Below are 568,148 nucleotides of genomic sequence, written 5' to 3'. Positions count from 1 at the left end.
GTATTCAGCTTAGGAAACAGAGTACCTAAGTGCATCTTAGTCATGTGCCTCAGTTTTCCTAAAGGAAGGAGCAAAAGCTTCCCTCTCCCTAGTTTATGCTTGTTACAACACAAAGCTTTGCCCCCATATACAATTTATTGTTTCAAAATCCGATGACTTTCTAAAATTATGAAAATGTTTAGTTATTTACCCCTGTTGAGGAATTCCTCAGTTTCAAGTAGATTCTTTCCCTGTGTGAAAGGCAGAACCAATCTGTGGTCACTGAGGTGAGGCTTTCCCCAAACCATCAAGTTTCATTCCATCAAGGAAAGAATAGCGGAGGACATGCCTTTAACCACAACAGATGGGCTGGTTCCACAGCAGCTGCATGTGCTACAGACCCTTCCCTCTTCCAGTGCTCACCTTGGGTACACGGCCCCTCATGTGCCACCCTGGACAGCCTCATTCCGTTTTGATTCAAATTCCTTTCTTCTTTCTAGTTACAGAGCTCTTCCTTCTCCTCGAGCTCAAAGCTTGTCCTCCCCTTAGTTTGGATCTAACTCACCAAGCACAATTCCTGCAGCCAACTTTATGCACACAGTCCAAGTCCAATCCCATCATTGCTGGCTTGTCTGCTGCTCTCTTGCTTGTTTTCTGTGGTGCCAGGAATTGAACCCAGGGCCTTGAGCATGTGAGGTAAGCACTCTACCACAGTGCTACACCCCTAAGTCCTGTGTCCACTACTTTTTGGCCTGGTCATCCCATACCAAATGCCTATGCCATTTAAGACCTATTGTCTATAGGCTGGTGAGGATTCTGGGAATAGGAATGCTCATGCACTGTTGGTAGGAATGTAAATTAGTATAGCCACTATGGAAATCAGTATGGAGGTTTGTCAAAAAACTAAAAAGAGAACTACCACATGATTCAGCTATACCATTCTCTGGTATATACCCAAAGGAATTAAAGTTGGTATATCACAGAGATACCTGAATATTCATGTTTACTGTGGCATAATTTGCAATAGCCAAATTATGGGATCAGCCTAAGAGCCCATGGACAGAAGGATGAATAAAGAAAATGAGGCTTATAGACAAATGAGGCTTATTCAGCTATAAAGTAGAATGAAATTGTGTCATTTGCAGGAAAATGGATAGAACTGGAGATCGTCATGTTAAGCAAAATAAGTCAGAATCAGAAAGACAAGTATCACATTTTTTTTCATTGTGGAAATGAGAGAGAGAAGAGGCAGGGAGGGAAATGAGGGAGGGAGGATATGAAAATTTAAGGGACACTACTAAGAAAAAGGAAATTGGGGGGATAAAGGAGTGGTAGAAATGCTTAAAGTACCTGACATGTACACACGAATATGCCACAATGAAGCCCAATTTCTGTATACTTAATATGCTCTAATTTTAAAAAGACTGGTTGTCATGCGTCTCAGTTCCATTTTTTGTTTTACACTGCCCTCTGCTGCTCAATTCACCCCACTGCACTCTAAGTTCACCCTCTCGGCAACCTCCACTGTTTGCAGTTCAGTGACAATCAATACGGGCAGCAAGGAGCTGAGAGACTTTGTATCTGTCTTTTGTACTTCTGGTACTTACAGTGCTAGTTAATTGAAGTTGCTGTATATCTTCCACTAGGGGGTACCAACCCATAACTTTTGAAACAGGAAGCCTGCTGAATGTAGTTCTTAATCAAAATTGAAGTCCAGGCACAATGAATTTTTAAAAACTTTTCTGAGCACATGCTGTAATTTTATGAAGCAATTTAATTTGACTCTTTTTAAATGAAAGCTGCCTCATGGGCAGAGTAACAAGCAACAATCTTCAGCAGTATAAACCTGTATAAGGGAATGTCAATTAAAAACCCAGGTTCTATTACCGTAAGATAAATAGTCATACATTAAGTGAAATAAATGCAAACACTGAGAACTGCCAGGCGAGTGAAGTTATTTTTACTTTAACAAGAGAAATAGGCATGTTAAATCAAATTTGGTTTTAAAACAAAAGCTTTTAGAGAACCAAAAACAAAAGCAACTCTGATGCTGTAGTTCTTCTTGCCTAAGTAGAATAGAATTCTTGTATCTTTAGAATATAAGAAGAGAACTGCAACACTAAAAATTGGTTTGAGGTTGAAGTTTTTTGAGTTCTTTTAGGAGGAAATATGCCAAGGTGTTACAGCGTGGTTTAAAATGTAGGACACTGGAATTAAACTGACCTTTGCATCCTTCATCTGCATACCACTATGAATACACATTAGTCTAAATCTTAGTTCTGCATCAGTTCACTGGGTATGATAACTTTACCCGCCATATTGGTTTGTTGTGAATGAGATGAGATAAGTATGTTAAATGCTTAAAGAATAACTAGTGCTGGGCACAGTGGTACAAACCTGTAATCCCAGTGACTGGGGAAGCTGAGGCAGGAGGATTGCAAGTTTGAGATCAGCCTCAGCAATTTAGCAAGGCCTTAATCAATTTAGTGAGAGTCTGTATCAAAATTAAAAATAAAAAGGGCCAGGGATGTGGCTCAGTGGTAAAGTACCACTGGTTCAATCTTCAGTACCAAAAAAAAAAGATGGGCTTACAGAAGGTGCTCAATAAATGTTAACTATTCAATCAGTCATTAAAAGACCCCTTTAAATGACTAAAAACAGAAAGAAGTCTTATATTGAAAGACATATTAACTATCATTTTGGCAAACATACTCATACAGATAAGCAATTATAAGATCAGAGAAATTAAGCAATTTGACTAGGGTCACAGTTATTTCTTAAATCTAAAATTTGACCTTCCTTAAAGTCAGAAAGGCATTCCCCAATCCTATAGCATTCTTCTAGTATCTGATGATTTATTCACATAGACTAAATAGAATTATTTTGTTAGCAATTGGTTTTTATAGCAAAATTTTGGTGAAAGTAGTATACTCTACATTAGTTTTTAAACTGCTATGGCAGTTTAAAAGACTCTAGTAGTATGTATTTTTAAATTTTGACTTTAAAGTTCCTTTCCTTCCTACTTTCAGAAATTCAACCTAAGGGAAAAAGTCTAAAAGAAAAATTATAATCAGAGAAATGCTCACAACCACATTTCTTGGAATACTGAAAAATAGAAAATAATCTACATGTCTAGCAATGTAACAGCAGTGAAATGTGGCAGAACCATGAATTATGGAACTATTTAAAAATTACAAAGAGGGCTGGGGATGTTGCTCTGTGATAGAGCCCTTGCAAGGTCCTGGGTCCTGGGTTCCATCCCGAGCACTAAAAAATACATGTGTATGTATGTATGTGTATGTGTGTGTGTGTGTGTGTGTGTGTGTGTGTGTATGATAAAAAAAAAATACAAATGAACATGACAAATATTGATTTAATTCCTTATCTTTCCAAAAGGAAGCAATTAGATAACTAGAATGATAATAATTGTATTTTATCATAATTACAACCAATTAAAAATTAAATATTTATGTGGATAAAATTCAGAAGATAAAATTTTAAAACAAAGTGATTTTATGAGCACTTAGATTAGAAATGCTTTTTTCTTTCCCTTCCAGTTCTGTTAATAATACTGATACAATAAAAAATTATTTAGAATAAATGAATTTCTTTACTTTTTTTTCTTTTTGCATACTGGGGATTGAACCCAGTTCCTCGCAGAGAAAGCACTCTATCACCGAGCTACATCTTCAGTCCTTTCAAAAATGTTTATTTTGAGCTGGATGTGGTGGCACATGCCTGTAATCCCAGCAACTCAGGAGGCTGAGTCAGGATGATTGAAAGTTTAAAGTCAGTCTCAGTAATCTAGTAAGGCGCTAAGTAACTCAGCAAGACCCTGTTTCTAAACAAAATATAAGAAAGGGCTGGGGATGTGGCTCAGTGATTAAGTGCCCCTAGGTCCAATCCCTGGTACCAAAAAGTTTATTTTGAGACGGGTGTCACTAAATTGCCCAGGCTGGCCTTGAACTTGAGATCTTCCTGCTTTAGCCTCTAGTTTTGCTGGGATGATAGGCATGCACCACCATGCCTGACTTGTTTCTTTACTTTATTGGTACTGAAAAAAAGTTTACATGATCCAGGCATCCTTTAATATAGCATGTATAATAAAATGAAAGACATTAGGTTAAAACCCTCATCATACAATGAATTCTGAGGGACACAACAATGTGTATCAGTCTTTAACCTCCCAGAACTTGTGAGCCAGTAGAGGAAACATGAACAGTCATCCCTTGGTCCTCCAGAGGATACCAAAATCTGCAGATGCTCAAGTACCTTATGTAAAATGGTACAGTAACTGCACATAACCTACGCACATTCTCATCTCTAGATTTCTAGTAATACCTAATGGAATGCAAATAGTTGTTATTCTATATTGTTTAGGGAGTAATGACAAAAAAATTCTGAATGTGTTCAGTACAGACATAATATCTTTCTTCAAATATTTTCAACCTAAAATTGGATGACTCTGCAGATGTGAATCTGATCTGAGAATGCACAGGCCTTAGCGCTGCTTCACCTCCAAAATCCTTAACATCCGTCTCATACCAGTACTTTCTCCCTCCCAGCTTTCATACCCCTTGCCCATGTGCACCACTAGGACGGCCAGCCTACTGGTCCCCATTGTTTTCTTCTGAGTCGCTAATTTGGCTTCATTTCCTTTGACATTGGGCTTAAATACTACACCCTTCGGTGATGTGCTGCTTCACCTTGGACCTGGAGCAATGAAGTCACTGATATGGATTGAACCTCTAAAGCCATGAGTCCAAAATGAATTTTCCTTCTCTAAGTTGCTCTTATCAGGTCTTTTGGTCACAGCGATAAACAGTTGACTAACACACTCCTATTTCACCACCCTAAATGCTCCCACGGAAGTCAAAGCCAATGACTCTTCCTCATTTCTTATCTTACTTGAACCCTCAGTTAATGTGCTCAATCTTGCTGACCATTTTGTGTCTTGAAATACTCTTCTCTTTTTACTTTGGAACTTTGTGTTACCCTAATTCATGGAATGAATAAATGAATGTCTTTAGATATTAGGGAGAGGAGAAAAGAAAGAAAGGCTCTGAGCTGGACAGGAAGGCTTGTACTTTTAGGGGTGTGGTGGCCATACAGTTGGTGAACTTAGTATCTACTAGATAAAGTTGTGAGAACTGAATTCCTTCTTGGAGACTATATCAAGCAAACTGGTGATTCAATGATATAGGGTGGGTAGAACTGTTCATTTATCATACTGACAACAACAAAAAAGGTGTAATGGAGAATGAATCACATTATGGGAACTTGTTGACAATATTGGAGTTTCTTTCTTAGAGTGACAAGAAGTGAGATTCAAGTCACTTGGCTTACCCTCACTTTTCTTTAATCACTAAAGTTTCCAATCTACACTCAACAAAACAGAATCAATTTTCCATTATTAAAATAAGATTACTTTTTAATTTTAGTGTCACTCATGTAAAGCACAAATTGGCTATACACTTTGATCATACACTGACTATTGGCTATTTTAATTGTTTCTTATTCCTAAGTAATATATACTTATTCCTATCAAACTGCAAATGCTTTGAGGTTCAGGATCCTTTTCAGTCTAATTCTCTTCTGTCTTCTGCATTGCTCACACAGGGCTGACACTTGGAAGATGCTTTAAAGAAAAAAATATCCTATTATTTAATGAGGATTTTAACTTTCCAAGTTTCAGTGGATTTTGATTGATTCCTTTTAATTTATTATGCTGGGTATGGAATTGCAATAGAGAAAACATTTAAGTTATTTGAATTTTGTGGGCTGAAGAAGTATGAACACTTTACTACCTAGAAAGGATGTAACAAAATGAAACAGCCCATACCCCCAGGTGTATGTTGTACCAACCTAGACACAAAAGCCAGAATCCCATGCAATCCTCAGAGTTAATTTTGTTCTTATAAATTCATAAATCCTTGTAGTTAGTTCTCCTTCTTGGGCCAAACATTCCAAATGTCCTTGACTGTGGATAGCAGTTAGGTCCCCTAGGACCTTGGATCAGGCCTTTCTCCAGTCAGGCAAATAATCTGAAAAGAAAAAGAAATCACATGTGGTCCTGCTCATTTTTCTCCCTGGTGGTTTTCCCACCAGCTTGAAAGATATTTAAAGGCTGTGAACCTCTCCAGTCTTTTTCAAGGGTCATTTTATTTTTAGAGAACTTTCCACCTTTCCTAGTTATACAGCCAGATTGGGGCATCTGGCCAGAAAATCATTTTCCCTTAAAAAAAAAAAAAAAAAAAAAAAAGAAAAAGAAAAGAGCTAGAATTTGAACGCAGACGTTGAATCTGAAACAGATTTACCATAGCATGATTCCCTGGGCCCTACAATTTGTGGCTGAAAGCTGAGTGAAAAGTTAACCTACAAAGACATAAGGACCCAATGTCTTTTAAATAAAAAGGAATCACAACCTGAGATCTTCCACACTCTGGAACTACAGTGCAAGTTCTCAGTGGAACTTTCTGCCGGAGGTTAATGCACCTATGATTTCGGGAAAACTGAACCAGGTGGTGTAATCAACTTGAAAGGCGGAAGGGAAGGTGGTACCTGAGCAAGGTATGAACCACTCAGAAGCAGCCTGAAGCTGCCACTCACCTCGGGAGAGGAGGAGCTGGCGCCGGGACCGAGCCCGACGGCGAGGAAACGCGAGCCTGGGCCAGCCAGGTGAGGTAAGGAACACCCGCCCCGCGCTCACCTCGGAAGGGGCGGGGCGCGGCTCCGGGCTCCCCGAGGAGGTGGAGCGGGCCGGGATCACCTGTGGCGCGGCGGAACTGAGAGGTCTGCTCCTGGAACCTGGACCTCAGACTCACCTGTGCAGGAGGCGGGGGCGGGGCCAGAGCCAAAACTCACCTGAGCAGGCGGGAAACCGGACCCGGTAGTAGCCCTCGGGTTCGCCCAGCGCCCAGAGGGAGGCGGCCCGCGACCAGCCCCACTTGAGCGACCCTAAGCTCGTCGGTTCGTCGGTCCCGGGGCGGCCGCCATGACCTGGAGCGCCACGGCCCGGGGCGCCCACCAGCCGGACAACACCGCGTTCACGCAGCAGCGCCTCCCCGCCTGGCAGCCGCTGCTGTCCGCGAGCATCACGCTACCGCTCTTCTTCTGCGCGGGCCTGGCCTTCATCGGCCTGGGCCTGGGCCTCTACTACTCCTCCAACGGCATCAAGGAGCTCGAGTACGACTACACCGGCAACCCGGGCACCGGCAACTGCTCGGTGTGCGCCGCCGAAGGCCAGGGCCGCGCGCCGCCGCCTAACTGCTCGTGCGCCTGGTACTTTTCGCTGCCCGAGCTCTTCCCGGGCCCCGTCTACCTCTACTACGAGCTGACCAACTTCTACCAGAACAACCGACGCTATGGCGTGTCCCGCGACGACGCGCAGCTGAGCGGGCTGCCGAGCGCGCTGCACAACCCGGTCAACGAGTGCGCCCCCTACCAGTTCAGCGCGGCCGGCCTGCCCATCGCGCCCTGCGGCGCCATCGCCAACAGCCTTTTCAATGACTCCTTCTCGCTGTGGCACCAGCGCCGGCCGGGCGGACCCTACGTCGAGGTGCCGCTCGACCGCGCAGCCATAGCCTGGTGGACCGACTACCATGTCAAGTTCCGCAACCCGCCGCTGGTGAACGGCAGCCTGGCGCTGGCCTTCCGCGGCACGGCGCCCCCGCCCAACTGGCACCGGCCGGTGTACGAGCTCAGCACGGATCCCAACAACACCGGCTTCATCAATCAGGACTTCGTAGTGTGGATGCGCACGGCGGCGCTGCCCACGTTCCGCAAGCTGTACGCGCGCATCCGCCAGGGCAACTACACTGCCGGGCTGCCCCGGGGCGCCTACCGCGTCAACATCACCTACAACTACCCGGTGCGCGTCTTCGGAGGCCACAAGCTCATCATCTTCAGCAACATCTCGTGGATGGGCGGCAAGAATCCTTTCCTGGGTATCGCCTACCTGGTCGTTGGCTCCCTCTGCATCCTCATGGGTTTTGTCATGCTGGTAGTCTACATTCGCTACCAGGACCAGAACGATGAGGACGACGACGACGAGTGATGCCTCCTTTCAAAGGCCCCTCCTGCTTCTTGCCAAAAGTCTGTGGGCTGCTTTTGGCCCAATCTCAAGCTCACCTCACCTTGCCTCCTGTTGTGGAGGCCCAGAGAAAGGAATTAACCCTTTTCTCCAGGGGGCTGCCAGATTCCTGCCGGGGCGTTTGGGCTGCAGAGTGCAAATACTCCTTCATGATTTACGAAGTTGACATGTCAGCTTCTTAAAGTCTGTAGCATCCCAGAGCAGAAAGAACTGCAGAGACTCCTAGTCAGCCTCTCTCAGACTAAGGGATGAGACCTAGTGGTGTTAAATAACTCATTAAGAGCAGGCAGTCTCAACAACTGTCTCCTGAGTTGAGTCTAGAGTTTTTGCCACTACAGTACAGGGGGTTTCTTGTCTTTTTTTTTTTTTTTTGCGAAGAGAGGGCGGTGGGTGATGGTGGGATAGAGAGTGAGACACACTGGTAACCTGCGGAGTCATGGAGGGGTGGGGAGAATATACTTGTTGTAAACTTGGGTAGATTAGGAGGCACCAACCCCAGACATTCCGACACAGTGAGGCTAGGTTGATCTCCTCCCTTGATGCTGCCTTTTAACAAGCTCCTGGGAAGAGTCCTTCTTCCCTCGAATATGGGGATCACCACACTGAAGGAGGCTGGACCTAAAGCAGTCACCTGAGTTCAGTTTTTAGGAAGTAATTTATTCCCAGGAGCAGTGATACTCAAAATGTGTTCAAGTTTGATCTAGCTCTCGATTTGTGAAATGAATGAACAAAATTGCTGTCTCTAGAAAACCAGTTAGCATATAGATTTGCAAGGCAGGAATGATGTCGACTCATTTAATGTTTGAGTGTAGAATCAAACTGCCATATACTGTGTAGAAACTTAAAAAGGCCAATTTGTACAGCTCAGAGGGAATGTTCTAACCTTAGAGTCAGATAGCAGGAAGGAATAGTAAAGGGAAAATAGTTTCCCCTAAAGTCACATCTGTGTCTCCTGACTCCTTGCTCAGTCCTCTTTGTCATCTGAATTTCTTTTTCCATGCTTAAGGGAAAAAGTTTGTTCATACCTTTTATTTTAGATATGTAAAAAAAGGGGGGGGGGTTAAATTTATGTTATCAAAGGTTTGTTTCTAATAATCATGTTTGGACGAATGTTGAGGTATATAATCTTATATGTAAACTAGAATCAGGATTAATTTGAACCTTCGAGATCATGCTAAAATCATTCCATTGTCTTTATTGACTAGAATAAATCAATATGTATAAATTTATTTTTAAAAATAGTATATTTTTATTTAAAATATTTTTATGGCAAAAGAACTTAAAAACTTTAGTGATATATTATTTTACCAGTTTATTTGCTGAAAGCAAATAGTTATTTGGTATTTGTCAGAATTCTCCAGGGCATGCTCTATTACAGCTATTTTCCAGCCAATACTATTTGTTCTGATTCCTTCAAGATAGTACAAGATCTTGAAGTGTGTATTGTTTTTAGTAGTCAAATATTGAATCATATTAATAGTTTACATTGTTTTTATCATACTCTATTCTAATTCTTTGAGAATTACTGATGGATGGACAGCATGCATGTATGTTATTGATATCTGTCTTGGATATTCTGGGACAATAATGATATAAGAGTCTGTTCCATTATTTACATTTACCAAGAAATGCTTCAGTAATTCCAATGTGTTGGCTTCCCAACTTCTGAATGTGACACAATTTGATTGTCAAATCAAGTATTGTGATTTTAGGCTGTGAAAATATGTACTTCTAGTAATTTTTATTTATTATGAATATTTGATTAAACAGTTTCTTAACCCATTCCTCCTCTATGTTGGATAAGATAATTTACTACTTTTTCTACCAGGTAGTTGAGAGAAAACATGTATTTTGCTGTCCTTTTTAGAATAGTCAGTCTATTGCTATAAAGGTTTAAATAAGAGCACAAAACTTAAGATGTTCTGATTTGAATTAATGAGTATAATCCATGCCCTGTTTTCTGGGTTTTTGAAAGAGAATAAAGGTTATGTTTGTCTTTCCTTTGTTATCAAGTTTGCTTAATTCTGTTGAACTATGATCTTAAAGGCACAAACAGTACCAACCGTTTTTCCCACTTGTTAATAGTAGATTTATATTGCACCAAAAAAAAAAAAAAAAAATCATTTTTCAGGATAAGGTTCAAAGTGAACTCAGCTTTCATTGTTAAGCTCCTTAAACAGAATTTGAACTTATATCAACATTGCATATATGAATTAGATGATTCTCAACTACTATGTGAATTTGATAGATGTGGTTGACATTTTTTAAATTTCACATTGGAAGTTATTAAAGAGTGTGATAATAGTCTCGCCTCTGCATTTCACTCAAATTGTGAAATGCAATTGTTTTTTGTGTATTTGGAACTACAAAGCAGCAGAAGCTAAGAGTAAAACAGTCTAGGGGGCTGGGGTGTTGCTCAGTGCTGGAGTACTTGTCTAGCACACATGAAGCCCTGGGATTCATCTCCAGCACTACAAAAAAGTAAATAAATCATTTTTAGAAATGCAGTGATCTTTGTACTATCTAGCATTTTGTCTGGTACTTCAGGGCTCTGGTTGGGATTGAACTTCTGTGTTGCCCAGTAAATGTTCCCTAGTTACAGGTATATTTTCTAAGAATGAGATAGAAGAGCAAACTTCAACAAAATTGGACTGGAGATGAGCTTTGACCTACCTTGTAAAATAAAAGTATAAGCAGAAGAGAGTAAAGCGGTCAGGGAGAGATCCCAAAACAAAAACAGAGCAAGAAAGATGCTCCCTGTGTGTCTTCAATCAAATCAACTGAACAATTTGCAGGCTGCATAATTGTTAGAAATCAAAGACAGGCTGGTGCCGTGGTATACTGTAGTCCCAGTAATTTGGGAGACTAAATCAGGAGGATCACAAATTATAGACTAACCTCAGCAAGTTATTGAGACCCTGTGTTAAAATAAGAATTTTTAAAAAGGTCTGAGGAGGTAGCTCACTGGTTGAACACTTCCCTGGCATTTGTGAGGCCCTGAGTTTGATACTCAGTTCCCTTAAATAAATAAATACATAAATAAATAATATCAGAGCAAATATTGCTTTGTTTATGTATGTATAGATATAGATATATGGACATATATATATATATATCCACACTCTGCCTCACTTTTCAAGCTGCCCTCTTTCTGTGTCATTGGTGATCTCAACATCTTGAGTAGTTCTAATAATTTCTCAGAGAGGCTTGTTGATGGAGCCACAATGTCACCAGCCAGTTTCACATAAGCCCTTGGAAGCAAGTCATCAGTTAATGTAATAAAAGTAAATTCTCTCTTCCTTTATTTTTATTGGACATTTCTGTGCACCCCAAGTTTATTATATTTTTTCTTTACATAAAAATTTAGTTGATTTTAGATGGCAATTTTTTTAAAATTAACTTTATTATTTTCTCCAGGAGACTTCTTTTAATTTCCCTCCAACAAAAACAGAGTTGTTTTTCAAGAGTCATTAAAAAGGTCTTAGCAAATCTGACTGAAACACATTAAGGTCCCAAAGAGATCTGACATGAGAGCAGCACTTTATAAAGACTTTCCAAAATAGCTAACAATTTTCTAATTGTTGTATGCTGTGTATACAGATATTCTCCATAATTTTCCTGATAAGAATAATGATGTGTATTCAGGGGGAAAAAAAAATTCCCTGCTGCTTTGCCACCTTGTGTTAGAAGGGCCATTATTAGTGTTCCTCATGTCAATTAGGTCACTGGACCAGGCTAGCATTCCTTTATTTAAAGTACCTGGCCAGGTGCTGTGGTGCACGCCTGTAATTCCAGCAACTCTGGAAGGTGAGGAGGGTCACAAGTTCAAAGCCATCCTCAGCAACTTAGCAAGACCCAGTCTCAAAAAAATAAAACACAAAAAAGAGACTGAGGCTATAGCTCAGTGATGAAGTGCCCCTGAGTTCAACTCCTAGTACCAAAAATAAAAACAATAAAAAGTACCTGGCTGTCCCAGTCACGTAGGACAGAAAAGTTCTGGGGTAACAGAATCAGATAGTTTAGAGGCTGTAGAGAAATAGGAGAGGAAGGACAAAAGGGAAAAACGCACAAGGCATTTTTCTAGGCCAGAAGGGTACCTAGAAGGTGAGGGCTTGGCAGCTAAGGAAGCCCATCCCAGAGGGCAGAGCTCACCAGCTGGACTCTGATGACAAGTTTTTCAGAAATTCAGTAAGTGGATAGTGGCTCACCTCCTTCTGAACCCCTCAGCTTGTCTTTTTGATCAATTTGAGTGTGATTTATCTTTTTCCTTAGAAGCAAAAGGTATTACTGTCAAGAACCTTAGCTAATAGGCTTGCCCTCTACATCAAGCTCTTAACTAAGTTCCCATTAAAGTGGATGAAATCTTACATTACCGATGAAAACTGTAAATGATGTGTCATTAATAATGATACTTCGTTCTTCTAAAAGGCCTTTGTTCTGAAAGTCCAAGGTGCTTAACACTATGTGGTCTCATTAATCTTACCCATCAAAAAGCATGAGCTTTTAGAAAGTCCTCAAGACCAGTGAATGAGGTAAAAAGATATTCCTCTCTATTTTGCTCAACTTCATTCAAAATGTGATAAATGTATGTAGTATTCTAAAATCCAACCAAAACCTTAACTTCTGGATGAGGCAGTGTGTCCTTGAAATGGACCACTAGAGTATTTTCAAAGGAAGACTGGATTGGTTCTTGTTATGATTTTAATAAGTAAAAGACATTTCCCATTTTTGATAAAGCATCCAAAATGGGAGATGCAACATTTTCTATTCACACTAAGTGATAGAATGTACAATACTCTTTTCCTTTCTCCTTTTTCCCTACAAGTCTTTGAGGATTAAGAGTAATCTGTTACTTTGACATAATTTTTCAAACTATTTGAACTATGGTATTTTTTTCTCAAGTATTTCTTAACAGAGCAACTAGCTCATGTAATCACTTTTATGAATCTTTAAAAACATTACTGAATATACATATATAAACGGCAACTCTTCTTGTCTCAGACCTCTCCTCCAAACCCATCCTTCCAAGTATGGTACCAGCTGCTTACAATGACTCCTCCATCCCCTGAATCACTCAAGCCAAAAACCTGAACTGCCTGATTGAGCCCTTCCTCTGTTTCTTCCTGCATCCAACTGTTCTGATGCTCTGTTGCTTCTGTATTCCAAAATACTTTCAATCAAGTGCCCCTTAATTGCTTCCCTGGCCCAGGGCTTTGTTATTTCTCATTTGAAGCCTGGAGGAGCCTTCTAATGGGGCTCCAGTTGATTCTCCATATCACAGCCACAATGAACTACCAAAACACAAAACTCACCATGATACCTCTCTTCTTAAAATCACTCCTATCTATGTACAGCCTATTGGAGGAAGTCTAAATTCCTGAACAGGAAGCAAGGTCTTGTTCCAAATCTTCATGCACTTTTCCTCTAACACCCCACCAATTTTGAGCCTCATTGACTAATTGGAAGAGGCCTGAACACAATGTCCCCTCATGTCCTTGCTTGTGTTGGTCTTGCCCACCCACCTGACCCCCTGATTCTACTCATTCATTCTTTCTTGAGACTTGGCTCAATGCTCTCATCCTCTGTGACACCCTCCACAAACCCTCTTTTTCTTTTCCACTTCCAATCCTCAGCCTCTTCTACTTCCTGTCCTCAGCCTAAACATCCCTGGTACTTATTCTGTTCCTCTCTTAGAGCACCTACCCTGCTGCCTAGAAAATGGATAATTTTGAAAATTGATAATCTCCATGTACAGACTGTGAATTCTTCAGGATCTGAGGATTCTTTCTCTTTCATTTTTATTATCACCAGTACTGAGTGCCACAGCCAATACATGGTCAATCCTCAAACATTTATTGAACAAGTAGGAAACTGATGATTCTCTTTCATCACTACTACCAAACATCTTGTTTCTCATGTTTATAGTTCAATGCATAGGAAAAAATTCAGGAAGCATACAAAGATGCCGAAGATGGCACTCTAAATGTTTGAAAATTTTAGAGTATAGAGTGCTGGGAATGCACATATATTCTTAACAGCATGGAAACACTAAGCTTAGAGCTCCCATCTGGATAACTTAAATGTACAATCATGATTTCCTCCATAAACTAATTTGCAGAAATGAATAGCAGATGGGTTACATTAGTCTATTGATAGTGGGGATAGTTACTTTATGCTCAAAGGTAATCAATGTCTCTCCTATTAAACTGCAGTATGTTAATGGAATGTTTACATTTTTGTGGTGCTTCTTTATAGAGGAGAATTTTTTACTTACTGTAGTATTCTATAAAATGTAAATGAATGTTGCTTTCCACTGCTGGGTAATTACCCCAGGACCCATTTAAACAAAAATACCATTGTAGAGAAATACCTACAAAGAGAGGCAAAAGTAAATGGAATAGTAGTTGTCCCATTTGCTGGCTGGTGTTTGGTTTATAACGTTTGGCACATCTTGATATCTACATAATAGTAGTTTTAAAACCATAAATAATATTTTACAGAGGTCACACCATAGTTATTTAAGTTCAGGGGTTTATTTCCCTGAGCACTAAGTAGCTATGAATGAATTATGTTTAGTCTGATCTGCCACAGAAGGACCATAAACCTCCAAGTCATAGCAAACCATGGAATATTGCTTCAATACGTCAGGAAAATTGTACATGTAAAAGAATAATGCATGATAAGGGAAAGGTATTTCTGTTTTTTCAGAGTAATATATGTTCCTGGGCAGGAGCTATAAAATTTTGTTATGTTAAACTTTCCTCTGATTCTGGAAAACAAGTTAAGAAATGGCTTTGCCTAGTCTGCCCTAAGCCAGCCAAGCAGGCTGTGGAAGCAGAAAAAGGAATTAGGAAGGAGAATGTGGCCCTGGAAAAGGAATGGCCTCTCTTCCTGAGCTCTCTGCACCTCAAAAAGAGGAAGAAAACAAAGAAAAGTTGAAAGATCACAGAGTACTTTTACAAATCCCCCTTTCCACCAGTATTCTTTTCCAGTGGCTCCAGACAAATGTTTTTGTAAATACTAGGAAATGTAGAAACAGTTTTGCATTAAGATGCAATCCACTTTAAAAATTAAATCTAGTTAAAATGCTTATATAAAATTGTCAGGCACTTACCACGTGCCAGACAACATACTAAGTGATTTCCCTTGGTTTTCACACTTCCTCTTTACAACAAGCTGAATATTATTCCCATTTTGCAAATGCAGGAATAGGTTTGGAGAGAAACTGGACCAAGGTTACAGAGCTGGTGGGAGATGGCTGGATTCCAGCTGAGGGAAGAAACCCCCTGGGTATTCAGTGTCAGGGGAGACAATGTAAATAGCTGACATCTGTCAGGCACTATTGCAGGCCACCTTCTAAGCACCTTGCCTACATTATCATATTGTAATCCTCACAACAATCCGAAGAAGTAGGTCCTCTTATTATCTGCATTTCACAGATGAGGAAACTGAAGCTCAGAGAGATTAAATAACTAGCCTAAGGCAGCACAGAAAGTAATTGAAGGCAGGCATTCCAACCAGGTCCCCGCTGAGAGGTGAGCTAATAGTGTTAACTATGAATTGTCAAGACTAATCCTGCGAAGGAACCAGAACAGTCTAGACAGTCCTAGAAAAGAAATGGAGGTTAGGGGAGCTTAGAGGTGCAATAGATCCCCTCTTGACCTACCCCAAAGGAAGAATTCCTATAAAGCTTCAGTCATTTGGAGGGGGAGATTTTAGTGCAGGGATAGACAACTAGACCAAAGGAACAAAACAGATCCATAAGGAAAAACACAGAAGAGCTGTAATTTAGGAGTATGGTTATCTGTGAGAGGAGGAGATAAATGGAGGCAGAGAAGGGCAAATAGGGTTATCTGAGTACTGGTAGTGTTGTTTCTTAAGTTGGGAGGTGGGTACGGTGGTGTCTGTTTTGCTATTATTTTAAAATTGTCTGTATATTATATGCGTGCTTTAGTACTGAAAAAATACTAACAGCCTGGGCATTTTACTCTGTTACTAATGACAAACTGGTGGGTGGGGGTTCTGAGACTACATTTTGTGACAAGTTTAAGTTCTCCTTTCTGTCTTGTTTCCAGTACTATTAAAAGACTAAAGTTACCCACAGAGTTACAATAATTCATTCTTAAGTATTGATTACCTTGTTGAGGAAATTGGAAATTTTTTAATTTACCATTTTCTTTAAATTGAATAATAAAAATGACCTTAGGTAGACTACTGCTCAAGGCACTTCATTTTAATTTAAAGTTGAAGGGAACAAAGACATCCCTTGCTGGTCAGTCCCTTGGAATTCCGGTGAGCCTGGCATACCGGGTTTGTGCAAACACCACCTGACAGAGCAAAGCTCCGGCCAGCACCAGCGTGGAGAGGTGACTTTTGTGTTAGAGGATGCCGCCGGAGGAACCGACACCTCGACATCTCCTTGGTGTCTTTCATCAGAGCAGAGAGCAGGAGGAAATCGAATTACTTGGCATGTCATAGGACCTCACAGTTTTGCTGCACCCGCACGCCCCAGGGTTAGGGGAGAACATTCCACAAAACTGCGAAGAGAAGATTTCAATTCTGCCCTGAAGTCACCTCGTCGTGGCCTTGCTGACCCTGCGAAGGGCTGTGACCCGAGCTTGACTGCAGAGACGGAACGGGGTGTCTGTTTCCCAGGTCGCTGCAGTTCCAATCCGTAGTGGAATCCGCTTCTAAAGGTGTTCGCTACCACCCTCTTCTGGACGGAGACAGAATCTTCAGTATTTAACTACCATGGGGTCTAATCCAAGTGGAAAGAAAAAATCTAATTTTAGGAGATTGTGTATATGTATGTGAAATATTAGCTTTCAAAATTAAAGTTCCTGAGAGTACATAAAATATGAATTGGATAATAATTCTCTGAGTTTTAACACTTTCCAATTAACCAATTGCATGAGAAACTGGCATGTTTATCTTTAATTTTTATTCAAATAACATATAATATTTTTCAATATAATGCTAGTGGTTATTACCAATTTTGTTTTTTCCCCTCTAAAAGCTTTTTTTAAAAGAATGTGTTAGTTTTAGAGTTATGTCATAAAGGAAATATTCTTGACTCTCCTGTTGGAAAAGTACAGGTCATTTAATTTGTTGCAAGTTTAGGAACAAAAAAAGGAAAGAACATAATATTTTTCTTTTCACCAAATAACTTTGCAAAATAGGCACATATATGTCTTTTTATGTTAGAAATTGCGTTTTCGTCAGGTATGGTAGCACACACCTAAAGATCCAGCAATTTGAGAGGCTGAGGCAGGAGGATCATGAATTCAAAGTCAGCCTCAGCAACTTAGTGAGACCCTGTCTCAAAATTAAAACAATAAAATAAAACAAAGAAAGGAATGTGATTCAGTGGTTAAGTACCCCTGGGTTCAGTCCCCAGTACCAAAAAAAAAAAAAATGTATTTTTTTAAAAAATGAAAGACTGATAAATATCAGCAGGTGCCTTTCTCAGGAACTATATAAAATTGCCTCACAGCTTGATGTACTGAGTGATAAACCCTGCCAACAGTCACTTATTTCACAAAGGAAGTCTTGAGATTTTGAAAGCAAAAATAAGTTTGCTCACCTGGGAGTATATGAATTGCTTTTACTGAAACAATCATTCAATCTAAGCAAAATACTTCAGGTGTGGATGATTTTGCACTTTGCGTACTTTTCCAAGGTTGATATTTAACTGGGCAAACAGAAATCTTTGTAAACTATTTTAAAATCGTGTTTAAGTGAATCTGGGACCATGCTTTGATACCCAAACCATTTTTCTTCCATTCTAAGCATCACGTTTTTTTCTTCCATTTTAACATCTCTAAAATCAGATGTGTCTCAAATTTTTGGCTTCTTATAATTCATGGCATCTTACAATTGCTGGTTCCCAGGTTCACTGTCAATCAGATGACAGTCTTTCTTGATATAGTTATCATTGTACGATACTATCATGTTTTTGTTAAAACATTGCATTTTGTTCAGTAAAATGGACATTGAACTTTCTGTCTCTAGCTGGGCACCGTGGCACATACCTATAATCCTAGCAACTCTGGAAGCTGAGGCAGAGGATTGCAAGTTGAAAGCCAGCCTCAGCAATTTAGTGAGATCCCAAACAACTCAGTGAGACCCTGTCTCGAAATCAAAAATAAAAAGGAGATGTGGCTGAGTGGTAAAGCCCTTCTGGGTTCAATCCCTAGTACCAAAAATAAAGAAAAAAGAAGAAGAAGAAAAAAAATGTTTCTGGCTGGGCACAGTGGCACATGCCTGAAATCCCAGTGACTTGGGAGGCTGAGGCAGGAGGATCTTGAGTTCAAAGCCAGCCTCAGCAAAAGTGAGGTGCTAAGCAATTGTCTCTAAATAAAATACAAAATAGGGCTGGGGAAGTGGCTCAGTGGTGGAGTGCCTTTGAGTTCAATCCCTAATATCCACTCCCCCCCATGCACCAAAAAAAGTTTCTGGAAAACTTGCCTGTTTATTTTACATATATTTTCCTTTTCATGTCTGCACAAGCATGATACATAAAAGTCTATCTAAATAAATTTAAAAGAAAAATTTTAAGGCAGGTGCAGTGGTACATACCTATAATACCAGACAGAGACTTACGAGGCTAAGACAGGAGGATTACAAATTCAAGGCCAGCCTCAGCAACTTAGTAAGACCCTGTCTCAAAACTTAAAAACTAGGGATGAAGTGCAATGGTAGAGTGTTTTTCTGGCATGCACAAGACTGTAACAGGCCCTGAATTCGGTCTCAGTACTGTAATAAATAAATAAATACATAAAAGGCTGAGCAAGGTGGCACATCCCTACAATCCCAGTGGCTGAGGAAGCTGAGGCAGGAGAATTCCAAGTTCAAAGCCAGCCTCAGCAATTTAGTGAGGCCCTGTCTCAAAATTAATAATAATAATAATAATAAAGGTTTGGGGATGTTGCTCAGTGGTTAAGCACCTCTGGGTTCAACCCCTGGTACCAAAATAATAAATAAATAAATAAATAAATAAATAAATAGCAAATATAAAGAGCTGGGGGGGGTAGCTCAGTGGTAGAAACCACCTGGGTCCAATCTCCCACATGGGGTGGGGGGAGGGGGTTGGTGGGGAATAAACCTTGTAAATTAAGGAACCAAGTACAAAAATGTAAACATAAGAAAAGAGAAGGTCATGTTTTAGTTGACGGCATTATTTTCTTTCTTAGTGGAACATAAAGTAAAGGCCTATCTTATGACTGATGGCATCTTAAATTCAACAAATCATATAGTGTCTAGCAGGGCAGTGGGAAGAATGTTTCTGAATTCAAAACCAGACTACATAAAACGGCATTAGCCGGAAAGGTATATTCACTCAATTTGCACTCCCTGTGCCATCAATCAATTTCCAGAAGAAAACGGAATCTTAACTCCTCTGATGCACCTGAATATTAGAAGAATAAAATAACGTGCCAAATGCAGCATGGAGCAGCCTCTCGGCACTCAGCATCTCGCTATAATTATTGGATGCAGGCCAACCAACCTTCTGGATCATGAGAAGGGCAGGTGAGGGGGCACAGATCAAAGCCAACACATAGCTCATCTGCAGTCCATGCACCGCACCTCACTGGAAGGACGCACAGGGGTAGAGTGTCAGAAGAGTGAGAATACTGAAGCGCCTCTCTCCGTCCCTGAGGTCTCCTAGGGACCAGGAAGCTTTGCTGGGCAGGCATACATCACGGCTGAGTATTACCTCTCTCTGTGCACGCTCAATATGAGTCGTTTGAGAGTGTGTGAAGTTGATGACCAAATATAAATCAAAGTTATTTCTGTTGACAGGAAATAAAGTTCACCTATCAGACATACTCAGAGCCAATATCTGCTTTCATGTTTTTCAAAGTTATAGGGAAAAGATGTCTTCCATTATTGTAAATGTGTCAGAGCTGAGACTGAGCCAGTTCTGTTCCCTCCCAGGTTCGTTTCTCAGCCAAGAATGGAAACCATACTGTGATAAAACGTAGCCGAGGGAGAATTCCAAATAAAAGCCTCCCTGTCTACTTGGACTCAGCTTGGATGAAGACTCCCTTCAACTCCACCCTCTGCCACGCTGCCCGAGGAATCAGGTTTTTGTTTTTTCATCAAAAATTGTTTCTTGTTCCCCACCAACCACCTCCACCTCTTCATCTCCCGCCCTAGGTTCCATTTCAGCAAAATCCAGGAAATCAGAATTTTGTTTTTACATTGACTACCTAAGCCAATGTTAAAACCCTGTTAATATAAAATGTACACAAATTAGGTGAGTACAGATGGCTCAGGCATATGAAGTCATTTCTAGTTCCACGTTCTTATGAGACAATTCTTTTGGCCCTTCGTAAAACTAGTTTCCATCTGCCTTTGTTCTGGACCCACGTGTCAGAGGTGAGTCAAGTCACTGACTCAGGAGGCTCACCAAGGCCTCTCTACAGGTCTCCCTTCAATGCGCATGGCTGTCCCTCTACCCTCAATGCTCCTTGCTTTTGAACACTTTTTCGCCTGCTTGCTTTATGCAGCTTTAGGGTCTGCTGGTCACTGCATACCTCCTGGATCTTTTCAAAAAGCCTTAGTAGTCTTCCTAGTCTTCAGAACTCTTTCCATCTCTGGGAGCACCTCTTTTTCAAGTTCCAGGGGTTCTTGTTTGTGGCTCTGTCTGCGTCTTCTTCTTCTAGCCTAGTCTCAACTTGGGCAAACATTACATTACACTCATGTGGCAATGCTTTGGTTTTAAGTTTTTAAATGATCCTAATTTGGGGGAGAATTAAAGGTGCTCTGAGGGTCAGAATTGTGACATGGACCTACCCTGGCTTGTGGGGTGTCGATTCTGGGAGATGCTCCCTTTTCTGACACTACCTAACCTTGTGACCTAGACAAATTCACGTTCTATGCACCCTCTTCTAAATCCAATGGGTCAGACTAAACCATTGGTTTCCCTCTCTGTAGTAGAATTATACTATTTAGGATTTAGATGGAATTTTTGCAGTGGACTTGGTGTAGGACCTTTTTGGTTTATTTAATGTTGAAGATTACTCATTTCTCTGAAATGCCTTCCGCAGATTACTTCTACTTTCATGAATCGTTTTGCTGTAGTGTGGGGAAAGTTCATGGTCAAACAAATTAAAATAAAATTTCTTCCCCAGAGGATTTCTCAAAGCTCTGAGTATGATAACGTGTTTGTGAATCTCCTTGAAGGAGAGCAAGGGTAGAGAGCTGTTTTGAATAAGTGTCCCTTATTCATTCTTACACGAGTTTCCATCTTGCGGACTTAGCATTCCACATAAGGGCCCTTGGAGAATGGTGCTCCAGGGATGGTTTCTTGAAGAGAAACGTAATTCTCAAAATTGCAAGGGCTCACAGAAGAGAATATCCCTGTTATTTTCTACTGACAATTTGGAAAATGTTTTATTGAGGTTTGTTTTGGACTTGATTCCTTCCAATGCCAATGTCAACTTCCAATTTTTTTTTTTAAATGACATACTTATGCTACTCCACAACTTGTGCTGAGAAAAGAACCCTGGTGTCTGTGGTTATCTTGAACCTCTTTACTTCAATCCAGCCCAGTGTATCCAACTCTTCCCAATGTGTCCAATGCCTTCTTATTCTCCTTGCAAACAACACAGACTCCTCTAAAAAGCAAACTGAGCCTGCAACATGGACCCCAACAGGCAAAATTTAAGGAATTCAAGTCTCTATGTTTCATTGCAAGGCACTATTCCAAAAGGTCATAGATCTTTGAGATCAGTCAATCCCTAAACCCAGGGGAAGGGGGTCGAGGGAGTTAAAAGATTCCAGATGGGACTAGAGTAGCCTCTCCAATTTCTTCCACTTCTGTTGCTCATTCAGGGTGTGACCCGTACAGGTCACTAAATCTCTATGTGCTTTCAACTCCCCATTTATAAAATTTGGCCAATACATATTGATTTCTATGATATTTAGAGGTACTCGGATTAAAATCACTACAAAGGGCACATTTGCAACCTGATTTTTGTGTTGCTATCAGTGAAGACCCTGAACACAACTCAGTAATCAGAAAGTCACAAAAGATGGGAAACCAACCAAGTCAGGCTCTCTTTGCTCTGGAACCCCTGCTACTCCATTAATCTGCACATTCGCATCAGAGAGCATCTAGTTTATAAAGGCAAATACTTAATTAGCAGACTGGCCATGCTACTCTTATACATGTAACAAGATATCCAAAGCTTGCGAAGCAAATCCTGTAAATTTAAACTACTGTAAAATTATAAAGTTTAACATAAAAATGGGAAATCTTTAAATAGCTGTTTTGTGCAATGTTCTTAACAGACAAGACTGCCACACAATGGAACTGTGTGACTGCTAGCAGCAGGCACTCCAGGAAGATAAAATAAACTGGCTTTATGGACCCGAGGAATTGATTTTTAATGAGATTCTGTTTGGCTGTAACAGCATCCTGAGAGGGTGATCCAGTTTCCGTGGCCTCTGGTACACAGTTATAAGGTGCAGAGCAAGGACTTGGTTAAACAATGCCTGTGCATTGTCCCTTTTAGCATATGAGATTAAATAAAATAAGGATGCTGTTCTGAGACATTCTCCAGAAAGTGCGTGTGCACAAAAGTACCCTACTCTGCCGTTAAATACTTTTCCTAAAATGTTCCGTTTGCACATTCTGAATTTTAGAAAGCTAAACCCTTGAAGTTATATGCACACATTTACATTTCTCTACCACCTATTAATTATTGGATGGTCTTGAATGATTCTTTTCCATAATGTGTGTTCCTGTTGACATTTGTATTTGCATATAAACAGGTATAGCAGGGGATATGGATAGAGATGTAGACATGGCTACAAATAACAGGAAGTATGAATGGAGAAGGCAGCGTAGCACCTTGGTGAAACTTCAGTTTTGAATCTTGCCACTGCCCCTTCCTAGCTGTGTGTCCCTGGGTACATTAATTAAATTCTCTGAGTCCCAGCTCTACCTTCTATAAATTGCACAACAATTCCTATTTTTCAGGGTTGCAGTAAAGATTAAACCACACAGAAATACACAATAATTCTGATAAATTTTGGCAATGTAATGTTAAAGGAAAAAAAGCAAATCCCCAAAAATTATGTAAAGCACACATTTTTCATGAAGTTAAGCTAAATAACATTGAATTCCTTAACTTTTTTGTTTTAAAAAACCTTGAGATATGATTTATGCACAATAAGTTGTACAGGTCTCAGGGTCAACTTGATACAGTTTATCAATTGTATTCAAAACCATGACCATCATTTGAAACAAGGTATAGAATATTTCCATCACCCCCCAAAGTTCCTCGATGTCCCTCCCAGTTACTCCCCTGCTAGAGGGACCTTCAGTCTGACTTCTTTCACTGTAGATTAGTTTTGCCCATGTGTGTGCCTCTTAAAAATGAATCACAGTGCATCTATTCTTCTGTATTCAGTTTCCTAAAATCAACATGTTTTTGAGATTCTCCATGTTGCAGGTATCAATAGTTCATTCCTTTATTCTGATGCAGGAATATAAATTTAATTCTCCTTCCTTTCTCCTATAGATGCACATTTCATTTCAGTTTTGAACCAGTATGAGTAATGCTGTTATAAATATATTTGTATGAGTATTTTTGTGGACACCATTTTATTTCTCATGGGTGATAAATACCTAGGAGTGGAATAGCCGAATTGTAGGGTAGATGCCTATTCATCTTTATGAGAAACTGCTAGTTTTCCAAGTGGTTGAATCATTCCAAATCCTTAACCCTGTAACATCTAACTCCAGTTAGGAAACCACACCAACAAGGATCCATTTGTATCAGATTCATGTTTTTTTTTTTTTTTTAACCAACTTTAAAAGTATTCTTAAGCCAGGCAAAATAGATTTTAAAAATATATATGGATGTAAATGGCTTGAGATGAATTTAGACTTGTCTGATGGTAGAAATGTACAAAACCAGAACAGTGAGAAAGCACTTTCCTGCTGATTCGGACCACAAAATGAATCATTATTAGGAATACTACTTGGGGGAAGTGTGAGCCTAAATCATATGTTTTCTGGCTGGGTAGATGCCCCTTTCAGCTCTTGAGCTCAACAGCCAGACCGAATAATCTTTTGGGGGAATGGGTGGGTGACCGATGGTAGGGACATTAATTGCTTTCCATTGGCTAGTTGATTTGGTTGTAAAGAGAAATGCCTACCCTAGTCCCAAAGAGCTTACATCTGTTTCTCATACAACTCAGCCACCCATGCTGCTTCAGCCAGCCCATTGCTGGCCAGGCTGCCACTTTATTGATTTTTTCCCTGCCCTTTTAAAAAGATGAAAGTTCCTAAAAGCTTTTTGCATGCAAGTGTGTGTGTTTGTATCCACGTGTGTGTTGGTGACAGCAATGGTTTCAGTTAACCGACTAAGCAGCAGGCAGGTAAGCCATCCTGGGTTGTTTTTTGCCATCAATTAGTCCAGGTTGCATACCTGCAGTGGTAGAACTGGCAGAAGCATGACAATTAGAATGTGATGACAACAACTTAGAGATAATTAGTTGACAATGAGTTGAGACCTCATTAACCCCTTTAACACCTCATGGTTTGTGATTAGAATGAAATACTTGGAGTTCTCTTAAGGGCATCTTGTCTTATTCCCAGAAGCTTAGATAAAGTCAGAATATTTTATATTTCTTTGATATATATCCCATTATTTTCTAAACATCAACAATGATAACCCCAAAAGGATATCATTATTCTGTGAATGTCAATGGTTAAAAGATGTGTGCTTGTCTCGTTCCACCTGTGTACAATGAATCAAAATGCAGACTGTAAAAATTAAAAAAAAATTTTTTTTTAATTTTTTAAAAAATTTGTGCTTTTATTAAAAATCCTATTGTTTGCTTTCCCCAGCAAACTCCCACTCTCATCTGCCTGGAGAGACTGTGACATTTAAACTTTTTCTTTAAGCCATCCCCTTTGTTCTTACAGATTACGTGGGTTGATAATGTTCCTTGTGATTTTTGTTGAAATCACACCAACTGAAAGATTAGTGGCTGGAGAATTCCACCTTGTGACTTCACAGGTGCACCTGTATTTGGATGAACCTGGGATGTTTCAAAAATCTGCTAACCTCAGACACCAGAAACCATATGATGGTTTTCATTTTTCTTGAAGGTCCCTCACTAAATGTTTAATAGATGGATAGATTTATGCTGAGATTTGTGATCTTCTAAAATATATTCAGTCTTGTCCTACATCCAAAATAGATTCCATTTAAACCACTTGAAGTAAAATTCAGAGATGCTGTTCTTTGTTCCTAAATGTTACTCAGAAAAGAAGTTTCAGTGCTACTGGGATGCAAACACATGACATATTAAATCCAAATATCAGACAACATTCTGACATTTCAGAAGGGTGGACGTTAACTTCACTTCTATTATAAAATTATAAATATCAGTCATGTCATTTAGGTATAAAATCAATTCATGATTCAGATATTCCAACCATTCATTATTCAATGTGGAATCTTCATATTAATGAAGCCAAGACTATCAAGTTTGTACACATTCAGGAAAGTGGTTCTTACCCTTTTTTGGGTCACAGACCCATTTAAGAAAATGGTGAAATCTGTGACCATTCCAATACAGGAAAAGACTCTAGTTACTGACACACTTACTGAATCTGGGGATTTATGGATTCCAGATTAAAATTCTGTTATCTATAACAGGAATGATTTTAATCTTCCTGATTATGGGTGATTATTCATCTATCAAACAAATGAAAAGAAAATGAACCAGTTGTCAACACTAAACAGATCATATTCAAATTGAAACTTTTTCTTTTTCATGGTAGTAACGACAGACCCCCTGGGGGCTCTACCAAGCCCTTTTAATATTTCACTTTGAGGCAGGGCCTTGCTAAATTGCTGAGGCTGGCCTCAAACTTGTGATCCTCCTGCCTCAGCCTCCAAAGTCTCTAGGATTACAGATGTGGGCCACTGTGCCTGGCTCAGATTGAAACTGATTCAAGAGAACTACCTTAGTTTCTTAGTTAGAAATCCAAGCAGGGAAAGAAATGTGCCTTGTTATAAAGGTCAAGTGTATAAGTAGGCATTTATTGAAAACATCGATTGACCAGGAGCTCTAGGTAAGTGTCTCTCACAGTAAAACCTAAACAACTCCTACCACAGAATCAGCAGAGTTGCTGGTTTAAAATGCTTGTTCCTAGGTCTGCCACAGTAGACTAAGTCAGTACGCCCTTTGATGGGAGCTGGGTCCCTGAGTTTCGGTTTGACAAGATCTCCAGATAACTCTAATACACGGTGAAGTTTGTGAATCTGTCTCCTCCACTCTTAGTCTTAACATTACCTTTTCTGCAAAGCACTTTACTTATATAGGTATCATTAGTCAGTCAATGTGAATGAAGATCTTCCATAAACGCCCAGAAAATGCTCTTGGTAACTCCAATTTGGGTAGTGAATGTCAGCAGAGAGCCCAGTGGAAAGCAGCTGCAAACAATTGTCACTCCATTCCACTTACCATCAGAGGAAGGCCACTTTAGATCGGCCCATCACATTGTTTCATTTTTTGGTACTTAGTCATTTGTTACAATAAAAATTAAGTTACAGGAAAGGAACACTGTGACAGGATAATGGACTCCCACTCAGAAGAAACCAGCCTGCCTCCAATTCATCACGGCATTTATAGTGCATTAGAAGACATTACAGTGACAACATCGTTCCTTTGGGGCAGGAAGAAAAACCAGATTGAGAGGGAAAGAAAAATTTACTTCATGAACTTGGCAAAAGTGAAATAAAAATAGAATCCAGGAGTGGTTTAAATTGCCCTGTTTAGCAAAGGACAAGAAGAGAGCTAACAGTTTCTGGGACGAACATTCCAGTATGTTGAAAAATTAGCTTGTTTCACCGGGTATCACCCGAGTAGCTGGAGGGTTAAAATGAAATGGCTGCTTGAGCAATAACGGCAGGGCATGGAGAAAATGGGCAAAGTTAGGCAATTTAAAATGATTAAAGACCACAAAATATTTTGCAAATATAAAGTCCTGGAGAGAAGCTTAATAATAATATTTGTCCAATGGACTGGGCCAAAGATATCTATATTGTCTGGGTATTTTAATTGGAGGATTGAAGTATCATTATAAAATCATAAGAAATCTATGTCTGTGTTCTCATAAAAGTAAAAATGGTCATTTGATGTTGGAAAGTAGTGTTTTAAAATGCAGGAACTGAAGGAATGTGGCACTGGGTAGGTATGTCTGCCAATTTAGACCTGAGAACTTAATAACTTTATAGTATTTTATTATTATACCCTGCACTATGTGAAACCTGGGAAAAAGCAAGGGGCACCAGCATCTTTGTATAATGGGAGCAAAGTCTTAATTCTGTGATTTTTTTAAGGTAATCTTTTTCGAAACCAGACTCATATTAAAATAACATTATTTCATAGATCCCAGATAATGGGAGGGGTCCAGTTTTCCCCTTAATAAATCTTTAATTCACTTAAGAATCTATTTGAACAAAAACCTGTGTGGTCTCATTTTCTCTCCCTGTCAATCTGTGTTATTTCCAGGGTGAAAGGTAATTTTGACCATAAACGTGGTTTCTATCACACATTTCTAATTTTAACCTATTTGTCTCTGTTTGATTTACATTGGGTCAAGAGCAAATTAACTATTGTGAGCTTTTATTGAAAATTAATTAGGTGGCTAAAGTGCCCACGGCAGAGTCTCTGCCAGGACACGTTTCTCTCTGGGTCGCCAGCCTTCTCCAGTTAAAACACCTAGCAACTTAAAAAAATCCATAAAACCAATGATATAATTAGTTCCAGAGTGGAACTTAATCTCTTTGAAATCAGATGCTTTCTTCTAGTGCTGAAGTGCCAGGCTATAGCAAGCATTTTATGGTATCAGGGGATTTTTTTCTGGGGGGAAAGAGTAGCTCATTCTAGCTGAATCATCTCACATGACTTACAAAAGGTGTCCTTGTGGTACTAAATATAGCCACATCTATGGTCTAATTCCTTCATCAAGGCCAGGAGAAAGAGGAAACTGGCTTTACAATACTATAAAGATAAAAAATAAGTGACCCCAGTTGGAAAATAGACTCCATGAATGTGTGTGTGTGTGTGTGTGTGTGTGTGTGTGTGTGGTGTGTGAGAGAGCGAGAGAGAGCGCACGCGTGCTTACACTTAAGCAAAGTCAGGATGTAAATGTGATTTATTGTAAATAGTTCCACAACATTAAAATGAGTTTTTATTTTCTATGTATGCTGCTTCAAAGAAGAGCTCTGTGGGCTCATAAAAATGCAGAGAACAAATAGGGGCCTCTAAGTCCAATTTATATGCCATGCCCACTGTGCACTGAGACACATATAATCTGTAAAACGTCAGCTTCAAAGTTCCACCGAGATCGGTGTTAACCCTGACCCCTGACCTTGCTGCCTCTGGCTGGGCCTGAGCGCTTTCTTTACCAGCTGTTTTAGATAAATGTGTCCCATTTTTAAGAGATTGTCTCAGCGTTTTTTACATGAATTGTGGTAATATTATTAACTCTCACTGGAGAAACCACTTTTTCTAAGAGGGCTTTACAGAAGAAGCAATCATTTCATGCCCCATGCAGGGAATAGTGGATTAATAAATATGTCATTGTACTGAAAATATTTAAACAACACTGGGAGAAAAGAGCAAGGCACACAACAAAAGGAACGCATATTAGTAGTGTTTCCTGTCAAAATACACAGAGGAAGCACTTTATTTGGACCATTCTCTCCATAAAGAGACATGGCGGGCCAACATAAACACTGTGAAGGAATCTGGTTTATCCCACTTTGGAGATTGGAGACCATCAGCTCAACCAAAGTTATGAGACCAAAACCAGGTTTTCTCTCTTGAGACTGCTAAGTGAAGCCATCGACAGAGGCAAGCAGATAAACTTAGCAGATCAATATTGCACTGTTAAGTGGTATATATGGTTTCTTACCTAGTTAAGTGGAACAATTCACTCACTAGGATCAATAAGTAGAAAATCCACAGCAACATATATAAAATTTTAGCATAAAGGATTTATACAGGGAAGACAATGAACAATGGTTTCAAGCCTGTCTGGGGAAATTTTTACATTTCAGTAAAACAAGTAAATCCTGAATTAATGTTTACTGAGCTTCCTGGAGGCAAGATAATTCTAGAGGTGGAAAGAGTTTAAAGACACAGAAAAAGGATAATTTCTACTACCCCAAAGAGTTACCTTTCAGGTATCAAAAAGCCAGTCAAACTTCACGTAGATGAGCATTATTGTCAGGAAGAAGGAGATGAGATGGAACAGAAGTTCTGATAGTATGGGGTCCATATATGGTGGACTTCACTATGGGAGATCTGCTCTGAAATCAACTCAGAGATTCAGATTAGCAACTGGGAAGTAGAATATTGTTCTATTTGCTAAGGTGGGTCATGGCAGGAAGGAATAGGTTGAAAATAAAAACAGACTACCTTTCTGTATGGTGCATCCAGGAACCAGTTGAATGGAGCCCTGCTCAGTTTTTTGTCAGATCTCAGTGTCTATCATAGAAATTTTGGCCAATAACCCACTTTGACATGTCACAGAACTGTGATTTGCAATATCCTCAAAATTACAAAACCCTGAAGTTATCACAACCCATTCAACTTCACATGCATTTGAAATAGGATCGCAGACCTATTTCACCATTAAACTTTATGCAGTAGGGCAGTTTGGAATTCTTTCATGTGTGAGACTGACATCATTTTGAATGAATAAGCCACAATTAGTATTTTTTTTTAACATTGAAAAGTTCCTCCAAATAGATAAGACTGCCTAAAACCTCTGAAAAAATCATTTTGAAAGGGAGGGTAAGTTTATTCTAGGATATCATATTATTAGAAAAATTGGCACTCTCAAATGTGTTACCCAAAAGTTTTAGGTCTAGACCAGGTGAGAAGACTGTTTTTGAAACTGATCCTATAGAATTGTCCCTTTTAAGTGGCTTCTTTCATGAACCAGCCAGTATTTATATATTATTATAAAGATAATACCCTTTATTATCACCCCAGGTCTGTTTTGAGAATTAATTAATGTTTGCCAAGTTCTTTGAGTTTTATAGATGAAAGGTGGGGTGGAAATGCTAAGTAGTATTATTATTTTCATCTGTATTTAAACCTGCCTTTTATAAGACAAATTTTTTTTTAAGATAATAATCTCTTCTTTGGGGAGAAAAGGCAAAAATTGCCTCATACGCCATCACAGCCTCATAAAGAGGACAGGTGTGATTATTGGAATTTGGCCTAAAGAATTGATGGAAGTGAAAGCGCACTTCAAAAGCATGTATCCTCAACTCTCACCTCTCCTGGGAGCCTCGCAAGTGTCAAGTTCAATCTGTAATCCCTGCTGAGACATGGCCAAGTGTAAAGGCCAGGACCAGTTAGGTACTTATGTGGAATATAAATAACAACCCAAACCCTGTCAATTAACCTCTTTGCTGCTAGGTTTAAGTAAGGTCCACAATCTGCTTACTGAAGAGAAAGATAGTCCCTTAATCCTGTCATGCGGTTAAAGGACGATGTTGAGAAACTGGTTTGGCTAAAGCAGTTGGCTAAATTGCTTTGAGAGGAATTGCGTGTGCTCTGTTCCACTCTAATCCTAGTCGGTGTGGTGAGACAGGCTGCCATGGAACCGAAACTGGAGGAAAGACAGAGATCACACACTTCTCACGGGCAGGGGATGTTATCTTAGTTCTCCGTGGATCTGCATCTCCGGCTGTGTTAATCATCTTCACGTCACTATGACAAAATACTTGACACAGGTCATTTATGAAAAAGAGGTTTATTTAGCTCACAGTTTGGAGGTTTGAAGTCCGGTGGCATAGTGCAGGCTCCATGGCAAGAGCCACCCCTTGATTGTATCCCCTCATGGCGGAGATGGCAGTAGGGGGGGACCAGCAAGTGACTACATCCAGAACCAGGAGCAGAATGGACAGAGAGGCCAACCTTGCTTCCTATGACAACCCCATCCCAAGAACACAAGAGGTCACAGGAGAATCGACTTCCACCCCTGATGTCCTAAGGATTTCCCACCAGACCTCACCCCTTAGAGGTTCCACACCCCCCACCACCACCAATGGTGCTACCCTGGAGACCAAGATTTTAATCACTGTGAACCCTTGGGGACACTCTAGCCACAACCACACGGTAACAGCATCTCTCTCAGTACCTGGCAGGTGGCAGTGTAGAGTTGATGAAGAAGAAATAAAGGAGGTGACCACTCTGCAGTGATGGTGGAGGGCGGGGGTGCACATGCCTTTGTACACCAAGAGGTCCAGATCCCCCTAGAAAAGAGGCTGAAATTCCCTAGAGGTCTCTGGACCTGACCTTTGGTAGAGATGCTCATATAGCAACAGAAACCTTAAATTTAACTGTTTTAATTCTTGCACAAAATTAAAGGCTTTCCTATCAACTGCCCACCACCAACAACTTTCATCTCAAAAACTCACATATTCAATTGTGAATATTTTAGCACTTTTGTCACGATTTTTTTTCCTATGTCTTCACTTATATGATTTGAAAGGCATAAGCACACTTTTCAAGAAAATTCTAATTAATTGTCCTGAGAATTTTGGGCATTTTTCTCTAAAGCTAATCAGGATTATTCTGGGGTGTTAGCAAATGGTGTTAGAAGTACTGACCTACATCCACGTGACAAACCATCAGGGAGACTGAAAGTTCCATAAGGGCAGAAATAGGTCCTTTTGGGCTTCCTTCACTCCTTTAGCATAGAAATTTGCACACTGTAGAAACTCTGTGGACATTTGTTGAAGGAAGAAGGAAAGAAGGAAGGGAGGAAATTGGGTACATTTCCCTCACTTGCAATATCTAGATGTCATATTCACGGGGCATTTACTGCAGGCTGGCTACCATGCTAAGCACTGATCATATGGCATTTCATTGAATTCTTCCAATACTTCTCTGGAGGGCACTACCACTAGTGCCATTTTACAGAGGAGGAAACCAAGGCCTAGACAGTTTAGAAAATGTGCTCAAAGTTGTCTAAGTAGTAAGTGGTGGGGTCAGATGAGAAACCCGTGTGATTGGCATTCTGTGAGAGACCAAGCTGAACCACAAACTTTCACCATGGTCCTGAAACCGAGTAAATAGGGCAACAAATAAAATATTTTCACATTTTGGGATATGTGCTGTGTATAAGGGATTTTACTTTTTTTATGCTGTTCCCCCGACTCCAAATTAAGGACCAAGGATTCTGTTAAGGACCAAGGATTCTAAAAGTATCCAAATTCTATCGCAGCTAAGGGGAAAAGTTTGTCAAGGCATGTCAAGTTTTCTTTGAATGTTTTTGACCCCTATCAGCCTGACTCTGGCAGTTCTCCCCTTTGCCTAGGAGTTTTAAAAACTCAGTCTTGAAACTTACAAGTTCAGGTTTATATCTCACACATTCCTGCCCAGGTACAAGTAACTTGCAACATTGCAGACAATTAGACAGGAAAGAAACAGTTGAGCCAGTAGACAACTAAGGTGAAGTGACCCTTAGAACCAGTGTCCAGAATATGTAGAACTCTTAAAGGATCACTGAAGCTGGGCATATGGAATGCCTATAATCCCAGAGACTGGGGAGACTGAGGCAGGAGGATTGAAAGTTTGAGGCCCGTTTCAGCATCTTTGTGAGCACTTTGGCAACTTAGTCAGACCGTGTCCTTAAAATAAAAAATAAAAAAGGACCGAGGATGTGACTCAGTGGTAAAGCGTCCCTGGGTTTAATTCCTAATACCAAATAAAGTAGTTAACAACAATAAAAAATCACTTAATAATCAATGGGCTATAGAAATGGCACTCAACAAGTTTTGTTTCTAGAAATCTGAAAAGAGGAATCTTATGGCTTATTTTTTTGTCCCAAAAATTTGTAAAAGGAGATTTAAAAATGGACAAAGCAATTTTCTCATCCTCCAAAAGCAGTACATTAAACAATGTTTATTTTCTCCCTCTTACCCCAGGGGGAGGCTAATGTGTTTCCCTTCAGCCAGCAGAGGTCACTCTTGCCCACCATACTCTGAAAACTCCCTTGCTTGGCTACATTCTGTGAGGGGATTTTGTTCCTGAGTTTGCCTGCAGAGTGAAGAAAAATGGGCAAAGACATTTAGGCCTGAGAGACTGAGGAGAAAAGAATCTGTGGTTTGGGAGGTGGGGTTGCAATGTTTGGGAAATGAATACTTTAATGATGACTCTGTGTGAAGAGTAGGCTCCAAGTCTGTACTTTAAACTTAATTGATTGGATGAATTGGTCAGTTCCTATGGCTAAATGATGAGCTTAGCTCCACTCTTGCTGTTAAACCTGCATATCTTCATATCTTCTCTCTCTCTCTCTCTGTATCTCAGTACTAGGGACTGAACTCAGGGGTGTTTTGTCACTCCAGTCATTTTTATTTTTTTTCTTTTGAAATAGGGTCTTGCTCAGTTGCTGAGGGTCTGACTAAGTTACCCAAGCTGGCCTTGAACTAGTGATCCTCCTGCCTCAGCCTTCGAGTTGCTGGGATTAAAGATGTGCACACTATGCCTGACTCGTGTCTCTGTGCACCATTATCAAGCTGGGCAAGTAGGGAAAGGGAAAATCAAGCTGCATAGTTTTCCAACTTGTCCAGATAGTTCTGAACCAGATATTTCATCACAATGTTGAGGCTGGCCTCCGTGAGACACTAACTTTGCTAAAGCAACAAAGGGTCGTCCAACCTTCGGGTGTCCGTAGTGATTACCCAATTTTGGGAGGAAGTTAATCTTCAGAAGGGGCAGCTTCCTCCTTCAGGGACTCAGAGCAAGTTCATGTGGGCTGTAGGGACCAGGTCCTGAGCCTGTCATACATACGAAAACGGTCCTGGTGAGAGAGGTGGTCTTTCTGTCTCCTGTACAGCATGGCTGACCTTCCTCTGAGACCACAGGGCAGACCAAGTAGGAAACAGGCTGCACCAGCCAGGTTCTGAGAGGATACTGGAGAAACGAGGCATGGGGTCACAGTGCAGAGGATGTCGCAATACATTCTCTCTTGAGGATGGGACTTCATCAACTGAAACCCAAAGTCATGTTAAAAATAAAGCATTCTTTTTCAACTGCTCTGAGTCTCTCTTCCGCTTCCTCTCTAATAGGTTAGACTTTAAAAAAAAAGATAGACTTCATTTTTTAGAGCACAGTTAGGTCCACAGCAAAATGGAGCTGAAGCACAGAGTTCCCAGGCCTCTGCCCCATCCAGCCCCCACCCTAGCGGCACATTTGTTTACTCGTGAACCTCCATCGCTACCGCCCACAGTCCACACTGGACATCAGGGTTCACTCTTGGTGGTGTACAGTTTATGGGTTTGGAAAATGTGTAATGGCATGTGTCACCATCATAGTGCCACACAGAATAGTTTCATTGCCCTAAAAATCCTCTGTGCTCTGCCAGTTCATCCCTCCCTCACCCTTAACCCCTGACAACAACTGATTCTTTTACCATCTCCATAGTTTTGCCTTTTTCAGAATGTCACATAACTGGAATCATACAGCACGTGGCCTTTTCAGCCTGGCTTCCCTTAGTAATATGCATTTCAGATTCCTCCGTGTCTTTTCATGGCTTGATAGCTCATTTCTCTTTATTGCTGAATGATATTCCATTGTCTGAAAGTAACACTTTGTCTACTCACCCACTGAACGACATTGCGGTTGCTTCCAAGTTCTGGCAATTATGAGTAAAGCTGCATTAAACATCTTTGTGCAGATTATTTTTGTGGATTTTTTTTAATGTGAAAGGAGTTTTCACCTCATTTGGGTAAATACCAAGTACTTCCATTGCTGGATCAAATGGCGCTCTTCTCTACTTTTTTCTCATGTTTCAGTTTGTCAATACTTTACATTCAAAATTACAGAACAGAGGACTTCTCAGGTTCGGAGCTTGTGTTGAGGTGGACAGCCTGCTTCCTTTGTTATCTGGCTCCAGCATCCATTTCTCAAGAAGGGTGCTGTGTCTGAGCCATGACTGTCACGGGGGAAGCAACTACATAGAGGAGGCTGCGGTCTCTTTAAGCCTCTTCATCTGGGGACATGTGAGGAGCTAGCTGGTTTTACATGTGGTTTATCCAGAATTAGACCGTGCCATGTGCAATAAAATATACTGCTTATAATTCTGGGGTTTCTCATTGCTTGTTGCCCATATATGTTTGAACCATTGAATCAGATGAGTTTCAACTTTACATTCTAGAAAAAAAAAATGCTCTGTTGCAGTGGCGATGGTGGTGGGGCCTTACAGGATAATTTGGTGGTAAGTTTGATTCCCAGCATAATAGACTCCTTCTTAAAAGAGTTGGAATTTCTGAGGTATGTCTTTGCCCCTTTTGACCAGTTGGTTTGCCTTATTTCCATCCCTCCATATGGAGCTACTGGTGATGGCGCTGGTAAGTCAGAATGAAGTCTGAGGCCAACAATCACCAGCCCTGCGTTTGCCCCCTACAGGTTCTGAGTGGTGCCAGCCAATACCTCAGCTTTGTTTATGCTGCTCTGGTCTCCCTGTCATTAACATCCTTTCTCTGACTGGTGATCTTTTGATTTGCAGCAAATAGTTTTCCAAAGGACAAAGTAACTTGGGATTCTTTTGATGGTTGAGATAACACATTGAATGTAAAAATCCAAATTTTCCAGAAACCCCAGGTGGGCATGCTCCAGTGATGGAGGAGAAGATACTCCATGTCCAGTCATTTTAGGAATGCAGAGAACATCAGGGAGACAGTCACTGACAGGATTTTGATTTTCGGTGAGGAGTCATGTACAGGTGCACATAGCTCATGAGAACCAAGGTATGTTTGATTCCTGTCATTAGGGCTCCCATCTCTAGGAAACGGAACACCCCCGCTCCCAACATATGCAAGCTGGTCCTGTAGCTGCACGATCATGAAATGACACCAAATGATAGTGTCTCCTCTGAGCTGATGAAATAGCCTGTATTTGGAACCCATTTTAAAATTATTGAAAAATGAGGTCCGTAGAGACAGGGAGGTCAGCCCACCAGTACCAGCACTCCCCAATAATCTCTACTATCATCTGAAGCTAATAGTGCAAATTTGCCTCCTCTTCTGGAGGGTGTCTTAATGCCTCCATAACCCAGATGCTCTGCGGCTTATTTTTCACATTCAATTCTTTTCACTCATCCACTGAACATCCTTTGATCAATAAGCTTTCAAATCTGGGAATGCAGACTTCATTTAAGCAAATTCTGAAGTGAATACAAACATAGAGAGCCCTACTAACAATAATTAAATACCTACCTAGGTTGTGTTCCTATAGCATTTTTTTTTAAGTGTAAAGACAAGGAGAATTTGATTTAGGAGGATACTTTCTTTCTGGTAAGTCATCATTCAGTTTAGTTCATCAAAAATATTCAAATGCCAACTCTTACCAGACACTGTATTGGAGAGCCTCTATTAATGAATAGGACAAGTTCCTGCCCTTGCAGTGGCCAGCGAAGGGAGAGATGAGGTGTTTCAATGTGACATGGTGGGGGTCAGCATTGCAGCTTGCAGGTATCACCTCAGAGCTACTTCTCAGAATAACCAGGAGGACTTAGGCAGGTCAACAATGGGACTAGAAGTCCAGGAAAGGGTCTCCTGTGCCTCAAAGGACATCAGCAAAAGTCCCAGCATGACTGGTACCTAAGGGAAAGGAGGAGAGTTGAAAAGAGAAGAGGATGCAGAGGTAGCTGAGAGGTAGCTGAGCTAAGTTCCTGGGGTTCGGACTCCACACTGTAGATAATGGGTAGCCGTGAAAGGGTTTTTAAGCAGGGTTTTTTTTAAAAAAATAAAAACCTCTACTGGTTAGGTGGAAGGCCATCACTGGAGGGAGGAAACCCAAGGCAGGGAATTTATTGAGAAGACATTGTCAAAAGTTTATGAATTATGACTACTAACCAAGTTTCTTGAAAAAACTCTTTGGCATGTAAACGTGTTGCAAGATCATGCAATATTCATCTGAGGAATCAAAGCACGTGGGGAGGGAAACCCAGTGCCTCCTGTATGTCAGATGGCTCCTGAGCATCTCCAAGACCAGACACCACCACCTCTGGGTGTGGTTTTGGAAACAGAGGAACCCTTTCCACACCCCCTTCTAGATCTTCTCACTGATGCTTAAAAATTCTTTAGTGCAGGGACTAAAATAAAATGCTTGCATGACCTTTAATTTTTCCTTCATATTTATTAGGTTTTTGGATGCAAATGATTCCGATCAAGGCAATGGACTGAATAATATGACAGAGTCTGCATTGGGTATTTCCTGTTGGCCCCTCAGATGCACCCTCTGCTCTCCCAGGATCTGTTCCTTGCCCCAGGAGGCTGATGACTGCAGTCTGCACTTCTGGATTCCTTTACTGAAGCCCCTACTAGATTCGTGTTAGGGTCCTTTTGGTTTAGAGATGGGGACCAATCCATAGTAGTGATAGTCTCTGGGCTCTTGCCCATCCCTCACTGGTTCCCATTACTTGCCCACATCTCACTAAATAGCCCCTTCCTTTATTTAATTCTCCTCAGTTAACTCTTTTGAGAGTCTCCTGCCATTCCCCTGTTGATATGGGTCCTTTCCTACATTTGCACCATAGTAGGAGTAGGATATTGAACTCTGAGCATAAGGGTCAAGAAAGGACGAGATAACGAAAGAAGAAAGTGTGGTCATAAGTGACCACCTTTCTGCCTATCCTAGGGCTGCCTGACTACCCATCTGCTCATGTCCCTCCTTTGCCCTATGCTTACACTATCTAAGGAAAAGCTGGCCTCATAGATCTGGTTTGAATTTAGGTTAAAGAAAAACAACAACTCTGAATTGACTTGCAAGCTCCAATCTGTAATCCATAACCACTCCATCAATAGTTATTTCTTGTCTTAGCATGTAACTTAGTAGACTCATCACATGGAAGAAAACAAGAAACATACAGATGTCATCTTAATTTGAGTGTGTGACTGAGTCTTCAAGGGTTAAGAAACTGCCGCACGCTGCGCCTCAGGTACAGTAGGTTTACCAGAGTTTTTCTTTTGTGCTTAAACAATAAAGTAGTTGGTGGTCTGCTGGCTACAGCCTGTTACACATTCCTTGGTTTTATTAGGATAGCCATAAGCCTCAAAGACCCACCCTGATGTCAGTGGCAGGTTTTATAGAAGGCTCACAAGTTTCTTCTTGTTGTATTCGGGGATATATAAAGTGTGAGGCATAATAGGTAGCAGGTTGGAAGACCAGTTGAGGACCCACACCAGCCCCGGTTCCTGACGTGAATATTTAATAACTCCTCATTACAGGCAAAGGCTGACTACCAGATGCCTGTTTCGGTGACTCCAGAGCCCACTAAACCTCAGAATTATTCCAGAGCAGACCTGTGCTTCACAGTTTCCTCTGCCATTCAAACACCCTGGAGATTGGGACGTGCCCAGTTGACTTAGGAACTCTGGTGAGGAGCATTTGCTAGAAACATCTATTTTATCTGCTATTAGGCAGTCAAGAGGCTAATTACTTCTGATACAGTAATTTCCTAAGGTAAGCACAATGGGTTTAGAGTGAAAATTCAAAGCAAACACAACAGCATTACAACAAACATCTACACTATTATCATGCTGGGAGCCCTCCTCCTATAGGGGCCCCTGGGACCATCACCTAGGTTTGAACCATGGTTAATTGGCATGACAGTGACCTTGCTTTGCACTCCTGAGCTGAAAAACACCCTCCCAGTTTGTCAGGTACTAGATGCTGTAGATTGTCCAGCTGTGTTTTGCCCACAGCTGGTCTGGGAATTGAATTGCTCTGAATCTCCACGGCACATGAAGTTTCATGACAGAACTCTCAGGTGGCAGACTCATGCCTCAGCTCCCTGGATCTGTGGGAGGAAAGGGTCTCTTGCTGCCTTCCACCATCTGTGCCTGTCTTTCTAGCATGCCTCACTGCTCCAAACTGACAACAGCAGAGTCCGACTCCAGTGTTGTGCTGGATTTAGTACCCTGTGCTCCCTGTGCAGAGAAAGCTTTTTTCCCAGGGAGAAAAAAAAAGGACTTTTTATACAATATTTTAATATATACGATGAGTCTGTTGAATTGGCCTTAAGAATCCAAATCTTGAACTGTGACAATTTGAAATATTTTTGTTGTTTTCTTTCTAAATTTCCTGAAACAGACACATATTTATGTTACCGTATCCTGCTTAAAATCTCATTTTCTACTCTTCTTAAAATAAGAGGTAAAGGGCAGGAGTTGTGGCTCAATGGTAGAGTGCTTGTCCGGCATGCATGAGGCCCTGGCTTCTATACTCAGCACCACATATAAAAAAAATAGAAGATCCATTGACAACTAAAAAAAAGTATTTAAAAAAATAAGAGGTGAAAACCATTAACGAAATCTGTAAGGCCCCCTTGCATTATCTGAATATCTACCCCCAAGCTGTAGCCACTCTGGCTATGTTCACTTTCTTGAATTCACCAGGTCTCCCGGGCTTTGAACTTGCTATTCTCTCCACTGGACTATTTTACTTTTTCTTCCTCCCTCTCCTTTCAGATTTCAGTTTTAAGATAATGTCTTCAGGAAAGCCTTCCCAGAACCAGCCTAGGTCAAATCCCTCTTGGTTTCCTAGTCCCCTAAGCTTCTTGGTATAGCCTGTTGTCACTGGAAGCAATTAATTCTTGGTATAATTACTTATTCAGTGTCTTATTCCCTGCTAGACTGTAAACATAAGGAGGTAGTGGCTGCTGTATTCTCAATGCCTCTCCAAGTCCCTGGCATATAGACTAATGTCTAATTGTTAAGATAATTATTTTAAAATTCATGCTTATTACAAAACAACTTATAGAAAGTAAATATACAAATAAAATCAAAGTAACAGAAATATAATCAAAGTAACCTATAACCCTATCTCCTGGGAATAACAACTAGTAACATTTTGGGGCATTTTCTAATGGTCTTTAAAAAAAAAAAATCAGATATGGTATAAATAAGCATTGCCTACCAAAAGCCAGATCCTATGACTGTTTAGAAAAGTCCTCTTAAGATGAACCAGGCCCCCCTTACCCAGTGGGAGAGAAATCCAAGCAGAGATTTTGCTGCCTCTGAGGCTGGTGAGGCCTAGATGTGTAATTAAAATCCAGCTCCTAGAAATATCTGGAAATATATCACCTCACTATTTAACTTTTCTTGCTGTTGTTGTTTCTCTTTCTCCTAGTTTATATTGTAGGAGACATTTTCCAGAACTATGACACCAGATTGTCAATTCTTGGTTCTTTGGGAAGAGGGAAGTGGCTGGAAATGGTCTGGGAACAATGGATAATCCTCATTTCCAAGTAACAGAATGATTTCTTTGTACCACATGCCTGAAAGTTTATCTCATAGAACCCATTTCTATCAACAGACCAAGTCCACAGAATTATGAATTCCATCTATAAGTAAAGAGAAGTGACTTAGAGATGTCACAGAGCTTGCCCATGGCCACACAGCTAATAAGGGGCTGAGTCAGGGTTATAACCCAGGACTGCCAGGTCCCAAGCCCAGGCTCTGAGCCACTTTACCACATTGCCCAGAGTGTTCCACCAAGTAGTCAGTAATGTGAATGAACTTATGGAACCTTAAAACTCCATGAAATTGCAAGTAAATTTTGTGTTTACACAGATTTATATTCATTCTGGGATGAAGATCTCTTCGTTTCTTCAGATTTATTGGGAACGAGAAAAATAAAGACTCATCTGGATTAACAATGACACTAATATTTGTTACCAAGCACTGTCCTATTCCCTTCATGTGTATTGAATCCTTTAATCCTTACAATAACCCTGTGGGACTGATACCACCATACTCATTTTTATGGTTGAAGAAACTGAGGCAAAAAGTTTGTTATTTTCCCAAAGTCACACGGTTGTCCAGCGTTGGAGAGTCTCACACAAGCAATCCACTTCAGAATTTGTATGCTTCCTTATCCCCAGAAAACAAATGCCCTCTTTGCAAACATATGGGTGCTAGTGTGCATTTTCCTGCTACTAAACTTGGGCTCTATGTCTCTGTTGATGTATACAATCAATGTAATAGTTTTCCTTTCTCTAGGAAAGGAAAGGTTACTGCTAAATCAAACTAATGATAGACCTTACAGTAGAGGACAGAAGAAATGCTGGCATTCAAGAAATAAGCAATTCTCCTCCCTAGGACCAATCATATTACTGATTCACATCTATTTTACGAATCCTGTAGTCCATCTGGTAAATCTGTTGAGCACTCAAATTCTTTCTTTTCTCTTTCCTTCCTTCCTTCCTTCCTTCCTTCCTTCCTTCCTTCCTTCCTTCCTTCCTTCCTTCCTTCCTTCCACTGGGGATTGATTCCAGGGCACTCTACGACTGAGAAGTCCTTTTTAAATTTTATTTTGAGGTCGGGTCTCACTAAATTGCCAAGGTTGGCCTCAAATTTGCAATCTTCCTGTCTCAGCCTCCAGAGTTACTGGGATTACAGGTATGCACCATCACATCCCCCTGACTGACAATCAAATACTTGGTAGGTTAGGTTCTGAATTAGAAGGGAGATCTTTTGGTGGGGGCAGGGACTAGAAATGAGAAAGGATTCCATGAAACCATGGTCTGTATCCAGTGTGAGGGGTGTCAGAGTTTGCATTCTTCTCTGTAATGTATTTGTGAATACATATATTGGGAACAAGAAAAATAGACTCATCTGGATTAACAACTACACTAATATTTGTTGATTGACTCCAAGCACTATTCTATTCACTTCATGTGTATGGAATCCTTTAATCCTGGCCATACTGGAATAGGAGAAACAATAATAATGATTACCCATCCAGACTGAAACATATTGGGCTTGTATATATGAATGCAGACAAATGCGATTTTAATTATCCAATACTTTCTCTGCACCCCAATGGTTTTCTGGGATTACTACATTTGAGGACTAAACACTCCAGTCTTTCCCTTCACAGATGGAAAAATAGAGCTAAGGGAGCTGGGCTCCTTGTTTGGCAGATCTTAGGGGATTTGATGTAAAGCTAAGAAGAGTTATGACTTTATTCTCCCTGCTGAGGAATTAGCATTTTCCTGATTAAGTGACATTGAGACCAAAAACTAAAATAACAGAGTCTCAAAGATGAGAACTGAGTCTACCCCAGGGTCCAGATGAGGCGAAAGACAAAACAGGAAGCGTATGCGCTTGAAGCATGAGGCTTTGGCCGGCACCCATGCAGCCTCCCAGGCCTCGGCTGGGCTGGTGTGGGAGAAAGGCCTGGAAAATGCACCCTAGGCTGGCTCAGGAGAGAGGAAGAACTTGTACCTTTTTTCTTTGAATGTTAAAATCTTGGCAGTCTCTTACTTTCAGGCCCATTAAAATTCAGGAAAGGAAAAAGGAAAAAAAAAAAAAATGAAATAGTTTTTAAAGAAGAAAAAAAGTCAACAAACACACCCACTCTTGCAAAAATAAAATCCCACCCCAAAAAGCCTTTATGAAAATGTTTCGAGCTTTGAAAAACAGAAGGGGTTGGAATGTGGATGGGGGCACGGGGTTACTAATGTGGCGTTCCGACTGGCTCCTGTGTGTATGTACGTTAACCTCACTTCAGCTTGGAGAGAAACAGCCCTGTTTTCTCCCCAAACGGAGTGGAACCCAGTTGCATGGATGGGCTAGATCCCTGCGCGTGTGAATGCGGTTGGGTGGGGTGCAGGGGACAATCTGTTCTCATGCAGTGCCTCCAAATAAGAGCCTCCCTCTCTGGAGCAGTTTCCTTTCCAACCCCCTCTCCAATGCAATCAGCAGTCCCGCCAAATCCTTCCTTCAGTCTCAGATTTCGGTTATATAAACTCTTCTAATCAAACAGTCTCCTTCCAATTCAGAACAGGGCTATTCAGAAGAGCCATTTACACAAACAGCTAGTGGCTTATGTAACCCGAGCCCAATACACAAATTATGAGAAATCTGCTCATTCATTCAGGTGCTCAGGTGAACAACAGCAGGCTGAGTCTCTAGTTTTGGTCTCACTTACTGAGGAAGAATTTTGTTCAGGGAGCTAAAAGGCTCCTTACCTGTTTTACCCAGAGCGTTGGTCCTTCCTGTGGTCTATCTCCAAGTTCAAGAGCACTTGACAACCTCCCCCTCCCCAGTGATTCCTGAGAACCGCCTTCTGTTCCAATGCTATTAAATACTTCTCAGAGGAAGGTGCTATGTCTGGTTGGCATTCCTGTTGTATTATGTTTAAGGTTTCTCCCATTTCAGGGTATTCACATTATTTCTAGGAGGGCTATTATAATTATTCTTTGAGGAATGTTCTCTTCTGTAAGTATTTATGCTACTATTCTCACAAATTCCTAGCAATGGAATTTTTGAGTCAAAGATATGCCCATTTTGATGGCTTTTTGTTACTTACTGCCAAACTACTTTCCAGGAGGGTGAAAGGAATTTACACTCCCACCAGCCAATGCCCAATACTCTAATCAAAGTCATTTTGACATTCTTAAAAAATGATTAAATGGGAAAGAAAAAAAAATCTTTTGGAAACTGCTTTCCTTAGGAAAATAAAATGCATAGAGAAAAGTTTTGATGATCCATCTATTTTCTCATTTACTACTAGGAAAAAAAATACCTTGGGAGGGCTAAAAAACAACTAAGTTCTAGTGGACAGACAGGTTCACCTTCAACTCAATATCATAAATCCTCGGATGATCTTTCTTCCCTTTGCTCTTTCCCCCTGCACTACAGACTCCAGCTACAGCCTCTGGTTGCTAATCCCTCAAGGGCACCACGAGAAGAGGTGGCCTCTAAAGACACAGTGGAGTAGAACTTGCTGGAGGAAGAGAAAAGGGGGCTCAGGTTCCATGCTGTCAGCAAAAAGCTCCAATAAACAGAGGGCAACACATTAAGCCCTTGCTGTTAATATGCTGTCTAGACTTTAAAAGATTGCTTTTCTGTCTTCTAAGCTTCAACTTTTGACCTTGCTTCTGTCCTTGTATCCATAGGAATGACTGGATTCAAGCGTTTCTTCTCTACAGGGGTTTAATAGACCAATTACCTGTCATCCAAGCTGCCATAGTAACCCATTGTGGCCACCACCCCAGGCTCTTATCCACTATGTAATGAATGAAAAACTTGGGGACACTTGGCCCGTGAGGCCGACAATGCAGGTGTCCTCCTTCCTCTGGGACAAGGTAAGTGGAGAGTCCCTGCAGAAACTGCAGCAGATGCCATCTTGGCTGGTTATGGATGGAGTCCTGGCAGGCATTTTACATTTTTAATTTTAATTGATACATAAAAATTATACTACTACTAATAAGGTACAATGGGATGCTTCCATACATGTTCACAACCTGGAAGGTATCTGAGGAGGGCTGAGGAAGTGTGGATGCTATACTGGGTTGAAACAAAATAATTTTGAGCCTTTAAAAAAAAAAAAAAAATATATATATATATATATATATATATATATATATATATATATATTTCACCCAGGAATGTTTCTCTGTCTCCTCCATATTGCCAAGATCTCCAGTGCTCTCAGCTAATGTCTGACTGTTCAGGTCCTTCTCAAATATGTAATTTTTATTTATTTTTTTGCCAGAGGGATTGAACCCATTGAGGGGAGTAGGATTCTACCACTGAGCTAGATCCCAATTCCTTTTATTTTCTATTTTGAGACAGGGTCTTGCTAAGTTACTGAGGGTGGCCTTGAACTTGCCATCCTCATACCTCAGCCTCCTGAGTCACTGGGATTACAGGCATACCCCACTGTGCCTAGCTCTAACATGTGATATTTGCTAATCACTTACTGTATGCCAAGCATTGTAATGCACTAACAAAAAAATGTTCTCATTTAATCCTCACAATTTCCATCTTATAAGGTAGGTACTCTTACTATCGCTTCTGTTATAAAAATGAAGAAACTGAAGGATTAAGCAATTAACTAATTTGTTGAAGATAATGAAGCTAGAAAGAGTAGCAGTCTAACAAACCACACACTAAACCAATATTCTTCATTGCCAGTTAAGGTAGATTATTTTGTTCTAGAATTTTCTTTGCAACCACTAAAAGCAAAAAATTAAATATTAAGATAGTTTAAGTCACTTGTCCTCTTATTCTGTCTGTGCCCTGTGAGGTGACCAAGTTAAATTTAGGCTGATAATGGCTACAATGGACTAAGGCATTATCCATAACTTTCACTGTGAACAGATTAGTAGTGGTGGAAGCCAAGGGGATCTGAGAACAATATGTTGGTGAAAGGGGACAGTGGGGATGGGAGGTGCTGGGCTAGGGTGGGTAGAACATGCTTGGAGAGGGGAAACTCTCCTATCATCCATCAGCCAGTGGCTGGCTCTCAGCACATAGGACAAGACGGAGCCTGCACACAGTGCTTAAGTCTTTGTCAGGAAGAGCTGGTTGTTTACCTTCATGAATAAGAGCGCTCAGAGGACCATCATCCTCTGCCAACAACTGCCAAACACCATGCTTAGTGAGAACCACATAATTCCACAGTCTATCCACTTCTAGTTTCCTTCCATATTTTTGTGATTAAGGAAAGCAAAAGGAGTATGACATAGTCACCCCACACAAATCTCTGTCACCCCAGCCTGGTATAAACCAATTGAAATATCAGAAACCCACATGAAGTTGTCACATCCCTTCTATTGGATTGTCCCACAACATCCCACAAATACTCTCCTTTCTCGATTCTCTTTGGGGCCAGGGCAGTTTGTATCAGAAGATGATTTGTTGGAAGGTGTGGCCAAGGAATAATATGATCTTTGGCTTGACGATGTATATTTTGGTCCTGGAAAAATGTATTTAAGAGATTTTAATGAGTCATGAAGGTAGTCCTGACACTTAGAACAATATTTTTCATGCTCTTTAGGATGAATGGAGACCATTCCTCAGAGTGGAGGTCAACAAATTCCTGTTGGGTGAAAGAACAAGTTGGTATGCAAACTTAACCTGGTGTAATTCACCTGCAGTTAAGTCTGTCCTGACGTGGGGCCGAATCTTTAGCAGTGTCTTGAAGGAGCTGCCAGATTCTGTGAAAGTTTCAACTTGCCTGTCAGTTCTGTAAGCCATATTAGTTGACTCAGGTATTTTGCTTGTCATTAAAAACATTTCCACTCCTGAGATTATACCTATTTCTTCCAAGAACATATATTATATTTTCATCAGAGTAGGTTGTTTTTCCTTGCTTAATTTTATAAACTGACTGGAAAAAAAAAAAAAAAAAAAAAAAGGAACTTTCTTGTGTTCCTGCTGTAGGAACAGAGCAGGGCACACCTGCTCATATGCTGGTGGAGTTCTCTCTCCCAGGAGCTCAAAGAATTTGTGAACATTTTGATGCACTCCATGTTGCTTGCCTTGTGAACCCTTCCTGGGGGTCAGAGAAGGAATTCTGTGCTCCAGTGTCTTCCCGTCACACCACCTCGGGATCATGATGTGCCCTTCTTGTTTCCCTCCAGTCCAGGTTACAGAACAGTTAGCAGGATGCTCCAGAAGGGCCTTGTGTTGTCAGCTCCACTTGACAGGGGCAAGCAACACGAGCCTCTGGAAGGCAAAATGACTTTCCCAAGCCTACAGCACAGGAATCAGTAGTGAAACAGAAACAGATTTGAAGATATTTATTTCCCAGCAGAAAGTTCCTGAGGTAGAACTACAAGACATACATGTAATTACAAGCCTGCATGGATGTCCCTCTGCCACTGACCATCCTTGGAGCCACACATTCTTTTTCAGGACTCAGCTCAAAACAAAATCCAATGCAGAGCCTTGAAATACAGTGGAGAGAGGATTCCCTGGTGCAGACTGGAGGGTGTGCTCACTGTGGTCAAGGCTGTTTTTGATGTAAAGGGCTTAGGAAAACATTCCAACGAAGGAGTGGAAGCCCAGTCGTCTGGTAAGTGCATGAACCACCTCTGAGAGTGTGCGATTCCTGTCGGGGGGCAAGCTCCCACCCCAAAAATTCCACTGAGGAGCAGCCTTAGCTGAAGGTTTGACACTCCCGAAGTCCCTGCCAGCTTACTGAGTACAGATTAAGAAATGCTGTAGACTCCTTGAGTGTGGCCAGGAACTTGCTTCAAAGAGTAAAGCATGAAAGAGAGTTGAGGGAGTAACTTCAGAGTGGAGGGACCTGGCAGAGAGTACCTTGGCCAGGCGATCAGGTCTAACACCCAGGGTAGTAAGTCACGTTGACAGCGTGGACCTCCTGATATGAAGTGATGAGAAGAGCAGTACATTTCTGTGGCCTCCCCATCCCAAATCCATAACCCCAGCCTAATCATGAGGAAAGCAGCAGATGAGCCCAAGTGAGGGACATTCTACCAAATACCCAAGCCCACACTTCTCAGGACTGTCAAGGTCAGCAGGAACAGCCAAGTCTGAGGGTAGCCAAGAGGAACCAAAGAAGACATGACGATAAATGCAGAACCCTGAATGGACTCCCGGATCAGAAAAGGACAACCATGGACACATTTGTGAAATATGGATAAAGAGTGGCATTAAGGGTAACATATCAATCCATGTTTGTTCCTTAGTTGTGACAAATGTACCATAGTAATATAAGATCATAACAATGGAGGAAATTGAATGAGAAGTACACAGAAAACTTCCTGTACTATCTGTGCAATGTTTCTGTAACTCTAAAACCATTTTAAAATAAAAAGTTTATTCAGGGCTGGGAGGGAGATTTCTCAATATATAGTTTTCTATATCATTTTGAGTTATGACATGTGAATGTATTACCTGCTTTAAAATATGTGTGCACCCTGGGTCTGTAGCCTGCTTCAACATGCTGAATGAGGACAATGACAAAGAGAAGGCTTATTAGGCAAAATGCTAATTTTTAAAAAATATAGCAAGCGTACCAAATGAGGGCCAGACATGTGGGTATAAGGTTGCCAGTTGCAAATGCAGTCCCCCACAAGGAGCTGCTTGTGGCTGCCCGTCTGGGCTGCTGGATTGTGAGTGTGAAGTTTTGAAAAAGCAATTTGGCTCCGAGGGGCCTCCTGAGGGTTAGCTCTTTTGCAAGCCTCCGGCCCTTCCTTTCTGGGTGCTTATTTTCCATGACTGTTTAATGACAAGCAGCGCCTCTCATTCGCTCTGCTGCATAGATACTGTGTCAGGCAGGAAGGGAGGGTTGTATATTATAGATCTGAGTCCTAATAAATAAATTCAGAGGCCGATATCATGCTGCATAATGGAGTGTGGGAAAAGAGCAATAAAGATCAGGCAACAGAGTCTTCCCAGGAGGCCGGGGAAGAGGGCAGGAGTTGGAGAGAAGCTGAACTTGGGCCAAATGGTAGGAGCCAAAGATGAAGTTGCAGGCTGCAGGCAATGGAAACTGTGCTAAGCTCATCACAGCTGAGGTCTCAAAGGCAGGACTCTGTCTAGAAGCTAAAGAAATGGGCTACAGGAAACCCTGTCACCTCATTTTCAACCCAAATTCAAACCTTTGACTCTCACCCTTTTGATGTCTGCCATTTTATGGGACTGCTTGGTGGAAGGCGTTTGCAATCCCAAGTTTGGAACCATCTTTCTTGCCGTGTAGCAGCTTCGCCTGCATTGTGGGTTCCCTTTCCTCCAACCTGCACCCTCTCCTGTGTTAAAACTGTTTAAATAGGTGAGATTAATTGACCTCAGGGCTTTTCCATTTCTAAAAGCCTATGAAACATCTTTGCTTATGGGGAGTTGGATTTCATAGTTTAAACCTCCAGAAATGAACTGATAACACTTTTCATAAGAGATGATCTGGTTGGTATAAAATTTAAAAATGAGAGTCAATGGCTCTTTCTACAATGTTTAAAAAAAATTGTCCTCTCGGGTTGAAAATATCTCCCAGGTTTTCCAAGTCTCTTAAATGTTATGGGTGTGAAACTGGCCACTGGGAATTAAATGTGCAAACAGGAATAGATCCGTTATATGAATCTTTGAGGTTCAGATTTCATGAGCTCACGAGAGTTCCTTGGTCTTCTGAGAAGACAATTTATGCAAGCAGCGGAAAGCTTTTTGTCCATGCAGAGTTTATTTTCTCAAACACTGCTTATCCATTGTAGAATTAACAGTCCTTGCTGAAAGACTATCTCATGATACACTTCAGGTAGAAGCAGAATATTTTATGCAATCATATCTCCCCATGAGGAAACCTGTCCAAAGCTCAAATGATTCACACACGAAAAAGTTCACTGAGTTGTTCATGTCTGAATTCAAAATTCTCAGGAGACACATTAGCTTGTTTGATAAACCAGAAAGAACAGTGTTTTTGTGCAAGAGTTTTAATTCAGGAAATATGAGTCTAGTCTGTATCTTTTTAAGTTCATGTATAAGAAAGTTTTGAAGTCAAATGCCATGTATTGTCTTAAAAACAGTTAAAAAGACACACACAAGGATGTTACCAGAGAAAGTGCTTCTCTCAACTGTACCCTGAGTAAATAACAAAACTGTACATAATCAAGTGAGGAAAACAGAACTAAAACAAGATGCCAAGCAACCAAGAATCATTTCAAGGATATGTAATTGTGAAAATCATTTTTGATGGTCCTGGATACACCAATTTTTATAATTAAAACACGGTAACACATCAAATTGTGCAGCAAAAAGCAATCCCCATGGTGAGGCAGAGAACCCGTCTGACAACTTTTCTGAAATTAGAAAAGGGGAAAATATCACTTTACAGTCTGTTTTTCAGAAGGCAGGCATCAGCACTCTGGAGAAAAGGGCAAGACCAGGCAGTGCATGGGAGGGAGCACTGCGAGCCACCTCCTAACCCTCTCCATCCCAGACCCCAGAGAACTCTTAGATAATATGGAAACCTCTGGGGGCCATTTAAATTATAAATATTCTCCCAGGCTAGCTTTTAGCAAAAAGTCACTTGGGAAGATATATACCTGAGGCTCATCCTCCCATCGAATGAGTATTCAAGAAAATGATCCAAGGAACCTGCAGGAAGAAGGAAGATGGAGGATGGAGCTCAGGGGCTGGGAATGGAGAGTGAGTAATGTCACCTGGCCAAAGAATAAGAAGCTCAGAAGCTGCTGCACAGGCAACTGTGACCTGGGCAGTGAAGGTCTCCAAGGCAAATCCTACCCCGAGGAGCAGAACATTAGCTACAGAATCGAAGCAGGAGAAATGTGGTCAGCAGCAATTCAGATCCGAGCTAGGAGTTGCCCCAACACACCCCCATTCTTCCCATGAAGAAAATGAGAAGCGAAGGAGAAAAAGAATGGAGAGTGGGAATCTGGGGGGAGTGAGGCATGTCAAAATTTCTCTAAGAGACAAATGAGGGCAAATAGGAAGAATGATTGAGAGAGAGGAAGAGGAGAAGGAGGAAGAGGAGAGAAAAAGAGGCAGGGTTAATGATAGCATCTAAGATTTAATGATTTTGTCTAAACTGCAACCCATAATGTTCAGTTAATGGGACAACTCTAGAGAAGCAAGCATCCAAAGACAGCTTCACTATATAAGTGCCTGTAGTCCATCAGCAATCTGGTAACCTCAGCTCTCTCAGCGCACTGATGCTGGCCCGCACCCTACCTTCCGCATGCCGCCATCCTATTTCCGTTTATTTCTTTTAAAGCAATCCAAAGCCTTACCTTTGTCCTAAATTTAAGCTCGATTCATTAAAAAAAAAAAAAATGACCTGCCACTACAGCATGTAATTTTTATAAATGTCTGCCCAGCACTAACAGCCCTGAGTAATAAGATTCAAATCCCCAAAGCAACATTATTCTGCCAACCCCCGCCCCCTTCCCCCAGACTTACCAATGTGGGATATCTGCCAGGAAAATATAATAAAAAGTGGTAACAGGAATAAATAAAAATAAAATTTTAAATGATGTATCTATGCCGGCTTAGTTTTATCCTTTTTAATTTTAATCCTTTCCTTTCTCACTCTCCTTACATCAGTGTGATAATTTTTAGTCCATTTTGCTTTTGCCTCCTGTGCTGATGACCTCTCTCTCTACCCTTTCCTTTATGCATTTTCTAGGCAAGAGATTGCCTATGCCATTCTAACAAGATCCTCTCTAGCCTTTCCTTCCAGTCTCTGTGTGGAGTTAGCCCTTCCTGGTTGAGTCTTTGTCTTTGTGTTCTGTGCCATGAATCCCTGCCTCGGTTTCTTTCTTGTTGGCTCTTGCAAATCTTACCTGGGTTTCCACTGTCCCGGCATTTCCTTTGGATTCCTGTTTATAAGACTTCCACAGGGTCATGCTGCTTTTGTTTCTTGAGGAATTTCTTTAACCCTCAAAAGTTCTGTTATTCCTAAATGGCATGAGGAATGATTTGGGGTTTTCTTTTCCTTGTCCAAGCCAATAAGCTTCCAATATTGATTTCCTCCCCTATTTTGTCCAATAGCTTTATCTCCAGCTGGGGTGATCCAAAAAGTTTCCTTCTTTGATATATACCTCCTAGCAGGACTCTGCTATCTGACAGAGGAAGTGACCTTAGATGACAATCAGGAGCATTCGCTGCTGGCAAAACCATTCTAAGGGTGGATTATATGCAATAGGAAGTTGGAATTTGTTGCTGGAGCAATTTGGTTTGGGAGAAAAAAGAATGCTATAGTTTGAATATGGTTCCCAAAAGTTCATGTGTGGGAAATTTGGTCCCCAATGCAGCAGTATTAAGGAGCCTTTGGGAAGTGACTGGGTCATGAGGTAGAGCCCTCAGGGATTATTGGATTTACAAATTAATAGATGAATGGGTCATCTTGGGAGTGGCTTTGTTATAAAAGCAGGCTCTCTCTGACATGCTTAATCTCTTTCTCTGTGTGATCCCCTCCTCCATATTACAGTGCAGTAAGAAAGCCCTCACCAGATGCTGGTATGATGCTCTTGAACTTCCCGGCCTCCAGAACCATGGACTCAAAAAGACTTCTAGACTTTATAATTTACCCACCGCAGGCATTTTGTTATAGCATCAGAAAATAGAAGATAGAGGGGATGATGTGGTCCCAGAACCATCTGCTTTTCCAGGGTTCTTGAGGACTGTGGAATATCTCCTACCATTAACCACTGAGCTAAAAAATACTGATGTCTCCGCACCAATAATTTTCATTCCCTTGGTGAGAGAAGGCCCAAGGAACACAGACAGTTAGCTGGTTTGCAAGTGTTATACAGTAAATCCATTCTAACATTACAACCCCCCTGAGCACTCAGGCTCTTTTCTCAATGTTAAAGCACAGTGACTCTGACATCTCCACCTCATTTCTCCCAACCATTTTCCACATGGTCCTTAAATGACAATGACAAATATGACTTATAAGGAATCTATCATAAAGTTGAAAAGCATGACATAATTATCTTAATTATTACAGTTGAAGAAAATTAACTGTATGAAAGAAACAGCATGCTATTTTTGTATGCTTGTACTTTCAAAAATCTAATGATAGGTAATGATTCTTCTAAGTAACATCAAGTCATACAACTAGTAGGTTAATAAAGCTCTAAGGAACTGATTCAAACAATGACAACATTTTGAGCATTCTGTTTCTGGCAGACAGAGTGGGCAGTTATTACTCTGCTTACCTGTGAGGCTAACTCTAACTCCTCACCTGGGTAAGTGTCAGGAAAGTATTGTGAAGGAGAAATCATGGATCAGTAGAAACAGAAATGACTCCAGGTTTTCAGAGGGACTATTACCAAAGCTTAGCACCTGTATTAATCAGCTCTGTGTCACTGTGACCAAAATAACAACTTAGAGGAGGAAAAGTTTATTTTGGCTCATGGTTTCGGAGGTTGGGTCTGGTTGGCTGACTCCGGTGCTCTGGGCTCAAGGTGAGGCAGGATACCACAGTGGAAGGGTGAGGTGGAGGAAGCTGTTCTGCTCATCAGGGAGAGAGAGAGCTCTGCTCATCAGGGATAAAATATAAACCCCACAGTCACATCCCCAGTGATCTGCTTCCTCCAGCCACACCCCATCTACCTATAGTTACCACCTAGTTAATCCATTTAAGTGGATTAATTCACTGATTAGGTTGCAGCTCTCATAATCTCATCTCTTATCCAAACCATGACACCCCGTTGCCTTGGTGGGAAGGAGGTAATCTAAAGAACACAATGCCTCCTTTGCTTATGGAGCATCAATGACACTACGGTTTCCATACAATATTTGGGAGATTTACATTAATTGATTATTTGTTACTTATCTGAAATTCAAGCGTAACTGGGCATCCTGTATTTCATCTGGAAAGCTAACACTACTTGACTACTCAGAGCATATGTCATTCCTGTGAATGTCCAAGGACAGCTGCCCATCCGTAACCATAACCTGTAACCCACCTAGGAGAGATTCAAATTCCTTTTTGGCTCTAAAGCCAAAGGAGGCATATGAAGTCCAATTTCTGGACTTTGCCAGCCACAGTTTGGACTGTTTACTTCAGGGACACTGATTAAGTCATATATTACAAGGAAGCCTCCTATTGCCCCTAATTCAAAACAGCTGGACCCGTTTTTCCTACCAGCCTCGCCTCACAATGGGAGCCTTAGGAGGGGACAGTGTTTAGGAGGAGGGCAATCGGGGGACAGCTTTAATATTAAGCAAGGACATCTCTTAATGCCTTTGTGGAAATGCTCTTTATAGGGGATCAGGTTACAAAGCCTCAGTTAGCGGGTGAGGAGGGACAGAGTGTAGAGGGGGCACTGGAGAAATCACCGCAACTTTTGAGGATCAAAGAATTCAGCCTGTCAAATGCTGTGATATTTTTTTCAGTGAGGAAACCAGCTTACATTTTCCCCCTGAGGGCTTAGACACAAAAGGCAAGGTTCTACTCAAAAAAAAATTTAGGATTTTTTAAAAAGCTGTCAAAGTATGTCTGTACATACATGCTTTGCTTCCACTTAAATTTTTTTTTTCCTCTCCCTTAAAATTTTGGGAGCAGGAGAACATTTTGTTTGGGGGTTAAATGGGTCATAGTCAGGTGAATTTGGCCATTTTGGAATGTGCACAAACTTTCATTTGGCGATCATAAATCTAGATGACATATCATAAATGATCATAAATCTAGATGATCATAAATCTAGTCTAGTAACAAAGAGGATGTTTTACCTAAATCTACGAGGTGGTGAAGGGCTGGCGATGTGCGTGCATGCAGCTCAGCTATGCTTCCTGTTTCTTGTTTGCTTTTCCCTCAGAAGCTTACCTGCACCACACCAACTTGGAGCAGAGGGACTAGGACTGGAGGCAGGAAGAGGCTGAGAACATGGGAGAAGATTGCAAAGAGCAAGGTAGATGGGCTTCCCCTCTTTCACAAATATTTTGCTTTTTTGGACAGAACCCAGATTGTTTTAATCTCATTTTCCAGTAGATAAAGGTTCTGTGAACAGAAATGAAAGTGAAATCAAGGTAAGCACGCTGTGAGATGAAACGAACCAGTTCAGAGTAGTTCCACCTTCCTGTCTATTGACCATAAACATGACATTAGCTATGCCAGAGAAATCAGCAGAAGATAAAATCAAGACTCAATCTTCATAAGGCTCCAAGGCAAACCCTATATTTGCTTTTGCATGAGGTTTACAATATCTGTTCCGGCCTGATAGATGTTTGAAAGAACAAGAGTTCTTTCAAAAAGTAGAAGAGAAGTTTTTGAAGTCCAGAGGTTGCCTGTCAAGATCCAAGTCGAGATAGGAGCCAGCTCTGTGGATGTGGGGTGCACATCTATTCTGCAGTTCAAGGGCAATGTTTTCATTCTTTTAAGTGCCAGAATAACTTTCCATGGCCTGGCCCCAAGTCTTTCCCATACCCATGAAGAAGATTCTGGTGGAATGCCCATTAGTTAGCAAGGAAGGAAACAGCGACGCTGCTGCTGCTGAGCTGAGCTGAGCTAATCTGCAGAGAGGTCAGAAGATGTGGGAGCAGCTCATGGAGAAGGCTAGACTCAGGAGACACGGCTGCTCCTCAGTGTGCTAATGGGTTCTCAAAAGATGAACCCAGCACCAACCTACCCCCTACCTAGAAGTTTCTTTTATTCCTTTCTCTTTTTTTAAACTGAGGTACAGCTCAGACATGAATCTAAAATGTAGACCGTGATATATTTTCAGAAACATTTCTCATCTAGCCAGCCCCAGATTATGGCACAGAACAAGGTCTGGAGTTCTGGAAAGACACAGCCCCAACCACAACATTCCATAAGTTACAACAGTTTCATACTTTTAAATGTCAGAATAACCCTTGTCCTTGGCCAGGCTCCAAATCTTCCCCATGAAGAAACAGCCACATTAAATGAGTTATGATTTTTTAAAACTACCTTAATTTTGTAATACCAGGTTATGCAAAACAACTGAGAGCTTTGAGCTGAATCAATGCCTTCCATATTAACAACAACTCAGGAGCTAGTCCTTTGGCAACCCAACAACCTCCCCTAAGCTTAGAAAGCTGCAAAAGGCTTTCTGGTGTGGGGACATAAGCATGAGTGATGAACTTGGAGAAGTAGAGGTGGAATTTGCTAGGCTCCCCATCCTTCAGAAGATCTACAAATGGCCCTTCATCTGTTATCACTGCTTCTTGTTCCTTTGGTAATGCTTGATTTTTGTGATTTTTTTTTTCTAATTCCCAGACTTTTGCCAACTTGACAACAAAAGATGCCTAGGATCTAGATTACAAAATAAGATGGAGAGAAATGTCATGAAAATGCTGCAAACCCTGAACCATGTATTTTATTAGCCAGCAGAGTGTGTGAACTTGCTAAGAACTTTGGGTTACAACCTTGGAGAGTAGATGGTGGAATCCCCAGAGGCCCTGTTTGTTGTCTTGGATGTCTCTTAAAATTCATACCAATTCAGTCTCAATTCTGAGACTGGCACCAAGGTTTTCTGTATCATTCAAAATTGGATGTAGGTGTAGGAAAGGCTCAGAGTTTAGAATGTCTCCCAAAGCTCAGTGGTTACACAGCTGGGACAATGGAAAATGGAATACAACTGAAGCAAAATTGTACTGTCGTACTAAAAAGTGGCAAAACCTCAAATAGAGACAAGTCTCAGGATAGACTGTTTATAAGTCAAATAAGTTAAATAACAAGTATTCATTTAATGCCTTTGTTCATAAATATATTTAGGGAATGTGTATAAATGTTTGTTAAGTTTCTACTTCATTCAGGATTCTCTAGAGAAGCAGAAGCAATAGGGTAGTTTTAAACATAGAGATCTATTTTAAGGAATTAAATCACATGATTATGGAGATGCTAAATCTAGAAGCTATAGGTCTGCTGGGAAGGTTAGAAATTTAGATAAGAGCTGATGCTGTGGTCTTTAGTTTGAAATCCATGGGGCGGTTGGAAACTCACACAGGGTTCCTATGTTGCAATGTTGAGGCAGAATTCCTCCTTTAGGAAATCTCAGACTTTGCTTGTAAGATCTTCAATGGGTTGGGTTGAATAAGAGCCACTCACTTTATGGGAGGTAATCTACTTAAAGTCCACTGATTGTCAATATTCATCACATTAAAAAAATATATTCACAGCAGTTGGGCATGGTGGTGCAAGACTATAATCCCAGCAGGAGGATCGCAAGTTCAAAACCAGCCTCAGCAAAAGTGTAAGCAACCCAGTGAGACCCTGTCTCTAAATAAAATACAAAATAGGGCTGGGGATGGGGCTCAGTGGTCGAGTGCCCTTGAGTTCAATCCCCAGTACCCCTCTCTCAAATATATATATATATTCACAGAAACATGTAGACTGATATTTGACCAACCAACTTGGTATCACAGTCTAGTAAAGTTGATAAAATTAACCATCACAGGATCTGATTGTTTCAGTTCTATGCTAATGTCTTTGGATGATACCCTTGTGGGGGAAAGACACAAAGATTAGTAACAAATAATCCCTTCTCAGGGAGTTTATTACCTAGTAATGCAGAGAAGATATAAACACCTTCCCTTCCCTTTCCTTTCCAGAAATATGATCAAATAGATAATCTGAAAACCCCTTCCAATGCAGTATAAAATATGATTTAAACAATGATTTTAAGTGACTTGATAGGCTAAAGGAAAATAATAAATCTGTACAATGTAGAATTTAGAAGCCAAAAATACATGGAAAGCAGGAACTCCAGGAGGTTACTTGTCAAACCCTGGTGACCTGGAATTTTACTGTGATGACAACTCAAGACATGAGATAGGAGATATAGCTCAGGACAGAACCAAGGTAGGGAACAAATAGAGGACTTTCACCAAAAACGGGATCCTAGTAAGCCACAAACCCTAATTAGTGTAGATAATTAGTGTAGACTAGAAACAAGCTTCTGGCACAGAAGGGAATATCAAGGAAATTTGGTACGAGATGAAATGAGTCTTCATATAGATTTTGACCTTAAATTCTACTACCCCTGTGATCTAAATAACTCAAGTAAAGAATTTAGTTTTAAGTAGTTCCGAGCTATAATTTCCCATAGGCAACTGAAAAAAGCAAGCACAAATCTTTTCTGGAGTTGTCAACTGCAGCCCAGGTTTCAAAGAATTCCCACAGATAAAGTACCAAGAACATGACCTCACAGTCAAAAATTATAAAACATATCAACAAACAAGGCACCATAAACAACAGTTGGCATAATTGGGTCTATAAATTCTTCAGGTACTAAACTCACCTGATACAGAATAGAAGATAGTTTTAATACATTTTAAGAAATAAGAGAAAAACATGAAAATATGAACAAAGAACAGGAAATTATAAAAATGGAATTTCTAGAAGTTAAAAATTTAGTGGATCTATTGTTAACTAGCAGAATGAACAGATAAAAGAGAATTAGTAAACTAGTAAAGAGATATGAAGAAATTATCTGGAATTTTGTTTGAGAAAACAAAAGACAGAAAATATTAAAAAGTGGCTAAGAAATGGAGGATAAATTGAGAAAGTCTACCATAAGTATAATAGGAGTTCTAATTATTTCCATAATTACTGAAAAACCTCAAACCTGATATCCAGGAAACCTGTAAATTCAAATGAGACAATTAACAGAAAAAACATATCTATACATATCATACATGGAGCCAAGGAACAGCAAACACATAAAGAAAGTCCTAAAAATATCTAGTGAGAAAAAAAACAGAATAAAAATAAAAGAGTGGGCTGGGGTTGTGACTCAGTGGTAGAGTGCTCACCTTGCACATGTGAGGCACTGGGTTTGATCCTCAACACCACATAAATAAATAAATAAATAAAATACAGATACTGTGTCCATCTACAACTAAAAAAATACTTTAAAAAATAAAAATAAAATAGCAAGTAGTGCTCAATGGTAAATTGAAAGGCAGAAGACTGAAATAATATGTGCAATATACAGGGAAAAAGTCAATCTAAAATTTTTATACCCAGAAAAACTTTCAAGAACAAATATGAAATGAAAATGAAAAATGAAAGACATTTTCAGATGAATAATAATAGAGAATTTAATACCAAAGGATTCTCATTCAGGAGAAATCTCAAAAATGTACTTTGGAAGAAACAAGTCTGAAATATGAAAAAGAATGGTAAGCAAATATTTTGTTCAGAGTGTGTTAAATATTGTGAAGTTAAAAGAAAAGCTAGCTGGGCATGGTGGCACATGCCTGTAATCCCGGCAGCTTGGGAAACTGAGACAGGGTTCAAATCTTGGGTTTGAATCATGGGTTCAAAGTCAGCCTCAGCTTAGCCTGGGTGCTAAGCAACTCAGTGAGACCCTGTCTCTAAATAAAATACAAAATAGGACTGGGGAGTTGAGTGCCCCTGAGTTCAATCCCCAGTACCAAAAACCAAAAACAAAAAATAAAACTAGAATTAAATATTGAACAGTAATAATTAAGTTAGAAAATAGATTATTGGAATTAAAGTGTTTTAAGTTCCACTCAGGAAGAGGAAACTTATTAGGTTAATATATTTAAGTTAAATTTATACATTAAATACCTCAAGTATTCACTAAGAGAAAAGACATACAGAATAACATATAAGCATGAACTTTCAGAGGGGAGAAAATAGAAGAAACTCAGTCCAAATATAAGGCAAATAGGAAAAATAAAGTTAACAAAAAAGATGACAACTAGAAGGTACAAAATAAGGTAGTGGAAATAAAAGTAAGTATACTGGTAGTCAAAAATAATTTAAAAGAAGAAAATCCAAATGTATATGGTGTTTACGGAGCTTCATAAGGACACAGGTTGAAAATAAACAGAAACACATCTACTAGGCATAAAAACCAAAAGAAGGTCAGTACAGCTGTTTTACTATCACAGAAATATATTCTTCAGGAAAAAAGAATAAGATATACTAGTAGCAAATAGGATCATTACAAATGATAAAAAATGATACATTAAAAGATATCACAAATCTATTGTTGGGGATATAAATCAGTGGTAGAGTGATTGCCTAGCATGTGCAAGGTCCTGGGTTCAAAGCCCAGTCAATCAATCAACAAAGATACCACAAATCTAAACTGATTTGCCCTTGATATATAAGACAAACATTGAGAAAATCTAAATACAGACAAATAAAAGTTTTTAAGTAACATAAACCATAGGAGAAGAATGGGAAAAACATATGCTAAATCAGAGGAAGGAGAGGATACTGATTAATAAATCTGGAAATGTATGGTTGAACCAGTTTATATAGAGGGTGCTGAGAGTCAGGAATCTGGAGTCAGCACAACAGTAAACTGATAAGCACTTAAGCAGGAAAGTGACACTATGAAGTAGTTTCATAGGAAGAAACCAGAAAGTCTGGCCCTTGTCTGCAAGATAGATTGGATGGGGAGTTAACACCAAGGGGTATACCAAGATAGTCAAAATATCTTGAGTTTTGGGGAAATGGTACAGGGGGTGGAAGGGTCTATCCAAGAGAATTCTAGTTCTATTGAATTTTGTCAATTCCACATACAAAATCAGCAGGACCTGCTATCACTGTGCCATTGGTGGGTTATTTTTGTCTTAGGAAGAAACTGTAGATAAATATGATTCCCAAGGTGACTAGGTGAAAAGAAGCTTGGATCATAACTGATTTCTGGAAGGTTCATCTTTATAAGTCTCAGAAACTAAGACCAATAGCTCCATTTTATTTGGGTCACCAGTCACTTTCTACGTGGGCCCTTGGAGATTATTTTTAAATGTTGATTGAGGAGCTAGGGGTGTAGCTCAGAGGTAGAGCACTTACCTAGCATGCATGAGGCCCATACCCAGCACTGCCAAAAAAAAAAAAAAAAAAAAAAATTAAAATACCAATTGAATGAAGCACCCATTTAACCTAATGAAGAACCATTTAAAACCTAAGTTTATTCTCCCTTAAACAATTTGTAGGAAGAGCACAATCCAGTAGACTCCAGAATCATGGTATTCCTTGTCCAAAAATAGCAAACTTTATTCTCCTTAAATAATTATATATCAAGTCTTTCATCAAGTGTGTATACCTAAGCTATTTGCTTGATAAACTGCAAGACTTAATTTCCCAGGCCATGAGAAAATAGCAGGCTCTACACATGGTATTCCAAAAAAGTTGATGGGGGTTGAATACTCCTGAAATACTTGGGACCAGAAATGTTTCAGATTTCAGATTTTTTCAGATTTTGGATATGTGTATAAACATAATGATATCTTGGGGATGGGACTCAAGTCTAAACACAAAATTCATTCATGTTTCATATACACCTTGTACACATAGACTGAAGGTAATTTTCTACAGTGTTTTTAATAATTTTATTCATGAAACAAAGTTTCATGGTATGAAATTTTCCAATTGTAGCATCATGTCAGTACTCAAATTTTTGGATTTTGGAGCATTTTGGATTGGGATTTTCAGATTAGATATGTTCAACCTGTATATTTTTTTACTACCTCTTAGAGAAACCCACTAGAGTCACATTGGATTACTAGTGGATTTCACTGATTTTCTATTCGGTAGGATTATTTATGAACCAAGCCACCCACATGAGTCCAGTCAAGATTCTCAGTCTGATCTTCGGGAACAAACTGCACTATAAATACTAGGAGAAAAACTGGGTCTGCAAGAATGGTTTCCTCATGGAGCAGAAAAAAAGCATTAAGTAAAACAGACTTGTTTCCAGGTCCAACTTATTTATGACTCACTTTTAAAAAAATTTGGAAGACTTTTGAATGAACTGTGTGCTGGGACTCCTGCTACATGGGAAAGAAAATAAGAATTATTTTATAAACCGATGGCATTATTTTATTATGTCAAACTAATCATCAGAAGAGACCACTGGACCCTGATGGATAATTATTAAACAAAGGCCTAGCAGTCATCTAATCTAACTTTAAGATTATTATTTTTGGTAGGTGTTCCAGTGTGTATCTGATTCATGCCTAACAAGTTCTCCATTTTCTGCCATTTATACTCTGTGATTCTCTGAACACCAACTGGATATCCAAAAATTCCACTCAGTTCTGACTCTGCACAGCATGGACCGCTCAGATTAAGACCTCAGCCCCACAAGACTGCTCTCACTTCAGATGCCAGCCCCAAGTCACCAGCCACCCATACATACTTCTAAGTGACGGACTATAATTTAAGGGTTCCTACAACTCCTGCCTTGGGTTTGATAATTCATGAAGGTGGCTCACAGAACTCAGGAAAACACTATACTTACATTTACTGGTTTACTCTAAAGGATACAAATGAATAGCTAGATGAAGAGGTACATAAGGTAAGGTCCAGAAGGGTCCTGAGCATAGGAGCTTCTGTCCCCATGGCACTGGAGTATGTGACCTTCCCAGCACCTGGATGCATTCACCAACTCAGAAGCTCTCTAAATCTTATTGTTGGAGTGTTGTTATAAACTTCAGTTTCCAGTCCCTACCTCCTTTTCCCTCAGGCAGGCATGTGGCTTTCAAAGTTCTAACCCTCTACTCGGTCTTCAGACCAACCTCATCCTGAGATTACCTAAGGGACCCTAAGTCACTATTAGTATAAACTCAGACATAATTGAACAGAACTTATTATGAAGGACAGAAAACACTTCAACCACTCAGGAAATTTCAAGACCTTTTAGCAGATTTGTGCCAGGAACGAGGGACAAAGACCTAATATTTCTTAACACCATAGTTCCCCAGTTTTCCAGAGAGGCTAGATGGAAGTAACATCACTCAAGTGTAAGTATTTCAGTACTGTTGCTGTAGTTGCTTGTGGAGGTGGAGGTGGGTTTCTGGTTATACATCCTTCAGATGTTTTTTCCCAGGTGGAAACTCTTGCAACTGCACTGTAGGGAGTAGAGCATCCAGTGTCGATAGCTCACTGGCCTATGTACTAACGTAGATTCGAAGGGCTTCTGAGGTGACTCCCCAGCCCATGGCTGCTCCCCATGCTCTCCTCTAAGCATAGGTAAAACAGCCACATTTTCATTTACTTCTCAGTACTTGCAAACCAACATTAAACCTGTCAAATTAAATAACAAATGAGAGATTTTCCAAACTAATGAAATTAATGGGGAATGAACATTGCAATGAGAATCTGCCCACCATAGTAAACCATGTGTGTATTCAGAGAGATGGTTATTAAAGGTAAAATAAGGAGGGTTGAATAATTCATTGTGAAAAAATCATCCTTGGCTACAGGGATCAATGCCCTTTCTGTCCACCCACACTTGGCTGTGACCCCTTGGGTTGCCCTGAGCTCCCCTAGCACCTATACCAACCATCAGATTCTAGGCTCATTACCTGACATGTGGCTGTAAGCTGTCATTCAAGTGCAAGCTCTCAGAGAGCAGGTGTGGGTCTGTCTTGTTTCCCGCAGTGCCCCCATATCATAGCACAATAGCTGACTTGTAGTAGGAGCTCAATAAAGAGCTACATGAGTGAATTCCTCCCATGTCGGCATTACAAAGATGGCTCACATGATCAGCCCTTTTTGCTCCAGCCCCCATATGCTGTAGACTCAGATGCAAGGAGGAGCAGCCTCAACCAGAACATCTTCAACCATCAATTGCAGACAGTTTAGGTTCAGGAATAACCTCAAATGCTTTTGGTCAGAAGGTATATTTTGCCCACTCATTTTCATAACCCCGTGTGAGAGGAAATCTCATCCAGATGTCCCAGATTCATTTACATTAAGCTCATCACCATGTGACACTATAACAGCTTTTGATGGCCATGAAGTCCTTTTTCACAAACCAGGCAGTTGCCATTTGCCAGCTTTAAGTGAATGCAGGACCCCAGTTTGCATCTGGGTCCAAATTTAGATTCAGCAAGGACGGGGGAGTGTGAAGTTTGGCAAGCCCACATTCTCCTGTCCCTGCTGAGGCATGGATGGGATTTTACAGAACTTGGAGTGCAGATTTCCTAATGGTTCAGATGAATGTCACAATGCAATGGTTTCATCCACCAGAAGGACAAGGAAATGAGACTCTTCTCTGTCAATGTGATTTCTTCTGCCCATTTTTAAAAGACAGGGGAGACAGAGATTAAGGAAGGAGTTTTAGAAGAATAGGCAAACACACCCGTGCACACACACAAATCTACGCACATCCAAAAATTTTAACAACCTAATGATTCACTAGCACACCAGGGAATTTAAATGTGCTAAGTCCCTTGGCAGGCAAAGCACCCCCTCCTCTCTTCCCTCTCCCTTAGTTTTTTTCTATCCACCCCTTTCTTTCTGACATAAGGGTATTTTTTGGCACAAAAAGATGGCTCCTCGTTCCATTGAATTAACTCAGCACTGCAAAACTAACTCAAAGGGATCTGTTAGAATATTTTATGGCTCAACAAATGTGTGTACAAGGGTGGGTCTCTGAAATGACTGGGAAATGTTATCTCAGAGAAGGGGGTGGCTCCCGCCTCTGTGCCCTTCCATCTCTGTGCTCTTGGCATTCTGCAATTTATCTGTTTAAAAAGGCTGTTCCCACTAGTTGACTGGTAAGGACAGGAGTCAGAGCCTTATATGCTTGACGCTTTTCTCAGTGCCTGGCACGCAGTGGTTGCGCAGGCAATGGCTGATTGGGTGAACAAATGGACGAACCTCTACATTAACCAGCGCTTTCAGACTACTGTACCACCACCTAGATATAGGTGAATAGATACATAGACATAAGAGATAGACAGACATAAAGAATAAGAGGGAATGTGGAAAGGAAAGGAAAACCTTCTCTTTCTTGAAAATCCTGTAAGTGGAACTGGAGAATTTTCAATAACTCAAGCAAGTAGTAGCAATGGGTAAATTTGAGCATGCCTATATATTACTCTTTGACTACAGTCTGTTTTCGTTTTAGCAGGCTTTTTAGTGTGGAAGTTCCCTGAAAACTGTCACTTCTCTGCCTTGCAATGATGCCATCATGATAACCTCTACATCAGAGAAGTCCCTGCCTTTGGCACAATTGCAGACGCTCCACAGTTCCTTCAGTGATCTAAGACAGTTCCATGCTGGCTGGGACCTTAAGTTAATGCATGTGTATGTAAAGAGGGAAAGGACATCATAATTCTCATAATTCTTTAAATTGTGTTTTTTTTTCCACATGCGATTGGACTTCCTAAGTCATCCTAAAAGCTACATACTTGCTAGACCACAGCAGTGCTCTAACACAGAAGCATGGGCCCCCGTCTGAAATGAAGGAAAGGATGATGTCATCCTCAGCCCGTAAGGACTGAAGGGATTACGAGATTTGAAGTGGGATTTGGAAAAATCTCTGGTGCTGTGAATATTGGGGTTGCTGGCAGCCTCTTCATCTGGGGAGAACCGCCTCGCCCCCACCCCTCTGGTTATGATAACTGCCCTCTTGGCTCAGACTGTGACAGGTTACTTTGGGTCATTTTTTCCACTCTGAGTTTCAAGGGATTTGACTGTAGATCTTAATTTTTTTCCACTTTTATTCAACTCTCTTGGACGTGATTTCAGATCATGAGCAATCTTAAGTGTGCAGCACTATATTAAATGAATGGTGCACTTGGCAACTGAGGAGCTACGATGGAGAAGCAATTAAGGAGGCGAGGGGGGCTGCAGTCATTTGGGGATCACTTTGACCCTCTGAGGGCTGTACAGCTGTGTTTGGCTTACTAACTCACGTGTGACAGCAACCAGAAAAACGGCGACTCAGTTTCTTGCATCAAAATGGACCCTGCTTATGGAGTACCTGAACTGCGCAAAGCGTCCTATTGGAGGTTGTGTAGAATTATAATAATTAATAATCTTTTCGGACATGAAGGCACTTTCAATCCAGTGAAATCTATCAAGAACACGTGGTGAGGGGTGGGAGGGGTGGGGGGGGAGGAAAAAAAATAACAGAATGAATCAAACAACATTACCCTATGTAAATGTATGATTACACAAATGGTATGCCTTTACTCCATGTACAAACAGAAAAACAACATGTATCCCATTTGTTTACAATAAAAAAAAAAAAAGAACACGTGGTGATTTTGAATTGTCTTAGCTTAGCCATTGCCTTTCTCAGAATGTCCTGCTCTGCTCTGTGATGAGCCTCCATGTTCGTGTTCTGGAAGTCGGTCAGGTGCCAGGCGCTGTGATGCTACCGAAACTGTCACTGCTCTGCTGGCTCAGCTAGTGCACAAGGAGGGGAGGTCAGCACCTGCACCCACAGTTCTCTCAACTCCTCCTTCAGCTTTTCAAGCCTCTTGCCCTTGCTTGTGTTCAGCTTTCCTTCCTAACTGCCCCAACACAAGGAACAGAGACAATGGCCCGGCACTGATTTCTCTTCCGACTTACTCCCTCAACTGCATACGGTCTAATCCCTATGTTACAGGTCTCATTCTATGGCACTCACAATGCTTCTGTTGTTCTAATCTGACCCTGACTGATATGGAAGAACTTTTGGTCCATATATTAGTCTGTTTTCTGTTGTTATAACAAAACACCTGAGGTAGGAACTTTATAAAGAAAATAGGTTTCTTTAACTCATAGTTTAGGAGGCTGAAAGTCCTAGATTTGGCAGCCCCACTGGTTTTACCTTTGGTGAGGGCTTCATGGCAGATGGCATCACAATGGTGTGAACACATGTGGAAGAGATTGATGGTGAGACAAGAAGCCAGAGAGGGATTCAAGGACCAGGCTTGCTCTTTTATGACAATTCACCCTCACAGGAACTCATTCCACAAAATCATCCTTAATCCCTTTCCAGGGGAATGGCCCAGCGTCTAAGCCTTCCACCAGGTTCCACTCATTGCCTCACTGAGGATGAAACTTCCAACACACAGGTGGCGGGGAGGGACACACTCAAACCACATCCACAGCCAGCATTCTATTTAAGGTGATCTTCAGGGACTCCTGCACACTTACGCCTAGTCATTGGCTTGCTCGTTATGGGACTGGGAAGTCACTTTATCCCCTTGACCTCATCTGTAAAATGAGTGCTTGATCTGGACCAGTGTTTTTCCATTTAGTGTGTCATTAGACTCACCAAGGTTCTCACTGTAAGGACAGAACCCCAAAGCCACTGTTCAGACCCACTGAACCGGAGTTCTCAGAGAGTGATCACCAGATCTTTATTCTGTACCAGTAGCCCAGCAACTCTTACCACCAGGCAAAGCTGGGGCAATGGTCGGCATGGCAGTGGAAGCTGGAATCTAGCCTGTGCTTTACTCACCAGGAGGCACTGCTGGAAAATGCTGGATTATATGGTCACTATGGTCCTATCCACATCTGACATTCTATAATTTGAGGTTGTGGAATCTGAATAGTTCAAGAATGAGAGCCTCGTTACAAGTTCCTAAAATTAAGTTTGCCCCTACTCAGAACCTCTTGATAATTTCTCTTGGTGGTTGTCTTAGTCTGCTCAGGCCGCTTTAACAGAATGCTATAAACAGGGTGGCTCAAACAACAATTTACTTTCTCACAGTTCAGGAGTCTGGGAAGTCCAAGTTCAGGAGACCAGCAGGGTCAGGTTCCTGGTAAGGCCCTCTTCCTGGTTTGCAGATAGTCATGTTTTGCTGTGTCCTCAAATGGAGGAGAGGCATAGGGAGACCATCTCTGGTGTTAATCCCATTATGAGAACCCCACTCTCAAGACCTAATCATTTCCCAAAAGTCCTATCTCCAAATGCCATATCACTGGGGTCTGGGGCTTCAAAATGAAAATATGGAATGAGTACAATTCAGTCTATAGCAGCAGTAATTGAACTTTTGGTATTATTACAAAAGATATAACAGAAACTTACTATGAAATTAGCAATGCTTCAAAATTAGTTTATGTTATTGATCATTGTCACTAAAAAATGTAAGGACATGTGTGAAACATTATTTAAGCTATACAAAGTGCCTTGTGCACATATAGATTTATGCTTTCCAGGATTTGATGACCTTGAGAATCATTTAAAGATGTTCTCCTTTGAAATTATATGCAGAACTGTCAAGGAAATTAGTCTTATTTGAGGTTATGGGTCATCTTTTGATGGAAAAGGATAATATCCAGGTTGGTTGCTCCCCATATGCACCAAAACATGTTGCTGAATAATTTTTAATTATTTCCAAAAATTATACAATTATTACCAACTAATAATCTCCCCCAACACAGAAACTATCTTAGAATTTTTGTCTCTCACAGCACTTTCTCTCAGTACAAATCTGATAAACTTCAAAAAATATTTATTGAATTCAAAATATAAATATATTTTTTAGGGTACTTGGGATTGAACATAGGGGTACTGTAATACTAAACTATATCCCAACCCTTTTTATTTTTTATTTTGTGACAAGGTCTAGCTAAGTTGCCCAGGTTGACCTCAAATTTGCCATCTTACTACCTCAGTCTCCCAAGTCACTGAGATTATAGGTGCTCAGAAATACACAACACTTTTCATTGAATAGGTTGTTCATTCCTTTGGTTTGTGCCTTCCTCAATCCCAATAATTCTTAAAGTTGTTCTTTTCATGATATTCCATAGTTCTTGGAGATTCTGCTCATGATTTCTTACCATCTTTTCTGTTTGGTCAACTTTGTTTTCAAGATTAAATATTTTTTTCTTCATTGTCTGAAGTTCTGTCTTCCAAGTGATCTAGTCTGTTGGTTATGCATTCTATGGAGTTTTTAATTTGGTTTATTGTTTCCTTCATTTCAAGGATTTCTGTTTGTTTTTTTCAGAATCTGTCTCTTTATTGAAATGATCTTTTGCTTCCTGCATTTGCTCTTTTAATTGTTTATTGGTGTGATCATTCATTGCCTGCATTTGCTCTTATCTCATCCTTTGCTTCTTGGATCATTTTAATTATGTATCTTCTGAACTCCTTTTCTGACATTTCTTCTACCATGCTGTCAATGGATTCTATTGATATAGCATCTAGGTTTGTTTGGGACACTTTCTTCCCTTGTTTTTTCATGTTGTTAGTGTATCTTCCCCTCTAGCAGTGCAGATTCGAGGTATTGCAATTTCCCCCCTATATGCTTATGGTGTCCCTGCAGGTTTCCAATACCTCACCTTAAAGCGGGAGATCAATATTAGCAGCACACAATGCAAACAATATACAACTTTAACCCAAATAGTCCCTATTAACAGTATTGTCTTAATAAATAGCGATGATGAGTTCGATTGTTATCTTCAGCATAAACCATAGGTGATTGTTATCTACAGCATGAAAAATAGGGTTGCAATAAGGTCTACAATTTCTAATTGTGAACACAGACGATGGGGAGGGGTATAGGATATAATGTTAATGAGATAAGAAGTGAGTCTACAGAGGTACTAGGTCGTAGGAATAGTGAAAGCAGAATCAAAAGAAATTGGTTGTTAGCATGAGAAAAAGGAGAAAGAGTCTCCAGGGAAACAGAAAGATAAGAGGAAAATAATTTTAAAAAATATAAAATTAGGAATAATAGTAATAATACTACTAATAAAAATTCTACAATAAAACTATACTGTACTATTCAAACCTCCTAGTCTTCAGTAGCCTGATGCATGAGAGGTACTTGATAATGCGGTGTCCCAGGAAGGGAACTGCCCCACTAAGGATGGTGGCATCCAGGTTGGGAATAATCCATGATAGCGGGCAGAGGCGACCTCGCATGTTGATAGGTGGGGAGCCGCTGCATGTGCGTGGAGGGTGGTGGAGACCTGGGTGGTGGCCTGGCTGGTGTGCGACGTGGCACTTTTCAATCATACACTTGAAGATAACTTGAGAAAATAAATACTCGAAGGGTATCACAGTATTTGAAGGCAATTCCTTTTAAAAAGGGAGTTCAGCAAATACTTTGTACCTTAAGTCCATTTGAGCTTACTATAACAAAATATCTTAGCCTGGGTAGCTTAAAAACAACAAAATAATTTTTTCTCACAATTCTGGATGCTGTTCCCAGAATTTCTTCAAAACAAGGCACTAGCGAATTCAAAGTCTGTTGAGGGTCTGTTTCCTGATTCACAGAGGATGCAATCTCACTGTGTCTTCACATGGTGGATAGAGGCAGGCAGGCTCCTGCGGGCCTCTTTTTTTTTTTTTTTTTTTAACTTATAGCACAGGTTTTATTTCTCAAATTCTGGAGGCTGCAAGTCAGGTGCCCACCCTGAAAAACTTCTTGTGTCCTCCTGTGGCAGAAGGTAAAACAGGAACAAGGGCTTTTCTGAGTAGCCCCTTCCCAAGGAAGGAGACTCCATGGCCTAATCAGGTCTTCAAGTTCTCACCTGGTAACACATCATATTGAAGAAAAAACAGAATGACATCCCATGCTCCCCAGAACATACAAACTTCTTGGAATGACTCAGAATGTCTGCAAGATTTCACAAGTCATGATCTTGTTATAAAACAAGACTTAAGCTTAAAACATGGGGAGAGGGCTCCCTTCTCTGCTCCTGGTTGCGGTCGTGGATATGGTCTTACAAGTCCTCACTGAGTTTCTGCACACAAGCTCCGACTGCCCACCTACCGCATTCCCATGGGACCGACTCACAGTGAAGTCCTGAAGGTTCTCGAGTCTAGAAATTAGAAACAGTGTAGGAAATACATGGGATGTTAGTTCTAAGTCCATGGAGAATGCCACCGTTCTCACATGCTCAAGTCTCTTTTAAAAATGACAGAGTATTTACATATAAACAATGCATATCTTATGGCTTCTGACACCTGTGTGTGGGGCTTTCGGGAAAATGTGATAATATCTCATGAAGCAACTCTTCTCTCTTCTAACCTATTTGCAATGCGAGGAACCTGCGCTACACCTGAAGCTCAGTTCTTTCTTCTCATGTCTTCTTCAAATGGACCATGAATGCCTCTTCTGAAGTGAAGCAGATGCCTGGATTGCAGGTGCACAGAAGTGTTTGGAAGCACTGTCCTCCTGGAGGCTCTTCCTCTCCCCACGGCCTCCCTCTCCCATGGCAGAGGTTCCAAGGCCACCGCCCTCCACTCTCAAGGGAGCCTGCTGGCCAGGCATCCTCTTCACCTTAAGTCCAGGTCCCAGGCCACGTGCTGGACCTATGAGCCAGGGCTGCACCCCCACAGCCAGGGCTCAACCTACCGCACGACTGTGCTGTACCCAGGCCCCCGGGCCTCTTTGGTAAAGGCACCAATCTGTTCATCCTAATCACTCCCCAAAGGCCCCACCTCCTAATAATATCACCTTGGGTTGGGGTGGAAGATCAACGTATGGATTTGTGGGGAGGGTTGTTTAGCCAGCTTTTTCACTGCTATGACTAAAGACCTGACAGAACAATTATAGGGAAGGAAAAGTTTATTTGAGGGCTCATGGTTTCAGAGGTCTCAGTCCACAAACAGCTGGCTCCATTCCTCAGGCTCGTGTGGTAAGGCAGAACACACATGCAGAAGAGTGTGGCAGAGAGAAGCTGCTCACAGGATGATCAGGAAACAGAGTACACTAGCCAGATACAAAATATATACTCCAAAGGTACACCCCCAATGCCCACCTCCTCCAGCCACACCCCACCTGCCTTCAATTACCACTCAATTCATCCCTTCAGGTGAATAATCCACCGATTGGATTAAGGTTCTCATAACTCAATCATTTCCCCTCTGAATCCTCTCACCTTGTCTCACACATGAGCTTTTGGGGGACACCTCACATTGAAACCAGAACAAGGGTAGACACAAACATTCAGACCTCAGCACTTGTGGTTAAACGTTGACTAAATTGATTAAGTTAAATAAACATCTAGTCTTCCAGCCTCAGTATTTTATGGGACATTTAAAAAAAAAACATTTTCCACTTCATAACTATAATTTGCAGGTTTCTGTACTCTAAATGTAAATCCCACTTTATATTCAAATGGTCGTACAGTTTGATATTTTCTTGTTCTTCAGGGAATCGATGTCCTTGCCAGGTTCAGGACCACACAGCAAATCAGGGGCTACAGCTGTCCCCAAGGCAAGACCAGGTAGAGTCTGTAGGAGGTGGGGAGCTGAGAGGGAAGAGCAGGTCTTCAGAGCCAGTCAGCACTGAGTCTGAATTCTGACTCTGAATCCCCTCCCCATTGCTACTAACAAGCTAGGGGACCTTGGGCAAACCACCACCTGCCACCATCCGTATCTGTACAACAGAACTGATACTGCCTATTTTTGAAATGCTGTAAGAATTTAGATAGATAATATAGATGCATAAATAAGATAATATTATGAAGAATACCTAGCATATCTCCTAGAAAACAACAGGTACCCAATCAATGGTAGCCCCTAATGGATTCATAATTATTATTTTAAAAGAGAAGTTTATATCCATCACTTGTAAATCCAAAACACTTATCTGCTGTGAGGATTCAAGAGTCAGACAAAATTGAAAAGTACAGCTAAGAGCCTGGGGCCAGGGAATCAGTGGAGGCAGGAAACATCAGAAACAGACCGAAGGGAAGTTATTGTCCAGGAGCTCATATTCAAGGGGAATCGAGTCTAGGGATTGAAGTGTGTCAATCCAGATGTGCAGAAGGAACAAGGAGAAACCAGAGAGGGGGCGAGAAGTGGAGAGCAGCGTCTCCCATCCTGGACAGAGTCAGGGGCCTGATATCAGACCCCAAGGCAGTTATTGCCCCTCCCTCCCCTGCTGCCACATAAGTACTCTTTCCACTGTGGACAGGTAAGCTCTACCCGCTGAGGGGAGGTCAGGACTCCTTGTTTTTGCTGTCCCAGGAGAAATAAGGCCCTTCTCAAAGGAGATAGGCTATTCTCTACTGCTAATCATTCTCTATGCTCCCTCCTGTTCCTAGATCATCTTCACCTTCTTGGAGTCCCGGATGCTAACCCTGCCTGGTGCCTCTCCCAGTCCCCTTTGCCCTCTTGCTTCCTGCTGGATTTGTCCTCTTGAAGGAGACTGCTGAATGAGAGAAAATGCAAGTCTGAGTATGGCTTTATTTCCTGCCCCATCTTCCCTACCGTAGTGGCTTGAATAGCGTTGCCCCAAATTCACCTGGAACCTTGGAATGTGACCTTATTGAGAAATAGGTTCTTTATAGATAGAATTCGTTGAGATGAGGTCATGCTGGACTAGTGTGGGCCCCAAATCCAATTACTGGTGTCCTCATAAGAAAAGGAGAGGATACACTGAGATATAGAGAAGAAGGAAATGTAAAAACAGAAGCAGAGATTAGGGTGGTTTAGCCACAAGCCAAGGATTTCTGGGAGCCACTAGAGGTTAGGAAGAGGCAAGGATTCTTCCCTACACACTTCGGAAGAATTGGAGCCTTGATGACACCTTCATTTCAGACTTCCGGCCTCCAGAAATGTGAGAGAATCAATCCTGCTTCTTTTACTACCAAGTCAGTGGTAATTTGATACAGCGGCTGCAGAAAACCAATACAAAGCCAGACCTTTCTATCTTATATGCTCCCGCCCAACACCAATTACAGCTTCTATTGGGCAATCGCCTTTCCATGGTGTCTTTGTATGGTTTCTGAGACCCAAAAGGAGATGCTCAGAAAGGTGCTTGACTGAGGTTGATTTATGGGGGAGTTGATACCAGGAAGAACAGTGAGAAAAAGGAGAAATGAGACAGAGAAGGGAGAAAGCCTAGAGAGGGGACCTTAGTGAGCAGTTATACCAGTGAGCCCCAGAAGCTCAATCCTACTGGACTCTCTGAGGAACGATGGGGAATTCATCTCCGAATCTTCCAGCCAGGAGTGGGGAAGCTGGAGTACTTAACCATTGACTACCGACCTGGAGAGTGAAGAGTTGTCCCCAGGGGCTTTCCTTCCCCAGCATTTTAGCTCTGTCCTATGCAAGAGCTGAGCCAGTGCCAGGAACTGGGGAGAACCCTCAGGTGAGGCAGCAGAGAGGAGTGGCAGCTGGGTGGGAAGCTGTCCGCAGAAGGGAAGTTCTCACATGGGTAAATTCACATGCAGATCAAGGGAATTCCAGGCAAAGTGCACTGCACAGTCTTCTGCACAGGGCTCTGGCTCCTACTGGGCTTCCTTCTCTTTCCCCTGAGTGGGACTGGGACTTCCCATGGTTGCTGGTCCCCTGTGGCTCAGCATCCCCTGTTGCACATCTTTACCCTGCTCAAACCTCTACATTAAGTCATCTTGACATTACATTGTCTCCAGGATCTCAACTGCTTCTGTTTTCTATCAGAATCCTGACTGAGAGTCTAGCAGAGCCAGGGATTCCTCAGAAGGCCTTTGACTTTCTACACTGAAGCTCACAGGCTCCCTTGACACCCTGAAGCCCATCCATCACTGTGGGCCATGGAAACAATTGTTCCAGGTGTAGAGGGACCTCATGCCTAGGGCAATTTGCATTTCCCTGGAGGATCACAACCTCTGTGTTGGTGATGTTGGCCACAGGGGTGCTGCTTATCTTTGAAAATTCTGGCCCCAAAGAGAACTCAGAACTCTTTTCTGTACCTGTGATAAGCTTAAATTAGAATTAAAATTTTATCAAAGAAATCAGAATCACATGGTAACAAGTAAATTAGTATAGAAGGGCTTCTCCAGTATCACTCTCTAGGGGCAATTTATTTTAACTTCTATTTTTGGCTATTTGGTGATAACATCCATGATTCTAGATAGTATGTCTATGCCATTATTTCTTAATTTATCAGTTTAAACATTATCTATTGGCCCTTCAGTGTAATAGATAGAAATGATCACATTCCTTCCCTCCCCTCCTTTTCCCAATATTTAATATTTATATTCTTATTCTCTTATGTGTTACCTTTGAAATTTATATATAATGTACCTAAATAACTAATTTTTATTCCATCAATTTGATTTTTTATCTTAATGCTTTATTATAAAATATAGGCATAAAGATTATATAATATTTGTTACTTACATATCTTTGTGTATATACATATGTATATATATTTTTTGTATCTATATGTAATAAACAGTGTCACCTTCTGTGGTTTAAGCCAAGCACAGTGGTGCTTGCCTGTAATCCCAGTGACTCAGGAGACTGAGGCAGGAGGATCATGAGTTTAAAGACAGCCTCAGCAACTTATCAAGGCCCTAAGCCACTTAGTAAGGCACTGTCTCAAAATTTTAAAAAAAGAAAATTTTTAAAGGGCTGGGGAAGTGGCTTAGTTGGTAAGTGCTCCTGGGTTCAATCTCTGATACAAAAAAAAGTGCACATAAATGGTATTACTATGAACATTTTATAATTCTTTTCTTTTTTCATTCAACTTAATGTTTTCAAATTTTCTGTATGTTAACACGTGAGTTATTGTCCTTCCATTTTAATTTCTGCCTAACATTTCTTCTTTGAATGTACAACAACTTATTTATTCAGGTCTTATCAATGGAAAATAATAATAAAAAAAATAATAATAAAAACACTGAGTGCCTACCATTTACCAGGTATTTCTAAATACTTCACATTGCTTAACTAATTTAATCTGCCAGTAATTCCCATTTATTTGTGGAAAATAAACTGGGGCATAGAAAGGAAGTCACATGCCTAAACTTTCCACAGTTAGTGACCACCTGAATGCAGAGTCCCCTTTCTCAGCCACTACAAGGTACTTTTCCTTGACCTCAATTGATTCCTTTGAACCACTGCAAACACTGCAGCCTCTTAGTGCTGATGAGTGAGAGGTTCTCTAGGAGAACTACTGAGACACAGGGTACAGGCAGCTTTGGTTTGTCTAGCCAAGTTACCAAATCGTTCTTCCAAAAATTGTTCCAATTCACATTCCCATGTGCTTCCATGAACTTCATACAGTATTCCTTGACTCCTTACTTTATACAAACGAGCCGGTTGCTGTGATCTAAATATGGTTTCCCTCCAAGGTACACATACTAGAGGTTTGGTGCTCAGTGTGGAGGTGTTGAGGTGGTGGACTTCAACAGGTGGGGTCTAATGTGAGATAATGAGGTCCTTAGGAATTGTGCCCTCAGAATTAATGTCAGTCTTGTGAAGTTAGTTGAGGCACATGGTTGGCCCTTTCTTCCTGCTAGTTCTCTTCTTCTTTATGTTGGGTTGTCACCTTACCAAGGGGATCCTCACCAGAGGCTTAAGAGATGAAGTCACCTGATCTGGGAACTTCAGCCTCTAAAATTATGAGCTAAAATAAACTCTTTTTCTCTATAATGTACCCAGTTTTGCATATTTTGTTATAGCAACACAAAAAAAAATATAGTTTTTACCATCTTCCTTCTTTTCTTTCTCCTGTGTTCTACCCTCTGTTGTTGCATTTTACCTTTTACATAAAGTTGTTGACACATATTCTGTACTCTCAGTCAACATTTCTGTTTTGTTCATATGTTGACTCTAAAAGTTGGATGCCAATGAGCAGTATTTACACGCATAAGCATTTAAATATTGTGCAATGCTTAGGCAAGCAATGTCCTGGAATTCCATTTCCTACCCTGAAGGTCCTATATTATCAAACCAAGACCACATCAAGTAAAACTTTCACAGCATCGGAGACTAATGGAGCTTCATTTTTTACATACAGAAGTTGCTTTAAATCATGTTTATTTAACTGAGATACTTTTATAGCTTCTTCTACCATTGGAATTTCATACTCTTTTTTTTTTCTTTTCATACTGTTTTCCATTGTTTTCTTTAATTTCTCCAAGATTCTCTACCAGACCATCTTTTCATCTGAATGAGTTGACTGACCCCCTACCCCCAAAGACCTCCATTTTGGATTCTTCTTTCCTACCTCAGTCTGGGCTTGCCCTCTAGGCCTGCCACATTGCTCTCATCCTGGAGCCTTTTGTTTGTCCCTGCTTTCCTGGATTGGAGTGTTTAGTTTATAGGTTACATATCTTCTTCCTTTTTTAGTTTACTCCCTCATTTTGCTGGAGCACATCCTTTGGAAGCTTCCCACAAAGGGAACATGAAAGATAAACTTTAGAAGTCCTCACAAGTCTGAAATGTTTCTACCCTCATACATTATTATTTGGCTGAACATAGAATTTTGGCCAGTTGCTAAGTTGTGGGGTCCTCACATATCCAAATGTGAGGAGGACTAGTATCTACATGAGAAATCTTAGTTTTCTCCCAGATTGTCAATTCAGCTTATGGAGCAGAGCTGGCAGATCTTTTTCCTCTGGGTAAGTATCAACTGCCTGTGCTTTATGCACTAGGGTGTTGGGAGAGTGCAGTGTGTGCCAACAGGGGAAGTTGTCTAGTGTTCACTTCTGGTTATCATCCTGACTCTTGGCCATGCCTGTTTATTCTGAGCATAGAGCCTCTTGGTGGTGTGATGGGCTGACAGATCTGGCTCCTTGAGAATATTATAGGCCAGACTCTAAGGGAAATGACTAAACAGACTCCATTTTGCTCTGAGACTCCATTTTATGTAGGAAATAAGCTTCTCTCATCGGAACACCCGGCCTCTGTACCCATCATCAGTTACTTAGTGTGACATGTTTAACAATACAGAATGATAATTCCTATATAAAGAAAAATTGCTCTCTTTTGATTCCTATTGCTCCTAAACAATGTACCATGTGAAAAGTGATTGTGTAGATGTTAGCAACCATTCTTTAGTTTGTACCTAGGTAAGGGTCATTTTGACCCACTTCCCCCGCTGTTGATGATCTCATGATGTTAATGTGTAATTTCGAAGTATAGCAACAGACACTTAGGATTAATGTGATTTTTGGTATAAGAACCCCTACAACCCTGTGGTCAGGCTGTTCTCCCAATAGCCATTTTTGAGGATTGTGTGAGACAGTCAGCCGGCCGGCTTAATAAAGATTCTCACATTTGGACATCCCAGTGGTGATCGGTCTGTTCTTAACTTGCACCCCATAACAGTGGTCTTGTGAGATACCCTGGCTCCAATCACATGTGTGGACCTCCAAGAATATGTGAGAGCTCAACTCTCACAGCCTGTTTCATTCAATAGTCTTCTTCCACCCATTTTCTACCATGCAGAAATCTGGTGACCATTTTCTATCTTTGCTGTGTTTCCTGATCTTTCCTTTTTGTAGTTATATACTTGTATGTTTTTATTTATTAGCTGTGTGGCCAGGAAAATTACTTAATTTTTTTTAATTTAATTTTTTTTTTTAGTTGTCAATGGACCTTTGTTTTATTTATTTATATGTGGTGCTGAGAATCGAACCCAGTGCCTCACACATGCTAGGCAAGCACTCAACCACTGAGCCACAACCCCAGCCCTACTTAAACTTTTTGTACCTAATTTTCTCATATATAATATGCAAATAATGGTACCTTGTTATATGGGTATGAGGATTAAGAGTTAACATGTATAAGGCACCAGAGCAGTACTCAGCTTCTGCCCACTTCTACACAAGTTAGTTATCTTTATGATTATGTGGTGGGATCTTGAGAGGAATGGAAAACAAGATTCTGGGCCATAGCTTCTAGACAATTTGCAGAGGGCTCAAATGCAGGAAGCCCAAGGAATGAGATTACCTGACATGCATAAATATGGTTTACTCATCTTTATCTCCCTGTCCCCTGAAGCAGTACTTTTTTAAACTTGAATGTGCATCACAGTTACTTGGGAATCTCATAAAAATGCAGATTCTAATTTAGAAGGTAGGAAGCAAGCTCCCTATTCTGCCTCTCTAGCAAACGCCCCAGTAATGCTGATGCTGCCAGCAGTGTGTAGGTGTTTGTGTGTGTATGCACAAATCTGTGCCCCACACATGTGCACTAGATGCCAATAGGAAATATATTCTTACTGTAAGTCACAGTTGAAAACGTTTGAAAACATTGTTCAGAGAACTATCTTACAGCCTTACACTGAGCTGTCTCCACAAGAGATTCCTTCCATGCCAACCTTGGGAATCAGGGATGATTTTATCCAGAAAGCATATTGCTCCGGATCACTCTGCAATAAAAGTCCTCCACAAATCCTAACAAATCCTCAGTTCTGTTTGTCAAGACCCCCCACGGGGCCTGCCACGGTACCTGGCATTATCTGATGTCTGTGCTGGTTTTCCCAGCACTTTGGGGCTTCTGACTTGGCGCCTCTTTTGCAGACCACCAGGGACCTGAACTCCCCACCCCTTCCCTGGGGTATCTGGTTTCATTCTTTAGCTACTGGTTTAAGGTTTCTCTTCCTTGGAAGACAGGGACAGCTGGGAATGTGGATCTCATCCTGTCTGGGTTTTCCCCTGACAAGTGGCGGTAATGGCAGGATATGAGGTGCTTGAAGACCACTCATGATTCTATTATCACAGACAGCGGAGTCAGTAACGGAAGGAACAGGTGTAGGGGACCAGGTTTCACTTTGCAGGCAAGTGGGAACAGCCAGCAGAGCAGGCATGGAAATCATGGATTTTAGAAAAATCACTTGGAGGAGAAATGAGTAGGTGGAATACAGTGGTGGTAAAACTATTCTGTATGATACTGCAATGGTGGAAAAATAACATGATGTATTTGTCAAAATCCATAGACTGCGCACACAAAGAGTGAATCTGGATTTCAACTACAGCCTCTGGTTCATAATATTGTATCAATATTGACTCATCAATTGTAGTAAGAGTACCAGTAATGCAGGATGTCACATCATAAGGGAAACTGGGAGGGAGCATATGGCAACTCTCTCTATTTTCCACTCAATTTTCATATAATCTAAAACTGCTAAAAAATAGTCTATTAATTTATTTAACAGGAGATAAAAACTGCCTAATTTTTATCTGGGCTATTGTAATGATTCAAATAGATAAAACATAGAAAGTACTTTAAAGAAGGTTAAATCAAAACAACAAAAAGCAGTAAATGTCTATACCACCTAACAACAACATCAACACACACACACACACACACACACACAGAATTACTGGTGTCCTACATTTATACATTCTTCCCTCCCCAGCCCCTCTCCCCAGATGTGCCAGTGGCCAGTGGCTCTTGAGGTCTGTATCCCTGTAGGCTGTTTTCTATCCATAGGTATATGTAAGGGAAATAATACTTTTCAAATACTATTATATTGTACACCCTTTTTGGTAGGCTGCTTTCCCTTCTTGAACCCCATCTACCATTCAGGTTAAGCCACGGGACCTAGGACCAGAATGATAGGACACAGATGGGAAGAAAAGTGGAACCTATAGCATCTCACCCAGGGAGGGTACAAAGAGAAGAAAGCCAGACTTTGGATCAGAGGGGTCCTTACTTCCTCCCATCTCTGGGCTGAATCTTGGGATGATGGGAGTGTAAAGACATTGAGGGACCCCAGGCCACTGGGCTAGTGGTGCTTACCCAGAACCGTCAGGGGCTGTGGTCAGAAGGAGTGCCTCCTTCCACTGAATGCCACTTCTACATGCACAGGGTGGGATGGAAACTGAGATGTTGACTTACTGAAGTGGATAGTAGGGGTATGGTTCTTATTATAAAAAGTAATATGTGCACATGGAAATAATCATTTAAATGGAAAGGTATAAAATAAAAAGTAAAAATCACACTCCATTATGTCCAACCCAGGCCCATTTTTCATAAGTAAACAGTTTTCACTTGTTTATAATCTTTTTCCTGGTAGTCATCTACATATTTCAAATAGCATGTTTATACTGTCTCCTTCTTTACTAACTTTCAGAGAACACATTGAATGTTGCCTTTAAAAAATTTTTTTAAAATTTACTCATATTAAATTCTCTTCCAACTTTAGCATATTTTTATTTTTAGTTCTGTTGGCTATTTTTGTAACTTTAATAATATAGCTTTTTTGGGGTGGTGCTCTATGGTAGAGCACTTACTGAGCTGGGTTCTACCCTCCAGCACTATCAAAAACAATTTTTAAAAAATTTTTAAATATATAACTTTTTTTGATACAGCAACTTTAAATAAATATAAGGAAATATGTGTTCTTTTTTTCCTGTTCCATTCTGTTTCCCCTAACTTCTGTCTGTATTACTATTTTTCTGTTGCCAAGGTGGATAATGTTTATATTCGCCTTTGTAATTATAATCAAGTCTTTCATGCTTTATTTATAGAATGATTCTTTTTTAAAAAATCAAAAAAGAGCACTGATGATAATGACTGTGTATATAGCATTCACTGCTGATTGAATAATATAGCTTAGCCAAAAGCAGCATATCGGAGAGGTCAATCATGTGGCTCAGAACAGCTCTGCCACTCGAGAGCTGTAAGACTTAGTAGGTTACTCAATCTCTCTGTGCCTCAATTTTTCATTTGAAAAAAAAAATTAAGTGAGATAACAGTATCTATTTCCATGGGACTGTTGGAAGATTAAATAAAAATAATCTATCTAAAGTACTTAGCACAGTGCCAAACACAGAGTAAGAATTTCAATAAAAGTACATAGTACTAATAATTCATTCCCATCACCTAATAATTTTAGGAGTTATTATTATTAGGTGAGGTGAATGGATTCATTAGGAAAGTGTTATCATTTTTATGTTAGTAAACTTGTGTCAGGCTAAGGAGAATATTCTACATTCCAAGGTGAAATGAATTCTCTCTCTTGAAACCTTATCAGTTCAAAACCATCCCATAGATTTGCTTCATTTTTAGATTATGACTTTTTTTGTATTTCCAATTGCTTTTCTATTTTCTTGTTCTTTCTCTCAATTTGAGAAGAGATTATGAAGTCACTGAAAAATGGCAAGAGACAGAATCCCTTGGTTCTGTCTTTCTAATTTTGCCCCACTGTGATCTGGGTGGTGTTTTCTATTCCCCAGGTACCTGAGTCTGTGTTCTATATTTATGATATTCCCCCCAACACACACCCATATTCATATTCTTTTTCTCCCCTCCTCCTTCTCCCTCCCCACCCTTCTCCCCTATATTCTGGGTACACTTACCCTGTTTTCTCTGTCTCTGTCCATATCCCACTCCTTTCTCCACAGAAACTGAATAAGGTGACAATACCCATCACCTTGCAGCAGGGGTCATTCTTGTCCTTTCCCCTTTATTCATCCTTGGAGACTCAGGATATATACCAGGGAGATAGATATCCTCTAGTGCTGGAAAGATCCAAATTGTACTTACTAATTAATGCACTGAAAGTGATACAACATGACACTCAAATGTTAATATATCAGATCCACAATCACTGTAGGAGACGATGAAGAAGCACTTGTGTTTCTTTTTTTTTAATATTTTTTTTGTTGCCAATGAACTTTTATGTAGGTATGTGTGCATGTATGTATTTACATACAGTGCTGAGGATCAAGCCCAGGGTCTCACACATGCCAGGCTAGCGCTCTACCACCGAGCCACAACTCCAGCCCCATTCTGTACACCTTTACAGATATAAAATACAAATTAGGGGGATGGGATCCAATCCAAAGCACCTGAAATGTCTTAGGAATGAATATCCTTAGGGCGTAGCTGAAGATTTGCTTAATGCCAAATTTCCCTGATGACCGAAGAAGGAGAGGGCACATAATAGACAAGGTCTCCATAGGGAACTAGTGCCTGATGTTCCATGAAGCTTTCCAACAATGCAAATGGTGTCAGTTCTCCTACACTCACTGTGGTGTTCTAATAAATCAAATTATCAAAGCCTCATAAGTGAAAAAAATAGTGAAACAAAAACAAGTGAAGCAAACATAGTTTGCTACTCTAACATCAAAGAATCCCAAACCATAAATCCATAACATTCACTTTCAAAAGCAGATGATGAAAAAATATGGAATGAGTTTCTTAGATTTAATTTTAAAGCAGCAAAAGTATGTGAAAACAGAAGAGAAATGCTGAAAAGCAGAAACCAGAGCAGAGGGCACTTCATTTTAGAATTTTTAGCTTCTCCTGGGAGCAAAAGAGCTTAGTTCCTTGATGGCTGGAAAACCATAGGCAGAGTTTGCAAGCTCTTTTTTGTATTGAGTCCAATCATTCAACTCCAGTCTGTAAATCAGATACCCAGGGGGTACATAACACGTTATTAAATTTATGCAAGAGCTCTGAGTTCATCAAGGAAAATAAAGAAAGGTGCTAAATGTCACAAGTGATTTTGCTGGTAATCAAACTATCCAATGTTAAATTGATTTTTAAATCATATAGTCTCCTTTTTTGCAAAGTCTCACTTGCAGTGGTAGACACTGTTCCATTTTTTTGATTCAACATATTTCATTCCTCTTCTGATGACATCCCAGTTCCTTTTAGGGAATTGCTTCTCCCTGTTGTATGTAATCTTAGTGGGAAGTAGTACCTTTCTCTTGCTCAAAAGTCTTGCAAGCTGAGGGGGAAGGTCAGCCTCATCCCAGCCTGTTCAGAGTGGGCACATAAAAGTGTGCAGCCGCAGTCAATGGGGACAGCCTCTCTGGTCTGAGAATACAATGCCAGCATGTGAGTAGTAATGAGAATTTATTTTTCCTTGCTGATTAGTCTTGAGATCCCATGAGTCCTTCCTGTTTTCCAAACCCTGTCATCTGGCCCATCATTGACCTATCCCTAGTAGCCACCCAACAAATCTTTTTTTTTTTTTTTCCTTTAAGACCATTACAGTCTATTTCACTAAAAGAATAAAACATTTCTTGAACATCTATTGTTTGGCATTAGGGACACAGAGGTATGGTTCTGGCCCTCAGACTGACGGTAGAGAAAACTCGTAAAAGGTTATTATATTGCAACAGAGGAGGCACTATCGTAGAAATGAACAAAAGTCACGAAGGAAGAAGTCAGCGTTCTACTTAGGGGACAGAGGGAATGTTCCACAGAGAAGGCAAAGCATGAGTGATTTTGAAGGACAGGTAGGAGTTTGTCTTTGCAGAGACAACAACACACGCAAAGATGCAGAAGTAGGGAAGACAAAGTCAGGAGAGGGGACTTCCAGGAAGGAGACTGGGGAAGAGCACACGGGGCAAGATGTGTCTGGATGAGGCTGAGTCTGCCTCATGGAAGACTGTATTCAGTGCCGATGGATTGGTGTCCAGTAAACACCCAGGGAGTGGCTGGTGAAAAAAAAAACCAAAAGTATCGCCCTCAACTCCATGAGGTCTCAGAAACCAGTGGGGAAAAAGTAACACTTAAAATGGAAAACCAAGCTGGGCGCGGTGGCGCATGCCTGTAATCCCAGTGGCTCAGGAGGCTGAGGCAGGAGGATCGTGAGTTCAAAGCCAGCCTCAGCAAAGGCAAGGCCCTAAGCAACTCAGTGAGACCCTCTCTCTAAATCAAATACAAAATAGGGCTGGGGATATGGCTGAGTGGTCGAGTGCCCCTGAGTTCAATCTCCAGTACCCTAAATAAATAAAATGGAAAAACAGATGTTTCAACCTAGTCATAAATGACTTTTAAAGGATCAATTCAGAAAAAAGTAAAAATATTATCAGGGCCATATTTATGAAGCACAAAAATTGCTTTAAATCTTATGGGACTCCTGTTTTGATAATTTGCTCTATTGATCAGAAGAATATCAATGATACAATTGGGAATTCTTATTAACTTCAAAAATGTTGATACTAGGAAATAGTTGAGAATTACCTTCTGCTGGGAGACAATTCTCTGTGGGTCTCTCAAATTTCTACACACCTTGCCAGCAGAGACACCGACTGCCCTTTGTTTCAGACTTCCTATTCAAGGTGTGCATAGTGAATAGCCTTAGAAAATAGATATAGTGTTCCCTACAGAGCAAAGGGCATAATATCAAACCCCTATTCAGTGCTCAGCTCTGTGCTAGACCTCATGAGAAATCAGAAAGAGAATCAAACATTCCACTGCATGTCAGGAGAGGTGACCAGCACATGAAAGTAGAGTGAGCAACACAAAATAAGATATAGCCAGGTGTTACACATTCCACGGCAAAAGATGTCCTTGTATTCATTTCGTTTTGGTATTTAGTAAGATGCTTTGAACACTGCCAAATTTCAAAGGAGACCACTATCCTGATGCAGAGGAAGCCTGGTAGAGGGGCCTGTTGCAGTTGGATGTGGTTTGTCCAAAAGTCGGCGTGCTGGAAGCTTGGTTTCCAGTATATGTGGTGTTGAGGTGGTAGATCATTTAAGAGGTGGAGTCTAATAGAAGGTAACTAGGTCATGGGGCCACCACCCTCAGAAGGGATCAGTGTTGGTCTCTGGGAGCGAATCAGTGAATTAGTTCTCTTGAGAGAAAGTTCTTATAAGGCAAATCCACCCCTTGGGCCCTTCTACACAGGTCTTGTTCTCTTTCTGCTTCTCTGCCGTGTTCTGATGAACATGTTCACTGGAGGCCACACAGATGGGACTGCCCAATCTTGGACCTTCAGTCTCTAAATCTGCGTGCAAATTAAACCTCTTTTTAAAAATAAAATACTCAGCTTCAGGTATTTTCTTATAGCAACAGAAAAAGGGCTAATATAGGAACTTAAGCTAGGCTATACAAGATGGGAGGTTTATAAGAGGAGAACAGAGGGAAAGCATTTATTGTGAAAGTCAGGAATGAGGGTTAAGGAGCAAGTTTGCAGGTGTCACTGCTTCTACTGTCTCCTGTATTCATCCTCCAGGTGTCCTGAACTCCCTCTCTGTGAAGTCTGGGTAACAAAGTCCTTGTGCAGAGGGATGTTATAGGAGGCTATGCATCAGCGGATGTGAAATCTCTTTTGAAGTGACAGTACTTAATAGCTAATACAAACAGACTGATTAAACAACAATAATTAATTATTGAGCCTTCTCTTCTCTAAATGTCTATGGGGTTAAATGTCTATGGGTGCTGTCAAGAGGTGCAGGGAAGGTCTGAGTGACAGCTGTTTTGCTGTGTCCCTACAGCATCATTTACCCATACTCTTGAGGTGCTGGGTTCAGAATTCTCCAGTTATAACCTTCCAGGCAGTTTAGGGAGGGCTTTTACCTTCCTCCATACAAACACTACATTTATGTGGCCAAAAAAGCAATGAGCGCATTAACTCCTATAATCCTGCCAACCAAAATTCCTTTTCATTTTAATATGATTCACTGCTGCATTTTTTCTCTATTCTACTCTCATGAGCAGGAATTTGAACTAGAGCTTCAATTTGCTGTCTCCAGATGAGAACTGATGCAAATAGCAGAGAATGGCTGAGCAGCTTAGCAATGTCATAGATGTGGGGGCTGGTCACCTATGCTGGGCCCTGTCACTCAACTGGGAAGATGGCCATCATCAATTGATGGTCTCCTGGGACAGCTGAGCCTTTGGCAATCACAAGTCCACCTTCTCCTCAAACCCCTGCTCCTGACCATCATCTCATTCATTCTTGGCCTCACCTCCCAGCACCTCCCAGAACACCTACAGATGCGCTCATCTTCCCCTGGGCAATCCTCTCCCCTCCCTCTGCGGTCCAAGGCTGTGCTCTGACTTTCAAGGTTGTCACTCCCACACCCCGTATTCTCTCTCTCTTGTATCTTCAACTCTACTACCAGCTCTGCCACCTCAGCACAAAAATCCTTTCTTTTTCATAAAACCCACCTGTTAAGAACTGAGTGTTTCTGTCTTCCCCCAATTCATATGAGGAAGCCCTATCCCCCAGTGTGCCTGCATGTGGAGGGGGGGCTTCTGCATAAGTAATTCAGATTCGATGAGGTCACAAGTGTGGGGCTATGATCCCACAAGATGAGCATCCTTCCAAGAAAAGATACCAGAAAGCTATGCTTATTCTTTCTCTCTCTCACTTTCTCTCCTCTCTTCCCATTGTGGAAAGACCACCTGTGGGCCCAGCAAGAAGGACACAGCAGCTATAGGCCTGGAAGTGAGCACTTACCAGACTCTTATTGGATACATGGGCCTAATAAGTTCTATTCCTTTAAAATTCAAGGCATCTCTCTTAGGAAATATCCCTGGACCTTACATTTTAATTTGGACGTTAGCACACTTCACATAATCATTTTTCTTCATGTGTTTTCCCCACTAGACAATGAGTTTTTAGTAGGCAAGAGTATGTCTCCTTTGATTTTATATTCCTAGTGACTAGTACACTGCCTGACACACAGTAGGCCTTTAAGACCTGACATGTGATAGGTCTTGTGTTATTAAAATCCTCCCTTTTAGGACAAAGAGATCTTCAAATCATAATTTATAAAACCTTCTGGTGTTCTATCCTTAGAGGTAGGAAAATCAATTTATTTGCCTGAAGTTGGGCATAGAAAGTACCACAAGCAGATGACAAACATATCACAGAGTAAGGTTTGAAACAAAGACTCTCAAAAAAATTTTTGAGAATGTGTTGACTTGAAAAGAAATACTAAGGGAAGTTATTTAAGCAGAAGGAAAATAATACTCGATGGAAACATGGTAATTCAGGAAGGAATGCAGGGAAGTAGAAAAGGTAAACATGTGGGCACAGCATAATGACTATTGACTGCTTAAAACAACAATAATAATGTTTTGTGGGATTAAAAGTACGCAGAAATGAAACACATGACAAGAGTAACAATAGCCAAACCAGGGTGAGTGGGTGTCTTAGTCTGTTCAGGGTGCTGTAACAAAATACCACAAACTGGGTGGTTTATAAACAACAGAAATTTATTTCTCACAGTTCTGGAAGCTGGGAAGTTGAAGATCATGGCAAATCCAGTGTCTAATGAGGACCTACTTTCTGGTTCACCCTGGTCTCTTCTGACTGTCTTTGTACTGTGAAAGGAGTGAGGGGACTCTTCCAGACCTCCTGTGTAAGGACACTTACTCCGCACATGAGGACTCTGCTCCCATGACCTCACTTCTTCCAAAGGCCCCACCTCTCCATGCCATCACCTTGTGGGTGAGCACTTCAATAATGAATTTGGCAGGGGTGGGGGGGGCATACATATTCAGACCACAGTTATGGGCTTAAGTGTCATTAAGCTTCTTTCATTTTCCAAGAAATACTAATGGAACCAGTTTACAGTAAACGCTATAAGTCAAGGATGCATGGTTATAATCTCTATGGAAACCACAAAGGGAATAATTGAAGAATGTATAATCAACAAGCAAGTAGGGTGTGGAAAATGGAATAACTTTTTAAATACTAGATTAATGTAAGAAAAGACAGAAGACAAGAGAGAAAGAAGAATAAAAAGCAGATGGGACAAATAGTAAATGAAAAGAAAGAAGGTAGATTTAAACTCAGATGGGCAGCCATAGTTGGCCTATTGTTCAGTCCACTAATTTCAGAAAAGCAGGAAAGTCAACCTGGGGAAGCAAGACAGTTATCACAGAGCAGGTGTGTGGAGAGGGGCAGGAGACACTTTGTGTCCTAAGAGGACGCGATGGAGGGATGTTTCATTGGATGAACTTTCCAGCCCAAGAATACATGGGATTTCTGAGAGTGAAAAACCTCTGGTATCCTTACAGTAAACTCTCCTTCCTGAGCTAATTTCAGGCTGTTCTGTTCCAACCTTCTGTTGCAAACAAATGACCCCTGACTGAGACAGCGGTCACGGTCAATAGGAACCGAGAAATATGGTCTCATTAGACTAGTCTCTGGGGAGGGGGAACTAGTGTCTTGGTCATGAAGCTTCTATCACAGGAATGCTTTCATATTCCAGGTTCCTGTCATGATGATTTCTGTGTGGCTTTTTTCTATATATTATAAAACACCAGATAATCACTCTTTAATTTGAATAGAAAGGTGGCATTGCTTATAATTAACAGAATATGGAAATGTCTAAAGTAAAAAATGTTTCATGCTAAGAAAACAAAAGAAAAAACAAAGGCCTCTTGGTTGATTTTTCCATCATGACCATCTGGTTTTGTAATTAATGTCTTGCCAATATACAAAATTTTTTTATGTAAATCTTTTACATTCTTGCTGCATTTTCAATTAAAGTCTCTGAATTAAAACTTTGTACCATGAGTCAGCAGTTAAAGCAAACATGTTTTTTCCATTTATCTTCCTTTGGGAAAACCCAGTCCCAAATGCAGAATGCCTGCCATCCTTTAGTTCCTTTCATCAATCCAGATGTCCATAATTACTTCAGGAGGTTACCACAGTGGTTTGCCCTGCCATCTGACACCATTTTTCCCATGATTACCTACAATGGCTTCCCTTGCCTTTCACTGTTGGCTACAAATACTCCTTTCCATAGTGAAAAATATAAACTGTGGTCTGCAGACACTGGATCTGGAGACACCTCATGTTCCTGAGTGGTTTCATGTAGGGAGTGCCATTTCACATCCATGTGGGGACAGAGAGACTGTCTCTTAATAGTCCAATTTGGATGTGGTCCTTCTATTCACTGAACTGTCTTGCAGGAAGTCAATATTCTAAGGAGGAAAGGTAAAGTTCTAAAGGTCATGTACACAAGAGTCATGAGGTCCACACAGACATTATTTATGATAATAACCTCCAAAGTGTGGCCCCAAAGCCACCATGACCCTCATCAACATTTGGTTGGCCTTAGACAAATGGCCAGTTGGCCGTCTACTGCAGATGGATTATGAAAAATGTTAAGTGCAATAGTGTCTTGTTGGCTAAACACCTGGGTCAGCAGGTCAGCAAGGTCTGCTTCTCTTGAAAAAGTCCTCTGAAAGCAGCTCCTCAATACTACCACCTTGAATACCTGACCACGCTATAGACATTTCTGCCTACATGCACCTACACCTACACACCTACACACACACACACACACACACACAGGAGTATGACCAATTTGGTGATGATAGTATAACATCAAACTTCATCAAAAATGTTACTACAACCATATAGATTGGGCCATTTGTCATTTGTCAAAATTCTAGTATAGGCCATACCTTATTCTAGGAGTTTTGCCCACATTATCTCTAGTTATCTCCTCATAACAACTCTACAGACTAGACATTTTTAGCCCTACTTAACAGATGAGGAAACCTAGGCTCAGAGCAGTTAACTTGCCCCAAATCCTATGGCTAGTTATGTTCTCTTACCATGATGGATTTTCAGACAGCAAAATTAAGCTTGTCTGAGAGTACTTGCTAAGGATTTCAATAAAGAAAGGAAAATCCTGAAATGATAATGGGAAAATGGAAATAACTTCTTTTTAAAAATTTTTTGGTTTTTTTAGTTGTAAATGGACAAACTAAGGATCGAACCCAGTGCCTCACACATGCGAGGCAAGTGCTCTACCACTGAGCTACAATTCCAGAAGGAAGTAACTTTTTAAAAATTAAAATCAAATAATATGTAGTTATGTTATCTGCTACTTAAAATCTTCCTATTTCACACACCAGAACAATAACTAACTAGTGAAGTTACCTATTCAGAATTCTGAGCTAATGTACCATCATTTCAGGTACACACATGTAAAATGTTTTAGGAAAGTTTCTTACTCTTCACATCCTTTCCCTGCCAAGGACCCTGAGATAAGCTGAGTACAAATGGATCTAACCATGTAGATTACATCCTTCTGGAATACATACAAGTTTGTAAACTAAGGGGAAAGAACTTAGGAAAAAGTATATTTGGAGATTTGAACAAAACCAAATTACTCAGGAAAACATATAATATATATAATTTCCAAGAGTTCATCAAATTCCCAAAGCCATCAAAACCAATGGCTCCCAAACAATCCAGGCCAGGCACGCCAGAAAGAGTGAGATGAGACCTGAAAAATTCAGACCTGATGTGTTTAGTACAGTATATGTAGTTTCCAGAATTTTCTCCACAGGAGCCAAAAATTTCTTTAAAGTTAAGAAAACAAGGTCATATTGGTAGGGCCTGAGAAAAAAATGAATAAGTGCACAAAAGCTGATTATCTTAACAGACTTAGTCAGGAGAGATGTGGAATATATAAGAAATAATAATAATAAATCCATTCTCTCTTCCCACTGTTATTGAAGCTGCTTGGGGAATTTTTTTTTTTTCTTTTAGGCCAAAGGAAAGTCAGACTTTCTCTTTCCTTTGTGAGTCCTTCCAAAGTTTTCCTGGGGCAGAATTATACTCACCTAAACCTTGACCACAGGCCATAGAATCAGTCCTCTTATTAATAACCTTTTTTGTTGTTTTGATTTTAGAAATTCATTAATCCTGTGACTCTCCTTGTGTTGAAAGCTAATGTATTTTTGTCTGCAAGCTTTTGGCTTGAACTAATTGTTTAGAAGTTGTTTCTCCCCTAAATTATAGGTTCATTTATTTAATCAATGAACAAATAATTAATTTCAGTGCTGTGGCAATAAACAAGGTATTGTAAATAGAGGGTATGTTAGCCAGCTGCCCATTACTGTAACAAATATCTGAGATAAAACAACTTGAAAAGAGGAAATGTTTAACTTGACTCACAGTTTTGGAGGACTGCGTTCATGATTGATTGACCCCATTGCTTTTGGGTCTATGGCAAGGTGGCACATCGTGTCAGAAAGTGCATGGTGGAGCAAGTTGCTCACTTCATGGTGGCTGCAAAGTAAAGAGAATGACCCTGAGGAAGCACTCTCCTCTTAAAGAGCACACCCCCAATAACCTAAAACCTCCCATTGCCTCTTAAAGGCTCCATCACCTCCCAGTAGTGCCAAGTTGAGGACCAGGTCTTTAACACTTGAGCCTTTGAGGGACACTTAAAATCCAAACTACAGCAGAGGGTAACCGGGGTGGGGCCTGGGTGCTACTTTAGATCAGGTGGTGGGATGGTATCTCTGAGGAAGCGACATTTGAGCCGAGTCAGTCCGTGGATGAGGATTCCAGGCCCATGGAACAGTAAGTGCAGACCCTCAAGGCATTAGGGGTCTTTCTGTCATCAGAGAAGAGAAAGGTCAGAAAGGTGATCATTTTCTAAAATTTTCACTTTCAATTGTTTCAGATTTTTGTTTTTAAAAGACAAGGTTGGCTGCTGTTTGGAGAACAGACTAAAGAGGGGTGAGCATGGAGGCAGAGATACTATTTAAGAGGCTAAGCAGATGTTCAGGTGGGAGAGAAAACACTGGTCTGCCTTTTGGGAAATGATACGAATATTGAAGTGGAAGAATGGTAAAGTTGATCCGAAAGCCCAGAGCCTGGGACCTGTTACCTAAAGTTTTCTTAAAGGGTGGAGAGTAGGGGTGGTTAGAAAATTCATTTTATTCAGACATACTTTTTTTTTTTTTTTTTGGTACCTAGGATTGAACTCGGGGCACTCAACCACTGAGTACATCCCCAGTCCTATTTTGTATTTGTATTTTATTTAGAGACAGGGTCTCACTGAGTTGCTTAGCACCTCACCATTGCTGAGGCTGGCTTTGAACTGGAGATCCTCCTGCCTCAGCCTCCCCAGCTGCTGGGATTACAGGCGTGGGCCACTGCGCCCAGCAAATTCATTTTATTCAGAAAGCAATACCATAAATTATTATTATAACTCTCTCTGTGGACTGTATTCTATGTGGCGAGTACATTATTATTTGTAATATCAGTCCGATAATCTAAGTTGGGCATTATTAACTCCATTTTGCAGATAAAGAAGGGGAGGCTTAGAAAGCCTAAATGACTTGCCCAAGGGCATGGAGATAGTAATGAATGAAGATGAGATTTGGTGAAGTCCCTGCTTCCTTTATAAAGAGAGAAGGAAGAGGAAAGAAAGAGGAGAATAAAGGAGAAAGAAAGAACACAACCAGGGCCACCGGGCTGAGAAATGATAGAACCATTACATAAAAGATATTGTAAAAACGATTTCACTGGGGCAGGGGGACTCTATATACACTAGAAATTAAGTTTAAACTAACTCAAAATTTTGACTGCACATGATGAAGAAGAGTGGAAGAGGAAAAAGCTATAGTCAACTTTCAGAAAGCAATAGATTAATCAGGTCATTATGGGGGGAAATATCAAATAGCTAACACCCAACCAAAGAGAAAGGAGGGAAGGAAGGGAAAGAGGGGGAAATGTCCCCCCTCCACAGTAGGGAATCCAAAGCCTTTCCGAGGAGGCTCATCTCCAGCGCAGTCTCAGCTCCAGGCTGCCTGAACCGGCCTTCCACTTCCGACACCTCACAGGGAAGGGGACTATCTTCCTGGACACAGTTCAATTCACCCTGTGACTGCCTTCCCCTACACTTAAGAGAATTTTGCAAAAAGAAAATTAAGAGCTTCGCCTCGTTCCTGTTACTCTGTTTTGTAAAGAAATAGTGACCCGGCGTGAGATCTCAGCGAGGTCAGGGCCTGGACACCGGCCGGCGGGGTCCCTGCTGAAAAACACCGCGCGCGTTTGGTTTGGTGGGTTTGGTTCGGAAGGGGCAGATGTCTGTGGAATCCCATCTCCTCGGTGGCTGGTGTTTTTGTTTTGTGCACTGTTGGTGTTTTCTTTTCAAACTTCGCAAACGTCGGGGGGTCAGGGTCCCAGATGCGGCAAGTTCGGGGGCCCCAGGAGGCCCGCAGGGGAGGCCCTGGCGGCCGAGTAGGCCGGGTCCCCGGCCAAAGCAAACGAGCCGCGGCGCTGGCGGCCCCGGGAGCCGGGGAGGCCGTCTGCCGGCCGCTCCCCCGGGAGCCGGAGCCCAAGCCGCCGCGCTGCCTTCCTCCCTTTGCAGCTGCGGGTGGCCCAGAGCCGAGCCGCATGCTCCTCCTAGGCTTCAACTCTACTCCCCGCCCCGAACCCCAGCAAGAAGCTGAGCGGTCCCACCTCCCGCCCCTGGAGAACCCTGCCTCCTTCCCCAACTGGCAACTGTGTCTCCAGGGGCAGCACAGTTATTCTAAATGCCTTTGGGGCAAACCCACTGGGCAGTAGAAACAAGTATAAGAGATGCTTACAATATATACCATTCGTTATCTCCTTAGTAGAAATCACATATAACACGGACAACATACTTTGTCTTAATCCCCTCAACAAATTAACCTGAACTCAAAAGGGCTGTTATCTGTTCAAGGTCACACAGTTAGTAAGGAGGATGTTAAGAGTCAAACTCAGATCTCAGTTCCCAAACCCCTGCTCTCCATTTGTATTCATGAACTGAGTTGACAAATTGATTAAGCATCTACTATGTGCCAGCAAAGGACAAAGACCATCAGAAGGTCAAGACTCTGAAAAGATAATGGGGATCTTTCCTGCTTCACACTCCATATGGAATTCAAAATGAAATTTGGTTGTTTCTTTTTTAAAGATTATAACATTTTCAAGTGTGCTGAAATTAAGATAGCATATTTGACTTTTGTATTTTTTTGGATTGAAACGTTCTAAATAAAGTCACTGGTACTACATTTCTCTCTCTCTCTTAATGCACAAAAAGTAGGTACCGAGGTGCTCCAGGTCTAGGTATAATGGAGGACAAGACAGAAGTTCCACCCTTCCAAGGAGCTTGAAGCACCAGCACCAGGCTTTACACCTACAAGTACCCAGCAGTCTAAAGGGGATGCTGGTGGCCAAGCTTCACACTTCTCCCCAGGGATCATGGTGTCCCAATGCCCCCTGCATTGTCAGACCCCAGAGCACAGTGGAGGCCAGAAAGCAGGGCTGACACAGTTTGTGTTCCCTGGGGTAATTAGGCCCAAGTTGCCCACAGGTGCTACACAGGTGGTCTCAGCCCCCAGCAATGACCTAGGAAAAGCCCTTGGGAGTCCTCAGCTGCAACCAATCCTCCAGGCTGCCTGTCTTCTTGAAAGAGTCCAGATTTCACTTATTAAACATATTAATCTGAAGTTAACAATTTGTGCTTGTTTCACTAAATGGCTTGGAGAGAAGAATGTAAGGGAAAAGAATTTGATCTGATGGGAAGTCTTAACCCTGATGGACTAAGTGGCCTCAGGATCCTGACTTTTAAAATAACTGCAAGTAGAGGGACTGCTCACAGAAGTGGAGAGTCAGAGGGTAAACCTAACTGGAGTTAAAGAAACACAAACAAAACCCATCCCCTTCTCGCCCAGACCTGCCATGTGACTCTGAGGACATTGCTTACTGCAGTGACAGCATTTTAAACAGCTGCCCAGAGGGGTTTTAAATAGACTTGATGTAATTCAATGATTTATGGAGCATGGGTTACCAAAATATTAAAGTTCTGAAATGTCCCCAACCCAAGACCATGGCCCCAGCATTACCCACTCTGAACCAAGCAATTCTTTGCTGGTGGACTGTGGTGCTGGCGGCTCCTTCAGAAAACTGGCTGCTCTGAAGAAGGCGCCAGAAAAAGATAAACAATCTCTGATGAACAGAGACGACCTTCCACATAAAAACACTCTCCCAGTCTTCAACGACCCAGTCCACGGAAAGCACCAATCTTTAGGAAATAAGCCAGGCAATTATTATTTAATTGACATATCATATCCAAACGTTTGGGGAAATTAAAGGCGACTATACCAAGAAATGAATCTGGCTAAACAAAGTGTCCCTAAACCTCTACTCTATAAAATAAAAACCAATTATGTAAATATTTTACAGCCCTAATCAATAGTCCCCTCAAATGCAACGGTCTAAAATTGCACACAAGTTTGGAATTGGAGACTGCTGCCATGCTTCCGTTACATTCTCTTCATTACACAAGAGCAAGCCTCCTTTTTCTGATCCTTGTGTGTTCCTCCAGCCTCAAAGAGAACACTGAACCAGAGGCAGGTCTCGGAGAATTCTGACAGTTTCGTTTATGTCAAAAATGATGAAAGATGACAGGCTATTACATTTAGACTTGTAATCTGATCGTTTGCTTCAGGACTTCCTATTAAGATTAATTTGGAGACAGGGAAGAGCAAGAAGGAGGAGGAGGAAGGAGAGGAGAAAGTGGCTCCAAGAAGGCAAAGAAGAACTATTACATGCTCTTCCTCCATGTAAGGCAGCCGACTGGCCACCTGGTAGGTGCTTTTTATTTAACCAAGAGCCAGGAAAACGTTGAATGAATCTCTTTGTGGGTTTTTAATCTTAATGTCCCCTATATTTTAAATGAATATTTAGCTGAAAAATATTGCAATGGAATCCATTGGTGATCATGCTTCAGGTGTGGAGGAGAATGGTAAGAAAGATTTTCTGTGTGCTCTGCATCACCACCATCTCCACCACATCATCACCACCATCTCCACCACATCATCACCACCATCTCCACCACATCATCACCACCATCTCCATTGCCTCTGCATCATTAACATCACCATCACCACCCTCTCTCCTCCACCACCACCACCACCACCACCATCACCACTACCCCCACTTCACCATCACCATCACCATCTCCATCACCACCACTACCACTTCCACTATCACTACAACTCCAGTATCACCTCTACCACCGCCCCCATGAATAAGGATACATAATTTCTCTGGGATAAACTTTGTACACCCAAAATAGTTACTTGCTCTCTTTAAATTAAAACCAATTCAACTATATAGCCTTCAACTTTTCTATTTTGAAGGAATTCCATCTTATCCTCAAACTAAGTTCCTGAAACTGAGTATCAGGGAGAGGGGTTCCTCTGTGAAATTTGCCTGGTGCTGGGTTTCACAGTTGGGAAAAGCCAAGACAATAAGGCAACAAGGAATTCCTCCCTCCAGTGGACTTGGGGTAAGTCATACAAGATTTCCTGCTAACAGATCTGGGTGCACAAGATAAGGTGCTGAGAACTTAAACTTCACATAGAAACCAAACAGAGAGCACTTTTGAAAGAAACTCAAAGTCAATGGTCCCAAGCCTCCTACCCTCACCAGCCAGAGCCTTAGATGGATCAGAAAGAAGGTTTCATATCAAAGGCTAATGTCCATTTTTTGGTGGTAGCTTCCTGGGAAACTGTATTGAAAGGCTGTGTGGTGTGTTCATGTGTGTGTGTGTGTGTGTGTGTGTGTGTGAAGTTCAACAAGAGAAAAGAATACAAACACCCTCCACATACAAATACACACACACACACATACTAGTGATTGGTTGTTACTTTAAGGAAACAGGAGGAAAATGGAGAACTTTTCACCATTTATCTTCTATACCCATTGCTCCCCTCTCTCCCTCCCAGATAGCCCATGTAGCTAATAATTCTATACTTACACATTATCACTTCCTAATGCATAGCCTCAGAGGCTTAATACTATCTTCTGAGAACTTGGAAATCCATTACTATTACACAGGTATCAAAACCAGACAAAAGCCAAAGATGACTTGATTTAAGGCCTTGAACACTAGCAAGATGTACTCTCCATCTCTTCTCTACTCCTTTAACTTACATCTGCTTTAATCTCTGAGTTAGTCAGGTTTCCATCACTGTGACAAAATACCTGAGATAAACAGCTTACAAGGAGAAAAGATTTATTTTGGTTCACAGTTTAAGAGGTTTCAGTCCATGGTCAGTGATTCTACTGCTTTTGTGCCCGTGGCAAGGCCAACATCATGGTGAGTGGGGGGCGTGGTCTGTTCACATCATGGAGGCCAGGAAGGGTGGAGGGAGGGAGAGAGAGAAAGGAATATGGTCCCACGCAATATTCCCATCAAGGCAGGCTCCCAATGCCCTTACTTCCTCTAATTAGGTGCCACTACCATCGGGCCATCCCCTTCCTGGATAGCACTGCAGGCTGGTGACCAAGACTTTCTCAAATGACCTTTGGGAGACATTTAACATATAAACTGTAATAATCTCCCCAACTCACTTTATCTGTGCCACTAGCTATGGCTACTAGATGCATTAGAACCACACTCATAGCCTCAGGACTAGAAAAGAAAGGCTCTTCCTCTTTCTCTCCACCAGCTTTAGTTTGGGGAAAAAAATCCTCAGGGAAGGACTGCGATTAGCTTAGCTTTTATGCATCAATCATAGAGGCAGAGGTGGAACATAATGATCGACTCAGCTTTAGTCAGATGCTCATCCCTCAACTCATTATTGTGGCCAGAGAGGAGAAGTCCCATAGGCAGAAGACTGCTCCAACTCAAGGCCCATGACTGGATCAAGAGGAGACTAGAGGAGGAAGACTTGATTCCCCCAAAGAAGAGATAGTGTAGAATAGCTGCAGCTATGAGGGCCATCAGTGAGTCCCACAGCCCCAACAATTTGAACCTACTTCAGAAGAGATTTAAAAAATCTACAATAGAATGTTGTCCAGCTACATAAATATTATCAATAAGAAAAATACCTGTTCTTGGTTCTGAAGAACCTGCTGGTTCTAGAGACTGTTGTGGCAGAGATGTTTCTAAGCTTTAGCCTAGAAGTGCAAAAAAAATCAGTGGTAGAGGTGGGGAATATTTATAATACAGATTCCTGTTCCCATCCTGGAGATTGTTTTACTGTATCTGGGGCCCAGGACTTTACATTGTTAAAGTCCCTTCCTCACAGTGATTTTGACAGTTCCAGTTCACAGAGTATACTTTCAGAAATACAGGTCCAACACCTTATTTGACACCATGACCCAAGGTCAGATGCATGGTCAAGTGCTGATGAGAGTGGGAGGGGGCACAGCAAGAAGATTCCAACCTTTTCCAGCTATTTCAGGACGTCTCCTACTATTTCATTTGCAGGTTGAAGAGAAGAATCCTCCTATTCCCAGGACTTTAGTCCTAAAAAGCCTTTTCAGCATTGTCTTAAAAACCCTAGGCATCCATCTCCCAGCTAACCCTGCTGCCTCAGGCTAACAGGAATTCACACTTGCCTTCCTCCCTACACTGAATACTGTGGTCTTCTACCCAGATTCTCCTTCAGCAATGTATAATTAAAAATAAAAAATAAAGTTAAAAAAGATAAAAATATTACAACTTACAGAAGAAAAAAAAAAAAGATTCCCTTTAGGGCTGAGGTTTCATTCCCCCAGCTGCTGAGAATATGGTGGGTGAAGGCCCATAGTTGCCACCCTTAGACAGACAACACTTAGTCTAAGGTCATATTTCCTAGCAGAGTCTGTACTCAGTGATGGGTCTCTCAATGCGGAGGCATAAAGGCCTGGCTCCTTTCCTAAGGCAGGATACCTCTGCAGGGTTGTGCTATCCCTCGTGCTATTGAGTCCTCTCTCAACAAAGCCCTGCTTCCTTCATGCCCATGCCAGGTGTGGGCCTTGAGAACCTTCTGCCACAATCCCTCTCCATACAATATCCATTTCAGAGTGGGCTTCCTGGGAAGCTGACCTAAGACCCAACCCAACCAGAGTACCCCATTCTCTGCAGTGCCAGCTTCTTCTCGTTCCAATAGTTACCTGTTGCTGTTGTCAAGTAACAAATTAGTTCGGCTCCAAAGATGATGGGGATAATCTAGTAGTACTTCTAGAACGTAGGTTTGCATTTCAGGAGAAAGGGAATGATTGTAGGAATAGACTTGTTGGAAACTTTGATACTTTGATACTAGCCCATCAAATCTTCTCATAATAGTTCAGGTTCTATTCATATGCGAGCAGCTGCTTTCCTAGGAGGCCACAGGAGGCAGTGCAGGCTCAGGAGTGTGAGGAGGCCGGTGTGGGTAGAAAAGGCAGGGAACTCTATTTTTCTTGGAATAGACAGGGATGGGGAGGACGTTGGGGAACTGAAGACAGGCCAAGAACAAATGAATTCAGCTCTGAGAAATGTTAAAAGACAAAATTACGATAAATCTGCTTTCGTAGATCTTAACTGGTTTTATTTGTGATTTTAGAGTTGAACAGTGGTCTGGACCAAAGCATTATTCAGAATGCTCTGTGCCCCACCAGAGGGACCAAGAAACATACAGAAAATGGAAGTGAGGCACAGATACAGCCGGATTGCTTAAAGCTCACCTTGTAATTAGCAGAGATTCTGCTATTTGTTACAAGAGTGGATTACAATATTTTTACACATCAAGTTAGATTAAGTTCAACATGTACAGAGAAACACTTAGACCAGACTTAACAGAGGTACAATGTACAGATGAAACTTTAGCTCCTGGAACCCACTTGTGGCTTTGCCATTTCTAGCAATGTGCAAGAGCCACCATTCCTTTATCTATGAAATGAGAGTGACAGTGACTACCCAATCTTTCTCTTTCAGAATGAGATAATGCATGTGAACATCATGGAAAAGCTACTGTGCCCGTGGTTCTAACTCTCCCATGACCCTGAACCCTATACTCTCTATCAACACTCCCAAACCCATGTAGAGCAGGAACCCAGTACGTTTCAAAATACTTTCTTAATAACAGTGATGCCACTTATTGGGCACTTACCTGGTGCACTTCTTGCTGAAGACCTCCTATTAGAGGAGGGAGGAGAAGCCCAGTACTTCACCCACATTCTTAGTGACAACCTTGAGAAATGTTTTCTGTTTTGCAGGGGAAGAACATGAGATGGGAGAGCTTTTCAACTTCCCCATTTCATATTAATAATGAACTTCAGCAAAATCACAACTGCCAGGACATCTAAGCATTCCTCTTTGTCTCTGACCAATCAGCAAGGGAAGGAGTTAGGACTTGAACCAGCTGTCTGGTACCAAAACTCTTAGCCACTAAGCCAAACCGTCTCAAGAAAAAATGATTCAGATGACTACTTAACTTTGTCATTTTAGGAGAAAACTTCTGAGTAGCTGAGTTGTGTTTTCTCTAGGTTTGGATAAAGGGTTAAAAATGCAGGGTCCCGTCCAAAACACCTTAGTAACTTTCCCCTTTTGTTGCATTCCAAACACATCTGTACTTTCCGAGTGCTCCAGGGGTTGTAACATCCTTGCAGAGGCTGTGGCTTATGACCTATCATCACCTTCAAGATCAGCCTGGAAAGTAAGAAAAATATGATGTGAGAAGTTTTTCTCTCTCAAAGCCAGTCTTAGGGAGCTAGCCATTTTTAGAGGAAAAGCAGGATTGTTGAAGGACTAATACACAGCGGGTTTATTTTAACCCTATGCAATGCAATAATAATTATGTATATATTATAGATATATATTTAAAGTTCTGCTTAAGAAAAGGCTGAGGAGAATTGGGAGTTGGCTGGCTTGGGTTTAAGAGGTGGTATGCAGCAAAACAGCCAGATATAGTTCTTTGGGGGAAAAGAGGTCTAAAAAGAAAAGAAAAGAAAGCTCCCTAGGTTTGGGAAAGGGCAATAAAGCATATGAAGGTGTGTGGTATCATGCCAAAGGCAAAAGAATATTCCACTAAAACCACAACCCCAGTCATTTGTTATTACTTATGCTAAGGCTGACAACGCCTGGCACAGGGCATGAAACAAGAATGTCTGGTGCATGTGGCATCACTCTGTGCTAACAGGAAATCGTGTTCTTTTGATTCTGTTGATCGGTTTCCTGCCGAAGGCCATCCATGACAGAACAGAGAGTATACAAAACTATTGTCCAATTTCCATTTTCCCCAGTGCCTCTTGTTTCTGGCAGGCAAAGCTGGCAGCCTTCATTTGATGTAAGAGGGCCCCAGTCAGGTGCAAATAATGCCTGCAAGGCTGGTTGTAAATGTTGCATTTAGCAGGTTGGTTAGGGAAGGAAGAAATCATTGAAATGCAAACATATACACATGTACAAACAACCCCAGATGAAGCTCCATTTGTTCAGTGGCAAATGCATAGACTTGCTTCATTCACTGCCATGAAGATCAAGGGTCTGCGTCACAAGGTAGCAGACCTGCCTCCCAAGGAGCCCCTTGGACATGTTTCAAAGGGATAGACTGGCAAAAGGGAGGCGAAGAATGAGAATAGGTGGGTGTTGGCTGAGTTTTGGGTCTCCCTTCTTCATGGTTTCTAAGCCATTGCTTGGAAAGTCACAGAACACTTGGAGTGGTTGGGTTTGAGCCTGAGAAGACCCATGATGATTAGTCAATGTCATCTGCCGGCCCATTTCCATGTGCATGAGTGGAATTCTTAATACCATGGATAGAATTTTATCTTTTATATATATCACGCATACTTTCCATTGAATTGATTTCAAAATGAAATTTAATTTCTGCTTCTTTTGTTAATTTAACATGTCTGTAATAAATTAACTCATTAGAAAAATGATAAAGAATTGCATTTCATGTTAATAATGAACTTCAGCAAAATCACAACTGCCAGGACATCTAAGCAGTCCTCTTTGTCTCTGACCAATCAGCAGCTGCCAGCCAAGATATGGAATCTCCTCTTCTCTAACCAGGAGAAGGATCAGCCCAGGAGGCTCATCCTAATCATCTGTCTTACAGCTCCTCATTGGTTTGGGCCATTGTGCTGCATATCCTGTTTCAAAAATACCCTGTTTCAAAAAATAATTGTAACAACAGTAATTATTTATGTCTAGTAAAGAAATCAAATCATAGACCACATGGAGGTCTATGGAGGGTTAAATTATAAATATTCACTCATAGATTCTGCTGGGTCTGCCTTGATTCATCTCTTTGGGTGGCCACCCAGGTAAGAAAGAGTTCCTTCTTAGTCCTAATCTATGAAATCTAAATCTCTTTTGTCAGAGTTATAGGTACAAGATCCCTGTTCCCCTTACGTGCACACACACATAGTGACATACAAACCCAGTTCTAGGTTATAACCATACTTTCCGCAGCCATCAAAGCTCTGATCTGGCCACTCCCATGATTGGCTTTGGTGATTGGGGGACCTTGGGGGAGGTGGCTAGGACAAGGTGGATAGAACCTTAGAAAGAGTAACTAAGACCTCTCCAGCTGGATAAAGATTTTTGGGAATGTACAGGAAGAGGAGGGGGTATCTGAGCCCAGCCCCCTCCTGGCACTGGTGGGGCTGGGGAATGACAGAACTTTGAGAAGCAGGCCAGGTGAATGACAGTGAGGAAGAAGGGGAGTCCTGGGGAGGGCTGGCGGAGCTGGTCCTTCCTTGTCTCAGGAGTTACCAGGAAGTGCTGGTAACGGTGGAACTCCCTCTGGTTGCTCTGGCTTCCTCTTACACACTCCTTCTCCTCTGGCTCCAACCTTGCTCAGCCTTTAGCTGAAGCCTTCACATTGCCATTCTCCATCCATGTTTCTTTTTCTCTCTCCTCTTCCCTCCCCATCCCTTCTCCTTCCCCTCCCTTCCTCCTCCTCCTCCTCCATCACCACCTCCTCTTCCTCCTCCTCCACCTCCTCCTCCTCCCTCTCCTCCTCCTCCCTCTCCTCCTCCTCCTCCCTCTCTCCCTCTCATAATGTTTTGTTACCGTCTTTAGTGAAGATTTTGCCTCAGGGCTGCCTGGCCCGGATGGACTGGTGTGCAGCAGTCACTGCGAGGTCAGCAGGGAGAATGGGCTCTGAAGGTTTGGCCAAAGGTGGGGTCGAGAGAGCAGCCAGATGGTCAGGGTGTCTGTGTATGTGTGTGCGGGGTGTGGGTGTCAGTGACTGCTGGCCTGGGTTTAGAGAACACAGGGCAGCAATGGGACAAAACTGCCCTATTCTCAGCAGGGGGCTAGCCAGGCAGCCACAGTCCTTCCTCTGGACCAACTCAGTTCAGCCTCCCTCCATCTGGGCACAGTTGCAGGAATCAACTCAGCGCCCTTGGCTTCTTAAAGTTGCTGTAAGAGTCTGGGCTCCTGGCTGCTCTGGCAGTTCCTGCTCTTGGTCCAGGTCACCTCCGGTCTTCTCACATTCCCACCCATTCCTAGCCCCGCCAGTTCCGTTCTTGGGTAAGGCTCTTCCCCAGATCTCCCAAAGGTCTCCATCACCTGGCTTGTGGGACTTTCTTTCCAAGGTTAATTAGTGGCAAGTCCAGCATAGAACCCAGAGCTCTGGCTCCTAAGGAGGTCCTCAACTCTTTTTGCTCCTCAGGATTGCCTTCCTTTCCTTCCCAAATGACTGCTTTTTTGGCTTCAAGTGGAGATTTTTTATAAGAAATATTCTGCAATTCATTAGTCCAAGTCAAGCACAAGTGGAGCTAATCTAGTGAAAAGTGTTTTTTGTTTGTTTTGCTTTTCTCTTGGTGGTTTGAAATCCTACTGGACTCAGGACATTTCTTTTCCTGTTCCCAGACTTATTCTTGGAGTCTATGATTTAACTGAGATCTTCTACATTTACATTAAGGGAATCTAAACCTGAGGCTTAGAACATACAACAATGGGGGATCAGGAACACCAAGGGGTCCCTCTCTCCTCCTTTTCCAGTCAGCTTCACACCCCTGCACATTATTTCAGGAAAGAGGAGTCACAGAGTAGGGCTGAGCAGCTGTAAGAGTCAGGACCTCATGACCAGTGCCATGGTGGGGTCCCATTCCTGTGCCTTCCCCTCATGTGCAGCTAAGGGTGCAAGTCTACAGAGTCCTAAGCTTAAGCATTCTGAATGTATTTCTGGTAATAAGTCAAAAGGGTTGGATTCAAAAATATCATATGGTTTATTGTTCCTTTGTTGTTTTTCTCCTGTCAAATCCCATCAGGATGGGACTTAATGTCACTCCCCATTTTATCTCTGGTAACTAGAACAAGCTGGAACTTTGATGATACTCAACAAATATCTGTGAAATAAATGCATAAGTGATGGCTCCAACTCTTATACTCTAGATTTCTGTAGTCACGGTGAGAAGTCAAGGGGCAAGGGTCATCTGGGCCACCCCCAGCCCCTCATCACCAAAGTCACCAATCATGAATCTTGCAGCTCCATTCAGAGACTATTCCTACCTCCTTAATGTCCTTTCTCTCTTGCCTTGTTTTTCTTTCCATTCTTGCGTGTCTTTAACTCCCCTACTAATAACACAAGTGACCCATTTCCTCTGCTGTTTCCAAACCACTATCCATGCCATTTTCTCTTCAGTTTGCCTCTGGTGAAAAAAAGAGAAAAATCCTTCCAGAAATGTGACTCAGAGCTAATCAACATAAATGTCATCCGAGGCCTTGGGGAATTTCTCTGCCATGAGTCACATCCCCTGTGCTGAGAACCTGGGCTTTAGTCAAGGCAGAAAGTTTTAAAACCAATACCCAGAGACACCAGCCCCTTGCCCATTGGCAGCAGGAATTTCTCCTTTTCCTTCTTTGTTGCTGCCATGGCCGCCTTGGGTGGAGGTTTCTTTCGCCTCCTTCCCAGTGAGTTGCCATCACTGCTCTGATGGACTTCAGTAACCGGCCGGAGGGCCCTGCTGCACCTCCTCCTCAGCAGCTGTGGCTGCCACTATCGATTGAGGACCTGGAGACATAAGCCACAGTCAGTTTCACCATGGGCTCAGGGCCAGGGCACCTCAGACTTTCCACTCCAGCTGGAAACAGGACATGAAAGATACAGGTTAGAAAGGAGCCACAGCTGCTCAGTTTAAAGGTTTCATTCATGAATGGGGAAAAAAAAAAGTGAAACAAACAAACAAAAAACACCCTTCAGTGTTTGGATTACTCTGCTTTCTTTGTTCTTTCTCTTTTTCTTTTGCATTTATAGAACAGGTCCCAGTGCAGGTATTTGAAAATAGAAAGGGAGGGACGGAGGGAGGGAGGAAGGGCGGAAGGAAGGAAACCCAAAGCTCATCCAAGCGTACACAAAGGTGACACTCATGCACATGCCATCAAAATGGAAGGGAATTAAGTCTGTACTCACACATGACAGGCAGGGACAGGTTGAGAAATTATTATCCAGGTCATGGGAAGGTCACTGACAAGTTTTTCAGGTCTCCAGTAAATAGGGAAACGCTGGGGCAGACTGAGCTTCCAGCGACCTTGAAGGAGAGGAGCAGGCCACGTGGGGTGAGGCACGTATGCTGGAGCCAGTCTGTTCTGGGGTTCAAATTCTAAGAAGCAAATGAATGATCCACGAAAAAAGGAACGATCCCAGCACCAGGTCTTAACAGATCCTGGTGGAGGGAATGAATGAACTTGAAAAGAAGCCTGTCTCAGAAGTTGGGGGCATGGAGAGATGCTCTCAGAATTGGAGCCATCCAGACTGAGCTCAGTGTTGGAAATGGTCAGGGTCCCTTCCTGTCACCCAGCTGGGAGTTGACTAAGTGCTGTCAGGACACCAAAGGACCAGAGGGAAGAGGAGGCTCAGCCTACCCAGGGCATTTGCCCTCCTGATGAACAAGGATAGTAACAGGCCACTGTGCTCCTGACTGGGGACATTCTCATTCAGCACTCGGGGGATAGGGATTATCTTGTGCCTGCATGAAGATGCTTAATTTACAAGTCAAAACACAGCTATGCGTGTATGGAAACATTATATAGTACCCATTCAGGTGTATAACTTTTTGTGTTTTATGTATCAACTAAAAATAAATTAAAGCTGGGCGAAGTGGTGCACACCTAGAATCCCAGCAACTCCGGAGGCTGAGGCAAGAGGATGGCTAGTTTAAAGAGCTGGGGATGTGGTTCAGTGGCAGAGTGGCCTTGGGGTCAGTCCCCAGTACCCCAAATAAATAAATTCATTAATTTAAAATTTTAAAAATGTTTTAGTCAGAAAGAGACAGAATTTGCACTTGGCTCAGGCAGCCCCACATTTCCTGTAATCCTGCATTATTCAAAAAACCCACTGTGAACTACTTAGCAAAGAAAGAAAAAATTCAGGCTCACAAACTTCCAGAAGATGGTAGAAGTGGATTTATGGCCTGCTAGGACCAGGGACACAGTAGTAGTTCCAGGGTCATGCCCAAATGGTGGGACATCACTCAGTCTCAGTTTCTCTCATCTGTAGAATGAGAACATTAACTTTCCCATTTACTTCATAGAATTATTATCATGGTCAACCGAGAAAATACCTGAACAGATATACTATATAGTATATGAGGCACCACATACTAAAACTATAACACTTATTTCAAAAATGTGTTTTTATTCTAATTAGATTAAAATATTAAAGGACAATTTGAGCATAATGCAAGTTTCTCTCAGGCAATTTCATCTGTGAGAAAACTGGATTAAAAGAAAACTGCACTCAGCTGAACTAAGCCTTGTCAAATTCACAAAATGCACCTCGGCACACACTGCACAATCTGCCCCATTACCTTAGAGATGTGTGATCCTAATTATCCTAACCAAGTGGACTATCCTAGAAGATTGTGTTTTGCTAGTCTTCCACCTCTCTGAACAAAACATATATTCCTATTTATCTAAACACTACCCATTAGGCCCCACCTCCCCACACTATCACATTGAGGTCTCAGTTTCCAGCACAGGAATTTTGGAGGACACATTCAAACCGTGGCACCATGGGAGAAAAAGAAATGTCTATGGCTGGAATAACTTCAAGTGCTGAGAAGTTGATATGAATAGGCCTGAATAAGAGCCAAGAAGAAACAGAAGAGATAGAAAGCTGAATACTGCCATGATTAAAAACCAAATAGTGAAAATAGAAGGACAACACCTCTCCCAAAGAGGAAGTGCTGTCTACACACAAAGACCCCGATGGAAATGCCAAACTCCACAATGTGTCATCTTTTGTACTGTGAGTGGCTGGTTTGATGGTTCCAAACATCACAACATGCCTACAGTGTCTGACGACTTTAACCGTTGGGTGAAGCCCCAAGTGCAAATAAGAAAGCTGCGAAAAAATTCCAGCAGGGATACAGAAGTGAAAGAAGACTGTACACTGATCAGATTTTCAATTTCAATGAAACAGGTACCTACTACCATGTATGCACCCAAAGATCCACATTTCAAAGACATAAAAGCAAATTTCAGGATTATAAAACTGAAAAAGATTGACCAATTTGATAACCTTCCTCCTACCACTTCACAATAACTCACGAGTTGCAATCCTCCCAGAAGCCACTTCTACACACAAATTTCAAGTCTTTTTCAAGATAAGGAGGTATATTTATTGTAGCATTTATATACTTATCAATTATTTAACATGCACAGAATTGTGCTACCATTTTCATTAGACTTTTATCTTTATGTCACTGACAGTTTTCAGGTACTATATCCTGGCCCCATTTTTCTCTAAGTCCTGTGGTTGATTTCGTTTTGTTTCATTTTGTTAATTTTATTTTGTGGTACTAGGAATTGAACCTAGGGGCATCCTACCACTGAGCAACACCCCAGTCTTTTTAATTATATTTTAAATTTTGAGACAGGGTCTCACTTATTTGCCCAGACTGGCCTGAAATGAGATTTTTCTGCCTCAGTTTCCTGAGTAGCTGGGATTACAGGTGTGTATCACCACACCTGGCTGGACCTGTGGTTTTTAGTGTACAATTTGGGGTAACACAATGAGTCTTATAAATGCATGCATTGTATGACAGCCAAACTGACTGTGATGTAAGGTAATATGTAAAATTACCTTAACATGTAAAATACCTGGATCTTTTAATTCCTACATGCTTCTCCCTCAGCCATTGTTTGGCCACTATAGGGTATTGGTATGAACCCATAAATTAAACTTGTCTTTCCCCACTGGACCCCCATACCAGAACCTCCCAAACTCTTCTTCTTTTCCAAACTCCTGCCAACTCAGGTTGAATCAAATTTATTCACAACTCTGCGGCTACTTTGTGAAGGATTCTCGAGAAATTCCCTTTGTCCTCCAGCAACGAGCTCTTGCCTCTTCAACTCCATGAATCTTGTCCTTGCTTATTTAAGGCTGCCTGCTAGAGTCCTGAATCTCCCTGTGGTTCCTGTAGTCCTTCCCATTGCACAAGCACTTTCTCCCCTTCAGCATGATCATGTAGCACTGACTGAGTTGCCAGGACTTCATCCAAGCTGGGCCCTTTCCTGGGAAATCAGGGGAGCAGCCTGGAAAACTAGTATAACTCTTGTGTGACCTAGACTCACACTGGCAGATGGAGCCTCAGTTGTGGGCTGGGCAGCCTCCAAGATACCCTTGGGCTGTTCTGGAAGCCTCAGACCTCCTGCAGGACTCTGAAGATCTGCCTCTTCAGGAGCAGCTGAGAACAGCCCTGCAGGAGGTGAGGAGAGTGGGATGGAAATCAGGCCCATGGCTACCTAGAAAACCACTTTTTAACCACTGTCATTTGTGAAACGCTTTTCCTGGGGAATTTTATTATTCTTTCCTGACTACCTAACACATGTCAGAGTTTGGAGAGTTAAGGAAATCCCCCACTGGGTAAGCTTTATTTTGCTTTCAAAAAGGAGTTTCTAGCCCTTCCTGTTTCAAAACTCCAGTAGCTTTGTCTATATAAGAACACCACTGTGTGGCTCAGTTAAGACAACCCCAGAATGAAAGGTGTAAATTATGTCAGTCCAATGAGGTAGAAACTTTAAAACTGCTTTACTACCAGAGTCCAAAGGTGGCAATCAACAGAATCCTCCTGAAATCTGACAGCTGAAATCTGAGTTTTAGCTGAATCCTGTGCAGTTTCGCAGTAGTTTTCAAGGGGATAGCACGGAACTTGATTAGCCATTAGGAGAATTGCATTTGATTACCACTTCATTTCTTAATCTGTTGGCATCTGGAGATTTTAGCTCTAAATCGCAGGCCTCAATCACATAAAGCAAACAGCCACAGGGCCAAGTGAAGAGTCCTTGTTTACAGCCTGAAGGAAGTAGGCGCATTGGAAAGGGGGTTGTGGAGGAACATTTGAAGAGAAGTACATTAATTTTAAGCAAGGCCAGATGTCCTCACTAAAGGTCAGGGACTTGCCTAGTGACATTCTTGCTCAGGAAGGTATTGGAGTCCTGTGTGTAAGCGAGCTCCAGTGACAGGCTGCCAGAATTTGACTCTTGTTGCTTAAGTCACCTGACCTTCATGAGGATACTTTCTGTCCTTTATTTTCTTGACTGTAAAATAAGCAACACAGAACACTTTGAGGCAGGAATTTAGGGGTACAGAAAAGGAAAGCTAGATGGGGTTTCAAAAGAGAAGTACCCAGGAGCCTTTGGAATACAAGAAAAGCCCATGAACCTTTGAAATTCAAAATAAGTATTCCTGAATAACTTGGCCCAAGTATTTGGCCTGTTTCTTTGACCCTTGCCTTTACCGGCAAAAAGTAACTTAAGGGCAATGCACAAAAGCCAGAAAACCTGGCACAAAGGATGTAACTTTGCCCTAGCTCTATCTCTAGTTCACCCCTAGCAACTGTCCTAAAATATTAATACCCCACACCAAGGGGCTGCTATTTCTCCCTCTGGAGATGGCCCAAATTCTCTCTTGAATGCATATTTCTCACTTTACCTCTCCGAGTATCTCTTCCCTGAGATAGCCCACATTCTCCTTTGAATGTTTTTCTGCTTTCCTAAATAAAGTTGTGTCTTTAACTGGAGCATACTGAAATGTATGGCAAAGTCCCCCTTCCTGAGTCAAGATCCCCCTCTTTGGGAACTCTTTGGACCTCTTGCAACAACCTATTCATGAGTCAGATTAGGAATCTTATAAAAATCCAATGGAGAGTTCATGGGAAACATCAGGTACACAGTAAGTACCCAGTAAATGTTTGCTATTTTTAACATCTCAAAGTGCCTTGTGAACAGTCTAGAATAATGTGTAGTTTCATTCAAAAGTATTCACTGTGGTTATCTGATGGAAAGTTACAATTCCAGTAATAGTACCTACCTCATAGGGTTACAGTAAAGATCAAATGTGTTAATACATGTCAGGTACTTAGTACCTAGTAGACCCTCAATCAATAGTATCTGTTATTGACCATCTCAAACTGTATGGCATTAGTTCTAGGATAACATGAGAAGGACACTTGAAAACGTTTGATGTCTTATAAAAAGATATAGCCCTCAGACCTTTCTGCCTATTTGGGTCCAAGTAATAGGTTTGGGTTCTGATAAATGACTTGCTTTAAGCTCTGAGTTCATGAGGTCATACTTGAAAGAATCACAGCTGTGTGCTGCTTGTTTGTGTTAAAAGAGGAGGGGGAACACCCAGAGAGCAGGGACATGTACAAAATACACTTATACCCCCAAGAATTTGCTGGACGGCTCCTTCCCTCTGCAAGGGGCCCTAACCCAGGGGCAGCAGTGTGCTCCCGCCTGCTCCTACCACCTCCGGGAGCTGCTTTGGCACACGGAATCTCAACTCTTCCAGTGACTCACTGCTCAGGTTGGCAATGGTAGGGGTAATTACACAATGAAAACTGGCTAATGCTACAGATTAGAGATCTTTTTTTCAGCCATTGATTAAACATTTACTAGTGCTCACTGCATGGGGGTGCCAGAAAGTTTGCTTCTTCTTGTGAAAATCCTCTTTCCAGGGAGCCTCCGACCAGGGACTGTCCGCCATTCCTGCTGCTGACTTCCCTATGGGAGCCTGTAATCATCAGGCCCTCTGAAGAGCTGGGATCCTTCGGGTGGGTTTCCCACCTTTTGCCCAGAAGAGAGGGCAGCAAGAAAACTGTCCCCATGCCACTTTATCCCCTCAATCAGCACAACACTAACACACAAGCTGCAAAGACATAGACAATTTTTTTTACTCATGTGTTAGTACACTTTAAGAAGATGTTGTAGCCTAGCAAGGTCAAAAAAAAAAAAAAAAAAAAAACTGAAGTAGAAGTCAACTTGAACTTTCTCTATGGGTCCAGAGTCCAGCTCCAGAAAGAAGAGTAACATCACACCCCTGGGAAAACACTACCTGCTCCTACCCTTGAGAAGAGATCTCACTCCAGAATGCTTACTGAAAGCTGCTTTTGGAAGGAATTTGTCTCCTACAACCTTCAACAGGGTGGACATTGATGTTTATTGACACCTTCACCTTCAGAGACAATGAAGATGGGAAGGGATATCAGTAATTTTGTTGATAAGGATGGATGCAAATTCTGGAATTCAAGGTTAGCTTGCAACATTCTCAGCAGTCACAGAGATACAAGATTGTCAATTTCTGTACTATTGACCTCTTAAAGTAAGTACATCTCTAAAACACAAATAACAAATTTTCCCAGAGTCAGTTCAACCTAAACCAATGATTTTCAATTCCGATTACACCTTAAAATCACTCAGGGAGGTTTTGGTTTTTTTAAATGCTGGTGCCCAGGCTCTACACACAGCTGGGTTTGGACCTAGTCACTGTTAGGTTTAAAGACTCCCCAGATAAATCTAATGTGCACTCAGTGGAAACCACTGGTCTAAATCCCTTCTGAGGGTAGCACCCTCAGTGACCCAAGGCCCTCCCACTAGGCCCCGCCCCTAATAGGTTCCATTTTCTTTCACAATATGACCATCCTGGAGACCAACACATGGATCCTTGGAGGACAGACTACATACAAATCATTGTGTGGTACAATGGGCCTCCGTTCTTATATCAAGACACTTTTAATTATCAAGACAAGGAATTGGTTTGGATTAATTTTTTTAAAGAACCTTAGTTCCCCTCTCATTGAAGTAAAGGTCAAGAAAAGGAAGAAAAAGGTTACTAGTCATTCTACCAAGCATTCCAGTTTATCTAGTGATTCAAACATGAACTCAAAACTTGTTAACTTCTAGAAGGTAGCAAAACTGATTTTTATCTTTTTTTTTTCCTGTCCCCCTTGCCCCCTTTAAAGTCCTAATGATCAAAATTTCAAAGAGAACCAGTAGAAAAGAATAGGAAAAACTGCCAAAGACCTGGTTAATCAACTTCCTTGATCACTTCCATGGTTACAGGTAACTGTCCCTCAGTTTCTCTCTGCCCTCAGTTGGCAGATCTAGGGAGTTTTCACACTTGCCACACCCTTCCCAGGGACTCCTGTACACTGACCCCAGGGCACCCCAACCAGGATTTTCCCTGTCCTAGTTCCTTGACAACTGCTTCTAGGAACTTCTGAAGTCATTCATCCCAGATTACAAGGGATTTTTCCTCCCAAGACCTTGGCTTGGAATTGGTCTCCAATAGCCTCCATACCCTTCCATGAACAGAAAAGTCCCAAATTAGAAAGAGCTTCCCAGTTGGGAGTTGAGTGGGAAGAGAGAAAGGGGTTTGTCCCAAAGAACCCGAATAGGAATGAAGATACCCTAGAGAGAAATGGAAAGAACCAGAGAGCTGAGATGGAGCAGCGTCTGGAGAAAGAATAGAAAATGAAGATGAAAACCCCACAGTCAAGAAGAGTAAGTGGACGGGCTGGGGACATAGCACCTGGAAGAGTGCCTGCCTGGCATGCATAAGGCCCTGGGGTCAGGCTCCAGCATCACAAAAGAAGAAAAGAAGAGTAAGTGGAACTGAAATGGGGAATATTTGCTACATTCAAGAATGTGATCAGGTACCACGGCAGAGGCTTCTAACTCAGAGGGCACTGGGTTGGTGTCAAAAGGAGGATTGGGGGCTTGTCCAACATAGACGTGGGCTACTCTCAACCATCAGTACAATCTCCTCTCCCTCTGAAAATTGATTTCATTTCCAGGAAAAACAATGAAGAAAACTTTCCTATCAGGGGGACAGTTGAGGTATAAATGCTGAAAACAGATTCATATTTGTGGAGACCAACCCAAGTGTTTTGTTGCCCATGTAAAATTTAAACACAACACCAAAACAAAAACATCTCAGTTTGGAATGCAGTCTGTTTGCATTCTCTGAATGTTTTGAAATGGTTTGTCAGATATTTAAACCCAGCCTAAAGTACGTTTGACTAGTTCTTAATTATTAAAATTTTGGGTAAATTTGAGGAAAATTGTCTCCATATATTTATGATTCATTTGCATTCAACAAATCAAAGCAATCTTTAAAAGCTACTTCAAGAAATCTTTACAAAATCAAAAAACAGAATGTTCTATTTTACAGAGTAAACAAATTTAAACATCAAGTTTTTCTCATTTGGTGGGGTTTGCCTCCACCAAAGGGATTAGATGAATTCTAGACTTGGCAAGTACAACTTTCCCTTCCTACCAGATTTATTCTATCATTTGCTAAAAGCCACAGAATTATGCTGATAGTTGAGATTTTTTAAGGTATTCTTTTTTTTCTTTTTCTTTTTTCTTTTTTTTTTTTTTTTTTTTTTGGCAGTGTTGGAGATTGAACCCAGTGCTAGGCAAGCACGGAGCCACATTACCAGTCCTAAAAGAGAAGTGCATACAAATCCTTTTGCACATATCAAACTGGTGTAGAAACTTTAAACCTAGGAAAAGTTGCTGTTCTTTGTGTTATGGTTTCAATGTCTATTTTTCTCCTGGGATTCTACAGCACAGGGCCAGTTTTTTGTGTGTGTAATTCCTCTAGGGAATATGCCAAAGAACTTTATTCATTGACTACAGTACCTGCAAAAGCAATAATTTATTTTTTCATAAGTCGTAATGATCATGCAAACTGCCTTGTTACATTTAAAGAGAAAGTATATAAAACCCCTAAATGGTTGTCCATGATACCTAGCTCATTAACTTTATTTATTTAGCCCTTAGTCATTACAGCATTTCTACTGGGAAAGGATAATATGTGAAATGCTGGTATTACAAATGCCAGTGAGGTTAAGTAAAAATCACCTTAGTTGACCAGATGACCATAAACTTTTGATTTTAGTCTCATGGGTCTAGCAAGGGATCCAAGCACAAAAACAGTAGACTTAAATTCAAGAAATAATAAGAAATTTGTATTAGAAGACCAGCCAAAACCTGGAATGAAAGGAAGCACAAGAAAGGCATGGAGATCAGATTCTCTTTCAAGGGAAATATTTAACACCTCAACAATGGATACATTCTATTAAAATCAAATCCCAGGTAGTATATGAATTTTGTATTACAGTTTGTGTGTGTGTGTGTGTGTGTGTGTGTGTGTGTGTGTATGTCTGTGTGTAGGGGACTGAACCCAGGGCTTTGTGCATACTAGGCAAGTACTCTCCCAACTAAGCTATATATGCCCCCAGCCCATCTTCACTCCAATTCTTCACTTTTTTCTGTATCCATACAACTTGTCATGAAACTAGATGACACATATTTAAATCCTTCTTTAAAATCAGTGTATTGAGTTATAACAATATATAATATACAATAAAATCCACCTGTTTTTAAGTGTATCATGTGATGAGTATAGTAAATGTATACAGTTGTAGAACCACCACCACAATCCAAATATAGAAAATTTCCATTACTCTAAAAAGTATCCTTATGCCCCTGTGCAGCCAATCTCATTTCACCTTCTCCAGCCTCAGGCAATGACTACTCTGGTTTCTGTTACTACAGCTTTGCTTTTTCTAGAATTTCCTATAAATGGAATCATACAGCATGTAGTCTTCCACATCTGGCTTCTTTCTCACTTCGAATGCTTCTGAAACTTGCCACACTGCTGCATGTATCAGTGGTTCACTTCTTTTTGATACTGAGAAGTATTGCATTGTAAGGAAATACTGTGGTTTATTTATCTATTCACCAGTTGATAGATATTTGAATTGTTTTCAACTTTTAGCTACTGTAAATGAGATTGCTATAAACATACATGTTCATATCTTTGTATGAACACATGTTTTTATTTCTCTTATGTAAATACCTAAGAATTGAATTACTGGGTCATATGATAAGTTTATATTTGGTTTTATAAAAAACTGCCAAACTATTTTCCAAAGGTCTGTACCATTTCACATTTCCCATCAGTAATGTAAGAGAGTTCCAGGTGCTCCACATTTGCACTGACAACTGGTATTATAAGTATTTTTAATTCCAGCAATTCCATTGCATGTAGCAATACCTCATTATGTTTTTAATTTGCATTTTCCTAATGATGAATGATGTTGAACATTTTTTCCCCATCCTTATTTACCATTTGTATGTCTTCCTTGGGGAACTGGCTGTTGAAATCTTTTGCCCATTTGTTTCTCATTTTCTATGGAGCTGTTAGAGTTATTTATATACTTTGGCTATAAGCATTTTATAATATGTATGTTTTACAGACATTTTCTCCAAGTCTATGGATAGTGTTGCTCAAATTGTCTATGTTTTCACAATTTTTTGTTTCTTCTATCAATTTGAGAAATAAATATTAAAATTTTTCTAATATTATATATACTATTTTTTTTCTTTTAGTTCTGTTCCTTTGTTACCAATTTTAGGAGAGTATTATTTACAGAAAAGTTACAAAGATATGTACAACAAAGAGATCTTGCATACCCTGAGCCCAGTTTCCCTGTCGTTAACATTTCACGTTACTATGATCCATTTGTCAGGCTAAGGAAACAACATTAGTACAATACTTAAACTAGATGCTACAGTTTATTCCATTTTACTACTTCTTTCCTAATGTCCTTTTTCTGTTCCATGATCTAGTCCAGGACCCCACATTACATTTAGTCACTACATCTCCTTAGTCTCCAGGGCTACAATTTCTCAGACTTTCCTTGTTTAGGATGACCTTGAGAGTTTTGAGGTATACTGGACAGATGTTTTGTAGACTGTCCCTCAATGTGTGTTTTAATCTGCTTTTTCATCACTGTAACCAAAATACCCGACAAGAACAACATAGAGGAGGAAAAGTTTATTAGCTCATGGTTTCAGAGAGTTAGTCCATGGTCAGCTGACTTCATAGCTCTGGGTCCAAGGTGAAGCAGAACATCATGGCAGAAGGGCATGGCAGAGGAAAGCAGCTCAGGACAGGGCCACCAGGAAGCAGAGAACGTTCTACTCACTAGGGACAAAATATAAACTCCAAAGTCACATCCCTAGTGACCCACTTCCTCCAGGGACACCCTCCCTGCCTATAGTTACCACCCAATTAACCAATATTAGTCCATATTGGTGGACTCATCCACTCATTAGGTCACATCTCTCTTAATCTAATCATTTCACCTCTGAAAATTCTTGCATTGTCTCACACATGAGCTTTTGGGAGACACCTTTACTTCAACTATAACAATGTTGGTTTGTCTGATGTTTTTCCCAAGGTTAGACTAGTATTATGAGTTCTGGGGAGGAAAAGATCATAGAGGCAAAGCACTGTTTTCATCACATCATTTCAAAGGTCCATACTATCAAAGACTTATTGCAGTTGATGTTAACACTGACCACATGGTCAGGTTTTCCCATGGTGAAGTTACCTTTTCCCTCTTTTGCATACTCTAAATAACTCACTAAACATAGCTTCATTCAAAGGACAAGTGGAATATATATTATTTAGAATTCTTCTGCAAGAGAGATGTGTCTCTTGTTTCTTAACTATTTATTTATTCAATCATTTGTAGATTCATGTTGATTTGTGGGAATTTTATACTTTAGGATATAATCCAATACTACATTGTTTATTTTGTCATTCAAATTTTTCCATCTTTGGCCATTGGAAGCTTTTATAGCTTGACTCCAATTCTATTGGTCGTTTGATGTTTTTAAAAACTCTTATTAGACACATATACTTTTAGGATTGGTATATATTCCTGATGAATTTTCTTTTCTCTCATTAAGAGATGTCCCTTTATATGTCTGGTATTATTTCTTCTCTGTGAATCAATATTCTGAATTCCTGAGACAGTCTGTTAAAAACGTCCAGGAGGGCCAAGGATGGTGGTGCATGCCTATAATCCCAGGAGGATGAGGCAAGAGAACCACAAGTTTAAGGCCAGCCTGGACAACTTAGTGAGACCCCCTCTTAAAGTTTAAATAAAAAGAACTGGAGATGTAGCTCAGTGGCAAAGTACCCAGGGGTTCAATCCCCCAGTACTAAAGTAAATAAATAAATAAATAGGAAAAAAGCCCAGGAGGTTTATGGAAGGTCTTTTGCCCTGACAGATGAATTGAGATCCGGGTTAGCCTAGTTACCTCAGTCTGAGAAGCTGCAAAGCTTGAATCACCATCAGATCAGAGCCTGTCCAAGGAGAAATCCCATTGGCAAGAAAAAGTTGAATTGCTTAAAAATGTTTTCAAATATCACAGTTTTGAATCTCCTCAAACCAACAGGAAATTAAAATTCATTGCAAACTCCTATATCAAGGCTCACAAACCAGAATGAGTCAAAAAGGAGATGATGAAATGTCAGGGCTGATTTGTGAGGTTTGGATAGTGAACTTTTGGGTTACTCCCTGTCTTTTTTCTCCTGTCTTTTCTCAGTTTCTTTTAAACTTTTCACAAATAATGTAAATCTTGCCTGACTGTGCCCATGATTCCCACACACATGGAGAACATAAAACTGTCCTAATATCTTTGTAATTTTTCCTCTCTCTCTGTCTCACACACACACACATACACACAATTTCACTAAACAATTCTTATCTTTATTATGTGCATTCATCTTCTCAGACTGCTATAACAAAACACTACGGACTGGGTAGTTTAAGTGACAGGAATTTATTTTCTCACGGTTCTGGAGGCCAGAAAACCCAGCTCCAGGTCCTTCAGGGTCAGTTTCTTGTGAGGGTTCTTTTCCTGGATTGCAGATAGTTGTCTTCTCTCTGTTTTTGTGAGTGTGTGTGTGTGTGTGTGTGTGTGTGAGAGAGAGAGAGAGAGAGAGAGAGAGAGAAAGAGAAAGCTCTGTGTCTTTTCTTAGGAGGACACTGATCCTTGTGAAGGCCACTGGACATGTATGTGAAAAATGCTGACAGGGAAAATGTAAGGAGTTTAAAGGCAAAGATCCTAACTTCTTAGAGGCTTACGTTTTGAGTGGGAGAGTGAACATATCTTCAATTGCCATAGCTGAGGCAGCATGGGGAATGTTGAGAGCAGAGCAGAGTTTGTCTAGAGGCAAGAGAGATGCAGGGTATAGAAGATAGAATTTGAGTTGGGTCCTGGAAGACAGGTGCCCAATGGCCCTCATAAAACCATGTCCTTTTGACAATTTGCTATGGAGGCACATCTTCAGGATGCCTGTCATGCCATCTGCAGACACCCACAGCCCTGCTTCTGTGGATGAAAGGAGTAAATGCTCAGCTTCTTACCATCAGTAAGCAGGATACCCCCTGCCTAGAGGTAGCCACCTGGGTGATAATCAGGTAACCCTACCAACGTGGCCAGGTCAGCATTGGTCAATCTTATGTCAGTTGGATGGAGTGGTATTCAAAAGTTCCTGTGACTTACACCTCACATTACTAAAATTATATTCTGCCATGGCCACAAGAAGGGGAAAACAAATTTATGGGCCTCATCTTTATGTACCTGTGGATGTGGCCAGACCAGAACTCCAAATCATCATATGATTTAGGGCCATTTTGACATGATCAACAGGCTCTGAATGACAATGACCCAACTCAGAAAATGCATGGGGTCAAAATTAATGAGCTCAACAACTATGGGTTTTACTCTCAACTACAGCATAGTTGAGACACTTTGGGCAAATTGCTGTAAGATAGGGATATCTAAACCCACAGAGCTGTTGGAGAATTAACTGAGTTGTATCTGTAAGGTGATTAGAAGAGGTCTGACACAATACACACTTTTTTTTTTTTTTTTTTTTTTGGTGCCAGAGATTGAACTCAGAGGCACATTACCACTGAGCCACATCCCTATCCCTTTTTTAAAATTTAGAAACAGGGTCTTGCTAAATTGCTTAGGGTCCTACTAAGCTGCCGAGGCTGGTTTTGAACTTGTGATCCTCCTGCCTCAGCTGCCCCAGACCCTGGGTTTATAAGGCATGCACCACCATGCCCAGCACAATACACACTTTAAAATAGCATGTTAACTAAAGCCACTACTACTTCTGTTTATTAAATTCTATTACAGCTAATGTGCTAACTATTTGAGATATGTTATTTAATTTGATCCTCATATCAACACTATGGAGCAGGATTATTGTCTTAAAAGATAAAGAAACTAGGGCCTAGAAAACTTAAATAACTTTCCTAACCACAGGCAGCTAGTAAGTGGCACTGTAGTGATTGAAAAGTGATGGTTTTAACCATTATAAACCCAGTCGATTTTATGTATATAATTATAAATATATATCTAAAATATAAACACATATTTATATTTATATATATACATATATATATACTACAGTCAAGTGTATAAGTCCCTTCCTTACTACTCTCCTCTTTCCTCTACAGATAACTACTTTTTAGATTATTTATATTCATCCTTTGCTTTTATGAAACTATAATCATATGGTGCTTGTATTTTTATACAAACAGGTACTCCCATTCTTAGAACAATAGTGGTCAATTATGATATTTTTCACACCTTGATTTTTTTTTTTTTTACTTACCTCTCAAGATCATAATACCCTGATCCATTCTGTGCTCAGTTGCAGAGTGCTCCCCTGCATGCCTGCACCATAGTTTATTCAACCAGTTCCTATTGATAAGCATTTGCCATTCCAATTTTTGCTTTATACATGGTGTTACAGTGAACATCTCTTTTTTAAAAAATTTTTTCCCAGTACATTTCAGCATAGATCTTTGAAAATAGGACAGCCAGGTCATAGGGAAATGCCGACATGTGTCTGCTAGATCTTCTGCACAGTTTGCACTCCTCCTGAAAAGTTCTATGTCCCCACAGTCTTTTCAAGAAGTCATTTTTTCAAATTTGGGGATTTAAAAAAAAAAATAACTTTCCTTGCCAGAGAAATGTGGGGGGGGGGGGGGTGTTTGAGGTACTGGAGATTGAACCCAGGGGTGTTCTCTCAATGAGCCACCTCCCTAGTTTTGTATTTTATTTTTGAGATGGGGCCTTACAAGTCACCCAGATTGGTCTCAAATTTGCCTCAGCCTCTTGAGTATCCGGGATTGTAGGAATGTGCTACCACACCCAGCATAATGTGTATTCTTTGAAGAAATTTTGAGGAAAAATGAACACTATCCAATTCTCAGCAATCCCTTTTCCTGGAGTCACTTTCTCCTTAAATATTTAACAGTTAGCACCTCCAACCCACTTACGTGGGGAGCTTTCTTCCCAGTATCTCTAGGAGGTTGTGGGAGGGCTTACCTATCTCTTGCTAGTTCCAAGCTTCAAGCTATTATTGCAACTGAATTCATGATGTCTGCCCATGCCCCTGTCCACACGAGGCACATCCTTTATGCTGCCCCAAAGAAACATAATCCAAAGCTATGTGCAGAGCTGACTTTACTGATGGGTCTGGCAATGGAGGAGGATTACCTTCACACAACAGTCACTGGACTTCAGGGGAAGAGGAGACAATGCCAGTCCCTGGCTCATGCCCCCAGGGGGAAGTTCTCACTGCTGCACCGGGCTCACTGGGCTCCTTCTCACTTACCTCCCCCTCTCTTCGTGCCATTGGGACACCCCAGCAAACCCAAACTTTTCACTTTATTATGTGGATTATTCAAGTCTATCATCTAGCTCTCTCTACCTCTACTTCAGACTTTGAATCATTATTGCATATACAATGAGCCATCTTAGTGTTTTGATCACCAAAACAGTTTCAACCATAAAAGGAATTCCATCAACATGTCAACTCATTTCTCTACTCATCAAATTTAAATGTATAAAAAAAATCACATGTGATTCCACAGAGATTAACACTGTCAACACACTGATATTTATCTATTGAAGGTGTGAGACTCAAGGTTTTTTGTTTTGGGGTTTTCGTTGTTGTTGTTGTTGGGGTGGGGACAGCACTAGGGATTGAACCCAGGGCCTTCCTTATACATGCTAAGCAAGTAATCTACCATAGACCTACATCCCAATCCCCAGGTTAAACAAAAATTGTTTTAGAGACTCTTGCCTATATGGAAATATCTGAGTCACCCCAAATCAGCAGGCCAGCACCATTCTGGCTACCCAGCATAGAGCAATCCCATGAAAAAATACCTTTCCAGTTAGCAGGAACAATTTGTTCTCCAGGGTGCTCTCTGGAAACTGGAGCCCAGTCAAGATAGTCCCATAAACATGACCCCTGGTGCTCCTCAGAGCATCTGATTGACCTCCCCCCCCCCACAAAGGACAGACGGTTGCACAGGGTTCCACAAAGGAAGAGAAGAAACATGAACTTGGGCTCACAAGGGGTGCTACACTTGGACTTCAGGACTTCCTTTGAGAAAGGCACTTAGGGTGTATAAATTGGGGCATGAAACATGAGGTATGGGACCTAATCCAGGGGCCTGATTGCTGGCCTGAGGATAGTACTCTATCTGCTAACAGAATGGTAGACACCAATGCCAGGGGCTGATCCCGGTGATTCTAATCCAACTGGTACTAAGCAGAACTCTAGATGCCTTTTCAGAATTGCCCAGGTAACTCCAACATGGACTTGGGACTGACAATCATTTAACTTCGTAGTGTTGAAAATCCTCATATCTTCCTTAGAAAATAGGATTAACATATTGAAGGAATTAACCCCAAGTCAGCCAAGAGGCCAAGACTATATCCTGATATCCCACCCTTACATTCCTTTCAAGACTGAATATATAGGCTGTGCCTTCTATCTATCACAACTTGAGAGCTACTGCCTTCTCTTCTGATGTAGTTTTTAGGTACTCTCCCTGCCATTAATAGCCCTACCATTACTGGCCCTTAAACTTTACGCTACCAAGAGCCAAAAGCATGCTTACCAATAGCTGGGAAGCACCTTTAAAAAGATCCAGTCTTTTTCAACTCGTCGACATTAATCATTTTCTCTGACTAAACTGGCTGAGACAAAACCCAGAGGGGGGCTTGTTCTTTTTTGTAATTAGTGAGACTCCATGAGGAAGTTCAGGTGATGTGACTTCCAGGCCTGTTCCCCATGGAGTAGAACCAGCCTGAAAGCAGAGGGGAGATGAAAGTACACATTTCCTTCTGCTGATGGCCAATTACGGGGCCGGCCTGTTGACAGCTGAAGAGTCTGGTTCAGACATTGTAGCTCGAGCTGGGGTTTGGATTCTTTCAAAAAATCCACACATAAGGAAAGGAAAACACCCATGTGATTTTCTTTGACAAGTTCCTTTTCCATTATTATCATTAGACATTCCAGAAAGAAAATCACTGAATTGAGCATTATATACATTCCTCTCTGGAAGAAAACTGAGTGTGTGGATTTTTGGTCTATCATTAAAGACCTTGTATACTAACTTACTTGATAACCCTGGAAAATCCAGAAAAATCCCATGCCCTCCTTTCCTATAAATAGAGTTAACATATTGGCTTCAAAGGCCTGCTAACTCTAGCATTGCTTGGATTTTCCTGATTGATTGTTGGATAGTCAAGAAAGATCCTTTTAAGTAAAAGCCAGAGAGCTGGGGTGTTAATTGGGCCCTGGCAGGAAGAAGGCGCATTCAGAAGGGGTGACTGAAGAGAGTTCATGAACAGATGATTTACAGAGATGTGGATAAAAACACTAGTGTCGAGGAAGCACCTCAAGGCTAATGACAGCACCGTGGCCTTTGCCATCCTCAGGCCTGAAAGGGCAAGAAGAGAAAGTGGTTTTAGGAATCTGATGAGACCTGACATTGTAGGAGCTGAGGTCTTCAGTAAAGAGTAGAGCCACTGCCAACCCGCAGCCCAGTAGGGAGGGATCGGAGTAAACACCCCAGCCTCACTCTCCTCTCCCCTGACCTCCTGCCGGGCCTCCCTGTCATTGCATTCAACAGGAAACTAGAGGGCAAGAGAGCCCAGCCAGTGCAGTCCATAAAGGCCAGTCGCCCAGGGCACGGAACAGGGTGAAGAAAGGCAGAGTGGATCTAGGGGACAAAAGGAGAATATCCCCCAGAGTTGGACAAAAAGCCCCTTAGTCCCCCCCACCACCAAAAAAATAACAAATCCCCATGTATTTATCTACAATGCACTCGCTTTCTTCACAGCTATGTTATCATTTGATCAACCGAGAACACCTATACATATCCCAATTGATTATCACTCCTTTTATTGAAACTAGAAAGTTGTATCACCCTTAGATGTCAGGGTCCCAGCAAATGAAACCATTTAGCCACCATGAGACCCTGAGGCCCTTATCAGGCTACCTCCATCTTTGGTGACTTTGCGCCATTCTAACACAGGGGCCCCACTGGAAATTCCAACAGCATAACTACAGTTGCTCTGCCCGCTCACTGTTGATTTTCCTCTCTCCTCAGCTCCTGCAGGGTGGAATGTCAGCTAAGTGGCAGGGAGCCTGCTCACCAAGGGGCTGGCTGATTGCTTTGGAAACCCAGCCCTCTCCTGGAATTTAATAAAAACCACCCCCTCTTCACCCAGACACAGGGTGGGGGCACTGGCTCTTTAAATGATGCTTTTCTTTAAGGAGAGAGAGAGAGAAAAAAAAAAAAATCTATCTAGGCCAGTAAGAAAAAGAAGAGAAAGAATCTAGTTTTTCAAAGATAGAAGAAAAAATGTTTTTAATTTGCAACTTTTCTAATTTCATTCCCTTGCACAAAAGTCTTTGATGGCTGTCACTGCAGAGGGAATAAAGTTCAAATGCCTTAGCCTGAGACCTGGCCTCAGCTCTTTCTACCAAAACTCTCATTATTCTCCTTCAATTCCCTTCTTCCATCCCACTGGGTAACTTGGAGGACATTTTCTATGTACTCCCAGATGCAGCTTTTCCACACTGTAGGCCAGTGGTTCCTGGCAAAGGTGATCCTGCTCCCCAGGGTACACTGGCAATGTCTGGAGATGCTTTTGCTATAGTGAGGCAGAGGTGCTACTGGGTAGAGTCCAGGGATACTGTTAAACATCCTACAGTGCCCAGGACACGCCCCGCCCCCCCCAGCAGTTATGCAGTATTTTAGTCAGCATTTTCACTGCTCTGACCAAAAGATCTGACAAGAACAATGGAGAGGAGGAAAAACTCTGGCACTCACGATTTTGGAGGTCTTAGTCCACAGATGGTGTAATCCATCACTCTGGGCCTGAGATGAGGCAGCAGATCATGGCAGAAGGGTGTGGAGGAGGAAAGCAGCCCAGGACATGACAATCAGGAAGCAGAGAGAGAGAACTCTGCTCACCTGTGGCAAAATACAAACCCCAAAGCACACCCCCAATGACCCACCTCCTCCAGTCACACCCTACCTGCCTACAGTTACCACCCAACTAATCCTTATCAGAAGATTAATGTGCTGATTAGAGTAAGGCTGTCGTGACCAATCATTTCACCCCTTAACTTTCTTGCATTGTTTCATACCTGAGCTTTCGCAGGACACCTAATATCCAAAACATAACATGCTACTCAGAATGTCAGTTATGACAAGGTGGAGAAGCCCTGTTAGGGACTGTGCCCAATTATCAACCAACTCCTCACATTGAAATGTCATCTATTCATCAGTGTCAAAGCCTGCACTGTCCAATACAGTGGCCACTTCACACATGAGGCTTTTAAGTACTTGAAATGTTACTTGTCCAAACTCAGATGTGTTATGTTGGACTACTAGACAGGTTTCTAAGAGATGGTATGAAAAATGAATTGTTAAATGTTTATTAATTTTTATACAGATTACACATTAAAATGATAATATTTTGAATATTCTGCTTAAATAAAATATAGTGATTAATTTTACCTGTTTCTTTTTACTTTATTCATGTGGCTACTAAAAATCTTTAAATTACATATGTGGCAGAATTATATTTCTATTAACACTGGTCTAGACAGAGGTTGGCAAACATTTTGTCAAGGGCCAGAGAGAAAATATTTTAGGCTTTACAGGCCACATTCTGTCTCTGCCACATTTCTTCCTCTTCTTTGTCATCTTTATTTCCTCCTCCTCCATCACCACCTTTTAAAAATATAAATCTTTTAGAAATCAAAGCATTTTTAAACCTTTAAAAAACATAAAATCTCTTTAAAATATAAAAACTTCTTAAAATATAAAAACCATTCTTAACTCAAGGGGTAAGAAGTAGACCTTGACCCAGGATATAGCAGGTGGCCATGGCTGTGGACCCGTGGAGTCAGCGAGCTCCAGAAGCAACCCTTTTGGACTTCTCCACACCCTTCCTTCTATAAATTCTAGTATCTGCATCTCAGCCCTTTCTAAATCCTTGGCTCCTAGAGAGTTGATATCGTCTTTCCCAAATGTGGATCCTCCAGTGATTGGCATGGTGCCTCACGCCCAGCACGGCTCAGTGAGGGAAGCAGTAGCATACAGAGGGGAGGAGCCCCAGCCATGGCGAGTTCTTGGCCTTGCCCTCCTTGACCTTGCACTTTCCTCATCTCTAAGTGGAGCAAATGAAGAACCTAATTCAGAGAGCAAGTGTGAGGATTAAAGCCAGAACAGACAACAGCGCCCCCTGCTCTGAGCATCCCTGTGTATCTCATTATATCATTATCACTTTTATGCGATTAATTATTGCAATTAGACGAAAGGCACGTGAAGATGATCCTTCTTATTCTCCATGCTATTAATAATTGTTCTTAAAAACCCAGCTTTTTATTGAATTACATTATAAAGTCTATAGAATTATGCTCTTCCATTTCCAAATATTTGATTGTTTTTCCAGGGAGTTATATCCATGCATAAATGTGTATATGTTGGCAGCTCAGAATTAACAGCGTATTTTTTTAAGTTCTAAATTCCTTTCAAATGGGAACGAAGTGTTCTCCTGACCCTTCCTACACTCCGTATTACTGTCGACATCTGCAACTAATTGATGATCTATAAGTCAAAACTGTGACCAATGCAAAAAACCTTTAGCTAAGCCCGCCTGGGCTTGGCTGACCCTCCTTAATATATTTCAGATTAAGACTAAAAAAGCCACCTTTTAACTGTCGAACCGAGCACCAAACAGTAGCCATGAGTATTTATCAAACATCAAATAATAACATGATCAGATAACATGCTTACCAGTGAAAATCTAATTTAGAGCTTTTTTAAAAATTTCATTTGAATTTTTAAAACCCATTTTTGAGAGGTATAGAGAAATATGCTGTCAGCATGCAATTTAATTGATTAAAGTAACTCTTTATGTCAACAAAATCAAATTATGACCATCTGAATACCTTTGTAGTAAATGAATGGCATTAAAACACACACACACACGCACACACACACATGCACACACACGCACATACATACGCACACAAAAAGGCAGCATGGAATTCTGGTAAAGAATTTGGGCTGTGGAATACGCAGATGAGTTTGTGACCTGAATTTCCACTTAATGGCTGGATAATGCTGGGCAAGTTACCCGACTTCCTCAAACCTGTTTCCTCATCTGTGAAATGGGGGCAAGATGAAGCTTCCTTACAGAGGAATCCTTGTAAGAATTAAGTACATTCAGATAAAGGGAAATGGAAACTACGTGTTTCAAACACTAGTAACAAAATGGTCACAAAATATACAGTCTAGACAAGTAACAATATCTTTTTAAATTAAATTAAATAGAGGTAGTGGAGTCTGTGGCTCTTTGTCTTCACTAACTGGACTAGTCAGTATTCTTCAGAACAGTCAAATAAATAAACCTGGGGCCAACTTCACAGCTTGTTGCTAATCACTAACCGCATTGAACTTGGGGCCCGCACACCATGATTTGTTTCCTTGGGCCAGTGTCTTAGTTCTAGGGCCAGTCCTCCCAGCTGCCAGTCACAGCTACCTGCATTTAAGCTTTGGTTTCATTCCTTGCAGGGGATGCTTCTCTTTCTGAGATGTACCATGGGATAGAGTCTATATTTTGTCAGACCACCCTAAACACACTTTCCAAAATTGGTAAAACACTATCCAGACATTTCCATGAGATATAATGAAGTCAAGGAAATAAAAATTTCACCTCAAAAATATAATTTTGTCTATTTATAATTCATATGATTTAAAAACCAGATATGATGTAAATGATATGTGTATTTTTAAATTATCAGTAGCCTTGAGAATGATGGTTGGAGTTTAGATTTTTATAAATTTATTTTGTTTTTTTTGCATCTGTAGATATGTTATTTGTTGTTGTTTTTTTAATTTGTAGATATACACGACAGTAGTGTGTATTTTGACATATTATAGACTTTCATTTTTCTTGACATCTGCATATCTCAAGCTCTGGGTCAGGTGGTTGACATCTTCTTCCTTTCCAGCTGCCACTTCTCAGTGTTGGATGGCTAATGTATAAAATGAGGTGGGAGACGCAAGATCCCCAGAGCCAAGCGCACAGAGTGGCCATATTCACTCCAAAGGGGTAAAGCTCCTTGGTCTGGATGACTGGCATGTGTTAGCTTCCCTCCTCACCTAGGGTTCTTGCTCAGAATTCAGGGAAGTGTGCCAACTACAGGTCCACATCAAAGCTGGTAAGCAGACCCTTCAGGCAGCTAGGCCACCTCTGACTGAAGGCTAGGCTACCAAGGAACCCTGAACACCAACTTCTGGGACACATTTGGAAGAAAAGTGGTCTTCCTACACTCGAAGCTACTGATGGGTTGGCCTGTACCCCTTCTGTGTTTAGGGTAGGGACAATCAAATATAAGTAGTAACAGGCACCTCCATCTCTCCTCCAGCCCAAGCATACACTGAAGCAGGGGAGGAAAAAGGTGGCTATTGGCTAAGTACTTCCAAGGTGCTTAGGCAAGATGCTTGGTGCTTTGTACATATTGTCTCATAATCCACCTTTGGAATTAGGTGTTTTTATCTCTATTTAATAGCTGAGAAAGTTCAGAGGTGTTAAAGTCACTAGATGGAGTTCCTATAGATAGATCATAAGTGACAGAGACCAACCCAAGTTTGACCAGTATGTTCAGATTCAGATGCTATAGTAGGCCAAGAGGGGGTGTACTAAAATTGTCCCATAAATCCCAGACCTGACAGAGGGCCACCTATGTCAGGGTCATTATGACAGGTATTTTTTTTTCTCCCCAATGCTGAACTAACTCTCTCTCTCTCTCTCTCTCTCTCTCTCTCCACACACACACACACACACACACACACACTACAGGATGCCAGGGGGTTATGGCTGCTTTGATCTCCTCCAGGTTCCTAATTCAGGCACCGGAGTCCTCCGCTCGGCTTGAATTCATTCTGAGCCTAGGGCTGGCCAGGTCTCAGAAACGCAGGGCCGTCCATCACTTGTGTCTCGGGCTTGCTCCTCAGAGAGCTCGAGTCGACCACAACCGCCTTGGCCCGGTTCCACTGTGAGGGAGTCACAAAACTGGCATTTAAGTCCAGAGCGGAAAAAACACCCCAAGCTTGTTCGTTTTTCTGACAGGTGCTGGAGCCCATGAAAGGTCAGATTCCAGCGCGCAGTCACATCCTGGCTTAGCCGGCTCCAGGCACACAAAGGCCTGTCTGTCTCGCCGAGCGCGGGGCGCAGGGACCCAGGCCAAGGGCTTACAATGGCCGGCCGATGGCCCGCTCCTGCTGATCCATTCCTTCACGGACATTGGCCTAAATGAAGCATTGGGAAGCCCAGCTGCCAAAGATGTGTGAAACAGGCAGAAGGAAGAAGAATGCGGGCTTTTTCTTCTGTGTAATTGCCAGAGATATTAACCCCCCGGCAGCCCATGAATCCCGGCCCTGACGCTGGCCTGCTGTGGCTCATTTGTAAGAGCCCTGGGACACTTCTGTTTCATGTTCAAAGCCTTGCTGGGCCGGGAAATTGAGTGAGAGCTGTCCCTCCAAGCCCTCTGCAAGGATTTCGGGAAATGAAGGAGTTTGTTCTCTTCCTCGCCTATGCATCCGGGAGAGCGCGGGCTGCAGTGCTGCTGGAACAGAGGGTGTGTGTTTGAATGCACGTAGCCACATGCTTTCAACCAGGGACGTTTATTTTCGCAGCCTTTATGAAAACATCCCCCAACCCAAAATGGCTCCAAGGACCCACGGTCCTGTATTTGAAGTTCCTTACCACCAGCAGTAGGCTCAAGTTTAATATCTCTGTCTTCTCCAAAAGACCTCTAACTGGCCCCCACCTTTCTAGTCACATACTCCTATCCCTTCTCCCCCACCTCCCATAACTTTGCACCAAACTGTGATGCTGACAGCAGGCAGGTAGTTACAGTAGCTACTGCACATCATCCTTGTGAAGAGGATCTTGATCTTACAGGAAGAACTGTCATTGAAATTTCTTTTAAAGAGCAAGCTCAGGGGCTGGGGAGCTAGCTCAGTCGGTAGAGTGCTTGCCTCTGTAAGCACAAGGCCCTGGGTTCGATCCCCGGCACCCCTCCCCCCCCAAAAAAGAACAAACTCAGAGTACCAATAAAATTGAAAAAAAAAAAAAAAAAAAAAAAGACTGCCTATTCAGGAATTTTTTTTAAAAAGTCATTTTGGAGTCATTTCTTTTCCTACCACTTGAAAATTTCATCCTGACAAGAAACTTTCTTAGGGAAATAAGCCATAGGCTGGAAACTGAGACCTGGCCACTCATCCCAGCTGTGTCCTGGGGTGAACATGTTCATACTCAGATCACCAGAAAGCCTCAGATTTCTAAGAGGGTGAGCAGCACAAAAAACTGACAAGAGACCCCTCCTTTGGCCATCTCTGCATGTGTCCTGAAAGTGTTCTCAAACTCTAAAAGTGCTGTCCTTGCCACATTCAGTTGATAAGAGTGCACCCCATAATTTCCACGAGCAGTTTAACTCAATGAATTTTGGCTAGCTGCCTATGTGAAAAGGTAGGGTGTCCTTAGGGCCTGTCACATGGTCACTCTGTAATTAAGTCTCCCCTTCCCTTATCAGGGAACACAGACACTACCCTAGTAAGCATATTGATGGCTGCACCCACTATGTGCACACATAGGCTAAGCTCTTTTCAGGCATGGTTATTCATTTTCCCACCACTTTATGAAGTAAGTATGATTTATTCTATTTTATAGAAAAGGAGCCTGAGGCTCAGAGAGGCCACCTAATATGGTGAAGTCAGCACCCAAATCTTTACCAATCAGACTCCAAACACTGTGCTATTAGCCACCATGCTGCAATGCCTCTCATCCTAATGGGGCTATTAGGAATAAATAATTTCCAATAATCTTTTTAAATAGTAGAAAACAGTTTGGTGAAAATAACTACCATTTACTGGGCAGTCAGTCTGTGCTGGGCACTGTTAGGAGCTTTGTGTAAATTTCTTATAACCCTCCTTCAGGGTAGGTATTCCCGTCCCCATCTTATATGTTAATGGCTTGAGACAAAACCAAACTCCCAGCTTCATCCAAGAGTAAGAGACCTTGGCAATTCAGCTCAACCACATACAACATAAATTTGGCAACAAAAAACTCAGAGTTACATTGCTGTTATTTATGATTATCAGAAATCATAACTATGACATTTCTTGAGCCACGTGTTTTAGGGGCTCCTTTCCTGGAAGGCTTATGGTCCCATTTTGGGGATGTCAGCTTTCCAAAAATGTAATTCCTATGATTTCCAGACTGCCTGGGGTTTCGTGTGTGTGTGTGTGTGTGTGTTTGCACATATCCTGCCATGTGTGTCTGTCAAACTGCAGGGAGCTTTCCCTCATTTAAACAGCCAATTAAAACCCACTTTGGCACTTAACACACGTCACTGCTTCTCAGTGCTCAGCTGCCTTCCTGGCAGGCCTTTAATTTGATAAAGAGCTCCTAATAACGACTAACAGAGGCCCGGTAAGTTAATTAAACTCTGTCCTTTATTTTGCTTTCAAGGTGTGCCCTCCTCGTAAAAAGCCTAAGGTTTGTGCTTGCAAATGACTTTAGACAATGTTCCATGCTCCAATGAGAAAAGTATGTCTGTCATGTCCTGGCAAGTTACAAGTAAAGTCTCAATTTCAGCATCATGTCAGACTTTCATGGAGGCCAGAAGCAGATGGAAAAAAACCTCTGCACCCAAGAGTATGGAGGCCAGAGTTAGCAATGGAAGATGAGTTTCCTCTGAGAGTAGAACGCTGAAAGATGGCCTGGCTGTCATATCAAACTCCATTATCCCATTTCTTTAAAGTAATCTGAGAGTCCAGATGGGTTGTATAAACAGAAGAGGAGGTTCCTGCGAGTTCACTCTCTTAATGAAGCCCGTATGTTTGACTCATGTAATAAGTATTTAATCACGCTGATGAAATTCATTTAAACTTCAGCCACACACACTGTTGCCGAAGCCCTGGTCATGCCCTGCACCACTGTGTAGCAGCAGTGGAACAAGGAAGGTGGGGCAGAAAGTAAATGGCATCTCCCAGGGAAGTGGGTTTGGAGGGCACCACACGGGAAAAGATCATGAGCCCAAAAATGCTGGCTTGTAGGCCCACTGCCTCCGAGTCTTTGCAGCTGTATGCCACATCTGTCACAATGAGATGCTGAAGATTTAACTTAGATATGAAGGTACATTAGGAAGGAAGTTTCAGCTGCAGGTAACAGAAACCCCAATCCAGCTTGAACCAGCAGAAGTTCTAATACACAGGATTGCAAACCTGGTTAATTCAGAGTTTTCCCCACCTCTGTTCTGCACTCCTAGGTGTGCACAGCTGTCCTCACACCAACTGCTTCCATGACCACAAGACATGCCATGTTACAGTCAATAATGGCAGTGAAAGAAGAGAGCCCTTCATTCCTTCATCGATAAAGAATCTTTTCTTAAAGTATCCCAGCCTCACTCCTGAACATTTTCTGAGTGGCACTAGGGCAGTGTCAGACTGAGCCAGCACATACCTGCCTTAGTGACCTCATGGTGGTGGCTTAAAAGTGGCCAGGGTTGGACTGTTTACACCACAGGGATTGGCAAATACTACAAACCAAGGTTTGGTTTGGTTTCCTGAAGATCTAGGTGATAAGCATTTCCCAGCACAGCACTGTGACAGGGTCACCTTGCTTATAGGTAGAGCCAGAATAAAACTGGGGTGCTTTTAGCTAGGAAGAAAAGTAGGTAAGTGAGCTCAGAATGAGCTCTCCATATTCTGCCTGAGAAGGGACTGGGTTGCTCACTGGTTTTTCTCTGGAAAACACAACATTTGGAGTCTAAGGAAGTTTGAAACAACTCATAAACAATAGGAAAAAAGTAGCTTTAGAACCATCTTAAAAGAACCTGCTCAGGTAGGAAACACTTGTTACATTGGCCTTTTTTTTTTTCTTTTTTCTGCCAAAATTTAAAAGCTTCTCTAAGAAGTCTTGTTTTCCTTTTAGCTAAACAGCTTTTTCACCTACAGAGTCTACTAACACATCAGGTTTCTGGGTTGTTCCTCTAGCAATCTAGCTCAGCAGGCTGGAGTGGGGCCCAGGACCCTGCACCTTTAACAGGTCACCTCCTCCACCCCAGAGTGAACCAAATGTGAGTTGTCTGAGAAGCACATTCATGAAGAGAGAGAAAATGCTTCCCTCGGGGGCCTAACCCAGAGGTTGGCAAACTAGTCCATGAGCTAAGAATGGATTTTATGTTTGTAATGGTTAAAAATACCAAAAGAATACTATTTTGTCATATTAAAATAATGTGAAATTCAAACCTCAGTGCCTATAAATAAAGTTTTATCGGAACACAACCACACTCATTTGTTTACATAATGTTTGTGGCTGCCCTCGTGCTATAATGACAGAGCTGAGAGTTGCAACAGAGATCATATGGCCTGCAAAGCCTAAAATATTTACCATCTGGCCTTTCTGGAGAAAGTCTGCCAAGCCCTAGTCTCACGTGTTTCATTCAATTGAAGAACTGATGGCATGGAAAAGACCTGGTCTCTCAGTTCCCTAGCAGGAGTCCCAACCAGTTAGGCACATACCAGTGGCTGCATCAGACACCTTGCAGCCTGGGTGTCAGCCTAAAGCTCCGATGCCTTTGGCTCCAGGACTGACAGTCATGGCCAAGTGTTTCTCTCTTTGACTGTGACAGAGTCCTGGAGAGATGTGTTTTAGAGATGCTAGTGATATATTTCCAAGTGACATGCTCCAATCCATCCCAAACTGGTAACCATCATGTCATCACCCATGAATCTTGTACTGTGGACACACTTGTCTTGTCCATTTTCTGTTGCTATAATAGAATACCAGAGACTAGGTAAGTTATTTTAAAAGAGGTTTACTTAGCTCACAGTTCTGGAAGGTGAAAAGTTCAAGGTTACTAGCCACATCTGGCAAGGTCTTCATGCTGCATCCCAGCGCATCAGATGGCATTATATGGCAATAGCACGTATGTGTGTAGCAAGTGGGCACGTGCAAACGAGGAGAAACCCAAAGGGCCACCTTGCTGTGGACCAACCCATTCTCATGGTAACTAATACAGCTCCAAGAGAACAAGAACCCCACAAAACGGTATTATTCTCTTCATGAGGACAGATTGCACGTGACCTGAACACCTCTCAAAGGTCCCACTACTTCGTAACATTGTGACATTGAAAGTCAAGTTTCAACATGAGTTTCAGAGGGAACAAACCACAGCAACACAGTAGGTCAGGAGAGAGTGACTACAAACTCACCCAACACCTGGCTCACCTCCTCCTGAAACTTATACTTCAGCTGGGAAGAAAATGCAGACTTCATGCAGGGCAACGGCAGCACTGGTTCCATTTCAAGTTGTGGGACTTCTTGAGTGAAATCAGAATAGGTCCAACACTTAACCATCCTAGGTCAGGGCTCTTGAAGTCAGTGTCCTCCATGAAAGAGGGACACTCCCACCCCTGCCAAAGAACAGCTTCCAAGGCTGTAGGCCTTGACCAATGGTTCTGCAAAGTTCCATTCAAGGAGTATTGTTGACAGAATGCTGCTGATGAGGACACAGAATGCGAACCTTAGGAAGAGGGAGACTCAGAAGAGGGCACTGGACAGGGATGAGGGACAAACACACAGGAAGGTGATATGGAGAAGGATCCTAAGAGGAGGACACAGAAGCAAGGAAATGTAGGATGGGTGAAGAACCCTGGTAGGGTTGCATCAGGGTAGTTAGTCTACCTAGATTGGGTTGTATTGTACAGGCCTCAGGGCCAGAGTTCACAATGGATACTTAATTCCAAAGGAAAAGGAAAGCCAGGGCCAGGTGTTTTAATGTAAATTTTGCATTTAAAAAACACATTTTAAAATGGTACAAATTATAAGTGAATTTCCATTAAGTGAGCCCATCCCTCTGACAATGCTTCTGTATCTGCAATACCCCATTCAGGCATCACCTGATCCTGCATATAATTAGCAGTAACAATGATCATTATGACATAATTATATGGACTGTTATTTAAAAATCATATTTACATGAATTATTTAAGTTTCCCAGTGTCGTGTGATAGGTATTATTAGTATTATCATCATTTTACAAAGGCAAGAGCAATAAGATTGTGTATTAAGTAGAAGAAATTGGACTCTAACCTTTAAATCCTCACTCCATTATTGGTGCAGTCACTAAAATGATGCCATATATATGTATATTCATATAGAAACATGGACAAAGTATATTATGGGGTATAATATCTCATGTGGCTACCATGTGGATTAATCAGAAAATCCATGTGTAGTAGCAGAATAATGACCACTCCCTCCGCAAAGACGCCCATGTCTTTGGGATCCTGCTGTCAAGCCTTCGTGCCAGCCATGTCAATCCAGGTGAGCTAATAAGTGTATTCTGAACCTCTTGGGAGAGAGGAAACCATTCACAGTTGGTGGCTGCCTTAGACAGGTGCCAGAAATTAGAAGGGTAGGTGGTGTTTCTGCTTTGTCCAAAAACATATTCTGGAAAATTAAACTGCTTTATCTAAATTGGCTGGATTTAACCGCTGTTTGGAATTTTTACTAATTCACCTAGTGCTCCTTAAATATCTGAATTCCCAATTACCATCTTGGAAGGAGGCAGTATAATTTACTTACTAAGCACAGGAGCATTGGAATCACATGTCCAACTTTAAGCTCTCCCAATTACCAGTGGTGTGATCTTGGTTAACCTTCCAAAAGCTCAGTTAAGCTCTTCTGCAAAAGTCAGATGATGATGTGTTCCTGTCAGGTTGTTGAGGGGATTCAATGAGAAGATGTCAAGAACTCAGCACAGCGCCTGACCGTAAGCACTCCAAAGTGGTAACACATAGCCCCAATCGTCTACAGTGCGCCATCTCTCCAAGAGCAGGGACTGCTATGACAACCACTGCAGCCACCCCCTCTCCTGCCACTGTCACAGGCCCAAAGCACCCACAGGCTCAGTGCAGACTTGAGCACACACAGGCCTGGGAGGTTACAGAAGACCAGTGAGATGGCAGCCATGTGCAAACTCAGAGAAGCATCCCTGGCATCCAGGGTCCTGACATCTCCTACTGCTGGCTGCCACATTTGGAGCTGAAACACAAGCAGCCTGGCTTACATCATTTCTCATGAGGAGAGTGCCAAGGGGCTGCCATGGTGAGATTGGGTAGGCTTGGAGTGAGCGTCCACTCTTCCTTCTTGTCACTAGTGCATGGCAGAGGGAAGGGGCCTTAGCTCACAGGGGAGGTCAAGGTGTCTTGCCTGTGATTTTGCCACAGATGCTGGGCTCTGCATGATAACTGCCCAAGTATTTCCTGGGTCTTTGAGTGAGTTAAAGTTCTTGGTCAAGGACCCCTGGCTTTCACAGAAGGTGGGTGAACTTCCCACCTTCCCTCCTACTCTGTCTTGGCTGTTCCTCTACCACTTCCCATACCCTGAGGACACCGCTGCCCTAACGTAACACAAGAGTTGTGCAGAGCACCCTGTACTGAACAACAGAGAGGCGGGTGGCCACTTTCTCATTCGATGTCTTGAAAAACAGTTCAAGGCCCTTTCATTATACAACATAAAGTGGGTTCAGGGCATCAGCTGCTTCGTGGCTATTCTACTCCTATGGAAGGAAACTCAAAACCCCTAGAGTCTCATGGCAAGAAATCAAGATAAGACTTATGGAGTATAGTAAGGCAGGAATGCAGGGTGGGGAGAAAGAAAGGAGAGAAAAACTTGACCTTGTAGTTTTAAGTCAGGTTTATTCCAGAGGGACAACTAGCAAAGCCCTAGCAAGAGCACCATGACTGGTACTATGACTCAGGAACCACATAAAGTGCTAAAGGCGCCAGAAGAATGGATGTGGCTACAGACCAACAGCCATCACCCCCTGACAGCAGGTGCAGGGAGAGGAGGGACAACTTGATCCTCTTTGTCTTTGTCATTATAGACCAAAGTGCCCACAAGGATGTGGAGCCCATTTGTTCTGGGAGGGAGAGAAAGAGGAGAAGCGGAAAAAATGACTGGCCCACTTTGGCTCCTTAGATCACTGGAAGGGAGAGACCTTTCTGGGAAGTTGGAGCTCCTACCTGGAACCACCCTGCTGGTGAACCTGAGTGTCATAAGTCACCAGGGCTCTGCCAACAGCAGCTCCACCCACTGGTCCAGTGCAAAGATGGGGGTTGTTTTGCTGGAAGCTGAGACAGTGTGCTTTCCCAGAGGACAGGGGCAGGCATCTGCCAGACCAGGGACACAGGCCCATTTCATGTGCCGCCCCTTGTGTGTGATTGGGAAGAGAGAGTAGTAGTGGATGGATGTCCCTGGGCTATGCCATGGCCGGGCGTAGCTGGAATGTCCTTGGCCAGCTCTTTGTGAGCAGTCAGAGTCAGTCAGCAGATGAGTCTCATGATCAGATGACTTGGGCTTGCTGGAGTATATTCCCCAGGTTTCAGAATCATATGAGGTAATCGGAGTGTCCTCACTGTCCTTGTTAGGTCCCTCAGGTAGCTCCCTCAGTTCTAATTAGTCAGCGTGCACTGAATTTGTTTAGCCCAAGTGGGCATGCCCAAGTGGTAGATGGGCCAAGGTGGACTTTTAAATAGTTTACCGCATTCTCCCATCTGTTACTGAGGAGGAAGCATATACAAAAAAAAGAATAGCAGGTGTCCCTTTTACCACCCCAGGTGGGCTACACATATTCTTGTCCCCCACTCCTAACCACCATCAGAATCTCTTCCCTGTTCACAGACCATCTAGCAAACACTTAATAGTGCTTTTAAAAAATGCTCTACTCCAATGTCCTTACTTTTGGAAAGTTTCCATGACATCTCCCCCAGCTCATGCCATCAAATACCAGAGAACCAATAAGAGCACTTCTTTCCTGCATTTATTTAATAAGCAACAATTAAGCTCCTGTCTGTGTCAGATGCTGTCAATACAGGAGAAACAGACTTGGGAGTCCCTGTCCTCACAGGGCTTGCTTTCTTGCAGATTAGCGAATTCATAGATACAAACGAATAAGATGGCCACGTTCAGTAAGTGCTTTAAAGGAAGTAAACAGGAAGTTGGGAGAAAATAGAGAGGACGGAAGTGAAGAAACTACTGTAGAGGGGCTGACAAAGGCCTCCTTGAGGAAATGACATTTCAGCAGAAACTGGAAGATGAAAGGAGCTGGTCATGCATGACACGGAGGGGACATAAGTGCAGAGAGAAGACCAGCAAGCAGGAGGGACAAACTCCACTGCGATTGGAGGACAGGCTCAGGTCGCACAGGGTGGAGAGGTCACCCTGTGGGGAAGGCGGGGAAGAAGTTGGGTGTTGGTCTATGCTCAGGGTGCTTCAATCATTTGTTTTTAACCCTCTCTTGTTAGGTGTGCTCTGACTTCTTCCCACTGGTTCACTTCCCTACCTTCCAAGTTGGGTGCCAAACTTTTGAGGGCAGGGTTATCTTTGATGAGTGGTGGGTGGATGGGATGCACAGTTGGTCCTTGACCACTTGAGTAGATTTTGTACCTGTCTGCCCATTCCCCTTCCTCTTCTCTTCCAAAGTTGTGGAAGGAGTCCTAGTTGGCTCCTCCTGAGGGAGAAAGGGGATGCAGAGCCAAGTGGTCAGAGGAACTGGCCTGACCTTCGTCCTAAGATAACCTTGGCACCTGAGACACAAAGTCCACAGGCCTGGAACTGTTGTAGGCTCTGAGAGCCTGTCCAGTTGTTAGCAGTGCCAAGGGTGTTCAGTGAGACAGAGCACCTTTTATGGGCTCATACATGTCTTGCAAACATGCCTGAAGATTGTGATCACTTTCTTCCCATTGTTCAGAAATTGTTACCTTATATAATATCTCACAAAAATGAATCAAGTCATAGCTGCTCCTCCACACATGATCTGTTCTGTGGCAACAGGCACTGATTGTGTGCACACTTTTGTTTTTTCAGTTCAACACGTTTCCATGTCAGGCACAGGGATGTCAGGAAGAACAATATAGCCCCTGCCTTCAGAGAGCTTATAGTCTAGTTAGAAAAAAATAGACTTATAAACAAATAAATAGCACAAAGTATTGCAATTACTATCATGTAGACATCAGTTCAGTTTACACAAAAAGTGATCCATTTCACCTGGGGAGTAAGGGGAGAGAAGGTGGCATTAGAAAGATGTCCATTTGTTAGAAAGGAATACTCATTGAGGAGGCAGAGGATATAAAGGATCCTTGAGGACAGGGAGAAGCATTAGAAAAGGGGCAAAGATGTTAGAAACCTCAGTTGCATTAACTATAAGAATATTTGACAAGGTTTGAGTCAGAGGTTGGAGTAGAGGGGAGGTAGGTAGTGGTAGAGCCCTTCCGGGATTTGTGTGTAGGACTCAAGAACTTGGACTTGACCGTGTTGGCATAGGACAGGGGATGGTAAGGTCATGTTTATCCCAGGGAAGGATTGCTGGGTTGCCAGTGTGGAGATTGGAGGAGAGGAATTTGACCTAGGAGGCCAGGAAATCAGTCCAGGCATGAGTGAGAACCATCCTTTGCAGTAAGTAGCCAAGGTTTAAAGAGAGGGAAGATTCTGGAAGTGTGAAGAAGTTGGAATTTCCAGGACTGAACACTGCCTGGGGGAAGGGAAAGGAGAAGTGAGGAGTTGAGGCCAGATTCTCAGGCTTCCCCTAGGGGCAGATGATAGACACTTTCCCAGAAGCAGAATAAAGGGAAGGAGTAGATTTGTCAATCAGCTAGAACAACATGAATTTGACATTCACAGCACCAGATTTTAGACTTGGGCAACTGGGTCCCTCTTCTTGGCCCCATACTTAGGGGGCCCCAGTCTAGCCATTTCCTGGTCATACCACTTTCCATGAGAAAAGACAAACAGGTGGGGAAAAGGGGATATGTACACCTGGATCCAGTGATGTGTCCTTCTAGGCCTTGCTCTAGGTAACAGGGACCTGGAAATTCCCTGCCCAAATAGCCCTGGCCTGTGGCCTATCCCCGGAACTGCCCTCCTCAGGATGGCCCACACTGCTGGTGTGCACACTCCTGGTTCTAGGCAGCAGCCACGTGGTGATGTGGAGATAAAACCTCGATGTGTGAACTGGGTTGTCCCCCTACGCATCTGTGTGCAAGGCTCTACACGGTGTGGGATAGAGTAGGGGTTTGGGAGAGAATGGGTCTCCATCAAATATTACAGAAAGACCAGGAGGCGACCTTCAAGGTTATGTTCTTAAGAGTTCTGAAATTATTTTCTAGACTAGTTACAATACCAGCAACCCCACTCTACCCCACCCATGTTGGTCTGACTCAGTTTCCAGAGTCCTTATCATCTTGCTTAACCTCTTTTGAGCTGATTCTAAATTGTGCAGAAGCAGGATCCAGATAACTGCTGCATATACTCTACAGTCAGGGAATATGGTCTTAATTACATGAACCAAATCCCCCAAAGCACTGATGTTTGTAGAGGTGACTTGGGGATTTTGTAGGTGGGAGACAGGGGAGCTACCTGGGTAAGGGTTTGAAGCTGCCAAGCTGTAATTCAGAGGAGCAGATGATGAGCAAGGGACAGGGAGGAAGTCCGGTGCCTGTGTCTCAGATGATTCCAGTAAAGACAAAGGTAAGGTCCACTTTGCTTGCAAGTCTGTGTCCCTAACCCAGACCTCCCTCCAGTCTTCCTTTTGTCTCTTTCATGAAATCCAGTAGTTCTTTCCCTCTGCTCCTGTTACAATACAGCACCTTCTCCTTGGGAACGACAGCCATCTGGATCTCTTCTCTGTGTCTGGCCACCTCGTCAACTCATCGTCCTTTTAATAATCTCATCTGAAAACATATCCTTTCTCATTTGCCCCTCAATTCTCCCTCCTCCAGTGACTTTTCTTCCCTCTATCTCACTCATTCTCTTTCTCTGAAGCATTATTATCATTGCTTTATAGACCACTGGGGGATAGATTGCCTAGAAAATATGCACCGTAAAGTAAACGCATATGGCCATATCTCTGAATTGCCCGGATCTAGTCCAGCTGTGCAAATTCACAGGCCCAACCATTTACTTGTGCACAACCCAACAGCTTTTGTGATGTGGATACTGGCTTAAAAGCTACTCTGTTACTGGTCAGGCGCTTCATGTGCAGTTAACCTTAGATCACTGAGATCAGTCGGACAGCAGCCCTGCTGGATGACCAGGCCTAGTCCCCTGGCAAGACAAGTAGGAACACCTCTCCAGCCCAAGCGGGGAGCAGATATAAATTCCAGGCCTTTGGGAGCACCTGACATCTGTGTCCCTGTGGTGTTTCATAAGTCCCGACAGCTCCTCACCATTGTTTTGGGGACGCCAGCACCCCATTGCCTTCCCTGGAAATGAATACACTCTCCTGCTCTGAATCTTGTCCCAGAATGAAGGAGGGGAAATGATTTCACATACCAAAAAGGTCAGACATCTAAAAGAAAAGGGTGCACTGCACGTGTCTGCATGGCTTCCCAGAGTCCTCTGCAGTTCCTATCAATTGGCTCTTTGGTGTGCCCCTCAGGTGGGGAGAAGCCCAGGATCACTCTGTCAACAGCTCTATCTATAGCAGAAGCCCCATCCTTCACCCTGGGCTCTACTTGCACAAGGCTCACTGACCCCGTGGCTCAGCTGTGAGGATCAATCATCTCCTTCCAGAATTCATCATTCAGCAGCTGTGGGCCCTCAGCTATTTTTATCACCCCAGGAAGCCGGTGGCCAAGGACATGCTGGGCTACCTTTGCAGGAGGTGTTGCTGTAGAAACGAACAGCGGGTTGTCAGGGCAGCTGAGCTCGCTGCAAGGTTAAATCCAAAGTGCCTGACCTGGAACAGGAGAGCACTTGATCTTCTTCCATTCTGCAGCCGTGAAAGTGCCCCAGAGGCTTATGCTGGGGAAGCAGATGTCCCACGGAAGGGACGAGGCCAGGGACACCACAGAAGGACTTAGGGTGGGAGGGAGAAGGCAAGACAGTGGACACGTGTGTGCTCCTGCCTGCATTTCTCCTTCCCACACAGGGATATGGAGACTCATGACATCCAGACACCCGGCCTCAATCACCTCACAGACCCAGTCCTTGCTGCACTCCTGATGGCAACCCACCCTTTGGATGTGCTTTCTATGGGGCAGACCCTGGGCTGGGACTGGGGCAGAATCTGCCCTGGAGTTGTCCCATGCCTACAGGAACAGGGTATCACCAAACTCTGAGAGTCCCAGCACCGAAGTCCTTTGCTTTGTTCTCAGCAAAAGACCAGGCAGGGTGCAAGAGCAGGTGACACTGGAGCACTTTATATTTGTAAAGGTTCATCTGATACCCTAAACAAGCTCCCTCAGCACAACCCTCTGAGGTAAGGCAGTATTTTTAGTATGCTTAAAAATAGGCAGGACGGCTGTTCAGGCACACGTGTGCTTCGCTGCTCACCAAGGGGGAAGAACAGACCTCACTAACATCCTGACGGAGTGAAGGGCAGAAGTCCCTGATTCCCTGGACATCTCTCATCTCAGAAAAGGAAAGGGGGGAGTGGCACTCTCATATGATCTCTGGGGCCTCTAGGAAGAGGGAGAGTACACCCACACACTCTCCTGGAGGGGCAGGACAACGGAGAAGCAATGCCCTCAAACTCCTCCAAACTCCAAGGAGGGAGAGAAATGAGTGTCAGTGTGTTAGAAACCAATACCATCTTGAGCTGGGAGAAGGTCCGTCCATGGAGGACTAGGTGGGGGGAGTTGCTGAGGCAACCTAAACAAGGTGCCCTTCCTGGTGGCAGAGGTGGAATGAGATCGACTCCAAGTCACATCTCCAAGGGCAGGAGTTGGAGGCAGGATTTGCCTCAATCCCCTGAGTCAGTGGGCTTCTGGCCTGGGAAGGGAGGTAGCAGCACCAGAGATCCTAAGAGGTTTATCAACTGCCCCAGGACCTGCAATCCAGCTGAGTTAAGGACTCCCTCACAGTTCCAGGCTCTCTGTGGCTGTGATACTCTGCTACACTGAAATAGTTTCTTCCATAGTCAATCTCAAACTTAGTGAATCATCTGAAGAATAAATTTACTTGAGACACTCATTACAGATGGGCAGTATGCAAGAAAGGCAATTTAGCAGTTAGTATTGGATTTTAAAAACACACTCTTGAGCGAATAACTTCTGCTTTATCAATTTCCTCAAAGCAAAGAATGTCCAACAATAGTGGAATAGTGCAATGAATACTGGTGCATCTACTTGATGAAATCCTGTGTCATTAAATATTAGATGATACGGGAAAGTGTTAACAATTTAATGCTCAATTTGGAAAAGTGGAGTAAAGCCTGTATATAGAGTATGATCTCAAGATTTTTATTATTGTAACAACTGCTATAAGAAGAAATGCCCTTGTTTAAACCAATTCCTCATAAGTCGCTTTCTTGCACTAGAAGGGAGACCTTGCAGTAAGTGTGCTGACAGATGTGCAAAGTACAGAAGAGCCAATTTGAGAGGCGATGGTGGAGAGGGTGGGAGGAGAGAAGCACAGAGCCAAGCAGGGACAAGGAGCCTGGAGGTGTGAATCTTAGACCTCCCAGAGTGGAGAAATCACAGATATTCCACACAGTGGGCTGCCTATGGGGCACAAGTTACCCAATATTCCATTTGAAGGTGCTACCATAACTGTGCACTAAACCCCAACTCTGTCCCTGCCTAAAATATTCAATAAATTCCACTACATCAATAAGCACTTTACCTGAGTGGAGATTTAAGGTAGAAATCCAAGGAAAGATTTTCTAACTATCTTAGGTCATGAAATGCAGAACGACATAATACAATTGGCTGTAGAAATAGATTCTTGGAGGTAGGAGTAATCTTAGAGGATGTATAAGATCTCCTGGAGTTTCTAGAAACACTGGGAGGACTTCTGGAGAGCATGGAACAGGACTAGGCTTCTCCCTGCCTAAGGGAGGCTGAGGCTGGGAAATCCTTACTGATAACTGACCCAGGTATAAATGTGGATATGCCCGTAATGTATGCACACAGGAAGAAAGAACGATGCTGGGTGTTTTAGGGTGATTAACTCCTAGCTACTGGGATTGTGATAAAAATTATTTTCCTTTTCTTAATGACCTGAAATTTCCAACTCTTATGTAATTAACATAGATTTTATAATTAAGAAAAATATAATATATGTAAACACAAAGCACTTTCACGCAGCTATGTCGTGGACACTGACTCTTCATGTAACTGAGATCAGTGCTGGGTGCCTGGGACCCTGCTCACTGCCCACTCATCAGCACATGGAGATCACATGAGGCTGCCAGGGTGGAGCTCAGAGACACTCCAGACAACTTCCGCTCTTCAGCCCAGAGCCTTCTGCAGATGACAGCATCAGGTGCATGAAGGGCAACTACTTCCCTGCAAACTAAGTCACAACTAGGGTTGTTGGAAGGACAGAAGCAACTACCATATCCTGCTTTATGTGCTTTCCTCAGACATTCTCTGTTTCTGTGCATCTCCTAAAAGCTTGCAAGTAAATAACATTCCACTTTGACTTTTGTCTTTAAATATGTTTCCTTTCCTTATAATAGAGCAGAAGCCTACACTGTTGGAGTAGTTCTTTCTCTCCTGCTTTCTTTTATTGAAAGGGAATTCTGCACATAATAAAGAGAGAAGAAAAGTCAATCAACCCATATGCCCATTGCACTTTTTGGGTAGGCAAAGCAAATTCCAGTTTTATACGATAATCCCTATTCCTAATCCCACACTCAGAGCCTTCCTCCCATTGCCTATTTGAAGATCTGAAAATGCTTTCCTCCCCAGTCATCAATCCTCAAACCATTCTCAGAAAAAAGGAAGATGAGAAAAAGTTATTTTCAAAGTCCTTTCTCTGGGTGATGCCGTCAAACTTTCTTGACTGGCCAATTTAGGTTTGGCAGCCATCTCCCGCTGCCTGTTCTGTCTTTCCCAAAGAAAAAAACAAAACAAAACTCTGTGATCATAAAAAATATTAGAGGAACAGACAAGAATCTCTTATTTACTTTGTAAAAATATCATACACATGATTTTACATTTTATTATTTTATTATATAATACTTATCTCTCACTTTGTATATATTTTACTGGACACTTAAATATACATTTATACATATATAAAGTATATGTTTACATAGCATTGTATGTTATAATATGAAACAATGATTTTTTTTTAAGTTTAGTAATGCTTCATTCTTAGTAGGCCTCAAGTAAATAACCTTTGGTGGCATAAGTAATGGAAATTTATAAAATTGGACTTTGTTTGCATGTAAGAACTTCGCATTTTAGATTTCATAATCCCTTCTCAGCCCTTCCATTGGTCTTGGACCATAACTCAGAAGTTGATTTTTTTCCCTTAGTGGGTAAAAAATTATAGATAGAAGAGAGGAATAAAGATAATTAACACTGATTTTTATATATTACAAAATAGTTAGAAGAGAGAATTTTTTAATGTTCTTACCTCAAAGGAAAGATAAATGTTTAAGGTGATGGATGTACTACGCTTATTTTATCATTACACATTGTATACATGAATCATCATATGGTATCCCTCAAAAATGTACAATTATTATGTATCGATTTAAAAAGCAATTTTCCCCCCCCTGGGAGATAACAATCTAGAGTTCCATTTTAAACTTGGATTCGTCTTGTTTGGAAATGATGCCTAAGCAGAGCAGTGCTCTCGTCTGTATAAAACAGGTACTTACTCTAATCACAAGTTTGCTCTACTAGTCCTCTGAGGAAATGATTTCTCTCCAGACCCTCAAGTGAGTGAACAGCAGTGGAAAGACTGGGCAGTGAAAATTTTGAAGTTAGTTTGCCAACCTTTTCCTCAAATGCCTACCCTCTTTTTCTGGGGCTTCCCATTTGGCATTTTTGAGCAGTGGGTCAGAAGAAAGGCACTGACTGAGAAATGGAGTTTGAAAGAAGAGCAAGCCATGACTACCCAGAGGCCCCAGTACAGAAGAAAGTCAAGATAAATGAAGGGACAGGAGCAGGCTCAGAGGTTGCTTCTCAACGAGGGAACCTCCCATCCCCTCCAAGGGCACCAGAGCCCCCTGAATCTTCAAGTGATTAAAATTGATCCTCAGGGTCCACACAGAGTTACAGCAAATGAAAAGTGCTTCCATCCCCAAGGGCCCAGCAAACTTTGACTTCCTTTCTTCTAGAATCTTGTTTAGATTCAGTTTTCTCTTGGATTCATTGAAATCCCAGGCTTCTAAGAAAAAAGTTTCAATAAGGGTTCCCTGACCCTTGTTAACTATAAAATAAGGCTCAATGGAGAAGGCCTCCTTCCTTCCCCACTTCCCTAAAATTTCAGAGCTATTTAAAACACTGTATTCTTTCATTTCTAATTTAAGACTCACAGAAGCATTAACCCTCTCCCCATTGTTACAGATGAGGACACCAAGGCTCAGAGAGGTTAGGAAACATGTTTAGAGACACACAGGTATAAGTGGCAGAGGCAGGCCTGGAGTTCAGGCCTGATTCCACAGCCTGGACTCCTTTCTGCAAGGGTGAATGTCCAGTTTTTAATATTATTGGAAAAGGAAAAAGGGGATATCAGAGGCAGATATGAGGGGCTGGAGGAAGTGGGGAATGAAGTGGGTAGGAGTTACCACTAAGGAGTATATGAATGACAGCCCTGTGCCTATGCCAAGTGCTAAGGAGGCAGCAAGGTATCAGACCAGTGGGCTCTCAGCCATGTTAGTAAGGCCAAGGAGTAAGGGAGAGGGCAGGGGTAGATCTGTGGGCCCAGCTGTGAGCCATCTTAGGACTCAGCTGGGGGAGTGGGAGTGGCCCTGGTGGAGAGCACACTTCCTGGTGGTGAAAAGGCTTGAGACAGGATTGACACTGAGCACATTATGGTCAGTATATTTCACAGAAAATACACCACTGCCCACCCTCATGAACAACAGAGAGACCCTGAGTTTAAATGTGACTGTGCATAAAGACTGGGTACAAGTTTGTTTCCTTGAATTAAAAATAGCCTACAAGGTGACATCCACTGGTTTTATTTGTCTTATTAAAGTGTAAATATTGGGCTGGGGCTGTAGTTCAGGGGCAGAGCGCTTGCCTAGCATGTATGAGGTACTGGATTCAATCCTCAGCACCACATAAAAATAAATAAAATCCATCGAAAACAGAAGATTTTTTTTAAGTGTAAATATTGGAAAATCTCTAAGATAAAAAAATAAACACCACAAAACTCTGGTATCGCTCATTGGACAATGACACAAAGATTCTCAACGAAAGTCTACAGACTCTGTCCTAGGTGCTCTGTCCCCAAACAGCTCAGCCCTCTCCCCTTCCCTGTAGCCCTCCTTCCTCACACATCTCTAGAGTTCTCTTTGCCACATACAAGACAACCTGTTCCTCCTTTTAAGGCCCTGTCACATCCTCCAGAGTCACAGTGTGACCACTCAGGATGTGCCTTGGCAGGAAAATCAAATCAAAACAATAAACAGTGTTTCCTAAATTGGGGTTCATTCTGACTTTTGTTATCCTTCATTGTAGCTCAATATCAGTCTCAGTGAAAGTAAGAGAGTTTGGTGGCTTCTTTTTACACTCTACAAGGAGTTGGCATTGTCATTGTGCTCTGGAAACCTGTGAACCTGGTCCAGACTTGCCTGCATGCAAAGAGAAATGCCTAGAAGGAACCAGGGACTGACGGAAAGGGTTTGGCTGAGCCCCAAAGAAAATAAAATGATTCGACCCTAAGGAGGCAGACAGTCCTGATTCGGGGCACACGAGGTCCATGCCGAATGGAAATCCAACTGTTGCAGAGAGCGATTGCTCAGATGGAGCAAATGTGCTGTGAAATCAGCCCTTGGAAAATCATCTGGAGTTCATCTTAGTGAAATCCAAAAACAATAATTGCCTCCCCCGGCCTGCTCCAGAGGGGCCTCAGGAGCTCCCCTTGTCAGAAGCCCGGAAAGCCGCGGCAGGAGCAAGGCCCTGGGTCTCCAACTCTGCCCTTGTTTATTTACAAACCTGCTTTCCTTTCCCACCTCAGTTCATCCTTCAGCTCTGTCCCCCTCCAACCCCTGGGGAGCCCAGGGCATCCATCACTCCTCTCACATGGCAGGCTTGGCTGAGACACAAATAAAAAGAGAGACAGTTAACTCCATGACTACCTGGCACCAGGAGGCAAGCCGGAGCCCACACAGCTGGAAGGCTGGGCAAAGGGATCCCGACGTGCTCCCCAGGGAGTTCCTGTCTCACAGCGGGAGGCAGGCAGACCTACAGCTTCACTCCCGGGACTCTGCAGCAAATCAGAGAGGGGAGAATCGGAAGGGAGTTGCTGAGATTTCCTAGAAAATAGAATGACCCTTTGAAATGGGTTTTCGTTTGTCATAGTGAACATTCTAAAACATCAGAGAGGCAGCCCCGCTCCCTGGCCTCTGCGACTGATTTTCATTCCTGCAAAATGGCCTGAAGTGTCTGAATTCCCAGAGGCACCAGCGGTTCAGCTCCAGGAAAGGCTGCACCCCCACAGGCCTCTCAGTCTTTCCCGCAGTTCTCTTCCTGGAATTGCTCTTACAACCGATGTTGGCTGGAGCTCTGAGTAATTTAGGGATTAATTATCATGTGATGGGCAGGCAGGTTTTTGGTATGGCAGAAGATACAGTGAATGGGAAACTTTTCTGAGGACCAATGACTCCTATCCCCAAAGCTCTCCTCTGCCCTTGACACCCTCCGGAGCCTGGAGCTAGCCCACTCTGGGTCTGTGATCTCACTTGAAGAACTCAGATGGTAGAGTTGAAGCACAGAAGGTGGAGAGAGTCATGGGAAGGATGGGGAGGATGTTTGTAAGCTGCTTAGCAGATCAAAGTGACAACATGTCAAATTTTCCAAGCAGGTTTCCAAACCATTATGTTAATGGATCTTCCAGAAGCCCATCTCTAAACAACCTGAAAAAAGTTTGTTTCCTCACTTTTTCTGCCACACACAAGATAATATTTGTGTGGGCAACACACTCCCAGGGGCCAACCCACACTTGTGCACAATTCCCAGCAAACTGGCTGCCTTCTACTTCTTTCTCTCCCATCCATGAAATCAAATCAGAATAAAAGTGAGAATGAGGGGAATTTTTATGGGGTAATCTAGAATCCATTCTAGTTCGAAAAAAAATTAGTTACAAATCATTCACAAATTTTGGTACTTTGATGTGAAGGACAGATGACCACAGGCTATGTGCTCTCTTATTAGAACCATGATGAGAAAGAAAACTGGAGCCAGCATTGAGCTTTCTGAATGTTTGGTGTGACTCCCGGACAGCAGGCCTGGCTGCCCTGATTTTAGGAGCCGGGGAGCGGTGAGCAGGGGGGTACACCATTATTCTAGGCCATTGTCCACAGCCTTTCAATTGTAGTGACCTAAGGCTGGTGTCACCCACTAAATTATATGAATAGCTTTCTTCACCCCTGGTAGTTGTAGACTGAAAAATCCCATGTCTGGTAGGGGTTGGGGTAACTGAAGTATAATTACATTAGCAAGACCTCCTTGTTACAGTCACATGATCCAAAAGGAGGCATGAGACCCTATGAACAGAGATATGCTACTGGATCATGTAAGGGTGTAGATGAGGCCGAGGAAGTGGGGGCTGGCAGCGAGAGGCTAAGGACTTTGGGAAGAACGAGAAAGGATAACATGGGACGTAATGCCTTCAAGAATTCCCAGAAAATAGGGTGGAAGGATTCTTTCAGCATCAGAACTTGCTTTCTATGTTTGGGCTTCCAGAAAGCTGGTGACGTCTTTTTCTTTCCTTCCCTTCCTGCCTGCAGCAGAGAATGCAGCCAAAACCAGGTGTTTCCAGTGCAGTGAGTGGAACCAGCAGGTGGTAAAAGCAGCAGCCATGGCACACCACACCCCACCTGCCGGCAGGGCACACCAGCCCAGCCCTGCTCCTCACACCAGAATGCCTGGTACTTCGGACCAATGACCCCACACACATCAGAGGCCACTGCTGGCCTACTGGCTGGTCCAGCTCTTCTCAAGCTGATATTTATGTAGCTGTGATTGAAACCAAAAATGGGCAAGGGACATTTACACTCTAATCTTGGTTTCCTTATCACTCACTCCACAGACGGGTCAGATGTGATGAACACACAGACTATCATCCCCACCCTCATGCAGTGACTCTTCTGCTAGAGACACACAGGAAATCGATTCAAAAACATCAATAGATTCAAAAAACAGCTCCAGGATGACAAGGATTTTCGTCTAGTTTGCCTTGCAGGACCCTAGTTAATCCCAGCTCCTGACCACTAACAGAAGCTCTATCAGCTTTACTTTTAATGTCTGGCCTAGTAATATGATTTCATTTTAACTCTATTAATTCCTGAACTGCTAACAAATATTCTTATATCAGTGGTGATGAGATGTTGTCCGTGAAGGAATATTTCAAGGTCATCAAACAACAAAAAGGCCTTCGATATGGTAAAATCTCATTCATCGTGTCAGAGGCATTTTTCTTTGCTGGTTTCTTCTGAGCATTTTATCACTCCAGACTAGACCCCACCCAGAATTAGGGGGTTGCTGACCTCCCGTAGGGATTAACCCGCTTAACCCCTTGGAAATCCCAGTCCTTAATACCTTGGTTTTTCTAGCTTCTGTTACTCAATTAAAGAATATTTAACAAGGGCAAGTGTTAGGGCCAGGACAGTAGTGTGCTGCGCTGAGGATGAGAGGTTCCCCTCAACACGGAGCTCCTGTGAGATGGAATCCGAGTGCACACTGCTTGGCACAAGGCTGCCTGTCACATGGTGAGTGTGCTAGTTCCCCAGGGTTGCCATATCCACATACTGTAGGCTGGGTGACTTAAACAGCAGAAACGAATTGCCACATGGTCTGGAAGCTGGATGTCCAAAATTAAGGTGTCAGCATGTTGGCTCCTTCTGAGGGCCATGAGGGAAGGATCCGTTCCAGGTTTTTTTCCTTGACTTATAGACAGATGACCATTATCTCCTTATGTCTTTTTGCCATGTCTTCCTTCCAGAGTGTCACTGTGTCCACATTTCCTCTTCTTAGAAGGATACCAGTGATACTGAAGAGGAAGCCACTCAAAAGATTTCATTTGACTCAGTGACCTCTGTGAGGATCTCATCTCCAGTAACTATCACACCCTGAGGTACTGGGGACTAGGACCTCCACATAGGGTTTGAAGGTGGGACATAATTCAATCTATAACAGTAAGTATATAATAAATACGAGTTGTTATTAATGATGGTAAAATCAATAAGGAAAAAGTAGAAACAAAAACCCAAATGGACTCACTACTAACAAAATATTTTGCTTGATTAGCTCGAAATCTTCTAGTAGTTCCATGTAGCCCAGGAGATAAAGGCCAAATCAGTGTGGTTGGTGGTCACAGACTTCCATAATAAGCCTTCACTGTTTTCTCCAGTCATCTTTCTCTCTCTCTCTCTCCAGACAATGCCAGCATCCTTTCTGGCTCTCCTTGGCACCTCTGCTGGGACCGAGTACCTCTAGAAAGCCCTTTTTGCTCTTCTCTGCTTATTCAAATTGAACTTATCCTCCTCAGGAGCCCAGTTCAGGGCTCTGCTCTTCAGGATGTATTTCCCGAGCATGGTTTACCAGCCGGCATCCCAGCACATTCAAGAGAACTCTGAACAATGTTTCCAGAGGAGTGGGGAAGCTAAGGGACCCAAAAAGGAAGCTGTCACCACCCCTGTGCCCAGGCACTATAACTTTAGAAGAAAAGGCTGATGCCAGATTCATGACAAGATAGGGAGGAAGCAGGGGAAACTAATCCAACCTCACCTTCCTCTGTCCTGCCATCTCCTGCCAATGGCACCACTGACAAGCCTACCTGGAAGCCAGGGGCAAAGTCCATGGCCATCAGCCCCTGGACACCTGGCAGGAAGAGGGTGGATACAGGGGAGAGTAGGGCAGACAGAATATCAACACACACTGCCTATGTCTATCTTGCTTTCTCTGAATCCACAAGGAATTCTTTGTCTGCACTACTTACACAACCCATGGCCAATTACAGCAACCTCCACTAATGACTTCACTTTCCAAGTGTGCAGGTGTCACTACAGTTAGAGTGTGAACCTGAAAGCAGACACTGTCAGCAGATGTCTCCTCGGTGCCCTTCCTGCTCCCTGGCTCCTCTGTGTGTTGAGTACAGAGCTGGGTTTGTAGTACGTGCTTAGTAAATAAGAGCTGAATGCAGCCTGGGGTTTCAGAGATGTAGCGTGGGTGGGATCCATGCAAATACATATTGAAAAATCACCAGCTCTGGAAGAACAATTGTCAGGCCCATTTCCTGCTGTGGATGGAGCCAGGAGACGCTCAGGGCTTGGCAATCTGACAGCTGAGGAGCAGCCAGGGAAAATTTAGCAGGAGACAGAGAAAATAAGCCCTGTGGGTCTGGCCCAGCCCCATCAAAAGCAGACTCAGGGCAGAGCCTCTTAGCCCAGATTCAGGGGCCAAGGTGGGGAGGGGGCTGGCTGAGCCTGTACAGTGCTGTGTGAGCCAGAGCCTATGGGAGGCAGAAGAGGCAGCATCACCTAGGAAGCCTGAGGCCAGGTAAAGCTTGAGGGTCATAACAGTGGTCACCTGAGAGAGACCATGGGCATGGCAGCCATGGCACCTGCCACACCTGAACCCCTCCTCTGGCAGAAACTGTCTGCCCTTGACCTAGGCTGCTATGGGGCTTGGATAGCTACAGAATGAACCAGCAGTGGGCACCTGCCTCGGTGACAACCTGCCCATAGACGAGTCATTGATGTGTGTTGTGGGCATTGTGGTTATCACCCCCACACTCCCCGAGGACTTCATGGTCATTCAGTTTCCCTTTTAAATTCAGGAATGAGTGTATGAGTCCATTTTTGGTCAGAGAAATTTATGCAGAAGTCGTCTGGGAACTTCTAGGAAAAGAAAGGATGACAAAGACATCTCATCTTTCTTTTGAATGTGGTATGCCAATGTGATGCCTATGACGGCTGATGCCACCTTCATACCAACCTGAGGCTTGTAGATGAGAGGGACGGAGAGAACTTCAGTCATGGCTGGGATAATTGTGCCCCTAGAACAACCAGTTCTCCAACCTCACTCTTGCAGTTACCTGGTTCTATAAGATAATAAACATTCTCATCATACAAATTGGCATCAGTGGGGCTTCTTTTACTTTCAGCCAGGAGTGTCCTATGTGATATAAACTGAAAGACAATCAGGTAAACCAGGGAGACCATCTCCCTCCAGGACCTGCTCAGGATAGGTGGCCAACGGTGGTTCAGATGACTTGAACAGTTACCCAAACTTTTCTGTTTTGTTTGTTTTTGTTTTTTTTTGTGGTGCTAGAGATTGAACCCAGGGCCTTGTGCTTGCAAGGCAAGCACTCTACCAACTGAGCTATCTCCCCAGCCCCCAAACTTTTATTTTAAAAGTTGTGCATTTGTTTCAGTATGTTAATTTTTAAAAAGAAACAGAATATCAAACCCAGGATGAATTTTTTTCTCCCATATAATTAGGCAAAAATGTGGATAAATTTTTAAGGAGATTATTTTAAAAATAATAAGTGCTAGTGGGGTTCAATATGCTCCCCAATATTTGGTTCCTTCACATTCAAGAAAACAGCAGAAGAAAGAAGGTCACTCTCTGACCTTTTCCCTTTTCCCCTGAATCACTCATGTGGAGGTCCCCCCCCCCACCCCCACTACACCTAGAGGAGAGGAATCTCCCTATCTGGAAGATACAGAGACATGGAGAAACATCTGAATCCCTGGGCTTGTTAATCCTCCCTCCCCAATTATTACCATTAGATCATGTCCCCTCTGTCCAATCACACTTCCCCAAGACTGTCCATTCTTCATCAAACTGAAGCCAGAAAATGTACAGGTCCCCCTCTTTCTTTGAGTCTTCATTTCTGAAAGCTCCCATGCTGCATAAAACTTACACTGAACAAAATGTGTGCTTTTTTCTGTTTCTTGTCTTTTGTTATAAGGGCCTCCACCAGGAATCTAGCAATGGATGAGAAAAGAAATCTCAAATTTCTCGGTGCAAATGAGATGAAGTGAAATACAGTAAATGGCATGTGACTATGTGATACGTGGGTAAACAGCATGGAGGCTACTGGGGACTGGTCAGTAGGGAGTGAAAGCGGACGGGAGCAGAGGTGACAAGTGTGAGAAACTGAATTCAACACCACCAGTCAAGAACATTTCCTGCGCCACACCTGGGCCAAGTGCTGGAGATGCAGCTAAGAATAGGACACTTTCCCTACTGTTCTGGTACTCCTGGCCTAATGGGGAGATGGACATCAGCTAAACAACTTGATTTAATTACAGTGTTGATAAGTTCTATAATGCTAACAGAGAGGTGTTAGTGTGGCCCCTAATCCAATATAATTGGTATCTATAAAAAGAGGAAATTTGTACCCATACACAGAAGGAAAACCATGTGAAGACACAGGGAGAAGACATAGGGATGATTTTTAAGGAGAATATTTAAAAAATAATAAGTACTAGTGGGGTTCAGGACATGTTTACCAATGTAGAGTGCCTTGGCCATCTGCAAGGCAAGGAGAGGGACCCGAAACAGATCCTTCCCTCAGGGACCTCAGAAGGAACCAACCAGCTGGCACCTTGATCTTGGCCTTTCAGCCTCCAGAACCATGAGACAATAAATTTCTGCTTTTTTTTTTTTTTTTTTTTATTGCGGTGGTGGGGATCAAACCCAGGGCCTTATGCATGCAAGGCAAGCACTCTACCGACTGAGCTATCTCCCCAGCCCTAAATTTCTGCTTTTTTAAGCCACTCAGGTCTGTGGTACTTTGTTAGGGCAGCCCCAACAAATCAACACAGGGACCTAAGTGAGTTTTTGTCCTTTGTAATCAAAATAGCCCAACTGGACCTGGCTTGAGCTTGGGAAGTGAGGGTCTTAACCAGGTGTGGCAATTCACTAGGGCTGTCTGGGCACAGCACAGCCCACTCTCTGTTGGGCTTCATTGTTCTCCCCTGCCCCAGCCTCAATGAGACATTTACAACAGACACCCACCTTCCCTCCTGTTGGGGAACAAGCTGGCAAGGAGAACTCCAGTCCCTGCCAGGTTATGGGCTCCCTGATGTTCTAGCCCTGGATCAGTTGTAACAGTCCTGCAGGGAGGATGAGGTTTACTGCCAGGAAGAGAAACCCCAGGAAGTCAGCCTTTCTGCTTCTTGGGACAGAGGGGCAGTGGGGTGGAGCGAGATTCTCCAGCCATGACTCATGCTAGGATTCATGGGGAAGGGAAGTTAAGAGAGTCGTAATGACCATACTGAAAAGCAGTTAAGCCCATTTTCATGGTAGCATTACACAGAATTAAAAACTGCACAATTTGATATTTGCAACCACAGCTGCACAACAAACTGGGCAGCGTGAATTTGGTGTCCTGATTCAGGTTGAGCGTATGTGGCACATGAGCCTGGACCCAGGGAACTCTGAGCTGCAGTAGACAAGGCCTTGCTCTTCATTCTTTTCATATTACTCCAGCCCTTGAAATTTCAGGGGTGTCTGTCCCAGGGAGGATACCATCAGGCTGGCTATGCTGGTGGGAGAACAGGGGCCTGACTGGCCAGGTTTCAGAGTCTCAAGTCGTGGTAAGAGGGAAAACCTCAGGCTGTTGGGAAGGCAGAGAGTTTGTGGCTGTGGCTAGAGCTGCCTAGTTTTTCCACTTGCAGTGCTTCTGGGTCTGAGCAAACACTTCCAGCAGCAGAAAGAGTTGGACAGACAGCATTGAGGAAATCCCAGAGAAGTGGGGAGCCCAGCAGGGAGAAAAACAAGCTTTTTCAGAGAGGGTAGGAGATTGGCAGGTGCTAAGTGGGGGGTTTGAGGTTCAGCCAAGGGATTGTGCCACACACCAAGTCAGAGCTGGGAGAATCTCACTTCACCATCAGCCAGGGTTCTGGGGGCTGGCCCTGTATAGTACTTTCAAGCCAGCTGGTTGGCATCACCATGTTCATTCGACTGCTAGCACCAACCACCTACAAAGTGCAATACCAACAGCAGAGAAAGCTTCAAAAACAGGAAGGAACAGATTATTCTTTGGCATTCCTGTCTTTGAACTTGGATGATCAGTGGCCATTGACTTCTCCATCTCCTCTTTCAATATAGTAAACAAGAAGTAAGGTATCATCACATTAAAGAGAGTTAGCCAACCAACCCCTTACTTGTCCCTGAGCTCATCCAGGCTCTATTTGCTTTATGCTAACCTGGCTTCCAAAGGTATCCAATCAATACATGTTGTGTGCATGTCCAAGGGGACATAAAAAGCAGCCCAGGTTAGAGTGCATGCCTACAAGGATTTGTTTCAGCCTAACTGAAAGAACACACACAGAGACATGTGGGCTCTTATTAATAGAGCAGGCCTTGTAGAAAAGGGTCAGGTGAGGGCCCTGAGCTTTGAAGAACCAAGAAGTAGCCCTTACTACTTACTATTTCTTCAAGTCATTCTTGGATGACAGCTTGTTCTTCCCCAGCATGATGCCAAAGGAGGTAAGACTTCTAGAAATGAGCACAATGAAGGAAACCATATTCTCCCAGTAGACTTCCCTCTCTCATCCCTAGCACCCTGCTCCAGAAGGGTAAGAATCCCAGAAATGCCAATGGAACTTGCTTTCCCACCCTAATAATTTCTTGACAATGGTATACCGAACTATTTATCAAGAGTCTACTGTGTGTCAAACAATCTTCACAAATATCCTGAAAATACAGATGACATTTTTACAAATGTGAAAATACAGATAATGAAAAGATTAAGTTACCTTGGGCAAGATGCAATGCTATCAAGTCTGATGACAAATGTTTCCTTCCCTGCCTGCCCTGAAATTGCTCCATGTTTGCATAATTGCTGATTGTAACTTATTCAATTTCAAGAATAATACATTTGGACTGAGTCTGAAAGGGACTTGAGCTGCTATAAATAAAGGCTGTGTGCGTTTCTCTTGAGCAAGATCCAGTAATTTGTAAGGAGCCACAGTTCTACCTGGAATCCATTTTTCACTCAGGACACAAGTCAGCATGATCTTTCTGTGTGCATTACAATGCAAGAAGAGGGAGGCCATTAGCACTGCTTCCTTGAATCCTGCTGTGCAGGACAATTTATTCTAGGAACTACACTGCAGAGCTGCAGAATGTGACCAAAAATAGAAATGCATGTTTTGCGTATTTCATACCCTAATGCTAGCACTTTGACCCTTTTCATAGTGGGCTGGGACAGATGCTGTGGTTAATCCAGCATACTGACACTCAATGAGTTCCTCATTGCCTTGAAATGCCAGGTACCTCAAAACTGTCAGTTAACCTTCAGAAAAGCACTTGCATGAGAATCTAATATTTTAAACACATTATCCTCGCCAAATGCAGTCAAAGTTTCTAAAGCTAAACAGGTGTTCAGGACGAATGTGTTCTTCCAGGCTTGGGCCATGGTCAAGCCTGGGTTTTCACCTGATGTTTTGAAACAGTGAGGATGACTGACTAAGGAGATGTGATTTAACCTTAAGTAATAACCAGCTCACTTAGATCAACTCCCGAATCTGACGGTGTGGGTGTGAGTGTGGGCCAAGGCCCAGCATGGTAACAGTCATATGCTAGAGGGTGAGAAGGCCAAGCTAGGGAGGTAAGCAGAGATCCAATGACCGAAATGAAGCCAGAAGCAGCAAAGAGAACGAAACCTGTTTGTTCCTTTTCACAATCTGAGTCCCTGCAGGAGCCTCATTTGCCACCATTAGACATGTATCCTTTTGAGTTAATGCCATGCTTCCCAAATGACCATCACAGGTTAGCAGCAAAATTAAGGTAGTGAATTTTTCATAAACCAACTGTATTTCATTTCAAGAACTATCTTTTATTCTAAAATTCTACCCTTTTCATTATGTTAATGTTATTGTTAAAATGTACTTTCTTTTAGGAAGTATTCAGTGAGAATTTGTTTCTAAGGTTCTCACGTAACAAAATAAAAAGCTTTGTCTAGGCTTGGGCATAGTCAAATACAGGTCTTGACTTAATGTTTCTACCAAAATTTGTGGGCATTTTACTGGTTTAGAAACCTCTGCACTAAAATGTTATTTTCAGAAATCTTGGGTTTGAGGATGCAGACACTACCTATTTAATCCACGACAGTTCAGTGAGAATGAGCTTGCAAGCAGAAGCCCAAGTTCAGGGAGAATAGGGAGAGGCAACCCGCTGAATGCCTGGGGAATAGACTAAACTAGGAGGGGAGTCAGAAGTCACATCAAGATCACTGCTTCACAATGGCTCCTCTACTCTGCCTCTTCATCAAAGAAGGAAAAAAGGATGAAACCAAATCCCCCAAGGAGAGAGAAGAGGAGAACTAGGCAGATTACAGTATGGAATGGATGTTTTATTATGGATGATTTACCAACTCCAAAAGACATGGGTTATTACCAGGGCGTCTCTTATCAGTGTTCTCTGTCTCTCCAAAGTCCTGAATAAGAGGAAATTGCCTCAAAATGAAGCAAGAAGGGTCTAGTTAGTGTCTGCTGTTCCCCTACCTTCTCTCTCTTTTGAGGCCAAATTAAACTTCTTTCTGACGCCTGCTTCTCCTTGCCTAGCAGGCCCAGTTGTTCCTGCCTCTGCTCCGCAGTCCTTTATTCATACTTCCAGAATAGCACTGCTCACTGGGAATTTTTATGTATTTACTTATTTATTTTTGGTACTGGGGATTGAACCCAGAGGTGCTTTACCACTGAACCACATCCCCAGCACTTTTTACTTTTTATTTAGCGACAGGGTCTCATTAAGTCGCTTAGAGCCTCACTAAGTTGCTGAGGCTGGCTTTGAACTTGCGATCTTCCTGCCTCAGCCTCCTCAGTTGCTGAGGTTACACATGTGTGCAACAGAGTCTGGCTCATTGGGTATTTTTAAATATGCCATTTTATTCTGATTTTGAAAACATAAAATTCAAAAGGTAGAAACTCTGGAATAATAACTTACACAAAGATCACTGTGCCTGGCCCTCTTCTAAGCAGATTACAGATAATTCCCTCAGTACCAATGTCTCACCCACTCAAGGGTCTCCCTGCTTTCAGAGCTGGAACCAGTTACCAGTCATCTTTTGATTTCTGGGATCTGACACCATGCTTGCCACAGTCAATCCCAATGAAAGAAGTAGAAATTTATATGAAAGATACAGCTTAATTTGGATAGTTCAAGTGTTGCCAAATTTAGGAATATGGGGCTGATCTAGATGATGCTTGGGAAACTTCTCCAATTCTTTAGTTGTGGGATCCTATCATTCACTTGCACACTCCACAGTTATTTTGGGAAATTGTATAGATATGTGTCAATACACTCATAATTTATTAATCAACAACTGGCTGTTATGGGTGGTTACATAATTCTATCACCACCTTGGATGTTCTGAAGTTATGTGGGTGTGTACTAAATTAGTTATATGTGTGTGTATGTCCCAAAAGGATTAGCAAATTAGTACATTATGCCTATTTCAACACTTCTATTTTTAAATAGAACTATTTACTCACTTAACTAACTTTTGGCTTTACCAACAGTTGTGAGCACAGCAAACTGGTGTTTGATGAAGGAGGAAAAGTAATAAACCATGTTGAGGTTATTCTCCCAAATAACTACTTTTAAAAATATGCCTTTGCTTGGAAGGCAAAATAGAACCGGAGAAGGTCCACAGAAATGCAATAATATGGTCAAGAAAATAAAATGGCTCCTCTGTACAGCCAAAAAGAAAGAAAAAGAAAAGGAAGAGGTCTTTTTTCCTGGAAAGATGAAGGATGAAAGAAAAAAAGTCATAAAACTGTGAAAAGTACAAAAAAAGATAAACATGGAAAGCTGGTTCCAAATTCCTAAATATTTTTCCTTTCTACCTTGAAGATTAAGGTATATTTCCATCAGTAAGAGGAAGTATTACTCTTTACACATTGGGTAAGAGTATGAAAAGGAGTATTCATTTTCCACAGTGTGAATGGAAGCTAGTGATTGGTGTGGGGATGGATGGATGAAGACATAATAAATTATTAAGAAAAAATAGGAATAGGGGGAAAGTAGTAGTTTCCTAAACTAATGATGCTCACATCAAGATTGGTAGTGGCAGATATGCCTCTATCAATCATGCCACAAACAAAATGTTATGCTGACTGGACCATAAATCAATACATAAACTCTTAAACTGACATTTCCTTATTTTCCATTGAGATTGTGTATCAGATGAATTGACTTTTATTCATATGCACAAATTAACCCTGTCTGACCAGTTTCTTGGCATTGCTATTATACAAAAACAATTATCTTCTAGTAAAAGGTCTTATTTTAAGTGATGAGTGATGATCCTTCCTAACAGACACTAATTAATAGAACACTCATAGGACACTAATTAATATATAGGCCTTTTGGCCAATCTCTTTTATTAACACTGACCCAAGTTCTGCCTTCATCCATACACATCTCCAGAGGTTTAAAATCACTCAATGGCTGCATGTTCCAGATGTGACAGCCACAGAAATCACCCCTTTGTTCGTAAATTCTCTCTGGCCTTGGGTTGGGGACACCAAGTACTGGCACCCAGGCCCTGGAGGTGCTCTCTGGGGGAATATATTCTCAATGCATAAAAGGAGAAGATTAAAAGTGTTGGGAACCCTTCGTGAGTTTTGGATCAGTTTGTTGTTGCCATTCCTCTGGCTTCTCTTGACAGAGCCTTCACTTAGCAGATAATCACATTTCACCCTGCAGAACATGTGATTTATATTAATGTTGCAGCGGTGCCCAGCAGGGTGGCCAGCTTTCCCATGGCCGCTGGATGTGTGTGGTGTTCATCCACAGAGCCCGGGCAGCAGCAGGATCTTTAGCTCCAAGTAAAATCTTGGAGATCCTTGCCTTAAATGGTAATTATTCTGGCAAAGTTCCTTCATACCTTGCTCTAAATGTTATCCCACCAAAAGCAGAAAATGACTTTGTGGAAAGTCTTTCTTATTTCAAAAAATAGCTTTAGAAAAGACATGGCAGCTTTAGAAATGGAATATGTATATTTTTATAGGCCATTATGAAATAAGTTTTCAGTAACTAATGATTATTTCACACACCCTTTTGCCTCTTTCAGAGTCTCTGCAGGATTCAAGATCCCAAATCAAATATACTCATGTGTTTCCAAACTATCTTTTTTCTCAGGGCTAGAGAGGAATTCCCATGAAGTACCACTCTCTCAGGATGCAGCACCCTGTCTGTGGCCAAAGAAAAAACACTTTTAAAACTGTGTTTCTCAATATTAGGGTACATTATGGATACAAAATCTTAGTCCAAATCCCCTTGGCCATATAACACATGTCACATAATTGCATTTTTGGTTGGGGAGGAGTGTTACAAAATAAATATTTCCCTGTTAGAACACACTGGGAAATGTTTGCTGACACCTACACTCAAACCCAGCAGGTTCCTTTGGAAGAGTTTGGCAAAGAACAGGCCCCTCCTTAATGAGGTGCTGGAGTTGGTTGAAAATTAAATATTAATTTAAAAAAACGCTGCATTTAAAAAATCAAAACTGAGGCCTGCATAGGGGTGTCTGTGCCTTCTATGTTCCTGGTCTGCAAAATGTCCCGGGTCAAACAAGGATCATGGTCCTTTATTGAATTGCATCATTTCATTCTTTCTCTTCCTAAAGTAGTCTGTGGAAAATATCAAGGCGTTCTCCCCCCCCCCCCCCTTTTCTTTCTCGGAATATTTTTTTCTTTATTTTCCCTCCTGGAAAATTACTTCTGAAATTGTTGATGGTTACTCCATTTGATTTCAAGAGGTTCAGATCTGCAAGGAACATAGGAGTACAAATCAATAAGTGTACGAATTGCTAGTTCCTCTTGGAGTGTTTTTCCCTAGATCACAAACTCACGATTACCCTTGCTGCCCAGTCGCGCCCCACTGTTCTGGGAGCCTCGTTTGGCCTAACCCTGCCTTCCTCTGTCTGCCCAGCAACAGTGACAGTGGGGCTCTCCAGCCTCTCCCCGTCCCTACCAGGAGACTGAGAGTCTTCATTCCCAGTTACCCATGTGCTCAGTTCCACATCCAATAATTTCTCTTCCAGCTCCTCTGTCACTTGCCAAAGCTCTCTCCCTTGTTACACACCCACATACTCATTCACTCTCACTTCACAGAAAACTGTCTGGTTCTGTGACTTTAATTTTTAAGTGGAATGGTAGTTGCAAATGAGTTATTTTGCTGATACTTTCAACTGAGACTGCATACTTTTTGTTTATGTTATTATTATTTATTCGTTGGAGTAGTACTTGCCTGGAAACTTTCCTCATTATTCTTTTTTAAGCCTATCTTTACCTCTATATTTAAACTGGATTTCTTATAGAAAATAAGTGATCCTCACTTTTTGGGCAGTCTAATAATCCTTATGTTCTAATGGGTGTGTTTAGATCATATTTTATGTGCCTATTGATTTGGTTCAACTAAAGTTTCCAAGTTTTTTAAAATTAATTTTAAAATTTGTTCTAATTAGTTATACATGACAGTAGAATGCATTTATACATTCTGCTAAATCACACATAAATGGAGTGTAATTTCTCACTTTTCTGATTGTATATATTGTAGGATCACATCAGTCATGCAGTCATATATGTACATGAGGTAATAATGTCTGGTTCACTCTACTATCCTTCCTACCTCCATATCCCTTCACTCCCCTCTACCTAATCAAAGTAACTCTATTCATTCCTAGTGCCCTCCCCCTTATTGTAAATTAGCATCTGCATGTCAGATAGAACATTCAAGCTTTGGTTTTTGGGGGGTTGGGTTATTTCACTTAACATGATAATCTCCAGTTCTATCCATTTACTGATAAAAGTCATAAAGTCATTCTTTTTATGGTTGAGTAATATACCATTGTGTATGTATATACCACCTTTTCTTTATCCATTCATCTGGTGAAGGGCACCTAGGTTGGTTCCATAGTTGAGTTATTGTGAATTGAGCTGCTATAAACTTCGATGTGGCTGCGTCATTGTAGTATGCTGATTTTAAGTCCTTTAGGTATATACCAAGGGATGGGCTAACTGGGTCAAATGGTGGTTTCATTCCAAGTTTTCTGAGGAATCTCTATATTGCTTTCCAGAGAGGTTGCACCAATTTGCAGTCCCATCAGCAATGTGTGAGTGTACACTTTCCCCACATCCTTGCCAACATTTATTGTTTCTTGTATTCTTGATAATTGCCATTCTGATTGGAGTGAGATGAAATCTTAGTTTTGATTTGCATTTCTCTTATTACTAGAGATGCTGATCGTTTTTTCATGTATTTGTTGATGGATTGTACTTCTTATTCTGGGAAGTGCCTATGCAGTTTCTTTGCCCATTTATTGACTGAGTTATTGGTTTTTTGGTGTTAAACTTTTTAGTTCTTTATATGTCCTGGAGATTAATGCTCTATCTATAGGCTCTCTCTTCACATTATTTCTTTTGCTGAAAAGAAGCTTTTTAGTTTGAATACATTCCATTTATTGATTCTTGATTTAACTTCTTCTACTTTAGAGATCTTGTTAAGGAAGTCAGATCCTAGGCAGACCCAGTGAAAATTTGGGCCTACTTTTACTTCTAGCAGGCACAGAGTCTCTGTTCTAGTGTCTAAGTCTTTGAGCTACTTTGATTTGAGTTTCATACAGGGCGAGAGATAAAGGTTTGATTTCATTTTGTTATATGTGGATTTCTAGTTTCCCAGCACCATTTGTTGAATAGGCTATCTTTTCTCCAGTGAATGATTTTGGTGCCTTTGTCTAGTATGAGATAACTGTATTTATGTGAGTTTGTCTCTGTGTCTTCTATTCTGTACCACTGGTCCACATGTCTATTTTGGTGCCAACACCATGCTGTTTTTATTACTAAAGCTCTGTAGTATAGTTTTAGATCTGGTATTGTGATGCCTCCTATTTCACTTTTCTTGCTCAGGATTGCTTTGGCTATTCTGGGTCTCTTATTTTTCCAAATGAATTTCATGATTGCCTTTTCTAGTTCTATGAAGAATGTCATTGGGATTTTAATAGGAATTGCATTAAATTTGTAAAGCACTTTTGGTAGTATGACCATTTTAACATATTAATTCTGCCTATCCAGGATCATGGAAGGTCTTTCCAACTTCTAAGGTCTTCTTCGATTTCTTTAGTGTTCTGTAGTTTTAATTGTAGAGGTCTTTCACCTTTTTTGTTAGATTGATTCCCAATTTTTTTTTTGAGGCTACTGTAAATGGGGTAGTTTTCTTTATTTCTCTTTAAGTGGATTAATTACTGATATAAAGGAATGCATTTGATTTATGGGTATTGATTTTACATCCTGCTACTTTGCTGAATTCATTTTAGTTCTAGAAATTTTTTGGTATACTTTTTTTGCTCTTCTAAATATAGAATCATATCATCAGCATATAGTGATAGTTTGAGTTCTTCTTTATCTATTTGTATACCTTTAATTTCTTTCTTCTAATTGCTTTGGCTAGAGTTTCAAGGACACTGTTGAATAAAAGTGGTGAAAGAGGGCATTCTTGTCTTGTTTCAGTTTTTAGAGGGACTGTTTTCAATTTTTTTTTCTGTTTAGAATTATGTTGACCTTGGGTTTAGCATATATGGCTTTTACAATGGTGAGGTATGTTCCTACAACCTTGCAATTTTTTTGTTCCATTTATTCTTTGATTTTTTCCCCTTTCTTTTCTTGTGTTAGATGGACATTTTAAAAATATATTTTTTAGTTGTAGATGGACACAATATCTTTATTTTATTTATTTTATGTGGTACTGAGGATTAAACCCAGTGCCTCACACATGCCAAGCAAGCGCTTTACCACTGAGCCACAACCCCTGCCCCCAGATGAACGTTTTTTATGATTATATTTCACTTCCACTGCTTGATTCAGATATCTTTAAATTTTTTGTTGTAGTTGTCCTAGGGCTGATAACATATACTTTTAATTGATCAGAGTCCACCTTCAAATAATATACTGCGTACTTGTAATAGAAGGATCTCACAATAGTTCACTTCTCCCTCCTAACCTTTATTCTACCATTGTAATATATTTTACATTTCTTACATATACATAACACACTACTACTATTTTTACATTTTTTAAAAAGTTTGTGAATTTTCTTGTTTTTAAATTTTAGTTTTACAGACTGCTTTTTGATTCATTATACACAAATGGGGTACAACTTTTCATTTCTATGGTTGTACATGATGTACAGTCACACCATTTGTGTAATCATACATGTACATAGGGTAATGATGTCTGTCTCATTCCACCGTCTTTACTTCTCCAGTCCCCTCTCCCCACATCTCCCTCTACACAATGCAAATTTCCTCCATTCTTTCCTTACCCCTCCACCTGTTATGTGACGCTTGCTGCCGACCTGCGGGACAAACGACACGTACTCTTCAGAAGTTCATGAAGCAGCTTCTGCTTTATTTGGATAACACCCTCAATATATCAGCAGTCTCATGCATAAGCAATTGTAACCAGATATGTCCATCCAATCCTATTAAAGGTCAAGCGATCAAGAGCTCAAGCATACATGTAAGATATATCTGTCCATGCGCTAGGCGACTGAACTAATTATCATACAGTCAATGGCAAACGCTTCCTGTTTTTCTCAAGGTGCATTCAGCACGCCCTTTGGCTCTCTGCCAGTCACCATCTTGGATGCATGTGGCATAACCCTGGGTCCCGGGTCTTGCCCGCCACAGTTATGTATCATCATTCACCTATCAGAGAAACATTTGGCCTTTGGTTTTTTGGGATTGGCTCATCTCACTTAGCATGATATTCTCCAACTTCATCCATTTACCTGAAAATGCCATAATTTTATTCTTCTTTATGACTGAATAGTATTCCATTGTGTATATATACCACAGTTTCTTTATCCATTCATCTGTCAAAGGGCATCTAGGTTGGTTCCACAATCTAGCTATTGTGAACTGAGCTGCTATAAACATTGAAGTGGCTGCATTACTGTAGTTTACTCTTGACAGTCATTTACCTTTTAGACTAATTTATAAATTTTAACTGTATTTTAGTTTACCTTCATTTATTCAATTTCTAGTGCTCTTCATCTCTGTGCAGATGTGCAGTTCTATCTTGTGTCCCATTTCGACTTCTTGAAAGACACTTCTTTATAAGAGTCTTATAGATGATGTTGACTGGCAATAAATTCTTAGTTTCTGTTTTTTGTATTCCTGCCTCTTCATTTTCTGTTTCCTTCCTTCTCTATGTTTCACCAGTAGCTAGTAGGAAAAGTATTTCACCCTTTCTCTATAGATTAAGGCTTTTGTTCCAGGAGATGGGAGAGAGGTCTGAGTGGGGTCCATACCACTCTGCAGATCAGCACTGTGAAGGGACTCTGCTTCAGGATTCTGGCCATTCTTTTCTGAGAGTGCCTGGTTGGGTCCATGGAGAACCCCCATATCTGTAGTCCCCAGGGGCTCCACTCTCTCACACCCATGTTCCTTCTCCACAGATTCTTTTCCTACTTCAGCTGAATTCAATTGGCCACATCTGTGCCCTAGGTAAGCAGGGGCTCATGCCTGTCTTCTCCATAGCTCACATCAATTCTTAGATTTCAAGTTTTGCCTGCCCTGTGATCTCAGCTCTCTGATAGATTAAAAAAAGTAGCAGACTTGCAGTTTGTCTAGAGTTTTGTTGTTACCATTATTGATTTTGAGTGAAAGTAATATTCTTTCTCAATTTTATATCCTGTAGTTTCTTTTTAACCCCATACTGGGGACTGAACCCAGGGAGCTACATCTCACTAAGCAACATCTCCAGCCTTTTTAAAAAATTTGAGACAGGACCTCACTAAGTTGCCAAGGCTGGCCTCAAACTTGTGATCCTCTTGTTTCAGATTCCCAAGTCCTTGGGATTATAGGTGTGAGCCACCAGGCACAGTTTATATTCTTAGATTATTCTCCTTTCATCTGGCTAAATCACAGGGTCGTTTCATTTCTCAATATTCATTTCTTACCCACAAGAATGCTTTTAATGGCACAGGATGGATAGAGATAATAATGACCTAACAAGAAAGTATTTCTATTGCCCTTGAGGCACCATTCTCCTAAGGGACAGCTGTACTCTGTGGGGAGCCAGAGGTCCAACTGAGGAAGAAGCCTGAATCCCCTAGCCTACTCCAGAAAGGGTCAGTAGACAGGACACAGGAAGGCATATGGGCCTCTTTAATTTTAAGGCCTTGCCTCAGTCTCCAGTGCTGTCTGCCCCCTCACAATTGCATGCTGGGAGGGTGGGAACTGTCCTCTTTCTAGCAGAATCCCATGTGCAATGTCAGGATCTCCCTCTCTGAAGCTAGAGGATGGTGAGGATGGTGTTTTACTTTGCGCAGGTGAAGATAACATAGTTGAGAAACTTCACTTCCTGGATATAGGAAGTAGAAGCCAGAAGATACAATCTATTTCTACTATACACTGAACCTGTGTAGTGTCTGAGTTGCTCTGGCCTCCTTTGGTTCATTTGATTTTACTTCTAAACAAAAAAGAGACCAGGCAAAGAGATACACACACTCACCTAGTATGTAAAAGGTTTATATGGCAGATGGGTGTGAAGTAAAAGTTGATTGACTGACTTTATCTAAAGAGTGAATGATAGTAAATTGGTGAATGGGATATTTTTCTTTGCCCCCTATGGTTTGCAAGGATTCTTGGGGATAGACAGCCACATCATGGGAGAGTGTGTCCACTGTATACACTCAGAGCTGTCTTTCATAGCAGATACCACCATTCTCATGCCTTCAAAGACTTTAGTGCTTTCTACATAGTTACTAGTTGTTATGGTTTAAATGTGAGGTGCCCCCAAAAACTCACGTGTGAGACAATGCAAGAAGGTTCAGAGGAGATATAATTGGGTTGTAAGAGTCTTAACCTAATCAGTGAAATAATCCCAACTGTGATTAACTGAGTGGTAACTGAAGTGGTAGAGTGTGGCTGGAGGAGGTGGGAATCGGGGCGTGGCTTTGGGATATATATTTGTATCTGCGGAGTGAAGACCTCTCTACTGCCTGATCATCACCTGAGCTGCTTCCCTTTGCCACACTCTTCTACCATAACGTCCTGCCTCACCTTAAGCCCCGAGAAATGGAGGAGCCAGCCACTTATGAACTGAGACCTCTGAAACCATGAGCCCCCAAATAAACCATTCATCTCCTACACTTGGTCTGGTCAGGTCTTCCAGTTGCAGCAGCAAAAAAGCTGACTAATACACCAGTGAAACTGCTTATAGATATTGCTAGAGAAGAGCACTTAGTTCTTCCTTTTGGTGTTTTCTCAATTCACATATGCATTCAACATGTCACCTAAAAAATACCCCAATGAGGCATCTATGCTTTACAGGTAGAAAATTGAAGCTCATAGAGAATAACTAGTACCAAGTTACTCAGATCCTATGAAATGCTCTGGAGTAGCACTAGGCTATCCAGGGTTTCTGTGATGGGGTAGAGACCTCTGGTGATATTTTCCTTGCTTTTACCACTAAGCCCTCCTGTTGGAGTCTAAGCTTATATACCAATCAGGGTTCTAATAACAGAAAGAAGACAACTATTTTAGTTTGGATCTTGAGTGTCCCCAAGTCTTATGTATTAAAGACTTGGTCACCAGTTGGTGGCACTATTGGGAGGTGGTGGAACCCTTAGGAGGTGGGACCTAGTGAAAGGAATCTAGGTCAGTGGGGGTATGTTCTTGAAGAAACTGGGACCCTGATTCCTCCTTTTTCTCTCTGTTTCCTGACTGCCATGGGGCAAGCAACTTTACTCTGCCATATACTTCTTGCCATGATGCACTGCCTCATCAAAAGCCCAAAAGCAACAAAGCCAATCAGCACAGACTGAACCTCTGAAACCATGAACCAATATAAATATTTTCTCCTTTTAAGTTGATTATCTCATGTGTTTTGTGACAGTGATGGAAAGCTGACTAATGCAACATTCCAAAAGGAAAGTTTAATAGGAACAAGCAAGATTTAAAGAAATCACCAAGGGATAGAGAAGTACCCAAGTGTATTAGTTTGTTAGTGCTGCTGTAATAAAATGCCACAGATCAAGTAGCTTTAAAGCAGACATTTATGATTAAAGATGGTGGATTAGAGAAAGGTTAGGGATTCAAGCAGTAAGACTGCTTCTCAGTGAGATGAGTGAAAGAGGGAATCACTGAAATTCAGTATCAGGCAGTCAGAGTCTCTTAGAGACTCATAAGTTTGGGTGAATTGAACAGAAAACAAGACACAGTGTATTGGGGTCAAGCCAGTTGTGGCACAGGCACTGGCTCACATGAAAGGGAAGGATATGCAGAGAGAGACACACGACTGACAAATCTGGCATGGAGAAACCTGTAAATCAGAAAAGCAGCCTCAACTTAGCTGACCCAGAGGTTGCAAAGCAAACTGGCATTTGAAAAAGTACTCTGTTTCTCAACTGGCTAACAGATGGTTCCTCAGGGAACCATCCTGAGGAAGCCATGTTGCAGCTTGTGGCTGCAGGGCCCAGGGGATCAAAGCAAACATTGCCAGACTGTCCCAGAAAGTATCTACCACGTAGCTTAGGGTGCACCTAGTAGAATATGAGTGAAATGGGCACAGAGATGATAGAACTCAGGGGAATTCAAGAAATACAGAGGGGAGTGCAAATCCACTCTGAGTCTTGCAGTTTATGTGACCAGTTGAAGAGGGTCAGGAAACTGAGCAGGTGAGTGTGAATATGCTTAGGAAGCCTGGGAAGGCAGCATTCATGGGCAGCAGAGCGTGTGAGACCGTCGAGGCCTATAGAGGGCTGGCTCTCCTGCCCTACAAGAACAATTCTTAGGAGGTTCCCAAAATCGAGACTCCCAGCAGAGATTGGCATCTGTCTGGACATAGGAGTGTGTTGGTCTAATTTCTCCAGTGCTGATACCATCTGACAAAGTCCTTAAAGCTTGATTAGACCTAAGCCCCAGCTGCTAGAGCTTCCCTCTTAGAACTCTAAAGCAGCCCCACCCTAGGAGTGTGCATCAATCTGGTTTGTCCAGACAAAATTCTGATTGACTACTTCCCATTCCATCCTACCTTCTACTGGTGAGAAGGGAAATTGAAAGCTACTTCAATCAGCTTCAGTTTTAGGCCACTTTAGTTGGCAGTTAACAACCCCTAGTCTTGCTCACTTACTCTGGTTCTCTCTCTCTCTCTCAGTACACAGTTGAAGAAGAAATGGAAGGACAGTCAGGCAGAAGCAGTGACCATCCATCCTCATCAATAGTTTTGATCACCTCAGTGGAGATAATTCTTTCATCTTTCATTTAAGAATTTTTTCTTTTTCCTGTTGTTCTTTTTTTTTTTTTTTTTTTGGGTGGTTTTCCTATTCTGATTGGTTCATGGATAATTATGTATATCCATATGCCTTTTTTCTCATTTTTAGTATTTTTTAAAATGATAGTTATTGTTCCTTGTTTTTTGAGGGTTAGGGTTTTTTGTTTATTTGAGTTTAGTTCAGTTTTGATTTTGTTTGCTTGTTTCTTTCTCTCCTTTCTTCTCCCACCAATAGTCAAATTCTTGTTCTGAGTCTCTCTCCCTTTTTCTATTTTCTCCTTGTTCTTTATATCTATCACTTGTTACATCTCTTTTGCATTCTCTGTTCATATTTTGAACATTCTAAATTATCCTTTACTTTCTGACCACATTTTTTTCTCTTAATGAAAATGAACTGAATTTTTACCATCTTTTAGAACTATTTGATTTATATGATGAGTATGTACCCACTACTCATGCTGTTGCAGTACTGTGGATGGCATTGTTGATACCTAATTACTGTTTACTTTAGTACCAGGCTAGTTCACAGTTATTGATTATTCTTGTTGTTGGCACTTGCTGACCTCACCATTCCTGTTTTGGGGCAATTAGGGTATAGATATCATAGTATGCACTGGGTATTTATTTCTTTGGTTGTTGCTATTATTTGTTTTCCCCTTTTCTGTGAGGTGCTGGAAGCTATAGGGATACTATAAGTTCACAGGGTAGAGACTCTACTGCTGAACTAAATCTGGTCAAGAGACAGCTCACCTGGATCCACATACAAGCTAATCACAATCAAATGTCACGATACTTTAATACAAAGAATGGAAGAGACAAAACCCCCGAACTAACAACCAGGTCACAAGCAAGATTACCTGGAGCAAGGGGTTTCATACATTCCTGTAGCCAAAACAGAATTAACAAAAAGGCTGTGGATATGAAGCATCTCAATCTAGATTATTCTGGGACACCTTGGAAAGAGAACCCTGTGTCCTAAAAAGACACCTCCATCATAACATATGCATAAAACTCAACACAAGAATATAAGAAATATGAAAAAACAAAGTAACAAAATACCTCCTAAAGTACATAATTTACCAGCAACTAATTGGATAACTATTGATGTAGATGAAATACCAGATAAAGAATTCAAAAGAATAATTATAAAACTGATCAAAGAATTTCAAAAGAACCCCCAGATACAACTGAATGAATTAAATGAGTCAATACAGGATATGAATGATAAATTCAATAAGATAGAAGTATTGAAAAAAAAAAAAACAACAACCAGAAATCATGGAAATGAAAGGCACAATCAAATAAAATTTCCAGTTGAAAGTCTAATATAGTAGAAAAGAGAATCTCAGAGTTGAAAGACAAAGTGGTCAGCCTTAAAAATTCAGTCAGTATTATAGAAAATATGTAATCATGACCAGAATGTACAAGAACTCTGGGACAACATTAGGAGACCAAATTTAAGAATCATATTGGAATTGAAGAGGGTTGTGAAATATAGGCTAATGGAATGGATAATCACTTTAAGAAGATAATAACAAAAACTTTTTCAAACCTTGATGATGAGATGGACATCCAGATAAAGGAGGCATTCAGAACCTCAAGTAGACAAGATCAAAACCTCCTCATGATAAATTATAATTAAAATATCTAACATACAGAACAAGGATAGAATTTTAAAAGCCTCAAGAGAAAAGCATCAGGTCACATTAAGAGGCAAGTCAATCAGAATTACTTCAGGTTTGTCAGCACAAACCCTAAAATCCTGGAGAACTTGGAATGATGTGTTTCAAGTCCTGTAAGAAAATTACTATCAATCAATATTGCTATATCCAGCAAACCTATCTTTCAGAATTGAAGAAGTAATAAAAACCCATCAAGATAAGCAGAAACTAAAAGAATTCATGACTATTAAGTCAGCACTACAGAAAATACTTACAGAAATACTTCACACAGTAGAAATCAAAAACAAACCCCATACCTCAAAAATGGGCAAATCCCATTTGAAGAGTAGCTTAAGCAATGAGAAACAGTACCATTTTAAACATTAGAAATAAAATGGCAGGAATTAATAACCATTTGTCTAAATAACACAATATAAATGAACTTGACTTCCAAATAAAAGACATAGGCTAGAAGAATGGATTTAAAAAAACAATACCTAACTGTATTTTGTTTCCAAGAGACTCAGCTTACATACTAACACAGTCACAGGCTGAAAATGAAAGGATGGAAATTGATAAACCATGAAAATGGAACCTGAAAACAAGGAAGAGTAGCTACTCTGTCATATCTGACAAAGAAGACTTCAAGCCAAAATTAATCAGAAGAGACAAAGAAGGTTACTTCATATGGGTAAAGTGAGTACTCCAACAAGAAGATATAATGATAGTAGATATTATGCCCCAAATGTTGGTGTACCTAATTACATAAAACACACACTACTCAAAGCCTCAGATGAACTCCAGTACAATACTAATGTTCAACACACCTCTCTCACCAAAGAGATAGGTCATCTAGACATAAACTCAGTAAAGACTTTTTGGATCATAAGAATATTATAAATCAAATGGACTTAGCAGACACCTATGGGATATTTCATCCAACAATAACCAAATACATTTTCTTCTCAGCTGCTTATGGAACCTTCTCCAAAATAGACCATATTTTAGGTCACAAAGCAACTCTTAGCAAATAAAAGAATTATATAATTCCTTACATCTTATCTGATCATAATAGAATAAATTAGAAATCAACACCAAAAAACTTATCAGAAACTATCTAAATACATGGATTTTAAACAATGCACTTTTGATTGATGAGTGAGTGATAGAGAAAATCACAGGAGAAATTGAAAAATCTCAGAATAAAAAAAAAATAGTGATACAACCTACCAGAATCTATGGGACACTATGATGGTGGTGCTAAGAGCAAAGTTTAGTTATGAGTGCCTATGTAAGAAAATCAGAAAGACAGGTGTTTGTTAATGAATGAATGGACAAAGAAAATGTGATACATATACACAATGGAATTTTATTCAGTCATAAAAAATGAAATTATGTCATTTGCAGGAAAATGGATGGAAATTGAGAATATTATGTTAAATGAGATAAACCCAATTCAGAAAGTCAAGGGCTATATGTTTTCTCTCATATGTGGGAATAAAAGAGGAAAAAAGAAAGGTATAGGGGGCAGATCTCATTTCATATCAAAGGAGGTCAGTAGAATAAAGGACAGGGAATGGGTATGGGGAGCACAGGAGGGAAAAGGATAATACTGGGTAATGAGATTGGCCAAATTATATTGTTATATTCGGCATATGTACTGATATGTAACAACAAATTCTACCATTATGCACAATTATAATGCACCAATTTAAAAAATGGTGGGGGGGGGAACCCATAGATGCTTGTTCATAGTTCTGGAAGCCAGAAGTCTAAGATCAAAATGTGGGTGGGTTTAGTTTTTTCCTGAGATCTCTCTCCTTGGCTTGCAGATGACTACCTTCTTCTTTTTTCTTCTTTTTTTAAAATTATATATAACAGTAGAATGTATTTTGACATATCACACATACATGGAGTATAACTTCCCATTCTTGTAATTGTACATAATGGAGTTACACTGGTTCTGTATTCATACATGAGCATAGGAAAGTTATGTCCAATTCATTCTACCATTTTTCCCATTCCCATCTCCCTTCCCTTCCTCCCGTTCCCCCTGTTCAATTTGGTGAAACTCCACTCCTCCCCGCCTCTTACCTATTGTGAGTCAGCATCTGCATATCAAAGAGAACATTTGACCTTTGGTTTTTTGGGACTGGTTTATTTCACTTAGTATGATAGCCTCCAATTCTATCCATTTACTGGCAAATGTCATAATTTCATTTTTTTTAATGGCTGAGTAATATTCCATGGTATATATGTACAACATTTTCCTTATTCATTCATCTATTGAAGGGCCCCTAGGTTGGTTTCATAGATTAGCTATTGTGAATTGAGCTGCTATGAACATTGGTGTGGCCGTGTCACTATAGTATGCTGATTTTGAGTCATTTGGGTATATGCAGAGCAAAGGAAACAATCAAGAACATGAAGAGAGAGCCTACAGAACTGGAGAAAATCTTTGCCACCTGTTCCTCAGACAGAGCATTAATCTCCAGGATAAAGAATTCAAAAATCTTAACACCAAAAAAACCCCCCAAATAACCCAATCAATAAATGGGCAAAGGAACTGAACCCACACTTCATAGAAGAAATACAAATGGTCAACAAGTATATGAAAAAAATGTTCAACATCACTAGCAATTAGAGCAAAGCAAATTAAAACTACACTGAGATTTCATCTCACTTCAGTCAGAATGGCAATTATCAAGAATACAAGTAATAAATGTTGGCGAGGATGTGGGGAAAAAGGTTCACTCATACACTGCTGGTGGGAATGCAAATTGGTGCAACCACTCTGGAAAGCAGTGTGCAGATGACCACCTTCTCAGTGTAGCCTCACATGCGCCTCCCTCTGTGAGGGTGGTTACATGGTAAAAGCCACCTGGAAAGAGCTGTGCATTGGTAGAGGAATGCAGTCAACTCAGTGCCTGGCAGGGAGGGATAGGGGCAATAAACAGCCTGACTTCATTTTTTCCCCACTCTGAGCTCCCACTGGTATCCCTCTCTGACAACCCAATGGGATGCCAGAGGCAAGGGACCTCAATGACAGTCCACTTATGTCAGCCTCCCAGGCTTGGCAGGGGTCGGGCAGAGTGTGAGATGTTCAGCATGGCTTTCAAACTGAACCTAATAACATTAAATAAATTCTGCTCTGAAGTGTCTGTGTTTTGTGAGGAACACCTAGTAGTCTGGTTTGTCAGTGATTCCTGGCTATGTTCAACATTGAGGAAACACTATCTATAGCATCTCCTAATAGACTTTAGAGATATCATCATGAGAGTTGGGGTCAAGAGAGTCTTCCATGTTGCTATAATGAGTAGCAGAGAAGGGTCAGGCATGACCCTCTGTCTGATCAGGGCCCTTTCTATTCCTTAAGTCCAGGTTTGTCCCAGGTGCATGAGATCGTACCTCTAAGCCTCGTCTATGCTCCTCTCCTTTCTATTGGTCAACTATTTTTTTTTTTTGCGGGGGGGGGGGCGGTTCTGGGGATTGGACTCATGGGTGCTTTACCACTGAGCTACATTCACAGGCCTTTTTATTTTTTATTTTGAGACAGGGTCTCACTAAATTGTTTAGTGCCTTGATAAAGTTCTGAAGTTAGTCTTGAACTTGTGATCTTCCTGCCTCAGCCTCCTAAATTGCTGGGATTACAGGTGTGCACCATGGTACCTGGCCATTGCCCAACTCTTAATTACCCTTCTAAAGGACTGCCCACTCCCAGAACCCTGGACTCTTATTGCTATTACTTTGGTTTCTATTCTTCAATCACTCAGGTGCCCCTTTAAGGTGGTCTCAGTGTCACCTCGTTGTAGCTTGATCAATACAGATACTCATAGATGAAGAAAATCCATCTGGGGACCAAACGTGGCAATAGGTTTTAGTCCAAATTTGAAAGCAAAATCAAAGCAGTCAGCAGGACTAAACTCCATTCTCTGAATTCCCTGTAAGAAAAGGAGATCCTTTTGGGGGCAGTTTTATTGCTTTAACCATGTGACAGAGGACAGTAGCAGGTAACAGGGTGATTATCCAAAAAGTTCAAGTGTTTCAATATGTTTTAGTTGGGGAAACTACATAGGTGAGTCTGAGGATGCTGATATCCACCCATCCATCTAGGGCAATGTGCTGGAGGCCAGATGATTCACAAAGGCAGAGGTGATGGTCACTGCATGCAGTTATCACAGTCAGGTACTAGAGACTACATATTACATGAGATGTTAGTACTACTGTGGACACCTCTGTGGATTTTCCCTGAACAAAGATTTTCTCCCTCTTCCTAAGTACTACAGAAAACAGGACCACTAAGGAGTACATAGCCCACCCAAATGGTTCAGAACCCGGGCCTCAGAATTAAACTTCTATCCTGACTCTTACCAGCTCAGACACTGGATACATTATTTAGCCTTTCTGAATCTGTTTCATCATCTATAAAATGGAAATAATAATGCTTTCCACAAGAGATTGTTGTGAGGAGAAAATGAACTGGTAACACGAATGAAGTACTTAGTAACTGTTATTTTGCTTATTTTATTGACAAAAGTACTTGAGGATCCAGGAGAGAAATTTCTGGGGGCTGGGTGGTCAGGAAAGACTTCATGGAGCATGAGACTCAAATTAGGCCTGGGAAGATGGGTTTGAGATTTCCACGGGTAATGAGCCAAAGGATGGGTCAATTAATGACCCCAAAACACCAGCCAAACTAGGAAAATTCCTATGGTCTCTGGGCCCAGACCCTTGTTTCTATTACTTTGGTTTCTATTTTTCAATCAAGCCTCCTGGCTCAGGCAACACCCTCTCTGCGGCCTCTGTTTCCAGGTCTGGCTAATTCCCCTCCTGCCCAAAACCCCTATGATTTGCTACATGCCATGTGGCCCTCTAATTCCATCCCAAGGCTCCAGAGGTGCAGATCTGCAAACCAGCATGATTAGCCACCATTGCTGGCTTCCCATTCAGCATATAAATCTAGTGCCTGGGATTACCTCATGCCAGAAAACCGAAATCCAAGTCAGATGGTTAAGGCATTAATAGCAGCGAGTGTTGTAAAGACTCAACAATGTGAACCTTCCCAAAATGAACCATCCTGACCTCCCTCGCGCTGACAATGCGTGTGTGACATCATGTGTAAATGAGCCTTAAATTTGAACCAGGTGCCGAGAGCTGTCTGGCGTCTCCTGGCTGCTGTATTAACCACTAACATGCACAAGGGGATTCTGAGGCAGTAAAATGGAGCGAGACCGATGGCAGTGACCAGGGCTGGGCGCAGCAGCTGTGGCAGTGAACATTCAAATCACGCCCACCCGGTTGGGCTGGGAGTCCCCAGGCCCTGTGAGGCCTATTTCCGGAGGGTTGGGGAGTCCAGGGAATTTGGCTGCCTTTACTTTGAGACAAAACCTCTCCATGCAAATCAAACCACTTGGACTTGCTTCCCGGACTTGATTTTGAGCTCTATTTTGATTTGCATCCATGAGGGTAGATGCACAGCCTGCGGCAGCAGTTAGAGTTGAAGCCTACTGCATTCAGGTAGAAGCAGCACAGATGTATTCTGGGAAGGCACAACTCATTTCCAAAGAGAGAGCCAGCTCAGAATCCTTGTGTGCTGTTATTTCTACCAGGCTGGGACCTGGAGAAGGTATGCCTTTGTTCATCTGGCAGTCAGACAAGCAGCGCATCTCTCACAACAGGTCACATGACACAGGCTCTAGAGAGCACTATACAACATTTGGAGGAACAGAATTAGGTGTGTAAAATAGAATTAGGGGTGGGGTGCTGCCAGCATTGTTAATTAGAGGTTGGAAAGAGATAATGAGGAATAAAAAGAGTCAGGAAGAACCAGTTCTTAAAAATTAAGCCTGAATAAAATTAAGGTTTTGTTTTTTGTTTTATTTTGTTTAGTGTTTATTGTTCATGGTGCCCAACCCCACATTATTAACATGTTAATAACCTGTATTCTGATCATCACTAAGTCCACAGAAATATAAGTCAGTGAGGACAGGAAAGAGGTATACAAAGGGATTCTCTCTTGATGGGCACTGTTCTAGAAACTCTATACATGCTGGAGAAAAGAAGTTGGAACCAAACAGAGGTGAAAATCCATATTCCATGAATCCTATGGGATTTCAGCTTCAAAGAACTCCTTTGTTGCTCAGGACATGCTCTTAAGTTATTGACGCCTACTTAGTGCACCGCGCCGTAACTCTGAAGTCTGTGAGTTGGGTGGGGTGTGGCAGGGCGGGAGGCAGGTTCTGGATGGAGGAAACAAAGGGGCTGGCAGATGTAGTAACTTTCCTAAAAGCCATTACAGAGTGGTTAGACAAGTAAACATACAAGAACATGTATATTTTACAATGTAAAGAAATTAAATGTAGCATCAAGATGTGAGGGGTGGATTTCCTGAATAATGGAGCAAACAGAGTTATTTAAAGTCATGGTCTGGAAAGTCCTTTCAGAAAAGTTGAGTGTTGAAAGGTTTTAAGGGAAAATAAGAGCTGTGGGGTGGGGTGGGGGGATGGGGTAAAAAGCATGAATGGCTTGTGCAAAAATATGGAGACAGGAACCTGTGGGAAGTCCATCGAGAAGCTAGAGGCTTTAATAGGATCTCAGTGTATGAGATTTTCCAAAACTGCAGAAAAAGCTCCTCATGCCCACCAGAGCTAAGACTTAGAACATTACAGTGTAGGGTTTTAGATGAGTACCCTTGAAGGCTGAAGGTGCTTCTTTTTTGCTTTTGGAAGATAATGATGGCAACAGTCCAGTGCAGAGAGGCAATTTATCTTTCTTTACCACCACTTTTGATCATGCCTTGCTCCAAGGCCTTTAAAGAGACTTTTGGCTTGATGTTAAGTCCAAATTGGGCCTGACTCCCGGTGCTCTGCACAACCAGGATCCTACCCCTCCGCTTTATTTCTCAAGTTGCTATTACATCTTTGCTCCTGGCAATATTTTTACTTGTCTTTTCCAAAATCTACCTTGCATTTTCCTTTGATTTGTCAGTATTTCTATCCAAGCATCAGCTCCTTCCTCCCATTTTCATTTCTACTTTGGTCGTCCTTCAATTTTATTTTAGATGTTACTTCCTCTACAAAATCTTCCTTATCTACCCAGAAAGCAGGGAATCTCAAATTCATGAACTTTTCCAGCAGAACTTTTAATGATATCAAGATAACATTTTGTCAATAAGCACCCACGAATGGCTTACTGTGCACATGGTGCATGCGACGGCCAAACACCACCCTGCAGGATATCGCCATTCTAGTTCGTATATACTGCCTCCATTGGATTGTAAGTTCCAGGAGTAGTTGGCCAACTAAAACACAAATATTACAATAGGTATATAACAATGTCATATACCGTAAGTCACGTGAAAACCATCCATTCACAAATGGGATTGGCAATGAAGTTCAAGAATTTTATCTCAACAGAATGAAGTCCTAGGTTGCTAGAGAATGGCCCTGAGTTACTGTAAGCAAGTTTTCTTTTTGTTTTTCTAGAAGTGACAATATTGTAAAATGTTTAGTAACTGAGTCTGGGAGTGATTAGATATCTTTGGGGGAATTTGATTGGAAGGAAAAAATCTGGGGAAGTCATTTTTACATTGACATTAAAATGAATGAATGTAACTCCATTTAGTCTGCTTAGCTAATAGGTAGGGAGCTATTCTGAATGAGTGAAAGCAAACGAATGACAAATCTTTAGAAAGAGATATGGAGAGTCTCCAAGTTTTTTACTTCTCTGTAAAATGTAAATATTATTATGTTATAATCACTACTGATTGACTTTTGATAAACCATATAGACTTATGAAGTTTTATAATAGAAATGCTCTGTTTTTATCCCCTAAATTTACTTGAAATGTTGGCAAAATTTTTGCAAATTCATACATCAGGAATTGATTCGTTAGATTTTCTTCCCTTCAAAAGGTCTCTACTGAGGAGAAAGCTAACTAAATCATTAGTATATTTTTGTAATCAAAGTGTGTGTGTGTATGTGTGTGTGTGTGTGTGTGTGTGTGTGTGTGTGTGTGTTCCTTCCAAATATAAGATAACTGAGGTCAATGGGCATTAGAAATGAAGAAATCTTTGTGAATTTTTAAAATGTTGACTCTGGTATGCAGACGGGTAGTTTACAAGTATTGGTCCATGAGAAAGTTTCCTGGCCTTTGATGAGAAAAATACAGACTTTATAGCAAGTTTTTCATAAATCTAGAACTGCTGAATTTAAATAACTGTATTTTAATTTTTAAAACAATTTTATGGAGAGGAAAAATGGCAAGTTTTTAAATGTCCTCAATCAACTTACAAAATAGACCGTTGGCAATCTTATGAATATCCCAAGATTTATTTTGAAGTTCTAAAGATTCAAATATTCAAAAGAAATCTCAAATCTGAGAAACACTGACTTAAACTACTGAGGGTCTATATTTATATTTTTTTAAAAATTATATTTGTAAAGCAACATAGGCTGCAGAAATGGGTTTCAGACACTGTTTTTCAAGGGACTCAAGTTTCTTGAAACACATTCTTGCTCTCCTTAATATGCCTTTTCTTTGTCAATGCTGTGGCAGTAAACCATGACTCACAGAACACAAGCAGGCCCAGATGCTGTCTGGAGGATGTGACAGAACAGATTAAGGTGCCACATTTAAGTGAATAAAGCAGCCTTCAACACAGTCAATACTGACTATGTGCCTGCTAGGAATAGAAGCTTAGAACATTTTTTGTAGTGGGAAAAAAACCCTATACAACCTTCCAATAGTTGGATATACTTAACTACTAGCATGTCAGTTAAACACAGAGCTTGATAATTTGACTTAAGTTTATAGTCTGAAGGTGTGACCTTGGACAAGTCACTTAACCTCACTACTTCTATAAACTTTAATTTATAATCTATTAATTGGGGGAAACGACTGCACCTACTTCAAATTACATCAGACAATGTACTTGGTATAGTGCTGTCCATACAATAGTGCTCATTTCAGCAATAGTACTCATATTATTTTATTGAGACTGATGACCTCTCATTCATTTAAAATCCCAAATTTTCTCATAAGGGAACAGAGTAGAGAACTGGGTAAGAGAACCAGCGGGCTATGAAAATAGCCTTCACTCTTTCCTCATTGGAGTGCCCTTCCCTAGGTGCCCCATTCCCTTGATTCCTACTGCCACCATCCAATTAAAGCTATGTCACATGGTTCTGATGCCAAATACACACATAAAAAACAGGCTGATAGAAGGCAAGTCCTGGGAGCCTGGTCTCTGCACTGCCAGGCAGAGTTACAGGAAGATGATTCTAGCAGAAATTTTAGGAAGGGTAGAGAAGTCCTCAACGCCAAACCACTTCTGTGAAGGTTGGGTCTTTTGTCTACCAAGGAGCATTTCCCTCCACGTACAGTTGAGGACTAATCAAGAGGAACCCTGGCATCACTGAGATGATACTGCATTGCCAGTGAGGTATCAAATTTTCCTGTACTTGGAGAGTCAGACTAAGTTGGCTCAATCACATCCCTAACATAAGGACATTCCCACAACCTTCTGGATGTGACCAAGGACTCTGAGAAGAAGCAGGTGGCTTGCATTTTTTTCCCTGGTCATCTCTAACCTTGAATTCTGCTTTTCCTGAGATTTCTGAATCACCTAGATAACATGATGCTGTTCTGATTCTGTCAAATGTGGCTCCAGAGAAGTTTATATAATTCTATTCTCTTTTTTTTGGTGGGGGGGAATAATAACTATTTCTTTTCCTTCTCATTTCAAATGGGTGGTTTACTTTTGAAAAGCCCATTAAGGGTTTGATGTGTTTGCAAAAAAACTGCTGCTGACTTAAAAAGCACCAGCAAATGACATTGTCCTGCAGCTCCCAGTAGCTGTAAGGCCTCAAGATAAGGTGAAGTTCTTGTCTCAGCAACTGTGGTGTGGTCTGAATTGATACCAGCCCAAGCAGCAATTACCTTTCCACGTGTTGGGTGGCAGGAGGGATTCCACTATTTGTCAGTTTCAATGATAAGGATGAATAGGTATTAAGTGCTTGCAGGTGAGTTAGACGTGGTACCAGATAGAGAAATAAGGACACTGCCCGCAAGTTGCTTCAGCCTGGAAGGGACAAGACAATGAATCCATCACTATTTTGGATTCCCCATCTCATCAGAGATTTGGTCTCCCTGCAATATCACGCTTGTTTGCTATTTTTCATTATTCAGTCTAAGCAGAAGCATAACTTTATTTTGAGGTGGAAAGAAATGGGGGAGAGAAGTATGCCAGTCAAATATATTGTATAAATAAGATAGTGATGCAATTTGTATTACCATGGAACAACGTGCCTGATTTGAATATTTAGTAGTGGGCACTTGTGTTATCTTGGTTCATTTGGGCTGCTGTCAGACACTCTGAACTGGATGGCTTATAAACAACAGAAGTTTCTCTCAGTTCTGGAGGCTGGTAAGACTGAAAAAAAAAAAAAAAAGACATTTTCAGATTCTATGTATGGTGAGGACCCATTTTCTGGTTCTTAGATGACTCCTTGCTGTGTCCTTACATGGTAGAAGGGACAAGGAGTGTCTCTCAGGTCTCATTTATAAGGATCTAATCCTATTCATGACTGCTCCACCCTTGTGACTTAATCACCTCCTAAAGGCTTCCCTTTCTAATACCATATCCTTGGGGATTCATTTTCAACATATAAATTTTACAGGGGACACAAACATTCAGACCACAGCATGCATAATCATTAATGTCCCATTCTATGGGTGAAGGGAAATTTGATCAGAGTCCATTAGACACTATTTGTGAATACATATGGAAGCAGAGATTTTGTTCCCATCCAAGCTGAAAGAAGCCATTTAGATCTAATGTGGACATTTTACAGATATAGAAATTGAGGTCCATTATAAAAAAAAATACTTGCCCTGAGTATCTGATTGCTTCCACTAGGTTGATTATTAGTGTTTCATCTTCTGGTTGCAGGAATACTCAAATTGAGTCCTTTATAATTCTATTCTTGTGAGAACGTTTTGTGTATAGCTGACTTTACTGACATGGGCCACCTAGTTCAAACTGTTGGACATTTCTGTTCTCAAAATGCTTGTCAGTCACTACTCACAGACTGGACTCCCACCGCCGGCCCAGCATCTCTGATTCTTTCCCTCTGCTTTTCTCCAACTCCCAAATCCGTGTTCTTTCTTATTCAGACTAGTTTATTTATTTTCCCACTTTTCCTGTCAATCCATGTTCACAGGGTCCCACCTTTTTGGTCTTTTTTTCCAACTGAGGTAGAATTCACATAATGCAGAACCACAGGAAAGCATACAGTTTTCAGGCATTGAGTACACTCAGATTGCTGTGCAACACTCCAGGATCTTACCTTTCATCCCCACGGAGCTTAGCAAGATGTTCTTCTAACAAAGGCATTAAAGACAGTCTCCTTACCAAGAGAAGTTCTGGTGCTTTTTCCTCCTTACACCCTGTTCTTCCATGGAGATGGTCTTTCAGCAATTGAGAAAAAGATGACATCAAACAGTTCTTAATCCTTTAAGAAAAGGGATATAATTCATTTTAAAAAAAACCTTTTTTTATTTGTAGATGCACACAATACCTTTATTTTATTTATTTATTTTTATGTGGTGCTGAGGATCAAATCCAGGGTCTCACACATGCTTGGCAAGTGCTCCACCACTGTCACAACCCCAGCCCTGATATAATCTATTTTTAAATTAAAGCTGTGAAACGTTTTCACAGAAGATGCTACAGACTGACTTGTGTCCTCCATATACTCCTAAATTCACACAGAAGCCCCAACCCCTAGTGTGATGTATTTGGAGATGGAGTCTTTGAGAAGAAATTGGGGTTAGAGTATATAATGGGGGGGGGGGGAGCTCATGATAGGATTGCTGGCTTTATGAGAAAAGGAAAGAGAGGTGCTCTCTTTCCACCATGTGAGAAAACAGCAAGAAGGCAGCCACCTGCAAGCCAGGAAGAGGATTCTCATTAGAAACTGAATCAGTCTAGGCAGCATCTTGATATTGGATTTCCCAGCTTCTAGAGCTGTAGGCCAAGATATTTATTTCCATTAAACATTACCCAGTCTGTGGTAAAACAGGTAAGAGAGCATCTCTTCTAAGAATATCACACACAGGTCACCTTTTCTCATGGGAATAGCATATAAGCAATGGGAACAATTCTCGCATGGCAGTCTTCAGAGCCACAAGGAAACTCTCAATACCATGAAGTAAGGTTTAACAAATATTCTGGGAGCACAAATTTTATGAAACTATTGTGCTATATATTTTCAGAGATGTTCATGATAACTCTTATTCTTTTGTTAATAGAAACTGACTCTAAGAGAGTGTTCAAACGTGAAAAGTTAAATAACAGATTTAAAGATCAATTCCTACATTGTTGATGGGAATATAAATTAGTAAAACTTTTAATGGAGGGAAATTTAGTAATATTTACCAAAATTAGAAATTCACATACCCTTTGACCCAGAATTCAAGTTTAATGGATAGAAATTTATCCTACAAGTACATTAATATATGCAATAAATGATATGTTTGTACAAAGATAGTAATGGAAGCATACGTATAAAAGAGAAAAAATTTTAAATTAAAAACCTAAGTAGGGCTGGGGAGATAGCTCAGTTGGTAGAGTGCTTGCCTTGCATGCACAAGGCCCTGGGTTCGATCCCAAGAACTGCAAAAAAAACAAAAAAACAAAAAAAACAAAAAAACAAAAAAAACCTAAGTATACTCCATTTGTGTACAATGAATCAAAATCTAGTCTGTAAAAAGAAAAGATTTTTAAAAACCTAAATATATAAATGCAATGATGGAATACTATGCAGCTGTTAAAAAAGGTACTTTATATAGATTGATACAAAATAATCTCCAAAACATAATGCTAGAGCAAAGATAGACATAAAGGACTATATCAACAAAATCAACAGTAAAAAGGCAAAAGAAAAAAAATATTTGCAAATTTACTTGATAAGGGCTTAGTATCTAATATATATAAGAAATCAATCAATTCAGTAACAATAACATCAACCCCCCACCCGAGTAACTGGATTTAAAAATGGGCAAAGAATGTGATGAGAAACTTCTCCAAATGGCTAACAAGTTACAGAAAAGATACTTAAAATTATTAATTATCAAGCGAATGCAAAACAAAAAGCACCCACAATGAGTTACCACCTCACACCTATAAGGATGAATATTATCAAGAAGATAGCAAACAACAAACACTGGTGAGGATGGGAGAAAGTGGAACCCTTCTGCACTGATGGTGGGAAGATAAAACGGTGCATCCATTATGGAAACAGTATGGGGATTCTTCCAAACATTAAAAATAGTACTGGGGCTGGTGTTGTGGCTCCATGGTAGAGCACTTGCCTAGCATGTGTGAGGCCCTGGGTTCCAACCTCAGCACCACATAAAAATAAAGGTATTGTGTCCACCTACAACCAAAAAACCAAAAATTTTAAAAAAATTCATTGTTAAAAAAAAATAGAACTACCACATGATCAAGCAACACCATTTCTGGATCACCTAGATAACTGAATAATTGAAAAAAGAATCTTGAAGAGAGATTTCTCTTGTATGTTCATTACAACATTATCCGTGATAACCAACAAGCAGAAAAAACTTAAATGCCGACTGGCAGATGAAGAGATAAAGAAACTGTGATACACACATAAAAGACATATTGTTCAGCCTTTTAAAAGAGAATATCCTGCCATAGGCTACAATTTGGAAAATTGAAAACAATATGCTAAAAGTGAAACATGTGTCAACCACAAAAGGACAAACATTACAGAATTCCACCATGTGAGGTAGCTCAACAGGGTACGGCATGGTTCTCCTGGGAGAGACAACTCACTCACCAAAAGAGAAATAGAATGGTAACTGCCAAGAGACGCAGGGAGAGGGCAACGGGTGTTGTTGAATGGGCACAGAATTTATTAGTCATGCTGGAAGAGAAAGTTCTAGGTATCTTCTTACAATGTGCATATAATTAACAATACAATAGCATACACACAAAACTTTGTTAAGAAGGCAAACACATTAGCTGTGTTTTGCATTTTTGTAAAAAACAACTAAAAAAAAACCCCTATTATACTAAGTAAAAAGAAGTCAGAATACAGAGGACTCTGTCCTACGCCAACATTTGCACGTGTCTGTGTGCCAGTGTATCTGTGTATTCTCTCTCTCTACTTAATTGGTTGGGGTGGAACCTCAACGTATTAGTTTTTGCAAAGTTCCTGGGCAACTAAAGTTGAGAGTCACTGCAATAATCCAGATACAAAGAAGCAAAGGCTTGAATTCAGGTAGGGATTTGGCAGGAGGTTGGAATAAAAGTAAATATAGGGGATGGGATAAAGGAAACACAGAGACATTTCAAAAGAAGATCTGACATGATAACAGATTGAAGGTAAAGAATGAAAAGACCACATAGTCTATTAGAGTCCTTTGTGCATTCATTCAACAACTACTTATTAAGTTACTCCAGAGTACCAGGCACTGTCCAGCCTCTGAGAATTCAGACAAGACAGAAGAGTTCCAGTTCTTATGAAGCTTCCCTTCTAGTGGACACAGACAACAAACACACAAACAAGTTTACCAGTAGTGACCTCTATAAAGGGTGAAGTATGACCCATGTTGTGGACCACAAGATGGTTATGACCATAAGAGGTCAGGGAAGGGGTTGACACTTGACCTGAGACTTAACTGATAAGGAGCCAGGTTCTCACTTTTTTATTTTGGGGGTACCAGGGATTAAACTCAGGGGCTCTCAACCACTGAGCCACATCCCTAACCCTATTTTGCATTTTATTTAGAGATAGGGTCTCACTGAGTTGCTTAGCACCTTGCTTTTTGCTGAGACTGGCTTTGAACTCTCAATCCTCCTGCCTCAGCCTCCTGAGCTGTTGGGATTACAGGCGTGCGCCACCATGCCTGGCTGCAAACATTTTTTGAAAAGAATGTTCTAATTAGAGAAGAGAGACAATGAATGGGAACAAGCTTGGTGTGTTCAAGGGACAGAAAGGCCTATGTGGCTAAGAGTGAGAGGAAGACAGGTAAGAGAAATAAGTAGATACAAACAAAACTGAATCTTGTTGACCACAGCACTGATTTCATTCCTAAATGAAATGGGAAGGGAAGCCCTCGGAGGAAAAGAAGCAGGGCAGTGACATGACCTGATATACGTTTTTTTAAAAAAAGTGGTATTAGTGTTTTGAACAACTATTTTGACTTCAGTGTGAAAACGGATTGTAGGCAGCAGGAATGGAAGCAAGGACCCCAGCTGGGAGGTTAGATGAAAAGAGCGGGGCAGCTGAAAGTCAGGGAGACTGGGGACAGGAGTGGATTCAGACATGTTGAGTTTGAAGTGACTGTGGAAAATCCAAACAGAGATGTTCTGAAGTACCAGAAATACAGAAGATGGATGAAAGTTCAAGCTGTTCCTGCTAAGTTGAGTGACACTCCCAGGGGAGCTGAGGAAATGCAGATTAGATGACACGGGATATGAGCAGCTTTACTGAATGAGTAGACTAACAACTTCAGAAATATTTCCAGTGGTGGGTTGCAGTTTTATCTCTTGAGTGGGATGAAGAAATGGAAAGATAATGAAGGATGTCAAAATCAAGAAAATGATGATTAATTCACTAGAATCAAGATTCAAAAAAAGGTTAGAATGATGAGCGGAAGCTAACAAGGTGAAAGTTAATGTACAAATAACAAGTGTGTGTGTGTGTGTGTGTGTGTGTGTGTGTGCGCGCGCGCATGAGAGAGAACTTTGTTACTATTAAAAAATACCTGAGATGATCAATTTTTTAAAGGGGAAGGTGTAAGCTGGGTGTGGTGGCACACACCTGGCAATCCCAGCAGCCGAGGACACTGAATGTAACATTAAAGCATTATGTGTGTGTGGCTGCTGAATTTGGCAGGTCAGATCCAACGGATAATAAAGACACTATCTTTTCACAAGAAAGCACTGATTTTGGTAACAATATGGAAGCAAGAGCAAAAGCAGAAATAATAGATGAAAGAAAAAAAATATATTATCAGACTGGGGGAAACACCAGCACCCGAATTTATGTAGCTAAGGAGCCCCAGGGCAGCTTTTCGGGGTTCAGACTGGGAAGTCCCTGGCAGATCCTCCTCTCCAAAGTCTCATTCCCTGAGGGGCTGCTTAAATACAAGTTAGAACAAGGTAAGCTCCATTCTAACAAACTGAATGACCTGGTGACCCCCTCAATGACACTTCATCCCCTCAAGGACTGGCCGGATCCCCAAAGGGAGGGAGTGATAGCCCTGAGATAAGTGAATGACTCTGAGTTCTTGTGAATGAACCAAACTCACTGAGAAGTCAGCATTTTTAGATGTTCCATCAAGGGTATGTTAAGGTCACAGCAGGCACATAGGAAAGACCTTTAATATTTTCCTTAGTACTTTACTGAGGCAGGAGGATTCTAAGTTCAAAACCAGCCTCAAAACTTATTGAGGCCTAAGCAACAGAGATCCTGTCTCAAAAAATAAAATTTTAAAAAAGGGCTGGAGATGTGGCTAAATGGCTAAGTTTACTGGGTTCAATCCCTGATAACAAAAAAAAAAAAAAAAAAAAGGTTTATCCTGGCTCACAGTTTTGGAGGTTTCTTTGCCTTTGAGCCTGTGGCAAGAAGGTACATCATGGATGCAGCACATGGTGGAGGAAGATGCTCACTTAAGGCAGCTGGGAATCAAAAGAGAAAAGAGCAAGGGATGTGGTCCCACAGTCCTTGAGGGTATGCTCCTAGGGACCAGGACCTCCCTCTAAGGTCCCACCTTTTAAAGTTTCCCCCACCTCCCAACAGCACCAAGCTAAGGACTAAGCATTTAACACCGGGGGCCCTGGGGGGCCATCTAAGATTCAAACCACAGCAGTGCATGTGTGCACATTCTTTCATATTAAAAACATTTAGATTAACAGCTTAAGTATAGGGTTCTAGGAATCTGACAATTCACTTGAAAAAGGCCTGGAGCTCTTGTTGATCACATACTTTATGTTTCAAAAGTGTAATATTTTTGCTAAAAGAGCTGATATAAAATGTTGATAGTATTTATTATAAAACAATAAAAATTACTTTTCTGGAGAAGAATACATCAGTAATGAGAATAAATGTATTGGTCAGAATATTTCTAGAGTACTATTTTCTCACTGCACTGCTGCCTAAGGGGCTAAAGCAGACAGAAAAGGGAAGAGAGATACATGGCTGGAAATCATGTCATTTGTGGAAGAGTCAAATAATTAATTCAATTGTACATATATTTAGTCCTTAGGACTTTAGTCAAGTTTTTCCCCAATATCTCATTACCTAACCTGATGAAATAAGGTGTATTTCTCCTGGTAGAAAGAAAACTCAGCCTTTAAATATTCAAAGTCTTCACTAAACTAAGAGAATTAAAGTAACTTGTTAAAAAGAAGACAGAGGTAGAGAAGGAATTTGAACATAAGGGAAGTTTGATTTCATAATCTTTAAATTATAAATATGTAGGCTGGGGATATAGCTCAGTTGGGAAGAGTGCTTGCCTTGCATCCACAAGGCCCTGGGTTCAATACCCAGCACCACAAAAAAAAAAAAAATTCATATGTATATGAAAATGTATGTATAATTTTTCCTTTGTTAAGCAGTTTCACTTACCGAGTCTATCTGAAAAGATTCAATTAGAATAATCACAGTTGTATCTGAGCTTTTCTCAGGATGTCCTATTTAGCTTTGCAACTATAGGACTAGCACAACTCCTTAGACACATATATTCAGTATCTGCTGAGTGAATTAGCCAACCCCTTTGCTTGTTTGTGCATCAGCTCACAGAGGAACATTAGATAAAATATACATACATTCAAACAAGTGAGAAATATTTCTCTGCAAGTCTGTTTTCTTTATAGCATCCCATGTTACAATGTCTTTTCAGCCATCTGTCCCCCATACCCCCACCCCTGGCAACTCAATTTTCCTCTCCACCCATCTACTTTGTCCCATGGGTGAATAAGGCTTTCACTTCCACCTGTCCACTTGGCCATCAGCCAAAATGAGTCTTCCTGCTCTTCATAATTGCTTGTCTTGATTGACAACCCAGGAACTAGGACAACAGATCATCATGATAGTAAAAACATATATCAGATTGTTTAGGAAGAGTAAGAAACAAAACAAAAGAATTCTGACTGCAGCAAGGAAATCACATTTAAAATATCTTTACTCATCCTCCACCAAATTTTGTTTTCCTACCTCATTATAGAAAGACTGTAGGAAGGGTACTGGTAGAAGAATAAATTATTTGTGCATATAAATTAGCAAAACAAATTTCTTGGTACTATAAAAGGTTCTAGGACATTCTAAAGTTAAACAAGATGATGTCTAAAATCCAGGAAGAAAAATGTGAAGGAAGCAAAGCATGTTTAACATAGGGCTAATTCTAATGCAGGCCCAGGGTACCATTAAGATGCCAAGAAGAAAAGCAGGGTAAAGTTAATAGAGTTCAGTCCATTTTTTTCTAGCATCTATCTCTGTCTCTGAAATTGTACTGGCAATGTCAGCACTCCAGACAGCACAGAGAAGGAACGCTCTCCACACCCTGCTATCCAAAGGTTATCCGGTAACCTGATCCTGCAGACTACAGGACAGAGAAAGAGGAGAAAAATCTGTTCACATTAAAAAGAGATATTTTAATTTATTAACATCTCACATAATAGTCACCATTTTATTTGTGTTAAGATAACCTTATACCTAGACTCCAAAATGAACCTTTTCAAGATCAAATGATTGTAGCACTTCCACTGGGTGGTATACACATTTCAAATACAAAATAGTACTGATACAATGGACACAGTGAGAGAGAAAGGAAACTTTCCCGAATGATCTATACTGACTTCAGTATCCCAGGACCATGGGAAAGAAAACAATTTCTTAAAGTATATGCTCTATATACTTAGGGAAATAAGAAAAACAAGATTCTGCAAAAATTAAAATGGTTTTAGGAGAACAAGAAGGCCAACGATTACCTCATAACCCATTAAAAGCATAAAATTTATCTGAAAATGGATTTTTTGCTTTTCCAGTGGTGACTTTACCAGGGTAGTAAACTGAGGTTTACAAAATGCTGTTAGGAAGAAACAGTATAGTACAGGATCAAACAAAGAGGTAGGTTGATTTGGTGACTTGCGACCCAACAAATGCCAAATACAGAACTGCCAGATAGTAAAGAATCTATGGTCCTTTCAAGACCTCAGTTCTATACCTAGAGTTTAGTGAATTTCAGATCGTGCCTGTAGATGGAAAGGTGGGTGGAACACAACAAAGATTTCCAGACCTTGGGTGTTTAAAGGGCCTTCACACAGTAAATCACCCTACTGCTGTCCTGTTTTCTCCCCAGCCAGACTGAAATAATACAGCACCAGCAGAGGTGTGAATTACCCCCATTCATCTTAATGGAGTGTTAACTTCAAAGGCTTGTTTTAACCATTTAAATGCTAAGCTCATGAGTAAACATTCTGTTAAAAAAAATGTATAATTTAAACATTGAACATATGAAAGTAATTTATAGTCTTGGTATTTTGTCTTTTAATCTAGCAAACAAGTCTCTGAATGTTAGAAAAGTATGTAATTTGTGCTTTACTTAGTTTTATTTTAAATAGTTATTACCTAATAAATTATGAACATTAAGCCTATAGAAGGTCCATATTTCCAGAAGAAAGGCTGAGGAGCACTTGAACAAGGTGTCTTGGTAATACCAGTGAAGGGCACACTGCTTTCGCCAGTCACCCTCCAAGCTCACAGAGAATATTGTGTCTCCAAAAAGGCAACTGGATAAGACAGAATATTAAAGTAAAATGGAAATGAACACTGCTGAGTCGTTTTTCTTGATATTAACTAAGCTTTGTGCAGAGCGTTCCACAGGTTATTAGCCCCTTTTGCCAAACCTTCCACCACACTATCTCGAGAGAGAGAGGGAAAGGGGGGGGGGGACAAATGTATTAATTGATGCACAGCTGTCATCACACTTAAGATTTGCCCCACCCCCCCCCGGGGGGGGGACCCTTTGCATCTGTTGTGGATTTAGTTGGTTTTTTTGGGGGGGATATTACTGGAGTTAGATTTATTTAAGCAGCTGAGCACCTATGTGTTCTTGGAACCATAAACAGAAAAAGTGGGTACAAGTAGCAACCTATCAGACTGATGGGCTCTGAAGCTTCATGGGAGGCCTGGCCTGGCTGTGCCCCTGGGACTGTGCTAAGTGCCTGGTTTCAGGAAGGCATTAGGATGAGAGTACAGCTGGGGTGGAACTGTGGGAAAGCACTAAAAAGAGTGCTTTTGGAGCTGGCTCTCCTGTGACTGAAGGCTAGGAAAAGATTCTGAATATAATAGTTGTATAAGATGAGCCGGTTCCCCTGTGAGTGAAGGCTAGAAAAAGATTCTGAATAGTTGTACAAGATGTGAGGTGAAAAATTCAAAATATGTTTCTATGTTCTTGGTTCAAAGTAATTTAATTTTACAGGTACAGACAAAAGGTCAAAGAAAGGGGACAAACATCTAGTCTACTGAGAAGACCATTTTGGTCTGCATCTAGTATGTAGAAGGATATTTACCCCTGTCAATACCACCCTTTATAATAGGCATTAACTCTATTTTATAGGTTTGAGAGTGGAGGCGTAAAGAGGTCAGGTAGTGTGTCTTCATTGAGATCTGGAGCCAAATCTTTCCTTCTCAAAAGCTTTGCCTTTTCCTATTACACCATATGTTCTCAAGTTGCCAATGCAGTTGCCAATGCAGTATCTCTGAGCTTCTCTTTGAAAGGCTCAGTTGTCAACTTTGCAGCCTATTTTCTAGGTTGGAAGAAAGAGGGCACCTGCAAAAGTGTGCATTTCCTTATATGTAAATTGGTGCTTTGCATGCAATTCCCTACTTTACATGTGGACTGGGATAGGATTACATTTTCAGTGATACACCCTGGCTTCCATAAACTGCTAAACATGTGTCAGAAGAGCCCTAGATTCTGGCTTCAACCAGATATTAGTCATGTCAATGGGAAAACTGCAATGATTTACAACATACAAACAAAATATAATCTAAATGATCAGTATTTGTTTCTGTTTGTCAAGTAGAATGTTACATGTTTTAATGACAAACTGATAAAGAACTTTCCAATACACATAATAACAGAGGAAAATCTCAAAAGTTTTTGGATAAGGTTTGGAGGTAGGGCAAAACACCAAGTGGAAAAACCTAACAGTTGTATTATTAGTGATTGATGGTGACAACATTAACCCATAAGCTAAGAATCAACAATGTATATAAACTCAATATACTTATTTCTTAAAAACAAACTAATAATTCACTCAATATATTTAAGAACATTAAAAACTTCTGCTCTGTGAAAGATACTCTTAGGAGAATTAAAAGGAAAGCCACAAAGTAAGAGAAAATCTCTGCAAAACAATTATCTCATAAAGGACAGGCATCCAAAATATACAGAGAATGCTTAAAAGTCAACAATAAGAAAACAATCCAATTAAAAAACAGGCCTAAGAGTTGAAGGGATACTTCAAAGAAAACATGCTAAGGTCAAATAAGCAATATGATCAGATGATCAACATATGTCCTTAGGAAACTGCAAATTTTAAAAAATGATATAACACTACACACCTATTAAAATGACAAAAACTCAAAACAATGACAATACCAAATGCTGGGCATGGATGGGGAGTAACAGAACCTAGCACCACAAGAACTAAAAACCAAGAACAAAAGAATACAAAACTAAATAGCCTCTTACCATTGAATGTAGCAATTGTGGTCCTTGGTATTTACCCCCCAGAGCTAAAAACATGTCCACATAAAAACCTGTACCACAAAGATTTACAGCAGTTTTATTCACATTTACCAAACTTGGAAGCAATCAAAAGGTCTTTCAACAAGTGAAGGGATTAAACAAACTGTTGTATGTACATACAATGGAATATTATTCAGAATAAAAAAAAGATGAACTATCAAGTCACGAGAAGATATGGAATTAACTTAATTGTATATAGTTAAATGAAAGAAGTCAGTCTGAAAAGGACACATACTACTATATGATCCCAACCAGATGGTATTCTGGAAAGGGCAAAACTACGGAGACAGTAAAAAGACGAAGATAGAGACAGTGGTTGCTAGTGGCTTCCAAGAAAGAACCCTAAGGTAAACTACCGACTTTAGTTAATAATAATGTTTCAAAATGGGCTCATTAAGTGTAACAAATGTATTACATTAATATGCGATGTTAATAATAGGAAAAACTGCTTAATAATTCTGAAGACACAAAACTACTCTAAAAAATAAAGTCCAGTGATTTTTTAAAAGTCCCAAGTAAACAAAACATTGACTCAAAATAGTTAAGAGCATTCTGAGTTTGTTTCTTATTTTGATTAAACTGCTATATTCCTACTTTCCCCTATACACTGCCATAATGCTCTGCTTTTCTGTTAATGATTTCCATAAAAGTGTATTTTTTCATCCAAGTGGCTTCCAGAGTTATTCCTTCTGGCTTATGTAGGTGAATTATTCTTCATAAGAAGTAGGAAAATACTTTTCATTTATTAATCCAGTCAAACACAATGAGTGCTAAACTAAAATTCCCAAGCAAAATTCCAGAGATGAGCAAAACAAAAGCCTGTGGAAATAAAAAAAAGATAAAAGAACAATTAAAAGTATTTTATAAACCTCCATCCTTCCCAATAGTGTCTTTTATAATATTTTGACATATTTGATATATATAAAATAATATCAAATGACAAATTATTTCTTAAAAAAGAAGTCTTAAAAGAAACAAATAAAAACAACCTACCCCAAGTTTTTTCCATGAAAGAAAATCCTCTCTGCTAAGTTTTAGGTAAAATAGTCCTGGGAATACAAAAATCAAACATGTTGATGTACTGGCACCTAAGTAGGAAGGGAGAAAAAAAAAAGTTGTTGGATTCAGATGTGAGTTGGAGTAACAATTTTATCCATCTTATTATGCGGATTTTTTGGAAATGGAAAACTTACCAACTACACCAAAAACATTTCTAATGTCAGGAACATAAATTGCAAGTAAAAGAATGATGATATTGAGTACCAGAGTGATCAAAGAATGGAGAATCCATGAGAATGGAAAATTAGAGAAAAACATCATCATTAAAGCTTTTCTGGCCTGTATAAGAGAAAAGGAAACAGACTTAAGCAAAGAGGAAGCATCAAAGGCAAAATATTTGCTTAGCAAAGCACATGTATAGTAACCATAATATTCTTGTCCCCAAACCATTTAGATTCCAAAACTATAGCATAAATTATTAAAGTTTTCATACATATAAACTGTTTATTACATAAAACTTTCTACATGAGCTCATAAAAATTATTTTGCTTCAGAGCTAGAGAAAATTTTCCACAGGCATTTTTTTTAGGTTGTATAATTTTAAAAAATTACCAACAATAACACTGTGTGATGAGATCTCAAAGAATCATTTTCACTAAAGTCAAGAGAAAAAAATGATTTAAAACAGAAAAAGTTCTTATGTCATGAAAAAGAAATACCACTTACTACTTTAGCTTATATTATCTGTTTCACACATGTAAATATGAATAATTGTTCATTACACAGCCCATAGCTAGGTAGGCGGTCACATTCCACGAAAGGGTATCCAAACCTTGGTGCACTCTTGGCACTGCAGGATGCATAGGGAGGGACAAACAATCTTGAAATCTCACTTCTTAAAAAATTCACTGTAAGATTCAAGACATCCATCCATGCAGAGGCAGTTTTATGCAAAGCTTTTGTTTTCATTTTCTCAGAAATTCTTAAGATTCTTAGGTATAGCAACTAGATGCAGAATGAAAATCTGTTCTGCCCCTTAAGTTATAATTCTAGAGCAAATAAAATATTTTGAGTAAGATTAAACTAGCATGTCTATGTGAAAATAAAACTACAGTAAACCAGTAGGAGCTTATTTTTGCTGACTTGACTTTTTCCTCTTTCATGCACATTCTTTTGAAAGTAGAATACAGAAAGGGGGGAGCAAAACTTTAGAACTACAGTCTCTAAATTGGAAACAATGCTGTGGGAGAACGTAAATCTAAACTAAATCTCAGAAAGCACAAATTAGCTTAGTGGTTCACTGTTATTTTTGTGCTTTCATGGGGCCATATGCAAGTATGAGGTCTTTGATCAATTACTTGACAAATGAATAAGATATACAAGACTAGACGTGATTCAAAGGTTCTAGTCTGCAAAGAATTAGTGTTGCCATATTAGGGAGCCACTACACAAAGCAACAAAATCTTTAAGCATACTTACAGGGAAGTGGATTAGAGGGACTGTCAAAAGCACAGCAAATAGTATGCATAACTTCACAGTCATGACAACAACATCATGTGGCAAGTATTTACTATAACCTTGTAGTAATTCTGACTCCACTTTGTCTGCAAATTAAAAAAACAATATTAAGGATCACATTATAAACTATGTTCTAGGATGTCAATAATAGCAAAATCATTTTCTGTTGCGCTAATGGATCCTAATAGATTTAGATTCCCATTACCAAATCCATCTCTGGCCTTTTCCCTATTCCATGAAATATGAAGACATTAAATATATTCTTGAAACCTACATTCTTTTTTTTTTAAAAAATGAAATTTGAAACCAGGACAGGCAACACCTACAAAATTAATGTGTTTAAAAATATCTCTTTAGAACTTTTCTACAACCTGAGGGTTTTGTTGTTTTCTTATAAAGTTGCTTTCCCATGTATTCTTGAGTTTGGTCCCTATACCAATATAAGTAGGTAAGCTTAAAACTGTTAAATCACTTGTCTGAGATTACAGAATACAAAGGAGCCAAGCTGGCAGAGTTACACATCCAATGTTTTTGCAGGTGCCCGAACTGCTACCTACACATCAATACCATGATTATTTTCTCATATCTCACAGTGTTCTGTGCATATTACCAGTTTTGTCAACATTTCATCTGCAGATTCATCCCTGGTGGAAGAATGAAGTGTTAGGGATAAGGCTGCTTGGAAGCCAGGGCAGCAGTCAGGCTTTTTGCCTCACGGTGTTCCTCCATACTCACATTGTCTCCCCTTACCCCAGGTCAGCTGAAGAAGAGTGTGGGTATTCAAGAATAGTTCCATTTCAGTGCCAGTGGGCAAAGACTGGTTAGTACTTGAAACAGAATGGTACGCACATGCCTGTAATCTCAGGGGCTCAGGAGGCGAAGGCAGGAGGATTGCAAGTTCAAAGCCAGTTTCAGCAATTTAGCAAGGCCTGAGGTAACTTAGCCAGACCTTGTCTCAAAATAAAACATAAAAAGGGCTGGGGATGTGGCTCAGTGGATAACACCCCTGGGTTCAATCCCTAGTAACCAACCCCCACCCTCCAAAAAAACCAAAAAAACAAAAAACAAAACAAACAAAAACACCCCAAAATCAGAATGGTGCTTTTTAATTTGAGAGTACAGGTTTTAGAAAGGATGCTTTGGGGCAGATTTTTTTTTTAAGAGGTTTATTTAGTTCACAGTTTTGGAGGCTGAAAGTCCACATAGTATCTGGTGAGGGACCCCTTGACTATATCACTTCATGGTGGATGACACCACAGTGCTGGGGTGTGTGACAGCAGGGAGAGATCAAGTCAACTGACAGGAAGCCAAAGAACAATTTAGGGGTCAGGCTGAGGCCTTTATAGCAACTTACTCTTACAAGAAGTCATTTCAGAAGACCAGCATTTCCTTCCAAGGGCAGGGTCCCCAGTGACCGAAGGACCTCTCAGTAGACCCTACCTCTTAAACGTTCCATCACTTCCCACATCATCACATTGGGGACTAAACTTCTCACACCTGAAAGCCTGGAGGGCAAACCACATCCAAACCATAACGAGCATATACTAGTCTATCAGCTGAAAGGACTAGGTAAGGAGATCACTCCAACACTACCAACATGGACAGGTTTCTGAGTCTCTAGTGCTTGTAAGTTACCAAGGACAGTGATGGAAAAAGCTACCCTGCCTCTTTCTCTCTACTTCTCCTTCACTCTGCAAACAAAACAAAACAAAACAAAGTCCTTCTCACCAAGAATGAAGGATATAAGAAACTTCATAGCAAGATCTTGTTTCTCAAAGGCCAAGTCCAGTTAGGTTTCCAGGAGGGAACAGAACCAGGTATATCACAGGAGTGGGGAGAACAGAATGAAAGGTAGCGGCTTGGAAGGAATCTTGGTGGTCTACTTTCTCAGGGACCCTAAGTCTTTTTTTTTTTTTTTTTCCAGTACTGGGGAGTGATGCTAGGCAAGTGCTGTACCACAGAGCTACGTCCCACTGCCCCTTTTTATTTTGAGACAGGGTCTTGCTAAGTTGCTGAGGCTGGCTTTAAATTTGTGATCCTACTGCCTCAGGAGTCTCAGAGCAGCAAAAAAGATCTCTGAGAGAAAAACAGGTCTCAAAAATGGAAGTAAAGTTAAAAGTAAAGTTGTAGGCCCTGTTATGGTTTGGATGTGAAGTGTTTTGGGACAGAATTTTAAAAAAATCAAATATAACTGTTTCCAAGGACCTTACAATGTAAAGGGGGAGAAAGACAAATATACATAGACATAATACAAAGTGTATACACACATAAGTACTCATAAGTGGTAGAAGGTTCAAACAAAGAGCTATGGTGATTCTAAAGTAAGACCACAGAGCAATGTTCAAATTTCACCACTTACTAGAGGCTTCTCTGAGTCTCAGTTCCTGCATCTTTAAAATGGGGACAATACTACATTGGCCTATAGAGTTACTAGTCAATGTCTGTGTGCTGGCATTCAAAGCTGTGGGAAAAGAGATTCTCTAGAAGCAAGAAGCAGCACAAGTGGAAGTTTTGAAGTAGCAAAGGGAATGTATACCTGAGAAAATGAGAAGTCCAGTCAGTACTGTAGTCGCTGAAATATAACATGCAGGAGTATAGACAGGGTAGTGGGAGACAGGGCTGGAAATGCATTAAAGACTTAGGAATACAGTTTTGTGTAGGGTTTAGCCCAATCTGGCATGTTACAGTCCTGTAGTACTGACTCAGGAAGAAGACTGTATTATAATCTGAACTGAACATAAGTATTAACTGGAAGAAAAAAATAAAACAAAACAGGGGTAATAGAAGGATACTGTCATAACCACTGAGAGGTAATGAGAATCTGAACCAGACTGGTGATAATGGAAATAGGAAAGAAATGAGTTGTCTAAAGTATTATAGAAAAAAGTTACACAATGTGGGACTTAAGTAGGAGACTAAGAAGAGCCAGGAAATCTGGATTTTATTTCCAAATCTGTGAGATACTTGGGAGTTTTTTTGGGAAATATGGCAAACTATTTTATTCCCATTTTCTGAATCATAAAATAAGCTATTAACACTTCTTACTTAACAACCTCATAGACTTTAAAAGGTCTGCTTATTATGCAATATTTGGGCAGTGGCCTGGCTCACGAGAGAACACTTTTCCTCACCACATAATGCTTTAACATCTGTAATTAGAGTCAATAGTATTAATTTTTGTATATACTTATAGGTCCCTTTAATCTTACAAAAATTTGATATTAACTAAGTCTTGGGAGTTCTGGATAAAAGGATTCCAAGTAGCTCCACAAGCCTGAAGAACTAGATTATTACAAATTCAAAATATATGTCACATGTCCACTTTCTACTTTCCCAGGATGAAAACCTTTCTTCTGAGTCAGTCATTCTGTGTTCTTAGCTGAGCTGTAACATATGTAAGGGATAGAGTATAACATGCTTCTCTGGATTCCAATAAATCTTCACAAATCTCAGGGAGGACCTGCTGGCGATCTCTGCAAGTTCTATCTGCTATTAAAGTCAAAAGGATGTCCTGTTTAACACACACTGTCAAACAGGGTCTGAAGCTTATTAAGATTATCATAAAGTAGCAGAAAGAATACTGGATTAGCATTCAGGAAACCTGCCTTAAATTCTGTGACAGGTCACTTCATCACTCTGGGCTTTAGCTGCTCATCTTAAAAAAAAAAAAAAATTAATCTAATGATTTAACTCCAGGCTAAATAAGATCTCAGGCTCAATTAGCAATTTCTATCCGTAAGACAGAGCCCTTGCTGTCCTTATAAAAAGACACATAAAAGGTTTTTCTTGCTTATGACTAATAATATGAAAAAGAACCACTGTAAAGACTAAAGCAGTTTCTGCATCTTTCTGACTTTGGAGAGGAGTCATTTTTTTGTTTTTTTGATACTAAGGATTGAACCCAGGGGTGCTTTACCACTGAAATACTTCCCAAGTTCTTTTTATTTTTTATTTTGAGAGAGGGTCTCACCAAGTTGCTGAGGGTCTTACTAAATTGCTGAGGCAATTTATAATCCTGAGTTGCTGGGATTATAGGTGTACACCACTGTATCTGGCAAGAAATCACTTTTATATCATTGCATCTGTCTATACATATAGTTACCTGTCTTCTTATCTATCATCTACCTACCTACAGTGTGATTTTTCTTAGAGGTATATTTCTCCATTATATAAAATTTGGATACACTGAGGAATTTGCATTACGGGATGGGATTAAGTCAGAGACAACAAACATTTTATCTGATAATAAAGCAAATCCTTATCTAGTAAGCATTTCATTTACATGATGAAATCCTTTAGGTTTTGTTTTTAAGCAACAATAATAGATGGATGAATAATGATGAAGGGAAAGGGAAAGGGAGAAGAGGGAGGGAGGGAAATTTTTATATATGTGGATGCTTGGAGTTTAAGTGAGCCAGGTTTTCCCAAAAGTTCACTTAATAAAAACTTGGGATGAAGGAGGGTTCTACAGCATAATCTTTGAGAAGGCAGCACAGTTAATAAAAGCACTGGATTTGGAGAGAAACAAAATTGTCAAATCTTGACTCCATTATTCATTAGTTACAGTTACTGACCTAATTACTCAACCTAAATGAACCTATACCACCTTGCAGAGTTGTTGTAAGGATAAAGTTAGACAATATATGTAACATATCTGACACTTAAATGTTAGCTCAATAAATATATTAGCATCAATCACTCCTCCACATCCCATTCAATCTAAGCTTCCTTTCTTACAATTTAATACAGTTCCTAAGAACCTAATGATTCATACAATTAAAATAACTATTTCTCAGTTATCTTGGAATCGGTAAGGCCATCTGAAGTTTCTTTCAGGTAGTTCTTCTTGTTTATAGGGAGGAGAATAAGGTCAGTATTTTTGGACTCTTTTTTCAATGCTGAAGATCCTAAAAATAATGCAGACTGAGTATCCCTAATCTGAAAATCCAAAATCTTTGAGCACAAAAGTCTGAAAATATTCTGAAATCCCCCAAACTCTGAAATCTGAAATACTCTGATCCCCAAAATTTCAGATAAGTGATAACCAGTAGTATTTGTGCCAGGTGACAATCTTAATTTTTTAAAAAATGCAGCTATTCTGCTATACTAAATCTTTTTGAAACCTAAAGAGGTCCAGTGTTTTATTGAAACAGAAATGTATTATTGATTTCAAGTCTGTATAAAAAATGAATAAATTGAAAAACCAAAATAAAGCATGTATGTTCAAGAATTTTGCTTTTATTAGTGATGTTCACAAATGCTTGATATTCTGTTTTCACTTTCTTTGTAGTGTGTTTGGCAGGGCACCATGATCACACTGGAAAAAATGCTTTCCTTGAAGGTGCACAGAGAGCTCTATTACTCTCATCCTGTATCAGTATAAAAATGCAATAGCAGATTTAGATGTATGGGGTGGCTTTTATTACTGCTGAAATAACACAGAGACAGCAAAAAAATAAAAACTACAGAGAGCAATTATAATTTTCCCCCACAGAAAATGCCATGGTAATACCGCATATACAGAAAAGCTACATTTAAACTATTTTGTTAAAAATAGAAAGAAGTACAGTACTAAAAGAGCACCTTAAATAATGAAAGTTACAACAATAAAGCCAGCAGTAGTTCTCATTTGAGGAGGCGGCACAGTTAATGCACGTGATAGTCCCTCTGTCATGTGCATTTTACATATAACTCATTTCTGCCTCATTTCCAAAGGGCTGAAGAAATGTAGCAGTACAAGTAAACATTGTCACAAAACTTCAGGCTTGGGAAAACTCTGGGCAATAAGTCTTTACTTATTAATTATTAATTATTAATCATAACATTACTACCCATCACAAATGTCTAAAACCTGAAACAAGCTCACAAGACTATCAAATAAGAAATAAAAGTCATTAACAACTAAGTATTATCAAAGTAATAACAGCCATTTACTTGCAGAATTGTAATAAAAGCATTCATAAACCAAAAAGAATATGCAGAATTTCACAAACTGAGTGTAACTTGATTATAATGTGTTTTTATTTAAGTTAAACAAGTATGCTCACAAATTAAACAAGAAAGTTTACAATTTTTTTTTGTTCTAGAATTCTAAGTTTTATTTTTTTCCTCAAGTTCTTATAAAAGATAAAACAACCCAACCAAACAAGAAGGGAATTTTTCCAATGTATATACAAGAGAATTTTATTTTGTGAATTTAAAACTGTTTTTAAGAGAATTAAGGAGAAAGGTTATAGTAAATCACAGAATGCACGTCTGAGGGATTCTGTGATCTTTAAATCTGGAGGCAGAGATACCTGACATCTAAGTGTAAAACTAAAATCCAGTGTAAAATTCTTTCCTTTTCTCGACTTGTTCTTTTATAATCAAGATGATTTACTGTCCCAACCCCCAAACTTCTGAACTAGAGTATAATATACTGAATATGCAATTTTAAAGAACCAAAATCATTATTTTGTAGAAAGACATCAATGTCCCTAAGCCTGAAATATACTTAGGTGTATAAGAAAATTTTCATATAAAGTCATTAATCTTCAACTTGATCCATCTTTCTAAGAGAAAGAGAATCACTTCTATAAGGCCCCTAGTGCCACAATATTGGACTATACTCTGGTGGCCTGAACAAATTAACTTATTACTGAAAGGAAGAAAGTCTATAGTCATGTGTGAGATCATCTATATAATAATTTATTTTGTGATTTCTATCCAACAATATACTCACTGGGAATGGTGGTGCATGCTTATAATCCCAGCGGCTCTGGTGGCTGAGGCAGAAAAGTGAGTCAAAGCCAGCCTCAGCAACTTAGTAAGGCCCTAAGCACCTTAGCAGGATCCTGTCTCTAAATAAAATATATATATTTAAAAGTTGGTGGGAGGTGCTGGGGATGTGGTTCAGTAGTGAAGAACCCCTGGATTAAAAAAAAAAAAAAAAAAAAAAAAAAAAAAAGAATATACTTACCATAAAATGTGAGGTACCCAAAGAGTGCAGATATAAAGTAAATGAGAAAACTCAGAGCAATTGCTGTGTTGGTTACATTCTGCATTCTTTTCTTTGATGGACTAAAAGACAAAAATGGCAAAGGTAGAATTCATGATCTGAATTATAGATAAACAAACGTCTCCCAAATTAGTCAAGAAGATTCCTCAGTTTTTCAAGATCTAATCTATATAGATAACTATATATATATATATATATATTATATATATATATAATTGCACACTAGAATTAGTAATGTGGAATTTGCACAGGAAGATTACATGTCCAGGAAACATTCTCAACTTAATTAACTCTTGTTTGCTTTGTTTTCTTTCATTTTAAACTAACACTTAGAATCCAGTGATGAGAAGAAGGGGTTCACAAATAAGAATGTCATTCAATCTAATGAAAGTCCTCCAGGTTAAAAAAAAAAAAAAAACTTAATACATTTAAAATATTTCAGGATTCTATAGTACCTTTGAAGTTCACAGTATATGGGCAATATTGAGGTATGGCAGAGAAATGAAAAAGCCATGGTTGGTATAGCATAGGCACTCTGAAAAACAAATTTTAAAAGACAATTATTAAATGCTATCCTACTGAAACAATTTGACAACAGTCAGTTCTTTTAAAAAATCAATTTATTTCATCTTTCACGAGTCATCTCTTTATAAGATTTTTTTCTTTTTCTTTTCAGAGAGACATACCTATGGTCACCAGCAAATGTTTACTTAGCTATACTAGCCAGAACATTTTCTGGCTGACTTTTTACCATTTTGCTTTATTACAATACTACTTCTACATTGTTTAGTTAAGATAAAAATAATTTAGGTAAAATGAATAATATTTAGATAAGATAAAAATAACACCTTAGAAATGTTCTTATTGCAATTCTCAGTCATTACCAATATATGCATAATTTTAAATACATCTTATGATTCTAAGCAGCAATAATTGTTAATGATTTTGTATGGCTTTCACCAATGCAATCCAAGGGAATAATAAAAATATTAACTATAACTTTGTACTGCAAGCATCTTTGTCCAGGATCTCTTTCAATGAGAATGAGCATCATTTATTCTAGACCTAAAAACTCCTTAAGATTCCATGGAATACATAAGTTTGAATTTTGTTTTGTTTTTATTATTAGAATATTTAACAAGAGCCAGAGGGAGCTATAAAGGAAATAAGTTACCATCTAAATGAAAATATGGCCTTTACTTTTCTCTTTTCTGCTCTAAAAATATTTTCCCTTAACTAGCTTTAGGCTCTTCAGCAAAAGAAGTTCCAGATGAAGACCTTTTTTTAGGATATAATGCCTAGACTCATAAAATATCTGAGAGGGGCTAGGAGGAAGGAAGTTGTAGAGTTCCCTGAGGGTGGAACAGGGGAATGAGAGTTTAATTCACAAATTCTCTGTTTCAAATATTGCTTAATTTCCTGACTTGTCAATTACTCTACCTAGATCTTTAAGGCACATGGAGATCTTTACCATGTAAAAGATGTGGTAACCTCCCTTGTGGGGCTAGAGAGACATTTCTCATTTACAGACTCGGGATATAAAGGAAAATTCTGCATGGAGGAGTAACAACACTAACATTCTACAGTACAGAGTTGCACATGAATGGAGGGGATTCTATCTGGGTCCTACAAAATAGCATTTTGGCAAAATTAATGTAGGGGAAGAAACCTGCAGAAACAAGGAAGACTTTGTGCTCTTCTACAAGTATTTGGAAAGCAGAGACCATCCAGATCACAGTTCCTGCATCCTCTGCTGATGCTCCGGGGCTCCTGCAGGCATTCTGGAGTATCCTACAGCTCTTAGGCTCTTAGAGGAGCAAGGGGACTTAAGTTTTCTAGTTTCCACCATAAATTTCAACTTTGGAATGTTGGTCAGAAGATATATTGGCAGCACTCAATTGCTGGTCCAATGATGAGGCTGCTTAGCTACAGACCAAAGTTCTACTCACAGGGGAGGAGTTTTTGATTGTAATTGGCTATTTAGCTTTACAAGTCCAGAGGGCAACAGGAAGTCTGTATCCACAGAGGACCTTATTGGCCAGACCAGACATTCGGTAAATCTGTTCTTTTAGGCAGAGGCCCATTTAAAACAGGCTCCATTTAAAGGCATGCCAAAGGGCGGGGGGGGGGGGGGGGGGGGGGGGGGGGAGGTGGCTGTTTCATAATGGGCCACCCTGTGTTAAATAATATTATTCTTCTGGTAGGCAATCCTATACTTAGCACATTCATGAAAATTAATTAGTTACAGGTACAAAGACCTAAGAGACCCTGTTACACAAATCTCTTAAAACTTGAAATGTGAAAAATCAACCAAAAGTATCTGTTAATAACTTACACACCTCTTTGGAGAAATGAAAGAGCTTTGGTTTACAATCATCTGTAGCATTTGAAATCTGTTTAAGAGTATTGAGGGGAAAAAGAGAAACCAACAGCTATTAAAAGTCAGAATATATCAACAAAAATGAATTTATTATTACTAGGCTTTCAAATCAGATTATTTCAAAGCAAAGTTCCAAAATGCATACAACCAACTACTTTTTCATTAATGAGGGAAAACAATTATTTGCCTGCCTTTTTACCCTTTTTAGTTTAAAAGTACAAACAACAACAAACTAAAAATTATTACCTGGAAGAATTCCTCTGTGTGATTTAATGTCAGAGGACAAGGGATGGCCCATTTTTTAATTATTATCTGTAAGAATAAATATACTCATATTATTTCTAATAAAATTCATTGATTTCAAGTAGGTCAAAATTATTTTCATTAGTCTAACACCATGCCAAATAGCTAACAGAAGATTCTTTGATGAAAAGATTTTTCCCAATTAGAAGGGATCATCATTTAATTCAGTGACCTGTGGTAGACTATGGGGGATAGGACAGAAGGTGCTTCACATCTGCTTAGTAGGAATCTTTTACATCGAAGACTGGGGTACTCTCCCGTCGGTTTTCAAAACTTTTATAGCATCAGTGTATTTTTTTTTAAGTTCAAAGGGGGAATGTGTTTTCAGTGTCAATGGTACGGAAATATGAACATTTGTGTCAGTAGCAGTCAGAGAAATATTAATAGCAGGTTTGGAAAAGGCACAGGGAGAAATGTAGAGACTTTATGTAAAGGGGGACCTCAGGGATTTCTGATGAATAAGTACTTTCCCCCTCCTTACTTTTTTAGATTTGTATTATTTTTGGTGAATGGGGAGAAAGCTGGCTAGAATAAGAGCACGTAACTAGGGAACTTCAGCTGGTAAAAATAAATTAAAGAAAAAACATTAAGAGAAACCCAGAGGGATGCTGTTTCCCAGAAATAATCAATGAAAATGTTTCAGGATTTTACTCTTAATTGTGGTCATCCTGTTCTGGACCTGAAGTTGTAGCTGTGTCAACATTACCATTGTTGCCCTTGTTTCAGGCACATAATTACTCTGTAAATGTTTGCTCCGGGCTGAATCCCAGCATACAAAGGGGCAAAGGAGAATAAAGGACGCATTTGTCTTTTGCAGGAGACCAATAAGTAAACACTATTCCTATATGGTATTTATCTAGTTTTGGATCTTAACAAATTAAATCAATATTTCATACTATGATAAACAAATCTAAAGAAAACATATACTTTTAGGATTAAGTTAATGAGTGAACTAAAGAGTCACTCAATTAAAAATCTCACCAAGATAAAATAAGGAAGGGAAAAAAATGTAAGGATAAACTGGGCAAGCTGCTTTGACACTCCAAGGTAAGTTTTCAATACAAAATAAAATCCAATCATCAATTTACCAAGAGGAAAAAACAAAATCAAAAGCACAATCTCACTATTTTTTTTTTTTTTCTGAAAGGTTTTCAAAAAAGGATGAGGATGAGGTAATGGAGAAGCTGGAAAAGCAAGGTCATTACTGGTCTCTATCTTCTGCCATGCTGACACAGTTTCAAATTTAGTTTCTCACATTTTCCCCATACCAACAGTGGTGCTGTTGGCAGCAAAGCCATTTAGTGAGAATTGCTGTGTACCAGGTATCTTTTTTCCTTTTACATAGAGAAAAACTCTATATGTAAGCTACCTCATTTCAAAATATTGCCAAAAATGCTACAAAATAATCATTATGTTTTTCATTAGAAAAACTCATCAACAGCCTGATTTTATATTAATGTAAGTTCAGTTACTATACCTAATTTCTGTGCAAAGATCCATCCCAACCCCAAACCTGTATGGTAGAATAGCATGGCTAGAGGTGCTTTCCTACAAAGCAGAAGCACACAAAAATGCAAAGAGACTCAACAACAAACAGTAAATATTTGTAAGGAGTTCTTGCTTGGGTTGAAGATAAAACATGGTAAAAAGATAACTCTGGGGGTCAGAAAGACCATAATAAAAAGTAGATTAAATATTAAAAATATCTGTTCACTTGCACAAAGGTTCTTCCTTCTCCCTGCTCCAAGTCCTTCCCAACTTTCAAGGCTTAGCTTGTTTTACTTCCTTCCAAACTCTTCTTTACTCTAGCTCTCAGTGATTCTTCTCTCAACTCTTGTGACTCCTACTTTGGAGCAAACAAACTAGTATTTCATTATGTAATATCTATGGTGTTCTCTAATTTTTCCCTAATAACTTAGTCTTATCTTCCCAATTAGACTGATTGATTTCCCCTACTGGATTGACTGGATTATAGTGAACATGCAAAACTTTCATACTCTATCATACCTAACATAGTGCTCAAAGCAAGAAAAGCATTTAACTTGAATCTATCTAAATTTTGACTAATGATTTACTGAAATACTACTTAAAACGGTAATATGTACTTAAAACTTTTGAAAAGAATGGCAATCCATTTGTGTTCTAAAATGGACCAAAAAGGTATTTAAAAAAAAGAAAAAAAAGGTAAATCCATTTGGTTTCTGTCATTTCAAGCCATTGCCAAAACAAATTTTATTTTAAAAAGTTTTAGAGGGAGAAAATTTATGTTGAAATTATGTTGAAAATGAGAATAAGGGTCTAGGAGAACAGAAAGAATACAAGTTTTGATTTGTACTGTTTGAAGAGTACATTAAAATAATAGTTTTCTGAACTGATTTGAAAAATACAAATGTTATAAAGATTTACAGACGAAAATAATCAATGAAAATATTGTCATTTTTCAAAAAATATGGGTTAATATATATGCATATATATGTAACTGCTATTTCAAATATCCTAACAGCTATTTCAAAACCTAACGCTTACTAGAGAATCTATAATAAATGTCAACAAAAAAGAACATTAAAAAAGGTATAGAGTACTTCTCATTATCCCATTGTGAACCAAATTTAAACTTCTCACAGGTAAAAATCTGAGCAAATGGTTTGTAAAAGCATTACAATAAATACAGAATAAGAGTAGTCTTTCTGTATGACAGCTATAGTAGAAATCTGTATTGAATTAAAGAGTATCTGTCATGACAGAAATGAAAACTACAGTAGACACATCACATCAATACATTTCATTTGTTTCAAGCTATTGACTATGAAAACTAAATTACTCCTACCTTCGCAATGAGAAATGCCAATTATCTATGAAGGAAAAATTTAGTTTGTTAACTACTCTGATTCTCTTCAATACTCATATATTCATTTGCATTTGCAGGGCACTTCTAATTATGCAGATGCTTCTCAATGATCAACTTATAATGAAAATATTTACTGTTTCTCTCTTCAATATGGAATGTTCAAAGTGTATGTTCAATTCATTATTTGTCAGACAAGAGTCAGAAAATTGTAGGGGGGATGATTTTAATGTTAGTAAATTCAGTAAAAGATGTAATGCAAACCCTATTAAACACCTTCAGATTTAAGAGTACCACAGAAAATAATTACTTTTGTACAGGGTCACTTCCACTTCATTTAAGTAATTTAAAGTTATTTTATCCCTGTGTCTCAGAAGATGGTTTAACCAAAGTTAAGGCGATGTACCCAAAACTGTTTTGACAGTTTTGAAATCTGCTTCTGTAATATGGCTTAACTATTAATGTGCTGTTTTGCTTATAAGTGTGGCATTTTTCTTTCATTTATTTCTCAATAACAATGAAGAGTTTAACCAAATTTATGAAAAGGCTAATGGGTATATATATTCTTGGCAAGTTATAATGTTTAATCCTATTTGAGGTTTGATATTTAGATATTGACTATGGTATAAAATGCTATGAAAAGAAAAACAGGGTTTAAAAATTTCACATGAAGATTTTATCTTTATAAAAATGTTTTAAGATCTGCTTTAGAACAAAAAGGAAATAAGAATTTTAAATTCTATTTAGCTTTTATATTATTTTATAAATCTCAAAATAAGTTAAATTTAACATCTGATATTTTCCTCTTACAAAAAAGTGAGCTAATTTAAAATAAGAAAGAATATATCCTACATATGAAGAAAAATATTTATTCTAGTACTATTTTCATAAGAACTTATTTACACTGAATAACCAGAGTAGAGAGGAAAAAATTCAGGTAAGCTGGTTCTTATTACATCTCCTAGAAACTCTTGTTTCATCAATCAAATAAAATTTCAAAATTAAGATGACTTGTACCAAACTGACTTTACAGATCAGAGCCGACTGCTTCTTCACACAGTACTGTACATAAACAAATATACCCACACAAATAAATCTACTCTACATAGGGTTTGAACAAAATTGGTATGCTCTTCTCTCTAGTTAACTGTCAGAGATACTGAATTTGAGATGGTGCTCTAGCTAAGATTCTTTAAAAAGAATGCAATGAATGAGATAATTTTGTGAAAATTATTAAATTCTTTCATGAACAAAATTATTTTTAATAACATATTGAAATGAAATGGGCTACCTTCCCAACACAAAACAGACTTAAAAGAAGAAGAAATCATTAATATGAGTCCAATTTTAGGGAGGAGATAAGCAATGCATAGATTTTAAACTTACCACAAGAGCAAAGAACACCATAAAGAAAATGATAAACTACTTGTGTAGCCAAGAAAGCCTGTAAAATAACAGTAAAATAAAAAGCAATTTATAAGGAAAGTGATCCTAAACGTACAGCTAAAGCTATACATCTTGGGCATGTTTTCTATTATAGTGCTTGGTATCTGGGCTTAGGGCTCAGAATAACAACATTCCAACTATCTGTCACAGATCATTTATGTAGCTCTGTACAGCAGAATTGGAACTGGCTTACCACTAATGGTACACTGTAAGGAAAAGCTGCTCTTTAATGTTCCGCTGTAAAGATTTTATTTTAGTGGGGCAGACAAAATACTACTGCAAACCAAATAATAGGTTAACTAGGCAGGGTTGAAGGCTGAACAACCTAAAATAAGGCCAAGTTTAAAATTATTCACAACTACCACCTTTCTGCTAAAAATATGGTACTATGAAATTTAAAAGCCTCTTAATATTTCTCTCTCTCTTCTAAACAAATTATGTACTCTTCTACAAAGACTTACCTATTTTGGGAAGAAGAGCAAGAGGAAACACTATGCCAACACAAATAATTATTAGTAGTGTTTGTCCATCCAGATACCATGACCTATTAGGAAAAAAAAAATCTGTTTTAGCCACAGGTCTCCAGTGTTTGTTCTTACACATGTGTGTGCACATTCACATATTACAAACATTATAACCATTAGGAAAGGCCTACTTCTTTTTGTTAAAATATTCTTATGGGATCTTATTATTCTTATTAATGAATTTACATTTAGGCAATATATGAAAACAACTTTTAATTACCAAAATATCATTCCACTTAATATTCTGTTATGAAACTAAATATTGTGTATATAGAATTTTCTCTGATTTTGTAACAGTATTGCATTCAACAGCTCTCATGCAGGTAGAATTTTTTCTGTTTTAGATGATTATCTTAGAACAAACTGCCATTATAAAAAAGCTATCAGTTTTCAACCACCAAAATAATAAATGCTTAAAAATAAGATAATGGTCAATGTTAGGGAGAAGGGATGAGGTGTGCAAAAACCCGGTAAAAGTATAAACTATGTAAATTACCTTTACAGAAAGCAATTTTGCAATAGATAATAAGAGTTTTCAAATAATTATATCCTTTACCATTTACAAAACACTATTAAAAATAAAGAAGCAATCAGAACAAATATTTTTGTATAAATTTATTGAGAATATTTAACACAGTAAAAACTTAAACATCTAATACCACTACAATTTTGAAATAGCAATATTATGAATTATTCAATAAACACAGTATGTGTATATATGTATATATGTGTATTGCATGATACTGTTTTGAGGAATGTAAATGTAAATGTATTAAAAATTGAAAGGAAGTACAATGTATTGCTAGCCGTTATCTCTTGGTGGTAGAAAAATGGGTAATCTTTCTTCTTTGTAGTTTTCTATATTTTTCTAAATTTTCTGGAAGGGCATGAATTACCCAATCAAAAAGTATTACAATCTGCATATAAAGATGTTAGAATAATGAAAGAAAAAAATCAGTTAGTGTGCTTATGTATTTGTTAATTAAAAAAAAACCCCAGCACAGCAAATCAACAATAAAAACTAGATGTTCATTTTAAATATGTCAAACGGATATACTTAAGCTGGGCGTGGTGGCCCATGCCTGTAATCCCAGCAGCTCCAGAGGCTGAGACAGGAGGATCGCAAGTTCAAAGCCAGCCTAAGCAACTCAGTGAGACTCTGTCTCTAAATAAAATACAAAATAGGGCTGGGGATGTGGCCCTGAGTTCAATCCCTGGTACCCCTCCAACAAGGGATATACTTAAAATCCCCCAAGTAGATACCTCTATATGATAACACTATAAGCAATTTTTATTTTCTTCTTGTCTGAGAGTATGTGTGTATGTACTATATATATTTAAAAAATTTTCAATATGAAATTCATGTGTAGAAATTTTTAAAACTTAAAAGTTTATTTTCCATGATCCTAACAAATTTGTATGTAAAGGACAATGAAAGAAATACAACTAGTAAATATACATGAAGAAAAATCTAATCACTGGCTTTAATTAAAGAAATAATGAGATTACTCAAATTAAACCAGTACAATGATTAAAAGATAATACTGAAGGATGTGTGCATAATTGGTCCATCGTACACTGCCACTCATCTTGTCAATTACTACTTTCCTCTCAAAAACAACTGATAATATGTGGCAAGTACAATAAAAATGTAGTGGTAATCTATACTAAGATAATCATCTAAAATGGAGAAAAAATTCCACCTGCATGAGAGCCATTGAATGCAACACTGTTATAAGTAATATTAAGAAACAGGAGAAACTTCTATATACTCAACATTTACGTCTATTATAGTATATTTAATGGAATGTTATGCAGCTTTTTAAAAAAATCTAGTAAAATGGAAACTGTTAATGATATAAATACAAACTATGATTATTAACTATAAAAAGCTGGAAAAATTCAAAGGAAATAGAAGAACAGAAATTAGGAAGAGATGATATTATGCATAATTTGTCAATGTATACTTTTCTAAATTTTCTGTAATGTAATAGTCATATTTTTACACTAAAGCACAAACATGCACAAACACATGCACAACAGTAATAAAATAAAATCCATGCTAAAATGGATGCTGGGAGCATCAAAGAGCAACAGGGATTTTTTTCAAATCATTCAGTAGATGATCTTAGAATTCACTTTGCAATAATGTGTCGTCTTTCACTCTCACTGGGTATCCAAAGTCTTCCACTGCCATTTTAAATTAAGAAAGGATTTTTCCTCTACCTGGGTTTCAACCTCTGGCTTCTAACATGGACTTTATGATTACTGAATCACATCCTTCGCACCCTGGTTTATGAGGAAGTCCTCTCCATTGTACTTTGAATTATTACTATTGGGTGCCACCAACTTCCACTTTGATCATAGTTTTTCCTTCCCTACCAACCCTAAATATGTGTCCTTAGGACATGCATGTGCCAGAAACTATAACCTATGCACAAGTATTTCTGGTTGTCACATACCTGAACCTGTGCTTGCTACATTAGCGCAAGCCCCTCAATCCTTCCTACGCAGGAAGTACTAAGAGAATACACATATTAACAATATGAAATGATACTCAATGTATCTCTTTTCCAGTTACTCTTAAGTAAGAACCAAACTGGAACTTCAAAATATCTCTTATTGAGGAACACCTGGCAACTAAATCTCTGAAAGTGGCAAACAGCCCAGGGCTCTATATCAGACTCAGACAGTTGCAGTGACAGGAGAAAAAAAAATGCCCAAAGGAGCACTGGTGCAGATTCCATCTGTCAGTTCTGCTGTCCCTGCTAGGTAACAATACTGCATTGTATATTTAAATGTCTGTCATGAGGATATATCTCATGTCACATGTTCTTACTATAATAAAACAAAATAAAAAAAATTATAAACCAATCTAACTCTTTAAAAGGAAAAACAAAACGAATGACATGAAGGTAGAGTTGTACAAAAGGGAGTATGCTCATCCCAGAACAGGACTCTTTTCTCTTGCAGATGATTAAAGGAACACTTTGAAATCCTGAACAAGAGTTACTTCATATTATTTCAGAACACAATTCATCTATGTCAATAAAAGTCATACTACTGACCAAAGCACAGAACTGTGGGTCTGAAGATAACTTTACCTCCTTCCAGCAGTAATTCAGAACTAGTTAGGGAATGTTAGAGCTGGAAGAAAACTTAAGAGATCATCTGGTTCAGAGCTTCATTTTATGGCTGTAAAATCAGCAACAGGATGATGGTGATTTTGATAGTAGCAATGGAAATATTCTCTAGTCTTCAAAAATCACTAAGTTTATGGTACTTTTCAGATATTGCATCATTTATTTCAACATCATTCTTTTCACAGGACTGAACTTTAAATTCTTTATGTGAAAAGGATTTTATGTAAAACATATTCTCTGTCCCTGGCTTTGGTTACTGGTTATTATTAATCATTTCTTATCATTATTAATTTATGTAGATGAAGCAAATTGTAAAGAGAGGGCTTTCTTTACCATTTGTTCATTAGAAATAAAGGCAATACAGTGATCCAACACAGTAAAGTTCGTGTAGATTTCAAGTGCAGGTCACAGTCAATTGAATTGTGTTTGCCAAAGGATATTTTCCAAAGAACAGAAGTGATTAAACTTACAAAATAAATCCTCAGTCTGAAAAATACAAACCAGTAAATTCTCAAAAAGTACATATTGAATTTTTTTCATAAACCAAGATTTTAGAAAAAGTATTAACCTTAATTTTTTTCCTAAGTGGGGAAAAAAATTATCTAATAGAACTCCTATTTTCCTACTGCGATCTAAATACACATTCTCTTTAAGCCAAAAGAATTAGAGTAAAAAGTTTTATACTTCCTAGAAAACTTGTTTGATCTGTGGATTTAATCCTATATGATAAAAATGTTCCAAGTATGAAATATAGAGTATAAATCCTTAGCTGTATTGTAAATGCTTTGGCATGCAGATGTTTTTTCCATTTTTTAATGAAAACCAGATTTATTTATAAGTTGCTTTAATTTCATTCTCGAATGGAATGGAACAAGAGTATCATATGTTCTGAATTAGGATCTTACTCACATCCCATATCAATTATGTAACTCAAATGCAAGACAACTTAATTGTGTCAATCATATTCCCCTGACAAGATCATTAAATGTTAACAGAGAGCTTCCAACTTTTAACAGTCATAGATTAAAAAAAATGTTATTCTAAAAAAAATACATGTATCATGAAAATGCAGTATAAGTATTATAGCTTCTGATTTCTAATAGTAATTTTTGAAATTAGAATATAATGAATACAAAATTCTTCTTTATAAAGGTTTATATGTCACAAGGTTATGCCAAGTCCACAGATAACCCAGAAAATAAGAATGCCTGAAAGATCTTAATTGAAATTTATTGTAAATCAAACTCTAAAATAAAATCCTATCAAGAGCATATTGACCTCATAGAAAAAAATACTGCTATGTAACTACCTAGAAATAAACTGGCCTAAAAGATAGTAAAGTCAACTATGATAACATTTGTTTCTTAACCATTTTACAACATTAAACTTTGATAATTTTGGTGCCTTTTAACCAATTATTAAGTGTTTAACACTTATTAAGTGTTTCAAGACTTTGAAATCCAAAATAAGTGAATATTTATTATAGTGAAAGCAACATAAGGTCATTAAAAAGATGTGCAATTTTAAAACATAAAAGAGATGATGTGAACTAGCTACAGTATTTTGAAGCATATGTTAAAAAAACCTGTTTCTGACACAAATATAACATTTTAATTAATTTTCTACTAATATGAGTGAGGAAGAAGTAAATTTTAATTTTTGTTTTTAAAACAAACTGGAAAAAAACCAATAATGTAAATGGCAATTGATTTAAAATGAAGTTTATAAAAAGATCAGTTTAGAGATAGAAGGCCTAAGTTTTAATAGTAGTTCTGCCACATATTACTTTGTTTCTAAAACTATGTTTCTTTTTCCTTAAAGACATATGACAATAAAAAATGTAAATAGAAGTCACCAAATTCAGGACCAAAAAAAAGGAAAACACACGACAGACAACTCTTAAGATTAACATAGGTTACTGATACATTCAAATTTGACTGAGCTTCCTGGCAGCCTGAGCCAAAAAAGAAAGATCATCTTTAATACAGTTGCTATCAACTAAAAAAATTTCTTAATTCTCCTATTTACACTGTTCTATAAGCTTATAGGCATGTAAATGTAGTCAACAGACCATTGACTATTGACTGGTGTGCGTCAGTTAATTCTGCTGTGGAAATAATACCTTATTTCCCAATAATTTTGTTAAGGCAATATTGGTAACCCAATGACATTAGGTAAAGAAACTGAAGGCTCAACATTAAGTTACATGATCAAAAGAAGTTAAATGCCTAAAGTTATTAATATGAAATGGATAGAACATGTTTCATTCCTCTTAGTTGAGCATTCTTCATACTACTACTTCATATTGCCTTGAATTCTTAGCTCTATAGTATAAATTTCTCACATAGAATTTGAACATCGGAAGCTATCCTCAATATCTTTACAGCAAATACAAAAGAGGATTGCACATAGCTATTTATTTAAATGTTATCAAACTAAGCATAAAATAAAAATGTAATTAGATAAATCTGATGATAAATCAAAGTCACTGTATCAGATGTGATAATGAATGTGTAAACCTCATGAACTATAAAGTACTATACAAAGACACTATCTTCTAATGATGAGAAAACATCAAGGGTTTTTACATCCTTTTTTCAACCACGTTTTCTTGATAGTTACTATTCAGATCTACATTCCTATCTATATTCCAATTCAGATATGTATTCCTTACCAATATGTATCTTAATTTGTCTAAACAGAATTCCTTAATGGAAGACATGTTGTCAAAAATAAAAACTAAATTTTGAAAACATTCCCTGCAATTACTGGGGAAAAATAACTGGATATATAAATCTAAAAGTCTTTTGGGTTTTGTGTTGTGATTGAAAACTGCATGAAATAATCTGACAATGAAAAGGAATTATTCTGTCTTTTCAAGTTCATTTTTCCAAAAAAAATTGTTCTATATATGTGAAGGGAAAGCATAATTAATTTTGTTTTTTCCCATAAAAAAGGAGATAAGTCAATAGAGTCTGTAGGACCCAGTCATTTTTAAATAAAGAAGGAGAAAGTATATTGTGGTTTGGTATTGTTCGAATTAATGTCAAAAAACAGGAAATGAAACAAGTTCTTATAAATAATTTTTAAATCATGCTGTATAATAGGAATCTCACACAGATATGTTTGTAACTTCACATTCTTTGTCACTGTGATTTGCTGAGAAGTGACAGCAGAATTTTTCACTTTTCCATGTTTGAGACCTTTATTATCAGTACTTTTAATCTCCCCCCTGCCCCCACCCCAATATTTCATATCCTCAGAAATTTTTCCTTCACTCTTCTCTAAGATCTATCTCTGACCTGTCCTGTCCTCTCTCCTACACTGAAGGAATGTGAAGGGCTGTATTTGGTGCTTCAGATGGTCATAGCACAGTGCTTTGTACATAGTGGGTAATCAAAAAACATCTGCTGAGTGTTTTCTTCTCTATTATTACTTGGCCCCACTCAATCTGCAAATGTCTAGATGACAAAGGATACATTTGTTTCACTTGCCACAAGAGCTTAATAAATATTTATTGAATTAATAAATGAATGGGCACAATGTGAAATGTTTTTCTTACCCACTGTAGTCTCCGGTCAAAAATTCTGAAATAGCAGCAGGAAGCTCTGTTTTAATAATTAAAAGATAAGATGACATAGCTGCAAAAAGAATAAAAAGAATTTGTTAGAATTCCATAATTTTTAACCATTTAAAGAGTAATCTATCCAGGAACACAGATGTCCATTAGAGCTGGGATGACGCATGAAAGATTACTTCATAATGTACCACCCCAAAGACATATATACCAGGAACAGAGATAAGTAATTCTGTAGAGAAGAATAATTGGTAAGTACATTAAGTATCCTTTGTTTACACTTCAAGTTTAAAGCAAACAATTTAGATAAAAAGGGTCTTGATTATAGACCATTTATAAACAAGACTTTGTTTGAAGTTGTGCAAAAACTCTCTTATATGTTATCTCCCATCTAAGGCATCAGAGGTTAGTTTAGTAACTGACATAGAAACAGAAGTTTAACAAGTATGGCTAATAACTTTGATTATTTTATCTTTCTTACTAGGAAAAAACACCCTTCCAGAAGTCTTATTCCCTCTCTCACTTGATCTTCCTCTATTTGCTACCCACCCCCATATTATTAACACGAGTTGTTATAAGGCAAAAACAGAACAATTGATTACATTCAAAATTATCCTCTAAAACTGGTTAGAAAGTTTCACTAGAAAGCAGTAAGCATATGAAAGAGATAGAACTTGCAATTTTTATTCCATTTTATTAACAGGGTTCATCTGCATTATGCAATCAGAACCTGAAGCTAGCATTATTTCTCACACTTTATCTGACAAAATCCAAGAAATAACTAGTTTTTATAGTGCTTCAATAATTATGTTATTGCTGACATAGCCATAAAAACAAATCTACAAATCTTCAATCATTGACATGGTTATAGAATACAGAACTCATTTATCTACAAATTCTTGAGTTTAAGCTTAAATAATTAAGTATACAAAAATCCAGCTGATTTGGAGTCAGAACCTCAGTTTAAAAGAGCAAGAATCTCTCTTCCCCCAGAGATTAAGTATATGTTTAAAAAAAAGAAAGAGCCAATGAGAAAATGTTCATGAAGAATAAAGAGTGTACTCTGTGTGCACATTAATTTTACTACTTATTTATATTTCAGGAAACATTTCACTTTCTCCTTGGACCTATAAAAACTAAGAACACAAATGAATGCCAAGTTCGAATGATAAAAATCTGGGGAAACTTGATGAGAAGGTTCAATAGTTTTAGAAAAATGTGCATTTTTCAATTAATCTATTAGAAAACTAGCTGAATTTCCCCATGATTACAATGCTGTGTAACTACTTTAACTTTAAAAAAGGGACTCCCATCAGTATGTGTACAAATCTGTATGAAGACAGACTATCAAACACACACAAATTTTTTTTTTTTTTTTTTTGGTGGTGCAAGGGATTGAACCCAGGATCTTGTGCTTGTCAGGCAAGTACTCTACCAACTGAGCTACAACCCCATCCCCAGACCCACAATTTTTTTTTTTAAGTAAAATAACATGCATCTATGGCAAAGAAAAATTTAGAACAGTTAGATAAACAATCACTTCTTTGTAATGAAAATATACATATTTTTCAGCTCATGGCTATTTCTTTTTCCCCAGAAGAAATATGGCTGTTAGCTAAAATCCACTAAGACGTTTCTGCAAACTCTTTTACTTTGGGGTATTACAATTGATTAGATGTGAAAACGTGTTCTATATTATTCATATTCTCATAAGGAAAAATGTCATCAGTTTGGTACAGAACAGAAGCAAGGTTTATATTAACCTCCTCCACTCAAGGATTTGGAATCTCTAGCATACTTTATCTATTCCAAAGAACTACACACATATGGTGCAATGATAAAAATCATGAGTTGAATTTTCTGAAATGGGCCTAGAACTACAGAAAGTAAGAGAAAGAGAGCTAGCTTCAAACAAGGAATGCAGACTTCCAACACAATGTAATTTATGATCTGCCCATCAGTCTTTCTTGCTTGGATTAATCCAACACCACATGCATTTCTAAAGTTTCAGACATTCATCTCTTTCAGTAATTTTCTATTATTTCTTTTGGATCTTTCATTGTAAAAAGCTTCAATGGACATGAGATCATATTTCTTTCTAATATACAATCTGTCATTCTTTCCAGAATTTCTATTAGCCCCTGGCTAATCATTTGATCACTTTTAGCCTCTGTTGTAGACTTAACTCTTTGGTTTTCAAATGGGAGTCCCGTTTCATTAGATTCCAGTCTGAAGAATCATGTATATTTTAAGAAATATGAACTCACCAAACACATGTTTCTCTCTGTCTCAAAAAAAAAAAAAAAAAAGACCTCAGCGTACAAGAAATGAATATAGTAAAACATGCAAAATACTGCTTCTTTCTTAGAGAATGCTGGCATGTTTTAAAAGCTACAAAACCACAGAGCTTACCATGGTGGAGTGGGGGGGAACCCTACTGATTAAGCAAGTAAAACAAAGAAAGACACTACCCTATTCACTTCAAAATTATTTTTTCTTAACCACAAATAAACTTTCATGTAAGAACTAGTACCTTAACATATTATAGTACATATAATACAGAAAAGAAACAAAGATTACCAAATATATATAAGATTAGGAAATATATCTTAACTACATTCACATGAAAAGAACACTGGGTTCAATAAAATGAGCTGGAAAAGTTTCAAAGATATACCAATAGGAAAGTTCATATATCAATTGTTTTTAACTAAAAGGTTCACTAGGTCTAATAGCTGGTTGCCATACCTTTTGTCTCATGTCTTTTATTAATAGCATAAGGAAATGTTTAAAGACTTATCTCAGAGACAGGTCATAAGCAAGAATTTGTAAATGATTATTGCTGACATCAATACATAGCGTAGACTCCAAGTACAAGACACAACATGTTGTATTCCAAATTAATAGCTGTAACAGGGTCATCCATAAGAGCCACAGTTATGGTTAAGTAGTTCTGGACTCCATATCACCAAGGCCAGTATTAGTGCTAGAAGGTATACCTTGATGACAGTTATTCAGCCATTACAAATCATTTAGTTTCACCACATTAACTAAATAGGTATTCTTTTCTTCTTCATTTTAAATATAACTAATAGAACTTATTTCATAGAAACTGCCCTGAGAAGGAAATTTAAAAATATGTCAAATAATCAAAACAGAAATTTAAAGCATTCTTTAAAAATCATGTGGAGAAACAATTGTTATATTAATAAAGGACTAAAATAGGGTAAAATTTGATTAGGCTGTAGCAAGTAGTAAGTTATTAATGTTGGTTGACTTAATCATAAGGAGAAACACATGAGTTGAGTGAAGAGATGCTGGAGAAAAGTAGAAGGGGCTCAGTAGAAAGATCTAAGAGAACAGCTAACCCTTTTGGTTTCTCGATGCCTATTAAATGCCTGGCAGTAGTATTCTAAATGATACAGAAGTTAATTCCTCATTTAATTTTCACACATACCTGAGAAGTAGATATTATTTATTTTATAGATAAATAAAAGCACAAAAACCCAATCTGTTTAAACTAGTGATCCCAGTGCCTCAAGTTTCTTGAATGGAGAAAGTTGCTTAATTAACTAGCATGATATGAGCAAGTGCAGGAGCAAAGTGAAGTAATCAACCAAAGTAAAGCAAAAATAAAGAGAGTCTATCAAAAGAACAATTCTCAGAGTTACTCTTTTTGTGGGCTGGGGATATAGCTCAGTTGGTAGAGTACTTGACTTGCATGCACTAGGTCCCGGGTTCAAAAAAAAAAAAAAGCAGAGTTATTTCTTCATGAGTTTTTAAACAAGCTGCTGAGTTTAATAGAGGTTCAAAGAAAATAACCTATAATGAAGAACATTAGAAGCTTTATCTACACTATAATTCTCATTTCGCCTTGAGATGTATTTTCAATATTTCATTTTTGTACCTGGTTTAGTGAAGTAATTAGTTCAAAATTCACTGTTTCATGACAGGACTTTACTGCATCTACCACTGTGGGTAGACTACATTCACAGCTATGATTTTAGTTCTAAAGTTTCCTTTCTCACAATATTTGAGATTTAACACTGCTTGGAAATCTAAAAAATAAAAAAAAAAAAAAATCAATCCCTCCATCTTCAAACTCTGTACTTTTAGAGACTATTTTTTCCCCATCACTCTGAAAATGCTTTTCAATTTGTCACTAGTTAAGCATACAACCTTAAGAAAGAAAAGACTTAATTGAGCTTGGGTCTAAGAAATCATTAGTTTACAAAGATAATTATTCATTTTGTTAAACAGTTAAAATACATGTGTGAAGCCAGGATTACTTACAGCTTTTTTAAAAATAGAATTAGTTTTTCAGCACTTGGGGGAAGTTCAGCAACTTCTTACAAGGATTAGTCAGTCAGCCCTAAACAAACAGAAGTACTATGGGAGGAAATAAAATAAGTTTGCCTTTCCATTTAAGAGACACCATTTTATTTCAAACTTGTTTTTAGTCATGGATAATAACAGGTTATTCAACATGTCTTATTAACCTGGGGTTTCCACTAAATGTAGAAATGTCACTGAAATTCTATCCCCACTTAAACAGTATAAAAACTTTTTTTAAACTTTCTTTTTTCATAAATCTGAAAACAATGTCATTTCCCTAATTTGCACAAAATGGAAATCAAAGTATATGATGGAAAGGGCTCCTCCACAACCTTAAAAAATTCTTTGTTCTATCATTTATCAAGATCTTAAATTTAAATAAAAAGTGATCAGAAAATCTACTATTTTGAAAACCTCATAAACTTCAAAAGAAATCATTACTAAGAAATACATTGTTTTGGAAACCTCTTTCAAATAACATGGTATTAGTAAATTTTGTCAAAGGAAGTTATTTTGAAAAAGACTTTCCTTCCAAATTTCCTGTACTTCTATTCTCAGTCAGTACTTTCTAGAAATTCAGGACAATGCTGCCTGAGCAGACCCAAAAAGGTTGCAGTTTGACTACAGATAAACTGACCAGCAGATGGCGATGTAACTGCGCGCCCAACCCCATTTCCCAAGGGACAATGGGAATTGAAATCAGACAATACATCCGAAGGACTCTTACTACTTTCACTAGCCCCCTCCTCCTCCTCCCCATCAAAAGTAGAGGAAGAAAGTAAATTCAACTTATTTAATATTAAATTGTAAACCTATCAAATACTGAGAAGTTGAGATTGTTTTTTATAGTTCTCAACTGAAAATGATTTTATTTATACCTTCCTGTTTATAAGATTTAGAAATTGTATTACATAAGTGCATAAAGAATTGTTGGGTTTCTTTTGAACATTAGATTCCCAAACTGAGGGGGTTAATCAAATCTGCTAGAGTAAAGTTTGTGTGTTCTGTTCCAGACTGGAAAATCTGGGTCATTCTAAGCAATTTCAGAAAGTTTCAGTAAGAATACTAATGTTTAGTAACAGTGATAAAGTACTTAATCTCCTTTGAGAAACTGAGGCTTTAAAGAACTAGGAAAAGAATATGCTCTCTGATAGTTTTTCATATTTGTAAAAGCAAAATGAGAACTTTAACATACTCCTAGAAGTCATTCAAACTTCCATGTTTTGAGTTGGGCAACATATGAAATAAGAAATAACACAAATTGGCTTCAGTTTTATCATATACCTGTGAGAGTTAATAAGATTTTCTCTGGTTTAACTAAAATGAGTTGGGATTTACTGTTTCATTTCTAGTGATCTTTTAGTCTACTGAATAGTCTTTCTCAGGAGTTAAATGGAATATGAAACTAAATATTACCTTAGTTTTTAGGAAAAGAATGAATGCAATAGAGTAAGAGAAACTATGTTGACACTACACTGATTTTCTGCTACAATTCTTAATTATTTTATAGTTAATCAAATTCAAACTCTGTAAATCAAGATTCTCTTGGCTATTACAGCATTAAATATTAAAATTTCCAGACACCTCTTTTCTGACTCTGTCCCAGCAGCAACGGCTCTCAGCAAATGCTACTCCAGCTTCTGAGAAAATAGGCAGTGGAAGGTTACCTCTGGAAATGACCCATTTCAGGTCCCAATTGGTTACTGTTGAGAGGAGATCAGGAATCACTTTTAAGTAATATTTTACACATGACTCTTCATTTTCCAAAGGCAAAGCTTTTTATAACCTTAAAATAAGAGTCCTAAACGTAGTGAGTAGCATTTTTTTCATTATAAAATTTAGAGATTATTTGATAACAGTTGACTTTTTTAAATCAATTTGTCAGGTAACATTAGCACCCTGCAACTAATACTCACTGCCTGGCTGATCTTGGGGAATGGAGTTTTGACAGTAGATTCTTTCTGAAAGAAACTATATATACTCACTTATATACTCTGCAGACTTCTCTTCCTGGTCAATCAATCAACTCTCCTTTTCCTCCAAGGGATACTAAGCTGGATCACTAGCCTTCCCTTCTCTCCCTTTTTCTTTTATTTCTTCCTGTAATAAACACTACCTACTGAATGCCAACTATGTACTAGTAGTTAGGATATAAATAAATTAGCAAATTTCTTTTATTTGTGAAATATGAAGATGAAGGGAATAACTGGGTCTTCACTAAAATATCACTGCAACAAAGATTGACCAAGAGCAATTTATGATCATTTTGCTTTTAAAGGCCTGTCTGTTCCTTTTTTTTTTTTTTTCATAGATTCACCAAGGGCATTGTCTTCTAAGAAGAATGAGAAACATTTAAATGATACAAAGGATAAGAGTTAGGAAGTATTCATCTAAGATATTATCATTTAACTGAAAATAAATATCTTCCCTCATGGTCTGTTCCTGCATTAAAATGTTAATGCCTGAATTAATATCCTTCCCAAAGTGCCAAATTAGAATCCAAATGTTTGTAAGAAGGGATTCTAACCTTCATACTTTTTTACCCCCAATAATTGAATCAAGAGAAAACTGAAGCCAAGAGAGTAAATGAGGTCCCTCAGACACACACCTACCCAAAGGCAGAGTCTGGAGTAGACAGAATTCAGTGTACCTGACTTCTAACTCAATACTCTGCTCACAAAAGTAAGCTTCCGATTCCACTATAATGAAGGAATAATGCATATCTGTCTAAGAAAAGAAAACTCTCTGAAAATATGTTTTTGGTTATTATTCAGTGGGTTTTCAACAAATAAACTTAACTGATGTGAAGAAAATAATGAAGATACCATTCTAAAAACTAAATGAGCATTACTATTTTTGTGAATTGAAGGGACATGAAAAATTGCCATGACTGCTTCTAAATCATGCTTTAAAAATTTTCTAAAATAAGCAAATCAATTAACTTGGAGTTTGGAGAACTGATGATTTACACATCATCAAATTCAAGAACCTTTTCAAGAACATTCTGACAACTGACCAAACCAGTTCTGTTTGAATGTTTTCAGGAGTAAGAGCACCTTAAACAAGTATAAGTCAACCCTATTAATTATAAGGGTATTTGCTATAGTCTGAATGCATTCTCTAAAGCTAATGTCTTAGAAACTTAATCCCCAATACAACAGTGTTGGGAGGTGGGATCTAATGGGAGGTGTTTAAGTCAGGAAGGCTCCATTCTCATGAATGATTCATGAACATTGTAAAAGCGCTTAAGACTGCAAGTTTGATGTTTTGCTATATCTCACCATGTGATACCTTCACCTAGCAATAAGGTCCTCACCAGATGTGGCCCTTCAATCTTGGATTTCACAGTCCCCAACGCCAAAAAAGTTTGTTCATTTTAAGTTACCCAGTCTACGATATTCTATTAAAGGAGTACCAAACAGACTAAGATAGTATTCTAGATGAAGAATCTAAAACAACTACTCTGTCAACGTCTACCCATTAGAACCAGTTTTGTCCTCTCTTTTTATTATTTCATGTTTAGTCTTTCAAATATGCAAAGCTAGTGACATATGTAGCATTCCCTTTTTCTCTTCCTGATAAATATATTCAGAATATTAGAAAGTACTTGGAAATAGCTCACACAAATCATTTTAGCTCCATTCAGCTCAACAAGGATTTATCAAGTTCCACTACTGTGCTGGTTGCTGGGAGAAGGAAGAGAAAGGCTACATAATCCTTGCCCTGAAGGAGATTACGTGAGGGAGAGAAACATATTCAGAGATAATGTCAATCTAATAATAGCAAGTGCCAACTTAAAGTCATGTCTAAACAAGATTAAGGAACAAGGAAGAGATCAGGTGAAATATACAGAAAAATATAAAGTAGGCATTGTGGTAAGGTCACAAATTTGGAATCAAATTCCTGAACTGAAAATTCTATATAACTTATTAAACAGCAGTTCAACCTAACCTATATCAAATGTAATAGTTCTTAGGACAATGGGGGATTCAAGATACAAAAGTATACATTCGAATTTAGAAACATTATTAGTACAGTTAAGCAACATATACTTGCTAAATCAATCATTCCAAACAGATCTTAATATTAACGCCCCTATAAAAATTCCTAAAGAAAGAGACTAGTTTTCCTGATTTCTAGAGTGAAGTTTAAAGTAGTGTGTGTTGGAAGAAGTTAATTTGGTATGGCATCTAAGAAAGCATTCTTCTCATTTTTTTTCATGAAAATTCAAAGAAATAAATCACGCAAATCAGGATTCAAAAACAACAGCAAGCACAATTCATTAATGGAATATTAATTTTTCTTGACTAAGAAACTCATGAAAAATATAATTTGGTTGAACAATACTTAATGTGAAATAACTCAGATCTTTTCAATGAAATTTTATTAAAGCTATCATCTTAAAATACTTTAAACTGTTACATGTAAAGGGTAAGATTAGAAGTTCCTTTGACCATACCTTCCCTATGAATTGCCTTTTATACTAATGGCATTTCCTTAGCGTTCTAGTCAATGATAAAAGAAAATTAAGACACTGTTCAGCTCAATGCAACCTCATTATCACATATACATATATGATTCCTATATTTTGGATTTAAATGTTTAATACATTTAGCCAACTATAATTAATTTTTATTTCTACATAGTTCTCATAATTGGGATCATTTGTAGGATCAGTTTTTAATAGAAAATGAGATAAAAGATTTATCACACATTTAAAAGATTAATGTGAGGGCTGGGGTTGTAGCTCAGTGGTGGAGTGATTGACTCACATGCATGAGGCAGTGGGTTTGATCCTCAGCACCACATAAAAACAAATAAATAAAATAAAGATATTATGTCTATCTACGACTAATAATTTTTTTAAGAAAGATAACAATGTGAGAATGCTTCTTACTTGTCTAAAATTTATTTCTTAGACCACTTGGTCATTTTTAATTTCTTAGTTACAAGGGGATCCCTGATTGTTTGCAGTTCAGAGAACACCATTCACTGTAAAGTACAGTCTGTCAATGGGGGTGATTATGAGAGGATAAAAGTGAGGGAAAATAGTTTAGAATTGCCTGGAGAGTTTTTCCAAACTATCCCTCACTATCACAACCACAGAAAGTCAATGTTTTAGAGATGTGTCACAGACCTATTAACAAAAATGTACTCAAGGTTTAGCTAGAACTGAATTTAGAGAAGCATTATTATAAGTACTGCTAAAAAGAACCCAAGGGAGTAATAAGGCCAATGCCCAGGGCTTCTATAGATACCTCCCTCTACACAGACTCACTTTCCCAGTTAAATGTGTAGTGAGGCAAGCAACCAAAGGGAGGCAATTATTTCAATCACTTCTGTGCAATAAGTGGTACACTTTCAATTGCTTACCTCCAATATTCTGAATTATTATGGTGCCTGCCACCACCACCTATAAAAGAAAAAAAAAATGTATTCAGAAGATAAAAGGGGAAATTACATGAAGGAATTAGTATTTTATTAAAGTCCAAAAACTAATACTATAAAATAGATGCAGAAATCATGATAAAGAGAAATAGGAATGAATAAATCAATAGTTACTTGTAACACATAATACTAATAAACATCATGTAAAAAGTCTTTTTTGGGGGGAATACTGGGGATTGAACTCAGGAGCATTCAACCACTGAGCCACATCCCAACTCTATTTTGTATTTTATTTAGAGACCGGGTCTCAATGAGTTGCTTAGTGCCTCACTTTTGCTGAGACTGGCTTTGAACTCATGATCCTCTTGCCTTAGCCTCCCAAGCTGCTGGGATTACAGCCGTGCACCACTGCACCCAGCAAGAGCCTTTCTTTAATAGTTCCACAGTTACTATAAAAATGTTTTTGCAGGGCTGGGGTTGTGACTCAGTGGTAGAGCATTTGCCTCACATGTGTGAGGCGGTAGGTTCAATTCTCAGTACTGCATATAAATTAATAAGATAAAAGTACATCAACAACTAAAAAAAAGTTTTTGCAATTTTTTGGCAGTTGTTTCTGAATAGTTAAATGTGTTAAAAACTAGTAATCAGTGATAATCAAAGTAAAAAAATTGAAACTGAATCTGGGGAATCTCAGGGTTCCTTTCGTACTGATTTTACCACACGACTTTAGCAGGTAGACGAAGATACTTTGGAGTGTGCTGTGCCAATGCTGTACTGCATAGAAGGAAATAATACAGCCTTCTAAGTATATTGGCATGGCATACTCCTAGCATTTCAAAATCCTATCCCAGGATTAATAGTCTATAGCAGAAAACTCTAGAGCAAAAACATTCTCACACCCTGAAAAAGTTTCAAGCTCAATAATGTGGAGTAAGCTGAGTATAAAAAAACAGAAGGTAGCAAGGACTGTAGTTTATTGAAGAACTCCTTCTTCAAAATGGAGCAGTTGCTACTCAGCTCTGGTCAGTTGATGGCATGTGATAATGCATATACAGTGTAGCCAGATCTTCTGATTTTTAAAGGAATGTCAGAAATCGATATTTTTCAAATTTTTATGATTCTCAGTTGGCAACCCATTAAAAATTTTAAAAAAAGCTTTGAGCCAAACAAAATATGCCTGAGGACTAGTTCAGTCTGCAGGCTTGCTAGTTTAAGATCTTTGATGAGACTTTGAGAAAACTCAAGGAACACATTGTCCATTCCTGGTGATTAGATGTATTCAGAGGAAACAGTTTAACATTGTTCTTCCACTTGAGCTTTGTGATGACTCTAATCTTGGTGGACTGCAATCACCAAGGGATGTTTGGAGCTGACTAGCTATCTAGCATCATTCAGTCCTCCACACAGTGGGAACAGATCAACTGTCGGGCCCATCTCTATTAGGAATTCCATGAGTGACACAAAATTTGTCCTGGAAACAACTGAAGTTAAGGCCTTGGGGTCTGAAAATCTGGCAAAGTGTCTTTAGAGACATGATAATTGCCATTCTAATGTTTTCCAGAGGGAACTTTGCATCTCAACCCACTTAAAAATTAGTTTCAAACTTTCTGTTATTTGTGAAAAGACAATTTTAAACTGTACATACTATCTTCAGTACAAATTATATCTACTGTCATGCACATACATGAATTTATTTTCTATTAATATACTGCAAAGCAGTAATAATATCTTAATGATAATTACTTTCCCATTCTTTAACTGAATTTAAGCATTTAATATCTAGAAAGTCAGACTGAATGTCTGCCTATGTCTTCAGTGCCTAGTCCAATGCAGAGCATGGTATCTGCTCAATAAATATTTATCTGATAAATAAATACATCAATTTAGAGACTCTTTTGGGAAATCTTTCTTAAAATTTCAAAATATTTCAAACATCTGATTCTCAGAACAGTATTATCCTATCTTGTATCATATTCATATGAAATCTAGAGGGAAGAAAATAGGAAAGTTTCAACTCAATTGTGGAAGTGGAAGGGAAACACAAACAAGTAAAAATTCCTCATTCAAAGTGTGCCCTGTCTAGTGCACATATTAAATAAAGTTGATAATGCAATGGCACTGGAGTTTTGGGAAAAGAAAACTCAATCCATTACTCTTTTTTTAGATGCCCAAAGATGCAGGAAATACTAATGTGAAATGACGGTGATGTCATGTTTATAGATCACATTAAATTAATTGGGCAGTTTTCTTATGTAATAACTTTTTTTCTCCTTCCTTGATTAAACTAGTTGTAGGAAATTGATCACTGATTATACTACACCTCCTGATTTTAGGAAAGAGAACCTGTTACCAGGAATGATGAATAAAATCTTTTACCCTCAAGTAATATATTCTCTGTTTTGTGCAAATTTCAAGTTATTAAGGTCCAGGCCATGAGGCTACCTACCATATGATTTAAACATTCCCTTTTTTACTTTAAAAGCAAAGTTAATTGGAATATAAATACAAGGCTTCCCCCCTCTCCATTATATAGTTGTATCTTTTTCCTTCCATACTACTCCTTAGAAGTTAGTTTAGCAGAGTATGGTGGCACAAACCTATAATTCCAGCTATTTGGAAAGCTGACACAGGAGAACTGCAAATTCAAGGCCAGTCTGGGCAATCAATAACTTAAGTTAGCTATTTACCAGTAAGGTAACTTTTTACATTAAAAGCAAAAGTATAGTAAGGTGATGCATATGTTACTTAGCTCAGCTTAGCTCATTCTAAATCTGTATATATAGTTCATAACATGCTGTGCATGATAAATATGTACAATTTTTGGTTTTCAATTAAAAAGAAGAAGCAAACAAAAATACAAAACAGATTTATAAATGAAAGAAAAATTCCTGTTTGGAACCAAAATAAATATGAGTTCTAGAAGTATAGTTAGCTCTTCAGGGGGAAAAAAAAAAGATACTATAATATTGATAGCAATGCTCAACTCCTGATAATCTGTGGAAAAAAATGTCTTTCCCTAGCTCTGAAATTAGAATACCTATAAAAATGAGTGCCAATAAATTTTCTTATTCTAAGTAGGAAATGCAGCAGATTTAGACTCTGTCGTCACAGGTTGTGGAACTGGCTCTATGTAAATGTTGATAAAAAGGACCCTTAACTGCTCTGGCCCTTAATTTTCTCACCTATAAATGATGGGGTAGTCAGATCATCTTTCAGCATTATTTAACTCTCGAATGATGTGATCTTTTAATTAGTGCTTTTGTAAATAGCCATGCTATGATTTTAATTCCACATTGCTTTCTTCTGCCTTTTTGAGGATTTATTCAGAGAATATGATCAAAATTAATAAAAACTTAAAACATACCAATGTTACTATTTTAAAATTCAAGTCATTGCTTCCTTCACTAGAATGAAATAGACTGGAAAATTTAAGCAAAAAATTAAATGTATTGGTGCATTTTTATAAGGACACATAGAGTTGATCTCTCTTTTCCTGCTCCCATCATTTTCTTTTCTTTTCTTTTTTTTGCTTTTGCTTCCTTTTATTCCCCAAAGGTCTTTCTATTATATACTTGTTTCTTTTAACTTGAAACAGAAGGAAAAAAAGCCTTTTTTGGGTTTTGGACGCAATAAGAAGAAAATAAAATTACCTTTCCGGGTAATCCAAATGCAAAAAGTCCAAGATCTTCATAAGATGTTACAGCTGTTAAGAGAAATTATCATTTTCACTTTTACATGAAACTATTTATGTGCCAGGTCTTCAAGGAAAGAAAGGTATTCTCCTACTACAAACTAAGCAGAGTATAATTCTTAGGATTTAGGCCCATCAGGACTAGACACAAATATAAGGAAAAAATTCTCCTTAACACCATCAAAATAAAGGTAATAAAAAAGAAGGGTGAACTTAATTAGGTATTTTTATAAAGGTCTTTAGAGCATTAATCTCCAGGATATATAAAGAACTCAAAAAATTAACACCAAAAGAACAAATAACCCAATCAATAAATAGACAAAGGAACTAAACAGATACTTCACTGAAGAAGAAATACGAATGGTCAACAAATATATGAAAAATTGTTCAACATCTCTAACAATTGGAGAAATGCAAATTAAAACTACACTGACATTCCATCTTACTACAGTCAGAATGGTAATTATCAAGAGTAACAATAAATGTCTCACTCCAGTCAGAATGGCAATTATTAAGAATACAAGTAACAATAAATGCTGGGGGGAAAAAGGCATACTCATACATAGTGGTGGGACTGCAAATCGGGGCACTCTGGAAAGCAGTATAGTGATTCCTCAGAAAACTTGGAATGGAACCACCATTTGATCCAGCTATCCCACTCCTTGGTATACACTCCAAAAAATCAGCATACAGCGATGCAGACACATCAATGTTTATAGCAGCTCAATTCACAATGGCTAAGCTGTGGAACTAACGCAGGTACCTTCAACAGAAGAAAGAATAAAGAAAATGTCACACACACACACACACACAGAGGAATATTAGCCATAAAGGAGAATGAAATAATGGCCTATGCCAGTAAATGGATGGAACTGGAGACTATCATGCTAAGTGAGATAAGCTAATCCCCCCAAAACAAAAGGCTGAAAGTTCTCTCTGATATGCGTATGTTAACACACAATAAGAGGGTGGATAGAACAGAAGTTCATTGGATTAGACAAAGGGGAATGAAGGGAAGGGAGAAGGGATAGGAATAGGAAAAACCACAGAATGAATGGGACATAACTTTCCTATATTCATATATGAATACATGACCAGTGAAACTCCACATTGTATACAACCACAAGAATGGGATCCTAATTAGAATAAGTTATACTCCATGTATGTATAATATGTCAAAATATACTCTACTGTCATATACATCTAAAAAGAACAAATAAAAGGAAAAAAGAAAATAATAAACTGCTGTTTACTGCTGAAAGTCTTTGATACATTTCTTCATTAAATCTTTAATTTTTAAACCAAAATATAACCAGCAATGCCTTTGATTTTCACATCCTTTTATTCAACAGTGATAATTTTCCCTTCTTAAAAAAATCACCAAGGATTCCTTTTATTAATGTATTTCATATTCTGGAAGACTTTCTCTCTCTAACTGCACATAATACTTATTTCCCATTTTTATTAAGCAAAAGTTTCTGATCAGTATAAAGTGACCACTGTCAATACAGTAATTTTGGTTACCAACTGGCAATCATGTATTTACCTACCTAACATCCCTCTGCATCTATTTTTAATTAATTACATAGGCTGGTCATGGGTCAGTTTGTGATTTCTCTTAAGTGTTCCAAAATACTGACAGTGGTTCAAACACTTTCAATATTAATTTTGCAAACGCCTAGTAGCTTAGATTCACCTGTCCTAAAACTACCAGATGGTCAGACTAAATTTAAAGCCTAAGTAGTGATTTTTTTTGTTTTTTTAAGTTAGGGTCTCCCTAATTGTTCAGGCTGGGCCTAAACTCTTAATCCTCCTGCCTTATCCTCCCAAGTAGTTTAAATTATAGGCATGTGCCATGATGCCCAACTAGAGGTAACAACTTTAGCAGGAACTTTTGAAGACCTGTGGTTTATAAGAACAGAGTCCTCCTAGAACAGGCTAGAGTTTAGCAAATCTCAAGGTTGTTTAACCACTACCCAGGCTCTATGAATTCAAATGACATAATTACTTAAGAATACCCCACTTCGCCCTATACAGTACTTGCATACACATTGTCCAAATTTAAGTTTTCACTGGCAATAGTTCCTCCAAATTGGATATGTAAATAAAGTTAGATGAAATATTAAAGTTGTACCATACTTTCAAAGACATCCACTTTTCCAGGTGCCTAGTATGATGATAATGTATTAAAGGTGGAAACACTTTCATCAAACAATTAGTAGGCCATACACTCTTCTTCATAAAAGAATATTAAATTACATTCTTATTTCACACATTCACGCAATGTATTCATAAAAAAGATGAAAATTAAATTGCTCATAAAGTAACCAAATTACATCCTTAGTACATATAGCTTCATGTTTTAATTAGTAGTGCTGCCATTGATATAATAATACTGTAGTTTTTTTTTTTTTTTTTTCTTTTGTGGTGCTGGGGATTGAACTCAGGATCTTGTACTTGCAAGGGAAGCACTCTACCAACTGAGCTATCTCCCCAGCCCCAATACACAGCAAGGAGGGCATTGGGGATGTGGCTCAGTGGCTAAATGCCCCTGGGTTTAACCCTCTGTAACAACAACAACAACAACAACAACAACAATTCATAACTTCATAGTGCTTATGCTAAAGAGAAGCAGACTAGCAGATACTAAGGCACAGTACAATAATACACATCTTCCATTGGCCAAAGGTATGCGTCATCATTCCTTAAGGCCAGTTTTAATAATCTGTTCAAGATAAACATGGGTTTTTCTGATCAACTTCCAATTATCAGCAAAATATTCATTTGTACCCTCATAACTAAAGACTTCCAGGTATATACAAACAAGCATTTAAAAAATATATATAAAATATATGGTCTTTATATATTTTAACTATAAACTCAGAAAGAAAACAGTACAATATTGAAAAGTATAGAGTTTTAGTAATTGGGAACAAATATTTCAATTTTGGTCTATTATCAGGGTTGATCAAAGGATCTGAAACATTTGGTTTGACAGGTATTTTAAAAAATGTATTCACATAATGCTAAACACAGTACACAAGAATAATTTAGTTTTGAATTTGAGATAAATAATTTAATTATGAGTAGAAGCCTTTATGCTTTTTTTTTTAAAATTAAGTCATTATCTTTATTAAATTATAGAACCAGTGACTGAGAAGGAAAGACAAAGACTTTAGCATAGATTTAATGTTAGATTACAAGGGGAATATCCTAATTAAAATTGTAAAATATATTTTATGTATTAGGATAATTTTCTTCTCAGAAAAGAAATGTAAGCAATGATGAAATAATACATAAGTGAACATACATTTTGCATATGGCAGTCACAAAAGTAATCATCCTGATTCAAAGCCACCAATTATCATTATCAGTACATTAAAGTGTAGGAATAAAATTTAACTAACATGATAAAAATGTTTTTTAAAATAACATTTACTTTTGAAAATCTTTTATTCTGAGTTACCTTTCATTCAGGTTTTTAAATGACCATTTAAAAATATTTTCTTAAAAATGATAAAGATATATTTCTTCCTAAAGTCTTTATAAATTACACCAATATAATTTCATTAAACAAAATTTAGGTGCTATTTATGGCAATGGCCTATTTTATTTCTTTTGGAAGAATGAAATGAAAACAAGCCATATTCATTTGTACATTTCTTGATGGCTTAGATTGACTTCACTAAAATTTGATCTAGAAATGAGAATTCATGTACAAAAAATTTGTTAAGAATCTCTCCCTTAAGGAGATTAGCAAGATAGTATCGGAAACAGGAAAGGGGAGAATTCAAAAGCCTTTATGCTTTAATAGTGAAAAATTTCAATAATAATTTTATAGGGGTAGATTTTGGATATATTTTAGAACATAAAATTAAAAAGAATTATAAAACTTTTAGGACTGGCATTTTTTCCCTCCTATGTGAAATACCAAAATTCTTTATATCAAATACACATATTTTAAAGTAAATACCATTATAAAACTTAATCATTAATCAATAAATTTTTACTAGTTTATTTTAATATACTTAAACCTAACTGACAATATTATATATAGGCACAATTCCTTATACTAATATTCCAAAGTCTTTGTACATACATTAAATCAGAAAATTGTGTATACATTAACTTGTATCTAATTTGGCATTAAAAAGGTAATTTTGTTAAATTTCATATTATGTGAACCAAGTCTCCAGAATATCTGTGATTTGTCACTGAGTCATGAGTTTAAATAAATATCATTGTTTTTAACATCCTTATAATATTACAGTTAAATGTGTTCCTTCTTTCTTTTTTCCTTTTTTCTTTTGGAGGCTCCTCTCTCAGAGATGCTGATTTAGTAGGTTTTGGAGTGGCACCTGAGATTCTGATTTTTTTGTTTCATTTTTTCTACATATTTTTATTGACATAAAAAAACTATTGTACATAATGATGGGATGTATTGTTACATAATTGTATATGCTCACGATATAACAATATATTTTGGCCAGTTCATTATTCTTAGGAAAAATGTTCCTTCCAGGAATTTAAAGCAAGAAGCTTTTCTGTTACATATGGAATATATCAAATATCTACTTTTTAAATGACCTATTTTGCATGAGTTTCTCAACCAGTGAGTAAGTTATCAAGACAATACTCATCAAAGAATTTAACTCATCGAAGAGTTTCACTAGGGTTATTTATTCATTTGTTTGTTTGTTTAGGAATGCTGGGGATCAAAACTAAGGACTGACACATGCTAGGCAATAGCTCTACCACTGAGATACACCCCCAGTCCTGTTTTATTTTTAAATAGCAGAAAATAAGTACAGAATGCATGTTTAGTAAACATGAAAACTAAATGCATGTTTAGTAAAAATGAAACTATCTTTATTATGATCAAATAATCCTAATATAAAAGATTGTGAAAAGAATAGATATTTCAGTTATCTAAATTTACACATTTATTCTTAAATTTAAAAGTTAAAATGCAATCTTTATTGTTCCAGGAAATACAATCAAACTAGTAGTTTAAAGAAGATAATTTAAATTATAATTTCTGACATTTTAGCAATCTCAAACTTGCTCTTTGGTTCTCTTATTTTTTAGTTTTATAAGAATATCACTAAGAACAACAAATTCTCAATCTGAAAGTAAAAAAAAAAATTAGCTTTTTAAATGGAGACAGAGTACAATGCTCAAGTCCTAATTCTAGCTTTCCAGTCAGCATGTCTGGGTAGTCATTCAGTTCTGTCACTGTCATCAGACTCCTTTTATGTTGCAAAAATTAGAAGCACTTTTCCATGCCTGAGACATCATGAATATGAATAATGGCTTCTGGCTTAACTTTGAGGCTTTACTAAAAGTGTACACAGTGAGCCAAATGCTTTATTTCCACATCCTCGCTTTTTAATGGTTTTCTGGAGCATCTCAGCATATAAACCAAACACTAGTGAAACACTTTTTAAAGTTCTGTTCTGTCACTTAGGCAATTTCTTAAAATGCTGGTAACAGTATAAACTGGTACTAAGGGTTGGAATGCAATTTGAACAATCAGCGTTTAAAATGTTTAGAACATTTGACCCCTGGGAGCTTTTATATTGGGAAATAAGACTAAAATCAGAGAAAGATGCAAAGATACCCATCACAGCAATGACATACACTGGAAAAACAAAACTTAAATGCTCAAAAACAGTACAAGGTTGAAGTAAATTATGGTAGGTATACCTGACAGAGTAATACAAAGCCACTAAAAACTATGTTTATAACAATATGAAAATGCCACTATTATTTTAAATGAAACAAATAGGATTTAGATAGCTCTATAAAACAAAACACAAAATGAGTGGAATGAATTATTCAAAAGTGGCAACAGTGATTGTTTAGTTTTTATTTTTTCAGGTATTTTATACTAACTATAATGGGGGTGGTAGAACTTTTTTTCTTTGGTATTGGGGATTGAATTCAGGGGCGTGTAACCACTGAGCCATATCCCCAGTCCTTTTTCAATTTTTTATTTAGAGACAAGGTCCTTGCTAAGTTGCTCAGGGCTTAAGTTGTAGAACTTTATTTTTAAAAACCATAAAGCTGGGCATGGTGGCACACACCTGGAGTTCAGCTACTCAGGATGCTAATGAGGAGGATCACATGAGCCCACAAAATCAAGATCAGTCTGGGCAATATAATGAGATCCTGGCTCAAAAACAAAACAAAACATAAACCCAGAACGATCCCCATGATACTTGAGTAGCTGTATTTTCTCTACTCAATATCTGATAGATTCTATTTAATCTGCAATTTTAATTTTCTCTAGTGTTTAGTAACTGAAGCACTGTTTGATCTACTAATAGATTTTTTTTCTCTCTTACATGAGCAACATCTTATGACAGATGTTCTGAGAGATACAAAAACAAGATATAATGATAATGGATCACATGAATATGATATTCCTAAAGAACAGGAAAAACATTAACTATGAAATTAATTCAGTCTTTACAGGAATTCATATAAGCAGTACTTGGCAAAACCTTCCTTAAATAAATAACTGAAAGCAATCATTAACAATCTATTTTAGGAAATTATTTTTTGATATTAAAAAAATCAATGTTATGTTTTGAGAAGGCACAGAAGTTATAAATCTTAATCAAAGTAAACTGGGGAAAAATTTCTTCTTTAATGCACCATCAAGGCACACTTTAGTGCTATTTTGGCTAGACCAAGAGTTTGGCCTCCACAGAAATCATTTGGAAAGCTGCTTCCCATGAAATAGTGGAATATTTCCAGTTAATTACTCCAGGGTTCTGTCTGCTTTGCATTTTTTCCTCAATGAAATAGGACAATTAATAAACTCTGGTTACAGTACAGAGCCCAAGTTTCAGCAGCAGCAATATTATCTTTGGATCTGGATTGAGGGACATGAGTTATTCAAACACTGTTCAACTCTCAGAAAGTTGGCCATTTGGAACGTACACTTATTATTCTGAAATTCTTTTCTTTCTTGTGTTTTCCATTATTTTCCTCTCAACTTTTTTCTAATAGTAACCATGGGGTCATTCATATTTTGAGTATTCACTAAGAAATTTAGTGGTCACTTCTGATCCTTCTTAATATATATTTAGTTGTCAGTCTACCAGATGATTGTAGTATGATTTTAGAGCCCTCTTTACAGTAAAGAAAATGGAATGCTAGAATATTACCATTTTTCAAGTGGCAACAGACACTGGCATACTGTATAGACAGAGAGGGTTCTGGAATCCCAATAAACTATTTAGCTCTGCAGTGTACAAAATTTATTTAGTTATATCCTATAAATGCTATGCATTAGTTTTAAACTTTTATACTCAACCTATAAACATGAGCAACTTCAAATGATTACAGAATACAAAGGAAATAATGTCAACCTTGACAATGTAAGGGAAGAAGTAACAGACTATGGAAATAGGGAGAGGAGAGGTGAAAGAAAGAATAGGAATACTGATGTCAATCAGGCAGAGTCAAAAATATGATTTGAAGCTGATGGACCAAAAAAAGATTATGTGTGTTACTTTGAGTTACAAAATAATTATTGAACAAACTACTGAGTAGAAACTAATAAAAATCAGGAGGGGGGGAAGGGGAGAGATTAGCACATTTGAGCTAAATGCTTATCTTTTGCAATGAACAGTAGACTATCTCTTAAATCAATATATAACAGGAGGTTATTATCTAGACTTGGAAAGACAACCTCCAAGAGATGTAACCTTTTTAAAATGTTAACTCTGGGAAATATGAGAGGTAGGGAAGAAAGGGTGGGAAACTGCTCAAAGTCCTATATAAGTGCACATGTACGTGTATGTTAGCATGTAATACTTAAAGTTTACATTAAAATTTTAACCCTGGAAGGGCTTTTACCCCATCCTTCCCTACAGCCCAATAACAAAAAGTTTAGCCTCTGTCAAGGAAGTATTTACTCCAACATGGAGGCACATGCAGTCAAATGATTCCTGATATAATTCCAATATGAGGAGTAGAGCACCTGAGTAGAATGCACAGTTAACCCACGATTACTCAACCTTGCCACTACTTCTTGGCCCAGATAATTTTTTTGTTAAAGGGGGCTGTCCAGCAGTAAACCTGTCCTTTACCCATGAGATGCCAAAAATGCCTCATCCCTGCCATCTGCCCATCCCTAGGTATGACAATCAGAAATGTGTCCAAACACTGCCAAATCCCCTGGTGGAGAAAAATCAAATCTTCTTGAGAATCACTCAATAATCAAATGGATGAGACAAGAACAGTAATGCACTGAAGATGGAGACACATAATGAGCCCACTTAATTAACTGTCGGTCTACTGGACTATGCTCACTAATCAAAAGAAAAAGAGATTAAAATAGAGTTTGGACAGTTGACTACCATTCCACGAGCTATGATTTGGGAAATATGAATCTGTTATATTTCAGTTGTTTTCAGTTCTTGTGTGCCTCTCACAGGGCTGAATGTTATTCATCATGACCCTGAAGTAATCTACGGCCTTCCTATGATACCCAGACTGATTCTGAGTAAAACCAAACTAAATCAACCAACCAACCAAACAAACAAACAAAAAACACCAACAGCTGTCAGCTTTCTTGAGAAATGGTAAGTCAGTATCCAACATGTCATGTAGATAGTGAATACTCTTATCAACTATATAAGGAAAGTTTATTTTTTCCCCTTATATAAGGAATGAACCAGTACTGGAGATTGAACCAGGGGCACTTTACCACTGAGCTACATTCCCAGACCTTTTTTACTTTAAGACAGAGTCTTGTTAAATTGCCAAGGTTGGTCTCAACTTGGTGATCATCCTGCCTCAGCCTCCCAAGTCACTAGGATCACAGTGTGTGCCACTGCACACAGCAGAAATTTTCAAGGTAATTTTGACTACACATGACTTTTGCTTTGCATGTTAATTTTGAAACTTATAAAATGTAATCCCTCTATGGGTTCTGTTACATTCATCCATTCATTACCCATGTATCGAACTTTTATAAAATGCCCTGTGTGTCAAGCACATGGTAGATGTTATGAAAATCATGGTTAATAATCTGAATATAAACTAAATTTCTAGGAATACAATTACCATGTAAATGCAGGAAACTCCAACCTGGTATGTGTTTTATTTGCTAATTTGTTTAGAATTTTGCCAAAAATTGATTCCTAAAGGGTTGGAAAATATACAACACCAACATTTACTTTGTTTCTTCTTCTCTTTTATTTTATTGTAATGGCATTATATAATGCATAGGTAGTACAATAGCTTCCTATGGCTGCTCTAACAAATTATCATAAATTTGGTGGCTTAAAACAACAGAAATTTATTCTTTCACAGTTCTGGAGGCCATAAGTTCAAACTCAGTTTAGTTGGGTCAAAATCAAGGTGTCAACAGGGCCACACACCTTCTGAAGGTTCTGGCGAGAATTTCTTTCCTTTTCCAGCTCCTGGTAACTGCTGGTATATTTTGACTTGTGGTTTTATCACTCCACTCTCTGCCTATGGTCACACTGCTTCTTTCTCTTCTGTCTGTGATTCTCCTTCCATGACGCCTGTGACTGAATTTAGAACCTGCCAAGATAATCTTGCTATCTCAACCTGCTTAACTTAGTCATATCTGCATAGTTCTTTTTTTGTCATATAATGAAACAGTCACAGGTTCTAGGAACTACGATGTGGCTGTCTTTTGAGGGGCCATTATTCAATATACCATAGGTATGTTATAGTACCTACTGGAATTTTGTTTCAGATAGTAACAGGAACACTTAGAAAATATCTATTATACAAAGGGGGTGTTGAGAATCACTGCCCAAGAGAGTTTTTAGCCTAAAAACATTTTGCTTTAAGAAACAAAACAAGTTGAACACAGGTGCTCTCCCCTGAAATCCCAGCTAACCCAGAGGCTGAGGTGGGAGATCATCAGTTCAAGACCATTCTGGGCAACAGAGAGACTCCATCTCAAAACAAAACAAATGAAAAAAAATCCACAAAACAAAATATGGATGGCAAAAGGCCATTTCACTGCACATGTTCTGTTACTAAAAATAAAAATCCTCATAAAAGAATTGCAATCTTCTTTATGAAGAAGAAGATAAGAGATTATTCTCTTTCTCAGAGAAAGAGACTATGTTATGAGGTCCAGAAAAGAACAAAATTCTTTCTGGAAGCAACAAGTGGTTAATTGCAGTATCTATCTTAACTCTTAAACCTCTCACTGCCTCGGCAAAAAAAACTGTAATTTTTTTTTTCTTTTTCCTTGGTTCTTTTTAGTTATACATAACATTAGGATTCATTGTGACATAATTATAAAGGCATAGAATATAATTTGCTCTAATTCAGTCTTAAGTACTTCCTTTTTTCCTTCCTGTCTCCCTCCTCCTGTTCCCTTTTCTCTCCTCTACTAATCTTTCTGCTATTTTCTTTCAGTGTTTTAATTTACTTTAGTTAGTGTTTTATGAATAAACATGATGGTGAGATTCATTGTGGTATATTCAAAGGTTAGGTTGAAGTCATTCCACTGTTCTTCCCTTCCCCCATCACTTCTGTCCTCCTCGGTCCCCTTCATCTAGTCCACCAATCTTTCCTCTATTGTGGGATATAATCTCTCCCTTTTCCCTTCCTCTTCTCCCTCCCTCCCCCTTCCTCCCCCCCTCCTTTATTTGCACTAGCTTCTGCATATCAGAGAAAAATTTGACCTTTGACTTTCTGAGTCTGGTTTATTTCACTTAGAATAGTAGTCTCTAGTTTCACTCATTTACCAGCAAAAGTCATAATTTCATTATCCTTTATGGCTGAGTAATACTCCACTGTTTATATACACAACACTTTCTTTATCCATTCATGTTTTGAAGGGCACTGAGGTTGGTTCCATAGCTTGGCTATTGTGAATTATGCAGCTATAAACAGTGATGTGGCTATATCACTATAGTAGAATAATTTTAGACCTTTGGGATATATACTGAGGAGTGGGATAGCTGGATTGTATGGTGATTCCATTCCTAATTTTTTGAGGAATCTCCATACTGCTTTCCAGAGTGGTCGCACTAATTTGCAGTCCCACCAATGATGTATGAGTGCCATCGTTTTCCTTATATTCTTGTCAACACTTATTTTTATCTGTAGTGTCATCCAGCATTATTTTATTTGGTCTATTTGATTCTTGATATTGAGAAGAGTTTACTTTATGTACATAGATGCATCATTGTTTGGGGAGTAAATATTTACAATCATTCTATCTTCTTGTTGCATGAAATGACCTTCTTTGTCTCTTCTGATTTGAAGTCCACTTTGTCTGGTATGAGAATGGCTTCCCCTGCTTGTTTACAGGTAGACGTTGCATGGTAAATCTTTTCCCATCCTTTCAACTTCAGTCTGTGGTTGTCTTTGTCCATAAGTCTGCGTGTTTCTTGCCAACAACATATTTTCAGGTCTTGCTTTTTAATTCAATCTGCCAATCTGTGTCTTTTAATTGAAGTGTTTAGACAGTTTACATGCAATGTTATTATTGACAGATGATTTTTATTTCCTGCCGTTTTGATTTATTTATGTTTAATTAAGACTTGGCTCTTCTTTAATTGACTATTCTTCTAGTACAATGTATCCCTATACTGATTTTCACTTTTATTTTTTTTTCATGAAATATTTCATTGAGTATGTTTTATAGTGCAAGTTTTGGTTATTAATTCTTTTAATTTCTGTTTATCATTGAAGGCTTTAATTTCATTTTCAATTCTGAAGAATAATTTTGTTTGGTATAATAATAATCTTGGTTGGCACCTATTTTCTTTCAGAGTTTGGTGCATACTATTCCAAGCCCTCCAGGATTTTAGGGTCTGGGTTAAGAAATCAGTTGAGATTCAAGTTGGTTTACTTCTAACTGAGCAGTCATCTTTCTTTGCAACTTTTAAAATTCTACCATTATTCTATATATTAGGCATTTTCATTATAATGTGTCTTAGAGTGGATTTATTGCAATTCTGTATGTATGCATATGGAGTTCTATATGCCTCTTGCATCTGAATTTCCATCTTATTCCTAAGATTTGGAAAATTTTCTAATATTATTTCATTAGATTTGGTCTCTTGATATTATGCCAGATTTCTTGAATAGTCTGGTCATAGTCTCTTAACATCTTTTCTTTATGGTAAATTTTATTTTCAAGATTATAAACTTGTTTTCAAGGCCTGAATATCTATCTTCAAAGTGGTATAATCTATTGGTGATACTTTTCATGAAAATTTAAATTTGATTTATTGAGTCATTTCTAGAATTCCCATTTGGTTCTTTTTCAGAATCTCTCTTTAATTGAAGTGATCTTTAACTTCCTGTATTTTTTCTCTAATTTCACTTCTTATGTTTCTTTTGGTTCATTGAACATTTTATCTACAAATTTTTAAAATTACTTCTCTCTCATTTCCTCCACTGTGGTGTTGATGGAATTGTTGTTAAATTGTTATGGGTTTTTGGGTGTGGTTTGTTCCCATGCTTTTTCTATTACTTATATGTCTACCCATCTGTTGGGATGATTATTGTTTCTTCTTTTAAGCAAAGGCCTACAACATAAACTTCTTTCTCTTAAAAGCCCTGTATATCCCAACCCAACCCAGCACAACTTTGAGAGAAGCTACTGAATCCTATTTACTACAATCACTTCAGAGCCAAGTCACATACTATTCAACCTTATGGAAAGTAAAAAAAACTTGTTAATATTGTTCTCCATAGTTCCTCTAATCCAGATATAAACTTGCAGCAAAGTTTTCTCATATCTGTTGTTTCTTCAATGCTCCTTTTAGCGTTGTGGGGTGATGGGAAATTGCTGCTTTGTTCCATTCCACCATCTTCTGTCCTTCTCCATATTCTTTAGAATCTGAGATCTGAGACTTGTCTACTTCTCCAGATTAATTTCCTCCTTTGTACTGTATGCACTAATTAGCAGTAGAATATTTTTGGTACATTGAATACAATATGCAGAATACATCTTTGTACTTTTGTACACACTTGAATAGTCTCTCTTGGCTTATCTGATAGTCAAAATCTCTTTTAGTTCAGTCTTCTAGGAATATTTTCTAACACTCACCTTCCGACCTAAGCAGGGCAAATCATCCCTCCTCTGAGTTATCACCAAACCCTGCACATAGTTGTTATATTTAGCACATTACAGTATACGCTTACATATTTCTCTCCTCTGTTAGACCATGACCTTTTTCAGGGAAGGAACTGGTTCTTATTTATCTCTGTATTCCCAACAGATAAAGAATACTGAATGATTAAAAGAATTCCAAATTAAAACTACATTGACATTCCATTTCACTCCACTCAGAATGGCGATTATCAAGAATACAAGTAACAATAAATATTGGTGAGGAAAAGGGGAAAAATTCATGCATATATTGCTGGTAGGACTGTAAATTGGTGCAACCACTCTGGAAAGCAGTATGGAGATTCCTCAGAAAACCTGGAATGAAACTACCATTTGACTCAGTTATCCCACTTCTTGATATATAACCAAAGGATTTAAAATCAGCATACTACAGTGATGCAGCCATATCAATGTTTACAGCAGCTCAATTCACAACAGCTAAGCTATGGAACCAACTAGGTGCCCTTTCAACAGATGAATGGATAAAGACAATGTGGTATATATACACAAAGGAGTATTACTCAGTCATAAGGAGGGATGACTTTATGACATTTGCCTGCAAATGAATGGATATGGAGACTATCATACTAAGTGAAGTAAGCCAGTCCCCCCAAAAAACCAAAGGTCAAATATTTCCTCTGATATATGGAAGTTAACCCACAATAAGGGGGGAGGAAGAATAGAAGTACAGTAGATTAGACAATGAAGACTGGAGGGAAGGGAGGAGGGCATAGGAAAAGGAAAGACAGTGGAATGAATCAGACATAATTTTTCCATATACACATATGAAAACAACACAGTGAATTCCACCAGCATGTACACTCATAAGAATGGGACTCTAACTAGAATAAGATATATTCCATGCTTGTATAATTATATCAAAATGGATTCTGGCTGGGCATGGTGGCACACGTCTGAAATCCCAGCAGCTCAGGAGGCTGAGGCAGGAGGATGAGGAGTTCAAACCAGCCTCAGCAATGGCAAGGCACTAAGCAACTCAGTGAGACCCTGTCTCTAAATAAAATACAACATAGGGCTGGGGATATGGCTCAGTGGGTGAGTGCCCTCGAGTTCAATCCCTAGTACCAAAAATAAAAAATAAAAAAAAGATTCTGCTGTTATGTATAACTAAAAAGAACCAATAAAAAATTAAAATAAAAAAATTCTTAACTATGCTTTGGCAAGACCTGTCCACCTACAAACACTTCAAAGTCCACATATAAAAAAACAAATTATTTTTGTTTTGAGCCACCTCTGCCTACTGTGTTCCTATCTCCAAAAGTAACACTAACATTAACCCAGTGGCCCAAACCAGATATCTAGGAAACATACTAGACATCTCCCTTACCCTCCACATTAACTTGAACATCATCAGTTCCTTTCAATTTTAACTCCCTCACTTTTCTTAACCTATTCTTTTCTTTTACTCCCCTTGTTACCACCTTGGTTCAATCCTTACTTTATTCTTAGAATTTTCTAATAGTAGATCCTGACTCAGGTACTGTTAGTATAAAATTAGAGTTAGACTAACAAATGAGAAAGATTTTCCCCTCAGGCAAAGAAATAAAAAAAGAGTTTCCAACCTGAACACAATCTTGAGTACAGACATGAGCTAGAGAAAGGACTGTGCTTTTGTAAAAAGAGCTACTCCAATCTGTAGGAGGTGCTTAGATCTGCTGCTTAATCGATGTCGTGGGAATTTCCTTGACTTTTCTGTCTGTGCTAGATTTCCTTGTTATTCCCTAACCTTGACATTGCTCACTAAGTAATTATGTATGGGAGATAGTTTTTTGAGACCTGACAGTATTGTCATTATTCAGACTTCACACTTAAATGACAGTTTGGCCGGGTATAGAGTTCCATATTCAAATTCATTTTTACCAAGAATTTTGAAAGTATTGTTTTATAATATTCTACTTTACAGTATTAATCCTCGGAAGACCTTTGCAATTATGTTTTTTTTTTTTAAATGAGGATTTTCTGTTTCTTCTCTCTGTAAGCTCTCACAGTATCCTACAACTGAATTTTTGATTATTTACAATGTATCTTGGTATGGATTATTTTACAATTATTATATTGGATACTAGGAGAAACACACTTAGGATGCAAACTAATTTTCTTCAATTATACCATTTTTGTTGGTTTGTTTTTTGGTACCAGGGATTGAACTCAGGGGCACTATTTTGTATTTTATTTAGAGACAGGGTCTCTATTACTAAGGCTGGCTTTGAACTTGCAATCCTCTGGTCTCAGACTCCTGGAGGCTGGGATTATGGTGTGAACCACCGTGCTCAGCAATTATATCATTTTTTAAATTATTTGATGAATTTTTCTACCATACCATTTTACCTCTTTTATCTTTGTGTGAATCCTATTATTTTGCATGTTGAATCTTCAGAATAGGCCTACTTTTCTTATCTTTTCTCTCTCATTTTCAAGCTCTTTGAGCTCTTTGTCACCCTGGCCAGAAAGTTTCCTTACTTTCTCCAACCTAACTACTGAATTCATTTTAATCTGTTTTTGACTTCTAGGACTGTCTTTTCTGAGTGGATTCTTTAAATAATTTTTTGTTCTTGTTTCAAGGATGTTCTATCTTCTTCTCATTCTTGATAAAATATTAATATAGTAATTTTAAAAATTAATATAAAATATAAATAAAGCAATTTTAAAAAGCTTTTCATCTGCTCCCTGCATTATATTTTCTCTTTTCCTCTGACTTTATTTGTTTCCTTACTTGTGTTTTCTTTAATAGACTGCATGTTTAGAATAGCTTAGGTTTGGGGAAAAACTAAGTAGAAAGTGCAGAGTTCCCATGTGTCTCTTGCACACACACATGCACAGCCTCCACGCTACCAACATCCTATACCACAGTAGTACATTTGTTATAATTGGTGAACCTACTTTGACATGTCAATAGCGCACAAAGTTCATGGCTTACATTAGGGTTTACTTTTGGTATTCCATATTCTATGGATTTTGACAAACATATAATGACATATATCTACCACTATAATATCACATGAATTCATTTCATTGCCCTGGAAATCTTCTTGCCCTGCCTGTTCATAACTCCTTCCCTCCTAACACCTGGAAACCACTGACATTTTTACCTTCTCCACAGTTTGGTCTTTCCCAGAAGGTTCTGAGGTTGAAACCATATAGTACATATTCTTTCCAGGTTGGTTTCTTTTTTTAATCATATATATTTAAGGTGTATAAAATGATGTCTCAATTACATGATGAAATAAGATAGTCAAGGAAATTAACATATCTATTCCCTCACACTCTGCTTCCCGTTTTCCTTTTATTCCCCCCTCCCCCATTTTCTTTCTTCTTGCCTCCCCTTCCCCCCATCTCTTTTTCTTTTTTTTCTGTGGTAAGAGCACTTGAAATCCTTGGCAAATTTCCAGTAAATAATATAGTATCAACTATATTCAACAAGATGTACATTAGATTTTTAGATTTACACAACGTCTATAATTTTGTAAACTTGGATCAACAACTCCTCACTCCCCTAGAGCCCTAAACTGTGTTCTGTTCTTTGTTTCCATGTATTTGACTTTTTTAGATTCCACATATAAGTGAGAACATGCAGAATTTTTCTTTCTGTGTCTTGCTTAATTTACTTAGCATACTTGGCAAGATCTCATTTTTTAAGGCTGAATAATCTTCCATTGTACATATATAATTTCTTTATCTATTCATCTACTGACAAACACTTAGGTTCTTCCCACAATTTGGCTATTGCGAATGATACTACAATTAACAGGAGAGCATTGATTATTCTACAAGGTACTGAATTCATTTCCTGTGTGTACATAACCCAAAGAACTGCTGGATCATATGTTTTCTTTTATCTGGTGGTATGCATTTTAAATTCCTTCATGCCTTTTTATAGATTGATGGCTCATTTCTTTATATTCCTGAATAATAATTATTGTATCAATATGTCTTAATTTTTTTTTCATTCACTAATGAAGGACATCTTGGTTGCTTCCAAATTTTGGCAATTGTAAATAACAGTGCTGTAAACATCCATGCACAGATTGACATTAAGTCTCGAATTCATTTTAGTAAATACCAAGAGGGGCATCATAGGGTAAGTTATGTTTGGTTTCACAAAAATCAAAAACCTGCCAAAATGAATTCCAAAGTGGCTATAAATTTTACATTGACACCAGTAATGAAGGAAGGTTCCTGTTGGCCTATACCCTCACCAGCATTTGATGTTATCAGTGTTTAGCCATTTCACCATTCTAGCAGGTATATAGAGATATCTCATTACTGTTTCTTTTTTCTTTTTTTTTTTTGCAGTTGTTTTAGGATGTATCTTCTATGTTTTCTAAAATATCTTTGACACTTAGCCATTTCTTGAAATAAGTGTGAGGCACTAAAAGGCTAAGTAGAAACTCTGCAGGCACAGATGAAGCTTATTGAGTAGTGGGCTTGATTATATGATGATCAAACAGGAAGAACTTAGGTATTTATTGGAGTGTCCCCAACTATTTGTAGCTATAGGTCTTTTCTTTGGGGCAGGAGAAATTCCGTACCAAGTACTCCTCTAATTGGTTAAATGAGAGTAGAAGATTTGTTGCCCACATTCTCGACTCAGAACTCCTACTAATTGGGACTCTTCTTCAGTTTGTAGACTATCATTTAATCTGTTTTCAGTAAAACAACCCACGCTTAATTATACCTATGATTTTGGTTTATTCTCCAGAGAATAAACTTCCAGACTTCTATAATGATGGGCAAATGGTAACACAGTGTATATGAATGTAGACTCTGGACTTAGATGGCAAAGTTCAAATATCACCTCTTCTAAACAATCAACTCATGGTGCAACCTTGAGTAAGCTACTTAACCTCTCAGGGCCTCAGTTTCCTAATATCTAACATGTATACAACAATATCTACCTCATATATTTATATGAACCTCAGATTAACTGATAAATGCAAATCTCTTAAATCAGTACCAAGCACACAGTAAACTCAATAAATTTTATCTTTGAAGAAAACAAAATAATCTGCCTGACAAAGGGAATAGTATTATTTGTATTTCCCACCTCACATGCAAACTCTAGATGAATATATGTCCTTTGAGGAGAATGCAGGCAGGATTACCCAGTCCTAGTTAAAGTATTATTTTTTCCCTCCTCTTCTGGATCCTATAATTTATACACATGTTATGATTCAACTCCAATGTGATCCCTGTGAGGGGTTATGGCATGATCTATATATACAGTAGCAATAAGTAACAAGAATTAGATATAAGAAATATTTAAAAATTGATTAGTAACTTGGTGACATATGAGGTGAAGGACATATAAACTGAGTGATACCATTCACTGGGGTAGAGAAAGTTAGAAGAACATATTTGAGATGTAAGAGATGAAAGGTAAGTTTAACTTTGAACACACTGAGCTTATAATGTCTATAGAACATCTAAGTGGAGAGTTCCAATTATAGTTGATATTGGTATGGGACATGGAAGAGAAAAGAATGAGCAATGATGTGGTGTCCTCAGAGAAACTTAGTATTTTCTTACGGTAAGAAAATGAAGGGAATGTTTAGAAAAGAATTAAGGACATGCAGGTTATGTTGATGATAGATTGTGAGTTCCAGAAAGCATAGTGGAAGGGTTGGAGGAGTTGGAGAACAGAGAAAGATGAAGTCAGAAAATGGGTGACAGCTGTAATGGATGAGTCTGGGAAATGAAGGATAACTGAAATGACTGACATAATTGAGATAAATATTATAATGCCATTCATCAAAATGGTCTTGAGGCATAGGATGGTGATAATACAGTGAGTACGAGGGATCAGGGACTAAAGAGTAGGTGTTTTGGCCAGAAGCATGCAGAGTTCTACGATTCTCATTCCCTTCTGCTGATCATATGTAGAGGCCAGAGGAAAGGAGCTGTAGGCTTAATTCCAGAGCACAAGATGTGTTCCCACAGAATGACAATGAGCCAACAATTTCTAAGACTGCAATGTGCATGACACCTTGCAACATTTCAAGATTTTGTCCCAGTGAGTACTCATAATAGGAGTGAGCAGTTACCAAGGACTTGAAATTTTATATATGTTATTTTATTTCATTCTCAGAACAATCCCAAGAGGAAAGTATTATCATGGTCATTTTACAGACAGCAAATGAAGGTTGGTGAGAACAAAATACCTTATATGCCATCTCAGCTCCCAAGGAAAGTCCTGCTAGACGCAACCCCATATAAAATCCAAAAACGGGGAATTTCATGTGAAGAAATCCTTTGTTTTTATCAGGATAAATATTTCTCTTCACTTTTTACCTCCAGACAAATAAAGAAATTATTTTGCAAAGACCTAAAATACCTCTTTCTCTAAACAATGATTCCAATATGGACATTGTAACTAGTTTATGATAGTCCAGCAAACCAATAGGAAAGATTAGCTACATGTAATTCTCTAGACTTCTATGAATATTGGGAAGAAAAAAAAGCCTACCTTCAGAGAATTTTATAATGACTGAAGGAATTCAATCAATGGGAGACAGGTTCATCAGTTCAGTACATATGAAGAACCATGAAGAAGTTAGTTCATGGACCCAAGTAAGCTACAAAAGTCAAAGAAAAGGAAAAAGAAAGAGAAACAGATGTTTTCACTTTATATGCCCAAGAGTTACCGAAAAAAAGAAGAGGCAGTGTCAGAATTTTAAAGTTAAATACAGATGAACTAAAGGAGAGGGAAAAAAATTAACATTATTTTGACAGTTCCATAAAGTTGAATACTACTTCCCCAAATTGAAATTAATAAACTTTTTAGTTAAAGACATAATTGCCACATAGCATTAATCTTTTAATAGAATTCATCAAAAGACCCTATTACAATGTTAAATAAACTACCACAATTCAGTAAAAGTAATTTTTTACACAAAAAAGCAAAATTAGAATTCTAGTTAAGATGCAGCAGGATTTACAAATATATTTTATCTAAAAGTATTATTTGGGATGCAGTTACAACTTGCTGCTTTGCCATTGTTTCCTAGCATTTTCATCTGTCTATACATGAAAAGAGGCATGCATTTGTAGGCTAGATGGCCAGAGCAATGGTACAAGTTACATTTATGAACTATGAATCCTAGTTGATTTTCCATTAAGAATCACATGGAGGGTTTGTTGAGAAATCTGTTTATAAAAAAAGATTGACAGGCATTTCTGATATATACGTAAGTTTTAGGGAAACAAACTTGAGCAGTGGTTTTACAACTATGTTCTAAAAGAATTTTAAAATTCTCCAAAAATACCTTTGGGTTTCTCTCACCTGGCCAGAATAATCCTACTTTTAAAATCTATTTTATGTTATCTATTCTGCTTCTAAAAGTATGAAAACCACATGACCAGATAGAGCTAAATGAACTTTCCCTTATGGAAATTCAACTCATGATTTTGGCATCAAAACTGATTTATTCCAAGGATAAAAGAGACTGGACAGATAAAAGATCGGGAACAATGGATATAGAATATGTGTTAATGTCAAAAGGAAAACCTCATAAAGGTAGTTGTATAATTCATAAATTTTTATTTATTGCAGTTTTGATAACTTATTCATAATAAAGTTCCAAATGGAAAAAATATATACACACATATATTGTATTAACTGCACATACTTCTGTCACCTACGAAAAACTACCTTATTCTAGACTTGTATGTAAAAATACCAAATATATCAAAATAAATTCAAAGTTTTGTGACCTTGCCTCCAAAATCCTAGTTCTGCCATCCAGGCTCTGTCTAGAAGACAGACAGAGGCAGGGAAGGCAGTTGTAAATATGGGAAGGTGTTCTCTTTAAGGAAATGGTCAACCCAGGCGAAATATGATCAGAATGAATATCTGTCTATTGTTTCCCTGTAAGCATAAAGATTGGATGCTTTAAACACCTCTTAGGTGCCTCCCTTAATCTACTCTAATCCAGAAAATGACACTGTGTTTTGTAGAGGAAGGTAGGTAAGAATGCTAGTTTCCTCTTCCTGTCCTGTGCTTGGATATTTCCCCATAGGATTTGGCCTATATAGCCTGGTTTTTGAAATTTTTCATTTCAACCACCCTATCTATTAATGAAAATTAGAGTATTAGATTTGTGTGTGTGTGTGTCTGTGTGTGTTGCTGGGGATTGAACCCAGGGCCTCCTGCATGCTAAACATATGTTCTACTACTAACCTATACTCTAGGCCCTAGAAATTAAGATTTGATATATCCAATCCTATATGTAAACACAAACTCAAGGAACTGCTTCATCAAATGAACCAGCATGGTATTTTTACTCACCTGTCTGAATACACATACTAAGGAGGAGATGAACTGAGTAAGAACCCAGAAGAGCAACCATCAGCAGCAAAAAACTAAAATATAAAAGAACACAGTTAAATATCCTCAAAAGTGTCTCTTTTTAAATAGCATCTCATTACATTCAAATGTTCACAGGGACTATCTCTAAGTTGTAGATGTACAGTCATTAAAGAAATTAAGATAGTTTTCTACTCTTCTTTATTAAAATGAAAACTACTGCTTTTAAAATTTAAAAAACAAACTTCCTTATTTTGCATTCTTGTCTGCTGACTGCTGGTTCAGCTATTCAATGATCTTGAAATTTCCCTTTTGTGACTAGTTTTGTCCTATTTTAAGACTAACAGAAATTTTGGTTATGAAATCTCACTGTCTTCTCTCTGTTCTTCCCTCTCATCCTTTTTCTCATTCTGGTGAGGTGGACCTCCTTACCATATCTTCATCTATAATATTGAGACCATATTTCCTATCATCTATTAAATATACACTCATTCTCCAAATCAAACCAAACCAAGGCAGTTAACACACTTCTAATTATGCAAGTTGAAAACTGTGCAAACAATGTAATTAATGGAGTCTTATCAGCAGCATTGTAAAAAGAAACAACTACTCATTCTCAGGAAGATACTAGCAGGATAAGCTTCTAGATATAGAGCCGTTACCATTGTTTACCCCAATAGTCAAAGAACTCCTATTTTTGTGGTCCACTTAATACTTGTTAATAAATAGTAAAATTGAAAGGTGAAAGCATACATCATTAAACTGCCCTCAAAGACCTCATAGAGTAACAGTTTAACACCACCCAAAGGGACAGGATAAGATTCAGTGAGTCCATATTCAATGGTACATATCTATGTGTCAGACCTTGAAGTATAAAATATAATTTCTCACAGAGAACCAAAAAATAAGTTCTGTAATTATGACTTTCCTATAGTGTCACATATATTTCTGTTTTAAAATTATGAAAGTCTGTGAATATATCCCCTAACAAAAGGAAGTTGAGATACTTAAAATTTGATCTGTTTATCAAGAAATTTGGAATAAAATAGAGAAAGAAACCCAAATAAGACTGTGTATTTTAAATTTTCCAGTAAAATAAATTTACTTGTATTGACAAAACAAAATAAACTTGACCTTCATTTTTTCTTTTAAATGTGGTGCTAGATGCTAAGGATAAAGTCTAGTTATAAAGGATTTCAGAGCTTAGTGAGAAAGTAACTTGCAAACAAATTGTTGTAATGAATTATAATGACAGTATGAATATACACAAAGTACTATGGAAGCAAAGGCCAGAAAAGTCTTCTATTTGGGGCTAACTGTCCTATAAGCTAAGTTTTGAAAGATGCAAAGGAATACGCATAGAATACCTGGCTTCAGAAAGTGAAACACTAGGAGGAGAAGAGGAAGCAAAAAGAAATGAAAACATGTTTTATTTGCACTCAAAAATTGCTATTTATAAGTAAACTGCATGGCTGTTATGTTTGCATCTAAAATGTCCCCCAAGTGACATGTGTAGAAGGCATGGTCCCAATGTAGCAATGTTGAAGAGTGGGGTTTTTGAGAAATGATTGGATCATTAAGGCTCCAGCTCGTCAATGGATTAATCCAACTGACGGATTCAACACTGAATGAGATACTGAGAGGTGGTGGACACTGCAGGAGGAGGGATCTATTAAAATAACTGAATTTTGAGGAGTATGCCTTTGTGGACAGTATCTTATCCGCCTCACCCCTAGTGTCTTGCCCTCCGCCTACTTTCTGACTGCCATGAGGTAAGCAACTTCTCTCTACCATATCTTTCTACCATGAGATACTATCTCACCAAAGGCCCAAAACAATGCAGCCAGTTGACCATTGACTGAAATCTCTGAAATCATGAGCCAAACTAAATCTTTCCTCCTTTATTTTGCTCAGGTATTTTGTCACAGTGATGAAAAGCTGACTAACAGCTGACAAATTTTGGTTCACTTTGGAGACCTAACACATGAGTAAGCTCAATAAGCCACTTCCTAAGGTTATAAATGGGTATAGATCAAGTTCTGTGTTTAATAATAGCCATGCTTTTGGATAAAAAAATTTGAAACTGCAGACATGTACTGCATAACAACATTCTGGTTGATGAATTATATATACAATGGTGGTCACATAAAATTATAATGGATCTGGAAAATTCCTCCTACTAATTTTTTTTTTTTTTTTTTTTTTTTTTTTTTGTGGTGCTGGGGGTTGAACCCAGGGCCCGAGCACTCTTACCAACTGAGCTATATCCCCAGCCCTGGAAAATTCCTATCACCTTGTGATATTGTAACTACCTTATCATCATAGTGCAAAATATCATTCACAAGTTCATGGTAATGCTGGGGTAAACAAACTTCCTGAACTTACAGTCATATAAAAGTATAGCACATACTATTTTGTATAATATATAATACTTGATAATGTAATAAGGACTGTAGTACTGGTTAATGTTTTTACCATACTACAAATATTACAGTGTACTCCTACTTACATGAAAAAAAAAAAATTAACTATAAAAACCAACCTCAGACATGTATTTCAGGAGGTATTCCTGAAAAGGGCACTGTCATCATATAAGACAACAGTTCCATGTGTGTAAGTGCCCCTGGAGACCTTTTAGGAGGGAAAATATGTGGAGGCAGAAGATAATGATAATGATTATCCTGACCCTGTGTAGGCCTAGGCTAATTTGGGTGTTTGTATCTCGTTTTTAACTAAAAAGTAAAATATAAGAACAAAAAATGTTTAAGTAGAAAAAAACTTATAAAATGAGGATATAAAGAAAAAACATATTTTACATAGCTAAACAAATGTTTGTGTTTTAAGCTAAGTGTTATTACAAAAGAGTCAAAAAGTTTTTAAAATTTTTGAAGTTTATAGAGTAAAAATGTTACTGTAAGCTAAGGTTAATTTATTATTGAAGAGAAAAAACTTTTTTAATAAAGGTGTTTTACTCTAAGTGTACAATGTTTATAAAGTCTACAGCAATACACAATACAATAATGTTCTAGGCCTTCACATTCACTCACCACTGACTCATCCCAGAGCAATATTTAGTCCTGCAAGTTCCATTTGTTCTAAGAGCCCTATACAGGTGCATTATTTTTATATTGTTTTGACTGTATCTTTTCTGTTTAAATATGTTTAGATACATTCATCACTGTGTTACAATTGCCTATAGCATTCAGTAAAGTAACATGCTAACCAGGTTTATAGCATAGGAAGAACAAGTGGTAACATACAGCTTAGGTGTGTACTAGGCTATACTAGGCTATACCATCTAGGTTTGTACTATGTGATATTCACACAATGAAATTGCCTAAAATTCCTCAAAACACACCCCCCTCGTTAAGCAATGCATGACTGTATCGGGCATCCAAGCTACAGATTAGCAACAAGGGTAGCCAAAAAAAAAAAAAAAAAAAAAAAAAAAAAAAACCACTTAAACCTCAGAAATAACTTAACAGAAACTGCATAAGTGTAGCTGCTGGAATCTAACATTTTTCTTCTCAATGTACAATCAAAATGAAATAAAAAAAAAAAAAAACTCACCTAAATCCAAGGATACCAGTTTTAGCCATAACATAGGCTAAGCCCAGGATGCCACTTCCCATGATGGCATTCATCAAATTAAAGACTGAGAAACCAAATGAAACTCCTGGGGATACCTGTCTGTGAAGTTCCTGTAAACACACAAATTTAAAAGTGTTAAATATCTGAAGAGTGAAGTTCAAATTTGGTCAGTAAATCACTGAGAGGTTATGAAGACCATCTCCTGCAAACCAGCAGGCTTTGCAGGACATGCTAGTTGCTTAATCAGAATGAGTTTCCTTTCATTTCCTTCTCACCTCCTGGAGGTGCAGCTCCAGAAATGTAGCTTCCTAGGAAAATCATCTCGACTGGTACAGAGTCCAGGCAGGCTTCAGGAAGAGACATGACTAATCTTGTGACTACAAGAGATGAATACATGATAGGAATGGGGTGGGAACTGAGAGGAGGAACATGGCCTCAGCTCATGTGATTTCTGAAGAAACCCTGAGTCAGCTTGTGGAAATGCTGTCCACAACTGTTATTCTGGTTACTACGACTGCAAAACCAATCTTATTTAAATACTTAATGTATTTAGTTCTCCCAACTGGAAGAATGTTTAGGAAAATCTTGCAGTGGCAATATAACAAACAGAAACAATTCAGGATGCTTTGGCAAGTATATCCCTGAAAAATACCCTCTCCCCAAACAGCAGTTGTGGGTAAAATTATAAACCTTACTCTCCAAGGATTTCAGTTAAAAACCGGAATGCACAGTCTGTGAACCCAACTCAGTGGTAGAACACATGCCACGAGGCCAAGAGTCAAGATATTTAGCACCGCAAAAATAACTAAATAAAAAAAGGGAAATGTTATGATGTGCTTATTACCAGGCAACCTCCATTCCTTTACCACTACAGATCTCATTAAGATGCTTATGGCCCTCCAATAACTAAGTGGAGAAAAGAAACAGCTCATTACTCTTGCAAAGATCTCACAAGACTGGTGGAGGGCACTGGAAGGCGACAAGGGCACTAACAAACAGCAATGACATACCCCTAGTGGCTCAAACCCTCGGGTCCCCAGCCCCTCTCCACTCAGTGCTGCATCTATTCCACCTGAGCCTGTACAGAAAGGAAACCTAAACTTTTCTCCCTAGAGTGTGGGAAGGTGCTGGCACATTCGTAAGTCTGCGGATCTCATCTGGGTCTCGGCTGCTGCCTTTGGGACCCACCCCACCCGCAGGCTCCAGCTTCTTGCCTCTCCCCACGACTCCCTTGTCTTTTCCAGGTCTTATTTGGCAGGCACTTAAGGGGTGCTGCAGGGCATCGGCGCCGGCGCTAGAGCGGAGCCCACTTACGTTGCTTAGCAACGGGCTCAACTCTTCCGCCGCCGCCTCTTCAGGTTGCTGGGCAGAGATGAGCCAGCCCCTCTCAGCGCTGATGCTCCCCCAAGACGCCTCCATGCCACGGCTTTGTGGACTACCACGTCCATCTGCTTGCCTCAACTCCTGCTCTACGCTCCGGTCGTTAATTGCGCCAGAGGCGGAGTTATGCGCTCCGCCCTTCCGGGTTCCGGAACCGTACTAGGGCGAGGGAAGAAAAGAGAGAGTGGCGTGATTTGATGACGCTACCCGCTTCGCGGCGAACAATGATGATGTCATCGAAGGCCCGTCCAACCATTTGCGACCCCTTTTCGAGCTGCACCAGAGCATGAGGTGAGAGAGATCTGGTCTTCAAGCCAGCAGCGGAGAGACCCCGGAATTGTGAAGGTGCAGTTGGTTAGGTGGCGGCCGCAGTGCCCTTGATAGTGCGACTCGGGGGCGACACCAGTCCTCTGGGGCGGCTTGTCGCCTTGTTCCGCTGGCGCGCGAAGTGCTGCGAGGCCACCTACCCTCCCGGTTTAGCTTAGGTTCAAGTACTGGGTAATGAGCAATCTTCTTAAAATGCCATTTGATACAGCTTTTAACCGCATTTTACAAATGGGACACCAGGACTCAACCCAGGATCACCCACCTACTTAAATGCTAGACGCAATTTGAATCCTGAGTGAGATTTGACTTTGTCGCTTTACAGGATTCTGGGGCAGGGCCCTTTCCCCTTATAATTACTTGTTTGGTATTTTAGAAACAAAGTGAGTGACAGTGCTTAAAACATTCAGGAAAACTTTGTCCTCAAAGTAAATTAGACTCTGGTTTAAAGTTAGGACGTGTGGCAGTAAAGCACAGAGACAACAACCTAACAATATACTGTATTAGAAATTAAAGCAGTTAGTTCACCCTTACCTGGGTTTAAGTCCTTGCTTGGCTACTTACCAAGGAAGGACCCTGAGTGAGTTAACTTTCTTACACAGGTCATTTACAAAATGAGGATGCAATACTACACACCTCCCAGTATAATATAGCATCTAATACAATAAGCACCCACAAATATATCCAGTAGCACCATATTGCTATTGGTAATATCATACATAATAACCAATTCATTTAGAGATGACACTTTGAATTAAATCTCAGGCTTCCAATCCCAAATATATTCTGTAGAAAATCATAGATTGAGAGGTTTGTTGAGTGTAGGGAGGCAGATGGATCACATTAATAATCCTCTGTGGTAGCATAAGGTGGGCTGAAAGTGCAAATTTATTATTTACTTTTTATAAAAGTCATTAACAGAGAGGCTACTTCTTCCATACCATTAAGTTTTATTTATGAGAATTTAGGTTATTTGAAACTATTTAGTTTTTATTCTCAAAAGCCATTATGAATGTGTTAATTTGTAGCTTTGTGATACTTTTTAAGTGAATGTTTTTGTTGTTTTTTAAGAGTTCTATGGAGGCCATTTGTTTTCTCAAGAAGACTTCAGAAAGTGGAAAACTGTAACACAACTGTATCAGAATTGTTGATTCCACTAGCATGGACAACAGTCACACAGCAGCTTAGGAAAGTACCTGATATTTTCTTTTGGGGTCAAAGAAAAAGATTCTCAACCATGCCAGAAACAGAAACAAATAAAAGAGACTCTGAGTTATTTTCACCACCTTCTGATGTCCGAGGAATGACAAAACTTGATAGAACAGCTTTTAAAAAGACAGTCACAATTCCAGTGCTTAAAGTGAGGAAAGAAATAGTCAACAAATTGATGCGATCTCTTAAAAGGGCAGCACTGCAGCGCCCAGGCATAAAGCGAGTGATTGAAGATCCAGAAGATGAAGAAAGTAGACTAATTATGTTGGATCCCTATAAAATGTTTACTCATGATTCCTTTGAGAAAGCAGAACTCAATATTTTAAAGCAACTTAATGTCAGTCCACAGATTACTAAATACAGTTTAGAACTAACTTATGAAAACTTTAAGTCAGAAGAAATCTTGAGAGCTGTACTTCCTGAAGGTCAAGATGTGATTTCAGGGTTTAGCAGAGTTGGGCATATTGCACACCTGAATCTTCGAGATCATCAGCTCCCCTTCAAGCATTTAATTGGTAGGTGTGTTGTAATGATATTCATGTACTACACAATAATTGGCAAATTCTGTTTTCATTTCTTAAAATTATTTTTTTTTAATACCAGATTATAGAACCAGGACAGTTTATCATTGTAATTTTAAGCCAGATCTCCAGCTACATACCCTTTCCAGAGTCAGCAGGCTCTACATACTGGTCCAGGCTTTTGTGTACACCAATACAAAAAAATATGTTCTAGAGTTCTTTTTGGTACATGCAACTATTCGGCCCTTGGGACAATGTTCGGTACTAGGTTTCATAAATTTGAGTATTTTATAGTCAAAAGTACAACACTGTTTATGTGTTCATTGATTCAACTAATTAAACCTATATGTTATGCACCATACTTTGTTTTTTAGTGTTCTTAGCTTTTTAGAAATAATGTTTATGTGTGTCCTGTCTCTAGCTCCAGGTCTAAACATGAGGCCTTTATTCTTTAGAATAAGGGTCAGAAGACTAATCAAAATTGTACTTACCCTCATAGAAATATTTGATGCCTATGCATTCTTCAGATTACATTTTAAGAAATAGAGTAAATTTCAGAACTTCTGGGAATTACTTTCAGCTTTAAAAGGTGTAGTATTCAGTATTTTGCATGGATAGAATTTTAGAACTATGCTGTTAGGCATTTCCTTTGTTTTTATTGATGAAAGGGAGTGATAATGCATAATGGTAACATAATAAATATTTAAGCAGATCCTTATAATTGTAACTGATATCAAGTGTAGGATTTCCTATAGTCATTATCTACCCTAACTCAAACATTTCTATCTCATTTCTATTTTTAACCTTTTATAAAGGGCACTCAAAAGTTAAAATTTCCATACAGTAGTAATTTTAAAGCTTTTACCATAGAACTTCAGAATTACTTTTTATTTTAAAAATTTCATTCCTTATTTAAAACTGATTTCTATCCTCAAAAATTGTTAGTTATCTGAAGCAGAATAGAATAAAAATAATGATTAATTAGAGTTAGATATTCAGAATCAGGTATCTAATTATCAGAGAAAAATTAGACAAATTCTCGTATTTCAGCATATTTCTGTTACTGAGTACTTTTTACTAACAAATTATCTTTCCTTATGCAGCGAGGTAGCATATAACTTTGATAAACTTCTAAAGCGCTGACAAAAAAGACTTCAATTAAAGAGCAATATGCCATTTCTGATGTACTTTATAGCTTTTTGATGTGATATATGACAAAACAAACAACTAAAGTAAATAATATTTTATTTAGAGAACTCTAAAGAATCTTATTTTTTGCTGTTGTTGGAAACACTGTTTTGCTGACGTAGATTTCCCAAAGTGTAGGCACTGGTTTCAAACCCACAGTAAAACAAACATTTGGTTTGAGGCCAGTGGGGACAGGCAGATGTTTTTGCTGGTGTTTCCTGAGACCATTTGTTGTGTCTTTGTATTGCTTCTTTCTATTCTTTACAATTCCCTATGGTCTACCTTTTGCTTAATTGATGTGTTGGTACATTTGAGAAGATTTAGTAAAAACATGGAAAAATAAGCCAGGTGTGGGTGGCACATGCCTGTAATCCCAGCTACTTGGGCAGTTGAGGCAGAAAGAATGCAAATTTGAGACCATCCTGGACAGTCTGGCAAGACCCTATCTCAAAAAATAAAGGCTGGGGACATAGCTGAGTGAGCACCATGGGGTTCAATCCCCAATTCCAACCCCTCCCCCAAAAGTACCCATATATTTTTTTGTATTAGAGACTGTCAGATATTAATTTTAGTAATCTGTTGAATCTTTAGAATCGTGTGCAGCATTACATACATTACTTTTACATCTTTGAACCAAAGGAAAATACAATTAATATTTTCACTAGCTTTTATTCTGCAATCAACAGGCAATTTTTATTATGAATTTTTCATCTTTTAGGTCAAGTTATGATTGACAAAAATCCAGGAATCACCTCAGCAGTGAATAAAATCAATAATATTGACAATACATACCGAAATTTCCAAATGGAAGTGCTATCTGGAGAAGAGAACATGATGACCAAGGTACAAAATATTTTGTTTTCTCCTAGTATGGTATATATCAAGAATAATGTTTAGAATCAGAATAGATGAAAAAGATTAAAAGTATTTATAACATCCAATATTGATGAATAAGTAAAATTGTGAGCACTTACATGTACTATTAATGGAATGATATTCACAGAAAAGACTTTTCAAAGGAACTGGTTAAATTCTGGTACAGTGGGCTACTCCATCATTAAAGATTTTTTAAGCTCTCTAATTGTTAAAATAAATTGCCCATTGACAGGTTGAGTGACAAAAAAGCAAGTTGTAGAATAAAGACATATATTTAAACCTTCCCTGTTACACCCAGAGAAACTTTTAGTTGACAGAGACTTACAAAAACATTTACAGCTCTGGAACAGTTGATGAGGTTGGAAGGGCAAAAAAAAATGCATACAGATTTGGAATTAAGGTCCAGGAAAGCAGGAGACAGAAGATATATTTTTATTGGATTTATATAAGTTAGGAACTTTCTGCTCTTTGGTTTTTTTTTCTCCATAAAATAAGGGACTTAATACAATGGCTGAGTCATATTCCATGGCTACAATTTTATTTTTATATTCTGTCTTCTAACATGTCTGTGATAGACCCAAAAGAAATTACTTTTGTTCAAGACTCAGCACCACTGTATATATTTAGTTTATCCATGAAAACTGAAATTTGGGAAAAGAAAGAATATGGGAATGATTATTCTGTACATTGGCTCTCATTTATAGACATGAAATTTGCAAAGTTCAAATAACTGTCTAAAAATAGTAAAATACCTCAAAATTTAATGACACAACTACCATGCCTCCATTTTACTAACTGAAAACTAAATAAAGAGGAAAGCTTGTTTGCAGTGCTATCTGCAATTTAGTTTAGCTACACACCATAAAGATGTGTATGATGTGCTATTTCAAATGATGGTTTTTCCCTTTCCATCTATGACATAAGACTCTAATTAAGCCAGTCAGCCAATTGGCCTTTCCGAAAAATTCCTCATGTAATTTGGAAATGACTCCATGGTGTTTTGGAATTTGGGTAGATGACCATTTGGCACATTGAAGAGATGGCTTTCCTTATTTAAAAAAAAAAAAAAAAAAGGTCCAATTCAAGATATTAACTGGCCCCAGGAATAGCATAAACACCAGAATTCTAATTAAAATGTCTTCAAACACATTATTGTTTCTCTTTTAGTAGTAAATTTAAATGTGTGTGTGCTCATGTGATTAGGCACAGCTCTCCAATATCAGTGGCTGGAATTTAGGACCAAGAAGATTGACTGAGAACATTATGACTTTTTCAGGTTCGAGAAAACAACTACACCTATGAATTTGATTTTTCAAAAGTCTATTGGAATCCTCGTCTCTCCACAGAACACAGCCGTATCACAGAACTTCTAAAGCCTGGGGATGTCCTATTTGATGTTTTTGCTGGAGTTGGGCCCTTTGCTGTTCCAGCAGCAAAGAAAAACTGCACTGTATTTGCCAATGATCTCAATCCTGAATCCCATAAATGGCTGTTGCACAACTGTAAATTAAATAAAGTGGACCGAAAGGTGAAAGTCTTCAACTTGGATGGTAAAGACTTTCTCCAAGGACCAGTCAGAGAAGAGTTAATGCAGCAGCTGGGACTGTCAAAAGAAAGAAAACACTCTGTCCACATTGTCATGAACTTGCCAGCAAAGGCTATAGAGTTTCTCAGTGCTTTCAAATCACTTTTAGATGGGCAGCCATGCAGCAGTGACCTCCTTCCCATAGTGCACTGTTACAGCTTTTCCAAAGATGTTAATCCTGCTAAGGATGTTCAACAACAAGCTGGAGCAGTGTTAGGCATTTCCTTGGAGGCTTGCAGTTCAGTGCACCTAGTAAGAAATGTGGCCCCTAACAAGGAAATGCTCTGCATCACCTTTCAGATTCCTGCTTCTACACTCTATAAGAACCAGACCATAAATCTAGGTGAGCATTTTCTGGAGAATTTAATGAAACTATAATACCTTGTAGCTTTCTTTGGAATATACACTACTAAATTTGGAAATAAGGAGATTGCTTCAAGTTCATTATTTTGGTTCAAAACCCCTTGCCATTCTGTTTTGACTTGTTTCTCAAAATGTTCAATTAAACAATGCTATTTCATTAAAATAATAAATCCATAGGAATGTTATTTTATGTCTAAATTAACCATATTATAATTCTTAAAAATGCTTGTATTTTTTTTTTTTTTAAATATGTTCAGCTGTTAAGAATCTTATCTAAAATACATTTTCTGCATTTATTACAGAGCATGGTGAAGATCCACCTCTTAAACGGCAGAAGACAGATAATGCCTTTTCAGAAGGAAAAGCACAAATTGCTTCAAACACTTAATTGGAAATATTTTCTCCATCTGCTCACTGAACTTATGTGTAATAAAATACAACTTATGTGACTTCATAAAATTGTAGCATTCAGTTACTCTATTATTGAACCCTTATATTTTGCCCTGTTTTATAAACTGAGTGTTATTAAATTAAACTAAATGTGCTAACTATATTTTTATCTAAATTATAATATGTAATTATTTTATAATCTAAATTATATCTGTTCATCAGGTAAATACACTTATTGTCTGTCTTGGGAAAATGGTTTTTGAAGACAGTAATTGCTGTCTAACTAGGAAGGCACTAATAACACTTTTTAGTCATCTTTTGTGAAAGAGTATAGTTATTTTACATAACTACTTCTCTAGTACTAATTATCACTATAAAAAGTCATTAAAAAATGATATTACTTAGAGCAGGGACAGGCAAACTATATCCTGCAGACTACATCTGGCCTACCACGCCTTTCAGGCGTTCAACATTGAGAGTGCATTTTGTGACATGTGAAAACTGTATAAAATTTGAGTTTCAGCATACATAAAGTTTTACTGGAACATACCCTACTCACGTTTTCTTACTGTCTATAGCTGCTTTCTTGATAAAGCAGCGAAGTGAACACTGCAACAGTCTTACTGTGACTCATCTTCACACTGTTGCTTGCCATACTACAAATCACAGTGACATGGATGTAGAAACTCTACATTTTGAATGCCATATATAATATAGCCCAGCCACAAATTCTTTTATTATCAGTACACACTTATGTTAGGAAAGAAAAGTGGACTTGGAATGTTGTGCTTTGGAAGCACAGTGGAGTGTGAATTATTTCAACATTGAATTAGATGACAAAAATCTATAGCTAATTGAAAACCATACAATATACATTGATATTACCAGACAAAGCAATTGTCACAGTTTGGTCTTTCCCAGAATGTTATGTAGTTGAAACCATATAGTATATATCCTTTTCAGGAGTGAGTTAGAGCCCTTCTTTCTTACTAAATGCATTGAAATTCAAAATTGTTTTGAAACTCAACCCACGTACTGTACATTGATGTCAGGTTGGAAAAGTACACATATAAATGATGTTCATGTCACCCCTTAGACAAAATATATGGTAATTGTAAAGAAAACAATACATGCTTCATTTAGTATTTTAACCCTTACCCTTTTCACTTAGAGTGGAGAAGTAAATGTTGTTATTATTTCATTATTTAAATCTAGGCTCACCCTAAACTTTTAGATGTGATCTACAGTATCCTCTTGATGAATCCACTAGGAAAATAACAGCTGGAAAACGCATTAGGTACATTTTTTTTAAATTTTGTTAACTTTTTAACAGATTCTTGCCACCTTAATTGGATTTTTAAAATTATTTTCTTACCACCTGTGAACCATCAAAAGATAGCTTTTAAGAGATGCTCTTAGATGAAATATTTGTGTATTCCATTCTTTTGATATCTGCTTAAAAGGGGAGGTAGTTATTAGTAAAATCATTTCTATATAATGACTATCTCAGAATTTCTCAGGATATCAACAGGATCATTTAGTTGATGTCATTTATGTCCCATAGAAGATCGAGATCCTTGTTCTGTAAAACTTCCTAAAAGTCTTAAGAAATCTGACAACCCAGACCTGGTTTTAACAGAGCTGTTGTTTGTGTATTTAACAGTTTAACAATTATCTCTACAGCATGGACTCTGGAGCCTGACCACTTGGGTTCAAATCCCAGCTCTGCTGTTTTTAAGTTGTATTGACTCTTGGCAAGTTACTTAACTTGTGTTTCCTCATCTGTTAAAATGGGGGAAATAACAGCACTCTTGTAAGGATTAAGTAATTTATAAAGCAGGGAGCACAGTGCCTGGCAAATATGTAATACAATAGTTTATCATTTCTGCCATAGTATTGCAAAATGTTAAAAGGCTTGGGATTTAAATTGGTGGAAGATTTGTACAGTTTTTGTGTTAGGAATTCACTGGAAGGGCAGGAGATAAGCACATCAGTTTGGAATATTTCTGTTGTCATTAGGTTATCTTTTCACCATTCCATTTCATTTAATAGGTCAGTTAACTTCTAAGGTAGACTTAAATCAGTTTTTAAAGCCTTTGAAATGTTTTATTAGTTCATTCTCTTTATTATTTTTGTGCCAGAAGGGATTTAACCCAGGGGTGCTCTACCACTGAGCTATACACCCAGCCCTTTTTCATTTTTATTTTGAGATAGGGTCTTGCTAAATTGCCAAAGTTGGCCTAGAACTTGTAATCCTTCTGCCTCAGCCTCCAGAGTTGCTGGGATTAGGTATATACCGCTATGCCTGGCTTATTCTCCTTAAATACATTATTTTTGCAGTTGAATGCCGCAAAGCCTCAACTGTGAATTAAACATTCTCACTATTCTTTGAACAGATTTATAGGTTGTGGTATTAGAAACAAATCTTCCATTGGGGAATACCTAGTAGATAAAAAGAATAGGATAGGCAGCCTGGCAGAGTGTAGCTAGAACAGGACTTAGATTAAAAACAAACCAACCTGTTCTAATTCTGGCTTTCTACTAATTTGTATATATGATCTTGGCCTAGTCAATTATTCAATGCCTTGGTTTTCCCATTTTATCAAAGATAGAGGTGTTATAAAAATAAAGATGTACCCCTGAAATTAATCCCTGTGAAAGGCAATGTCATTACACACAGATATTCCACCCTAATGTAAGAAGACTTGTTTTATATAACTTTCCACCCATACAACTGAATTCTGTTGTGTTAGTGATGTGACAGGAAATCCTTTAATTTCCTTGAGATGCTATGTCTCATATGCAGTGGCCTATGTAACAGATTTATCCAAGGTATCTGAGATACTACAAATATCCATCCTATTCACAACCAAACTCTTAAAGCAAAACCTGGGTATAATAAAAGCCTTTGATGTTATCAATGGAAAACTACATCATAGCCTAAATTTACACATAGGGAAATTTCACTTAAAATGTATGTTTTCCAGTCTCCAACATTTCGTCATAAAATGAGCTCACATTGGAGGTGAAAGGTGCCATTAAGTATTAAGTTTTACTAACTTAGTTCTTTGAATCTGTCATTAAAGCAGGTTAATGTTAATGCTGTGCTCTGGTTTATCCTGCATGTGCCTCACAGCTGGGAACCATAACACCTTGATCAAGGTTTCCCTCACTTTGCACTGCTGAAAATGGGCACTGAGTTCTTAATATTGAGGGAGTGACATTATCACAGGTCAGATTTTACTTGCCACAACCTGCTGGTAGAATGGAATATATCCCACTTGTCTGGACTAGTATTAAGAAGACATTAGAAAAAAAGAAATTTTATGAGAAGAAATAATAGACTTGGATATTAACACTGAATGTTGTAATCAAAATGGCATTTTAAAATGTGTTCAAGTAAAATACTGCAATGAAAGAAAAACCACAAAATGTACTATAAAGTCTACTTTATTTTTAAAAAGATTTTACAAGTCTGTCAACCTCAAACATACATGGGTGAGTTATTATTTATTCCTCTCATCAGATGAGGATCAATGCCTCAGTCCTGTCAGGAAAAAATATATAAGTAAAAAATATATCTTTTTCACAAATAAGTATCCCTTATTTTTCTCAGTTTAGTTCTGAAATTTTCTCTTTATAAATACTTTAACACAGCTGCTAGTGATAGTACTGTTGTGCAGCTGCATATGGCTATAATTTTACAACGTCTGCTTTACTTTTCTAGTCCTCCACGGTCTAAATCTTATAAATGGAGAAATAAAGGTTAACTGGGGTGCCAGAAAAGTCCACTGAATGCATCCTGTAGTGCTCTGTGACAAGCAAGAGAAGAAGTATAGCCTCCAGCAAGGTCCTGTGGAGAAGCAGCTCTGACATGGCTTAAATACCTAGGAAAAAACAACAAGAAGAAAGTTTAGCACTGATGTAAAAAGCACATATAAATTGGTAACATTTTACAAAGCAAGAGTAAAACTGATTTCAATTTTGAAGAGGAATTCTGAGACCAAAATGTTCAGGTTTTTCTTTTTTTCTTTCTTTTCTTTTTTTTTTTTTTTTTTTGTTCAGGCTTTTTATAAGTGAATCATTACCTTTCAAAAGGAAACACCAAATGTACATGGAGTGTCTACACTAGTACTCAATTACAAAGCAAATTAATGTTTAAAAACAGTTCTGAAGGAGGTTTCACAGAAAATACTTGCTATTAAAATGTTTACTGCTTCATACTTTTTGATGGACTGATTTGTTGGCTTTTGTTTGGGCACCTAACAAATTCTCTCCTTTCTGGCATGCTCAATAAATATACAGGGGGCTGGGGTTGTGGCTCAGTGGTAGAGCTTTTGCCTAGCATGTGTGAGGCACTGGGTTCTATCCTCAGTACCACATAAAAATAAATAAATAAAAACAAAGGCATTGTTTAAAATAAATAAATAAATAAACAGTAGCACAACACTACTATAGTACTAATATTTTTACATAAATGCTTTAAAGCAAACTCCTAAATATGTAAACAAATGGGGCAGGGGAGAGAGAACATACTGGTCCCTTCAAAATTTTGTATTTCAAAAGTAAGTATATTTTCTCCTTTGCAGGAAAAGAAACTAGAAAAATCACAAGTTCAAGAAAAAATTTTTAAATCATAGCTAACCCATTTTTTAAAATAATTTAACCTTTATTATTTATTTATTTGTTTTTATGTGGTGCTTGGGATCAAACCCAGTGCCTCACCTGAGCTAGGCAAGCGCTCTTCCCCTGAGCCACAACCCCAGCCCCAAGAAATCTATTTTTTAAAAAAATCTCTTACACTGAGTCTGAAGTCAAAATAATATCTCATATAATAAGTACAAAAGAGTCTTTGGTCTCAAAAGACAGGACAGGGCTGGGGTTATGGCTCAGTGGTAAGAGCACTTGCCTAGCACATGTGAGGTACTGGGTTCGATCCTCAATGCCACATAAAAATAAATAAATAAAAGTATTATGTCCATCTACAACTAAAAAATATTTTTTTTAAAAAGAGTGTGATAGACACAATTTTTCTTCAACTACAAGCAGTCTTTTTAGCAATTAAAACTTTCTATCTTGATGAAAATAGATAAAACAAGCCTAAAAATAGGACAATCCTAACCGGAGGGACAACTATTTAACATGACTACCAACACTGCTGGAAAACAATTTTTATAGCATTGCTTTAATGTCTGGTTAGGAAACCACATTGTTTCTTCAGGTCTCAGGAAGTAAAGCAGCTTCACCCACTTTAGAATTATGGGTATAGCAAATGAATAAATCAGGTACCAGACCATTTTAATAACTTGGAACGTTTTCTACTCATTCATTCAAACTTCCTGTGTGTCAAGATCTTAATGCATGAGCAACTTATTATTTCTAACTTAATAACAAGTCAGTATTTTATTTGTATCCACGTTTAACAAGCTTGTGTGATTGAAAAGTATATGGTAACATAAGAGACCAAATAGAAAACGTGCTCAAAATAAGATGCAGGTTAAGCTTTTGGAATTGGCTAGAATTTATTCACATTGCCACAAATCAAGGTGATAACTCAATTCTTTGCTTCTCTGCCAAGGGTGAAACAAGAAAGAGGAACGTAGAAGGGAATATTTATTGAACAATGATCTAAAACTATTTTGGTACTATATTTGTAGCAGGACAAAATATCTGCAAATGCAACTCCAAAATTTGTATACTTATTTTAAAAATTACTCTATGCTTTTATATGTAATCTTTATATACATAATATATTACTGTAGTAAATACTGCAAATTTTTTGAAAAAATGTAATGCTCTTCTATATTAAACCATTTTAAAATATATATAAATAGAAAATGCAAAGGATGAGACAAAAATATTTAAATAAAAGTTTTGATATTTTCCCTATATCCCTTCTTACATACTATCCTAGGATGCATCACACTTTGTATACTACCCATTATTAAGCTGCTACTGTCAAATGTTTGATAGAGCCTTAGATCATGCAAGATTTAAATAGGGTTTCATAAAACCTACCACATGGTTATAAAGTTATCTGCTTATAACCTCCCAGGACATAATAAAATGTCAACTGTTAATATTCTGATGCATAAGAAATGAGGTATTGAGTCATCTCAAAAATCTTTAAAAAAAAATCAACCTGCTTTCAAAGGGAACTCAATAACCATCATACAAATAGTAAGTGAGTAATATTTTTACAGGTAAATTGGAAATGAAATGTTCCATTCCTGAAACAAGTTTCTAGTGAATTTTTAACTACACACCAGATGATGTGGCTTTCTTTCCTCAGATCCTCAAAAGGAAAGCATATCTTAGCTCCAATGGTTGTTCATTCATTGCAGAAACCACATACCACAAAGTGTCAACTGTAAGAAGTCAACTATTACAAAATGACAATTGGTTTTCATAGCTGAGATACAAACCACTGTACAGTTAACTGTTTTGATTAATCACATTTTGGTATAGCTTACTTCTGGGAAAGTTGAGTCATACCATCTCTGGCTCGGCAATTCCAGCATAAACTTGCAGTGTGCATACAACTTTTTATATGCTATCCTGAGAAACCTGAAACAGCTGCACCGCTGGCAGGAAAACACAGGACCACCAGTAAAATATCCAAAACAGTTGCATCTTTTAATTTATGACTGTGCACTGTTTCCATAAAGAGTATATAAAACAGTTCAGCTTTTATAGGTAAAATGTAATAAACAGTCATACTCATAGAGGTCATAAATGTATTTTAATAGTTTATCTTAAATGATTAGTGTTTAAAAATAGTATTTCTTAAACAGTCATAATATAGAGCAATGAGCAAATATTTTAAAATTTGAATTATTAAAGCTAAGTTGTATGATTCTCACGCCAAAATCAAGTCAATTAAAATTTATTTACATAGCTCTGAAGAAAATGCACTCCCCCTCTAGCAATCACTCACATTAAACTTGTCTGTGAGTATGAGAATTTAAGAGTCCTGCCTATTTATATTGCTGTTTCAGATTTCTAGGTCTGCACAAAACTGTTACTGTTAAGTATTTCTAAATATTTTCACCATGGTAACCTATATTAATTCCAATTTAAAAATAAAACACCATTTTTATTCAATTGTGGTATTTTCTAGGTACTGTACTTCATGTTCTTAAACCCTTTAATTATTGTGGTATGTCCAAGTATTTTAAAAGATCTGTTACACTGAAACCACACAATGAGAATTTAGTAGTTTTCTGACTTTGTTACCCTAATCCTCACCTGTGCTGTTTTAAGTCTTTCATGATTATTAAAAATACATCACTGAAAAAGGATTCTTGGAGTTTCTGGCAGAGGTGAGTATCACTTCATGCACACCATCATATAAAAGAATGAGGAAGAAGTCTTAGCCAAATTTAGTTCTAAAAATCAAGCTCAGCTGGGTTTTGGAGGCTAGTGGTATAATTGCTCTATTTAGCCAATCCCAGAACACTATTTCTGTTTTTCATGGGTTTACGTTAAATATGTGTAAAGCTTATAAGCAAAAGCCAGTAAAGAAAAAGTGGTTTGCTTATTTCGATACCTGTACCTATTTTCACTGAAAGGAGACTGAACTCACGGTTTTTTTAAAAAATCATACCTTTGATTATTTTCTAAATAAGTTTTTTTTAAGAGGAATGTTTTCAAAAATATGTATGTCTAATGTAATTCTTGGACAAAGGGCATCTTATGCTGTAATTCTACTCTGTTTAAAGTTGCCTTCCTTTGCTATTACCCACCAAAATTTGTTCAAATAGATTTTGGAGAAGAGGGGCGGAAAAAGGAGCAATGGATCCTGAGAGTAAAGTAAGAAAGAACTAAGCATAGAACAACACATTTGAAGGTTTATTCCTAAACTTGATTGCCTACACTCTTTTCTTCCTGATATACATAGCAGCTTTTACTCCCAAAGAAGGTGGTATAATTTACACTTGGCTTCAGACAGACTTCATTTTCTCAGTCCCTTAACATAAGAAAGTGTCTCTGAGATTACTCTTTTATCCTTTCTTTTAAAGCCGAGCCCTATATTGACCATCTGGCCCAAGTCTTGTCTCAGCTCATTTTAGTGCTATTCAACAATGCTTTGAGTTCTTAGCTAGGGGCAGAGGGCAGGGGTTGTCACTCAAGACCAAGAGGCATCATTCTTCCCCTCCAGCCATAACCTGTTCATGATAATCCCTGAAACATACTGGTTCCAGAGAATCTAGAATTCTGTAAACTTAAAGTAAAATAAAAACTTGAAGCTCATATTTGTTCTCTCAACTTCAAATTATCAGGCCATATAAAGAGTTAAAAACAGACTGATTCAAACTAAGAAATGCAGTGAACTCTAGAGATTAAGACTCTTTACAAGATGACCCATGTTGTTCTTCCTTCCTTCCTTTCTATCATGCATTAAACACCAATTCCAAACATATCTGTGTCCCAAACCACAAAATTCAAAGATAACTGCCCATTAAGAGAGATCACCTAGCTGCCAAAAGCTGCCAAGATCAAGAACTGTTGTAAGAAGTTCAGCCAAAATTATAAAATATTTACATTAACAATCCAAAGTATACTTCAGTGAAATTTAAAAACAACCAGAGTGCCTGTAATCCCAGTGACTCGGGAGGCTGGGCAGGAGGATCACAAGTTCAAAGCCAGCCTCAGCAACTTAGCAAGGCCCTATTAGCTAAGAGTAGCTAATTGTCCCTGTTCAAAATAGGACATAAAAAGGGCTGGTGATGTGGCTCAGTGGTTAAACATCCCTGGGTTTAAAGGGTGGGGGTGTGGACCAGAACAATAGGGTACTCAGACAGCTCTCACTAAAAATCAGAAACATTTCTAAAAACTAAGGTTAGTGCTTATGTGACCTAAGTGAATCACAATATCAGAATAATAGACAAAACTGTCTACAGATGGGGATGGATAATCATACATTCTAAGATAAATGGGGAAAGGCATTATAATTCAGATATATTGTTCATAATTCTGAGGGTGGTTTGGGTAAAAGCACATGGTTTCAGGGACTCCACTTTTAAAATGTAACAAATTTCCACAGATAGACATCATGTTACTCTCTCTTTATTATCTAGTCAGCAGGTAAGAAAACAAGGTGAATAAAGAAATTATTACAGCTGATTGCACATTTATACCAAAAGGTGTTAGTATAGAGTAAACAATTATGCCAGAGATTTAGACCATCCAAACACTAAAGCTCAGATTTAGAAATTAAAAATCACAAGGTGTCCAAGCACTCAGCATGACTTACTACTCTTCATATTCTATAACTGAAAATGGATTATTCAAATGACCTTCTGACTTAAAACTGAAGCAAAATGCAATTTATTGCTATCAAATTTATGCATACTAGGTGTTTTAGGAGTGAGTAGCTATTACTGAAGTTAAGACAAATTACATAATACGAGGAATACTTCCTTGATTTAAGAGTGAACTACAGAACGTATAGAGGATATAGGTACTTGGGTGTAATATACTCCATGAACAATATTGTTGGAAGTGTTGAATATCTCAAGTGATAGGTGTCTAAGGATAGATTCTGTCTATATAATACATACAAACACAGAATATCTCAGGAATCAGTTGTTACGAAATAAACTTAGAGCTATGAAAACAGATAATAAACAGTAGCTAATAGACCATATGATTTTTGGCAGATCTTAAAAACACTTTTCAAAATAAAAAAAATGTTTATCTCAACAACAGAGTGTTACGTTTGGCTAATTTCAGTACAGTACTTATTCATAGGGGTTATGTTCCAAGAACCCCAGTGGATACCTACAACTGCAGATAATACTGAGTCTTATCTATACTATGTTTCTTCTTATACATACATAACGATGATATAGTTAAATTTATAAATTAAACAGCACAAGAGATTAACAGTGCCTAGTAATGAAACAAAAGAATTACAGCAATATTCTATGATAAAAGTTGTGAAAATATGGTCTCTCTTGATCTCAAAATATAATTTTTGTGTTCAAGAGCACAGAAATTCTTCTGAGTACCATGCCTGATTTGCAGTTTTGCTACACAGTACCAGAATTAATCTGTACTTCCAGGTCTCATGCCCTAGTGCCCCCTTTTATACACTTTTGTGAATGTAGCTTCTATTGGGCAACCTCCTGCAGAAGAACCCTGTTTCATCATGATTGTAGACTTGCTTCTCAACTTTTTCAACTCTGTAAGAAATTTGGCAGTAGCTCTTTTTAATCAGCAGATACAGCCTTTCCAGTAACTTTACATTTTTAAAATTCAAATTTATTCCTGAATCTGTGTAGCCATCCCACTCTTGCAGTAAATGACTTGAAACTCAACTCATTCAAGGGGATCCCTTGCTGAAGTCTTCATATAAACTCAATGCTTTCTGCTGCAACACATTGACATTACTCAGATCCCTTTTTCTTATCATGTTTTCCACTCATAAACCTAATGCCTTTTGTTTCAACTAAGAATTTATTATTTCACAATTTGAGGTATGACAATAAAACTAGCACAAATTTCATTCTTCTTCACAATTTCATGGATACAAAGATTCGTTCTTACTGTAGACCTCAGTAACCTTAGCCTACCAATGTTTTTCGGAAGTCAAGAACTTTCTCCTTTTCCCTTAAAGAAGCACATTTCTCTTTGGCATATCCAAATTACTAGCATCACTACTTTTGTACATAAGCATTTTGAAAATAAAAGGAACTACAATAACTTATTAATGGATCCACAATGTAAAAGGATATACAATGTGTCATGAAAAACATAAAATATAAGGGTAAGTGCAATTGTTAAAGAAAAAAAAAGTTATCAGTTTCAAATAGACTGGTATAAATGTGTTTTACATCAGCCTTATGGTAACAAATAAGCAAAAATTTATAGTAGATTCACAACAGAGGAAAAAGGAATGGAACGATACCACTATATAATATATATAATCCAATCACAAAAGAAGACAAGAGAATAAAAACGGAAAAAAAGTCTACAAAACAACCAGAAAACAATTAGCCAAATGGCAATGGTAAATCCTTACCTATTAGTCATTACTTTAAATGTAATTAGACTAAATTTATCAATCAAAAGACATAAGTGATTGAACAAATTAAGAAAACAAGATGCAACTATGCGCTGCCTACGAGATTCATTTATAAGATCAGCATTACTCTCATATATATGTCAGTCAGAGGCAATATGAGAAAATTACAGGTCAATATCCCTAATGAACATAAGTGTAAAAATTCCCAGCAAAATACTAGCAAACTGAAATGAAACACACATTAAAGGATCAATATACCATGATCAAGTAGGCTTTATTCCAGGGATGCAAGGATGGTTCAACATATACTTATCCATAAATGATATACACCGTAGTATCAGAAGGTAGGACAAAATCTATATGATCATACTAATGGATACAGAAAGCACTGGACAAAATTCAACATCCTTCCAAGATAAAAACTCTCAACAATACTAACTAGAAAGGAGTTGGAAGTTTTTACTCTAAGATCAGAAATATAAGGGTACTCACTCTTGCCACTTCTATTTAACATAGTACTGGAAGTCCTAGCCAAAACAATTAGGCAAGAGAAAAAAAGAAAAGACATCTAAAATGAAAACCTGTTAAACAATTTTTATAATTGAGATGATCTTATTTGTAGAAAATGCAAAAGACTCCACCAAAAACTGTTAGAATTAGTGAGTTCAGAAACATTTTAGGATGCCAAAGCAACATACAAAAATACATAGGATTTCTAAACACTAATAAGAAACTGGTTAAAAAAAAAATCAAGAAAGCAAACCCACTTACAATGACTACTCAAAACAACCTCCACCCCCTAAAAGCCTTAAGAATAAATTTATCCAAGGTTGAAGATCTTTACACTGAAAATTATAAAATATTAAGGAAAGAAACTGAAAAGACACAAGTAAATGGAATAGAAGAATTAAAACAGATGCTCTCAACTTGTAATGGGGGTTCATCAAAAGTTGAAAATGGGGGCTGGGGTTTTAGCTCAGTGGCAGAGTGCTTGCCTTGCACATGGGAAGCACTGGGTTCAATTCTCAGCACCACATATAAATAAGTAAAATAAAGGTCTACTGACAACTAAAAAAATATTTTTAAAAAAGTTGAAAATGTATGCACTACACCTACCCTACTAAACATCATAAATTAGCAACACAGTACTCTAAAGTGTATTCTTTTTTTTAAACCTTGATGATTAAATGGCTTATGGGAGCTAAGCTCATCCAGCACAGCTGCCCAGCATTATAATAGAGTATTGTACCACAAATCACTAGTGTAGGAAAAGATAAAAATTCAAAATTTAAGGTATAGTTTCTACTGAATGTGTATCATTTTCACACCATCCTAAAGTAAAACAATCATTAAGTTGAATGATTGTTAAGCTGAGAAGACTGTCCATGATGTTAAAATGTACACAGTACACACAATCATCTACTAATTCAATGCAATCCCTATCAAAATTCTATTGACATTTGTCATAGTAACAAAAGAGAAAAATGCTAAAATTCATAGGGAACCACAAATAAATAGCCAAAACAATATTGAGACAAAATGAAACAAAACTGGAAGTGAACATTATGTGATCTCTATGTTAGCTGTAATAATCTATAAAGTTATAATAATCAAAACAGCATAAAACAGATTTTTAAAATGACAGAGACCAATGGAGTAAAATAAAGAGCCCAGAAATAAATCCAAGCATATACAGTCAACTGATTTTTCAACAAAAGTGGCAAGAAACACAATGAGGGAAAAGTTTCTTAAACAAATGGTGAAGAGAGAATTGGATATCCATATAAAATGGAATGAATTAGACCATTATTTTATACTATGTATAAAACTAAACTCAAAATGTTTGTTGAAGACTTAAATGTAAGACCTAAAACTATGAAACTAGTAGAAGAAAACAGGGAGAAGACTTGTTGATACTGGACTGGGCAATGACATTGTAGATATAAGCCCCAAAGTACTGATAACAAAAGCAAAAACAGGATTATCTCAAACTAAAAAACCTCCATATAGCAAATAAAGTAAACAACAGAGTGAAGACATGACTATGGGATGGGAAAAAGATACCTGCAAGATATCTGAAAAGGAATTAATATCCAAAACATATAAGGAACTCAAATAACTTAAATGTAAAAAATGAAAAAATCCCTAATTAAAAAATAGGCAAAAGACCTGAATAGATATTTCTCAAAAGAAGATATAAAATTGGCTTACAGGTATTATCAAGTATATGACAAAAATCTCCACATCACTAATTATCAGAAAGATACAAATTAAAAGCACAACTAGATATCAACTCACACCTGTTCAAATGGCTACTAAGTTTGGGAGGTTAAGACAGGAGGATCTCGGGTCCAAAGCAAGCATCAGCAATGGTAAGGCACTAAGCAACTCAGTGAGACCAATAGGGCAGGGGATGTGGCTCAGAGGTCAAGTGCCCCTGAGTTCAATCCCCAGTACCCCCCCAAAAAAGATAATAAATGGTTACTATCAAAAGCACAAGAGTTGTTAGCAATGTTGAGAACAAGGAATTCTACACATTATTAGTAGAAATATAAATTATTACAGCTATTATGAATTAGAGTATGGAGGTTTCTCAAAAAGTTGAAAATAGAACTACCATATGATACAGCAATCCAACTTCTGGGTAGACATAAAAATGAGATCAGTATGTCAAAGAGATATCTGCACTCCTATGTTTACTGCAGTATTATTTACAATAGCCAAGATCTGAAACCAATGCAGGTGTCCATCAATGGGTAATAAAGAAAATGTGTTTTACACACACACACACACACACACACACACACACACACACTCACAAATGGAATAATATTAAGTCTTTCAAAAAAGAATTCCTGTCATTTGTGTCAACATAGATGAGCTTAAAGAATATTATACTAAGTGCAATAAGCTAGGCAGAGAAAGACAAATACTGTATGATTTCACTCGTGAAATCTTTAAAAAAGTTCAATTTATAGAAGCTGAGAGCAGAATGGTGAGGAGGGGTATTGATAAAATGTCATAAAGTTTTTGTTATGATAAAGAAGTTCCAGAGATATACTACACAACATTATAACTAAAATTAATAAGAATGTATTGTGTACTTGAAAATTGTTTCAAGAATAGATCCTAAATATTCTCACCTTAAAAAATAACTAATGAAGTGATAAACAAGTTAAGATTTAATCATTGATATGCACATAAATACACAAGTTGAGGAGGGGTATGTGGTATGGAGTGTTAGAGTGCTTACCTAACAACAACAACAACAAAACACCCAAGGTATTCACAGTAAAGATTACACCTTAATGAAGCTGGGGGAATGATAATTGCCCATATTCAGAGGGAAGCAAAGCAGGGGAAGAGACACACAAAGCGGATTTCAATAGCACCGATCATGCACTGTGTCTTAATGAGTAGAATTCAAAATAGAGGGCATTTTTTATAGTTTAAAGTATTTTCATAACAAACTTATGGGAACAGCACCGAAGACAGACAACATTAAAAACATGCACCTGCATGTAGGACAACTCAGAAAAGTATAATGAATGAATGGAATCTACTGTATGATAAAAATGCTACAAATGTTATTTAGTTTGCCATCAATAAGAGATTTACTTATTTTTAAAAATCCAAATTGCTGGCACTATCCAGAAAAAATTGGTTTTTTATTTCAAATTTTTTACAAATATTTTTTAGTTGCCAATGAATTTTTTATTTTATTTATTTATTTATATGTGGTGCTAAGGATCGAAACCAGGGCCTCACACATGCCAGGCAAGTACTCTACCACTGAGCCACAACTCCAGCCCCAAATCTAACAGTTTTATTTATAACTGTTATAAAGTTGAACTGCTGAAACTTGTTCACTGAAACATTTTGATGTGCATTAATGTTTTACATCTCTGCATTTATATTAAAAATTCACACAAAAATGAAAATGGAAAAATGGCCAATACCTGATTTCTGTCCTGTTTTTCCACTTGGAATCATATACTTAGGTACCTTTTGAAGAATGAAATTATGGCATTTGCTGATAAATAGATGGAACTGGAGAATATTATGCTAAGTGAAATAAGCCAGTTCCAAAAAACTAACTGAATGTTCTCTCTGATATGAGGATACTAACACACAACAAGGGAGGGTAGAGAGGGTGGAAACAGAAGTTCAGTGGATTAGACAATGGGGAATGATGGGAAGGGAGGGAAGATAGGAATAGGAAAGACAATGGAAGGAATCAGACATAACTTTCCTTTGCTCATATATGAATATACAACCAGTGTAATTCCACATTATGTACACCCACAAGAATGGGATCCTAATTGGAATCATGTATGTATACTACATCAAAATACACTCTAATGTTATGTATATCTAAAAACAAATAAAAAGGATGAACTTTATAATACATATATTAGATCTAAAAATATATTATTAAGAAATAAGGTCAAATAATGGGTCCAAGATTTCTTTTTGAAAGTGTTCTAAAATTAAATTTGATAATGGCTGCACAACTCTTTAAGCATACTAAAAATCATCAAAATATATAATTTAAACAGGTGAAATTTTTAAAATATTTTCATCAATGAAGTTGTTCAAAAATATTTAGGCAAATTTTGTTAATTTGATCATTAGACTCAAACCTGGAAAATGAAGAGAAATTCTTTGGGTATTTTAATTAATATTATATTACATTAAATCATAGCCTCCTTGAAAAAGCTGTTAAATTTACACTAGTGAATTGTCCCATTGGGAATGATAATGGTCTATTTCTTTTTGGATAATTGAATAGTCTCCCCTTCACTCAAGCCTTGCATATATTTTGAGTTGCTTGTTGTTGCTATAGCTTTTACTTCCTTTGTAAATATGTCTCTCTTTCTTTTCCATTTTTAATGTATAGACTACAATTACATTTATGTTGATTATTTTTCAAAAACAAAATGAAAGAAATTAAAACAAAATAGAGGTCATGAAGGAGTAGAAGAGGGAGAAGCAATAAGAATGGAAATAATTCAGCAAGAAATTGTTTTATTATTACTATTTATAACATATATGATATATATTTTCATTTCTTTTTTTTTTTTGGTGCCAGGGAATGACATCAGGGACACTCAACCACTGAGAGCCACATCCCCAGTCCTATTTTGTATTTTATTTAGAGACAGGGTCTCACTGAGCACCTTACTTTTGCTGAGGCTGGTTTTGAACTCTTGATCCTCTCGCTGCCTCAGCCTCCTGAGTTGCTGGGATTACAGGCACATGCCACAGCATCCAGGTATATTTTCTATTTAAGAAATGTTTCATTCGAAAAAAGGTAATGCACAGGACACAGTCTCAGGTATATAACCACCATAATTTCAGTCAACAACTCATGTAAAGACCATGTGAACCATTTTTAAGTTGCCCTTAGTTTCACTCAGAATAACCATTTATAGCTACTAAGACTGCATATGTAATAATTCATATACTTACATAATTATAGTAATTCATGCCAATGTACCTTTAATATTAAAATATGTTATTTTCATATTGTTCTTTTTAATGTTTTAGTGGACACTTGGTTTCTCTGCAAGGTCAATATAACAATAAAAGATGTGAAAAAGCTGTAGTTAGTAAAATCAAATTTAAGAACCCTTTGAACCTTTTCCAACCCATGACCTTCCTATCTATTCCCAAATCTATTCTAACAATAACAACATTGTTGACCTCTTCCTTTCCCCTTTTGATTTCACAATTATGAAGATCCAAGTGAAGTCTTCACAGGGAAGTAGAGTCCTTCCTTCTTGTTAGTCTTTTCTGACAAGATAATAGAAAAACTCAAGGATGCTGATACATACATATCAAAAAACATGGAGTCAGATGCAGTGGTGCATGCCTACAATCCCAGCTGCTCAGGAAGCTGAGGCAGGAGGATTGTGAGTTCAAAGCTAGTCTCAACAACTTAGTGAGGCACTAAGCAACTCAGCAAGACCCTGTCTTTAAATAAAATATTAGATATTAAAAAAAAAGTGCTGGGGATTAGCTCAGTGGTTAAGCAACCTAGGTTCAATCCCCAGTACAAAAAGAGGTGGGGGAATTTTTACTGCATACATGTATATATTTATAATATGTTGTATGGGTACAAACATATGTGTATAGATCGATATTTCAATTACTATATACACCTAGTAAGTTTTATTTCAAAAGCTAAATTGCTATATTATTTCCATTCTTGCCATCTCATTTTTCTTATTCTATTTATTATCTTCATTGCCACTATTTTCACCTCACTTTAGGTCTTTATTACCTTTTTCATGGACTCATTAATAGTTTCCTAACTGATGCATTTGTTTCCAGTTATGTTCTTTCCATTCCAACCTACTAATGTTTGCCGAACTATTCTTCTTGGGGCAAAGGTCTTCATGACTCTCGTGTAAGTAGGCATTCATTAGCTCCCTACTGTATAAAAACAAAATCCAAATTCTTTAAGCTACCATTCAAGGCCTACTGTACTTAGTCCAACCCACCTTTTCCAAACATACTTCCCATTAATCATCTCCATGTACTCTGAACGTAAGCCAATGTTAACCATGAGGTTTTCTGTTATTCCTCATTAAAGACTCATGACTACCCAACACAACCTTTGATTGTGTTGTTTCCTTTTCTTAGATTACTTTATGAACAACTTTACCACTGCCTATCTTCCAAAGCCACGGTTCAAATGCCAGTCACTCAATTCTGAACAGAGACCTGAGAAGTTTCCCTGTCCAACACAGAAATGTTACATATACATTAGAACAAAAGCAATGATATAAACTAATCTTAAAAGAAAAGAAAATTCTCAGGTGCCAAAAAAGTACATAAGAACTCAAAATAAGAACAGTAAATTTCCTGAAGTTCAGGAAGGTTTTAGATATCAGCATCCATAACTGGACAGGAGATGGGCCTTAGTCCTGTTAGATACAGGAAGTTAGAACTGGGATTAGCTCCCTACATATAACCTAAATCTACAAAATTCTGTCCCATCTGTAAAACAACTTGTAGAAAAACTCTGTTTGCTAGCATGGAGACAGTCATAAGAAAGCTTGTAATCATCAATGTAGGGGCGTGGGTGGAGAAGAAATCAAACATCAGACATCAAAATGATTTCTCCATCCCCAAGAAATTCATAATGATAACTGGGTCTGATTCAGTGAAGCCCACAGGAGTCTGGCAAAAGCAAATGTGAATCTATTAGAATGCTTCCACAATCCAAGGTATACAGAAAAATAATTCCCACGGAAAGGAGGTTCACAGCAACCACAACAAACTTTACAATGACTCACTTATGAAAAAGTCAGCAGACACAACTAATAACAAGACTTACACAATGAACCATAGATAAGAGAATAATTGGGAAGAAAAGAGATAAAAAAAGGAACAGACATAAAGCAGCAAAACAATGCAGGAAGAAGAGAGGTCTTATAAGTTGAACTCTGATTAAATTAACCAATTTTATGCTCAAAGATATATACTATAATGGAATATAACTATGCATGCAAAGAAAAACAAATTCTAATAAGACAGGACACACTGAAAGCTAGAGATTTTGTAACATTTGTTTTTCCATTCAAAGTACCTTCTTCTCAAAAGAGTTGTCATATATTGGAATCTGAATAATATCAACAACTTAGATAAATTTCTAAATCAAATAATAACAAGCAAAGACAACGTCATGTGAATAAAGTAATGATGTTTTCTCAATAATGAAAAATTATGTTTTCAGCAAGTAAAAATAGGTTCATAAAATATCTAACTCAAGGGATCAGTGACTACAGCAGTCAAATATGAAAAAGTTTTGAGAGTTCTGTTAGGTATTATTAATACCTAATAATTTCAAGTTTTTAAGAAGCATTTTTAATACTTATACTCACAGAAAACCTGTACTTTCTTTTAAAAGTAAAACCATAACATCACTTTGACAAAAAAAACAAAAAAACTATGCCTATTATCACAAGTAATGTGCTAATGCAATCAGTGGTACCAAAAAAATGAAGCTTTTCTGAAATAGACTGCTTTAATAGATTAGTCACTTAATTGGTTAAATATTGTTTTGACCAAAAGCTTCATGTGTAAAGAAACTATTTTCCTCTTATTTAAAAAATTATAGCATTTTTTTCACTATTGTGTTTTGCTTCCACACTACTTTTTTTTTTTTTGGTTGACTATTGCTTCTTTTTTTTTTTTTATTATTGTATACAAATGGGATACATGTTGTTTCTCTATTTGTACATAGAGTCAAGGCATACCATTTGTGTAATCATACGTTTACATAGGGCAATGATGTTGGATTATTTTTTTTCCTTCCTCCCCACCCCTCCCACCCCTCTTTCCCCTCTATACAGTCCTTCTTTCCTTCATTCTTACTGCTCTCCTTATCCCTAACCCTAAACCTAACCCTAAACCTAATGCTAACCCCTCCCACCCCCCATTATATGTCCTCATCCGCTTATCAGCGAGATCATTCGTCCTTTAGTTTTTTGAGATTGGTTTATCTCACTTAGCATGATATTCTCCAATTTCATCCATTTGCCTGTAAATGCCATAATTTTATCATTCTTCATTGCGGAGTAATATTCCATTGTATATATATGCCACAGTTTCTTTCTCCATTCATCAACTGAAGGGCATCTAGGTTGGTTCCACAATCTGGCTATGGTGAATTGAGCAGCAATGAACATTGATGAGGCTGTATCTCTGTAGTATGCTGATTTTAAGTCCTTTGGGTATAGGCCAAGGAGTGGGATAGCTGGGTCAAATGGTGTTTCCATTCCAAGCTTTCTGAGGAATCTCCACACTGCTTTCCAGAGTGGCTGCGCTAATTTGCAACCCCACCAGCAATGTATGAGTGTTTCTTTTTCACCACATCCTCGCCAACACCTATTGTTGCTTGTGTTCTTGATAATTGCCATTCTAACTGGGGTGAGATGAAATCTTAGGGTAGTTTTGATTTGCATTTCCCTTATTACTAGGGATGTTGCACATTTTTTCATATATCTGTTGATTGCTTGTACATCTTCTTCTGTGAAGTGTCTGTTCATTTCCTTAGCCCATTTGTTGATTGGATTATTTGTATTCTTCGTGTAGAGTTTTTTGAGTTCTTTATAGATTCTGGAAATTAGCGCTCTATCTGAAGTATGGTTGGCAAAGATATTCTCCCACTCTGTAGGCTCTCTCTTCACATTACTGATAGTTTCCTTTGCTGAGAGAAAGCTTTTTAGTTTGAATCTATCCCAGTTGTTGATTGTTGCTTTTATTTCTTGTGCTATGGGAGTCCTGTTAAGGAAGTCTGATCCTAAGCCAACAAGTTGAAGATTTGGACCTACTTTTTCTTCTATAAGATGCAGAGTCTCTGGTCTGATTCCGAGGTCCTTGATCCATTTTGAGTTGAGTTTTGTGTAGGGTGAGAGATAGGGATTTAATTTCATTCTATTGCATATGGTTTTCCAGTTTTCCCAGCACCATTTGTTGAAGAGGCTATCTTTTCTCCATTGCATATTTTTGGAACCTTTGACTAGTATGAGAAAATTGTATTTATTTGGGTTTTGTCCATGTCCTCTATTCTGTACCATTGATCTACCTGTCTATTTTGGTACCAATACCATGCCGTTTTTGTTACTATTGCTTTGTAGTAGAGTTGAAGATCTGGTATTGCAATACCCCCTGCTTCGCTCTTGCTACTGAGGACTGCTTTAGCTATTCTAGGTTTTTTATTCTTCCAGATGAATTTCATAATTGCTTGCTCTATTTCTGCAAGGTACATCATTGGGATTTTAATTGGAATTGCATTGAATCTGTGTAGCACTTTAGGTAGTATAGCCATTTTGACAATATTAATTCTGCCTATCCAGGAACATGGGAGATCTTTCCATCTTCTAAGGTTTTCTTGAATTTCTTTCTTTAGTGTTCTGTAGTTCTCATTGTAGAGGTCTTTCACCTCTTTTGTGAGATTGATTCCCAAGTATTTTATTTTTTCGATGCTATTGTGAATGGGGTAGTTTTCCTAATTTCTCTTTCTGAAGATTCATCACTTATGTATAAAAATGCATTGGATTTATGAGCATTGATCTTGTAACCTGCTACTTTACTGAATTCACTTATGAGTTCTAAAAGTTTTCTGGTGGAATTTCCAGGTTCCTCTAAATATATAATCATGTCATCAGCGAACAGGGATAGTTTGAGTTCTTCTTTTCCTATTCGTATCCCTTTAATTTCTTTGGTTTGTCTAATTGCTCTGGCTAGAGTCTCAAGGACGATGTTGAATAGAAGTGGTGAAAGAGGGCATCCCTGCCTTGTTCCAGTTTTTAGGGGGCACGCTTTCAGTTTTTCACCATTTAGAATGATATTAGCCATGGGCTTAGCGTAGATGGCCTTTATAATGTTAAGGAATGTTCCCACTACCCCAATTTTTTCTAGTGTTTTGAGCATGAAGGGATGCTGCATTTTATCGAATGCTTTTTCTGCATCTATTGAAATAATCATGTGATTCTTCACTTTAAGTCTGTTGATATGGTGAATGACATTTATTGATTTCCGAATGTTGAACCAACCTTGCATCCCTGGGATAAAACCCACTTGATCGTGGTGCACTATCTTTTTAATATATATTTGTATGCGATTTGCTAAAATTTTGTTGAGAATTTTTGCGTCGATGTTCATTAATGATATTGGTCTGAAATTTTCTTTCCTCGATGTGTCTCTGTCTGGTTTAGGTATCAGGGTGATATTGGCTTAATAGAACGAGTTTGGGAGGGTTCCCTCCTCTTTTATTTCATGGAATAGTTTGAGGAGTATTGGAATGAGCTCTTCTTTAAAGGTTTTGTAGAACTCGGCTGAGAACCCATCTGGTCCAGGACTTTTCTTTGTTGGTAGGCTTTTGATGACCTCTTCTATTTCATTGCTTGAAATTGGTTTATTTAAGTTGTGTATGTCCTCCTCGTTCAGTTTAGGTAATTCATATGTCTCTAGAAATTTGTTGATGTCTTCGAGGTTTTCTGTTTTGTTGGAGTATAGATTTTCGAAATAGCTTCTAATTATGTTTTGTATTTCAGTCGTGTCTGTTGTGATGTTTCCTTGTTCATTCCGAATTTTAGTAATTTTTCTCCCTCTTTCTCTTTGTTAGTGTGGCTAAGGGTTTATCAATTTTATTTATTTTTTCAAAGAACCAACTATTTATTTTCTTAATTTTTCCAATTGTTTCTTTTGTTTCGATTTCATTGATTTCGGCTCTGATTTTAACTATTTCCTGTCTTCTACTACTTTTGGTATTGGTCTGCTCTTCTTTTTCTAGTGCCTTGAGCTGTAGTGTTAAGTCGTGTATTTGTTGATTTCTACTTCTTTTTTTGAATGCGCCCCATGAAATAAATCTTCCTCTAAGTACTGCTTTCATAGTGTCCCAGAGATTTTGATATGATGTGTCTTTGTTCTCGTTTACTTCTAAGAATTTTTTTATTTCCCTCCTGATGTCTTCTGTTATCCATTCATCATATAATAGTGTATTATTTAGTCTCCAGGTATTGGAGAAGTTTCTGTTTTTTATTCTGTCATTTATTTCTAATTTCAATCCATTATGATCTGATAGAGTACAAGGTAGTATCTCTATCTTCTTGTATTTGCTAACAGTAGCTTTGTGGCATAAAATATGGTCTATTTTAGAAAAGGATCCATGTGCTGCTGAGAAGAAAGTGTATTCGTTCTTTGTTGGATGGTATATTCTATATATGTCCGTTAAGTCTAAGTTGTTGATTGTGTTGTTGAGATCTATAGTTTCTTTATTCAATTTTTGTTTGGACGATCTATCCAGTGGTGGGAGAAGTGTGTTAAAATCGCCTAGTATTATTGTGTTGTGGTCTATTTGATTTCTGGAATTGAGAAGGACTTGTTTGAGGTACATGGATGAGCCAATGTTCGCGGCATAGATATTTATGATTGTTATGTCTTCCTGATTTATGCTTCCCTTAAGCAGCATGTAATGTCCTTCTTTATCTCTTCTGACTAGTTTTGGTTTCAAGTCCACATTATCTGAAATGAGGATGGATACTCCAGCTTTTTTGCTGTGTCCCTGTGCATGGTATGTTTTTCCCCATTCTTTCACCTTTAGTCTATGGGTGTCTCTTTCTATGAGATGAGTCTCTTGCAGGCAGCATATTGTTGGATTTTTCTTTTTAATCCAATCTGCCAGTCTATGTCTTTGGATTGATGAGTTCAGGCCATTAACATTCAGGGTTATTATTGTGATATGATTTGTATTCCCAGTCAATTGACTCATATTTGTTTTTGACATGATTTGGTTTCTCCTTTATTTGGCTATTCCTTTAGGCTAGCGCCTCCTGTTGCTGATTTGCATCGTTGTTTTTCATCTCTTCCTCATGGAATATTTTGCTGAGAATGTTCTGTAATGCTGGCTTTCTTTTTGTAAATTCCTTTAGCTTTTGTTTATCATGGAAGGATCTTATTTCATCGTCAAATTTGAAGGTAAGTTTTGCTGGGTATAAGATTCTTGGTTGGCATCCGTTTTCTTTCAGGGCTTGGTATATGTTGTTCCAGGCCCTTCTAGCTTTTAGGGTCTGGATTGAAAAATCTGCTGATATTCTTATTGGTTTCCCTCTGAATGTAAATTGATTCTTTTCTCTTGCGGCCTTTAAAATTCTGTCTTTATGTTGTATGTTAGGTATTTTCATAATAATGTGCCTTGGTGTGGGTCTGTTGTAATTTTGTATGTTTGGAGTTCTATAAGTCTCTTGTACTTGATTTTCCATTTCATTCTTCAGATTTGGGAGATTTTCTGATATTATTTCATTGAATAGATTGTTCATTCCTTTGGTTTGTTTCTCTAAGCCTTCCTCAATCCCAATAATTCTCAAATTTGGCCTTTTCATGATATCCCATAATTCTTGTAGATTCTGTTCATGATTTCTTACCATCTTCTCTGTTTGGCCAACTTTGTTTTCAAGATTAAATAATTCGTCTTCAATGTCTGAGGTCTGTCTTCCAGGTGTTCTATCCTATTGGTTATGCTTTCTATGGAGTTTTTAACTTGGTTTATTGTTTCCTTCATTTCAAGTATTTCAGTTTGCTTTTTTTTCAGTATCTCTAACTCTTTATTGAAATGATCTCTTGCTTCCCGTATTTGGTCTTTTAACTGTTGATTGGTGCGATCATTTAATGCCTGCATTTGCTCTTTCATCTCCTCCTTCAATGCCTGCATTTGCTCTTTCATCTCCTCATTTGGTAAGCGTTTATCAATTTTGCTTATTTTTTAAAAGAACCAACTTTTTATCTTGTCAATTTTTTTGATTGTTTCTTTTGTTTCAATTTCATTGATTTCAGCTCTGAATTTAACTATTTCCTGTCTTCTACTAATTTTGGTGTTGCTCTGTTCTTCTTTTTCTAGGACTTTGAGCTGTAATATTGTTTATCTGTTGACTTTTTCTTTTTTTATTGAATGCACTCCATGAAATGAATTTTGCTCTTAGTACTGGTTTTATAGTGTCCCTCAGATTTTGATATGTTGTATCTTTGTTCTCGCTTAGCTCTAAGAATTTTTTTTATCCCACCCCCCATGTCTTCTGTTATTCATGCATCATTCAATAGCATATTATTTAATCTCCAGGTGTTGGAGTAGTTTCTGTTTTTTATTTTGTCATTTATTTCTAATTTCATTCCATTATGATCTGATAGAATACAAGGTAGTATTTCTTTTTGTATTTGCTAACAATAGCTTTGTGGCATAATATATGGTCTATTTTAGAGAAGGATCCATGTGCTGCTGAGAAGAAAGTGTATTTACTAATTGTTGGATGGAATATTCTACGTATGTCCATTAAGTCTACATTATCAATTGTGTTACTGAGATCTATGGTTTCTTTGTTCAATTTTTGTTTGGAAGATCTGTCCAGTGGTGAGAGAGGTGTGTTAAAGTCGCCTAGTATTATTGTATTGTGGTCTATTTGGTTCCTGGAATTGAGAAGGATTTGTTTAATGTACATGGATGAGCCACAGTTCGGGGCATAAATATTTATGATTGCTAGTCTTGCTGATTTATGGTTCCCTTAAGCAGTATGAAATGTCCTTCTTTATCCCTTCTGACTAACTTTGGCTTGAAGTTCACATTATCTGATATGAGGATGGATATCCCTTCTGCTGAGTCCATGTGCATGGTATGTTTTTTCCCATCCTTTCACCTTTAGTCTGTGGGTATCTCTTTCTATGAGATGAGTCTCTTGAAGGCAACCTATTATTGGGTCTTTGTTTTTAATACAATCTGCCAGTCTGTGTCTTTTGATTAATGCATTCAGGCCATTAACATTCAGGGTTATTATTGAGATATGATTTGTATTCACAGTCCTTTTGGCTTATTTTTGTTCTTTTGTTTTGTTTTTATTGTAAACAAACGGGTACAACTTGTTTCTCTGGTTGTACATGAAGTAGAGATGTACCATTTGTGTAATCATACGTTTACATAGGGTAATGGCGTTTGATTCATTATTTTTGTTTTTTAAGATGACTTGGTTTCTCCTTTATTTGGCTATTCCTTTAGGGAAGTTCCTCCCTTTGCTGATTTACATTATTGTTTTTCATCTCTTCTCATGGAATATTTTGCTGAGAATGTTCTGTAGTGCCAGTTATTTTAAATTCTTTTAGCTTTTGTTTATCATGGAAGGATTTCATTTTGTAGTCAAATCTGAAGGTAAGTTTTGCTGGGTTAAGATTCTTGGTTGGCATCCATTTTCTTTCAGAGTTTTAAAAATGCTATTCCAGCCCCTTCTAGCTTTTAGGGTCTGGGTTGAAAAATCTGCTGATATCCGTATTGGTTTCCCCCTGAATGTAATTTGATTTTTTTTTCTCTCGCAGTCTTTAAAATTTTGTCTTTATTTTGTATGTTAGGTATTTTCATTATAATGTGCCTTGGTGTGGGTCTTTGTAATTTTGTACATTTGGTGTCCTATATGCCTCTTGGACTTGATTTTCCATTTCATTCTTCAGATTTGGGAGATTTTCTGATATTATTTCATTGAATAGATTGTTCATTCCTTTGGTTTGTTTCTCTGTGCCTTCCTCAATCCCAATAATTCTTAAATTTGGCCTTTTCATGATATCCCATAATTCTTGTAGATTCTGTTCATGATTTCTTACCATCTTCTCTGTTTGGTCAACTTTGTTTTCAAGATTAAATAATTTGTCTTCAGTGTCTGAGGTTCTGTCTTCTAGATGTTCTATCCTATTGGTTATGCTTTCTATGGAGTTTTTAATTTGGTTTATTGTTTCCTTCATTTCAAGAATTTTTTTTTCAGAATCTCTCTTTATTGAATTGATCCTTTTCTTCCCACATTTGCTCTTTTAACTGTTGATTGGTACAATCATTCAATGCCTGCATTTGCTCTCTCATCTCATCATTTGTTTCTCTGATCATTTTAATTATGTATATCCTGAACTCACTTTCTGACATTTCTTCTGCCATGCTGTCATTGGATTTTTTTGATGTAGCATCTGGGTTTGTTTGGGACATTTTCTTCCCTTGTTTTCTCATATTGCTCAGATATCTTCCCCTTCCTTATCTTCAGTAGCCTTAAGTCTTGAGGGAACTTGATAATGCAGTGACCCAAAAAGGATGCTTCCCCTCTAGGGATGGTGGCCTCCAGGTGGGATATATTCCCTGCTAGTTGGCGCCTCCACTTGTTGACCTATGGTCAACCAAAGAGGCACTAGACTGTGGGCTGGGGCCAGGCTGGTCTGGGCCTGGGTCTCTGGTTCTACCTTCCCAGCAGGAAAGTCTCACCTGATGGCTTGGCTCTGCACTGCTCCTGTCTATCTGGTTCTACCTCCCTAGTGGGGATGTCTCACCCAGCAGCTCTGTGCTCGTCCTGGTTATCTAAATATTTCTTCTTCTTGAATCCTGAGTCCTGGAGCGACATGGAATGCAGTCATGCTCTAGTCTGCCACCTTGGAACCTGCCTTGAGTCTTTTAAATAGATAATGGAAGCTAAGTGTGGTGGTGCATGCCTGTAGTCCCAGCTACTTGGGAGGCTGAGGGGAGAGGATCACGTAAGCACAGGAGTTTGAAACCAGTCTGAGCTACGAAGCCAGACCCCTTCTCAAAAAAGAGGTGACCCATAAAAAGATGTTAATAGGTTAAGTAATGAAATGCAACCTGCATTCTAGAAATCTCTTCATCTTTGGAAGAAAAACAGGTTGAAGAAGAAGGATAAAAAAAAAAAAGAGGCAAAATGAAGGTCTCTATGGAACAGAACTTAATTTTTCAATTATATATAGGACAGTAACAAGAAGAAATCTTTAACAACTCCCAAGAATTGAGCCTAGGAGACTGGCTGGGCTAGGACGGTTCACAAGATTTACAATAGTTGGAACAGATTTCACAATAAAGAAAACTTCCATTTGGGACATAAATAATTGAGGTACTGATTAGACACACAGGTTCAGGATCCATTTGGAAACCTGGGTTTAAAACAAGGAAAATATAAGCTTGCAATTTAACATAAATCACTATTTTTTTAAGTGACTCACCCAGAGCCCCTGGGTTCTAAGTACCTTTGGGGCACTTTGGGGTAGTACAGGGACAGGTTCCAAGCTGTCACTAGGAGGTCTGGACCTGTACTAGTGTATTTATACTTTTATCTTCTTTTTATTTCAGGGTCCTGGTAAGATTTTGTTTAAAAAAGAGTAAACACTTCTGTTTCTTTAAAAAGTTTGGAAATAATTTGCTATGGATGGAATTGAGCCCTTCCTCCAATTCAGATGTTGACACCCTCATCCCCAAAGTGATGGTATTTAGAAACTGGGTCAATGGGAAGAAATCAGGTTTAAACAAAGTCATGAAAGTGGTCCTCATGATGAGGTTAGTGATTTATAAGAAGAGAAACCAGTATGTGTGCTCTCTCTCCTTGCCCTGTGAGGTCACCGACATTGTGAAGTGTAGCAGAAAGCAGGCATCTATTAGCCAAGAAAAGAGCCTTCAACAGCAACAAAACTTATTATGGAAGACATTGCATCTTCCAGATTTATGAGAAATAAATTTCTGTCCTTTAAGTTATCAAATTTTTGGTATTTTGTTTTGGCGGCCTGTGCAGATTAATATATTATTAAAATACAACTTTAGAATCAAACATTTTACATTAAATCCTACCCCCCTTAGTAGTGGTCTCAGCAAAAGTCAATGGTTGTTCTGGATTGTTATAAATTATCAGGAATGATGTACAAGGAGCACTAAAACCAGAGCTTAGCAAGTACATGGTAGGTATTTAGTAAATAATGAATTAGATGAAAGGATTAGAGAAAGTTCTGATAAAATAACAAATTAGTAGAGGAAGAGTTAACCAAAAAGAATTAGAAGTCAGAGGAAAAAGGAAGTAGTATCACAAAGAAAAGAAAAACAGTTTGAAGAATAAATGGTTCAGCAAAAAGGTAAAATAAAGACCACATATAATCCATCAAATTTTGAAAGTAGACATCAACAGTTAATTAGCAAAATCAGATTCTAAGTAACAACCAAATTACACTAGGTTTGGTAAATTAATCAGAAATAAGGAAGTGGAAGAAAATAAGCATATTATAGTTCTTCCACAAGTTTGTCATTGAATATAGGAGAAAGGGTGGTAGTTAAAGAAAGATACAGGGATGATGAAGTGAGCATGCTGTTTCAAGATGGACGTTTGACTATGTTCATATTGTGACAGAAAAATTCTAACACAGAAGGGAAAAATCTGAGAGAGGTGACAACCAATTTGATGATATAACATCCAAAAGGCAAAAGAGTTCACAGAACATAGGTGGGTTTTGCCTCATATTCAGGGTAGGTCATTCTGCCTTTGAGAATGGACAGAAGGAATAAACTAGGGTACAAATATAGGCAAATTTATAGTTAGGGTATGGCTTTTGAGGGAACACATTTACACATACAATGGGGAAAGTGGAAGAGAGAAATATGGAAGAGTAGCAATCTGGGAAAGTTATTGAGTATGAAAGAAAGAGTCAACCATGGGTGTGTGCAAAATGATTCTGAATGGCACCTATCTGCTCAGTTACATGATTTTCTTCAGTTATATTCAGCAGAACTAAATTAACAATGATTCCTAGTCATATATTATTGCAATGTAATAAAAACACTAAAAGTACTGTGATCCTGACTCCTACAGGGAAAAAAAAAAAAAAGAAAATGTGCTTACAAAGAAATTCTAGAATGTATTCCCCAATGGCCCATCTATACCTTTCTTATCTTTGGGGCTATACAAAATGAACAAATTTATTCAGCCTTAAGTCTGGCCTATATTGTAAAGTGTTCCCTATAAGGAATCTATTTTGTATTCAAATTTATTCCAAATAAAACAAGGAAAATACATATTATTAGAACCTCTTCATATGATGATCTTTTTTTCTAGCAAAGAGCTTTTGAAATGAGATCAAATTACCTGACTCCTCTCTTATATAATAATAATAAAAAAAAGTTTTCAAGGACACATTAAAGACTCAAACGAGGAATTTTTTTTAAAAATTAAAAAGGGCTTCTTCCTATCTCTTAAGAAAACATTTTTGAACACAACAGAAAGCTATAGGTTTGTAAATAGTCTTAATCCTAAAGAAGTCTAACTTGAAAAAAGAAATTACGCTGTGAAGATCTGAGTGAAAAGCACTTGAGCCGACATGATGATGGGAAGAGGTTCTTAGCAGCTTTGAGACTTTGATTCATGTCTTCCCATTAGCTGCTTAATTGCACTGGCTGAATTTTTCATTAGCTGACCAAATACTTATTTTATTGGCTTTGGGAAACTGTTATAATCCTATTTACTGTAAGAATTTTCTAAGCATTTATTTCCTCTGAGTAAACACATTTATTGTCTTTAATATCATGAAAATTCCTTGAGTGTTCATTATTCATTTTTCTATGAAATGTATGTTTCAATACTAGCCAGAAAACCAGAGATAATTTCTCTTAAAAAATTACGAGTTCTAGAAACCAAAATTAAAGTGCCTAGTTTACCAGAACTTCAATGATTTTTATACTTATTGTATGGAATTTTGTTGGTAAGAGTCAACATATCCTGCAGACAGAAAAAAACCATCACATGTTTCTTAAGCACACATTGTAGATCTATTTAAACAAGAAACCATAGTGCTGAATTTTAAAAAAATAGTGTAACATACCCAAATCTACATTTCTCTCACAGAGTATACTGAAACTTCATATTATTCCCTTATGGTTTTTTTTTTGTTTGTTTGTTTTTTTACCCCCAGGTACTAGGAATTGAACACAGGAGTGCTTAACCACTGAGCCACATTCCCAGTCTTTTTTTATATTTTATTTAGAGACAGGATCTTGCCGTATTGCTTAGGGGCTTGCTAAGTTGCTGAGGCTGACTCTGAATTTGCAGTCTTCCTGCCTCACCTCCCCAGTCACTGGGATTATAGGCATGCACCACCTCACCTGATTCCCTATTCTACTTTTTTAAAAACAAGTGTATTTACTTTTTGGACAGGATAATTTTTAATTTAAAATTGAAAATACAAATCCATAGTGAAGATTTTAAAATCCCTATAAATATTATTGTTTCTATCCCTATATTGGGGCCAGCAAGCAAAATAATGTAACACATGAATAAGAACAACATCTTGGATATCCCAAACTCTAAATGTCTATCAATGTGTGGTATAAGAGAAATCTATGAAACTCAAATATTTAATAAGCTGTTGTACCTTAATAAATGGATAGGAGAGTCCTATAAGAGCACAACAAAGTTTGTCTATGGAATAATCATGTATTTCTATATATTAATAACATTATTTAAAGCAATCAAGCAGAAATGTCAATTGTTGAAGTACAGCAATATTGTATAACAAGGGTGTTTTAACATTGCTGGAGGACAGTAAGGGCAGTACACTAAGTAAAGTTTAAAAGGAATATAGGTATGTATCTCTTTTTCCGCATAAACTACACCATACCTTAAATTTGCATGTAAGAAGTCTTTTAAATAACAAAAACAATATGTATAATCAAAAACAAATTTCATACAAATATGCCTAAAACACATCTCCTCATTACCACTGTGTTTTCCTCTAAAAGGATACTTTCAGATAGTTGACAAAACATCTTTGGGCATTATGCCAGGAACGTGGAAATTTATACAAGTAAACAGAAAATGGAAAATTAAGAATGATCTTTTAAAACACAGAAAACTGACTATAACTTTTAAATAAATTTATGTTTTAATATTGTAGGTACAAAGGTACATGCATGTAATTGGCAATATTTAAACTCTGATTTGATTGCAAAAGGTTGAAAGAAGTTTGATGATGTGGGTTTTCCCCTAGCTTATTCTCTTTTCTTTCTTTGCTTAAAGGCAATAATTTTAGACTGCAGTGATCCAAAAAGTATGCATGTTCTGCTGTAACCATAATTTGCTGACAAAATATGTGGAATAGAAAGCTCCCAGTTTAACTTATTTCTAATAGTTCTTGATGACTCACATATTTCAGTGACAAAAGAAAAATAAGACACTGATAAGGCAACATTTCAACAGATTAGATCATTAGATTTAACTTTAAAATTTTACTTTCATATTCATTTTCTCATTTGTTCTTCATAAGAACCCAGTGAGGGAGGAAAGGGAGGAGTAAAAGAGAGTATCCTCAATTGACAGAGTATATCACAACTCAGAAATAAATGATCTACCCAAGATACTGTCAATTCTGCTTATCGGCAGAGAGAAAGAGAAATATGAATTCAGAAAGTGATTACAGAATGGTGGTCAAGGAGCCACAAGTAGATTATAAAAGTGAATAAATGGGAGGGAAAATGGGGAGTTACTAATAAATAGGCAAAAAGTTTCAGTTGAACAAGATGAGTAAGTTCAAAAGGTCTGCTGTACAATATTATACCTATAGATAATACTGTATTTTACACTTAAAAACAAAGAGGGTAGATTGCATATTATGTGTTCTTACCACAACGAAATAATTTTTTTTTTTAAAGTGAATCCAGGGCCAGGACCTCAAAAAAAAAATAGTGAAGAAATCTCCAAGTTCCCATCCCTCCAAAGATACATTGAAAAACAAATAAGCAAACTCTAGAAAATAGTTAAAGGTCTACAGAAACCAAAGAGAATGCTGAATCAGGAAAAAGGTAATTTTAAAACAGTAGGAAAGTTTTGTGGCATTCTTGTTTGCCTTTGCTCTGTACCCTCTCCAGCTCAGCAGTCTTGGTTAAGCCATGGTCCCTGGTTCCAGAGAGTAGAGCAGACATTATTAGTAAATTATTCTGTTTGTCTGTTCTAAAGAGTGGGAGAAGAGACTGGGAAAATGAATACATGTTTTTCTCAAGTGGACACAGACCATATGTCAGACCACAAAACAAGTCTCAATAAAATTTAAAGACTAAACTCATACAAAACACACAATGGAATTAAGCTAGAAATCAATAAAAGAAGAAAACTGGAAAACTCATAAATATGTTGAAATTAAACAATACACTCTTAAATAAGTAATGGGTAAAAAAAAGTTAATCACAAGGGAAACTTGAAAACAGAGATGAGTAAAAGAAAAAATAACATTCCAACATATGGGGAAAATTATAGAAGCTAATGACTATACTAAAAATGATCTCAAAATCAATAACCCAATATTATACATTAAGGAATTAGGAAAAAGAAGGGCAAGCCAAACCTAAAGCTAGCAAAAGGAAGGAAAAAATAAAGAGCAAACATGATTGAAATGGGGAATAGAAAACAATAGAATCACTGGAACTAAAAGGTGGTTCTTTGAAAAGATCAACAAAATTGACAAATCTTTCCAGAAGTACAATATGATCTAGCAGTTCTACTCCTCAGTATATGTTCAAAAGAACTTAGTGAAACACAAACCTGTACAGGCATATTTATAGCAGTAGTAGTCACAACAGACAACAGGCATAAATAGTCCAAATGCCAATCAATAAATGAATGGATCAACAAATTATGGTATATTCATACAAAGAAATATTATTTGACAGTGAAAAGAAATAAAGTATGGGTACATGCTATGACACAGATGAACCTCAAAAACATTATGCTACAGGAAAGAATCCAGACATAAACACATATATATTGTATGATTTTATTTATATGAAGTATCCAGAATAGATAAATCCATACAAACAGAGGCAGATTGGTAGTTATCAGTGCTTAAAGCAGAAGAATGGAGAGAAACTAATGAGTGTAGGACTTTACTTTGGAATGATGGAAATGTTTTATTTTGTTTTTAGACAGGTGGTGGTTGCACAACAGTATGAATTTACTAAAAAGTCACTGAATTGCTAACTTAAAGTAGTTACTTCTTGTGTGACATGATTATTTAAAAGAGAAAAACAATGGAAGTACATTTTTATCCCAAATATGTATGGGATTTGGAATCCCTTCAACACATATGAGAATTTAAGATTAGAAATGACATTTTTTTTAAAAGTATCATTATCATGATAAAGAAAAACCTTGAGCTAATGCTGAAAGGATTCATTATCTCAGGGAAAAGCACTGAATAGTGAGACCAAAAAGGGTGGGTAGGGGTTATTGTTATAATTTGGTTAATTCCCAGGTGAAAAGCATGAGTTCATAAAGCTCTAAAGATCTAATGGTAAAAACCACACTAACTCAGATCCTGGATCATGTATTAGTTAGTCTTCCAACTAAAAAAAGATGGCACACTCCACTTAATCTGAAGGAGGTTGGTTTACTAAAGGACTATTTACAGAAGTAAATACATAGAGAACTCAAAGAAGAGTTTAGTGTAACCGAGGGCAGCATCACTGGAATACACACCTGAGGGCTAAAGAAACAAGTGCAAGTGCAGCTCTGAGACCCAAAACAACAGACTCCTTTTATGGAGGGTTGTCTTGAAAAGAAAAGGGACTTTGTGTGAATGACACAGCCAGTATAAGACAACCTGGTGGGGAAATAAATACCCTGTCTCATTCCCCTCCCTGTTTCCTGCTGAGGCTGCCCGCTGCCCATCTCTACTCCAGTTACAACTCCATCTCTACTCCAAACTAAAAGGCACAAGATTCATAGAGTCTATACAACTGAATATGCCAGAATATACAGCAAACAGAGAAATGATCTGTGGAGAAAGGAAACACTCTATTTACTACCTCTTTGGAGAAATAACAAAAGATGGCCTTCATGAAAAGTATTCTCAGGTCGTATGTCCCAGCTACTCAGGAGGCTGAGACAGAAAGATCACAAGTTCAAGACTAGCCAGGGCAATTTAATGAGACCCTGTCTCAAAATAATAATAAAAATTTCTGGGGATGCAGTTCAGTGGTAGAGTACCCCTGTGTTCAATCCCCCCTACAAAAAAAAGAAAAAAAAAAGAAACACAAGCTATTAACTTAGTTTAAAAAGGACAAAGAAAATAATTCTGTTTATTTTGCATAGTGAGCGAATTATAATTTTTAGAAGAAGTATAATCACATGGGTATACATAGGCTCTGAAATTATTGAGCCATACTGCATATAGTATCTTTTTAAAAATATCTGCAGCATTTAAAATAAATTGATTTAAGTAAGATTTATTTCATTTATAGGAGTTGTTTCAGTTCATGGAAGATTAAGAGATATAAATTAGTTTTATTAGGACTCTTGCCATGTTTTAAAGACTCAGACTTCAATTTGCAATTAGGGCTTGGATTAAACTTCTAAGAAACTTGACATTAACAAAAAACAACTGTAGTTGGGAGGTAGCCCATGCTTATAATCCCAGCAACTTGGTAGGCTGAGGTAAGAGGATCACAAGTTCAAGGCCAGCCTTGGCAGTTTAGTGAGATCCTGCCTCAAAATTTTATAAAGGGGCAGGGATGTAGCTCAGGGGAAAATGCCCCTGGGTTCAACCCTCAATAGTGTGTGTGTGGCGGGGTGCTATTTATTTATATAAAATTGCTTGATTCATTAAAAAAATCTATCAAATCTCCTAGAAGTGTAATAATAGATTTATAATTTTAATACATTATATAGTAATTTACACAAAAGGGACCACATAAATTTCTTCCAGTATAACAAAGACAAAACATACTGTATTACTGTACTAACCACTGACATAAAGTAAAATCACAAAGATGAAAACATGCAAATACTAACAAAAAGCTAAATTGCCATATTGTTAATGATAAATATATTAATTTAAAATACAAATTCAAGGCATTCTATTAATAGGAGTAGAGACAGAAGGTACAATCACAAAGGAAAAGTCTTCTAGGATGATTTAATAAACCTATATGTGCCTAGAAAGTAATCCCAAAGTCTAGAAAGAAAAATACATGGGATATCTTTATGTATTTATTTCTTTGTGAGTCAATTTCTGTTGGATAACCAATCACTTATGAAAAATGACTTTTTGTGAGAGCTCTAAAGTAGTAAGGTTTTAAATTTTCAAATTAGTTTAAAGTAGAAAAAAGAAAGAGGGAGGGAGGAGAGAAACGGCCCAGGGGGAGATCTTATATCTCATGGTGTCTCATGGTATTACCTTCTGAACATGTTTGTGGAACTTCCCATAAATGTTCATGGTCAGCCAACTAGTCTCCTTTGGCTTGAGTTTTGTCACCTACACACCCAGGTCCCCTGACATCCGCACAGTGCCATGCTAGCTGTTATCTTTCTACAGGAGTAATTTCATCCTGCCACTTCCCTGGCTTAGCACCCTTTAATTAGTTTCCCATGACTTATGTGTTAAAGTCCAAACTCTTCACAAGACACAGAAAACCCTTAAATCTAGCCCTATTTTTCCAGTCTTATCTCCCAACAGCCTTCCACCACTACCCCTCTAATATTTCATACTCCAGCAAATATTAAGAGCTTGTACTTCCTAAAACACAATCTATTAGGTTAGGCTTCTGAGTCTTTGGGTACGATTCTCTCTACTACAGTATCTTTCTCCTGTTAACCATTCGGCAAACATCTAGTTACCCTTTACACACTTTTCAGTGTGTGTATGTGTGTGTGTGTGTGTGTGTGTGTGCGTGCGTGCCTGTGTGTGTATGTGTATATGTATATGTATGCTTCCTTAATCTGATTCTCATTCTCCCAACAAGACAAACATAATATGCTATTTCTGAATTTTCTTCCACTTTTTACAAAGTTCTATTTCAGTATTTGTCATATTTTAAGGTATCTGTAAAATAAGCTTTTGGTTTAAAAATCCTTATGTCACCTATTTTCTATTTCTATTCTAACTCAAAATTTTTAAGGCTTGCTACAACTATGAAACAAATGAGTAAAACAAGAGAAAAAGAGGTCATAAAAATAAATAGTTTTAAGACTGGATACAATGAAAACAATCCCAGAGTGGCATATTTGTTAAATACATGACAATATATTTTGATAAAAATATGAAATAGAGATATATATTCTAACAAAAAGTAAATATGAATGTTTTTTACATAAATGATTTATTATACTTGCAAATAAATAAGATACCTAGGAAATATACATGCTTTCTAATATACTCTACTTTTCTATTAATTTTACAGATGAACATTTAAAGCATACCTTTCTGATACAAAGGAACCCTTTTACTAATCTATTTCAAGTGAGGTCAAGCATAATTAAAAGATGATTTATTACATTTAATCTTTTTTCTAAGTAACACTTACATTTAATCTTTTTTCTAAGTAACACTTTAAAAGCATGTTAAAGCTTATAAATATAAAATATTAAAATTTTTCTGTAATACGCAATAAGAAAATAATCCTCAATGCTTTTTAAAATGTCTGCATCAGAAGCAGGAGATTTTCAAAATCTACAGTCAGCAGACTTCTCACACAATTCAATTAGTAATGTAAAATTAATTCTTAAGATTTCTAAAATCATTTCTAAAAAAAAAAAATATGTCAAAGTAAATCATTTCTTTATCCAGAAATTACTGCCTTAGGGCACCTGGCTGATCATTCGTCATTTTCTTCAGGATAAGAGCCAATTAACTATATACTTTCTTAACACTATAAAACAGGAAACATTCTGCCTCCTTCAAAAGTTAATACATTCTGCTTTACTCAAATTACTACATCCAAATCACCAGATGTATTAAATAATGAGTTAATCACGGAAATGCCAGCAACAACTGTAAGGAAGCATTTTAATACACTTGCATAGCTCCTCCAATAGCAAGACACTGCAAATTCTGTATGGAAAACATAAGAATTCATTCTATGTGTACAACTTGTATGGGTAACATTTTAGAATTCTATAACACTGCAACCACATTTAGTCCATGACTAAATCATGCTTAGTTTATAACTAACCCTGGAATTTTCACTAAGAAGACATAGTTCCACATAGCCTTAGCCTTATTTAAAATGTTTCCCCTACCCTCTGACATAATTTGAAAATTTAAAAAGTATATTCAAAATATATATATATATCTTAAATTAGAAATGGATGCCCTAGCACTCAGTAACATGAAAGGCAAATGTAATGAATTTATTTGCTTTGTATAATTTTATACTTCTTATCATCTATAGCTATATAATTTTATATCTCTGGTAGAAATGCTTAGAAATAAAAAGATAAAGTAAGTGAAAACTTCCATCTCTCCCCACCCCCTACTTCCTAAAAGTATAATTGACCTTAAAGATAGGATAGGAAAAACAAAAACAGTTGAAACATTAGCCTGAAGATGACATATTAACCCTTTTGCCTCTAAACCATATGACCTTTGCTGCAGTTTCCACACCTGTAAAATGGATGACAATCTGTTTCTTTTCCAGATTTGGAGTTAAGAACTAATGAAATGACACTTTAAGATTATGAAGTGCTTCAAATTTTATGACTATGATAACATTAATGAAAGCACATTTGCTCAATTAATTTACAATTTAAGAAATTAAGAAATTTGACTCAAAGATCTATGGGGGTTAAGTTTGAGAGGTGAATAATTTATTCAACATGTATCAAAAGAACCACACTTGTTGATTTTAAAGCACATATATTTTTTAATTCAATTAACAAACATTTATGTAAAAGTTAAAAAACAAAATAACTGAAAGAGACTATCAATGGGTTAAAAATGTACCTATGAATATGGTGAATTAAGACTTAACTCTACAGGTAACTACACTTTGTCAATTAGAATAGGCTTGGTTTTGCAGTAATGAATAATTTCAAAATTTCAGTGGCTTACCTAACAGAATTTATTTCTTGCCCATCCTCATGATAGGACTGATATAAGTCAGGATGGAAGCAATATTCATTATAGTCATTCAGAGACCCAAGCTGATAGAGATTCTACTGACTACTTCGATCATCATCATTGAAAAGGAAATGAGAACGCAGAGAATCTTACTCCACAATAATTTTGGCTCCAAAAATCTCAAATTTCAGTGGCTAAAGTAATACATGTGGCTACCTTCAAAAGGGACAGAAAAAAGGAATCCTGTATGTGTCCAAACAGAATGTTCTTAAGTTACCCTGTGGTTTTCAGATAACAAATAGTACTTAAAAAAAAAGTTCTGATGTGTCTTCTGTTTTTGCTTTTGCTATGTATCCTATTGAACTATAATTCCAATTTAAAATACATGCTACTTACTTGCCATTTACTGTCGAAAAGAAAAAGCTATGTCCCTGCTTTTTATTTTTTTATGAAATGAATAATTAGTTCTTATGTTCAAGTCTTAAAACATTATTAGTTTAAAAAAAATCATCTTGGCCTTTTTTTGCAGATAGTTCTTGAACAGTACATTTGAAGAAAGCATTTCTCAATTTCAAAGTTTTGCTCCAAGGCTTTGTAATATTCATTTTTATTCTAAAAAGATTAAAATTCAGAATACACGGTAGAGAAAGAGTATATTTAAGCGGAACCCACTGTCTATGATAAAGTGTAAAACTTGTTATTTCGAATAGTAGAAATTAAAGAAGTCATAAACATAATCCCTGGATTATATGAATTTTTTAAAAAAAATCAGAGGTTTCTTATCTAATTTGCTATATTAGCCACTTTTGTTAACTATAATGACAGGCCCAAGGCAGCTAACTGTATAAAGAAAAAAGGTTTATTTACTTCAGAGTTTTTGAGGTACAAGATCATGGTATCTATATCAGCTCATTTCTGGTAAGGACTTCATAATAAGTGGTGGTTGGCAATGCAGGAGCACATCTTTGGGGAAAGGTGACACCTCAACCAGGAAGCAGAAAGAACCAGATGGGGCCAAACTCAGACTTTTATAATAACCCTTTTGGGAGAACTACCAAGGAGTACCATGAGAACCTTCTTTCAATGGTATGCCTCCAATAACCTAAGGACCTACCACTAGGCCTAATTTCCCAAAGGTTCTATACTACCTCTCAACAGTGCCAACCTGGGGGACCAAGACTTTAATCACAACATATTCAAATGATACCATTTAAATAGTGATTATGGTTAAAAATCACTACCAAAAACCCATTCCTGCATCTCATTTATAACCACATTATGGGTCTGGTATTAAGATTTTGAAAAACTTTATTATTATTACTGTAATATAAGTGAGTTAAAATGAAAAGATGAATATTAAATACTGATAATCAGGACTACAAATTTCAGGAACAAGTGACAACTACAATATTTGGTACTAGAAATTAATGACCACTCAGAGTTCAAAACAGCAATCACAGGGAAGTACTTAATCATAAAGTTGAATAATGATCTGATATATATAAATATATAATGAAGTTAGAAATAAAGAATGAATATCATGAAGTTTCAGTTGAGATTATCTTCTGGGGAAAAAAACATCAATATTTAGCCATGTTCCTTATCTCTATATGTGTAGAAGGATTGCTAATAAAGAAGCAAAACTTCTATAACCATCCATAAAGATGCTTTGCTGTTACCATAGTTGCTGTCTACAGAGACCCTCCTCCCCTGATGCCTTAACCACTGACTTTATAAAAAGAACTGGGGTCTTCTCTGTTCCCTTAATGACTTGATAAAAACTTTCCAACATTAATGTGAGGAGAAGAATAAACAGGTCAAAATTATTTGGCTTATTCTTTTCTTTACATCTAAGAAGACTGAAACATAGGATGTACTTAATGTTTTATAATAATGTGGATAGAAAACTTTGCTGCAAAAGCTCTTTGAATGTGAATTTGAGAAACTTTTGTACTTAATTTAACAAATATGGTAAAAAAGTAAATTTTAATCTCCAAAATAAATTGTAATGGATATAAAATGGTCAATTTTTAATTACAATTTTATCAATTTTTTATTATTAAAAACGATTCTTAAAATTTGATTTAATACAAATCATTAACCAAAAAAAAAAAAACAGAAACTCTTAAGCATATCAAACCAAGCAAAGAAAATTTTATTATTTTGATAGTTGTTCCTGATTGTCTTAGCCAATGCCAATAGAAAAACAAATATCAGTACTATAGTAGAACTGTAGGACTACTACTTAAATAGAACTATTTTAAGTAAAAACTAAAAGAGTCCAAGCTTTTCTTTAAAAAAGAATAAAAAAAAGGGTGAGGAATAACACTAGGCCCTGTTTCCTATGACTCTGCAATTGGTGAGGTCAACATGAGATTTTGGCCTTAGACATAAAGCTTACAGATCTTCACCAAGTTAGCATTTGGCTGCTGGGCACTGCTTAAAGATAAGATGAGAAAAGTCCACAATAACAAGTTTTTCTATTGTAGGACTACTGGAATAAGAATAGGAATAGGAAACAATTGAGGAACGAAGAGAGATGTGATTTTCTGGCTGACTTCTTTATGAAAAACAACTTGATAATCATTTCAAGCACAAAGGCCATTTCAACTGAGTCTGTGCCCCTTAAAGTATTTTCATCAGATTAAAAAATTTTTACCGGTGTGTGGAAAAGAAGATTTGAACCAACACCTCCTGCCTTTGAATACAAGGGCACATTTCATTTACTGACTTTGACAGTATTATGCCTATTCTAAGTTAATCAAAGAAACAATTAAATAATATGGGTAATATTATCCCTTAGCAGAATCAATTTTCTAACAATGCAAATCTTTAAGGAGAACAAAGTTTTATTTCATCATTCTAGTTACAAAATACAACTTTACATTTTAAACTACTTTGCTGAAAACATCTTAGTAGTATTGAGCATTCATTAATACAATTTCATAAATCAAACGGACTAAAAATAAAGGGGAAAATGGACAAGCCAGAGAAATATTTTCAGATAAGGAACAAAGCAGTTACACAACTGAATGAACTTTTGACTTGTTAAATTCATCACTGTTCTATAAACACATAGAAAATAATCATTAAATACTATTTTAAAAATATGAGAACTAAAACTACATACTATTCAAGTAATTGGGATACTTTTAAAACAAAGGCATTCCCTGGAAGCATTAAGAAATAATTTAAATATTAACACTAGGTGGCAGAAGATTATGTCATGCTCTTAACAATATAATTTCAAATTTCTCAACAGAAATAATAAATTACTAAAGTCTAAAACTCATTCTAAAAAAAAACTTTTAAAATACATCTTCTCCAAACTATTATTAATTTTGAAACTTTTTTAAGTTTAATAATATTTTAGAGATAAATGAGAAAAAGTAAGGAAGAATTTAATTTTAAAAGCCTGTACTTTTAATATCTCATAATATGTCTATCTGGTCACTGAATTCAGATGAATTCTAAGAAAGTTTGATGGTAGACTTTTCTCCTACACTGACTTCCAAATCTAATACTGCATCTTACATACTACAGTCTGAAAATAGCAATATCTGTGAGGGTCAATCTATGTATATAGAATATACTACTTTCTTATTTCTTCTCCTACCTTGTTTGGTCCAGGGCCAAGGGGCCTGCAAGGTTTACCACTCCACCACTGCCATGTCTGGTAGTCTCATTCTAGAGATCTATTGTCAGGGTACTTGCAGGTCTGGTTGCACCTGAGGCCTTCCTGCTGGGTGTGCTAGTGGTCACCATCTTGCTGCCTCTTTACAGGGTTACTCCTTTGTGTGACTGCACCTCTGGTGATCTCTCTGCAAGTTGGACTGGCACTGAGATCTTGGGACTGCAGCAAGGCAGAGCTTAGGGAATCTGCAGCCCAGATTTGTCAGATTGCAGCTGGGTTTGTGTGGGCCAGTCTGGGCCTGGCAAGACTGTGGATAGCCAGACACTGAGGGAATTTCCCTGGGGGTAGCACAGGTTGGAGAAACTGCAGAGAATCGGGCTCCCTCCAGCTCAGTGAATTCTGATGTGCTTAGGGACTGAAGGGGCTGGTTAAAATCAGTGGGAAGACTAGAAGAGGATGTGAAGGCATTTTGCTATCAGCTCGCCCAGTCAACTGCTTCAGCACCCACCGGACTGAAGCTACTATAGAATTTCATACAACCCTACATAGTGGCAGAGAAGGGAAATTGAGAAACTTTTGAAAGTCAACAGAAATATTTGTACAAATTTCCATTTAGACATCTGCCTGCCCCCAACATGTCTACCATCTTTGAAACCAAATATTTTTCATGCAAAAATTTATTGAGGTATGGGATGTCTGAATAGGATATTAGAGTTCTCTTGTGTATTCTTATATTTAACTTTTTTAAAAAATCTGTATATATTTTATCTCTCACTTCTCTGTCTCCCTGGATTTTCTTTCTTACTTCTCCAATGCTAAGAGCCAACCTCTATTAATTCCTCCTTCACTCTTACTATAAATTTTTACCTGTATCTTCACTACTCCTTCATAAACATCACGTCCTTCATTACTTCTGTTTGCTCTTTGTCTATCATTTGAAACGGTAAGGCCTCTTAGCAAACTTACTGTTTATATTGTAGATAATCTTGAAAGCACTCTTTATGTTTACTGTGACATAACTGTAGATGTCTTAATAGGAGCTATTTAGTTTAAGGCTGTATATTGTTTGTATTGGGTGCTGTTAATATTGGTCTCCCCTTAAAGGTGAGGTACTAGACGCCTCAGGGACACTTTAAGACTACAGTATGAAACTGTACTGCCTTAGATCCATACTGCTAGGTGGGAAGACACACACAAACAACACGAAAAAACAAGGGAAAAAGTGCCTCAAACAAACCAAGATGCTCCAACAAAGAATCCATAGACAACACAGTAGAAGAAATATCATAGAAGGAGTTTAGAAGGTACATTGTTAAACTGATCTTAGAAATAAAGGATGGTATCACAGAAAAAAAATAGAAGAAGTGAAAGATCACTTCAATAAAGAGGCAGAGATTATAAAAAAAAGGAATCAAGAAGAAATCCTCGAAATGAAGGAAACACAAAACCAAATTAAAAATTCAATGGAAAGTATCACCAACAGACTTGACCACTTGGAAGACAGAATCTCAGGGAATGAAGAAAAATATATAGTCTTGAAAAAAAAAATGACTGTGCAGAGAAGATGGTAGGAAACCATGAACAGAACTTCTAAGAATTATGGAATAACATAACAAGACCAAATTTAAGATTTATCAGAATAAACAAAAGCATGGAGATACAACCCAAAGAAAAGGACAATCTTTTCAATGACATATATCAAAAAGTTTCCCACTAAAGAATGAGGGCTGGGGTTGTGGCTCATTGGCAGAGTGCTTGGCTACCACGTGTTAGGCAAGGGGTTTGATTCTCTGCACCACATAAAAATAAATTAATAAAATAAAGGTATTGTGTTCAACTACAACTGAAAAAAAAAAGAATGAAACAGAAAATCAACTACAAGAGAACCCTAAATGTACAAAATTACAGCAGACCCACACCAAGGATTAACATTCAGATTAAGGATAGAATTTTAAAGACTGTGAGAGAAAAATATCAAATTATGTACAGGGGGGAAAATACAGATCTCAGCTGATTTCTCAACCCAGACCCTTAACACCAGGAGGTCCTGGAATAATATATATCAAGCTCTGAAAGAAAACAGATGCCAACCAAGAATTTTTATGTCCTTCAAAACTAAGCTTAAAAAAAAAAAAACTAAGCTTCAGTTTTATGTTTTTTTTTTTGTTGTTGTTGTTGGGGGGGTTGCCAGGCATTGAACTCAGGGGCACTTGACCACTGAGCCACATCCCCAGCCCTATTTTGGATTTTATTTAGACAGGGTCCCACTGAGTTGCTTAGCACCTCACTTTTGCTGAGGCTGGCTTTGAACTCTTGATCCTCCTACCTCAGCCTCTTGAGCTGCTGGGATTACAGGAGTCGTCACCTCACTTGGTGTTAAGCTTCAGATTTGAAGATGAAAACAATCTAAATGCCCTTCGACAGATGAATGGATAAAGAAAATGTGGTATATATACACAATGGAATATTTCTCAGCCTTAAAGAATGAAATTATGGCATTTGCAGGTAAATGGATGGAGTTGGAGAATGTTGATGCTAAGTGAAATAAGCAAAACCCCAAAAAATCAAAGGCCGAATGTTTTCTCTGCTAAGTGGATACTGATCCATAATGGGGGGGGGACTTTGGATTGGGTCAAGGGGGATGAGGGGAGGGAAGGGGGTGTGATGGTGGAATGAACATTATTACCCTATACACATGTATGATTACACCACCCGTGTGACTCTGTACCATGTATAGCCAGAGGAACAAGAAGATGTGCTCCATTTGTGCACAATGTATCAAAATGCGTTCTGCTGTCATGTATAACTAATTAGAATGAATTTTTAAAAATCACTTCAGTTCTGCTATCTATTCTTGATCACCTAGTACATATGTTCAACTAAAAAATTAAGTAAAAATATAATCAAACTGAACAGAGTTGTAAACTACATAAAAAATAACTTTAGGGTGTTTGTTTACTAGGTCTTGTTTTTGCTTTGCTTCCCCTCTTCCATGCTATAACATACACAAAGGGACTTATGAATTATCAAGCGGGTAGCAATTACAGTAGAGTAAAATCAAATAAATTTCAATCTCCTTTCTAGATTCTTTCATTAAGATAATTAATGCTTGAAATCTCTTATCAAACTATATGAATATGAACTTAGTAGATTAGCAAATAAAGCAGATTACAGCATGCCTCCTTTAATCTGATTAAGTTTTTTTTCTTGAATTACTATTTTCTTGACCTTTCTTGCTTGTGTCTAAAATTCTTACCTTAATCAAAGAATTTAATAGTATGCTTCATATTTTTGTTACTGCCTCTGGAAACACTGATTTATTACACTATGAGAGCTTTAAAAAACACAATTCTTTGGGTTGCCAATTTTTTTATATCTAAAGAGAATGTTGAAAAAGATGATCACTCAAGTTTCAAATTCCTTCTTTGGGCAAAATTCTGTGCTTCATTGTTTGATTCACTATACTCTCTAGATCTTTTACTAAGCAACATGTAATAAACACAAGAAAACTTTATATCTAAATTATAAAACAGGGATAATAAAAACTGAATGGCATTCATAAGATTGTAAGGATCCCAATGACTACTGAAGAAAGTACAATCTAATTCTAATCTTCCCTTTCAACTCTATCTTCCATTATTTCTGTTTATATAAGAAACTACACTCAAACTTCAATACTCATTATTGGCCCTCTTATCCCTTAATGTTTTCCCCTAAATCCTAAATGGCTCATGCCCTATAACAAGGTCATTCTTCATTTTTTGCATGTGAAAATCCTATCTATGCTTAGCTGAAATTTCTGGGGGGAAAAAAACTAAGTTTTCTTGGACCTTACCTTCAAAATGGAAAGAATATATATTTTGGAGTTAGTTCTGTATTTAAATCCATTTTCAAACCGCCATGATTTTAGAAAGTTCTTGAGCCTCTTTTTGTTCTGTCTCTTGTCTGTAAAATCATACCCCTAGGGTCACAGTTAAATGAACTAATGTAACGTAAATGCTTACCACAGATTCCGGCAAAGAGTAGAAACTTAATATCCCATGTTAAACAGTTTGGACTGTATATCCTCAATATTAGTTCTCCTTTTCCCTTGACACCAATGAACCCCAATAGTGCGCTATAACTCCTTACCTGTTGTTATGATTTGATCTCGAATATCCCCCAAAGACTCATATATTAAAGGCTTAGTCACCAATGCAGTAGTGTTCAGAGGTGAGGGCTTCAGGATCATGAGGGCTCTGACCTCAACAGCTGATTAATCCACTGATGGATTATTGGGAAGTGATATAAAGTGTAGAAGATGGGACCTCATGGAAGGGAGTGAATCCTTGGGGGTATGCCCTGGGGGACTGTATCTTGCCCCTGATCCCTTGCTCTCTCTCTCTGTCTCTGCTTCCTGTCAGCCACGAGTTGAGCAGCTCTCTTCTGCTGTGCCTTTCTGTCATAAAGTTCTATCTTACCTCACTCCCAAAGCAATGGAGACAGCTGACCATAGACTGAAATCATGAACTAAAATAAATCTTTCCTCCTTTATGTTGTTTTTCTCAGCTATTTGTCATAATGACCAAAGCTGACAAACATACCTAGAGTTCTATTCACATTCTACTTTACCTTATATATAGTCACTTATTTATATGAATGGTCTATAAGAGTCTGAGAACAGAAGCCAAGTCTAATATAGTCTTTAATTTTCCACAAAGTCAAATATATTATGTGCTCATGATGCCCTCATAATATTGTTAAATGAATTTAAAATACAGTAAAATAAGAGGAGACACTACCTCTTATTAAAGGAATAATAGCAACACATCTGGAAGTTAAAATCATTTCCACTCTTTCAACTAATGGAAAATAAGTAAATATCCACGTGAGTCAGAATGCCAACTTTTATCAATGCCATATCTAAGTACATTCTTGTTCTTTAAAGTATTTCAATATCGATTATAACACTATGAGGAAAGAGAATAAAGGGGAAAGAGGAGAGGAGAAAAGAAGGGAGTGTAAAGGAAGGAAAGGAAGGGGAGGAAGATAGACAATTTCCTAGAGAGTGACCATTCTCTATACAACACAATTTCTCTCTTTAGGACAATTTTATTTTTTACTACATATAATTGTCATAATTAACAATAATTTTAAAAGGACAGCACAATTATATAGATAACTTCTGAAGTTCATTTAAAATATTCTAAATTCATTTAAAACCTCTCCTAGAGAGATTAACCTATTTATGACATGCTATACAGCCAATATGTGGTGGAATGAGTTTTAGAACCTAAGTATGCCAACTCCTCTGCTTCTCCTTCATTTATGTCTTAATTTTCTAACCATTTAAATCCAATATGGAAAAATAAATAAGCATAAACATGAATAGATTAAGGTACATAAAATTCATTTCACCAGAATTCCTATTAGGAGAAGGAACTTCTATATAGATGGTCTCTGACTTACAATGTTTCAGTTCAAAATTTCTCAACTTTATAATGCTGTGATAGTAATACACACTCAATGAAAAGTGTACTTCAAATTTTGAAACTTATCTTTCCAAAGGCTATTGATAAGAGGTATAATACTGTCCTTTGATGCTGGCTGTGGCAGCAAGCAGCAGTTTCCAGTCAGCCACATCATCAGAAGGGTATATAATACTTCACAGTGTGTTGTGAAGTAACACTGTGTTGCTAGCATTTTCAAGATACAGGTACTTTATAAGTTACATAAGATATTCAAGACTTTATTATAATACAGGCTTTGTATCGGATGGTTTTGTCCAACTGTAGGCAAATCTAAGTTCTAAGCAAATTTAAGACTAGGTTATGCTATCATATTTGGTAGGCTTAATATATTAAATACATTTTCCAAATACAATATTAACCCAACTTATGGTGGGTTTATTAGGATGTAACCCAATGATAAATCAAAAAGGATCTTTATTTGTACTCCACATTAGATTGGAAGAAAACCTTTGATAACTGGAGACAATGCCTTTCCCAAAAGCCCGTAAATGTGGAAGAAATTACTCTCCATGAGGCAAAGCAGAAGGAATTTCTTTATGTTTCAGAAAGAGAAAAAAGAAAAACGGACAGGTGAAGAAGTGGTAAAATGAGCAGTGACATGATTATAGGTACAGAGAGGTGATATCTTTCCTTGTAACCCTTAAATCTTCAAGAAAATATACTGGCAGAACTTCTCAGGAATCCAATTACCAGAACTAGAACAGGGAGATAAACAAGAGAAAGCAACTAAAATTGTCATTAAATAAATAATGTGTTTTAAATCCACATTATGCCTTAAATTCTTTCCCTTGGTTTGGTTAAGTGTGTAGATAAAATTATTGGGACCAAACTTATAACCCACTATTTTGTTCACCTCAAAACATTAGTCTACTCAAAAAAAACAAAAATTAAAACAACAAAATGCCATAATTGTAAGGAAGAATTTAAGCAAATTTAAGGTAGGCTAGGCTGAACTATATACAACCATTTATCATTAGGTTGATACACCTAAATGACTAAATTAAGAAGACAGGGAAAGGGAGGGAGGGAGGGGGAGGAAGAGGGAAGGGGAGAGAAAAGAGGCAGGAAATCTATGTACCTATATACTTAAATTCAATATAATACAAACAGATTCTAAGGGATTAGACTTTTCATATTGTACTTCCATATTCTACCAGTAAATATCTGGGCCTCATATATATTATCTCATTCGGTACGCAAAGAACCCTATCAAATAGGTTTTGTCATTACATCCATTTTATAAAGGAGGAAATAAAGAAACAAAACGGTTAAGCAACCTGCTCAGGATTATAAATCAAACAAGGACATATCAGGATTTGAACCCAGGTAATATAATTCCAAATATACTTCTCTAAACTTCTTGTAAAGTTTCTTTTTTGGGGGGGCAGGGAGCAGTGCTGGGAATTAAACCCAGGGCCCCCACATGATAGGCAAATGCTCTACCACTGAGATACATCCCAAGCCCTTCCTAACTTCTATACTGTACTACAACTTACTATTTACAGAGTGATTTATGTATCTTCAAAGTTTTGTTTTTAAGATTAATGTTACATTTGCTAAATCAAATTACCTGAAAATATTTAGATTATAACACAGAACATGAAATTATGCCATAACAAGATTATTTGCTATTTGGAAATAAGCAAGACCTCTGACACATGGTTTTAAAGATGACTAATAATAGAGCACAGGATGAGAAATAGTTAAACAACTATATGGTCACTGTCATGTTTAACTGTCTTTGGGAATTACTGTCTATAATGCAGAATAAAATTTTTAAGTAACATTAGCAATATATACATATATTTAATCCCTTAAAAGTAATAGTTTAAAGCATAAACTAAATGCATCTAACACTTAAAGAATGAAAAGTAAAAAACAAATTGCTGAAATATCTATGTACTCTGTGATATTTCTTTGTATTATATTATTATTCAACCATGTCTATAATGAAAAGGGGAAAAACTAAATTTTCTTAAAATGGTAATTTCTTTTTGTAAATGAAATAAAATGCTATACTAAGTGAAATTATAGTTCTGGGATGAAAGCCAATTTATAAGGAATCAATACTGAACACCTATGGTATAATTTAAGGTTGCTATAGTTCTACAAGGAAAAAGAAAAACTAAATATTATTCTCTAAAAATGTGGGGCTTTATTAAAAATGAAACACATTTTAAGAAATATGAATGAATAAAATAACTAATTTGTCAGTCTAAATTTAGACAGTACTACATAAAAAAAGATAACAGAACTTTAATAAAATGAGAGAAATCATTTCCAAAAAAGTTAAGTGGTAATAAATTCCTGATGTTTGGGGGTGGCAAAGTATTAATACAAAAAAGAACATTCTTTGATGCATTTGGTAACTTCTTATTATCCATCTGCAACTGGAATCAATGTCATGGCAATTTGAAAGTATCTGTCTTTTATAAAGCTATAAAGCAGTTAACAAATGAAAAATACAGTGGAGCCCATGAAATAAAAAGGATTCTGTCTCTTTTTTTCTACGTGACATTCTCTTTCAAATAAATTACGGAAAATAAAACAGTTAAGTAAAAAGAATGCCAATTAATAAAATCAATGTGATCATCAGAAAAGTAACATTATTATGATTACTAGAGGTCCAACACTACTCATTACAAAAATAAGAAGCTGTAATTTTAAACAATGAAGGAAGCTTATATGGATGGAAATACAGCAAATGATTGAAAGGGATTATTGCATACATAAACATAATAGCGGCTGGCTCTAGTCACCCAGTCCTTATGGTAGTAAGACTTCACAAATAATGAAAACAGAGGTAGAAAAGTAAAGGGTAACAGGGAATGTCAATCTGGTAAAATAAAATACTTTATGCCACTGACTGGATATTTTACAAAAATGATACATTTATATCAAATATATACAAATAGAATAATAATAGAATATAAACAAATAGAATAATAATAACCAACTAAGATAGTTCTTTTTTTTTATTTTCCCAAATCAGAGTATAACAATCAGCACAGTCTTTGTCTGCCCATCGATAAGTTCATCACCTTTGCAAAGGCCATCTTTGAAAGAGCTTTTGCCTTCCTCAGATAGATCACCAACTATAAAATCAAGAACAAGGTAAAGAAAACAGCAAAAAAGAAAAACTTCCTAACACTTCCTTTCTAGATAGGAAAGTAAAAGGAACTTGTACAAAGCAAAAATAAAGACATTTTACAGGGGGAGGGGACTTGATAATTACTGTAAAATTGATGAAAAGGAATATTCTTATAATATGAAGTTTGGAGTAGAGAAAAATTAGTACAAAGTATTAATTCTAGATAGCAAATAATTAAGTACAAAAATCCAATGAACAAATAACATGATTAATATCCAAATGACCGAATAAAAAATGTTAATAGTTGGCTGAGTATGTAAGGGAGTATATAATAATTCACCATTGTTTAGAAAAACTGACTTTGGGGATATTTAACAAATTTTTTATCTTGACTACTAAGCAATTCTTGGCATGTCACAACACCATAGGTAAAATATTTAAAAATATGTACACAAACACTTTAAAATTCAAAAGTAAGTCATGAATATTAATGGTTTTAACATATTGAATGTGCAATTCAGGTCTAAAATACATATCTACAGGCAGATTTTTAAATAAAGGACATTCAGTAAAAAGTAGGAAAAATATTATGAATAAACAAATTTTAAGATACACCCCGTGCTGTGAATGGGCTTTGTTACAGCATAATCTTTTTCAGTCTACCTATTTTGGTCCAGTCCAGCAGCTGTGGCAAGTGGCAGTGGTGAATCAGAAGGAAACGGCAGCTGTACATACTCTTTGGCAGCAGAATAAATGAAGTACTTGTCCCCACTGGCTTCTCTCCCTGGGCCTCCCTTGACACAGTAGGCAATAAGAGTGAGCACTGAGAAAGCGAGCCTAAGCAGCTGCCTGTTCATTCGGATGCTTGTTGCAGCTCTCTCACAGAGACTTACGTCTAAGTGGCACAGTTTGCAAGCCAGGCAAAATTCTGAAGGAAGTCCAATCTCTACCAAAGGCATCCTAGAGCCATCCAGACACTCAAAGACAGAAGCCTTGGCATTTTCCTAGATTATTCCTCTACCTGAAGTCAGCTGCCAAGTACTATTAATTGGATCCTTTAAATGACTCATGAATTCATTCTCTCAGTCCCATGCTCACTGCTTATATCTCTCTTGTTTTGACTACTTTAAAATTTCAGGCTCTCAGATACATCTTCCACATTTCTGCCTTCAACAATATCTTTCTAAAATATGAACCTGAATATATTACCTACTTAAACTTCTTTAACTCTTGGCAAAGTGTATGTTCCAGAGTCCAGTCATAGAAATAGCAGTGGTTTTTCAAACTTGATTTAGGACCCAAAGAAATAAAAAAGGGTGAAAAGGGTTTCATACAAAATATGGCAAGTAAGACTATTCATGATACAATCCTATTTTATGTCACTTTCTTCTAATAAATTCTGTGCTCTAGTCAGATCGAACTATGTACATACCCCTGAATGGCACCATGTACTTTCAAATCTCTGAATCTTTCTCCCCTGATGAATGGTCTATGCAAGCTTACTTAACTTTAAAAATGGAGCTGAAATGACAATGTCTCTATGATGCCTTTCTTGACCCTTGGTATTCTTGTTTACATGAGAGTCTCCCTCCTCTTCAAAGTTATCAGCTCTTGAGAAAGGAACCATTATCAACTAGTCTTCGTAATTCTAACACCTAAGCCTGACTACACTTAATATACTTCAGAAGAAAGAAGAATCTTGACACTATCATACCTCTCTATGCTATACTGCTTAAAAACTCTTCAGTTAAAAAGTCTTTTCAGGATCATCTGTGTCTTTAAGATATTGCAGAGTGAGGTAAGATGGGGTGGGGTACACTGAGAAGGAAGAACAAAAGTGAATAGGAGATGTTCTCATATTCAGAAAGGCTTACAATCCAGAGATGGAAAACAGACTCAAAAAGAAAATGATTATTATTTAGTAATGAAGGCTCTGAAGGAGGATGTCTTCTTAAGAAATACTGTAGAATGTGTTACAAATAACACAGTCAAAATCAAATAACACAGTCAAAATCAACCAAACAACAATAATGAAAAAAAACTCAGCCAAAACTAAACACTGCTTCAATGACCTCTACTTTTTGACCTTGAAAAGTACTTAAGGAAGCCAGTTTTACTTTACCAAAGCATGTTATAATTTTCTGACCTCTAAATGCAAGCATTTTGGGTTTGAAAAGTGAAATAAAAATTTAGACATTTGGCACTAGAAGGGTAGGTGTCTGTTTTAGGCTGAAAGTGGGTAGTTCCTATCAAAATGTTTCATGGTTTGACAATCAGAGACCATATTTATTTCATATTTAATTATAAATTGACAGAAAAGATATGAAATGTTACCTTATGATTTAAATTTCAAGTCAGCCATCATGATGCATGCCTGTTGTCCCAGTTACTTAGGAGGTTAAAGTAGGAGGATCATTTGAGACCAGGAGTTTGAGACAATCCTGAGCAACACAGTAAGATCACATCTCAAACAATCAAAAAGTGCCTAAAAATAGACTTAACACAGTTCTTACATTCACTGTTACTATCCCAGAAAGAGACAAAGCAAAAAATATAATTCAGGAAAAGAAAAGGCAATATTCCTCAGGTGAACAAAAAGTTCAGGATTCAATAATCACATAGCTTTTCTTATATGTACTAAGAATTACTGGGATGAGAGGTAAAACACATGACTTTAAAAGAAGTTCAGGGGGGATTGGATATTCTTTTCAATAAATGATACAGGTTATCTATGTGGAAAACATGTATCCTTATTTCACACCATACACAAAAGTTAAGTCAACATGGTTCAGAGGCACATACGTAAGAGCCAAAACTATAAAACTTTAGGAGGAAAAGAAAGAGGAAATCATGGCCTTTGGTCAGGCATAAGTACCTTGGCGTACTAAAGCACAATCCATAAGAGAAAAAAAAATGAGTAATCTGAACTTAACAAAATTCAATATGTCAATGCTTCAAAAGAGACCATTAAAAAAGAAATGACAAAAAGCACACTCTGAAAAAATTTACAAATTACATTCCTAACAAAGAACTGGTATCTAGAACATATTTTTAAAGAGCTCATAACTTGATGATAAAACAAATGACCCAATTTTAAAATGGGCAAAAGATCTAAACAGACATTTCATCAAAGAAGATATATGAGTAGATACTAAGCACATAAAAAGACACTCAACACCACTAGTCATTGGGGAAAAGCAAATTAAATCCACAGTGAGACGGCAATTTTCACCCACTAAAATGGTTAGAATCAAAATGACAGATAATTAAAAATGTTGCCAAGGATGTAGAAAAAGGAACCTTCGAGCTTGTGGGAATGTAAAATAGTATAGTAAATTAGACCATTTCATAAAAAGTTAAACATAAATGTGCTACATGATCCAGAAATTCATTCCTTAGTATATACACAAGATAAATGAAAGCATACATGCAAATAATGTGAATATTCACTGCAGCTTTATTTATAATGCCTAAATAATGCAAATGATCCAAAAGTCTATGAACTAATAGTTGAATAAGCAAATAAATACAGCATATTCATATAATAGAATATTATTCATCAATAAAAAGAAATGAAATATAGATATATGCAACAACATTAACCTCAAAGACAGAAAAGGAACCAGATCAAAAACCATATATTTATGATTCTATGTAGAGAAAATGTCTGTAATAGGTAAATCTATACAGACAAAAAAGGAGATAAGTGTTTGCTACATCTGGGGACAAAAAAGGAGGGTTAATTTTGTAACTTAGTATGATGGATCCTTTTGGGGTGATGGAAAGGTTCTAACAGTGAATTGTGGCTATGATCAAAAGAAAATTAAAGCATGGACACCTTATTTAAAAAATAATTGTCTTATTCCTTCTGTGATATCTCTTTTCTCTCTTCTGTCTTCTCTCTCTCTCTCTCTCTCTCTCTCTGTCATGGTACTTTATATTTGCTATTTCATGGTATGCTCTCTTGAGCAGGAAGATTACAGACTGAGTGAGTACAGAACCTCTCAGGCACATAGGGCACACACAACTGACTCAGATCTTACTTGTGTCCATAACCCTCTGGAAATGGAGGCAGTAACAGTAACTCAGCAGAACAGGGAGTAGGTAGCCAACAACTTGTTGCAAGAAAGTTAAGGTTGTATGGTTCTCAGACCCCAGAGAATGTTCCATTGTCCATTGGATTTTACTTACAAAAAACAAATTTAAACATAAAATTATTAAGAATTTAAGATGACAACCACAGAACATTAAACTGCAAGTGCAGGATCCCCTTCTTAATTCAGGATTACCTCTGAGCATGGGGCCCTGTATGACTGCATTGATCACATAAACATGAACTGCTCTAATAAATTAGTGGAATCTAAGGTGGGGATCAAGGGAAACCCAAATTTATCTACTACTTGAACTGGCATTTGAAGTGGGCTACACTCTTGAGGGACTACGTCTCCAACCTGTGAGCTCTGATGCTATTTTCAGGTAGTGTCAGAACTGGATCAAATAAGAGGACATTCAGTTGATATTCACTGGAGAATTGCTTTGGTTGATACATCTAGTATCAGAAGCATTGTTCTGAGTGGGGTTTGAAAGCACTTTCATTTTTTTCCTCTTTAATAACTCTTTGTGGGAAGAATCAGAGTGATATTTGAGGTAATTTTATTTTATAGCTGGAGAAAACCTTTTAACTGCTAGGAATTTCTAACTAGAATGCAGAGCCAAATGAACATCACTGTGATGAAAGTTCACAATTAAGACTGAATCTCTATTGAAAGTTCCTTCTTACACTGAGCAATTCCAAGTGCTAAGTTGCTTCTGACCGAGTCTACTCTATGAACACGAGTCCTATAACTACTTGGTGTTTCTGTGATAATATAATGTAATTGTTCATGAAAGATGTTAGATTCTGCCAAAATGCACAGCAAAAAACTATTAGGTTAAATAGGAGACAGTCCATGAAAACTCTACAATATCAATCTCAAAAACACAAAAGAAGTCAGATACAAAGGACCACATTACCACAGCACTAATAAAAACATCAACAACCCCCCACAAAATACTAATGCAGTTCATTTTAAAAGGTAAATTCCAAAGAGAGAATATAATAAATATAGGATTTATAAGAAAGGAAGGGAAAAGTGAATGCAACTTGATGGAAGGAGTTCCAAGAAAAGGATAAGGCTGCCAAGTTATACAAAGAAGCAAATGTACAAAATTTGGGGAGAACTCCAAAAGCAGCACTTTTAAGATATGGTACATGGGCAGAGGAGGCAAAAAGAAGAATGAAATGTGATGCTTTAAGCAACCTAATGAGACCCCGTCTCAAAATAAAAAAAATAAAAAGAACTGGGGATGTGGCTCAGTGGTTAAGCACCCTTGAATTCAACTGCTGGTGAAGAAGAAGGGAGATGGGAAGAGAGAGGAGGGGGTGGGGGTAGGTGGTAGGAGGTAGCAGGGAGGAGAAGGAAGAAAAGGAGGAGGAGGAGAATATAGTATAACTAGACATCCCATATAGTATTCTCTTTTATACTGCGGTTTATTGCATTCAGTTGTTAATGTATCTGCATATTTGAGTTCAGCTGCTATTTCTTGGTAATGTAACACATTTACCTACAGAGGAAAATCATATGCAAACCAAAATGACTTCCACATTATACATATATAATCATTCCACTATTTACCATTCATGTACAAGCTAATTTGTGTTACAGCTCCGTCTTCTAGAAATGGGAAATGTAACAGGAGAGATTAAATTTTATCTACTGCCTCTTTCCATTACATTCCAAATGTTGATTTTTTAACATCCCCATTTCCTGCCCTGGTTTACCCAATATTATGGATTGAATGTGAGGTGTTCCCCAAAGTTCCTATGATAATGCAGGAATATTCTGAGGTGAAATGATTACATTATTCAAATTCTGACGTAATCAGTTCAACCTAGTCAAAACGGACTAATGGGGTAGTAACTGTAGGCAGGTGAGGCATGGCCACAGATGGGTCACTGGGGTACTCAGTTGGAAGGGTTCATCTATCCTGTGGCTACTTCTCTCTCTGCTTCTCAACCACCATGAGATAAGCAGCTTCCCTCTGCCAGTCCTTTCAACCATAATTTTCTGCCTCACCTTGGGCCCAGAACAATGGAGTTGGTTCGCTATGGAGTGAACCTCTAACATCATGAGCCTAAGAGGGGGAGACCCTTCCTCTAAGTGATTTTGGTCAAGTATTTTGGTCACAGCAATGAAAAACTGACTAATACACCCAATATCTCCATAACTGAACATCTTTCAATGACCACATTCACTGATCTCTCATTCAGATTATTTTTCTCCGTATGGGCTTAGTATATTATTTGAAGAGTCAGGAAGGAGATTCCTTGGTTGGTTTTACAATACAGCAGAAATGTTTAATATATATTCATTTTACTTAATTTTAAAAATGGATGAATATTTCATTTCTTTCTCAAATTTAAAAACAATGCCTCAATTTAGCTTTTTCTCACCAAAGCTATAAATATAAAACAAATGCTCTCTTACCTAATCTACACCATAGTTTTGCTACTTTCAAAGCATGGAATACATTTTTTAAAAACCAGGCACAAAATATGAATAGGTCTTTAATATGGCACAAGTTTAGTAATATAAATTTTGGGGCAAATTGTAAACTCAGTGTATGTGACATACCAATAAAGTATACCGCCAATATCTCAAAAACAAATAAACAAAAAAGGCAATCATTACACCCTAAAGGTTTCATTATAATTATAAAGATTGAAATAAGTGTTTTTAATTTATATAGTCTATAGCCAAACAAGTTTACATCATTAATAAAAGAAAACTAATTGAGCCAGTGAGAAGTGAAACAATTGTTTCCTCAAAACAAACTTTTTGGTTCCACTTTTTAGATTTCTTCTGTTGAAGTGGCAGTCATTATATTCATTGGAGTGCCAGATGTTAAAGTTAGTGAGACATCAAATAGACTTATGAATACATCCTTCAATCCAGGGACTTTTGCTGATGAAATAATTGGAAGGTAATAATCACACAAAATTAGCAAGTCTATTTATAAAAGCAGCAAATAGAAAATGGACTATATGCCTAATAGAAAACTGGTTAATAAAGTACAACATGGACTGTTTCAATGTTACAAGGGGTAAACAAAAATAGTCAAGTTAAGATAATAATACTAAGTTAAGAGAGGTAACAAAATGATAATACAACGTGTTTTTTAAAATGGACACTATATTTGAACATAGGAAAACGTCTAGAAGGTTATTTTTCAAGAATATACCAGTGGTTCTTAAAGTATTGCCCTAACTGACAGCATCAGCATCATTTAGAAACTTGTGAGAAATTAAAATTCTGGGGCCCGAATCTATCTCTACTGGAACAGGAAACCTGAGGGTGGAGCCCAGCAATCTGCATTTCAGTAAATCCTCCATGTGATTCTGACATACATTAATGTTTGAACACCACTACTCTAGATCTTTTCTTGGATCCCTCTGAGACTCTAACAAAAACTATGAACTTTCTTCCAGAAAAGTGTACATTTGGACAAGTGCTCAGTTTCATGCACAAAAATAGGGCAGAAGGTATCTGCAGTTAAGTACTATTCTCAAGAGGAATCTATCGAGTCCAAGACTCTTTGCCTACAACAAATAAACATACTGCATATGTATAAATTGCCAAAATAAAATTTGGGGGGGGGAAATAAATGAGCAAACTGAACCAAACCCTCAAGTCTGGCATACCAGTATTTCTTCCAGTTTGTCTTCACTTGCTAATATTCCAAAACTGACACAAAACCTCCTGCGTTTAACTTTACAAATTTCTGAATTTCACCGAGTTTATATGCTGAACTTGTGACCTTTGTAATGAAGAACTCTCACATGATCACTACTCCATCTCACTATTGATCTGTATTTCCTGCCCTTAAGAGATGCTTTTTAGAGGTTTTTTTAAAACTCACTATTTTAGAAACAACATGGCAAAGAACTCACATGTCTTAAATTGTGCACTTTGAGCAGATCTCTAATTTCCCTAACCAAGATCAAACCACATAGACCTCAAGTTTTTAATTTTCTTTTTAAAAATTCAGAATTAAATGATTTAATTAGAACACCAATAATCATCTTCTGATTTTATTTCTCCAAATCAAGTTTCTGTGGTAACTTATGCCCTATAATAATTAATTTTAACCATATAAAAATATTCACGCTATTCTAAGAAAAATATTCTAACTTTTTTCAAAAACACTATATGCACACCTGCTATTCTCCTATCAATTTAAGCAGGAAACCATTTCTCCTCTACATCATGAGCAACAGCAAAGTACTTATTAAAACATTAATCACAGTCCATTATATTCTGACTCACTGCCAAAAGTTCCCATTACATCACTGAAAATATCTATTAACCAAAACCTGCTTCTGACAAGTTACAGGAGTGTAGTGTTTAGAATTTTGTAATGTAAAAGTCAGTTTTAAAAGAACAGTTATACAATTGATTTTGCAGTGGCAGCAAAAATAATTAATTTTTTTCCGACATTTATTACCGAAGTTTGATTTAACTGGTGTTTCTACTGTAAAATTATTCAAAAATTATTTCAAACTTCACCTAGTGTTATTAGACACATTTACTATGAAAGGATTAAATACCAATGACTAAAATGTGAAATTAAAGAATTTTAAAATGTGCTGAATATACAACTATATATAAAACTATATTGACTTATATAAATATGGGCCTTGTTTAGAGCCATGTCTCACAGGAAATTGTTGCAAATGAAAACCATCCCTGCTTTCCATTCCCACTCTTCAGGATTTATGTTTTTACATTTAAAACCAGTTATACAGAGAAACAAAAAAACATGGCAACATTACCTTCGAGTCAAAATAATGACTGCTTTGGGAATTCTGAGCATGTTTAAATAATTTAATATTATTGGAAGCAAAGCTTAAATATATTTTGATTTTGTATCAACAGGACCAACTATCTAGTTTCCATTTCTTACCATATTATTTGTTTGGGGAGTGGTGACACTGGCTTCCTAACTTAAGACAGTACCACTCCAAACCAGGAGGAAGGGGGATGGCATTTCATTAATAAAGTACTAAAATAAAAACCATAGGGTTTATGGGTAATTATTTCCTAAGAACAGAGAATATTTATGATTTTATATATTGGAAAAAAAACAATAAATAGTAGACAAATAGGTACTTTTCTTCTATTTCCTTATGTTTCAAAGTTTTTTGATAATGAATGTATATTACCTTCAATGAGGAAAACCCAATGAACTTATTTATTCTAACAAATGTTCTTAAGAGAGCTACATGTGACTCCATGGTGATTGAGAAAGACTATTAGGGAAAAATTTTACTTGTCCTAAGTATTATATCATATTGTTTCTTTCAAATTTAAATGTTCATAATCTTTATTTCTGAAAATAGGAGTGAACAGTTTTCAGTAGCTCATATAAAAATCTAATATTTCTTATGTTTTTATTATTTTAATGTACTTTTGTTTAATTTAGTTGGAAAGCTCATGGTGGAAGGAGTTAAAGAAATTAAAAGCATGAATTGTATCTCAATAAGGAACAGAAAAAGAAAACAGACTTAGGTTATAATCATAGAAGGTGATAGCTATAAATTAATAAGGTACTTTAACCCAAAAGCTAACATGTTTTACACATTTGGAAAGGTTAAAAGCATCACCAAGCTACACATGTTTAATAATAATTTCCTAGCAACTCAATCAACAGGTTATTTTTCTTTTCTTTTTCAAAATAGAAATACAATTTCTACATACCTAATGAAAATAAAGTTATCTCTATGTGAAAGTAGTTCTTAAGAGAATATGAATCTTTCAGGGCACTACTCAAAATAGTTACCTGAATCCTAGTATGTGAAACTGACTTCTTGACTAGTTTAAGTGAAAAATATAAAATCAGTGATTATACACTTAATATCTTCAATTCACAGACTAAAAGACATAGTTAAAGACCCATGTTCTGTGACAGCAATTATGTTTTTTTCTCTTTATTAACTAATATATCATTCATGCTTTTAATTTCTCTGAGGAAAAAAATACAGCTACAGATTCTACAGATATTAAAACAAAAATAAGATAATATTATGAATAAAATTATGACAATATATGTGAAATTTAAATAAATGAAAAAATTCCTTGAAAGACAGTCAAAGCATGCGCAAGAAAAAATGGATAACCTAAATAAACTAAGAACAAGGTTTCAACATCCATTCTCATATGTCAATCCAACAGTGTACTAGAAATTCTGAGGAGAAAAATAAAGAAAGAAAACAGAACCCAAAGCATCCAAATTGGAAATTAAAAGGTCAAAACTCTTTATTTGAAGCTGGCATAACTGTCTAGACAAAAAAATTCATGTCCTCCAAAGAAAATTACTAGAATTAATAAGTGAGGTTTAGCAAGGTGGCAGACTTTATGAAAAATAAAAAAAATTATATTTCTCCATAAATGACCAATCACAAGTTAAATTTTTTTAAAAATGATAACATTTACAGTAACATTTAAAAATACAAAATACTCAGGGACAAGTCTGACAAAATATGTAGTCCTATGGACTAAAAACTATGAAACATTGTTGAGAGAAATTAAAGACCTAAATAAGTGAATAAATATACCTTATTCATAAGTCAGACTATTACATTTTTAAGATGCCAATTCATATTTATTTATAAATTAAATATAATCTCAATCAAAATCTCATCAAGTCTTAAGTGTGAAGAAATTCCAGTAGCAATAAGCACACCTGGAGGCCAGATATTAGTTTCTAATACCATTCTCCAACAACCACCAAAAAAAAAAAAAAAAAAAAAAGGCACTTAAAGAAATGACTGATTCTAGGACTGGACCAGGAAATAATATAAGATGAGCATGAAGCTACTTACTGTGTCACAAAGTAAGGAAGTGATTAAAAAATTAAAATGTGTGTGATTAATAAGTACAATGATAAGAGACCATAAAATGTGCAGCAGAGCCAAGTAAAACAACTTCAATGGTCAAAACTGGATTATAACCCAAAGTATAAAATAGACATCCACCAGTCTTTAGTGACAGAAAAATGAGCAAACGAATAAACAAACAAATAAGTGAGGGAGAGGAAACAAACCACCCATGGAGAACTTCAAAGGATGTAGTATATACATACCACACCCAAGGAAGTAGTACCTAACTCCCCACTCCTGAAGTGGGCTATGCATAGAGACTTCCTTCCACAGAGTACAATACAGAAAGAAGTCTAACAATGGGGAAGAAAGAGTAACTTTATAGTACAGAAAACTGACTTACATACCTTAGCCAGGTAATCAAGGTTAATATCAACCGTGAGAAAACATGTTGAAATTATGTTTCCTTGATGTGATGTGTGGTATACCTTATACGAATGCACAACTACACTATCATAAGGGGAAAAAAATCAGACAAATATCAATAGAAGGTCATTCCATAAAACACCTAACCAGTAATACTCAAAATTCAAGATCACTGAACACAAGTCTGAGAAACTGTCACAGGCAAGAGGAGCCTAAGAGACACTAAATGTAATGTGGTACCTTTGATGAAACCCTGGAACAGACAAAGAACATTAAGTAAAAACTAAGACAATCTAAATGAAGTTGGGGTTTTCGCTGATAAAAATGTATCAATATTGGTTCATTAATTACAAAAATATACCTTACTAATGTTAGGTATTAAGATGGGAAAAGATGTGGGATATATGTACACTCTCCATATTAGCAACTGCTGTGTAAATCCAAGGTTGTTCCAAAACAACAGGTTTATTTTAAAACAAAATCCTTTTGCAAAAATGTGTAAGTTGATCCTAAGGTTTACATGGAAATGCAAAGAACTCATAATATCCAAGAAACTTTTAAAAAGAAGAAAAAGAAAAGAAACAACTGGAGGGCTGATATTCAGGTTTACTATAAAGCTATAGTAATCAATAATAATAGCACTGGTACCATGACCAACAAACAAGACAATGTAATAGTTTTGGTACCATAATCAACAAATCAATGCAAAAAAAATTATAAAGACATAGATCTACTCATATATGGTCAAATAATTTTTGATAAAGGCAAAAATGAAATTCAGCAGAGAAAAGAAAACTCAGTTTCAAATGCAATTTTTAAAAAAATCAAACCAAACCTCTCACCATATACAAAAATGAGCTACAAAAGGGTCACAGACCTAAATGATGTTAAGTCCAACCCCAAAATTAAACTTTTCTAAAAGAAAACACAGGAGAAATTATTGTAACACTGGGTTAGGCAAAATTTTCATAGCTATAACACCTAAAGCATGATTCATAAAAGAAAAAAATAGATAAATTAGACTTCATCAAAATTAAAACTTCTGCTCTTCTTTTCTTCACTGTTAGGAAATTGAAAAGACAAATCACAGAGAATGTATCTGCAAATCAAGTATCTTATAAACAACTTGAATCCAGAATACAGAAAAAACTTTAAAAACTCAATAAGAAAATAAACCACCCAGAAAGGAAACAGGCAAAAGATTCAGGCAAACATGTTACCAGAGAAGAGATATGACTGGCAAATAAGCATATGAACAGAACAGATTTTCAGCATCATCAACCATCTAGGAAAATGGGACATTAAAACAATATATATTACTACACATCTATTAGAACGTTTATAATTAAAAAGACTGACCATGCCAAGTACTGGAAAGGATCTGGGTTAACTATAATTCTCATACATAATGGAGGGGACTTCAATTAAAATAATCTCTTTAGAACACATGTTACTTTTCTTAAAATCTTAAAACATATACCTACATATGATATAGTAATTCTATTCCTAGGTATTTACTACAAAACAAACAAAGCATATTTTGTATACCCAAAGAGTTATATACTAATGCTGAATTCAACATTCTTGTAATAAACCAAACCTGGGCAGGTGGGAGGTACAAATCTCCACCAACAGGTGACTGGATAAACTGTGATACATACAAAAGAAAATTACTCTGCAATAAAAAGGAATAAACCATACTACACACTACAGCATGTATGAATCTCAAAGTAATTACTCTGAGTAAAAGCAGACAGATTTTCAAAAAACACACCTTACTGTAAAACAAGGTTGAAAAAGGCACACTATTCTATACAAAAAACATAGGCATGGTTTCTTGGTGGTGAACTACGAGGAAGGAAAAATTACAAAGTGACACCAGAAAACTGAAGGGTGATGCACATGATTTTTATTTCAATTATGATGATGGCTTTATAAATGTACACATATGCAAAAGCTCATCAAATCCTGTATTTTAAATACATGCATTTAAAGACACATGTTTCTTTATGTCAATTATCCCAAAGTAAAGCTGTTTCAAAACAGAATGAAACTCATTGTATTTGAAGATACCATACAGGTCTATTGGACCTTTTTATTAATATAAGAAACATTATGGAGTCTTAATGATCTTATTTTAACTGTACCTTGAAACATGTTAATGTTTTATCATCCTAGGAATTATTTCAAGTATTCCCCACAGTGCTAAAAAATTTTCAAAGAGAAATAATCAAAAAGAATGATGGAGGGGCTGGGGAGATAGCTCAGTTGGTAGAGTGCTTGCCTTGCAAGTACAAGGCCCTGGGTTCAAACCCCAGCACTGCAAAAAAAAAAAAAAAAAAAAAAAAAAGAATGATGGAGCCCTGCACAATGGCACATGCCTATAATCTCTGCTATTTGGAAGGGTAAGGCAAGAGAATCACAAATTCAAGGCCAGCCTAGCAACATAGCAAGATCCTGTCTCAAAGTTAAAAATTAAAAGGGCTAGGGATATAGCTCAGTGATTAAAAATGCCTCTGGGTTCAATCCACAGCATTAACAAAGAAAAAAAAAAACAGAGAAAAAGGAGGAGATGGATGGAGAATAATGATAAAATCATTTAAAGAGTGACACAACAGTTAAACAAATCATAACTATGAATCAAATCTCTGTGTTCTTACTAAATTATTACCCAAACTATTGCATCATCTTTCAAAAGAATATAAAAGAAATTTGAGCACACTATCATGGAATTCTTGCTTAAGCTTTCAAAAAACACTTAAAATTCAGATATTTTTGTTGTTGGTTATTTTCAGACCATAATGGCAAAAAAAAAAAAAAAATTGAAGGAAAACATTTCACTATTATTAGATAAACCATGCAAAGAGAGAATACTCCTCTAGATTCTAATTATAATGATAAATATAATCACATACTTAAAATCTTAGGTGGTATCTCAGATGAAAAGTCAATGGGTTGTTCTTGGATAAGCAGAATTAAAATTGTCAAAATGACTATACTACCAAAAACACTATACAGATTTAATGGAATTCCTGTTAAAATTCCAATGATATTCTTCATAAAAACAGAAAAAGCGGTCACGAAATTAATCTGGAAAAACAAAAGGTCCACAAGAGCCAAAGCAATGTTCTGTTAGAAAAGTGAAGCAGGAGACATCACAATACCAGATCTTAAATTATATTGCATGGTATCGGCACCAAAACAGACACAACAACCAATGGTACAGAATAGAAGACACAGAAACAAACCCACATAAATACTGTTATCTCATACCAGACAAAGGTGCCATAAACACACATTGGAGAAAAGATAGCCTCTTCAACAAATGGTGCTAGGAAAATTGGAATGTAACAAAATGAAATTAAACCCCTACCTCTCACCCCTGCACAAAACTCAACTCTAAGTAAATCCAGCACTTAGAGACATTAAACAAGAGACCCTGCACCTACTAGACGAAAAAGTAGGCCCAACTCTCCATCATGTCAGCTTGGGAACAGACTTCCTAAACAAGACTCCTAAAGCACAAGAAGTAAACTCAAGAATCAATAAATGGGATGTTATCAAACTAAAAACCTTCCTTACAGCAAAGGAAACCCTTAAGGAATAAAGAGAACCTACAGAATGGGAGAAAAATTTTTGCCACCTGTACCTCAGATAGAGCATTAATCTCCGAGATATATAAAGAACTCAAAAAAACAAAACACACACACACAAAAACAAATAACACAATCAACAAATGGGCAAAGGAACTGAACAGGCAGTTCACAGAAGAAGAAATACAATTGGTCAACAAATATATGAAAAAATGTTCAACTAGCAATTAGAGAAAGTCAAATTAAAACTACACTGAGATTCCATCTCCAGTCAGAATGGCAATTATCAAGAATACAAGTAACAATAAGTGTTGGCGAGGATGTGGGGAAAAAGGTACACTCATACATTGCTGGTGAGACTGAAAATTGGTACAACCACTCTGGAAAGCAGAATGGGTGGGGAGGGATTCCTCAGAAAACTTGGAATAGAATCATGATTTGACCCACTTTTCCCACTCCTGGCATATACCCAAAGGACTGAAAATTAGCATATTATAATGATGGGGCCACATTAATGTTTATAGCAGCTCAGCTATGAAACCAACCTAGGTGCCCTTCAACAGTAGAATGGATAAAGAAAATGTGGTGTATATATATATATATATATATATATATATATATATATAATGAAATATTTATTATTCAGCCATAAAAAAGAATGAAATTATGACATTTGCTGGTAAATGGATAAAACTGAGACTATGATACTAAGTTAAATAAGCCAATCCCAAAAAACCAAAGGCTGAATGTTTTCCCTGATAAGTGGAGAATAATATATAATGAGGGTGGCGGGAGGGAGTAAGAGAAGAATGGAGGAACTCTAGATTATGTAGAAGGAAATGAGAGGGAGGGGGGGTATGAAAAATGGGAAAATGAGACAGACATCATTACCCTATGTACATGTATGAGTACACGAATGGTATGAATCTACATGGTGTACAACCATAGAAACGAAATGATGTACCCCATTTGTGTACAATGAATCAAAATGCCGTCTGTAAAAAAATTAAAAGATAGATAAATTAAAAAAAAAAAACAAAGGTTGAATGTTCTCTCTGATATGTGGACACTAACACCAATGCAGGCGGGGTGTGGGGAATAGAAATTCACTGGATTAGACAAAGGGGAATGAAGGGAAGGGAATGAAGTTATATGTATAATATGTCAAAATACACTCTAATGTCACACATGTCTAAAAAGAAAAAATAAAAAAAAAATTTAAAAAGAAAGGTCAATAAGTTACCCTTTTTTTTTTTTTTTTGGTAGTATCAAAACTAGGCTAGTGTTGTACCACTGACCTAAATCCCTGACCTTTTTAATTCTATTTTGAGACCAGATGTTGCCAAACTGCCTAGGCAGGCCTCAAACATGCAATCCTCCTACCTCAGCAACTCACGTATCTTGGATTACAGGCTTGTACCACCACTCTTGGCTACCAAGACATTAAGTATACAATGTAATCATATTTAGTAAATTTCAAGTATTGTGCAACCATCATAACACCCCAATTTCAGAACATTTCCCTCACCCCAAAGCAGATCCCTCGTGCCCATCTGCAATCAATGAAATGTGTTATTTTTAAATACAAAGGAAGCAATAGTGTGTGCTCTATAGTCTATAGTTTGCATAGTCTAGGATCTACACATTATTAAACAGGATCAATTTTAAATCACAATAATCTGGGATAAGAACAATGATCATTTTGCTAAGAGAATGTGTCAACATTCTTTCATCTTTTATGATGTTTGTGAACCACAATTTATTTGATACTGTTTTGAAGTAAACAAATGCTATAGCCCAATGTGTATGTATGGATGTCTAGAAAAAAGATGATGTAAAATGAAATGAACAATTAATGGACTGATTCTTCTAATGTTCATAAGCTTAAAAATGAAACTCGTTTACAATTATGAAACAGAACAGATAGTAGTTCTCCCTTTATCCAAATTAAAAGTTTTCAAAAGCATTAAATTTTGATCATTAAAACACAAAAATAGAAATAACAATAAGCTTGGGGTTATTATTGATGTATTTGAAATCCTGAATCCATACTGCAACATGATGATATAGAAGTGCAAGCAGAACCAGAAGTAACAAAAAGTTTAATATTATTAGAGAGATATTTGGGGACTCAACATATACGGGATACATATATATGTTCAAGTTCTAAGAAGTACCCTCCTGTTGCGGGGTTCGTCACTAGGACACAAGAGCTTCTAAATGCACTTGCAACAGAGAAGATACCTGCCTCTCACTAACAAATCCAAGTCATTGAATCTTTCTTCCTCTCCCTCTCAGGGATGTAACGGTGGGAACACGCGGATGAAATAAATGGTAAGAGTTTTATTGCTTCTGCCTCCTTTAATTTAAATTTTTTCTAAGTTAAGTTTGAGGTAAAACTCATGACAAGATCTCTAAAAGTTGACTGAATTTTCTCTAAATCTAAAGACGATCACTCCTTGCTGGATATTTTTAAATATTTAGAAAGCAGAAACCCTGATGCTAAACTCACAAATTAGCAAAGTAGCTATCTTGCAAGACTTTATCACAAGGAAAATGTAAGAAATAGGAGACACTAAGTGGTTAATAAAAGTAGCACAGAAGTGCCACCTATACTGTATAAAGAGGTTGAACCAAGTCAAAGGGGACAAATGGTGAGATTAAAACAAAATAATTGAGCCCAAGATAAGTTAAGATTTTAGGGTTTGATGAAGTAGGGAAGATGTTGATTAAAGCCAAAGGAAAAATGTAAAGACAAAAAAAAAACCCAAGGAAATCATTATGCAAACTCTAAGGAAACATAATCATTGTATATGGCCCAAACAAAATAATATTTATATACTCATGAAATAATATCGCTTCAACTTTGAAAATGTGAAATAACTGTACTGAAATATAATAGGGCAAATGATATAATTGTAGAAAAGTATTTTAGAGTTCTTAAATCATCTCTCACATTAGAAGGTCAAAAGACAGGTGTAAGAATGGACATCAAGAAACTACAGTATTGTGTTATTTAGAAACTAAAGGGTAAAGAGTAGGAGGACAAAATGCTAAGATTTAGAAGTTGAAGGGAGGGTATTTAAGAAATTATGTTACGGCGTGTAGAATCAGGAATGGCGACAGGCCTTTAAAAAGTACCTGAAATAGCATCTTGCTCTCAAATAAATATCAAAGCTACACAAAACCAATTGGCATCTTGTTCCACCCTGAAATATTTCAGAGTGAAAAGTAAACTCTGGTTGGTCAACTGGTCCACATTTTGTCATCTTATAGGTAATTCTCCTTCAAAAGCATTATTCTCTTCAAAAATTCTTCATAGATTAAAAAAAAAAAAATAGCCACTCTGCCCTCCCAAAGCATAGGCATTTGTCTTCCAGTTTTAATGACCACTGTTCTTTTACCCTTCTATATAGGACATCATTCCTGACCATTACTTATGTTTGTGTTCTTTTTTACAAATCTAAATCTCCACATCCTTAAAATATGTGACCGAATATGACAGGAAATTAATTTTAATGAATGAATTAACAAGATGTTTTAGCCAACACAGGAACTACCTATAACACAAGAATCCCATTCTCAGAACAAACTCTATCTGGCAGTTACATATCTAGCACACTGGTTAGCCAGTGCACCTTTTTATTATCACATCTCTATACAACAAAATTATTCTCCATAATAATCATGAAATTAGAAAATAACAACAATGCAGAAAAGATGGCAAGATTTTTCTTTTGTTTGACTTTATACATTGTACAGTGCCAGTAAAAAAAAATTAATGTAAAATAAAAATTACATCACAAAAGAAAAAGGAATATGTCACAACAAATCTGATCATTGTGTGCAACAATTTAAAACAATTTAAAAATGTGGAAAAAATAAATTAAAAATTCTAATTTCAAAAAAGTGCCCATGTCTGCTTACACCCCCAAAAAGAAGAGGTATGATATTAAAATACATACTAATTATATTAATTTTTAATAGGGCAACATTTATAAGCACATAGTAGACTGCCACACCGTAATTTCTATTTTGAGTTTTGACTTCTGAAAATCTTTCAGAAAGTTCATTTTAAATGATCTTTGGGGGGCTGGGGTTGTAGTTCAGTGGTAGAGTGCTTGCCCAGTCTGTGTGAGGCACTGGGTTCAATTCTCAGCACCACATATAAATAAATGAATAAAATAAAAGTCCATCAACAACTAAAAAAATTGTTTTAAATGATCGTTTTTCATGTTCATGTTCAATAGGTCATACAGTTAGATTTGTCAGTTTATCTTTGCTCATAGTTGATTTAAGAATACTTGTTATTAATTTTACTTTCAAAGGTTACTTTCATGAAGCAACAATATCCAAATTGCTAGGAAGTATCTTCCACATTCTGGAAGAGCGTAATGAAATTTTTATCTCACAATGAATTCCACAAACTACAATATGATTCATGACTTTGTTTCTATATTGATTCTAGCAACTTTCAAATGTTTCCACGGTTAAAAAACTTAAAACACAAATTAAAGCTCCAAGAACTTAAGTTCTGCTTCTTCATCTTTATAATCACTGGTATGACGCTGTTTTGAGATCTATTGTTTAAACTCAGAGATAAGAAGTAGCACAAGAGAATTATAAATAGAAATTTTGCCAGAAAGGAACTAGAAGAATTCCAAAACTTTACAAACTTACTCTTGAGTGAGGCTAAATGTACCTGTGTTTGCAGGATAGGGCATGGGAAGAAGAGCTTGGGGCTGACTGTAAAACTGGGAAGTCTCTGAATTAACCTCTGTATTTAATATAATATTATTTTTTAAAAAACAAGAAGTAAAGATGTGTTAATTGAAAGGTTATTAAATAAAAAACCACAGAATTGTTTAGAACTTGAACCAACAAAAAAAAAATTTAGGAAGGAAAATTTGAAAACTAACATTGTTTAGAACTGCCAGTACATGGTGATTTTAAAAACTTTTAATCAGTTTTATTATTTTTCAAATTCTCTACAGACACTACAACCCATTCTTGCCTACACAGCAAATGGCAGCATGTTGGTTCAACTAGTTACTCAGAACCAAAACCAAAAACCTTATAAGTCACCCTTTCTTTTTCATATTCCCATAATACCAAAAATTCTTTTGTCTCTTCTATCAAAATTATATCTATAATATGAACACTTTCTTGTCAACTATACTGCTACCATACTAGGACAAGCCACTACCACCATAATCAGGTTTTCACCATTTTCCCCTAACACCACCCCCACCAACTCTCCTATAATAGACCTTTCTAGAAACCAAGTCATATCATGGCATGCCTCTATTCAAAATTCTCCTATGACTCCCCATCTATTTCAAAATAAAAGCCCAAAGGTTGGCCAAGGTCTAAAAAGCCCTATAGCATGTAACTAGGCCCAGTCTGGCCCCTTACATAATAACTTGCTAACTGTCTGACCTCCTTTCTTACTATTCCCATATTCATTTCTCCTCCAGATACATTCTACTATTTCTACCTCTGCATCTCAGAGAGGGAGAAGAGAAAAGATTCAAAAATTTGGGCTTGCTAGAGAGAGACAGGAATCTTTCCAGTTGCAGGACACATTCACTTCTGGAGTCAACTGCACTCATATATATTCTTCCCTCAGGGACTTTGCATTTACAGTTCCTTGTGACTCTCCCTAGGAAATAACGTGATTCACTTTATGTCTTTGCTAAAACACCATCTTATAAAAGACTTTTTTTATTACCTACCTATCTAAAAAATGGCATCCTCCTCTAATCACTATTTATCCCTTTATCCTGCTCTATTTATCTCTAAAGAACTAATTATCACCTGCGATGATTAATTTTATATGTCAGTTTGGGCAAAGGATGCTTAGCTGATAAAACATTTCTGTGTGTGTCTGTGAGAGTGTTTTCAGAAGCGATAAGCCATTTGAATCAGCAGACTAAGAAGACTGACTCACACCAATGTGATTAGGCAGCACCCAATCCAGTTGAGGCTGGAATAGAACAAAAAGATGAAGAAGAGCAAATTCACTCTCTCTTCTGAAGCTAGTATATTTATTTTCTACCTTCAGACATCAAAACTTTAGGTTCTTAGTTCTTCAGACTCAGGGACCTACAACCCCCTAAACTATCTCCACTCCACCCCTCCAGTTCATTCTCAGGCCTTCTGCCTCACGCTGAGACTCATGTCTTTGGCTTCCATGAGACGGTCAAGCCTTTGGGCTCAGAATGAATTATACCACAGGCTCTCTTTAGCCTGTGTTCAGTTTGTAGACAAAAGCATATCATGGAACTGTATAAGTCCTCCATAATCACGAGAGTCAGTTTTCAAAATAAATCCCCTCTAACATATCTCTATGTATTCTATCGATTCTGTTTCACTGGGAAATTTTAATAATACCAACTCAATTCAATAATTGGGGGTGGCAGCATTTATTGGGAATTGAACCCAGGGTGCTTTGTCACTAAGTTTATATTCCAAGTAATTTTTTTAAAATTTTGAGACAGGGTCTCCTAAGTTGCTGAGGCTGGCCTACAACTTGCAATCCTCCTGACTCAGCCTCCCAATTCACTGGAATTCCAGGAATCTGCCATCACACCTGGTTCAATAATTATTTTTATTGTTGGTTTTACACCAAAATAACATAAGCTTTATAAGAATAAGCATTTTTTTCTGTTTTATTCACTGCTATTTTCTCGACACCCAGAATAGTAATTGGTACTTTATAAATATTTGCTGAGCGATGAGAAAATGAGTAATGGGAATAAAGTAACTGCTGAAGAATTGATTGTCTTCTCAGTTAACTTGAGCTGAATACTATGAGGTTTCATTTCCCAATGGAGACAATTATATATTGAGTCTACAAGGTCTAAAAAAATTTTTATAGTGATTTGGGAGAAATAATCGAATTCCAACAATAAACTGAACATGCTTTTTTGAGATCCTGTAAAAATCTGATTTAAAACTGTATTTCACTGTAATAATTCATTTTATTTAGTACTGCTTTTCTTTCTGAAATTAATTTTGGAATGCATCTCATTATATATATATATATATATATGCATGTACATTTTAAAATCAGTATTATGATTTAATACTCTTAAAGTCCTAACTTAAAAAAAAAAAAAAAACTATTCTGGAATCAACTGCAATAATTACATTTCCTCAGTGACCTTGCAATCTCGTGAGCATTTACTCTAGACTAAACAGCCTCATTCAGCTGCCCTGTGTCTGACTGCTGATGAAAGAAGCTTGTTTGACAACTGCTTCGAGCAGAAACATATTTTTCCCATGATTGCATAAAAAAAGACTGAAAACACACCAGACTACAGCCAGACTAGAACTTTAAGCACAAATGTTCATGTTGATGTGTGAGTTGATTTCTAATTCAAATACCAACAAAAACAGATACTAAAGACATTTTGCTGTCACAGTCAACAAAAAAATGTTAATATAGTAATATTTTCATAATTAAAACCAAGTATGATGTAAATTACAGAATACACACACACACTCACACTGTAGTCTCTTTCTTAAACTTTCTATTTTTCAATATTCTTTGATTTTTCTAATGTCCCTGAGGCCTTCGGTAAAACAAATATGCAAATTTAAGTGGGCAGCATCAAAAATAAAGTAAAATAAACACGTTATCTCTATAGTTAAATAAGCCACATATTATTAGTCAATAGGTAAAGACTTTGATCCAAAAAAAAGTATAATACTACCATATTCTCTCAAAGAAACTTCTGAATATAAGTAAGTTTCCTACCTTAAAAACTGCAATTTATTTCTAGGAATAAGCATAATGATAATGGTAGTAGATAATGGAAAGAGTCTACATAATGATTGTGGTGGTGATTATAAACTCTATGGAGTTGTCAAAACTCATAGAAATATATAATTAAATATTTTAACATATGTAAATTATAAAACATTACCCTATGTACACATATGATTACACAAATGGTGTGAATCTACATTGTGTACAACCATAGAAATGAAAAGTTGTACCCCATTTATGTACAATGAATCAAAATACAGTCTGTAAAAATAAAATAAGTAAAATTAAATTTAAGAAACACAAATTTTCAAGCCTATATTGTTTCAGGGTCAGTTTTCCTGTTTTTTAAAGCATTTAATGTAAGCATGTGTAGATGTGCAAATTGCAGTACAATTAAAAGAAATGTCTGACAATTTCTCCATTATTGCTGTATTTCTACAAGAAGCTTAGGCACAAAAGTTAAAGATTTGCAATATAATGAATTTCTTGCCCAATCAGTTAATAAAAACTATTTTATCTAAACTTTATTCTAATAAACTATAAAAATAAGAGTTTTTCTATATTCCCCATGAAAATGATTAACATGCAAGACCATAATGACAATAATACAGATTTTCTGATTTTTCTTAAAAGAAATAAAACTTTGCACCAAAAATACAAAGAACCCAATCAATAATGGGCTAAGGAACTGGGTAGACACTTCACAGAAGAAGATATACAAGTGATCAACAAATATACGAAAAAGTGTTCAACATCAATAGTAATCAGAGAAATGCAAATCAAAACCACCTTAAGATTTCATCTCACTCCAATTAGAATGGCTATTATCAAGAATACAAGCAATAACAGGTGTTGGTGAGGATGTGGGGAAAAAGGTACACTCACACGTTACTGGTGGAGTTGCAAATTGATGCAACCACTCTGGAAAGCAGTATGGAGATTCCTCAGAAAACTTGGAATGGACCCACAATTTGACCCAGTTATCTCACTCTTCAGTTTATACCCAAAGAACATAAAATCAGCATACTACAGTGATGCAGCCACATCAGTGTTCATAGCAGCTCAATTCACAATAGCTAGATTGTGAACCAACCTAGATGCCCGTCAAGGGATGAACAGATAAAGAAACTGGCATATACACACAGTGGTATATTATTCTGCCATAAAGAAGAGTAAAATTATGGCATTTGCAGGTAAATGGATGGAGCTGGAGAATATCATGGTAAGTGAAATAAGCTAATCCCAAAAAACCAAATGCCAAATGTTTTCTCTGATAAGTGGATGCTGATACATAACAGGGCGGGGGAGTGGTCCTCATGGGTGGTAAGGGAAGAATGGAGGAACTTTGGATTGTGTAGAGGGAAATGAGGGGAGGGAAGAGGGTGGCAGGAAGGAAAGATGGCAGAATGAGACAGACATCATTACCCTATGTACATACACATATGATTACACCAATGGTGTGAATCTACATCATGTACAACCACAGAAACGAAAAGTTGTACTCCATTTGTATACAATGAACCAAAATGTAGTCTGTAAAAATAAAAAGAAAATAAATAAATAAATAAATTATAATGGAATGAACCTGATTAAATATGTTCTAATAAGAAGTAAGATTTTTCTAGGTAGTATAGGTTGTCTTCAATTTTGTTTTGATAGAAATCTGAACAAATTTCCTGAACTAGCTGAGATTCAGTTTTTCCAAAAATGCGACTTTAAGTAAGCACCTATCTAGAAATATAAAGAATATTTGCTCTTGAAAAAACTTTTAAATGATACATTAGGTTGAACAAGTACAAAGACATAACAAAAATGTACTCAATAAAAAATAAATGCAAAAAACTAAAATATTTAATATCTAAATGGTATACATTTCTTCAATGTGATTTTTAAATATTTCTTCTGCATGATAAGGAAAAAACCACTTAAACAGTAAACATGATATTTAATGATGAAATGAAGCATTTTGAGAAAAATCAAAAATAAGAAATTGTAGTTATCAAAATTATGTAGGCCCCACACTCCAACATGTTGGCTTAGGAATCAACTTCATTAACAAAACTCCTAAAGAAAAAGAAGTAAAATCAAAACTCAATAAATGGGATGGTATCAAACTAAAAAGCTTCTTCAAAGCAAAGAAAACAATCAAGAGTGTAAACAGAAAGAACGGGAGAAAATCTTTGCCACCGGCACCTCAGATAAGATGTTAATTTCCAGGATATACAAAGAACTCAAAAAGTCTAACATTAAAATAATAATAATAATAATAACCCAATTGATGCAAAAGAACCAAAATAACACTTTCCAAAAGAAAAAAATATGAACAGTCAACAAACATACAAAATACGTTCAACATCTCTAGCAATTGAGAAATGTCAATTAAAACTACACTAAGATCTCACCTCACTCCAACCAGAAGGGCAATTATCAAGAATACAAGTAATGCTTTCCTCAGCGACTGCCAAGGTGCTGGGTCGTTCCGCGAAGCTAAGGCTGCGTTGGGGTGATGCCCTCCCTTCATCTGGCGACTAGCATGGCGCCCGGCAGTCAGCAACATGGCCTCTGTTTCCGAGCTGGCCTGTATTTACTCTGCCCTCATCCTGCACGATGATGAGGTGACCGTCACAGAGGATAAAATCAATGGCCTCATTAAAGCAGCTGGTGTAAATGTTGAACGTTTTGGCCTGGTTTGTTTGCAAAGGCTCTGGCCAATGTCAACATTGGGACATTGCAACGTAGGGTTGGTGGCCTGCTCCAGCAGCTGGTGCAGCACCAGCAGGAGGTCTTGCTCCCTCCACAGTAGCTGCCCCAGCTGAGGAGAAGCAAGTGGAAGCGAAGAAAGAAGAATCCAGGGAGTCTGATGATGACTTGGGTTTTGGTCTTTTTGACTAAATTCTTGTTTTACATGACAGTAAAAATCCATTTTGATAAAATTATACAAGCATAGGATATATCAATTGTATATATGCTAATATATACTAAAATAATTAAGTCCCTCTGATAAATTATAGTCTGTTTTGTTGTAATATACCATAGCCCTTCTGAAAATTACTGTGCTATACAAACACATGCAATAAAAGCTCCAGGATGTATGGAGAAAATGGGTTAGAAGCACATTATATAGATGCTATCAATTATACACTTCGAAAAATAGGAATAGTAGTACTATACTCTTCTACACAGTTAAATGATTTAGAATAAACATTATGTGAAATATAGTCCTTTATACCAATCCTAATAACTACATATTGGGGGGTATATCATATGTAGTAAAATGTATGAAAACAACAGCATAAAGGCTAGGAAGGAACAAATCATATTGAAGTTCTTACATGTGAACTGATTTAATATCACTTGAAGGTAGATTGTAATAAGTTAAAGAAAAGACAAAGACTATAAACGCTAAGACAACCAATTAAGTCAACAGAAAAGTAATACAGAGTTTGGTACCTGGAAGTGGGATAGTGCTATAATATACAATTAAAAATGCAAAAGTGACTTTATGGTTGGGCAGTGAGCATAGGATAGGATAGAAGAATTAATGAAATATTATAAAAAAATAGAAAATGGAGAAGAAAAATCTCAACTTGATAACCAGTAGAAAGAGAGAGAGAGACAGACAGACAGACAGACAGACAGACAGACAGAAACAGACAGAAAGGCAGATGGACCAAACACAGGAAACAAGAAACTTTAAAATCAGGAACAAATGATAAATGACCACTCTCGTCATTTCTACTCAACTTATTCTGGTAGTTTCAAATATTAGAAATTACAAATATTAGAAAGTAAGAAAAACTTTGGATATCATTTTTCATAGATACTTTTGATTATATAAATAAGAAATCTAAATCTAATCATTAAAACAGTATAGCTAGTTTTCTAGATACAAAAGTAAATATATAAAAATCTATTACACTTCCATCACAACAGAAAAATCTTTAAAAAGATAACAATTAACTAGCATAAAAATATGAAGTACCTGAGAGTATTCTAAAAAATGAATGCTTTATGAAAAAAATTACAAATATTTTATTGTGAAACATTAAAGAAACTTTCTAACAATGAATTCATTTAAGTTTAATTAACAAAAGTGCATCTTGATATCCTAGATGACAAATCTCTCCAATTTACTATACAGATTTAGTACAATTATAAAATTTGACAAATTAGCACTAAAATTTACATGACAGGGCAAAGGCCAAAGATAAATTCTTATAAAGAACAAGGTAGTTTCACTTTTCCTACAAGATATTAGAACTTATCCTAAATTTGTGACCATAAGGTACTCATTATCAGGAATAGACAAGACCACTGGAACAAAATAGAAGATACAGAAACAAATCTTTAGCCCACCATATTTTCCAGAAGTAACATACTGTTTCTATACTATTACAGAAATAATAAGAAAACAATAATACTCTAAGAAATCCTATTTAGGAAGATATTGTAGAAAGCTAGGTAATAGTAGAAATACAATGAAATAAATCAGGAGTTGGCAAATGTTAGCCAAATCTGCCCTGATGCCTCTTTTTTTTAATTACACATGACTGTAGAACTATTTTGAAATATTTATACAAGCATCGAATATATCTTATTGTGATTAGGATCTCAGTCTTTATTTCATGTAACTTTATTTCAAGTATTTTGTCAAAGCAACAGAAAGCTAACACACATACATAGCAAGCCTGGATTAAACAGGTAGGAGCACTTAAAAAGGAAGGGAACTCAACAGATTTTCTCCTGCTAGTCTTTAAGAAGATGAAAGCCACCAAGAGATCTACATCTGAAAGGAATTCTGACAACAACAAAAATGATCTTGAAGCTGTGACAGGACCATAAGACCTGCCAACATGTTGGTTGCAGTCATCTGCAAATTGAGTAGAGGATACAGATTACCTATGCCAAGATTCCTGACCCACAGAAACTGATACCAAATAAGATATTAAATGGATGTCATTTTGAGCTGCTAATTTTACAGTAATGTGATATACAGAAATAGAAAATAAATACACCATTTAATATTATATATAACATTAAATTAATAATAATGTGACATTTAAAAACAAATATATTAATGGAAAACAAAGAGCAGAAAAGAATAAATCTTAGTATATTTAAATTTTCATATGTGGCAAAATAATAACACATCAATGAAGAAAGAAAGGATTATTAAATAATTTTTCTGGGCCAACCAGTTTAACATGTTGAAGAAAATAGAGTACAGGTTCTTTTATATCTCATTACAAGTAAATTCCAGATAGAGTAAGGAATTAAATGTAAAAATTGAAGTTATGTAAAAATAAGAAAATATTATCAAGTTTGTTAAATTGGGACTTTCTAAGTGGAAGAATGAAAACAAGAGGACTTCATTCACATGTTTGCCCAGAGATTTCAAAATACTCCACCTCACACATAATATACTAGAATAATTTTTTTAGTTTCAAGAAATAATAAGGAAACACTACCCAGACTGAAAAGGAGATAAAGGACATATAAACAATACTTGGGAAGAGAAGAAAAAAGAGAAGGAAATTACTGGGAGGGAAGATTGTGTCAATAAAAACAAAGAGCCTCCTAAGAAATGACACAGCATGTGTGAAATACTATGTGGCTGTAAACACCTTATGAGAGATACAGGATATAGGATTATGAAGGGAGATGGGGTCAGAACATAAAGGTGATGATGATGAGCTATTGAAGGATATTAATCACAGAGACTTGATTAATCATTGATTTATTGAATCAATTTGAATGATTTATTGGTTAAATAGTGAGGTCTGGTTTAAGAAGGACAGAGGGTTCCAATTTATTTATTTTTAGGACCAAAAGAATGATCATGAAAACTATCGTGAATAGTTACTAAGATTGTGAATCTTCTATTTTTGTGGAAAATACATTCTATTCCCTTAACAGTTAACACTTTTCATTGCTTTACCAATAATAACAGTAACAGAATTGTTTAGTCAGTTTTCTACAGCCCACAAGAATGCCAAATTAACAGGTGTTAACAGACATCAAATAAGAATTTTGCTTGTAATAACCATCAGGTTTTAGTTAACTGAGTTAATTCAACACTATCCTAACCACCAAAATTTCTTTCACTATTTCACTAATCATTATTATGGTTACATAAAAATAGCTAAATAACCTTATCACTTGATGACTCATGATACTAAATTACCACAGTTTAAATCTATTTTTAAAGTTATGCTTGATAGCACAGAACTTACATCAGTTATGTCAACAACAAATGAAAATATGCATTTCGCTACAACACACTACCACAAAGAAATACACAAATAAGTTCTGCATGATTACAAGACTAAAATTTCATTTTACTAAATTTAGGTGGCGAATAACTTCATTTAAATTCATAAAAGCTGGTGCACAGATCAATGGTACAGTGTGTACTCAGCACATGCAAGACTCTGGGTTTGATCTCCAGCACCAAATAATAATAATAATAATAATAATAATAATAATAAAGTAAAAAAATAAATTTCATAAATAAAGAATAGTGAAGAATATACAAATATCGTATTTAATATGAATACAAACTAAACAAACTCATGGAATAATAGATATTCCTATAAAACTGAGAAAGGTATTCTAAAATGCCTTAATAGTAAAGTTATTCTCACTTTTCAACTTTACCTAAGTTATGATTATGTTAAACATCTAAGGATGTCAAATAAAAATTAGCAGTGTATTTAATAAAACCATACTCTCAAAATATGCAAAATTACTTAAATATTTTAGCATGTAATATCTTCAGGAATAGAATGAAAGATAGCCTTAAACCTTTCATATGATACACAAATTTATTTCTATTTTAAATACTTTCAAATTTTTAATTTTGTTTTACTATTTAAGTATTTGAGTGACATAAACATTTATTAAAATCTGATATGAGAGACTGGGGTTAGTGGCAAAGCTCATGCATGGCATGAGTGAGGTACTGGATTTGATCCTTAGCACCATGTAAAAATAAATAAATAAATAAAGGTATTGTGTGCATCTACAACTTAAAAAAAAAATTTAAATCTGATATGAACACTTAAAAAGAATCCAAGCAAAAATTTGTATAAAATCATTCTGATGTAATTATAAATATTTAAAACCAATTTTTAAATTTCTTATTTAGTTGACATCTATCAACTAATGTTTTAGGCATTTTAGGAGTAGTTCAGAAATAACATTATCTTTATCTGATGGAGGACATGAAAGAAATTTAAAATAAATTGTCTACCCATCACATTGACAAGAAGTCTTCTTCTATTCTCTAATAGGTTCATACATGAGTAGCTCACAATAAATAAATCACTTATAGCCATTTAAAACAATAGTTACACTTGATTAATAACTTGAAATTGATGCATAAAATTAAGTTATAAATGTTCATAATTTGTATCAGTTAAGGCTTAAAATATTAACTAGCAAGCCAGCTGATTATTAAAAAGACAGTCTCACATTGCCTATCAAGGAGACATTCCTAAGGTCATAGTCTAGGGATTTACAATTTGCAGTCAAGTTTTCCCAGTGCCTGCTCCCACTGGTACAAAATTAATAAAACATGTTTCCATATTGCCTTGAGCAAACCAGAGAGTACCATCAGTGCGATCTGAACTGTAATTATATATTCATAATACTCTATTAATGAGAAATTCCTACTATATTCTCCTACTTCTCAAGTTTAACTTTAGAAAAGATCTCAGTAATAGCCACCTAAAAAATCTAATGGCAGTGTACACTTTTCATTTTATTTTCTGCCAAAGTTCTACAAAAGAACAAAAATGTAGTTCTTTGGAGATACAACATCTCCCAAGACCTTATGTCATGAATTCCCAAAAATAAATGCTATAATTAAAATTATTTTGAAAGTGCCCCTGTCCATAGTTTAGTACCAAATAAAGATACAAATATTTCATGTCATGTAGATTTCAAGACATATATAAGAAAATGGAAATATGTTAATTTATTCTTTATTTGCCTCTAGAGAAATGAAACGTGTTTCCTCTGTAAGAAAAATACAATAAAAAATGGAAATTTTGTTGTAATAGGAAAACAGGAGTAGAAGCTAAAAGACTGAGTAGGGGGGAAAGGTCACTGTAAAGAGATATCTGGAGCTTACTAGATGTACCCTTCTAGAGAAACCATGGACAAACCTTAGGACAAATATGAAGCTATCATAGCTTTAGTTAACTGAAGTTTTAAATACTTGTATCTTTTCTTCTTTTTTTTCTGTACTGGGAAATAAACCTAGGGTTGCTCTACCACTGACCTACATTCCAGCCCATTTTATTTTGAGACAGGGTCTTTCTAAATTGCCAACACTGGCCTTGAACTCACTCACAATCCTCCTGCCTCAGCCTCCAAGGATGCTAGGATTAGAGTGGTGCACCTCCCTCCATGCCTGGCTATAATCCTTGTACCTTAAGAACAGCACTTCGGAGTACACCAAATCATTCTCTGACAAGTCACTTCACAAAACAATTTCAATTCCTAAGTGTTTCTAAAAGTTAGATTAGGTAAAAATATATTCTTAGGTCTATAGTAATTAAAAAAAAACAATAAGAGAACACATAACTTCCAAATAATAATTCCAGAAAAAAATAAATTTGTAGTATAAAAAATCAATTTAGGATTTACTTTGGCAAATATCTCAGTATAAGGATATAACACATCACCAAAGAAATTACTTGAGCAAATTCTGGCTCCAAATAACCAAAACCAGCTGGGCGCAATGGCACAAACCTGTAATCCCAATAACTCAAGAGGCTGAGATGTAAGAGTCTTTTGAGCTCACAAGTTTTAAGCTAGCCTAGGCAACACAGCAAGATCCCACCATTAAAAATGAGAGGGGAGAAAGAATTTAATTCCTGTGTCTAAATAGAAGCCTGTAAAGAAGGAAGATGTGAGATGCGTTCTATTTTTGAAGAAAAATAGTTCCTGGTCCAAACAATAGTAATAGATGTTTATTTAGCAATTCTGATTCTACTATCAATTATCTAGAAATGATTTAGTCACAGATGGCTAAAAGAAATTGTTATAGCAAAGATGTACTGCTTGAAGTACATAGATATTTATGTGAAATCAGAACAATTTCACTTTCTTAATGTTGTAGATGTAGAATCTATGTATAGTCTTTATTGAGTCAGTTAAGAGACCACCTCTAGAATTGTAGAACCAGCTGCATTCTAAATATTCAAAGGTTGATAAAACACTTTCACCTTCCACTGGGGAAAAAAAAAAGTGACAATCTCTCTTATTTAGATTCAAATCAGATTTAATTAGAAAAAAAACTTTGAAAAAATACAAATACTATGGTTATACATTATCTAAAGGATATAGCTCACATTTAAAACTTCAAACTATACTGATATAGGCAGAAAGAAACCATAAAGATTGGGAGATCCAAGATGGCAGACTAGGGGGAGGCTGCGTTCCTTGTCACTCCAAAACTCCGGTTTCAAGCAGAGGATATCTGTTTCTTGGTGAGACAGTTTTTGCTGCTTATCAATCCCCTCCTGTTTACCCCATTTGTCTGCTGTGATCACCTGCAGTCTGCCAGCATATGGACACATTTTTTTGACTGCAGATTGCTCACGATCAGGCACCTATTATCCGCCATTTGCCTGCCTCTCGCCTGTCCATCGCCTGCCTTACACCTATCCATCACCCAACGCAGGAGGTTCACCTCCCCATCGTTCGACAACAGTTAGCAAATAGATCACCAACCACCAGTGGAGCACCAGTTGCCTGCTGTTGCCTGGAAGTTCACTGTTGCAGTACCTGCAGGTTTGATTACACGTGGCTGCAGCCATTTAGAGACAACAGCCAGGCCCCGTAGGACCCCTGGCCAGACTGACTGACAGCCCCGTCCCAAGGATCCCTCAGCACAACCGATCACTCACTGCCTCTGGGGCCCTCACATCGACTGACTGCTCCCTGCCACCAGGACCCCCAGAACAACTGACTACGTCCTATCACCGGGACCCCAGACCGACTGATTGCACACAGCCTCCAGGATCCTGCAACCACAACAAAAACATATGACCTCTAGGACCCCTGCCTGACCAACCGCACCCCAACGCCAGGACCTCCAGCTGACCATGTCCACACCCAAAGCTACAGTTCCCCATTTGTCAACACATTTCGAAGCCAGAGTGGCCATCTTGGATAATCCTGGAAACTGTAGCTCTGATCTTTAGGTGGGGCAAATCCCATCCTGAGACGCCTGCTGGAGACTTGAAGCTCATTGTCAGGTACCTCTCATGCATCAGGCTACTGAACACTGGGAGGTTTCATTAATATATGACTGTTATACTGTAGATTTTCTTTTTTCTCCTTATTGAAAAATTTTAAGTTTTTATTTCTTTACTTTTCTTGCTCTCTTTTCCTTTTGTTTACCTGTTCCCTCAGAGTCTCTTTATACCTTTTTTGCATGCTAACATCCAATTTCTTTTGATTACACTCTCACCCTTTCTATTATCTAGAACTTATATATATTCTTTTCTTATCCCTTTAACAGTTACATTCTACATCCCTTTGCATCCTCTTTGTCCTCCATTAGAAACTGCAGACCTTATTGCAAATCTGTTTGTTTTACTGAAGATAATATTTGAACTCATTCTGTTTATTATGACAATTTCATTATTGTCCTCATAGGGGCTATTTAGTCTAGGATTGCATAGTGTCTGAATTGGGCACTGCTAATATTGATCTCCCCTTAAAGAAAGGGTTTTGGAAACCTATATGGCCACTATAAGCCTATAGGGGGAAATCTGCAACACCCCAGATCTGCACTGCTAGAGGGGAAGATACATGAACAACATGAAAAAACAAGGGAAGAAAATGATCCAAACAAATCTGGATTCTATATTCATTGAATCCAATGACAGTATGTTAGAAGAAATGTCAGAAAAGGACTTCAGATTATAAATGATTAAGATGATTCACGAAGCAAAGGATGAGATAAGAGAGCAAATGCAGGCAATGACTGATAATACCAATAAGCTGAAAGAGCACCTGCAGGAAGCAAAAGATCATTTCAACAAAGAGATAGAGATTCTCAAAAAAAAAAAACAAACAGAAATCCTTGAAATGAAGGAAACAATAAACCAAATAAAAAACTCAATGAAAAGCATCACCAAGACTAGACCACTTGGAAGGCAGAAACTCAGACAATGAAGACGAAATATTTAATCTTGAAAATAAAGTTGCCCAAACAGAGAAGGTGGTAAAAAATCATGAACAGAATCTCCAAGAACTATGGAACATCATGAAAAGATGTCCCATATTTAAGAATTATTGGGATTGAGGAAGGCACAGAGATACGAACCAAAGGAAACAACAATCTATTCAAAGAAATAATATCAGAAAATTTCCCAAACCTGAAAAATGAAATGGAAAATCAAATACAGGAGGCTTACAGAACACCAAATGCACAAAATCATAACAGATCCACACCAAGGCACATTATAATGAAAATGCCTAACATTCAAAATAAAGATAGGATTTTGAAGGCCGCGAGAGAAAAGCACCAGATTACACATAGGGGGAAACCAATAGATAGCAGCAGATTTCTCAACACAGACTCTAAAAGCTAGAAGGGCCTGAAACACCATATTTCAAGCTCTGAAAGAACATGGTTGCCAACCAAGAATCCTATACCCAGCAAAACTAACCTTCAGATTTGAAGATGAAATAAAATCCTTCCATGATAAACAAAAGTTAAAAGAATTTACAAATAGAGAGCCTGCACTACAGAATGTTCTCAACAAAATATTCGACGAGGAGGAAATGAAAAACAACAATGTAGGTCAGCAAAGGGAGAAACTACCTTAGAGAAAAACCACTCAAAGGAGAAACCGAGCCAACTTAAAAACCAAAAATAAGCCCAAATGACTGGGAATACAAATCATATCTCAATAATAACCCTGAATGTTAACGGCCTAAACTCATCAATCAAAAGACATAGACTGGCAGAATGGATTAAAAAGAAAGACCCAACAATATGCTGCCTGCAAGAGACTCATCTCACAGAAAAAGACATCCATAGACTAAAGGTGAAAGGATGGGACAAAACCTACCACGCACATGGACTCAGTAAAAAAGCGGGGGTTTCCATCCTTATATCAGATAAAGTGGACTTCAAGCCAAAGTTAGTCAGAAGGGATAAAGAAGGACATTTCATACTGCTTAAGGGAACCATAAATCAGGAAGACATAACCATAGTAAATATTTATGCCCCAAACAATGGTGCATCCCTGTACATCAAACAAATCCTTCTCAATTTCAGGAATCAAACAGACCACAACACAATAATTCTGGGTGACTTTAACGCACCGCTGTCACCACTAGATAGATCTTCCAAACAAAAACTAACCAAAGAAACCATAGAACTCAATAACACAATCAATAACCTAGACTTAATAGACATATATAGAATATTCCATCCATCAACGAGCAGATTCACTTTCTTCTCAGCAGTACATGGAACCTTCTTGAAAACAGACCATATGTTATGCCACAAAGCAGCCCTTAGGAAATGCAAAAAAATAGAGATACTGCCTTGTGTTCTATCAGATCATAATGGACTGAGAGTAGAAATCAAAGACAAAATAAAAAAGAGAAATTACTCCAACACCTGGAGACTAAATAATTTGCTATTGAATGAAACATGGATAACAGAAAACATCAGGGAGGAGATAAAAAAATTCTTAGAGGTCAATGAGAATGACGATACAACATATCAAAATCTCTGGGACACTATGAAAGCGGTACTAAGAGGAAAATTCATTGCATGGAGCGCATTCCAGAAAAGAATGAAAAGTCAACAATTAAATGACCTAACATTACAGCTCAAAGCCCTAGAAAAAAGAAGAACAGAGTAACAGCAAAAGTAGTAGAAGACAGGAAATAATTAAAATCAGAGCTGAAATCAATGAAATTGAAACAAAAGAAACAATTCAAAAAATTGACAAAACAAAAAGTTGGTTTTTTGAGAAAGTAAACAAAATAGACAAACCCTTAGTCACACTAAGAGAAGAAGAGAGAAAACTCAAATTACCAAAATTCATGATGACAAAGGAAATATCACGACAGACACAACTGAGATACAGAACATAATGAGAAGCTACTTCAAAAATCTATATTCCAACAAAATAGAAACTACAGAAGACATTGACAAACTTCTAGAGACATATGCTCCTCTCAAACTGAACCACAAGGACATACATAATTAATCAATATCAAGCAATGAAATAGAAGAAGTCATTAAAAACCTACCATCCAAGAAAAGCCCAGGACCAGACGGATTCTCAACCAAGTTCTACAAGACCTTCAAAGAAAAACTCATTCCAATACTTCTCAAAGTATTCTAGGAAATAGAAAAGGAGGGTTCCCTACTGAACTCATTCTATGAAGCTAATATCACACTCATACTCAAACCAGGAAAAGACACATCAAGGAAAGAAAATTTTAGACCAATATCCTTGATGAATATAGATGCAAAGATCCTTAACAAAATATTGGCAAACCGTATCCAAAAACATATTAAGAAAATCGTGCACCTCGATCAAGTGGGGTTCATTCCTGGAATGCAAGGATGGTTTAACATCCGTAAATCAATAAATGTAATCCATCATGTCAATACACTTAAGGAAAAGAATCATATGGTTATTTCAATTGATGCAGAAAAAGCGTTCGACAAAATACAACACCCCTTCATGTTCAAAACATTAGAAAAAACAGGAATAGTAGGAACTTACCTAGACATTATAAAGACTGTGCTAAGTCCATGGCCAACATCATTCTTAATGGAGAAAATCTGAAACCATTCCCTTTAAAAAAACGGGAACAAGACAGGGATGTCCTCTTTCACCACTTCTATTCGACATTGTCCTCGAAACTCTAGCCAGAGCAATTAGGCAGACTAAAGAAATTAAAGGGATACGGATAGGAAAAGAGGAACTTAAGCTGTCCCTATTTGCTGATGACATGATTCTATATTTAGAGGATCCAAAAAACTCCTCCAGAAAACTTCTAGACCTCATCAATGAATTCAGCAAAACAGCAGGCTATAAAATCAACACGCTTAAATCTAAAGCATTTTTATATGCAAGCGATGGAACATCTGAAAGGGAAATGAGGAAAACAACTCCATTTGCAATAACCTCAAAAAAAAAAAATGAAATACTTGGGATTCAATCTAACCAAAGGGGTAAAAGATCTCTACAATGAAAACTACAAAATATTGAAGAAAGAAATTGAGGAAGACCTTAGAAGATGGAAAGATCTCCCATGTTCCTGGATAGGCAGAATTAATATTGTCAAAATGGCCATACTACCAAAAGTGCTATACAGATTCAATGCAATTCCAATTAAAATCCCAATGATGTACCTTACAGAAATAGAGCAAGCAATCATGAAATTCATCTGCAAGAATAAGAAACCCAGAATAGCTAAAGCAATCCTTAGCAGGAAGAATGAAACGGGGTATCACAATACCAGAACTTCAACTATACTACAAAGCAATAGTAATAAAAACGGCATGGTATTAGCACCAAAATAGACAGGTAGATCAATGGTACAGAATAGGGGACACGGACACAAACCCAAATAAATACAATTTTCTCATACTAGACAAAGGTGCCAAAAATATGCAATGGAGAAAAGATAGCCTCTTCAGTAAATGGTGCTGGGAAAACTGGACATCCATATGCAACAGAATGAAACTAAACCCCTATCTCTCACCCGGCACAAAAATCAACTTACAATGGATCAAGGACCTCGAAATCAGACCAGAGACCCTGCATCTTATAGAAGAAAAAGTAGGTCCAAATCTTCACCTTGTTGGCTTAGGATCAGACTTCCTCAACAGGACTCCCATAGCACAAGAAATAAAAGCAAGAATCAATAACTGGGATAGATTCAAACTAAATAGCTTTCTCTCAGCAAGGGAAACTATCAGCAATACGAAGAGAGAGCCTACAGAATGGAAGAAAATCTTTGCCACCCATACTTCAGATAGAGCACTCATCTCCAGAATATATAAAGAACTCAAAAAACTTTACACCAAGAATACAAATAACCCAATCAACAAATGGGCTGAGGATATGAGCAGAAACTTCACAGAAGATCCACCAGCAGTCAACAAACATATGAAAAAATGTTCACCATCTTTAGTAATAAGAGAAATGCAAATCAAAACTACACTAAGATTCCATCTCACCCCAATTAGAATGGCGATTATCAAGAATACAAGCAACAATAGGTGATGAAGAGGATATGGGGGAAAAGGTACACTCATACATTGCTGGTGGGGCTGCAAACTAGTGCAGCCACTCTGAAAAACAGTGTGGAGATTCCTCAGAAAACTTGGAATGGACCCACCATTTGACCCAGCTATCCCACTTCCCGGCCTATACCCAAAGGGCTTAAAATCAGCATATTACAGAGATACAGCCACATCAACATTCATAGCTGCTCAATTCACAATAGCCAGATTGTGGAACCAACCTAGATGTCCTTTAATTGATGAATGGATAAAGAAACAGTGGTATATATATACAATGGAATATTACTCAGCCATAAAGAAGAATAAAATTAAGGCATTTGCAGGCAAATGGATGAAACTGGAGAATATCATGCTAAGTAAGATAAGCCAATCTCAAAAAACCAAAGGACGAATGATCTCGCTGATAAGTAGATGATGACACATAATGGAGGGTTGGAGGGGGGCAAGAATGGAGGAAGGAAGGACTGTATAGAAGGATAAGAGGGGTGGGAGGGGTGGGGGGGGAAATAACAGAATGAATCAAAAACTATTACCCTAGGTAAATGTATGATTACACAAATGGTATGCCTCTACTTCATGTACAAACAGAGACAAGATGTATCCTATTTGTTTACAATAAAAATGAATTTAAAAAAACCTCCAAACAATTAAAATACTACCCAAGTTTATTCAATTTAATAATTTACTGGAAAAAAATTTAATAGGATTACTTGAATACTCATGCACATAAATAAATCCTAATACCATCTCCACCACAGGCAATAAAAAAGGGAAGATGAGGATATTTTATGAACCCATCTAATAAAACTATCAACAAAAGCAAGAGAAAATTAACGATTAAGAAGCAGCCAAGGAGCTGAAGTTGTAGCTCAGAGGTAGAGTGCTTGCCTAGCACATGTGAGGCCCTGGGTTCCATCCTCAGGAATCACATAAAAAATATATATAGATAGATAGATATATTTATGGATATATATATAACATAATATATATATTATACACACACATATAATACACACACACACACACACACACACACACACAAAATAAAGTTATTGTGTCCATCTACAACTAAAAAAATAGTTTTAAAAAAAAGCAGCCCAGGGTTGGGGATGTAGACTGTTTACCTGGCATGTGGTAAACATAGGGGGCCAGGGGAATTCACAGCTAGGGAAGGGAAGGGCATCAGATGCCTCTAGTGGAGGATAAAAATAATTAGTGCCAGTCCTTTTTCTCAACAGTAAAAGTTATCAACCACTGAGGAAAGGCAAAAAGTTAACTGTTACTTAGGCTCCCACACTGATATCTAGGGGAGGGACAGGAAATTGCCTTGTGCCCCACCCCACCAACATAAGACAGACTTGAGGGATGAAGGTGGGACAGGAAATTCGCCTGTACCCTAAAGTAAGAGATACAAGTGCTAGCCTTTCTAAAATATAGGAACAACAAAAGTACCGCCTTGAAGCTCAGCACACAGGGCATTTTAAGAGTAAGGGTGAAACAGAAGAATCAGGAAACTACCTTGCTTCCATCTTAAGACTTATTCCAAGTAAAAAGCAATAGCAGTCTATTTTTTGAGGAGGCACACCAAAGGAGAACCCCTCTGTGGCTCATGCATGTAGAACATGTTGAAATCTAAGGGTAAAACAAGAATACTTAAAAAAAAAAATCATTCTGATACTAGGTCCAAAGTGGCAGCAGGCTATGAATTTCTGAATTCTATGTGATTCTATTGTAAGTACAATGATTATATTTAGAGTGACAAAGAATCCCAAACTGAGATCAAAATTTAGAATTAATACTCACACCCCCCCCATCTAATTAACTGGAAAAATAAGTATAAATATTTCTGGGCATAAATTTTATTTACTTCAGTTGTCTACTGTTTTGTTGTACAGAATGTCCAATATTCAAACAACAATTACAAGAAACAGACAACAAATTCATCATCCAGATATATAATAGTCAAGAGAATAACACCTTGAGATGTTGGAACTATTAGGAACTTTTAAAAATACTGTAATTGATAATGTTAAAGGTTCCAGTGGAAAAGGAACAGATAGAAACTTTAAACAGAACTCATTAAAAAAAATGAATGAAAATGTTAGATATAAAAATCACAACACCAGAAAAAATTCCTCTGATGGGCTTATCAGCACAACAGACAAAATAGAAGAATGAGTGAACCTGAGGCTAAGACATATTATCCAAATCTTTGAAACAGAAATTTTTAAAAAGATATAAAAGTACAAAACAGAGGCTCCAAGAGCAGTTTAAAAAAAAAAAGTATCAAAAGGTCTAACATTACCTGATTTAAGAAACTAATACATATTTTAAAAACATTTATTAATATAAAAGCTAGTATTATTACAAGTTAGAAACTGTATTTTGTTTTCTACAAAATCTAAAAGACTAATTAATGCCTTTAAAAATAAAGTTTGTCACTAAACAGAAAAAAAATTATGTTCTTGGACATATGATATGTATATATATATATATATATATAAAGATGCAATCTAGTAATACCAACAACTGAAAGGAATGAGGACAGAATTTTACATTTTGCATATTATTGAAGCAAAATTGGTATAAATTCAATTTAGATCTGAGAATTAGGATGATAAGTGTAATCACTATGATAATTGCAAAGAAAACAGCTGAAGAATACACATAATTGGGAATAAACAAAGAATTTAAATGTCATACTACCAAAAAAATCAACTGAACACAAAAGAAAACAGTAATGCAGGAAATACAAGGGTGAGAGAGTTATATGTCATATGGAAACAAACAGAAAAATAACAGAAAGTCTTCCTTTTCAGTAATCCCTTTAAATGTAAGTGAAGAATTTCTCCAATCAGTAGAGACTGGTGGAACAGCTTTTTTTTAATGTTCTAACAATAAGCTGTCAAGAGACTAGCTTTTTAAGTCAAAAAAACATAAATAGGTTAAAGTGAAGGATGGAAAAGGTCAATCCACCCAAATAGTAACCAAAATAGAGAGGGGGCTATATTACTAATATAGTATATTATTAATATACTATATTAATAGTATATTAATATTACTATTAAAATAGACTTTTAATCAAAAGAGATTACAAGACAAAGGCAAGGTATTTATATAAGTACATCTTCAATACTTCAAGAATATATTACAAATATAAACATGCATGCACTTAATAACAGATCATCAAAATATATGAAGCAAACATTGTTAGAATTGAAGAGAGAAATGGATCATTCTATAATAATTGGAGACTTCACAATACTCCACTTTTGATTTAGATACAGAAACCAAACAAAAGATTATCAAAGTTGACTAAATTTAGACTAAAAAAAGACAATTAAAATTACTAAAATCAGAAATGAGACATTACTACCAAGTCAAGAAATAAGAGCATGCTATAAGCAATTATATCCTAACAATGGATAACCCAGAATACATGGAAAATCTCTATAATACAAAATCTAACCATGTTAAATCACTAAGAATTAGAAAATCTGAATAGACTTAAATAGTAATCAAGTATCTTCTTATGAAACGCCCTAGAACTGATGAATTCAAAGATGAATTCTGTCAAACATAAAAAGAAAAATTAACAACAATCCTTCTCACACTTTTCAAAACACAAGAGACGGGGAAATACTCCCTGATTTATATTCTAATATAAAAGCCAGATAAAGACACTACAAGGTGGGAGTGGGGACTAAAAGCCAGTATCTTTGATGAATGCAAATGAAAAAATCCTCAACAAAATGCTAAGAAACCAAATCTAATACCATACCACAAAACGTTTATACACTATGAATAAGTGGGATTTATTCCAGGATACAAGGTTGACTGAACATATACAAATCAATGATACACTTTATAAAGAAAATGAAAATTTAAAACTACACGGTCATCTCAATAGATGAAATATTTGATGAAGTTCAAAGTCCATTCATGATAACAATGCTCTACAAAATAAGATTTGAAAGAAATTACAACAAAATAAAGACCATTTATGAAAAGTCCACAACTTGCATCATAATCAATATGGGGGAACTTGAAAGTTTTTTCTCTAAGACCCAGTACAAGGCAAGAATGCCCTAGTTCATCAATTATATCCTATAATACTGAAAAGATTAGTACAATTATACATGAAAATAAATAAAAGGGTATCTGAATAATAAAGGGAGAAGTAAAATTATTGCTGTTTATAGATAACATGGGCCATTATGCAGAAAATCCTAAAAGACAAAACAAATAATAAAAAATTAGTACTAGTGCTATGGTCTACTGCTATAGTTTGAGTATGTCCCCTAAAGTTCATTTGTTGACATTTAATCTCCACTGTAAATTATTAAGAGGATGGAAACTTAATTCAACTATAGTGTTTGAAGACAGGGTCACTGGAAGGTGAATAAAATTAAAGTCATCATGATGAAGTCCTCATCATGAAGGACTGTGGCTTTATAAGAAGAGAAAGACATATTCTCTCACTCTCTGTCTCTAACCATGTAATGCCCTGTGCCATTTCTTTGCCAACAAGAAGACCATCATCAGATGCAGTCCCTCAACCCAGAACCTCCAGAGATATGGCTAAATCCTTTTTCTTTATAAAATTACCTAATCTATAATATTCAGCTGCTAGAAACAAAATGAAGGCAGAATATTGGTACCAAGAAATGAGACTGTTGTTATTATGAATACCTAAAAATATGGAAATAGCTTTGGAACTGGTAACAGGCATAGGTTGTAAGAATTTACGGGAGCAGGCTTAGAAAAGGCCTAGAATGCTGTAAATGGGCATCTCTGGTGATTCTGCTGCGTTTTCAGAAGATAAAAGAGACAAGATAACTACTCTTAGATGGAAATAAGGGTTCTATTGGAAACTGTGTACAGGACCTAAGACTTAATGGAAGGCTGAAATTAAGAAGATGAACTAGTTTATTTGGCAGACAAAATTTCAAAACAGCAGACATCCAGGCTGTGATATAAGTATTACTGGCTACTTTAAGTTAGGCTAATAGTGAGACTGAGGAATAATAGGAAACTGAATGGGAAGATTTGGAAAATTCACAGCTTGACCAGGGAAGAAAAGGAGAAAAAGAATGTCTTTGTCTAGCTCAAAATCTTCTTGACTTGGGATGCAGGAATCTTCCTGTCTCTCTGCTGCCCAAGACACACTTCTGTCCATATGTCCTTAATAAATAGTACTTTGTATAATCTTGGATCTGTCTACTATTTCTTCAGTCTGTTGGCACTTTCTGCCTCTCTGCAGTCTGTTGGTTCTCAAACAATGGGACAAGGTTTCTCCAAAACACCATGAAGTGCTCTATGGCTGCTTGGCATTCACATGTTCAGGCACAACTTGTGCCAGCAGCAAACCTTCCTGGTGGATACATGGTGCTAATTCTGCAGGCACACCAAATGCAAGAGTATGGAGTCATGGTTGCTGTCACCACAATTCCAAGAGAAAGTCTGGAAAAGTCAGGCAGGAGGCTATCACAGGGCTGAAGCCCCTGCAGAGAAAGTCGATGAGGTGATAGACACTTGAGTTGTGGAGTGGAATCTCAGTAGGGACCCCAACAGGGTAGAGCTACCAGCAGTATGAACCACACATCTGGGAAAGCTATAGACATGAGCATGCTACACATCAAGGTAGCCATGTGAACCAGCAAAACCTTATGAATAGGGCTACCCAAGACTTTGGGGCTGTTTCACTGCTGCAGTATTAACCAGATGCCAGATTTCCTAGAACTTTTAGATTTAATGTCTGCCATACTGGGTTTCACTCCTGCTTTGGTCTGATTATTCCTCTGTACTTGCCTATTTCTTCCTTTTGGATTAGGAGGGTTTACCCTGTATCTGTCTCACCACTGCAGGCAAGTTACAGTAGAAGCAAGTAACTTGTGTTTTTTGTTTTGTTTGTTTTTACAGAAGCTCACAGCTAAAAGAGTTTGCCTTGAGTCTCAGGGGAGACTTTGGACTTGGACATTTGAGCAATATTGGAACAAGTTAAAACTCTGACACCATTAGCCATGAAAAGAATGCATTTTGCCTTATAAGATGGACATGAGCTCAGGGGACCAGGAATGAAATACTATGGTTTGAATGTGGTTTGCCCTCAAGAATTCGTGTTCTGGAGGCTTGGTACCTAAATGGCAGTGCTGAGGTGGTAGAACTTTAAGAAGCAAAACCTAGTGGGAGGTCACTGGGGTTGCAGCCCTCAAGAGAGCAAATTGTGATGAGAATGAGCACAGCCTGTGAATCACACTCTGGTTTTCTGTTAAGTAATGTGATCTCTCCCTCTTGTAAATGCTCCCACCAAAATTCAATCTGCCATGATGTGACACAACCAGAAGGACCTTTACAGAGGCTGAACCAGTGGAGCTGTCTGATCTTGGACATTCAGTCTCCAAAACAGTGAATTACATAAACCTCTTTTCTTTAAAAGACAACTTGCCACCAGTGTTTTATTGCAAAATGGAGAAAACAACCAGTAAATAAATTCAGTACTTATATAAGCAATATAGAAGATCAACATGTACAAATCAGTTGTCTTTTTTTTTTTTTTCCCTCTGAGGCACTAGGGATTTGAACCGTGGCCCCTGCACATGCTAGGCGAGTGCTCTCCAAGATGAGCTATTTCTTCAGCTCTAGTTGTCTTTCTTTATACCCAGAGCATTTGATCCAAAAAGGAGATCAAGTCCCATTTACTATAGCAGCAAAAAGAATAAAATACTTAGGAATAAGTTTAACCAAGGAGGTAAAAAATCTGTACACTGAAAACTATAAGACACTGGCGAAGACAAAAATGAATGGCAAAATATCCCATGTTCATGGGAGAATTAATATTGATAGAATATCTTTAGCACCAAAAGTGATAGACAGATTCAACACAATCCCTTTTAAAATTCCTATGAAATTTTTCACAGAAATAAAAAGTTTAAAAATTTGTATGGAACCATAAAATACAAAAGCAGTCTTGAGGGGGGGAAAAAAACAAAATTATAGGCATCGAACTTCCTAATTTCAGAAACAGTAATCCAAACAGTATGGTACTAGTACAGAGACAAACAAATAGAAAGCCCAGAAATAAACCCAAGCAACAAAATTTTTACAAGAGGATGAAGAATTCACAAAGGGGGAAAGGTGAGTCTCTTCAATAAATGGTGTTAAAAAAAAATGGTTATCTTCTTGCAAAAGAATGAAATTTGACCTTTACCTTATACCATATACAAAAATTAACCCCAAAACTAGATAAAGCTCAATATCACTAATTATCAGGAAAATGGAAAAAAAAACCAGAGTGAGATATCACCTCATACTAGGTAGGATGACTATTACCAAATGGGGAATAGATGACAATAGTTGGCAAAGACATAAAGAACAGGAACTCCTAGTGCATTGTTAGTGAAAATGTTAATTGATATAGCCATTATGGAAAACAGTGTGAAGTTCCTAAAAAAATTAAAAACAGAATCAGCAAATGATCTAGCAATAGCTTGTTCAGGGTATATATCCAAAGGAAATAAAATCAATGCCTCAAAAACAAATTTGTACTCTCATGTTCATTGCATTATTCACAATAGCCCAAATATGGAAGAATGGATAAATTGTGGATGAATGGATAAATTGTGGTAAATATATATTATATAATAACTATTGTGTTAACTTTTTTTTTTTCCACTGTAACAAAAAACAACTTAGAAAAGATTTATTTTGACTCTTTTATTTTGGTCCATGTCTCACTGGATCAATGCTTTGGGTCTGAGATGTGGCAGAACATCATGACCTAAGGACAGAGTAAGAAAGCTATTCAGCTCTTTGACAGCCCTAAGAGGGGAAAACAAAAAAGAGGAGAGAAAGAATTAAGGGATGTATCCTTCCAGGGCATGCCCTCAGGGACCTACTTCCTCCAATTAGGCTCCACCTCCTACAGTGGTCAACACTTACATATAGTCTACCAATTATAAACCGATCAATTGATCCATTGATGAGCTCAGAACTCTCATGATCCAATCACGTCCCCCAAACCCAACTTCTGAACATTGCTGCTTTGAAGATCAAGCCTCTAACACATGAACCTTTGGGGAACATTCCAGATTCAAACCATAACAAAGAATAAATGGGTAAGTAAAAAAGGTATATACATACAACCTGATATCACTCAGCCCTAAAAAGCCTGTCATATATACTTAACATAGCTAGCTAACTCTTCAGGACATTATGCTAAATTACATATGCCACTCACAAATGACAAATACTATATGATTCCACTTATATGAGATATTTAAAGTTGTCAAAAATCACAGAGACAAAAAATGGAATGGTTGTTGCTGGGCACAAAGAAGAAAAGGAAATGATGGGGAGTTATGAATGTGAATATGAATTAACTTCATACCACTGAACTATACACTTAAAATTTAAGATAGTATATTTTATGCTATATGCTTTATACCACTATAAAAGTAGAGGTTAAAAAGAAGCTTAACAGGCTGGGGTTGTAGCTCAGTGGTAAAGCACTTGCCTCGCACGTGTAAAGCAATGGGTTCAATCCTCAGCACCACATAAAAATAAATAAATAAGATACAGGTTTTATATCCACCTACAACTAAAAAAAAAAATTAAATTGGGGGGTGGGGGTTAAGCCCAATCTTGCAATCATTATTATTTGGAGTATTCAGTCCTGTGTTGTCCAATATGATAGCCACTGCCAACATGTAGCTACTTAAATTTAAGGAAATACAAATTTTAAAATTCAGTTCTTTGATTACACACTAGACATATTTCAAGTGCTCAGTAAAAACATCTGATGACTGTCTATCAAAATGGACAGTACAGATATAGAACATTTACATCATTACAGAAGTTTCTATTGACTATGCTAGTTTACAGCATTTTCATTTAACTTGTAATATAGTTTAAGGTTTTATCTATAACACCATTTGTTTTCTAACTGCTCGATTTCTTCATTATTTTTTGTCTCTTTTCCTGCCTTCCTTCTCATTAATTATTTTTATAATCCCCTTATTTTCTCTGATATTGGCTTGCTGGTTATGTCTCCTAGTTTTATTAAACATCTTGAACTCACCATGGTCTCTCTCCAGATAACACTATACCATTTCAACTACACAGTAATAACAATAACAACAAACTTTCTTTTCCTACCCTGCCCCTTTCATCCTTTGTACTACTGTAGTCACACAGTTTATTTCTCTATATGTAATATAATATACAATGCACTGTTATTATGTATCACCATTTCCATGATCTCTCAAATGCTAATTTTTATGACAAAACTGGAAAACACAAAACCTTGTAAAAGACAAACTGCTATTGTAAATATTTTATCTCCACTGACATTAAAAGTAAAGATTTCAAAAGAAATTTATTTTAGAGATAATGAATTCAAGCTCTTGGTAATTTAGTAAGAGATTTAAAAAATCAATGTGTATTCAACATCTAACATTTTTACATCATAAAATACAATATTCTTTATATCATCAAGTCTATACAGAGCAGTTATTTGATAAGTTTGTCACCTTAAGGTGGGTTTTAGGTTTTGTTTCATATCCCACTAACTTGACACTTATAGGCTATGGAACTTTAAAAGAATACAGAACTAAAGACATCTAGCCTTAAGATCTATCTATCCAACATTAGATAAGTAAATAATACATCGCTTTAATTGTAACTTTATCTTGGAGTCCCTATGATAACATGTAGAATGCTATGCATCATGCTCAAGATTTTGATTTTGAAAATGTATGTAGGTTTTATTATTTATTTCATCTTTTATGTTTCTGCTGTTAAGGTCTTTTGCTTATTTTTCCCCCAATTACCTGGCCTCATTGTACCCATTATTTCTTTTCACATAACATTCTCTATACTATTTTCTTTTGTTAAGAAACAATAGATTCTGGATCAGTTTTCTATTTAACAGTTTACATTGAGAAACCAGACCAAAAAATGACTTGCTCCATCCATAAACATCTGTGTCTGTATCTTTCAAGTTCAGAAATACACACTTGTTCCCATGAGACAGACTGACCATCTCATCATTCACAGAATGATCCCAGGTATATTTCCAAAATGGATGCATATAATATGACAGGTAAGTCACTGGGTCAGACCTATATTAAACCTTTTGACAAAATATATTTTGTGGTTCATTTCTCATAAATGTAGTTTCACTGTAGACATCAAACTGAATTAATCTATACTTTTTTACATGGCAAGGAGCACAACTCATATTTTCACTGGCTTACTAAGTTAAGGTCCAGATTAAAATAACAACAACAACAAAAAAAATGGTGAGCTGAAAATGACTACCCACTTCAACATGGCTGCCAAGGACAGCCTTAAAGGGGAACACTATGTTCTAATCTCATTCTCAAGAAACCTAACAAGACCACTAAAATATTAATGTACTAAATAAAACTTAGTATTAAGTATTGCTTACTTAAAAAAAAAAAACAAGTTCTATAAACTCAACATCTAAGCATGTTAAAGTGTCAATTAAAAATAGCAGCAAGAAAGCCCTACACATAGTTCCTCAATGTGAAATTCTTTTGGACACTTACCCAAGTCTTCCCAGCATCTCAAGCTCGGGAACTTTTGGTCCACATGTCTCTATTTGCAGCGGTTGGTATTCATAGAGAGCTTCTTCAAGCTTGTGAACAGGTGCCAATGAAATATGTTGACCCTATTTTAAAAAGGAAGGAAATTGGTGTCTTTCAATATTTCTTTCATACTGTTAGTTATCTGTAGTCATTTCAAAATTGGATTAAATTCCTCACATTAAAAATAATAGCCAATAGGAGGTTTTTCAAATGGTGGAATACAGAAGGTCTTTGTCCTGCCTGCTCCATAGCATAAAACCAAGAAAGCAGATAGGCAGCTTCTCAGCAAGATAGGTGAATGAAAAAAAAGGTGGGGGGACTTACTGGAATTTAATACTGGACACTCAAAATAGATCAATGACTCAGGAGGTTGGATATAATAAAATAAAGAAGAAATCCCCAGCACTACAGCTGCTGTCATAGCCAGAGACAACACCCAGAACAGTCCCTCCATGAGAAAATTAGAGGGATAAGGGAATTAAAGGAACCTGCATTTTTAGAAGGAATGAGGTGTGCTCTGGGTATGGAGATTCTAGAGATCAAAGACACTGACAGACTAAACTGAAAGACACATTGCACGACATCCTTGTGTGGGAAAGAAGTTGTTATCTCTCCAGGTTATGTGCAGAAGACAGAAAGGAACCATTTTACAGCTGCAGTACAGAGAGGGCCTGCAGCAGAGGAAGCTGATTCCTAGCAAACCCAAGTTTGAGCCAAAATATAGGTCTGGCAAACCCACACTGCATGACATAGAGTGTGCCTAAGTGACTAGGAGAGAATCAAATGTGGAGAGAGGTTTACACAGAGACAACTAGTCATAGAAACCCACTGACCTCTCCTCCTCCCCCTCCAATCCAGGGGCTTACAGAACCAAGTGGGAGAGAAAAGCCTGGCTGGGAATTTGAAAAGTTAAGGGACAAGAAAGATTGAGTTTGAGACTGAACCTGAAACCAGAAAACATGGGGTCCAGAGGGAACAGAGTAAATTAAGAACTGGCTCCTCCACCACATGAGTGGAACCCAGGGGAGACCCTGGGGTGCAGTCTTCCAGCATGGACCAGCAATTGCTGAGCCCTGGAAGAGTGCTGACTTTAAATCTCCAGATCAACAGGTATTCAGTGAAGAGCCTGGAGCCTACCTAAGCCTAAATTCCTGCCTCCAGGAGTTCCGCCTATGGGATTACCTTTCTCATTCTAGTAACTGCACCCTAAGGGTGGAGCAAGCACCATAATCCAGACAACCTAACTACCACTGCTGAAAAGGGAAGCTGAGAATCTTTTGAACTCCATAGAAATAATTCTTTAATTTTTCATTGACATTTTATTTTTTTGGTTCCTTTTTTTTTTTTTTCTCTCTCTATTTGTGACCTTAATGATTCATGGACATTTATACAATTTTATAGTTAGTTTAGTTTTGTTTCGCTTTTCTCATTTCTAGCATTTTCAAAACCAGTTATTTTTCATGAACCAGTGTTTTGAGGACTAGGATGTTTTTACATTTTGGCTTTGTTTTGTATTGTTTTATTTTTTATTTTAAAAAATTTTTACTTTATATGTATTTTTCTCTCACTTATCTGTTTCCCTTGATTCTCCTTTGCTCTTCTGATCTGATCTCTATTGTTCTTTCATTCTTCCTTTTTTTAGTTCCATCTTCTCTCCTTCTCCCTCATAATCATCACATCCTACATCACTTCTGTTCTCTCCCAGTCCACCATTGAAATTGTGAACTCTTTTGCAAACTTACTGTTTCTATTGTAGGCAATAACCGATCATATCATTTCTGTTTAATAAGACAACACTGTAGACATTATAGCAGGAACTCTTTGGTTTAATGCTGCATATTGTTTGCATTCGTTGTTATTATTATTTGTCTCCCTATAAACAGTGAAACCTTCAGGGACACCATAAGTCTACAGGGTAGAAATTCTACTGCCTCAGATCCACACTGTTAGATGGGTAGACACAAAAACACCATGAAAAAGCAAGAGAACAAATTACCTCAAACAAATCATGATACTTCAATAATGGAATCCACTGATGCCACAGTGGAAGAAACTGAGAAGGAGTTTAGAGTGTACATAGCTAAACTAATTTGCAACGTAAAGGATGACATAAGGAGTGAAATCAGAGAGAAAATATAGGAAGTGAAAGATCACGTCAATGAAATAAAGTTGACCATGAAAATAAAGATGACCATGGAGGAAAGATTAAGAAACTATGAAGAGAACTTCCAAGAAATATGGGATACACTGAAAACACCAAATTTAAGATTTATCAGGATAGATGAAGGCATGGAGATACAAACAAAAGGAATGCACAATCTTTTCAAACCTAAAGAATAAGATGGTAAATCAAATATAGGAGGCTTACGAGACCCTAAATATACGAAATTACAACAGACCCACACCAAGACACATTATTATGAATATGCCTAATACACATAGTAAGGATAAAATTTTAAAGGCTCCCAGAGAAAAACAATACGTCACATTTAGAGGAAAACCAATCTCAGTTGATTTCTCAACCCAGACCCTCAAAGTCAGGAGGTCCTGGAATAATATATATCAAGTTCTGAAAGAAAATGGATACCAGCCAAGAATACTACACCCAGCAAAATTAAGCTTCATAATTGATGATGAAATAAAAATCTTCCAAGATAAACAAAAGTTAAAAGAATTCACAACTAGAAAGCCTATACTACAAAACATTCTCAATAAAATAGTTCATGAAGAAAAAATGAAAAATAAAAGTGAAAACCAGCAAAGGAAGGAACTACTAGAATAGTCAATCCAAGGAGAAACTGATTCAAATTAAAACTAAAAATAAAATTAAAAATAAATAAATCAAAATGACAGGGAATAAAACCATTTCTCAATAATAACACTGAATGTAAATGGATTAAACTCATCAAATCGAAAGATGTAGACTGGCAAATTGTATTAAAAAACAAGACCCAACAATATGATGTCTCCAAGAGACTTACCTCATAGGCAAAGACATTCACAGACTGAAGGTAAAAGATGGGGAAAAAATATCATTCACATGAATCTCATAAACAAGCAGGAGTTTCAATCTTCATATCAGATAAAGTGGACTCCAATCCAAAGTTAACCAGAAGGGACCAAGGTCATTTCATACTTCTTAAGGGAATTATACATCAATGAGACATAACAATCGTAAATATTTATGCCCCAAACAGTGGAGCATCTATGTAAATCAAACAAACCCTTCTCAATTTCAAGAACAGAATAGACCAAAAACAAAAATACTGAGAAACTTTAACATGCCTCTATCACCACTGGGATAGATCCTCTAAACAAAAACTATATAAAGAAGTTACAGAATTAATAATTTAGACTTTATAACAGACATATATAGAATATTTCATCCATCAATGAGCGAGTATATTTTCTTCTCAGCAGCACACAGATTCTTCTAAAATAGACCACAACTTATGCCACAAAGCAACTCTTAGTAAATCCAAAAAATCTGAGATAATACCTGGCATTCCATCAGATCATAATGGAATGAAATTAGGTATCAACGATAAAATTAAAATAGAAGCTACTCTAACACCAATTCTGCTGAATAGTCAATCGATAGCAGAAGAAATCAGGGGTGAAGTAAAAAATACTTAGAAGATTTGCAAAAGGAGTCTCTTCAGGTAGACTCCCATCATTTTTTTTTCAAACACATCCATGTTTTCTCATTCAACAAGATATTTCAGGTCCATGTTATATTTTTCCTGCCCCATCTCTGGAATTGGCCTTTCTCCAAGCCATGATCCTTTTATTGTAGAATGGTATTTAGAAATAAAAATCTAGGCACCAAAAAATAAAATAACCACTAGAGCTATTCCATAGGTATAATGCATTACATTTCTGAAACCCACATTAAATAACTAATATATATAGTTACTAACATAGCTTTTAAGGGAAGAAAACCAAATGCATCAAGTTCAAATTTAACCTTATGAGTGCAATGTTCAATGTAGAACTCAGCAACAATATAACCATAGTCCATCACATCTTCCTATTTTTATTAAATAGTTTGGTAATCAGTGTTTTCTTGACAACACTAATTAGGAAAGAAAGCTAACAAAATTATTCTCTTCTGTAAAGTTTTGCCACATAAATGTCTAGTCTTCTAAGTCTTTACAATGGAATCAAACTTAACAAATAAGCATCTCATATGTATATACAGGAAGTAAGAATTTTATGCTAAGAATTAAATTGAATTAAAACATTCAGGTATTTTTCTGAGAAGAAATAAATAGTGGTTAACTAAAATAGAAGGACCTAATGACCATACTTGATCATAAGTATACAAAATAAAATATCACTCAACCATCCAGCACCATTACATTTAGATTTACATATGTATCATACATCTGGGAATAGAATTCTAATTCTAATTCTAATTTTTGATATATAGTGCACATTTTCTGATTTTAACCCATTTTATTATTTAACAATGTCTTACTGATTTCTCTATTTCATAATTTTTCAAAAACTATTTTGGTTGTTATTAATTCACTTATTTTCTCACTTATAATTCTTTTCTGCAAAGCTTGGAATGGAATCACCATTTGACCCAGCTATCCCACTCCTTGGTCTATACGCAAAGGACTTCAAATCAGCACACTACAGAGATACAGCCACATCACATCAATGTTCACAGCTGCTCAATTCACAATAGCCAGATTGTGGAACCAACCTAGATGCCCTTCAATTGATGAATGGATAAAGAAACTGTGGTATATTTATACAATAGAATATTACTCAGCCATAAAGAATAATAAAATTATGGCATTTGCAGGCAAATGGATGAAATTGGAGAATATCATGCTAAGTGAGATAAGCCAAACTCAAAAAACCAAAGGAAGAATGATCTCGCTGGTAAGCAGATGATGATACATAATGGGGGTGGAGAGGGGGCAAGAATGGAGGAAGGAGGGACTGTATGGAGGGAAAAGAGGGATGGGAGGGGTAGGGGGAAGGGGAAAAATAACAGAATGAATCAAATAACATTACCCTACATAAATGTATGATTACACAAATGGTATGCCTTTCTCCATGTACAGAGAAACAACATGTATCCCATTTGTTTACAATAAAAATAGATTTAAAAAATAAAAAATAATAATAATTCTTTTCTGCTATTACCTCCTTTAGATTCTTCTTTTGTCCTAAATTACTATGTTGGATGCATATGAGAAATGCAAACCCTTATTAAAAAAAAAAAAAGGACAATATATTTAAAAGTGATAAAATGGAAATGTTGCAGTGAGGAACAATCATTGAAGATGTTTGCACCTGATTTTGGGTTTTCCCTTCAACAAGTTTAATCCCATGCATCATCATCCTAGCTAGTTTAGTCATATTAATGGCATCTCTGACACTGGGATCTCAAAAACTCTTACCAAAACATGGACAAAGGGCTTGAATAGACATTTCTCCAAATATGGTATACGTGTGGCCAATAACCACATGAAAAGATGTTCAGTATACACTAGTTATTAGAGAAATACAAATCAAAACCACAATGAGATTATCATTTCATACCTATAGCTATGTGAGTATTATTCAAAGGAGAAATGGAAATAAGCAATGAGGACACAGAAAAAAATGGAACTCTTAGGAACTGCTGCTCGAAATGAAAAATGGTATAGTCGCTATGAAAAACAATATAGCAGTCCTTAAAAAACAAATTGCCAGCAATTCCACTTCTGGATGTATATCAGAAAGAAGTCAAAACACAGTCTCAAAGAGATATTCACACACTCATGCATGTTGATAGTAGTAGTATTTACACCAGCCAAAAAATGATACACTGGTAGAAGCAATGTACATGGAAGTACCCAGGGTACATGGAAGGATAAATAAATAGACAAAAGGCAATATATACATAAACATACATACAATGAAATATTATTCAGCCTTAAAAAGGAAGGAAATTCTGATAATGTGACACATGTATAAACCTGAAGACATTATGCTAAGTGAAATAAGTCAGTCACAAAAACACAAATGTTATATGATTCCAGTTACATGAGTTTCTAAAGTAGTCAAATTCATAGAGACAAAAAGTAGAAGGTGGTTGCCAGAGGATAGAAGTAAGAAGAAATGGGATTTGTAAAGGTCCTGGAAATGGATGGAGGCAATGAATGTTAAATTTTTATGTTACATATATTTTACCACAATTAAAAATAATGAGTTTTATATATGGTTTCCTCATTTGTTTGGCTGGAATTACACAGAAAAAAAACCAAATAAATAGAAGCATAATATCTTAAACTTCTAGATTATTCTAATCCTTCACCTCTGTATGCTTCAATTGTTCTAAATAAACATGAAACTATCACATAGTAATCCAATTTCTAACCAGTGTTTCTGAGTAGAGATCATTACACATAGGCACACAGGTTAAGAAGCCAGCTGTCCGAGTACAATCTTAGAATAGTAATCAAATCCTGGTCATAAATTGCTAGGCACTAAATTATCCTGTCATATGATACAAAAAGTCTGGTATCATTGTTGCATGTAAGCTGGAGGAGTAAGGAAGGCAGCAGAGAAGGGAAAAGGAAAAAGAAAAACCTTACACAACTGAAGAAGCACACCTATTAAAACCCCATTAACATTTCATTTTTCACTTGAGAAGTTAAAGAGCAGGGCCCAGGAAGGCTGATTCAGAATACGTACCTTCGAGAGCTGGAACATTTTTCAGGGAAGAAAATACTTGAGAAAGACAACCTTTTTAAGTCATTACAGAAAAAAAAAAAAAAAAAAACAATAAAACTAATCACTCCCTAAATATTAATACCAAAGCTGCTGAAGTTATGATATCATATAATTCAAAATCACCTCTGAATTTTGTAGAGACATTTAAAAAAATCATCTAATAATAGTTACTATTGTTTATTCTGCACCAAGCACTTTTCAAAGGGTTTTAAATGCATTATTTCATTAGCATTCAAAACAATTTCATGAGGTAAGTACTTTTCTCCCTACTCCATCAGTAAGGAAATGGGGCTAAGACATGTGACTGAACAAGTTAATACCTAGTTAATGACAAGTTGAGGATCAGAAGTCAAGTCTATCAAATTCCAAAGTCTGTGTTTTTCCCTTTAACTCCCTGATTTTATGAATATGGAAACTAATATCTCCCAAATATGAATCTTCCTAAGATGGAATACCTATAGTCAGATCTCTTAACTTCTGTCCACGGTAGGTTCTACCATTCTATACTGTTATTAGCTTATTTATAGACAATATAATGCTTGCTTAATTTAAAAGTACAATGTCAAAAAGTGAATCATAGCTGGTTTAGATGAAATTTTTACACAAATTCTAATAGCTAGATATTTAAAACATCATACGCTCAAAATAGAGTATTAAAAAATTACAGGCTAGGGATGCAGCTCTGTGGTAGAGTGTTTACCTAGCATGCATGAGGTCCTGGGTTTAATTCCCAGAAAAAGGTCGGGGGGAGGGGGGAATATACAAATACATGAGATAAATATGAGATATTTATTTAAAAAATTAATATTACTTGGTGGTAATTCTGTTTATTGTTGAGAATAGTAAAATAAAATTCACAAATGATACACAAATTGGCCTTCTAACAATCCATCTAACAATCCAAAAAAAGCCATTGTGAGATACAGATGGTAAATTTCTTTCTTTTTATTTTTTTTAATTGCAGTTTATTTATTAGTTTTTCCTCTTTATCAACCTGGGAAGCTCCTTAAGGGCAGGTTTTTTTTGTTTTCTTTGTTTTGTTTTGTTTTGTTTTTTTGTAAACAAATGGAATACATGTTGTTTCTGTTTGTACATGGAGTAACAGCATACTATTTGCATATTCATACATTTACATAGGATAATGATGTTTGATTCATTGTTATTTTTTTCCTTCCCCCCCACCCCTCCCACCTCTCTTTTTCCCTCTATACAGTCCCTCCTTCCTCCATTCTTGCCCCCCTCCCACCCCCCATTATGTGTCATCATCTGCTTATCAGTGAGATCATTTGTCATTTGGATTTTTGAGATTGGCTTATCTCACTTAGCATGATATTCTCCAATTTCATCCATTTGCCTGCAAATGTCATAATTTTATTATTCTTTATAGCTGAGTAATATTCCATTGTATATATATATACCACAGTTTCTTTATCCATTCATCAATTGAAGGGCATCTAGGTTGGTTCCACAGTCTGGCTATTGTGAATTGGGCAGCTATGAACATTGATGTGGCTGTATCTCTGTAGTATGCTGATTTTAAGTCCTTTGCATATAGGCCGAGGAGTGGGATAGCTGGGTCAAATGGTAGGTCCATTCCAAGTTTTCTAAGGAATCTCCACACTGTTTTCCAGAGTGGCTGCACTAATTTGCAGCCCCACCAGTAATGTATGAGTGTACCTTTTTCCCCGCATCCTCTCCAACACCTATTGTTGCTTGTATTCTTGATAATCGCCCTTCTAATTGGGGTGAGATGGAATCTTAGTGTAATTTTGATTTGCATTTCTCTTATGACTAAAGATGGTGAACATTTTTTCCTATGTTTGTTGATTGCTTGTAGATCTTCAACAGATGGTAAGTTTCTGAGAGCTAAAAGCCAGGAAGAACTTAGATAACTTGACTTACCCTCACTGACATAATTAAGATTTTTTTTAAAATCATTGATAGATCAGATTATGTTCTAACAACAATTCATGAGAAAATTTTTATGGGTTTTAAAACTGAAGGCAAAAGGATGTTCAAAAGCTTTGTGTTGATATAAAACATTATTGAATATAATGTTTCCACCAACACAATGTGATATTATTTGAAATTACCAGTAAAAGGAGAATTCAAATCAAGGAAGTCATATTGTCTGACACACTAGTCATACACCTGAATTAAACTTCTCTGGGTGCCATACCGTACATAAGTGCTACAGAAAATCAAAAGTGAAGAAGAATCAATAAAGGTCAAAGAAAAAACCAGCAGTGCGGGCTAGACTTCGGAAACTGAACAAGCTCCACAAGTGCAAGGCAATGGGGAGGACGGTAATACTACCAGAGCAGTATGTTGTGTCTTGACAAAATAAGAAAATGTAAGTAGAGAACAGGTATATGGGGAAGTGAGGGTGGGAAGAAACTGAATCATACAGAGAGCTTGAATTACAGCTAGAAAAGACGCCACAGCTAATTTGAACCTCACAAGGTAAGAAACCAGAGCCTTCAAAACAAGGCTGGAATAGCTTGTTTCCACCATATTAGTAAATAAATGATATAAAATGAACATTCAATATGACAAGAAAGTGCAAAGAAAGATGCTGACATACACTGCTGGCAGAACAGCAAATTACGGAATTCTTTTTTTTGAAAAGCAATTTAGTAAACTGTTAAATATTTTGACCTAGTAATTTTACATGTAAGAATTCATAAGGAAAAAATCAGAATATAATCAACTTTTATTCATAAGGCTGTTCATCACATTTTATACTGTGAAAAACCAAAAGGAAACAGTGTCCAAGCTACATTGGAAAACTTAAGTAAACATCCATTAAATAATAATCTAAAACAGAATGTGGCCATTAAAATTGTTCGATGAGAAATCAATAAAATATTAAGTATATAATCAATATGATTATTTTTATATTTGCATAATAAGACAGTTTTAATGGTGGCTATCTGTAGGTGATAAAATTATGAAATATTCATTTTTTTACCTTTATTGGACTATTTTCTAAATGGGCCAAATGGGTATATTTTATATTTACCACCATATAAAATAAAAATATGCTAGGGACCTTATTGAATAACATCATGGAGGAAAGGTCTGAAAAATCATACTGCAAAACAACCATTCTGTTCTCTTCAATAAATCTATATCATGAGAAAGAACTACAAAGTAATGGGTAGGGTAGAGTTCTAGATTAAAAAGAAAATTTAATTGTTTTTAATAAAAATCATTAGAATCTTTGTTTTAGTACTAAGTTGGGGAGAGTAAAACATGAGACATTTGGGAGACAACTAGGGAAATTTTGAAAATGTACTAGGTAACAGGTTATATTAAAGAATTGTTCATTTTCTTTGATGTAATAATAGTAATTTCTGAGAATGTCCTACACAGGAACAGGTCAGAGGGTGATACATGCTGAAGAATTTAAAAGTAAAATGTCATGAAAACTGTAAATTACTTTAAACTAGTTCAGAAAAAAATACATATCTATGAAGAAAATATGCCAAAATATTAAAGGTTATTGAATCTAGGCATTATGCATGAGTATTCATTAGTCTTCTATTTTGATAATTCTGAAATTTTTCATTATAAAAATTTTAAAATAGATCATGGAATCTTTATTATTTTTGATAGAAAAAGAGCTATGCATTTAGAGGAAAAAGAAAAAAAAAAAAAAAAAAACAAAACAGAAAATACTGCCAAAGAAAGAACCAGAATGAAGCAAGTCAAGTTTGCAGATATTTTTGTAATTAAGGGGGAAGAAATACTGTGAAAAGGGAAAATAAAGAATAATGATTGTTATTAAAACTAAAAGAACTGGTAGCAATCTTGTATAGCTGAGATGGAAACTAAAATGGGAAAACCAGAGAGAACAAACTAGCAGGAACAGGAAAATTAGGAAAGGGAAGCCTTGACAAAAGATTTTTTTTTAAGAGATAAAATGCAGACTGGGAGAAATTATTTGCAAATCACTTATTTTATAAATAAATTTTATTCAGAATATATATACAGAAGTCTCATAACTGAGTAATAAAAAGATAATTTTAAAATGGGTAAAGGCTTTAACAGACATTTCACCAATGAAGAAATACAAATGGCCTATAATCACATGAAAGAATGCTCAATATCATTAATCTTCAGAGAAAATGTCAAATTAAAGCACAATGAAATACATGGCTATAATTAAAAGGACAGACAATAAAAAGTGTTGATGAGGATGTGGAGAAATTAGAACTCTTTTACATAACAGATGAATATGTACGCTAATATAGTCACTTTGGAAATTAATTTGGTAGTTTTTATTAAAGTTACAAGTACCTTTATTACATGGTTTAGTAATTCCACTTATAAGTACCTACCCAAGAGAAATGAAAACCTATGCTACACAAAAATTTGTACATGAATGTTCATATAAGCATTACTTACAGTAGCCTAATAATGGAGATAATCTAAATTTCCATCAACTAATGAATGATAAACAAAATGTATTATAGTCATACAATATGAATATGAATTCAGTCATTCAATATTCATATAATAAGTTGAGTACAGTACTATTCAGCAATTAAAAAACCAATGAAATAGTAATACATACTACAACATGGAAGAACTTCAGAAACATTATACTAATTAAAAGAAGCCAGTTCAAAAGACCACATATGGTATAACCTTCATTTAAATAAAATGTCCAGAAAGAACAAAACTAGAGACAGAAAGCAAATTAATGACTGCCACAGGCTAGGAGCATGAATGTGTCATTACTCCAAATGAGTATGACACACATTTTTGGAATAATGAAAAAATAATAAAAGTAGATCATGAAAATGATAATTCAATGATTTACTAAAAACCACTGAATGTACATTTTAAATGAGTAATTTTATAGTAATTATACCTCCATAAAACTGTTAAAGAATTGAAGATGGTCCATTCAAATCAACTCAACATTGTTGACTGTAAAAAAATCCAAAAAGAAATGTTCAGTAAAGGCAGACAAAAATATAAAACAAACCCAAGAGAAATTGTACAATCAATGGCATCAAAATAATGGGCAAAGTCACAGAATAAATAATACCGGGGGAAGAGAGAATGTATGCAGAATGGTATTTGTCCTAGCACTGAGTCTCAAAAAATACCCACAATGTATTTTGTTGGCTTTCAAAAGTAGAACATAAAACTGAAGCCCTTGTCATTTTTATTGTTGTCATATGAATAATAGATGAGGCTTTGAAGGTAAAAATGTCTTTAGAAGAGCCACAAAAAAGTCATACAATCTTAGCTCATATCCACACAGAGGGGGAAGGGTAGATGTATGTCAACTGTACATTCAACAATATAATTAATGTTTTTATTCCCCAGGAATATACCAAAATAGAGCCCCTGTTTCTCCTCTAAAATGCAGCTTAGTTTGCCAGTTATACTGCAACCATCTGCTAGTCAAAAGTATAAGCATATGTGGAAAGTTTCTAAAATTCAGCTCATTTCCATACAGAAAAACAAACATACATTTGAATAACCATGCAAATGATGACAAAGGTTGTACATGGCTGTTTTCAATAATCTGAAATATACTGCTTAACTCCTTACTCAACAAATTTAAAGGCTACTACAAAAAAGTTTATAATTTACTAAGACTTTTATTAGATAATCTATATGCTACAAATATTACCCTTATTCTTTTTTTCCCAAATAAAGGAAGAGCAAAGACTGACTTTATGGTAAAGCAAAGACTAACTTCATGGTAACGCTAAATAACAGTTGTTAAAATACACATAACTAAAACATTTCAAATAATAATAATAAAAAATACATTATACTATCTTTTAGAATAATAGCAATGGAAATAGTCAATTAGTATCATTAGTATACAGGATATTTATATAAGCAATAATAAAAATACTAAACTTGAAAATAAAGTTCTATACCAATCAGTATAAGGTTTTCTATTAAGTTACCATGGACAAGGTTGAAAATCATAAAAGTAATTTAGGTTGATAGGTTAAAATGATGATTATCATCTGAAAACAGTTTAACACAAGTTAAAATTCATAACTCTTTCTTTTAAATCTTCCTCAATGACTCATTTGCTAGGCTAGCCTCATCTTCAACATATATGCTAATAAGCCCTGCAAGCTTCCAAAATGCTCTGTGTAATTATCTTTTTAGCATCTGTCTTTCCCATTAGAAGGTAAGGTGTTCACTGTCATACTTTTTAGCATTGTGCCTTTCACCAAACAGCTACTCAACATTTTGCTGAACTAAAATGAACAATATAGGGGCTGGTGAGATAGCTCAGTCGGCCCTGGGTTTGATCCCCAGCACCGCAAAAAAAAAAAAAAAAATAATAATAATAATAATAATAATAAAATGAACAATATAAATGTACACGTGAGTAGTTACCTAAAGGACCCTAGTATGAACACTAGGGCAGGGGTAAAATGATCAAATTTCCAAGTTTTATAAATTTAAGAATGTTTTTGCTAAGCATAAACTATTGGAATTTTGTTAACTACATATACTGTGAAAAGTACATATGAATAAATCTCCACCTTCTCTAGACTTTTCTATTTTTTCTTTCACTTATTTATTATCATCAGTGGTCAATTTTTCATCTGTAGGCTGGGAATATGCTTTCTAGCCATTTAAGTACTCATTTTATCAAAATTTCAAATAACAAAACACTGTAGTAGTATTCATCACTCATTCACACAACAAATACTGAGCACCTACTATATGCCAAGAACTGAAAAGTATATTGGTGAACAAAAACAAACAAGTAAAAAAGATACAAGCCCCTGAACTCAGGGACCTTATATTTTAGTAAATCATGTTATAATGAGATTATGCCTTCTCTTTTATTTTTAGGGTCCTTTAAATTAAAAAAAAAAAAAAACACAGTGGTGATGGTGGTAGTTTTCATAAACTAGTTCCTCTCACAATGTTAAATTCATCAAATTCTGTAGAAGGTGTTACATTACTAAATGGAATCAGAAACCAGAAAAATCCATTCTTATAGCACAATTAAATCACTACATTCTAGGGACTATTTACAGAGAAATAGTTTACAGGAAGCCCTTTAGAAAATCAATTGAGGTATTTCTGAAATAGCATTTCTATTTCGGTAAACATCCTAATAATTTAAATATGTGTGAGCACATGTGTTGTGAGCGTGTGTACATCAATACATATATATTTAGTATTTATGTGTACATACATACAAATACATTTGTATATTTATGCACATATGTATATGGATGTGGAATTTACTTGTCTATGTACCTATCTATTTATTGGTACTAGTGATTGGACCCGGGGCCCTTAACCATTGAGCCACATCCCCAGACTGTCCTGTATTTTATTTTGAGACAGGGTCTCATTCAGTTGCGTAGGGCCTCACCAAGTCTCATATATAATTTTTTAATGGGATAGAGAACTTCAAGAACGTACCAGGCATTGTCTACAAGCTGCTCATTCTGAATCACATTTCTTTGGTAATTCAATTGTTTTCAATTTATTTTAGGAACAAGGAGAGAGCAATTTTTATACTACCCTGTTCCAGTCACTCTAGGGTGATGTCAGGCTGTCATCACTGTAACAGCTGCACATAATAACTTCCTGGTAGAACATAATTTCAGGGAAGTACAATTCATTCCCCCCCATCCCCAAAATGACTTGCTCTAATTTCTTTCAAAATTTACAGTAACAATGAAAGGACAAATGAGGGACAAGGCTCTGAATGTTAAGAGGAGCTGTGTACTTACCCTGGCACTACCTTTAAACTAGAATGATCTGAGGTAAAACATTTTATTTCTCTAAGTTTCATTTTTATCATCTACAGTAGCAGCTGAGGGAATGGGGGCTGGGGAGACTAGACTATGAGGTGTAGCCTGCTCTGATATCATGACCACAAAGTAGAAATAAGCCACCTCTTCACAATGTATAATAAAAACAGAATTCTTCTCAAATTTAATATAAAATAGTATGATTCTATATACATTAAAGAAACAGTCAGAGGGGAAAAAAAGCACACTAATTCCTAGATTCCCAACTCTCTACTAGAATCATCAAACAACATGCAATTTTGGAACTGGTAAATAACTTTTAAAAAATTATTATGGTTGGCTCTTTTAAGCATTCTAATGATGACTTAACCCCAGAAATAGCCTTTAATGAGCACTCTTTGCCTTTTAAAATGAGGTGGTGGCCAATTTCCCCAAAATGATTTCTTCTTGAAAATTTTCCATTCCTCCAAAGACTACAAATAGAACCACCATATAACCCATCTATCCCACGTGTTGATATTTATCCAAAAGATCTAAAATCAGCATACAGACACATGCATACCAATGTTTCAAGTAATAAAATTCAAAACAACTGAATTATGAAACTTGCCTAGGTACCCATCAACAGATGAATTAATAAAGAAAATGTAGTATATATACACAATGGAATTGTACTCAGTCATAAAGAACAAGATAATGTCCTCTGTGGGTAAATGAATGGAATTAGAGAATATGGGCTAAGTGAAATAAGCCAGTCAGACTCACAATGTCAAGGATCAAAATGTTTTCTCTCATATGCAGAAGCTAGATAGAGAGGAAAACAGGAATTTTAATAGGGGCGTTGGGGGCTCATGAAAACAAATGGAGACAGTCAAGTCAAGAAAAGACATCAAGAGTGAAGGAGGAGGGAAGGGTATGGGGAAGTACAAGGGAATGAAATCTACCAAATTATGCTATGTCCACATATTAATATACCATAATGAATCCCATTTATATATGTAATACATGAGTTAAAATGATGATGATGGTGATAGGGAAATCAGTAGAGCAGAGCAAATGGATGAGGTGGAGGAAATGAACTGTGTAATGAAATTGATTAAATTAGGTTATGTGCATGTATGCATGTAACATAATGAATCCCACTATTTTGTATGATTATAATGCATCAATTATAAAACAGTTTTCTAATCTATGAAAAATGTTTCATCTGGTATACACTAGCAACATCATATTTTTCTGGCTCATTAATAATGTTCATTTCCATTCAAACATGTGAGATATGCTTCAAATTATCAAAGAATAATTTCTATAACTATTTAGCTGGGGCTTAAGTTTCTTTTAATCATTAGAAATCAAATGGTCTTAAAGAACTATATCTTCACTTGTCCAAGCCAAGTCTCCAAAAATGTTTCTAGTGAACTGGTCCTGGAAACTTCATCAACATCTGTTCACCACAGTGAAATTACTTTAATGATTTGTTAGCCAAATTCATTTGCAGTCTCCTCCCAAAACATCATTCAGTGCTTAAAACAATGCACAGAAAAATGTTCTTTAATAATAATATTTCAGTTCCATTTTTAGAACACCTAGTATACCAATATAAACTATTCCTTAAGAGGTTTAAAAATAAACAATATTTAGAAATAAAAAGTTTAGAAAATAATTATAAATAATATCTACCACTAAAAGATTACTATGAAAAATTAGAAAGATTAAATCTTCTCAGCATATTGCAAATGAACTCTGGATATTTAAAAAAAAAGTATTGTGGCTAAAAAAAACAAAAGCAATGCTATAAATTCCTTCTGTATTGGCTTAGAATCAATATGTCTTATTTAGAAACTAATTTAAATAACATATTTGTGGATACAAGCAATATTTTTCAGTAAGTCATAGGTCTCAAACTAGATGACCATGAAATATAAAAGGAAAATACTGTCTCCTTCTGCTTTATTCTATTTTGACTATAGTAGCATTCATGCAAGTTATACCCTGTTAATAAAAATTAACACAAGAAAGGAATTAACCTAGCATCTCTGCCTTAAATAGTTCTAACCCTTAAACATTCAAAAGAGATCTAAGTATTACCTATTACCTAGAAGGGTCATAAGTTATGCAACTGACTTAATTCAACATGGCTATACAGTGCTTCTACTCAGTGTAAAGTAAACAATGGTCAAATAAATAGCTCATAAAATATACTATTCATTGTTTTGTGTATATTTTAATCTGTTTTTTGTAAATCCAACTCAGCTAGTTTTTCCTCTGGCATTGGAACACACTGCTATATCGTCTGTGGAAAACTAAATAAAGTAGTTGGCTTGCATTTGACATCCACGTTGCTTCAAAATGTTTCTTATTAGGGGAAGAGAGGCCTTCTTTGCTATTTTTCACCCTGGTCTTCAACTAAATTCAAGTAAGTTAAATGTACATGTGATATGACTCTACTGAACATGACAAGCATTTGAATATTTATTCAATTGAATTCATGGAAGAGAGATATTGAATTTGAAAGCTGGCATAGTAGCACCCACCTGGAATTGCAGGTACTCTGGAGACTAAGGCAGAAGGATATCAAATTCAAGGCCACACTAAGCACACTTGATTATTTTCTTTAAATTATAAGATAAATTAAAACAGGGAGATATGCCAGAAGTTTAAGAGAAAGATAGGGTCCAAGGAAAATTTTTTGTTTACTTTGATTTGTTTTGATTGTTCTAGGTTTATTTTTCCTTAGACACTGATAAATGATGCAGTGTTGAAAAGTATTATTTTTACATTCTTTCTCTGATGCTTGTCTTGCTGCTGAACTACCATTTGCTGCCAAGAGGACATAGCGTCCAGCAAATCATATCTGTTTCTAAAAAAAGATCAGAAAAGAAAAACATCAAGGAGACTATCTGGTAAGACAAACCTGTTTCCTTAAAAAGAATATGTATTAATTATAAGAAAAGTAGCATTTGCCCGAAATTTTTTTTAAAACAGCTTTTCAGGCACACAGCATTTTCACTCATTTACTTTCATAATTACAAAAGTTATTTCCAAGAAAGAATTCTCATCTTGGCACTATAAATAAACTAGTAGTTAGCCAATGATAAATGACAACTTATACATAAATCTAAATTTCTAATGCAATAAAGTATAAAAATTGCTCCATTTAAAGTTCTCTACAAATACTATTAATATGTAAGCAAAACGATGTCAGATAAGATCAGTAGTCTTCTAGACAGACATTTTTTCTGTGAAAAGATGATAGAAAGCTTCCTTATATCATTCTAGAGACTATATAATTTAGGAAGAGCCTATTTAATTTAGACCTGAATCCTTTATGCTTAGTACAGTGCTTGGTACATAATAGGAATGTTTGTTTTAAAAGTGAATAAATGTTTTATAATGATTTATCCCAACCCATCCCCAAAAAACTATATAACAAAGTCTATGTAAAGGTCATTTAACTATAAAGAGTCATTATTGCACCATTTACGTGAGAAAATGGAAACCTAACCAAGTTGTAATTGACTTTATCTTTGTCTTAAAACAACAAATATTATTAATACCCTAATCATCCCTATTTGCCATCCCCAAATCAAACACACATACACCCTATCACCCACCACCACCACCACTCACAAAACTACCCTACAATTAGATCCCAATTTTAAAATGCAGAATAGAATATTTAGGACACTGATTCCCGTGCACTTGCAATTCTCATGAATTGTGTCTTACTGAAGTCATATAGAATATGATTATTAGTAGTGCAGTTCCATTCAAATAACAGAAACATTTGTAGAACACTACTATATTTATACTACATATTCATTTGAGGTAAGTATGTTTTACCTATTTTACAGGAAAAATACTGACACTCTTCAGGTCTAAGTAACCTGCCCAAGTTTTGAACCCTATAATGCTAGAGTCCAACAAGCACTTGTCTGTTATAGGACCACAGTTTGAAAATTCATTCATTAAACATTTAGTGACTGTTAGGCACTGTAAAGGAATAACAAAGTGTACCACCAGAACTGACCTTACTTTCAAGAATTTAACAATATATATTTGAATGTACCTTTATTAATCCTAAATTGTAAGAAGCATATTTATTTTTAAAATATCAGTATATCAGTTCTTTTTAAATGAGTTACTTCAGTTCATTAAAACACATCTGTTTTTAGAAAATATTTGTTTAACAACTTCTTAACACATTTAAAATTGTGTATAAATTTCATCTGTACTGACATATGCTTCATTCTTTATAGATACTCTTGGAAGTTCAGTCTTCTCAAAATGGAAATTATTTATTTTTCAAATAACATACAAATTGATGGCTTATCTGTGAGTTGCTATAAACTGCATACTTTGAAATATGCACCAGAAAGACTATTTCAACTAAAAAGAATAATTCCCAGAAATGTACAAGTAAACTACCTTTCTAGAAAATTATATATGCTAATCAATCCTTTAAATCACATTTCACTATACTTTAACAGATCATTATCCAGAAATGACAGGTTTTAGGTTTATGGTATGAATTACAGGTCTTTCTAAATTTTTCATTTGCGAACATATGTACGTGATAATAAGCATAAGAGGTATTCCCAAAAATACAAAAGCACACAGACTGTCACATCATTTGCTTTTTTAATTTAAGAGAAAACTAATTTTATCCTTTAATCTTTCTTTCATAAATAAATTAAACTACATGAAATTAAAGAGCGATACATTTACTAGAACAGTATCCTAGAGGAAAGAGAAAGCAACTGATGGGAAGAGTTTAATGAACACAGCTTTGAAACCCTTCTGGAAATCACAGGCTTAATAAAAATACTAACATTCTTCCAGTTGCTGAGACAGGTGCTGCTGCCAATCAGTTGCATCTGCTGAAAAACATTCTAAAGATTATTAATCTCTATACTGAAACCAATGGCTATCTGTCATTTTGCTATCATTTTTTTTATAGTCACCCAAGAAAGATCAGAAACAGCCATCAAACACAATTCCAAGTAAACTCTGCATCTGTTTAATTACTTAGTTCTATCATTTTCTGATATTCTTTATATTAAGTTCAAAGCTTCATTGCCTGAAGTCATGGGTCTTACATCCTCTCCACTGGCTAATTCTATTTACCAAAATATACAAAAATATTTCTGAGATATTTAGGGGAAAATTATTTATGTGTGTGTGTGTGTGTGCGCGTGCGCGCGTGTGTATTTTTTGCTACTGCTGTTAAATGTTGACCCCAATAAACTCTGAAAAAATATGGAAGGCACTGTTATTCAGATCACATCTGCACTTTCATTTGAACTCACCCACACTCCTACCCTTACCTCCACATACCCCTGGCATACTTTTTTCTACCACCACCATGTTATCCTACCTTCACTATATCAACACTGTTTTATAACTCTTTCAGAATTTAACAAATATTAATATAGTTGATGTTTCTGAATCTGGGCAATTTGATTAAAATGATTCTGAAGATCTTTATAAATATTCTGACAGTGTCAAAGAAAGTATTTTAAATCCATTTGAAAACACAAACATATAATGTGAAAAATGTATTTAAAGTTTCTTTTTATGATTTTTTCCATTCTTTTGATGTTTTAAGATAACATTAATTCTTAAATCTCAAATAATACTATGTTCTACCATGTTTTTAAAGTTACTTTCATTCAATTGTACATGCTTGTGACCTCCACAATGACCTCTACAAAAGCAGTTGTGCACTTCACTGTGGTGCAAATCCTCACAGACAAGTTGAACCTGTTCTTTTTGGCAGTAAGCCCTTGTGCTGAACACACAGCTGAGATTTATTATAAAAGGGGAAACAAGGGGCATTATTTCACAACATTTATCCTTCACATATAGCCAAGTATAATCTTTTACAACCTTTGAGAGCTCTTAAATAAACAGATCTTCTCTTAATTACACAAGGAGTTTATTTGTCACCAATTATACAGCATATTAAGATTCATTTTACACTAGGCAAAAGCTAGCACACAAAGCATATATACTAAGAGTTGTAAAAATTGGTCTCTTAATATTTATTCAAAAACAATAATGCTCTTAATCCTGAGACCTTAGAACAATTACCTGCCTTGCTGTCTTAGCAAGGTCAAGACAGCAAAATAATTAATAAAAACCTGTCTGCAAGGATTTGTACTTTAAGGAAATAGATTAAAAAAAATAAAGATTCCTACAGCACTCTTCTTCATAGGTATTATAAAACTACTTCAGAAATGTTTTTTTATATTCTTTTGTGTTTTTAATTTCAAAGTTCAATTTTAAATCAGGCTTTCTCATAGCATTTAAGAACATTTTCCTTTCTCACAATTTTGACCTGAACTTATACACAAAACTACTCTTAAGTTACTTTTCAATTCAAAAGATCTGATACCCTAGGGAATGAGGAATTTCACAAGTTCTAAGGAGTATCTCTAATAACAGGAATTACTATACCACTTAAATTAATTCTTCAGGATTGGAAAGTTGATCTAGCATTAAGATGTGCCTGTTGCAAACAACAACAACAACAACAAAAAACACTCATATAAACTCAAAAATATTCTAGCCTAAAATCAGGTTCCAACTAGTTTATCAGCTAATCCCTTAATATTAAGGACAAGAAAATATGTTGATTCCGGTGGATAGTTCCTTGCCCTAAATACTTCTAATTTTTTTCATTAACATCAAATATACAAACAATTGGAAAAGTGCCTATAAATGTTTTCCAATTTAATTTTTTAATGATTGACCTATTTAAATTATTTTTAAGGTGAAAAAAAATCTAATGATATTTTAGGAATCAGGGGTTCAGCAATGAGCAAAGTGAGCATTTTCACAAACAGAACAAAATGTACTTTGTCATTGCTTAAAGAAGAAATCTCTTTAACTGGAAATTTTAAGCAACAAACACATTATTCTAGCTCTTAAGATGTTTTAAATAATTTATATCACTTTCTGTTTCTATCCATGAAATATATTTAGAAGTTTAAGAATTCAGACATTTGTTTATTCATCACTAAACCAGAAAACATTTTTTTCTTGTAACATCTTGTCTTCGACTATATTAAATTTTAAGTGTTTTGTAGCAATTACATCATTATTTACAACTAGCATGTAAGAAACAATACTTACAAGTTATAATATTAATCTATACTATGTGAGGCAATATAAAAATTGAGAAACATAAAATTGGATCAAGTATGTTTTTTAAAATGCCTCAAGATCTGACCTTATACTATGCTCTCACACAATGTCAATACTGGTAGTATTTTTTAAATGCCTGAGGCCTCTAATTCATTTTAAAATATGTATTCTTCAAGATTTCCATAATATCCAAAATTACTCATAAAGAACTCATGAGATAACTACATGTTAACCTCCAAATAACTTAAAGCAGCTGGAAGTATATTCCTACCCTCTGTTTCTTCTGGTTCCTCACACAATAGCTTTCCCATCAATATATCTTCTTTCCAGCAAGAACATAGGCATAGGTTCTTTTTGCCTATAACTTCCCATGTAATATATGCTCTTAGAATAATACAACATTAAAAGCATGGGTTTTGAGGTTCAAAAAAAGTTAAATCCCAACTCTACATCAGGAAAGTTGCTGTTTTTTTTTTGTTGTTGTTGTTGTTTTTTTTTTGTTTCTCTTAATAAAGCTCAGTTTCACTTGTATTTGTATTTAAAAGGATTAAAAATATATATACTTAAAAAACATAAGTCAAGTGCCTACAAAATGCTACCAATTATCACTACTTCTTCATCATCATCATCATCATCATCATCATCAGGAAGAGAAGAGAAAAAATATTCTGAACCATCTCCACAGATAGTATTTTAACACTCAACCAGATAACTCACTACAAGTAATCGACATATTAATGATAACCTTTTTAAAAGGTTAAAGGTTTGTAAGTAAGTTAAAACTCAAAACATTTTCCTACAGAAACAATGTTATAAATGATGGTAGAATTCCAGATTGACAATATAAAAAAGACATTGATTATCTTAAATTCAGTGTAAGATCATGACAATAACACAGGAGGGAAACAAAGAAAAGTCTGCTTTCTTTTTCTATGTGCAAGTCTTTAGGCAAATTTTTGAAATTTCTTATTTTTCTCATTGTGTCTTTTAATTTTTATCCACCACCTAGTGCCTTTCCCAAGCATTTTATGTCCCCATAATACAATATTACTGAGCTTCTAATTGAAAACACTCCCCTCAAACTTATTATGAATCCTAATGTACTCCCTGATCTTACATCACCAACCTGCATCAACCACAATCAAAACTTCCTGATTTCAGTAACGTGTTAGTAGGAAAGAAATTAAATTGCATGATTTTACTTAGTGAACCATCTGGTTTATATTATATTATTATTGCTTAAAAGGGCATTTATAAAATATTTTTCTCAAAAAAAATACAAGCAGTTGCCTTTAAAAACAGACTAAAAACTATTCACTTATTTTGTATCTTGCTTAATGTTTGTATATTTTTATTTTATATACAATGTGTCAACAGATCATCTGAGCCAATTTTTTTCATCTTTACACTTTCATATTAAAAAAGAACATTTTCAAAAAGCACTACCATGTTTCACAATTAATTAATTAGAGTAGCATCAGGAATTCTATAATGAGGAATGGGAAAGTACAAAAATTCTAGGTTATTTGAGTGTCTATAAATAATGCAACGCAGGGAATCTCAAAAGTACATAACATACTAAAGATAATCTCCAGTTCTACTAACCATTGCATTTTTTTAGTCCTCTCTTTAATTTCCTTGCCTATAGCTAAACGCTCAAAAATTATCAATATAGGTCAAAGCAACAAAATACTTTCTAGTTAGATCTCAATCTCCAAAAAATCCATTAGAGGCCCTGAGTTTGATTCCTGGCACCACAAAAAAAAAAGAAAAAGAAAAAAAAAAAAAAAAAAAAGAAAGAAAAAGTATATACCTTAAAATTCTACAACTCTATTAAGGCAAATAAACTGCAGTATTTGTGTCACAGAAGTTGAACTTGATTCCCTTTTTCATAGGACTTTCTATGATACATGATTCTTAGAGACAACACATATGTCCTTGATAAGAAAAATGCACTGACATCAATTGCCATGGTAATACAAAGTATAGATGCATAAGTACTTAAGCACCTTCTTTAACTATAATATTTCAATCAAGAAAACATCAGATTATTTCTTAACTATGAGTTCATCCAATGCTTGGACTCTGCATTATTGTTTTCTGTTCCCAATAATTCTAACTGATAGACAGACTAAAGTTTGGATTTTCATGCATTTACCAAACAATATCAGCTTAATAAAAATTCCCATAAAATATGAACCCAGAAAAGAATGGCATTACTTTTAGGGTTCCTATTTTGTGTAAATGTGATTATCCTTTACATCTTCCTTTAAAGACTTAAAAAGTCATGAATAGTTTTTAATTAACTGAAATTATTTCCAATTAGCCCATTTATAACTTAGATGATTCTCTCTTTGTTCATGGAGGACTTAAAATTCTGGCAAAATCTACATCACTTTAAAAATTAATTCTAGTTATATAAAGAACGCAAAAAACTCAAAACCAAAAAAAAAAAAAAAAAAACAAATAACCTAATCAATAAATAGGATAAGGAACTGAGCAGACACTTCACAGAAGATATACAATCAATCATCGAATACATGAAAAATGTTCAACATCTCTAGTAATAAAAGAAATGCAAATCAAAATTACTCTAAGGTATCATCTCACTCCAGTTGGAATGGCAATAATCAAGAATACAAACAACAATAAGCATTGGCAAGGATGTAGGGAAACAGGCACACTCCTACGTTGCTGGTGGGACTGCAAATTAGTGCAACCACTCTGGAAAACAGTATGGAGATTCCTTAGAAAACTTGGAATGGAACCACCATTTGACCCAGCTATCCCACTCCTTGGTCTATACCCAAAAGACTTAAAATCTGCACACTAAAGTGATGCAGCCATTTCAATGTTTATAGAAGCTCAATTCACAATAGCTAAGCTATGGAACTAACCTGGATGCCCTTTAATAGTTGAATGGATCAAGAAACTGTGGTACATATACACAATGGAATATTACTCAGTCTTAAAGGAGAATAAAATTATGGCATTTGCAGGTAAATGGATGGAGCTAGAGAATATCATGCTAAGCGAAATAAGCTAATCCAAAAAACCAAAGGCCAAATGTTCCTCTGATATGTGGATGCTGATCCATAATGGGGGTGGGGGGGGTGAATGAAGGAACTTTGAATTGTGCAGAGGGGAGTGAGGGGAGGGGAGGGAGCAGGGGAGTGGGAAAGATGGTGGAATGAGACAGAAATCACCACCCTAGGTACTTGTATGATCGCACAAATAGTATGACTCTACATCATGTACAACCAAAGAAATGAATGATTATGCTCCATTTGTGTACAAAGAATTGAAATGCATTCTGCTGTCATGTATAACTAATTAGAACAAATAAAAAATTAAAAATATTAATCCTAGGTTTCAATCACTCTCTTCCTTTTACTTTGTTGTTGTTAGATTCCTTTTTCTTTTTAAGTTGTAGATGGATACAATACCTTTATTTATTTATTTTTATGTGGTGCTGAGGATCAAACTCAGTGCCTCATGCATGCCAGGCAAGCGCTCTGCCACTAAGCCATAACCCTTAAAAAGCTAATGTTCATGAAAGATTTAACAGGTTAAATTTGGGAAATAGTTCATTTTTTTTAACTGATACTCTCTACGTTTATTGAAAGAATGGTCTCTGAGCACTTCCTTATGTTATCCTCACAAATAGCCATATTGCAATATATATTCCCAGCATGAATAGGGTTATCTGTCCAAGTCCCATAAGCATTAAATCACAAAACCAGATTTGATCCCACCCAGTCTGACACCGAAGCCATTATCTTTATCACACTGTTATAAAGAGGCAAGGGGGAAAAAAGCTTGCTTGTGCCATTAAACAGAATAAAAGATTACCATTATCCCCATTACTTCCCATTCTCAATTCAAATGCTTGTAATGAAAAGTACAAATCATAGAACACAAAGAAATAGTTTGATTACCTTCAATAAAACAGGGAACTTTCCTAGAACTTGTAACAGCAATGAAAATGTATACAACATCGTTTACCACCTCAAGGATAGGAGGACTTGCTACAGAAATAGGTAATTACATTTATGGCTCTAATTTCCAAAACTCGAGTTAATAATACAGAAATAAAATGACTATTTTACAGAGCCCTACCAATACCAATAATCATCACCCCCCCAAAAAAAAAAATAATAACTGTATTACAATGGCCAGTATAGGAGCAGAACTCCTAACAAGGTATAACATTACTTCCTGTATCAAATACTTTACAGGAGTCTCTCATGGTTAACTCAAGAGAATCTTTGGTACAACAGAAAAAGAATTAAACTAAGATTCTAGAGGCATGTACTCACTCTGACTTCCATTGTCCCCTTGTAGTTTAGCGAACAAATGAGTAAAAACGGGGAGAATAATATATCCAGGCTACATAATTATATGCAAGTGTATTTAATGGTATAAAATGATCTTTAATATTAAGATCTTACTAATATAATTACAGATATATTAGAAATCTAGGCCCACAGGCAGTTCAAAACACCTCATTAAGTGCTAGGGACATAGTTCAGTGGTAGAGAACTTGCCTAACATGCATAAGGCTCTGGGTTCAATCCCCAGCACCACTAAATAATTAAAAAAAAAAAAAAAAAAAAAACATGATTTTAGCTTGAAGCATATACTAAAAAAGTCCATTCATATTCATTATACTATTTTTAGAGCAGAATACAACTCAGAAAAAACTATGAATACTCAGAAGTTTTGAATGAATGTCATTTACTTGCACTAATTGCACCATTCAATTTAAATATATATTATCAAAAAATTATTTGAAAGGAGCTGTTATTTATCTTAAGAAAAAGCAAGCCCAGAAATGAAAAATTTCAAGAAAATACATTTTTGTGTTTATATAACATGAATGATTTGCTGTTTCTCCAAAATAGCATGTAAGAAGCCAGTAATTCTTAAATGTGCAAAGTATTTCCATGTGCTTCACAAGAAAACTATCCAAAACAAACAATGTTTAAGAAATTCCTTATTATTTTATTTCCCAACCATCTGTTTTTTCCCCCCTCCCTCCTATTCTCTTCCCTCTTTCTGGTCCTACTCACCTTCTTTATATCTACTGCCTGCCTGTTCTTACAGTAACACTTTTAAAAGAATAAGCCTGCAAAATTAGATATCCAGCTGGGAATTTTAGTTGTAACTATTACTTGGCAAAGATATAGTCCAGAGTCTAACATTTATCAACATATACTCCTAAAGAGACTAACACGTGTCTTAATGCAAATATTAACTATACTGTGGTATCTTCTACCTAGTCTTAAAGATTATCATTCAGCATTCATCAAAAAGAAAACATTTAATTAAAATCATGTAGTCACTGAGGGGAGCATAGTAGCACATGCCTATAATCCTAAGCACTTAGAAGGCTGAGGTAGAGAATCATAAGTCCTAGGCTAGCCTGGGCAACTTAGCAAGATCATGTCAAAAAATAAAATCTGAAAGGATGGGGGATGCAGAGGGAGGAGTGGGCGGAGGAAGAAGGAGATGTGGGAAGGGGGAGAGGCAAGCAAGGGGGAGAAAGGAGGAAGAGAAGAAGAAAAAGACCTTTGAGTACTGTAAGTTTTATATGTTTTACCTGACATACATAGAAAATAGATATGTATGGATGTATGTATATGAAATTCCATTAGGCAGGAGGGGAAAATGAAAGCAACAGTACAAACCAACAAATGAACTAAAACAAAAAAAAAAATCACAGTATTATAATTTCTCACTAGAAAAGATGCTTAAGTAATCCCTCCTCAGAGACGTGTTACCGAATCACAATGGCTGTGAAGGTCTGAGGAAAAGGCATCACACAAAATAAAGAATTTAGGCTAAAAGTATTTTAAAACATGAGAATCTAAAATTACCTGTTTAAACTAAAGCCCAAAAAGGGTGACAAAATCATAAAAGTTGAAGACCTATGGACCTTAAATTGTGCAAATACAAATACAAAAAGAAAATCTTGAAATAAACAATGAAAAATGATTCTTCACAAAAAAAAAAGGAAATCTCAATAAAAAATTAATAACTAACTTCTCATCAGAAACAACAGAAGTTAGGCCAGGATCAGTGGTACACATCTGTAATCCTAGATACTCTAGAAGCTGTGGCAGGAGGATCCCAAGTTTGAGTCCAGCCTGGTGACTAAGACAGACACTACCTCAAAAAATAAAAAGGGACTAGAGCTGTAGCTCAGTGGTAGAGTGCCTCGCATAAGCAAGGGCATAGGTTCAGTCTCCAGCACCACCAAAAAAATAAATAAAAAGGAGAAGAAAAATATCATATTAAGTCAGAAGGTAGTAAAATGATATATTCAAAGTTGTGAAAGAAAACAGAAAACTAAATATTCTTCAAACCTGAGGCAAAATAAAAACATTTATAGATAAACAAACACTGAGAGATGTGTAAAAATACTAAAGAAATCCTGCAGGCCAAAAGGAAATGGCAACAGGAAGTAACTCAAGTTCTTTCAAAGAAATAAAGAGTACTAAAATGGTAATTACATAGATAAATATAAAACACTGAATGAAAACGCTTCTCTCCTCTTAGCTAATTTTCTAAAACAACTGGAAAAATTGTAAACTGTGTGATTGATCTTAAAACATATAATATATATGACAATAATAGTACTCAGGAAAGAAGAAGAAATGAAACTATACTGGTTCAAAGAATCTATACATTAATGGTACTGAATTAGTATAAGCTAATATGCATCTAACTAGACTGATCAAAACACAAGAAAAAATATAGGAAATTTTAAAAGTATTATCAGTAAAACTCTTAATAGATATTCAAAGAATTTTAAGGAAATATAACAAACTTTATGTCAAAAATTTGATACCTTAGAAAAAATCTCAAATTCCTTGAAAAATACAATTTACCAAAAAAGTCAATTTACCAATAATATCTACCTAGCTTGTATCTCTTTTTTAAACTGAGTTTATTAAAAATCTACACATAAATAAGTTAGAGTTCCATATGGTTTCAGTAGTGAATCCTATAAAACATACACAGAAGAGATAACACTAATTTCATACAAAAGGAGAAATAACACTAATTTCATATGAAGGTTTTCAAAAGAGAGTAGGAGACTACTTCCAAGTAAGTTCAAATATCCTGAAAAACAACACTGCTACCATTACTGGTAAAAGCATTACCAGTATTATCCTGATCCCAAAGCCAAACAAAGACATCTACATGTGCAAAGAAAACTACAGATCAATAGCTCTCATGAATATAGACATAAAAATTCTTACTAAAAATATTAGCTAGTAAGCAATGGCAAATGAAATTTGAAATGTTATTTCTTTAAAACAACAAGTTTATGTTCTAAAACATAAAATACTTAGGAACAGATTTGACAGTAAGACCAACCATTGAAACCCATAAAACACTGCTGAGATAACGAAGTTCCTAGTACAGAAATACATAACCCACACAGGAAAAAAAAATTGAGTTAACAATATTAATACAGCTACACTAAACATTTCTCATGTTCAAGAAGATCACATCAACATGATGAGGTAAGGAAAAAGAAAAAAACCCAAACAAGATATCTACATATGTACTACATAAAATGAAAAATATATAACAATTAGGATAAGCAGTAAAATAGACATTACAGAAGAAAAGATCAGTGCACTTGAAGGTACAGGAATAGAAGCTATTCAAAGTGCACACGTATTTACGTGCAGGCGCACACACACATACACTCAAAGACTAGAAAAAAAAATGCACAAAGCGTCAGTGAATTACTAAGAAATACAACTTATAAAGAATTGAAATCCCAGAGTAAGAAGAAGCAAAAGCAAAAGAACAGAAAAATATGTAAAGAAATGTCCCAAATTTTTCCAGCTCTGATGAAGGTACATGTAAAGTCAACCATATCAATAATTACATTAAATCAATAAACAGATTGTCAGATTAAAGAAAAAAGCATGATCCAACTGTATAAGGATTTTATAAAAACAATTACATAAAGAAACAAGTTAAAAGTAATAGAACTGAAAAAAGACATACTATGAAAACACTCATCAAAAAGCTAGATTGTCTAGCTACATTAACATAAAAAATAAGTCTTGGATTAGGAATGTAGCTTGATGATAGTGGGAAGCCCTAGGTTCAATTCATACACACACACACACGAGTAGTCTTCATAACAAAGAATACTACCAGGAAAAAAGAGGAATATTTCATATTATGCCAAAGTATCTAAAGGATTCCACAGGGCTTTAACTAAAACAATATCTTGAAAATATATAGTACAAACTGATTAAACTGGAAAAATTCACAATTATAGCACAGTGTTTCTACATTGCTCCCTCAGCAACAGAAAGAAAACCAGTATGAAAACAGAAGATCTAATGACATCAAAGAACTAGACCTAAACGATATTTACAGACCACTCCAAACAAAAGCCAAAATTCTCTTCAAGTTCACAAAAAAATATTCAAGATAGACCATATTCTGTGTGACAGAAAAGAACTCAATAAATTTAAAAAGATGTGGGAAATCATACAATGTATGTTTTCTGACTGCAATGGATGTATTAGCAAAAAGATATTTGGAAAATCCGAAAATATTTGGAAATAAAACAATACATTTCTAAATAACCCATGGAAAAAGACATCAAACACAAAATTAGATAATAATTTGAACCACATGATGGCTATATGAATGTACCTCTCAGTTCTCCAAAGTACTACAGAAATGTAATGGACCAAGGATCCCAGGTGCTGCACTCTGAAATCCATCTGCACATTTCCACCAAGGGCATTATTCTGATGGGCTGCTTCCAGTCAACGACTGAGGCAGGAAAATTAATACAGTTCTGTACTTAGGTCATGTGAGATTTCTCCAAGAGAAAACTTTGGTATAATGACTCCTTAAATACACTGTCATCAAAGACACTCCTATCAAACTTTCCTTGTTTCTTCACTTGCAGTCAAACTTATAATCAGACTGATGATTCTCTCAGCTTTCCTATAGCTCTCTCCTCATTTTTCTCTCATAGGCATTGTCCCTAATGCATTTTTTTCACATTTAACTCCATCTTGGCATCTGTTTCTGAGGATTCAAATTAGAGCAACAACATGTCAAAATTTGTGGGAAGCAGTTAAAGAAATGCTTCAAAGAAAATTTATATTATATGTCTATAATTTTAAGAAATCAGAAAATTACCAAATCAATAATCTGAGCTTCTACTTTTAGAAAAGTAGAGCAAACTAAACCCCAATTAAGGAAAATGAAGAAAACCATAAAGAGGTAATATCAGTAGAATGGAAAAAAGAAAAACAACAGAAAAAAAAATGAACAACTGGTTCTTTGACCAGATCAAGAAAACCAACAAACTTCAAACCAGACTCATAAGAGAAAAAAAAATGAGAAGCTATAAATTACCAATATAAGGAATGAAAGAAGGAACATTGTAAAGATCCTACAGGAATTTCCCAATTTACAGAGATTGTAGATGGTCTTCCAAATGTTCATAAAAAGTCCATCACTTTAAATTCTTGACTACAGGAGTCATATTCATACTTAGCTAACCCACACAATCTTTTTAAAATTACAATATAGTTGAAAGCCCTCAGTCTCTTTAAGAAACTTTAATCCCTTTGTACTCAATATCCTTGGAGTTATGGACCCCAGACCACTCAGAAACCAATTTATAGGCTGAGTAGAAGCTCTAAACTGCCATGGCAGCACCTGGAAAAGGCTCTGATAAGCAGGAAGAGAAGAAAACAGCAATATATTCTTAGCTGTACCACTGAGGATGGAGCCTGGTAGAAGGTGCCAGAAGCTCTCTCAACAAAAATTGGAAAGGCTTTCAGTGCAGAAAAATGTTACAAACAGGCAGGGCACTAACAGAACATAAGTATCTTATAGGTTATCCACCAATTGAACATGTTTAAGAAAGTTTTCAGAGATTGTGACTATATTTCACAAAACAAAAGATTATGGAAGGGAAAAAGGAATAAAATGAATAATAGTGACACATTATTTAGAATAATTTAATAATAATTAAAATACAGTCAAAATAGGTATTAACATATCAGTTAGATGTCCAAAATAGGGTGGTCCCTTTTTTAGCTTTCTTGACTCCCTCAAAGAATAAACAAACCAACTTTGACAGAATATAGGAACTATGTTGGAAAATGGAAGGGGAAGTGCAGAAGATCAAAAACCTAAGGTAAGTAACACCACAGAGAGGACAGTAAAGCACCTTATCTCTTCCACATTTGCTCCCAACCCAGACTAGCTTAAAACCACATAAGCCTTCTAAAAATATCCTACAATCCTCATTGCTACTGGACACAACTACTCAAGAGACTTCTGCAGCCCCAAGAGACCCCAAACAAAATTTGAAGAGTTGCCTGGAATTCATCAGCTATGTTGCCACAGAGTAGGAGTCCATATTATACATTCTCCCAACCCCTATAATCAAAGCTGTCATGGCTCAGTGCCATTTTGAAACCAGACTGACTGTTAGAGTGTGTGTCAACTTGGGGGCTAGTCATGGTATATCTCCATTCTTGAGATTCTATCTGCATTCTAGCAGGGGGTTACAATACCACAACCCCAACTACTTAGAGCCTAAAATCAGCAGAAAGGCTAAGACTTCAGCTTCCAAATCCACGCAGCATCTGATCCCCCCAAGGAGCAGGAATAATTGCACAAAGGGGAAAACAAGACAGTTGGCAACCTGCATTCACTTGCACTCAGTCCAACAGGCAGTCAGGCATTGGTTCTATCTTCCTAGAGAATTTAGCAAAGAGATGGTAGGCCCAACTTGCTCCAGTGTATTTGTAATCAGTCCAGTGACTAGTTACGTGGTAGCCCTGACCTCCAGGAGAGCCCACCACACAGCCTGCCAGCTTACAGTATCCACACACACTTAAGCCAAGCTCCATAGACAGGCAGTGGCTAACCCCATGGAGAACCTATCACAGTCAGAAGGACTGTAGCACACCCTGCACCCCTAGTCCACTAGACAGCAATCCAGAGAGTGGTCCAATTTCCCAAGCGAGCAGTCAGAAAAGCAGACTATCAATTCACCTGGTGGCCAGTCATGCAGTCAGCCAGACCACAATCCCCACCTGCATTTATGCCCAGTCCAATAGACAGCCAAGCAGCAACCCTGCCACACTGATGAACATGTTCCATAGCTCGTGGTCAGTTGTACCAGCACATGCCTGAGCCCTATCCATTAACCAGTCAGATGGTAGCTCTGCCCACTGGAGGGTTATACTACACAGTCACCAGCCTATAGCACCTGAAGACACCCACACCTGGCACAGGAGTCAGCAGCAACCTACCACCAGAAAAACTGCACCATGCCATTACAGTTACACTGCAGGCCACTGATACAATTATAGACACTGATGATGAGGTTTACAGCTGAAGAAACTGAAAAGATCACACTACTGCATCCTGCAATATATCTAACTGATATCTTAGCACCCATCCAAAGGAAAAAAACTCTCTACAAGAAATTTAAAACTTGAAAAGGCATCTTATCAACATAGGGACACAGGAAGCATGAAAAACAAGGAATCATGACTGCCCAGGGAACACAGTAATTCTCCAGTGACACACTTCAAATAAAGAAATTTATGAAATGTTTGAAAAGAAATTCAAAATTATGATCTTAAGGAAGTTTAATAAGATACAAAATAGTACAAACAATTCAGTGAACTTAAAAAAAAAAAAAAAAAACCCATGATGTGAATGAGAAATAAAACAAAGAAATAGATATTATAAATAACAACCAAACAGAAACCCTGCAGCTAAGGAGTTAAATGAATTAAATAAAATAAGATAAAATAAAACATAGCAGACTAGATGAAGCAAAAGAAAGACTATCTGAATTTGAAGATAAGTTGTTTGAATTTACCTACCCAGTGAAAATGGGAAGAAAAAAAAATGAACAATAGCTAATAAAGTCAATAGGACTAGCAGGGGCAAGGTGGACACCATTAAGCAACAAAACATTTGCTTTATGAAAATTCCTGAAGGAGAAGAATGGAGAAAGGCTCAAGCAGCCTATTTAAGGCAGGGGAGGTACTTTTACCTGGTTAAGCAGATAAATAAATCACCTGATTAATAAGCATGATGCCCTAGATTCAATTCCCAGAACTACCAAAATAAAATTTAAAAAAAAATTTTATAAAATAATAGCTGAAAATTTTCTAAGTCTTGGGATATACATGGACATCCAGATACATGAAATCAAAGAACTTCCCTTAGACATAACCCAAAACACCCTTACTAAATCATGCTACAATCAAGCTGTCAAAAGTTAAAGACTGATGTAGAATTCTAAAAGAAGCAAGAGAAAAACATGTAAAATATAAGGAAAATATAAGGAAATCTCCATTAGACTACCAGGAGACTTCTCAGCAGAAACTTTGCAGGTCAGGAAAGAAATACATGACATAATAAAAGAACTGAAAGGAAAGAATCCTGAGAGGGGTGTGATGTTGCACACCCCGTAATCCCAATGACTAGGGAGGTTGATGCAGGAGGATTGTCTCCAAATTAAAAAAAAAGAAAAAGAAAAAAGAGATGGGGAAGCAACTCAGTGGGAGGGAAAGGAAGGAAAGGAGGAAGGGAAGAAGGGAAGGAGGGAGGAAAGGAGGGAAGGAGGAAGGAAGGAAGGTCGGTAGGTCCTGTCAGTCAAGAATACTGTTGGGGCTGGGACTATAGCTCAGTTGGTAGAGTGCTTGCCTTGCTAGTAAAAGGCCATGAGTTCAATTCCCAGCACCGCGCAAAAAAAAAAAAAAAAAAAAAAAAAAAAAAGAATACTGTTGCCAACAGAGTTATCCTTTAGAAATGAAGTAGAAATAAAACCTTTCTCAGACAAGTAAATACTGATGAAATTCATTACTACCTATACCAGCTTTATAGCAACTACATCATAAAAACATGTAAAAGTATAAAAGTCACTTAAAGAGTACGTTTGAGAATGGGGGAAAAAAGGAATCAAACCTTAATATTACATAAAACCTCCAAACAAGAAAGATTAATAATAGGAAGAAAAAAAACAAGAGATATATCAAACAATGAAAAAAACAATCAACAAAATAAAAGGAGTTACCTGTCAATAAGAGCCTGTGGCAGTGGCAGTCTGCAGTCTTAGCTACTTGGGAGGCTAAAGCAGGAGGATCACTTGAGCCCAGGAATTAGGGACCAACCTGGACAACATATCAAGAACCCCATCTCTTAATAATAACCTTGAACATAAACATTCAATTTTCCAGTTGAAAAATACAGATGGGTAAATTTAAAAATAATATCCAAGGCCAGTCCTGGAGGCACATGCTTATAATCCTAGCTACTCAAGAAGCTAAAATGAGTCCAGTGCCAGTATGGGGAACATGGCAAGGACCCACCTCAAAACAAACAAACAAAACAACAACCACCTATATGCTCCTAAAAGGAACTGGTAAAGATAAACATAGACTGAAAGTGAAGAGATGGGAAAAATTCCACAGAAAAAGAAACCAAAAGCAAGCAGGAATAGCTATACTCATAACAGATAAAACAGATTTTAAGTGGAAAAACTGTAAAAAGAGAAAAAGAAAGTCATCATATAGTGATAAAAGGATCAATTATAAATATATACGAACACAGTATGAAATAATCCAAATATGTAAAGCAAATTATTACTAGATCTAAACAGAGAAATATATCCCAATACAATAATAGTTGAGGACGTCAATATCCTACTTTCATCAATGTACAAAATCATCCAGACAGAAAATCAACAAAGAAACATCAGAGTTAAACTATGTTATATACCAAGTGAACCTTATAGATATTACAGAACATTTCATCCAACCCTACAGAATAAACATTCTTCTCATTAGTGCATGGAACATTCTCTAAGACAGATCATGCATGCATTAGCCCACAAAAGAATTCTTAACAAATTCTAAAAAATCAAAATCACATCATGTATCCTATCTGACCACAGTGGAATAAAACTATAAATTGATAAAAAGAGGAACTTAAGAAATTATACAAACACATGAAAATTAAACAACATGCTCCTAAACAATCAATGAGTCAAGAAAAAAAAAGTTTAAAAACTTCTTGAAACAAATGAAAATAGAAATACAATATGGAAAAGCCTACTAGATACAACAAAAACAGTACTGTGAAAGAATTTTGAAGTGGTACATGCCTATATTTAAAAAACTGGAGCCGGATGCAATGGCACATGCCTGAAACTGGAGGCTGAGGCAGGAGGATGGTGAGTTCAAAGCCAGCCTCAGCAATTTAGTGAGGCCCTAAGCAACTTAGTGAGACCCTGTCTCAAAATAAAAAATAAAAATGGCTGAGGATGTGACTCAGTGGTTAAGCGTCCCTGGGTTCAATTCCTGGTATTAAAAAAAAAAAATCCCTAGAAAAATCTCAAACAACCTAATAATGCAAATCAAAGAACTAGAAAAGCAAACCAAACCCAAAATTGGTAGAAGGAAAGAAATAATAAAGATCATAGCAGAAATAAATGAAATCAAGACTTTAAAAAAAATCAGTGATATAAAAAGTGATTTTTTTAAAGATGAACAAAATTGATGAATTTTTAGCTAGACTAAAAGAGAATATGCAAATAGAAATATCAGAGATGAAAAGGGAGATTTCAAAACCAATGTCACAGAAATGCAAACAATAACTAGGAATTATTACAAATAACTTTCACCAACAAACAGTAAAACCTAGATGACATGGATAAAATCTTAGGCACACATAGCCTACCAAGACCAAACCATGAAGAAATAGAAAAACCTAAACAGAGTATTAATGAGCAATAAAGTCAAATTGCTAATAAAATCTCAAAAAAGAAAATTTCACAACTGGATGACTTCACTAACTGTATCTCACAAAATTTTAAAGACAATGTACACCAATTCTTTTCAAACTATTCAAAAAAAAAAAAAAAAGAAAGAAAGAAAGAAAAGAAAGGTGGTTATTTTTCCAACCTCATTCTATAAAACCAACATTACCCTGATACCAAAACAAGACAAAGACACAGAAAAGGAAATTACATACTAATATCCCTCATAAATATAGAGGCAAATTTTTTTTTTAAATTGGCAAACCCAATCCAATAGCATATTAGAATTAATTCCAGGGATGTAAAAATGGTATGATATATACAAATAAATAAATTTGATACATCATATCAAATAAAGAATAAAGAATAGGAAGTATGTGATCATCACAAAAGACTCAGAAAAAACACTCAGTAAAATTTAACATCTTTCAATGATAAAAATTCTGAACACAGTAGGTAAAGAAGGGAAACACCTCAAGACAATTAGGGTTGTATATGACAAACTCAGAGTTAACATCATATTGAAAGGAGAAAAGGTAAAAGTCTTTCCTCTAAGATCTGGAAAGGGACAAGGATACCCACTCTTACCACTCTTACTCAACACAGTATTAGAAATCCTTGCCAGAGCTATTGGGCAAGAAAAAGAAATAAAGGGCATCCAAACTGGAAAGAGGAAGTCAAATTATCTCTGTTTGCAATCACCATGATCTTATACATAAAGAAAACCACTAGGGGTGGGGGTGGAAAACAAACCTATTGGAACTGATAAACAATTTAATAAAGTTGCAGGATACAAGATCAACATACAAAAATCAGTAGTGCTTCTCTACACCAGCAATGATCTAGCTGAGAGGAAATCAAGAAAGCCATCCTGTTCACAATATATAGGAATAAATTTAACCAAAATGTAAAAATTCTACAATTAAAAAAAAAAAAACTAATGAAAGAAGTTGAAGAGGACACCAAAAAAAAAAAAAATTTGAAAAACTTCCCATGTTAATAGAAGAATTAATATTGTTAAAATATCCATACAACAGCACAATGAAGTGGCCATACTTCACAATAACATTATGTATCTTATGAAGAACTTAAAGAGCTCAAACACTTCAAACATAAAGAAATAATGAGATAGAAATACTAATTAATCTGATTTAATCAGTATACACTGTGTACATGTATTGAAATTTCATACTGGATTCCATTAATGTGGACAATTATTAGATATTAATAAAAATAATTTTAAAAGACATAGGAACCAAAGAGTTTATTTCTTTATATTTGTTAAGACATCTTTGCTCATTAAATGAAAAAAAGATAAATACAAAGAAAATGCCTATCTTACCAAAAGTGATCTACATGTTCAACACAATGCCTATCAAAATACCAATGACATTCTTTAAATAAATAGAAAAAAAAATCCTACGATTCATAAGAAACCATAAAAGATCTTAAATGAACAAAACAATTACAAGCAAAAAAGAACTAAACTGGAGGCGTCACAATACCTGATTTAAAAAATACTGCAAAGCCACAGTAATCAAAACAACATGTACTGCCATAATAACAGACACATGGACCAAGAGAATATAACAGAGTCTAGAAATAAATCTATGTATTTATAGTAAACTGTTTTTCAACTTAACCAAGAATCAACATTGAAGAAAGGACAGTTTCTTTAATAAATTGTATTAGGAAAACTGGATAAATATATACAGAATATATCTCAGTTGATATAAAAACCAACTGAAATTCATCCAAAACTTAAATATAAAACCCAAAATGATGAAACTACTGAAAGAAAACAAATGGGAAATACATCAGAACATTGGCCTGTGCAAAAATTCTTTTACATATGATCCTAAAATCACACAGAAAAGGTAGTTGAATGGGCAGTTGGGGAGAGAACTGAAAATGTTGGGGTCTTTAGACCCCTTACTCTTCTCGATCAGCGACAAGGGAAGGGAGCACTCCCCAACAAGGCCAGACCAGGAAAGGTAGGGCCGACTGACCGCCACACCCAGCCCTCTGGGCGAGGACAATCAGACTCGTCAGGGAAACCAGTCACAGGAGGAACTCCTTTATTGAGGAAGTAACACAGCTTTTATGTAGGGTGAAAGCTAGGCGGGAACCAATCAGCTTAAAGGTGGGGGGGGTTGTTCACGCAGGTGAGAATTCCATAGGACTATATGGCAAGCAGCAGCTGATCCGGTTCTCGGAACTATTGTTAACCAATCCCTGACGGTGGTCCGATTTATCGTCATTAACTTTTGAAACTGCCTTTGAGGCCTTGATCTTGCTCACCCACCAGGAAATAAGGAGTCAGCCTGAGTTAGTTAACATGTCATTAGTCCCAACATGAAAAGTTACATGGAAAATCAAAGTTTTTTGCTTTTCCATGTTATAAGTTCTATTCCTCTAAATCTCATTAAAAAAACATGCTTCATAGTTACAAAAGGTAATATGCAAAAAAGACAGAAAAAACAGACGTAATGGAAGTTTTCTATGTCATTTAAAGAAAGATGTTTGGAAGAACATAAAGGCAATGTAAAGAAAGAAATAAGGGTTTTTTTTATCTTCTTTGAATCTATTTTTGCTACAAAATTTTAAACATGACTAAAAACTCAGAGTAAGATACATCTTCAGGCAAAAAAGAAATCTGTGCATTCCTCCTCCCCAATCCCCACCACAAAAGTAATCAGATAAAAAAAAGCACTCCTACTAACAACCTCTTACAGGATTTCAGGGACAACTAACCAGAAAGTGCACTAATCAGTGAGTTTTCAATTTAGAATTTGAAGCCTTTGTCAGTCTTCAAAACTGTTGACCTTAAAGTCAGGGTGCAAGAGCTATCTGGTTGAACATTCAAATCCTTCCTGAAGAGGCAGAATTTAGGGGAAGTTATTATATTTCTTCCAAAATAAGCTAACATTGAGATTTCTTCCATTATCATTAAAAGATATACTGCTAAGGCAACTTCACCACAGTGGATAAACTTCTTAACCTCAGGATATTACATTTGCAAAAGCAAAGTATTTTCTTCATGTCATGTTCCTTTTTAGTAAATTTAGTAGTCAATTGTTGTTTTGTTTTTGTTTTTGTTTTATGTTAAAGCTGATCTTTCCAAATGGTCCTTGGGTATCTTGGAATTGGTTCCAGAACAACCTGAGTACATCAAAATCCAATGCTCAAGTCCCTAATGTAAAAAGGCATAGCCTTTACATATAACCTATACATATCCCACTTCGAATAATCTCTAGCTTACTTAAAATATCCACTGCAATGTAACTACTGTATAATAGGTATATAATGTTTTAGAAAATGACAAGAAAAAACACTAGTATGTGTTCAGTACAAACACAAATTTTTATGGAAATTTTTTACTGAAGTTGATTGAATCTGTGGATGTGGAACCCATGGATACAGGGGGCAGACTATAATTCCACTTTTAAAGGAAGCAGGTCATTCTGAAACAGAGAAAGACCACTACCAACCACTGCGTCAAGTCAAAAAAGGAATGCAAATCCGATGTTGCCTCTCTTTATGCCAAAAAAAAAAAAAAAAAAACACTAGACTACCTAAGAGGTCTACCCAGAAGATTATATTTATTTTAACATATAAAAAAGGTAAGAATGAAGCAATAAGTGTGCATCAAACTAAGTGAAATAAGTCATCCCAAAAAACAAAAGGCCAAATGTTCTCTCTGATGTGTGGATACTAACACACAACAAGGCAGGGAGAGGGCAGGGGATAGAAGTTCTCTGGATTAAACAAAGGGGAATGAAGGGAAGGGAGGGAAGATGGGAATTGGAAAGACAGTAGAATGAATCAGACATAACTTTCCTATGTTTATATATGAATACACAACCTATGTAACTCCACATCATGTACAAACACAAGAATGGGAAGTTATATCTCATGTATGTATAATATGTCAAAATACATTCTACTGTCATGTATAATTACAAAGAACAAATTAATAAAAGAATATAGTAAAGGAGGAATAACATGAACTATAATTCTTAGTGGTAATGGGATGTGAAAATATGGAGTGATACAAATAACAATGATGATATTTACTTTTTTTGTTTGTACATTACATAAAAAAATGTTTGGAATCTCTCAAGAGAAAAGCATAGTTCCCAAAGTTAAGAAAAATAAGGAAAATGATAATTTATTTAAAAAAAAAACTTTAAAACATACCCACCAATTAATTACACACCCATACGAACACATAAAATTCTGTCACAGAACACATTCTGTTCTTAAGGAAACTCATGTAAAATGAAACAGGGAAAACAATTAACCACAATACAAAACAGGAGCTACAATACATAGCAAAAATATACACAAAATGTTGGAAAGGACATCAGAGTTAATAGATAAATTCTACTCAAGGCCTAAGGATATAGCTCAGTATGTTAGGGCCCTTGCCTAGCATAAGCAAGGCCCTGGGTTCAATCCCCAATAACACACACACAAAAAAATAAATACATTCCTTTCAAAAGAAATCTTCATAAGAATCATGTGTGGTCAATGCCCATAAATTCTAACTAGTTTTCATAAGTGGTTAAGAATATCCCAAGCAGAGTACCCTATTAATAAAGTATTTCAGGAACTTCAGACTAACTATTCAATATGAACCTAATTCATTCACTCATCCAAAAATACCTCAAGAATATCTATATATGACACTATTCTAGGTGCTAGAGACAAACCTTGCTCTAGGGTTCACAGAGTTTATATTGAATGATAGAGATAAACATTAAACAATGTGTCTATAAAACATCTAATAGTGATATCTATTTTGAAGAGTTAAAAGGTCTAAAATAGTGGGGGATAAGGATGAGAGAAAGATATTTTAGCTTGGACAATCAAAAGTTTAGTGTGAATTTAGTGTAAAGAATGAAAGTGGGTTAATATAGCGGTTTCTTACCTTAAGTTTTTTGCTACTGCTCTTTTCTCTGCTAGGATTTTTACTTGGCTAACTGATTTTCATCACTCACTTTTTATCACAAATATCACTTTCTTACAAGATGAGAAAGTGAATGATTAATATTCTGGAATTTAAGCTAAATATATTGGAAAGACAATGAAACATATTAAGGAAGTAATGCTCTCATATTTTTCATTGTTTATCATCATCAATTCATTTGGGGAAACATATAAAAAGTTAAGATTATAAAGAAGACAGAGAGAAGCTGGAAGATTACTGCAGTAGTCCAGGAAAGACATGATAGCAACTAGCTTAGGATAACAGAGATGAATAGAAATGCGTGAAATCAAGATAAATTTTGAAGGTAGAGTCAACTTAATAACTATTAAATCATCTAGATTTTCAAACTGCTGTAGTTAGCAACTGAAAAAAAAAATTTTAAGAGTTGCAAAAAACTTGAGGTAAACTATTCTAAACTATATCTTCTACTTAATACTAAGCCAGATCTTACTTCAGTATTATATATATTATAAAAGAAAGAAAACTGGAAAGTAGTAGCAGCTATTAGATAATTGCTAAAAATGGAAGCAATATTTTAACAACTGCAATGATAAAAGTATAGCACATGTAATCTTATCTGTTGAGATCAGAGAAAGAAAAATAGCCTTTTGTCCTTTAAAATTAGAATATTATTTCTAGTTAGAAATGTACTTTGGTAATGTTTTTAAGACACTGATTCCTGCACACTAATCACACTCAACTTGTAACAGGGGATATGTTCCTAAAATGTACAGTTTTGTGTGTCATCTAAGCATTAGACCACATCCTGAAAATTAATGACTTGACTGGTGTTCTTCACTAACTTCTGCCACTTGAATATTGCATGTATTAACAACAGCTTTGAAATACAGTTATATAATGACAAATGACAACCAAAAATTCTGCAAACCTTATCGGCTTGAGTATTTTAATGCCAGGGTAAGAAAGGGAAAATTCAATTCTTAATTCTACAAGTTCTTACATAGTTTATCAGAAAATCTGAACACAACATAAGCAAAATACTTGGTTGTAAGTTACTGACAGAACCTGACAGTAAGTTACTGACTAAAATTTTGATTGTCCAAGCTAAAATAGCTTTCTCTCATCCGCTACCTAGAGAAGAGCGCACCAGCTTGGTTGACTACAGAGAAGTACCCAAGGTACTTTCCAAGAGATAAAGAAATGTATTTAATAATCTAACACAAACTTTTTCACTCATTCACTAATAGAATATCAACTATTGTAAAACTATTCTACACTTTCCTGTTACTATTATTTTTATTGCTTCCAAACATTATATTAGATATTTGCAAAGAAATATGCACCAACTTATGAAATAAAAAAAGTTTCATTGAGCAAAATATCAAAATGGCAGACATGCATTATAATTCACTAAATGGTTGATTTAAGGATTACTTTAAAATAGATAAACTTGGGTACAATTCTAATCAATTATCTATTCACTTGTTCATCCATCCCTTCACTCAATTACTGAGGCTTCCAGCCAAGATTCATGAAAAGCTTCTTAGGTGCCAGCTCTAGGAGCTTATAGATTGATAATAAGAGACAGGTGAACTGATAACTTCAATATTATGATATAAAAGAATGCTCAAGGGTTAATAACAATGGGGCCATGGTAGCACAAGAAAGAAAAATACAAAGAATATACCCCAGCATAGCAAGATCAAATAAGAAATGCTATTCTCTAAACTTGATAATGTATAATATTAAATTAGACCCTATAATCTTTTCACAAAAAAGAAGGAACTGAAAGTTTTGGTTGGTTTAGTTTTATATTTTAAAGGACACACTTGGAGAAAAAGAGGAAAATCTAAAAACCTTGAACAGCATTTTTGTGTACAGACATACTAGATATATGAAGAATTACTGTATTACAAAAACCACAATATTACACACTGCTTCCTTTCCTTGGGAATTAGCAGCATCTTCAGAATGTTGACTAATTTTTATTTCATATTTATTGAACACTGTATGAATGCCAGGCAATATCTAAGGCATACATTACTTAATGCTCAGAGCAATCTTATGAGGTGATAAATAAAACCTTATAGATGAGAACAATGAAAAGAGGAAACTTGGTCAATACTATACAATCAGTTAAATTAAAGGCAAATTTTAAATGTGGGTTTTCTGACTACAATTCTTTCATTGTACATAATTGCAGATTGTAGAGACTTATTAAATAAATTAATACAGGCATCTATATTATCAATTCATGTTATTAATAACTAGCCACCTGATTTACTGAGAGTTTATTACATGCCAGGCACTATGTTGGGTATTTTGCTCACTTTATTTCATAAAATGTCCTCAGTAAGCTTATGAGTTGGCTATTTTCACTGCAGTTTTACAGATGGGAAAACAACTTATTATATAGGTAAAATAATTTGCTTATATCAAGCATATGGCTAAAAGTAGTAGCTGAGAGTTGACTGGGTTTGCTTAGCGCCAAAGTTCAAATTCTCAAGTACAATTTCATAATGCTGCCACATTTTTATACTACTATAGTGATAATGTTTTAAAATAATTAACTAATATGAAAGTTATATGTTTTATAAAAGCTCTATCTCAAAGATCTGGATATTAAACACATATTAAAACCAATTTGACAAAGTATACAATTCCAAAACAAAAGAAATAACCTATTAAAGGTATCTAACTATATCATTGACTTATAAAATCTTTCTTTCAAATGAATAACTAAAATAATTTTTTTAAAAATTCAAATTACTTCATCCTTAAAACAATCTGAAAGCTAAAAATGGCTTCCAAAAATATATATATATGGAGAAGAATTACAAATTAATATTTGGAGAGAAATACAAATTAATATTTGTTTTCCTATTTGACAGACTAAAGCATTTTCTTTTAAAAAATATTTCCCTGAACTAGGAGGTTAAAAAAAAAATACAAATCTAATATCACACAGAACTAAACTATGTTGCATACTTGCTAAACTATTACTTTTCACTTTCCTTACAGCGTGCATGTTCATATTTGCAAACTTCTAACCCACATCATTGTTCCTAAACATCCAAACCTTTCCATTTATTGAAAAATTAATACTGAATTATAAAGCATAATCTCTGAAAAATATCTTTTAAATAAGCAATTAAAAATAAGGCTTACCATTTTGATGCCTGTAGAAAATGTCACTGGTTTTATAGGTTTTGGTTTCTCAAGCTGCATTTCCAATTGGGTGGATCTATCTTTATGCTGAGCCAAAAGCAGTGCTACAGGGAGATCAGAACTCTCCTGTAAGAAAAGTTCAAGTTCAATATGAAAGTTAAAAAGGAAAAATTAAATAGAAACAAAACTTCTAAAGTATGCCTTTTCCATAAGTATTTGATATTAGACTAAATATTCTTTATGGAGAACACTTAACAAAAAATATTAACAATCCATAATAAGAAAAGGCTGTTGTAGACTCATAAATCAAAGTAACTGCAAACAAGTATTTTTATAAAATCCACATTAAAGACAATATAATAGGGTCATATTTCATCTAGCCACCAACTGTATTTATTAAAAAAAAGAAGCTAATCACAAAAAGAGTAGTACAAAGTACTATAACTTAGATCAGATGTTTATCTAAGACACATTCTTTTTACCAGTGATTTCAGACCAGTTTAAAATTGTTTCCCATTAGACTTCACCTGAGGCTGTTTGGAAATGATCCTTGTTCTGTTTTATACAATGGCACTATTGTATGTACAAACAGATATATTTTTATTTTCTCTTTCACTTACTAACTTTTAAAAATTAAATCTAAATTTTTTAAACCAAGAAACAAAATTGTATACATTTTTAATATCTTATATTGATAATGAATCAGGGCCAATATTTACACAAATCTATACACACACTTTTTAAATTAAAACAAGAAAATCTCTGACTGATTCTTAAATGTACTGTTATTTATCCTGTTAAACATGAAGCCTCTTACATGTTTAAAGTGCTGCAAAGCTAATATTTAAACTAAACGTATCCAGATTTTCTCCTTTCTAACTTGTCAGTTAAATAATAACCTAGAAACTTATGCAGAGGGAGGTCTGGAGAGAAGGCGATCTTTTGATCCCTCCCTGTCACACATAGACACACACACACAATCATTCCATATCTATAAACAAAGATGAAGGTACATATTCTCATCTCCTATACCAAGGTTATTTATGGAAACATATTGTTAAAATGGGCTATAGATAGGGTTGGGGTCACAGCCTAGTTATAGAGTACTTGCATAACATGCATGAGGCTTCAATCCCCAGCACTGCATCTGGTCTGGTAAAGATTTTTAAAATAGTCAACACCCAGAATTTAATTCTGAAGAAACTCTACTATTAACATTTCACAATATGAAAGCAAACATATAGCAGATTCTAATTTTTTTCCAAATCTAACAACTTAATAATTTTTAGGCACAAATGTAGCTAATTAGAGGAATTATTTACGATTACAGTGTAGAAGTAATTCAAGTAACAAGCTATTTAATTCAACAGTATTATCCTATAATAAAATTGGCATAAGACAATTTGCAACAGAAGTGCTTTGCAAGAGCAATGTCAAGATGGGCTCAGTGGCACATGCCTGTAATCCCAGTGGCTCAAGAGGCTGAGGCAGGAGGATCTCGAGGTCAAAGCCAGCCTCAGCAAAACTGAGGTGCTACACAACTCAGTGAGACCTTATCTCTAAATAAAATATAAAATAGAGCTGGAGATGTGGCTCAGTAAAGGAGTGCCCGTGAATTCAATACCTGATACCAAAAAAAAAAAAAAAAAGCAATGTCACAAGGATTACACTTCAAAAAGTAATTGGAGCCTGTAATCCCAGCAACTCGGGAGGCTGAGACAGGAGGACTACAAGTTTTGGGCCAAGGCCCTAAGTAATTCAGTGAGACCATATCTCAAAACAAAAATTAAAAAAGGATTGAGGATATAGCTCAGTGGTAAAGCACCCCTGGGTTAAATCCCCATTACCAAAAAGGGGAAGGAAAAAAAAAGTCAATGGAAGTATAAAAATTTTACTTATAAAATATATCCTTATTAAGACATGATATCAGGACTGGGGTTGTAGCTCAATGGTAGAGCACTTGCCCAGCATGTGTGAGGCACTGGGTTCAATCCTTAGCACCACATAAAAATAAATAAATAAATAAAGGTGTTGTATCTGTCTACAACTAAAAAAAAATTTTTTTAAAGGTATAAAATCAACCAGGTACACTGGCACACACCTGTAATCTCAGCAGTTTGGGAGGCTGAAGCAGGAGGATCTTGAGTTCAAGGTCAGCCTCAGCAACAGCGAGGCGCTAAGCAAATCAGTGAGACCCTGTCTCTAAATAAAATACAAAATAGGACTGGGGATATGCCTCACTGGTCAAGTGCCCAGGTTCAAAAAAAAAGACCAAAAAAAGGCGTACCAAAAAAAGACGTAAAATTATTGAGACCTGGTTTCAGCAATAATGAAGAAGAGTTAATGAAATATAGCAGAAGAACATATTTGAATATTCTATATTAGTAATGCAATACTAATAGGACTGTAAATTCCTGCAGCTATTATAGATTTCCATGAAGCGTTTTAAATTAAAAGAACTTTTTAAATGGACTTAGGCCAAAAACATCTTTTTAAAGCCATTCCATCTTATCATATGTAGAAACCAACAGAGGAAATAAAAATTCTCTTGGCTAAAAAGTTAAATCATTACTCCCCAACTTATAATCAAAATGAAGGTATATGCTCATCTACAACTGATATTTATTCTAAAAAGGAAAACTTCTTATATAAAAGCAAGATAACATGTTCACATAAAAAAATTGCTAATAAAGTCTAGTTTATTTTAATCCTAGTTTCATATAAAAGGAACTGGATGTTAACATCTTGATAAACTGCTGTAATCTTATAAAAATAAAAATCCTAGGTATCTAAAACTAATTTTAATACTAAAGCACAGAATTTACTTTAAACCTAACTTAATTCTACTTTAGTACTAAAACTCTTGAAGCATAAAAGCCTTCATAAGTGTTAAAACTAGAATCATGCATGACAACAAAAAATAAACTGTGAAAAATATATGCTTTGAGGAATATATAACATAAGGATTCCATCTTTCAATTTATTTCATTCTTCTTAGCATTACATTTTGCACTGAAAGTTTCCATAACCTATAATTGCCCGAAGGCACACTGTTTAATATTTAAAGAAATTTTAATAAGACTGCCTGTAATACTCATTAAAAGCTTCATAATGACCGTTTTAAAAGATTATTTTAACTGACTTTAAGCAAGCCATCTGGCAAACAATATTTCTAATAAAAATCAGCTACTGCATTTGACAACAATATTAGCCCATACAAAATTTAAGACATAAACTGAAGAGAATTTTCAAACAGGAATATAAAAAGATTTAATAAGAGAGGACCTGATTAAAAATCTTTTTCCAAACCATTAAAAAAATCTAAATTTACAGTTAGGATTAAATAAATGAACTTTTTAGCCAACATTATTACAAATGCTAAGCCATAAACATTAAAACCATAACATTAAAATCCTGTCACATACAGTATAATGTTATGCCATTGCTTTTTAAAAGTTTAAAAAGTGGTTTTTGGCACAAGGACTAAACTCAAAAACAGGAGGAGAAAAAAATCTAGTAAGTAGTACTTGTATAAATTAGGTTCGTGAAATAATTCTAAGATTCAAGACTAGATATATTTACAAAAAAAATGCTAGCTATCTTCTTTCTTAATAAAATCTAACACATGAACACATACAGACAAAATATATGAGTTCGCTGAGTTCAAAAAGATAAGAAATTTATGTTAATATTTATAATGAAAAAATAATAAAGATTGAAAAATTAATGTAACTAAGAACCTTTAAAAGTAAATTTTAAAATGTAAACCAGAAATCCAACTACAGTGGTATTCTAAACCAATCTGTTGCAATTAATTGTACTAATGAATACAGCAAATTACCAAGAATTATTTAACCACTATGATATATGATCTAAATCGTGAGGAAAGTATGTGTGGTAATGACTTGCAGGTGAAGAAAACAGGAAGGGGGGGTCAGAACTCACAAAAACCAATATTAACTCCAGATTATACACAATGTACATTGGCAGTTTCACATCTTACTTCATGCCTCACTGAATTAAAGAGGAGCTTCATGCCAACAGCAGTTCAATGAGGCAGCAAAATTTAGTACCTTTGAGGACAAAAAGGATATGCAAGAATAATTGTTATGCAAAGCTAGCTAACTTCAAAATGAAAACTGAAAACCCCTTCTATTAATTGATGAGACATAAAATACTAAAAGTGCATTTTCATGTAATATCAAAGTTCTATGGTTGTGATTAATTCAACTAACTATAAAGACAAGCATTACTTCCAAAAAAAGTGTTTCCCTCTTTGTATAAGATGATGGGGGAAGAATCTTTCAATAAAACAACTATAAAAATCAATATTTACTAATTCATCCTAAAATTTTCAATTTCTTATCAAACACATCTACAAAAATGTAAAACACAACAGGTATCATTTCAACTTCTAAAGCTATACCTTCCACTTAATAGTTTTAAGAAAGCACTAATGAAAGTTGCTAGCGAAAACATTATTATTCTATTTTACCTGCTTCTGCTCTCATTTTCAGAATAATATTCACATTCCACTCAGAAATTAGATAAGATTTTATGATAAACATTTTCTGTCTAAACCTCATTAATCTCTCATTTTTCCTTTACTTTCTCACCTATTTCTAAACCTAAGTAATTTTGCTTTCTCTTTTTATTCCAGGTTAATTGGCTTAAATGCTTTTTGGGCAGAAGCACAATATAAAAATGCATATATATTTATCCCATCATAGAATAATAGCATATCAATTAGGGAGGCTAAGTGTGTTAACACTGAATAAATAACTCATTATGTGGACAAAAATGGGAAGGGAAGAATATAAAAAGACTTTCCTGGAGAGGAAGACTTTTAGTTTGTGATATAATCAGTATTACACAGGGTTATAAGCATCAGAGTTATATTACAGTATCAAATATATAAAACACATCACAAACTTTACTTATTATTACTGCTATTAACTAACAACAACTTATGAAGCTAACTGGTGAGAAAAGCAATATTGTAACCACACTTCTTCCAAAAATCTTATTTTTTCATACAAAAATATGAAATCAAGTTCTGTCAGACCAACCAGAGTTACTATAAACCTTAGCACAAAACCAAAACATTCAAAAATGAGCTACTAGAAAACTAATACTAATCAAGAAAAAAATACTACAAAAACGATGTGTTTTAGTTAGTAAGCTTAGAAACGATCTATGAAAAGTATACTGGCTGAAACTGAGAGTCAATGTTCCTATTTTTTCTCATATGTGAAAGCTAGAAAAGGGGACCACATGAAAACAGAAAGGAGACCAGTAGAGCAGGGGAAGAGGATTGGGGGAAGGAGGAGAGGAAAGGTAGTAGGAAATGAACCAGACCAATTTATGCTATGTGCATGTACAAGCATATCAAAAAGAATCTCATAATTATGTATAATCATAATGAACCAGTAAAATTTAATTAGAAAAGAATATACTGCCTTATATCATTTATAATACTCTCATCTGAAAAAAAGTCGCAAAAAGGTTTTGTTTTTGGTCATTTTTTTTTTTTAAGAAAAGGAATTTTAATGTTCTTCTTTTAAGGCCCACAAATAGTACCATGTCCACAAATGACACATCATCTTAGGTGAATCACTTCAAGTCCTTCATAGCAGTTGGCAGAATACAAACAAACACATATATGAGTAAGATAAAATCATAATTTTCATAATTCTTACTGCTAAACTTTCTTTGGGATAGAGACTGGGTATCAAATGAATTTATATTGTGCCAAATTTTGAGAAAACATATTTTCAAGTACAAACTATGTGGATTAAAGATGGCCATAATCCTCCCACCAAGAAATAGGCTCTACATCTGTTACCCTTGAAACTGAATGGGCTCTTCTGCTAATAAATATGATGAAACTGATTCTGCACCAATTTCCCAGCCCAAGTCTTGATACATAATAGCTTCTATGTCTTAATACATTACCAGTCTCTACTTCTTTACTCTTAGAATATTCCTTTCTGTAATCCCAACTACACTGCTATGAAGACCACATGGGGAGGTGCCCTGAGAATACATGGGAGGAAAACAGTCCCAAAGACCCAATGAATTCCTGTCCCACAGAAGTGTGAGTATAAAAGAATGTTATTGTGTTGATAGTGGTTTATTTGGTTTTTCTTTTTAATTTGGGTGGAGGGTGTGATTTCTTTTTCAGCAACAGATATAATGATATCAACGAATAATCACCAAAACTAAATGTGAACCAGAGCACAAACACTGTGGAAATGCCATTTAAATGTCATTATCCAACACAATAAATAGTAAAGGGGGCTGGGATTATGGCTCAGTGGTAGAGCACTTGCCTAGAGTGTGCAAGGCACTGGGTTTGATTCTCAGCACTGCATACAAGTAAATAAGTAAAGGTTCATTAACAACTAATGAAAAAAAATTTTTTTAAATAATAAAGGTATATCCTGAAGACTAATTTTTTAAATCACAATGAATATTAATACATACCAGTTCATCTAAAAAAGCCTGCTTATTTTTCCTTTTTAGAATCTGCTGCAGTTGTTCTTCTTTTTGTATAAATAGTCTTCTTTGTTCATTTTCCTGCCGTTCTACCTCTAAAGCTTCCTCCAGTTCTTCCTGTTCCCGAGTCTAAAACAGAAATTTATATATGCCATGGAATAAACTTAGCAACCAATAGCAATCCTATAGCACATCCTGACACTTTATTGCAAGCATAAAACAAACTAAGCACTTATTTTTTTAATAATGCAGCAATTTGCTTAGAGGGAACTAGAATTCATTTTATTTCATGTAAACATGCTACTATTAAGAAAAATGATATCTAGCTCTACACAAATGCTTAAATGAAGAACACTAAGCCTGGAAGCAGAAATGTAACAACTGTACTTAATAGTTGGGGTTTTTAAATTTATAATTATTACAGACAGTTTAAAGTCATTCACTTTAAGGGATTCAACATGATATTTATTTTTTCAATTTACATATTAGGTAAACTACTCCCCCAAAAATAAAAAGTTTCCATGCAGAAAAAGTGTTTTACTTCTAAAACTCAGTATGTGAAAGATTAATTTAATCATCTGGTTTCCTCCTATATTTTTTATTTCTTCTAGGAGCCTAACAATATCTTGAGTAAACTCAATCTCAAAGTGTTTCCTCTCTCTATTTCCCCACTTCCTTTAAATTAAACCAATTGCTAGGTCCTATGAATTCTTTCAATCATTTTACAAACTTCTCCACGTCTATTACCAAAGTCACTATTCTAGCTCAGGTTCCCAGTTGAGAAGAAAATTCAAGAAGCATAAATAGGAATAAATGCAAAAGGTTATATTAACAGTGTATGGGGATATTTGTGTTTGCTATTAAGAATGACAACTGTTGGTAAGGTACACATAGGTATATAGTGAGCACATAACTGACAGGGAGATAAATTCTCCTTGGGAATACAAGCAGAATAATAAAAGTTTTCATACACAGTGTTATGAGTGGAACTGTATCCCCTAAAAAGATATGTTAGAGATAACTCCTGGTACCCATAAGTGTAACCTCATTTGGAAATAATATCTTTGCTGATGTAATCAAGTTAAGATAAGGTCATACTAGAAATCTGGACAAAGACAGAGAAGAAGACCTTGTGAAGACCATGGAAAGACAGAGATTAGAGTGATGTATCTATAAACCAAACAATGACAAAGATTGCTGGCAACCTCCAGAAGTTAGAAACAGCAAAATAGGAGCCGCTCCTAAAACCGTGAAAAATAGCGTGGCTCCACTAACACCCTGAATTTAAACTTCTAGCCTCAAAAATAGAGCAAAAACAAATTTGTGTTGTCATAAGTAACCCAATTTTTGGTAATTTGTTACAAAGTCATGGGAAAACAATACATGAAAGTTGAGTTAAGGACTTCAAACAGTAGGTATTTACCCCCCCCCCATTGACAGTAGAATAGCTATTTAATAAGCAAAAAGGGGCAAAGACATGAAAAAAGCTGGAAGCTGGAATGCTTTGTAGGCCAAATCATGAAGAATGAGGATGGGAAAAAAGCTTCAGATATAGCTGGAGAGGAAAGCAGAAGGTCTACTATACCACACTAAAGGACCATATACCATACTAAGGCAACTGAGAAGACATTAAGAAAACTTGGGGGATGGGTTTAGAAAGATGAATAGAAACAGTAAGGCATACGGATCAATAGGTTTCAAGACTGACAACAGAAAGACTAGTCAGAAGAACACTGCAATAATCCAGGTAAGAAATTATAAGGTCCTTAAATAAGATAATATAGAAACAGAGGAGGACCCAGGTTTTAAAAATGATAAAGACTGACACAGGTTCAGTTTAAACACTTGATTGGATTCACTGTGATAAAGAACATAATAAGAGACAAATAAAATTAACTCAAAAATTTTCACAAGAGACAAAGACATTATATAATGATAAAAGGACCAATATATAGAAAGATGTAACAATTTTAAACAAATATGCACTCAACATCAAATAAACAGCAATACAGAACAGTAAGAGATTTCAACAGCTCACTTTCAATAATAGATGCAACATCCAAACAAAGGATCAATAAGTAAACACAGGACTTGAACATTACAGACAAAACAAATTTAACAAACATACATAGAACATTCAACCCAACAGCAGCAGAATATAAATCATTCTCAAGCACACACAGAACTTTTTCTGCATGAACCACAAGTCACTCAAACACACCTTAATAAATTTAAAAAGAAATCATACCAAGTATGACAAATACTTTATGATTCCCTTTATATTAGGTACTGAAAGTAGTTATATTTAATTTCAAAGAATCAAAGAGTGAAATAGTGGTTGTTAAGAACTAGAGGTATGGGAAATGGGGAGCTACTAACCAACAGACCGCAAGTTTCAGAAAAACAACATGAAAAAGTTTTAGACTCGCTGCTCAACACTGTACCTATAGTGAACAATTTTTAAGTGTATTATACAAGTGATAAGAGGATAGAAACAATATCAACTATTCTTACCATAATGAAATAAGTAAAATTTTTTCAAACACTTAAAGAAACAGGAGAGTAAAGATTAAAAAAAAAAAAAGTCCTGAAAATACTGAATTACAAGTGCCTATAACAACACATCAAGAAAGAAACACCACAGATATATATGGATACATTATATAATTTTAAGAGCTCAGGAAAAAAAACAACTGGCTGTGAAAATATTTAAGAGTAGTTATCATAAAGGGATAACTCAAAGAGCCTCACTGAGAGGAGCCTGCGTAGAACCTATATTTAAGAGACAGGAAGGAAAGAAAAGGTTCCCAAGAGGATGAAAAAGAAAGGTAACAGAATGAGGAAAATAACAAAATGGTTTCACAGAAAGCAAGAGTTCCAATAATAAGGGAAAACCTCTAAGAAGTGCTCGAACGAATCCAGGGACTTCTCTAAGATGCTGCCATGGTGCCAATAAATGTCCCCCAAACATCCACCTGATCCCCAGTCCATGGTGCTACTGGGAGATGATGGGACCTTTAAGATGTGTGACCTAGTTCAAAGTCTTACAGTCATTTGGTGGAGTGCCTTTGAAGAGAACATTGGAATCTGGACCCTCTTCTTTCTCTCTTTGCTTCCCAGTTTCCTTGAGGTAAACTTTGCCATTTGCTCCCACCATGATATAAAACATTGCCACAGGCCCAAAAGCAATGGGACAAAGCAATTAAGAATTGAATCCTCCAAAACTGAGTAAAAATAAACCTTTCCTCTTTTTAAGTTATCTCAGGCATTTTGTTACAATAACAAAAAGCTACCAATAACAGATGTCTGAAGGTAATCTAAAGAAGAAACTGAGTAAATAAGAATATAGGCCATCCCTCATTCCATTATCACAACTGAAGTATTCTGAGTAACCTTTCCTGTGGGGCAAAGAAAGGTTTCACTTGCTAAAACCTAAAGATAATTGATTTATAGAAGACCACAATACATAAATCCATAAGTATTCTAGGCCTCTTCTATTCCTCCAGTTTCAACTCTGTCTCTCTGTTGACTTTAATAATACAGAATTGACTAGTGAGAGCCTTTCTGACCAGAACAAGCTCCGAGTCCCGGAGCCCCTGCAGCGCAGCGTACTCCGGCAACGAACCAGCGGAGAGCCGCGATCCACAAACAGCCTCTGGGATTAGGGCAGGGCAGCCAGAGACCTCTTCAGGCGGCTCTGCCCACTCCGGCTGCAGGCTCTATTCACGGGGCGATCCAAGATGGCGGCCTAGAGGGAGACTGCACCCCCAGTCGCTCCAGAACCCTGGAGTTAAGAAGGGGAGGCATTGAGAGACTCGGACTGAAATAGAGCCACGGGTGAGTCTGCCCACTGGGTAAAGCTCGGCCCGGGTGGCAGGCCCAGATAGAGGTGGCTTATTGGAGCCGGGCAGGGCAGCTAGAGTCTTCCCAAGGTAGCCTTCCACAGTCCGGCAGTGGGCTCCTCCCACACGGCCAGCTGCACGGCGCAGGCCCACAGTGAGAGCATTTCCGCACAGAGCCAGTTCCAAACCGTGGAACCAGTAGGGGGCTAGGGGCAGATTTCTTCGGATGAGCTGCTTTATCAGATTCCTCCAAGACATCAGGCCACTGAAGGCTGGGAGGTGATACACTGGAAATCTACCGGAACACTATAAGCCAGTAGCGGAAAACTGCAATATCTCAGGGTCCCACTGACAACTGACCAATATGAGAAAACAAGGGAAGAAAATGTCCCAAACAAACCTAGATACTACATCAATAAAACCCAATGACAGCACAGCAGAAGAAATGTCAGAAAGGGAGTTCAGAATGTACGTAATTAAAACGATCAGGGAAGCTAATGAGGAGATGAAAGAGCAAATGCAGGCATTGAAGGAGGAGATGAAAGAGCAAATGCAGGCATTAAATGATCGCACCAATCAACAGTTAAAAGAGCAAATACGGGAAGCAAGAGATCATTTCAATAAAGAGTTAGAGATACTGAAAAAAAAACAAACTGAAATACTTGGAATGAAGGAAACAATAAACCAAGTTAAAAACTCCATAGAAAGCATAACCAATAGGATAGAACACCTGGAAGACAGAACCTCAGACATTGAAGACAAATTATTTAATCTTGAAAGCAAAGTTGGCCAAACAGAAAAGATGGTAAGAAATCATGACAGAATCTACAAGAATTATGGGATATCATGAAAAGGCCAAATTTAAGAATTATTGGGATTGAGGAAGGCTTAGAGAAACAAACCAAAGGAATGAACAATCTATTCAATGAAATAATATCAGAAAATTTCCCAAATCTGAAGAATGAAATGGAAAACCAAGTACAAGAGGCTTATAGAACTCCAAACATACAAAATTACAACAGACCCACACCAAGGCACATTATTATGAAAATACCTAACATACAAAATAAAGACAGAATTTTAAAGGCCGCGAGAGAAAAGAATCAAATTACGTTCAGAGGGAAACCAATAAGAATATCAGCAGATTTTTCAATCCAGACCCTAAAAGCTAGAAGGGCCTGGAACAACATATACCAAGCCCTGAAAGAAAACGGATGCCAACCAAGAATCTTATACCCAGCAAAACTTACCTTCAAATTTGACGATGAAATAAGATCCTTCCATGATAAACAAAAGCTAAAGGAATTTACAAAAAGAAAGTCAGCATTACAGAACATTCTCAGCAAAATATTCCATGAGGAAGAGATGAAAAACAACGATGCAAATCAGCAACAGGAGGCGCTAGCCTAAAGGAATAGCCAAATAAAGGAGAAACCAAATCATGTCAAAAACAAATATGAGTCAATTGACTGGGAATACAAATCATATCACAATAATAACCCTGAATGTTAATGGCCTGAATTCATCAATCAAAAGACACAGACTGGCAGATTGGATTAAAAAGAAAAATCCAACAATATGCTGCCTGCAAGAGACTCATCTCATAGAAAGAGACACCCATAGACTAAAGGTGAAAGGATGGGGAAAAACATACCATGCACACGGACACAGCAAAAAAGCTGGAGTATCCATCCTCATCTCAGATAATGTGGACTTCAAACCAAAACTAATCAGAAGGGATAAAGAAGGACATTACATGCTGCTTAAGGGAAGCATAAATCAGCAAGACTTAACAATCATAAATATCTATGCCCCGAACATTGGCTCATCCACGTACGTCAAACAAATCCTTCTCAATTACAGAATTCAAATAGACCACAACACAATCATACTAGGCGATTTTAACACACCTCTCTCACCACTGGATAGATCGTCCAAACAAAAATTGAATAAAGAAACTAGAGATCTCAACAACACAACCAGCAATTTAGACTTAACGGACATATATAGAATATACCATCCAACTAAGAACGAATACACTTACTTCTCAGCAGCACATGGATCCTTCTCTAAAATAAACCATATTTTATGCCACAAAGCTACTGTTAGCAAATACAAGAAGATAGAGATACTACCTTGTACTCTCTCAGATCATAATGGATTGAAATTAGAAATAAATGACAGAATAAAAAACAGAAACTTCTCCAATACCTGGAGACTAAATAATACACTATTATATGATGAATGGATAACAGAAGACATCAGGAGGGAAATAAAAAAATTCTTAGAAGTAAACGAGAACAAAGACACATCATATCAAAATCTCTGGGACACTATGAAAGCAGTACTTAGAGGAAGATTTATTTCATGGGGTGCATTCAAAAAAAGAAGTAGAAATCAACAAATAAACGACTTAACACTACAGCTCAAAGCACTAGAAAAAGAAGAGCAGACCAATACCAAAAGTAGTAGAAGACAGGAAATAGTTAAAATCAGAGCCGAAATCAACGAAATCGAAACAAAAGAAACAATCGGGAAAATTAACAAAATAAATAGTTGGTTCTTTGAAAAAATAAATAAAATTGATAAACCCTTAGCCACACTAACAAAGAGAAAGAGGGAGAAAACTCAAATTACTAAAATTCGGAATGAACAGGGAAACATCACAACAGACACGAGTGAAATACAAAACATAATTAGAAGCTATTTCGAAAATCTATACTCCAACAAAACAGAAAACCTTAAAGACATCAACAAATTTCTAGAGACATATGAACTACCTAAACTGAACGAGGAGGACATACACAACTTAAATAAACCAATTTCAAGCAATGAAATAGAAGAGGTCATCAAAAGCCTACCAACAAAGAAAAGTCCAGGACCAGACAGGTTCTCAGCCGAGTTCTACAAAACCTTTAAAGAAGAGCTCATTCCAATACTTCTCAAACTATTCCATGAAATAGAAGAGGAGGGAACCCTACCAAACTCGTTCTATGAAGCCAATATCACACTGATACCTAAACCAGACAGAGACACATTGAGGAAAGAAAATTTCAGACCAATATCCTTAATGAACATCGATGCAAAAATTCTCAACAAAATTTTAGCAAATCGCATACAAATATATATTAAAAAGATAGTGCACCACGATCAAGTGGGTTTTATCCCAGGGATGCAAGGTTGGTTCAACATTCGGAAATCAATAAATGTCATTCACCATATCAACAGACTTAAAGTTAAGAATCACATGATTATTTCAATAGATGCAGAAAAAGCATTCGATAAAATACAGCATCCCTTCATGCTCAAAACACTAGAAAAATTGGGGTAGTGGGAACATTCCTAAACATTATAAAGGCCATCTACGCTAAGCCCATGGCTAATATCATTCTAAATGGTGAAAAACTGAAAGCGTTCCCCCTAAAAACTGGAACAAGGCAGGGATGCCCTCTTTCACCGCTTCTATTCAACATCGTCCTTGAGACTCTAGCCAGAGCAATCAGACAAACCAAAGAAATTAAAGGGATACGAATAGGAAAAGAAGAACTCAAACTATCCCTGTTCGCTGATGACATGATTATATATTTAGAGGAACCTGGAAATTCCACCAGAAAACTTTTAGAACTCATAAGTGAATTCAGTAAAGTAGCAGGTTACAAGATCAATGCTCATAAATCCAATGCATTTTTATACATAAGTGATGAATCTTCAGAAAGAGAAATTAGGAAAACTACCCCATTCACAATAGCATCGAAAAAAATAAAATACTTGGGAATCAATCTCACAAAAGAGGTGAAAGACCTCTACAATGAGAACTACAGAACACTAAAGAGAGAAATTCAAGAAAACCTTAGAAGATGGAAAGATCTCCCATGTTCCTGGATAGGCAGAGTTAATATCGTCAAAATGGCTATACTACCTAAAGTGCTATACAGATTCAATGCAATTCCAATTAAAATCCCAATGATGTACCTTGCAGAAATAGAGCAAGCAATTATGAAATTCATCTGGAAGAATAAAAAACCTAGAATAGCTAAAGCAATCCTCAGTAGCAAGAGCGAAGCAGGGGGTATTGCAATACCAGATCTTCAACTCTACTACAAAGCAATAGTAACAAAAACGGCATGGTATTGGTACCAAAATAGACAGGTAGATCAATGGTACAGAATAGAGGACATGGACACAAACCCAAATAAATACAATTTTCTCATACTAGACAAAGGGTCCAAAAATATGCAATGGAGAAAAGATAGCCTCTTCAACAAATGGTGCTGGGAAAACTGGAAAACCATATGCAATAGAATGAAATTAAACCCCTATCTCTCACCCTACACAAAACTCAACTCAAAATGGATCAAGGACCTCGGAATCAGACCAGAGACCCTGCATCTTATAGAAGAAAAAGTAGGTCCAAATCTTCAACTTGTTGGCTCAGGATCAGATTTCCTTAACAGGACTCCCATAGCACAAGAAATAAAAGCAAGAATCAACAACTGGGATAGATTCAAACTAAAAAGCTTTCTCTCAGCAAAGGAAACTATCAGAAATGTGAAGAGAGAGCCTACAGAGTGGGAGAATATCTTTGCCAACCATACCTCAGATAGAGCGCTAATTTCCAGAATCTATAAAGAACTCAAAAAACTCTACACGAAGAATACAAATAATCCAATCAACAAATGGGCTAAGGAAATGAACAGACACTTCACAGAAGAAGATGTACAAGTAATCACCAGATATATGAAAAAATGTTCAACATCCCTAGTAATAAGGGAAATGCAAATCAAAACTACCCTAAGATTTCATCTCACCCCAATTAGAATGGCGATTATCAAGAATACAAGCAACAATAGGTGTTGGCGAGGATGTGGTGAAAAAGGAACACTCATACATTGCTGGTGGGGTTGCAAATTAGTGCAGCCACTCTGGAAAGCAGTGTGGAGATTCCTCAGAAAGCTTGGAATGGAAACACCATTTGACCCAGCTATCCCACTCCTTGGCCTATACCCAAAGGACTTAAAATCAGCATACTATAGAGATACAGCCACATCAATGTTCATTGCTGCTCAATTCAGCATAGCCAGATTGTGGAACCAACCTAGATGCCCTTCAGTTGATGAATGGATAAAGAAACTGTGGCATATTTATACAATGGAATATTACTCCGCAATGAAGAATGATAAAATTATGGCATTTGTAGGCAAATGGTCAAAATTGGAGAATATCATGCTAAGTGAGATAAGCCAATCTCAAAAAACTAAAGGATGAATGATCTCGCTGATAAGCGGATGAGGACATATAATGGGGGGTGGGAGGGGCTAGCATTAGGTTTAGGGTTAGGTTTAGAGTTAAGCTAAGGAGAGCGGCAAGAATGAAGGAAAGAAGGACTGTGTAGAAGGAAAAGAGGGGTGGGAGGGGTGGGGGGAGGGGAAAAATAAAATAAACATCATTACCCTATGTAAATGTAAAAAAATAAAAAAAAAAAACACTGACTGACTGAATAAACAAATGTTAGAAGCTTAAAAAAATAATAATAATAATACAGAATTACTTATAACTCTCAGAACTCTCTATGATTATCCATACCTTCCTGCCTTTGTTCATGATTGCTTTCTCCCTGGAATGTTCTTGTGCCAGCCTCCCTAACCCCAGTCATCTCAACTTCCTCACTTGAAAAAAACAAACTCTCTCTATTGAGGTATCTTTTCACAAAAGTCAAGCTGGGAATGAGAATATAATATCAATTCCTTCAGAACCCTTATGGCAGGAAAAAAGTATCTAAATGAAACACTGTAAGAATATAAGGAAGCCCTTTCTAATCACAAAATGAGTAACTTCTACTCATCCTTCAAGACTCTATCTATTCAGGCATCTTCCTTGGACTGCCTTTCCCAGTCTTACAGAATGAATTAAGTATCCCTTCTTTTTGCTCCCATAATAAAAGGCATAAAATTATTTCCATTGTGAAAGTCCAATGTAATTCCATTGTGAAATTACCTGATCCATTGAGAATGAGGGTATTTATTCATTTTTGCATACTCTATGCTTACCAGATGTGTAACAAATATTTATTGAAATTAATTGTTTGCCAAATTATTAAACAATCTACATAGCAATCTCTGCTATGCGTGAGAATCTAGGAAACTGAAAATGAAAATTAAGTTAATCTTAAATAAGACTTATTTCAAGATTGGATCACCACAGTGTAGTTTTTCCATGTTTATAAAGGTGTTAAATGTCAATAAATAAGACTTTCTCAGTAGACAATTCAGTAATATTTTCTGTCAGAAATGAGTCATTTTATGTGCCTAATCAAGCAAGAGATCTTTGTAGCCTTCTTCTTTCATATATCTCTAATATTGTTGGAATAATAATACTTAAACATTCAGAGAAACAGTCAAAAGTAAGTTACTACCTCAGGTTAGAAAAAGACATGTAAGTTAGCTCATGCTCCACGGACCACTTCAGGGCACGTTCAAGCAATGATGTCTGTTAACTAGCATCATTCTAAAAAATGTGGTTCTAAATCTGTATGTTTGTGTCAGTATCAAACTCCCATGTAAGCAGGACTAACAAGTATGATACTCTGCATAAAATGACCAATAATAAATGATAATGAATTATTTGGTTATAACCAAGTGGTAATCATTAATACAGAAGAAAATAACAATACAAATAATCTCACTGAAATATGCAAGAATAAAGTTATCTGTTTTAGTCAGTAACCTATATTCCCAGATAATTAGAAATTCCTACTTTAAAGTAATACAACCATTCTACATTAGATTATTCTTTCATTGTAACTCTCAATATTATTTCCTAGCTCAAAACTATGGATAAAAAAAGGCACTCACTTGAAAAAAACAACCTCTCTCTATTGAGGTATCTTTTTACAAAAGTCAAGCTGGGAATGAGAATGGAATATCAATTCCTTCAGAACCGTTATGGCAGGAAAAAAGTATCTAAATGAAATACTGTAAGAATATAAGGAAGCACCTTCTAATCACAAAATGAAAAAACCAAACTACATGATCCAAACAAACTTGTATCCTTTTAGTGAAGATTATAACTCCTGATAAGGTATATCAAAAGTAATTAACCCCTACTTTCCCCCAAAACTAGAATGTCAAGTTGCAAGACAAAAGTGATTGCTAAATTTTATGAATTGGACAATTATATCTGTGAGCATATCATTCTTTTTCCTTCATGATTTTAATAAGGAATTGTAATTACTGAAATATTTCAAAACAAATTTTGATATTACATTAACTAAAAAATTAATTTCATATGTGGTAATATTACTGCATTAATAAAAGAAAAAAAGTAACTTATGGAGAAACCAAAGTTAAGCTTAGCTAACACATTTTGTTCCTCCAGTTTAACCATAAATTCATTTTAGTTTCTAGTAAATGGTGTCTTTGTTTGTCTCCATCAATATCTATCTGAGCCCCCTCTACTATCCCCTGCTTTAGATGCAAAAGAAGTTAAGGTTCAAGGATAAAAATGAGCTTCCATTATTTTGTGACCACTGTCCATATACATACTTACCAGAGAATCACACCAACAGAAAAAACTAGCATTTACAACTGTCTACCTTAAGGATTCATTTCCTTAAGAAAGCAGTCTCTAACATAACACTGTCAAAATTGATTTGGCTACAGTAATGTGTACATCCCTACCTACATGCCTACATAACATATATTAATATTTCTGGCAGAAATTTCAACTAAATTCCTTATAAATATAACTGGTTTTAAGAAAGATAGTCTTCTAAAGTATAATATGAAAGCATTTATTCCTAATACAAAAGAAAAAAGAAAATACATAGCAACCAACCAGCTTTAACTTATTTTTCTGAATGATATCTTTGTTCTCCTTCTGGTATAGCTCCATTTTCTTTTTGGTGTTGTCCAAATCCACATTATTGGTCAAGTTGAAAACTGAATCAGAAAGAAAACAATGTCATGAAGGGCAGTTTAAATATAAATCTTAAGTAGATAATAAAAAACAAATATTCACTGCAGTGATTTTTTTAATTCATTGGGTTATCATTCTTTATAGCTCTATTTGTATGCTTTAATCTTATTCTATTGTAGAAACTATCTACAACTACGGGGTTTTTTTGTTCAGTTGTTTAGTTTAGTTTTGTTTGTTTGTTTGCTTTGGTACCAGGAATTGAACCCAGGGGCACTTTATCACTGAGCCATATCCCTAGCCCTTTCTATTTTGAGATAAGGTCTCACTAAGTTGATTAGAGTCTCACTAAATTGCTGAAGCTGGCTTAACTTGCAATCCTCCTGCCTCAGGAGTTGCTGGGATTACAAGCATGTGCCACCATGCCTGGTGCCTACAATGTTTTCTTAGCCAAATATACAGACCGTCAGACAATAGCACAAAATATCTAAATATCAGGATCAAGCTGGAAAACCTAAGATAAATATTTGCGATAATCACATTAGATTTTATTTTTGTACTTCCCCACTCTAACTTTAAAAGCATATAAAACACTGCCAATTTTTTAAAAATGAAGAATAAGTCTAGAATTTACTATGCTAATCAGAATTAATACTGAAAAGACTCTGTATTCAGAAATAAAAATATCATCCAAAGAAATTTTTTAAGATCATTTCTTTGTATAACATATCAAACAAAAAACTGATTTTATTCACATTCTGTCTCCAACATGGCTAGTCTCAAGCTTTAATTATTTCCCATGTAATCCCGATCTGGAAAAGTATAAAACAGAAAGGAGTTCAAATTTAAAAGGGAAAGCAAAGGATAGACTAGCACCAAAACTTAGACTAAACACAAAAAACTTATACCAAGAAAACAAATAATCCAATCAAAAAATGGGAAAGAAAGAAAGATCTAAATAGACATTTCTCAAAAAAAAGAGATACAAATGGCCAACAAATATATAAAACAACGTCCAACATACCCAGATATCAGGGAAATGCTAATGAAAACTACACTGAGATTCTATCTCACTCTAGTCAGAATGGCAATTATCAAGAACACACTGAAATTCTAAATGGAGAAAAATTGAAAGCATTCCCTCTAAAAACTGGGACAAGACAGGGATACCCTCTTTCACCACTTCTATTCAACATAGTCCTTGAAAATCTAGCCAGACAGAGCAATCAGACAGATGAAAGAAATTAAAGGGATACGAATGGGAAAAGAACTCAAACTATTACTATTTGCCAACAAGAAGATTCTATGTTTAAAATATCCATAAAATTCCACCAGAAAACTTCTAGAACTCATAAATGAATTCAGCAAAGTAGCAGGATATAAAATCAACACCCATAAATCAAATGCATTCCTATATACAAAGCAATAAATCCACTGAAAGATAAATAGGAAAAGTAACCCATTCACAATAGCTAAAAAAAAAAAATAGCTTGGTGGTAGAGCACTTGCCTAGAATGTGTGGGGCAATGGGTTTGATTCTCAGCACCATATATAAGTAAATGAATTAATATGGGTCTATCAATATCTAAAGAATATTTTCAAAAAAATAATAAAATACTTGAGAATCAAATGAAAGAGGTGAAAGACCTTTATAATGGAAACTACAAAACACTATAAAGAAAGAAACTGAAGAAGACCTTAATATAGAATGATTTCCCATGCTCTTGTATAGGCAGAATTAATATTATCAAAATGGCCATACTATCAAAAGTATTATACCAACTTAATGCAATTCCTATTAAAATCTCAATGACATTCTTGATAGAAATAGAAAAAGGAATCATGAAATTCATTTGGAAAATTTAGAGATTCAGAATAGTAAAAGCAATCCTTAGCAAGAAGAGTGAAGCAGGAGGTGTCACAATACCAGACCTTAAACTATACTACAGAGCAATAGTAACAAAAATAGCATGGAATTGGCAACTAAATAGACACATAGACCAAATATACAGAATAGAAGACCCAGAGATAAACCCACATAAATATGGTTATCTCACACTACACAAAGGTGCCAAAAACATACATTGGAGAAAGGATAGCCTCTTCAACAAATGGTGTTGGGAAAACTGGAACTCCATATGTAACAAAATGAAATTAAACCTCTATCTCTCACCCTGCACAAAATTCAACTCAAAGTGGATCAAAGACTTAGGCACTAGAACAGAGACCCTGCACCTAACAGAAGAAAAAGTAGGCCCAAACCTTCATCATGTCAGCTTAGGACTTGACTTCCTTAATAAGACTCCTAAAGCACAAGAAGGAAAACCAAGATTCAATAAATGGGATGGATTCTAACTAAAAAGCTTCTTCTCAGCAAAGGAAACAATCAACGTGAAGAGAGAGCCTACAGAATGGGAAAACATCTTTACCACATGTGCCTCAGATACAGCACTAATCTCCAGGATATATAAAGAACTCAAAAAAACTTAACATCAAAAATAACAAATAACCCAATCAATAAATGGGCTAAGGAACTGAACAGACACTTCAACAAACACATGAAAAAAGGTTCATCATCTCTAGCAATTAAAGAAATGCAAATCAACAATACTCTAAGATTCCATCTCCCTCTAGTCAGAATGGCATTTATTGAGAATACAAGCAATAAGTGTTGGCAAGAATGTAGGAAAAAAGGTACACTCATACATTGCTGGTGGGACTGCAGATTGGTGCAACCACTATAAAAAGCAGTATGGAGATTCCTCAGAAAACTTGGAATGGAACCACCATTTGACCCAGTTATCCCACCTCTTGCTTTATACCCACAGGACTTAAAATCATCACACTACATGGACACATCCACATCGATGTTTATACCAGTTCAATTCACAATAGTCAAGCTATGGAACCAACACAGGTACCCTTCAACAGATGAATAGATAAATAAAATGTGATATACACAATGTAATATTACTCACCCTTAAAGAAGAGTGAAATTATGGCTTTTGCAGATAAATGAATGGAACTAGAGAATATCATGCTAAGCAAAATAAGTCAATCCCAAAAAACCAAAGGCCAAATGTTTCCTCTGATAAGCCGATGCAGACTCATAGTGGGGGAGGGGGTGATGAAGGAACTTTGGATTGTGCAGAGAGGAGTGAGGGGAGGGGTGGAGCAGTGGGGATGGAAAGGACAGTAGGATGAGACAGACATTATTATCCTATATACATGTATGATTATACTACTAGTGTGACTCAGCACCATTTACAGCCAGAGGAATGAGAAGTTATGCTCCATTTGTGTACAATGTGTCAAAATGCATTCTACTGTCATATATAACCAATTAGAACAAACAAAAAAACTGCTATTAAAAAATGATAGACTTAAAATGTTGGAAATGTTTAGAATATTACAGGATTAAATGAACAGTATTTGCTTGTTAAATCACATAATGTAAAATGTATATTTCTCTCAGATATTTAAATAAAAAATATAAACACTGAAAAAATGAAAATAAAAGAACACATATAATAATAAATGCTGACAAGGATGTGGGGAGAAAGTACATTCATACATTGCTGGTGGGACTGCAAATTAGTGCAATCACTTTGGAAAGCAGTATGGAGATTCCTTAAAAGACTGAGTAAAATCACCATGTGACCCAGATATTCCATTCCTTGGTATTCATCCAAAAGGACTAAAACCAGCATACTATAGCAATACAGCCACGTCATGTTTATAGCAGTGCAATTCACAATAGTCACATTATGAAACCAGCCCAGGTGCACAATAACAGATGAAGGAATAAAGAAAATGAGGTCTATAAACACAAAGGAGTTTTATTCTGCTATAAAGTATGAAATTATGGCATTTGCTGGTAAATGGATGGAACTGGTGAATACCATGCTCAGTAAAATAAGCCAGACTCAGAAAGTCAAGGGTGTAATGTTTTCTCTCATATGTGGATGCTAGAGCAAAATAAAGTTGAAGAAGGGAGAGGGACACTACAAAAATGGAAGGGAGATCAGTGGAATGGACCAAATTATCCTGTGTCCATGTGTCAATGTACCACAGTAAATTCCACCTTTACGTACACTAATAAAGTACTGATGTATAAAACAATAAACAGACTGGAAGGAAGGCCAGTAGAACAGAGGAAAAGGGGATGAGAGGGGAAGAAGGGAAGAGGTACCAGAGACTAAAATGGAACAAATTATATTCCATGCATGTGTGATTATATCAAAATGAACCCCATTATTATGTATCACTATAATATACTAATAAAAACATTTTAAGTATTTTCTTAAGAGAAGTCACTGATATATGCTTAGACACTGCTAAATTTTCAGTGAGTTAGAACTGTCTTTTTATAATTTCAACTCAAAATAATTTAAACTATAAATGTCATACTCCCTCTTTAATTTACATATACATTCAAAAGGTTACTATAATGCTCTAAACTAAAACAAACAAACCTGACTTGGCACACATAAACTTATACAAAAAGTACCATCCCAATATTCCACCCCTGAAAGAATTCATATAATTAAAACTCTCCAGTTTCATAATTCAATTCAGACCTCCCTCGGTTTCCCCTATAATCTTTCTCCACCCATGATTAGTGTATCTACCCATTCTCCAATTAATCACCATTGCTTCCTGCTTCTAATCCTACCAACAAGATGGATCTCTGTTCAATCCCCTGTGTTTCCATAGATTCTTCCCCATCTCTTTCCTTGAAAGTCATACTGGAAGATCAATATAGGGTCATTTTGTTGAGTGTGGTCATCAAACAGACTCAAAAAGACCAATTTGATCCATAATGACCTAACTGCCACCTCAAAAAGTCAATTTATTTCAGAATACATTTCAGAATTCAGAATTTCAGAATGTCATTTCAGTGGCAAATGACATTGCCACTTTGGAAGACAGTAAGTTTTATTTTTATAAACTTAAACATTTTCTACCATACCACCTATCGATCAAGTTTCTAGGTATTTATCCAAATGAATTGAAAACATATATCCACACAAAATTCTGCACAGACATGGTTACAGCAGTTTTATTCACAATTATCAACACTTGGAAGCTACTAATATGTCTTTCAGTAGGGGAATGGATAAACTTTGGTACATCTCGACAATGCAATATTGTCCAGCACAAAAAGAAACAAGCTATAAGTTGAGAAAAAAAAAAAAATGGAGGAACTTTTAATTCACATTATCAGGTGAAAAAGCCAATGGGAAAAAAACTATGTACTGCAAGATTCCAACTGTATGACAATCCGGGAAAGGCAAAAGTATAGAGGCAGTTAAAATAATTAATTACTTGACTTAAAAATTCAGTGGTTGCAAGGAAGTAGCAGAAAGGAAGCGATGAATAAGCAAAGTCCAAAGGATTTTTCAGGCAAAGAAACTATCCTGTATGACACTACAATGGTGAATAAAGGTCACTCACAGTACATTTGTAAACCCATAAAATACACAACATGTAGAGTAAATCTAATGCAAACTATGGACCTTGTGTGATGATGATAAGTTAAAGTACATTCATCAATTTTAACAAATGTACCACACTGGTACAAGATGTGGACAGTAGAGGAAGCAGTGCCCACATGAGGACAGGAGCTATATGAAAACTCTGTACTTTCTGCTCAATTTTGCTGTGAACCTAAACTGTCCTAAAATATTTTTAAATATTTTTTTAGTTGTTGATGGACCTTTATTTTATATATTTCTTTATATGTGGTACTGAGGATCAAACCCACATGCCAGGCAAGTGCTCTACCACTGAGCCACAACCCCAGCTAAAATATTTTTTTAAAATTAAAAAAAAAAAAAATTCCCATCTGGTAAGAGCACAAGAAATACTGGGAATTATTAGAAGAATAAAAATAAATTAGTATAAACATTTAATTACTTTTATAATTGTATATTTATTTAATAACCTTTATAATTACAAATCTGAAGAACAAAGTAAGAAGATTCAAAACTACAGAAAGAAGTAATCTTGGTTTCTTAAGGTATTAAGCTAGTGAAAAGTAAAGATAAATTGATTACCTTCTATTACTACTCTAGTAGAGTAAAACTTTATTAGAATGCTGAGTAACTTAAAACAAAAAACAAAAAACATTATTTTTTGGTAGGCTAGATAATTTACTATTGATTTAAACTTTCCATTAAATCTCAGAAATAAGTAAACATTAATACCAAGTGAAAATTATATGTTTAGACATAATTTATTTTATGCCTATTAAAAATGTTATATGATTCATTCCAATAAAAGTAATATAGCTAAAGTTTATTTCATTTTTTCACTTAGAAAACAAAGGTAATGGTAAAATTATGATTTCTAGATAATACAAACCTCTTCCTTTAAAAAGTAAAAGAACCACAAAAGTGAATTACTATCTTAAAAACTTTTTAGATGAAGTAGAACTTATTCATACCACAATGAATCAGGTTGGTATAATAAATAGCCTTGAAGAAAAAGGAACAGAAGCTAATTTTCTATAGCAATCATTTGACCCTTTATCTACTTAATGGTTTACCTCAGATGTTGACCTATCTTTAGTCAAGTATTAAAAGCAAACAAAAAACCTACTGTATTTGCTGAAAGATTTAATGTTATTTAAGTACAATTTTAAAGTCTTTTTTTGACATCCAGAATTTATAATTGAAGGCCTTAGGGCTTTCTCACCCTTCTATAATAAGTATTGTCTTCACCAAAAGAATAACCTATTTATTATGGAACTAAGAACAAATCTTTGAGATAATCCCTGGAGCCAAAAGGAACAAGAACTTTTATGTATAACTGTCACAACCTCAGTGAGCGAGGTGGGGGGGACAGTCTATTGTTAATACCATAAGAAAATTCACTTTCATATGTGCCCATTCTACTGTAAAATTTAAGCCATTATTCAAAATTGTAAGTTTCAAATTTTTATGGTATGATGTTCAAAAGATTCATAATAAAATTTATATAATGAAATTATTTTATCCCAATTAATGAGTCTTCTAACCCTAATGAGCTACCCTACCCCACTAATTTTAATCTTCTCACACTAGACTTAAATATTCTCAATATCACCCTTCTATGAGATCAAGGTTAAATTTCTTTAATATCCTTTAAAATATGATTCCAACCAACTTTGTTTTCTCTCATCTCTGACAAATCAACAGCACCTCATGTTCTAAACTCAGACTACTCACTACTCTTTTTAGCCTACCAAGTATTTGTATGGACTTGTGAGAAAAACCTGTTCTTAAAATTTGGTTCCATTATTTACCAGCAGGCTCTCTGTACCTGTTCTCTATATGCAAAATTTGGCTAAAAAAATGCCTTTCTCTTAGAGTTGCAAAAATTATATAAGGTATGTACAGCTCAGTCTGGAACTTAATAGGTAGCCATTAAATTAACATTTTATACTTTAATAGTCAATACAGATGTCACAAATATCAACTAATCATCTTTAAAAGTATGAATAAAACAGCCACTCAACCAAGATTTTTAAAAGGAAGTTTTATTTATATGATAACAATCAGAACAAAACCACACAATTAAAATAAAACTTAAAAGGTCTACAACTAAAGGTTTTACCTCATTCTTCATTTCTGCACACTTCCTATCCAAAAACAAAACAGTAAAAAATCTGCCTATTCTTCAGCTTTTATTACCTTGATTAATCTATAAACTTTCAAAGTCAAAATATTTCATCTTGTCTAATCTTTTTAATTCATTTCCTACATTAAATCAGTATTTTGAATATTCTGTTTCTAAAAAGTCTTTGTCTAGCACCCATCCTCCATTATTTTCTAGTTTAAAATCTCATTATTTTTTTATCCAAATTACTGAAATGGTCCATAAAAAATTTCTTGGGCTCACTACTAGCCACAGGTTAAAATCCCATTTTGTCTCATTGTCCCAGATGTGTAAGACATATAAAAATTTGAATACAGAATATAAGAGCTAATATGATTATGTAATATATACAATAGAAATATAAGTTCAACATTTATTAATATAATCTATAAGCTCTAGATTATGATTTCCAACCTATTTTAATGCACCTGTGTCAATTTCATTGAAATATTTGCAGAACTAAAAGCTTGGAACTTAATGGGTTAACCTAACAGTCAAGTTTACAAACTTCTCCATTTTTGTAATTTTTATTTTAATTGTCCATAACTATATATATCTGTGGGGTATAACATTTATATATATACATATATGTATAATATGCTTATACATATACACATATATAAATGGGCTATTACATGAAGTCAACTAACACATCTATCACCTAATTTTTTTTTGTAATGAGAACATTTAAAATTACTTTAGCAATTTTGAAATATACAACATATTAACTATAATCACCATGCTATGCAATAGGTCTCAAAAATTTATACTGCCTGTCTGTCTGAAATTTGGTCAACATCCACCCACTTACCCCTAACTCATGGGAAAACAACCATTCTACTGTCTACTTCTGTAACTTTTAGATTCCACATTTAAGTGAGATCATGCTTTATTTTTCTTCCTGTGCCTGACTTATTTCACTTAGCACAATATCCTCCTGATTCATTCTTGCCATAAACAACAGGATTTTCTTCTAAGTCTGAATAGTATTCCATAAGACATACATACCACACTTTAATCATTCATAGAATAATACACATCTAGGGTGATTCCCTACCATGGCTATTGTGAATATTGCTGTAATAAACATGGGGATGCAGACAGAGCTCTTCAACATATCAATTTCAATTCTTTTGGACTGAATTATTTTCAATAACCAAAAGCAAATTACACCACATAATAATTCTGTTTAATTTTTTGAGGAATATTCATACTGTTCTCCATAATGGTTGTACTAATTTATATTCTTATCAGCAATGTATACAATGGTTGTACTAATCTATATTCTTAGCAGTGTACAGGATTCATTTATCTTCACATCCTCACTAATACTTATCATTCTTTTTTTGATACTAGAGGTGTGGTGATATCTCATTGATCTGCATTTCCCTGATTAGTGATATTGAATATCATTCCATAAATCTGTTGATTGTCTCTATGTCTTCTTTCAAGAAATGTCTATTTAAGACCTTAGCCCACTTTTTAATTACTTTCTTTCTTACTGTTGAGTTATTCAAATTCCTTACATCTTAGAGATTATCTCCTTATCAAATTAACAAATATTTTCTCCTACTCTGGATTTCTTCACTCTGTTAATTGTTTCCTTTGCTCATACAGAAGGTTTTTCACCGGTTGAATTCCATTTGTCTATTTTTGCTTTGGTTGTCTAAACCCAGATGCAGCTTGTTTTACAAGCCTCATTCTTTCTCATAACCTGTGTTCTATCTACCTGTAACAGACTCCTTGCTCATCCTTCACCATTTTACATACCTTTCTGTCTCTGTGCCTTTTTCTTTGACTACAAATGTTCTGCCATTGCCTTTCTACATGGTAAACTATTCATCTTTTTCATTGATTTGCAAAGTACACACAATAACTACACATATTTATAGAGGACATTATAATATTTCAATACACATATATTGTATGCCTACTGTATAATGACTAGATCATTACATAGTAATGATTCATCAACCTCAAAATACTTATCATTTCTTTGTGTTGGGAACATTCTAAGTCCTCTCTACTAGCTATTTTAAGTACACAATTATTATCGACCACTGTTATCCACCCCAATATACTATGAAACATTAACAGTCATTCCTCCTATTCAACTTCACTCCTATACCGTTTAACCATCCTTTCCAATTTCCTTTCCTCCCAGTTCCTCTTAATCTTTTAAGACCAAAATTCAAATGTTATCATGTCTCTGAATTTCACCAAATATACCTCTGTTTACTAACGCTGTATTAATTGCTTTCTTATCTGTATTCCCACAGTAAGTTATAAATATTTATAAGATTTGTCGCATTATAGTCATACATTTACATAATTATCTTCCCATTTAAAGTCTGAGCTTAATAAAGAAAAAAGACATTTCCAGCAGTAAAGAAGTTCACAGAAAATAATAAATGTTTGCTAAAGTGAGCTAAGTTCAGAAAATAAACTAAATCCATGAGGCTAGGTCCCAAAAATTAGTATCTTCAAATAATAGCTGAACCACTCTTTAACCAACATCAGAATTTGTAGTTGATTTCTTCACATAGTCTATTAATCATATACACATTTATATTCGTTCATTCCCCCCCGTCCTTACCCCCATGTCTATCTCTATCCCTTTCTCTTTCTCTCCCCACATACTTTATCTTAACTAAAAATACATGTTAACACTTATTGTAAGAATAAAGTCATTCTCTAAGTTAATGACAAACAGCCAAAGTCTAGTCATTAATTGGAGTTTGCCTTCTTTCTTATATAAACAATAATTGTCGTCTACATTGTTGAGTTTCCATTTTTTTAAAAAAGTGAATTGAGAACATGAGAAGCAAAATCCCATAGTTTTGTAATTTTTCCCAACCTTACATATACATAATTAATTAACATAACTGTAAATAAATACAATTGGCATAAGGAGGTTTGGTTAATGATACAAATAACTCTTGATCTGTAAATAACTGGTGAGAGAAATACAGTGGTGACTTGAGGTCAGTTTCTGATGGACAGCATTTATCATGTATTCATTATGCTTAGGACATCAGTACATTTTATGGAAGGACAGGGGAATGTCAGTTAATGAGATAATTGAGCAGAGGCTGGTTAAAAGAATTTTCAAATACTTTAGAATGAAGACAGTACTTCATGAAATATACATAATAGCATAATCATTTTCAAATTAAATGTTCTAAGTCATAGTTCCCCCTTCTGGTAAAGAAAGTATTACATATTGCAAATCACGAACATCCTGACTTGCTCTGGCCTATTGATCCTAGTTCCCACTTCTTTTTACTCATGGCCCCAGATTGTCCATATTTTCAGACTAATTCATCTCAGAGCAAAAATGTATTTTTTTAATCATGGCTCAAGAACCTTATCCCTTATCCCTACCTTCTATGTCCATCAGTTTCTAACTACAAGGTTGGAACTGTAAATATGTATTCAACTTGCCCTACAACATCTATAATCTCATTCCCCTCTGTTGCTTGACAGACTTTTGACCCATCATATTGCCTGCAGAATATATATGTAAACTGGGTTTTGTACTGATTGCTATCCAACTGCTTGTCCTACACTTAATATCTGTGTATAACCAGATCTCTACATACTTGCCCTGTTCTTCCAGATTTCTTTTAGGCTTATCTTCTCAGCCCATATCCTAACTTTTCCACTTTGCTTTGTCACTCCCAAATCTATCATCTTCTCAATTAAAATCCATAGTGACTCATGGTTGATAAGATTATATACAAAACTGAGTATAATTAGAATGAAAAAGTGCTCTAAGGCACTAAAAAATACCTACATCACATTCCATATATGCTTCTGTTCTGGCATAACAAATGAACTTAGACCTTTTGAAAAGTTCTGATAATGACTGAAACAAAAAGATCTTATGGATTTTATCAGAAAAGAAATTAAAAGAATTAGAATACTCATTCCTCAGAAATTTAAATTTTCTAAAAATTCAACATATACAAACCTTCTGAAGAATAATGAATTTTTGGTCTGGGGATATGGCTCAGTGGTACAACACTTGCCTAGCACGTGTGAGGCACTGGGTTTGAGTTTCAGCACCACATAAATAAATAAAGGCACTGAGTCCATCTATGACTAAAAATATTTTAATAAATAACCAATTTTATAATTATCATATTTTAATAATAAAGAGATTATATTTGGCTACCAAGTTTTAGTGAATAAAAAAAAATAACTGACTCATAATCTCACTTTAATTTTCATAGCCTACAACCTTTGTGTTATTTCCTAACCTGTACTTTATAATAATTATGGATACTTTTTTAAAAAACATTAATTTTTGAATCAATATAATTTCCAAACTAGAGAATATAACTTCTCCAAAATTTCATTTAAGAAAACAGATACAATACTCTTTTTTACAAAAGCATTCTTTTGATTAATCAAATCAGCAAGAAAATGCACTAAGATTACGCAAACCTCTGATTCCCCAACACTGTATAAAAGAATGCCATTTCAACAGTCAACAGTTTTGAAGTATTTTCAAACTACGGTATCAACAGAAGCATAAATAATGATAAGCAACATATGGCTCTAGTTATCATGGATAGTTACTAAAATTCCTATCAAAAAAATCATAATATTCTTTCCTTTTGCTTAAACTATTATTAACATACAAATGATATATATAGATATTGTCTTTCTTCTCTACTAATAGTTTCTTTTTAAGATAAACTACTAAAGAATATCCTTTAAGTATGCCTTCGATATGACAAACATGATGTAAGTAGACAAGAAAGTTAATTAGAAAACCATCAGTTATCACAAAACCTGTTAAAAGATTTTTATGTAAGACATTCTTCTAAGCATCTAAAAGATAACAGCACAAGGTCTCAGGGGCTAGCACATCAAATTAAAACATACCAATTTCCTCCACTTCTTCTAGGAAATCATTATATTCTCTTAGACTAGGAAAATCTTCTTCCCTTTTATTGTATCTTAAAGACAAGAAAAACATCAACATGTCACATATATTTGCATTTAATATTTTAGAACTAGTTTGCTTGTTCTTACCTAATTCATACATGACACATAGAAAATGATTGTATACTGTAAGAAACACTGTTTTCTGGATATCAGGTTTGTAACTAGACCAAGAATGCTGTTCTTCCCAAGTTCTCTTTCTCCCTGTGTTGGAAATCACATGACAGGCAAGTACTCACCCTCTGAGCCATACTCCTACCCCAAGAATGCTGTTCTTAAAATTCTTATGACTATAGAGAAGAAGGAGAATCAGGAGAGAATGGTATAGGCAAAATCCTTGTAAGGTTTAAGGGAAAGAAAATTAGTAGCTAAAAGGCTTGGCAAATTAATTTAAACAAGGCGTATCATTGGAAATTATGAAATAATTTACTTGTTACAAATAGATTCACTAATTCCCAGAAAACTAAAAATTTAATTCAAGAGACTCCTATTTTTTCTCTTGACAGTTATAGCTTAAAGAATGCTAGATCAGTCAGGCACTGTAGTTTGTAATCCCAGCAGCTCGGATTGAAAATTGGAGGTCAGTCTCAGCAACTTAGTCTAAGCAACTTAGTGAGACACTGTCTCAAAAATAAAATAAAAAGGGTTATGGATGTAACTCAGTGACAAAGTGTCCTTAGGTTCCATCCCAATACAAAAAAACAAAACAAAACAAAAATGCAAAATCAGAAACACCTTTAGTTATTTAAATATACATGAAGAATTACAAAAGTGTAAGGGATTCACAATAAAAGATCAGAATCTAAGAGACTACCTCCTAGAAGTAATGTAAGTAACAAAACAACAGTTAGGGAAATCAATAAAGTGTTACTGGTTAGAGGCCTACATAGATGTCACTTAAATATAGTGACCTGGATTGAAAAGTATACCACCAAAATAAGAATTTAAACAATGGGTTGAGCTCAGTGATAGAGCACATGCCTAGCATGTCCAAGGCCCTGAATTCAATAACACACATTTTAAAAAAATTTTTTTCAAACAAAAATCAAATATCTTATAATAAAAAGGTATATAAAAAGAAATTCAAACCACTAACAAATACTATAAAATACAAATATTACAACCAACATTATAGAACATACACACACATACATAACATAGCTAACATAGGAGTTTCTCTAATAGATTTCAAACCTCAATTTAAAGGTTACCTCCTCAGTTCTTAACTTATCATTGATCTCTATCAATACTCAGTTACTACTTTATAGCATTTTTCTCAATTTAAAATTACATAATTACTCTGCCTATATCATTTTCTATCTCTTGGTTACACTATGCTACTACACTGTAAGCCTCATGAGGACATGGTTCACAGACACTTTACTCATCATTTTGTACCTACTGCCTAACATGCAAAACATATTGCACATAGCAGTTACTCTATAGTTATTAATTAAAGAATAAATGACAAATGGGTAAACAGTGAAGCTATCAATCAAGAGGCTCTTTAACAAAGGTTAGACAAATAACATTACTTCTCTAAGACTATAATAAATTTTTGTAAAACAAGTACATAGATGAATTTAGTTATTCATTTGCCAATCTGTTTACAATTATATCATCAAATAATGATAACAATAAGTGAAACAACTGTTAAAGTCTTCTTTGTTGGCTGAATCATTTCAACAATAATACTTACATCTTTAGCACTTTTTTCCGGATCTCAACCTCCTTGTCAACAGTGGGATCTTCAAAGAGCTGTACCCTGAAGTTGCTCTTCCGAAGTGGAGTGCCACACTCAGGACAGTTTCCAGCTCCTCTCACAAACAGTAAATCCACACAACTTTCACAGCTGTAAGGAAAGAAATAAAAGAACATTTAAAGACAATGTTCAAATCTACAACAAGCCTGAATTGTTTGCCTTTTGGAGAGGAATTAGGGAAACATGAAAACTACTCACTGCTACTTAAAATGTTATCAACAAACCTTTTGAAAAATGTCCACTTTCATTTGGAGCTTACTTTTCAGACACAGATATCCCAAGAGATACCAGATGAGTTTTACAAATTAAAGAAATTTACAAATTAAAATACATTGAATAAAAGGCTAAGAAGATTCAGAACAGCAGAACAAGAAGTCAATGAGCCAAGTGAAAGACTTTATGGTCACTTCTATCCCCAATTCAATAAAGGTTAAGCATCCCAAATTAAAAAATCTGAAATCTAAAGCACTGCAAAATCCATAACTTTTTGAGCACCAGCATGATGCCAGAAGTGCAAAATTCCACACCATAAAATTTTGTTCATGTACAAAATTATTAAAAATCATGAATGATACTGCCTTCAGGCTATGTGTATAAGGTATATATGAAACATCAATTTTGTGTTTAGACTTGATTCTCATCCCCAAAGTGACTCATCTATACGTGAATATTCTAGAATCAAAAACAATTCAAAATCCAAAACACTTCTGGTTCCAAGCATGTCAGATAAGGGATACTCAACCTTATTCACTCTTAGACCTGGGCAAGAAAAGACTCCACCAGGAGAGGCTCTGTATACAACAAGCACTTATTTTCTCATTTTCAGCCCTGTAAAGAAGTTTTTTAAAAGTTTAATTTACAAGAAAGAGGTGCAAGCTGAATGAGGCCCCACCAGCCAGAGGAAAAAGAACTTAGAGAGTCCCTTAGTAGGTATGGGAAGAAGAAAATCATCAGAGCTTCTTCCATGAGAAATCCTAGAAAGCTGCTGTTTATAAACTTTACTCCAAGTTGGAACACCTTAAATAAACCAAAGCAAATGACTAGGCAAATGAGATCTCCAGGATACCTGCATCCCCTCTACCCTTTATTTTTGGGAAGTACAGTTTTGGAAAGGGATTATAACTTCCTTGAGTTGGAAAAGTAAGAAGCTAGAAGTGAACCACTCCATGGCCAGATTCCTAAAGAACTGGTAGGATCAGTTCAAATATTATTTTAGATGTATCCAGGCATCACCCATTTATCCCTGCCCTGGTCCAACAGATCCATGCTACCTTAGTAAAGAAGGTTGGACACCAAAAGAGAGCAGCTTCTTTAGCCTCTGATTCTTCAGGGTGTAGGTTGCTGGGAACTCAGTATGTAGCAGGCAAACTTGGGTTGGACCAAGATATAGCTTAAATTATAACTTTTAAATATTCATACATCTTGATAAGTATTCAAATACTGTATCTTCCAATTGTAATCTTACCCAAATCCATGTGTGTTAGGACTCTTTTTAAAAGCAATACTTAAATTTATTTCTTTGTGTTTTCTGTCTCCCCCACTAGGATGTATATTTCATGAAGGCATAATTTTTATCCTTAGTGCCTCATGGTAAGTATTAAATAAACTTTACTGAACAAAGAAATTAATATGTGACAGAGGAATAAAAAGATCCTAATGAATAAGGGAAAAGCTAATTTCTTCATAGTATGTATATAACTTAATGGAAAGCAAAATGAGTGAAAAGGGGAAGAATTTTTAAGGATATTAATAAAATATCAACATTAACCTTAGTATATCTCTATCTTAATAGTATCATCAGAAAATAGGAGGAAAAAATTTCAGAGATCAAAACTATCATTACCAAGAACAACAAAAATCCAGAAAAACCACTTTTTAGAACATATAGGAGTCAACACTCCATTATTACCTATAATTTGAAGAAATTAAACCCAAATACAAAAGTTGAAAACAGGCATGTTTTATAATTAAAGATCTTTATAAGCAGGGAGCCATGTGAAATATCCAAAAGTATTGAACCACAAAAAAAGTTCCATATTTCAAGGTCTTCGAGTCTAGACATAGTTAATAGTTCATTTATTTAGAACACATGTAGAATATTTTAATACTTCTTAAAGTAACACTGTATAGTAGACACATTATATTTGCTTCCAAAATTAGCTATACATTTCAACTTTCTAAAAATCTGTCATAAACTAAGCATGGTGATACTCCTAGCTATTCCTGAGGCTGATGCAGTAGAATGGCCAAGTTTGAGGCCAATCTAGGCCACTTAATGAGACCCTCAAAATAAAAAATAAAATGGGCTGGGGATGTAACAGCTCAGTGGTAGTACTTGTCTAGCATGTGTAAGGCTGTGGGTTTATTCCCTACAACCATAAAAAAATAAAATAAAACTCTGCTTTGCCAGGCTTAGTGGTACAGGCCTGTAATCCCAGCAGCTCAGGAAGCTGAGGCAGGAGGATAATGAGTTCAAAACCAGTCTCAGCAACTTAGGAAGGTCCTAAGCAACTTATGAGACCTGGTCTCAAAATAAAATATAAAATGGGCTAGGGATGTGGCTCAGTGGTTAAGCACCTCTGGGTTCAATCCCTGGTACCAAAAACAAATAAAAATAAAAATCTGCCTTAAGTCATGATAATATAAACAGTACTGTTGTGGGTTGTATAGCTCAGTTGTTAAAGTATGTGCTTATCATTAACAAAACCCTGGATTCAATTCCCAGTACCCAAAAAAAAATCAGAAAGGGAAATATGTCATATAGGAAAATAAACTAAAAAATCTTTAGGCACTAAAGGTGTAGCTCAATGATAGAGCAGGTGCTTAATAGATGGGGATCAAATCCAGGGCCTCCTGCAAACTAAGTACAAGTTCTACCACTGAGCCCCAGGCCCGCCCTTTTTGATTTTAACTGAATATTTTCTGATTTTAACTGTATATTTAAAAGGATATTTTAAAATTCAAACAATATAAAATTATACAGAGAAAAAATGAAAGTTCTAATTTATTTGTTCTATATCTCACTTCTAACAGAAAAAAAAACTACTGTTGATTTTAGTGTTTATGTTGCCACATTTTTTTCTATATAAGTTATACACATGAAAACCAGTCATACAAAAAAATAAAAAGTTGATAACTGCTATTTCATTTTATCTGGCAACAGATTTCCTCCCAGCGTAGTAGGGATTTTGTCAAACTAAATCTTATATTTTATGGAACACAGGAAAATTTGCAAAAAAGTGTAAATCATCAGTCATTATCCATTCTGAAGACATTTTTACGCCTTATTTGTTTTTAAAAGCCAGAATGTTTGACCTTCCTCTTTTTCTTATTTTATCAAAAATATTTAATTGTTTATATTCCCTTAAGATTTTTAATCATTTTGTTTGCTATAACTTTGAAAAGCAACTACATTCCTTGCAGAATTTAAAGTTACTAAGATAGACTGACTTTTAAAAATAGTTAAGGCTTTCTGTGAAGTAATTCAACATATCCAAAACCAATATCTTTGGCTTTGTGGGGAATGTAAAGTGAATAACACTAACTTTATGCATAAGGGCTCATATATTGTGGTGGAAATAGTAAAGAAAATAACTCTATAATCTCTTAGGCAATAGGCAACAGCTCAACAAATTATAATGTACTCTCCAGGCCAGTGAATGTTAACATATCATACTCAAAATGCTCCACACCAAAGGAAGTTTTTAAACTATGTAGACTCTATTCTTTCATACCCACTATTTCTGCCACTGATGAATAAATCTGGACCCGGAATAGCTAAAAAGGGCATGTAAGGTCAAAGTGCTGGATGTTAAGATGCAAGTTTGATGAAGGCACAAGGCCCCATAAAGGATATGACTAAGGAAGGAAAGTAAAAGTTCAAGAAACTACAAGAAAAGCGTTCTAACATTATTCAGGCCTTCAGAAATAACACTAAAAAGAAAACTTAACGATTATACAAATGGTAAAGGAACACTCCATGGCTACCAGGGGTATTCAGGACTTTGGGGACTTAGAACAAACTGCTACTAAATCAAGACAGGAATGCATCTCCATAGGGACCATTACTATGATTGTACCTCAGAAAAGGAAAGGCAAAATCAATTAACACTCTGATTTCCAGAATTGCAGGGCTTGCACTACATAAGGCATGTCTTTAAGTCAAAGGAATTAAATATATATTTACCTAAGTAGGTCAAAGAACAATGTCTACAATTATCTGAAAAGGCTATTAAAATGTTTCTCCCTCTTCCAACTACATATCTATAGAAGCCAGATGACCTTCATATACTTCAACCAAATCAACATGTAACAACAGATTCACCACATAAGTGGTTATGAGAATCCAGTTGTCCTAAGCCAAATATTAGAGATTTGCAAAAATGTAAAACATGCTACTCATCTCACAATTGTTTCATTTTGGAAAATATAATTTCATTAAAATATTTTAAATTTTTCATTATAGCAATTATTCTAGTTCTTCACATTTTTTACTTTTTCTCTTTTTTAGAAATGTTAACGTGATAGGTTTATAATTTTTAATAAATAAATATTTTCAAAGTTTCTCAATTTTAACTGCAAATATCATAAAGATTAACAGATAAAAAACTGCAAGTTCTCCAAAAGTTCCTAGGGATCCTCACATATTTAAGATTATAAAACACACTAAAAGGGACTGTTGGTGTAGCTCAGTGGTACAGTGTTTGCCTACCATGTGTGAGGCTTTGGTTCAACTCCACGATCAAAAAAGAACTAAGACCAAAATGTTGGAGAACCACCACATTTAGGATTACATGAAGGAATGTAATTGTAATTTAACTATCCAAATCTCACAATTTTATCACTTATTAGTATGAAATAACATTTTTAAATTTTTGTACAATATTATTCTACTTCTCTCTGTATGTCTTATTTTGCTATCCTACCTATTTCTCTTGATAGAAACATTAAATGTCATAGAGTTCTGCTGAAAGGATCACTTTAAAGAAATCTGGATTTCAAGTTTCTGTTATTTTTTTTCCAATTTATTAATTTTCTACTTTCTATCAATTATCGCCTTTATTCAATATTATTAGCTATATTTTGTTTTTACTTCTCAATTTAACACTTTTTTTGGGGGTGGGACAGAGCTGGGGCTGAATCCCAGGGCAAGCACTATACCTCTGAGCTACATTCCCAGTCCCAGTTTAACACTTTTTAATTATTTTGTTTTTCATAACCACAATAGAGTTTGTACTTTTCTGTTACTTAAAGAATTCATAAAAAATAAGATTCATTTTTTTAAAAAACTATTTCTTCTAGCTCAATAGCTATTACGCATCCAAACACATGACAGTCTAAATAGAACAAAATATAAAAACCAGTCAAGCTGCTAATTCTGTCAATTAGTTCCTCAAATATATAATCTAAACAGTTACCTGGCTAGCTGGGTACCCTCAGTACTGTGCCACATACTTTGTCAAATGCATAGTCATGTAACATAGTCAAATGTTCAATGAGTGCAAGAATATACATTCTAGTAAACTAATAAACAGTCAATAACAGCAAAAAAATAGACTGAAATTAGAGAAATATGCCATTACAAGAAAAATTATGAACTACAAGGGTAGACTGTGAGAGTACACTATCATTCTCCCTGCCTCAACAAAAGTACATTTCAGAAGATCCACCCAGAGAAAGTAGGGCTATTAAGGCAAAAACTATATTTCTTTTTGACAAGCAATGCTTAACCTGAAATAGTCCTGAAAACATAATGTTCTCATTTTTGTTTCTAGAAAGAAAATTATATTAATGTTTGTTCCACATTTATTAACATTTTCAATTAATCATTTTACATGCCTAGTAGACACTAGGAAAAATCAACTAAAAATAACAGAAATTCACCTTCAGATTGTTTCAAAATATAAGTCATTTCAAATCTTTAAAATTTTAAATTTTTCTGAATGACAGGGTCAATTACTTTTTGGCAATTGGGTTCTGGGGATTGAACCCAGGGGTCCTTTATCCCTGAACTACATCCACAGTTCTTTTTATTTTTAATTTTTTTTTTCAAATTTTATTTTATTTTATTTTTTTTTATTTTTTATTTTTTTATTTTTTTTTACGTTTACATAGGGTAATGATGTTTATTATATTTTTCCCCTCCCCCCCACTCCTCCCACCCCTCCCACCCCTCCCACCCCTCCCACCCCTCTTTTCCCTCTACACAGTCCTTCTTTCCTTCATTCTTACTGCTCTCCTTAGCCTAACTCTAAACCTAACCCTAAACCTAATGCTAGCCCGTCCCACCCCCCATTATATGTCCTCATCCGCTTATCAGCGAGATCATTCGTCCTTTAGTTTTTTGAGATTGGCTTATCTCACTTAGCATGATATTCTCCAATTTCGACCATTTGCCTACAAATGCCATAATTTTATCATTTTTCATTGCGGAGTAATATTCCATTGTATAAATATGCCACAGTTTCTTTATCCATTCATCAACTGAAGGGCATCTAGGTTGGTTCCACAATCTGGCTATGGTGAATTGAGCAGCAATGAACATTGATGTGGCTGTATCTCTATAGTATGCTGATTTTAAGTCCTTTGGGTATAGGCCAAGGAGTGGGATAGCTGGGTCAAATGGTGTTTCCATTCCAAGCTTTCTGAGGAATCTCCACACTGCTTTCCAGAGTGGCTGCACTAATTTGCAACCCCACCAGCAATGTATGAGTGTTCCTTTTTCACCACATCCTCGCCAACACCTATTGTTGCTTGTATTCTTGATAATCGCCATTCTAATTGGGGTGAGATGAAATCTTAGGGTAGTTTTGATTTGCATTTCCCTTATTACTAGGGATGTTGAACATTTTTTCATATATCTGGTGATTACTTGTACATCTTCTTCTGTGAAGTGTCTGTTCATTTCCTTAGCCCATTTGTTGATTGGATTATTTGTATTCTTCGTGTAGAGTTTTTTGAGTTCTTTATAGATTCTGGAAATTAGCGCTCTATCTGAGGTATGGTTGGCAAAGATATTCTCCCACTCTGTAGGCTCTCTCTTCACATTTCTGATAGTTTCCTTTGCTGAGAGAAAGCTTTTTAGTTTGAATCTATCCCAGTTGTTGATTCTTGCTTTTATTTCTTGTGCTATGGGAGTCCTGTTAAGGAAATCTGATCCTGAGCCAACAAGTTGAAGATTTGGACCTACTTTTTCTTCTATAAGATGCAGGGTCTCTGGTCTGATTCCGAGGTCCTTGATCCATTTTGAGTTGAGTTTTGTGTAGGGTGAGAGATAGGGGTTTAGTTTCATTCTATTGCATATAGTTTTCCAGTTTTCCCAGCACCATTTGTTGAAGAGGCTATCTTTTCTCCATTGCATATTGTTGGAACCTTTGTCTAGTATGAGAAAATTGTATTTATTTGGGTTTGTGTCCATGTCCTCTATTCTGTACCATTGATCTACCTGTCTATTTTGGTACCAATACCATGCCGTTTTTGTTACTATTGCTTTGTAGTAGAGTTGAAGATCTGGTATTGCAATACCCCCTGCTTCGCTCTTGCTACTGAGGATTGCTTTAGCTATTCTAGGTTTTTTATTCTTCCAGATGAATTTCATAATTGCTTGCTCTATTTCTGCAAGGTACATCATTGGGATTTTAATTGGAATTGCATTGAATCTGTATAGCACTTTAGGTAGTATAGCCATTTTGACGATATTAATTCTGCCTATCCAGGAACATGGGAGATCTTTCCATCTTCTAAGGTTTTCTTGAATTTCTTTCTTTAGTGTTCTGTAGTTCTCATTGTAGAGGTCTTTCACCTCTTTTGTGAGATTGATTCCCAAGTATTTTATTTTTTTCGATGCTATTGTGAATGGGGTAGTTTTCCTAATTTCTCTTTCTGAAGATTCATCACTTATGTATAAAAATGCATTGGATTTATGAGCATTGATCTTGTAACCTGCTACTTTACTGAATTCACTTATGAGTTCTAAAAGTTTTCTGGTGGAATTTCCAGGTTCCTCTAAATATATAATCATGTCATCAGCGAACAGGGATAGTTTGAGTTCTTCTTTTCCTATTCGTATCCCTTTAATTTCTTTGGTTTGTCTGATTGCTCTGGCTAGAGTCTCAAGGACGATGTTGAATAGAAGCGGTGAAAGAGGGCATCCCTGCCTTGTTCCAGTTTTTAGGGGGAACGCTTTCAGTTTTTCACCATTTAGAATGATATTAGCCATGGGCTTAGCGTAGATGGCCTTTATAATGTTTAGGAATGTTCCCATTACCCCAATTTTTTCTAGTGTTTTGAGCATGAAGGGATGCTGTATTTTATCAAATGCTTTTTCTGCATCTATTGAAATAATCATGTGATTCTTAACTTTAAGTCTGTTGATATGGTGAATGACATTTATTGATTTCCGAATGTTGAACCAACCTTGCATCCCTGGGATAAAACCCACTTGATTTTATTTTTAATTTTAAAACAAGGTCTTACACTAAGTTGCTGAGACTGGCCTGGATCTTGCAATTCTCCTGCCTCAGCCTCTTGAGTTGCTGGAATTATAGGCATGTGCTACCACACCCAGTGGGATAATTGTACTTATTAATGCAATTAAAATGGGGAAATTTTCCATATTATTAGGAGGAAAAATTCAAGCCTCTTATCAATGGTCACCCAATAATCAACTAAATGAGTTACTACTATAAAAGAACTAAAACCAGTAGTTGTACACAGTAAATGTGTACATTTCAAAAAATGTTGTACACAGTAAATGTGTGCAACATTTTAAAAAATGGTAGCTGTATCTCCACATTTATCCATTCCTTTCTACCTGACCAAGAAATCTTAAATTGTCTGGAGTTCTCTGTGAAAGCATACCTTCTGCTTTTCAATTAATATCCAGCAACTTCCAATATCCTAAATTTGGATGTTTGAACAGAATTACTGCATTTTTTTCTGTTTCATTGATATCAAGGGCATATTGTAGGAAAAGTATTTCCTAAACCACTAAACAATTACTTCTAGGGGGGAAAAACCTATTTTTAAAATTTATTTCAAGTGCCAAGCATAACTTCTGACAGAAGTTCTTGAGTTACTGTAGAAAATATTTATAGAAACTACATGAGTGAACTTTCAGAGTGTAGGAAGATAAATTGACTAATTCCATTAATAAAAGTCAGCCAAAGTCCAACATAATGGTACCCATCTATAATCTCAGCAGCTTGGTAGGTTGAGGCAGGAGGATTGGAAGTTCAAAGCTAGCCTCAGCAACTTTTAGCCAAGTCCTGAGTAATTTAGTGAGACTCTGTCTCAAAATAAAAAATAAACAGGCTGGGGATATGGCTCAGTGGTTAAGCATCCCTAAGTTCAATTGCCAGTACTTAAAAAAAAAAAAAAACAGCTTCCTGACTTGGACAATTATTCAAATACATGTAGCCAACCAAAGAAAAATATAGGATACAAATATCTAGGTAGATAGATATCAGTAGGCATATCTGATAGCTGGGCTTAGCTTATAGTATCAAAACTGTGTGTGTTTGTGTGTGTGTGTGTGTGTGTGTGTGTTTGTGTGTTTTGACTGGGGAAGAAATCAGGACACCACCACCAGCCCATATTATCAAAACTTTGAAGAAACATTTGATTCTGTCAAAAACACACCGTAGCTACACAAAGTTATTGGTTCCCTTCAAGATTTTAAAATAAAATAACTACTTTTTCAGACCTGCTTATCGGCATTTTGAAATTTCAAAGATAATAAAGAGATTTACAATGGCTTTGAAAAAAGGAAAGGAGGAAGGAGCAAAATATTTGAGTACACATTTCTCAAGAAAAATACACAAAGAGTCAAAAAGTACATGATAGAATATTCAATATCATTAGTCATTAGGAAAACACACATTTAAACAACAATGTGATGTCATTTTACACCCACTAGGATAAATATTAAAAAAAAAAAAAAGTCAGACTTGATGGCATACACCTATAATCCCAGTGACTTGGGAGGCTGAGGCAAAGGATCATAAGTTCGAGGTCAGCAATTTAGCAAGACCTTGCCGCATAATAAAAATTAAAACATTAAAAGATTTGGAGGTCGAAAAAGAAGAAAAATAAATAAAAGATCTGGAAGTGTAGTTCAGGAGAAAAGCAAAGCTGGGTTCAACCCACATTATGCACAAAAAAAAAAAAGAGACAAAACATATGCTGGCAAGAAAATCAAGAAATCTTTTCATATATCTGTTGATTGCTTGTTGATCTTTTTCTATGAAGTGTCTGTTCATTTCCTTAGCCCATTTGTTGATTGGATTATTTGTATTCTTGGTGTAGAGTTTTTTGAGTTCCTTATATATTCTGGAAATCAGTGCTCTATCTGAAGTATGAGTGGCAAAGATTTTCTCCCACTCTGTAGGCTCTCTCTTCACATTGCTGATAGTTTCCTTTGCTGAGAGAAAGCTTTTTAATTTGACTCTATCCCAGTTATTGATTCTTGCTTTTATTTCTTGGTCTGTGGGAGTCCTGTTAAGGAAGTCTGATCCTAAGCCAACATGTTGAAGATTTGGATTTAAAATCAGCATACTACAGTGATGCAGCCACATCAATGTTCATACTGCTCAATTCACAATAGCCAGATTGTGGAACCAACCTAGATGCCCTTCAATTGATGAATGAATAAAGAAACTGTGATATATATATATATATACATATATATATATATATGAATATATATGAATATTACTCAGTCATAAAGAATAATAAAATTATGGCATTTGCAGGCAATGGATGAAATTGGAGAATATCATGCTAAGTGAGATAAACCAATCTCAAAAAACCAAAGGACAGAAGATCTCACTGATAAGCAGATGATGATACAAAATGGGGGGTGGGAGGGAGGCAAGAATGGAGGAAGGAGGGACTGTATAAAAGGAAAAGAGGGGTGGGAGGGGCGGGGGAGGAAAATGTAACAGAATGAATCAAACACCATTACCCTATGTAAATGTATGATTACACAAATAGTATGCCTCTACTTCATGTACAAACAGAGAAACAAGATGTAAAAAAAAAAAAAAAGAAAGAAAAATCAAGAAATCAAAAGCCCCAAACATTGCTGTGCTGGTAGAAATATAGAATGATTCTGTTGCTATGGAAAAGTTTGGTGATTCCTCACGATCAAGCAATTCTCCTCCTAAGTATATACCCAAAATGTAAAAACAGATACTCAAACAAGTACGTGTACAAGCATGTTCATAGCAGCAGTATTCACAATAGCCAAAAAGAACAAAGAATCCAAATGTCTACCAACAGATAAATGGATACACAAATTATAATATATACATACAATTGAATTATTCAGCTATTAAAAAGAACCTTGAAAATCATATGTCAAGTGGAAAAAAGTCAGAAACAAAAGGTCACATATTATGATTCCATTTCACTTTTGTGAAATACACAAAATAGGCAAACCCACAGAGATGGAAAGCAGATGTGGTTACCAGGAGCTTAAGGGAGGAGGGAATGGGGAATAACTGCTTAATGGATATGGGGTTTCTGTTTGTGATGATGAAAATGTTTTGGGGGCTGGGATTGTAGCTCAGTTGTGGAGCACTTGCCTAGCATGTAGGAATCACTAGGTTCAATTCTCAGCACAGCATATAAATAAATAGATAAAAATAAAGATCCATTGACAACTAAAAACAAATGTTTTAGAACTAGATAGCATTGGTGTTTGCATAATACTGTAAATGCACAAAATGCCACTGAATTATTTATTTTTAAATGGTTAATTTTATATAATATGAATTTCACTTTTTTAAAAACTTTAGAGTTAGATATGGTGGTGCACACCTGCAGTACCAACTATTCCAGAGGCTGGAAAATGGGCAATAAAATGAGACCCCATACCAAATAAAAAGAAAAAAAATCAAGCAAAATCATTCTTAGTGCAAAATCAAGTTTTACATATTCATTTACAATTTTGAACAAAAAATTAAAATTCTGTACTCTTATTCTAACATTAGCTTGCTGCAGGGGATATCTTTTGGTTGTCTCTCCAGCACCTAGGCAACATTTCCCCTGTTATACAAACCAACCTATAAATTTCCCAGTCATGCAATTTGGTGGTTTGATCCTACTACCAAATCAAGAAGTGGGCAATAACTGGCATAAGACATTTTCAGACATAAGCAAGCAATCTAACATGTACCATACAAGGAAATATTTGCTGAGTTCATGTAAGACAAAAAAATAAATCAAGCTTCCTTTCATCCCTTTAAGTCTACAAGAGAAAGCATTTATTTTGTTTATCTGAAAGCATATCCTATACAACAAACCTAGAAAGAAGACACCACTAATGGGGCAGGATAGAAAGAAAACCAATGGTAACATTACTGATCTACTAAACCACACCTGAAGCTCATCTTATCTACGTCTATACTTTTCAGTAATAAGTCAACAGCTTCTTTTTGTTTTTGTTGTTGTTGTTGTTGTTACTGGGGATTGAACCCAGAGGTATTTAACCACTGAGCAATATCCACAGCCCTTTTTTATATTTTACTAAGAGGGTCTCACTGAGTTGCTTAGGGCCTTGCTAAGTTGCTGAGGCTGGCTTTGAGCTTGCAATCCTCCTGCCTCAGCCTCCCTAGCCACTGGAATTATCAGTGTGCTACACCACACTCAGCTAACAGATTCTTCAATATAGTTTGAGTTGGAGCTGTGGGTATAACAAGTACCTAGCATATGCAAGGTTCTAGATTCTATCTCCAGCAACAACAACAAAAAGAAATGTTTAATGTTTTTAAAGACAGTTGGAGCTGAGTTTTCTATTATTTGCAAACAAAAGAAACTAAAAAATATACCATCTATTCAATTGTCTAACTCAAAAGCAATCACTCTTGCAAAAATGTCATTCAAATATCATTCAAATATCATTCAAATGAAGGTACCTACATGTGCTAAAATCATGCTATAATACATTTAAGTGATAAATTCAGCATTTTCCATATAAAAGTCATTCTTCTTCTTCTTCTTCTTCTTTTTTTTTTCTCTCTTTTTATACTATGGTTTGAACCAGGTGTGTGCTACCACTTAGCTACATTCCCAGACCTTTTTATTTTGAGACAGGGCTTACTAAGTTGCCCAAACTAGCCTCAAACTTGCAATCCTTCTGCCAAGTAACTGAGATTATGGCATGCACCACCATCCCTGGCTAAAAGTTAGTCTTTTTACTAAAGAAAAAAATTTTTGCACTACACTAAATTTCTTTAAAATAATAACTCTTAATCGGTGATCATTTAACTTGGTTTTCTTATTAGAGACATAAGGATATGTACAGATACAATTAGACTCAACTGGCAATCAGAACACCTAGGTTTCCATGCCACTTCTGTCCCTTACCATATAGAACAGTTTGAGGAAGTCAAATTATCATTTATAAATTATCTTATGTTTCTGCCAAATTTAATAATTCTAGATAGTACCTAGAATACGTGACATATATTGTACACATCACACACACACACACACACAAAATCACCCACTATGTGCTCCCATTGTTTTAACTTCAACTTTGAGAATTCAATATTTTTTAATTCTAATATCATGTAAGGATCTACAATTGCCCTGATTTATTTTTCCTTCAGAAAAGCTGAATTTCCCATTAGATATTTAAAACATTCTATTTATACACAATTATTTTGTTATGCTATCACTGTTTAAAGAATATAATCTCCAAATCATCCATAATTTATTCTTCCTTACTGCAAATAATACCAGGTCCAAAGGTTAAATGACTAAAGTCTATCTGAAAATAATCTATTCTCTTTGGAAGTTAGATATGCTAACAATCAACCAGAAAATTTAGTTGAACTTGATTTATTCCTTTGAAGCTATGAAATTTGTTTTGATAATGATCATTCTCGTTATTTAAACAAAGGCTCTACTAAAGAAAATTATAGGCTACAAGTATTAAACAGGTTTTTACTTCTTTAGACTTTTTCTTCCATGCAGTTTGGTTTCTGTAAATGATACATGAATGTTTATTAAATTAAACTAGTAGTTTACTAATGCCCCGTCTTTTATTTAATGATATATAAAAATATTAAAAAGCATGCATATTAATGGGGTACCATGTTTTGAAACATGTATACATTGTGTAATCAGGTGTAGCATACCTATCTCCTCATTTATCATTTCCCTGCAGAGAAAATATTCAAAATCCTTTTTTCTAGTTTTTTGAGATACACAGTATACAACTGGTATCTATCTAGTCACCCTACTATGCAATACCACCACAGAACTTCTTACTCCTATCAAACTGCAACTTAGTACCCATAGATCAACTTTTCCTCATCACCACTGCCCCACTCTCCCCTGTCTCCAATAATCACATTCTATGCTCAACTTCTATGAGACCAACTTTTTATATTACACACATGAATGAGATAATGAAGTACTTGTCTTTTTGTGCCTGGCTTATTTCATCACACCATTTTTTTTATAATCTGAAGTAACTACACTTGGCATTACTACTTTGAAAGATAACAGGCATTAAGTTTTTAAACAAAGGTATGAATATCTTATTTCCTTAATGTTCACAACATATACCATTGTCACATGAGGTAATACATGCCAGATATGGTAGCTTTGTGAAATGCTTTTTGTATGAAACATTTCATTATAAAAGTTTACAAAATATTCTGATTTTAAAAGTTATTAAGACATATTTTACTTTATATGGAAAAACTTTAAGTAAATAAAGGATTGTTTCAGGAGCTCAAATTACATACATTAATTTTTTTCTGAATAGGAATACATTTTCTTTCAATATAACAAATGTTTATCAGTTTACTCTTATAGATCACCTATAATTACAAATATTATATATGATATAGATGTTTCTTTCAGACTTTGATTCTATCAAGAATATTATAACATACATTATATTAGATATAATATAAAAGAATCTGTAATAGATGGCATTGGCAATACAAAGTTAAATAAGATCTCTTCAAACATTTATAGGATAAAATAATTTTCCCAGTGAAAATATATTATTTTTAACATTTTAAAAGCACTGATACAATGCTTTTAAAACCATATATGCATACACATTTATATAAGCACAGATATATGCAGGATATATAGAGGAGGTGTGATTCCTCTAGAAGAAAATGAGTATTTTTCTTCTCAAAGGAGAAAAGACATTTTTGCTAAGAACTTCATTTCTTAAAGAAATTTTTTCATGCCTGGACAACATAACAAGACTCTGTTATCTTACAGGAAAAAAAAAAAAGAAAGGAAGGAAGGAAGGCAGGAAGGAAGGCAGGAAGGAAGGCAGGAAGGAAGGAAGGAAGGAAGGAAGGAAGGAAGGAAGGAAGGAAGATAGATATCTGTGACTGGGGATACAGCTCAGTGGTAGTGTGTATTCTGAGCATGCACAAGGCCCTGGATTCAATCCTTAGCACCAAAAAAAAATAAAATAAAGGCCTGAGTGAGGTATTATTTTCCTTTTTTTACAGGTGGCAAAACAAAGTCATAATTTTAAGTGCAGGCCAGAAATCCACCACCTAATTTCTAGGCATATTTGTACCAAATGAATAGAATGCTACAAGTCTAGCCAAACCCCAGTTTCAAAATCAGGAAATCTTAAAATATTATTCAATGTATGGTGCTGAGTATCCAAACCATCAGGTAATTGCTTAAATTCAGAAGGCTTAAATTCATCTGACAATTAATAATTATAGCATTTACATCCCTCTTTGGCAAGTCTAAGTGTCATACCAAATTCACTATTGGTACCTACAAACATCTTCTGGGCACTTATTACATACAGTGAATCTGCCTTTTAAAAGCATAAAATATGGTTGGGTGTGGTGGCACATGCCTGTAATCCCAGCGGCTCGGGAGGTTGAGGCAGGAAGATTGAGAGTTCAAAGCCAGCCTTAGCAACGGGGAGGCACTAAGCAACTCAGTGGGACCCTGTCTATAAATAAAATACAAAATAGAGCTGAGTATGTGGCTCAGTGGTCGAGTTCCCCTGAGTTCAATCCCTGGTATTCCCCCTGCCAAAAAAAAAGAGCTGATATTCCAGGCAGAAACCACAGCACCAAGCAAAGTATCAATACAATCTGTACATAGAACAATGATAAATAGACTATTCTGACCAAAAATAAAATAGAGTTCATGTAAGGTAGTTTTTCTTACCCTTTTCCAACAAAAAACTCTTTTTGCTTTGGACTGGGGATTAACCCAAGGGTGCTTTACCATTAAGATACATTCCCAGTCCTTTTTATTTTTTATTTGGACACAGGGTCTCACTAACTTGCTAAAGCTGACTTCTGACTCAGCCTCCTGAGTTGCTGGGATTACTGGTGTGAGCCACATCTGGCTCAATAAAATATTTGAGGATGATTGAGGACATATTCTCAAATGGGCCCCCATAAGGTCAACATTTCTTCAAACTATATTATTTTTTAAAAATTCATAAAAGTTGTCTCCATAATACAGTTCTATTTATACTAAAAAAGCCCTCAAATAATTACAAGTTATTCAATTTCTCAATTTTTTTCATTCTGTTTAGGTAAAATTGATAGTCCAGAAGGTTGTCTACAGATTTAAGTAGCACTAACATACAAGCACAAGTCAAGGAATAAATATACTGCTATTAAAGAAGTACGGAGGATACAAAAAAAAATCATGCATATGTGGTAATTTGACAAAGGAAAAAGCATTACAAATCAATGTGGAAAGGAATACTATTCATTAAATGCTTGAGACACCACTGGTTTTCTAGATGAGGGGGGAAAACTAGATCCTTATCTTTTACATTACAAACAAATTTCATATGAACAAATGATCCAAAGGTAAAAGAGAAAACTATTTATTTGAAATTATAGGAGACTATAATTATGACATCAGTACAGGGATTTCCTTAAGATGACTTTAAAACTTTAAGCCATGTAAAGGAGACTGATAAAATTCATTTTATTCCACTTTAAAACTTCTATATGAGATGAAGTACACAATACTGTTGCCACAGAAATGGGAAAAAACAAACTGCCACAGAATGGGAAAAAATCTTTCATTATACCTTAATATTCAGTATATATGAAGCAGTTGTATGAAACAATCACAGACAATGTTATAGAAAATGGATGGATTATATGAATAGACAAATTATACCTTGTATATCCACTTGCTTCTTAAGAGTAAGATCACCAGGAAGAGTTTATTAAGGATTCTACTTACTTTGCTTACATGGGAAACCTTTAAAAGAAAGGGACAAACTATGGCCCCAATGCTGCAGTTGATTTCCTGGCTATAATTGATATCATCCTGCACTAGATTCCCTTCATACCCTACTAGCACCTAGCTTGCTAGAACAGTGACCCAGACCCTATCTCTAAGAGGTCAAAACCCTGGTCAACATGCCTTTTTCAGGCTGTGGCCGCTATACTTGTACATTTAGTACAGTACAATGGGCTTGGGAGCACCAAGAGACATTTCAGAGGATCCCTTGAGTGCCAGACATATTCTTCTCTGCCCGCCTTTTGACCAGTCAATTACCATTGCCAGGATGATGACGCCTTTTCTTCCATCATGATCTTTTTGGCACAAGGAGTCCAAAATGACCAAACAACAAGCATGGCTTTAATGGAGTCCTCCTTCTGCTAGTGGAACATATCCACCTCTGGCAACAAGGACTTTTAAGCCCACACAGCCTAAAGTTACACAGATGGAAAGGTACAAATTCCCCAAATGAGGTCATTCCTGCTTCTACTCCTTTGTTCTATTTTGCCTATTGAGATTACCCAATATAAGGGATATCCATATAATGGTCAAGTATTTAAGATACATAAAGGATTTTGGGGAATGGTACACATCTTGCAGAAGATCACCTCCAATCTGGCACCTCAGTTGCATCTTTATAAACTCATTTTAACTGCTCTAGCAGTTCACAAGATTATGGATAGAGCAGCATGAGTTAGAACCAATGAATTAGTGAACTTGATTCCACTGCAACACATTCTTTCCTAGACAGCACAACTCCTGGTAAGAGACAGAATTACTCAAGATCCAATATTGGTGAATCAAACATTCTATAAATCCTCAGACAGTGGTGCTATAGATTATGGGTAGGAAAAGAAACCTTGTACCCAGAATATGTGTTAATCTTAGATAAGGTGAACTACTGCCCTTTCCAGGGTGGAGAAAGGTACAGTTTTAAAGGCTTTCACTTGACCTTCCCCACTATGTCAACCCTTATCCCACTGGGCAAGAAGCCATTTTGAGAGTTCTGCCCACTACTATGTATGTCCATCCCAATTACACATCTAGGAACCAAGGAAATGGCTATTGGGTGAGAATAGAGACCAACCATGAGCTAGATCTGGGCCAGGATTTTTATTATAATTATCTGACTCCCATAACTCTCTCCTCACAACCATTCTAACAAGGAGGAGGCAATAGCAATTTGGATCCTCAGATTTCAAATTCACAATAAATAGCCAATAATCCTTCATAGGTTTGCAGTCCAAACTGAATCACTGAAGGTGTCTAGGCAGAGCAATCATGAAATAGTAACTGTGCTAATAGTGACTCAGATCTTACAAACACTCAAAACAGCCAGATGCAATGGTGCACAATTGTAATCCTAGCTGCTCAGGAAGCTAAGCAGGAGGATCACAAATTCAAGGCCAAAATGTGCAACAAAGCAAGACCCTTTCTCAAACACGTCAAATCAATGCACTTGTACACATTTTGTAGGGATATAAAATGCTATAAGAACTAGAAAACAATATGGAGGTTCCTCAAGAAACTAAAAATAAAACCACCATTTGATCCAGAAATACCATTTCTGGGTAATTATTTTTAAAACTTCAAGACAAGATCTCTATGAGATATCTGCACACCCATGTTCACTATAGCATTAACACAACAGCCAAAAGGTGGACATAACCCAAACACCCACTAATAGATGAATGCACAAAGAAAATGTGATGTGATATATGTGTATATATACAAATACATACATACACACACACACACACACACACACACACACACAATCAAGCAGCCTTAGAAAAAGAAGGAAATCCTGTCACATGTTTCAACATGGATGAACCTTGAGAACATTACACTAAATAAAATAAGTCAGTCACAAAAGAACAAATACTACATAGTTCCTTTCATATTAAATACCTAAAGTAATCAAAATCATAGAAACACAAAGTAAGAAAAATGGCTTTCAAAGTCTGGGGAAGAAAAAAAGGGAGATTAAATGTTTAGCGAGTAATGAGTTTCAGTTATTGAACCCAGGGCTTCACATGTGCTAAAAATGAGCCATTCCACTGAGTTACAGCCCCAGGCTAGTTTCAGTTTCATAGAAACTTTATTCTTCTAGATGAAGAAGTTCTAGAGATCTGTTGCACAATAATGTAAGTATACTTATTATCAAACTGTAGTAAGTGGTTAAAATTTAATACTAGGCATTTTTTACCACAATAAAATAAATCTGAAAAAAAAGAACATAGATAATACAAACACTCATATAAATCTTAAAACTAAATGATATACTGTTTTAAAAACCAGCAATATGTGGCAAATCCATGAAGAAAAGAAAAAGAATGGCCAACACAAAATTTAGAGAAGTAGTCATCCCTATGGAAGGAGGAAGAATATATGATAGAGAAAAAATAAAGGCTTTAAAGTCATTGGTAATATCCTATTTCTTAAGTGTGCAGGTGTTGGAGTTATCGATAGTCATTAAACTATTTATAAACATTTTATTTGGAAAAAATTAAAAGTGTAAACTCAACATTATAATCTTGAAGATTACAGTAAACCTTCTGAAAGTTACTTTGCCATCACTCACATTTTGATATAAAGAGAAAAAAATAATTTGTAGGAGTGAATTATAACACAGTGATTTCAAAGCAGAGGTTTGTCATCAATTACATCTACACTTGAATCTAGCCTAAGCCATTTACTAGTTTTATTACCTCAGGCAAGTTACTTAAAGTCTCTAAGCTTCAATTCCCTTATCCATAAAAAGTGGATATTAACAGGACCTACCAATTAGAGTTATAAAGATTAAATGAAATAATGAATAAAGAACATTCAGTACTCTGCCTAGGACACAGTAAACATTTCTATAGCAGTAGTAGTATGTTTTAAACTTCCCTAGGTTTCTCATATCCCCTCCTCTGACTGAAAGATTTTGTTATCCTGAAAGACTAGAAAAATCCTGTTCAGATATAACTTTAAAACCACTGGAATTTTTCCTTGTGTTTCTGAAGGCCATATTACTTACAAAGACCAAAACAAAACTTTAAAAAGTTCAACCCAGGGCTGAGGTTGTGGCTCAGTCGTAGAGCACTTGCTTATTAGCACATGTGAGGCACTGGGTTCGATCCTCAGAACCATAAAAAAAATAAATAAATAAAGTTGTGTCCATCTAAAACTAAAAAAATAATAATAATAAAAGTCAGTTGAGTCTTTTTAAAGTCAACCAAGGATAATGTTATTAAAAATGCAACTCTTCAAAATTACAAATACTATCAAAGACAAACACCCTATTTATGAGCTGATACATTCTAGAGTGCTTAACAAATGGGGAATATAATAATATAATTCATTCAACCTTAAGCAGGAATTACGCTAGTCATAATTTTAAAAATTGAACTGTTCTTGCCTCCAAGATCATTAGGGAAAACCCAGAAGTGTCTGACAGATATAATTACTATTTGGATTTTATTCACCTCCCCCAGCCATCCTCTATGTTTTATAGACCTTAAGTCCCTTAAAAAGGCCCCAAAACTGGTCTATAGTCTCCCACAAATGTAAGATATCCAAGGAAGATCCCAGAGGGATGAATTGTACTGAAAACAAACACTGGGCCAGACAGAGCAAGGTGTGTTAGACGCCAGGCTTGGGGAAGAATTTGCATGTTCTAGAAACTCTCAAAACCCTAAGTCACAAATCCACAAAGTACAAGGGTTTCTTGTACATATTACCACTGAAATGTTCCTTCCTCACCTTCCAGAATGTAGGTTAGGCTTATATTGCATTTCCAATCCTAAAGTGCACTGTTAACACCTCAAGAAACATATGGAAACCATTTCCCTGATCTGTTCCTATATTAAAAATGTTTACTCTAAAAGAAGCAGATCTCTGAACCCAAACTTTAACTCATTAAAACAGAAACTCAAACTTGAATTACTTACAAATATTAGTTTTTATTATTGAACTATAATTTCCCACATTTTCTCCATATTCTCTGAAAATACTTCCTATTTCTTAAACAGCATTTATTCTGTCATTTTTATCATTTTAAACTTTCAACTATAATAATATAGTTGGAGTTCTAACAGTCAATTCATTTTTAATAATTATTAAATTATTAAACTATATTAATAACCTCCCAAAAATGAATCTAAAGTTATATGGTGAAAAGTACTACTCAGTAAGTTTCTCAAAGAGTTTAAAAATCAAGTGAATTCTCAAAAAAGAAGGAGGAAATAATTCATATTATTAAACAGATGAAATCCTTTTACATAAACGTGTCTTTGGAAATCTGAGAAACTTGGAAAGCTGAAAAATTCATTTTAAAAATAATTTTCAGTTATGTATTTACTTTTCTATATCAAGATTTTATGCATCTCCAAGATTACAAGTTCAAATTTTATAGAGACAAATTTTAAGCATTCCATACTTAATGAAGGCTATATCCAATCTCTGCCAGAATCACAGTCATTACAAATAAAAGTTCAAAAATTTTAACACACCACAACATGTCTTATTGGCAAAAGATTTTAATATTCAGTCTAATCATAAATAGAAGTCATCAGCAATAAACTAATTATGTGTTTTCCATTGATCATTTTAAGAAATGCTTCTTAAAATCTTTTTTTTAAAGATTTTTTTTGTCTGTTTAGATTTCTTGCCACTAGCTTTTCAACACTGAACACAGTATTAGCCTGTTTAGTTATATTCCAAACTTGTTACAATCTTGTGAGCTTTTGATAAAATTCAACATCCTTCCAAGATAAAATCCCTGAGTAAACTTAGTATGATCATACCCCAACATAACAAAGGCTATATATGACAAATTCATAGACAACATCATATTGAATGGGGAAAACCTGAAAGCATTTCCTCTAAAATCAGGAAAAAAAGCACTATTACCTACACTGTCTCCCTGATCTAGATGACCAGATCTCCAATCCTGTAAGTTACACTTTCTTTTTCCCCCAATTATAGCTTACTTCTAGTTACACTTCCTTTTATATCCAGCCTAGACTCCACCTCATCTACAACCATTTAATTTATTTACCTATTTGTTTACTTAAATATATCCTGCCTTGTTCCAGAAAGAATGTCACTGACTCCTCAAAATTCCATTCTGCACCCAATTATCAAAATCCAAATGTGAGCATTATCTTAAACTACTTCTTTAACAGAATCACAAAATCCTCTCAATTGACCACCTAAATGTCTCAAATCTTCCCTACTTCTCTCAATTCGATTCTAATGACTTAATGTCCTCCTCATGCTCATTAATTCAACACAAAAAAAGAAACTAAAAATATGGTTTCCAAAGTAAAAAGTCCATGAACTTGGTTGTAATAAGCTTTACGGATTCATTCAACTATCTGACAACTAGCAAGCAGTACAATTCAAAAGACAATTCACTCTAATATCTCGGAGACTGATAAGGATGCTTCCTTAGGAATCAATATTACTTCAGACAAAAAGTCTTAAAGGAGGGAAAAAGGAAAAATGTACTGAAAACAAATGCCTCCTCAAGTAAAAGAGGGCTACTACAATACTGTGCAATTTAAGTGTATAAGTATATAGTCATTATACATTTATTCTCTATCTGAACCTCAACATTATTGAAAATTATATGAAAAAAATGTTTAACATCTTTATACATCAGGGCAATGCAAACCAAAACTGCACTGAGGTTCCAACTTATTCCAGTCAGAATGGCTATCATCAAGAATACAACCAATAGTAAATGCTGGCAAGGATGCAGGGAATTTAAGTTGGTACAGTCACTATGGAAATCAGTACGGATGTTCTTCAAAAAACTAAAAAGTTGAGGGCTGGGGTTGTAGCTCAGTAGTAAGAATGCTTGTCTGGCATGTGTGAGGCACTGGGTTCGAACATCAGTACCCCACATAAATAAATAAAGGGATTGTGTTCATCTACAACTAAAAATTTTTAAAAACACTAAAAGTTGAACTATCATACAATCCAGCTATCCAATTTTACTAACAATGGTTTCTGGTTTCAGAAAGTTTAATATGAAAGAAAGCATTAAAGTCAGTATATTTTTGGGATGCATGGATACCTATGTTTATCACAGCACAATTCAAAACAGCCAACTTACAGAATCAGTGTAAATGCCCATCAACAGATAAAGGGATAAAGAAATGTGACATATATACATAATAGAGTTTTATTCAGCCATAAAGAAAAATAAAATTATGTCATTTGCAGAAGAATGGAACTGGAAAGCATCGTGTTAAGCAAAATAAGTCAGACACAAAGACAAATATCAAATGTTTTCTCTCATACATGGAAGCTAAAGGAAAAAAAGAAAAAAAAGGGATACCATGAAAGTAGAAGGTAGATCATCAGGATAAAGTATTGGGAGGAGAGGGAAAAAGGAGGGGGAGAGTAAAGTGAAACACTGAGGAATAATATAACTGACCAAACTATGTTATATGCACAAATGAATATGACAAGGAAACCCACTATTCTCATAATTAATATACAGATAAATTTCTTTAAAAAATTATTTCAGTAAATAACATTTACACATCAATTTTTCGTTTACATATATGCAATAGTTTTAACATACATAGCGTATCACTAACAACTATTATACAATTCAACTACAGTATTGTGTAACCTGGATTTAACTGAATTGAAAAGTGAGCTTTAGCCAACTCCATGGTGCACACCTGTAATCTCAGCTACTCAGGAGGATGAGGCAAGAGGATCAGAAGTTCAAGGACAGGCTTGGTAATTTTGCAAGGATCCTATCTCAAAATCGAAAAAAAAAAAATGTAGTCCAGTAGTACAGGGTATTAGGTTCAATACCAATATTGCAAAAAATATAAATAAATAAAAAGTGGACATGAAAAGATAGTACTGTGTAGTAATCACAAAAAGCAAGTATTGCCCATGCTGGGCAATGGGTCAAGAATCTCAAACAATCACCAGCACCTGCATTAAACATAAACCCAGACAGTAAACAATTATCAATGAAAGATAAGCCCATTTGGCTATATCTCACAGGAGCTTAAGCAAAACTACTTTACATAAAGCAAAAAACTTATTAAATGACTACATCTAAAGCATTTCTTTATTTTGAAAATAAGCAATTCACTTTTTCCATAACTGTGAATCTAAAAGGTATATTAAAATGTTATACTCTAACAGGGAATAAGGATTTATCAAACTATGCTTATAGTAAAAATGCTTCCTGGTCATTGTAGTTCTAAATTGCACATAATAATAGGTTTAGAGAGATGATTCTACACAATTACTCAAGATAAATTCTGAGTTTTCACTGATTGATCACTTAAAATAGATATGAAAGCACATGATATACACAACACATTCATAAATTGGAGTTTAGCCAAGTCGAAGTGAAAGTCAGATCGTGTTAAGATCTCTAATATTATTAAATTACTGTGGAGACAAAACTACAAAATGTTTAACTGTCATATACAATTAGGACAAATCACTTAACCACTTTGTACCATACTTTATTCATCTATAAAATAAGAAAATAAACAAGATGAGATCTCTCCCAGCATAAAGATCCTATGATTCTAACAGCATTAACATGTGTACACGTGCTGGAAAATAAAAAGTCGTTCCTATTTTAATTATTCACTTTAAATGATATAGGTTGTAGTTACTGCATCCACTAAAAAGTAAAGTAGTAACCAGCACTGCAACAATGGCTATTTCATCCACAAATTAACAATTAAAGATTAGTGACAGCCCAGTGTGGTTGCCCATGCCTATAATCCTAGCTGCTCAGGAGGCTGAGCAGGAGGATGGTGAGTTCAAAGTCAGCCTCAGCAATTTAGAAAGGCCCTCAGCCATTTAGTCAGACCCTATTTCAAAATAAAAAAGAGCCAGGGATGTGGCGAACGGTTAAGCACCTCTGGGTTCAATCCCTGGTACCAAAAAACAACATGAGTAACGAACAAAGATTAGTGGGCCCATCTGAACCTCTCAGTAAATTCCCATTAGCTCCAATGAGAACTGTGCAAATTAACACTTAAGAATTTTTTAAGTTCAATAATTTAGTTTATATGGAGAAGAGGACAATTTGAATTTGCAAATTTTCAATGCTGAAACATCTTTAAAAGAAAAATCTATTCTTTCATCCATTAAAATAAAATAAAGATGATTTACAAAGTTCCTTTCAGTGGTAAATATGGAGCCAGTGCAGTGATGCACACCTCTAATCCCAGCAACTTGGGAGGCTGAGACAAGATCACAAATTCGAGGCCAGCCTCAGAAACTTAGTAAGACCCTGTCTCAAAATTTAAAAATCAAAGAGGACTGGGGGAGGGGCTGGGGTTGTAGCTTACAGGAAGAGTGTGTCTCACACGTGTGAGGCACTGGTTTTGATCCTCGGCATCACATAAAAATAAATAAATAAAGATACTGTGTCCACCTTCAACTAAAAAAAAGTAAATAAATAAAAACTGAGGGAGTATCTCAGTGGTAAAATGCCCTTGGGTTCAATCCCCTGTACCAAAAAAAGAAAAAAAAAAGTCTATACATGGTAATAAGTTATCTCTAAACAGCAACTGATAAACTAAACAGCAAATTGGGACAGAAGACACAAATTGAGTTCTCTTTTTTAATTTTACTCATATAGCTTTACAAAGTTGAGTAAAAATTTCTGACCAAGTGGTAGTCACTATTTTTTGGTGAAGCACTCAGAAAACTTGTAGGAAAAACTATTTTACCATACACTGTCTTAAAATACTTCCTACCATTCACTCACTTCCTCTTGATAATTCCTTTTAAACTATTTACAATCCATTATTCGGTAGTTGGATTAAAAAAAAAAAAAACACTAAAAATCTTCTCATGAAGATGAGACTTGTCCCAAAAGTACAGTAATTACATCAAAAAATTCTATAGGAGCCAGGCAAAGTGGTGCAGACCTGTAATTCCAGCAAATTTGAGGTCAGTCTCAGCAGTTTTAGCAAGATCCTCTCTCAAAATAAAAAGTAAAAAACCTGGGGATATAGGTTAGTAATAGAGTGCCCTGGGTTCAAGCCCCAGTTTAAAAAAAAAAAAACTATTTTTTTTCCTGAGAAATAAGCATGGAGTTTCTAAACAAAATTTGGTCTCCCAAATGTTAATTCATTGACTCAAATTGAAGCAACAATTTGCTTTGTGATAAGAAAATAGATTTCTGATATATTAGGAAGAGATAAAGAAAAATATAATCAATAAAATACAGGAAAAAAGATTATATGAATATATGCTTTTCTAAAAATACTAAAATTCATAAAGCACCAGGATTAGTTTTGGGTTTTTTGTTTGTTTCCAGTTTTGAGGATTGAATCCAGGGGTTCGCATATTCTAGGTAAGAACTATTTCACTGAACCACATCCCAGCACCAGAATTAGAATTTATAAGTTCACGAATCTAGTTTAATTCCACAGGTAGCCAGGATATTAATTGATGCATGTTAAAAACTGTCAACTCACACAAAAATAAGTTAAATAGTACATTTAAACAAAACTATTATTTACAAAACAAGATATAAGAAAGGGAAATTGCCCATAAAACCTTGAATTAGAGTGAAAAGAAACCTAATACTCAGGTCAAAAGATCACTCTATAACTATAAATATGCTTGGCACTAGTAGTTCTCAAAATTTGTTGAATGAAGAAATAGTAAAGGTCATAAAAGGAAAACACAACCTTAAAAAGAAATATACCCAAAAAGGAAATACAACCTAAACAAAGGTTCATTTAAACTACTTGAAAATACCTACCTAAATTTACTAAATATTGACATGAAATAATTTCTTTAGTGCTATGATAGTATAAGCTCAGCTCCTATCTTGGTGCTAACAATTCCTAAAAATAATTTATAATAAAAAATAATAATAATAATAATACTTTATAAACATGAAAAATTGATAATCTGAAATTTCAAGGCAGCAGGTACTTTTTTTTTCATAAACTATTAAGGACTTTTAGGTAGAATGCTGAACTCTGTTCAAAGAGTTTCTACTTTTTTTTTTTTTTTTTTCTTTTGAGGTGCTAGGGATTCAATCCAGGGCCTCATGCATGCTAGGTATGGGCTTTACTGCTGAGTTATACATAGCTTCAACCCCTAAGAGTTCTTTCTTTTAGTTAAAACTCAAAGATATATTCATTATCATTATTTAAGGACCAATAAATTGTCAAATTGATTAGTGATCCTGGATGACTGAGCTTGACTATTTCTAGAATCTGGTATTTGGAAAACCTTCTGTAATGGATTGCTTCCCACTCTTACTTAACATAGTTTGTAGGCAGGGAAAAGAACTGTAAGCCAACATACTTCTCATCAGGTTCTAAATTAAATAAATACATCATGACACAATCCATGTCCCTAAATGAAGAAGAAAACTATATACACATTATGTACATTTTCCAAAGAAGTTATAGTTCATAAGAATCTAACAAGAAAAAAGTACAATGGCTAAAAGAGTTGAGGAAAATTCATTTTCTTGCAGTTGAAATATAAATATCTCCAGTTATTTACTTTGTGCTATTTAGGAGAATGTGCATCTACTGAATGAGAACACCCAGACTGTCATCAGGAAAATCAATAATGCACCTGGTAAGAGCACAAAAGTCTGACTCACCTGTGGAATCCATTATCCTTTGGGCTAAAAAGCCCAAGTCTGGTACTAGAGGGCACAATGTACTTTCTACTAAACAAAAGAATGATTTTTCCCTATCCTGTTTTCCAGCTGCCCAAAGAATAGATCTCCTAGTAACTGTAATGTGATATTTTAAGAGAAATAAGAGATGAATAAAGTACTTACAAACAATAGCTATTTCATACAAGTGTATTTCTAAATGTTTCAGATTTATATTACTCAAAGCGAAATAATTTTTTTTTTTTTTTTTTTTAGTTTTATGACTTTATTGGACAATCAGCAGTTTGTTCTCATTCACACTGACTGTAGATTTTTGAACATGGTAACAGGGATGTAAGTTACTAAAGTATAAAGCTTGTTTGGTGAATCTTCATCCTCATTACATTTTCTGGACAATCGCACACAAAAATGATAGGGGATATTCCTTATTCCTTTGGCCCAGACAGCTTTGTTGAGCCTGGTATCGACACACACATCTGGAGTTCCCATGCCCTTCATGGCAAATTTCCATATCTCTTTGAGTGCTGGAGCAGCACTCTTTTTCTTTTTCTTTTTTTCCCCCCGGTGCTGGGCACTGGAACCCCGTGACTTGCACTTGCGAGGCAAGCACTCTACCAACCAAGCTATATCCCCAACCCGAGGAGCAAGCTTCTTGAAGCCCACTCCATGGATGCGCTTGTGAATGTTGATGGTGTATTCCCGGGTCACCACCTCGTTGATGGCAGAACCGCCCTTTTTCTTCTTGCCACCCTTCTTTGCCGGAGCCATTCTGCCCGGCTTAAGTTGGAAAGGAAGGGCACGAGGGATTGTGGCGGGGAGCGAAATAATTTTAAACTGAAATTTGAACCTATGTATTTGCTTCATTCTGGAGACTTGCTGTTAAGTACAAATATGAAAAATAATAAGGTATACCTGTGATTCCAGTGAGTTACAATTAAGAGAGCCTTTGTGAAATCCTGTGTTGCAAAAGGCTGAGGGGAGAATAGGCACTTTTATACACTGATGCACAATTTAATAAATGAAGGAAGCACTATCAAAATTTTATATTCCTAAATTTCCATCAATGAAAGAAGCATCCATACAAAGAAAGTAGTAAATGGTAAGTAGTAAATGCTACACTCAAAATCTACCACTACTGAAAGTGTACTGATTCCATATGCACAAATTGCAAATTAATGACCACATCATTTCATTAACAAATAAATTTATATTACCTACCTGGAATATTTATATTATTTAATTGTACAAAAACAGCATACAACTTCAGTCTTTTACATTTTTCTCTCATTTTTCTACCCAAAATGGCTTCAATTTTTTATTAAATAAAATCTAATTAGAAGATTTACTTCCACATGATAGTATATTATCCTAGTACAAAGTGCGTATATGAATAATAAAAATTCCTGGGCTGGGGAGATAGCTCAGTTGGTAGAGTGCTTGCCTTGCAAGCACAAGACCCTAGGTTCGATCCCCAGCACCGCAAAAAACAAAACAAAACAAAAAATTCCTTTGTAAATCATAGTATAATTGTAAATATCTGAGCTAAGGATTGATCTGATTTTATTATCTAATCATTAGAGAACTTGTCAAGCATAAAAGTTTTGTTTAAAATTCTAATTTATTTAATTTGTGTCTGATTAACAAATGCAAAGGTTAAACAATAAATATGGCATGGCAACAATTTTTTTAATTGTATTTGGACTCAATACCTTTATTTTATTTATTTATTTTTATGTGGTGCTGAGGATCAAACCCAGTGCCTCATACTTCTAGGCAAGCACTCTACCACTGAGCTAACAACCCCAACCCCAACAATTTGTTTTTTAAACAAGGGAAGAACAACAGGAAAAATCTTTTGAGATGTCGTTGGTATACCTTCTTTTCAAAGCATCAAGAATTTCCAAGATTTGGCTGGAAGTATGCTCAGTGGTAGAGTGCTTTCTTGGTATGCCTAAGGCCGCTGGTTCAATTCCCAGGACCAAAATAAAATAAATAGAAATCATTAAAACATAAAAAATTTTTTGAAGATTGATCAAACTAGCCAACAGAACACTTACCCCATGTTGATGATAGCTACAATTCAACTCCACGTTGTAGAAAAATGTGAAACCAATGTTGCCATCTAGCAATTTTTCAAAAGTTGGAAATCCATATTTTTACGTTTTCTGATTTTTTACATGCTGCAACTAATTCACTTTTTTGTTCTAATTTAAATCTTTTGCAAGCCAAACACTAGGGCCAAAATTAGTTTCACCCTCAGGTTTCTAGAAAAGGTGCTGGGAGTTAAGGGGAGAAATGAAGAAGAGAAAGTAGGCAAACACCAGGAAGTTCTTTACATGACTAAGGAATATGGATTTTTTATGGTCCCCCAATAGAATTTTCCAAACATGTTTTTCTTTAGCATCAGAACACTTTCTTCATACTAAATGTTACATGGAAAACTGAAAAACAAACAAATGGGTTCTGCTGTAGTTTAATGGACGAAGGTAATAAGCAGCCACCCCAAAAAAATCTCTCAGAAAACCTAGGGTTTCGGGCATAGTTGAAAATCACTGGACTACAAGATGATGTGGGGCCTGTGGGTCAGGAATTAAATAGAGCCACAAGAAAACATGGTGTGTCTTTCTAGCATGAATTTCATACAGAGTATGTGGGAAAGAGGTAGAGAATTTGGAAGGTAAATAGTTTTTAATATTAACATGGAAAATACTGTATTTTTAAGGTCAAGGAAAGTTTTAATTGGACTTTTTTTTTTTTTTTTTTATGGTGCTGGGGGTTAAACCCAGTGCCCTGTGCATGTGAGGCAAGCACTCTACCAACTGCGCTATATCCCCAGCCCCCAATCAGAATTTTTTTAAAGTGACACTTCTAATTGTACCTCCAGACAAATTTCTAACTATTAAGACTATTTAAAAAAGAAGGCACAAGAAACCACTAAAGAAATTTAAGCAGACATGATATGGATAATTTGCATAGCTTTTCAAAACAAGAAATCAATTTTTTGCTTTCTTTTGTTTTCTTAACTTGGGTTTGGAGTGGAGGAATACTATTGTGAGCAGCGTTGAGATTAAGACTGAAGCAGAATATCCTTAGCTAGGAGACAATTGAAATAGTCTGAGTAAAGAAAAGGAAGATAGAAAATGACAGAGGGAATGAGATAATACCTGTGATTTGAAAGTTATTTAGAAGATAATACATACAGGACTTGGTGCTGCTTAGATATAAGCCAAGTACACATAGTATGACTCAAATTTCTGACTTGGCTGTCTGATGTATTTGTTGGTGTCATCACCTTCTACCACAGATGGCTCCGGCAACACTCATCATAACTTATTGTGCTGTACTGTAACATTTTGTATATATCTATGAAACCTCAAAGCAAAAATTACCTCTTATTCCACTTCATGACACAAGCATGTTAAAAGAAAAGACAGCTTGAAATACACAAGCACCAGAATCAGTACACTCTCAAAGGGCAAAAAAATCTGGGAAGTAAGGGAATGATGAACAGCTTTCCCTATTTCATATTCTCTGTTCCTACCTTTTTAAATCTACATAGTTTGGAACTGAGAACAGAAAAAGAACTTCTGTGACTCAGTAGCAGCATTTCTAAGACAAACACCACTGAAATAAAAATTTCAAAAGTATGAGGTTGGTGAAGTAGCTCAATGGCAGAACACTTGCCTAGCAAATGTGAGGTCCTCTGTTCTAGCTCCATTACCGAGGGAAAAAAACTTTTTTTTTTTTTTTTAAATATAACTGGTCCTCAGCAGTAGAGTGCCCACCTAGCATGTGCAAGGCACTGGATCTGATCTTCAGTACCACATAAAAATAAATAAATAAAATAAAGGTATTGTATTCAACTACAAGTAAAATATAAGTATATTTTTTAAAAATAAAATATTACTGATCCTTATCAAAAGATTTCACATCCACAAGATTCCACTGATTTCTGATAGAAAATAATTTTTTTAAAAAAATCACCTCGATACTGCATGTATAGGACTTTTTCCTTCTTCTTATACATTAACTAACAACTTTTTGCATAGCATTTACATAAGATAAGTAGTTGAAAGATTATACAAGGGAGAGTATGTATAGGTCACAAGCAAATATTATGCCATTTTCTATAAGGAATTTGAGCATCCATTAGTTTTGATATCTTGGGGATGCTAAAACCAATCCCCCACAGATACCAAGGGACAGTACTAACTAAAACCAAAATATAGTTTGTCACCCATATTTTTCTGATATAATTTAGGAGTAACATGGGTGATATTCTAGTAAAGTAAAATCTTGCCATAAAACCACAAATTCATTGTACTACTGGGCTCAAACATTTAGGAACAGAATATTAAAAATATTTTCAAAAGAAAACATAGTGCAATTTTACCAGACAGTGAATTTCAATGTCATATCTTAACTGGTGACCAGAAAATATTAAACATTCCACCTGTGTGTGTGTGTGTGTGTGTGTATACATGTTCAAAAAAAATGTGCTAAGATATTATAATATCTGGAATTACATTAGATAAAATTGTCGTGTTGGCTTGACTACAATTTATAAATTGATATTACTTAGAATAGACACTTAAAACTGAACAAAGAGCTAAATGAGAATAAGAAAATGACAGATAAGTATGTATTTCTATAACTTAATCACCAATCCCTCCATATACAAAAGAAACTAATTACTACACCATTAATTTCAAACAGGAAATTTCTAGCTTCTTAGAATTCTATGTTATGTGTCTCAACAATTTCTTCAACAGCAGAAAGCTTCATATGATTTCTTAAGACTGAAAAGACAAATAGCCTGATCACTCAGTAAAATCAGGGAGCCAGTCACCTGTGAACTCAAAACTGATGACAGTTTAAAATCAAATTCTGGTCCAGGTCAAGTAGTGATAATAATGCTTAAAACAAGCCAAAAAGAACTTGAAGAGACACGACAGGCTACTGAAAATGCAAGCAAACATTCTATCACCATTACCTCCAAACAGAAAAGTTACAACTAATTCTGTCCTTTGCAAGAGCATTTATACATTTTAAGAGGAAATTAATTATATGGTGTCAAAACAGACATGACTCTATTCTGCAGATACACGTCTGTATAAAGAGTTAAGTCCCCAAGACTACAGCTTTAGGCCAGGATGAGTATCTCAATCAATCAATTTATTATCTTCCCAGTAACACTACACTTTATATTTACTTTATTTTCATTTTAATTGATTTCCAATTGGCAGAAATACCTACCACTGACATCAAGATTTTTCCATCATCTAACTTACCTGTTAAACCATGAACAATCTATAAGACACTATGAAATACAAGAATGTATTATTTAAAGTAATCCAGGTAATCAATTTTAAACATTCAGTCGCTTTAATAATTGGAAAAAAATCACTTCTTAACTTATGTGGTGGTATGTAAGTTCAGAATTTCATACAATAAGGTATGTTCCAGAATAATGAGACATTATCTAACATTACCTAATAGTAACTTTCTTTCCCTGATAAAACTTCCAAAATGCAAAAATTTTATTTTGAACTTTTTAAAATATTTTTTAGTTGTCCATCAACCTTTATTTTTATTTATTTATATGTGGTGCCGAGAATCAAACCCAGTGCCTCACATATGCTAGGCAAGTGCTCTACCCACTGAGCTACAACCCCAGTCCATATTTTGAACGTTTTAGATGTAACTCTTTTTACAATATGTCTTCAACAAAATGTACGCTGGTTCTGTGCAAGCTAAACAGAATCAAAACATTTCTCAACAATATAATTCTCATGAACAGAGATTCCCATTCTGTGCTATATATAAGCCAATAAAACTCAGGTCTTCACATGTCATAGTCTGTTAATAGTCTATCAAATCATTTGAACATCATAAAGAAATAAAAAGTCATCAGGTATGGTGGTACCTGCCTGCTCTCCCACGTGGCTGGGATGCTACGTCAAGAAGATCAAGGCCAGCCTGAACAACTTAGCAAGACCCTGTCTCAAAATAAAATTTTACAGAAGAGCTAAGGATATATAGCTCATTGTCAGACTATTTGCCTATCATGTGTGAGGTCCTGGCCTCAATACAAAAAAATGTTTCTTTGTTTGTTTGTTTTTAAATATTTTTAGTTGCAGATGGAACACTATCTTTATTTTATTTATTTTTATGTAGTGCTGAGGATCAAACCCAGTGCCTCACGCTTGCTAGCCAAGTGCTCTACCGCTGAGGTACAACCCAGCCCCCCAAAGAAGATTTTTAATAAATAAAACATATTTTCTAAGAAAAAAGAGGCAAATGTGTCACAAGGATTATTACACAATGGCATCACATATTTACTTTACACAAATTTGCTTAAGTGTTAAGAAAAAAAAATTTAGAAAGTAGACCCCATTTCAGCAGCCTCTCTTCTCAGTGATTCTATCGGCATTCCGAGTTAGCATAAAATGAGAGGTGTCATTCTGCAGTCCCCTCTGTTGAACTGTTACAGTGCCCTTCCTAGGATGAGCATTTTACTAGACTATATATATGACAAGGTTAAAAATAGGTCTTTTCAACACAATGCCAAAACAAGAGTCAATTATTTCATCTGGCATTTGGCTAAAGAAAGTTTTTTTTGTTCCCATGCTGAAGGGAAAACTATGCTATATTTAGTGAAAACTCGTTCATCCATATTGACAATGTCTGGTCTTATCATAACAACAAACTTTCAAAGTTAAAAATTCTAAAGATGCTTATATAATTTTGATCTATGAGGTAAAAGCAAACAAAATTAGAATTAATGGAAAGACAAAAGTTTATAATAGGAAAATATAAACTAGTTTTAAAATTTTTAAAATGGGAGGAGGATCCAAGATGGAGGACTAAAGGGAGGCTGCATTCCTTGTCGCTCCATAACTCCGATTTCAAGCAGAGGATATCTGTTTCTTGGTGAGGCAGTTTTTGCTGCTTATTGAATCCCTGGTGTTTACCCCTTTTGTCTGCCAGCATATCCACGCCTTTTTTGAGTGCAGATTGCTCACTGTCAGGTGCCTATCACCCACCATTTGCCTGCCTCTCGCCTGTCCATTGCCTGCCTTACACGGACCCATCACCTAACGCAGGAGGTTCACCTCCCCATCGTGCAACAACAGTCAGCAAACTGATTGCCGACCACCAGTGAAGCACAGCTGCCTGCTGTTGCCTGGAAGCTCTCTGTCACAGTACCTGCAGGTTTGATTACACATGGCTGCAGCCAATTAGAGACAACAGCCAGGCCCCGTAGGACCCCTGGCCAGACTGACTGAGCCCCATCTCCAGGATCCCTCAGACCAACCGATCACTCCCTGCCTCTGGGGTCCTCACATCGACTGACTGCTCCTGCTGCCAGGACCCCCAGACCAACTGACTGCACCTATCACCGGGACCCCAGACCGACTGATTGCACCCAGCCTCCAGAATCCCACAACGACACCAAACACACCGTACTGCGAGGACCCCTGCCTGATCAACCACACCCCGCCTCAAGGACCTCCAGCTGACCACGTCCAAACCCTGAGCTGCAGCTCCCCATTTGCCAACACATTTTGAAGCCAGAGTGGCCATCTTGGATAATCCTGGAAGCCATAGTTCCGATCTTTAGGTGGGGCAAATCCCATTCTGAGACGCCTGCTGGAGACTTGAAGCTCATTGTCAGGTACCTCTCATGCATCAGGCTACTGAACATTGGGAGGTTTCATTAGTATATGACTGTTATACTGTAGATTTTCTTTTTTCTCCTTATTGAAAAATTTTAAGTTTTTATTTCTTTACTTTTCTTGCTCTCTTTTCCTTTTGTTTACCTGTTCCCTCAGAGTCTCTTTCTCCCTTTTTTGCATGCTAACATCCAATTTCTTTTGATTACACTCTCACCCTTTCTATTATCTAGAACTTCTGTATAATCTTTTCTTATCCCATTAACAGCCACATTCTACATCCCTCTGCAACCTCTTTGTCCTCCATTAGAAACTGCAGACCTTATTGCAAATCTGTTTGTTTTATTGAAGATAATATTTGAACGCATTCTGCTTATTATGACAATTTCGTTATTGTCCTCATAGGGGCTATTTAGTCTAGGATTGCATAGTGTCTGAATTGGGCACTGCTAATATTGATCTCCCCTTAAAGAAAGGGTTTTGGAAACCTTTAGGGCCACTATAAGCCTATAGGGGGAAATCTGCAATACCCCAGATCTGCACTGCTAGAGGGGAAGATACATGAACAACATGCAAAAACAAGGGAAGAAAATGATCCAAACAAATCTAGATTCTATATTCATAGAATCCAATGACAGTATGTTAGAAGAAATGTCAGAAGAGGACTTCAGATTATACATGATTAAGATGATTCGTGAAGCAAAGGATGAGATAAGAGAGCAAATGCAGGCAATGAATGATAATACCAGTAAGCTGAAGGAGCACCTGCAGGAAGCAAAAGATCATTTCAACAAAGAGATAGAGATTCTCAAAAAAACCAAACTGAAATCCTTGAAATGAAGGAAACAATAAACCAAATAAAAAACTCAATGGAAAGCATCACCAAAAGACTAGACCACTTGGAAGACAGAACATCAGACAATGAAAAGAAAATATTCAATCTTGAAAATTAGGTTCCCCAAACAGAGAAGATGATAAGAAATCATGAACAGAATCTCCAAGAACTATGGGACATCATGAAAAGACCAAATTTAAGAATTATTGGGATTGAGGAAGGCACAGAGATACAAACCAAAGGAATCAACAACCTATTCAATGAAATAATATCAGAAAATTTCCCAAACCTGAAGAATGAAAAGGAAAATCAAATACAAGAGGCTTACAGAACACCAAATGCACAAAATCATAACAGATCCACACCAAGGTGCATTATAATGAAAATGCCTAACATTCAAAATAAAGATAGGATTTTGAAAGCCGCGAAAGAAAAGCACCAGATTACATATAGGGGGAGACCAATACGGATAGCAGCTGACTTCTCAACACAGACTCTAAAAGCTAGAAGGGCCTGAAACACCATATTTCAAGCTCTGAAAGAACATGGTTGCCAACCAAGAATCCTATACCCAGCAAAACTAACCTTCAGATTTGAAGATGAAATAAAATCCTTCCATGATAAACAAAAGTTAAAAGAATTTACAAATAGAAAGCCTGCACTACAGAATGTTCTCAACAAAATATTCCATGAGGAGGAAATGAAAAACAACAATGTAGGTCAACAAAGGGAGGAACTACCTTAGAGAAAAACCACTCAAAGCAGAAACCGAGTCAACTTAAAAACCAAAAATAAGCGGGCTGGGGAGATAGCTCAGCTGGTAGAGTGCTCGCCTCGCAAGCACAAGGCCCTGAGTTCGATCCCCAGTACCGCAAAAAAAAAAAAAAAAAAAAAAAAAAAAAAAAACCAAAAATAAGCCAAATGCCTAGGAATACAAATCATATCTCTATAATAACCCTGAACGTTAATGACCTAAACTCATCAATCAAAAGACATAGACTGGCAGAATGGATTAAAAAGAAAGACCCAACAATATGCTGCCTGCAAGAGACTCATCTCATAGAAAAAGACATCCACAGACTAAAGGTGAAAGGATGGGGAAAAACCTACCACGCACATGGACTCAGTAAAAAAGCGGGGGTTTCCATCCTTATATCAGATAAAGTGGACTTCAAGTCAAAGTTAGTCAGTAGGGATAAAGAAGGACATTTCATACTGCTTTAGGGAACCATAAATCAGGAAGACATAATGATAGTAAATATTTATGCCCCAAACAATGGTGCATCCCTGTACATCAACAAATCCTTCTCAATTTCAGGAATCACACAGACCACAACACAATAATTCTGGGTGACTTTAACGCACCGCTGTCACCACTAGATAGATCTTCCAAACAAAATCCAACCAAAGAAACCATAGAACTCAATAACACAATCAATAACCTAGACTTAATAGACATATATAGAATATTCCATCCATCAATGAGCAGATTCACTTTCTTCTCAGCAGCACATGGAACCTTCTCGAAAATAGACCATATGTTCTGCCACATAGCAGCCCTTAGGAAAAACAGAAAAATAGAGACACTGCCTTGTGTTCTATCAGATCATAATGAACTGAGAGTAGAAATCAATGACAAAATAAAAAAACAGAAATTACTCCAAAACCTGGAGACTAATAATATGCTATTGAATGAAACATGGATAACAGAAAACATCAGGGAGGAGATAAAAAAATTCTTAGAGGTCAATAAGAATGACGATACAACATATCAAAATCTCTGGGACACTATGAAAGCGGTATTAAGAGGAAAATTCATTGCATGGAGCGCATTCCAGAAAAGAATGAAAAGTCAACAACTAAATGACCTAACATTACAGCTCAAAGTCCTAGAAAAAGAAGAACAGAACAACATCAAAAGTAGCAGAAGACAGGAAATAATTAAAATCAGAACTGAAATCAATGAAATTGAAACAAAAGAAACAATTCAAAAAATTGACAAAAAGTTGGTTCTTTGAGAAAGTAAACAAAATACACAAACCCTTAGCCACACTAACAAAGAGAAGGAGAGAGAAAACTCAAATTACTAAAATTCGTGATGAAAAAGGAAATATCACGACAGACACCACTGAGATACAGAACATAATTAGAAGCTACTTCGAAAATCTGTATTCCAACAAAATAGAATCTACCAGACACTGACAAATTTCTAGAGACATATGCTCCTCCCAAACTGAACCAGGAGGACATACACAATTTCAACAGATCAATATCAAGCAATGAAATAGAAGAAGCCATTAAAAACCTACCATCCAAGAAAAGCCCAGGACCAGATGGATTCTCAACCAAGTTCTACAAGACCTTCAAAGAAAAACTCATTCCAATACTTCTCAAAGTATTCCAGGAAATAGAAAAAGAGGGTACCCTATCAAACTCATTCTATGAAGCTAATATTTCATACCCAAACCAGGAAAAGACAAATCAAGGAAAGAAAATTTTAGACCAATATCCTTGATGAATATAGATGCAAAGATCCTTAACAAAATATTGGCAAACCGTATCCAAAAGCATATTAACAAAATCGTGCACCACAATCAAGTACGGTTCATCTCTGGAATGCAAGGATGGTTTAACATCCGTAAATCAATAAACGTAATCCATCATGTCAATAGACTTAAGGATAAGAATCATATGGTTATTTCAATTGATGCAGAAAAAGCATTCAACAAAATACAACACCCCTTCATGCTCAAAACACTAGAAAAAATAGGGATAGTAGGAACTTACCTAGACATTGTAAAGACTATTTATGCTAAACCCATGGCCAACATCATTCTTAAGGGAGAAAAACTGAAACCTTTCTCTTTAAAAGTGGGATCAGGACGGGACGTCCTCTTTCACCACTTCTATTCAACACTGTCCCCGAAACTCTAGCCAGAGCAATTAGGCAGACTAAAGAAATTAAAGGGATACAGATAGGAAAAGAGGAACTTAAGCTGTCCCTATTTGCTGATGACATGATTCTATATTTAGAGGATCCAAAAAACTCCTCCAGAAAACTTCTAGACCTCATCAATGAATTCAGCAAAATAGCAGGCTATAAAATCAACACACATAAATCTAAAGCATTTTTATACGCAAGCGAAAAAACAGCTGAAAGGGAAATGAGGAAAACAACTCCATTTGCAATAGCATCGAAAAAAATAAAATACATGGGCATCAATCTAACCAAAGAGGTAAAAGATCTCTACAATGAAAACTACAAAACATTGAAGAAAGAAATTGAGGAAGACCTTAGAAGATGGAAAGATCTCTCATGTTCTTGGATAGGGAGAATTAATACTGTCAAAATGGCCATACTACCAAAAGTGCTATACAGATTCAATGCAATTCCAATTAAAATCCCAATGATGTACCTTACAGAAATAGAGCAAGCAATCATGAAATTCATCTGGAAGAATAAGAAACCCAGAATAGCTAAAACAATCCTTAGCCAGAAAAATGAAACAGGGGGTATCGCAATACCAGAATTTCAACTCTACTACAAAGCAACAGTAACAAAAACGGCATGGTATTGGCACCAAAATAGACAGGTAGATCAATGGTACAGAATAGAGGACACGGACACAAACCCAAATAAATACAATTTTCTCATACTACACAAAGGTGCCAAAAGTATGCAATGGAGAAAAAATAGCCTTTTCAATAAATGGTGTTGGGAAAACTGGAAATCCATATGCAATAGAATGAAACTAAACCCCTATCTCTCACCCTGCCCAAAAATCAACTCACAATGGATCAAGGACCTTGAAATCAGACCAGAGACCCTGCATCTTACAGAAGAAAAAGTAGGTCCAAATCTTCACCTTGATGGCTTAGGATCAGACTTCCTTAACAGGACTCCCATAGCACAAGAAATAAAAGCAAGAATCAATAACTGGGACAGATTCAAACTAAATAGCTTTCTCTCAGCAAAGGAAACTATCAGCAATGCGAAGAGAGAGCCTACAGAGTGGGAGAATATCTTTGCCACTCATACTTCAGATAGAGCACTAATTTCTAGAATATATAAAGAACTCAAAAAACTCTACACCAAGAATACAAATAACCCAATCAACAAATGGGCTGAGGATATGAACAGATGCTTCACAGAAGAAGATCTACAAGCAATCAACAAACCTATGAAAAAATGTTCACCATCTTTAGTAATAAGAGAAATGCAAATCAAAACTACACTAAGATTCCATCTCACCCCAATTAGAATGGCGATTATCAAGAATACAAGCAACAATAGGTGTTGGAAAGGATGTGGGGAAAAAGGTACATTCATACATTGCTGGTGGGGATGCAAATTAGTGCAGCCAGGAAAAGCAGTGTGGAGATTCCTTAGAAAACTTGGAATGGACCCACCATTTGACCCAGCTATCCCACTCCTTGGCCTATACCCAAAGGCTTAAAATCAGCATACTACAGAGGTACAGTCACATCAATGTTCATAGCTGCTCAATTCACAATAGCCAGATTTTGGAACCAACCTAGATGTCCTTCGATTGATGAATGGATAAAGAAACGGTGGTATATATATACAATGGAATATTACTCAGCTATAAAAAATAATAAAATTAAGGCATTTGCAGGCAAATGGATGAAATTGGAGAATATCATGCTAAGTGAGATAAACCAATCTCAAAAATCCAAAAGGCGAATGATCTCACTGATAAGCAGATGATGACACATAATGGGGGGGGGGAGGCAAGAATGGAGGAAGGAGGGACTGTATTGAGGGAAAAGAGGAGTGGGGGGGGGAATAACAGAATGAATCAAACATCATTACCCTATGTAAATGTATGACTACACAAATGGTATGCTGTTACTCTATGTACAAACAGAAACAACATGTATCCCATTTGTTTACAATAAAATAAAATAAAATAAAAAAATTTTTAAATGGGAATTTTCAAACTCAAAAATAGTAGAAATAAAAATGCACTGGATTGATTCAAAAGTAGAATGAAGATGAAGAAAAGATTTACTGAACTCAATCTAAAGAACAGAAAAAAAAAAAAAAGATTAAAAAAAAAAACTAACAATCCCTGAAACAGTATCAAACAACCCATCCTAACATGTGGTTAAAAAAAAAAAAAAAAAAAAAAAAGAGTCCCAAAAGACAAGAAAAAGTTAAAACAGAAAAAAAAGTTATCAGAACCTTATCAAATTAGATAAAAGACAAAAATTTAGAGATTCAAGAATATGAGTGTACCACGAACAGGATAAACCAAAACCAAAAGAAAACCATAGGAGGACATCACAGAGTCAAATAGCTGAAAACAAAAGATGTGGAGTAGGGGGAGGGACAAATCTTGAAAGCAGCTGGAGGAAAACAATACAAATTCATACAGAGAATGAAGGGAATGAGAATACAAATTTCTAATGATTTCTCATCAGAAACCACACAAGAAAGAAAACCTAATTTGTTGGGCTGATGAGAAATAATACCAGAGGAAAATCAGGATCCACACAAAAAGAAATAGAGAGCATGGAGATTTGTACGTAATTAAAGATAAAAGACCTTTAAATATAAAAACACAAACTGGGAAAGTAAATGAATGGAAAAAAATGTTTCATGAAAATGATAAACTACTTTCTTAAGAAGTACTGCCTTAGAAATCTACAAAAAAGTAGAAATTCTATTTCAATATGGATAAAATAAACTTCAACATACAAAGTATTACCAGAGATAAAAGGGATGTTTAACAAAAGAAAGATTCTTCAAAAAGTCATAATATTTGGTGGCACACACCTGTAATTCCAGCTATTCAGACTGAGATTACTCACAGGCTAACAATAATAATTCATAAGTAAAACTGAAAACTGATCCTTCCCCACTAGAGCTTAGAGATAACTGAGTATCAGAAAACTGATAAAAAATAAAAATAAGAAACAAAAAAGTATCTCAGAAAAAAACAACTGAAAGCTGGGTGCAGTTATACATACTTGAAATGCCAGCAATCTGGAGTCTGAAGCAGGAAGATCACAAAATCTGGATTAGCCTCAGCAATTTAGCAAGATTCTGTCTCAAAATAAAAATAAATAAAAAGGGCAGGGAGTGTAGCTCAGTGGTAGAGCTCCCCTGGATTCAAATTCCAATACTGGTGGGGGGATGAGGGTTGTCTGAAAAACCTACAACATACTATCATCATACTTACCGGGGAAAAACAGAATTTCAAAGAACAAAGAAAGAATGTCCATTTCACCACTTCTACTCAGCTCTGTACTAGAGGTTCTAGAACTGCATTAAAATTAAACAAACTGGGCATGGTGGGGCATACCTATAATCCCAGTGACTCCAGAGACTGAGGCAGGAAGGATCACAAGTTTGAAACCAGCCTCCACAACTTAGTGAGACTGTCTCAAAATTAAAAAATAAAAGGAGTTCAGGATATAGCTCAGTGGTAGAGTACCTCTGGGTTAAATTCACAGTACTGCAAAAAACAGTAAGACTAAATAAATGAGTGAAGCCTGGAATCGAAGTTAAATAAACCTTTCCTATTTACAGATAACACAATTGTTTTACACTGAAAATCCAAGGGGATCTATAAGTCAACTACTAGAAAAAAATGTTAAAATGACAATTTTCGCCAGGTCTGCTGGTGCACACCTGTAATCCCAGTAACTCAAGAGGCTGAGGCAGGAGGATCACAAGTTCAAAGCCAGCCTCAGCAACTTAGCAAAGCCCTCAGCAACTTAGTGAGACCCTGTCTCAAAATTATTGGTATCAGATCTGCCATTTTGCTGTCCCCAGTATTCTGCCCCCCACACACTATTTTACAACCCACATCATCAGTCTGCAAACATAGTAGCCAGTCACTGGTCCGCTCATCAGCCTGCAAACATTCTCAGCAGTCACAGGTCCAGATTGTTAGCCCGCGAACCTCCTTGCCAGCCAGTCATCCATTGCTATTAGCCCACAAAATTCTACTACTTAAGAATAGCTCCACTACTAATAACTCTCTCTCTCTTTCTCTCTGTCTCACCCTGCAGGCAGACACTCTCCCTTTCCGCTTAATAAAATCTCTTGCGTGAGTTCCCGTGTCCAGAGTGGTTTCTGGGTGCTTTCAATGGAGCCGTGACTCGGATGGGTTCTTCTACTGCCACTTTGGTGAGTGGAATCCCATCTGTTGCCCCAGACCCCAAGACACTGGTCTCACTTTCCATTCACCTGGACACTCTCCTCTACATCCAGACACCAGCCTCATTCAGTAAGTGGCTTCTCCCCCAGTTTTTAGTTACCTGGGAAGTGACCATTGAGCATCCAGCACCCCTGAGGCTCTCCGAAGTCAGGGGAACTATGGCTGAATCCCTATACTGATTGCTGGGGGAGAGCTCCGACCTGACGGGGTACTCTTTCCTGAGAGGCAGGAAAGCTCCAGGCTGATGGGAGATTCTTTCCTAAGGGGACTGCTTCTTGCAAGACCCACTCCAGTCCTGGGTTCTCTCTATGACATTTTTGTCTCTACAAAAGCCCCAGTGCCAGGCACCCAGGTACCCCAACAGGCTTAGCCTCATAGTGATGACTTCCTGAATAACTCATCCTTCACTTGGGTGATTCCCTGGGGGCCGAGGGATGCCTCAACTCTATATTCACCAATTCTTCTCTCGCAATGGGCAGCTCACTCTCAATCCCCACCCATACCCACTTAGGTTGCCTCTTAGTTAATTTAAGAGTCCCTCCGCCTTACCGTGGACCTCAAACCAAACAGCCCTTTAGATCCCAACATTTTTAGGGATCTTTTTAATTTCTAAGAGCGCTCAGGGAAATGGAAAGAGATTTCGCTACATTCAAGTTTTCTCTTTCTTTCTCTTTGCTCTTCCTGCAAACCCAAACTTCCTCTATCTCTCTATCTCTTTCTCTTTCTCTCTCTCTCTTCTTCTCCCTCCCTCTCTCTGCCTTTCTCTTTCACACGTTCTCATGCTATTTTACTAAAATAATTAATGGCCATTATCATTTTTCCTTCTAGGACGCTTGTTTTGTTTTGTTTTTCTTAAATGCTATATTTTTCGAGCCCATAATTTTGATCCTAACATTGCAATGCATATTCACCTACAAAAAGCCACAAGGCCTTTGCTTTTGTGTTATGTGTATATCCTGCTGTCTGATATCATGTTGTCTGTCTATATGTTTGTCCAAATATAGCACTCATGAATTAAAATTAAAAAACAGATCCAGATGCCTTTAATTTACATGATTTTAAAAAGAGTCAATTTAAAATTGAGTAAACAAATGAAGGTAAAATGTCTTTAGAATTACTTAACGTACAAGTCTCTTTAGGTAGTCAAACTAATAAAATGTTGATGTTTATAAAATGTCTAATATCAATTGTTTCTAGGAATTTTCTTCAATAGGAAAGAGACGGCAGACACTATTCAATACACCTGTCTGATATCTTGGTTTTTACAGTAAAATCAGAAGACTTGACATGTATGGGATTACTCAAATGTGTTTGTTAGAGACATCTGATTAATTTACAAAGTTAAAATGCTAACTCCTTAAATTCCATGGGATAACATACTTAAACATTATTGGTGTTTTCATAAGATTAGTAAATAAAAGGGATTTAAAATTGCTTTGTGTCATCACTAAAAGCAAGGTTACTAAGACTTAAGTCCTAACAGGTGTAATTCTATATATAAAGGGATCCAAAAATTTCAACTGTGTTTCAATTAGAGTACTATACATAACAAAATATTTCATCTTATTAAAATGGAGTAATTTATCTAAATTCAGAAATTTCATAAGAGTTGTTTCAGAATGTGAACAAAAAGGGGTCAATGTACAGGAAAGAAAAATAAAAGGTTTTAGGTACAAAAATATAATTAGTAGAAGGGATGAAAATGTTTCTGGATAGGAAAGTCTGTGAGAAACCTGGGATGGGATCCATGGTCACTGCCTGCTGGTTCTCCCCTCACGAGGATCTGAACCATCTTGACTGTGCCCCCTCTTCCCTGGCCAGTATCTACCATAGAGTGTTTCTGCCTCTTGCCGTTGCTGACCTCCTTGCCCACCACAGAATTCGACTCTGGACAGCCTTCCCTATCCTGGCGGTGAGTCCTCAGAGCTCTTCTACTGTCCCTGAACTAACTCACTTCCCCACCTCCCCACGTGCCTGCCCCCCACCCTCTCTCTCCAAAAACCCCAGCGCTAGGTCAGGGTCTCCCTCAGCTTCAGTCGCAGACCTGTCAGGGATAGTGACGACCATCATTGACGGTCTCCTCCTACGTGAGAAATCAGAGAGGTTGAGCAAACACCCCTTCCTCTCCTGTGTCCCTTTTCCGGGCTCCTGAGAACTCTTAGCCATGGACTCTGCCTAATCTAAAATTTTCTGTGACCCCCCACCCACTTGGCTCTCTCCTCAAAAACATTCAGCCTCTCTGTTTCACTCCAGATGTCAAACCTCGCAGGCTCATTTTCTATTGCAACACCGTCTGACTCCAATATAAGTTAGATAATGACTCCTTGTGGCCAGAGAATGGGGTTTACGCAACTTCTGTCACCACAGTAGCAAGCAGGTAGAGATTTCCTATGTTCAAACCTTCTCCTCTCTTCTCTCTTGACCTTCTTTGTGTCAATAAGAATAGTATTCGGAATTTATTTATATCATTCAATGTTCTATAACAGGACCTGTTAGAGCCTGATTTGTTTAAAGGTTAATATCCTGAAACATGAAAGCATTTTGCCACTTTGCCACACAAAAGGAAAGTTACAAGCTCTCTCAGCCTTTCCTTGATTTATGTTTTGGATGTATGTCATTGTGTTAATTAACATTCACATAGATTCAGGAAACAATACATGTAAACTTTGTAAAAGGATGTTTAAAGAGGAGGCAAAGATCAACTTCAGAACTAGAACACTTTACCTAAGATTTGTAAACAGCCCTGCCTTACCTGAGATAAGGCTCTGCCTCCCACCTTGCTGCATGTCAGAATGGCTCCAAAATAAGCCAGACTTCAGCTTATTTAAAGTCATATTCAAAAGATTGTTTTTTGTTATAAAATTACTGTGATCTCAATCAGGGGACATAACATATAGCTCAGTCAAAATTCAAGGTAGCTATTACACAAACTAAATGTTTTACTGTTGTTAATTCCAGTCTGTATTTTCCTTGTAAACTCTATAACTGTTACCTGATTAATGTTTTGCAGAAGTACTACTTCAAGAATAAAAAACCTAAATTAATTTGAAATAATAAGCCATCACCTATAGGATAGATAATATAGACACCAATTAAATAAAATGGGGTAAATGACTATAAAGTCATAAACAATAGAGTTAAAATCCAGTATTCTTACTTTATGACTGGTAAGACTGGCTTGCTGGATGTTTAAGATCAAGTTTAAGATCAAGATTAACACAAAAGGGCCAAGAAAACCAGTATTTGGCTCTTGACCTCTGAGTCAGCCTGAACCCAGAGAATGGGAGAGCTTCTCTAAGGGATTTTGCAACTCTGGGCCACACAACTTCCTGATTAGGGAGATTGATGAGACCACCAGAGAATAAAAAGCCAATCAGTGTACCTGTTGCAAAGAGGAGGGTCACTGAAAAAGGGAGCTATCCCTGATGCTTCCAAAGGAAGCCACCTCATAAAGGAGACCCTACCTATTAAATGGCACTAAAGGAGCTAAAAACCTGCTCTCAAGTTCTCCACGAATAACCCCTGTGGGAATTCAGTTGATCCTTAACAGCAGATAGGAACAAGGTCAATTTGATCAGCTTGGTCTTGAACAACTAGCAAAAACAGTTATAACCAAAATACAGCCATAACTGAGTTTAAAAGGAAAGACAATAGTTCCTTTATTGGAACTTAAGACCTACTCTTGTGTTAATCCCAAGAATAAGTAAGATTGGAGGCTACAAAAGAGATTTTTAAGCAGAAGTGCCTGATAACCATCAAAAGAAGCTGCCAGAGTCAGAAACTTTTGGTCCTTTAAAGATCTACAGATCTTCCTAAACAGGACCATGCCTGCTAAATTGCCTACAGAAGTTCCTACAAGATCAGATACACAAGTTCCAGGGCTGGCAGACACACAAGTTCACCAACCAATCAGTCAATCAACCACTTCTTCAAGACTTCCAGTCCTGACACCCAAAGCTGAGACCTGCAATTCACTATTGGCACCTCCAGCTCCAAAAACTCTGCTTTTACTTAAAGCCCTCCTTAATTCCACCCCCCCCTTTTTTTTATAGGAATGAGACTCTTCACCCCTAACCAGCAGGAAGAAGCTATAGAAGAAAGACCATCATCCCACCCCCAGCATCTATAAAAACAAAAAAGGGAAGAATATTGGCATCAGATCTGCCATTTTGCTGCTGCCAGTATTCTGCCCCACCCAATACCATTTTACAACCCAGATTGTCGGTCTGCAAACCTCCTTGCCAGTCACTGGTCCAATTGCTGTTAGCCCATGAAATTCCACTACTTAAGAAGAGCTCCACCGCCACTTCTCTCTCTTTCTTTCTCTTTCTCTCTCTTTCTCTCTCTCTCTCTCTCTCTCCTCCTCCCTCCCTCCTCCTCACTTTCTCTTTCTCTCTCTCTCTCTCTCTTTCTCACTCTGTAGGCAGACACTGCCTGTCCCCATTTAATAAAATCTTTTGCATGAGTTCCCACGTCCAGAGTGGTTCCTGGGTGCTTTCAAAAATAAAACATAAAAAGGGCTGGGGATGTAGCTCAGTGGTAAAGCCCCTTTGGGTTCAATTCCTGGTACCATTAAAAAAAAAAAAATTACAATTTTCCTCAAACTTAATACAACCCCAACCAATATTCCAAACAGGCTTTTTTTTAAGTTGATAAACTTATTCTAATATTTATATGGGTATTCAAAGGACCCAGAATAATCAAAGGAATTTATAACATAAGAACAAGATTGAAGGACATATACTATCTGATTTCAAAATTTACAAAAGTTGAAGTAGTCAAAACAATTTGGTTACAAAAATGCTGCAGTAATTCAACAGAAAAAAGTCATTTCAATAAATGGTGCTAGATTAACTAGATTTCCCTGTCAATCTTAAAAAAAAAAAAAATTATTACCTCATACCATACATAAAAATTAACTCAAAATGGATTACAGACCTAATAAAAAAGTCTAAACCTGTAAAATTTTAATAATTAAAGATATGCCTACCATACAACCTAGCCATTTCACTCCTAGGTATTTACCCAAGAGAAATAAAAACATACATCCACACAAAGTTCATTGAAGCTATTTTAAAATAGACAATCAGAAACAAGTCAAATGTCCATTAACTGATAAATGGAAAAACTGTGATATATGTATATAATGTAATAGGAAACAAAATACTACTCAGCAATAAAGAGATAAACTGTTGAAACATAACAAGAATGAATTGTAAAATAATTCAGCTAAGTGAAAAAAGTCAGGTAAAAAGAGAGTAAAAACTGTATGACTCCTGTGAAATTATAGCAAAAGCAAACTAATCTATAATGAAAGAAAACAAATCAGCTGCCTGGGAATGGGGGGAGGAAAGAAGGTATTACAAAAGGTTACAAGGTAATTTTATCTAGTGATAGAAGTATTTATCTAATTATGGTGATAGATTACACACCCTCATCTAAGTTTGCTGACTTTAATTATACCTGGATAAAACTGGGTGGAAAAAAGGAAATAATTTATCAATCAAAATTACAAATGCACACCTCACTATTAGCAATTTATCCTAATGAGAGTTGGGTTAGCTCAGCTGGTCAAGTGCTTGCCTAGTGAGCATGAGGTCTTGGGTTTGATTCCCAGCACCAGAAAAAAAGAAGAACAAATGTATTTTATATATATATATATATTCACAAGCATATGAATATTCACTGAAAAATTATAATATTAAAGTCCTGGAAGCAATTAAAGTTTCCATTAATATATAAATGATTTGAAGTAGGGTGCATTGGAGCAGTCCTGCATCTCAGTCACTAAGGGAGGTCATAGGACTGCAAGTTCAAGGCTGGTCTCAGCAATATAAAAAGACCCTGTCTCAAACTTAAAAAGGGCTGGGGATGTAACTAGTTAACTCAGTGGTAGAGAACCCCTCAATTCAATTCCCAGTACTGGGGGGGGGGGTGTGCAAAAAAAGGTGACAGTACAAGATTTAATCCAAGTTTTGCGTTTTTTTTAATTCCAAAATTGATGCTAGCCACTATACCAAAATGTCTCACTCTGGAAGCATAATCTAGGAACCAAAAATCCATAAATGAAGACAGCAATTGGGATAAAAACTGTTAGTACAGAGAATACAATCAAGAAACACGGGAACAATTTTGGGTTCTATCTTTTGTTATGAAAAAAATATATATATATTGAAGACTGAGGATGTAGTACAGTGGGTGCTTTCCATGCTTCTGGCCCAGGGTTCAATCCCCAGAACACCAAAAAAACTGGGAATTTACATATGCATATACCTCTCTTCTGTGAAGTATTTTATTCATCAATCCACTTTGGTCATATGTTATTCAATCATTTCTAGTTTGTTATATACTAACTTCCACATATAATATGTAAGTTTTAGTTTCTAATTCCAAATAATACAAGTTCAAAACACATAAAGCAAACAGGAAACACATAATATATTCACAAGGAGAAATTACAAGCACTTAAAATAGCTGTAGTAATTTACTGACACCATTCCTAGTATGAAGTATATGGTATTGCATTTAGTTGCAGCACATTACATAGATCACTTTTTGCAATTAACTTCCAAAAGGAATTAAATATTAATGGGTATGTCAGATACAATTATGAGAAATAAGACATTAATAATCTGAACAATGCAGAAAGAAACATATTGCAACATTATATCTTAGATCTTAGAAATATATTTAATTTGCCTCAAGAGCACGAATGTATTGTCTATATTTTTGTTTATCAACACCAATTTAAAGAAACTCTCTTTGCTATCAACTGATTGGATATAAAGCAAATATAGACAAAGAATTTATATCTGTTAACATATTTTATTGATAATTTTAGATACCAATTAGAAACTTTTTAATAGTAATATTAGCACTTTTAGAAAATTAACATTTAGCTCAGCAAATTCCTATTCCATAAAATAAAACTACACTTTATATAATTTATTTCTAATTACATACAATTTTTTTCTTTGGTCAAATGTTTTTAAAAAAATTTTTTTTAACATCTTATGGAATTCTTAAGGTAAATTTATTTTAAAATAAGGTTAAGGCTGGGGAGATAATTCAGTTGGTAGAGTGAACCCACATGGCCCTGGGTTCAATACCCAGCACCACAAAAATAATTAATTAATTAACTAATTAATAAAATAAAATTAGGCTGGGAATGTAACTCAGTGATATACTGCTTGCCTAGCAGGCACAAGGCTCTGGCTTCAATCCCCAGCACAAAAAATAAATAAAACAAGCAAAACTAAAATTAAAACACAAATATTCAAAATTATATTCCCAATGCCAAATTCATAGAAAGAGACCCCTAAATGGTTCTCACGAATGCTTCAATAGATCTCAAAAACATAGCATCTGACATGCCACACTTCACCAGACCTACTCATTAGTAGAGCTTTTTTCCCCATATTCTCTATTTCTATTTCAGTAGCAAGAAATAAGACCAAAGAAAACAACATATTTTGATAACATCAGAAACAGAACTAAAATGTTTATTTGATTACAACAAGTTAGTTATAGCTAGAAAGTAAAAATTATAAAATTATTTATGAAGAAATTATACTTAACAGTAGATTTCAGGACATTTATATTTTAATGGGACAAACTGTAAGTAAATCAAAATCAGTGCTAGATGCAGTTTGCTTCAGTTACCTGAAATTTGAATAGAAGGCTCATTAAATATATATAAAGTGATGCAGAGGCACTGCAACATATTGATGGAGGTCTCATTAATTTTCAATGATATAGCCACTATCATATTGTGTTCTAAAAAAAATTTTTTGAGGTAGACAATCATTTGTCTTCATCTCAAAATTCTGTTTCACATATTCTAACTTAATATATGAAAACCTAATACTCCAAAACATGTCTAATAAAGCCCATTAAATTTTATATTTTGTCTTTCTATTGAGAATTTGATATGAATATGTGTATAATTTATATTTTACTATGTAATATGAAAAATGAAGTATGAAAACTAAAAATACTGTCAGTCTCCAAATCATTTCATTTCATAAATAATATATTAGGTTTTCTGACATCTAATTATAACTCAAAACACAAATGTTTTGACAATTTTTATGTATCAATCAAAAATTAAAATGTGGCAAAATAGAGCATCATAACTGAATGTTTCAATTTTTTTAAGCTAGCATCCTAGAACCAAAATATAAAGAAAAATTGTTCTAAGTAGATCAAAATGACTTTGGCAACATTGCAGTATTTCATTTTATACATAAAATGGGTTTGAGTTGCAACCTTAATAACAATTTTATTTAGTAAATATGTGATCATAATTTAACTGAATAGTAACTAACTTAAGGTTTTACACAAAAAGAAGACTGTAGAGCTACACTGAAGTTTTCCATCTGTTAAAAAAAAAAAAAAAGAGCAGGTGTGGAATAGAACAAGAGAAATGATTGCTAAGCTCCAAACAATTTCAAATTAACTGAGTCTTCCAACTTGTTATCAATACTTTTGATAAAATAAATAGTGCTTTGTAACCTGTGATTTGGTATAACCTTCCATCCTAAGCCTGAGAACCAAATCAAACTTTCCTAAAGGGGCTAATATTAAGAGTTTTCCTCTTCAGTGGCTAATTTGTACAAAAACACTTATGCATTTGGAACAAACCAAATATTTTGTTCCCTTGATACCAACCCTGTAAAATCTTCATCAATAAAGATGTACCCACCAAAATGATTTGATTCCCTAAATGCCCCTTTCCTACATCAGCAGAATAGCTACAATTAGGTTGCAGAATTTCAGGTTTTACTTTGTTTCTTTAACAAATAATACTTTGTTTAAACAAAGTATTTAACAAGCAACATAAAGCCTACTCTGGGTACCTTAATTACAAAGAATATTTTTTATAACTCTAAAGTTTCCTTTTCTTCTGTTAAAAAAAAACACTAATCTCCTTTTAATAACTCAAAAGAGCTAAAACACTGTGAAATTAAAGGAGGCAGAAACCATGTCCCACATTCATTGTTGTATCCCTAATACAGTGTTTTCAAAACTCTTTGAGAACAAGATTCACCTAGAAAGGTAGTACAAAATACAGGTCTTTCCCCCAAGAGTTCTAGGAAGGCTCAGAAATTAGCATTTTTAACAAGCACCTCAGATGATTCTTAGGATGAGGCAAGTTTGGGAATCAATGGCCTGAAAAATTAATTGAGTATATGAGAAAAATTGCAACACCAACAACTAATGCAATATTAGCCTTACTTTCTTAAAAAAAAAAATAGATTTAACACATTTGAAACTTGAAAAAAATCACTAAAATCTCTAGGTTTAATTTTCTAATACTATAGACTATCCCAGGGTTTAATTGTTAAGTAAACAAGATGTTAAGTAAGCTAAGATTGTTAAGTAAACAAAACCCTGCCACCATGATGTTCTGCTTCACCTGGAGCCCAAGGAATGGAGCCTGCAATCTATGGATTGAGACCTCTGAAACCATGGGCCTCATAATAAACTTTTCCTCCTCTAAAATTGTTCTTGTTGGGCCTTTTAGTTACAGCAGTGAAAAAGCTGACCAAACAGAAACTAATGTGCTATTGTTTTACATTCTTACAGAATAAAATAATTTGCATTTTAACAAATAATCTTTAAGACATAATAAATAGTTTCATATTACCTGTTTGAATCTTGGGACACAAATGGTAATATAATTTACAGGGAGAGAAATCCTAAAGAGTGTCCATGAAGGCAAAGATCCTATGAAACTTTCTGATACCTCACAAAAATTTCCTCTAAAACAGAAAGCTAGATATATTGCTTAATGACAGGGATATGTTCTAAGAAATCTGTTAGATTATTTCATCCCTGGGTTGACACCATAGAGAACATTTGCACAAACCTAGATGGTATGGGTCAATCACTGGACATGGCCTCTTGATGCAATCAAGAATACAGCAAACCAGGCACAGAGGTGCATGCTTGTAATCCCAGCAACTCTGGAGGCTGAGGCAGGTGGAAGGCAAGTTCAAGGCCAGTCTCAGCAACTTAGTGAGACCCTAAGCAACCTAGGGAGAACGTATCTCAAAAAATAAAAGGGCTGGGGATGTGGCTCAATTGTTAGGCACCCCTAAGTTCAATCCCTGGTACCAAAAAAAAAAAAAAAAAAGAGAGAGAGAGAAAGAAATACAATAAAGGAGATATATGAGGCTGCTGCTGGCACAACATGGCACATTATTTTAAATATTTTTTATAAGTAGAAAACATATAATCTAAAATAATAATAAAAATATAAACCAATAACATTTGTTATCGCTGTCAAGTATGTGGACTACACATAATTATACATGCTATACTTTAAATGACTGGCAGCACAGCAGATTTATTTACACCAGCATCAACTCAAACAGTTTTTTTGTGCTGACATCATGACATTTATGATGTCATTAGATGACAGGAATTTTTCAGCTCCATTATTATCTTATAGGAATGCAGCACATAACTAAATATGAAATAAATCTTTAAAAAGGATTTCCATTGTAGACAAGGAGTACAATGGAGTTGAAATAGAGCTATATATAAACATACAAAAAAGGAACACTATAAATAACATAATGATGAAATATTTTATAACCATACTTTTAAAGAGCTATAACTATAAAGTTACACTCAATAAGAAAGGAAATGAAATTAGTATATATTATCATACTGCATTTTTTTTTTTCTTTCTTGATGTGCTGGGGATTGAATCCAGGGTCTTGTTCATGCTACATACGTACTTTAACCCCAGACCTAACACTGCATTTTAAAGACTAAAAATATGCTAAGAGTCACTCTGAGTCATATAAAAAAATACACATAGTACGGTCATAAAATAATCAATCCATAATGAAGTATTCATATTCTATGAATATTGGGAAAAAACAATTATGGTTGATAAGTAAAACTTCAATTCTTATGAGTTTTATTAATGGTATATGGTCAAAGGAAAGACTAAAGTTACTGACTACAATGAATTTCTCAATAGTTATTAAGTTATTCAAATTTATCTGGGTGCAGTGGCATACTCCTATAATCACAGTTACTCCTATAATCACAGAGACTGAGGCAAGAGGATAACAAATTTGGGGCTAGCCTCAGTAACTTAGTAAGATCCTGTCTTAAAACAAAAATAAAAAGAGAGTGATGTAGCTTAAAGGTAAAGCACCCCTGATTTCTATCTCTAGTTACCCAAATGTTAAGAGTCTGAAGGAAGCTGTAAATTTTCTATTATACAAGTTGAAGTTAAATGGATAGCCTAAAACTTCCAGTCTAAGGCAAAACTAAAAACTGGATTTTCTAACTAATAATTCAGTATTCTTTCAACTTCTCAATCTGAACTATTAAAATACATGCGACCCCAACTCTTCTGTAATAAAAGCAAAACTCATCTCCTTCAGAAGTACTTGGAGATCTTCATTGTAATTACCATTCAGAAGATATGAGCTATTCTGCAGATATTGCTAATCAACTTCAAAATACTCCATTTTTAAAAAAAATTTTAGGAAAGTATTCAGGAAGGAGCTGACACAGTAAAAAGGTAATCAGAACTACAACAGAAGAGATACTAAGGGGATACAAGCAACTGCCAAATTTGAGGTTAAAAAGAAAAGGATACATGTATACAAAGAATTGAGAAAATCTGCAAGACCACAGGAAGAAATAATTGACTTAATATAAGACTAACTTTTCTGAACAAATATGATGAACTCATGCCAGACTAGCATTCCCACAATGAGCAACCATAAAACAAACAAAATATATAAGACAATTGTTTACAGAGGCATTAGACAACAAACAGTACAAGATCACCCCTGAAAGATGGGCAACTCATGGGATTGAGGGTGTAGGTCAGTGATACAGGGCTTGCATAGCATGCTTGAGGCCCTGGATGTATTCCCAATAATGCCAATAAAGAAAAGAAAAGAAACTCACAATATAAGTCCTACAATGCCTCAGTTTTCTACCTGGGGACAACTTCCATGACCATGGCCCAGCAAAAAAAAAGTTTAAGAAAGGCACAGCAGTTGTCCTTAACTGAAAGAGCAGAGATCAGAGTTCAGGGTGATTGCTGTGATTAAAATTCACTAGGCAGAGGAGTGATATGTGTGGGGATCCAAATAAGTTCCTGGCCAAGGATTTGAGAAAGTTAAAACCAATCAAGCCTTAAGAGTGTCTGAGAGAGGAATTCATACTAGAAGTTAAGGAGCACTGAGTTTCAGAGTTCCTACCCGCCAGTGCAGAAAAACCACATTAACATGCTCAGAGATAACAAAATGAGATACCAAAAATGCCTCAACCAAGGTAACGTCCACATCCTAGTCTAAGACTTACTTACTCTAGACTCACCCTAACAAAACACAAAATCAAGTCCCAACAAGTTTTGCAAGGGATTAAAATTATAAGTTTCAGGTTGGAGATACAGCTCAGTGGTAGAGTGCTGAGGTCCTAGCATGCATGAGGTCCTGCATTTAATCCCTAGCAGCAGTTAAAAAAAAAAAAAAAAAGATTAAAAGTTTGGAAGTTGAGTTGCACTAAAGGAAGGAAACTTAATAGGTACTCCACAGATCATTCTAGCAGAGTAAAACAAAACCTACACATGTTCAAGGTACTCTGCCAGTACTGACGCTCCTCAACTCATGATGAGGTTATGTCTCAATAAACCCACCATAGTTTTAAAATATCATCAGTCAATAAATGCTGTCAAAAATGCGTTTATTCGGGCTGGGGAGATAGCTCAGTCGGTAGAGTGCTTGCACTGCAAGCACAAGTCCCTGAGTTCGATCCCCAGCCCTGCCAAAAAAAAAATGTGTTTATTCGGTTCTCAGGGTTGAGCTTTTCCAGCAGGTGCATGTGCACTGTGATCTCAGTCAGTATGTCCATGAGTAGTTCTTGCTGCAGTTTGAGGGACTAGTTAAGTTGCCCAAGGTGGCCTCAAATTCCTGAGCTCAAGTGATCCTCCTGCCTCAGCCTACTAGAATCTGGGGTAACAGGCATGTGCTACTGTGCCCAGCTCTTTAATAGTCTGAGGTATAATTGACATAATAAACTACATATATTTATGATAAAAAATGCATTTGTTTGATACATCTAAACTACAGGACTCATAGCTTTAGCAACACATGATGCTGCACAGTAGGTTCTCAACCACTGCGATGGCTGACTGGGAGCTGCTACTTGCTGCTGCCACCCAGCAATTCAAGAGAGTATCATACCACATATCACTAGTCAAGAAAAAGATCAAAACTCAAAGTACAGTTTCACTGAAGGTTTTCACCCTACTACTGCAAAGTCAAAAAAACCATAAGTCATACTGTAATAATTTGGGGATCATCTGAAATTGAACTATCTAGAATATTTTAAAAATCAATATTCTTCACAAAAAAGATAAAATCCAGACTCTCTATAATGCACCATCTACAATTTAAAAGTATTAAACAATGGGTGTGGTGGTGCATGCCCTGTAATTCCACCTATAATTCCAGCAACTTTCAAGGCTGAGGCAGGAGGATTACAAGTTTGAGTACCGTCTCATCAATTTAGTGAGGCTCTAAGCAACTTAACCAGCTTCCGTCTCAAAATTTAAAAAGTCTGGGAATGTAGCTCAATAGTGAAACACCTCTGTGGATTCCATTCCCAGTACCAGAAAAAATAAAATATACAGATAAATGTGAACTATAGTAAAGAGATAAAAAGCAGTCAATCGAAAACAATCACCTCAGACGAGTGCCCTTTCCAAATGTTTCTGAAGGGGTTCTGTTTCCTAATATGCACAAAGGGACTAAATATTAGTTGAAATGAATGAATTAATACCAATTAACTACCACCAACAAATAAACTGAATCTTAATCTGATAAACTTCTAAATATAACTAACAATATAGAAGAAATACAGAAGACAGAGGAACACATTACAAAATACCCAAGGATGCAGTAAGCAAAATTCAGGCAAAATTCAGGTTCTTCAAGGATAACTCCAACATGAACTATTCAGTACCATCAATACATAAGGGGGGAATGGGAAACAGGGGCAGAGAAAAAAAAGGAAGAAAGACAATGACTTTAAATAAATATGACAAAATACTAACTTTCAGAATGGTAGGTACATGATTTTGTTTATGACTTTGTGTCTTTCACATATATTTAAAATGAAAAATAGATATTTTTAGTAAAATTAGATGCATGTATAGTTTCCAGAGATAACTTTTGCCAAGAATAGCTGGAGCAGAAAATAAATTACTGAAGACTGTAGTTAAACAAGAATTCAATAATTGGCTTTAACTCAATAAGCCTTCAGAATTCTAGGGAAGGCCTATTTCTTGAAATAGGTGAGCATGATAATGAAAAAAAAATTACTCTTTTCTGCAATTGATAAAAAGTTCATCCTTAAGTTGAAAAAAGAAAAAAAATTAAATCCAACCTTCTATGTGCATATAGTCAATTCATTTGAGGGTTTGGTGAACTGTCTCATACATAAAGGAATATACTTCTTTAATTGCTAGAAACTAAGGGAGAAACGTATTTCTATAATGTCTTATCTCTTTATTTTCTCTTCTTCCCACTTCTGTATGTTTTCCATAAACGGTATTTCTAATGAGTCTTTCCAAAATCTTACACTTTCTATCTCACTTTATCACTTGCCTCCTAAAATGTCTTTTGCTACTGAAGACCTGAACAAAAAAATAAGTTAACAAAATCATGCAGAAGCCAGTCTTCAAGACGGACTGACTCACCCCTGCCTCATGATATTTATACTTGTGTGTAAATACCCCCATGCTTTAACAAGGTTAGTCAGTGTAACAAAATGCAGCAGAAGAGTGTAGGGAACATTCCTCAAGCTTATCTGACAGTAGTCACTGACACCATGGTCTAAGTAAGCCAAACAGTCTGGACAGAGAAACTGAGGTAATGGTAAAGACTCTCCATGGAATGAAGGTCTGTGCAGCTGTTGAGGCTGAGCTAGGAGCTGAGGGGAGCCCTCATTCTGTCAAGCATCCCAGCAAGCTGTGATGTGAGCTCGCCCCTGCTGCCTTGCCTCATGCTGTGTGCTGGAGCTTGCCATCCCCCAGTCCTTTGTCTCAGACCTGTTGCTGGGCAGAATTGCTTAGGCATGCTTGGTTTGTTTGTACTACCCCGACCCTCGATGTATAGTTCACCTATAGGTTGACTCTGCTATACTTTAACAAGTGTGTTAACCTGAATGGATAATGTGTCTATATATGTCCTGTGCAACCCTAAATAAAATTAGATCCATGCCTTCAGAGCTCGATCTCCGATGACTAAGTAAGTGGGCTGGGTAAGGCTAGGTAGGGTAGGCATCGTTAGTCCTCACCCCTCAGTGAACCGGTCTCTGAACATCTACAGAAGAAGATGGGCTTAGTTCAGTGGTAAAGCAGATGCTTAGCATGCTCAAGGCCCTGGATTCCATCCCTAACATCAACACACACACACACACACACACACACACACACACACTCCACAGTAGAAATAATGGTAGTAAGTCACTTCTGTCACTAGGTTTTGAAACGTTCTGTGGCTTTCAGTTCTCTCTCTCCCCATCTCTGCTTCCTTTCCCTCTCCCTACTTAACAAGGATACAACAAAAGCAATTTCTAATTTAAACTATTATTTTCTAATTGTCTAGTAAAAATGTCTTTTTCTTAACTGAAATCCCTTAATCTTCCTGACTGGTTAATTTCCACTTGGCCAGAAAATTACACTTAGTTCCCATTCAAAAAAGCAAACTCCCTTTCCTTTAGCACTTGGCACAAGAATATAGAGAAAAGTTGAACAAAAGTTTTATAAAAACCTAATAGTTTATCTACAGTGTTTGCCTCACTTCCCTTTTCCAGGCATACCACTTGATTACTTCTACTGTATTTCTGATCTTAAACTATTCTCACAGCTACCAATACTATATAAAGCAAAGGAAAATAAAGGTTAGAAAGGGAGACCAAATTAAAACCCCCACTATAACAAAATACAGCCATCATGCAGTTTATGTATACCTAATGACATTGTCCACCATACTGTAGATTATCCCCCCACTCTCATTCAGTGGTGCATGCCTGTAATCCCAGCAATTTGGGAGACTGAGGTAGGAGGATCACAAGTTCCAAGCCAGTGTCAGCAACTCAGTGAAGTTCTCAGCAACTTAGTGAAACCCTATCTCAAAATGAAAAATAAAAAGGGCTAAGATGTGGCTCAGTGGTAAAAGGTCTCGGGGTTCAATCTCCATTACCAAAATACAAAATAAAAAACAAAGCAAAGAAAAAGAAATCTTAGTAATGGCTGGAGTTGTGGCTCTGCAGTAGAGAGCTTGTCTGCCATGGCAAGGCCTGGCTTTGGCACACAGCATCGACCAAAAAAAAAAAAAAAAAAAAAAAAAAAAAAAAATTTAAAGGAATAAGAAAGAAACCAGTCAGAGAAAATACAGGAATATGTCCTCACCATTACACAGCACCTTAAATCCCAAAGTGTGTGTGTGTGTGCGTGTGTGTGTGTGTGTTTTCAGAACCACCTTTACTGGACCACATTTGACGAAAACCTGACAGAACACCTTGGACCAATTCCCGCACTTAATTCTTCAAAATACAAACTCGAAAAAAAAAAAAAAAAATACAAACTCAACCTCACTCCTTTTACCACCACCACTCCACCAAAATGGACACTCTTATCATACTTAGTGTGCTCCAGATCTCACAAAACCCACTTAACTAGGGACCTTGCTCAGACCTTGGTTTTCCTTTCCTGTGAGCTATCACTACCTACCTCATGAGGCTGTTGAAACAATTCAGATAATTCATGGTAAGGGCTCAGAACCATTCCTGGCATGTAATTTACACTCAAAGTCAGCCATTATTTTATATCCAAAAATAACTGCCAAGAGTCTAGATTTTCTTCCTTCTAGTGATTAATGTCCAACTGAATCTATCAGAACAAGTGAACTTACAAAGTTGTCAAATTTACTCATACAATCTATAGCAGCAATATAGATCAGTGATTATAAGTTTCTACAGCATCTTTTATCTTTTAATTTCTTATGAAATTAAACACTCCTATTCCCCACACTTTTAACCAGGGATATAACTAGAGCCCCGCTGATAACACAGTTTCACCAGCTGCGGGGTAGGGAGGACCGCAGGTCAAAGCAGGCCATAGCCGCTTTAAGGCCAGCGGTTACAGGCCATTTAAAGACACAACCGCTCTCTTTTCCCATTTTTTCTCCTGAGTATTGAAATTAATGACGCCCTTTACTTTCCGGAGCCGAGGCCGAACATCTCCCCGTATTCTCCTCCCACCCAGCGTCTCTCCCCCAACGAATGCACCGCCGCCAGACTCACAGAGTGTGTCCGCACACGTTCACCATCAGCTTCAGGGAGGGGTTCCGGTATTTGGTGGTTTTACACCGAGGGCAGCCCTGATCATCCATGGTGTCTCCTCTAACTACTGACTCTCGCGCCTCTGCTTCAGGTATCACCTCCAAGGACCCCCAAGACCCGTCGCCAAGTGGGTTCCTACCAACAGGCACCTAGCCGCGGCGGTCCCTCGCGAAAGAGCACCGGCTGGGGACGAGGTGCTGCAACAGAAACGTTCCGGCAGCGAGTTCTCAAATCCTGTTCCTCGGGCTTGGACTTAACCTGAGGTAAGGCAGCTCAATACCTTGGAATCGACCAGGGGGCTTTTTAAATTATATGCGGCGCGCCTAGTTGCGCTTTTCCAGGTACCGTACCACAATTGGGAAGATAAATTCCCTATTTTTCTGTCTAGAAACAGTCCCGTGATTTCAAAGATTATGCCTGAGTTACGGATTCAATAATTGAGAGTAGTATTTTCTTTCAGGAAACTGGATAGCCTTTATACTTGCATAGTCACGTAAGCTCAAAAAATTACATGTGTTTGCAGATACGAAGTTTGGAAAAATTACCCAGATCGATAGTCTTTGCACCAATATTACAAATTCTCACTAAATGTCATAGTACAATAGAGAACTCTTTCCCCCGGACTGTCAAGCATGTTTAATGTTGTCACTTGACTCTAGTAATCTACTCCTCCCATCAAAGACAACACGTTTATTTCCCGAAATACTTAAGAAAAATGTATGTGTGTGTGTGTTTGTGTATGTGTGTGTGAATACACACAACTTTCAGCGATTACAAGATCTGAGAGCCAGTCTCTTTAGAAATTTTAACCCACACTCAGTATTTATCAAGAAGGCAAATGGAAGTCTGTAAACAGCTCAATTAGGGAAGTTCATGAATAAGGCACACATCTTATTCATCTCCAAAAAAAGCATTTGTTGATAATTAATGAATAAATAAAGTACATGAATTAATGACCATTAAATAAGAGTGTTTTTTGTTTGTTTGTTTTTTGTTTTTGGTACCAGGGACTGAAACCAAGAGTGCTTAAACACTGAGCCACATTTCCAGCCCTTTTTTAAACTTTAATTTTTAATATTTATTTTTTATTTGTTCTTTTTAGATATACATGACAGTAGAGCAAATTTTGACATATTATACATAAATGGAGTATAACTTATTCTCATTAGATCCCATCCTTGTGGTTGAATGCAATGTGGAGCTACACAGGTTGTGTATTCATACATGAGCATAGGAGAGTTATGTCCAATTCATTCTTCTGTCTTTCCCATTCCCATCCTTTCTCCCTTCCCTTCATTCCCCTTTGTCTGATTCAATAAATTTCTATTCTCCCCCAACCCTTACTGTGTGTTAGCATCAGAGAGAACATTCAGCCTTTGGTTTTTTGAGATTGGTTTATTTCACTGAGCATGACAGTCTCCAGTTCCATCCATTTACCAACAAATGCCATAATTTCATTCTTCTTTATGGCTGAGTACTATTCCACTGTGTATATATATCACCTTTTCTTTATCCATTCACCTGATGAAGGGCACCTAGGTTGGCTCTGTAGCTCAGTTATTGTGAACTGAGCTGCTATAAACATTGATGTGGCTGTGTCACTATTGTATGCTGATTTTAAGTCCTTTGGGTATATACTGAGGAGTGGGATAACTGGGTCAAACGGTGGTTCCATTCCAAGTTTTCTGAGGAATCTCCATATTGCTTTCCAGAATGGTTGCACCAATTTGTCGTCCCACCAGCAATGTAGGAGTGTGCCTTTTCCCCCACATCCTCATCAACATTTATGGTTACTTGTATTCTTGATGATTGTCATTTTGACCAAATGAGATGAAATCTCAGTGTAGTTTTAATTTGCATTTTTCTAACTACTAGAGATGTTGAACATTTTTTCATATATTTGTTGACCATATGTATTTCTTCTGTGAAGTGCCTGTTCAGTTCCTTTGCCCATTTATTGATTGGATTATTTGGTTTTTCTGGTGTTATGTTTTTTAAGTTCTTTATATATCCTGGAGATTAATGCTCTATCTGAGGTGCAGGTGGCAAAGATTTTCTCCCATTCTGTAGGCTCTCTGTTCACATTCTTTTTTTTTAAATTTATTTTTATTGTAAACAAATGGGATACATGTTGTTTCTGTTTGTACATGGAGTAACAGCATACCATTTGCATAATCATACATTTACATAGGGTAATGATGTTTGATTCATTCTGTTCACATTCTTGATTGTTTCCTTTGCTGTGAAGAAACTTTTTAGTTTGACACCATCCCATTTATTTATTCTTGAATTTACTACCTTTGCTTTAGTAGTTTTGTTGAGGAAGTCAGGTCCTAAGCCAACATGATGGAAAGTTGGGCCTACATTTTCTTCTACTAGGCCTAAGTCTCTGATCTAATACCTAGGTCCTTGATCCACTTTGAGTTGAGTTTTGTACAAAGTGAGAGAGAGGGGTTCAATTTCCTTCTGCTACATATGGATTTCTAATTCTCCCAGTACCATTTGAGGAAGAGGTCATTTTTAATTTTGAGACAGGGTCTCACTAGATTGCTTACAGACTTGCTAGATTGCTGAGGCTGGCTTTGAACCTGCTATCCTCACACCCAGCTACTGCGAAAATTTTTAATGTCAAGCATGTCTTGTTATCACCTTCCTCTGACCCAAACTCTATTAAAGTGAGCATGCAGAAAACTTTTTCCAAAATAACCCATACAATAAATATTAATGAATTTTAACTCTTCATAACACTTTTGCTCTTTTCAATAAAAATATAGCCAGGCATGGTGGCACACACCTATAATCCCAGTGATTCGAAAGCCTGAGGCAGGAGGATCACAAGTCTGAGACCAGCCTCAGCAACTTAAGGAGACCCTGTGTCAAAATAAAAACTTAAAGGACTGTGGATGTGCTTCCATGATAAATTGTCCCTGAATTCAATGCCCAGTACCTAATATAGAAAAGAACAAATAGAAAGGGACTGTCCAACTCCCACTCTGAAACAGTGAAACCAGTAGGCAAAAATAGACTAAAAATACAGTTGGGATTTTCATGGGTTATGGAAGAGGAGCCTGATAAACAGCCAGATATCACATCTAGGCACCAGCTGGCCAGGGCAGGGTATGGCAGCTTGGGGTTTTACATTAGTACACATCAGTGACAAACCTAATAAGCAAGCAATATTATCTCTTTGATCATATTGTTCACTAACTGGCATTAACCAGCAGGTGTGGTGGCCACATGCCAGTAATCCCAGCAACTCAGGCGGCTGAGGCAAGAGGATCACAAATTCAAGCCCAGCCTCTGCAATTTAGTGGAGGCTGTCTCAAAAAAAAAAAAAAAAAAAAAAAAAAAAAAAGTGTGGATGTAGCTCAGTGGTAAAGCACCCCTGGTTCAATTCCCAATACAAAAACAAACAAATAAATAAACAACAAAAAAAAAACAGGAGTTAAACCAATGAATGCTTACTCAACTAGGCAGCACAAATATGCTGATTGACCTGAGGGTTTTTTATGCTGCTATTACTTACTTTAAAAGACCATATCCAACCAGTTACATAATTCAGACTGAAATTCTCCAAAAATAAAGGGAACCTGAAGATCTTTATATTTTAACGTAGCAGGAAACTTTGGTAAAAAAGAAATGTTGTTTATGAGAAAATTAAGTTTTTAGACAACATGACAATGAAAAGTCATCCATTCAGTTGGCTTTGTAGTTTATCCATACTGGAACTGTTTTAATGATGTCTTTAAAAGAAGACCCCAACCTTGGAACTGAATTGATTTTCCTTTCTCCCAAACCTTAAAATTGGAAAGAGCAGAGCGCAGTCGCACCTGCCTGTAATCCCAGCAACTTGGGAGGCTGAGGCAGGAGAATTCCAAGTTTGAGACCAGCCTTAGAAACTTAGCAAGACCTTCAGCAACTTGGCAAGACCCTGTCTCAAAAATAAAATAAAATAAAATTATTTGTAAATTTTTAAAAATTAGTTTTTTAAAAAAAGGACTGGTGATGTAGCTCAGTGGTAAAGTGCCCCTGGGTTAAATTCTTGGTATCCACCCTCGCTCCAAAAAAAATCAAGGGAAAGGAAAAGAAAGTACTGAAGATTGTGAGAGGAAACTGCCACCAGCTTTACGATTTTACCATGTAGTAAACTGCTAAAGGGAAGCATGTCAGCAAGAGCTGGCTTGGAACTCTGTTACATAAGCTTTACTTGGGAGCTGCAAGCAATAGAAAATAGTGTTTATAGATTTGGTCTCTCGCCCTAAGAGAACCTGACAGAAATGCTGGCATCCTCACTTACTAGTTACAGAACCTCAAGCCTTAGATCTTCCAGTGATCAGTTGAAGATAATACTTTTAAAGACTGAATGAGGTGTTTCATCTAAAGTGCTTAATATAGTACCTAACAACAGTGATAAAAGTTCAACATTATTAATAGTAATATTAATATTATTAACAGTAACATTAAATAAAGGAGCAGTGTAAGGTAATAGGAAGAGCCTCACCTTTTATATCAGACAGACTTGGCTGGGCTTTGTGGTGCACTCCTGTAATCCCAGCAACAGAGGAGGCTGAGACAGGAGGATCATAAGTTAGAGGCCAGTCTCAGCGATTTAGTGAGGCCTGAAGCAATTTAGTAAGATCCTATCTTAAAATTTAAAATTTTTAAAAGACTGAGATATAGCCCAGTGGTAAAGCACCCCTGGGTTCAATTCCCCAGGATCAAATAATAATAATAAATTAAATAAATCAGACAAACCTGTATTTGAGCCAAATTTCTTATCACTTACCTCAGTTTCCTTTTTCCATGTAATATGCTTCAAGGATTGCTCTAATGGTTAAATTACATAACATGAACATGTATAAAGACCCCACTATAATGCTTTGTATATAACAGACTCTGAAATGTACATCATTTTGACTGGTGGGGCTCAAATCACATAGAAGAGCCAAAGAGTTTTGAGGAGAAAAGTGCTGCTAAGTACCAGGTTTCTAATTCAAATGGAAATTCAGCCTGGGTAGAAGAACCACAAAACTTTTTAGGAGTGCAGTTCAGTGGCAGAGTGATTTCCTGCCACGCACAAGTGCTGGGTTCTATCCCCAACACCACAAAAAATGTATATGTATAATTTTTTAAATCAGCAAACTATCAAGTTTCCTACATAGCTGAAAATAGCACAGGGACCAATTGAACAATTTCTCTACCTAAATCGGCTCATCCTCTAGCATTCCCACCTCAATTAACTGTAGATTGTACCCTCCAGGGCAGGGTTTCTTAAGTGTAGACCTTCCTTTCCAGCCTCAAGGCTATGCAACCCCATGGGGCTTCTCTCATCTGAAGGGCATAGTTAGAGCTGTGTTTCTTTACTAGGGAAAGCTTCTTTCTCCAATTCTTATGGAAAATAGTCCCTACCCACCCACCCCCAGCCTATGTGTTCTGCTGGGCCTACCAATCGATTGCAACGCTGGTCCTCTGGCCCAGAGGTTGGCATGCAACCCTTATTGGACCAATCAGAGATCTGCTATGGAATTTTTCAAACTGGCAGGAAGGGAAAAGCAAAAGAGCCACTTTGATGACACTATAAAAAAGTGAGCTGGGAGCTGCAGGGAGCTATGTTCCCACCTCCTGAGGAAAGTTCCTTTGAAAACTAAGTCCCTGAGAACAGCAAAGACAGGTGGAGGAGGACAGCAGGTCCTCAAATCCAGCCAGCTGCACTCCTGCCCTTCCCGTTGTTTGGTATCAAGATTCAATAAATTCATCCTTTTGCCTAAGTCAGTTTGAACAGTTTCTATCTCCTGGAAAAATTCATATGATCACAAAAGGGCAAGAGTGCTGCTCTGCCAGGAGATGATTAGAACCTGGCATTCAATCAGCCTCTGCCAGGATGTCTTCCCTCCACAGTCACCGATGTGACTCACTAGGTCCCCTCTGTCTCACTTACTGCATGGCAGTGTCCTACACAGGCAGATTCCTTGGTCACTGAATTCCGAAGCATTACAGCTAAGGCTCCCTCTACCAGTCTTAATCCTTCTAGTACAAATTTGGAAAACCCCAGAAAAAGATTCTGATTATTTTGGTTTGAGGCAAGTGCCCATCCTGGACCAATCAACGGGGGCTATGAGATGATGCACAGACACACACCACAGCAAACTGAGCATTTCAAAGTCCTTCATAATTTGTCTCCAACACACCTTTAAACTAATCTTCCTCCACACGTGTACATAACACCCACACTCCAGAAACACAGGATTATTTGATATTTCAGAAATATACCACTTACCATGCCACGCACCTCCATGGCTCCATGCTGTTCACATTCCATTCTCTTTGCCTCTATTGAACTACCATCCCCATCCTCTTGAAATTCTCACCATTAAAGACTGAGCTAAAAATCCACTCCCCACTGCCCCCCTCCTCTCAAAGTCTCTTTTATAAGAGTATCGTAAGATATCTTATATTGTATTTACACATAAATGTCTTACTTCCTAAATATATCTTATCTCCCCCACAAGATTTTAAGTTTTTCAAGGTCAGGGACTACCAGTATATTCATCTTTTTATCCTTTGGTTCCTAATGCAATGCCTTCTATTTAGTCAAGATTAATAAATGTTTGGCAAATGAATGATCCTGCAGAAATGTTCACTACATTGCAACCATCTCTAAATAACAATTGATGGGAAATGACTTTAGAACCTAACTTCCCTTAATAGTACCACTGTATAAGCTTTCTGAACAGAAAAACTTACCAAGAAATAGTTATATGGCCTTTCTTCCATCTTCCAGACAGCCAAAATCATCCTTGAATTAGGAAATCTCCATTTTGGTGACAAAACTATCAAATATAATCAAACAAATGTAGCATGTTATGCTGTACCATATTTTTTTCAAAACACTAAAATGGCAGAAGATTTCCACATACCCTCATCTCTCTTTAGGCTGGCAGGAAAAGATACAGAAACAAGCAGCGTGGGTTTTCTGGCACTCTTCACACTCTCATAATCCCAGTCTCAACTCTTTCCTGAAATCACTGCACAGGTAATACTGCATGTCAGCACAACGATGTTGCAAACATTGGAAGCATAAACAGGTATTCATCAATTTTACAAACCATTTGGCAAAACCAGTGCCCTGAGATAAACTCCACACACAGTCTGGTACCCCAGTGCAATATAGCTATGTCTGAGATCATTTTGAAGTGCTGGCAGAATGAACTCTGAGGCTCCTGCTGCAAATAAATAAATAAATCCTGGAGGCTGGATTGGATTTCATTTTTGATCCTACAAGCATCTCTTCCTGTCATTGATGTATAGAAGTCATAAAAGGCCACTGCTGCTTCTGTGTAATCTGTTGAACTTGGTGTTCTAGAATACACAGAAGACATGCAGCTGCCCAATATGTGCTTTTCTAAGTCAGCGCCCTATGTTTGATTGATATTAATTCTGAAGCAGATTCCTATGACCTGATGATATTGGATAATAAGCCCTAATATAACCAAAGGTGTTCAAATTAAGCAATAAAACTGAAAAGTCTCCTACTTTGCAAAATCACAAAAATGAGAACATTTACTAAGGATTAATTATGTATGAAGTGCTTTTGGGCACATCTTATTTAATCCTGTAACAACCTTGTCAATAAATGGCAGAGTTAGGATTAAACCTATGTCTAGATAGCTGGTTCTCAAATCCCTGTTCTTTCCACCAAACCACACTACCTCCTGTCTACTTTGCTCTGATAAACATGCCTTAAAATTTCAAGGAACTAGCTAGGCACAGTGGCACACCCTTGTAACCCCAGTTCTCAGGGGACTGAGGCAGGAAGGTCACCAAGTTCCAGGCCAGCCTTGACAACTTGGCAAGACCCTATCTCAAAATAAAAATTAAGAAAGACTGGGGATATAGCTCAGTGGTAAAGCCCCACTGGATTCAATCCCCAATATTGTGAAAAATAAATAAATAAAAATTCTACCAACTAAATGTAATATGTGTCCTAAATTGAATTGTGAAGCAGAAAGCAGACATTAATAGAAAGCTGCTGAAATCCAGAAAAGGTCTAGAATTTAATAAGTAGTAAAGTGCCGATGTACCCTTATAATCTAAGCTGTTAACATTACTGGCAACTGTGTGAAGAAGTGGAAATTCTATTTTTGTGATTTTCCACTAAGTCAAAATTATTCCAAAATAAAACTGTTTTTAAAAGTTAGAGTTTTGAATCTCAGATATTGTCCTGAAGCTTGATACCTAACTGGATGTTTCCAAAGGAGAAGAAGCAAGTGGTCTTTTCTACAACTATGAAATTTAAATCTTCCAGACATCACTTCTGGCTTAATCATATTAGGATGGTACAAAAACAAGTTAAATCCTATGTCAAATGACATCTTGGTTGACCAGCAATAAAATGCAGCCCCACAGCAAAAAAGAAAACCTCTTGCCCAGCTGATCATGACAGCAGGTGACCTAAACAGCTGTTTATAATGTGCTGAAGTAGGCAGTTATGGGTAGTTGGGAAGCAGAAACGAGGCAAGGCCAACCTGAAGTAAAGGTTAGTGTGATGTCATTAAAAGGTTGTATTCTGAGAAAGAGCAGTGGTGGCCAGACCCAACTGACCCACAGTAGTCAGAGGCATAAATGGGTTTATCACTTTCTGAGTTAAGACCTCAAGCAAACCTTGAAAAAAGAGACACAACGGCAACAGCAACAGAGGCAACAGCAATAGACTCCACCCCCCACACTCGGCCTCAGACCAGAGGGCAATCTTCCTTCTATCTATGTTGTGGAGAGGGCTGCTGATCCTGCGCTGATCTCCTCGAGGACACCACGCATAAAGAATGGTGTTTCTTCCAGGAATATCATCTTCAAGGAAAAACTACTTTTCCGTCCCCAGAACCAGGGTGGGGGGCACTATTTATCCATTTATATTAAAAATATTCTAAGACTTGAATATTCAGACTCTTATAATTTTAAGCTTAGATCTCTTTTACACTACTTATCCAGGATAAACATATGATTCAGTATTCTGTATGCTTAATTATATCATGTTCATCCCAGTTGGGTTGCCAGTTCACAAGTGACAAGGTTAAGCACATCTTTTTAAGGTTTCTTGTTTTTGCCTTTTCGGTGGGCTATTAACACAGTTTACTTCAAGGTTTTCAAACATTTTCCCCCTTTGGAATTTTAATTTACTCTAAATGCTTGCCGCCTCAGAATATTGCCCAGTGCCATTCAGTTCTTGACCCTTCTGAATACAAATCCTTGATAAAGACATCCGAGGGGGTGGGATTATGGAGACATTCTGAGAAACTTCTGTATTGTCCTCTCCAAGTTCTGTCATCTAGATGCTGAGGGTTGTCTCTTTGTTCAGAATTTAGCCGTCCAGACCGTAAGGCCACACAACTAATATGCCCTCTGAAATCACAGGCCCTTTCTTTGAAAGAGTTGTCCAGTTTTCAGGCCACATTAGGTAATTGCCTGTACAGCAGCATAGTCGGAAAAGAATGTTGGTGCTTGCCTTCAGGTATAGGTGCCTGGGGGTCAGGAGCAGAGGGAAAGGCAAGGGGTGGAGTAGGAGGCGGGTGATCGACAGGGATAGAAACAGTGTCTCCTCCTCCCTCTGAATGCGAAATAGCCAATGAGGTGGCGCGGCCAGGCCGGCCGGGCCGCCAGTGCCATATAGTATGCAGCAACCGGAGGAGTCACGTTGGGGGAACGGCAGAAAGCAGCTATCCGTTTACACTACTTTGCTCTAGCAGCTATCTTAATGGTGACTGCGTGGCCGGGGGGAAACCTGATCGGCCAGATCCAGCCGAAACCGGGAGGGAGGGAGTGGGCTTTCCGGAGGGGGGGAGGGGGAGGGAGACGAAGGAGGAGGAGTAAGAGAGGGGGAAAGAAAGAGGAAAAGAGTGTGAGGGAGTGAGGGAGGGAGGAAAATAAACAACAAAAAATGTCCTCTTCCTCCCCCACCGGGCAGATTGCAAGTGCGGCGGACATCAAGCAGGAGAATGGGATGGAAAGCGCCTCGGAAGGGCAGGAGGCGCACCGAGAAGTGGCGGGGGGCGCGGCGGCGGGGCTGAGCCCCCCGGCTCCAGCCCCTTTCCCCCTGGAGCCGGGGGACGCCGCGGCCGCCGCCGCCAGGGTAAGCGGAGAGGAAGGGTCAGTGGCGGCGGCGGCCGGAGCGGCGGCGGATCAGGTACAACTCCACTCGGAACTTCTGGGCAGGCACCACCATGCCGCCGCCACCACCACCGCACAGACCCCGCTGGCCTTCTCGCCGGACCATGTCGCCTGCGTGTGCGAGGCGCTGCAGCAGGGGGGCAACCTGGACCGCCTGGCCCGGTTCCTGTGGTCCCTGCCCCAGAGCGACCTGCTACGTGGCAACGAGAGCCTGCTGAAGGCGCGGGCGCTCGTGGCCTTCCACCAGGGGATCTACCCCGAGCTCTACAGCATCCTCGAGAGCCACAGCTTCGAGTCGGCCAACCACCCGCTGCTGCAGCAGCTCTGGTACAAGGCGCGCTACACCGAGGCCGAGCGAGCCCGCGGCCGGCCGCTGGGCGCCGTGGACAAGTACCGGCTGCGCAGGAAATTCCCCCTGCCCCGCACCATCTGGGACGGCGAGGAGACGGTGTATTGTTTCAAGGAGAAGTCGCGCAACGCGCTCAAGGAGCTCTACAAGCAGAATCGCTACCCTTCGCCGGCCGAGAAGCGGCACCTGGCCAAGATCACCGGCCTCTCCCTCACCCAGGTCAGCAACTGGTTCAAGAACCGCCGGCAGCGCGACCGGAACCCCTCGGAGACCCAGTCCAAAAGGTGAGCGCCAACTTTCCTCCTCCTCCCCCTTCCTCTCCCCCACCCCCTTCCCGGCTTTCTTTTCCTCCAAGTGCTCGCAAACATGGCGCTTACCTTCCCCACCAGCCGGGTCGGCTGCCCACCTCTCCCCGCCCCCACCTCACTCCCGCACCAGGAGTGGGGGGCGGCGGTGGCAAGGGGCGGGGGGAACCTCCCTCCTAACCCTCCCCCTCCGGCCCCCAGAAGTTTCTCGTCGCCTGCCTAGGTCTCAGTCCCCGCCCCCACCTCGGCTGGTCACCGCTGCCCGGCTTCCCACCCCCATCCCTCTGGCTTTGAAGTTGCCACTCTCTCCTTGGTTCTGGCCGGGCAAAGGAGGCGCGTGCGGACGCCGGCAGGGCAGCTCTCGCTGCCGCTTGAGGCCCGCAAAGGCTACCAGTGCTGGCCGGGTCCGCACCTCCGCTGGGTCACACCCGGCCTGTCGCGCGCACACTCTCTGTATCCCCAGGATTCGGCTGCCGCCGGGTCTTCCTTGAAGGTTGGCGAGGCAGCCCTGGGGGTAAGAGAGCCTTCGTAGTGGCTGGCGACCCAGAAGGGGTCTGAGGACGTCGAGGTTTTAACATGACAGAGTTAATCATTCACCCTGCCCGTTGTGGTTCCCTTCGCGGCCACCGCAACGTGGGGTGCCGGTGCGGCTCGGCTCTGCCGTGTTTTGAAACCTGATTCTGAACAACTTCGGATCGGGTTTCAGCGCCGCGGGGGTAGCAGAGCTGCTGGGCCCCTTCCTCGGTCCCCTAACTGCGTGGCTCTCTACTGGTACGGTAGTTGGGAGGTGGAAGACAGGCTGGCATAAGGCGGACAGCAGGAAAGAAGTAGGGGCGCTATCAACTCAGTCCCTCCTTGAGCTTCACCCTTTCGGACTTGAACTTTTTGACTGGCAGGTTTTTCCCCTCTCCAGTAGAAATACCGGGTTTTCCACCTCTTTTGTGTGTCCTCCGGAGTCAGACACTTGGTGTGTGTGTGTGTGTGTGTGTGTGTGTGTGTGTGTGTGTTCGCGCGCGCATGTATGTTTGTATTGTTGGACGAGGAAAAGTAAGGAAAAGGTCGTCCAAAGAGATGGTGTCTCCAGCCCTGCGGGGACTGGAGAGAAAGAATCCAAACTCTGCTCGAAGGTTATGCTCAGGGAAGGAATCTGGGAGTCGGGGGAGCCAGCCCGTCTGGGCCAGGTGAAGGTGATCACCTGGTACATTCCAGAGCCCGCCGCGGCCCGCCCTTGCAGCTCCTGCCCCTAGGACCCGGTGGGGGCCCGACGGCTGCCGCTTGCCTCGCCCAAGGCAGAGAGAGGCTCTGTGCCCTCGACCGGCCTCCCGGTAACCAAAACAAAACGCGCACGGAGACTGGAAAACACCTTCCGCAAACTTGCGGAGGGACCCAGAAAAAGCCCGCTGGTTAGGCCAGGCCACCTGCCCGCTAGAGGCCGCGGATCCCCGCGCCCAAGCACCAACGGAATCTGCTAGGCCGGGGGTCAGAGGGTGGGGAGCGGACACAGCGCGCAGGCCAGCTGCCCAGCAGCCTACCTTCCTAAACTGGGCGTGTTCCAGAGTCTCCCTCGCCCCCCACGCCACACTGCCAACCTCACCCCCCTCCCCACCAACTCCACGCTCCCCCGCCCCGGGCCTAGTCGCCTGGTTTAGGCCCCTCTCCGGATCTACCTCCCACCCGCACCCCCGGTGAGTCACCCTCGCAGACGGCGACGGCGGCTCAGCCTCAGCTCGTAAATCAAAGGGCTTTCCGCGCTCCTGGCCCCGCAGCCCAAAGCCTGGGTAATCCCCTCCCCTCGGCATGAAAGCGAACCGCGGGCCACTGCAGGGATGTCAGATCCTCTGCTGGGCCAAGTCCCACACCGCGCTTCCAAACTGCCTGTGCTCTGCTCTCTCAACCCAGCCTCTAACCAAATGGTGAAAAAAGCCCACCCAATCTCTAGCCCCAATTTGATACGTTCCCCAAGTCGGGGAGCAAAAGTGTACACACATGCCTGGAACAGGATTCTTGGAAGGGGTCTGATAGTTACCAGGCGGCTGAGTGACCCACACCCTTTGCCTCCCACCTACCAGGGCACAGGATGGTGTATGTTAAATAGGTTCCTATGGCTTCCTTTGGATTCAAAGGCGACTGCACATAACTGTTCTTTGGTTGAAAGTGTCTTTCCTACAACAAGGACAGCCTCTTTGTTGAATGAGAGAGTTGTCAGTCTGGTGGAGTAGAAGTTTGGGAGCAGGTGAGAAAATGATCTCTTGTTAACTAATGGCGAATAAAGCTGAACACTTCACACCTTCTGCTCCTTTGGCAGTTTCACATGCCTCTAACACTAATCCGAATAGGTCAGAGGGGAGGGGAAGCCATTCCTAAACAGGAAAAACTGATCACCTCATTTAATGAGTATTTCCTGTGATATAAGTAGCAGCATATTTCACAGTGAGGAATAGCACTTCAGTGCTATAAAAAATAAAAATTCATAACTAAGTTCTGTAGCTAAATTTACGTCTTCCACATCTCTGGCCTTTCCCTGAATTTATTATTAAAAATGATTAGAATCTGAGAATTTATCTTTCCTGGTTCCCTGGTCAGAAACTCCTGAAAGGTCTCAGAGTTTAAACAGGGCTAGTAGATACTGCTGTGCTTTCCTTAAATACTGCCCTTAATGGGTTTAGAAGTTGTTTTCTAAACAAATGGCACCATGCAGAATGTCATCCCCCTGACCTTCTGAATATCTTGATTTTCCCTTCTGTACAGTGAGTCAGATGGCAATCCCAGCACTGAAGATGAATCCAGCAAGGGCCATGAGGATTTGTCTCCTCACCCACTCTCAGGTTCATCAGATGGCGTCACCAACCTCAGCCTTTCCAGTCACATGGAGCCAGTGTATATGCAACAAATTGGAAATACTAAGATATTAAGCTCTTCTGGAGTTTTGTTGAATGGAAGCTTGGTACCTGCAAGTACTTCACCTGTCTTCCTTAATGGTAATTCTTTTATTCAGGGACCCAATGGAGTTATCCTTAATGGATTAAATGTGGGAAATACACAGACAGTGTCATTGAACCCACCAAAACTGTCTTCAAACATTGTGAGCAATGGTATAGCCATGACTGACATACTGGGGTCTACCTCCCAGGATGTGAAGGAATTCAAAGTCCTCCAGAGTTCTGCTGCTAACTCAGCAGCCACCAACTCCTACAGCCCCAGTGCCCCTGTGTCATTCCCAGGGTTGATACCCAGCACTGAGGTGAAAAGAGAAGGCATTCAAACAGTGGCTTCCCAGGAGGGAGGCTCTGTAGTGACTTTTACTACACCAGTGCAAATTAACCAGTATGGCATTGTCCAGATCCCCAATTCCGGAGCAAACGGCCAGTTCCTTAATGGGAGCATTGGATTCTCTCCACTGCAGCTGCCTCCTGTCTCAGTGGCAGCTTCGCAAGGTAAAAGCCTCATTGGGTACCATAATGCACCATGGAATGTGTTGGGCTGCTGCTGAAAATGGCATATTTAGTGAGAGCTACAGATTGATGTTACTGGTCAGGTACCTCATGGGCTGCCACAGCTGCAGAACAGCCTCGATATAATTCTCCTTAACATCACCCATGTAATATACAGCTTGCTTGATTTCCTTGCATCATGAAATGAGATTTTATTTTCACAAAACTGAATGGAAAAGTACAGTTCATAAGTCTTGCCAATTCTAGTTACAGAAATATGTCAATCAGTGCTTACAAACTAAGTAATGATGTCCACTGTTTAACATTTTTAAATTAAAAATGAATTAAGCTGTTAAGAACATAAAAAGTTGAACAGTTGGTAAGAACGTATATGCTTTACCTAAGCATTATTGACCAAAAATGTTTTAAATGAACAGGCTAAAAAGACTATACTAAGTTTGAATCATGTTCCCCCTATAATTAAGACTAAAACAAAATGACTTAAAACCAGAAGAATATGTGATTGGATTTCTGTTACTCTGGATGTATACTCACCCCCCTAAATGTGCATGTTCATTTATAAAACAACTATAAGCCTTATTGATATATATTTGTGACTTTATTACTAGCAATCTGCTAGAGAAAGCACTGATCTCAAGTTTTGCAAAGCCTAGGCTAATGTGTGACTCTTCACTGACTTTAAGCAAGTCTGGATCATTTGTCATTGTCTCTGTAGAGAAACAGGAATATTTGATGGTGGAGGTTACATGGCCCCTTGAATTCAAGAGTGGGAGATGTTGATGCACGTTTGCCTTTCTATAAGCAAATCTGAAATTGCAAACTTTTAAGTAATTGCTGGCCTTAAGACCCAGCTTTCTGTAAGGTGGTTTTACCAAAAAGAAAAAAAAAATTAGTCAATTCATGCACAATTCTGTTGTTTCCACAGCTATGGTCTACTTCAGCTTATTAGAAGCACTAATGGAAAAAATGACTGTAAATTTATTTCTGTTTGTTTCTCTTTAGGTAAAATGGTAGTCAGACATGCCAGCCCTGCAGCATACTGTTCAGTTGTTCTTTGTTCCAGGTTATGGGAAAAGTGAAGCTAAGTCAGTATCCCATATACGGCAAAAATAGGAAAGCTACAGGAAAAACCAAAGTACTTAGTTTTACAATATTGTACTCTAACTCCTTTTCCCTCTTTAGGAAAATTTCCAAATAATAGGTAACATTTAAAACAAAAACTTTGAGCCCTGGCTCAGGAGGCTGAGATAGGAGGATAGTGAGTTCAAAGCCAGCCTCAGCAAAAACAAGGTGCTAAGCACTCAGAGAGACCCTGTCTCTAAATAAAATACAAAATAGGGCTGGGGATGTGGCTCAGTTGTGAGTGCCCCTGAGTTCAATCCCTGGTACACCCCCCCCAAAAAAAAACCTTGAACATAAAGTTAGTATGTACATTGGGGAAGGAGAAAAGTTAAAAATGCTTATTATTTATAATCCAGAAAAGTACTACCATAGAAAATTACTGTGAACTAATATCTAATTTTTTAAAATGTCCCACAGATGTTATTTTTTTAAGTGGGTTAAATAGAAATAAGAGTAGCATTTTAAGTTAAAATAGTTAAATGACAGGACCATCAATCCTTAGACTATCTGGGTGAATTGAGGGCATTCAATTTAACCAGAAGAGTCCAGTGAGCAAATTCCCTTATAGTAGTTGTGTATTACTATTACTGATAAAGCATTTTGGGGATATGACTTCTCAAAAACACATGGAGCCTTGTTTCAAATGTCTAGACAACTCTAACCTTTCTGTTGTTAGGATTTATATGAGAAAGTATAGTATCTATATCTTTTATTTGCTAAAAATTTGAGAAAATAAGGGATTTCTTTTCTTACCATCATTACAAAGGTATACTTTTTACCTACGATTTTTCAGTTGGTGTTTTAATGATTTTAAAATTAATGTTTAATATATAACTCAGTTGCAATTGTATTTAAAAATCATTTTTAGATTATACCTGTCTTTCCCCTTTCCTTTGTATATACTATAGTTTTTATACTTACAGAAATATTATTTTACTCATGTTCAATAGCCATTGGGAATATTGCATGTGTTGTCTATTTTTCTTCACATATACACTTGTAAATAATTTCACAAACACACATACACAAAGTAAACATCTCTTTAAGATAGTTTTTGCTAAAATCTAGCAGCCTACAAGAATTCTAGAGCATAATTTGAAGTCAAATGTTTTCATATAAAAGTGCTTTTTTTCATTTGGACAGCCTGAAGAAACATTCATTTAGGGAATAGCCCAAACATACCTAGAAATGTTTTTCTTAACATCAGTATTTCTGCAATGAAATTTTATAGGGTATTTCTCTCTCTCTCTCTCTCTCCCTCTCTCTCATTTAAAGACATTTCTTGGCATCAGGATGCTTAAAATGGCATTAGGATGTTTGGAAGACATATAAACAGCCTCTCTTGGTACTTACTTATCCATATAGGTGGTAATCACAATTATTCTAAAAATTCAAGAAGAGAAATAATTCAGGAGAATTCCCTAATTTAACATTAATCTGTTTTTGCAAATACTAAAGAGTTGAAATCTATTTCCATGGTAAGAGTTGAAATCTATTTCCATGGTAGGGTAAACAAATTGCACATCTGAATTCCACCACAAAACTTCCCCCCAGTGCATCTCTCCTTCAGTGGCAGTATTTAGGGGCCTAAACCATCTCACTACTGTCATTTCTCTTTTCCCATGTAAAGACTCAGGGGGAATTTTTTTTTTTTTTTTTTAATGGAGATGGGGTGTCCAGTTTATCTGCACTGTCTGAATTATCTGATCTGAACATCTTCTAAGGTTTCCACTTACATTTCTTTTTCTCTACAGACCATTATAGTGACAGCCTCAAAAGATACAAACTTTTTAGAAACTCATTAGTTCTGGTCCTTTATGTTAATCTGTATTTTAATAAGCACATTTCAGTGTTATCATTAATTTTTCCTATCTACTACAACACTGAAAATTGAAAGCTGACTCAGCAACAGAAGAAAAAAACCTTTTGAATGTTTTGTTGACTTCACATTAATTTATGGCTAGTTTGGTGAAAGTCTACAACTTGTCTGTACAGGCTTATGTGATTAACTTGTAAGCCTCAGGGGAAACTCATTTTATGTGGTATTTTCTACATTTCCATTTTATGTCAGTTATTGAGCAGTCCAAAGCAAAGTCATTTTATTTTGCATTTATATTTTCTAGTCAAACTGGCAATGCTAGCAAAAATTACCAACTAATTAAGAGATATCAGTTAGTAATAACGAACCAACTTGAGGTATATCTCTCTCTCTCTCTCTCTCTCTATATATATATAGAGAGAGAGAGAAGCATATATAGAGAGAGATATATAGATTTTTTTTTAACTTAACCAAGTGTAAAGCTGTAGTTTCAAATGCTGAATGAAGGTGATTCTGAACCAAATTGGACTACATTATTACATAGAAGTTTCACTTTGCCAGACAACTATACCTAAAGAAAAAAAATCATATGGGTAAAGAAGTGACTTTTTCTTTTTCCCTATCACTTCCATCAATGGTAATCATTACTTTTATTTTTTTCCTAGGTAATATTTCAGTAAATTCAAGCACTTCGGATGGGGGCACATTTACAAGTGAGTCTGCCACAGTCCAGCAAGGAAAGGTTTTCTTGAGCTCTCTTGCTCCCAGTGCAGTGGTATACACTGTTCCTAATTCAGGCCAGACTGTAGGATCTGTGAAACAGGAAGGTTTGGAAAGGAGCCTGGTATTTAGTCAGTTGATGCCTGTCAATCAGAATGCTCAAGTAAATGCAAACCTGTCTTCTGAAAATATCTCGGGGAGTGGCCTCCATTCACTGGCCTCCTCATTAGTTAATGTATCCCCAGCTCACAATTTTTCCCTGACTCCCCCTACACTACTAAATCCCACCGAGCTAAACCCTGACATTGCTGATAGCCAGCCAATGTCTGCACCTGTGGCCAACAAATCCACTGTGACATCCGTCAGCAACACTAACTATGCAACCCTTCAGAACTGTTCCCTTATTACTGGTCAAGACCTATTGTCAGTCCCCATGACTCAGGCTGCCCTTGGGGAAATAGTTCCTGCAGCTGAAGACCAGGTGGGTCATGCCTCCCCAGCAGTACACCAGGATTTTGTCAGAGAACATCGTTTGGTTCTGCAATCAGTAGCTAACATAAAAGAGAATTTCTTACAAAATTCTGAGAGTAAAGCAGCAAACAGCTTAATGATGCTGGACTCCAAATCCAAGTATGTCCTAGATAGCATGGTTGAAACTGTCTGTGAAGACCTGGAAACAGACAAAAAAGAGCTTGCCAAGCTCCAAACTGTTCAGTTGGATGAAGATATGCAAGACTTATAAATTTTATTTCTTATACGTCCCCAAACCCTTTTTTGGCATCAGCAGCAAATCTTTTCAAGAAGCCCCAAGACAAAGCATTTTCCCATTGAAAGGAAAATACTATACTTTTGCAAGTAAATGCATTCAAGAAACTTTTGATTGATCTGCATGAAGATCAGTTAAATATACAATCATAGAACTGCATTACTGCAGATTTTTTGTTCACACATAACGTTCTCTTTTAAATAGATGGAGACAAAGGAACAAGATGAAATATATCAAGTCAGAGGATATTATTTAGTTGGCAATATCATTCTAAGGTCAAATAGAACTTGATAGTTTTTTTTAAAATTAAATGCATACACCTAACAGAATTAAGTATAGCTGAAGACTGTTAGAAACAAATGCAGTTATTTTTGTTTACTTTTACTTCATGGGCATTGATAAGGTTAAGAAACAGATGGTACTGCAAACTATTTTAAGGGTTTTTTTTTAAGGTTAAATAGCTTAAAATATATATACATATGTATATGTATGTGTATACACACATTTCTCTTTCAGCATTTTTGAGAAAGTCTTGGTTAAGTCTCTACACATTTCCAAATATTATTGCTAACAGTTCATTGTGGCTGAGAAAGTTTGAACCTCCACAAAAACTCTGAAACAAACTTCAGTATGAATGTAAATATATCAGTTCTGTAAGTAGGATTTGAGTACAGTGAATTTTATTTATACTGTGTATGTTTCTCTTATACTTCAGGCGTTATAAACTGAAAAGAAAAATGTTTTCTTACTGTTTAATTTATTTTTATTGTTTGAACAGGAAGCAAACATCATTGTTTCCAACAAAGTTTTACTTTTTGTAGAATTTTAAAAACAATGATTTTATCAGGAGTCTATTAAGGTCAATATTAATAACACTGAAACAGGAACTCTAACTCCCAATATTGGAATTTTGGTACTTTTTTCATATCTTTGTTCTTTATTTAGCAACATGATTCATTTAAATATGTTTTATATAGAATTCTATGTGCCTTTTTACCTTGTGGCCTTTTTATTAGTAGTGAGGTACAGAAGTGTCAACAAAAGCACTGATGGTTCTTTTCTACTATCTAACAGGGTTAATTTCATCCCAGAATTGCTTTAAATCTAGAGAACTTAAGTTTCACTAAATAATGTGTACAGTGTTTATCATGCAAATGGATAAACTATTATTGATGATTTTCATTACAGTGAAAATAAACAATAGAAAATCGTGTAAAATCAATTATGCAGTCTGGGAAAACAAAAATTTTAAAGTAAAGAAAAAACATAGATTCTATTGAGCAAAATACCTGTCCCATCAAAATTTCATTCTCAGTGTTTTGAATCAGTTACTACACTATGACACATGACTGTTTGCACTATATTATCATGTCTTCTATAAAAGCAAATTTTTGGAGTTTCTATAAGAAGTTTGCTTGATAATGTTGTGAGCTATGTTTATCAGGACTCTGAATGCAAGATGTGGTAATGCAATTCATTTATATAGTGAGTAAAGTTACCTTCTGGCCTCTAAAAAGCCAGAAAAGTGAGAAAATGGTCTCTTCAGTGAGGACTTAAAGTTGATAAACATAAAAATGTTACATCTTGTTTACTAAGATGTGGACAAATGGTCCTCTCTAGAATTCTTCATGCCCATCAGCAAAGCATGTTGAATAAGGGCCGTAGAGTACTTAACTTTTGATATTATTGCAAATGTAAATCACAGGTGTAGATGAGTAGACCTATGAAGAATTCCCCATCATTTTGACCATTTTGACAAGGAACTTTTATCTTTTTTTTTTTTTTTTTATGGAATTGGTGAATATTCCTAAGCTGCTGAAACTATATGTTTTTTGCTTTGGTTTTACCAAGTCAGGTGTTCTAGAACTCTCTTCCATTCTACCACTACTTATACAGCTTGCTTTTTCTTTGGTTCTGTGTTACCAAGATTAAGTACATGGCTCTGTAGTGTAGTTTACATAAAACTGATGTTTTCCATTTGATTTCTGCAGCTATCAAAAGTTTGTTAATTATTTAAAACTACCCATCCAGTAAGGGAGATGGGCAGGTTTAAAAAGTTATATATGTTACATATATAATTGGAAATTTTTATATGTCTTCCAAAAATATAAGCCTCTTTTATTCAGAGTTCTTCTTTTCCCCTTATGAAAAAGAAGATAGCACAAAACTTAAGACTTACCTAGGAAACCCATTCATATTTTCAACATGATGTAATAGTAACCCTACAATTACTCCAGGTAGCTACACAATATACCAGGTTAAGAATCAATGCACATTATAAAGAACTTATTGTTCTTTTCTATTCCTTCAGTAAAATAAGGGCCAGTTGGCATGTAGCCCATGTATATGTGAATGGAATAAGATAAACCCCATGATCTCCTCGCACAGAATTGCAAATTTTTTTTGCAATACCAAGGGCCAGACTCAGAACCCTTGGAGTTCATGTGGCAGAATATCCTTACATAAACCAATGCTTGAAGATGCTGCAGATGACCCTTTAGTGACCCCTGAAGAAGAATCAGAATGGGGCAAATAACCCTTCAAATCCCAACCTCTGCTGCTGGCTGTGGGATTTTTGGTGTGAGCCTATCTATGCACTCTATCAGCCAGAATTTGGCATTTAGCTTAGTTACATCTAGTAAAGGACAGTCTATTGTTTAAATAGAAGGTGCATTTGTTTCTCAAGCAAGAGCACCTGTGTTGTACTGCATTTTATCTCATGTATAATTATAGTGAAGACTGAATTAAACACACATTTTAGTGCCTTTCTTATGTTGTGAAAGGCAGGTAGATGTTTTAGCCATAGATGATTTTTTTAAAAAAATAGTTAAATTGCACACTGACCTTAAATCTCCCTGTATGTGCCCTTGTATCTTGCATGTTAAAAGTTGGATAATTGGGCATGTGTAGCAGCAATCTGCCCTGCTACATCCTAGATGAGTGTGCATTAGTACATAGCCACCAGTACTCCATTCTTTAAAATGTTTTGACAGATCATCTCATATAAAAATAATTCAGAAAAACTGTAGGGAAAAGAAATATATTTTACAAAAGATGTTTCAAAGTCATCCTAAAACTTAGATGATAGGGCCTGTTACTTTGTATCTAATTGATACATTTCAAGTTAATTAAATATTACCACCATACATTTTATTAGTCAAAATTATATAGCATGTGACTCTTTTGGCTTTCAGGGTTCTCAAAAGTTTTTTATTCTTTTGTTGCATGTACTGTATGTTCAGAGGCAATCAGTTATGTACTCCAAATGGTTTTACTGTGCCTTACACAAAGAGAAACTCTATACAGAATGTATATCATGGGGTGGGGGAACAGAGTCTTTACTGCACTGTTAGGTGATGGCACACAGAGCATGTCCCAGAACATTTCTGTGCTTAATTACCCAACCAAAGAGATCTAAAGTATGTATGTTGTACTGTAATGGGGGTTTATGCCTGGACAATTAAGTGTTTTATTTGTTTTCTGAAATGATGTGAACTTATTTTTCTAAACACTATGCTAAATAAACTTTATATTTATACATAACCTGTGCTGGAAAAAGTTATTTGAGGAGTATTGTGTTTCAAAATGTGAGTAACCTATCTTACTAGGCAAGAAATGGGAAACAATGTTGACTTTATCAGTGGAAAAGCAAAGAAGAGTAAGAAAGAACATTCATAAACATTTCAAAGACTGGTAAATATTTAAAAGACCAGTTGGAGTAATTTTGGAAAAGTAATACCTGATCTTTGTACAGAATTATGCAATTCAGTTAACTGTACCACATACTCAGAGCTAAATTATAAGATTTTAGCCTTGGGGGTGGCGGGTGTACCTTACTCATTTTTGTGTTCCGAGAGCTGAATGTGGTAACTGGCATACAGTAGGTAGTGTGTAAGGTCGAATGGGGTTAAATTGAAAAATCTGTTCCCATGGGCTGGGGAGATAGCTCAGTTGGTAGAGTGCTTGCCTTGCAAGCACAAAGCCCTGGGTTCAATCCCCAGCACCGCAAAAAAAAAAAAAAAAACAGTTCCCAACTGGATTAAAAGAGCTCAACATTACCCATCCCTAGGGCACTGCCATTAATCCAAGTCTGGTTACACCACAGTTTGAAAATTTGGGCAGAACTGCATTGCTGCTGAATGTGGAAGACCTAGGCCTTTGGTATAGTTTTAAAATGATGTGACATCTGACTTTATTTGACTCCACTGACAAAAGGGAGACTAAAAGTAGATTGGGAACCAACTGTACAATTATATTACAAAACTAATTAAAACATAAAATTGATTTCAGATAATTATGTCAGTCATTTTTATATTCTTGTTATTCTCATTTATTTAGCAACTTTCAACGCAAGCACTCTACCGACTGAGCTATCTCCCCAGCCCCAATATTTAGCAACTTTGTGTGCAGTAGTTAAGGCAATTAAATGTGTCTTGGTAAATGTGCACAGGGTCAGAATCTTGGAGTTGTTATATTTTATAACATTTTACCTAAATATTTAAACATTTGACAAGGTAGCTGCCCTATTTAAAACTTTTCTGGCTCTTGAGAAACTAGTAAATTAAACTTGCCAATGGGAATTCAAGGCCTTCAGCTATGTGGTTCCATCCCATTTTTCCAGTTTCCTAGAAAGAATAATAAAAGTGATGGGCTGGGGATATAGCTCAGTTGGTAGAGTGCCTGCCTCACATGCACAAGGCCCTGGGTTCAATCCCCAGCCCACACACACAAAAAGAATGAAAGAATAATAAAAGTGAGTGAAAATTTACCTTTGCACATCACCATTTCCAGTAAAACAGACAGTAAATAAACAAGATGCATTCAGATAATGGTCAGTTCCATAAAGTTGATAGTAAAGAGTATGGAGCTGAGAATGAGGAATGGTAGGGTGGGAGACTGGTCAAGAAAGAAACATTTCAGCAGAGATGTTTGAATTTGGAGAGGGTGCCAGTCAGCAAGACCTATAAAAATGAGCATTTCAGACATGGAACAGCAAGTGCAAAGGCCCTGAGGGAGGAGCAAACTATCTGGATTGCAGTGTTAACTCCAGGGGTTGTGTGATAGGAGATATAGTTAGAGAGGTAGACAGGACCCAGTTACAGGTAAAGCTTTATGGGTCTGTGCTAAATAGTTTAGATTTGAGTCTGAGAAACCACTGGTGGCTTTTAAGCAAGGAGTAATATAATGATTTACACTTTAAAATGTCACCATGACTGGAATGTCACTCAGTGTCGGAGCACTTGCCTAGCATGTTTGAGACCATGGATTTGATACCTAGCATTGGAAAAAAAAAAATAGAGATACAGATATGGATAAAATATCACCATGGCATCTTTGGAGAATGGAGTTACAAGGGCAGGAATTAAGAAATTATTGCCCTAAAATGAGTTGTCTGACAGGAAATACGTAAGTACTTCAGGAGCTCTTGAATAGCACAGAGGGCAGTTTGCCTCAAAATGTTCCCAGAATTTTATGGTCTCCAAGCCTTAAATCTACTCTGCCTCTTGCTGTTAGCTGAAGCTTCTTTCTGCTGCTGAAGGTGACTGTTCCAGCCTGAATCTGTCCCTGAACTCCAGTTGGTAGATCAAGCTCCCTAGTGGAGTTTCAGAATGTCCTCATCCCCTTATGCTCTAAGCCATTACCTTCTCCCCAAACCTGTTACCGACCCTCTCTTCCTGGTCTTTGCAGCATTATTCACCCAGTTTGCCCAAGCAAAAGAGCTGGATGCACTATGGAACCTTCTTTCCCTTTTTCCTCTCCTCCATGAGATCACAAGTCTCTGCAAGTCTACGCTTTTACAGTCTCTTGGATCAGTTCCTTTCTGTCCATTTCTAGATTTACCTCTATCATTTAAGCCATTATCTTGAATTATTGCAGGTCTCATACCTGATCTCCCACCTGATCTCCCATTGTCTGCTTCTCATTTTGATCACATTACAGTAACACCCAGATGAAACATTCAGAATTGAAGACTTATCCTGGAATCACTTTGCAATTTAAAACCTTCAATGGCACTTCATTGCCTATGAAATAACCCTCAAATCCGTAGCATACAGAGTCCCAAGATCCAGTCCCTGCCTTTCTGTCTAGTCACATTTCTAGTCACATGAAACTTCCTCAAACAGACAAGATTTTGCCTGGCAAGGTGACCCATGCCTGTAGTCCCCGCAATTTAGGAGGTTGAGGCAGGAGAATCACAAGTTCGAGGCCAGTCTCAGCAACTTAGTGAGACCCTTCTCAAAATTAAAAGGGCTGGGGGTGTGGCTCAGTGGTAAGGCACCCCTGAGTTAAATCCTCAGTACAACCCCCACAAAATTTTCTTTCTTAATTTCTTTCTTTCTTTTTTTTTTTTTTTTTTTTTTTTTTGCTGTACTAGGGATTAACCCAGGGCCTTGTCCATGTGAGGCAAGCACTTTACCACCAAACTATATCCCTAACCCAAGTTCTTTTTAATGTACCCAATCCCCAAGACTCACTCAATATCACCTCTTCCAAGAAGCCTTGTCTTCCCCTCATAAGTAGAACAGTGTGATTAGATAGGAATTTATAACTTCCTTCACTTCCTTCAGTGTGATACTTAGCATACCAGTCTAAGAAGGTATTTGTCCCTTTATATTTTCCTCTTTGTTTTCCCAGCATTTAGTATTATGCTTAGGGCTTAGTAGGCACTTAAAAATCATTTGTTGAATGAATAGTGATTCTAACATTTATCTTTTTTTTTCTTTTTTCAGTACCTGGGATCAAACCCAAGACCTCATGCATGCCAAGCAAACATTTCACCACTGAACCCATTCATCCCTTTAAATTATTTTCCTAGTGGATTAGGGAACCATATGGTTAAAGTATTATCAAACTTCCCCCCCACCCCCATGCTTGGGATCAGGCTCTGGACCTTACCCTTGCTAGACAAGTACTCTATCACTGAGTTACAGCTGTAGATTTTATAGCCATTTAGCAACCAAAAATAAATCAATACATTTTGGGATGGAGCCTAGAGTGGTTCTTTGAATCTTCTAATAATAGTGGGCAATCTTTATGGCAATTGTTTTCCTTACTGCTCCAAGTTTTTTTCCACTAACTTCCAAGTTTGAGGCTGGATTCCAGATGATAGAAGCTGGCTAAAGTTTGACAGACAAGTAGGGCATTAGCAAAAACATACTCACTCAACCCTTTTAGATCAATGTTTCAAAAAAGCACTAATGTACAGAAAAATCTATATTTATATAAAGATATACTTTCTAAAAATATTCTCTCTGCGGATATACCATATTATTTGCATTTGAACCGAACAAATGTCTAAAGAATCTGAAAAAATAGCCAGGCACAGTGGTGCACACCTACTGTAATCTCAGCGGCTTGGGAGACTGAGGCAAGAGGATTGCAAGTTCAAAGTCAGTCATAGCATCTTGGCAAGGCCCTAAGCAATTTAGCGAAACCCTGTCTCAAATTTTTAAAAGGGGGAGAAGACTAGAGATGTGGCTCAGTGGTTAAAGGCCCTGGGTTCAATCACTGATACCAAAATAATAATAATAATAATCTGAAAATATAGTAATTAAAGATGTAGACATCTGAAAATCTCCGCTAAGTAGCCTTGAGATTTGGGAAATATCAGTTCACCTCTCTGGGCCATTTTTTTCTGTGAAAAAAATGTTAAATATCATTTTACTTGAAATTACTTGAGATCCATGCAGTTATAAGAGGGGGGGGGAGTTTACTATAATGCACTTACCCCACAGAGTTATAGAAATCAAACCAATTACAGAGTGAAAGACACTGTGACCTGCAGGACTACAAATGTAAGATTGTTAATATGGAGTCCATAATCTGTGACCATTGGGATTTTTTAAAATTGTTTTAGATGTTGATGGACCTTTATTTTATTCATTTATTTATATGTGGTACTGAGAATAGAACCCAGTGTCTCACACATGGTCGCACTCTACCCCTGAGCCACAACCCCAGCCCCATTTGGGATTTTTTAGAGGTATATGGTTAGGCAAAGCAGGTCTGATTTTACACTTGTTCACCCACTTCACCTGCATCTGCCTTGTCTTCCAGTGGGACTATCTTTCCTCAGACATTGCCCTACTGTGACTATACTAGTGTTAGTGGTTAACAATTTAAGGTATGATAATTCCAACATCCCATCCAGGGGAATTTGTAATTCAAGGAAGGTGTTATTGATTTTGACTTTTAAAGATTGTATATTGTATGTTTTGATCTACAGAGATGTGCCAAAGAAAGAGAAATCAAAGAGATACATTTGGTTGAAACGTAGGGAATATAAATTACTTTGTATTCATTTTTATTTGATAAATGCACTTATATTCATGTTCTTTAATGGATTGTCTTAGAATCGCAATATAAATGCATTGCTGATTACTAGGCAAATTTATTATATTTATATTATATGGAAAAGAAGATGAATTAAAATCCTGTCTCCTAATGAACAATCATCAGAGGTCTTAATCTTGAAAGATGCTTGAGTATCCTATCCAATCAAATGACACAGATTTTCCAAAACCTCTTCCATGAACACATACTAGGTCTAAGAACACATACCATCTGTCCTAATGAACTCCTTACTCCTACTCTAGTTATCCAGTAATTCTGATATCTTAACAAATACACATCTGTCTTTCCAAGAATGAACACATATTTTTCTATGTAATAGTGTTGTAATACAAGCTACCAGTGTTATAGTAAAGCTATGTTAATATAGAATTTGTTATTTCAAGGAGGGATGAATCAGGTAAAAATTTACCTTTAGTTATTTTATTTGAAATGGTGCACATTAATAATGTAAATAAAATTTGACAAGATGGTATTCATATGTAAAGTGTCTCAAGTGGAAATTTTTACATGCTAGGCAAGTACTCTACTACTACCTTGTTCTTTCTTTTTTTTCTTTTCTTTATTTTTTTAAGGTGGAAAACTATTTATGAAAAACTTTAAGTCCCTTAGAAGCACTCTCAAATACAGTAGTCATTGAACGCTAAATACATTCTGTTTATCATGTGGATGCATGAAAATCTTTTCTAAGTTATCTATGGCCTATAAGTAAAAGTGGCTTTTAGTGTTTTTTTTTCTATAATCCAAAATTTGTAATTAATTCACACTGACAGACCTTTTTTCAGTCATAGTTAGGTTTCTCCCTGAGAACTGTCAGATATATATGTAAATTGAGGGATTTTTTACAAAGGCTGATCATATTACCTTACATACCTGATGATCATATTATCTGCATACTCCCAGAGGTAAACATAACTCATATATATACATTCCCCGCCCATTTTCACTGATGTGAAGAATCTGGCAACATTCAGTGGCAATTTCAGCTCTCAAGTGCCAATCTGATATATCCCAAATCTTGGCAATGCCCATGTATTCGTACATACACATAAAATCAGGTCTCTGACTTGGACCCATGCTTCTGTTCTAGAGGACTGAAACTGCTTCCAGTCTCTAGAACCATCGACACCCTTGAAGAGTTCCCAGAGCACGGCCTGGTTGCATTGGTATACTCAATTTAAACCAAAACCCAATCTACATGTGACGAATGCTGAACTTGGCATTGAGGAGTCAAAGATGGTCAGAATTTACCATAGAAGAACTTGAGTTCAGTGAATTAGCTTGCCCCTATTATTGGGGGGAATTTGCATTAATGGTCTAACACTTTAAGTCTTTTTCTTTTTTTTCTCTTTTTTCTTTGTTTCTTCCTTTTTCTTTTTTTTTTTTTTTTTTTCTTTTTTTTTTTTTTTGAACTTGGTATTGAACCCAGGGGCACTTCACCACTGAGCTACATCCCTGCCCTCCTTATTTCTTACTTTGAGACAGGGTCTTACCAAGTTGCCTGGGTGACCTCAAACTCAGCATCTCAAGTGGTAGGAATTACAGGCATGTACCATTGATCCTGGTCTGCCACTTTAAGTCTTAATCTCATCCAAAACACCCTTACAGAAGTACCCAGAATAATGTTTGACCAAATATTTGGATACCCCATAGCCCTGTCAAGTTGGCATATAAAATTAATCATCACAAACTGCTACTTACCAGTTGAGTGACCCTAAGTAGATTACTTCATCTCTTTGTGCTTTCTTACTTGTAAACTGGGAAGAACTATAGTACCTACCTCATGGATATATATATATTTTTTTTTTTTGGGTGAGGAGTATATAAACTCATGCATACAAAGTGCTTAGCAAAGTACATAAAATTGCTACTTATTAATATTAATCTTTTAACTTGCTGCATAAGATTAATATTAATCTTTTAACTTGCTGCATAGGATTCCATTGTATGAATAGGTTACAATCTATTCAACAGATAAATGTCACCCCAAAAACCACATATACACACACACATATATATATACATACACACATATGTGTATACATATGAATACACATACATACGTATGTATACATGCATATATAACCATACATGCATATATGTTTATGCATGTAAATATAACTATAGAGATATAGATATATTAAATGCTTTCAAGATTATCTGTATTGATATATCTTTAGGCACACCATAATTATATATATATATTGAAAATCAAACCCACATGCAAAGCACGGGATGTACCACTGAGCTACGGCCCCAGTCCCATAATTATTTCATTATGATTAATTCTTATAAGTGAAATTGCTTAGTTAATAAGTATTTTCAAAGCTTTTAATAAAATACACACTCATTCTCTGCTCTTTGACTTTGCAGTATCTTGTCCTTGAGATGATTATACTTCTCTATTTCACTGTTATTGTATTTGGCCGTGCAACTGCTAATGGAATGTGAGCAGATATAACATTCAACAAAAGACTTTAAGTTTGCCAACATGGTTTCATAATTGTCTTGGATATTCCTTCCTCTGGTACTATTGCCATGAAAATAACATGTCCTGGGTACCTGTTGGTTGTGAAAAAAGAGACATGTGAAGTACACCTGAGCCAACTAGCAGCTTAAAACAATCACTCCAGATGACTCATAGATTCAGGAGTGAGAAAAAAATGTTTGCTATGTAGATCATGAAGACTTTTATAGTTGCATGTTATGCAGCATTATAGCAGCAATAACTGATTAATACACAGGGAAATGGGATAATCAGATTTGTTGGATGCAGTACAATGACCTAATCTGCCTAGCATAATTCCAGATTACCAGGACTGCTATTTCTCCTCCAGATCCCTCATCCCAAAACATTGAATCCACTATAAATTGGCTCCAATTTTCAGGATACTGCCAAAATTAGTGACTTTTAAAGTCTATTAGAGAAAATTTTTATGACCAGGAACTATGTTAATTCCTTAGTCCCACCTTGAGAAGTCCTAATAAGGGTGCTTAGAATCTGAAGACTAAGATTCTTGAACTCTAAAGTCTTAATTAGCTCTTCCTATAATGTGTTCCAAGAAACATTAGTCCTTCGAAATGTTCCACAAAAATGAATTTTGGCCACTTTTATTTTGTAAATACTTCATTTTTTATTATTATTTTTAGTTATACATGACAGTAGAATGTATTTTGATATATCACGCATACATGGAGTATAACTTCCCATTTTTGTGGTTGTACATGATATAGAGTTACACTGGTAGTGAATTCATACATGGACATAGGAAAGTTATGTCCAATTCATTCCTACTCCCCTTCTTTCCCTCCACTCACCACTGTCCCAGTCCCATCATCCCTCCCTTCCCCCCACACCCCTGTCCAATCCAGTGAATCTAGCTCCCCACACACCTATTGCAAATCAGCATTCACATATCAGAGAAAACATTCAGCTTTTGGTTTTTTGGTTTTTGGTTATTTCACTGAGCATGATAGTCTCCAGTTCCATCCATTCACCAAGAAATGCCATAATTTCATTCTTCTTTATAGCTAATATTCCATTTTGTATATGTACCACATTTTCTTTATCCATTCTTCTGTTGAAGAGCATTTAGGTTGTTTTCATAGCTCAGCTATTGCAAATTGAGCTGCTATAAACATTGATGTGGCTACATCACTGTAGTATGCTGATTTTAAGTTCTTTGGGTAAAAAGCTAGGAGTGGGATAACTGGATCAAACGGCGAGTCCATTCCAAGTTTTCTGAGGAATCTTCATACTGCTTTCCAGAGTGGTTGCACCAATTTGCAGTCCCACAATGTAGAGTGTACCTTTTTCCCCACATCCTCATCAACATTTATTGTTACTTGTATTCTTGATAATTGCCATTTTGACCGGAGTGAGATGAAATCTCAGTGTAGCTTTTTTTTTTCCAGTGTAGTTTTAATTTGCATTTCTCTAATTGCTAGAGACGTTGAACTTTTTTTCTCATATATTTATTGACCAATCATATGAAAATGCTTTTATTAAAGGTATTTTTAAAAATGTTATTTTATGCCATTTACAAATGGTCACAATCCACATAAGCACATGAAATTCTCTGAGAAAGTCTACAATATTGAAATGCAATGTGACTGCATGTCTCAATTTGAGTTGGACACTAACTCTTTTATTCTGGTAATATCTCAATATCTGTTATTATCTGAGACCCTAGTATCCAACAGAAATTCTTTCATAAAAGACTACCTTAATTCAGAGAGAAGACTCTCTAATGAGGACATTTAAGGCATTAGGTAGGCCAATAGAACAGATATTTTGGTCTTCAGTAGCACTTTTCATACCATATCACATTACGGAAGTATATCAATTAGTATACAGGCTCATCTGCTATTACAGATGCCCCAAATTACAGTGACTTCAAGTAGACAGAAATCTATTTCTGTCAGGTAATAGAGCAGAGGTGAGTAGTCTAGGTTGACAAGACAGTTCTGTCTCATCAGGTTATCTAGGATCCGGGCTGGCACTTGGTCTCAGTACCTATCAATTCTGATTTCTAATCCCTGTCATTTCTAGAGTAGGAGCCACCCCTTTAAGAAACAATCACAAAATTCCTTACATCACTCCCTACTTACCATTGGCCCAGACCTGGTCACAGGTCCACGCCTAGCTCCAAGAGAAATGTAGTCTCTAGTTGAGTGGCCATATACCCTACTAAAAGATGGGAGAATTCTATTCCTAAAGGGAAGAAGGAACAATAGTCACCAGTGTGGAGGCTATAACCCCAGCTACTCAGGAGACTGAGGTAAGAGGTTCAGCCTGGGCAACATGGCAAGATCTCTGCTCAAATAAAAAAAAAAAAAAAAAAAAAAAAGAGGGGATGGGGAAGGAGGCAAAAATGGTCTACCACTGTTTTCAAAGCCTAGGTAGACTTCTCTTCTAAACAACATAATGAAAATGGTCATAAAATGAGGGATGAAATGCTGAATTTCTACCATAAGTGTATAGATTCCACTTCTCATCAGGACCTTCTTTATTTTTATTTTTTTATTTTGTTTTGAGACAGGGTTTCACTAAGTTGTTGAGGGCCTAAGTTGCTGAGATTGGCCTTGAACTTGTGACTCTGCTGCCTCGTCCTCCCAAATCATTGGGATTATGGATGTGCCCCATTGCACCCAGCTTAAACAGCATCTTTAAATTATCATCATCTTGCATCTCCTTAAACTGTTTGAAGTCATACACAATTTCTAGTTTAAAATGCAGCTTGAAACGGCACCCCTGGATTGAACCCAGGGGTGCTCTACCACTGAGCTACACACCAAGCTCCTTTTATTTTTTATTTTGAGACAGGGTTTCAAATCATTTAGACTCATTAGTAAACAAAGGATGTAAGCTCCACGAAATCAAGAATAGTGTCCTACCATTGTTGTTAGAACAGTGTCCCGATAAAGGCTTGGAAGATAAATGTTGCATGAATGAATGAGATGCAAGATTTTAAAATAAGATATTATTATCTCCTATCAATTTGGTTGTAAAGATTTAAAATAATGGTGGAGGTAAATGCTGTAAAAGATGCAATAAGGTAACAGCTTCACATATTACAGATGGAGGTATATAAACTGGTACAACTTTTCTGAAGGGACGGTTGTCAAATTACAACTATGAAAATAACAAGTTTTGCTGATCACATCAGCAGATACAAAAATCTGCCCATATATTACCTTGTTGAGGGTATAAGGAAGTGTGCTCTTTCATACTTTTCTTATGGGTATCTATTTGGAATAACCATTTTGGAGACATTTGGGGATTGCCTATCACAGTAAAAAATGCCTGTATTCTGATGTTGTAATTCCTCCTCCAGAGATTTATTTTACAGATACTTTTGCCATTTGTGATACTCCTGTGTATATGGGTACGAATGGTAGTTTTGTTTATACTGGTAAAAGTAGTATAAAAATGGTAGTTTTCTTTATACTGGAAGAGGCCTAGATGTCCATCACTGAAAAATTGCCACACACTTGTTAAAAAGACATATTGTTAAAGTTTTGAAAATTGAAGTATAAAATAGTATTTCTGCGATACCATAACTTGGTAAGTTTCTTCAGAAGTGTCAAAGGAAGACACACACACACATGCACACACATATACACTTACACAGAGAGAAAGAGTTAATCTGGGAAGAAGAAACATGATTGAAGGTCAGAGATAAAAGAGTGACTTTTCCCTTTTTATGTCCTTTTAAATTGTATCATTCTTGTATATATCTTTTACAACAAAAGTAAAGAACTTTCAAAGTGACTATTCATAGTCTTTGACTCAGTAATTATTTCTAGTAATATATCCCTAATAAATAATTGGAGGTAAAAATAAAAATTTATGTCCAAGATCATAAAAAACTTGGAAATGACATAAATGCTTAATATTATAGGAACAGTTACGAAAGTTAAAATTGTTTTGTAACATTTTCAACTAGAAAATATATTATAGAAAAATAAAATTATAGGAAAATAGAAGAACCCCAAAGGACATATACTATACTCTCAATTGGATAAGAAAAGAAGTGAAAGCAAACAACACGCAATTAAAAGGCAGCAAATACAAATGCCAGTTGCTGCCACTATGGAGTAACACTATGGATATGTATTATTGTTCCTTTACACTTTTCTGTTCCAGTCAGAACATTCTGGTTGCAAGTGACAGAAACCCAAATCAGTAGCAGGGGTAAAAAATGAAAAGGGCTGGGGTTGTGGCTCAGTGGTTAAGTGTCCCTGGGTTCAATCCCTGCTAGTAAACAAACAAACAAACAAATCAAATCAAATAAGCTTAGTAAAAAGGATATTTGTTGGTTCACCGGACCAGTCTGTGCAGTGATATTTATTGGTTCATCTTATCAGTTGCTGGAACTGAACAGAAGCAACTCTCTTTTCTGCTACATCTGCACATTGGGCCCAATGCCTCTTATGATAGATCTGCCTTCTCCATAAGCCTTACAACTTGCCAGCAGCAGCTGGACTCTATTTTGTTGTTGTTCAGTGTTGGGGACTGAATCCAGGGGAGTTCTAGCACAGACTTATGTCCCCAGACCTTTTTATTTTTATGTATTTTTCATTTTATTTTGGGGCAGGGTCTCTCAAAATTGCCCAGGCTGGCCTGGAATTTGTGAATTCTCTTGCCTCAACCTCCCAAATAGCTGGAATTACAGGTGTGCATCAGGATGCCCTGTTACTTTTCTCTCTCTTTTTTTTTTTTTTAACTTTTGCCAATAGAAAAACAAAGAATGGCTGGGCATGATGGTGCACATCTGTAATCCCAGCTACTCAGAAGGCTGAAGTATGAGGATCACAAGTTCCAACCAAGTCTGTGCAATTTACAAGATCCTGTCTCAAAAACAAAACATGAAATGGGCTGGGGGCATAGCTCAGTGATAGATTGACTATGGGTTCGATCCCCAGTCCAAAAAAAAAAAGAAAAAAAAAATGACCTTCATTCTTTGAGGGGGTTGGGGATCACCCAGCTCAGTGAAAATTTCTCATTGACTCATTTTTGGTCACATGCCCAAACATTACCCAGTCACAGTGGACAGGGTGGAGGTAGTTACTGGCCAAGTTGGGTCAAGGTTCTACTCTTTAGGGTAATCCCTTTGCACAAGAAAACAGGCTTACAAAAGAAGATGGGGCACCCACTGCCCAGACGCTGCAGGGAGAATGTGATGTACCTTGAAGAGAGCTGGTCAACCATGAAAAGAGCAAATGTCCATTGCACTTTTCTGTGAACATGTTTTACTTGGATAATCAGGAAAAAGATTTTCAAGTAAAAAAATTGCCATCTCCTCCTCTTTCTCCCTCTTGTCCTGAGACTGACTGGTGTGTCAGAAATATTTCCTAACAGATTTTCTAGTCATTAGGAAAACAGTTATATTCACCTTCTGATTAGAACCTGGAATCAAACTTGCTTGCCTAGAAATGACCTGGAAAAATTGTCTTCTGTCACCCAGAGCCTAGTTGGTTGGTTTCCCCAACTCGCCTTTCAGGCAACAGAAACACTGTTTGCATCTGAGTCCCATCCTATAGCTTGAATTTTGGGGTGAGGCTTAATACCAAAGGTCCTGGGTTCCATATTTTTCTGCCCTCTTGAACTGGCCAAGTCTGCATTTATTGACCTTCACAGCACAATGCTGAATTCCTTTGTTTGCTTTGACTTTCCTGATGGGCAAGGAGTCCTGTCTGAATTTGCCTTCAACTGTTTGATTTGCTATAATTCTATTGTGTACTTTACTTTCTACACACATCATTAGACACCTTTGTTAATAATTTATTATTTCAAGGAAATTATTTTGAAGGAAAAAAAAGATTATACAATGTGTTCTACTTTCTTATGACTTAATTTACTGCTTCCTGTGAAATTATGAAGCAAGGCACCAATCCATAATGAAATACACTTACTACAAATTTCTAAGTTCAACAGAAGCAACTACCATTATACCAAATAAGGATAAAAATTTCTTCATAAAATTATAGAAAGTTGAAGATGTATCTCATTCATTCTTTTTTATTTTTAAATAAACATAACATAAATATACTATAGTAATATTTTTTAAATGTACAGTATAGAGATGTGGCTCAATGGTAGAGTGCTTACCTTGCATGTACAAGGCCCGGGTTCAATCCCCAGCACCACAAGAAAAAAAAAAAAAGAAAGAAAGAAAGAAATAACAGAACAGTTCATTTGTGTTAAGTACATTTATATCATTGTGCAACCAATCTCCAGAACTCTTTTCATCTTGTAAATATGAAACTCCATACCAAATAAACAACTTCCCATTCTATACACTCCTCTGAGCCTTGAAAAATACCCTTTTACTGTCTGATGGTAAATTGACTACTATTGAACCTGGGAGCAATGTACCACTGCACTACACCCCTAGACCTTTTTATTGATTGATGGGGTTGAATGTATATATTACATAAATATACATATACATATACCTTATATCTATATATTAAATTTTGCTTACCCATTCATCCATCAATGAACACTTGGGTTGGTTCCACATTTTAGCTGTTGTGAATAATGCTGTCATGAACATGGGTATGCAAATGACTCTTTAAAAGCTTGCTTTCAATTATTTTGGGTATATACCCATAAATCCAAACTGATTTGCTAGATCATATGGTAAGTCTTTTATTGTGTGTTGGGGCGGTGCTAGTGATTTAACCCAGGGACAATCCACCACAGAGCTACATCCCCATACCTTTTTTATTTTTATTTTGAGACAGGGTCTCACTAAATGGCCCAGGTTGGCTTCAACTTTTTGATCCTCCTGCCTCAGTTTCCTGAGTAGCTGGGATTACAGGCATGTGCCACTATACCTGGCTCCATCACATAGTAATTGTGTTTTTAATATTTTGAGAAACCACCGTACTGTTTTCCATAGTAGCTACACCATATTACATTGCCAGCAACAATGCACAAGGTTTCCAAGTTCTCCATTGTCTCAACATCACTTGTTAGTTTCTGATTTTGGTGGTGGGCATCTTAGTGCGTATGAGGTGTGAACTCATCCACTCTTAGCCCCTCATTTTGTGCAGGAGGATCAGAGACAGTTTTAAATAAATTGTCCAAGGTAATGCAAATCATTTGAAAGAGCAAAGCATAGTGCTAAAAGAATTGGGCTCAGGAGTTTGATTACTATTTTTTGACTCTGATACTGATTGTGTAACCTTGAGCAAGTTATTTAACCTCTTTTTCTCAATTTGCTTATCCGTAAAATGAGTATGTCTTAAGGGTACCTACCTCGTAGTTTTGTTGTGAGGATTAAATGCAATAATACATGTGCAGGGCACCCTAAAGATGTCTAGATTCTTGGACTTTTCTCCCATGGAAAACTGGGGGCAAGTCACCACTTGTCACTAATAAAATAGAGTTGAAGCTTGACTTCCAAATTGGGTTAGAAGAAGACATTCAGCCTCTGCTTTGGTTTCCAAACACCCTCTCTCTGGGGGAAGCCCAAGTAAGAAGTCTGGTTAACTTTCTGGAAAGATCAAATGGAGAGACCCTGAGACCTCATGGAGCAACAGCAGGGGCTCACTGAGCCCAGATTTTCTACCATCCTGACCAGGTGCCAGGCAACAGGGGAGGATCTGTTGCTTTACAAGTCAAGAATAGCCCATTCAAAGTTCCAAAATTACTTTTGACCAGATGTAATACCTGCTTCAATTCAGTTCATTACAAGATAGGAAGAGTGACTGCTGTCCTGTCTACCTAACAGCATAATTTAGGCGATTTTTACAGCCTACATGCATCTATGCAAACACCTTCCCTTGGCAGCAAAGGATAGAAAAAGATGGGCAAAGCTTTTTAAAATTCTGAATACATTTAACACAAACATTTTTGACAAAATTGTGGAATTAATTATTTCAAAATTAAAATAATCTTTGGCAAAGCAAATTGAGTTCAAAAGACCTCAATATTGGGATTATTAAAATATCCTCAAAGTATATTCAACCAAAGTAAAAATTTGACTCCAATTAGTTACCAAGTATAGTCAAACCTAAATATCTGCAGTTAGGCAACTTCACAACTTAGTGAGGCCCTAAGTAACTTAGCAAGATGCTGTCTCAAAATAAAATATTGTTTTAAAAATTAAAAATGGTTGAGGATGTAGCTCAGTGGTAAAGTGACCCTCAGTTCAACCCCAGTACCAAAAAAATAGATAAAATTTTAAAAGTATAAGTATTTTTTAAAAACCTGAATATTTGAGGCTGATTATCACATTTGGCAAAATTGGGGTGTGGATTAAAATATTGTTGCTATTTTCAAGGGATAGCTTAGAATTCAAAGAGCTTATCCCTTTTTAATATTGTTGAACCAAAGAAGAATGAGCTATATTCAGCACCTCACGTTGCAGATTTGGGGTACCAATGGTGCTGCTCAACAGTGCTGCCCTTGCATCCTCAGTCACTGGTTCCTGAAGCACATCTTCTGTGCCCAGGTAACTGTGTCAGGAAGATATCATCCTCCCCAAGACCAGCCACACCATCTACCTGCTGTCACTGAACCAGGCACAGGTCAGATTTTCCTTATCTTGGGGTAACTTCCATTTGGGGACTGTTGGTCTTCTTTCCTACTGTTTGTACTCAGTCAAGAATCTCAGTGCCTCAGAGATGTTCTAGTAATATTGAACCACACAAGAGCAAATGTTGGTTTTCAGTCATTTGTGCAAATTGACTCATTTCACTCCTACCTACTTTCTCCGGAGCCCAACTCTGCAAACCCAGGGCTGTTGGTAAAAGCAGCCTTTGTCAAGCAACAATGATCCTGTTATAACACTATCCCCAGGGCCCACGGGACCTACTTCACATACATTTGCATGACTATGATTGACTTTTCAAGAGAATCTCAAGAACAAAATAGAGCAAAGAAAATCTGTAACCAGAGGTCTTGCTGTTTTTAAAGCAGAGACAATGTTTCAATGCGATTTATTTGACTGAAGATCCATCTAACACAGCTACCTTGCCACTCAGAGTCAGGTACACAAAAACATGTGTCTACATACCCACTTGTACATATGCACGTGCACGCACGTGCGTGCGCGCGCGCGCGCACACACACACACACACACACACACACACACACACACCAACCACTGAACTAGGGTTAGCTCTCCCCCAGATTCAGATTCACAAATATTTCTGTGGCCTATGATTGTACACATGCTAATAATTCTCAGAAAACTTGAGGACATCTAAAGAATTGGAACAAGTTAAAATATTTTGGGAATTTTACTGTTACAAGGCCAGGTATGGTGGTGTAAGACTGCTATCCCAGTCACTTGGGAGGCTAAGGCAGGAAAATGGCAAATCAGAAACTTGATGAGACCCTGTCTTAAAATAAAAAGGGCTGGGGACGTAGATCAGGGGTAGAGCACTCATCTAGCATGTGCAAACCCCTGGATTCAATCCCCAGCATGGTCAAAATAAACAAATAAATAAAATTGCAACTTCTGCAACATAACTTACTGGTTTGGGTTCTAGATCTGTAACCAGTAAACCTGGGTTTCAGCCCCATACCCTACCTTACCTCTTGTGACTTGGTGGGAGGCAGATACTCCTTGGCCCACTTAGACCTATTTCAGATGATTGTTGTGATGGTTTAAATGAGAAAAATAAGAGCATGAAACATACATTGTCAAAACTAACCATTGTTACACGCATACATTCCTGGTGGGAATGCAAAATGGTGCAACCATTATAGAAAGTAGTATGGAGATTCCTCAGAAAACTTGTATTGGAACCACCATTTGACCCAGTTATCCTACTCCTAGCTTTATACCCAAAGGACTTAAAATCAGCATATTACAGTGACACAGTGACACATCAATATTTATAGCAGCTCAAATCACAATAGTTAAACTATGGAACCAACCTAGGTGCCCTTCAACAGATGAATGGATAAAGAAAATGTGGTATACATATACAATGGAATACAACTCAGCTTCAAAGAAGAATGAAATTATAGCATTTGCTGGTAAATGGATGGAGTTAGAGAATGTCATGCTAAGCAAAATAAGCCAAAACCAAAGGCTGAATGTTTTCTCTTATAGGTAGATTCTAATTCACAATGGGGTGGCAGGAATAGGGAAGAATAGAGTTACTTTATTAGGCAAAGGAGAATGAAGGAAGGGGAAGAGGTGAGGGGGTAGGAAAGATAGCAAACAAATATTATTACCTCATGTACCTATATGACTGCATGACCGATGTGATCCTACAATACGTACAATCAGAAAAATGAGAAATTATATTCCATTTATGTATCCTCTATCAAAATGTATAAATGCATTCTACTGTGATGTACAACAAATTAAAACAAATTAAAAAAATTAATAAAAAAATTTAAAACCCCTTTGTAATTGCTATTATCTTTCAAATTTGAGTGCTAAGATAATTTAGTTTCACAAACTATACTTAGTCCTCCCCTCTGCCACTGTCATTTCTCTGATCATAGCAAATTATTTACATTGTTTACCACAGAAGGCATATTCATCACTTTTAGATATGCCTAGCCTTTAAAATATAGAAAACAAAAATAATTCAATTGAAAAGACTAAGTTTCTTATTAGTGGCCTGATATTTCAACATTTAGCTCAGGTTATTGATTCTTTTTGCATTTAAATCAATTTTAGATGTTAATAGTAGCTAATCAAATTGCTAGTGACCCTACAATTAACAGAAGAACACAAATCATGGACATTGTGTCCATATTAAAGTCAGATAACAGGTAATTTTTTTTCTTTTAGTTCTTTGAGGTTATTGATCAAGCCCAATGTAATCTCTGTTTCCAAATGGAATTCCGGCTCTTATGTAAGAATAAGGAAGTAACAACATCCCCTGGATAGGGCCATCAGACCTCCCTGACTAGGTTAAGATGTCAATTGAAAAGAGGAAATGAAAATTAAACATTACAGCTGAAACACAGATGGGAAACTGGATAAGCTGATCACCCTCTATTTTGATTACTACAACATTTGTTAAGACTAAATGCCTGATCTGTGTTAGGGAATGACAGTTATTCTGTTAAAAAGAAAGGAAATGAACGATCCCATCAACATTGTGATGTGGTTGAGATTTATCTGCATCTAATCTAACCATGTTTGGGATATGTTGAAAATCTTGATCTATTTAAAAGGTTCCAATTTGGCAGAACTTTCTTCCCTGTCAGCACTCAGAAAAGCCTTTGAAGTGGATACAAACGATGGGGGAGACACAAATGGAGTGAATAAGACCCTTAACATTTTGTTAGATTCCAAATGTCTTTTCCACAGCCACATTCTCCTCCCTTGATTACCCTATGCTGATTTTAAGGGAGAGATTGTCAGTGTGGATCAGAAACTGGAAGTTGGTCTCTCATGTAGCCTACTGCATGTTAATGGTTTGCAGAGCCTTTCCTTCCTCACAGCCTCTTCCTCTTTAACCTCAACTCATATGGACTGGGACAAGGTAAAGTTGATGGAAATGTTCATTCACTCTTCCCCTGCCCCACCCTCTGGGTTTGAACCCAGAGGGGCTTAACCACTGAGCCACAGCCCCAGGCCTTTTTATTTTATTTTTAAATTTTGAGTCAGGGTCTCACTAAGTTGCTGAGGGCCTTGCTAAGTTGCTGAGGCCAGTTTTGAACTTGTGATACTCTTGCCTCAGCCTCCTGAGTTGCTGCGATGCACCACTATGTCCAGCTGTTCACTTAGTCTTTAGCTTTTCACACAATGACCAGCAATGACTTTGTTTAGATGAAGCTGATTTACTATTACATGTGACTCCTCATTCTTTTTAAAAAAAAAATTTTTATTTGGATGTTGACAGACCTTTATTTTATTCATTTATTTATATGCAGTGCTGAGGATCAAACCCAGTGCCTCACACATGCTAGCAAGCACTCTATCACTGAGCCACAACCCCAGCCCCTGGCTCCTCATTCTTAACCTCCTTGGTTCAGTCTGTAATTTACTAAAAATGCACTTATAAAATATGGTTAATCCCATTTGCCAATAAATGTAGACACCTATTACTCTCACTCTCTCTCTCTCTCTGTGTATGTGTGTGTGTGTATGAGCAGTGCTGGGGATTGAACCCATGGCCTTGTGCATGCCAGGCAAGTGCTCTACCACTGAGTTACACCCCCAAACCCCTATTATTATTTTTATCTTAATCTTCAGATAAAAGCATTTGAGTTTCCTTTAAGGAATTTGCCTACCCTACTCAATCTACATATGAGTGCTCTTGACTTTACCCCCAACTTCAAAGATGGGTATATGCAGGACTGATGGAGTCCTGCTGTTTTTAGTCTTTGGTGCCCCTACTCTATTCTCTATAGCAATGACTTTTGCCCCTAGGCCAAGATAAAAACTATTCCCAAGGAAATTTAGGCAGTATATGTAATGTATCTGTACAATAGCAATTCAGAGCAGTCAGAGCACCAGACAAGACTACCCTTGTTTGCTTTTGACATTTGGGGAAGGACCCATCCTGACCACCTGCCCCCAACATCCTCAAGTGAATCCTGTTATTCATGTTCCTACCTCCATACATAAAATCTGGCTCTGATTTAGGGCAAAGAAAAATCATCCAAGCCACCTATATCAACCTAACATATCCTGGGTTCACAATAGGATGAGTAAAGTATGATGGGTCAATAGGAAAATATGTAACTTAACAAGAAAAAACAAAATAAACACCAAAATAACTAGCCCAGAATGGAAATAGAACTCGTAAGACAGAAGAAGTCACAAGGAATTCCTATTAGTGTCCAGAAAGAGAAGATATTGCATGCATTAAACCAGCAGGGACCATTATGAAAAAAAAAGGAGCAACTGGAAAACAATAAGAGCTCATAGAGATAAAAAATACAGTCACCAAAATTTAAACAAAAAAAGCAAATAGAAGGAATATAAGAGAAAGTCAAGAAAATTTCCTGGAACATAGAGCAAAAAGATCAAAAGACAGAAAACACGAGGGAGAAATGTCAAGACAGGAAACCAGAAGGGCAATACCTGCCTAACAGGAGTCTCAGAATTGCAAAATAATAGAACATCCCCCAGAGTTGATTTAAGATGGAAAACTTTAGATTGAAAGGACCTATTAAGAACAGGATGAGTTAACAATAACAACAAAAAGATTCATAGCCAGACATATTCTGAAATTTCAGAACACCATGGAAAAAGAGAACACACCAAAAGCTTTGTGAAGGAAGGTGGGGATGTGTTACTACAAACAATTAACAATTTCAGAGATCCTATTGCCACATGGGGTGCAAGGAAGCAATGGAATAGAGAGGAGTGTCTCATAATGAACTTATAAGTGAAGCATAAAATTTTAAAAGGTAATTACAAGGAAAAATGTAAGTATTATTTAAAAACTGACAATGGAAAAGGATTTTACAAAGTTAGAAGAAAGGAATTCCATTTTCTAATGAGATATGTAAAAAACTTGAAACTTTTGGCATTTTTTTTGAGCAGTAATTTGTGAGGAAACAATTTCTCATTTGGTTAAAGAAAAAAATAACTATTTTTTTCCTGGTTGGACTTCAACAGCAACCTGGGTCCTCTTGCTCCAGGCTGCCTGAGAGAGAGAATCATCAAAACTATCTCTAAAGGTTAACCAGGAATGCAAAGTCAGCTTATCCAGGCCCAAGAAACCAGGGAGATGGGCCAATAGGTAGGTAGGTAGGTAGGTAGGTAGGTAGAATCAACAATACTGTTTTGTCTTAGCATAAATTTGACATACATTAAAGTGGCTATATTATAATCAATTTGCTTAATCAACTATTTTTAAGATACAGGCTTCAACTGATTTAGAAGGCAATAGGATTTTTTTAATGGACTCATTTATAAAATACGTTGGTTTAAAGACCTGGAGTCCAAAAGGAAATTGTCCTCAACCAATGTAGATACAACAGATAAAAATTAATATTCTAGGTAAAACAGAAAATTTTAAAGGAAAACAAATTACTAAATCTAATTTTTAAAAATAACCTAACTAGGGGTGTAGCTTAGTGGCAATGTACCTGCTTAACATGCATAAGGTCCTGAGTTCAACCCCCAGCACTATGGAAAAGGGGAAAAGAAAAAAAAAAAAGCTTAAATAGAATAATAACAAAAAATAAACTATCAAAATAAACTATCAAAGGACTAAATCACCAAAAATACTTTAGACACAATTTCTTTCAAATTTACAAGAAAGGGGGATGGAAAGAAAGGAGAGAGGAGAGCTTCCAATTTAGTATAGCTCTGATATGACAATCAGGCAAGGGAGACATTGAAAAAGAAAATCAGACCACAGTTCTTGAACTGGAGCCTGTAGACATTGCAATAATCATGGATAGAATTGGAGGAAGGTTTTTCAAATCCTTGAAGCACATAGATAATTTTTGTGTGTGTGTGTGTGTTTGTCTATAAGCTATTTTTTTCCTATGGTCTTCAAAAAGGACCATGGAAATAGAGCAGTTTAACCAATGAGAATAGATGTTATAAATAAAATATTAATGAAATGAATCAGCAATATATTAGAAAAACATTTATATCATGACCTAGGAGATTATACACAAGGAATTTGAGATAACCAACACAAAAAAAATCTACTTTTCATTGGTATTTTCTGAATTGTGGGAAAATAATTCCTTCAGGTTATTTTTTGAGGTCAACCTCAAAAAAATCAGTAGGAATAATAAAAATTAGTTACAGTGACAACCAGTATTCAAAAAGGTGGTCATATAAAAGACAACAACTTTTCTAGGTCCCTAGCAGTAATCAGATAGAAAAAAATTAAAGATTTGATTAGGAATAGTAACAAAAGCTATGGAATGCCCACGAATAAATTTAACGAGACTTTTCAAAGATTTATGTTAGTAAGGTTGGGCATGGTGAACACTCCTATAACCCCAGTGGATCAGGAGGCTGAGGCGGGAGGATCACAAGTTCAAGGTTAGCCTCAGCAACTTACTGAGGCCCTAAGTAACTTAGTCAGATTCTGTCTCAAATAAAAAATAAAAATAAAAATAAAGGCCTGGGGATGTGACTTAGTGATTTAAGCGACCATGGTTTCAATTCCTGGTTTAAAAAAAAAAAAGATTATGTTAGTAAGTCCTAAAACTTTCCTAAAGGGCTTTGTATTAAATTCCGAGGACTGCCAGAACCACCACAATCCTGGTGGATTAAAGGGGCAGAAATGTATGCTCCCATAGTTTAGGAGACTACAAGTCCTAAATGAAAATGTTGACAGGGTTGATTTCTTTTTGGAGGCTCTGAGAGAAATACTGTCTACTGTCCATACTATATCATAGCTTCTAATGGTTCTGATAATTCTTAGTCACTTAACTTAAAGGCACATCACTTCAATTTCACTTCTCTGTGCCTACCTTCTTCATACCTCTGTGTATCCTTTTCTGTTTCTTATAAGGACACTCTCATTGGGTTTAGGGACTACCCCAATCTCTATCCTTTCCTTAAATATATATGTAAGGACCTTATTTTCAAATAAGATCGCATTCTGGGGTTCCAGGGAGACCTAAATTTTGCAATGATTCCCTTCAACCTACTTACTGCAGGCTTAATATAACCTGAGTAAATAATGAAATATACTATGTTCCTGAATAGGAGGACATAACATTTTATTTTCTTAGTTGTTTTGTTTTGTTTTTGTAGTGTTAGGGGTCAATCCCAGGGCCTGGCATATGTTAGGCAAGTGTTCTCCCACTGAGCTACACACCCAGCCCAAGGACAATACAATGTTTTAAATATAATCATTTTGTGATTGCTGAGAGAAAAAATACTAAAAGACTAATAAAAATTAAGTGGAGATAAAATAAAATGAGTACTAGAAAAGAAGATAGGAAGGAAAAGTACAGAAAAGATTAAATCAATAGAAAAGAAATACAAAGGTAGTAGACTTAACAGCCAATCATATCAGTAAGCTCCTTAAATGTAAACTGATGTCCTTTTGTATAAAAGACTAGATTATATGCTGTTCATTAAAAACAAACTTTGAATATAAATAAAGGAGAGATAACTTGAAAGTAACAGAATGGAAAAGGATAGCATGAAAACACTAATCATAAAAAAGCTGGTATGACAAGTATAATTTTAGGCAAGAAGTATTAGAGAGAAGGAGGAACATTTCACAATAACAAGAGTAAACAATAACAAGAGGGTTGGTTTCAGTAGAAAGACCCAACAATTCTAAATTAACGTGAACATAACAATGTAACTTTAAAAATACATAAAGGCAAGATGAATGGAACTAAAAAAGAAGTAAACAAATCCAAAATCATATCTGACCTTTTAAACACATATCTCCCCGTAACTATTAAAAGCAAGAAGACCAAAAAGTCAATAAGGTTATATTTAAACAACACTATTAAGCAACTTGGCCTAATTGATATTTATAGAACATCATACCCAACAACTGCAGAATACACATTCTTTTCAAATGCATACCAAAGACAGACCATATGCTGGGTCACAAGGCAAGTCTCAACAAACTTCAAAGGACTGAAATCTTACAGAGTATATTCACCCACAATGAGACATCAACACAAAAAGTAGAAAATTTCAAAATGTGTAAAATTAAGGTACATACTTCTAAGTGACCTGTAGGCCAAAAACAAAATCACAAAGGAAATTAGAAAATATTTTGAGCTGAAGAATAAAGAAAATAAAACTGCAAAATTTTATAGGAATGCAGTTAAAGCAGTGCTTAGAAGGAAATTTTTGATTTTTAATGAATACATTAGAAATGAATGCTTGAAAAATCAATGCTCTAAACTTTCATTTTATGAAACCAGAAAAAGAAGAGCAAATAAAATTCAAAGGAGGAGGGAAACAATAAAGTGAAGTAATTAATGAAGTAGAAGGTATATACAGAAAATCCTCAAAACCAAAAATTTGTTTTTCATATACAACAATAAAATCTATAATCTCTTATTAAGAATAATCAATAAACCAGGCATGGTGGTGCATGCCCATAATCCCAGTGACTCAGGAGGCTGAAACAGCAGGATCATAAGTTCAAAGCCAGCCTCAGCAACAGCAAGGACCTAAGCAACTCAGTGAGACCTTATTTCAAAATAAATTAAAGGGTCTGGGGATGTGGCTCCATGGTTAAGTGCCCCTGGGTTTAATCCCCAGTCCAAAAAAAAAAAAAGGACTATTCAATAAAAGAGAAAATGTGGTCCTCATTCCTTTGCTTTGAATTCATTCATAATTCCAAGTAACTCTTAATTGGGAGAGGAGAGAAGAGGAGCAACATTCAACTTTAACTGTTGACCTGATACTTAATTTAGGGTCCTTTAATCATCAATAAGAATTGGTAATGTGATTTACTTATTTTTTAGAACAGGGCCTGAACATCATTGCATCTATTGGTTCTTTGTCTCCTTTTCAGAATAATCATTTAATTGCGATATTCCAGTATCAATCCAGTATTAGAGTTTGAGAATCACATGAGAATTGTCTAGGAATGCAAATTCTTTTGTTACTGGGATTTAAACATTAACTGCTCACATCGCAGACTACCCATTTCACCGGGTACTCATGGAAATTAAGGAATTTAAGAAAGCACTGGATATGGGAAGATCCGAGAAAATAAGGGCTTGTGGGGGCCCTGGGTTCAATCCCCAGTACTCAAAAAGAAAATCTTCTCAGAGGGCCTATGAAGTTAAAATTTATCATAATGACAGTAAGATATTACTTGACTTTTTCTGAGATCCAAACAAAACCTGTCATATTTTTTGTTTAATAAATGGATTTCAGAAGCACATAACTAGAAGTCTTTAGCAAAATTCATGTTGATTTTGGTTTTCTGTTATAAATGTTTGTGATGCACTGAACAGATGTGAAGTCAAACTAATGTACTTATGAATTGAAATAAAGATGACTATGTAAAAAAGAGAAAAAGAGAGAGAGAAAGAAATAGAGAGAGAAAATGACCAGTATCAGGCATTTCAAACTGTTATGTCACTACACATTCTACTGATATTAAAAGGAAAAATGAGGTAATATAAAAACAACTTTTGGGGGAAGTGTACTGGGACTCCAACCCAGGGCCTCTGGCATGCTAGACAAGTGCTATACCACTGAGCTACATCCCTGCCCTTTCTTAAATTTTATTTTGAAACAGGTTCTCAAAGTTACCCGTACCAGCCTCAAAGTTGAGATTCTTCTGCCTCAGCCTGGAGTAATTGGATCTATAATTAAAATCCCACAAAGATAATCCAGGTCCAGTTGCCTTCAAAATAATTAAGGAGAAATAATAATCTTTCTCAGACCCTTTCAGATTAGAGAAAAAGAGAATACTTACATATTTGTTTTATGAGACTAACATAAATCTGATGCCAAAATAAAAATCCTTTCTGCATATGGAAAGGATTTTATGCACTTACATAACCCATAATTTTAGAAAAAAAATATAAACAATACATCATTTATTTAAAATTATAATATATTTCAGAGGGAAATGAGAGGGAGGGGGTATGAAAAATGGTGGAATGAGACAGACGTCATTACCCTATGTACATATATGATTATAGGAATGGTATGAATCTACATCGTGCACAACCATTGAAATGAAATGATGTACCCCATTTGTGTACATTGAATCAAAATGCAGTCTGTAAAAATAAAAAAAAACTACAAATAAAATATTTGCCTAGGGTCTTGCCCATTCTAGGCAAGTACTGTACCATGGGGACTCTACCCAAACCCTAATTATCTTAATAGATATGGAAAAATCATTTTATAAAATATAATACCCACTCAGGAAAAAAAAATTCTCAGCAAATTAAGAATTGAGGAAACTTCACTAATTTGATGAAATCAGTCTACAGAAAAACTCCAAACTATAGTTGACATATTTATGATGGTGAAATATTGAATGCTATCCTCCTGAGGTACCAATACAATTCTGTGGTGGAAAGTTTTGTTTTGTTTTGTTTTGTTTTGTTTTTATCCCCAGCATGTAAAGCTAGAACTACTGGATATCCATGTGGGAAAAAATAATACAAACTTGATTTCTGCCTTATACCATATGGGAAAAGTATTCAAGAAAGTTCTTAAATATAAATGTCAAATTAAAATAGTTAAACTTGTAGAAGAAAACAGGATAACAGCTTCACATCCTTGGGTGGACAAAGATTTCTTAAATAGGACACAAAAAAATACCCATAAAGGAAAAAAAAAGAACATTTGGACTTTATAGAAATTAAGAACTTTTGCTTATTAAAAATATCAATAGGAGGACTGGGGAGATAGCTCAGTTGGTAGTGTGAGCACAAGGCCCTGGGATCAATCCCCGGCACCGAAAAAAAAAAAAAAATCAATAGGAGAATGAACAGGCAAAGTTGCAGGCAAGGATAATATTTTATTATCTATCTATTCATCCATCTGACAAATGGGTTCTATCCAGAAGGTATAAAGATCATATATAAACCAATTAAGTTAAAAATTATTTTTAAAGAATGGGTACAAAAACATCTTTTTTTTTTTTTTTTTGCGGTGCTGGGGATTGAACTCAGGGCCTTAGTGCTTGCAAGGCAAGCCCTCTACCAACTGAGCTATCTCCCCAGCCCCTACAAAAACATCTTGAACAAATACCACACAAAAGAGAATATCCAAATTGCTATTATGCATATGAAAAGATGTCAACATCATTATTCATTAGGCAATAAAATTAAAATTACCAGAAACCATTTTATACCCAACCAGAACATCTCAGTTTTAAAACACTGAAAATACTGAGCATTGGAAAGTATGTGGAGCAACTGAGACTCTCATGCAAGTGCTGGTGTGAGTATAACTTTGGAACACTGGCAGTATCTATTAAAACCACACATATTCCTACTCTATGACTCAGCAATCTGTTTTTGCCAGCTTTATTAAGGTATAATTGACAATAAAAATTGTGTATACATACAGTGTACAATAAGATGCTTTGATGTATGTGTACATTGTTAATTACCTAATTAACAATGTTGATTGAGCTAATTAACCCATCATCTTGAATAGTTATCTTTATGTGTGGTAAAACATTTCAGATCTACTCTTTTAGCAATTTTTGAATATATAATATATTATAATTAGCTCTAGTCACTATGCTATACAATACACACCCAGTTTATTCATTCTATTCAACTGAAATGTTATACCCTTCAACTAACATCTCCCTTCTGTTCCCCAGCTCCTGGTTACCACTATCTACTCTATTTCTGAGTTGGATTTTTTAAAAGATTCCTCATATAAGTAAGATCATGGAGCTAGGGATGTAGCTCAGTTGGTAGAGTGCTTGCCTCACAAGCACAAGGCCCCGGGTTCAATCCCCAGTACCCCTCCCCCCCCAAAAAAGAAAGGAAATAAGTAAAATCATGGCCATATTTGTCTTTATGTGTCTATTTTATTTCAGTGAACATACTGTCCTCCAATGTTATCCATGTTACCATAAATGACAGAACATCCATTTTTTTTTCATCTTTTTAAAGGCAAGATATATATATCACATTTTCTTTGTCCCTTCATCTGTCAATGAACACTTGCTTCCATATTTTGGCTATTGTGGAAAATGCTGCAATGAACATGAAAGCACAGGTATCTCTGGCATAGTGATTGCCATTTCCTTTTGATACACACCCTGGAGTGTGGTATTATATAGTAGTTCTGTTTTTAGTTTTTAAAGGAACATCTGTACTATTTTTCTTAATGGCTATACTAATTTATGTTCCCTAAAACAGTATACAAGAGCTCCCTTTTCTCTACACCTCAACATTTATTATCTTTGGTCTTTTCATTAATAGCCATTCTACCATTCTACCAGGTGTGAGACGATAGATAGTTCATTATGGTTCTAACTTGCATTTCTCTGATGATTAGTGAGGCTGAGGTTTTGTTTTGTTTTGTTTTTAAACAGGGTCTCACTAAGTTGCCTAGGCTGGCTTCAAACTTTTTTGGGGTGGGGCAGGTACCAGGGATGAACTCAGGGACAGTTGACCACTGAACCACTTCCCCAGTCCTATTTTGTATTTTATTTAGAGACAAAGTCTCACTGAGGTGCTTAGTGCCTCATTTTTGCTGAGACTGGCTTTGAACTTGGGATTCTTCTGCCTCAGCCTCCCAAATTGCTGGGATTACAGGTGTGTACCACCACATCTGGCTTGGCCTCAAACTTTTGATCCTCCTGCTTCAGCCTGCCGGAGTCACTGAAATTACAGGAGTGTGCCACTGTGCCTGGTTTGTATGTCTTCATGGACTCAGCAATTCTACTTTGGGGTATATGGTCAAAAAAAATGAGTATATATACCCAGTGGAAGATCTATACAATATATTTATGGCAGCTTTACTCATTAGAATAAAAAAACTAGAAACAGCTCAAATGTTCATCAACAGGAAAACAGATAACTAATCTATTGCATAGATATAATGGAATACAATAAAATAATAAAAGAAATGAACTATCGGTACAATAGAATGGGTGAATCCTACAGTTAATATGTTAAGCAAAGGAAGACATCATTAAACTGATTTTGTTTATATTAAATTCAAGAACAGGCAAAATGAACTGACATTGATAGAAGTTTTGGGTGGGTGGGTAAAGTGGAAAGAGAACTTTCTGAGCCAGCAGAAAACTCATTTATCTGGATGATGAGTACTCAGATGTAAGAAATCATTGAATTGTATGCACACTTCAGATTTATATACTCTCCTACATCACTATATCTACTTTAGACAATTTTAAAAGATGCTAAACTGCATTAATAATAAAAATTAAATATTTAAAAATTTCCACATTTTTCCAAATTGGCAAAGATTAAATGGGCATTTAGGGAAAAGTAACCTTGTACACTCCCAAGGAGAATGTGTAATGATACAAAGTTTTGAAGGGCAATCTAGTAAGGTACATCAAAATTAATATATATATATATATATATATATATATACATAACTACAAATATACATATATATTAGGGAGTACTAGGAATTGAACCCAGGAGTGCTTTACCACTAATATACATACTAGCCCTATTTATTTTTTATTTTGAGACAGGGTCTCACTAAGTTGCTCAAGGCCTCACTAAGTTGCTAAGGCTAGCCTCAAATTTGTGATCCTCCTGCCTCAGCTTCCAAAGAAGCCGGGTTTACAGGCATGCACCTCCATGCCCAACAATATTTGTATCATTTGACTCGGGAATTTAACTTCTATCAATTTACTGTAACACAATATTCATACAAGTACTCAATGATATCTGTGAAATGATAGTGATGGAATCATTATTTATAAGAGAAAAAGTTTTGGGAAAAAAGACATGTCCATTAACTAGAAAACAGATAAAGGGTTAGGGGTGTAGCTTACTGTTAGAGTGCCTGCCTAGCATGCATGAGGCCCCGAGGTCAATCCCCAGCACTAAAAAAATAAATAAATAAAATAATATTTATGAAATATAGTCATTAAAAAGGTTTAGGTTCATCCATGTTGTGGCCTACTAGAAATGAGACTATGAATTATGTAAACAAAAAAGGGAAACCTCAGGTTTCTAATCCCATATGCAATCACTTAGTGATTCTTTTTCTCAGTTCGTTTGTTAAGTGGACTTGATAATATTGTCCCTCCTCATTTTACAAGTAGGATCAAAGGTAGGAAGCCCTTTAAGAAACAGCATCAGGCAAGGTGGCTCATGCCTGTAATCCTGACTAGTTGGGAGGCTAAGGCAGGAGAATCACATGTTTGAGGCCAACCTGGAAATATAGGGAAATCCCATCTCAAAATAAAAATTTAAAAAGGGCTGGGGATGTAGCTCAGTGGTAGAGTGCCTAGTATTCACAAAGCTCTGAATTCCATCTCCAGTGTTAAAAAAAATTAAGCATTATATAACTGTAAAGTATCATTTCTGAAATATTCTTTTATTAATCAAAACTTTCTTAACTTTCTCTTAAATTAGATTTCTTTTCTCAATCATTTACTTAAACCAGTGTTTCTCAAAATGTGGGTAGCAGATCAAATATGGGCACAGACCAAAATGGATGTGGAGACATTATTAAAAAATACTGAGCTCAGCTAACTATGGTGGCACACGCCTGTGATTCCCAGTGACTGGAGAGGCTGAGGCTGGAAGATCACAAGTTCTAGGTAAATTAGTGAGTCCTTAAGCAACTTAGCAAGACCTATCTCAAAATACAAAATAAAAATGGCTGGGGATGTAGCTCAATGGTAAAGTGTCTCTAGAGTCAATTCCCAGTACAAAACCAAACCAACCAACCAAACAAAAAAACCCCACTGAGCTCAGCCAGGCTTGGTGGTACATGCCTCAGTCCCTCGGGAGGCTGAGGCAAGAGAATTTCTTGAGTCCAGGAGTTTAAGACCAGCCTGGACAACACAGTCAGACTCATCTCCAAAGCAAAACAAAGGAATAAAAAACCCAAACAAACTGAACCCAATGTTTAACCTACCACAGTGTTTGAAATTGCTTTGGATGGAAGTATAAGACAATCTGTCTTTCCCCTCCCCCACCCCTTCTCCCCTTTCTCCTTCTCCCAGTGCTGGGGGTGGAAAACCGGGTCTTTGATATGTTAGATAAGTGCTCTACCATTGCACTTCACCCCCAGCCTCCTTTCTTCTTCTATTGAGAAGAATTATTCATAGCCGCAGGTCTTCAGGTCAGGCTTAGATCTGTTTGGGCTTATGGTTTGCTTTTGCCATGGGAGTCAAAAAAGCAGGTAAAGTAGTACAGATGGTACCCCCATTGACTCAACTCCAATAGGAGCCAAAGGGTATTCAATGAAAAGAACAATGTGATTGCCACTTTAGAGACAAACATGAACTCAGTTTAGTGTTGAGGATTGTAGCTTTTGGAAAACACTGTCTCCTGGGCAGCTGCTTTGGCTACTGTCCCCAATTAACTTAGCAGAGTCTCAAAAATAGAAGGCAGCCTCTGTTCTGTTATATAATAAACAGTTCTTTATTTGAAATGACAATATTTACTTTTCCTATAGTGAATTGCAGCAGCCTACTAGGCAGTGGGCAAACATGAGAAATGCCTAAAATGGAAACTTGAGAGAGCAGTTTAGCTAGTACAGTTGACTTCAACTTTTTACTTAACGAACAAACAATTGGACCATCTCCTCCATGTTACCCCCACATTTTATCTAGTTTGTACAGGATAATGAATTCTATGTGATTTTGCTACTATCACGTATCTTTCTCATGTTGACAAGTGTTGAAACATGAGAGCCAGATGTGAGGTAGTGAGCTTTCCAGTTCTCAAGTGTCTAAGTGGATCTGCCCCATGAAAGATGTTTTCTGAGAACTGGGTGTAGTGATGCACACCTGTAATCCCAATGGCTCTAGAGGCTGAGGCAGAAGGATCGCAAGTTCAAAGATAGACTAAGCAAATTAGCAAGGTCCTAAGCAACTTGGCTCAGTGGTTAAGTGCCCTTGGGTTCAATCTCTGGTTCAAAAAAAGGATGTTTTTCAGGGATTCTACTATGACTGGCAGACTCAATTAATGACTCCCAGCTCTTCCAAAAGCAATGAGTCTGGTGACTGTTTCCATTATCTCATTTTCAAGTGATCTTTAAAGGGAGAAGGGTTTTAAATTATGATTATTAACCTTTCCAAATCTATAACCTCCCTTTCATAAACAACTTGTGACTTATGTAGTCATTTTCTTTATTATAAAAACCCTTTATGAACAGTTGTAACCAGTGGATGACTTATTTGTGTGTAGACACCACTTATAACTTTCTCGTATATCCCATTTTCTACTCCTTTTATTGTATTATGACAATTGTCCAGAGCATCCCCACTTCTTGCAAATCTTGAGGGAGCTGGGATCTAACTGAGTTACACTATTCTACAGGGATCATGAACAATGCAGAGATGTTTAAAAACCTTTGACTTTTAAGCTGGCATTAGGAAGCAATACTAGTTACTCTGAATCATTTTTTGGACAATGAAATTTGCATAATTTTTGTGACTGGTACTTAGAATTTTTTCAGAGATTTTTCTTTCTTCTGGTTCTTGATCTGTAGTTGCTTCTACTAACTCATTCATCAAGAGCAATAATTTTATTTTTATTTTTGTGGTAATGAGGATTGAACCCAGGGGTACTCTACCACTGAGTCATATCTCTAACCTTTTTTATTTTTTTATTTTGAAATAGGGTCTCACTAAATTGCTCAAGTTGGCCTAAAACTTGGAATCCTCCTGCTTCAGTCTCCCAAGTAGTTGGGATTATAGGCATTTGCCACTACACCCAACCCTAAGCAATCATTTAAAAAGGGCAAAGGATTTCCTATCTAGTTACTAGCTAGAAACACTTTAATTCCTACAAAATTCTTCAGAAGCCCCCAAATTATCCCCTGTACTAAAAAAAAAAAAAAAAAAAAAAAAAATCTAATCTATTAGTCCTCTTCAAAATGTTATAAAGAAAAGTAAATACTCGTTAGGTAAAAATTAGGGAGTTTAAGCTTCATTACTGCTCAAAGACCTTTCCTTTTACTAATTTTCTACCTTATGCAAAGTGAATTTTTTTTTTCTCAAAGAGTATGTCTTACCAACCAGCTGCATCAAAATTACCTGGAGGCTTGTCCAAATGCAGATTCCAGGGTCCCAATTTAAGGAATCAGAAATTCCAGGGTTAGGGTCCAGAAAGCTGCCTCAGGTCACTTGCATATTCACTAAAGTTTGTCCTAAACAACTAAATCCTTAATTTTTTTAGAATTCCTAGTATTTTCTCTCCTTACTATATCAAAGAGAGAATTATAAGTATTGAGAGTACAGGCCAAATCGTGTCATAGAGTATGTATTCTATTGTAACCCTGTTTATGAACACTTAATAGCTTCTCTGTGGGACAGTTAAGCTGTAGTAATTACCTCATGGTTCTGTAATCTGTGTGCCTCCTCCCATGTGACATCTGCACCAACTAAGACTATGGCTTATTTTCTGACAGAATAGAAAACGATTGGCCCTAGGTGGGCTGATGTCACTTCATGTTACTTTTCTTGGTAGTAGTTTAAAAACATTTATGAAATTTCTCACAAATATTGACCCTGAATTATAGTCTATGAGAAGAAAAACATTTTACAAAAGTCACTAAAACCAAGTGACTTTAACCACTTACCTCTTCATGGAACGTTGCTTTCTTAAATAAAATTGGAACTGGAGCTCAGTGGTAGAGCACTGGTCTAGCATATGAGAGGCACTGGGTTTGATTCCTAGAACCTTAATAAATAAATCAGGAAGGATCTGGGATTCATGGCACTTGTCTTCAAATTGCCTCTGAATTATATTACCATGGACAAATTATACAACCTTTTTGCCGTGCTTTTGTACCCACTTGTAATAATACATTCCAAAGTTTTGAGACGATGAATGAGATCAGGCTTATAAAATGTTAAAGTTTCTTCAGTGAGGGATGCTATAAGAAGTGAAAATTATCACTATGCCTTTTATAGATCTTTAATGGGTTATCAACCTGTTGAAGAATCTGACTCTTGAAATATTTCAATTCTTGTTTTTTCAGGCTTACCGAAGAGACATGATCTGCTCTTAAATTTTCCTGAAGTTTTTTGGGGAACTTTAAAGTTTGATAAAAAATGAAACAAGCAACATTACCTTCCTTCCATACATACATGTGTTTTCTCCTCTCTCTCTCTCTCTCTCTCTCTCAGACTACAGTATGCATTTCTATCTTCACTTTTTATTGATTAGATTGATTGAACTTACTAAACCATTTGGGTCATCAAAGCCTCAAGTGCTTTGGGTTAGCTAAAGTGTCACAAAGTCCACTAGCTCATTAGCAGTAAGCCCTAATGTAGGAAAGTGATCAGAAATAAATTATTTACTTGATGTCATTCTTGGTTGAGAAATCATTCTGCTCATCTACAGTTTCAGTTGCTATTATGCACAAACTGCTCTTTTCAAATTTTGAACATTCAAACTGAAGGATTTTTGAGATTCTAAATAGGCATAAAGTGAAACCAAAACCTACCTTGGTATTAACAATCACAAAATTCTTTACTAATTAGGAATTCCTAATTGGCTTAAGAGGATGTTTGAAAATTGTTTTAATGCTTTCAACTACAGAGTGGGAAAAAAGAATTTAAAATGTCATTGGATCTACTTGTTTGAAGTTGATTGACATATACTGCTGTCTTATATTTAAAGTTTATTTTATAAGCAGAAAACAGGTAAATTTTATGTGAAAGAAGAAAAAGCTGGAAAAATAACCAGAATGTAGTATAATTGACAAACAGGTAAAGTAAGTTGACAGATATGAAGAAAAATACATGATACATTTACATAATGATCTCTGAGACTGCTTATCTTGGACAGTAGGTTCATATGGAGAAAAAGCTTCTGGAACTAAGTAAATGACAAATCACTATTGAGAAGTTCCTTGCAGAGTTACTTGAAAGAAAACTATTTATATACATCTTTACAGTGACTGCAAAGAGATCTGGAGATAGTTCAGTTGCTTGGGTTTGGTTGACTTCACTTCTTGAACAAATTTGGGAATTAAACACTCACAAATGTTCCTAATATTTTCTGAACAAGGAAGTGGGATGTTAGCACTTTTTTTTTTTTGGTCAGTGCTACATCTACCATTAAGCCATCTGTCGGTTAACCTTAAGCCTTATAGAAGAATCAATGTATTCTGATTTGAGAGTTTCTCCCACATGGTAAAAATAAAATGTGAAATTTCAATAACTGGCATGAAAAATTTTAGTAGAAATTCAGGAAGTTTTCAGAAACAAGAGCTTTTACATAATATGGAAGTTTTAATGTTTTGAAAGTGTGGTAAATTATGTAGTGTACAAGAGTAAAGTCTAAATTACCCACTCTGAAAGGTAACCCTATAGCCACATGTCTGGATTCATGTATACAGATGGACAGATACACTTCATTTCTCCTGGGAAGTTGGGTTCTAAAAAGCTATCACTCAGAAAGGACAGTTTTATGATTGCATGAAAAGAAAAGGAAAGATGACAGAGTTGCTATAAAAATGAAAGACCTTTTGGAATATTAACAGTTGAAAACATTACAAGCTAAATGAAGACATAAAATGAAAATCAACTTGAAATTGCAAATTTTTAAAAGGGGGGGAAGAAAAAAGGAAAAAAAAATTGTGCAGAGGGTTTGAAGCATATGGACACCCACCCAGTTAGCAATGAGGGCAAAGGGAGCCCCAGACTTTAGCTTATTAAAGATGACCTTTCCCCTCTCTAAAATTTCAAAGCTGACGTTTCAAGTGCTGAGCAGACTGTGTGCCATATGTAACATGACCTCAGCTCCACTCTGCTTGAGCACTGATGGCATCACTAATGAGAGGTGAAAGGTCCTTTTCTTGCAGCTTTTTCAGAAAGTCACCAATTCTTGCCTGTGAAGTAAGGCTTCTCCCTCCTGCTCCCTTGATTTCAATAGAATTGCAGTTAATACACAGTCTCAAAACACTTTTATTACAGTCGATTTGCTTATAGCCACATCTGAATGGCAGGATGTACAATCACATGCAGAAGAAAATATTTATTTTGACTCAGAAGGCAAAGGGATTAAGAGAACATTGTATTAACCTTGCCTTTCATCTGTGTTTTAAAGGGAAATTCTCCAGGGCGTCCATTGAAGTTCTATTTTTTAATAAAGGGTATCAAAGACTTAGGAGACCAGGTGTGTGTTCATCTGAGGGAATGAGAGAGGGGGAAGTTATATTAGGTGGTGGCAATGGGAGAAAAGGCAGTTTTCACAAAGCTGCTTCAGAGACTGTGAAAAGATGCATGTGCTGGAATCTGTTACAGGCATTGCTAACTGCCAGTCCTCTACCACCACCACCCCCCCCCCCCCCGTCCCTCTACTGCTTGGAAACAAAATAGCCTTTTTTTTTTTTTTTTTTTTTTTTAAAGCAGGTTGTTATCATATTCATGGCATGGTCAATTTCCGTTTGCCAAGAAAATATTTAGTCTGATCAAAGAAATTAGAAAATCGGATGAATAGAAACAGACGTTCCCACAAGAGAAGCATTTCTCGATGTGAAGAGTCAGGCGGGTGGCAGCCCACCCAGTTACTCCTAGGAAATAGCTTTCCTGCCAAAGGCGGAACTACAAGGCCACCTGGATTCTACTGGAGGGGCTACGAAAGAGTCACGACTCCCCAGGAAATTCAAATGAAGATCGGTGCTTGAAATGCTCTGGTGGAAGACATGGAAGATGATCGGGTCTAGTATCTATGCACGAAGCAGGAGGACACTTAACGTTCCGTAATCCAGAGGAACTTTTAAAAATAGAAGATAAGTGAGTCTGGGATCTTTCTGTTTTGCTTTGCCGGGCTTATTATGCTCCTAGAAAGACAAGAACACATGATCTTTGGTAGCTGATAGAGGAGAAATATGTGCTTTTGGAATGGAAGGATAGCAATTTCTCTCAAATTAATGTAAACGAAGTTCTTGTTTTGTAGATTTGGGTGGAAGAAGGGTTGATAGTAGCTGTCTTTGGGGCTTTGCGCCCAGCCAGTTCTACTGGTAACCGTGAAAGGAGTTTCCATTTCTTCGTTTTTTTTCTGGGCCTGGAGGGGCCAAACCAGGTGAGATCACTTGCTCCAGAGATTTCATCCAAAGGATGGATGGCGTGGACATTTCCTGCCTCAGGTCCTACCACCGAAAGCAGACTCCGCTTTTAGGAAAGGGGGCGCAGATTTCCCCGCTCGCCTCAGGCAAATTGGGATACATCCCTCGCCCGCGAAGTGTCGCGTGCTTAACCCAACGTCTCCAGTGTTCAGAGGGAAGAGGCGAGGGAGGGATACCCTTGAAGTGAGAAGGCTGTGGAGAGTGCCAAAGAAGCTAGACTCCCTTCTCACGAGTCCCACAGGGGCTACTGGCGAGGCCGCGGGGGGCCGAGCGGTCTTCCAGCTAGGGGCTGAGAATCCCCTCCGCCGCCCCTTTCCTCCCGCCCGCGCTCCTCACCCTAAGGGCTCAGCCAGGCAGATTTTCTTTTTTGTTTCGGTTCCTGCCGGCCACGCGAGGTCTCCTTTGCCAGGAAGACAGCGCCCTCTCTCTCCACCCGCCGCGGACCTGCGCTCCCTGCCTGCTCCGCTGACCTCCCCACGCCTCCTTCTCGTTCCCGCCCTCCTCGGGTCCGTCCCCTCCTTCTTCAATCTCTGCGCCAAATGGCCCCACAGCCGCCCGGGAGAATAACTCGAGAGAGCAGCCGGCTGGAGTCCGGGATCCTAGGCTCCCGCAGCAGAAACACGCGACCCCTCGCTGCATGACTGGGCGGAGCGGTCCTGGCACCGCACCCTAGAGCTGTGGCGCGGCCGGGAGAGGGAGGTGCTGGCAATGACAGCAAAGCGGGGGTGAGACCGCGCTCCCCGAGGCTGGGCGCAGCATGCAGACGGGCTGGGCCAAGAGCACGCGGGGCGACAGACCCTTTACAGCGCCACACGCACCTGGCGGAGCAGCTTATCCGGGACTCCAGAATGGGCCCACGAAACATGAACCCGACCTGCCCAAGGGGTGATGGGCTTGGGGTGGGGGTGAACTTGAGTAGAGGTAAGGAAAAAATCTTACTGCCTTCCAAGTCCTAAAAGCGTCCTTCGCGGTCCGCCCGCTTCCTGGCAGCCTCACCCCGCTGGCTTCCAGGAGTACTCTGCCAAGCACTTCAGCGGTGTTGGAAGGCTTGTTGCAATGTCGAAGCCCAGGCGAGTGGGCGAGACTTGCGGAGGGGTAAGGGTAAACGGGCACCTTCCCAGACTCCTCTACCCAGTATTTCTTTTCCCCCTGCTCAGATGACTGATGCTGCAGACAAGTGCCTCGCTGCCCGTTCGGGAACAGAGGTGGTAGAGCTCTGATCTCGAAAAACTGGATCCTTTAGAACCCAAAGTATTGTGGGTACGCAAAAACAGATTTCCCACGATGTGGCTAGGCACCAACAGAGGTACTGGCCTGAAGTGCTCCCACTCCCTGGAACTACTCCCCGCGCCCGGGAGTCACAAGGCGAGTTCGCCTGGAGGTTACCCCAATGCAGAATGCGGGCGGCTCCCAGATATGCACTAATTGAGTCACAAACCACTCGCCATCCCTAACAAAGCGATTCATCTCGGCAGCTCAGCCCCCAATTTGTCCGCAGCACTTTCTTCTGCAATTCAGAAGCATTATCTTGTTTTTTAAAAGTATCGCGGCAGAGACGTGGCAATTATCCTGGTCTCGGGTTACAATAAATGGTTTTAGGTTGAGAAATGGAAGACTACAAATGCCGCGAACGTGCTGATTGCCTCGCTGCCCAGTCTGGACTGGAGGTAGGGGAGACGAGTGAGGAGCTTTCAGTCATGGAGGGGGGGGGGGGGGTTCAGAGCAAATTTCCGCTGTTGTTCTCTCCCGACGAGCAAGAAAGTCCTGCTGGACCTTTGTCCCTTTGTAAAGGTCTCCCAGTCACACCTCTGAGCTTGGGGAAAGAAAGGATTAATTATATCCTGACATGGCCAGACCAAGTTTCTAGTCTGAGTCTGCGGTTTGGATCAGGACCAGGCTGGGAGTTCCAGAAACTGCTGGGGTGAGGAACGAAACAGAGGTCAAGGGTCAGCGGGAGAGTTGGGGGAGAAACCAGTTTCTTTTCTGGACAACTATACTAAAATTGGAGAAGAGGTAGGCACTGGGGGAAAACAAGAACAAACAAACTGATGGAAAGAGGTGTGGGTTCCTGATTAAGAAGCAGGCCTGGCCCGGGAAGTCCGGGTAGACGCTGTGCAAGGTGAGACCCCGCGAGAACTGGAGAGGCCCAGGAACCGCTAGGCCTCTCCACATCAGGGGGAGAAAAATACTCGAAGAGTCATCATTTTAGTCCGGCAGGGTGAGTATGGGCCTGGAAAAGAATGCAAGAAGCGTCCGAGAGCAGACGCTTGCTCACCCCAGCAGCCCAGTTGGCCGTGGCAGCCACACTGTGCGCGTGTCTCTCTCCGGCTCAAACCAGCCCCCACATCTTGAAGTAATCAGCAGCCGAGAAGGGACTTGTCCCCCTGGCATCTCAGGTTAAAGAAGGAGGTCCAGGAAAATGTGGTAGAGCCATTACAAGAAATCCGAGCCGCAGTCATCAGGGACTCCAATTGCCATCGCATTAGGATTGATTAGAGACCAGCAGTACCGTAATGACCCGGAAAGAGGGGCAGCCGGGGATTATTAATATCAGAATGTGGGGCGAGGGGAGAGCAAACTGGAGAGGGAGAAGTCTTAAGTTACTAGGATTTATATATAAGTGCAGGCTTACCTGAGGAAACCAGATAGTCAGTGAATCACGCAAACAATAAATCTAATTGCATCTAAAATTTCACCAAGTCTGATTTTTTCTTTGAGGGAGTAAAGCCATCCTGGAAAACCAGGCCAAAATCTTAGTTTTTATGTAAACACATAGTTTTATAAGTTTATTATAAGGATCCAAGTGAAGAGATGGGGAGGGACACTGGATGTCTGCTTTCCTTACAACTGGAACTTTAAAAAATTTTTTTGGACTCCGACTATCCTGATTTTTCTCTCCTGGGAGTGCATTTGGATCTTCTCTCCAGGACTGAGGCAATGAAGTGTACATTTTTTCCCCAGAGTCTGCAGAGGAGTAACAAACCAAGTTTTAATTGAAGCAGTGATACCTGGGTAGTGGTTTTTGCTTTGTTCTAGATATGAATGATCAGGATCCCAAAGAGATGTGGAGAGGAGAGTAGTTTGTCTCCTTCCTTGGACTTTGAGCCAAAACAAATCAGCCCCTGATGGTCTGGGTTGAAATGCAGCTCACTGGATAATTAACTCCATCTTTCCAGTCCACCCTAACTGTTTATTTAGTGTCACCCTGCATTACCATCACTAGCACTTTCCTCTGAACAGGAGGAGCTGCAGGCTTTCACCTCCCAAAAGGAAATTCTTCTTAGCTTAGACAGATGTGGTATTCAGGATGTACATTAGTTGAAGGGGGGAAAAAGTTGATTGGAAATTCAATGGAAGATAAGCACTCTCAGAGAATTTCATTTTGTAAACTTGCCTAAGGCGATATTTAAAAAGAGAAGGGGACCAGTGTGTTTTAAATTCTTAAGGCCTGATTCTTGTAGCATCCTCCCTCCGCTTTCCAAAAAGGTGCTTGTCATCTGATGTTGGGTGGGGTTTTCTGGCTCAAACCTGGCCACTGGAGAGTTCCTTAGCCTGAACTTTTTTAGAACGCAGCTGAAGTCAGCCTTTTCTCCTCAGGGGGAAGCCCACCTTCTTCTGTCCTCTATACCGACACCCCCACCTGTAGCCCCCCCACCACTCAACGTGAAAGGTCCCCACTGAGCCTGACGGCGCTCTCCTGGACTTCAGAGTCTATTGGATCTGAGCTGTCTCTGTGAGGGACAGCAGCAGCTTTGCCTGGGAAACCTCACTGCGCCTGGTTCCGGACTCAAGAAATAAGGACCCAAGCCACTGGGAGTGAGAGGGGAGGGGAGGGAAGGGAGAGGAGGAAAGGGAAAGAGAAGTAAGGGAGGGAGGGGAGAGGGAGAAAGAGAGAGAGTAGGGGAAAGGGGGGAGGGAAGGAAGAAGAGATGAAGTGAATAGAAAAGGAGGAGGAATAAAATGAGAAAGAGGGAGAGAGAAATAATGAATGAAAGAATGAGAAACAGGTTCGTGCACAGATAGAACACACGGGTTTCCTCTTTAAGTCGCGGAGGACAGAGAGAATGAGGTAGACACACAGGGAGACAGCATAAACACCTCCAAACACGCAGCTGTTTTCTTCTCTCTGTGTTTGTGTGTCTCCAGGTTGGGGAAGAGAAAGAGAGGGGTGTCTGAGTGCGCGTGAGTTCAGATTGGAGGGGAACAGAGCTGGGGTCTATGTGTTTAGAGGTGTTATGCTCTTGGTCTCTGTGTTCGTCTCTGTCTCTGTTCCCCAACCTCGGGACAATGTGGAGAGGGCGTTTTCAGAAGCTGTACAGGCAGGCAGGACTCCCAGCTGCCTCTGTTTGTGCAGGTGTGGGAGGGGTCGGCGGTCTGCTGGCGTTTTGGACCAGTCCAGGATTTTCGCACCAAGGAAGCAGGGGACTCTGCTCATGCGCTTCCCGCTTCCAGGAGAAAACTCCCTCCCTCCATCCATACATAAATACATTAGGGGAATAGACAAATCCTCATTGTTCTGAAATAAGCCGTGGAGGCCGGCCGGCTCCCCTCAGCCTGGCAGAGCGAGGTTGGGAGGGATGGAAGGAGGGAGGGAGGCAGGGGCCGCGCGGATCCGGTGTCACGTTGCAGATTCCCACTAAAGATAACGAAACGTGATCTATTTTTCAGAACAGCAAGTGGATGGGAAAGAACCTTGACAACACAAAACTCATTTACTAATGGACTGGTTTTGAGTTTCTCTTCTCTGAGTCCGCAAATCGCCCTGCCTGAGCCCTGGGCTTATTCAGACCTCGCGGGGAGCGGCGGCCCGCAGAAGGCAGGTGGACAGCTGCTCCCGCGCCGCGCGGGCCTTCTGAGCTCGAGTTCCCAAGGGTCGAGGGCATCCGGAATTTCCGACTAAGCAGAGGAAAAAGATGAATGTTGTTACTTCAGCTCGAACCTGGGGAGTCTCCTTACTGCCCCAGAGAGAAGTCACTAATCCATTGGAGAAACACCTCTGAAGCCCTTCCCTTCCAGGTATCTGTAGGTAGAGTAGGATCCGTGCCTTGGTTCTTGATGGCGATGGAATTCCTAGTAAGCGGGCTGGAAGCCCTAAAGCATCTTGCTTCAAGTCAGAAGAGAAAAAGTGGGTCCCAACTATAGCGTTTTAAACCAAGGCCTTATGCCAACCCAGTCGAGAAACCCCAGCCGCTCCTAAAGTTTTCGCATTGATTTTTTAGTCCACCCGACCATTGTTACCTGTACAGCGGAGGCACACAGGAGTGCGGATCACCAGCCGGGTTACCCTCGGGAGCCCGGATGAGGCTAGGGCAGCAGCAGCAGGCTAGCAGGAGTTGCTTGTTTCCTTTAAATCTCCGACGCATCTCTGTTTTTCATGCCATTTGCATTGACAGCAAAGGTTTTATGTTACAGAACAACTCAAACCTTTCGGTGTGCTATTTAAAATGGATCATTTGGTTTATGTGGTTTGTAAATTCATGTCATTTTACCTCTTTTAGTGGTTTTCAGTGAAAGGCTCCATTTTGGGAAACCTTATATATCCGAGCCAATAATTAACATTTATAACAATTGGTTCCCTTTAACCAAGGAATCGAAATAGCGGGTAGGCTCCTTGGTACAAAGCGCATAACACTTTTCCTTTCTAGTTATTTATGCGATCTACTGGATCAAACCGGAAGGTAAAGGCTGGCGGGTCGCAGAACCAGGCCTCCGAGGACAAGCACCTCTCTCATCTACCTCGATGCCTGCAATCATAGCACCCACCCAGTCATCTTCCCACTTGTCATTTAACGTCTGCGTTAGTACATCCCAGTTCCTTTTGAAAACAGATGAAAAGAAGTGGGCAGGGAGGTCTGGAGAAAGCCGGAAAAAAGGTGGTCCTATTGGTGTCTAATTGCCATCTCTCTGCTGTCTTGTCATCCTTGCAAATTTATGCCTGCCCTTATGTGTTCAAGCTATGCCTTATTTCCTTATACAAAACTTAATTGCAAAGCACATCCTGTACTCAACATACCCTTTGTCTTTTAAGCGATGTAACTGTGCCTACAGACCCCCTCGCCCCCCCATTTTAATTGTGCACACTTGCTCCTGACTTCAGGGTACTGACTTTTAAAACCTGTTTAAGTCCCCATTCCAGTCCTCACACAGCTGCCATGTCAATAAGGACGGTTCCAAGCAGAGACATTCCTTTTGGCAGGACACTGCAGCTCCTTAAGACTTCATCTGAAACGTCATGAGCACTAAAATAAGACAGTGAGGGAAAATTACCAGACACATGGCCTTGGGCTCAGCAGTGTCAGTTAAGAAAGTAAGTCATTGGGCACACAATGTGGTAGGGGGTCTTTTGAAATAATACAGATCCATTTAATGCATTTTAAGAATAAATCCATCTGTTTCCAAGATTTAATTGCATAAGATACATAGTTTCAAGGATGCAGAAAGCATTGTGTGGGAGCCCAGCAGAGGAGCAGCTTCCAGTCTTCTGAGAGGTAACCCTGAGGTGGGAACCCTTTATGAGTTTAAAATGTATCTTGCAAGGTGCACTGTACTAGGTGCATTATTTTAAAACCATATAAATAATACATGGGAAACCCACACGTTTCTCCTTCTCCTACTTACATCTCAGTATGTAAAAGGTTCTGTGGTGCTGTGCTTTTTGGCTGATGGAATCAAAACATGTTTAAAGAGGACAACCAAGTTTAAAGAGCTTAGAGTTTATTCTTCACCATTCACTAAGAGGGCCATTGAAATCAAAAGCATTTTTGAAGTGTACTTAAAATTCTGTTTTGAACTTATCTAATCAGAGATAAGTATAGTCATAAAGTCACTCTCCTTCCACCATTTGGCTTTCCTTATCTCTACACATTGTTCTTATCTCCTGCCAGTCTCAGCTACTGACAATAGATTATCTTTGTTTATAGAGGCTAATTGTTTTCAAAATCTTTTTAATAATTGCTTCAGAACAAGGTGTGCAAATGAGGCTTAAGATAATTACAGCTTCATTTGTGCAGTTTTACAAAGTATTCTCTACATATAAACAAAATAGCAGATGATGGGACTTAAATTACAGGACATCTCTCATTCTCTGGCAGCAAAATAGGCCAGCATTGCAATCTGCACACACACACACACATACACACACACACTCACACACACACCTCTTTATTTAATCTTCTTGGAGCCACTGTCCTCCTAGTTTTGAGGGCAGTGTCCCTCTCAGAGCAGGGCAAGGATTATGTTACAACGGATGGTTATTGGAGCTGGGCTCAGTTTTATTTAATTTACACCCCATCCAGCACCTTTGGAAGGAGGTTCCCAAAGCATTTTTGCTAATGACAAGTAAATCTTCTCGGTATTTCTTAGCAGCAGAGGTGGCATTGGAAAACGCAACTGTGCAGATGGGGAAACTGAGTCTAGAAGGTTGTCAATTTAAGTCATTGAAACATTAAGACACCAAATCACAAATGAACCTTGGTGTCGCTATCTGCTCACCAACTATGCTTTAAACAGCTCTTTGCCTGATTCTAAATCGTGGCAGTCCTTTGAGAACCAGGGAAATGTTATCCAGCTTAGAGTACTTGTGCCCTTTGGAGGGTGCTGGAGGTTGGGGGGCAGGGAGGAAATTAGGTTTGACTCTTGGAGCCGAAGCCAACCCGGAGAGAAGCTACTCTTCCAGCACCTGCAACCCAGAGCCCTGGCCTGCTTTTGTATTATTTATCCGTTCCATAAGCTATTCATCAATCCATTATTTATTCATTCCTACATTAAAGTAATTAAATATGAGCTCACCGGGAGAGGGCAAGTCTGAAAGAGACAGGGACGAAAGTGCCGAAGGAGAGGAGAGGAAATAGAATATTTGGAGTCGTTGATTTGTGTGGAAAGATGCGCGTGGCTCCCCTTAGTTGACACTGGAGCGGGGGCCCCAGTGTTGCAGGATCGAGACTCGATTACCCCCCCACCCCACCCTGCACTTCGGCTCTCTGCTCGAGACCCCACCTCGCTTCCCACCTCTCCGGGTCCTTCCCTCCCACTATTCCCTACCCCCAGCTCCGCAGCCTCGCCCTCCCCGCGCTGGGCGGCGGGGCCTTGCTGCCCAGCCGGGCGGCGCGCTGGCTGGCCAGCCTCGGATAGGCGCCGCCCGCAGCCAATCAGCGTGCCGAGGACGCTGCGCGCTTTAAGGCTGCTGCGGGGAGAACAGAAACCAAGTTCCCCGGCAACAAGCAGCATCCACCCGGCGGCAGGCCGGAGCCAGCGAGGCCCAAAAGGCTGCGGAGTGCGCGAGTCGCTCCGTTTCCAGAGCAAACCCCCCTTCTCTTCTTCTTTGGCCGTCCACCCCAAGTTCCGACTAGCTGTTTCGACTACGCAAAGCCTAGGGAGGGGGTTAGGAGCAGCCGCGCCCCCCTCCCTGAGGCCGCCGCCCCCTGCTTTTTCGGCTCTGCTCCCTGCAGCGTGTGCCTGGGCGGTGCGCCTCGGCAGGCCCCAGCCATGTCGATGCTGCCGTCGTTTGGTTTTACGCAGGAGCAAGTGGCGTGCGTGTGCGAGGTTCTGCAGCAAGGCGGGAACCTGGAGCGCCTGGGCAGGTTCTTGTGGTCATTGCCCGCCTGCGACCACCTGCACAAGAACGAGAGCGTGCTCAAGGCCAAGGCTGTAGTCGCCTTCCACCGCGGCAACTTCCGCGAGCTCTACAAGATCCTGGAGAGTCACCAGTTCTCGCCTCACAACCATCCCAAACTGCAGCAACTGTGGCTGAAAGCGCACTATGTGGAGGCCGAGAAGCTGCGCGGCCGACCCTTGGGCGCCGTGGGCAAATACCGGGTGCGCCGAAAATTTCCGCTGCCGCGCACGATCTGGGACGGCGAAGAGACCAGCTACTGCTTCAAGGAGAAGTCGCGGGGAGTGCTGCGGGAGTGGTATGCGCACAACCCCTACCCCTCGCCGCGAGAGAAGCGGGAGCTGGCGGAGGCCACGGGTCTCACCACCACCCAGGTCAGCAATTGGTTTAAGAACCGGAGGCAAAGAGACCGGGCCGCCGAGGCCAAGGAAAGGTACGCTGAGTGATTTCTGAGGCTAGCGCAACCCCGGGCGGTCTTCCTTACCCCTCCGCCCCTTTCCGCCCCCGCAGGCATCCGCCACCAAGCTCTACCCGCGGCTCGAAGCCCATCCGCCGGGCGGCGCCCAGGCCTCCACGGCACTGCAGAGAAAGTTCATGAACTCTGAGCTTGCCTGCTAGGGATGGGGGCCTCGTTTGCTTTGAGCGCCGCGCGTGGGTTTCTTTGGGGTGTGAGTGTCGGAAAATACTGGCGCTAGGTTTGTTTTTCCTGCCTCCTTGGCTGGCTGCGGCGAGGAGTGGGGGGTGGAGAGAATTTTTAGATCAACGGGAAGGGAAGTTGTTCATTGGTATCGC

The 568,148-nt window shown here is 37.2% G+C and overlaps 7 protein-coding genes, 1 non-coding gene and 1 pseudogene across 12 annotated transcripts in view; 5 read left to right on the top strand and 4 right to left on the bottom strand.

Moving 5' to 3' along the window:
* The first annotated feature begins 6,629 nt into the window (after positions 1-6,629).
* Positions 6,630-8,419, top strand: Tmem30b (transmembrane protein 30B). The gene has a single exon (XM_047540271.1). It carries the CDS (start codon positions 6,974-6,976, stop codon positions 8,033-8,035), a length of 1,062 nt encoding a protein of 353 aa, XP_047396227.1. The 5' UTR covers positions 6,630-6,973; the 3' UTR covers positions 8,036-8,419.
* Positions 8,420-192,262: 183,843 nt separating this feature from the next.
* Slc38a6 (solute carrier family 38 member 6) lies at positions 192,263-255,946 on the bottom strand. The gene is given in 17 exon segments (XM_047540077.1): positions 192,263-193,069; positions 193,244-193,338; positions 193,444-193,588; positions 194,729-194,853; positions 201,726-201,826; positions 202,220-202,299; positions 204,104-204,157; positions 204,391-204,456; positions 208,679-208,707; positions 208,710-208,736; positions 209,200-209,282; positions 215,968-216,046; positions 225,691-225,730; positions 229,356-229,408; positions 250,834-250,907; positions 254,422-254,552; positions 255,757-255,946. Coding segments are annotated over 17 exon segments (1,368 nt in total). The 5' UTR covers positions 255,862-255,946; the 3' UTR covers positions 192,263-192,988.
* Positions 255,947-255,993: 47 nt separating this feature from the next.
* Trmt5 (tRNA methyltransferase 5) lies at positions 255,994-263,665 on the top strand. The gene is made up of 5 exons (XM_047540075.1): positions 255,994-256,113; positions 257,218-257,873; positions 259,786-259,910; positions 261,220-261,871; positions 262,194-263,665. The coding sequence occupies exons 1-5, from the start codon at positions 256,109-256,111 to the stop codon at positions 262,277-262,279; spliced, it is 1,524 nt and encodes a 507-aa protein (XP_047396031.1). The 5' UTR covers positions 255,994-256,108; the 3' UTR covers positions 262,280-263,665.
* Positions 263,666-265,713: 2,048 nt separating this feature from the next.
* On the bottom strand, positions 265,714-499,735 carry Mnat1 (MNAT1 component of CDK activating kinase). Its single transcript, XM_047540017.1, has 8 exons — positions 499,535-499,735; positions 438,521-438,673; positions 436,762-436,835; positions 424,150-424,253; positions 412,463-412,603; positions 405,977-406,102; positions 361,312-361,433; positions 265,714-266,168 (listed from the first exon to the last, which is right to left on the bottom strand). Exons 1-8 carry the CDS (start codon positions 499,621-499,623, stop codon positions 266,048-266,050), a joined length of 930 nt encoding a protein of 309 aa, XP_047395973.1. The 5' UTR covers positions 499,624-499,735; the 3' UTR covers positions 265,714-266,047.
* Positions 312,619-312,680, bottom strand: LOC124978504 (small nucleolar RNA SNORD43). The gene has a single exon (XR_007107484.1). It is a non-coding gene; the product is annotated as a small nucleolar RNA SNORD43 (small nucleolar RNA).
* On the top strand, positions 337,992-338,328 carry LOC124976937 (60S acidic ribosomal protein P1-like; annotated as a pseudogene).
* On the bottom strand, positions 466,779-467,254 carry LOC124976936 (60S ribosomal protein L31-like). Its single transcript, XM_047540018.1, has 2 exons — positions 467,121-467,254; positions 466,779-467,021 (listed from the first exon to the last, which is right to left on the bottom strand). The coding sequence occupies exons 1-2, from the start codon at positions 467,250-467,252 to the stop codon at positions 466,779-466,781; spliced, it is 375 nt and encodes a 124-aa protein (XP_047395974.1). The 5' UTR covers positions 467,253-467,254.
* A 9,506-nt stretch (positions 499,736-509,241) lies between the features above and the next one.
* Positions 509,242-525,131, top strand: Six4 (SIX homeobox 4). Of its 5 annotated transcripts, none has more exons than XM_047542508.1 (4): positions 509,242-509,327; positions 509,535-510,370; positions 513,140-513,825; positions 517,450-521,807. In XM_047542508.1, the coding sequence occupies exons 1-4, from the start codon at positions 509,325-509,327 to the stop codon at positions 518,244-518,246; spliced, it is 2,322 nt and encodes a 773-aa protein (XP_047398464.1). In that variant the 5' UTR covers positions 509,242-509,324; the 3' UTR covers positions 518,247-521,807. The 5 variants fall into 5 exon arrangements, with proteins under 5 accessions (XP_047398464.1, XP_047398467.1, XP_047398466.1 ...); XM_047542511.1 differs by lacking the exon at positions 509,242-509,327 and adding an exon at positions 525,002-525,131 and having other exon boundaries at positions 509,476-510,370; positions 513,140-513,369; positions 517,450-517,497; XM_047542510.1 differs by lacking the exon at positions 509,242-509,327 and adding an exon at positions 525,002-525,131 and having other exon boundaries at positions 509,476-510,370; positions 517,450-517,497.
* Positions 525,132-566,944: 41,813 nt separating this feature from the next.
* The window catches only part of Six1 (SIX homeobox 1), a 4,720-nt gene continuing 3,516 nt past the window's right edge, over positions 566,945-568,148 (top strand). Inside the window, exon 1 of the mRNA XM_047536511.1 lies at positions 566,945-567,789. Coding sequence (XP_047392467.1) covers positions 567,230-567,789 — 560 coding nt within the window. The 5' untranslated portion in view covers positions 566,945-567,229. The remainder of the gene's footprint in view (positions 567,790-568,148) is intronic.

The sequence above is a fragment of the Sciurus carolinensis genome, chromosome 2 (genome assembly GCF_902686445.1).
Source record: "Sciurus carolinensis chromosome 2, mSciCar1.2, whole genome shotgun sequence".
Lineage (NCBI taxonomy): Eukaryota > Metazoa > Chordata > Mammalia > Rodentia > Sciuridae > Sciurus > Sciurus carolinensis.
Note: the sequence above shows the minus strand (reverse complement) of the source record. Positions and strands in the feature narration are given on the sequence as shown.

Coding starts and splice junctions, on each gene's coding strand:
- Tmem30b (XM_047540271.1), top strand. CDS start 6,974: ATGACCTGGAGCGCCACGGCCCGGGGCGCCCACCAGCCGGACAACACC.
- Trmt5 (XM_047540075.1), top strand. Junction 257,874..259,785: donor CCCCTTCAAGCATTTAATTG/GTAGGTGTGTTG, acceptor TTCATCTTTTAG/GTCAAGTTATGATTGACAAA. Junction 259,911..261,219: donor AAGAGAACATGATGACCAAG/GTACAAAATATT, acceptor TGACTTTTTCAG/GTTCGAGAAAACAACTACAC.
- LOC124976936 (XM_047540018.1), bottom strand. CDS start 467,252: ATGGCTCCGGCAAAGAAGGGTGGCAAGAAGAAAAAGGGCGGTTCTGCC. Junction 467,022..467,120: donor TCAAGAAGCTTGCTCCTCGG/GTTGGGGATATA, acceptor AAAAAGAAAAAG/AGTGCTGCTCCAGCACTCAA.
- Mnat1 (XM_047540017.1), bottom strand. CDS start 499,623: ATGGATGATCAGGGCTGCCCTCGGTGTAAAACCACCAAATACCGGAAC. Junction 436,836..438,520: donor CGGAAAAAAGTGCTAAAGAT/GTAAGTATTATT, acceptor CTTGTCTTTAAG/ATACAATAAAAGGGAAGAAG. Junction 266,169..361,311: donor GAGATGCTGGGAAGACTTGG/GTAAGTGTCCAA, acceptor GTTTTTTCCTAG/GTATTTAAGCCATGTCAGAG.
- Six4 (XM_047542507.1), top strand. CDS start 509,508: ATGTCCTCTTCCTCCCCCACCGGGCAGATTGCAAGTGCGGCGGACATC. Junction 510,371..513,139: donor TCGGAGACCCAGTCCAAAAG/GTGAGCGCCAAC, acceptor CCTTCTGTACAG/TGAGTCAGATGGCAATCCCA. Junction 513,826..517,449: donor CTCAGTGGCAGCTTCGCAAG/GTAAAAGCCTCA, acceptor TTTTTTTCCTAG/GTAATATTTCAGTAAATTCA.